General features: G+C 44.3%; 2 protein-coding genes and 1 long non-coding RNA gene across 10 annotated transcripts in view; all 3 read right to left on the bottom strand.

The window, feature by feature from the left end:
* The window catches only part of ARHGAP15 (Rho GTPase activating protein 15), a 711,254-nt gene extending 526,517 nt beyond the window's left edge, over window positions 1-184,737 (bottom strand). For all 4 annotated transcript variants that reach the window (XM_084809673.1, XM_084809680.1, XM_084809663.1 and 1 more), the window contains exons 1-6: window positions 184,491-184,737; window positions 177,206-177,385; window positions 109,322-109,396; window positions 103,740-103,798; window positions 97,687-97,774; window positions 89,058-89,147 (exon numbers count right to left, since the gene is read on the bottom strand). In XM_084809673.1, the coding sequence (XP_084665799.1) occupies window positions 89,058-89,147; window positions 97,687-97,774; window positions 103,740-103,798; window positions 109,322-109,396; window positions 177,206-177,370 (477 nt within the window). In that variant the 5' untranslated portion in view covers window positions 177,371-177,385; window positions 184,491-184,737. The remainder of the gene's footprint in view (window positions 1-89,057; window positions 89,148-97,686; window positions 97,775-103,739; window positions 103,799-109,321; window positions 109,397-177,205; window positions 177,386-184,490) is intronic.
* A 40,186-nt stretch (window positions 184,738-224,923) lies between these two features.
* KYNU (kynureninase) lies at window positions 224,924-451,683 on the bottom strand. 5 transcript variants are annotated; one of them, XM_084809614.1, is made up of 17 exons: window positions 450,471-450,603; window positions 442,645-442,783; window positions 386,496-386,586; window positions 384,633-385,152; window positions 381,890-382,081; window positions 357,642-357,762; window positions 330,433-330,515; window positions 315,314-315,375; window positions 312,830-312,901; window positions 310,573-310,647; window positions 306,766-306,912; window positions 285,911-286,009; window positions 281,219-281,292; window positions 242,217-242,269; window positions 238,023-238,108; window positions 231,521-231,751; window positions 224,924-225,564 (listed from the first exon to the last, which is right to left on the bottom strand). In XM_084809614.1, exons 5-17 carry the CDS (start codon window positions 382,056-382,058, stop codon window positions 225,439-225,441), a joined length of 1,398 nt encoding a protein of 465 aa, XP_084665740.1. In that variant the 5' UTR covers window positions 382,059-382,081; window positions 384,633-385,152; window positions 386,496-386,586; window positions 442,645-442,783; window positions 450,471-450,603; the 3' UTR covers window positions 224,924-225,438. The 5 variants fall into 5 exon arrangements, with proteins under 5 accessions (XP_084665740.1, XP_084665758.1, XP_084665768.1 ...); XM_084809632.1 differs by lacking the exons at window positions 384,633-385,152; window positions 386,496-386,586 and adding an exon at window positions 449,997-450,133; XM_084809642.1 differs by lacking the exons at window positions 384,633-385,152; window positions 386,496-386,586; window positions 450,471-450,603 and adding an exon at window positions 451,204-451,683.
* An 8,584-nt stretch (window positions 451,684-460,267) lies between these two features.
* Window positions 460,268-465,715, bottom strand: LOC146358389 (uncharacterized). The gene is made up of 3 exons (XR_014787095.1): window positions 465,637-465,715; window positions 462,987-463,130; window positions 460,268-460,587 (listed from the first exon to the last, which is right to left on the bottom strand). It is a non-coding gene; the product is annotated as an uncharacterized LOC146358389 (long non-coding RNA).
* Between the last annotated feature and the right edge of the window lie 111,001 nt (window positions 465,716-576,716).

Genomic DNA, 576,716 nt, shown 5'->3' with positions numbered 1-576,716 from the left:
TGGGGGAAGAAAACTTTCAGGAAATTGGAGGACAGATTTTGGCAGAGCCAAAATACCTGGAGCTAAACATAATACTGCCCCCCCACCCCCCACCCACACACCTGTGGTAGATGCAAACTGGGGGCCAGCCTGCCAAGCAGTTGATGCTATTTCAGCACAAAAAACCCCAAAACTCTTACCAAAAAAGAAAGAAGCTGTGCTACAAGCCCTGCCAATGGGGACCCCTACCTGGGAGAAACTGTTGAGAATTTCTCCTTCCCCTGGAGAAATTCAGTGAAATTATCTCCTGCAAATAAGGGGGAGAATTTCAAGAGGCCATCTGTGCACAGCTCTAATTATGACCCTTTAGATGGATTTTTATAATTGTTTTAGGATTCATAAACAATGGTTTCTTAATTGAGTCAACATTCCAACTCCATGCAACCATTAAAAAAAAACAACTAGGAAGATCCCCTGTCTTGCACCATAATCATTTTTTTTCCTGCTGCCAAAAAATATCTGCTAGTTCAAGATCTCCCTTATTGATTGACCAAGTAGCACACAGATATGGGCCTGGTTTGGATGATCATTCAAGGCTTCACAAACCATGTGAACTTCTCTTATTTTTCTGACATTAAGGCAATGTTTCCCAGTTTGGACATAACATAATGGGGGAATCTGGATTAATATAAACCAGGAACTTCTGTTGAAACTGAAGCATGACTGCAAGAGGTAAAAGGGAGGTGAGGGAGGAGCCCTCAGCCCTGATGTTAGTTCCCAGCTTCATAAACAATTGTTTATGAAGCCCTGAATGATTCTCCAAACTAGGCCTACATCTGTATGTTACTAGATGAATTGATAATGGAGTCTATGAACTAATTGATAGCTTACTGACAGCATAAAACATGACAATGGTGGAATACGTTGGTGCAATACAAGAATACAACAAATATTCTTTTTTTTAATAGTGGCATAGAGTTGGAAATTGCTTAAGAAACTGATCCAGCTGTCACAGTTCAAGAAAATAGACAGACAAATGACAACATTTATTTTGGAATGACAAGTAGTCCTTCATACTAATCTGTTTCTTTTATTGACTATATAGGCATTTAAAAAAATGAAATTGGGGGAAAAATCCTGCAGGGGTTGAAGCAAAGTTTTGGGATAGCAAGATTTGAGGCTATGAGGTATTTTTTCCAGATTTGATTTTTACTGGGGGAAAAAAAACCCAGAACACCTTAACATGAAGATCAAGCTTCAGCGTTTGGAGAGAGAAAAATGTTATTCACTAAAAAAAAATAACTTGAGATGGGCCTTGATTAATTTCTATGATAAGATAAAGAAAAAGAGCTCAAACACTTGCAAATATTCAGAAATAATAGCTAAAGTATGTTAGGGTTCAGTAAAAATGTTAACATTTACAAGAAGTATCTTTCTTGTGTCTTAGAAGAGATATTAATAAAAACCATATATTGTCAATACAAATTCTCAATAGGAATGCAGTTTAATACTGTACAGTTGGCATTTCTCCACATTCTGCTGGAGCAACTTCCCTGCCATCTGAGCAGGTTTTTTGCTAAATGCCACTGAAGTGGCTTCACTTCAAAACAACACTTGAGAAGGTTTTGTTTTGTTTTGGAAGGGCTTTTGCTTTTGCTTTTTTTCCTTCTTTTGTAAATGTCAATATTCTGACTCCAGCATAAGACATACTTTCTCTCTGAAAAGTTCAATATTTGGCTGTTGAACCCATAGTATGACTATTGCTTAGGCCAGGACAAACTCTTTACATAGGAGTACATGCTAGCATGTTATTTCATTTGAGGGGTACTAGAAAACAACAATCTCCCATATGCCATTCAACTTAGTACATGCTGTTTGGAAGGTAGTTTATAATTTGTGAATTAAGGACGACTTGAATCCAAAAAGGGAAGAGTAATCTTAACCATACTTTTCTATCATGTTTTAGAATATTTTATAACACAACCAAAAAAATAATTTGGGCCACAAACAATATTAATACTTCAGAAAAATCTTGATGAACATGAGGATTTTTATCTTGCTTCTTCAGGAAATGGTGTAATAATTAGGTTTTCCTACATGAAACCAGCACAGCTACCCTTTTGGAATTTGGTCGTAATTAACTTCACTTCATTTGATTTGATTTATGTCCTGGTGAAGCAAAGTATGTCACCATATAGACTGATCCAATAACAATTTATATTTCAGTGTATTTCATTTTCTTGTTTCACTTGGTCATTTCCTTAGCATGTCCTTTTAGATAGATAGATAGATAGATAGATTCTTCAGTCCATGGAAATGTCACTCACCAAATCTGCAAAATAAGAGATGACACTGTATGCTTATTTCACGCATTCAGATCATATATGAATACACTGTGCCTATGTCCAGTTCCAAAATTCATGTTTTTTAATACCGCTACATTTGATTTGACTTATGCTTAAAACATGGAGATCCTTAATTTCGTATTCTGTACCAATAGCAACATCAAGAACTAAATGTGGATGCTGGCATAATTCGCATCAAAACGATTTCGTGATACGTTTTTGCGACGTTCAATCAAAGCATCGGTAAGTTGTTATAATTGTGTAACACATGAGCACTTTTCAGATGTGAATCATACACAGAATGAAAGCACTGCAACGGCAGGCCCCACCCCCTATGTGGATTCATTAGGATGCCTGAGCAGAGCCCCTGAATGGACAGATCTATGTAGCCTAGACGATTCTATCCGCGGGATGGTTCCCTTGATTCAAACCAAGAACCAGGCTTATTATTTCCTGCCCCACCGGGGCACCTCACAGACTGAAGGAGTAATTGGCCTGATCTTTCTTGTGTTACAGAGCCACCCATATAGTGGCCAGAGAGGGCACCGTGACTCATCAGCTCAGACAGAACAAGCAACCTAAGGAATCTATCAGGGCCTGACTGACATGAAATCACTTGTTCCTCAGGCTGATCAGCTTGTTGCATCAGGTACAACACAGATTCTCTAAGCTCACCTTGCCTCGTCTGGTGTCTCTCTGTCTATGACCACTCCCCCCAACTCTGGCCCACGGTTCTCATTTGCTTGATCCAGTGCCTGACCTCCAGTAGCACATCCATAACCACATCTGCTACCTCTGACCCACCTGACCCTTACCAACCTGTGCCAGAATCAGATCCCATCCGCAGCCTGTCCTGGAACTTGGCCAAGTTCTAACAGAACTGCCTAGTTCACATTTGCTTTTTTCTAGACGACGGGGGACTCATGTACAGGAGGGGAAGGGACCACAGCTTGCATAGTGCTCATCTGGCTTGAAACTGCTTTTGCTGCTTTACAGCATTTGGTTTTACCTTTTGAAAATAACTTTCTTCTCGCTCTTACAGCTCAGCAGAAAATTCCTTAACTACCAAGAGCTAAGTGAAAATCATATTTGAGAAGTCCCAAATGAGCAAATATAAAAATCGTGTATTTGATGGTTGACCTACTTATGTGATATAATATTTCCCCCCTCATTTTAAATCAACGTATGCTGACCTCTTACAGAAGCTACAAGTAGACTGAAATGTTTGTCTAGGCCAACACCCTGGAAAGTGTGTGCATCACCTTTCACTCTAAAGTAACCATCCATCAATGTTTTACAACACTTACACAGCTGTAGCTTTTTCAGTGCTGGCGAAGTGTCGAGGCCTAACAAAATATGTCACTCACAACACTGGTGCCAAGGGAGGCTTCTTTTTTCTTATGCCCTGTAACCACGTGAGAGGGGCACTTAACAGTAAAGCTGCAGTTGTGGAAGATTAAACCGGAAGTACAAGCTGGGTTTCGAAGAGGCAGAGGAACTAGAGATCAAATCGCCAACATTCGCTGGATCATGGAGAAAGCAAGAGAATTCCAGAAAAACTTCTATTTCTGCTTCATTGACTACGCTAAAGCCTTTGATTGTGTGGATCACAACAAACTGTGGCAAATTCTTAAAGAGATGGGAGTACCAGACCACCTTACCTGTCTCCTGAGAAACCTGTACGAGGGTCAAGAAGCAACAGTAAGAACCAGACGTGGAACAACCAATTGGCTCAAAAATGGGAAAGGAGTATGACAAGGCTGCATATTGTCACCCTGCTTATTTAACTTATATGCAGAGTACATCATGAGAAACGCCAGGGTGGATGAATCACAGGTCGGAATTAAGATTGCCGGGAGAATTATCAATAACCTCAGATACGCAGATGATACCACCCTAATGGCAGAAAGCGAAGAGGATCTAAAGAGCCTCTTGTTGAGGGTGAAAGTGGAGAGTGCAAAAGCTGGTTTGAAACGCAACAGTAAAAAAACTAAAATCATGGCATCTGGCCCCATCACTTCCTGGCATATATGGAAGGGGAAGAAATGGAAGCAGTGACAGATTTTACTTTCTTGGGCTCCAAGATCACCGCAGACAGTGACTGTAGCCATGAAATGAAAAGACGCTTGCTCCTTGGGAGGAAAGCTATGGCAAACCTAGACAGCATAGTAAGAAGGAGAGACATCACCTTGCCGACAAAGGTCCGTCTAATCAAAGCTATGGTTTTCCCAGTAGTAATGTATGGCTGTGAGAGCTGGACTATAAGGAAGGCTGAGCGCTGAAGAGTTGATGCTTTCGAACTGTGGTGCTGAAGAAGACTCTTACGAGTCCCCTGGACTGCAAGGAGGTCCAATCAGTCAATCCGAAAGTAAATCAACCCTGAGTGCTCATTGGAAGGACAGATCCTGAAGCTGAAGCTCAAATATTTTGGCCACCTAATGCGAAGAGAAAACTCTCTGGAAAAGACCCTGATGCTGGGAAAGACTGAAGGCAAAAGGAGAAGGGGACGGCAGAGGATGAGATGGCTAGATAGCATCACTGATGCAATGAATATGGACTTGAGCACGCTCTGGGAGAGAGTGCAGGACAGAAAGGCCTGGCGTGCTATGGTCCATGGGGTCACAAAGAGTCAGACATGACTGAACGACTGAACAACAACAACAACTCATGCCAAAGGATCCCAAGAAAAATGGACCCCCCAACTGTTTTAAAAAAAATATGTAAGCAATGGAAAACAATGTGACATTTGCAACGGTCACCATGTGATGTAGTGGATACAGTGCTTCGACTGGAAAGACCTGGAATCTAATCCCATTCAGCTATACACCTCACCATGTGGGCTTGGATCATCAGTCACTATAATCTTAATGCCCACTGAAACCTTGCTCATTTTTTTAAAATCTTCAGATGCAATCCTATGCTTTCTAGGAGAGTGTCCTGGGGGCCATAGGATTTTCCTTTGTTCCCCTCTGAGGGTGGAGAGAGAGGTCTCCCTCAGAGAGGGTGAGAGCTAACCTTCCCAGCTTCCTACCTGTTACTGCGGAGATGGCCATAGCTAGTGATTCTCTGATACCAGAACTCCGCTGTTGGAGAGGACAAAAAGGAGGCATGTTGGGGGCATGCTGGGAGAGGCTGTGGATTTGCAGGATACAAAGCCTTCCGTTTCCCTGAGTGCCCCCCCAGTGGGGGTAGGGAAACGACACTAGCCTCGGAGCTGGCATAGTTTATTTCCTTCCCACTGAGAGCAATCAGAGGGGTTTTTTTAATGGCCGTAAAATGCCAAATAAAGAAAGGTGGGGGAAAACAAACCACTGTCCCCACCTTCCTCCATATTGCTCATGGCATAGGAAAAGACAGTTCCGTCATCTCAGTTTTTCTCTCTCCCTCCCTAATAGGATTGCTCTGTTAAATTATAGGGATTGTTTATTAAGACAGCTTCCTCCAATCTGACGCCTTCCAGTTATTTTGGACTACCATCAGCCCCAGCCAGCCCCAATGTCCCTGACCATTAGGCCAATGGTCAGGGACAATAGGAATTGTAGATGAAAACATCTGGAAGGCAGGAGATGGAGGGCATCAGTCCAGAGGGCACCAGTCTGAAATGTGTAAGATGATCAGGCCTGGAGCTTTGCAGATTTCAAAAGGAACTATCAAAAAGTTGCTCTTGGTTGACTCTAAGGATTTTAAGAGGCCAAGGGTGCAATCCTATGGATTGTGCCCCTGTTAGATGGAAGCCTCTGTAATAGGAGGTAATCTCAAAGATACACAGGAAAATGAAAGTCTTCATAGGCCAAGATCCACATCATCATCATGAATTGTGCAGAGAACACTAGAGGAAGCCATTCAAAGCAATGAAAATGTTGAAGCTATTGTCTAAGGTGCTGCTGCTAATGCACCAGCCTCAGACTCTTCAAGATAAGTATCATCATGAAGACATTAAAACAATCAAGTCATATGGAAAGAGACACAAAAAGATAGTTCCCAAGTCCTACCGTCCTGAAGGTCAAAGGACCAAAATACTTGTAAACCATCACAATCTCATTCTCTTCTACAATCAATTTTGATTGATTTGCTTTTACCAACTTCAAAGAATGTATCTTCTACCTGCAGGTAGACACATTAGTGCAACAAGGACTATAGACAAGGTTTAAATGCAAAGGAGAGATGGACGGAGGTGTTTTCAATGTACTTCTGAGGACAATCAAACATAGTATTACCTAACATACATGTTGGACTGGTGTGAATAAAACAGAACTCTGAAGGACTTATATGGGAGAAGCCCAAGTGATGACCATTCACTTTTTACCACTGTCTGAGACTCGAGTATCCAACATGGTGCCTCTGGGCACCAATGTGTAGATGGCATCCACCACACTCCCTGCCCCTCCTGATTTTTAAAAGGTTAAAAAATAAAATAATAAAACCCTGGAAGGTTTGCATGCTGCAAAGTGAAGTGTCAGCCTTCAGTGCCACCTTTATTTCCAAGAACACCTCTGAACCTCAACAGTTTGCCTTCTGTGAAATTAGCATTGGAGCAGAAAACTGTGGGTTCAAAATAATACTTTTATGGTTTGGAGCTCAGCTCCCACCTCTGCCTTGTACTCTTGGGCAAGTTACTTTTCTTTTAATGTCACCAGTTTGTCTTCTGGGAAATGGACATTTTCTGACCAGCCATGCCCAACATGACAGCTGTTTTGTGAGAGTGCCCACAACATTCTCTCAACTTTGCAGATGTGCCCACCGACCCAAAAATGTTGGGGACCCTTGAGGGACAAGTGAATCACTCAGAAGTTACTCAATGAATGCTTGCCTAGTCATGTATCCTCACACAAAGGTGTCCAGGTATCGAGATCTTCTTTAGAATCTCTGCTGTGGATCCTTCCTCTTTTGAAGTAAGGTGAGTAGTGGTGACCCATCCAGGGATCTTCTCAGTTGTGACTCTTCAGGGAGGCTTACCTGATGCAATTTTGATATCCTTTCAATGCCAGATGAAGACATCTTTATTTGCCTGGCCGCTTCGATTTATCCATTTTTATGAGTTGCCTTCTGCCATCTTTCTACTGGTCTCTTTTATCAGTATTTTGTATTCATTTGATTATTGTTTTAATTTGCTTTAGCTGCTGAAAAAGACACACGACGTGTGAAGAACAGGTTACCAATATCCCAAGTAACCTAAATAAATGAATACATTCTCATCATCAACAACTTGGAACTATGGATCAGTCACAGAGTGCAGGAAAGATTAAGTTGTACAATACAAAATGCATCTATAGGATAAGAAATTAGATTAATAAGAAACCCAAATGATTAAAGCAAGCAAGCAAGCAAGCCATGCTGCATATAAGAAAGGAACAGAGTACTCATTCACCCAAGAGTTTATAAATCAAACTGACGTGGTGGTGGAGGAAACAGTTTCATGCTCCTGATTATTATCCGATCCTGGGCACGCAAGAAAGACACATCTGTCAAGTATCTCATAAGGGTTTGGGGAGATGCAGGCCTGTTGCTCCATATGGCTAATAGCCATTGATAGCTAAAAAGAAACCAGGTTCAGAGGCAGTATGCTGTTGAATATCAGTTGCTGGAGGCCAAAGAGCAAGGAAGGGATATTACCATCATGCTCTTCTTGACAGCTTATTGTTTCTTATTCAGATGTGCCCCCCTCTGGATATTTCATGGGGGAAATAACATCTTAAGGGAAATAAATTCCTTCCTGGCCACATTTTGCCACCTCTGAAATATGAGATTGTGTGTGTGTCTGTGTGTGCTTTTTTTTAAAAAAAACAACAACAACACTCATATACTTTCAAAGTAATTAGACTTAAATATGAAAATCTCTATATTCATTTCTCTTTTTGACTAGGTATGACAGCACATATGTTATGTAAAATCTCCCACTGTTTTGAGGCTCTTGCAACACCTACACGAAGTACAACAGGGAATGATAATGATGGCATTTCAACTTCTATTGAGAATTTCTCATGTTTTTCTGGTTTGATACTAATTTTAAAGTTAAAGAAGATTTCTTTCCCTTCTTTATTTGACAAAATAGTGACATATCCATAAAAATAACAATTGTTCAAAAAATCTGTTTCATGGTTACAAAATGGAGATGACAACAAAAAAAGCCCACCCAACCCCTCACCTCCAGAAAAAAAATATTAATGAAGTTATATTTTAAGAGGAAAATACTGTAAATTGTGGTCATTTATTTTTAAACAATCCCATATGTCTCCTTTGTGGAACGTCTTCAGGAGGAAAAAAAGCTTGTATCTTCTCTGCAATCTTTCAGGGGCTAAATTAACCTCAATGTGGTACACTTGCAAATGTATCTAAAGGGGTTGGTAAAAAGTGATTGGAGGCTATGCTATCTATTGTCTTGCTTTCTGGTGTGTGTGTATGTGTGTACTTTGCTTTTGCAGAGCTTTATAAAACAGCATAAGATGAAAGTATCTGAACACTTAGGTTGTCACCTTAAAACAAACTGTCACACATTTTTCTTCACACATTTGAAACTCAAGTTATCAACCTTAACAAGTGTTGTTATCAAAAGAATTTTGGTGCCTTTGTTCTTTCCCTTTTGCAAGTAAATTACACTTTTAGGATTTATTAAGACAAGAAACAATTTTGAATAGTGGGTCAAAACTCTCTATGGAAAAATTCTCATTACTTTCTAGCCTGGAGCAGTATTTACTACTCCAACTTATCCATCTTTTTTCCTTTTTTTAATATATATCTATATTTCCAGAATCTTGTTTCTGTGCCTAATGCTACAACACTGAAGCAGTTTGTTCAAAGCAACACTCTTATTTTTGCTCTTAGCCAGTGCTATACAAACCCTGATCAATTATTGAAGTGTAAGCCCTGAAGTAACACAGCCATTACTGCAGCAGGCAGATAAAAATGGAATACTTTTAGCTACAGTATATTTACTTTTGAGTTTTAGCAAACAAACCAACAAGTTAAACTACCTTGTCTTTCACTCTGTTTGATGTACTAATATTTCCTGCATGTTCAAAAGTGTCGTCCCCCCCCACACACAAAGTTACCAAAAATATTATGGCAGCTTGTTTGTGGGTCTACCTAGTTTCAACATTTGCATGAAACAGCCTTGAGATATGGAAATGGTAGCATTAAAGTTCACGGAAATCTAATACAAAAAGCTGCTATCTGTGATGCCGTAAGAGACACTTGTTTACAAGCTCTTTGGTGTTTTACGTTTAGCAAACCACCAAGCATACATATGGTAATGACATTAGAAATGATGCTGGGATGAAGCTAAAGCAACAAACATCACTCTACTCATTACAGTTATGGGGAGGGAGGGTATCAAATTAGAGGTGTAGAAAAATTCTCATAAAATTCAGCTGCTAATCACTTGTGGACTTTTCTCCCTCTATGTAGCTCAATCTTTTACTCACAAAGGAATGCCCAAGATGTTATATTTTTTCCTTATTTAATTATACTTCGTCTATCACATGGAGATTTCCAGTTGAAGACTAAAAGTATTCATCTTTCGACTCTGCTGCCTGTGCATCTGCAGGCAAAATATGTTGTGTGTATATGTATTTTCCCCCCTCTGTCTTCAGTTTAAATGTCTGTTCTGGGTTTTAAGGACTAAGTGATAGTGAGAATGACTGGAAGTATTCCAATCTCACTGTACATACAATGTAGCAGAAAGAAACAAAAGTGATGTCTGTTGTTAACAGAACTAATAAAGTTTGACATTTGTGCTTTGTCGCTTTTGATACAAAGCGTGGGACGTTTGGACAGAAGCTATACAAATAGAACTTTAAAGCAGATCTTTGGAAAAGGTCACACATGCAGTAGATAATTGCGAAGGACCTTGAAATTAAAGGGGGCAGCATGATCATTCTATAGATGAAGCAATTAACATTGATTTCACTGGGTTTGGTTTCCAACAGGGCCAGCCTTACTACTGGATAGTGTGAGGTGCCCCACCTCAGGTGGAGGATTTGGGAGTATCATTAAAAGGCAGAAAATAGTCAATCTGCTTTTTAATTTTGTTTTTATTGTATGTCACCCAGATAGCTTTTAGCTATAGGGTGACTAATACATTTTAGAAATCAATAAATAATGTAAATAAATATGATGCTGATGATGGCGTCATGGCGCCAAGGATATCACCACATCATGTACCATTTGGAATTCTGTATTGGGCTACACTGGTTTCAAGGAAATCTGCTCAGGATCTCAGCTTATGTGTCAGTTGTTCTTAGAATGACCTTCAAATCAAGCTGGTGTAAATTACCAACTTTGCCATAGAGCTGGTCAAAAGTGGTGGAGATGCCTACCTTACTCTCTTGGGCACTATGTAGATCAGCCCAATTGTGTTGGAACTGGCTTGGACATGATTTTGATCAAGTTGTGTCAGCTGTTATTAATCAGTGATAATCACCACCATTATTTAGGAAAATAACATTCCCCCCCCCATAAATTTATTTTCTCCATGATTCCCAGAGTCATGGAGATTTTCCCCACTGCAGATTTTTGCATGGCACTGGTTCATCTGCTTCTGCAGTGAAACTCCGAGGATGGCTTCTTTCCTGTCCTTTCTGTCTTGGGGTTCTGATGGAAAGTTCAAGTAAAGATGCTACTTGAAAAAAACAGCTGTGGAAGAAGATGAGGATCACAGTGCTGGGTGAGGGGCAGATTTCACTATGCTGCTTTTCCCAGTTAAAATCCCTTCCACCAACTTGAAAATTCACTTTCCTGAAACTGATAGGTACCCATAGAATCTGTAAGTTTTGCCCTGCGGGACAAATTGGCCAGTTTTTTAAAATCAGGACAAACAGATAATTCTTCCTCCAGCACAGCCTAGTTTGGCCTTCACTGTATTGTGGGAATGAAAAATCAATGTTGACTTGACTTGGAAAAGGGACTGGAAACAAAACAAAAATCAAAATGCCATAAATCTTGATGATCGAATTAAACTTTCTAAATATTTGATAGAAGGGGGCCCCAGGAAAAAAAAAGTTTCTAAATGTTTAGTTTAAATTGGTATATCTACACTTTTGTTTAGAGTCCAGATAGTTATATATTTTTCTTTATTTTTTTGTTATTTTATATTTTTATATATCTAAAGCCAGATACGTGTGTGTGTGTGTGTGTGTACATATGTACTTCCTCTCAGACCAAGTAATTAACTTATGGAATACAATATGATGTCATGATGGCCACTAGTGTAGATAGCTTCAAACTAGAATTTGACATATTCATGCAGAATAGAGCTATTAATGGTTGTTTGCCAAGACAGCTGAATATAGCTTCCATGTACAGAGGGAGTACACATCTAAGTACCAGCTGTTGGGGACAGGCAAGAGGGGATGGCCATCATCTTCACATCCAGCTCGTGAGCTTCAGCTTCCAGAGGCATATGGCTAGCCACCATTGGAAACAAAATACTGGATTAGATAACTGTCTGATCCAGCAAGGCAGTTCTTATGTTCTTGATGTCAAATATATGCCAAGCCCAAAGATGTGTCTGATGTCGGCTCAATTCAGTGTTTTCTTAAGTTTCTAAAACTTCACTATCTTCCAATCCATATAAACTGGGCTGTTAACAGATTCAAAGAACGCCTCCGGTGTTTGGATCCGGAAACCTTTGCATTTGAACATCAGAATCATTGAAAGCAAAGTAGCCAATTTGTTGATGCTAGTGTCTGTGCTATTATTTTTAGAGCTTTCTGGCAGACAGCTCCTGCATGGTGGTTTGTATAAACCAAGGACATAACTTTGAAAAATGCTAAAAGGGGGGTGGGGGGAGAGGGAGGGGGAGGGGGAGGGAGAGAGAGAGAATAAAAGGTGATGTAAGCATTTGTGAATCTTCTGTTTACTTAAGCACTGAGTGAATTTATGAGGTGTGAAACTGTGTCCTGCAATGATTAACATTAGAATCACAATTCAAACATGAGGTCAGACTCCAGAAAAACATGTTAACCCCCCTGGATATTATAAGAAATATTCAGCTCCCCACAATCTGGCAGTTAAGAGATTCAGATTGCCTCTATTACAACAAGGCATGATACTTAAAAGTTCTTGTTTTTATTAAAAACAAACCCTATCTATGCAAACTATGCAATTATCATAAATGCTGGCAAAACAATGCAGTATATAGTACATACACTGGATTAAATGTTTTACCATCCCAATTAAACTGCAGTGGTACATGTATGGCTAAAATGATATGCCCTGGGTTTTTATAGCACTCCTCTACTCAGGCCTCCAAGTCTCTTTCACAAAACCCAATGGGCCATCACAGGCTTCCATTGAGATCCTGCACACTTAGGAACCTATAATGAGAACCTGTGTGATTTTACAAAAAAGCAAAGGTGGCCATGGTGGCCAATTCCCCCCCCCCCAATCTATTATCATAACTCATCTAGGGTCTATTGAGTTGATCTTTATTAGGTCAACTCAAAGGTCACAAAATACTGTGCAAGATTTCAAGTTCTCCAGAATTCTTCATCAGCCAAGATCATAAATAAAACCAAAGAAAAGACGTGGGGGGAGGGAAATAAAAGTGGTTGATGTTCAAGATGTGGAGTCTGCATTTGGTTACAGTCTTGAGATGGAAAGTGGGAAGAGGCTGCAGACTTTCAAATTAGGCTCTGCCAGGTACAGAGATGTTTGTAGGTTGCTGTGAAGAAGCAATGTTTTTGAGTTCACAAGAATTGCTGGGAAGAAGAAACAAAGGATTCCCCATTTTTGGAAATATAAATCCTGCTGTTGATTCAAAAACCATCTCCATCCTTAGGCAAAAACACAGGTTCCTTTGTAGATGAAAAACAGAAGCAGGAAAAAAAATAGACATTTTTTATATTAATAAAGCTGGCGATAATTCTGATGATGTACTAGGTAAAAAAAAGTAAACGGAAGCCAAATTGGGTAGCTTTACCCAGCTGATGGGGTAGTTAGAATTTCCTTTGTCCAACATGGCTGCCTAGAGAATACCAGATTTAGCCATTCAGCAGTGGGATGGGATCCTATACTGGAGGAAGAAGTTCTTATTCCACTTGAATCTGGGACTTTTATTATGTGAGGGTACATCCTGAGGGTGCATCAAAAACTTTCACAGTATTTTGTGTTGGCCTGATAAAGGTATTGCAGTGATACAGTATTGTGAAATTGTAGATTCCTATTCCCTTCCTTTGATATCTCAGGTCCCATGATGCACAAGATCCTTTGAGACATCCTGCTTACATGTGCCACAGAAGTGAAGGGGACCCTTGTGCAACTGCAGTCTTCCACAAGCACAACTAAAGTGACTCAGTTCATGTAGACCAGCTTGCAGCCAGTTTCACAGACACAGCAAAACAAAAAGGCAAATGCACAAAGGAAAGACTCAGTGCATGGTTCATCCAAAACCTTAAGATCTTAAGGCAGCAATCCTATGTGGATCGATGGTCGCCTCCAACCCCAGGGGCGACCACCTATCCAGTGCAGGGTGGCTGGGTGGGAGGAGTGGTGAGGAGCGGATCTCCTCCTCGCTCCCCCCACCCTGCTTTTGTGGCTAGACAGCCGATTTTGGCTGTCTAGCCACGGGACCTTGGAGTGTGGGAAGCAGTAGCCAGATAGTACATACGATGCGTCATACCAGCATTTCCAACCTCCCCTCCCATCCCCCAGGAACGCCCTGTTTTCACTGCTCCATGCTGCTCTTACAAGCGTGGAGAGTGGGGCTGATCCACGCTGCCTACGAGGTGGTGCAGGAGAGGATGGGGGTCGGTTCCCGGGAACCGACCTATTGTATGGCTGACCAGCCGCTGACTAGCGGCCATAGGATTGCGTCCTAAGTTCTCTCCAGTTTTTCAATAGTTGAATAACACTTATTATGTCCAAAACTGTCTATGAACAGAAGTTATATCTCTGCTAATGTATGTGGGAGTGTCAGGAGTATTTTCTACTTCTTGGGCAATATAGAATCAGGCACTGGGTTCACTGAGTGCCCTCAGTGGAAGAAAAAAAACAACACACACTACTTTTTAAAACAACAGCAGAGGAACCCATCCCTCAGGAAAGGCCACTCCAATCAGTGTTGCTCTCAGAAGTCAAGTCTGTACTCTTCCACTCCCAAAGGTACACATTTTTCAAGATGCTGAGGAATGTAAATTTTGGCTGGTTTAAGGAAGACAAACTAACTTTTGGTGTAAGGAATGAATTGTGTCTACTGCATAAGGATTTTTCTGATTTATATTGGTTCACCCTTTTATTAAAAACGTAGGAAACTCAATAATCAAAAATGAACCAGTTGCCACAAAGTATGCTATTATAAGCTTATGTTTAATATTTAGGACTTCACTTCACACAAAAGCGTGCCTCAGGCTGTCCAAATTAGCAACAAAATATCCTAAGATATGACAGTAATGATGCTTCTTGGTAAACTGAAAGGAAGGGAGTAATTAGAGGAAAGATCAATACTCTTTTCAAAGTACCAAATTTCCCCTTAGTTTGTATCTGTGCAATCCCATAGTTACATTTTGCCAGTTGACGTAAGGTGAACCCCCCTAGGAAATATCAAGGTAGCATTTTCAATTTGTCTTTGGTTAAAATCTACAGGACAGTATCCAAAGCTGGCAATCTGCCAAGTACCATTAGGTTGCGCTGGAACGACCACTAGCACAATGGGAAGCTAACTCTTCCTAAAGCAACTCTGAAAACTAACTGAAACTAGTGTTTCCAGTCAGCAGCAGAATTTCCTTCTGCAAGCTCTGTGACTTGCTGCATTCTGGAAATGTTAATTTTGGCCAGTTTCTGGTTGCTCTAGGAAGCGGTAGCTTCCCATTGCGCTAGTGGTCATTGCCGCCAGTGCAAGGGCAGCTTTAGATACTGCCTGTACTCTCAGATTTTACAGACTGTCGGAAATGGTGGTTGAATATCTGCACTGTATGAATTCTTCCTCATGATTGGTTTAAAAACTGAATAGTCCATAATTCAGGATTTCTTTTCTGTCCAAAATATCACAGGCAAGAAGAATGGACAAGACAGACACAGCACACTTTTGGTAGAGCTAGCCAACCTGGAACACAAAGTGTACCTATCTTGGTTAACTGGTTAGCTTCCAGGCACTATAATCCTAGATAGATAGACAGACAGACAGACAGACAGACATTTAAATCATCCGTACAGTGAATGTATGGGTGTCTTTTCAGATAGCACAATGAACATGCATCTGTTGGAGAATGGAGCCTGCTCCCCATGTGTATTCATTGTTTGCATGTTAAGTAATGTCTGAAATTTGCTTATGCTCCAGAAAACAGTCCTAAAAATAGAGTCAGGGCAGAACGAGTCAGGCAGGCATTTGGGGTATTTTAGAAAATGTTTTTAGTGTAGAATTTTATTGTTTTAAACTGTTTTATTGTATACTTTGTACATCACCCAGAGTGGCTAGGTGTCCAGCCAGATGGGTGATTAATAAATTTAATAAATAAATAAACGACAGTGGCTGCTTCAGGCACTGAGCTGGAGCACAGCTGATTGGTTTGCTGTGCCTTGTGTGGGCTGGGCTGAGAGATTTTATGATATTTAGTGGTATATAAATGCCACAAATAAACAAACAAACAAACAAAGCCCACGTTGTTGTTGGCCAATCAATACCTACACACCTGAGTCATGTGGATAGAGTGCTGCCCTGCTTCAGCTGCTGGCTTGCCTCCCCCACAAGTAAGGTGTGGATGGATATTCCTCTTGTTTGCTGCTCAGTGGCTGCAGTTGTGTACTTCCTCAGGCTCCATGTTTTAACAAGCAATGTGAGTGTGTTGAAAGAGAAAGGGAGTGTTTGAATTGCTGGTCAGACAGCCCTACTCATGAACTAAAGCTAGCCCACCTGTTCAGAGCATAAAAAGGACAGAGTTTATGGATTGTGACAAACCAACAAAGAACTCCCATTACAGTGTTTTGAATGAAGTGACGGTCGTATCTTATGGACACATATACCCACATGCGGTTTTGTTGAGTGCTTTTGATAAATTGGAGATGTGTAAGGAAATCATCCTTTAAAAACAGGCCAAAAGTTGAAATATGCAGCTTTCAAATTAGTTGTCTGTTCTTACAAAAAATATGGTCTGGATGAAATGGGAAATTTCCTTTCACTGAAGATACTATGTGCAAATTTCCACTCCTCTTGATTGTACCATAAATATTCTCATGATCTTATGACACATGACCTACTGTGCACACATTGAGGAATGACTAATTTTGAATATTCATTATTATTATATGTTTAAAAACATTTTAATGTCACACAGAAACAAAAGCTATTCACGGGCCAAAGCCCAGACACTTAGGTTTGCCATAGATTGATGATAGTACATCAAAATGTCAGCAAATCTGTATTTACCTAGTTGGATGAAGAAAATCTGACAAATACTATTTAAGATAAGTGGCATTTTCTCCTAATTGTTTTCAGATGGATGGATGAAAACCTAATGCCCTGTTACTTAGGTGGAGCCCTAAATGGCTTAGCAACTCATGTATATACAATGCATTGGCAGATATACTAAATGGAAAATCAAGCAACATCTCATTGATTATATATATGGTGTGTGTGTGTGTATGTGTGTGTGTGTTTATGTGTGTGTGTGTGTATATATATATATATATATATATACACACACACACACACACACACATACACACACAGAGAGACAGAGACAGAGAGAGAGAATGTGTGTGTGTGTATATACATACACACACACACACACACACACACAAAATCTTCTAGACCTCCGTTATCATAAATTCCTAACTATGTAAATCACAGTATCTTGCCATGCCAATGTAATTCCTGTCTACTGTAATTTTGGATTATTACCATTCTTTGAATGTTTCTCTGACCATGTAGAAGAGATAGTAATATACAACTAAATGGGCAGTTTAATATACATGACATTTATTTATTGACCATTCATTCAAAAAAAAATTTTTAGTCTCATAATGTTATTCACTCCAAGGAGCTCCCACTGCCATTTTATCCTCAAAGAATCCTGTGAAGTAGATTAAGCTAAGGTATATAGTGTTTGGCACAAGGTCATCCAATGATGCCATAGGTGACAGGTGATTTGAAACTGGCTCTCCTGGTTCTGCATTCTAACCACTGCACTACACTGGCTTCCTCTATGACACATTCCTCACCCAGCAAACTCTATGATGTGCAGTCTAAAAAAACAAAGGAACAAAAACAGTAAAAACCACCATCTCAGTAGTACCTAGTATAGCCCAATTTGAATGTCTGCAGCTCCCTCCCACCTTCCATCTTAAGACTGTAATGAAATGCAGGCACCATATCAGCCACCTTTTTCCTTCCTGCTCCTTTTTTTCTTTATTTACCCGAAGATTTCTGAAGAACCTGAAAGGTTACAAAGTATTTTGTATCTTTGAATTGGCCTAATAAAGCTGTTATGACAATACAGATTTTAGCATTTTTCTCATAAAATATTGCAATTCCAGAATTAAAACAACAACAACAGAAGCACATGATAACTGGTGGCGGCAAGACGGGCAATAACATATTCCTTATCTTACCAATGAGTTTTTATGTTTATGATGCCAACCCTAGACCAAAATAACAGTTCTCTTTCATATGCTGTTGCAGAGTCCCAGGCATGGGGATAAACAATGAACTTTTCACCTGCATAGGGTAGCTTTGCCACACAAGGGGCTCCACCTTTGGGGGTGGGGAGGGGTGTGTGTCCGGGATGTGATTTCCCCTTCCTCTTATGGTTCATTGCTTTTGAAAGCAGAGGCAGTGGCACAAATCACTGAGCTGCTCTTTTCTTGAATTAACCACTCTAACAACTACTAATATTGACAGGTATTTCTCTTTGGCTATCTTTTAGGGAACAGCACACTTTTTGATCTCAAAAGGCACATCTTGGACATTCTTCCTAGCTAGTAAATCTTGCTATACGACGAGAGAGTTTTATAATTTACTAGATATCAAACCACTGGCACAGATATAGTTAGCATAGCATAATTCCCAGGGACATTCTGCAGGGAAAAGATAGTTGCCAGCGGGTGGCTACTGGGAGGACTTATTTATTTATGTATTTATTAAATTGATATTCCACCTTTCAACTAAAAATGGTGCTCATGGCTCAAAACCGGCAACAGTAGCCAAAAGACAGCCCAAAGCACGCATCAGGCTTGCACATTCTCTTTTCCCTACTGTCCTTCTTTCTTCTTGCTTTTGTTGTGTGCTCTCAATTGATCTCACTTACTTGAATTCCCAATTGAGAAACTCTAGTTTGCCATGATGTCCAAATAGTGCAAACTATGGATATATAAAAAATGTTTACCTCCAGATCAGAACTGGAAGCCACAGTTTAATGCAGGAAGTTGCACCGTCTGAGGGGAGGAGAAAGTGGAAGAGTGAGAGCACAATCCTGAGGTCTAAATGTGAGGCATGGTCCGAATGTCCAGACAATGATGTCATGATGTCTGAACCAGCAATCCTCTGCCTGGCATAGAGGAAGACCAGTGTGTCCTTTCTCTGTGATTGGGATTGCATAACATGCTGAGTGTGGGTTGTTGTTGAACCGTGGGTTGTTTGTTGAACTGTGGGCAAGTGTGTTGTCTGAACCCAGGACATGTTCCACAGGGTGGCTTGTTAACCATGCAGTGTGACTTATCTTTCTCAAGCAAGCCACCTTGAGAACCCATGGTTTGTTGTTGGGTTGTTCAGGGCAGTTAACAAGCCACATTGCATGGTTAATAAGCCACCCTGTGGAAAATGTCCTAGGTTCAGCAACACACTAACTCATGGTTCAACAAACAACCCACAGTTCAAAAACAACCCACACTCAACCACTGAGTGTGGGTTAGCATGTTGTGTGAACAGCCCTTTATTTCTTTCTATTTGGTCTCTCTTATCTTAGCAAATAATTATGACATTGCTACTAACCTATGGGTTTTAGAAAGAAACTGAGAAGGGAACTAATAACAGGAGGACTGTTAGAAATAATGCTGGCAATTACTGAATTTGAATTTTGTAAGAGATAAGCATAACTGAAATCATGAAAGCTCTATCACTCTTATACATGCATACATACAAGTAATAATCTTTGTATATCTGTGTTCTTGAATCATAGAAACTTGTGATATTACTTCACAATCTCTTTCTAAGCAATGCCACTTGTAATGAAAATCCACATTATAAATGTGGGAAAGGAACCAGTGTTTTAACTAAAATGTGCTCAGTTCAGTTGTTCATTTGGTGAAATGCATAAAAACCTCCTAAGGACTGACAGTGAGGTGCCCAAACTCATTTTACTGGTAACATAAGGTAGGTTGGAGTGAAACCCAGCCATGAAACTCTAGTTCATTAATTTTCTACACCAACTGTCTCTTACTGTTTCCATCCACATAATAAGCAGGCCATTAAAAATACTTTCCTTCTCATACTGCATTGGAAGATATTTATGGATGCATAATACAATTGACAAAGATATTGCCCTGTTTCAGAAATTACGACTTAATGTACATTTCAAAGTGTACATGATTAATAGATTGCTATATGTTTCAGAGGTGATATAATTGGCAGAATGTTGTCTCCGCCAACTGATGACCAGACAGCTAGAGCAGGCCTAGCTAATAAGCAGAATCCACCATCTGGAGGCTGGAGTCATTGTCTGTAGATCCTATGATACATAGACTCAGTCTGCCCTACTGGGATTTCTAGACGGGATTCTGGACTCCCCCAGGTGTCAAGCTTATTTATCTGAGAATAAGATTTTACCATTTCATATGCTCATGAAGGAAGTTCTTCTCTAACTTAGAGAACTTTGTGGGCTTCAGTTAAATACTGATCATGTGATAGGACTAGGAGACAAAGGCACATCAAAACCTCAATTTTCCATTTCTTCCATATTCAAAATAGGAAACAGCCCTTTTGAAACAGAAACTGGCTCTATTCAGCCTCAGTTATTTATAATCACACAAATGATACAGGTTTAATTCACCAGGTATATGCAGATAAGTATTTAAGGTAAGGAAGGTTTTCTAACTTCTTTTTTTTACATATGCTGCTTCTTTGTTCACAGCACAATATTGTAGGTAAGTATGAACCCCTTCTGGACAGTGAGTAGTATATAAATCCCTTGAAGAGGTAGATTTCTTAAAAGATTTGCCAGAAAATCTACTTTTCCTCTGGAGGGGAAGTTGTGCCCTGAGGTGAGTAAAGAGAGGACAGAGGCAGCTGGCCAACTAATGTTGTTTGGGCACATTCAGCTAGCTCTTCCCTCTTAGTGGGTGCTGATACCAGAAGGGGGAAGAGGATGGGGGGGATGTAAGTCCAGCTGACACCAATCTGGCACTGGCATTTTACCCGTTTCTTCCCTTCCTCACTGTTTCCTCCTAAACTGCCTGCCTTTTCTCTTCCACACTTGTCTCCTTTGGTTTGGGTTTCCTTCCTCCTCTGCACTTCTCCAGTCTTTCTCAGCCATCTCTCTTTTTCCACTATCCTTCTTTCCTCTTTTGAAGCCCCTGTTCAATCTTCTCCTGCTCCAAAGACCACTGCCCAGATGATCACAGTCCAAGCTCCAATTTGACTGCCAGGACTCCAGAGCTCTCTGTTTGCTTCCCTGTCAGATACCAGAGCCCACCACCAGTCAGGGCTTTTCCTCAGCAACAGTGACTGACTGGACCCTTCCTGCCTCCCTCACAGGTGACAATTGCGACTTGGGTTTTTTTTCTTTCTTTCTATATGACTTGGGTTTTTTCCCCCCAAAGCAAGCAACAATAGAACTAAGGAGTTCAGAGGAAATCAACCTATAATTGCTCAAAGGCTGCAGTAAAAATAACATGCCCCAAAGGACCACATTAAGGTTTGCATCAACGCCTGCTCCTGCTCAAGTGGAAGGCACTTATATTCTTGCAAATTCTCTCACAATTTCTACTGATTCCTCCTCACATCCGACATTCCATGTTGTTCCAGAGGGTTTTCTAACCCTTACGAGAAGCTTTGGGGGATACAGGGGTACAGAGAGAAAGGAATGGGAATGAACATGTATCTGATAAGTCAGATGATTCAGGAGGCACACCTATAAACATATATAAGATACTTCTAAACAGAATCATAAATAACTGGAGTTACATGGAAGCTGCTTCCCTATGGCCACATCCAATAATCTTGATAGAGAGAAATGCCATATGGCTGCAATCCTATACCGACTTACCTAGGAGTAAGTCCAATGTAACTGAATAGGTCTTCTGAGTAAACATGCATAAGATTACACTGTGTGGCAACAAAATAATATGATTCCTTCCTATGCCAGCAGTGCCAACATGGGCAAAAACCATGGTGATTGATAAGTTGATAAGATGGGTCCTCTTCATAGACATTACCAGAGCATTATGGGATTGGGGTACATAGAAACACCTCCTACACCAGAGGTCAAAAACACAGTGCCCTCCAGACCCCTTGCAACCCCCTCCTCTTAGGGCTCCTTCACACGGAGCTTTTATCCTGCTATTGAGATTGCTCACTCACGGAAGTCTGGGTCCTTTTCATGACGTCATCAACCTCCAGGACACATCCAGAGGAATTTCCTGCTTATTTCATCTCAAAAAGACTGGGAACTAAAATTAACCATCTTTTAAACTTGGAATGTTACATGATTTAAAAAAAGCCACTAGATGGTGATGTTTCATAGAGTTCTATGGAACCTTGAAAATAAAAAGCTTCCCCTCTCAGCAATCACGGTGGTCGCTGCCTGGGAGCCCACGATAAATGCAGAAAGGCTCCAGAACGGGAGGACTGAGAGGTTTTTCTTTAGTGTGAAGGCAGCCTCAGCTGCAGTGGGGAAGGAAGAAAGGAGGAGGAGGTGGAGATGAGCATGGGGGTGGTGGGGGGAAAGGGTGGTGGTGGCAGCAAGAAAATGTTGGGCAGGAGAGGAAGAATGACGAGGAAGCAAACCAACGGTTGCCCTGGCACTGGCAGTGGGGAGGGGAAAGGAAATTTAGGACAGGGGGAGGAGAAGGAAGTGAGTGTGGTGGGGGGAAAGGTGTGTGGCAGCAGCAAGGAAATCTCAGTTGGGGGGGGTGGGGAAATCCCAGGCAAGGGATGGGGAAGATGCCCCACACACATTCCACAGCAATTTGTGATGGTGCCTGCAGACACTTTTGCAATGTGTCAAATGTGCCCGTGGGCCCAAAAAGGTTGCATCCCCCTATTCCACAGCATTCCAGGGACATATAATAGTTTGCAACTAATAGAAAATCTACTCAGATAATAACAAGAAACCAGATATTTCCCCCAGGGCTGATTTGGGTCCAGACAAGCACATAGGGGGCCACATGCCAGCAGTGGGTGAGCCCACAGCAAAGTGGCTGGGGTCACAGCTGCTGGTGCCATGAAATCCCTGACATGCCCCCATTCACTCATACACTAATAAACACATGCACACACAGGCTTCTTGAAGGGCCGGCTGAGTCCAGAGACAGCATCGCCCCCCTCTTGCCATTCCTGGTCAGATAGATTATGCCAACGACATAATAAACTGAGCAGGGAAGATGAGCACTGGGTAAAGCCCTCTCAGAGAGTGGGTTTGGGGAAGGGAGCTCCACATAGAGAATGGCCTCACACAGGCCAGACTGGGGAGCCTCATAAACCAGATTAGGCTTGTGGGCCAGAGGTTCTCCATAGTTGGCTGAAAGTTTTAATAGCATCTTTATTATGTAGTCAGCACAACACATCCTCTTTTTTATCGCCCTGGCCATGCAACAGGCTTGGTCTTGGCTTTGAGTTATTCTCCCTTGATTGGACTTCTTATTGCACAAGGTGTTTCTGCACCTTTTTCTCTGTAGTCTACTACCTTCAAGGAATGTTCTTTCTCTCCCCCCGCTCCTCGTTGTACTTTATTGTGATTTTAAAAAATCTTTCTGAAAATAAAAACATTTATTTTTCTTTTATAAAGGGACCATATTGCATCCAAGTTAATGTCCTCTAGCAGGTAAGGTTTGCTGATTGCCATTTATTATGACAATACCTGCAAACTGAACTGCTAAGAGTAGAGATGGGGGGGGGGTTTCACCACATATATATATATAGGAAGAAGCAAATTAAAAGATATGAAAACATGAAGATTGATGAGCACCATAAAATAGAATATGCAGGCACCCTGTCAAAAGAGAGTGTCTAGAATGTTGTCTAAGCATTCCCAGCATGATTGCTAGAGAATATATTATAAAGCAATACACCAAGAAGTGGAAAAATCGAACAAACAGGTTCAATTGGTTAAAGTGAAATGTTTTGCTCCAAAATGAAAATTAGCAAAGTGTATATTGCAGCAACACTTAACTGCAATAAGAAATGTCACACAGCTTGATCATTGGTGGCTGCCCCCAAGGATCTGGAACTCCTTTCCCAGAGGGGTGAGAGTGGCACCCTCCTTGATATGCTTTCGTAGGCATGTAAAAACTTTTTTGTTCCAGCAGGCCTTTGGGGAATGGGGATAACTAGTCTGGACCTGTGAAAATATGATGGATGGATACTATTTTTGTGGTGGTGGTTGTCTTTTAACATTTTGATATTTTTACAATTTTAATATTGATGATTTAATTATATTTTTAAGTTTTGTACACTTGTATTTCTATTTCTATTTATAGGTTTTAATTGTGTAAGTTTTAATGTTGTAAAGCTGCCTTGAGTCCTAGTATTGGGAAAAAGGCGGGATATAAATATAATAGATAGATAGGTAGGTAGGTAGATAGATAGGCAGGCAACCAAGGGGCAGAACCAATGGAGCATTTCTGCTCTGTTGATTCCCTTCTTCAAGCGGTAGGTCCGCCAATTCCATTGCACAAGTGGGACCCACTTAGAAAAAGGAGATTTAGCACTTCCTGGGGAAGCTCCAAAATTAGCAGATATGCTTGTTTCTGGAAGGAGGCAGGTCGGTGGAGATCCCTTATGTGAGTTCCACCAACCTACCTCCTTCCAGACATGAGTGTTTCTACTGGTTCCAGGTTGCCCCAGAAGAAGTTGCACAAGTGGTGGGGGCTGCTTGCCCAACAGAACTGGGGGATGAAGTGCTCCATTGGATTCTGCTTAAGGACATCAATACCAGAACAATTACCCTGATTGCTCATTTGAATGTGAGGAGTTCCTCCTCCTAAATACACTCGGCATAAAATTAGGCCCAGTATCCCAGGTTTCATCAGAATGTGGTAATCTTATCGACCTATCAGCTACTTCCTGATTCCCATATGAGAGGATTAACCAATTAAATATAAACATGAATCATAAGAAATTGGGAACCAAGTAATGAAGACAATGAAAGATAGTCACTCTGTGCTCATGATTTAAATTCCCTGTCATGCAAAAAATAAGAGGGTAAAGTAAGTACATTCTTTAGCTGACTAAAGTGGCAAATTCAGCACCGCAGTGGTGGGGTAGTGGGGGCCACAAAATCATCTGGGCAGCCCATGTATTGCTCACATCTGACCTAGATCCATTTCAACTGAGCTTCAGGCCTGGTTTTGGATTGGAAACTGCCTTGGTCCCCTCTGGGCATTGTATGTGGGCTGTCTTGGCTTGGAAACTGCAGTTGGTCTAGAATAGGGCTTCAGCATTATTACTGGGACTGGGCTTTTAACTATATTATACCTGTGCTTCAACAACTGCACTGGCTCTCAGTCTATTCCCAGGCCCAGTTTAAAATGCTTGTTTTAACATTTAAAGCCCTTGGCTTGGGACCAAGTTACTGGAAAGACCACTTTCTCCCATATGTACGGTACGGTACCTTAAGATAGATCTAATGCAGAGGCCCTGCTCTGAGTACCTCAAACAAATGCAGGTAACCATTAGGAAGAGCATCACAACTAATGGCACAGCTGCCCAAGAGAGGATTTCCTGGTGCTACCTTTATAGCCTTTTCACTTCAGCACCAGTTGAAGATCTTTTTATTCACTCAGGTCTTTTAACTAACTTGGGTTTTTTTTAGAGTGGGCCTCACAGTTTTAAACTCTGCATTTTAATTGTGTTTTAGTTTTACTTGTTTTACATTGCATTTTAATGTTGAAAATTTTTATGATATCCCAGAGAACAGAGATATCCTAGTATAGGGTGGCTATATAAATACAACAATAATACATACATACATATGAAAAAATAGACCATTCAGGAGGACTGCACAAATGTTCCAAATGTGTATTTAGGCCTCCATAATCAAAGTAGTACCTTAATCCTCCCCTCCCTCTAAAGCCTCCACTCCTGAATGTTTGGATACTGTTCTGGAGCAGATCTTTGTTTTGAACCAGTCACCCATTTAATTCAATCTTCTTTTAATCTCAATTTATAGATTAATATATGGTGACTGCAACTATCACACATTTAGGTTTGAAGTAGGCCAGGTGTCCTACTTTACAGGGGACGGTCCTCTATTTTGGAGAACTGGCAAAAGACAGACTTCTATTTGATGATGTCCTTTGTTTGATGGAATGTCTGGTCCAAGTCTGGTTGAAAGTCAAAGAACCATTAGATGGCAGAGCCTTGGCCAAGTCCAAGACTGGTCTAAAGTCAAAGAATCATAAGGAGGAAGAGAAGAGCCCTTGAAGTTTCCCGTAAACAGTTTTCACCTGAACAGCAGACTAAGCAGGCACACACATCACCTGGTCAGTTTTCTCAACTATGGTGCAAAGTACTCTACTTCTATTTAAATTATAGCTATTATTTCTAAATTTGTACCTATACATATCAATTTGCAGATGCAAATTGTTATGTATGTAAATTGGTGTCCTCTTTTGCCCTCTTTTTTGGTGATGCAATTCCTCCTTTTTTGGCAATGTGTAATGGCCACCCTACATGCAATAACCCCCCGATCTGAAATTTCAGTGAGAAATTTCATCAGTGGGAGAGAAACAATGACATGTCATGTGTTAAGCTTCTGGGGTTTAAATAAACCACCCTGTGACATAGTTTAAACTTACTGTTTACATATTGACTTTAATTTTTATTAAAATACATGGTAACTTCATAACTCAGATTTGCTGTGTAGACTGTGTAAATTTCTCCAAGTTCTAAAAATAGCAGTTTCCCACCCTCCATTATGGGCATTAATATTCAAGTACAATCTACGTACTTGTCTGATCCAAAAGCCCTGAGCCAACAGACCTAAGAGCTTTTTCTGTGTGTGATCATTGAACCATCCACTTGGCCACTATAAATGGGCAGATAGTCATTCTGAAATCACTAGGGACAAAATGAGTGGGTTTGCAGATAACACTAAGCTACTCTGGAGGATAAGCCAAATTACTCCAAGCATACGATCAGGCATGGCGGCTCGGCCTAGCTTGTTTTCCCCTCAGTCCTCTAGGTTGCTCCTCATGTGTCTCCTAGTGTCCTTTGCAGCACAACCCATCTCGACTCCTCGTCCCAGCTCCTTTCCCACTCCGACTGCTACCCTTTTATGGAGCAGTCACTTGGTTTGCCGCCTTTAAAAAATAAATAAATCGGTGCCTCAGAATTGAACAAATGGGGTCATAATTTTTTGGGGACCTCACAGTAACCCACGCTGATGCTAACATGCCTCACAAACCACCATGGCTTATCGTGACATGCAAACCCAGTCAATCAGTCCAAGTAGGATCCAAATTCCTATAGCAGACATATGCCCCCAATTTGTAAGTGTCAGAGCACACAAATATTTAATATGTCAGAAGTGCTATGCAACTTTAATTTAGAAAAGACAAGCCTGGATCAAGCCTTGATAGAAGCCTGGGTCATACCAGGGCTTACTTGAAATGTGAGTGTTGTTGAGAAGTGTTGGGAATTCAGTGCAAACTCAGTGATGATGCATCCAGCCCATTCTCAGAGTAACAGATGGCCGTGCCATGGTTGCGCTCTGGCACTAGATAGAGGCTGAGCTCTTCAAAGGCTTACAGAGGGCTGATATGGGAGAGTGATAATCTACTTCAGGCTGATGGTGGAGGATGGCATTTTCAATGCTTTTCCATAGGAAAAAAAAATCACTGCAAGTAAAACATCAGCACACCGGGAAGGAAGGTTCTGGCTTAACTGTCTTCACACTGTGCTGGTTTCCTAACGAGCTGGCTAGATAGACAGATATGATAATGTTCAAAAAAATTCTTCATGCAGCCTGAAGTGGTTCTATCTACTCAGGAATCTACCATTTCATTCTACTGCCTGTGTAGATCAGGGCTCATAATAACTTAAATTTACCTCTCCTATGCAGAATGGCTAACAGCTGATTTTGAACTTTCAGTCAGGTGTCCCCTTTACAATAAATGAAGTGAAATAATAATGTGTTTTCAGGAATAGATGTGTGTGTGTGTGTGGGGGGGGGGGGAGATAAGTATTTTCCAGGGAAACAGAAAGCATGGCCAATGCTCCCCCAATGATATATGATAGAATTATTTTCCTGCCAGTTTCTGTGACAGTACTTTAACACTACAATTTGCAGTTCAGCTCCCTTGAAAGTGACAGTTCACGGTGTAAGTAAGCTAAAGGTGACAAAGAAGCGTGTGTAACATGAAGGTAGCCCTTTTGTGTTGCAAGTGATCGTTCTATGGGAACTGTGCTGTTCCTTTTGTGGTCTTATTTATCCTTTTCCTATAAGCAGCACTAACTACCACACACACAAATATAAACCCATCCCACTAGAGTTACCAAAAGCAAGAGAGGTGGTTAACCCCTTGCCCCAAATTTCAAAGGGCAGCATGGCACCATTGCAGTGTTTGATCCCACAAGAAAAATATGAGCTCAGCTGGCTCATCCAAGATTTAAACTAAAAATTTCTTCATTATTTAAAGACCTTTCCAATGAATGTGGACATTCTGTTCAATAGCCCTCTAGCCAGTGTGCTTCCCGCACCATGTAAATTCTCTTCTCTTAGTTTTTAAGTAAGGTTAAGCACATTCAAGATTACATGGTGAGCTATTTTTATATAAAGTTAGTATTACCGATTTCTAGCTATGGCAATTTCACACAGAAAGCCTTTTGTTGGAAACTGAATTTCTCATGTAATAATTAGCGGTGGAATATTACCCCAAACAGGTGTCTGTAGCCTGTCAAAGTCAGAACAGGTGATTTAGAATTAGCGTATTAAAAGAACTGTGAATTAGCGAAGCAAAAACGTGTTAATTTCTTGTTCCATCTGTTAATATGAATTCACTGCCAAATATTTTACTTTGTAGAACTGTGTGCTGGGATTGGCAAGAACATACACTATATATATAAAAAAAGTTTAAAGGCCTGAATGTTTAAAAATCATGACATACGTTACTGCAAAAATAACTTCTACATTTTGAGGAGTGATTTTTTATTTTTTATTTTGTGTCTTTTGAAACTTCATAGTGTAGATCGCCATACACACACACACACACACACACACACTGTAGAGCAAAAGTCTCGTGGACCTGAAACAGCCTTTACATTTGAAATTTCAACAGTGTAAGGAAGAGCTTTCCTATTAAAAATTAAATGAAAAGCTTTGCTTCTAGATCAGAGATGCAGAATCTTAAAATGTTTGCATCATCATGTATAAGCCATGATTACAAAAATTGGGATCTACATGTTCTGAAGCCATTTACTCCTCAGTGCCAAAATGTTGGCAACAAATAACAGGATGTATACCACAATGCCCTGCTGAGCTAGATGGAGTTTGATCTGACTCAAGAATGCAGTCATTTTTAAAGTCTTCAAGTGATGCACAGACATTCTGTCCTCTATATACATTGGAATGAAATCAAGAAGAATGCCATACCAATCCTGGCAACTGCTCTTGCCAATCTAGGGAAGCTCTCCTCACCATCATTGTGAAAGTTAGATGAGAGGTGGGTGTGAATTTTGTTTCAGTTCATTTTTTAAATAAGAATTTACCAACATGTGCAAATTTCTTTGTATCTGGGACACAAAGAACTTGAGAGTTGTTTCTTTAAAACTGATTGTGGGAGAAACTAAAGCTGACAAATGTGTCCATCCAGGCCCAGGGCTTTTGAGTGATTAGCTCTTACAAGTCTGGTTTGGAACCCCTATATGTAACCATGTTAGTGCCAAATAACCTCTTTTTTCTGACAGACTCATCTTTACCAGCTACTGTATATGGTAGGCAGGCACAACATGGTACTCTCTACGCTGGGAGTAGCTGTATTTATTGACTTTGGCCAGTGCAGATGGGTGAGAAATTCATTTGAGTTCGGTTTTGATAAGAATTTAAAAAAATTAAAAATTTCTTCATATTTGGGATGGAGAGAACTTGAGATTAAAAAAAATGAGTATGGGAGAAAATGAAACTGATAGATTCATCATCTTTAGGTGAGATTACTAGAGGCAGAGATTATTTAGGGGTATAGATTTTCAAGACACAAACAACCATTTGAATACCTCACATCCAGAAGGGCCCAGTCTGAATTACATAAACATGTAAGAGAATATTATCTGAAAATCTAATTTGTCCACAGACCAATGCGAACCTATGTAAGTAAGTAGTGTGCCAGTACATCCTGTGATCTGGATGTTACAAGATGTTCCCAACCCCCCTTTATTCTACAAACAAGCATCTTTTGCTTTGCTTCCATCATCAGGTTTTTTCAGTCTTGACTGCCTATGCACATGTGATCGTCTTTCTTTATGCACCTTTTCACTGACAGGATTTTGAAAGATTATCTAACAGGAGAATACAAGACTGGTATTCCCTGAAAGTCAACTGCTATCTATATGTCAAGATTTCCTCTGAGAGAAACTGCTGGCACTCCAAACATTTAGTGTTATCTCCAAAGCAGTGCTGACTAATTTATTTTGAGTATTTATTTCATTTCTATACTGCCCCATAGCTGAAGCTCCATTATCGTAGGAGCACTAGACTGCTCAAGGTGTTCCTTCTCAGAGGCACTTTCTATAGGACAGGGGTGCACAACCCACAGCCCCCTATGCCCCCTTGCCACTACTAATGGCAGGACTGGTTTTAGAAATAGTAAAGGTAAAAAAAGGTAAAGGTGTCCCCAACCAGTCGTGTCCGACTCTAGGGTGCAGTGCTCATCCCCGTTTCTAAGCCGAAGAGCCAGCACTGTCCGAAGACGCTTCCGTGGTCATGTGGCCGGCATGACTGAACACCGAGGTGCACGGAACGCCGTTACCTTTCCCGCCGAGGCGGTACCTATTTATCTACTTGCAATTTCTTGCTTTCGAACTGCTAGGTTGGCAGAAGAAATAGAAATAGTAACCACTTATCAACTGCAGTTGCAGCGGGGCCTACTAGCATAGGGTTTTCCTTCTGGGATCTCCACCTTGCCTAGGCTCCAGTGCAAGATCAGAGCAGCCACTTGGCAATGCTGTAGCAAGCTGGAGATCTCCAAAGGGCATCACTCTTGCTGAAGAAGAGCAGGTGGATCAGGCGCATCCTAGCCTCCCTTCTTCTCAGACATCTGCTTTGGCTGCAAGTGCCTGGGAAGCCCAGTTGGCTGCATGCTTGTGAGAAAGGGACTGGTTCAGGTTGCGGGGGACTCCTCCTCCCTCTCCCTTTTTAGCCCAGATGGAAGGGGACTCTTCAGAAAGTGGCACCGGCATGGCTAAGCTGGGCACCTGGAGCAGAAGAACAAGGTCTTGGGCAGGAAATAATACATGTGTGGGTGGGATTAATCTTGCTTCCTGAACTTCTTTGGACTGCTTGTGGTAGTGGCTGTGCAATGAGCAGGGACAGATAGCTTCAGGTAATTTATCCAGACCGGACTCAGACCCAGAACCTCTTGTGAATGTCAAGGCTGATGTCTCTGGGGTGTGTGCATGCGTGTGTGGCCTCCAAGCCAGTATCACGTGCAGACCTCAGGGCTTCAAAGGCTGTGCACCCTGCTACAGATCAAAGTTGGCTTTTAGGTATTGCCAAATCATAACCTCTGTGGTGTAGATAAATAATTGCCAAAGGATTTGTCCGTAAGAACTGAGTGGAGAAAATGTATTTTGAAAGGATTTGGACTGTTAAAAATATGAATGACTACCTATTTGTGAATGTGATGCAGCCACAAAGAGGTATAGTGAATAACGCTGATAGCCGCATCTAGCAAAGAGATAGAAAAGTGAAACAATTTATAAAATGTAGGTCCATACAGTATGTTATATCTCGGAGTTAATTTACATCACCTAATCCTTCCCTTTTGTCAACTGCACCTACTTTCAAGGAAGTTCCACTTCACATTCCTTGTATATTGAAACTATCAAACCTAAAGCACCCACCATATTATAAAAGGAGTCAATTCAAACATGCAAAACAGTAGCAATATGGTACAGTCTTTCTTGAACTGTACTTCCAACTGCAGATGGGAGAAATTGTAAATTTTAATGCTCCTCCTGCGTGTGTGTTTTTAACTGCCTGCATGGTTAAGCTAGCATGTCATGCAGAAGGCTTTGCTAAAACTTTTTACCTAAGGGCCAAGTTATTGAGATGTTGGAGATCCATGATCAGATCTCCCAGTCTCTTTAAATTTCTTTAAAGGGTGGGGGAGGTGAATTGCATCAGGATTGTAGTGGTTTGGAAGGGGTGGTTCACCCTTTCCCCTGCACTGTTTCACCAAAATAAATAGCCTACTGCTTTAAACTGCTATTTGATCCATTAGAGAAAATGGATGGGTGCGTGCGCACTTTGCATGTACAGAGAGGTTTTTACATGGGTGAGCATTCAAACATGTAATTTGCCATCTGGAAGTAGTACAGCCCTGGAAGAACTCTACCAAATGTTTTTGGTGCATGTTGGAGTCTGCACTGAGTGTTTAAGTACAGCTACAGGATGCATATGCCAACCAAGCCCCAAACTATGTTGATTGATCTTAAACTGTAGTGGTGTAAGCAATATCTTAAATCACTTCAGCTGAAGTCTAATCTAATGCTTGGGAAGCAAGGTGCAGATTTCTGGTGTTGGCAGGATTTCTAGAAATATTCTATATTCTCCTGTACTACATGTTTTGGATGAGTTTGATCTCCCATCAGCAATGACAACAACAAAAAAGGCCCAGTGGATGCTGCATAAGGATATGGTTGGGTAGTTACACCATGAAGAACTTGAATAGATCTCTACTGGCCTGATGCTTAGAACCCATCAAGATGGGTTGTCATCTATTCTCATTGGCTTCCACTCCTGACGCCATGAACTCTGGAAGTGAAATGTAGAACTGGGCTTTAAGTGAGCTGAATAATACCCAGATGAGTATCATGTACTTATTAAGAATTAAAGATATCAATACTTTTCCATTTAATTATATTCAAGCTTTTCTTGCCAATGACAAATAACTGGATTTGTATTCATATTATGTGAATCCATAACCTTGGATGAATTTGAAGGTTGCCACAAATGTTGCTTTTGTTCTTAAAAACAAATTTATGTGCACCTGAAACCTGTTATCACACATTGCTAGTTTGCTAATGTATACTTGTATCTGCCCTACCTATTCACAGGCCAGAAGGTTGGTCATGTCACCTCCAACAGGACAGATGACTTTTCGGGGGAGAGGCAACACTGTATTTCATCCCCCAGCTCTCAGTTCAAAACAGGTAATGCCAACCATCTGATTAGGACTGCATGTATACATTTTGATCCAACAACAGTAACTACACAATCAACCCTAGGTTGTAGAGGTTTCAGTCAAATGGTGGAAAACACACACACACACACACCAACTCATTGGCCTCACAGTTCCCACTCCAGCAGGGGTTTCATGCAGGTCTACCCATGCTAGGGATGTTGTGGGAGTCTGAGAGGCGGGTGGAGTCCAGCAGACGTGGCCCATGCTTACAGCCTCCTGGACTTCAGTCTGGGCTACTTACCCACTCCTGTTCGGCTCCCTGGACAAACTGTCAGGTGGTCCATGGGCACCTGGTGAGCAGTGCATGGCTGCCTGATCCCTCAGCAAGCCACCATTTCATGTAAAAATGGCGGCTCATTGTTTTACATAAAAGGCCTCTTACATAGAACAACCCATCATTTTAATGCAAAATGGTGTCTTGCTGAAAGGTCAGGTGGCTGCACACTGCTTGCTGCTTGCCAGGTGCCTGTGGACCACCCAGTGGCTTGTCCAGGGAGCCAAATGGGCAGGTAAGTGGTGGCGGTCTGGCGAACAGTGCACGGGGTGGGTGCAGGGTGGTTTGTCCATCCCTAACCCATGCATACTATCCTTGTTTCATCCACTAATAGGTAATTTGTCCTTCCTAGTTTTTTTTAATATATCCCAAAAGAATATTTAAATTAATTATCCAGAATAACTAACAATTTGGGGAAATAAATGTGATTTTTCTTCCTTATTTATCATTACTAGTTTACTGATGGGGTATGCAAATTAAATCCATGCTTATTCCTAAGAACTGCTAAAGGAAAGCATGAGTTAAACTGGAGTTTCCAGAGCTTGACCTTACTATATCAACATCCTGCCTCTTTTCCCTTCACTGACGAATGACATGAATTACAACCTAAGAACTACCTATGGGGAACTTTGATTATTCTCCATATTTGAACAGAAACATAGTTAGGTTGTTGACATCTTTGGCGCACTTAAAATAAATTGCTCACATTCTTTCTCTGGGAGTGGGCCCCAATGTCTATATTTATAAAGGACAGGCTGCCAACATTTTTAACTTTCTGGTGATAAAGTTTCTTTTTTAATGCTTGATAATTCAGTGTAAATGTCAGATTAGACTTTAAAATAGAATACATCTATTTGTTCATAATATTTAAGAAATACAATGCCATTATGTTGTTATCAGTGGTAAAAAATGTCTAATCTTGATATAGCATCACCTTTAACAAATGCCTGTGGGGCAGAGGGTGGGGGTAGGAAATCTAGTGAAAGCATTTTATGTAGTTTTAAAATATACAATACATTAAAGGTTTGGTTGACTTATCTGAAAAGACATATTTTTGGCACATAAATAAAAGAGGAATGAAAAGAACTTGTCAGAAGGCAAATGAAGTATGTAAATGAAATCTAAGGTAAGGGAGAACCACTTCTTTGTATAAATAACTGTGTTAACAAATTTTTATGCATATATACAGCTACTTTGCTTTGGCAAAAACAAATTCATTGCTTCTCTCCAAAGAATGGATTAGAACAATTTATTTTATAAGATTTGGATAGACAGGATAAGAAATGGAATGGCTATCTACGGGAAATAAATATAAAAATTATTCAAGCTTCATCTACTTTATGTTCATAATGAGATCTACCTCATTCAAATTCCCTTCAATTGGAAGAGTGCTGAGGAAGCAAGAACATGATTCCATAGGAAATGATTTCTAATCTCCGTGATAACATTCCGGCATAATACAATTATTTACAATTGACTAAGAGTTAATTTCTATAGCATAACATCTTTCGTGAAGAAATGTCAGCTTTTATTGATGAAACCAAGTAGTAAACAAGGGTCTTCTTGTTGTATTGTAGTTTGTTTTTTCAAAACATGTAGTCACAAATGTGCTGCTTTTAATAGCAACCCAAACAGTACAGCAATGTAGTGAACCAAGGGGGAAGAAAAGAAAAGAAAAACTAAAGACGACAGTATTTACATAATTCTACCAGATTTTTCATATATAATGAACTATTCCTTTAAGATTCTTCAAGTACAATCCTATACAGGTCTACTTGGAAATAAGTCCCATTCAGTTCAATGGAGCTTACAGGTAAATGGGTTTAGGCTTGCACTCTTAGGGTTATAAGAGTAGCTTTAAACAATAAGTGCAAGGACCATAAAGAAAAGTACAAGGGGCTGAGAAGAAGCGCAATCCCTGTACTGAAAATGTAGGCGCCCTGGCTGTGATGGCTGCAAGTTATATTCAGCCTATGCTAACACTTTGCTTTGTCACTCAGGCTATGATGAGACAGTTGTCTGTGCTGCTGCCATCACACTATGAATTCAGACAAAGTGAACTTTTGACAGATAAAACGCATGGCAAACACATGGATCTGGTTGTTCCACCACTCTAAAAAGTACATGAATAGTCATGCGAATAGGTTCTTCATTGTTTAAGGCAAAGGACCAGAAAGAATTCTAGTTAGCTCCCTCATTAGGCCAGAATCCAAAAAAGTGTGGCATCCATTTTGTGAGCCTAAGAGAGCTCCAGATTTGTTCTTCTAAAAAAGCATTCCCGCCGCCCTCCCTATCACAGTCTCAGGACCATTTTCAAAACTGAGAGGAGTTTCAAAAACAGCTCCCAACACAGCACAAAGATCAAGTGGTCAACACACACACACACACACACACACACACACACCTACCTGCTATTTTGGGTGAACCAAAACAGCACTTTCAGTCCCCCCACCTGGGTTCTAACTAGTGTCCACAGGAAAAGTGGCAATCAGCTGGAAAGCTCTATATGATTTCAAAGGGAAATTAAAGGTACAAGGTATAATTTAAAATACAAAGGTATTTTTGAAATTAATTTTCTGTTTTTGAATCTCAGTGTGGCCAGCCATTTTAACATTATTCCCTAAAACACCGGTATACATTGAATTAAATAAAGATCAACAGTCAAGGCTTTAGCATAGATCTGAGCCTCTGCAGCTAAGGAGGAATACTATACAAGGCAGGGGGTAGTAGAGTTGTCCAATACCATCAACATATAGTTAGGGATGTTGCGGGAGTCTGAGAGAGAGGTAGAGTCCAATGGACTCCCCCTGTTCGGCCTCCCAGACCCTTCTCACTGAGCCGCCATGCACTTACTGGGCATGTTTGCTGCATGATCCGCGAGTGCCTGGCAGCCCCCCCCCCATCTTAGACAGCTGCCATTTTGCATAAAAATGGTGGCTCAGGGTTTCATGGAAATGTAATGATGCATAAATGGTGGCTGTAAAGGGGACATTTACACCTGTAATGTTGTGTAAATGGCCCCTTTACAGCCGCCATTTATTCAACATTACATTTCCAAAAACCTCTGAGCTGCTACGCAAAATGACGGCTTGCTAAGGGGACGGGCAGCTGCTGGATGCTTGCCAGGCCATCTGGTGGCACAGGCAGCGGGGGTTCATTGAGCGCCTGGTGAGGGCAGATGGAGGTGAGTCTGTCCATCCCTGCACATAGTACATCAATCGTTGGATAATGAGAATATACAAAAAAGGAACTATATAAATACAATACAGCAACTAATACAAACAGGATTCACAGAATATACATAGGATATACACTGCGATTCTTAGGTATAATTAAGAATCCCCAGCTGGGTGTCCATTTTCGGTGTTGTGCCCAACTGCCCCAGATGTGCAGCTGCTTTCCAAGGAAAAGAAATTCGTTCTAGCAAAGCAGAGAGAGAACACGATAGTGTGCCAGAAACTCAAACCGACAGAAATCTACGTTCATGATCAACGCAGCTGCATCATCCCATTCGCATGGGTAATGCTGCTGAACTCCTTTGACCAATATCCAAGTGCATGACAAAGTATGCCATTATAACCAAAACTATAGCAGTTCAGCCTTATCTTTTCACATGGGCCGGCCCAATAAGCTGAAGTGCTCAGACAATGAAAGGAAACAGGTGTCTGAATGAAATAGCATGTAGCTTCTGAAAGAGCTGTCTGGGGAGAAATTCAATCTAGGTATCTGCAATAAACTGGCTTTTCATCAAAGTGTATTTACTTGGACAAGGGATGTACTGTGTACATATCGTGAACATATATTGCATCATACATTATAGCACCAACAGGTTTTGCTTGACTACATAATCTTGGCATTTTGAGATTTCTTAAAGCTTTTTTCTTTCTTTCTTTAAAGTGACACTATGCTTAGTGCAGGGATGGGGAACCTCTCTCAGCCCAAGGGCCAAATTCTCTTTTGGAAAAGCTCTTTTGGAAAAGCTCTTTTGGAAAAAAAAAGGGGACATGTCCCAGTGGTGGGTGTGGCCAAAGGCAAAAGGGACGGGGACAAAATATGAAAAATACCAGCCTATTTTAGCTTAAGCTCTTACTGACAGTACAGCTTCATTTCAACCTTTTAGAATGCACACAAGCTGGGACACCACCAAATGATCAGTGGAGTGGTTCAGAGAAAGAGGATGAGGCCACCTCAAACACTAGAAGGCTGTACTGGCTCTCCAGAAAGGGCAGATTTGGTCCCCGGGCCTGAGGTTATGCACCCCTGGCTTAGTGTATTGACAAACACACTTCCCAAAAGACCTGTCAGTCCTTGCCGGCACTGCAGCTGGCCAGCAAAAAGCAGCAATAACTCACTGACTGATAAGCCAGGTCGTAAACCTGTCCAAGGCTAGGAAAGGAGGAGGCTAGAGCGGGGGGGGGGGAGGGGAGGTGGGCTTTACCAGTTCAACAAATCCAAGACTGCATGGCAGAGAGAAGGTTATTTTCCAGTCCAAGGTCTAAACACAGGGATTCACGATCAAGGCTGAGGTCCAGGTCCAAGGCAGGGCTGACGAGATCCAATGTGTGGAAATGATGTTGTTCTCCAGCAGCTTTGTCCCTGCCTGCTCCCTGCTTTTAGCAGCAGTGTTCTGGAGCAGCTGCCAGCAATAAGTCCTCTGGGAGCCTCTCTGTCTTAAAAGGACAGAGGCTCACCTTTGTTGCTCTTTGACAAGAAGCCGCCTTCACTCTGCTGGGGTCAGTGGAACTTTGCCCTCTGAATCCTCCGGAGAGGCTGCAGCCAGGCATGGCTCCTCCACAGGGGCTCGGGCTACTTCTGTGCTACTTCTTTCCCCTGGTTTGGAGCCTGCCACTCCCCTTTGTCCTCAGAGGCGTCCGAGGGAGGCATGAGTCGCATGACAGGGATTTTGCAGTATGTCCCCCCCCCCAACAGCCTAAAGGAAAGAGGAGCTCTTATGGGGTAACTTCCCAACTTTCAACAATCTAAAGCATTCTTAGAAGTTTAGGACTCAGCAGTATTGTAACTAGTCAAAAAAGAAAAGGCTTTTGTGAAGGCCAGCTTGCAAATTCCTTCCCTTTAATGTGGGGTTCTTGAGCAGAGGATAGTGGCAGGTAGGCCACCCTGGTGAAGAAAGGAGTTGTTGTGGAGGTGTGTACAGCTGCTGAACAGCTTCAGAGTCACTGCAGCATCCTCACCATTGCTGTAGAGCACAGTGGTTCATTGCTGTACAACACAGTGGAAAGGCAGCAACAACAATGGAGTCATTCACTTTGGGGACAGACAACCAGTGGCAGCTCCAGGTTTCTGGGTGCCCTTGGGCAAGGCACCCCCAATGGGGCCTCTCCATCAGTGAGTCCACCTTCTCACTGCCATTGGCACCAGATACCATTGCTCCTCATCCATCTGTCTCATCATTGCCACCACTTGCAGAGGGTAAGTAGGCTGTGGCATCTGCTGCTCCCACTTCTCACCACCACCATTGTCTGGGCAAGAGCAAGAGGAAGGTGAACAAGTAGGTTGCAATGGTGAAGAAGAGGAGCAGGTCCAGGGGGGTATTGTCAGTGGCTCCCGGCTGGGGTGTGGGCCTTGGCCAGTGTCCTATCAAGCCTAAGCTTGACGCCAGTCTTGCAGAGAGCCGAAGTGGAACAAGCAACAAATGTTGTAATGTATCCCCACCTTCTTTGCTGTTTAGGGCTCCAGCCAGCTTGTAAAAGTTCCCCCAACATAACTTCTCTGGGCAGCTTGCAGTAAATAAGTATAAAAACAATTTAAATCCAGATTAAGACATAAAATCAAAACCAGCATAAATATAGCATCAAAACACAAAATTCACAGCATGAGGCAGCTTCTCCATCTCTTCTCCCTGAAAACGAGACAGTTCTGCAGTCCTCTTCCCTTTCAAACACCTTGGGGTTCTCCCTACGTCCTAGCCACAGGGGTATGTCCCACCCTTCTAAGGGAGAGGTGCTTGGCTGCAGGATTCTGGCGAATCATAAGATGAAACAACGCTTTCTTGCCTACTGGCTTTTATGGCTCTACTTATGAGAGGTTCAGCCTGTCATGAAGCACTGGGGAGAGTTCATCGTTCATGAGATTGGGAGGAGGTTGTAGAATTTATTTGGTGATTTATTTATTTATAAAATGTATAAACTGCTCTTCATCCTATAGGAGACCTCAAGGCGGTGTACACAATATTTTAAAAACAAATCCAATATAAAAACCATACAATGACAAATTCAGAGGCACAAACCCTCTTCAACCAGCAAACCAACAAATCACAACACTCAATTATTTTTTTTTAAATGCTACAGTTTATAAATGTTAAAATGGAATAGGAATAGAATTTATTGATCCAGTCAATAGACCTCACAACAAAGGTGTTAGAATGCCTAGGTAAAAAGGAGCATTTTAATTTGGCACTGAAAAGAATTGTATCTCCTTTGAGAAGGCGTCCAGATTGGGGCACCACCACAGAGAAGGCCCTCTCCTTTGAGAATGAGTAATGTATTTCTCCCACTGATGGTACTTGGAGAAGAGCTTTCTCTGAATATCTTAATGCACAGGGAGGATAGTATGGGAAGTGGAGGTCCTTCAGGGATTTGAAACCATTCAGGTAACTATCCATTGAAAAGTCACTGTATAGGGATGTCAGAGAATTCTGCCAAGGATCTCGGTGAGGCTGAATGCCAGTGCATTCAGCCCCTGAAATCCATGGCGGAATGAAGCCCCCCTGCCTCACCGCCCCGCAAAATGGGCCTGGAACGGAGCACCTACCTGCTGCTGTCCGCGTTGACTTGCGAATGGTGGCCGCCATTCGCTTCTTCCATGTAACCGTGATAGGCTACGTAAATACTTACATAGCCTATCACGGCTAATGCAGGGACGCCATTTGCATCCCTGCGGAAGCCGTGATAGGCTACGTATTTATGTAGCCTATCATGGCAAAACTAAGGGAACGCAAATGGCGGTGGCTATGGTGGCTGCCATTTGCGTTCCCTTTTTTTTTGCCGTTTTAGCCTACATAAATATTTACGTAGGCTATTACGGCAAAAAAACAAACCAAAAAAGGGAACGCAAATGGCGTCCGCTGTAGCCTCTGCCATTTGCGTTTGCTGTTTTGTTTTGTTTTTTGCTGTGATAGGGTACGTAAATATTTACATATCACAGCAAAATACAAGGATGCAAATGGCGGCAGGTACGGCCGCCACCATTTGCATTCCTGCAGGCTGCCCAGCGGCTGGATGTCCGGCTGCGGGCGGCCCTGGCTGGCAGCTCTGCAGAATCTCCGCGGAGCGGAGCCGGCCAGAGAGAATTTCGGGGGGAGGGACGGAGCGCCTCTCCCCCACCGCAAATGTCACCCTTCGAAAAGGTAAGTGACTTTCGTACATCCCTATCACTGTGACTTTGCCACTTGCCTTTTAAAAAACGTATGCTTCTTCCAGTGGACTATTAACTCAAGTTTTGACCTTGGGGTGAACCTCACTCCCACATGAGGGATAGTGTGGCCTGTTGGGGAACTGAAAGTGTTAACTTCACCTCCATAATGTCATCCTCTGAAGGTGGGAAGTTCCTGTACCAGGCTCCTTTGACTGAGGTATTGTGGTGAATATATTCAGGCATTTTGAGGAGCAGCAAGCAGGTGAGCTGAACTCATGAAGGTTTTTAACTGTTGCTGCTTGATCTCAGCATTTCTGAACTTGAGCAGCTCTTCATGGGTATTTAACAGTCTTGAGTGGTTTGTCCCACAGGATTCGGCTGCCTCACATCTTCCCTACACCTTTACGGTAAAGCTTTACCAACAAAACTATGCAAGTGTACACCCTGGGGAAGGAATGAGAAGAAGGGCGGTTTGATGCCTCCACAAAGCTGGTTCTTTTCTAATACTGACTCTTCTTTTTCAAAGGCAACCAGAGCTTGAGTGAGGAAACAGACTGGCTCTGTGAGGAAGACCTACTATTTGGAGGAAGTCATCAACATGGGTCCTACCTCCTGTTATCCCAGAAGGAGTGATTTTCTTCCCATGTGTTCAGGCTATCTCCTCAGGCTTCTCCTGAGACAGAACAGGCCATACACATCCTGAAGCTCTCTCAGCACGTCTCATCGTAGTGACAACATAACAGGTGCACACACCTATACAGCAATTCCAGTTACATCAGTGGAGCTTGTTCCCAATCTTTTAAGGGAGTTTTGCAGTGAGCTGGAAAAGTTTTGGATACACAAGAGTGCTGTTTTAAAAAGCTTAAAATGAAAGTTCAGCTGTGCAAAGGAATTTCTATTAAACTAGAAATATGAATAATCACAACTTACCTAAAACAGTTGTTACTGTAGCGTTTTGAGACAAAATGAGTTATTAATCCTGGAAGCTTTCAAACTCTGCATTTTGGGGTAGCTTGTATCTCACTCCTATACTGTGTTCTTCCTCAATTAGTGGCAAAAGTCTCCCCCTCCCTTTTTTCTTTTTAAATGTCTTTTTGGACAATGCCATTTTAAACAGGGGAGGAAATATTGTTTTGTTTTTGTTTTTAATACCCAAGTGTGTAGAACGATCTAACTGAAAAACAGATTAACAGACCATAAATAGTGAAATGTGGATATGAGGTCCTTGTTCTTATATTTAAGCAAAGGTATATGCTCCACCGCACAAATCATATGTGCCTTAGAGCCTCTATACACCCCTTGTCAATTTCACACACAGTACTTGGCAGCAAGACAAACCTGACAAGTATCAGCATTATGATTGGCAGCACCATGACTGATAGTGTGAGTCAAATCCATTGGCAGCAGTACTAGGATATCCCCCTCCCAGACTGCAGAATTACTTACAATCTCTTGGGCGACCTTTTTAGATTTAAACTGTGGGGGTCATGGTAGGAAAGCAACTTTATGCTTCTAATAAGTCCCTGACTGTGTATTGCATGCAACTATATAACAGCAATTCCATCATGCAGGTACATTGGTTAAAGCTAAAAATGGTGCCCTGCAATAGACAGTGGAGAGCATGAAGTAAAGCACGTTCCATGTAACTTTGCAAAAGTAAGTAATGAAATTGTTTGAAATGGTTAAAGTCTAATTTTTCCTTCTAATTGGAACACTGAACACAAATGTGTGCTGCGTGGTAAGAGGGCCCGGATCAACACTGCTGGTGTGCCTTTTGGGCAGTGCAATGCTTCAAATGCTCTTCTGCCCTGATTGCCAATTTAAACTTCTGGTGAGCTGAAATGTGATCAGGGAGGGGAGGGGGCACATTCCAGCTCAGCATTAGTTTAAATTAGTGATCGTGCGTAGGGATGTTGCCCAAATCCATAATTGGTCTGATATTGGTTGCCGTAACTCTTTACTTTCTGAAGGAAGCAAAAACATCCTTTTTGCAATGCATGTAGATATGGCACAACTTCACTTTAATGCTTTATTTACTCCTTGCCCACACCTATCGGTTTAAAAATTTGGATCTGAACCATACAACGAACGATCATATTGGAAGAAAGAGTCATGCTGATCAGTATGGGTTACACACACACTCACACACAGGAAAGGTAACGGAACAAGTCTACTCCCACAAGCATAACTAAAACACCCCCAAACAGTGACAAGAACTGGAAGTCTGGAATGGGGGATACCAGTCCAGCAGCAGCTCATCCTTGTGCGTCCTGTTGCTTACAGGCATCCGATTCCTGTACAGTGCTGCTGCTTTGCATTCTGCAGCCACTGCCTCCACCTCCAGGGCTCCATGTTGATGCACTCTAGTAAACAAACGCTGCACGTGTGAAAACAACCAATCAGAGAAGGGGTATGTCATGTTGTGATACATGGGTTTGGAAACAAGCTATGTCATATGCACAGTACATTCCAAAGATGCACTTTGGTGATGCACATATGCAAGAACTCACGGTTCAGAGATCATCCCAGAAAACCTCCTCAGCCTGAAAGTTATGGATTATTCCTCCACCTTAAGAAAGGGAAAGATGGAATTTGTAGCTCCAGCTGATGCTTTGGCCCCACCCCCAACATACGGTGCTGGTCTGGAGAAGGAAATCTCCCCCAGACCAAATGTGGTTCCACTCCTACCCTAACATCTACATCAGCTAATATTTTGTCTCTCAACCTGAACAGGCTTATCAATACATAAATTCTCCAAGACTTCAGACCACTGCTAAGCCTTTTAAGTAGGAGAGGCAATACAATTTTATGATCTGCAAAATATGTAGAATGAATCTGATCACGAAAGAGAGCAGGAACCATCTTCATCACAGGATTTTCATCAATAATTGTGCTATAGCTAATTGGGCTTGGGGGCTACTTTGTAGTTGTCTTAACATATTGGTTAATCTGCCATTGCAGGTGCTCAAAATGCCAGGAACAACTGGACAAGGCAAAGAGAAAAGCCTTATCTTTAAATCACAGCACTTTGCGGTCTATGCACTCTCTTTCGAGCAAGGCTTTTATGCCCCCTAAACTACTGCGGTGCATGTTGCATTCTGCCAAGATTTAAAATTCATCAGACAGACAAAGTGTACATTTAATACTTACATGAGGGAATACAGAATGCCTTTCAATACATCAAACTCCTAAACCTTTTACATCTTTCATTGTTAAGCTACATGGATCTTGATTTGTACAATTTTAAAAATATTCTGAAGCCCAGCCAGTCTAACACTAAAAAGCACTGTTGCACAGTAAGAAATCACGAAATACAATTCAGCAAACCTGGCGTAGTTGGTCCCCAGGGATGTTTTTTTCCAATTCTGTTTGTCATAGTCCAGATCCATCATGTCATGCTAGCCTAACTTACTACTACCGTCTTTTTTTTTTTTTCCCCTGGCACACTCCAACTATTTTCTGTTGAACTATTGCTGTCACAAGAAAACATATAAAAATGCTCTTTTGCAAACATTCTGTTTGGTCTCCACTGAACTCTCTAGAGCCATGGATTTCTCTCGCTGTCTTTATCAGGGGTGAATGTTGACAGATCACTGAACCTTACTGTCAGCAGTGACAGGCTCAGCACTGTTCTGTGCAAGGTGGAAGGGGAGGGAGAGAGAGAGAAAAGCAAAAAGGTTTCTCTGACTTGCATCTGGAAGGTCCCTGAAACAGCAACAAAGGCGTATGTTCAAAGATTATTCGCTTAAAGGCATTCCCGATAGTTTTTTTCTATTATTATTAGTATTACTGTAGCAGCAGTTAGGTGTCTTGCTACTGGGTGAAATATGTATTCCTCTGAGAACAAAGGCAGTAGCAATCCTCTTCTGCTGAGATGGCAACTTTAATAATTCCATGTATTTATCAGAATTGTGTCAAGAGATCAGGGATTTTTGCCCTTCAGGTGAGGTTGAAGGTAGATGGAATGGATACGGTTCTGAGCATTACCACTCAGATATACATAGAAAAATGTCTCGTCATGTCTGCAGAGAGAGAAAGAAATGGAAGAGAAGCTCCCTAAGGGGCTGAAAACACAACACAGACAAATGTATCCAAGGTTTCAAAAATGAAGGTTGAAATTTTTACATGGCCCCTAACCTATGCTGCATGCATAAAGCCCTGAGACCATCTGGAAAAGTTTTAATCACCTCCAACACAAACTCTTATTTCTTAAGAAAGGGGGAAACAGAGTTTTACAACAAAGGTCCTCTTTGTGATGTTTAATTCTTACCCCACCCTTCCCCTGTAAGAACTTGATCATTAAAAAGCAAATCTATAGAGAGATGGATGGATGAAACATAGATAGATAGACAGACATGCTGCATGTATCTCTGTCAACCCTTTGTATAAAACTAGATTCACAAATAGAGTAGCTTTGAGAAGGCCCCAAACGCTGCCACTGAACCAAATTCATATAGGAGCAAAGGACTCTTGAGCACCTCTTGCTGTTAGTTATACACACATTTCATTTAAGGGAAGTTACAGTACTTTTTCCATGGCCACGGCCATTAGAACCAATTTCCTTTCCTTGTCCTAAAATGATAATGACCAATGGGAGACATATAGTAATTTCGTGCGGAGCAGATATATCTCTTCATGCACCATCAGGGAGAAATGCGGGACTTTCAGGAGGAAATATCTTCTAATTAATGATGGTATAGAGCCTTATGAAGTGTGAAAGAATGTCGGAACGAATGTGGTGAGTAAGCGTGATCCCAAAGGGAATGGCAGCCTAACTGTAGAAAGCAATAAAGATTTAGAACTAACATGCAAGGGTGACACCGTGCCAGGTAGCTTGAAGGGATTTTAACTCAAGCTTAAAACATCTGAATGCTCTGCAAACACAGAGATAAATCTGTATAGGGAGAATCCAGGCCTTCCTTTTTTCAATAGTTATGAATTGAATGCCATATAATTATCCCAGGAAATAGTTTCCTGTGTGTGTTTTCTCAGAGAAAAAATAACTCACTTTCTTTGACTCAACGCTTAAAAAGCCAAATTACATTAATACTTATCACAACATCAGTGGTAATCATTTTCTCTCCTTCTGCACACTGTTTTCCTTGCTCGATTGGGCACCAGTGCGGTGCATACCAGTTCTAGCACAGTTGTTCTTGCATTCTTAAGACTGGATTGGGAATGCCTTCTAAAGGTTCCTGTTAATTGGTTATATCTTTCCCCCCGCTTCTTTCTGAACAGTGTTATTTATGTTTTAGCCACCTATAAAGCTGAAACATTTCCCTTCTGTAGAAATAGTAATCCCCTCATTTCAAACTTGCTTCTCCAAAGATCTCCTGAGTGAAATGTTCTATGCATTTAGGGATGGGGCCATAGCTCAGTGGTAGAGAACCTGCTTTGCATGCACAAGGTCCCAGGTGTCTGATCCCTGGCATGCCCAGGTAGGGCTGGGAAAGACTCCTGCCTGAAACCCTGGAGAGCTGCTGCCAGTCAATGTTGACAATACTGGGTTAGATGGACCCATGGTCTGACTCTGTATAATGCAGCTTCCTAGGTTCCTATTCACTATGCATTTTTCCTCAGATGTTTTTAAGGAGGAGTGGCCAAGTAGTACAGAATATAAGGACTGTCATAGCATTTGATCGTTATCTGGACCAGCAGGATTACAGCTATTAAAGAATCCTAAGGTACTCATGTTTATTCTCTTTCTTTCCTGTGTGTGTGTACGTATGTGTGTGTTTTACCTCTCCACTTATTTCTAAATAATTTTACTGCTGTATTACTGTGTATTAAAAGAGAATAAAAGGACCTGCATAAACATTGATGATAGTTTGATTAACATGATAAATATTTAAATACAGCAACATTTTACATATTGAATGCTTGGACTGGAGTTGTTTTTGTTGTAAAAAGAGGCTGGGTAAAATTTAGCCCCACTGACATGAATACAAACCTTGGTAAGATCACAGTGGAGGTACAGTTTCATTTTTTTCCTCTTTACACACAGAGGATCCATGGAGTTTTATTACATACTCCTGTATAAGTCAAGAAAACGGCAGAAGCTCAACACATTTAACTAGATAGAATGGAGTATGTTTCTTGGCTAGCATAGGATTGAATGGCGGTGCTATTACCAGTCCAAATGGGGCTTCATGTATGTTTAGCTATGAGGAGGGGAAGATTTCAGCTGTCATAACTTTCCTGTCACAGTGCTGCAGATCTTTATGTGCTGCCTTGATCATTTTTGAGGTTTTAGAGTTGCTGTGAAGTGACTTTTTCCCAACTTTTGTATGACAGAGTGGCCTTGCCCCTCAAAGAAAAATGACACGTACCCATGTGAATCCTGAGGGGAGGCAAATCAGATCGTGGTGATCTCCTGGCAACTTTTATACCAAAAATGGTTGTGTGAATTGGCATTTTAAAAAAAAAACCTATTTGCTGGGGTTTTTTTTTAACAACAACAACAAAACCCTTTTGGTACTACCATCTCATCAGATAATTTCTGTACAGCTTTTCTTTTCTTTTTTTCTTTAAAAAAAATCCCAAATCTAAAATAACTTTTAAGGGTGCAATCCTATGCAGAAAAAAGTCCTGTAACTCCCAGCATTCTTTAGCCAGCTGGATGCTGGGAGTTGTAGAACTTTTGCCTGTTTAAACATGCATAGGATTGCACCTTATTGGTTCTTTTCTCTGGGGGCGGAGGTCCCTAGAGAACAAAGGGGACACGAGGGATCTGAACATTGTACTGTGGTGGGGAAACATTGCAGGAACTGAGTTATCCAAAGGTGGGTAAGGTGGAGGTGCTTTAACCGTAATGGTTTCTAACAACTGCTAATGACAGTTGTTCTGCTTTAGAATTGGGGCATATTTCCCACCAAGGCTTTGGAATAGCCAATTAGTCTACCCTCCAAGTGGCTCATCTAGGCTGGTAAAATGGTGGTCTAGAAGGCATCTGCATATATCTAGAATTTCTATGCTTTACATATTCCTATGAGCGCAACTCCTATTAATTCAATCACAGTAGAGGACACATAGGTTATGAGCTTCAATTGCATTAGATGGCATTATTTTGCACATTACCATCTGGAATCTTTCAGTTCTGGCAGTCTCCAAGTCGCTTGTTTAAACAACTCTCTGGAACAACATAGATACTTTATACAAGACAATAGGGTGATGGTCAAATAATGTGCCTAAGCCAACATGGCTGAGCTTTTCAGTAACACTGGATAATGTAGGACTAATTTCTTGGACAGATAAATTATATTCTACAGGCCTCAATATTCTGAAAATGCAACAACCCAGGAATAACAATCTGGATAGGATGGTAAGATGGTGGAAGACTATCCAGACAAAATATCTCATGTCCAAGGCTGAGCTCTAGCACAATTTGAAGCCAAATCCCAGCTGATAGGGAATCTTGAAAATAGGTTAATTTCTTTCCTCCAGAGTTTCCTACCAAAATTTGCTGTTATGTATTCTAGGGGGTACTGTGGGTTAGTTCCTACTACCAATACAACAATGTCCATTTCAAGAAGTAGCCAACATTACCATATAATAGCGAAGAACCTAATTCTTAATCTCAAGACTTGATTGTAAAGGAGCAATGTGTCCTTTCCCCACCCCAGACCCAAAACCAAAACCATGGCAACTTATACCGCTGAGATAAAAATATCTATGTTCAGAGCCACGAATTTGCTTTGCATTAGGGATTGCAAGAGATCCTTTGTGATCTGTTTCCAATGGATATGGCTAATAGTCTACCAAGTATTGACTTGCACTGTTTGAACCAATTCTGTATACATTTTTCCTAGATCCTTTTTCCCTTCATCATTTCCTCATGTCATCCTAGCATATAGAGAGAGTCAAGCATTAACAAATGGTAAGTCTGATTTCTTTAAATTGCCTTTATACTGCTAAGTTGAAAGTAGTAGTTCAGTTTGCACTGATCCATGTTGAGAATTATTAGGCTGATTAGCTTTTTCAAATGCTCCTGATGTTGATGGCATAAATGTAACCTTTGTGTATACTCTGTTTCATCAGCACACATCTTGCCTTCCTGATAAAGTTGTCAATTTTGGCCATATCCTTTTGGAAGGGTCAAAATATCATTTCCCTTTTAGTCAGCACTTTATAAGACTAATATGAGCAATTGCATTCCACTTGAACTACTATGGGAATACCCCTTCATGGATCACTGCCTTGTTGTGGCGAAGGGGCTTGTGTAACTCAGTGAAGCCATAAGCTATGCCGTGCAGGGCCACCCAAGATGGACAGGTCATGGTGGAGAGTTCCGACAAAATGTGGTCCACTGGAGAAGGAAATAGCAACCCACTCCACTATTCTTGCCAAGAAAACCCCATGGAACGTATCACAAGGCTAAAGGATATGATGCCGGAAGATGACCCCTCAGGTCGGAAGGTGTCCAATATACTTCTGGGGAAGAGCAGAGGGAATTTCCAAGTAGCGCCAGAAAGAGTGAAGTGGCTGAGCCAAGGCCGAAAGGACACTCAGCTGTGGATGTGTCTGGTGGTGAAAAGAAAGGCCGATGCTGTAAAGAACAATATTGTGTCAGGGTGGAAACTGAGCCCATAGAGCCGCAGAGCAGTTCTGATTCTGAGGAGGAACAGCTATCTGTGGGAGAGGAGCCAGCTCATCCCTCACAGGCACAACAGCTGGCAGAGATTCCTCCTGCCGGCATTCCTGAGATAGATAGTGATCCTAGCAGTGAGAGAGTGTGGGAGGGGGGCTTGCTAGATGCTCGACGCAGATGCAGGGAGCGACGAGCGATGGAGGGCGCGGAAAGGAGGCACAGCGCCCGTTTGGTGCACAAGCAACAGCCGCCTTCCATGGACCCAAGGGAAAGAGGGAGGATTTCTCCCTAGCCCATAAGTTCTGGGTCTTCAAGTGACTCTCTTTCAAACAGGGATCAAGCTGTCAAGGGGCTCCCTGGCAGCCTCTTTCAGTAGACTCCAATAGCCAACTCAATACACAGACGAAAGGATTCTTTTCAAAGCTTTAATCCTTTTACAACTTAATGACTCTTTCAGATGCTAATCACCAGCGACTAAAGCAAGGTACAGCAGAGTGGCCTAAGCTTCAAATAGGCAGTTGATCCCCGTTTGAAAGAGAGTCACTTGAAGACCCAGAACTTATGGGTAGGGATGTCAGAGAATTCCGCAACTGATCTCGGTGAGGCTGAATGCCAGTGCATTCGGCCCCCCAAAATCCATCGCAGAACGAAGCCCCCACCCCCCCATGAAAGCCACGCGGGATGAAGTCCCCGCCGCCCCCACCCCACGAAAGGCATGCGAAATGGAGCACTTACCTGCTCCCGTCCTCACTGCTTTGCGAATGGCAGCTGTCCTGCAGCCGCCATTCGCTTCCTCCTCTTCATAGCCGTGATAGGCTACGTAAATACTTATGTAGCCTATCACGGCTAACGCAGGGATGCCATTTGCATCCCTGCGGAGGCCGTGATAGGCTATGTAAGTATTTACGTAGCCTATCACGGCGGGGGGTGGGACCCAGCATACACAAATGGTAGCTACCGCCATTTGCGTATGCTGGGGCTTTTTCCCCCCTGCTGTGATAGGCTACATAAATATATACATAGCCTATCATGGCTCAATACAGGGACGCAAATGGCGGCGGCTACGACAGCCACCATTTGCATCCCTGCAGGGCTGCCCAGTGGCTGGATGTCCAGCTGCAGGTGGCCAGAGCTGGCCGGCGGCTTCGTGGTTTGGCCGCGGAGCGAAGCCGGCCGGGCAGGATTCCAGGGGGAGGGACGGAGCACCTCCCCCCCACCGCAGACGCCCCTGCGCGGAGCCAGGTAAGGGATTCGTAAATCCCTACTTATGGGCTAGGGAGAGATCCTCCCTCTTTCCCTTGGGTCCATGGGAGGCGGCCGTTGCTTGTGCGCCAAACAGGCGCTACACCTCCTTTCCGCGCCCTCCATCGCTTGTCGCTCTCTGCGTCTGCGTCGAGGATCTAGCAAGCCCCATTCCCGCACTCTCTCACTGCTAGGATCACTATCTACCTCAGGAATGCCGGCAGGAGGAATCTCTGCCAGCTGCTGTGCCTGTGAGGGATGAGCTGGCTCCTCTCCTACAGATAGCTGTTCCTCCTCAGAATCAGTACTGCTCTGGGGCTCTATGGGCTCAGTTTCCACCCTGACATATTGTTTAGGAACCTGGAATGTAAGATCAAGGTAATCTGGAGGTGGTCAAACATGAGATGGCAAGATTGAACATCGACATCTTGGGAATCAGCGAACTAAAATGGACAAGCATGGGCAAATTTAATTCAGGTGACCATTATTCTACTGTGGGCAAGAATCCCTTAGAAGAAATGGAGTAGCACTCATAGTCAACAAAAAGGTGCGAAAAGCAGTACTGGGGTACAATCTCAAAAATGATAGAATGATCTCAGTATGAATCCAAGGCAAACCATTCAACATCACAGTAATTCAAGTCTATGCCCCAACCACTGATGCCGAAGAAGCTGAGGTTGATCAGTTCTATGAAGACCTACAACACCTTCTAGAACTAACACCAAAAAAAGATGTCCTCTTCATCATAGGGGATTGGAATGCTAAAGTAGGAAGTCAAGAAATCACCGGGATAACAGGCAAGCATGGCCTTGGTGTACAAAATGAAGCAGGACAAAGGCTAATCGAGTTTTGCCAAGAGAACACGCTGATCATAGCAAACACTCTTTTCCAACAGCACAAGAGGCGACTCTACACATGGTCATCACCAGATGGTCTATATCGAAAACAGATTGATTATGTACTTTGCAGCCAAAGATGGAGAAGCTCTATACAGTCAGTCAAAACAAGACCTGGAGCTGACTGTGGCTCAGATCATGAGCTTCTTATTGCAAAATTTCAGCTTAAATTGAAGAACGTACAGAAATCCTACGTTGAATAGAGATGTACGGAAGTCACTTACCTGTTTGCGGATTATGTTGATGGTGGGGGGAGGCGCTCTGTTCCTCCCCCTCGGAATCCTCCGAGGCCGGCTGTGCTCCACGGCAGCTCCGCAGAGCAGCCGGCCAGGCCCGGCCAGACCAGAGCCGTCCGCAGCCGGATTTCCGGCCGCGGAGGGCTTTGGGTAAAACAAAAAACGAAAAAATGGCAAAAAGCCATTTGCGTTCCTTATTTTTGCCCTCTTAATCTACGTAAATATTTATGTAGACTATGATGGCGAAAATCAAGGGGAACGCAAATAGCGTAGCGGGCGCTATTTGCGTCCCTTTTTGATTCCCCATTTTAGCCTACATGAGAATAGATTTAAGGGACTAGATTTAGTAGATAGGGTCCCGGAAGAACTATGGACAGAAGTTAGCAACATTGTTCAGGAGGCAGCAACAAAAAACGTCCCAAAGAAAAAGAAAACCAAGAAGGCAAGATGGCTGTCTGCTGAGACACTGGAAGCAGCCCAAGAAAGAAGGAAAGCAAAAGGCAACAGTGATGGGGGGAGAGATGCCCAATTAAATGCAAAATTCCAGAGGTTAGCCAGAAGAGATAAGAGATAAGAATTATTTTTAAACAAGCAATGCGCGGAAGCGGAAGAAGATACTAGAATAGGAAGGATAAGAGACCTCTTCCAGAAAATTAGAAACATTGGAGGCAAATTCCAGGCAAAAATGGGTATGATCAAAAACAAAGATGGCAAGGACCTAACAGAAGCAGAAGAGATCAAGGAAAGGTGGCAAGAATATATGGAAGATCTGTATAGGAAGGATAGTAATATCGGGGATAGATTTGACGGTGTGGTCAGTGAGCTAGAGCCAGACATCCTGAAGAGTGAGGTTGAATGGGCCTTAAGAAGCATTGCTAATAACAAGGCAGCAGGAGATGACGGTATCCCAGCTGAACTGTTTAAAATCTTGCAAGACGATGCTGTCAAGGTGATGCATGCCATATGCCAGCAAATTTGGAAAACACAAGAATGGCCAACAGATTGGAAAAAATCAACTTATATCCCCATACCAAAAAAAGGGAAGCACCAAATGTTCAAACTATTAAACAGTGACACTAATTTCACATGCCAGTGGTAATGCTCAAGATCTTGCAAGGTAGACTCCAGCAATTCATGGAACGAGAATTGCCAGATGTACAAGCTGGGTTTAGAAAAGGCAGAAGAACTAGAGGCCAAATTTGGAACACTCAACAATGGCCACAAGACTGGAAAAGGTCAGTTTACATTCCAATTCCAAAGAAGGGCAATGCCAAAGAGTGTTCAAACTACCGTACAATTGCGCTCATTTCACATGCCAGCAAGGTGATGCTCAAAATCCTACAAGCTAGGCTTCAGCAGTATGTGAACCGAGAACTACCGCAAGTACAAGCGGGTTTAGAAGAGGCAGAGGAACTAGAGATCAAATCACCAACATTCGCTGCATCATGGAGAAAGCAAGAGAATTCCAGAAAAAACATCTATTTCTGCTTCATTGACTACGCTAAAGCCTTTGATTGTGTGGATCACAACAAACTCTGGCAAATTCTTAAAGAGATGAGAGTACCAGACCACCTTAACTGTCTCCTGAGAAACCTGTATGAGGGTCAAGAAGCAACAGTAAGAACCGGACATGGAACAACCGATTGGTTCAAAACTGGGAAAGGACTATGACAAGGTTGTATATTGTCGCCCTGCTTATTTAATTTATATGCAGAGTACATCATGAGAAACGCCAGGTTGGATGAATCACAGGTCGGAATTAAGATTGCTGGGAGAATTATCAACAACCTCAGATACGCAGACGATACCACCCTAATGGCAGAAAGCGAAGAGGATCTCAAGAGCCTCTTGTTGAGGGTGAAAGTGGAGAGTGCAAAAGCTGGTTTGAAACTCAACATTAAAAAAACTAAGATCATGGCATCTGGCCCCATCACTTCCTAGCATATAGAAGGGGAAGAAATGGAAGAAGTGACGGATTTTATTTTCTTGGGCTCCAAGATCACCGCAGACGGTGACTGTAGCCATGAAATGAAAAGACGCTTGCTCCTTGGGAGGAAAGCTATGGCAAACCTAGACAGCATAGTAAGAAGCAGAGACATCACCTTGGCGACAAAGGTTCGTATAACCAAAGCTATGGTTTTCCCAATAGCAATGTATGGCTGTGAAAGCTGGATTATAAGGAAGGCTGAGTGCCGAAGAATCGATGCTTTCGAACTGTGGTGCTGGAGAAGACTCTTAAAAGTCTCCTGGACTACAAGGAGGTCAAATCAGTCCATCCTAAAGGAAATCAACCCTGAGTGCTCATTGGAAGGACAGATACTGAAGCTGAAGCTCAAATATTTTGGCCATCTAATGCAAAGAGAAAACTCTCTGGAAAAGACCCTGATGCTGGGCAAGATTGAAGGCAAAAGGAGAAGGGGACGGCAGAGGATGAGATGGCTAGATAGCATCACTGATGCAATGAATATGGACTTGAGCACACTCCAGGAGAGAGCACAGGACAGGAAGGCCTGGAGTGCTATGGTCCATGGGGTCACAAAGAGTTGGACATGACTGAATGACTGAACAACAACAACACTATGGGAATATGTCCATCCCAATAGGAACAAACATCCCAAAAGTGTTTGCCGAATTAGATTAATATCAGAAGCTATATGCAATTCAGTGGCTTCAACTTGCTTTGCTGAACATTGATGAGATTATTTTTTAGACCTTTTCCCCACAAACAGCAAAAGAGTCTCTCAGCCACTTTTTAGCTGAACAATCCCATAAGTCCTCTTAGCACTAACAGATGGGAAAATATACCTTTGCTGTGGGGGATAACTGCTCTTTTGTCTCTTTCTGTCTTGGCCCAAACGCATAAAGAATCTACTAGGGATGTACGAAAGGGGCTTACCTTGTCCCGCAGCTTGCTTCGCGGTGGGGGGGAGGTGCTTCGCTTCTCCCCCCAAAGTTCAGGCGAGGGGGGGGAGGCACCCCACCTCGCCCGGCCGAAATTCAGGCCGGGGGGGGGAAGCCCTGCCTCGCCCGGCCAAAATTCAGGCCGGGGAGAAGCGCCCCGTCTCCCCGGCCGCGAAAGAAAAAGTGAAAAAAACAACAACAAACCCCATGATAGGCTACGTAATGATTAACGTAGCCTATCACGGCTAGATTTCCAAAGTCAGCCGTGATGGGCTACGTTAATCGTCACATAGCCTATCACGGGTGACTTTGGGGGGGAAAAAAAAAGCGCGTACACAAATGGCGGCGGCCCATGGGCGCCGCCATTTGTGTTCCTGATTTTGGCACGTCTAGTCTACATAAAGATTTACATAGACTATGGCGAAAATAAGGGAACGCTATTTGCGTTGCCCTTATTTTCGCGGTAGTCTACATAAATCTTTACGTAGACTAGACGTGCCAAAATAAGGAACGCAAATGGCGGCCCCCATGGGCCACCGCCATTTGCGTACGCGCTTTTTTTTCCCCCAAAGTCACCCGTGATAGGCTACGTGACGATTTACGTAGCCTATCACAGCTGACTTTGGAAATCTAGCCGTGATAGGCTACATAAATTGTCACATAGCCTATCACGGGGGTGTGTGTGTGTGTTTTACTTTTTTATTTTGTAATGGCGGCAGCGGCAGCTGGTCGGGAGACCGGCCGCCACCCCCGCCCCTGCTGAACCGCCACCGAACCGCCGCCAGGACCCGCCACCGGGAGGGACATTCGGCCACGGTAAGTCCCATCCCGGGGGGGCAGGGGGCTGGCGGAGAATTTCCCCAACACTTATGGGGGGCTGAATGCCTCGGCGCTCGGCCTCCCAAAGATTCATGGAGAAATTCTCCGCCATCCCTAGAATCTACTGACATGGACCAGTTCTCCTCCCACAATAATGGAGATATGGTCTTGAAACAGGCTAGCACTTTATAAGGTGGCATATGTGCACTAAGAAGAAAAGTTTTGCACTCATGTTACAGATCTTGCATCAGGTCCAAAAGCTAACAAAATTGCAAACAAGTTTTATGGGAGAGAAGAGGAAATACTGCTGGTATTGGGTGTTTTCTTTAAAGGGTGGGGGAGTGCTCCCATCTTGGCTTTGTATGATGAAAATACACACAGAAGCAAGCATGCGGTTTATATAGGGGTTTACTGATAGAAACCATGGCCCAACTTGTTGCAGTATGACTGCCCCTTTCATTTGGTTTGGGTCCATCCCACAAAATGATACTACATCTGGCAACCACATGGATCAAGTTGATCACATGGTAATCAAGTGAGTAGATCATGTGCTAAGTTGTGACGACAGAACCATTTCCCCATATGGGAGATGGACTTACCTTGTCATCTGTCCTCCTAAGTGGCTGCCAGATGGAGATGTTACTGCTGCAATGCAGAATCCCAACCATGCAAAAGCAGCTATCATAACACAAGAGTATGTATGAACTGGGCTTACCACACAAAGGTAGCAGACATTTTTGAGCATCTACGACTAGCAAACACAGGCTAGTAGCATTTCAAGTGCTAATGAGCAAATTCTGACAGAAAGGAGTATGGTAGAGTGCACTTTCACATCACAGCACAATCTTAAGTAGGAAAATTTGTTTGTGTTTCGTTTTGGTCTGGAAACAAATTTTGTCAGTTCCCAAAAAAGTACTGCTGGTTGCCTGCTGACAATAAGGAGGAGAAAGAAAAAAATCATAGTAATGGGTACTGACATGCTAATATTAAATCTTGTTACAGATGGGAGTAGAAGAGCATTGTGCTTCAGGATAGTGATCTTACAGTGCACATCTGGAGCAGTCTGCCTAAACCTTGATTTGCAATGGTGGTTGAGGGCATCAGATGTCATCAGTCAGACAAACACGAAGTGTTATGTGGAAGAAATCACAATGCATTCAGAGCATGACACATGATCACAAACAAGGCAATGCCTCATTTGTTGATTTGCTTTTAGTCAGTTCTTCATTATTTGAAGTGGCACCCCAAGGCATCCATTCTCCTTCGACACACTGTCCCTGGCTTAGAAAATAGTCATAATGAAGAGCCGCATAGTCTCTATATGTTTATATTTGGAACGAGGGACATCAGACACACCGCTTAACACTGACACTTCTTTTTTCAAGAACGTCTCCAAATTCAGCATTTCTATTCTGGTCAGGAGTATGGACTAGCAAAGCTGTGGGGAGTTATCAATCTTTGCATTGTGAATATTCTCAAGTTCTCACAAAGCATGTGAATCTGGTCAAGGGTTACTTTTCTACATTCAGAACACATCCCACGGGGTTTGTTTCCTGCAACGATTTCAGTATAAATTACTGTTCCGGCCCATTTTGTTCTGTACCATCTTTTATACTTTCCCTTAGCAAAAAACCTCTACAAAACAGCGCTATTTTTTACAGCACTTCTGAAAGATGCTCTAGCTTAGGGTTGGGCAAGTCTCCTAGGGAGACATTCAAGAGTTGAGGCTTAGCCTTTTATTGCATCCTTGCTGTCCAAATATTGTCCAAGGAGGGTATTGTGAAGAGAACAAGAATACTACTAAAACATTTATATACCATTGTAGAGTGTTCAGAGAACTGCACTTACATTATTTTGTTACACTCAATACGGCAAACCTGTGAGTTAGGTCAGTTATTCATCTTAGGTCTGTTATTAAGTTCTTTTTCCCACATTGCAGATGGCAGGATGTGGCTCAGTGACTTGCCTCAAGCTGCTGAATAAGGCCATGGTAGAGAATGGATTCAGATCTGCAACTTCCTGATTTTCAGGCAGCTCAGAATATTAACCACTAGGGCTACACTTTTAGCAAATCTTAGCGTCAAACTACAGGATATGTTAAATAGGTGACATACAGCTGGCCCTCTCTTGTTTTTTTTACTCACAAGGAACATGTGGAGGCCCCAATCTAGGTCAGGACCACCATGCGTGAGAAGAGGAGGTTTAAACCTTCCCCACCCAGCTGCTTGTTTTCTGGAACCACCCCCCCCCCCGACATACAGGGGCTAAAGAAAGAAAAGGTGCTCCAATGAGAGGGGGTTCAGAACAGAAGTGACCGGGCAAGGGAGGTGGTTTAAACACAGTCAAAACCAGGGAGGGGACAAGTTCTGGGGAGTGCTCTAACTCTCCCTAACTCTCAGGAGTGGTTTTTGGGAAGGTGCAGGAAGCTGTGTGGTGAAGAGAAAGAACTTCACCAGCAAGGTCACTACCAAGGACAAGTGACAAGAGGTTTTTGACCAGTTCTGGTAGGGATGCACGAAAGTCACTTACCTGGTCTCGCAGCTTGCTTCGCGGTGGGGGGGAGGCGCTTTGCTGCTCCCCCCGTGAAGTTCAGGCTGGGGGGGGAGGCTTCCCTCCTCGCCCGGCCGAAATTCAGGCCAGGGAGAAGCGCCCTGTCTCCCCGGCCGCGAACTTCAAAAGAAAAAAAAAACGCCCCTGTGATAGGCTACATAACGATTAATGTAGCCTATCACGGCTAGATTTGCAAAGTCAGCCTTGATAGGCTACGTTAATCGTCACGTAGCCTATCACAGGTGACTTTGAAAAAAAAAAAAGCGCGTACGCAAATGGCGGCCCCCATAGGGAGCCGCCATTCGCGTTCCTTATTTGGTCGCTGTAGTCTACATAAATCTTTACGTAGACTACAGTGACCAAATAAGGAACGCGAATGGCGGCTCTCTATGGGGGCCGCCATTAGCCGCACGCGCTTTTTTTTTTTTAAGTCACCCGTGATAGGCTACGTGACGATTAACATAGCCTATCAAGGCTGACTTTGCAAATCTAGCCATGATAGGCTACATTAATCATTATGTAGCCTATCACAGGGGCGTTTTTTTTTTTTTTTACTTTTCTTGTAATGGCGGCGGCGGCAGCCGGTTGAAAGACCAGCTGCCGCCCCCACCCCTGACGAAGACCTGCCGAACCGCCGCCGGGACCCGCCGCCAGGAGGGACATTCGTGAAAGGTAAGTCCCATCCCGGGGGGGGCAGGGGGGGAGAATTTCTCCCCGAACAACCTTCGGAGGACCGAATGCGTTGGCACTCGGCCCCCCGAAGTTTCGGGGAGAAATTCTCCCCCATCCCTAAGTGCTGGTAGCACCTGAAGAAGGAGTTTATCTCTCAAATGTTGGGCGGGATGGCAGAAAAATGAACAGTCACTTTTGTGATTTTGGGTCACTTTTGTTTTGGGAGCAAGGTTACTATGTGCAACAATCCTGACTCACTGTGCTTACCTGTGAATAAAAAACAAAGACCAGGTTTGCACAGTCATGGAAAGAGAAATAAGCCACGAGGGCTTATTTTCCCCGCCGTGTGTGCCGACTGTGTTCTGGTCACATGCCAGTGGGATCGGCACAATTACCCGAGGCTTGCTTATTGTGCAAATGAGGCAAAGGTGGCTTGTATATTGCCATGGTTAACAAGCCACCCAGAAACCATGGACTGTTGTGGGGTTCTGGGGTGGCTTGTTAACCATGGCAACAAGCCACCCTCACTGGGTTTGCACGACATGGCAATCCTTGCTGGCAAAGGTGATGATGCAAATCCTGCTCCCCCCCCCCTCGGCACACAACTGGCATGCACGCTGGGGGAAATAAGCAGCCATGGCTTATATGGCGCAAACAGGCTCAAGAGAAGGCCGTCTGCATATTTAATGTATTGTGTTGTTAGAGATTATAAAAGGGAAAAAATGTGCTGCTGTAGCTTGGATCAAAAGAAGTATGATCAGAACTTCAAGCATGCAATAGAGCCTTTCTGCTGCCTTGTCTTCACCACAGCTTCCTGCACCTTCCCAAAAGCCAGTCCTGAGGGTCAGGGAACTCCCCAGAACAATAGGGGATATGTGGCACAGAGAAGTGTGTTGGGGGAGGGGGGAGTCACCAGAAATGTGGGACTGCCTTGCATGAGCAAAATTGCCTTCCACTCACATAAGGGTAGGTTTGGATCCAGACCATGTGTTCAAGCCACCTAAAGCGTCATAGGTCCAAAGGAGCACCTTGATTCATGACCACAAAAAACAACAACAACAAGCAGGTAACCAGAATACAGATGTAATTTGAGTTTAATGGCAGCAGTACTAAAATGGGGGGGAGTCAAATAAAATTTCAAATTGCATAACTTCAACAGAACAACAACAATATAAATAAAATATCACCTGCTGTAAAGCTATTGTTAAATATAAACAGAATTATCTGAGATGCCCACAGTAAAGTTATTTCCACATTTTTATAGTTTCCAAAAACACGCTAATCCATGTATCCTTACAAAATATATTAAGGTATAGGCATTAAGACAATGCTTTAAAAATTCAAGAACGACAACAAAGTTGCTTCAATGTCCTGCTGCCACTGGACCCTGAAAACAAACAAATATTTTGTCTCTGCTATTTTTGAACAACTGGATCCAATGGTTCACTTGCTTCTCAACCTGCTATACAATAATCTGACATATATCTAAAGTTAATAAGCTTCAGAGGGATTCAGTGTAATGCGGCCTTTGCTTACATCAATTAAAACGCAAAGAAATACAAAGAACTTGGTAATGGCAAGTTAAGGAAGGGCCAAAGTTATTTATTTATTTATTTATTTGATTGATTGATTGATTGATTGGCTGCCCATCTGGCTGGCTACCTGGCCACTCTAGATGGCATACCATACAAATTACAACCCAAAATACAGCATAATCAACTGAACAAAACAACATTACTCTAAAAAAACCCTAACCCACTCCCAAATGCCTGCCTGAACAGCCAGGTTTTCAAAGCCCGGCGGAAGCTCATCAAAGAGGGGGCATGGGGGAGGGCACTAGGGATGGAATTCCACAGACTGGGGGCCACCACAGAAAAGGCCCTTTCCCTAATCCCTAGTCCTCACCAGCCTAGCTGTCCTGGCTGATGGGACAGACAGAAGGCCTTCCGAGGCTGATCTCGTTGAAAGGCATCCCTGGTGTTGCTGGAGGTGCTCCTTAAGATAGAGAGGGCTGGAACCGAATAGGGTTTTAAAGGTCAAAACCAACACCTTGAATTGGGCCTGGAAAACAACTGGTAACCAGTGCAACTCCTTCAGCACTGGAGTGATATGATCTCGCCAACAGTTGCCTTTAATCAGGCAGGCTGCTGCGTTCTGCAACAGCTGCAACTTCTGAACCGTCTTCAAGTTCAAGGGGTAACCCCACATACTACTACTACTACTATATTTATATCCTGCCTTTTCCCCAATACTGGGACTCAAGGCGGCTTTACAACATTAAAACTTGTACAGTTAAAACCTATAAATAGAAGTATAAATAGAAGTATACAAAAGTTAAAAATATAATTAAATCATCGATAGTATTCAAATTGTATAAAATATCAAAACGTTAAAAGACAAAAAGAAACATCGTATCCATCCGTCATATTCTCACAGGTCCAGACTAGCTGTCCCCAAAGGCCTGCCGGAAGAAAAAGGTGTTTACATGCCTGCGAAAGCCTATCAAGGAGGGTGCCACTCTCACCTCCCTGGAGCGCATTACAGTAGTCTAGGTGAGAGAAGAGCAGGGCATGAACTGCTGAGGGTGGCAGAAGGTTAGGGAGGTAGGGGCAGGAAGTTCCTTTATTATATTTCCCAGTTACGTTTGTAAAATGCAGCTGTGAGAGGCTGAGTTCAGGACTTCAGGATCAGTGGGCACATGAGTCTGCTTAACTCCTTTCCTTCCTGCCAGTTGTCTGCTTAAAATTACCCTTCTTCTCCAGCTGCTTTTTTTTCTATGGGAAAAGAGAGGTGAGAGGCCTTTTTACCCTGGCAAGTGGAAAAGGAGGCGAGAGGCCATTTTTAGCTCACCAAACAGCAGGAAGGGAAAGGGTTAAGCAGCCCCACTTGCCTGCTGGTTCTCCATCCCAATATTAGCCTCCTCCTCCTCCTCCTCTTCCTCCTCCTCTTTTAATGAAAAGCCTGGAGGAGTAATAATGGAACTGCATGGCACATATTCTTTGGCCCTAAATGTTGATCCAAACTAAGGTGCACTAAAACTAGTTCTTCTTGCCTATTTGCTTCTTTAAATGAAACATATGAATGTGTGAATTTCGAAATGTTTGAGTGTTGCCGTTGGAAGATCCTTTGTCAAAGCTACATCGAACCTGCCATCCTTCATTACCTCCATGAATAGACAGACTGACACATCGTTAAGTATTTGGATCACACTGCCCAGTTACATCATGGGATACAGGGTTGTTAGACATCCCCTTTAAGATCTTGGAGCCCTTGGGCCTATAGAGGGTGTCCTGCCCGCTTGGTCCTTTGTTCTACCCTATCCCTTCTTTTCAGAAATTTTCACCTCGTGTTTCTCTCTAGGATAATCTGGTCTCCACAGATCACTCCCTCTGGGCTACCACCTCCTCCACTCTTCCTCACTTGGTTCACCTTTGGAATATCACCTCCTGGGTTGAGGCATATAACTGTTGGGAGTGGTTAAGCATAACTTCTTGAGATGCTTTGGTCCAGAAGGCCAAGCTACGAGCAGACTGAGCCCAATCAGATGGGTCAGGAATATAATGGCCTTCCAGGGATTTCTAGTAGTTCTGGCCCTTTATGGGCAGGGCCAACAGGGCATGCTTTTGTCCTGCTGGGTAGGGCCCCTAGGACATGACGAACAAGGTGAGAGCAACTCCCACTTTCCCAGGACAATGACGGCCCTGACAGGTGCCCTTGGGGAGAGTCCTAGGTGGTGCCTCTGTACCTCCTCCAGCTAGGGATGGACAAAAGTCCCTTACCTGGTCCCGCAGCTTGCTTCGCGGTGGGGGGGAGGCACTTCGGTTCTCCCCCCAAAGTTCAGGCCGGGGGGGAGGCGCCCCACCTTGCCTGGCCGAAATTCAGGCCGGGGAGAAGCGCCCCGTCTCTCCGGCCGCGAAATAAAAAAGAAAATGTATAAACAAACAAACAACAACACGTGATAGGCTACGTAACGATTTACATAGCCTATCACGGCTAGATTTCCAAAGTCAGCCGTGATAGGCTACGTAAATCGTTACGTAGCCTATCACGGGTGACTTTGGGGCGGGGGAAGCGTTGCCCTTATTTTCACCGTAGTCTACGTAAATCTTTATGTAGACTACCCGGGCCCAAATAAGGAACGCAAATGTCGGCGCCCATGGGCGCCACCATTTGCGTACATGCTTCCCCCCCCCCCAAACCCGTGATAGGCTACATAACGATTCACGTAGCCTATCACGGCTGACTTTGGAAATCCAGCCGTGATAGGCTGCGTAAATCGTTACGTAGCCTATCACGTGTTGTTGGGTTTTTTCTACTTTATTTTGTAATGGCGGCAGCGGCAGCCGGTCGGAAGACCGGCCGCCACCCCCGCCCCCGCCGAAACACCGCCGGGACCCGCTGCCAAGAGGGACATTCAAGGGAGGTAAGTCCCATCCCGGGGGGGGGCGGGGGGGCGGAGGATTTCACCTCCAATTTCGGGAGGCCGAATGCATTGGCATTCGGCCTCCCCAAGATGCGTGGAGAAATTCTCCGCCATCCCTACCTCCAGCCGTTGCCCAAGCTGCCCAACGCCTGCTTCCCAAGGAAGTGCCAGGCTTCTCTCCCTCTGACTCTTCCTGTTCCTCTTCTCCAGCACTTGCCAACCTCCCACTATTACTCCCCCTGCTCCTACTCCTCCTGGCTGTCACAGCTGAAGCTCATCCTCCTTTTTGGCCAAGCAAGCCAGCAACTAGGTGATGACCTGTAGCAATGTCCAAGCCATGCCATGGCCACTTGCCATGGCTCTGATCACGCATCCACAGTGAGCAGAGCGGAGCCCATTGGCACCAATGGGCCACTCACAAGCTTCATATGACTGCTTTATCCATGCATATGATTATTCAGTTTATTATCCTTTAATGGTTTAGTTGCCTTTCATTACCAATATACAGTAACCATAAAGATCATTTCTTTACATTTGCAAGTTAATAGAGAAAATATCCATCATCTAAACAAAGAACTGAAATAAAATAATCCTTCAGTTAAATCCAGCCTGTCCATTCCATCAGGCTGTTGATGTTTACTGTCCTCTTGAAAAGACAGTGGAAAACAGGAAATATTACAGATGCAGTACAGCAATCCTTATATGTATGGCCTTCGTATTTTTTAAAAAACTTGATAGCAGGAATTTATTTAAACAGGAATGCTACAGTGATAAGGGAAGGTGGGCTTCCTACAGAGCAAATGTAGTTCTGAGAACCACAATAATTATTTCACCACTCTGTCACACATGCATACTGACTATGCTTCGAGAAACCAGCTGGGATAACCCAAACATTAGTAAAGCGATCAGTCTCTGATCAGTGATCACATACGTTGAAAAGTTCTCCAGAGCGTATTAGCTTCCCACTTCCCTGCATCTGGGTTGTACTAGTTTAGAACATGCCTCCCTGACATGCTAGCTTTCTATAGGTGGGGATTTTTGTTACAGTGGATGAGCATTCAGTAATGGGACCATCCCCACCACAGCTCAACACAGGTTTACCACCTCAGTGAGAAGTTAAAATAAGCCATGTCACTACATTAATATCACCATGGTTGAACCCCTTCATTTGATACTTGCATGGGAAAGACCCTCATGGGAAAGATCCTCATTCCACAGACACACACAAACCAGTCAGATGGTTGGCACATTTAAACATCCTGCTTACAGATAGGCACCTTTGACACAGCTAGAAGAACAAGTTACCCTAAATTTGCAAGCTTTGCAGATTCACAGTATAGTCAGAAAGAATGCTGGCCATGCAATCCTGTGAAATACTGCTTTGGAGAATTCTTGCCCAGACTTCTTGCCTAGACTTCTGCATTCTTGCCTAGATGTCTGAATGTCTCGGCCATTCATTGTTCTATATAGTAACATTTAAGGTTTAAATAATGTCTTCCCTTAAAATATAATATAGATTGAAAGCCCAGTTTTGTTTCTTTGGGAGTGGGGGTTATTGGGGGATATCTTGTGCTTCTCCCTGTTCCTTTCCAACTTGTTGATTCAAGCATTTTGTAGGCAATGATGCTGTATAGATGGCTATGTTTTTGGTTATATTTTGCGAGGTGCCAAGAAACCCTCATACTGGGGGTCCTCTATGGACGTATTATTTTATGATTTCATTATTTTTAAGCAGAATCAACAGAACAAAATAATGGAATTATGTATTTAGGCTGTATTGCTATTAGTGAATCTTCTGGCATGTTACCCAAGGCAGTGAATACCGTGTTTCCTGGTATTGTGAAATAATTTCTGGTATTGTGAAATTATAACTTCCTATTACCAATGTGATAGAATTAATTCAAACAACTTGATAACAAGGTTATTATTATGCTAACAATGGTTAAAAGTGGCTCAAGTGGAACTGCCTGGCACATTTGAACATTTCAGTTCAAAGGTCTATTGAACTGAAACAACAAATAGAATCAATTCCTTGAACTGTTTCTGCATTTCCAAACTTGCAATGTTACACCCTAGAATGTGACTTAATGAAATACAGATGAGGAGTGCCATGGAGCAGCCAGTCCTGCTGCAACAATGAAAATTAATGTACCACTTGCTTGGCTGAGGAAACCAACCGTTTATTGAAGACAGCTTTGCACTTTAACACTTCAGTCTTGGAGGGCCGAGATAACTTATTTAGTCACAGCTAACTAAGAAAAAGTTACAAACTGTGGGAAATGTTTAGTTTGCTGGGCAAACTGAACAACTCCTGCAGAACCCCTTGCTTGCCACACATCTGCACAGAATTTCTAAGATTTGTTTTTTGTTTTTTTAAGGTTGTACCCATTATTTTCAAGGGCAAAGCTAACAGACAACAAAGGCATCACTTCAGTTTTATTTGTTGAGACAATTTTCAGCAGGGCAAGGTCTTAAATACATTCAAAGTTAAATTAGCTATTTGTTGTGTTCATTTAAAAAAGAAATCCTCACAGGAATTTAGGAGAGAAGACAGGGATTCAGCTTAGAATGGATTGGCAGGCCACCTGCCAGCTCACCAGGATGAATGTATCCAGCCCTCTGGTGAGCAGGACACCTGGCACCACAGAGATCTCACGTTTTGAGCAGGTAAGAAACAGCAGGACTCCCTTCCAAGCAGCATAAGAGACTCGAGGACTAGATCTAAACTATTCTTTTTATCGGTATTGAAGTGCACTGGTAACTGTTGGGGCAGATTATGCATCCCATATACTGCTTTTCTAGCATTATTTTCTGCTTTTTAATTCTGTACTGTCCAAAGTACCACAACAGATGTCACTGTGTGCGCTACAGGGTATAATTGAGCAAGAGGGATATTAGCATCACCATGATGGGATCATATCGATATGACATGAGGTGTAGCTCTCTCCCTACTCTTTCTTACCTCCTCCATACCCCATGGAAATGAGATAGGACCCTGCCTCTCTCCTCTCTGTGCATGCCAGAGGACTACAGAAATGGGAGGGGATTGGTGATGAACACGATTGGTGGCTAGTAAGCAAAGCCAACATTTGTGGACCTCTGTCGATTGACTTTCTATTCAAATGCGAAGTGCTACAGAACATTGTCTGTGCCACACAGGTTGATCAGGTGATATACATAAGAAAACATTTAGAGGGCCCCAATTTGGGCCCAAACTCACTCTTAAAAAAAACACAAATCAATCAGAGAACTGCATCGCAAAAGTGTGAAAACTCAATGACAATTGCATTTTGGTTTGCATATTAGTTTAGAAAGTTTGAACGAAGATGGTTCATATTAAAGTGCAAACTAAATGCATGTGTTCCTATCCCTCTTCCCATCCCACCCACATCCCTACCTAAAGGAAAGCATGGGGTCACTGAGCAGTGGGAGGTGTTCAGGGTCCTGCTGTACTCTTGATGATGTCACTGTAGATGGTTTCTACAGTTCAGAACCGGGGTCAGGAAAAAAGAGCTGGCTCAGCTTCTCTTTTGTAATGAAGAATTAGTGCCTGAGTTTGTTTCTTTTCCTCCTTCTCCCAGTCCATTTTCCTTTTGTGTTGTATCTTTTAGATTGTAAGTCTGAGGGCAGGGGCTTTCTTATTACTGATCTTTGTGAGCTGCTCTGGGAGCCTTTTTTGTGTGAAAGGTGGTGGGGGATGCTAATGCTAATTGTAATGCTCATCATGTTACAGCCCCCTATCTATAATATGGGGATTACTGCTAAGTAAACCTAAGAAGAGTTCTAAGGCTCCAGTGAACAAACAGAAATATTGACTGGGAATACTGACTGGAAAGAAGGAAAGAAAGAAACATGGGGAAAAGAGGCTGGCTAGGAGCCAATGAAATCTCAGAGCCACCCTTGAAGGGCATTCACCTGGGAATGCACCTGGCCAAATGTTAGGAGCAGTTGTAGGTTTCTTCCATCCAGTTTAAAAACCATGATGGCAATCTTTCTACACTAATTCTGTTTCCACTTTACTGGGAACCCTGGCTTTCACAAAAACCTGGGCACTCTCATGACCCCCAAAGTCCAGCAATGTCCTGGACACAGACAGGGTGGTGCTGATGGAGGGGGCACAAGATCTGAGCACCACCACTGAACCAGAGACCCCCCAGACCTGAGACCCCTGAACCTGGACCAGAGACTGCAGCCCCCAAGTCCAGGTCCAGCAAGTGGTCAACATACTTTGTGAACAGAATGCTGGACTAGATGGACCCTTGGTACTGTATGATCCAGGATGGCACTTATGTTCTCTTCTGATGTTCTTACTTGCCTCAAAGAGCCATGTACTCCACCATCTGGTGCAAAGCAAGCCTGCCTGGCATGAATTCATGGGGAGATGATGGATGCTAGATTCCAGCCACAGCACTTCACCTTTAAGGCTCTGCACTCTCATCAAGGAGATGGAGCTTTAGAAATGTAGTCAGGATCAGAGAGCATAAGGGGGACCAGTTGAAAAGGAGCACAGCTCTTATTGGTCCTGAAAGACCGACCACTGATCTCCCTTGTTTTTCAGGCATCTGAACTTTGATAGAATCCTGCCTGCTTGTTTCCTACCTGTCCTCTACTTCTGCTCCAGATAATCTGCCAGATTTGTATTCTCCTTACTTGCCCATGATCTCTGCTTTGGCAAAATAGGACAACACTGCTTTATTTATGTAAATATGCATATTTGTAGAGTTAATCAAAAGTAGTGTTATTTCTTTTGGCACAACAGACTTCCAATAGGCACCCTGTATCTGCAGAGGTGAAGCTCTATCTACTTGACATTCTGCTTGCTGTTTTGGGTCTATCTCCTGCTTTGTAAGAGTGAACACCAAATACCCTGGAAAACAGAACAAGCTCCCTTGAAATATGTCTAATAAAGTTTCAATAAACATTTATTAGCCTGATGTCTCTGCTCTCCCACCACTCCACATATAACTCCATTAATTAAATAGTTTAGAAGCAATTAAGAGACTTATTTCAAACCTGTGTTATTGGCACCTGCTTATATATGAACTCTGAGAAAGAAAGGCATTTACTGTTATTGGTACTAATAATTGGTACTCCTTATCGCTTAATTATGCCTTAAAAACAGAGACATAGACTTTTCAAAATACTGTAAGAGTTTCTTTGGAAATAAAGTATTTAATCTTATCTTTTAATTACAAAAAAGTCTCATAGACAGACACACAAGCAGAATGAAATAACCCAGAGATTTAAAAAAAAACACAAAACTATATGTTTGCGCATGCAAAAGTAACAGAATTCGCAAAAAGGAAACCTCCACGGGCATTATTATCTTTCCATCAGGACATGTGGTTGTCAGCAAACAGCAGACCTTTTGGAAAATTGCTACTTATGTGCAAAGAAAAGGGCAAAACATAGGCTGAACAGGCAAAGGATTTTAGGAGAAAAGTACTGGAAAAAAGAACCATTTACATGGAAGATGGGAACATTAAGGAAAGAGCTGAAACCAAAAAATGTGTTTATTCCATGTGTTTCATCGTCTGAACTGTGGGGTCACTGGCAACCTTGTGGTCTCACTAATAAAACCACGGGTTTTTCCTGATGTGTATGTTACACCATCCCTCCCATCTTCCCCCCAAAATGGAGCTGCGTTGGAACAGGGCAGATGTCTGTGGCTTTGTCCCTCAGGTGATAAAGTGTAAACAAGGCCTACAGCTGCTTTCAGATGTCACATGTATTTCATGTCAAAGCACTCAAATCACCTCACCAGGAATCTCATTCTTTCTCGGTAGTCTTTTAATCTAGTGGATGTGCTATTGTAGTGCTAGGCCAAAACAGTTTCATATATAGATAGCACTTAAAATAGTATGATCAAATTCCAAGCAAACATACTGGCCATCAGTAGTTGTCACAATTTGTAAGAGCAAAAACTGTAGGTTCTGGTAAGGGGCATATGTATACTGTCAGATCTCTTCAGGTTGTTTTGGATACCCCGAACCAACAATCCCTCTCTACACAGAGTCAGTGGTAAACAATACATCTTATGGCCAATTCCTCAATTATAATTTCACATTGTTCCCATGACATTCATGGAAGGTGGTGAAAAGCCTTCTGTTACATGGTTTTCATCTTGGAAGTGGAGAATAATTCTGTCTCTCTGCTTACCTGAGATAACCCTTGGATTACCATTTACTGGGACTCTGGGAACCTCTGTGGCTGTTGTGTGGGGCAGCCACATTTCTATCTCATCCTATATTTCAGTAAGTGTCACTTGCCAAACTTTATAGCCTATTTTCCCAGCCTCACATTGACTCAGTGCTGTATTTGCTTTCCCACCCCCACCCCCTCTACCCTAAGGGCAGGACAAAAGAGAACAGAAATGCACAGGGTCAAAAGGGTATTCTTATTTGTACTCACACAAACTCAGCGCCAGTATTTTTTTTTCCTGACAGATGACTTATTTTTTCCAATCTTGGGAATACCCATCAGTTTAATTGTTTGACAAATTTTTTCTGCCTTTTCTTTCTCAGAAGGTGTAGATTTTTCATATGCCTGTAGCACGCCATTATGGAATTTCCCATGAGTGGTAGTTAATTGTAGTTTGGTTTGCTGGCCTTTTGTTTGAGAGGTTTATTTCCCCAAGAGCTGACTCAGTTGGAATGGAAAAAACACCACTGAGAACTGGCATCTTGAGTCAAAACAAAAATACATTTTTTTTTCTATATGGTACTTTGGTATGATTATAACCTTCAGGATTATTGTAAGACCACACCCTTGCTTTTAAACATTGAGAATCAAATCTTTGGGAAATCATTCACAAATCTTTTGAAATAATGTGGATACCTATCTGGGGGAAAGAAAATGGTTATCATGTTTGCCATACGTTAATCTGTTAAATGATAGATGGAGGAGAAAGAGGCTGTATATGTTTAACAGGCAGACCTGGTAGCAACTCTGTTGAAATCTAAGAGCGAGTGGGAGTGTTCAGATGATCATGGGGATAAAAGAAGCCATGGCTCCTCCCCCCCCCCGCTCCTGTGTGGGCTGCACATGTGGCTGTAATTTGCATAATTACCCGCTCTGCAGTGCGAGTTGTCTGTTGTCTGTTCAGTGTTGTCTGAACCCGGCAGCACAGCAGGCGCAGCTTCGTATTGACCCCACCCAAGGGTTGCAATTATGCAAATGATGGTCATGTGTGCAGCACATGGGGAGAGAAACCACAGTGGCTTCTTTTGCGCCATGATCATTCGAACCTGGACAATATCTCTCAGCATCCATTTGTAAAATAGGTACAAGTGACCTGCTTCACAAGTCTGTTTTATTAATAAATATAATGGGGCTGTATGCAGACTTCATCATACTTAAAGTAGACCCATTGAAATCAATGGCACTTAAGTTAGACATGACTAACATAAGTCCCGCTGATTCCAATGGGTCTACTCTAAGTATGACTAAATTGCGATCCAACACATGGTGTCATCAGCTTTTGTGGACAAGAGCCCAAAAAGTATGTCTGCCAGAAGATATTTGTTAGAATGTAAGGTATCATAAGAGTATTGTTGCTGCTACAGCAGTCCAGTACTGCCAACACTCTGGAATTTGAGAAAAGGATCATAGACTACTTTGTGCATAAACAGTGCTGGATAAATATTGGTAATAATATTCTGTAAAATGCCTTATGTTGGGATTGCCTCATTGATATGCCTTGATTGCAAGGCAGAATCTTCCTGAGAAACACTTGTCCTCCCATCGTAGGCATTGTATAATTGCCACGTAAGTGGATAAATGCCAGGAAAAAGAACCCTGAATCAAACAAGTAGCTAAAGCACAGCCAAGTGATTTTGCAAACTATATACATGGCCATCATCTGAGAGGCACAACACTGATTGGTGTAAAGTGCAGAGATTGCACCAGAGACTTCAAGGCAAACAAGTGAGGTTTCATTTCTGACTGTGCTCTAAGAGGCCTCCTCCTAACTTTCAACCTGGAGAACATCCCGGCAGGAGCATGCTCAGCATCGCTGAGTATCAACCAGAAACTATTCTGCCTTTTACCCACCAGCTGGCAACAGTCCCTATCAGGGACTGTGACTCAGTGATAGAGCATCTGCTTTGCATGTAGAAGGTCCCTGGTTCAATTCCAGGCATCTCCAGGTAGGGCTGGAAAAACATCTGTCTGAAACCCTGGAGAGCTGCTGCCAGTCAGGGTGGACAATACTGGGCTAGATGCACCCATGGTCTGATTCAGTATACCGCAGCTTCCTGTGTTCCTATTGCACCCCAAATTCTAGTTCTCTTCACTGAAGATTTCACAACCTATAGCTGAAGATCACTTCTTAAGTGCATTGATGCCACAACCATCTCGGAAAGGAGCCATTTGTAATACTGTCCTTCAGGTAGGTACACGTGCTTTGTAGCAGGCAACATCATCTGTGAAACCAAAGGTGCTTCTGAAGCACTCCTATCAGTGCAACAAACGTGTATGTCTGGTCCCTCTTGGGTTGCATACCTTCTTTGCTCCTGTTTTGTTTTTGTTTTTTTACATGTGGCACAATAGAACTTCAATGCAAAACTTACTTTGATGCAGAAGCAACAGAGCCTTGCTACCCCATCTGGAACACAGCTTTTGTATGATATACACAGAGAGGTTGGCAATGGTAAGACAGAAAACTTATGCATATGAACATATTTTCACGCAAAGCAGTTTTTAGCACTTTTACAGACAGTGCCAAAAGGGGCCAATTCTAGTTACTTGAACCAATCTAAGATACCCAAGGATAACTGTCCCTCTTGGCCCACCAACTGAAAGGATTCAGTTATTCATAAACACACACACACACACACACGTGTGAAATATAGAAAAACAAAAAGGGAAAAAAGTAGAAGATGCAATATGGTCCACCAGAAAATATCAGATTTATTTGTGAAAGTTATTCATAGCCTTTGCTACGTTAGGCACGGCAGATGTACGAGTGTTATGTTTGTTTATTTGAAATGGGAGTCCTGAGCTCAACAGGGAAGCTATTTTTGATACATAACGTGAAAAGTTAAGGGTGTTGCTTTCCTTTGTATTAAATGCTCCTGTTGGAGATGCAGCATGAACTGTCTCCATCTTTGGTGCTCCCCCCCCCGCCCCCAATTGTGCAATAAACTCAGGTTGCCCCTTAATTAACTTCAAGAACATAAAAGAATGGCAAGAAAGAATATAATCATCTAACAAATTATTCAAGCATGTGAGCAAAGTGGTCAAGATACACAGAAAGTAATTGTTTCATTTCCTGCTGGGCTTAATTGTTGCACCATCATTTCGGTGCTGAAAAATTAAAGCTCATGTTGCCACACTGACGTCAATGAATGTGCCGAAACAGTAAACATAGTTGCAGAAAGTTTATAAAGAACGAAACATGAGAAACTCAATGTTCGAGTTTTGAGAGAAAGTGCCCAGCCTAGGAATGCTCGAGGATTTTGCTTGGTACCACATTTCAAAGAAAAACATCCAGATCTGCTCCTCCTGCACTAATGGATGAATTGTAGCTATCCTTCATGTTTCACACTTTTCCAAATTGTGCTATTCAATTCTCAGCTCAAAAAATGTACTAAAATACACTCAAAAATTCATAATTTAGGATAAAATATGTTTAAAAATACATATTCTGTGAGAAAATATGTTAAAATGTATATTTAAATATGCATTTTAAAAGGCATTTTTATTCCAGATTTCATTTGGATTCTGAACTGGCTTGGATTGGAAATACTGGACCATCCATCCTTGGCCTAGGCCTCACTTACCAGTTGCTGGGGAACATGGGTAGGAGGGTGCTGTTGCACTCATGCCCTGCTTGTGGGTTCCTGGTTGACAGCTGGTTGGCCACTGTGTGAACAGATTGCTGGACTGGATCACCCCTTGGTCTGATCCAGCATGGATCTTTTTATGTTCTTATGTTCTAATAGCTCTCAGATATTGAGAGAGCAAGTGCTTCTGAAGGAGACTGAGACACTCTCTAAGCCAGGGCTAGCCAAAAAATCTGTGGCCATCCAGATGTTTTGGCTAACAACATGCATCAGCCCAAGCCAGCATAGCCAATGGTGATGGATGATGGGAGTTGTAGTTTAAAGCATCTGGAGGGCCACAAGTTACCCATCCCTGCCCTAAGCAACTGTTGCCGGCTACACATGTTGACTGATACCTCACACATGCACATACTGTCTTCTTTGTTCATTGATTGTAAGCTGCTCTGGGAGCCTTTTTTGGCTGAGCAGTGGGATAAAAATGCAATCAATCAATCAATAAATAAAAAAATAAAAATTGCAATACATTTACTGTTTATTGGACGGGAAAGTCACAGAAGAAACACCTGCAATTATGTAACAGGCAAAAACGGTAATCAGCGCATGGAGAAAGTTAAGAGCCTGCAAGAGTCACTTCAAGGAAGTCCCTGGCCAACATCCAGATGGCCATGCCATGAACCCCATGCACACTGTGGAGCTACTAAGCCCCAAAGCCACCCCCTCTCCCATGCTGCACTGCTCAACAAACTCAAAACCTGAAACAATTTTGGGGGCAGCCCATGTGAGGAGTTGCAGTCGAGGAGGGGCTACATGGGAAGGCCTACAGCACAGGCATAAGAAGTACTTGTACTCGCTTATGGGTCACTGGGTCCTGCTCATTGTTAATTCTTTGCTTTAGCAGAATTTTGTATCTTACTGCTTTTTATATAATGGGTGAGATAATGTGATTACAAGTTAAGAAAAAAAAAAACAACGAAAGATATAGTACTGATACTGCTTTTTGAAGGAAGTGGCTGGTATGGTGAAAATGAAGGCGGGGGGGAATCAATTGTCTTGAGATGTCTTCTCAGATAAGCACCACAACAGAAAATCTACTTCATGAAATTTCTGCATCCATGCTCCATTTATACACAGCATCCTCAGATCAGCAGATCTATGGCATTTCCAGAAGATTCTCTAAGAACCAACTGAGAATAAAACTTTATGGATTGATATGCATTTTTAAAATGTTAATGATTAATATATGTGAAGAGGCACATGTCAGGGTGCTAGCAGTCCTTCTACATCAATTAACAAGGCAAATTTTATCAACACTAACCGAAGCGACTGTCTCCACAGTTTGGCAAGAAGAAAATGTGAGCAAACCCAAATAATGTATAGTTCCAGAAGTGTTTATTCTCTCTAACATTTTGAGTAAACAGCGCTGGATTTGAACTGTGTACTTTAACTGCATTTCATACAAAATGTTTTCATATGTGCTGTAAAAGTGATATGCTATCTGATTGTGATAAGCCCCATTCATGCATTACTCTCATTACTTACTATGTTGAAGCAGAATGTGCTTTTAGCTCCACCCCAATATCTCACAGCTGTCCTTTGACATCTGCGGCATTGAGCATCATTGTTTTTTTTTTGGCAAAGGAGCCTCAATGCGTGAGCTCATGTAGAGGGACTCCATGTGACCAAGATACTTGACTGTGGGTGTATCTTGGTCACATGGAGCCCCTAGATTTCATTTTATTTATTATATTTCTATGACACCCCATAGCTGAAGCTTTCTGGGCAGTTCACAAAGATTAAAAACAATTAAAAATACATTACACAAAGTGCAAAACCATTTACATAAAAAGACAGAACACATACAGACAACAACACTGCTCATGCATGGAGGCTCATTTGCAAACAGCCATGCTCAGACAGACCCACAACATTGGGTATGGAGATAAAAGCACAGCTCTGCTCCTGTTCCATCACAGTAAGGCCGTACACGCAAGTAACACCGATTAGGGCTTTAGTTTCACTTTATTCTGTGCTGGTGGAGGGGAATCACGATCGTGAGCAATCTGGAAACTAAGTCCTGTGAGGAACAGTCGAAAAAGCTGGAGAAGGTTGCAGGGAGACATAATAGTGGTTCTTTGTAGCTCCAGAGGACAAGACTATAAACAATGGGTGGAAATTGCAGGAAAGAAGATTTTGGCTAAATATTAGGAGGAATGGTGAAACCTTCTCATGGTAACAGCTATTCAACAGTAGAACAGACTGTCCTGCAGTCCCATGTGCCCCCTGAAAGCTGCTCCAGAGGTTTGGGCCCCCCTGCAGAACAGTGTGAGAAGTGGTACTGGCAGCTGCAGGGGGAAGAAGCAACCAACTAATATAATTGCCTTGCCCCTTGCTCCAGCAGAGAGCCTCCACTGGCTCCAACCCAAAGGGGCTGTTCACACAACATGGTAACCCACACTCAGTGGTTGACTGTGGGTTGTTTTTGAACCGTGAGTTGTTTGTTGACCCACGGGTTAGCGTGTTGTCTGAGCCCAGGACATTTTCCTCAGGGTGGCTTGTTAACCAGCCTGAACAACCCAACAACAAACTATGGGTTCTCAAGTGGCTTGTTTGAGAAAAATAAGCCACACTGCATGATTAACAAGCCACCCTGAAGAAAATGTCCTGGGCTCAGACAACACACTAATCCATGGTTCAACAAACAAGCCACAGTTCAACAATGATTCACACATCACACTCAACCACTGAGAGTGGGTTAGCATGTTGTGCAAACCCAGTCAAAGTGTGTGTCATAGACATCACTTGTAGCTGGTACTATGTATGCTACCAATATGCATTAAACAAACAAATCAGCAAACAAACCAACAAACCAAGTAGTTTATCACAACTAGTGTCATGCAGTAGGTAAGAGTCTGCGGCTGAAGCTACGGCCCCTCCAAGAAAATATGCCCTGCCATAGGCTCCTCCACATGACTGGGAACTCAGGTAAACAAGTCAAGGGTATTTCTGTGTGTCAGAGGTGTCGAACCTCTTGTGACACTCAAGGGCTGTTTAAATGAACCTGTGAGAGGGAAGCAGGATTGTGCCTGGTACTCACACACATAGATACTAACATGCTTACTGCCCCCCCCCCATGGCCACATGTTTGGCATTAGTGGAGAAGGGTTGCTACACATTTAGGAACAGAACAGAAAGCTGCCTTATACTGAGTCACGCCTTCGGTCCATCTAGCACAGTATAGTCAACACTGACTGGCAGCAGCTCTCCAGGGTTTCAGACAGGAGTTTTCCAGCCCTACCTGGAGATCCCAGGGATCGAACCTGGGACCTTCTGCATGCAAAGCAAGCGCTCTAACACTGAGCCATGGCCCCTCCAAGAAAATATGCCCTGCCATAGGCTCCTCCACATGACTGGTAACTCAGGTAAACAAGGTTATTTCTGTATGTCAGAGGTGTCGAACCTCTTTCAGCCCAAGGGCCAAATTCAGTTTTGAAAAGGCTCCCAGGGGCTGCATTCCAGTGGTGGCCATTCCAGCAGCAAAAGTAGCAGGGTCGAAGGCAAAAGAGGCAGGGCAAAAATACCCCAATAACAGCATATTTTAGTGTAAAGAACTTGCTGCCAGGAACTATGCCTTAGGAGAGTCATTTGCACCTTTTAGAATAGAGGGAAAACTACACAAGAGTTGGGAAACTATCAAAAGACTGATGGTTGGAGGGAAGGGGTGGAGCCAGGGGAAGGGGGTGTGGATTTCTGGGGAACCCCAGAGGACCGGATTGGACCTCAGGTGAGCCGGATTTCGCCAGTGAGTCTGAGGTTCAACACCTGTGCTGAATGTCCATAGGCCTTCCTTTCCCACTGACACTGAACACTAGGGATGGCGGAAAATTCCGCCACGGACTCCAATGAGGCCGGATTCTAAGTCCAGTATGCCATTTGCATCCCTGTTTTTTTGAGGTGATAGGCTACGCAAATATTTGCATACCTATCATGTGAACAGGGACACAAATGGAGTACTGGACTCCATTTGCGGCCGTAAAGCTGGTGGATTAACCTAAATGCAGCTGTAAATGGCTGCATTTAGGCTAATCTACCAGCTTTACAGCCGCAAATGGAGCCCACTATGCCATTTGTGTCTGGAGACTCTCTTACAGCTATACGGCACGGCAATGGCTGCCGGCCATATCGACATTCGGCAGTGACGCGAAACAGTTGGCAGGCTCAGCAGGACTGACGCGGAGCAGAGTTGGCCTGGACGGATTCTGGGGGGAGGGATGGATCACCTCCCCCCACGGGCGGATTCCCCTGCAGAACAACAGGTAGGGAATCCGCTCATCCCTACTGAACACTCAGCTGCTGGGTGGGGACATAGCCATGTTTGTTAGTGCATTGAACGCATCAGGGGAAGGTCAGAAGATTGTCAGTTGTGAGCACCTTTGCCCCAAAGGTATTTTGTTGTTTTTAAAAGCAAAAGCAGCTTTGGGAGGCTAAGAGTTTAAGCAGAATGGAGATTAAAGGGCTGACTAATACTTATGCCAGTGGATATTCTTCCACTCAAAATTGCACGCGCTCACGCACATACGCATGCGCACGCTTCTCTCCCCTGCAGGGGGGAAGTCATGGGCAACTGTATCTCTTCCTCTGCAAGGGTAAAAGTATTTGATGGGTGATTCTGAGTGGAAAAACAGGCAGAGGGGAATAAGCTTAAGCTCACAGCCTCCTGAAGTTGGTTTTAAAAAAAAAAGTGGGGGGGGGGATACAACATGTCTAACTGAATGCCACATATAGTTTCAACTTGAGCTGTGAAGGAGGAAGAGCCTGGGTCAAAATCCAGCCTGTGCCATTCACTCACTTGTTGGCCTGAGCCTCAGTCCTTCTGTCTTCACTATGGATTAATTTACAGGGCTGTTGTATGAATTACTGGAATAATGTATATGAAGAGCTTTGAATGCCTAAAGTGCAATATACTGTGCCAGTGTTCCCGAATTACTTTGGCCAGTGGGGAAAGCCTATTATGTGAAGTAATCCCAAGAGCAGAGTTACAATAGTACCACTTCAATGTAAGCAGCCCCATGGATTTGTATGTTTTGCAGATTCCGTTCTTTTGCAGTAAGCTGGATCCAGCTACAACAGCGCGACTTACTTATCCTAGTGGTAGCATTATCACATCAGAAACACAGCCACTGTAGATCACAATGTAATAACCCCAGGTATGCAGAAACCTGAGGGTTTCAAATGCACACGCTTTCTAAAGCATCTGTAGGGTGTAACTTGTACAGAGCTTGTTAAAGTCACAGCATTCTTTGAATCTTGAAGCAACGTGCATTTCACAGGACTGTCTTTCCGCAGCAGGATCTTTTCCTGTGTAAAAAGACCCCACTCACAGTGAAAAATATGAATGCTTTCCATAATCTGGCAAGCGTTTCTGCACAAGCATGAGGTGCTGCCTTTCTAAAAGAGGACAGCCAACGCTCTCTTCAAGCAGCCAACACCAAAATATCTGCCTCACTTCTAAAGAGAAACAGAAAAATGGAGCAAAGTGGCTTCGCCAAGTTCCCTCCCTGCTCTCTCCCAGGAAATGTAGTGGTTGAATAGCAAAATGCCAGTACAAAACATGTAAACAAGTCAGATTTGATTATCTATGAGTGAATTCCTGTGGGATTCATTTTCTTTCTCTCTTTGATTTGCATGACTGATAAATTAAGGAATTGTGCCATGTTTTGGTATGTGAATGCACAAATATGTATATGATTCCTTTAGCTCTGTGGAACTGGCATACAGTTATGAATCAACTCTATCTCTCTAAAAAAGGCATTCCTGCCATATAGTGTTCTCAGTTGGGTTAGACAAATCAGTCATTTTCAGTTTCTCTCAGTTTCTCATTGTTTAGTTTGGTTCATCCCAATTTTGAGAATTTTTCCAGCCTTAATGTTGGTTCTTTCTGAACTGTGAGATTTTTTTTTTAAAGTCTGCATGACAATTTGCATGCACTTTTGTACACATTTTCTCCAATACATACATGCAGTTTCCTATGGGCAACATCCAATGGGATGCTTACACCCACCCCCCATTATGTTGTGGCCTGCTGACCCTCTTCTGCAAGCAGCTTCCACCACTTACAGAACAGGGATTTAGCACTTCTGGGACCAACTGGAAATGAGTGAAAACACTCATTTCTGGAATGGGGCAGGTCAGCAGAACTCGCAGAAGGGAGCTCTGTTGACCTGTCCTGATCCAGAAATGAGTGTTTCTGACCATTTCGAGGCTTCCTCTAGGAAGCATTAAATCTCCATGGTGCAAGTGGTGGGTCCCCACTTGTGCAATGGAATTGGCAGGGCCTACATTTTGTGCAACAGAATCAGCGGGGGCATAAGCACCCTGTTGCTGAGCACTGCCCTCAGCAATTTTGTCTAATGTGTACATTTTTTTTTGCAAGCAATTTTCCTAACATAATGCATTTTCAACATGCCCTTTTCTCTAATATACACATTTTTGTATGCATTTTCTGATTGAAGAACTCTATCACAAAATTTGGGCAAGTGTGAATTTCAAAGGAGAACTGAGTTTCAGTTCATATATTGGTCAAAAATGTGAACTTAGGTATGTACGTTTGTATTAAAATTCAAATGCAAACTGAAATAATTTCTCCCCCATCTCTAGCTGTCCATCACTGGTGTGACTCAGGGCCATGGCCATAGCTCCCCATGTCATATCCAACATGTTTGTACTTTCAAATTCCTCGTGCTTCTCTTTAAAATGGAATTGAGCATTCAACAGGAATGGTGACTCCATTGGATAAATTTATTTATTCTTTAAATTTCTTTTCACAGATGTGAAAAATTGAAGAATGAAAGTGAAAAATATATCTGGTGCTCTGACATTTGTATTTCCAAGTTTTGGACTTCTGAAATGTGTTCATTCTGAAGTATGTGACACCTGCTTCCCTACATAAAAGCCATCCACAAACTAGCTTGGGAGTAACTCCCACTAAAATCAGTTGAGCTGACTCATTAGAAAGAATGCTGCAGGCCCAAATCTTAGCTTTTTCTTGTTTAAAGAAAACACATATAATTGGCAACATGTGTATTAAAAAAATAAACATTAAAATTCTAAATTCATAGCCTTATTCAGGATGCACTTTCTATATGCATACTGTTGTCTATCATCCTGTACTTGTAGTTATTAGTTGGTCTGAAGAGCTCAGCACGCTGAGATCATAAGATTAGATAGCCATCTCCAAAGACTGATGCTATTGATTTCGTCATAATCATCCCTTCATTTTTTATCCAGGAATCTTAGATGTCCATACATTGTATACATATGTAGCACCTTACATTTTTGTTTTCTCTACAGCACTGCCCCCAAATGCTTATGAAGTTGTGAAACAACCAATGTCCATCATACAGTTGGGGACATGAATCTCTAGGGAATTATGAAATCTACTCTACCAGTTCACTAATACATTCAGCTGAATGTGCAGATCAGGTCCTTATGGATGTTTGGAAGGTGATTGATTAGCCATGCATCTCTGGACATCTGCCCCCTCGCCCCCGCACACATATGCCACTTGCCTGCCACTGTCTTGTCTGTTTCTACACTGGTTGCATGACCGATAAAAGCCATGAAGTCTACATGGCAGGATTCTTTGGAAATGTGAAAAAAGGTAGCTGAATTTTCTATATACCTGTTTTCTGTACTAAACTACCAAACCACTAAAATGGATAACTGCTATGAAGAGCACCCTAGAGAAAAGTTTGGGGATGCTCCAGGTCAGAGTGACAGACCAGTCGATTCAATTTCATGTAAGGTTTTAGTTATGGCCTCATTTATACTCTGCATTTCTAACCACATGCTAATCTCTTCTGGCTTTTGATGAACGTGGGTGTCCGGTTAGTTATTATCAAGATTCATTTGGGGAAAATTTGTTCCTATCCCTTAGCAGTCAAAAGCGTGCATTTGAGTGAGTATAATGGGAAGTATATTATCACATACATTTCAAAATTGTGTACATTGTAACTGATATTAGAGAAAATATGGACTCAAAGAATACTTGGCTTTGTTTCAAATATATATTTCTGTAATTTGCTAACATGTCCAGTAGGAGTCTCCACAGTCTGTTACTGACAACACAAATCAAGACAGAATGGAAGGCCGTTTCACTTAAAGCCCTGATCCAGAACTCTGTGCATTCTGTTGTAAACTCTGTGCATTCTGTAAGAGTAGATTTTCCCATTCACTCCAATGGAAGAAGCAGTCCCACGCATGCAGCCCTTTGGGCACTCAGAACTCTATTTAAAGTAAATAGAGAAGACTTTGTCGGTTAGGGAGCTTCATATGTGCACCAGAACCCCCTGTGCCTGCAAAGGATTAGGAAATAGAGTTTTATTGGTATGTTTGGAGAAGTATTGTATCCCAAGCTGTAATGTGTTCACAAATGCCAGTAAGCCATGCTTTACTAATTACATTTGAAACCACATTTGCTTTTCTTTCTTTTTTTAAGGACACTTGATTGCATTTGCCATAGCTGCAAGTTATTTTAAAACATAAAAATTACTGCATCATGTACAAAACCTCAACAATAGTAGCCCTCTCTATTAAATCAGACATTACCTCATTAAACAACCAGCTTGAAAAGGTGTTAATGTTACTAACTATTTCAAACAGGGCATGTTGGCACCTGCTTGTTCCCTTATACATTTTAAAACAGCTTCGAACTCCAGCTGCAAATGACGCATGTTTGTTGCACCTGTAAAAATGCCTTTTGATAATAAAAAAAATACCCCCAACTCATTAAAGCATCAATACAGGCTTTAATCCCTCTGGTATAACAAAGACAATAAAGCAAAGGAATGTAGAATAAAAAGCCATTTTTATAACTCCTGACTATGGGTGTTATTTTTCTAATTTACTAAATTTAACATTGCATTTATTTAATCAAATACCTTGTTTTTCTATTGGGGTGCCTTTTATAATGGGTGTGTGCATGGCTGTATATGTAGGTCTCCTGCACAACGTGTCACTCTCCTAGCTGAATGCAGCCACGTATATCAGCCTCCAGTTTCTCCTGTTTCTCCTACCTGCATATCGGCTTATGGTAGTTGTGAAGCATCTGGCAGGCTACAATCCATAGATGTTGGGCTGTTCATATTGGTAGGTTACAAGTTGTGCAAGCCTGCTCCATGTAAAATATTATTTTAACGTTACACTGAAGTATCACTAGAGAAACTCAGTCTTGGAAAATATTATATAGTTTGACATTTCAGTCTTAACCACAGCTACTTAGAAGTGAGAAGGAGAAAGAGAAGGAGAAGATGACAACCTGCCATGTATTCAGTGAAATTTTCTTCCAACATTTATTTGCTGAAGATCGCAACCTCAAAGCTGCAAATCTAACAAAATTGTCAGAGAAAAATTGGTGCTGACATGGCTACTGACCACCAGATGGCAGCAATGTGTTTTATGAATAATGCAGTAACCAAGTGCCATTCAATTCCATTACACATTAAATTTACAAATTAATAATTACTTTTTCAAACATGATGAATGTGATTATTAAAAAAAAACCCAGCAGAAGACTGAGGAAGTTGCATTCTTAAATTGACATGGCTGGGATATTTCTTTTATGCTGTTGAGGAGAATCCATTATTTCTTTTATCTTGTAACCATCCAGTTACTTGGGCCTCATTGCTCTTCAGTGTTTCTGCCCCTGACAAAATTATTATTTCATGTTTAGATTAAGCATTAAATATTGTTAGGCTTAATTTTAGCAACACAGAAATGCCCGTGGCTCCAAAGAAATATTTTCCTTTCTGATGGACAAATAACTTCTGCAGCTTTGAAAGCTGTAGTATAGCTGTCAAAAAGACAAGACAAGACAAGACAAGAGAGGCTGCAGTTCTATACACATGTACCTGGCAATAAGTCCCACTGAAATCAGTGGAACTTATATTTGAGTAAACTTGCATAGGATCACACTGTTAATGACATAATTTCTTAAATGTGAATTCTCAGACAAACACACTTACATGCAGCCAGGGACCTTGACTTTATAAAAATAGTGGGCTTGATCCAGACTTACATAGTCATTCTTGGAGTAGGCATACTGAAATCAATGAGACTTACGTTAGACTTAACACTAACTTATTAATTTCATTTGGTTTGTTCTAAGTATGACTGTCAGGATCCAACCCATTTTTTAAAAGACTAGATACAGTGGAAACATTGGTGAATGAAAGGAGGATTTTATACAGTCTAGCTCATAATATACATCGGAAATAGGGCCTTTTCGGCCATGGCACCCTCTCTATGGAATGCTCTTCCTTAAAAAGTCTCCAGGGCTAGTTCGTGGCCAGCTTTCCGGAAGCAAGCCCAAGGTTTTCTTACTTTGCCAGGCTGTGGGATGGAGGTGGGTATAGAAATAGACATGAGAATGTTGTTTTAATCCTGTTTTCAAATGGTCCAATAAGTCATTATAAAAGGAAATAACATACTAATTGGCATTCATCCCTTTATGGCATGGGGTGATGGTGGCAGGGAGGTTAGGTATCTTTTTTATCAATCTCTGTGTATGTGCTGTTAATTTTACTACCTGGGAATCACATGTAGCCGCCTTGAGTTCCACAATGGAAGAAAGGTGAGATAGAAATACTACTACTACTACTACTACTACTACTACTACTACTACTACTGGAAGATAGGGCCAATCAACGATAGGCAATTGTTTGATCACCTGAAATAGCTGCGCACCATGCAGGCAGGAGGAATGAACACTTTCTCTTCTCAGCCCAAAGCTACTGAGTTTACAGTTGAGTGGGTCGTCAGCAGATAGGCTGAAACATACCATGAATAGGAAACCTGGAGCATTCTCTCTAAAACTGACACCCAGCCAGTTCGGCAAATGTAGCAGAAATGCTTGTTTCCTAAATCTCATATTCCATTATTGTCCCTTACAATTTTTTCAGTACAAGTAATGCTAATCCTGTCACCAATATAGGGTTTAGATATTTTCAGTTTATCTTTTGCTATTTTTATGCATGCAAACAAAGGCTCTACGTGGGTCTTATTATTATTGGAGAAAGTTTTGATAATTACTGAAAAAATGTTGTTGCCACTAACCACAGACAAGCTGACATTCTGAAGAACAATGAATACTTACTCCTTGTCCTATATCTTTTATCTGTTCTCCAGCCTCTTTATCATATATTTCTCAAGATTGATTAATTGCTTCAACCATTTGTATACTTCTTATCCTACCCTAACTAAAGCTGTCAGATTATTCTGTACATGTATCACCGTGATGGACAGACAGATGGTATGAATGGTTTCATTAGTTCCCACATGTACTAACTAAGTCAGAAGCATTTAGTCCCTAATTTCCTCTTTTTCAGGTACAAAACAAATCAAAATGTGTCCTAAACAAGCCCAGAGAAATATCTGGAGAGATCTCTCACAAGGATTGTTTCTAGAAGAATGGTTACATGGGCAGATGAGGCTGAGGTAATTTCCTGCCTTGCAATCATAGAGATGTTGCACAGTTCTACAGAAAATATAAACCAGCACATGCTGATTCATTCTAGCATCCAGAGAACCTTGTACAGACAAAAAAACTTGTAGCTTACCCAAAGATTATGAAATTGGCAAGGAATTTCCCTGGTAGTGACTGGCACTGATGTAGTGATGTCTCATGCGATGGGGCTCACCCACACAATAAGATCAACGCATCCTGCCGCATAAAGTGCTGTCTTTCAGAAGCATTTTTCAGAAGTCTGTACTTGAAGTGATGCACATTTGAATAGTCTCTGGCTTTCTAATCACACAGGAAATGGGCAGCACCCATTTTATGCTCCTCACTCCAATTATTATTCATAGCTGTTGTCACTTCACCTGTTTTGGAAGGAACCCATCCTTTCTTTGAATCCTTCTGTCAGGACCCTACGAGGTCAAGCTGTCAGTGGAAGGGCCAAAGTTGAGCACGTGATTCAGGTTAGCAAGAGTCAAGGTCCAGAGCAGTGGACAAGTATTCAGAACCACAGAAGTCAGAGGAAGGCATATGTCAAGGTCAGGCAGATAGTCGAGTTCAAAAGGGAGAAGTCCAGGGGTGGAGAGGCAAGGCAAGATGCAAAAATCTGCAGAACAGCTACCTTGTCTGATGAGCTGCTCGGACAGAGGAACCAAGACAGGAGCAACAGTTATATAAAGCCAGCCAGGCCCCAATTGGCCACATGAATTATGTGGGCCAGCCAGGCTAATGAGCAGCAGCGATGAGCAACTAATGAGCAACCTTTCTCTGTGTTGTGCTGCAGAGTAGCAAAGGACATACAAATAGCTCCCTCTGCCTAAGCGCTGCCCAGTATCATCAAGAGTAAGACACTTGGGCCAAGCTGCCAGGTTCTCTGGTTTGAGTCCTGTGGCATTTTACAATCCATCTGGAAGGAGGCAGTGGACCTGTCCTTTCTCTATTCAACTGACTGACAGAAAATGGTTATAATGATGAATTTAGAAGAAGAACTTTGCTACTAAGGCTCTCGGTATCAGTTGTTTGACATCAACTGGGCCTCTGGCAGGCAGGTCACTATACAAAGGTAGAATATTCAATCACATTAAGGCCATCCATGTACCAGAAGGGAAGCTTTGATTGACTGATCAGTTTGAATATCCTCTGGGGTGTGTATGATTGCAATTTGCAACACACATGTGATTCTAAACATTTTCCCTCTCACCTCCTAGAAGCAATATTACTATCCCTCCACACTATGTGGAAGGATCTATGGAGGGTTTTTTTTTTCCTAGAGGACTTTTTCACTGTTGTACAGACAGCTTAATAAACATGACCTAAATTCCCAGCTGCAGTAGTTGAAAAATACACATGCCATACAGTTTTCAACCTCTTTCTTGAAATCAGTTATGTAACTGAAATTGCTTCCTCTGTGAATAGGGATACAGTTCTACATCTAGGCAATAGAACTGTGTTGCCATCCCTGAGAACACTTGATTGAAGAAGCATGAACTGGTCTTGTATACCTTTCAGTCTAAGAGCCCCTTCAAGTATTCCTTTTTGCCACTTGAAATCACACTAAGCAGCAGTAAATCATACATACACTTCATCCAAACATTTCAAGATGGCCAATGAACCTGGTATTCCTCTTTCATATGTGGACACATTTCCCTGACTACATTTTTTAAATACTTCTCTTGTCTTATAGCTGAAGTTCTCAGACTTTGCTCCAGTGAATTCGTTTAGATCACCCTTCCCCAGCCTGATGCCCTCCAGAGCTATTGGACTAATGGTCATGCTGGCTAGGGATGGTGGGAGTTGTAGTCCAACACTTCTGGAGGGCACCAGGTTGATGAAGGCTGTCTAGATCAAGCATCTTGGGTTCTGATATACAGTCTATTTAGAGAGCCTGTCCATACATACAATCCTGGCTCATTCTCTCTCTCTCTCTCTCTTTCTTTCTCTGTATGTCTGCAGACATACAACGCTACATGGAAAAACAGCTGGAATACTTAATGCAGTTCTGGTCACCCCATTAGAAAAATGATATTGCACCACTTGAAAAGGTGCAAAAGAGGAGAAACCAAAATGGTCAACAGAGTAGGGCACAGCACAGGAGAGGTTAAAGCATTTGGGGCCATTGCCCTAAGAAGATTAATGACAAAGGGAGCCAAGTAAGTCCACCATCACAACAGCATAGGCATGGAGTAGAGGCTAATATCTGCCCAAAGAAGCAAAGAAAATGGCCTGAACGAATTGCACCAAAGGCAATTGCACCAACACTATCAGTCAACACCATAGGTGGCAAAGTACATAACTACCATATTTATGTGAATAAGTATCGCAATATATATGTATATATTGGGTTGGACCCATGAACGGAAGGATACCTCTAAATTCAACCTTCTCCTTTGGATCCAACCCAGTGTATGTATATATATCATTTATGTAGTTTGGTCGTCAACCAAAGGGACACACACGGTAATTTCAGGGTAGGAAATGCATCATCTCCCTGCTCTATACAGTGCAAAACACAGTTGGTAATGAATGAATGATTAGTGTAGAAGCAGCTGTATTTGTAAGTAACATCCCCAGTACAGTTGGATAATCTTCATGTGAACTGATGCTAAGGTTAAACACGTTCTGCAGTTTCCTCCCCCAGTGTCTTACTGGAATGTTAAATTCAGGAGAGGCTGATTGACTTTCATGGTAGGGGAAACAAACAGCAAGAGTGAAACAGGAGAAACAGATAAGCCCTTTCTGAAAAAGTTGAAACATTGAACCTTGAGACGATTTTTAATAATCTAGTTACTAATGCTTCAGTAACCATATTAGCACTGACTACAACCATTCTGTCATGTTCCTACTTTCTTCAGCAGCTGCTCCCATCAAGATGTACCTGTCCAACATAAAACTGGAGTCAATAAAGGAGAGAGGAGAGAGAACGATAGGGCACCAGAGACATGGTTTCAGTTGCTGACTGACAACACTGCCATCCCTTAACATGGTTTTATTTAGTTATTACAACCATCTCTCTGTAAATGACACTTAGGATTATTTAAGATTATGTTGTAATCCTTTTAATCCCCAGTGCTTTAAATTTCAGGCTCAACACCAAAGAGCAAACTAGCACTTAGCGGAAATGTTTAAAGCATGTGATTTGAACATAAATCTCCTTTTATTCACCACTCTTCTGATGAAGACCTAGTGTAACATGTCAGTTTGCTGGGGAGATGAAAATGATATCTGGCTGCAAATTGCTTCATGTGCTCACAGGGTGCTGTGAAGCTGCTTCAAACAAGTTCCTGCTTTCGAGTTCCTTTGGCAACAAAAATAAGAATTCTCAAGGCAAAAGGTCACAAATACTGCAAGGTGTGGCAGTAGGACACAATGACATTGGATGCTGAAATGGCACAGAACCAAGCAATGTCGAGATCCCATAAACAGGTATAAGAGTGTACATCAATGCTCTTATCTAGTGATTCTTTTAACATATAATTACAGGTAAGATTGTCCCAGTTATGAGGGAGGTATATGTGAAAGTTCCACAATAGGGAGTGAATTTGGGGTGCAATTTAAGGGTGGCCCAATGTACTCTGGTGCCTTCCTCATATCCCAACTCAACCTTTCTCTCATATATAGTCTTCTTTAATCCTCATGAAAATCAATCATTTTTTAAAAAAATTAACGCAGTAAATGTTATGTTGCTAGCAACATATTTACGGAGCTCTGTCATTCAAAGCATAATCCTGTCATTTGATCCATTTCATCCTGTGCTCTGGCAGAGTTCAGTATCCTGGATCCTTATAAAAACCAAAACAAAACACCTCTGCCAGCAGCAGGGAGCTCTCAACTGCCATCTTTGTTTCTGACCATGTCCCAGAAATGAAGTTATTCTGGTGCAGTGTGTGTGTGTGGCGGGGGGAGGAATAGCTGCTGCCACAAAACATGGCAGCCCCCAACGATGGCTGCAACTACAAAAATCCCTCCCCCCATGTCCAAGAATTACTTAATTTCAAGGGCACTGTGGAAAACAAAAATGGTAGCTATGAGCCACCCAACTGCCATTAAGGTAAGCCCCCCAGGGCTCCAACAAATCCTACAGGGCCCCACCATCATAGGAGGGGACCCATGTCACAACACTTTGTTGGTTCAACCCACAATGCTGGAGCCAGCCCTGGTCACTGAAGCTGCAATCCTATACACACATGCATGGGTGTCGGTCCCATGGAACTCAGCAGTATTTATTTCTCAGTTGATGTATGTAGGATTGTGATGTAGCTAGGCTGCAATCCACACCACTTGGATGTCAGTACCATTGTAATAAACATGCTTAGTAACAACCTATAAGCAACTTTGTTAAATTCTTTGCATTCATTAAAATTATTTGACTTTGGTAGAAAATGCGTAGCCTTTTGAACTGGCTTTGAGAGATGCAGAGTTGTTGTTTCTTTCCCCATCCCTGTGCCTTCTTTGCTCTGGAATGAACCTGTCATTAAAGTCTTGAGAAATAAGAAAAACAAACAGGCAAATTCCACTCGGTTGGGAGTATAGCTTATGTAAGCAGAGTGTGAAAGTTCTGTTTACAGGAGTTCACTAGGTCAAGGTTCCCAGCCTTAAACCCAAAACAAATTACCTACCAACTTCTAAAAACAAATTGAATGTGGCACATTAATCAGCAAATCAACAGGTTCTCAAGGGTTTTTAGTAGATTCAATCATCAAGATACTTTGGCCCAGAAAAAAAAAAGGAAAGAGTGAATAAAATGTTATGCTTTCCAATTGCCTTAACAAACAAAGTACGAACATTGTGTTGGCAGACTTTACCGTTATTAAATAGCTACATATGGAAAGGAATCCTGCTTTGGTTAGGGGTTTTTAAAACAACAACAACAACGTGACGGCCAAAGAGTGATGGAACAATAAGAAATCATTGCCTACCTGGAAGACATTCCTTTTGCTAGACTTCTCTTTAGTCCATTCAATATGTGCTCCACACAAGTCCACCCATTCAGGTTTATACCCTGCTTTCTGTAGATAGATAAACAAACAAACAAAATAATAGTAGAATGAACTGTATGTAGCAAACTAGGATAATTTCTCAGATAATATGAGACTGAGTAGGTCAAGTTCAGCTGGGTCAGTTCAATGCCCCAAGTTCAAATTTCCATACACACAGTTATGAGCCAATTCTTAAGATAGGATCAGAAACATTTCCACAGCCTAACTGATGGACCGCTTAAAAACCTGGATGTTGATAGTTTAGAATGTAAATAATACAAGGGTTGTTCCTATACATTTGATGGTGGCTCCTAGGAACCTGAAATATTTGTTCAGCCTTTCTTTAGTCTTGGTATTATATAAAAAATATCCAATTTGAGACCATTTCCAACCTGATTTGGTTATTTGGGGTTATTTCAAAGTTTTCTATACACCAATAATACTTAAATATATGGCATTTGAAAGTAATAGACAGCACATTAGGTTCTGCCTTGAGAGAGGTGAATCATAGTTGTAAGCTGTAACCATGGAAGAAGTATTCAAAACAATTGGCTGGATATCCTGTGAAACCTGTTGTGTTTGTTTGAATGAAATGCCCATCATTAAAATGGATGAGATAACAGTGCAATCCTATACATATATACTCAAAAGTAAGCGCCTTTGAGTTCAATGGGGCTTCCTCCCAGGAAACTGGGTGCAGGATTGCAGCTTAATGATTATAAAGGGACCATTAAGTAAGGTCAGGCACAATCCCCCCTTTTGTGGGACCATTCATCCTCTCGCAAAGGGAGGGGATACCTGCAATTGGGGTGAGGTCTCTGAAGTTTTGGGTGAGGTAGGCTTACCTTTAAAGATGAGGTGACCATGGTTTTTCTTCCCTTCCCTTTCCCTTTTTTACAGCAAACAACAACAACAACAAGTCTTTGCTGCCACTTCAAGCAGCACCTAGCCTGCCCTCAGCAGCCTGGAGGTGGCCCCCTCTAATTTGGACCAGTATAAGTCATGTGAGTGATTTATTTTTGTGCGGGAAAAGATGTTGCCCCCATGGAAAGCTTGCCAAGCAACATGCAAGATCAAGCATTAGTTAAAGAAAAAATATAACTCAATCAAACTAAGGATTTATCAATAACAGTATCTAGTATCAATAGTAACTTAGTTTTGTACTGGAGTAAGGCATCGGGCCTTCATGATAATGAATGACACATTTGTGATTTTTGAAAAAGCTAAGTCAGCAAGATGAAGAGAAACTAGCCAAGGTTGCTACTTAAGGATAAATTATGAAACTTCCTAATTAGTATATAAATGAGCCAGTATGCACATTGTTTTGTTCATGTGAATAGTTGCAGGTATCACTATGTTGTAACATAATCATGTAGGGCCAATTCAAACTTGTATCTACGGATATGTTTAGGTTACGTTCTATGTTGTGCCCATGGCAAAATACTCACATGAGTCCACCAAGAGCCCAATCAAGCCCAGATCTGCTCAGTCCAAATGCCATCCCACCAATTTGGTTGTGTGAATCCAAATTCACACAGGGGAAGGGCTGTACCCCAGGGGTGAAGCACATGTTTTGCATTCAATTCATGACATCTTCAAGTAGAGCTGGGAAATCTTGGAGAGCTGCTGCCAGTGTCAACAATTCTGAGCTAGATGGACTGATGGTCTGGCTTGATATAAGGCAGCTTCAAATGGTCCTAACCCACATACCAAGGAAATCTACATTTCAAAGGGTAGATTTGAAATGCAAGGCTTAATCCACATCGTAACTGAAATTTCTATATCCTTTCCTTCTATCATTCATGTAGTCTTTCCATTTCCCCACTCCTTAATAGTTGACTTATATGCCTCCAGATGTTACAAGCTCCTTGAACCCACCAAGAAAGCCAGCACTTCCTTGCTTCTTCCTGAAACCCTCCACACAACCCTTTCATTTACCGGACCACCCAGATGGACAAACTCCGCCCCCCACCCCAGAATATCACAAACTCCATAAACAGTATCTCAAGTGTGTAAACAGTATCATGAAGGATCAGGCTGACTGGCTGGCTTATCTGCCAGTTTCAGAGGTTCTTCTGTAGTCCCTATCCATCGCTGAGAACAAGAGACACCACTGAAGCATTTTAGGATACCGCGTGTCCTTTCTCATCTTCTCAAAGTCCACAGGAATCCCTCACACTTCCTGCAGTTAAGTGAGCTAAGGCCACCACAAGAGCTCCCTCCAATACTTCATGTCCTTACTTTATGTTTTCCAGTCAGACCAGTTATGTTATATCAAAACCACTGGAAGGGGCTGTGCTTTGCAAAATGCTACAAGTGTCTGTTACAATGAAATCTTGCTCTCCGTGACTATGGACTTAGAATGCATTTTCAGTAAATTAGTTTGCAAAAGGGCTAATAACCTGAGGTAAGACACCCTCTTCTGCATATAACTCTCTGGAGGGTGAAAGATGCAGAGTGGACTATCATTTTGTGTCAAAATGGAGATTTTAAAAGACATTTTTGTTTTTAAGAAAACAAGAAAATCCTTGTTGCTTACAAATTCATATGAAAGAGAATATAGCAGCAAAGTATTTCATACCACAGTGAGGTCAATTTATGATAAAAGATGAAAGAATACACCATGGAAATGAATGTAAAATGTGCCTACGATACATATTTCAGAGGCATACAGGGTACTTTCAGAGTACAGTGCACACAATTTCATTCCATGTGTCTATGACCCGATCCTGAAAGCTGCTGTACCAGCAAACAAAGGCATAGCACTGTTGCACCCCTGGGATGTCGAATCTATGACCTTGTAATTTCACCAAGGGCAAAGCTAGGGGGTCAATGTTACTGTGGCAGCAACAGTCAGCATCACCAGATGTAGCATGGTAATGGGGTGCACAGCCTTTCCAGACCATAACTATTGGTAGAGAGAGGGCATGGCAGAGATGGGGTGGAAGAAATACAAGCCATGAGAAAATTCATTTGCATATCCTACAACCAGCCCACCCTTCCAAGCACGATCACCATCACCAAAAGAAATTTAAAAGTGACTGAGAATGGGCAGAAAAACAGAACCTCTTTCACAGGGGAAGAAAACTTCAGGGAAATTGGAGGACAGATTTTGGCAAAGCAGTAGTGTCTATTCTCATCCTTCCTTTACCGCCGTATTCAACTCCCACCTGCAGGCACAAAAATGATATGCAAAATGCTCTGCTGGGTGGAGTGAATGCACATGTATCAGACGTAGGATTTTTTTCCTCAAGGTAACAACCTAAGATGTACTTTTGAACCTTTATTATGTAAACAAAGCTTGTATATACAACACCATTAAATGTTAGATTTGGAAATAATATGAAATAAAATTGGGTTGGGTTCCTGGAATCAATTTGTAAATAAGCATATTATTATACTTGTATGTGTTGTTTTATTGTATTTAAGTTAAATATCTATTTCTTCTTTATCAATAACATAAGTATTATTGGGATGTACTTTTATTCTTCTCTCCATTTTGTTGGAATGGAACTGCATACTGAAGTATTTTTGCTTTAGAATTTGCATCTTTTAAAAAATGATCACTTTATACACAGTCCTTAATCAAGAATTAATGAATTAATATGTTTATGGTTTAAGAATATATTCATCTTTTTGGTTAATCACATCATTTTCTTGCTAAAATAAGATTTCTAGGTTATTAAATTCATACTACAATGAACGAACATTGACTTCATTACATTATTGAATTAATGGTTGAAGTCTTCCATTCTCCAAAGTAAACAATACTTGAAAGTAAAATCAGTAAACAAATAATTTTTAATGAAATCACATCTGTACATTTATTTCCTTTTATGCTATCAAAAATTATAGCAGGGTGAATGGTTTGTTGAAAACATCACATTAGCTGCATCAGAAATAAATCAGCTTGCCTCCATAGAGTTCCTTTGCTAAAGAACTTTTTTCCCCTTATTGTTAGGCTTGTAGGGAAAGAAAGTTCCATGCTATAACATTATTAGCAGGCGTACTTTGGCAGTGGGAGAATTCAGTCATTAATGACATAATATAATGGGTACAATGTTTTGCGGCAAGGGCGAAATCCTATAGCACATAATATTCAGCTCTGATGTGGCTGATTGTTTACTATTCACTGAACACTATGTATCTTTATTTCTGTTTTATTCCTTTGCAAAAATACAATGGCAAAACAGGTCCATGTGCACGCCCAAGCACTTTTGTGCATTGACCTGTATTTTCCCAATTTCCCCTTCCAATTACAGCTTCTTGTACTGCATTAGAAGGCATTCCCCAAGATACCTCAAATTCCAGGGCGAACTTGGGCCATGAGGGGCTGCTATTGAAAGATGAGGCTTCCACATACAGAAACGTCCACTTTGCCACTTTGGATCCTATCCAGCTTTTATTTATGGCTGCTATTGTGCTGACAGATATTGACTCAATGTTGGATTAACCCCTCCCAGGTAAATCTAAAAAGAAGCAACAGTTAATCCAGGTTTACCTGGAAGCAGAATGTGTGAATGTAATATGGGTGAATTTCTTCTCTGCCATTTTGAATTCAACAGCTACATCCAGAGCAATGGAGGACACAAATTGGTAGGCAAAAAATGCATCATTACATAGCCCGCACAGTTATCTCTGTGGCAGCTACATCTCTGTGCTCGGAAACAGAGCATGGAGACAGGGAAAGGGGCAATCCCAGGATCCAGGAGGAGATTGCGAAAACTGTGTTATGCAGCTTCCTGTGCACCATGCAGCCTCCCCCACTCCAAAGCTCTCCAGCTAGACAGGCAAAATTGCCTGTCTAGCCAGAAATGCAGGGTGCCTGGAGCACGGAGGTGAGGTCACCTCCATGCTCCAGTTGCCCTGCATTGGATAGTGGTCAGTCTCCAAGTTTGGAGACTGACAACTATCCCCATAGGGTTGTACCCTTAGTCAATTAGATTTGGCTATGTAATGACATCACAGAGCCAATTCAGAGAGAATGTAATGCTTCCTGGGTCAGCACTGTCTTCACTCTGAATGGGCACTCCCACTGCCTTTCACAGTGACCACTGTGAAATGACTATCAAAAGCTTTTGTGAAAATCTCCCCCCCCCCTTTCAGCTAAGGCCTTTCAAAAACAAGGTGTATTGAGTCCCTGGTGAGACACAGAACTTTTTTTAGCTGGAGATGATTCATATGTTAAATTTACAAGGCATATGATGACTCCTGAATATGATTCTTATGTGTGGACCATCAAGGAACCATGTGGGCTACAAGGGAGCATGGGAGGGGGCAGGGAGCATGGTTTCTGGGCTCTGATGTTGGAACCCTGGTTCCTACCTTGGAGCCTAGAAACCAAAAAATCCTATATCCCCCAGACACTGTCTAGAGGACATAGGATTGCTCCCTAAGTAGTGTCTTGATATCCTCATACTTCCCTATACAATCTTCCCTACGCATTGGTACTACCACTATTCCATAGAAGAAGACTACTCAGATTGGGGGTGGGGGATATCGCAAAAACAGCGCTTGATCAGTCTGCAAAAAATGTTAGGAGAACTTTGAGAAAGTTTTGCCCTTCTAACCACGCTTTTGCACCCCAGCATTCAATTCAATCCAATTTTTTGTTGCCTGTTTGAGACGGTAACCAGAGCATAGTTAAGCAACTGGAAGGTCACAAGACACAGCTTCTGCGGTCAGCTGTGGTCAACTTGATGTCCACAAGTTGTACAAGGCCTGCTATACAATCTAAAGTAGGGATGGGGAGTCATCAACCCACAGGAGTGCCCCCTATCCAGCCTGTCAGCAGGTCCTGCCCCCTCTCCCAGGCTGCCTTTCTTTAATGCTGAGAAGGGAACCCTGGTCTTACCTCTGATCACTCTGCCTCTCAGAATACAGAGAGAGGGGCAGCCTTTCCCTGCTCAGTGCTGGAGAAAGGCAGCCTTTCTCTAGTGCTGAGAAGGGAACACTGCCATTTTCTCCTTGCAGAGAGAGGCACAGAGAAATCATTGTGCACAAAGGAAGGAGTCAGATGACACAAGGGATGGGGGTTTGCGGAAAGGAGATGGGGGTTTGGGAAGGGCCCACCTCCTGAAGATATCCATCTTGGGGGGGGGGTGTCCCTGGAGACAGTTTGGACCCTTGGACTGCCACAGATACCCACTCCTGATCCTGATCTAAAGAATCCAGAACTGTTGTAATCATGAGGTAGCAATCTTGAATTCTGAGCACTGGCAAGATAGTATTTAAGAATATACTGTGAGTCTTATAAAGGAACCCAGATACATATGATACTACATCAACTGTTCACTTTAACAAAAAGTTAACTTGCCAACAGGCCAGGGCAAGCAGGTCTTTGATCTTGGTGAGCAGGAATGCTCAGGGACGGAGGCTGCACTTATGGTGGATGGATCTGCCAAGTCCATTTCCACAGACATCCTCGTTTTCCCACCTCCAAGTCCATTCCATGTCAGTTATGTGTGAATCGTGTTTGTTCTTTTTAATGGAAAAAATCATGTACATATTTTTGTGCGCATTTTTCAAATGGACACATCCCCCATTGACTAAAGTGTGCTTGTATGCATTTTAGAAATGTATGCAGTGTTTTTTATGCATTTTCCGAATTAGCGCATGTTGGATGCATTTTTTTCATTCGCGGAATGCATAACAAGCCTGGGACCGTATAGATCTCCGACTGTAAATTGCATCAATTTCAGCATTTGGTTCAGGTAGGCGTGGATCATGTAAATTCTTTAAAAAAAAACAAAACACCTCCTCAATGGAGCAAATTTCTCATCCATCCCTAGTTGCATTGCATTTGCAGCAAAATTAGGCTGCCAGAAAAACTTGGGATATATTTTTGGGAGACAGCCTGTTCTGAATGGTACTGGCAAGGGTTTCTTCCCTTTCTCCTCCCTTCCCTTTCTAGACATACGGCAGATCTGCGTAGTGGGTTGTGGGATGCATGGCCACATCACTTTCAAATTCTCTTGAGTGTTGCTCAGTCTCTTCCTCTCCCTGGCTGCTGAATTCTGCAATAGCTGCAATTCCCAAACCATCTTCAAAGGCAGCCCAATATACAGTGCACTGCAGTAATCTAACCTAGTGGTTACCAGAGCATATAGCAGTGATGGCAGGCTATACCCATCCAAACATAGGTGGCACTTGGTTGGGCTACCAGCTGAAGCTGGTAGAAGGCACTCCATGCCATTACGGATCCAGGAATACCCGCAAGCTGCACACCTACTCCTTCTGGGGAAGTGTGACCCCATCCAGAGCAGGTCACCATCCAGACAGAGGAACCACCCACGAGCAGAGCCTCCATCTTGTCTGGTCTGAGCCTCAGTTCACTAGTTCTCATCCAGTCACATCCACTGCCACACCTGGCTGAGATGAAACGAAAACAACATACCATCTTCTCACTGTAGCATATAAGAGTGAGAGATTTATTTTTCCCTTCAGCTTCCCCCCCCCCCATTAAAGGACAAGGAGCCCTATGGTTAACAATACCAATGAGACAACCTAATAACAAAAAGAAACAAAGGAAGGACTCCATATCACCTAACATATCTAAATGTATTTATTGTTTGTGACTCCTGTCATATAGTGCACCTTTTTGGTCACCCATCAGACCAATACAGTTTGGCAGGTTTGATCAAGCCTTGTGAAGCCATCACTATAGGGCTCTGTCAAACCTGTCCCTGTCCAGTCTATAGTGTCACAAATTTATGGATTTCTCTGTTTTCTAGAGTCCAGAGAAGGGGAGACTCAATCTCTGCATTAACTAGCACCGAAGGGAAACATACCATGATTATTTGTACAACACATCTGTCACATCTGTGAAAGCTACAATCGGTGGCCTCTCCTTGAGGCACTTTTTTAAAAAGTGTGGTGAATTCTGCTTTGAGGTGCATTAACTATATTAGATAGAGTCATAAGGAAATGTTAGGCAGATATAGAAGATGTCACATTTATATGAAGATAAAAATCACTTTGCTAACTTACAGTGTTTTGCTCTTTGGTAACACCCTATATTAAAGTGCCATTTATAACTACTTTATTATTATTTATGATATGCAAGCCACTTTATAGCAAGCTCAATAGCAACTTAAATTCATGTATTAAAGATGCACACACAGGGTTTAATACAATTTACATCCTATAATATCCTTTGTAACAGATTCTCATCGCATCATCTGTTAAGCATTTATTACTAATGCATTTTATAACATACTTTATAATACATTATTTGAGGAAGTAGTTGCATTTAGAGATCATTTCATAAATAAGAATAAAGCATTTATAACTGGCACCTTAATTTAAAGCGTTACCTCCACATTACTGGAGAGCCACTCACCATCCGTCTCACTTTGCAATTATTCTCAAAAAGCACCTCTTAATAAAAGATATGCGGAGTTCTATTTCCCCTCCTCTCACATCTGATTAAAAGTTTATTGAGTCATTTTCTTACATCTGCTCTCAGAAGTCTAAGGCTTAGCAGCTCTGCGATTTTTTTTGATGATGCCAAACTTTTTATTCAATAACATTTCTGAAAAGATGAGACATGAGAAAGATAACTGCTTACCAGATTGGCCACAGCTGGCTGCTTGGATTCTTTGTAAAATTCTATTTTCCGACCAGTGAGAACAAGCCAAGAAGAGGTCCAGTTTTTCCTTTGAAGAAACAGCAACATAAAAATGAATGGATCAGTTAAACAAATTGGTTGTGAAAGATAGATGCGCTTTTATAGATCAGAGTTCCAACCTATTTATGAATCGCAGCAGAAGAGGAGATACCTATTTATCAAACATTCTGGAGGCCAAAGAAGTAGGCAGGAGAGAAGCATGAAAAAAGAAGATAGGAAGGAACATATTTATGGTCTTCTTCAACCACTGTACATGGTTGATTTTCAAAATGGGACAGGGTCAGAAAAAATGCAAGTAAGAATGTTATCAACATTCAAAACAATTCAATTTAAAAAAATTAAATTTTAGCTCCATGAACTTAACCTAACGGGTTTGGTAGCCCACATGTAGTAGCCAAAGAACTGCAGATTTCTTTAGACTGTGTTTGGAGCTCTGACTATAATTATGACAACTATACTGCTCAGGATCTTCTAAAAGGACATAGTAAAATGGGTGGTAGAAATGTAGGAAAAAACAGAGGGGGGAGGTGAGTTATCAGAAGAGCTATAGAAACTAGTTATAGGACTACCTCGCACATTACTGTTTTTAAAAAAGTTATCTGATGTTTAAGTTTACACCCAAACATCTGATACGTGCATACGAAATCATGTGCATTATAGTGGTAAACTCTCAGGGAGCTCTGATTGGCAGAAGTTCCCTGTTGTGGCAACCCCTCTGCATAATGAGTGAAATGCCTCTTCATAACGAGTGAAGTAGCCCTGCATTTCACTTAAATCCTAAATCCTTTCCCAGCCCCTTAAAGTAAGGTCTAAGTCAAATATTCAGTAACTGATGTGGGCCTGTACCCTCATGCAACATGAAAGGGTATTGCTTGTTGGAAATTATTCCCAAATTAAACCTGCAGATTAAATCCACAGATTTGCCTGGGCCATGATCAAGCAAAATTGAATGCCTGGGCTTCATGTTCTGCCCAGGTGTTTTAGTTCATGGCTTGGAGGTAAATAGTAGGGTGCACCAACCACAAGATCCATTTGGAAATTGGAACCCAATTAAGCAATTCAGAAAATACTCTGACTTGACTCAGAACAATTCAAAGGCCACCCAATTCAGGGCAGGGCAGGGCCAAATCCAAAGCAAGATTCAGAAATCCAAAATGAGATTTGGACATCTGAAGCAAGATTAAAAAATCCGAAGCTCTGTGCTTGCCATTGACTATCATGGAAAAGCCACAAACAGATATGGGGTTTCTACATAAGGCATTTATCGTGCACTCATCATTCCCTACTCATGGTTGTTTATGGGTTCTTTAGATGATGTCATGACCCTCCACTTTTGCTTCTGTGTCTAAAGAGCACTTTCAGTGAGTGTTTTTAGAGCAGGGAAAATGTGGTATTTAATTGTAAAGGCAAAAGAAAACACCTTTTTTCACTTGTGTATTTACACTATTCCACTATAACACAGTGCCACCTACAGGTTCAAATCTAAACTACATACTTATAATTATAATCTATTTCAAGGATTAATAAAGTAACATAGTTTGTAACAAGTTTATTGGAAAGATTCACCACAACCCAGCACCCATTGGAATCAAGTAGTTTGAACATGCTTAAGTCTATCTTGGATTGTGGCCATTGGCTGTAGTAAAAGGATTTGAATGGAATTTACTTCTAAGTAACATGGTTACAAATGTAGCCTCTCCCATGTATCCTCCTTGTAACAAACAGAGTAATAAAGCATTTGGACTGAAGTCAGTGGAAAGGCTTATATATTTTTCTGGATCAAGGCCCATGAAGGCTTGTTGCCATTTTGTAAACAGCAGCACCTTGTTAATTGGTTTTTTTAAAATGAAAAGCAGAATAGAAATATACAGCTACAGCCAGTGAAGTTAAGACACTCTGACAGACTTGTACTACAAATCCAGTCATTTTATATCCAGTGCATAATTTAAACAGGATTAACAATACATGCAAAATATATGAAACTTATCCTATAAAAATACTTCCCAAGTAGGAAGGGTGAAGTAGAATTCAGATATTAGATGTGTTTAAGATCCAATTTATACATTCCTGCAGGGGAGTGATATCTTCTGAAAATGTGATCATCTGTGGTCCAGGTCAATAATGTATCAAAGCTCAAGCAAGGTGTGGTCACCCTTTTGAGCTTGGGTGGTATCCAATTAATACATCTCACTGATGGAACAGCTTCTGTCAGTAAAGCAAGGAGATGTTATTTCTCTCCCTCCTGCAGCCCCCGGCATGTCCACAAATGCTGCTCTGGAGCAGGTTTTGAGGGGGTGCAGAAGACTGCACGGGAAGGAGAAGAGAAAATCCTGTTCGTTTCTCTGTTGCTATCCATGCCAGCACAGCATCCGTTATCTGGCCACTGAAGCTGGAATGGGAAGTAAGGTCATGACCCCAAAGGACCTGAGCCTTTATATGTTACTAAGGCAGCATGGGCTTGGACCACGGAGCAGTGGCTTTTCGGCAGCTACCAAATGTGTACACATGATACTTCCTCCATTCATATTTCTATTTGATATGTATGAGTTTCACTGGCAAATCACAGCATGATCCCCTCTTGTTTTATGAAATGCTGACACATAAAATAACTTTCCATCAGATTTTTTTTTTTAAGCGGAGATTCATTCACTGCAGAGGGGAAAGTCTGTGGGTCACATGCAGTCCCTCTGGCCAGTTTTTACACACACACCACCTGCTGCTGCCACCAGATTTGCCACCAAACTTTGGTAATGTGGTTGTGACAGTGAGGAAAAATAGCCTCCTTCTGAAAGCCAAGTGTGGCAGCTTGCCACCAAAATTCAACTGTGTGATGGTAGCAAAAGGGGATACTTCAAAGCACTGTCACTGGCAATATCTACAGTAGTGTTAGTCTTTGGTACTGAAGTGCACTGATAACTGTTGGGGCACATTACACATTCCGTGTACTGCTTTTCTAGTGTTATTTCCCACTTTTTATTCCGCATTATCCAAAATGCTGCAACAGATGTTATTGTGAGCACTACGAGGTATAAATGCACAAGAGGGATATAGCATCTCCATGATGGGATCATATCGATATGATGCAAGGTTTAGATCTTGCCACTGTGTAGGTAAACATCAGTGGCAAATCACTGCTCTAGGCTTTTAAAAGGAGGCTATTTTTCCTTGCTGACAGCATGGTGGGGTAGAGGCAGAGGTGTGGCCCCTGGTGGGGTCCTGACCCCTCTGACCCCTGGAAGTTGCCCACCTTTGATCTAGAGCATTGGTGAGTAAGGTCCCACAAGTGCCTGGCACCTTACTCTAAGGTGAGTTGCACCAGTGGCACCACCATGATTTGTTTTGCTATATATATACTTTGGAGGGGAGGGGGTTAAGAGAGAGAGGCTAAGGAGAAAAACAGAATTACCAGATGCAAAGGGCGGCAGGGCTCTTGTATCTATAACACTTGTGTAGAAACGGGCATTTTGGCAGGCGTAGATTATCATGCAGGGATAAGAAAAGCATCAAGTGCCAGGATTGCCTCTTCTACAGGAGCTGTGTCCTCCTTTGCATATAGCAACTCTGGCAAAAATGTGGATCACATGTTGCCCCTTGGGTCTGCAAGGGTTGAATGGTGCAGGTCTAGAGCACTGTGAAAGATTCATAGAACCTTTGAAATTCTTGGAAATGGGAGAAATCAGTTCAGCAAAAGTTAGCTCTACACCTGGAGAGGTGAGCCAGCTACAGCTTTGCAAAGATCATTCAACTGTCAATAACAGCTATCTGAGAAAAAGGGGAACCCACTGAAACAGATTAAATACATTTCAAGCAATGAATTGTTTTTGGTGTTTGTTTGGTGGTGAAAAAGAGACTATGGTAACTTTTAAGAGAAGAGAAGAGAAGAGAAGAGAAGAGAAGAGAAGAGAAGAGAAGAGAAGAACAGAACAGAAATCTACATGAAAATGATGTTTAAAAAGGGGGTAAGTAAAAGTTGCAAAATCAGATTTAAAACATCTGTACACTATGCCTTTTGTGCACAGGTGAAAATGTTGGCCTACAGAGCTGCATAAAATATAACATCAAAGTTTGAGCTATTTTGTAAACTGAAAGCAATCAACTTCTATAGCTTTCTTCTTGTGCCACTGTATTTGCATTCTAGCAAATGGACACCTGATGGCAGCACACTATAAGACCAATGTGGTTTACATTGCTATATGTCCTTAAAGAAGCAGGTACTTAAAAGTTCTGAAATGGGCAATTCAAGGTTTATAAGAACAATAATGACACCTCCAATTATTCAGTGTTTAACCATATGAGAAGGAAATGCCAGTTCAGCCATTTCTTTTCAGTCATGGGCATGAACAGATAATTAGATTCCACACCTCCTAGTTTTTTGGCTTGACTGTGTGGGCGTATGAGTTTAAAACATGGCAAAAGCATACTCAAAAATAACATAAGCAGATCTCAGCACCATTTTTCAGACATATTTCACTTCTTCATCAAATAGCATGAAGTCTTGAGTGAAGATCCATGTGGGACTGAAGTGGCTAACTAGGTTCAAGTGTCTGCTCAACTGTGAAACTGTGAAAGATGTTGGGCCGGTCATTCTCTGCCTAACCTGTCTCATGGGGTTGTTGTGGGGGAAAAGGGGGAAGAGAACCACAGGCCTCCACCCTAAGCTTTCCTTGGAGAAAAATGGTGTAAATAGTGAATAAATGTCAATAAATAGATACATAAAATAATGGACTCTGGTTCCAATAAGCATTTAAGATATTAGAAAATGTTCAGAGCTTTTTCATAACTGTAAAATCCATATTATGGCTATAGTGGCTCTACCATTACCAGGACAATCCAAAGACATCCCAGACCCATGGGAGGACTCATGACTTTGGTGACTGTAACAGTTCAAATGTTCACATTTTGTGGTGGGATAGTCTTCTGACAGGACTATACTAATTCAGTTTCTCCTGCAGAGCTGGTTGTTTGAAAGTGTGTCCTGATATTTTTTTTTTAAAAAAAGTTCTCTACATCAAGACGTAATACTTTAGAGAGTTGGCTAGTTTTTCACTCTACAGGTAAAAACTGAGGCAATATGCTCCCATGACACCATATCACCTTAGACAGCGAATAGTAGAATCATCTGTAAGTGAGGAAATACAGGTATGTGAATCCAGACGCAGAATTACAGTGCTTGACTCACCTCAAAAATCTGCTAATCCAGCCCCCAAATCCCCTGATGTATTTTCCACACTCAGAAATCACTAATTACAAATGACATTTCCAGCTCCAGTTTGAAAAGCAACAATTCCCTTCCCCTCAAATTAGGATCTGGGCAGAATGATCCATGTGTTTGCCACTGCCAGTTTCAAGTCCTCTGCCTGAGGCTGAGAACAGAAGTGGCACAAGAACTACAGCTTGCTAATACAGCACCTATTATTATCAAACTTATGAAAACACATCATGAGGCATTTGTCCCAAAACATTTTCCAGCAGACTTTAAAAAACAAAACAAAATTCTTTTTGGCCTATGCTTTAAACTTATAGGTGGACTCAGGCAGGATTAAGGAAATTAAAATCCAGCAACTTCCCAGTTCAAAAAGAATTGCTAGGAACAAAAACCTTACCTGTTTCTGTAGAAAACAGAACTTTGTTCCTTATCTAGTGTTTTCTACAGAATCAGGTAAGGTTTTTGTTTCTGGTTCCAATGTATTCACTTAAAAAATAAAAATCAACTCCCTGTGAATTAAGAATTTTCTTTTGGAAGTCCTGAATTTCTTAAACTGTGTATTGTGTGCTGAATTGGGCTGAAGCTTAATCAGACAGAAATATTACACCTTTCCTAAGGTTTAAGACAGAGGAAGGACCATGGATTCTATGTACCATATGAAAACAATTGAAAAAATTACTATGATACATGGAGCTTGGTCCACAAGTCAAGATCTATGGCTACTCCATCAATAGATAATGAATGGTTCAACACTTCTTATACTAGAGGGTTTGTTATTCCCCCATACCTTAGCTTCTTGCCTCCATCTGCAATTCTAGCTTTTAGAAGACACCCTTCTTTGATTACCTGCAACAAAGAACAAGAATATGCAAAATTCTTATTTGTGCATCTTCATTTTTCAGAGCATCAAACTGCCAAATAAAGCATCCACATTATACCATTTTTTTATTTACAACATTTATATACGGCTCCACATCAAAACAGATTCTGAAGTGGTGAACAATGAAAGTCAAAAGGAATAAAACATCATTTTAAAAGTTTTTAAAACAGAATTCCAATAAAAAACTGTGGCTGTTCAATTGAGGAAGGTTTGTTGAAATACGTATCTTCAACCGGCACCAAAAACAACACAATGTTGGTGCCTGCCTTACCTTTAGAGGCAGGAAGTTCCACTGAAAGGGTGTTGCCACGCTGAAGGCAGTACTCAGGGTGGACTCCAGCTGGGTCATAGGTCCGTATGGAACCACCAGGAGCATCCCATCCGATGGCCTCAGTGACAGGGCAGGTTGATGAGGGAGAAAGCGCTCTCTCAAATATACATCCTAGACATATACTTAATATATGTCCTAGACATTCTGTGGTCGGCAGTTCCACCAGGTGTTATGAGGTATCTGACTAGTTCCAAAGACTGAAACATGAATGCCCATGAAGATCGAAATGTTGCAAGGAAAGGTATCAATGAAGGGCACTGCCAGCCAGGGCTGGTGTCAGCACCAGGCATCCGAGGGCAGCTGCAGTGATCCATGTGTCCCAGCAGGGCCCGCTAGCGCTATGGCCTGCCCTGGGGCACCAACAAGGCAGGTAGCTACAAGACACAATTCAAAATTTCCCACATTGCCAAGGGGCGATGGTATCTTAAGACGTTTTAAAGCACTGTGGGAAGGTTGAAGTAGTGGCTGCTCAGCACAGAGCAGTGGTGCAGCTGCATGGGCAAGCTGGGGGGGGGGAGTATTCTGAGGGCCTCAAGCTTGCAGTAAATAGCCACTGCAATAAATATACTAGTTTCAAAGTTTCAACTACATAAGAAGTGAGAGGACTTAAGAAATCCTCTCTTGTATCACCTGCAAGATGACTTGCAGGTGATGCAAGTTTCTGCCTGGCAAGCTGTCTGTCTAGATAATTGCCTAGCATAGATGTGAGAGTACAGGTTATATCTGCAATCCTAGATTATTATTTTTACAACCTGATACTATCTTCCCACTCACTCACTCACTTCCGAAGAAAAGCTAGGAGATTGTAGCTATTCAGCTCTCCGTTATTGTGAATTCTTAAGCTCTTGTTCCTCTGTAGCACTAATACTAAGACGAACAGGTTGAGTGATCACCCATAAACTCACATGTATGGGTTCTGCACCTGCACATAACAAAATTCTAGAGCTAGGCAATAAAAGATTTCAGAGAGCAGGCTAAAGGGGGCATGGGCACACCTTCCCGCTCAGTTCCTTGACAGACCTAGAAGCACCAGAGCAAGAGGAATTCAGTAGGGACACCTGCAGTGGTGTAGAAGACCATATGAAGAACCACAACAGCAAGCTGTGGTTGTGACCAAATAGCAGCATGATATAGTCTGAGACTGAATGGAGATCAGGGTAACTGATACCCTGTGGAATACTATGGATGAAGCAACAACCCTTATGGAGCGCATGTGGATTCCCAAAAGAATCGAAAGTCAAGTGAGCTCATAGCAAAAGTTGTTGGTAGTTGAGATCCAATGTGCAAAGAATGCTAGATCGACACTAGCAAGCCTTTCAAGGACCCTTGATGGTAGCACATGGTGATAAGGGTCCGGATGGAAACTAGCCATTTTATCAATTAAAAAGGTCCAGCTTGCCATACATCCAGCGCATGCAGCAAACAATCCAGGCTCAATTGGGATTTTGGATAGAACACTGGAAGGACAATGTCCTGGTTAAGATGGAGTGTCAAACACTACCTTTGACAGAAAAGATCAGTGCAGCTTGAGTACCGCCCTATTTCAATGCAAGATGAGATAGGGAAGATCAAAACAAAGAGCAGAAAGCTTTCCATCTCTTCAGGTGTAGTGATAGCCACCATGAAGGCCACTCTGAAGGTAAGCAGCCTGAGATCAAAAGTAGCTAATGGTTTGCAATCAAACTCCAAGAGACTCCACTGTGGTGCAGGGGCTCAGACAGAATGGTAGAGGTTCAACATCATGCACCATATCACCAATGGGTGTAACAAACTATGTATAATCATCCACAGGACAATGAAAAGCAGAAATAGCCACTGGATAAATGTATCTGGAGTGAAAACAAGAAGCATAGAATGTCAGACAGTGGGCAGGACACTGCTTCAAGCCCACTCTGTGCTGCGAGCCTAGAGAAGCAGGACCACTTGGCTCAGAAGGAAGCCCATGTTCATGGCTTGCATGGCACTTCTAGGACCTGTTCTACCTCATCAGCAGACCACAGCAGGACCAAATCAACCACATCATCTGTTTAAGATTGTAGTCATCAGGATAGACAACCTGCCCTTGATCCTGAGAGAGAAGGCTTGAAGCCTTCAGCAGATGGTATAGTCATATCAGGAGAGTGGGAGAAGAGGCATAAACCACAGCTGCCTTGACCACCATGGGGCACGCACACTCTACCTTGTGTTATCCTTGTGACTGTCCTCACTATCAGTGTGAAAACTTGTAGAGATGCTTGGCTGTAGAACCAGCGGCACTGCTTATTAGTAGAGGTGGCAAAGGCATTTATTTCTGGTGACTCCCAGAAGCGAAACAGGTGTTGGATCCCCGATCGGCCAGATTCCATTCATGGGTACAGCAACCCATCTGACTGAGCCGGTCTGCCATGTCGTCATTCTCACCCACAAAGGCAACCACTGTAGGAGCAATGCCATTGGACATGCACCAGTCCCAAAGCAACCATAAAGAAGAAACAACAGAGAATGGGAGAAGAAGAGAAAAGGAATAAAAGGTCTAGCTTTTCACTTTCCTGTGAGGGAATAACAACAGCGAAACTTCTGTCCAATGAAACTATTGTGACAGTCAAGAAGGATCTGAGTGGGAACGGGGGGCCATTCCCCCTTGAACATGAGCCTAGCAGAACCCTTATGTGGGACTGCACAGACACCACAAATGAAAAATGTCTGAGACAAGATACTGCAACTGATACCTCATTGGTTGGACTACCAGCTCATCTCAGTCCTCAAGATAAATGCAGCCACCAGCTATGTATGTTCACCAAGGCTGTAATATAACCTATCTTTTTCTGCTTCCTGGAACTGCTACAACAAGGAACTTGTCAGCAGTCTACAACACTGGGCTTATGGACTGCATTTGACTTGGTAGTTCACAAGTCATGATGAAGGATTGGCTTAGAAAATCTGGATTTTACTACACTGTTGCACAACTTCATAAAAGGCTATATGTAGCAATAAAATATGTTATTACACTTTAAAAGACACGTTTAAATTAAAACATGCAAGCAACAGTCTATAAAAAATTCATATATAATATTGTTTGTTTTTGTTAGCATGTGAGCCAAATTTTTAAATATAAACACAAAAACGTATGCAACAGTATCAGGAACATACTCTGCATTTTCACGAACAGCTGAGATTTGGGAACATGTTGGGCAACACATATGCTACATAATACGCATTCTTCATGAGCCCCTGAAAATTTTGAAGTCCTTGTAATATTGCATAGGTACTGACGCATGGGTTCACACATACTATTCAAACCTCTGGGACCATGTTTTCAGCACTGAATACTGAAGGAAAAACACGTATCACCACAAAACACCTCTTTCTCAGACTCTGATTGTTACTCCATGCACCAATTGCAAGGGATGTTTTGATTATGATCACATAACTCACTCAGCCTTCCCCCACCCCATGGCACCAAGGTTATAGCAAACATCTGGCCTTTTCCTCTTCCCATTCTGTACCTTACATATGCACACTGCTCTTGCCAGGATATGTACAAGGAAGTTATTTTCCCCTGGCTAAAATCTGAGTTGGAGGAGGCTTCTGTTTACCATCCAAGCTTCAGATTAGTTTCTCTGAAACAGATCCCATTTTTGGACATTTCCCCCCCCCTAACCTAAATAGTTTATTCCAATGGAAACAGACAACAACCAGAAATTGCAACACCGGGCTGGCAGAGATGTAACAGTGGGGAGGAATTGGACCATAGGATCATCCTCCCTTCCCCCAATCCTCCCCTTCGGACCCAGGCCATGGCACAAGACTAGGGTTCGGAGATTGGAACATTGCATCCGAACCTGGCCATAGACAGACAAGTGTGTTGCTGCATTAGTGTTCATCTGTTAAAATATTTTCATCACAGTCCTTCCAAGAGAATTCAGGTTATCCTTTCAGTCCTTCCATAGATGGATGACAGGAGGTTACTGAACATGAAAAGTCCGTACAGCACTTGCTATCTTTTCTGCCTCAATAAATATCCATCATTTGTTTGTTCTTAGTGCTGTCCTTCCTGCACCTTCCCAGCTGAGGAAAAGTTGAGGGAGAAGTAACTATGAACAAAAATGAAATAAGGCAGAAGATGCAAGGAATCTGTTTAGATTCTAAATTTTAGAAAAGGGATGAACTAGCATATTTTCATTACTTTATATTTGCTCATTAAAAAAAAAGGTAAAGGTGTCCCCAACCAGTCGTGTCCGACTCTAGGGTGTGGTGCTCATCTCCATTTCTAAGCCGAAGAGCCAGCGCTGTCCGAAGACGCTTCCGTGGTCATGTGGCCGGCATGACTGAACACCGAGGTGCATGGAATGCTGTTACCTTTCCCGCCAAAGCGGTACCCATTTATCTACTTGCAATTTCTTGCTTTCGAACTGCTAGGTTGGCAGAAGCTGGGACTGAAGACGGGAGCTCACTCCATCACGCAGCACTCGGGTCTCGAACTGCTGTCCTGCCGACCTTCCGGTCTGCAATTCAGCGTCTTAACCACTAAGCCACCACGGCCCCTATATTTGCTCATACTTCATGCCATATACATGACTCTGCAGTGCGATATCTCTCTGTGTGATTGTGTATTTTACATAATGGCAAGAAAAAATATGAAGTGGGTACGGAAAGCTATTCAGAAGTATTACTGAGACCAGTGGGGCATTGCTTTATTGAAGGACTGTAGTCTAGAATCAAGGGCTGGCAATTAGAACCATCAAATAATTATTTCTTGCAGGACTGAGGGTACCATTCTGTGCATATATGGAGCGCTGTTGTTTACAAGGGCTTGCTTGGCCCAATTCATACATTAGTGTGGTGATATGGTAGACATGATCTGTTCTCATACTTTCTGAGCGTAATATCTGTATGGAGTAGGGATGGGGGAGAAATCCTGGCTTTAATTCTCTTGACTTAATGGGTAATTGAAATTGTGTATCATCCGCTACAATGGCTTGTAGCTTTCAAAATTATTATTTTCACTGTTTAACCAACCTTCCCCCAAATCTTTAGTTCTCTCTACCTTATTAATATATTGAGGCATCTGCAGCTATAAGTACTTATCCTTCAAAAACATGCATTACATTTTGATTAATGAAATCTAAAGTAAAGAACTACATTAGTAAAACAAAAATTCTGTAATACAATTGCTTACCGTTTGCTCCAGTGGGCTAATGAATTCAGGAAGTGTTAAATTATGTTGGGAATGATTTCTTCTATGACGGGATATCTGAAAATATATCAATTTACAAGTCAGAAGCTGCTCATATCAAATCAAACAATGCTCAACAGAGAAGAATAGATGGAAAATAACTTGACAGAACATATACAGCTTGCAATGCACTAAGTACTATAAATCTGTATGCTAATAAAATAGTTACATGATCATTAATATTGAACATTTATACAGAGCTTTAGAGTGTTCAGAAGGCTTCTCATACAGTAAGCCAGACAACAATCTTGTAAGGTTGTCAGTATTGTGTAGAGAAGGGCATGCCGCTCTGGGCTCATCATAAGTAGGCTTGCCTAAGGGAGCTATTAAAAAAAAGTCGGAAAAAGCTGGGCTATTTCCAAGCTCAGTTACAAGCTCTTTGGGGTGCTGTTGCTCTCCCAATAACATAATCAAGAACATGGAAGAAGTAGAACTTCTCATTCCTAACCCTGTTACCCCTCATATCTTCCCAGTCCCCCTCCACTTTGATACCTGGCTATTGCAGTAGGTTTCTTTGTCCTCCAGATACCTGGCTGCCGTGGTAGCTGCAGATGGGGTCTTCCTTCCTTCCTTCCTTCCTTCCTTCCTTCCTTCCCTCCATCTCTTCACACACACATATAGATTACTACTAGGGTGAGACACACATGCCAGGCACCCTGGAAAACTGAGTTTTCCCAAAGGGTGCCTATGTGGGGCTCTCTGACATAGTAGGAACCCTTTCGTGCCAAGGGAGGGAGGGAGAGAAGAGAGGAAGGACTTACTTGCTTTTGTCACAACCACTGTAGCAGTTGCAGCAGCCAGGAAAGGGGAGAGGGAGTGGTAAGTGGGCAGATGAGTTTGGAGGAGAGGGGTAGGCTTGTATTACCATCCTGAGAGGTAGAACTATTGGAGATGAGCCTTATAAACTCTCAAAGTCTGTATTCCGAGCCAGAGAATTATGAAGAGTGGCAACGCAAGCACTGTTAGTGTTCTATTTCTGTAAAAAATTGTATCGGTGGGATCCCCAGATATTTTAAGTATTTTCCTGTTTTATGACCAGAAACTTTCCCCCAAGAACCTTTCACATCTCAGTCCTACTCCTCATGTTGGTAATTCAAATTGAAATTATAAACTATGTCAACATTAAGACATATAAATTCTGGGGGATGGTGGGGGCGGGGGACTGCAAAATTGCAAATCTTAAGTTGTAATTTGTTCATCCTTACTGGGGTGGGTATTCTTTTTATTGTCTTTGGGGTTCATTTCTACTATGATCCAGGATATAATGTGATGGTGTGTTTATTTATTTACAACATTTGTATACCACTCCCCATCTAAACAGATTCCGGAGTGGTGAACATAAGAGGTACAATAGTAAAAAAAAAATCTAAAACACATTCCGGAGTGGTGAACATAAGAGGTACAATAGTTTTAAAAAAAGATTAAAACACTATATTAAAAACAGAATTCCAATTAAAACTGTGGCTGCTCATTTAAGGAATGCTTCCTGGAACAGAACTGTTTTCAGGAGGCGCTGGAAACAACACAGAGTTAGTGCCTGTCTGACCTCCAAGGGCAGGGAATTCCAAAGAAAGGGGGCTGCCACGCTGATGGCTCTTCCCTTGGTGGACTCCAATAGGTCCATGTGGAACCACCAGGAGCAAGCCCTCCGATGATCTCAGTGACTGGGAAGGTTGGTAAGGGAGAAGGTGCTCTCTCAGGTATCCTGGTCCACGAGTTGTTTAGGACTTTGTACACAAGTGCTAAAACCTTAAACCTGGCCCAGTGGCGAATAGGCAGCGAGTGCAGTTCCCTCAGCAAAGGAGTTACATGCTGGAAAGGGGCAGCTCCTGACAAGAGCCGACCTGCTGCGTCCTCCACTAGCTCCACCTTCCGGAACAGCCTTAAGGTCAGCCCCACACAGACTGTATTGCAGTAATCGAGTCTTGAGGTTACTAGTGCCTGCACCATTGTGACCAAGCTATCCCTGTATAGGAGAGGCTGTAGTTGGCGAACCAGCTGAAGCCGGTAAAAGGCACTCCAAGCTACCATAGCCACTTGGGCCTCCAGTGACAGTGATGTCCCTAGGAATACCCCCACAGTACAAACCTGATCTTTCAGAGGGAGTACATCCAGAACAGGCAATGAGCCTATCTCCTGGACCCAGGAACCACTCACCCACAGGTCTTCCATCTTTTCAGGATTCAGCTTCAGTTCATTGGCCCTCATCTAACCCATCCAGTCTGGGCACTGATCCAGGACTTGCACAGCTTCTTCTAATTCAATAAGGCTTATTTTCTGCCTCCATTGCATCCTCAAGTAGCTGTCCAGCAGAGCTATTTGCGTTGCCCTTATATTCGCCGTAGTCTACGTAAATCTTTACGTAGACTACCCGGGCCCAAATAAAGAACGCAAATGACGGCGCCCATGGGCGCCGCCATTTGCGTATGCACTTTTTTTTTTCCCAAAGTCACCCGTGATAGGCTACGTAACAATTTACGTAGCCTATGATGGCTGACTTTGGAAATCTAGCCGTGATAGGCTACGTAAATCATGGGTGTGTGTGTGTGTGTGTTTTTAATTCACTTTTTTATTTTGCGGCCAGGGAGACGGGGTGCCTCCCCCCCGGCCTGAATTTCGGCCGGGCGAGGCGGGGCGCCTCCCCCCCCACTGCGAAGCAAGCTGCGGGACCAGGTAAGTGACTTTCATACATCCCTACAAAAATGAGCAGATGGTGGCATCAGACACCTCAACTGGAACTGCACCACCAACAGCATCAAGTTCACTGTGGAAACAAGCAATTTTCTCCTCAAAGTGCAATGCAAAAAGGTTACAGTCGGTCCTCGAGACAGCCAGGGCCCCACTTGCTAGGGAGGATGTTAACAGCCCCCGGACCACCCAGAACAGCTCTGCTGGACAGCTACTCGAGGACGCAATGGAGGCAGAAAATAAGCCTCCTTTGCTGCCCACACTGCCACACAATAGGCACAATTATGTGCTCTAGAGTGTGCTCAGTTGTCTTCCCTTCAAGTCTTAAACCATTTGCACTCTAGCCAACATCCAGCCTGTTTCACTGACTGTCCGCAGCTGCCCAGTATACCAGGGAGTAGACCAGGCTCCACAGAGCCGGAGAGGGCACTCAGGTGCATTCAAGTCAATGGCCTTCCACATCTCACTGTTACACAGTGAGACTAGGGCCTCGGCTGGATCACCACCACCAGGTCTCTAGCAGCGTTTTTGTCCTGACTTGGAGTAGTTGTTTTTGTGCTATCTGCCACTAATGCAATAAAGAAATCTCTCTCTCCAAATTCCATTCACATATATGGCTTTTGAAGTTAACATGGAGGCAGTCCCCCAAAACTGAAAGACATGTGACGCTTCTAAAGCACCTGTTTATTTAGTGGGTTTTGAAACAGTCCTTCTGTATGGGCCACATTTTATTTTCCACAGAAGTTATTGGTGGCAACAGTCAACCCTTAATTTAGCACTTTCCTTCTATATGCAGATGGAATAAAACATTAAAACCTGTCTTTGGCAGAAGTACACCTATCCAATTATAGATGTTAAAATGTGACTTTGAAATTATTTATTTATTTAAAATATTTCTTGGCCACCTTTCAGGACAGAAGCCCCCCTAAGACAGCTTACAACAAGTAAAAAAATGTAACAAATGTAACGAAAGACATAAGAAACTCAGGTGTTTAGCTGTTTATTTATTTATTACATGTATATTCCATCTTTCGTTCATGGTGAAACTCAAAGTAGGTTACGTAATGGGTGAGTTCCCACATGTATGTATGTATGTATGTATGTACTGTATGTATTTATTTTTATTTACAGTATTTATATACCACTCCACATCAAAAGACTTCATAGCAGTGAAGAGAAAGGATAAAAGAATAAAACACTATGTTAAAACATTACAACATTTTAAAAGAAACAAGTTCCGGTAAGACTAGGTTTAATAAACCACATCTCACTAATCCACCCTGAGAATAAGACACCATGGGTAGGTTGTTCACTCGCTAACCCAACAGACGATTGAGCGTTCTCTGGCTTTCCTTGGCTTGTTTCCTACTTCAGTCCCCCTCAGTCCCCCCGCTGGTTCCCAGCATGTATCCCAGACACCTTTGAGGCAGAACTCCTCATTTTATCAGTCCCTGTGTCAGCACACTTTCTACAACTGGTCCACCAGGGTTGCCAGTCCTGAGGGAAACTCCCCCCATCCACCTACCCCCATATCAGATCACCAAATTGAATTAATTTTCTGAGCCCTTATGAATGTGATGTTTGCATTTTTTTCCGACTTCTTTTTTCAAGGTCTTGAGCAAATGCGCAAGAGCACAAGATTGTCAAACATACAGATATCCTCTCTTGTCAATGTCCTTGTCAATTTCATCCTGCCCTTCAGTGCTTCCCTTGCTAGCAAACACCTTAAAAAAAAAAGGTCCCTTCACCCTGAATTAAGCACACCCACCCCAAAAGATCCTTCTCCTGCAGTGGTTGGTTGCTTCCAGCAATCCCCCTGCCCTTCATGCTTGTTACTTTCCTCCACTGGTCTCCATTGTTGGCTGTCAGATATCCATGTGGGATACACAGAAGTGAGGTGCACTGGTAAACATACACAAATTTCAAGGCAGAGCTGTGAGGGGGATCTGTTAACATATGCAAATTTCAGGGCAGAGCAGTAAAGCTGAGGGGAAATTACACAAATTCCATGGTAGAGCGGTGAGGCAGTTCACTACAGATACACACATTTCATGTGTACAACAGTAAAGCTGAGGGGAAAATTATACACATTTCATAGTGGTGGACTTTCCCATCTGCGCACTTGCGCAAGACCTAACATTAAAAAATATTTTTTGAAAAGGTTGTGAACAAATTCAGGACACTCTCCAGCATCCCTTCTTCTTGATTTTTAGGCGCATGGGGCAGAGAGCACTGACAAGGGATGAAGTAGCGGCACTAGCAAGATCACAAGGAGCAGCAGGGGTTTTCACTGCTCTTGCTGGGTGGCTCTTCAGCTGTTCCCGACAACCATGAACAGATTAGGGATGTTAGAGAATTCCGCCACGGATCCCAGGGAGGCCAAATTCCAGTGAATTTGGCCGCCCAGAATCCGTGGCGGAAAGGAGCAACCCGCCCCACAACCCTGTGAAAGCCCCGTGAAATGGAGCCTACCTGGCTGCGGCTCCGGCTCAGGCTTTGGCGATGGCTGCGGCGGCTGCTGCAGATGCAAATGGCGTCCTGAGTAGGGGACGCCATTTGCGTCCCTATGGTAGGCCATGATAGGCTACATAAATATTTACGTAGCCTACCACAGCTAAAGCAGGGATGCAAATGGCATCCCCTACGCCATTTGCGTTCCCGTTGTCTCCATGATAGGCTACGTAAATATTTACGTAGCCTATGATGGCTGAAGCGGGAACGCAAATGGCGTAGGGGACGCCATTTGTGTCCCCGCTTTAGCCGTGATAGGCTATGTAAATATTTACGTAGCCTATGACGGGCTACCATAGGGACGCAAATGGCGTCCCCTACTCAGGACGCCATTTGCGTCCGCAGCATCCCGGCAGCGGCTGGAGGCCCTGTTGCAGGTTGGCCCGGCTGGCAGCTCCACGGCCTGGCCGCAGAGCGGAGCCGGCCAGGCAGGATTCGGGGGGGGAGGAACAGATCACCTCCCCCACTGTCGAGGATTTCGGGGGGAGGGACGGAGCGCCTCCCCCCCACTGCGGATGTCCCTGAACGAAACCAGGTAAGTGTTTTGTACATCCTTAACCATGATGAAGTCACCCTGCCAGGTTTGGATGTCATAACAAACCACCCTGAAAACAAAAGAATCCACCAACACACCATGGGTTCTCAGGATATCTTGTTCATGAAAAATAAGCTACCTTGTGGAAACCGTGCTGGGTACCAATATCACAACAGCCCACCTGGGTGATCACCCATGGTGGGTTGTCATGTCATGCAAACCAGGTAGGGTGTTTCCCAGTCTCCTGTCTAAGAACTGACCTGCTTGGCGGGTTGGGTAATGCTACATCCTTAACATTTTACTTAGGCAACCAAAACAAATGACTATCTTTTGGTAGATTTTAATTGTGCTTTATTTTTTATAGGAGAATGTAATTTGCTATCTGAGACTGAAACATAAAGAAATTTCTTATCTTAATCCTAAACAGAAATAATCAGTAAATTCTGACTGATTTTTAACTACCCTTCCTGTCTTCTTCCCTAGTAAAGCACAGTTAACAAGAATCCATAATATATGCTGTTTATATGTAAATGTCGGACTCTACAAAATGTTCATAATTAATCCAGAGGGCCTCCCTCAAAATATACTTTAAATATTATGATCCTATATTTTACGGCACATGCTGCTTTCATGTTTATTTGTAAGCACTAACATTTTAAGCCCTGAAACCTACATCTTAGAAAGTGCTCTTCTCTCCCTGTGATAGCTAATGAGCTTAATGAATTACCCATTCTAAATTTAATACCGTTTCACAGAGAAAACAGATAAAACAGTCTGTGTGATTCAAAAGTTTTTCTGACCTATTTATGAGGAATATCACTTAACAATTTCATTAGGAATGAGTAACAGCTGGTGACATGGCTGTGTCCTAAAGTGTTTTTCTCTCTCAATATTCTGCATCTTAAGCAATCGAGCCTTCATAAGAAATATTTTCGTTAGCGGCGGTCCCTCCTTTGGGGAGAAAAAAAATGTCAGACCACATTTTCTGTATTTTGCAATCTTGTTTTCAGGAGTGTCATGCTCCTGTTTTATTAGCATGTAGGGTAAACAAGAATGATTTGCTGATGCTGTTGGGAGAACTTCTAAGATCTTAGACTTCCCGTTTAGATTTTGGATAGAACTTTAGTATTACTGCAAGGAGAAGAGTGTAAATACAAAATAAATTAGTTCCATTTATCTTTTTCTCCCCATATCTTTTAATGCTCTTACAGATCTGGCACTCATATTCATGCTACAACTTCTGTAGCTAAACGATTCAGGTCTACATCATTTATATTGTCACTTAAATATTTGCACTCTTAATTATATGTTTTACATATAGCATAGCAAAATGTTATTTTCTCAATCCAGAATTAAAGAAAATGACCTCCCATCATTCTCTGGGCTGAATAAATGACACTCTGCCAATGATTCAAAGACAACATATAGGAAGCAATAAAGCCAAAGTGAAACATGTTCTTCTGAGACAACAACACACTGAGGAATGTATTGTGTCTCCCTGATTTCAACAGGAAACTGGTAGGACTTAATGTGCTTAATTTACCTTGATCATGCCCATAGCGGGGACAGTATGCAGAGGTCTCCTAAGACAAGTTTTCCCCACATTGTCATATATGGAAAAAATACTGAGGAAGCAAACCAAAGTCAATGATATCTATATGCAAGGCATCAGAAATGAAAAGAATTAACCAGTGAGAAACATTGTTCTCTGTCTAGGGATGTACGAAAGTCACTTACCTTTTCACAGATTGTGTTCGCAGTGGGGGGGGGAGGCACTCTGTCCCTCCCCCCAGAATCCTCGATGGGGGGGAGGTGATCCGATCCTCCCCCCCGGAATCCTGCCCGGCTGGCTCCGCTCCGCAGCCGGCCAGGTCCATCCACAGCCAGAGTTCTGGCCATGGACGGGCTGCTGCAGATGCAAATGGCGGCCGCCATAGCAGCCACCATTTGCATCCAGCCAGGCAAACCGTGATAGGCTACGTAATTATTTGGCAAAAACAACAACAGCGTACGCTAGGGATGTACGAAAGTCACTTACCTTTTCGCGGATTCTGTTCGTGGTGGGGGGGAGGCTCTCCATCCCTCCCCCCAGAATCCTCGATGGGGGGGAGGCAATATGGTCCTCCCCCCCAGAATCCTCGACGGCTGGCTCTGCTCCGTGGCGGCTCCGCGGAGCAGCCGGCCAGGCCAGGGCCGTCTGCAGCCGGATTTCCGGCCGTGAACTAGCTGATGTGGAAACAAATGGCGGCCGCCGTAGCAGCTGCCATTTGCATCCAGCCAGGAAGCCATGATAGGCTACGTAAGTCTTTACGTAGCCTATCACCTCTGGTTAAAAAAACAACAAAAAACAGCGTACGCAAATGGCGGCGGCTACAGCGGCCGCCATTTGCGTTCTTATTTTTTGCCATTTTAGTCTATGCAAATATTACTATGTATTTTGCATTCCTTTTTTATTTGCCGTTTTAGCCTACGTAAATATTTACATAGGCTAAATGGCGAATAAAAAAGGAATGCAAATAGCGCCCACTATGTAAATTTTTACTACTACGTACCTTTTTTTTTCACCGTAATAGTCTACATAAATATTTACGGAGACTAAAATGGTGAAAAATAAGGAACGCAAATGGCAGCCGCCGTAGCTGCTGCCATTTGCGTACGCCGGTTTTTGTTTTACCCAGACGTGATAGGCTATGCAAGTCTTTACGTAGCCTATCACGTCTGGGTAAAAAAAAAAAAAAAAGACCAGACTGCAAATGGCGGCCGCTGCAGCCAGTCAAAAGACCAGCCACCACCGGAGCTGCCGCCTCCGGAGCCGCCGCCATCTGGAACATCCGCCCCAGGTAAGTCTCATCCCGGGGGGGATCCACGGGGGGGCGGCAGGCCGTTCTGCCACAGATTTCGGGGGGGGTGAATGCCAGTGCATTCGGCCTCACTGAAATCCGTGGTGGAATTCTCCGCCATCCCTAGCCGTAATAGCTTACATAAATATTTACGTAGGCTAGAAAGGCGGGAAAAAAAAGGAACGCAAATAGCGCCCACTACGCTATTTGCATTCCCCTTTTTTCGCTGTAATATAAATATTACGTAAATATTTACGTAGGCTAGAACAGTGAAAAATAAGGAACACAAATGGCGGCCGCCGTAGCCGCCGCCATTTGTGTACGCTGGTTTTTTGTTTTTGGGGGCGGGGGGTTAGCCGTGATAGGCTACGTATATACTTATGTAGCCTATCAAAGCTGCAAGGCCGCCAATGTCAGCTGCAGCAGGCTGGCCGCAGCTGGCCAGGAGACCAGCCTCCAGAGCTGCTGCCTCTGGAGTAGAGATGGGGGAGAATTTCTCCCTGAAACTTTGGGGGGCCGAGTGCCAACGCATTCGGTCCTCCGAAGGCTGTTCGGGGAGAAATTCTCTGCCCCCCCGCCCGCCCGCCCGCCCCCCGCCCCCCCCCGGGATGGGACTTACCTTTCACGAATGTCCCTCCCGGCGGCGGGTCCCGGTGGCGGTTCGACAGGTCTTCGTCAGGGGCGGGGGCGGCAGCTGGTCTTTCGACCGGCTGCCGCCGCCGCCATTACAAGAAAAGTAAAAACAAAAAACAAAACGCCCCTGTGATAGGCTACGTAATGATTAACGTAGCCTATCACGGCTAGATCTGCAAAGTCAGCCGTGATAGGCTACGTAAATCATCACGTAGCCTATCACGGGGGCGTGGTTTTTTTTTTTACTTTTTATTTCGCGGCCAGGCGAGGCGAGGCGCCTCCTCCCCGGCCTGAATTTCGGCCGGGTGAGGTGGGAAGCCTCCCCCACAGCCTAAATTTCTGCCGGGCGAGGTGGGAAGCCTCCAACCTGGCCTGAACTTCGGGGGGAGCAGCGAAGCGCCTCCCCCCCACCGCGAAGCAAGCTGCGAGACCAGGTAAGTGGATTTCATGCACCCCTATCACGTAGCCTATCACGGGTGACTTAAAAAAAAAAAAGCACGTACGGCTAATGGCGGCCCCCATAGGGAGCCGCCATTCGCGTTCCTTACTTGGTCCCTGTAGTCTACGTAAAGATTTACGTAGACTACGGAGAAAATAAGGACAACGCAAATAACGTTGCCCTTATTTTCGCCGTAGTCTACGTAAATCTTTACGTAGACTACAGGGACCAAATAAGGAACGCGAATGGCGGCTCCCTATGGGGGCCGCCATTTGCGTACGTGCTTTTTTTTTAAGTCACCCATGATAGGCTACGTGACGATTAACGTAGCCTAACATGGCTGACTTTGCAGATCTAGCCGTGATAGGCTACGTAAATCGTTACGTAGCCTATCACGGGGCATTTTTTTTTTTGGTTTTTTTACTTTTCTGTTGAAGTTCGCGGCCGGGGAGATGGGGCACTTCTCCCCGGCCTGAATTTCGGCCAGGGGCAAGGTGGGAAGCCTCCCCCCCGGCCTGAATTTCAGCCGTGCGAAGTGGGAAGACACCCCCCATTCACATGAACTTTGGGGGGAGAAGCGAAGCGCCTCCCCCCCACCGCGAAAAAAGCTGCGGGACAAGGTAAGTGCCTTTCGTACATCCCTATATGCAGTACATACACCCACCTGTTTTCATTGCAACCAATCCTTGTCACATGTGAAAAGTCAATTCACACCCCACTTTGCAAGAGAGAAGTAACATGTGAAAAGAGAACTTTCACAAGAAGTGGCAGAAAGCAAAGCCACAAAAACATTGCCGGTCCACTTTTCAGTGCTATAACATGCAAACAAAGTCAGTGATTCAATGTGTTCAGTTAAGTTCAGCAAGAGCAGAAAACAAGATGTTCTTTTTTCTTCGTAGCTTCTTCCCACAGCTGGAATGCTCCTTACATGGAGACTCAGTAAAGTTATGCCTTGAGCATTTTCTAGAGGCTGTAAACATTTTTTTCCCTTTAAATGGGTATTTTGATGGTCAGGAATATAAGTAGGGGATTGTTTTAATAGTGGATCATTATTTTATCAGTATTCAAAGGTTTTTAAGCCATGCTAAACTTTGGGATAATACAGGGAATAAACTAAAATGCAACAATATGGCAAAGCACTATTCTAAAAAGCATGTTTTATGCCTTCCCAGCCCCATTTTTCCCCTTAATGGATCACTGCCTTGTTGTGGCAAAGGGGCTTGCGTAACTCAGTGAAGCCATAAGCTATGCCATGCAGGGCCACCCAAGACGGACAGGTCATGGCAGAGAGTTCTGACAAAATGTGGTCCACTGGAGAAGGAAATGGCAACCCACTCCAGTATTCTTGCCAAGAAAACCCCATGGAACGTATCACAAGGCTAAAAGAGATGACGCCGGAAGATGAGCCCCTCAGGTCGGAAGGTGTCCAATATGCTACTGGGGAAGAGCAGAGGGTACTTCCAAGTAGCGCCAGAAAGAGTGAAGTGGCTGGGCCAAACCCGAAAGGACACTCAGCTGTGGATGTGTCTGGCGGTGAAAAGAAAATCCGATGCTGTAAAGAACAATATTGTTTAGGAACCTGGAATGTCAGATCAATGAATCAAGGTAAGCTGGAGGTGGTCAAACATGAGATGGCAAGATTGAACATCGACATCTTGGGAATCAGCGAACTAAAATGGACAGGCATGGGCGAATTTAATTCAGGTGACCATCATATCTACTATTGTGGGCAAGAATCCCTTAGAAGAAATGGAGTAGCACTCATAGTCAACAAAAGGGTGGGAAAAGCAGTACTGGGGTACAATCTTAAAAATGATAGAATGATCTCAGTACGAATCCAAGGCAAACCATTCAACATCACAGTAATTCAAGTCTATGCCCCAACCACTGAGGCCGAAGAAGCTGAGGTTGATCGGTTCTATGAAGACCTACAACACCTTCTAGAACTAACACCAAAAAAAGATGTCCTCTTCATCATAGGGGATTGGAATGCTAAAGTAGGAAGTCAAGAAATCACCGGGATAACAGGCAGGCATGGCCTTGGTGTACAAAATGAAGCAGGACAAAAGCTAATAGAGTTTTGCCAAGAGAACATGCTGATCATAGCAAATACTCTTTTCCAACAGCACAAGAGGCGACTCTACACATGGACGTCACCAGATGGTCAATATCGAAATCAGATTGATTATGTCCTTTGCAGCCAAAGATGGAGAAGCTCCATACAGTCAGTAAAAACAAGACCTGGAGCTGACTGTGGCTCAGATCATGAGCTGCTTCTTGCAAAATTTCGGCTTAAATTGAAGAACGTAGGGAAAACCACTAAACCTTTCAGGTATGACCTAAATCATATCCCTGATGAATATACAGTGGAGGTGAGGAATAGATGTAAGGGATTAGACCTGATAGACAGAGTGCCTGAGGAACTATGGACGGAGGTCTGTAACATTGTTCAGGAGGCAGCAACCAAATCCATCCCAAAGAAAAAGAAATGCAAGAAAGCCAAGTGGCTGTCTGACGAGGCTTTACAAGTAGCTGAAGAAAGAAGGGAAGCGAAAAGCAAGGGAGAAAGGGGAAGATATATCCAACTGAATGCAGAGTTCCAGAGAATAGCAAGGAGAGACAAGAAGGCCTTCTTAAATGAACAATGCAAAGAAATCGAGGAAAACAACAGAATGGGAAAGACTAGAGATCTCTTCAAGAAAATAGGAGATCTCAAGGGAACGTTTTGTGCAAAGACGGGCATGATCAAGGACAAAGAAGGCAGGGACCTAACTGAAGCAGATGAGATTAAGAAGAGGTGGCAAGAATACACAGAAGAACTATACAGAATTAACAGGAAAGATCTGAATGTCCCTGATAGCCATGATAGTGTGGCCACTGAACTGGAGCCGGACATCCTCGAGAGTGAAGTCAAGTGGGCCTTAGGAAGCATTAGTAACAACAAAGCTAGCGGAGATGACAGTATTCCAGCTGAGCTATTTAAAATCTTAAAAGATGATGCTGTTAAAGTGCTGCATTCAATATGCCAACAAATTTGGAACACTCAACAATGGCCGCAAGACTGGAAAAGGTCAGTTTACATTCCAATTCCAAAGAAGGGCAACACCAAAGAGTGTTCAAACTACTGCACAATTGCGCTCATTTCACATGCCAGCAAGGTGATGCAAAATCCTACAAGCTAGGCTTCAGCAGTATGTGAACCGAGAACTACCGGAAGTACAAGCGGGGTTTCGAAGAGGCAGAGGAACTAGAGATCAAATCGCCAACGTTCGCTGGATCATGGAGAAAGCAAGAGAATTCCAGAAAAACGTCTATTTCCGCTTCTTTGACTACGCTAAAGCCTTTGATTGTGTGGATCACAACAAACTCTGGCAAATTCTTAAAGTGATGGGAGTACCAGACCACCTTACCTGTCTCCTGAGAAACCTGTACGAGGGTCAAGAAGCAACAGTAAGAACCAGACATGGAACAACCGAGTGGTTCAAAATTGGGAAAGGAGTACGACAAGGCTGCATATTGTCACCCTGCTTATTTAACTTGTATGCAGAGTACATCATGATTAACGCCGGGTTGGATGAATCACAGGTCGGAATTAAGATTGCCGGGAGAATTCTCAACAACCTCCGATATGCAGACGATACCACCCTAATGGCAGAAAGCGAAGAGGATCTCAAGAGCCTCTTGTTGAGGGTGAAAGAGGAGAGTGCAAAAGCTGGTTTGAAACTCAGCATTAAAAAAACGAAGATCATGGCATCTGGCCCCATCACTTCCTGGCATATAGAAGGGGAAGAAATGGAAGCAGTGACAGATTTTACTTTCTTGGGCTCCAAGATCACCGCAGACGATGACTGTAGCCATGAAATGAAAAGATGCTTGCTCCTTGGGAGGAAAGCTATGGCCAACCTAGACAGCATAGTAAGAAGCAGAGACATCACCTTGCCAACAAAGGTTCGTATAATCAAAGCTATGGTTTTCCCAGTAGTAATGTATGGCTGTGAGAGCTGGACTATAAGGAAGGTTGAGCGCCGAAGAATTGATGCTTTCGAACTGTGGTGCTGGAGAAGACTATTACGAGTCCCCTGGACTGCAAGGAGGTCAAATCAGTCCATCCTAAAGTAAATCAACCCTGACTGCTCATTGGAAGGACAGATACTGAAGCTGAAGCTGAAGCTCAAATATTTTGGCCACCTAATGCGAAGAGAAAAATCTCTGGAAAAGACCCTGATGCTGGGAAAGACTGAAGGCAAAAGGTGAAGGGGACGACAGAGGATGAGATGGCTAGATAGCATCACCGATGCAATGAATATGAACTTGAGCACGCTCCGGGACAGAGTGCAGGACAGGAAGGCCTGGCGTTCTATGGTCCATGGGGTCACGAAGAGTCGGACACGACTGAACGACTGAACAACAACAACAGCAAGCCCCATTTTTATTAGTGACACTAAGTACTCACTCATAATTTCCTGTTTGCACACACACAAAAAAGGAGGTGGGAAGCGCTAAATTGTTTAGAATAGTAGTGTGCCGAATCCTGCCCCTATTTTTGGAAACTTTTTCTTTCCCTGCGAAAGAGGCATTGCTTTTTTCTGTCTCTTTTGCAGAGAAAGGAAGAATTTTGGAGAATTTCCTCCTTGGTGAGGGAGACAGGGTTTCCACATAGTTGTTTTTGTTTTTTTTTTAAGTGTGAGTGATTCTTGATGGGTCTTCTTTCAATTTTTTTTTTTTTTAAATTTCAAAACATCCCTGCACTTGCAGGAGCCCAAGACTCTTCTCCAGCTGGGAGTTCTTCCTGAATGCCTATTAGAGGGGGCAGGTAACATGGTCTCCTGGGAGTTCAGAAAGAACTGCCAGGCTGGAAACGAGTCCTGGGCTCCTGCAAAATGCAGTGTGTGTGTATGTGAAAAAGTAGAAAGAAGACCCCTCAAGAATTGACTACACTCCTCCCCCATCCCACCCACCCCCAAAATGCAAAAATGGAAGAATTGAAATTTTCAGCACAGCTCTAGTTTATAATATATATTTGATATTTTTAAGGTTATCTTCTACTTTCTATATCACATTAACAATAATCTGACACCGTGGAACCAAAAAGGCGTTTCTTATTACAGTTTGTTACCACACCCTCTATCACAATTTTGTGAACAGTCCTAAGGGCAGCATGGGATGTAAGTGTGGGGGAGGAATGCAAGTGACTTCCCTCAAAGGTTTGTGTGAGGATGAATAAAAACTATACTAGGGATGTCGCAAGCGCAGTTCGGGGTTCGGGAATTCATCAAGCAACCCCTGCCCGCTACCCCTGAACTGCGCCTGCCGAGACGCTGCCTTGTTCACCCCCTGTTCTTGCCCGCTTGTGCGCCAAAGTACTCATGTGGACCTGTTCGGTGAGTGCCATTTTCGCGCCTTTGCTTTCTAGGAAAAACAGGAAGTTTAAAAAATGCGCATATTCAAATATGCACAGGTTGGAGCTGGGAAAGCTAAATAAGCTCTAATATTGTGCTTATTTAGCTTTCCCAGCTCCAAACTGTGTATATTTGAATATGTGCATTTTTTTTTAACTTCCTGTATTTCCTAGAAAGCAAAGGCATGAAAATGGCGGAGCTCACCGAACAGGTTCGCAGTGAGTGCTGGGGAATTCACTGAACTCGTGGGTGGCTCGAGCACAGGTTTGTGGGGGAAGCAAGCAGGGACGCTGCTTCGGCAAGTGCATCCCTAAACTATACACATATCAGTGAAGGAAAAGTACACCATGTTCAGATCAGTCTGTCATCTGTGCTTATGTAGTAAACCCAATTTACCCCATGCATAGGTACTCTTACGTATAGATACTGATACTAGACTATAGACCACAGAGTAACAACCTAATCTGAAGACTTGCTGTTATGAGTGCTTAGGACGAGGCCTAAAAACAATTCTACCAGTGTGTCATGGCACCCAAAAAATGGCATTATGCATGCCCATGTTAACAGCAATGTTGTGCTGTTAACACTACAAGCAACAATACTGGTACAATATTTTAAGATGGAGGCATAAGGGCTACTGCAGCCTTCCCCAGCCTGACGCCCTCCCTATATGTTGGACTACAACTCCCATCATCTCCAGCAAGTATACCATGCCAGCTAGAGGTGGTGGGAGTTGTAGTCCAGCACGTATGGAGGACACTAGATTGGGGAAACTGAGTTGATGCATGCAGAAACCACATCTTGACTTGTCATTTCTCCTACTTTCTACCATACCTCCCAATAAACTCCATATTTCTAATATGCCTACTTCAAGTATTAAGAAAGACAGAGAAACCTTCAGAAGATTCCTTTTTGAGAAAGCTAGCTTATCAGCAGTTTTCTGATTTCAAGAACATTCTTCAGTCAGCAGCGATGTCACCTGAAGCATTCAAAAGTCCACTCAGTAAGTGCTTGCAAGTCTGTGGGCGAATCTGATTTTGTTAAATTCAACCTCAGCAACTTTTCCCTCTTCCCTCCCTCCCTGAAGTTAGCTAAAGGGTATCTCAATATGGCTAGAGAGCTCCTCTAGCATCCATGAAGTCAATGTCAGTTTCTGCAAAGGCAGAGCCTGTGCAAAAATATGCCTGTTGTACTGCTCTAAAGCAAAGGTTGACAATGTAACTTTACGTCGAATAGTAAAACATCAATAAGTAAAATAAAACAAATGCATGTCATTTAGGGTCGCAAAGATACAGAACACGAACGTAAGACATTTTCAAATTCCAATAATGGGCCCTACCATAGATATTGGACTTCATAATGTGCATGGTTGTGGCTCCCAGTGAGAAATTGTGATATCGCAATGGAAAGCCCTGTGTCTCTAAACTCAACAAGGAAAAGGCAGTTGCTTTACTCCTCGTTCAAACCTGTTGTTTTAGCCATGCATTGTTTAACAAAGAAGCTCTATCCTGCTCTTACTTTCTGAGTACTATATCTCATACTCCTTTCCTTTGTTAGAATCTGACAAACGTCAGATGAGAAAAAAACATATCTGTGTTACATTCTCCCTCCTTATGTCTCCTTTTAAGTACACTGCCCTCGGTACACAGTTCAGATCCCTGGAGTGTGTAAGAATAATGATAATGGCTTTCCTCGCCTCGACCCTTGGTTCAGTTATAAATCAAAATCTTATAGACCTTTTAACAGAGTAAGAGAGTCTTCCTTCATGCTCAGGCCAATGTAGGTGCTTTTTTAGTTATCAAGACAATTTATTATAATGGGAGGCCCCCAGTACATTCACAGCTTAATCTGGATAATGAGTAGTATAATGTTGGACATAAAATAGAATCAATAGATATTACACAAGAACTTCCCCTAGGGCCCTGATCCAGAGATAGTCCTATACCACAAGCATTGCATGTAACTAGTGTTTTGTGGCCCAATATACTGTATACAGACAGGTACACATCCCCAGCTGCATCTTCTGGTAATTCATACCATGGTAATTCATACCATGAATTATTGGGATGACTTAGTCCACAATGTCATATGTATCCCATCCTTGTGGATCTGCGCCCACTGCCATGTATGTTGATTGCCATAGCAAAACTCAGAAACTCCAGACAGAGTCAGCTTGCAAGCCAGCAGCCAGATATCTAAACCTGACTTTTTTTCTCCAGAATACAGTGCGATCCTTTGGATTTTTGCATGATAGAAGAGCTGATTCTGACAGAAAAGCCGATCCTGGTGTGTGTCATGTCAGAATGGCTGGATCAGGCCAATGGCCCACTATTTCAGCTGCTGTTGCAGCTGCAACCATAAGGTGGGGATATAAATTTCATTAAAATTCATTAAATTTCAAATTTTATTTCATTAAATTTGCAAGGGGCCTCCCTTCTGCTAACTGAACATCTCCAAATCTGGTTTGCTTCAACAGTGCTACAGCATTAGATGTTCCTAGAGCATTCAATAGACTCAGTATCTCTTCATCTTCTAAGACAAAGATTGGCCAACCAACAAAGAAGACGAAGAGATACTGAGCACATTGAATGCTCTAGGAACATCTAATGCCATAGCACTGTTGAAGCAAACCAGGTTTGGACCTTCTTCAGTGACTAGAAGGGAGGTCCCTTGCAAATTGTTATGAGCTTTTTAAGAGAAAAGGATACTCTAAGTTCAGTGAATAAAAACCAATACATTTTCTTTCTTTCTTTCTTTCTTTCTTTCTTTCTTTCTTTCTTCCTTCCTTCCTTCCTTCCTTCCTTCCTTTCTCTCTCTCTCTCTCTCTCTCTTTCTTTCTTTCTTTCTTTCTTTAATTTAAACCATTTGTATCCTGCCCTATATCATTAAGATCTCAGGGCAGTGTACAGATAAAATCAATTTAAACAGTATAAAACAATGAATAATTTAAACAGCTAAACATATTAAACTATTAAACCAGCTAATACCAATTTTAAAAAATTTAAAAAAATAAAACAGTTAAAACAGTGTGAAACTTTAGGGAATTCAATTAGCCCTCAAAGGCTTTGGTGAAAAACCATGATTTAACTTGGTGTTGAAACAAAACCAATGCCTGTGCCAATCAGGCCTCCAAGGGGAGGGCATTTCACAACTGGCATGCTACAGCAGAGAAGGCCCTCTCCCATGCCCCACCATAGTGTATGTCTCTCACTGGTGTGATACACAGCAGGGCCCCTCCAACTGGTATCAATCCTCGGGCAGGCAGACATAATTAATTTATGAAATTAACTCCTACAAGATGCAATGACGACCAATAGCTTAGATAGCTTCAAAAAAGATTAGACTAATTCATGGAGCATATGTCTATCAACTACTATCAGTCATGATGGTTGTACTACAGAAGCTCTCTGTTTACCAGTTCTGAATGCCACTGAATGCCTGTTCTGGGGGGCAACAGTGGGGTTGGGTTATCGCTTTCATCTCATGCTTGTGGGTCTCCTGGAGGCATCTGGTAGGCCACTTTGAGGAGCAGGATTCTGGACCAGATGGGCTTTTGGTATGATCAAGCAAGTTTTGCCATGTTCTTATTCTATTAGATTTGACCCTTAGATTTGGGATAATCAAAATGATTACAAGCTTCTCCGTTCTTATCACCTAACTAGGCATTGAATCCAATTGTGTCATTGTGTCTGCATCCATCAGCAGAAGTGGGGCGATTTCCCCTCCCGTCCATGTACTCTCAATCTGCTCTGGAGGACGGGAAATTCTCCAGAGCAGATTTTTGGATGGTGAGGAGCGCTGCAGTGGGGAAGAAAGGGTCCTGTCGCACTAACAGATTTCTGTTACTGTAATTTTGGATTCAACTCTATATTAGTTTCCATTATCAAATAAAATCAAATATGTATTATGGCCATAGACCAGCATAAACTAAAACTGAAATTTTATAACATTAACTCAGCATTTCTCCAATCAGCATTTTTCTAAAAATTGCAAAACCTCCCTGATATATTTTATTTACAGGAATAAAAATGCTCAATTAACTCATTCAAAGATTTTCTTACATCTGACAATAATTCTAATGTGATCTCTGCATAAAATGGAAAGTATAATAAGATATGTGTCAGACTCAGCCTCTCCAACCCTGCAAGGACATAAACATGCAGCAAAAGGAATATCTTGAAATCTTCCTTGTAGCCATACAGAAGTTAAAACATTGAACCTAGCTAATGTTAGAGCATGCCTATATTTAGGAAGATTTAACACTTCTAATATTTTGCCACTTTAATCTCATAATTAGGATTCATACCCACAAATAACAGGGAACAGGTTATATCTGCTAGAAATCACATATTTTGGAGGACTAAATCCCTAATTCTCTAGGACAGTAAATGCTTAGCTTCACTAGCCCATGTTATTATCAAAATCACAGGGGAGTTTCTATTATACAGCATTGTGTCTCCCTTTCTCTACATGGCATAAAGAAATGTACATGAAGTTGGTCTCCCACAAAAGCTTTTACAGGAGAGCTTTCATTCCATAGCTATGATGAATAGATTGTAATGCTACAAGCTCTCCATGCAATGTGGGCAATTCATGTGGCAAACTACTCTACATGTTACAGCCACCCATTAAGGAAATGGTACAGAAGATGCTGCAAATGGGTTCTCTGTAGCAGTCATAATGTGTAGACCAGTACTCAGGACTTTCATATTAATCATACTTGATATAGGTCCTATTATAGGACTTTATAGTGCTCATGTATTTAATCCCAACTTCATTTTGTGATCTGGACTATGAACTTTTTTATTGTCTCCAATAAAGTGCCATGCCATTTGATGCAGCCAAATACCCTATTTTTGAGCAAGGTGCTCAAGAGAGTGATGGCGATTCAACTACAGGCATTCTTGGATGAAACTGATTACCTTGACCATTCCAGTCCGGGTTTAGGTCTGATTTTACAACAGAATTGGCCTTGTTCACTCTGAGGGATGAACTACAAGAGAGAGGGAGTGTGATCCTGCTAGTTCTTCTCAATCTCTCAGTGGCTTTTGATACCATTTGACCATGGTATCCTCTTGGACCACGTCCATGAGCTTGAAGCTGGCTGCACTGTTTTATACTGATTCAGCTCTTACTTATGAGGTTGGTTCAAAAGAATAACATTGGGTGACTGTGCCTCAGCCCCCTAGCAATTGGACTGTGTATGTGCAGGGGGGGGGGGTTGCACAGGGTGCTATTTTGTCCCCAATTTTGTTTAACGTCTATATGAAGCCATTGGAAGCAGTCAGCAAGATGACTGTATTTCTATTTTAAAGAGAAATACAGCTCTATTGCTCTGTAACATCTGACATCTAACAGGTCCGTAGCTTGGGGATGCTTCCGGATCCATTATTGTCACTGGAAATCCCGGTGAATTCAGTGGCTCAGAGCTAGGGATGGCGGAGAATTTCTCCCCGAAACTTCGGGGGGCCGAGCGCCAATGTGTTCGGCCCCCTGAACAAGTTTCGGGGAGAAATTCTCCGCACCCCCCCCCGCACCCCGCACCCCCCCCGGGACGGGACTTACCTTTGCCGAATGTCCCTCCCGGCGGTGGGTCCGGCCGGCGGTTCGTCGGGTCTTCGTCAGGGGCGGGGGCAGCAGCCAATCTTTCGACCGGCTGCCGCTGCCGCCATTGCAATAAAAGAAAAAAAAACGCCCCCGTGATAGGCTACGTGACGATTAACGTAGCCTATCATGGCTAGATTTGCAAAGTCAGCCGTGATAGGCTACGTAAATCGTCACTTAGGCTATCACGGGTGACTTTAAAAAAAAAAAAAAAGCACGTATGGATAATGGCGGCCCCCATAGGGAGCTGCCATTCCCGTTCCTTATTTGGTCGCTGTAGTCTACGTAAATGTTTACATAGAATACGGCAAAAATAAGGGCCGCCATTTGCGTGCGCGCTTTTTTTTTTTAAAGTCACTCGTGATAGGCTACGTGGCGATTTACGTAGCCTATCACGGCTGACTTTGCAGATCTAGCCGTGATAGGCTACGTTAATCGTCACGTAGCCTATCACGGGGGTGTTTTTGTTTTTTTTTAACTGTTTAGTTCGCGGCTGGGCGAGGCGAGGCGCCTCCCCCCCGGCCTGAATTTCGGCCGGGCGAGGCGGGAAGCCTCCCCCCCCCAGCTTGAACTTTACGGGGGGAGCAACGAAGCGCCTCCCCCCCACCGCGGGAAATCTTCAAGGACAGGTAAGTGACTTTCGTCCACCCCTACTCAGAGCGCCATTATCAACTTCAGTTGGTAAAACAACTATGCCCATTCCTGGACAGGGATAGCCTAGCCACTGTGGTTCATGCACTGGTTACCTCACAATGAGACTACTGTAACATACTATGTGTGGGGCTGCCCTTGCACCTGATTCAGAAGCTGGAACTAGTACAGAATGCATAATCTAGGGTGCTCAGTGGGGCATCCAGTTATATACACATTTGATGTTGTTGTTCAGTCGTTAAGTTGTGTCCGACTCTTCGTGACCCCATGGACCAAAGCGTGCCAGGGATTCCTGTCCTCTGCTCTCTCCCGGAGTGTGCTCAAGTTCATATTCATTGCATCGGTGATGCTACCTAGCCATCTCATCCTCTGTTGTCCCCTTCTCCTTTGGCCTTCAATCTTGCCCAGCATCAGGGTCTTTTCCAGGGAGTTTTCTCTTTGCATTAGGTGGCCAAAATATTGAGCTTCAGCTTCAGTATCTGTCCTTCCAATGAGCATGATTTTCTTTAGGATGGACTGATTTTACCTCCTTGCAGTCCAGGGGACTCGTAAGAGTCTTCTCCAGCACCACAGTTCAAAAGCATCAATTCTTCAGCGCTCAACCTTCCTTATAGTCCAGCTCTCACAGCCATACATTACTACTGGGAAAACCATAGCTTTGATTATACGAACCTTTGTTGGCAAGGTGATGTCTCTGCTTCTTACTATGCTGTCTAGGTTGGCCATAGCTTTCCTCCCAAGGACCAAGCGTCTTTTCATTTCATGGCTACAGTCACCGTCTGCGGTGATCTTGGAGCCCAAAAAAATAAAATCTGTCACTGCTTCCATTTCTTCCCCTTCTATATGCCAGGAAGTGATGGGGCCAGATGCCATGATTTTAGTTTTTTTAATGTTGAGTTTCAAACCAGCTTTTGCACTCTCCACTTTCACCCTCAACAAGAGGCTCTCTAGATCCTCTTCGCTTTCTGCCATTAGGGTGGTACTGTCTGCGTATCTGAGGTTGTTGATAATTCTCCCGGCAATCTTAGTTCCGACCTGTGATTCATCCAACCTGGCGTTTCTCATGATGTACTCTGCATATAAATTAAATAAGCAGGGTGACAATATACAGCCTTGTCATACTCCTTTCAAAGGCTTAAGCATAGTCAATGAAGCAGAAATAGACTTTTTTTCTGGAATTCTCTTGCTTTCTCCATGATCCAGCGAATGTTGGCGATTTGATCTCTAGTTCCTCTACCTCTTCGAATCCCAGCTTGTACTTCTGGTAGTTCTCGGTTCACATGCTGCTGAAGCCTAGCTTGTAGGATTTTGAGCATCACCTTGCTGGCATGTGAAATGAGCGCAATTGTGTGGTAGTTTGAACACTCTTTGGCACTGCCCTTTGTTGGAATTGGAATGTAAACTGACCTTTTCTACTGTTGAGTGTTCCAAATTTGTTGGCATATTGAGTGCAGCACTTTAACAGCATCATCTGGCTATCAGGGACATTAAGATCTTTCCTGTATAGTTCTTCTGTGTATTCTTGCCACCTCTTCTTAATCTCATCTGCTCTGTTGGGTCCCTGCCTTCTTTGTTATTTATCATGCCCGTCTTTGCACAAAATGTTCCCTTGAGATCTCCGATTTTCTTGAAAAGATCTCTAGTCTTTCCCATTCTGTTCTTTTCCTCGATTTCTTTGCATAGTTCATTTAAGAAGGCCTTGTCTCTCCTTGCTATTCTCTGGAAATCTGTATTCAGCTGGATATATCTTTCCCTTTTCCCCTTGCTTTTCGCTTCCCTTCTTTCCTCAGCTACTTGTAAAGCCTCATCACACAGCCACTTCGCTTTCTTGCATTGCTTTTTCTTTGGGATGGATTTAATTGCTGCCTCCTGAACAATATTACGGACCTCCGTCCATAGTTCCTCAGGCACTCTGTCTATCAGGTCTAATCCCTTAAATCTATTCCTCACCTCCACTGTATATTCATAAGGGATATGGTTTAGGTCATACCTGAATGGTTTAGTGGTTTTCCCTACGTTCTTCAATTTAAGCCAAAATTTTGCAAGAAGTGGCTCATGAGCTGAGCCACAGTCAGCTCCAGGTCTTGTTTTGACTGACTGTATGGAGCTTCTCCATCTTTGGCTGCAAAGGACAAAATCAATCTGATTTCGATATTGACCATCTGGTGATGTCCATGTGTAGAGTCGCCTCTTGTGCTGTTGGAAAAGAGTGTTTGCTATGATCAGCGTGTTCTCTTGGCAAAACTCGATTAGCCTTTGTCCTGCTTCACTTTGTATACCAAGGCCATGCTTGCCTGTTATCCCAGTGATTTCTGGACTTCCTACTTTAGCATTCCAATCCCCTATGATGAAGAGGACATCTTTTTTTGGTGTTAGTTCTAGAAGGTGTTGTATGTCTTCATAAAACCGATCAACCTCAGCTTCTTTGGCCTCAGTGGTTGGGGCATAGACTTGAATTACTGTGATGTTGAATGGTTTGCCTTAGACTCGTACTGAGATCATTCTATCATTTTTGAGATTGTACCCCAGTACTGCTTTTCCCACCCTTTTGTTGACTATGAGTGCTACTCCATTTCTTCTAATGGATTCTTGCCCACAGCCACAGTAGTAGATACAATGGTCACCTGAATTAAATATGCCCATGCTTGTCCATTTTAGTTTGCTGATTCCCAAGATGTCATGTCAATGTTCAATCTTGCCTAGGGATGGCGGAGAATTCCGCCATGGATTTCAGCGAGGCCGAATATACTGGCATTCGGCCCCCTGAAATCCATGGTGGAATGGCCTACCACCCCCCCACCCCCCCCCCGCGGATCCCCCCCAGGACGAGACTTACCTGGGGCAGATGTTCTGGATGGCAGCAGCTCCAGCGGTGGCTTTGGCGGCGGCGGCTGGTCTTTCGACCGGCTGTTGCGGCCGCCATTTGCAGTCTGATGTTTGTCTTGATAGGCTACATAAGTCTTTACATAGCCTATCACGTCTGGGTAAAAAAAAACAACAGCAAAAAAAACCGGCGTACGCAAATGGCGGTGGCTACGGTGGCTGCCATTTGCGTTCCTTATTTTTTGCTGTTTTAGTCTATGTAAATATTTACGTAGACTATGATGGCAAAAAAAAGGGGGAACGCAAATAGCGTAGTGGGCGTTATTTGAGTCCCTTTTTGATTCGCCATTTCAGCCTACGTAAATACATAGGCTAAAACGGCGAATAAAAAAGAACGCAAATAGTGCCCACTACGCTATTTGTGTTCCCCTTTTATTTTGCCATAATAGTCTACGTAAATATTTACGTAGACTAAAATGGCAAAAAATAAGGAACGCAAATGGCGGCCGCCATAGCCGCCGCCATTTACGTACGCCTTTTTTTTTTACCTAGATGTGATAGGCTATGTAAAGACCTATGTAGCCTATCACAGCTTCCTGGCTGGATGCAAATGGCGGCCGCTATGGCGGCCGCCATTTGCATCTGCACCAGCCAGTCTGCGACCAGAAAACCAGTCTGCAACGCAGAAATAGCGTTGCCCTTATTTTCGCCGTAGTCTACGTAATCTTTATGTAGACTACAGCAACCAAATAAGGAACGTGAATGGCGGCTCCCTATGGGGGCCTCCATTATCCATACGCATTTTTTTTTTTTAAGTCACCCATGATAGGCTACGTGACGATTTACGTAGCCTATCACGGCTGACTTTGCAAATCTAGCCGTGATAGGCTACGTTAATCGTCGTGTAGCCTATCATGGGGGCGTTTTTTTTTCTTTCTTTTATTGGAATGGTGGCGGCGGCAGCCGGTCGAAAGACCGGCTGCTGCTCCCGCCCCGGACGAAGACCCGACGAACCGCCGGCTGGACCCGCTGCCGGGAGGGACATTCGGGAAAGGTAAGTCCCGTCCCGGGGGGGGGTGCGGGGGGGGGTGCGGAGAATTTCTTCCCGAAACTTGTTCGGGGGGCGGAACACGTTGGCGCTCGGCCCCCCGAAGTTTCGGGGAGAAATTCTCCACCATCCCTAGTGGTGAGTTTCACATACCTTAAAATTCACTTGTTTACACAAGGTTTCCTGGCTTATAAGTGATCATAAAGCTGCTCCATTAAATTGCTTTTACTTCTTTATTCATGTTTGTTGTTGTTGTAAGTTGTAATTGTTTATTGTTATATTGTATTATGTATGTATTTTAACAGTGCTTTTTAGTATTTTTGCATGTAAACCTCATAGAGATTTTATTATATTAAGTGGTGTGTAAGTATAATCAATAAATAAGTAATTTTAAATTTTATTATTAAATATGTACATAGCATTCTTGATTTGCAAAATGATTTAAAATATTTAACTCAGTCTTACAACAAACTTGAAAAAAGGTCAAAAGAATTCCCAGTTCTTAGATGGGCAATTGAAGCTAAGAAACAGTCCATGGCCACCTAGTAACATATATAGTTGAAGAGCAGACATCTCAATCCAAAGTCCCACAATGTCTTGAATCAGCCATTTAAATATTAACACAGCAAACCTGTTAAGTTTTGTGTGCACAAGTACAAGTCTGGCACACAGCATTTGCTGGATTAAGAACTCCAGGTATAAATCAGTAGGTATGCATAGTATTCACATTCTCATGCTACTAATCACATGTTAATTATAACAGTTATACCTTGCTGTTTGCATGCAACTAGAATTGGTTTGGGGCCTAAATCTTCTCTGCAAAATAATATGTTCCCCCTGCCCCCCCAGTATATAACAGTGCATTTAAAATGACACCTATAGGAAAATGAGCCACGCCTCTATCAGAAGTAAAATTCAGTTCTGCTGGAACCTTGCTGAGAAAAGTTTTTACTGTTCTGGGAGCTGAAGAGTTAAAAAGGATATTGCAAACTGCCAGCTAATATCTACTCAGAGATGCCCTTGTGTAAGTGGTATTTTTAATACTCCTTGCTCTATATTTATTCCCCTCTAGCGGATGCTTCATTAGTGCTTCTTTTTATCTTGCCTGCCTAATTCATTCTCCCAGATTTAAACAAGCCAAAAGCTCACCTTATGCTACTGCAGAAGCAATTTTTATTTTTTGAAGGTTAATCCAACTCAGCAGGATTTAGGGATGGCACTTTTCCTTGGTCGTAGGCATGTTGGCTCAGGCCAGACAGCTGTTTGGACACTCTCCATTGGGAATCTTGCCCTCAACACCCACAGTTGATGCACATACATGGTCTACTGGCTGCCTACTTCCATGCCCATCTGTTCAGATGGCATGCTGCCCACTCACAAGTTCGCTGGAACCTTGCCCTTAGTGTGTAGGTGCCAGGCAATGATGGGTTTAGATGGGTAGCCTGCAAAATATTGTAAGTGATCACTTTTTCTCCTGCAGGAAGTCCTTCCCCTACGCTAACATTGTGCGCTACATTGCAGTCAATCAAAACCTGTGCACGCTTAACATGCCAAACAAAAATTGTGATTTGTGATTTAAGGTGTTTATATTCCATCTTTTTGTTGTAAAAACCTCTAAGGCGACATACATTTTTTAAAAAACAAACATTAAATACAATACAATGATAGGACTATTGAAAGGGGAATACTTCACAAAGATGACTGCCTGAAACTAAGGCAGGGGGAGCTAAAAGGGCTAGAATGGAAATCTGACTGTAATTTAAATTATTATCATGCATGTACAGCTGCAGCCAGCCTCTATACAGCACAAAAATACTCGTAAGTCAAAGTTATGGCATCAATAAACAAAGTGATTAGTAGAAGAGGCTTATTCGCAGAGCACACATTATAAATTAAGTTCTTATCCAAGTATTGATAAGTATTGATAAATAAGAAATAACAAAATTAAGTGCCTCATTCAAGTAAATAATTAAAGATGGTTGTGATGTTTTTAATGCAGGGTGGGAACCAGGGATTTTTGTCTTTCCACTTTAAACAGAAGAAGAATTCTTGACTGTGAAGGTCATGATGGAATTCAGGCTCAGCACAGGACTTATTTCAGGAGGGGGCTCCAGAGTGGGGCATACTTTTTTTTTATTATTGCTCAGAGATCAGCTGAGATCTAAGTTTTCTGTTTTGATAGATTTCTTTTTATTATAATTTTAAGGTCTAAAGTTCCTTAAAATACTTCTGAGGACAATATAACAAATGAAAAAAATAGGCCACAAGTAAAATAACAAATACAAAAACAAAACAAAAGCCCAACCTGGGGAATAGCCATTTCTCTATTTCTTCATAAGACACAGGATAGATAAAGCAGGGGTGGGGGGAGGGAGCAGCCAATAAATTAGGAAAGCTGGAAAGCACACTAGGTAGTCATTTCAGTTCAAATGTGATGATATAGCCTAGTATCCTGATATTTCTACTGAGACATCTTGTTCAGTGACAACATCACATTTGTTTTAGTTTTGTTCTATGTCTGAAGGAGAATGTGTGGGTTCATTTTGCCTCCTCAGTGGCTGTAACTGTAATGAAAGAATGCCTCATGACTGCTTAACAGTCTAAATGGGTAAGAAACCATGATATGTTTGTACCAGTTGTTCACAGGGTATGCCCCAGGAACAGCTGGTGGAGAGCTTATCAATGGGATCTCCGCAAACCTGGGAGAGGTAATGAGCAGGGTACCATAGGGCTCAGTCCTGGGCCCAGTGATCTTCAACATTTTTATTAATGACCTGGCTGGAGGAGGAGGTGCAGAGAATGCTGATCAAATTTGCAGATGACACAAAATTGGGAGGGATAGCTAATACCTTGGAAGACAGAAACAGAATTCAAAGTGATCTTGATAGAATGGAGCACTGGGCAGAAAACAACAGAATGAAATGTAATAGGGATAAATACCAAGTTCTGAACCTAGGAAAAAGAAACCAAATGCACAGTTACAAGATGGGGGATACATGACTCAATAACACTACAAGCGAGAAGGGTCTTGGAATTGCTGTCGATCACAAGCTGGATATGAGCCAACAATGTGATATGGCTGCAACAAAGGCAAATGCTCTTTTGGGCTGCATTAACAGAAACATAGCTTCCAAATCCCGGGAAGTACTAGTTTCCCTCTACTCAGCACTGGTTAGGCCTCATCTGGAGTACTGTGTCCAGTTCTGGGTGCTGCACTTGAAGAAGGATGCAGACAAGATGGAGAGGGTTCAGAGGAGGGCAACAAAGATGATCAGGGGACTGGAAACAAAGCCCTACGAGGAGAGACTGAAAGAACTGGGCATGTTTAGCCTTGAGAAGAGAAGACTGAGGGGAGATATGATAGCGCTCTTCAAGTACTTGAAAGGTTGTCACAGACAGGAAGGCCAGCATCTCTTCTCAATCATCCCAGAATGCAGGACACGGAAGAATGGGCTCAAGTTACAGGACGCCAGATTCCGGCTGAACATCAGGAGAAACTTCCTGACTGTTAGAAACAATGGAACCAATTCCCTAGGGAGGTGGTGGGCTCTCCCACACTGGAGACATTCAAGACGAGGCTGGACAGCCATCTGTCAGGGATGCTCTGACTTGGATTCCTGCATTGAGCAGGGAGTTGGACTTGATGGCCTTGTAGGCCCCTTCAAACCCTACTATTCTATGAGTCCTCATCATATCCAGGACAACGTTCCCATTATGGCTCTCATGGCTTTGTTGAAGGGAAATGAATACCTCATTAAAGAGGTGCTTCTACAGTGTTCCCTGTGCTTTCTGGACAGATAACATGCTGGGTACATTAACCTAAAAAAAGGTTTACCTCCAGATATCACATGCTAGGATGCCAACTTTCAAAGAGAGCTGCTCCCATGTAGGCATGGGTAAGAATTTTATTCGGTTTGGTTTTTATCTCAGAACTTACCAAAATTAACTAATTTCTTCATAAATGGGACAGATTTGATTTTTTACAATCTCAGTCTGTCCCAATTAATCAGACAGATTGACATTAAAAAACAATCAAATGTGGGCAAAAACCAAAACTGTCAAATTCATCCCTCAGGCTCAGGGCTTGGAGTGCTAGTAGGGATGTATGAAAGTCCCTTACCTTTGTCGAAAGTTGATTCGCGGTGGGGGGGAGGCGCTCCGGCCCTCCCCCTGAAATCCTGGCCAGGGGGGAGGCGCCCCATCCCTCCCACCGTGAATCTTGTCCTGCCAGGGCTGCAAATGGCAGCGTCCGTAGCCGCCGCCGTTTGCGTCCCTGCAGTCAGCTGTGATAGGCTACGTAAATGTTTACGTAGCCTATCACAGCTGAGTTAAAACAAAAAACAAAAAACCGCACGTACACAAATGGCAGCGCCCATGGGGGCTGCCATTTGCATTCCTTATTTTGGCACGTGTAGTCTACGTAAACATTTACGTAGACTACGGCAAAAATAAGGGGAATGCTATTTGCATTGCCTTTATTTTCGCCATAGTCTACGTAAATGTTTACGTAGACTACACGTGCCAAAATAAGGAACGCAAATGGCGGCGCCCATGGGCACCGCCATTTGCGTATGCGCGGTTATTTTTTTTTGGTTTTTTTTTTACTCAGCCGTGATAGGCTACGTAAACATTTACGTAACCTATCACGGTATTTTTTTGAAAATCTAGCCGTGATAGGCTACGTAAATGTTTACGTAGCCTATCACGTTTTTTTTTTTTTTAAATTTGGAAATGGTGGCAGCGGCAGCTGGTCGGAAGACCGGCTGCCGCAGCCGCCGCCGCTGAACTGCCGCCGAACTGCCGCCAGAGTAGGGGTGGACGAAAGTCACTTACCTGTCCTCGAAGCTTGTTCGTGGTGGGGGGGAGGTGCTTCGCTGCTCCCCCCGCGAAGTTCAGGCCAGGGGGGAAGCTTCCCGCCTCGCCTGGCCGAAATTCAGGCCAGGGGGGAGGCTTCCCGCCTCGCCCGGCTGAAATTCAGGCCGGGGAGGAGGCGCCTCGCCTCGCCTGGCCGCGAATTCCAAAGTTTTTTTTTTAAAAAAAAAACGCCCCCGTGATAGGCTACGTGACAATTAACGTAGCCTATCATGGCTAGATCTGCAAAGTCAGCCGTGATAGGCTACGTTAATCGTCACGTAGCCTATCATGGGTGACTTAAAAAAAAAAAAAAAGCGCGTACGCTAATGGCGGCCCCCATAGGGAGCCACCATTCGCGTTCCTTATTTGGTCGCTGTAGTCTACGTAAATCTTTACGTAGACTACGGCGAAAATAAGGGCAACGCAAATAGCGCTGCCCTTATTTTCGCCGTAGTCTACGTAAAGATTTACGTAGACTACAGCGACCAAATAAGGAACGGGAATGTCGGCTCCCTATGGGGGCCGCCATTATCCGTACACGCTTTTTTTTTTAAAGTCACCCGTGATAGGCTACGTGAAGATTTACGTAGCCTATCACGGCTGACTTTGCAAATCTAGCCGTGATAGGCTACGTTAATCGTCACGTAGCCTATTACGGGGGCGTTTTGTTTTTTTTTTCTTTTATTGCAATGGCGGCGGCGGCAGCCAGTCGAAAGACCGGCTGCCGCTCCCGCCCCGCACGAAAACCCGCCGAACCGCTGGCCGGACCCGCCGCTGGGAGGGACATTCGGCAAAGGTAAGTCCCGTCCCGGGGGTGGGGGTGCGGGGGACGGGGGGATGGAGAATTTCTCCCCAAAACTTGTTCGGGGGGCCGAACACGTTGGCGCTCGGCCCCCCGAAGTTTCGGGGAGAAATTCTCCGCCATCCCTACGCCGGAGCCGCTGCCGCCAGGGACATTCGCCCAAGGTAAGTCCCATCCCGGGGGGGCGGGGGGGGCAGACCATTTCGCCACCAATTTCAGGGGGCCAAATGCGCTGGCATTCGGCCTCGCCGAGATTCGTAGTGAAATTCTCTGACATCCCTAGTGCCTAGCTCTTAACAAGCCTGGATTTGATCTCTAGGTATTCAACCATGCTTGTGGTGCTGAATTAAGTTTTCCACCTCTTTTTTTCTGACAGGCTCCTCATCTTTAATAGCTGTGTGGCAGGCAAGCACAACACGGTCCTCTCCATGCTGGGAATACCTGTACTTTTTAATTTGGCTGGTGCAGGTGGGTGAGAATTTGTTCTGGTTTGTTTTTTATAGACACTTACCAAAATTTGCAAATTTCTTTATATACAGCACATAAAGAACTTGATTTTAAAAAAATTTAATCAAGAGAAAACAAAATTAACAATCATCCATCCTTCCTGACAGCCTGCTGTTTCAAAGTAGGCAAGCTAGCTAGAACCTTCCATACCACCATCTGCTCAAGAAACAGGTTCCAGTTGGAACCCTTTCTCCTTAGCAGATCTTCAGAAATGAAATCTAGTCTAATTAGTTTCACTTTGGGGTGAGGAAGAGGGTGACACTTTTCCTAGAAATGAAATTGACCAGACTAGAAGATTGCCACTTATGAGAACCTGCTCAAGAGGAAGGCTTCCAACCTGCCATTTGAAGTGGCAGGCTAGAGTCCTAATCACTACTAGATGATTTACTCATGAGTAAGTGTCCAAGCCTGCCACTTGCAAGTTATTCCTATACTTGTATGCATGTTGACTGCACATACATAAAGGGCGGCTCAGTAGCATACTGGGGCACCTAGGAACAATTTCAAGAGCAAGCACTCAGACATACAAAGCCTTAGATTAGATTTGCAGGTGGAAAAATAATATTACAGCCCTAATGGGAAACTCACATAACCATACACGCATTTCAATAAACAGGTCATATATAATTCTGACTGTGGCATTCCTGTGTCATGAAGCAGGTATGCCATTATTATTATTAGTGCCAAGTGCACATAACAAAGAGATACACAACATTATAAGCACACTACTTACTGTGCAAATATATGACATTTATAATAGTAATTGAAATTAAATTTGGTTGTAAAACAGCATGTTAACTTCCCTTTTAAACCAGCCTTTAAGTGGTTTAGATGAGCTCTGTGGTTTGTATTTTTGTAAGTCAATACCGTCTGTTTTTTAGACTACAAGGGTACAATGTGACTGCAAGGACGCCAAAGCCTAGGGATGTACGAAAGTCACTTACCTTTTCGACGGGGTGATTCGCGGTGGGGGGGGAGGTGCTCTGCACCTCCCTCCGAAATCCTAATCCGGCCGGCTTTGCTCCACGTAGATTCCACGGAGCCGCCGGCTGGGGCCGCCCACAGCCAGACATCCAGCTGCTGGGCAGCCTGCGAGCAAAAAAACAAAACAAAACAACAGCATACGCAAATGGCAACGGCTACAGCAGCCGCCATTTGCGTTCCCTTTTTTTTACCGTTTTAGCCTACGTAAATATTTACGTAAGCTTTACGGCAGGGGGGGGAAGGAACGCAAATAATGCTCACTACGCTATTTGCGTTCCCCTTTTTTTTCCCGTAATAGTTTACGTAAATATTTATATAGGCTAAAACAGCAAAAAAAAACAACGGAATGCAAATGGCGGCTGTTGTTGCCGTCGCCATTTGTGTATGCTGTTGTTTTTTAGCTTGCCGTGATAGGCTACGTAAATACTTACATAGCCTATCACAGCCTCCGCAGGGACGCAAATGGCATCCCTGCGTTAGCCATGATAGGCTATGTAAGTATTTACGTAGCCTATAACGGCTATGATCAGGAAGCGAATGGCAGCCGCAGGCCGGCTGCCATTCGCAAGTCAGCGCAGACAGAAGCAGGTAAGTGCTCCGTTTCGTGGGTTGGGGGGGGCTTCATTCTGCCATGGATTTCGGTGGGCTGAATGCACTGGCATTCGGCCTCACCGAGATCCATGGTGGAATTCTCTGACATCCCTAGCCAAAGGCACTTGTCCTTGTCCTTTGGCCTCAGTATGTGAAATAGCATCCAGATTCCTTAAAACCATCCACCCCTATTGAGCATTATTCACTTACATATCATAATTTACATCCCATTCTCTCCTCAAACATGCAACCCAGATGAGCAACAAGATGGTTCAGCTGCCATGTCATTTCAGTTTTTACACACCTTCTCCTTTATGCATGCTCTGCATCTCAGCTGATGCCTTGTCTCCCTGCTCAACTGCCATGGACTATGAGTCCAGACGTCTGCAGCAGCCCGGCTGCAGATCGGCCTGGCCAGCAGCTCCGCAGACACACTGTGGAGTGGATCCAGCCGGGGAGGATTCTGGGGGGAGGAACGGATCGCCTCCCTCCCCCGTCAAGGATTCTGGGGGGAGGACCGGATCGCCTCCCCCCCCCACAGACCCCAGCGGAGCAAGGTAAGTGAGGTTTCGTACACCGCTAGTCCAGAACAAAGCTGAGACTTAGGGTCACCGAGAGAGAAGAAAATATTCAAATAAGCACTGCTGTGGAAACTCACTTCTGATGGATTTTGTAATGGTTCCTGAAGTTAGCAAGAAAGAATTAGAAGAGGAAGGATGAAATATATACTATTATAAACACTATAGGTGAGGTGGAATAGAGTAGAACAGAACAGCTAAAACTTTAAAAGCAGATGTAAACAATGCACCATTGAGTGCATCTTTACCTAAATAAAAAACAAAGAAAGCTGTGCTGGTCCATGAGAAAAATATCCCAAATCCATAGACGGGCAATACCTTTATTAGGACCAACCAAAATTCCACAAAAGTATGCAAGCTTTTGATAAGGTTTTGACAAAGCTTGCACACTCGTCTGGAATTTTGGTTGGCCCTAATAAAGGTATTGCTCATCTATGGATACAGGATTTTTTTTTTAACCTATTGTACATCTAAAAGATTGGGGTAGGATTTACATCAGCAAGGAGAATAAGTGTTTGTGGGGCAGAGCGATGCAATTAATTCTCATTGCTCTGTCTATTGCTTGGAGCCTTGCTGAAGCATAGGCATACACCACAAAACAGGGAAATTACATAAAGCTGCCACTGCTGCTTCTTTTGGCATTTCTACTCATCAGTGAAATCTCTTAGATTCTCATAGCCTGTGTACAAAGTACCTTTTAGTAGAATCACCACATACACCCAACATGCTCATTAATTCCAGAGTAGTTGCTATCTGTCCCTATATTGTGCCAATGATATGCTCCAGGTACCCTCAGTCAGTTCTTACCACTAGTAGGGAATTTTGACAGGTGCAGCTTTTCATATATAGGAGAGAAAAGCTGCGTTTGATTAAATTCCCTCTTCTGCATCAGTATTAAATGGTTCAGAAGCCTTGTTCTTGCCTGTTTTCATGCTAACTAGTCAATGAGCTCTAAATGCTATTTAGAAGCACCCTTGCAAGTAGCTGCAGATAAATGCTGCAGTTCTGCCTTGGCATAACAGCAGTGCAGCCAAGGGATAAAATGTAACATGTGTGGTACCCCGAGTTTCTTTGGAAAATATCATGACATCATTTAGATAGTCAGGAAGCTGTCACTTTTTGAAATCTGACCTTGGGCATAGAATCCATGTGGCTAAATTCATTTTCTGTAAATTTGAAGGCAACACCCATAGCCCTGTCTACTTTGGGGCATTTCTTAGAAGTGTTTATGAACTGAAGGAAAAAACACACTATTAAATATTGAAGTGCCCTGTTATATTATTAACATTAACCTTGCCCCTTTGCAATCCACTAACTACACTTCGGAAGATACTTCTGTTCCATTTCTGTTGTGTTGCATGGTTTACCTAACCAGTTTGAATAAATGAATATAAAACTACTGATCTTGCATCCCGAAAATGTGACCTCAGGATGTTTGTGCACGTGACACTAAAACACTTTTGAACCTGTCTTGTGCTATTTGTGAGCATGTGTGAATACTGTTAATACAGGACAGAACCATTTCAAAATCAAATGTACATTCAAGCCAATGTAGGTTTTACATTCATATTATAGACACAAAAAAGGATTGTTATTGTCTCTTGTGTAAAAATAGCCATGCAGTCTACCTTATCCATAGCTACTCAGAAACCACACCAAAAGCTATGGGGTTTACTCACACTGGGCTCCTTCGAATGGAGCTTTTATCCTGTGATTGAGATTGCTCCTTTGCAGAAGTTTGTGGGCTCATTACATGACGCTGTGACACTCCAGGGCATCTCCTGCAATAAATGCCCTTTGCTCCATTTTTAAATAGATCGCAGATAATGAGGTATCAAATTACCCCACTGTGTTCCACTTCAGTGTCCTCCGTGAAAAGACTTAGAGCGGCAAGAAGAGGAGCAAAGTCAATGAAAGATAATGGAAGACTCAGATATGGGGAGAAGGAGGGGAAGGGGAGGGGGGAAAGGAAGCATGTATAAAGGGAGCCAGTTGTGATCCTGCATTTAAAATGGAAACAGAACGCCCCTTTTTAAATGTAGGATTTTAGGCTGGTGGAAAAATGCCCACTGTACATAGCCCTGCTCTCTGAAAAGGGTGGATGATGTTTCATGACTGACACAAGGTTTCACAAATCAGCCTTGGGGGATACCTGAAAGCAGAATTCTGTGAGCAGAACTCCCCCTTCCCCTTCAGCTTCCCCATGTTATCAAGATCCCCTGACCTTCTATGTAGCAGTGGGAGGAGGGCTGGAGGACCTGCCACAGGAAGGAGGGAGTGGGGATGTCCACTTCTGCCAGCTCTGTTGCACATGTCTAAATCTGGATCCAACAATTGTGAGTACATTATGGGAACCAAGTAAAAAATAAGAGAGTTCTGGCATTCTGAAAGAAGAGTTGCTACTAAACAAATGGAAGTATTAAGTGTTCAAACTTTTCTGGTCATTTTTATTGTCTGTGAGTAAAAGTGCCTTTATATACAGACTCCCTTACCTGATTACTGTGTGTAATGTACCATGTGCTGGAATACAGAAAGATAATCTTTCATTTGTAATCATGAGTTTAAACAATGAAAAGACATCTTTCCGAACATCTTTCCTGGGAACAGTTCATACCAGATGAATGTAGCCATCAGCAGACAGCCGTGTTTTATTTGTGATGCATTCTGACTTTGTTTATTAAGTAATCATTTCTAGGTACAAGTGTCAACACAATTTGCTTTTTGAATAATGCGAAGCAGATAACCTCAATTAACAAGCAATTACAGTAATTTTCATACTAAACGGTCTCCTTAATTGTTTTCGAAACCTGAAACTAAAACTGTAATAAATAATGAATGGTGAAAATACGCTGATTTATGGGGCTACACAGTGGTGTTTCCACAGGAATGTGCTCAACCTATCAGCAAAGTAAGGCATCAGTTCCAAAAACCAGTAGGGGTTCAATATGGATTTGGCATAGTGGGATCAAAAGCTTAATCATGGACTTTCACCTTGCCTTATTCTTCATATTGACTCTTCTTCTAAAAAGCACATACTTCCTCCCTAAATTTATTTAACCTGCTAGATGTGGTGCTTCAGTAATATATTCATCTCTGTTACAGTGCAATCCTATACATGTCTACTCACGTAAAACTAGGTCTCTTTGAGTTGAATGGGACCTACTCCCAAGGAACTGTGTATAGGATTGCAATGTTAATGGCCAATAGAAAGTTGGGGTTAATTCACCTTTACGTCATTCACTGAAGACCCAGGTTAATTATTCCAAGCCTTGAGGGGATTCAAAAGTGGTATTTATGGTTGCTCAACAACCTGTGCTCCCTTCTGAGAGTAGATGTTGATAATATTGTTGCTAGGTCTCACACCAAAAGGATTCAAATCACTAGAGCTTCCTTCAGTTCAATTTATGTCATATGCATGTATGTCTTCTAAATATTTTATTGCTAACTTTTTCAAATTTATGGACATTAACATAGCATACAGGACTAGTTATAGCTCGAAGATACTGATTTTTAATGGGAATCTACCAGCATGTGCATTTATATAATTACTATATATACAGTATATAATTGCTATATCACTCCTTCTAATAGCAAATTCAGCTGTTGAGTGCCAGGACTGTAGCCAAAATGGGGTCGCTGAGAAACAAGAGGAAGTATCAGCATGCTCAGGGGAACCCAGGGGTTTGCAATAAAACAAAAAACCTTTTTTTAAGTCCTAAGGGGCAATCCCCCCCACAACCAACCAACCCCCCAGCCCTCAAAGTACTGAACATGCTCAGTAGCCATGGAAAGTAAAGTAATAGCTGGAGAAGGAAAACAGAACAGGGAGCTGGGAAAAGTAGAATGTCCTGTCTGGAGGGAATAGCTGGCCAGAACCTTGAATAGGAGCACTCCCTTTAAGACGAAGGACACACGACAACATTTTTTGCAGACCCTACTTGTAAAGTTGTCACAATTAGTTCCCAACTTTCTGTCTCTTTGCCCCACTCCCCAGCATTCTTTTGCACTCTAGCAGTGGTTAAGACGCTGAACTGCAGACTGGAAGGTCGGCAGGTCAGCAGTTCGAGACCCGAGTGCTGCGTGACGGAGTGAGCTCCCATCTTCAGTCCCAGCTCCTGCCAACCTAGCAGTTTGAAAGCAAGAAATTGCAAGTAGATAAATAGGTACCGCCTCGGCGGGAAAGGTAACAGCGTTCCGTGCACCTCGGTGTTCAGTCATGCCGGCCACACGACCACGGAAGCGTCTTCGGACAGCGCTGGCTCTTTGGCTTAGAAACGGGGATGAGCACCGCACCCTAGAGTCAGACACGACTGGCTGGGGACGCCGTCACCTTTACCTTTTATGACTATGAAAGGGGACTCTGGTCAAGACTGTGCAGATGAAAAAGCGGCCAATGCACATAGGGGCTATGTCAGGGACTCAGGTCTGAGGCAAATATATGGAAGAAGAATGTGAGTGATTGGCATGGTTGAGCAGGCATAGAGGGTTAGCCTTGTGGTTTCCCTAGGCAACAAGTTGCCCAGACTGAAAGAGTACAGGAAGCCTTGGAACTTTAAGAAGCAGTAGTATGGGACTGGCTCCCTGGAATCACCTGATTTCAAGATCCATGATGACAGTGTTGCTGTTGTCCCAGCTTAAACTGCCTGTAGTCCCTCCTTCAACCAGCAGCCATGGTGGCACAACGAGCTGGTAACCAGTGTCTGGCCTGTTACTATCAGATAAAAATCAGAAGCTATTTCTATGGTGATGGCAGTGTCAAACCTGGATCATCCTTTCCCTTCACAATCAACACCACAATAGACAAAGCTTCAGACTAATATGACTTTATTTTGCTAGAGCCTAGTCTCTCTACAAATGCAGATTCAAGGAAAACTTTCAGGCTGCCCGCAGGCTCTAAACAACTAATCAACAATCTTTAAGCAGAGGAGATGAACCAGAGGGAGAGAAAGTTGCTGGCAGTTTGGGGTATGAACCTCCCAGCCAAGCTAGCTTTGCAGTGATGCCCCTCCTTTCGGGTGGCTCCCTTCTACATTGGCTTCCAAGAGTGGCTATCTGGACGGAGCATCTGAGTCCTTCCCCTAACATTTCCCACTTTGCTTTGTGTTGTGCCCTAGTGTCTCTCACATCACACCCCTCTTCCTCCTCAGAAACTTGCATTTTCATGGTGGAGGGGGGTGGGGACTCAGTCTGGGCCATCTGTTGGTCAAAGTCTTGGGAGGACTCTCTTCCAGCATTTTGGCTCACTAGGGAGGACACCTCCTCCAGTTCTGATCTACCTGCTGCTCCAACTCTGATTCAGAATCGGAGTTGTCAGACAACTCAAGGTGCTTAGACTCATCCCTGACAGGTAACCCTGGTTTATGAATCATGTGTCTCTGAATATGTCTCAGAAAATAACTATGTGAGATTATTCCCTTATTGGAGTTCCCGAGATCTATTTCTGAGGGCTTTTCTACACCAGGCAAAAATCCCGCAACTTTACCAGAGCTTCTGTTTCTGGATTCCTCACGGGATTAGACCGGCTCCATGTGGCTTTTTCCTTTTTCTGTTTTTCTCAGCAAGGTCTATATGTTTCATTATAAAGCTACTAGATGGCAGTGTTGTATTATTTGTGATAATCCACCATGACATCAGTACATGTAGAGTTAAAGTGGTAAATTGCAGGAGGAGCAAAAATGATGGACTTTCGTCGTCACGGAAGGCAGTGTGATAAAAGTTTCAAAGAGCAGGAGTGCCCTAGAAGATGATGACATCGTGTATAGGACCCATGAACGTCCGTAAATGACCAGTCCTGAATGCATAATAAATGTTTCATGGAGAAATGGCCTGAGAATGCTTCTTGAAGACACAAACATGTTTTGAAACTTTTAGACTATGCTTTATGGTTCAAGGAAAAACTAGACTTTTGTTTGTTTATTCATTCAGTCGCTTCTGACTCTTTATGACTTCATGGACCAGCCCACGCCAGAGCTTCCTGTCAGCCGTCGCCACCCGCCAGCTCCCCCAAGGGTAATAAGCAAGTCCAAGAATTGCAAGGTCATGTAATGACTAGACCAGTACCAGCGGGGAGGGAGCTGTAATTCCATGAAGGACAGGACTGCAATTACACAGAGGGGTGCTTAGGTCTACCATCAGAGCTCGTCTACCAAGTCATCATATCTAGATCTGTTAGAAAGATGTCCAGATAGACACTAAACTTTTTTTTTTTACCCAAGGATATAAAAAGAGGTGGTTTGAACTATGATATGTGGGGACAGAATACACCACTGGCCAGAGCACGCCATCTGTGCTCTACTGCTGTCTGCCCAGGCAAACCTGACTTGTGGATCAGCCACCCAAGTTGTCAGGATTCATTCTGAGTGCAGGGAGATAGTTAGCAGCTCAGATTCAGAAGAGGAACAGCCAGAACCAGAGGATGCATTTTCCCAAGCCAGTTCAGATACGAGTAGGCGTGCTTCTCAGGTTACTAACTACCAGATGGCCAGGCCTGAAGCGCCCCCCCTTGCCCATCTCTGTGAGAAGCCAGGAGGAGGAGAAGGAGGAGGAGGAGGAGAGTAGGGGCTGTGACCTAAGAGATGCTAGACTACGGTGCAGAGCTAAGAGGGAAACATCAGGGGCAAGACTCAGACAGTCGACCCGGTTAGCGATACATGAAAGGCAACATAGGGAAGCATCACTGGAAGGGCAGGACATCCCTCCCTAAGTTAGTCTAGCCAGTAAGCCTCACTTCAAACTGGTGTTCCCATTTGAATCCCCTGGAAGCATTCCTTTGTAGCCTGAGAGTCTTCAAGGATTTGCATCTGTAATTAACCTGTTGATAATAAATTAAAGGCCTGAGACTGAAGCCTCTCTATTTGTGTGTGAGAGTGCATCAGGAAAGAGGGGGCCCAAGGGAAGTGTGACACTGGTGCTTGAACCATGACCTTCTGAAGTAAGGTGAAGTTTATTGAAAATAGTCGCAAACATGGTTGAGAATGACTGCAAGAGAAGACTATGACTGGAAAAGGAGACTTGCATTAAATGAGGTAGGAATGGTAGTCGCATAATATTAAGTAAAATATTACTATGTAATTAGGGATGGATGAATACTATTTCATGCCTGTGTCAGTTTCCAATAGGTTCATGCATAAGTCCATTCGATCCAGTTTCCACATTAATCTGAGATTCTTTTTTTAAAAAATCCACATGAAAATTCACATTTTAAATACTTTTTAAAAACATATTTTAAAATATGCATTTCAAAATGTGATTTCTCTCAATATACATTTTTAAATGCATTTGAACCAAAAACTGCATCAGACTATTTAGGAAATGCAAAAGCCTGTGGATAACGGCAAAATTCAGCAGAAACCCTGCTTCAGCAGAAACCCTGCGAGTTTTCCCAGGGAAAATGAATGGGACTTGTTAGTCATGTAGGACTTAGGTTGGATTTTATCCTGAGTTCCAGTTCCCACATTACATTAGTCCTAGAGCTGCGGATCAGGTTGTAACTTTGTACTGGAATTCAGGCAGGCTCAGTTCTTCAAGCATCCTATATGTGACTATTATCTGTAATACTGAATTAAATAAACATTGTGCTTTTTTAAAAAAATCCTAACTCATTTCTGAGTGTTTTTATTTCTCCCTCCATGGATAAAAGTGTCCAGCGCTCCAGCCGACAGATTGCAACTGATATCATTTGAAGTTGTTCTCTTTAAATTGGACTCAAGAGCCCTTTTTAACTCCAGAACTCATAAGGAGAGCCATGTTGGATCAGAAAAAGACCTATCTAGTCCAGAATTTTGTTCCCACAGTGGCCAACCACATGCCCCAAGGGAAGCCCACAAGCATGACATGAGTGCAACAGCACTCTCTTCAGGCCTTTAAAATAAACGTGTAATGAAGGCAATGGAAGCTGTGTGCAAGCCCCAACCTCATGATCTCTGCAGGACAGGAGGGAACTTCAGACCTTCCCATTCTCAGAGCAAAGGTCTGACGGGGGCTTCTCTGTGAGTTCAGCGACATGCATTTTACAATCTCCACATTATTTTGCACCCTGCATTAACATGCATGGAAGGAAAGCCCCCTCCAGACCTTACTGCACAGGTCTGAAGCTCCCTCCACGGGACTGTTGGGGCAGGGCTAAAGTGTGTGATCCTGCTCTGCCCTTCATGAGTACATTTTGAATGCATGAAGGGGGATTAGGAGTGAGAAGCAGCATCTTATTATGATCCTGGTAAAGATCTGACAAACAGATTCACCCACAGGGCTCCTACTTTGCACCCTATGGCACCTGAAAAGCTGGCTCATGTCTCAGTGATTCTCATTAAGTTCTGTGAGACAGTGATCTGCTGCAGCAACGCCGGGCAGGATTTGCAGTATTCAATCCCCAGCTTATCATCACATGAAAACCTGGGGGCTGTAGGTTATTCAAGGTTCAATAACCCTCACAAAACCCAACAGCAGACCCTGGCATAACCCACAGCCTCCAGGTTCCCACAGTGTGACAAGTCGCAGCTGGGCATTGAATATTCAACATGGACACCAGCATATACCACAGCTTAAATTTAATTTCATTTCAAATTTTAAATTTCAGTTCAAATTTTGAGTTTCACTTCATTTCATTTCAAGGAAGCCACAGTGGGCTGTTTGATTGTGTGAAGCAGCCCAATGTAAATGATCTTTAATCTAAATCCCTTAGTGCATGTCTTTCCTTTCTTCTTCCGCATACAGGTATGGTTGCCATCATTCCCATGGGGAAAGTAAGCCTCCGTGATTGGAGCCAATGTTTATTTATTTATTTATTTATTGCATTTATACCCCGCCTTTCTCCCTCTCGCAAGGAACTCAAGGTGGCTTACATTATCCTCCTCCTCACCGTTGTATCCTCACAACAACAACCCTGTGAGGTAGGTTGGGCTGAGAGTCTGTGACTGGCCCAAAGTCACCCAGTGAGCTTCCATGGCCAAGTGGGGACTAGAACCCGGATCTCCCGGCTCCCACTCCGTCACTCTCACCACTACACTACACTGGCTCTAATGTTGTAGTGGTGCAAAGTGTATCCACCATTCCTAACACTGAGTGCCCAGCCATTTACCAATATAGACACTATGGGGGAAGATACACCTGTCACCTGCAAAAAAAAAATTGCTTTATGGGGGGCAAACAAGGCATTTCTGATCTTCTTCCCACTACCTTTGAAAAGCTAGAAGCTGGAGAGAAAGGTCCAAGACCACCTAGAGAGAGAGAGAGAGAGAGAGAACACACAGCTTTTGACTTGGGAGTGGGGGAAGTATTCCTTACTTCCTTTTCAGGTATAAATGGAATAAATAGAATAATACAAGCTAATAAATCCTGTTTAAAATTGGGCTTTGATCCTCTCTGACATGTTTTATTGAAAAAAGGTCTATTAATGCTTGGCTTGCACTTCATGGCTATATGATGTTGGAATGAAGAGCTATCAAAGGTGATTATCACTCCCCTCTCCGTTTAACATTTTTTTTTACTATTAAGCTGCTCACTTTGTGGAGACAATCATTAGTGTCTTTAATGTGAAACAAAGCTCCTGGATAAGAGCTTCTGGCTGAAGATCAATAAGAAATATATCATTTCAGTTGCAACTTTAATAACTGCAACAATAGAGAGCCAAGCATTATACATTAATGCAATTTAGAATCTAGTCCAAATCTTATCAACTATTCATAGTAGTTGCTATGATAAACTTCTAATACATAAATTAGTGTTTTAAAGGTGCATCAGCTACCACAATCTCATGCAAACAATCACAGTGTCAAAACTTAGAAATTCAGGAAATTCCTGAATACTACTGTATTCCAAATGAACCTGTAGGACTGCTTCATGCGAATATACTCATCACTTCATCACTCCATCAACCAATGGCAACTTGCATGAGTGAACGGGCAATTACCAATCAAGGGTGAAGTCTAACATCATGCAAGCAGACTTCCACACACACAAAATGACTTTCCCTTTCTCTCCTACCCTAGCAGTCCTACATGATCTTCCCCCTCCCTACAAAAAACCCCCACAACCCTTCTCCAGAAGGCCGCCAAACTCTCCAGAGCAGATTTTTAGGATAGGCTGGGGCTGCAGGAGAGGAGGGAGAATCACCCCTCCCTGTTCTACTGTTGGAAGCTGCTCTGTCAGTGGAAGGGCTTAAGAGAATATAAATGCACGTTTTTGGAAAAATCTGAGCTAGGAAATTTTTCAGCCCATTCTAATACTTAGAGAAATTTTATATACAAAATTGAAAAACAAGCTGCTGTTATTTTCTTCTGAAGACCTAGCCCTGCATGACTAATGAGATGTTGTCTGCTGCTCCTAATGCCAAGAACAGGTCCAAGTAGGACCGGAAAGGATTTCTATCTGAAACTCTGGAGACCAGCTTCCAGCTGGTATTGGTATAGACAATACCAATGTCTGACTTCATGTGAGGTGGCGTTCTAGTGTGTTGTATGCAGCTGCAGCCTCCTACCTGCGGCTAGCTGGCTAATTCTCTTTGAAGGCTAGATTTATCATGGGGTCCATCCATTTCTAATAAAGTTCCCTAATTCTTGCCACACACACTACTGCCTCACACACCTGAAGCTATTTCAGTTACTACTACTGATATGAACCTTAATAAAGATGGGTTTCCAGTTCGTTCAGATGTTTGTTAAAGCAGCATTTGAACTTTATCCCATGGAACTCAGTGAAGAGGCAAAGATATCCTATATGCAATATAATATGAAATCCGAGGTGGGTATGGATTTACTATAGTACATATCACAATTACATTTATTCAGTGAAGGTAGCACAGTGCCTTCACACACAAAAAGACCCTGATCCAGGTAGGAGGAGAAGGACGAGGACGATTAACTCTGCACACAAACAGATATTGTAGGTGCAGCTTTTGAGCCCACCCACCAGTGGCTTGCTTCCCACACACCTGGCCCCACTGATGATCATTTGTGAGAGGATACAGCAGAGGAAACAGGAGGAAGCAGTCCCCTCCTTGCATCATTGGATACTGCCAATGGTCTGATTGGTAGGGATGTACGAAAGTCACTTACCTTTTACGAAATTTGATTCGCGGTGGGGGGGAGGTGCTCCGTCCCTCCCCCTGAAATTCTGGCCAGGGGGGAGGCGTTCCGTCCCTCCCCCCCGAAATTCTGGCCGGCCGGGTCTGCAAATGGCGGCGGCTGTAGCTGCCGCCGTTTACGTCCCTGCAGTCAGCCGTGATAGGCTACGTAAATGTTTACGTAGCCTATCACGGCTGAGTTTTTTTAAAAAAACTACGCTATTTGCGTTCCCCTTATTTTCACCATAGTCTACGTAAATGTTTACGTAGACTAGATGTGCCAAAATAAGGAACACAAATGGCAGTGCCCATGGGTGCCGCCATTTGCGTACGCGCGGTTTGTTGTGTTTTTTTTTACTCAGCCGTGATAGGCTACGTAAACATTTACGTAGCCTATCACGGTATTTTTTAAAAATCTAGCCGTGATAGGCTACGTAAACCTTTACGTAGCCTATCACTTTTGTTTGTTTGTTTGTTTTTAAACTTGGAAATGGTGGCGGTGGCAGCCGGTCGGAAGACCGGCCGCCACAGCCGCAGCCGCTGAACCGCCGCCGGAGCCACCACCGCCAGGGAGATTCACCCAAGGTAAGTCCCGTCCTGGGGGGGGGCAGACTGTTTCGCCACTGATTTTGGGGGGCCGAATGCGCTGGCATTCGGCCTCCCCGAGATTTGTGGCGAAATTCTCTGACATCCCTACTGATTGGGGCTATACCTAGGGATGTTGGGGAAATTCGAAATGGAGTAAAATGAGCTCAGATTTCTAAGAATCCAACCAGCAGAATCCGCTGCGGAGTGACCCCCGCTGGCTGTGCCGAGTCCACGATTTTTTTTTTTTAACTTTTCCAAAATGTACACATATTTATTCATAGGAAAATATGCAAGTTTCTGCTGAGGAAAAGTGGAATAGAATGGGGGACAATATGCTAAATGTTACATACTAAGGTAAATTATGTAAATTGACACGAAACTTCTTACATAAATATTTGCGTATTTTTCCACATGACGAAAAAAAATCTGCATCATCTGTGAACAGGCGATGGAACAAAAGGCGCCTGACAATCCACGAAACACAGATGGAGTAGATTGTACACAGTCCGTACATCCCTAGCTATACCTATAGCCGCCAGTAACCCTCTGCTGCATGCATATTCAGTTGAGCTGGGACCTAAGTCAAGTTAATAGCTACCTCCATTTTATGTAGGCACAGTGATCCATTATATTTCAATAAAAATGTTGGCTGCTTTAGGCACAAGGATCAAGCCTGCTTCATTTGATTATGCTTAGTTTGTTGCACGGACCTTCATTAAAGAGTGTATTGGCTAGCAGCAGCACTCTTAATGCCAGTTTTAATTTTGTTGTGTAAAGTAACATCGACAGGTTCTGTAGTCTATATTCTTTGGCTCCAGAGAAGAAGTACACATCTCCCTTCCTTATATCTTTATTGCCATCATTTTGTTAACAGTAGTCAAAGAAATATATAAATAATGGTTTAAAAGAATCTGTTTTCTTTACTTCTCCTGTCATGTTGTGTTGGGTCACTTTGTGCCACATGATGTGATGTAATGTAACTCAATGCGGGAAGACACATGTCCCTTCTCATTGGGAATTTAAAGAAACAGAGCTTTCTTTTCCCCTGTGGGAAACTAAGCAGGTCAGGTGCCTGCAAAACTAGCTGTGGGAAATTTGATCAAATCTTCTCAGTTTCAGTACCTACATATTTCCACTCTAATAGCATTTCGAGCATGACATGTATATGGAAGGGAGCTGATCCAATTTTAATGAAAGAACAAAACAAAACTAATGGTACAGAAAGAGCATTCTGCATTGTCACCATTCTTTTGATCTGCATTTCCTATCTCTGTTAAGCAGCGCAATTCCTGCAGGTCAGACTGATGTTTAGGTTCAGTTTGCAATATTTCTTAATAAACACTAAGGAAAAGCAATAGCAGAGTTATTTAACTCATCAATATTCCTTTCTCCAAGGACCTCAGATTTCATGGGTGTTATTGCATATTTTTGCTCCAAATAATCATGTGAAGGTAGGTTAGCCAAACACACATGGGTGGGCAAATTTGTGGGGTCCAGGGGCCACTTTCCACCCCTGGATCCCCATGCAGGTTGCATACCTACCACCACCACCAACCCACTAAAATTTGGTGGGGCGGCAGCAGCAGTAGCCAAATTTCAACAGCAAACCACAATAGAGGGTCAAATTTAGCCTGTTTTCAAGAGAAATTTGTCCCTTTTAAGCCTCTGTTATAGTTTGCTGCCAACATTCAATGGCAAACTACTGATTTTTTTTGCCAGCAGCACAGGGGCGGGAGCAGCAGCCACTGCACTAGAGGCTGGGCGGGGGGGCATGCTCTCTGCATATTGCTCACTCCTGGCCTAACAGATAATGAGTGAAGTCCAAGCCAGGTCTCTCTAGTTCAAGTCCAGCAGTTCTGCACTACTACACACCCACATTTTAGGACCATATCGATCTGGATAAAATAGTGTTTAGATAGTTCACTAAAATTATTGTTGCTATAGGGTAGTTATGGAAGTGTACAGCTTTGCCTCATGGTAAATAGTGTGAAAACTGCATGCAGGTATTGCAATTCACCTTTCTAGTGAGTGGGAACCAGTGAAAACTTGGACACCTGTCTATATCTCCTTTCACATTTGTTCTATGATTGGGTATCAGGAAGATATGCTTTCTGAGGGTATGTTTTCATTATAACATTATGAGTTCCATCTAAAGAACCTTGAGAAATTTGGAGATCTGCTGCACTAGACTAGTGCAGAGGAGAAGCCCATCACTAGTGCAACTGATTTTACAGTAAAGTTACACATCTTGAATAGTTTTTATATATTAGAAACCTGGCACCAGCACGCAACATATTAGGGCCTATCGCTGCTGCTGAGCCCAGCACCACTTTCAGCACCAAAGCCACCACCACCGATGCTCCCGCTGCTGGCTGGCCACTTGCCCACCTGTGATGATTGCAATGGTGCTCATCAGAGCCTTGAGCTGCATATACAAAAGCCCTGAGGTTTTTCAGTGGCTTAATTTTGCTGCCCCCACCCCTGACAGTTATGTGTATGTGGCCTGGAGTTCCTATCAGCACCATGCCTAGGCTGTCCCCTCCAGTCCTCAGCACAGGCCAGGCTGCCTGCCTTGAGGTGATGACTGGGGGCTGGCTGCTTGGCAGCAGCACCGATCAGAGCTCCAGGCTGCACATGTATGAACTCCCCAGCATCACCAACTTAATTATGTTGGCCCACCCCTGAAGCATGCACATCAGAAAATGGGCCAGCTGCACAAGGGAATTTGCATATGCAGCTCAAGGTTCCGATGAGCACTGCCAACACTACCACCATTATGAAATAGGCCAGGTGGAGGCCACCAAAGGCAGCCTGCCCAGGGTACCCCAAAACCTGGATTGTGGCAAGGTACTAGTGACTGACAAAGTAGACCAACCTGGGATTAGCTAGACTGAAACATTTGTTGCACTCATGGTTTCTCTCTCTCTCTCATTGCAAGAATTTAAGTTGTAATGGACCCACACGTATACATAGCGTTCAGGGTTCCATTTAGAGTTGTTTGTACAGGAACAGTCACAGCTGTGTCAGCTGTCCTTAAAATATATGGAACTTTCAAATTACAGCTGCACCCTTTGTTTCACTAGGACAATGTCTGTGATGTACATACCTCTCCTTCTTAAGAGGGGTCTCTCACTTCTATAAATTGTGCTTAAGAAGAAATTACAAGGCAGGAGTGAAAAATCAACGATTTTAAAAGAGGAAAATACACACACACACACACACACACACACACAACCAAAAAATGCACAACCCTGTTTATTTACTTGTACAGCAAGTACTGTGTTTGCTGATAACAAACAACAAACATTCATCTAAAAAATTGTTTTCCTTGAGTTTTACTGTTCAGAGATGCTGCTGTTTATCAGTTTTTAATATACTCTTTGGAAATTGATGTGTACTTTACTCAGTCTTTTAAAAGAAGCGAGAGATTCAAAGGCAGGGTAAAATACTTTCATGATTCCCCAAAGAAAACTGAGAGGGCAATTAAACAGATGGTAGCAATAAACTCACTTCCAACGCATCAGGGAATAGGGTCCCTTATTAAAAGCCTAGCACAATGAAAGCAGGAACAAATCTCTGGGGTGAAATTTTCCTCCAGCCCACACCTTTGAACCAGGTTGTACCTAAGGAACAGGATCTCTTTTAGAGAATGGCTTATGTTCCGAAAGTGGTATGAAGTAGGTCCACCTCTGAATTGCTAAGCTAAAGGACAATGCATGTAAGAGCCCCAAGGGCCCTGAGGAGCTAGAGGCACAAAGCAAGTGGGTCTAGCTCAGAATGTCCATGTTGCAGCCAAGGTCTGAAGGGTTCATGACCTGTGGAGAGGACATGGATGCCCTCATGTTAACAACAGCCTGCTTGCCAAGTCAAGGATAGGACTGTAGCCAAACATCTCACATGGGAAACACAGTTACAAAAACAAAAGAAATGGAAAAATACAAAACAAAACCCCCAGAAAGATCCTTTAAAAGTGTCAGCTTCCAAATAGGTGTCACTGTGGAGAGCAAGACTGCAGCCAAGGACCTCCATGCAATAGAGGCATCGGGTACTAATGATCCTAAGATTCCACTAAGATATAAACTAAAAAAGTTGAGAAGGAGGAAGCTAAACAAATAATTATTTCTAGTCAACAAGAAAATTGATAATGATCGCCCCAACAATTTGCATGGCGTGTCTTTTATAAAGTGGATATGGATGATGAATGAGATGTGAATTGTGAAGCCCAATTTCCACACTAAAACGCCACAAAATGATAGGATTAAAAAATTACACAATTTAGAAAATCGACAAACTACATTGTGCCTTACATATTTTTAAGTCTAGTATTTATTCTCTCTCAGCTTGGCTTTGAAAGGAAGGTAATTCAGCTACATAGTAGGCTGTGGAGCCCAGGCAGCCCGCTATCCATTGGCTTATTTTCTAAAGAATCCGATTTTGCGTATCATCATTCATTGACACAACTGCACACGGAATTCAAGATGTAGGAGGTCATTGGCAAGTTCTACTCAAATTATTCAGCAGAAAGGTTCAAATCTTACTCAGGTTTTTGATCTGTACTGTGAGTGGTTTTTACAGAAGACTTCACTGATGTGGAAACAGAGACGGCGACTGGCACGAGCAAGCACTTTTGTAGGAAAGGAACATGAATATCAGCTTTACCTGTAATCTCTAATGCTGCTCTGCCCCCTTGTGCTGCTGTAGTGAACTCGACTGAAAAGCAGCTTCACTGTCTTTGTACGGGTGTAACCCACTCCCTCACACGCGCACACATACACAAATCCACTGTCACTTCTCACTGTTCTGGCAAGTTCAAGGTCAGTGCCTAGCTATTTTCAGCTCATTTCTTCTTGATCCATTCAGAGAGATGACAAGGTAACGTGATTCGGGGTCAGCTGTATTACAGGAACCGTTATATAAAGGGAGAAAGTAGAAATCAATCCTAGCTGACAGTGTCTTCAGGATAATCAGCGCTCACTCCATGCCGCTGTCAGCTTCCCTGCATCAAACACCATGTGACTTCTGTCAGATCTTTTTAACAGAACCTTATTCTCACTTTTGGCAAAGTAAATAAATATTTCACTTGAGCTTGCATTAAATTCATTGTTAGGGAACTTTACCACCTTGGCCTCTTTCAATCAATTCCCTGTTACATTTTCTAGAAAATGTCACACACACACACACACACACACACACTTTCTCTCACTATGTAAATTATTTGCTGTGGACATTTGTTATTAAGAGATGATACTAGGAGGTAAAGAATGCCATTTGGGGGTTAAGTGCCTTCTTTTAGATTTTCCCTTTACAATCCTCTCTTTCCCACACTCCCTCTTTTCCTTCAGCTATATCTGTTTTCCAGAATGTTTGCCTAAATGATGCTCATCACTCTGCCGATTCTATTAAGGCTTTGCGGTAATGTTTTAAGACACCTTTCTCAATGTGTTTGATTATGATCCCTTTCTGTGAATCATTTCCTCCTGTAACTAGACATCTTCTTCTGTGCGGAATTATGAACATATCATTTCACAAGATGGGCTGCAGTTTAGTGGCGCTTTGGCGACAGCACATGGTATGTCAGTTTAGGGGAAAGAGCTGCTATTCCATCCCACCCACCTTGTGCTCCCATGAAACTGCCAAAGCCTGCGGTACTTCTCGGAAGAGCAATTTACCATAATATTAGTTGTCAGTAAATTCAAAGACAGAACTCCTAAAGCTATAAAATGGATTAGAAGCTATTTTTTTAAAAAAGAATTAACAAACTAGAGTAAGAGTATACTGTCAACAAACAAATGCTTCATCATAGCACTGTAATTTGGAATTTTAATTACCCCTCTGCTTCTGTAACAAAACAATGTCTGAACTGGCAGCCATTTGAATCTCTCACAGGTCATTGAGCATTCTAGTTAATTACTCTATGAATAGCCTGTTTTTCTCCCCTCTGGAAACACGTTTCTAATGGCAGTCAAGGTCTGACAAATGTGTCATCTACATAATTAGCTAGGAAGCAACACAAAACATTAAACATGCTTTGTGCCGACAACTATCAAAACATTTCATTTGTTGTCAATTATTCATTACTTTGTAGGTTCTGAAGGGGTTGTTATTATGGAAATAAGTCCAGATGCTAACAAGGTTAGAGCTTTTGATTCAAATTAGTAATCAGAGGACTAACTTTACAAAAAAAATGTATCCCCTCATATATTTGTGACAGCATTCAATCGGTGGTGAATTATAAACGAATTTCGCTAAGTTCAAGTTTAAAAATGGCAGTAGCATAGCATGCTCACTAATTTATAGGGTTGCATCTTCCTTTGAAGTACATGGATCTAAGCAGAAGAAATAAACTTTCAGAACCTTTGACAAGACTAATTTGTACTTTGTAAATAGAGTAAAAGATTTTCACAGCATGAGATATCAGAGCATTGAGGAGAGGTGAAAGCCTAGAAGTTTTCAAAACCTTTTCCCATATCTATTGGATAAAAGCTAATAATAATAATATCACATAATATTTTGTTTTAGTTTAATAAGAAACCCATGTGGCTTATTCCTTCCATCAAGGCATCTGAAGTAAATTAAATCTGGATTTAAACAATTATAATGAAAAAAATATTTGCTATAAAATGTCATTAGAGTGTTGTCCAGCAAATTAGAAAGAAAAAATTACAGGGAGGGGGAGAAATTTTACAATGCTGGACAATGTTTTACAGTGTTTCAAAACTTCTATCAAACCTGGGCAGGTATGAACTTGCCCCAACAGACAAATGCTGGAGAAGGAGAGTGAGATATATATAGCACAGGCATATTACCAGAAAGCATATAAACAAAATAGAAAATCTCAGAATTTGAGGTTTTGTTGTCAACAAAATATAACAAAATACACTAACAAAAATACTTTTAAATGTTTCTCCAAAGCTTCTTTTCTCTCGCCTGATGCTATGCCAAGTTAAGCATGCCTAAGCCTATTGAAATCAATGGGCTTAGTTATGTCTAGCTCTGCATAGGATTGGGCGGTGTATCTTAAATGTCAAGATCATCACTGCCGGAAAAATAAGAAAGGGAGAAGTGACTGGCCATAGAAACATCAATAATATTCTAAAAGAAACAGCAATGAAGTATTATACTACCCCCACCTTTATCAAACTGAACTGAATAGTAAAATTGCTGTAATTTCACACTGAGACTAGCTCTTCTCACTTAAGTCCAAAATCAGAAAATCCGACTTCTCTTCAAAGCAAGACTGTGAACTCATGCAGGCAACCTACTGCTTGGATGAGTGCTCTTACCCGTCTCTTCCTGGGCTGTTAGAACTGGGTCTACACGTGAAGCAGAGTGAAGGAGTAGCCTGCTAGAATGTACTCAACCACTTCAGACTGAAGGTCTGAATGGTTCCCCTAGAGTAATAAGTCCCTGCAAATAACAAAACAGCAGAGCTGGATGAGCAAGAACCTCTCTTCCTGATATGCTAATTTTCAGTTTGCAAGGAGGTCTTTGGTTTTGTTTTATATGGAAGGAGGAGGGGCTATTCCTAAGTGGTGTCCCTCCACTGAAGTCTGAAGGGCCACAGTCCATTCTGCCACTTCAGCATTTTATACCTCATTCTGCTGCATGTGTAGATCCAGCATCAGCAGTGTCCTGCCAAGTGATGTGGAGAATTTATACCTTGGCATTTGTGGTAAAATGGTCATCTGTATCTATCCATACATGGATGCCTTTCAGATGTTCTCCTCGCTGCAAGGGGAGCCCATAATCACCTCCCACACAGCTGAGAGAACATTTAAATTACCCCACCAGGTAGGCAAGGCCTGATTACATGAGTCTTTCCCACAGAATCAGCATTGCTTCCCCAGCCCACATGGCTGGCCCATTTAAACAGGCTCCCAGCCATTCAGGAACTGCTCAGAGATACACGGTTTTCATGCAGCTGGTAAAATATATCAAATACACCATATATCAGCTAATTATAGTTGTGATCAAGTCCTATTGAAAGCAATTGGATTTAAGTTAGTAATGGTAACTTGTTCCTTTGATTTCTGTTTTGATTCAGGCATCCCTTGCTTTCTATTGATTTCTATTTTGATTCAGGCATCCCTTGCATATTACAGCCCTGCTCTGGGATGTAGTTATGGTTCAGTTGCAACCACAAAGCCTATCTCTGGAATCAGGACTTCCTACACAGCCAGGTGTCCATATGATTGGCCTCACCCATGTAACTGTGGGCCTTTAGGATGAACACAGTGAACATAGGGGGTGTAACATGTAAAGGGCACCTTAATCAAAAACCAACTTCAGCTGTATTGGAGTTAAGAATTATTGAGCACAAGATAAATTGTCTGAAGACATCACCTTTTTACAGTCAGAAAACCTGTATATGATCATGTGTGTGAAGTACTATGTCAGTGTTTATTTTGCCATAAGCACTGAGAAACTTCCTAATACCTACATCTATAACAAAATAAAAACTTGTATTGAAAAAATGTAATATGTGAAGTTGCCCCCAAGAATTTTAGAACTACAGCTGGAACCACATCTGCAGGCTGTAATCCTCAAAACATCCTTATTGACTTCAGTGGGACTGTTCTAAAATAATCAGTTTGAAGTCTAAATGGCTCCAGGATTGGCACTTGATAAGTGAATAGCTGTAATCACACTCTGAATATTGTGCATCATTATGGTAGATTCTACCATTCTTTGCAACAGAGAGGACCTGTCATTGAACCTGAGGTACATTTTAGTTGAAGCTAGGGATGGCGGAGAATTCCGCCACGGATTTCAGTGACGCCAAATGCACTGGCATTTGGCCACCCAAAATCCATGGCAGAACGGCCTGCCACCCTCCCGCCTTCCTGCGGATTCCCCCCGGGACGAGACTTACCTGGGGCGGATGTTCTGGACAGCGGTGGCTCCAGCAGCGGCTTCGGCGGCAGCAGCGGCTGGTCTTTCGACCAGCTGCCACGGCCGCCATTTGCATTCTGGTCTTTGCCATGATAGGCTACGTAAGTCTTTACATAGCCTATCACGGGAAGCCAATCAACCCCCCCCCCAAAATGGCGTAAGCAAATGGCAGCGGCTACAGCGGCCGCCATTTGTGTTCCTTATTTTTCACCGTTTTAGTCTATGTAAATATTTACGTAGGCTATTATGGCGGAAAAAAAGGGGAATGCAAATAGTGTAGTGGGCGCTATTTGCGTTTCTCCCCCCCCCCGTATTAGCCTACGTAAATATTTACATAGGCTAAGACGGCGAAAAATAGGGAACGCAAATGGGGGCCGCCGTAGCTGCCCCCATTTGCGTATGCCGTTGTTGTTTTTTTGCCCAGCCGTGATAGGCAAAAAAAAAAGACTTACGTAGCCTATCACGGCTGCCTGGCTGGACGCAAATGGCGGCCACTACGGCGGCCACTATTTGAGTCCGCACCAGCCAGTCCGTGGCTGGAAATTCGGCGGCGGACGGGCCTGGCCGGCTGATCTGCGAGGCCACCGCAGAGCAGAGCTGGCCAGGCAGGATTCCGGGGGGCAGGACCATATCGCCCCCCCCGTCGAGGATTCCGGGGGGAGGGACGGAGCGCCCCCTCCCGCGAACAGAATCCGCAAACAGGTAAGTCACTTTCACACATCCCTAGTTGAAGCACACAAAGTAGTTTCAAAACAGCAAATGCTTAGTTTCTTTCAGGAATAGTTTGATAGTTACCTTATTCTTATTTGATGTGTAATGTTTTATACATGATGCAACACAATAGAATTAACCTAAACTCAGAAATTGCCAGTAAGTCATTACGAGTCATTAGCTCTGCAATATGATACATCATATTTATCCTGGATGCTTCCAGACAGACAGCTCCTAGTGCTACCAGTCAAAAGACATTGTGCAGCTATTCCATCTTTCTCTCCTTAACAGATTTTCTGTTTCTGTGGTAATAAAAAAAAAAACCCACTGGGAAAACACAGAAGTGTTACAAATGTAGGACAATGATATCTAGGCAGCGCATGTGAATGAGGCAGGGCTACTGTACAATAAAAGAGCAATTCTATGGCCCCTAGACACACCTGGTGGATCATAGAATGCTGCAGATTTCTGCCCCCACACCTGTAGACAGAGCTTTGAGCATGAAGGAGGAGATCCAGTCATGGATCTTCCCTCCCCCCCACTAACCAAAAGCTTCTCTTATGAGGTCCCAATTGACAAAAGGAGAAGAAGAAAAGGAGAGGGGCATGCTGGTGAGCAGAGAGGGTGGAAAGAGGTTGGACTGTGCAGTATCCTAGGGCCTCTCTAGTCTCCTCCCCACCCACCAAAAGGTAAGCCAGTTAGATGGGCTCAGACTTCCATCTAGCCGTTTTTTGTATTTTCAATGGAGAAATAAGGGGCATAAGACAGGCAGCAGAGCCTAGAATAGGTGGAGGGTTGCGCCCTAAAAGTCTGATCTGGAAGAACCCCCTATCTTTTGACTAACAAGATTAGTATCCCACATATTGTGACAGAAGGTTCTGGCCTCCTCCAAAACTCTGCTTGGGTCTTCCTTTGTCAGCTGTGCCCAGAAAAAGGGCAACTTTGGGTGTCTAATTCATATCTCAGGAGTTGAAGTATTTATTTTTGTTGCCTAAGAGTAAAAAAAAAGCATGATTAGCTCAGTTAAGGGGAATTGCAGTATTGGGTCAAGACTTCTAGATAGGAGCAGTCGTGTTTCTTTTCCATATAGTATCGACAACATTATTTATTAATTAAATGTCTCATTTCTCTACACATTGTACAAAACATTATTGACATCCATAGGGGCAATTCATACTTGTCAGTGGCCTCCACACAAATATGACTAGAGCATGCAAAAAGACAATAGTCAATTCACTACCACATGTAATGGACACCAATTTGGATGGCTATTAAGTGGGATTAGACAAATTCATGGAGCATAAGGCTATCAATAGCTACTATTCATGATGGATATAACAGAGGCAGTATGCCTCTGTATACCAGTTGCTCGAAACAGGAAGGTGCTATTGCACTCATGTCCTACTTGAAGTTTCCCAAAGGTGCATCTAGTTGACCACTGTGGGAATAGACTGCTGGACTGAATAGGCCTTTGGTCTGATCCAGTACCGCTCTTATGTTCTTAATTATACATTAGTGGTAGTAATGGTAATATTTTTAATCTTTCTCATACATGTGGGCAGAATTGGTTAAAGCATCCCATTTGTAGCTCTTACTATGGTGCTCATATACCCACTTGGTAAGTTGGTTTTCTATAACGACCTGCCAAGTGGTGAAGACAATGTTACCATTCCCCTCCTTCCCTGGAGTTTTGACCAATTGCAAATGTGTGGTAAAATTATCTTCACCTTCTGGCTGGTTTACAATGATTATATGAACAACACAGTTAGTTGTCACTAAATATGTGACATAGTATTCAGCCAGTGCTCCAATCGATCAAGACAGTTAATTGTTGAGAATAAGGACTGGCTGAGAACAGATGATTTTCAGTGCTGGCCTTAGACCTATCATAAAAACCCATCTTCTTTGAAAGTGTCAGCCAGAATTTCCCCCTTGGATACCGTCATTTTGAAACATGGCACATTACACTAAACATCACGATGGTAGTGCAATATAATTCAGTACAGTGCTTGTCATGTGCAAAATCCATGTGTCACAGGTTGAGAAAAATCAGCTTGTATACCAAGTATAAAAAGTAGACATTGGCAGGGGAGGGGATGGCAGGAACAGAAAGGGCACAATCCTATCCATGTTTAGATGGAAAAAAAAGTCCTACAACTCCCAGCATGCCCTAGCCATGGCTGGATGGCTAGGGCATGCTGGGAGTTGTAGGACTTTTTTCCATCTAAACATGGATAGGAATGTGCTCTAAAATAATTTAAGTTTTGAGGTAATCTGAAGCAGTAGGTTTGTATTAGAAAACAGAAGCTTATTGCTCAGCCTTGCTTGAGAAAATGTTTTTGCCAGTCTCTATATTTTTCTCCCAGGAAAGAACAAATTAGAAAGCAAAACAAACTGTCAAAAAAAAGAAAAGAAAAGAAAAAAGAAAGGCAGAAAGAGCCCTTTATTAAATATGTTCCTTTAAAAATATGTTCTAATGATCTTTCGAAGAAGGAAATAATCCATTTTTCAAGTTAAACTACCTGCAGCTATGGGGGGCAGGGGGGGGCAGGAATCATGAAACTGGAACATTTTTGAAAGGGCTGCAGACTCATTTAATTAACACTAAACAGATCACATATTTACACAGAAGTCAAAATATTTTGGAAGCCGATAATCCTGTAAGACTTAACGCTATAGAAAAACAAGAAATAAACGCGAAGTGTTACTGTTACACATGCCTGCCTGATCAATGGTTTTCACATATTGATCTATAAATGGAGTTGACCGTCTGTGTTGGCTGAACATTTTCCAAGCAGCCCTAGTTTTGTACAAAACCAATACGGGCAATTACCTTTCTTTCAGATGCCAACTCTTATCAATTCAATGTGATTTAATGTCATTTTAATTAAATATCAGGATCTACTTCAGGACAATTTCCACAAAGCCTCAAACTTCACTATAAGCTTGATATGAAGTTAATACACACAACAGCCTTGCCTCTGCTGACGTGGCTCAAAAAGCTCCACTCAACAGAAGGGCTGGTGATTTTAGTAATTTTATTTGTCTATTTGGCTAGTCATAACTTTTGCAAGTAGTGGGGGGGGGGTCGTATGCAAGAAACAAAGAAAAATTGCTTGCTGCTTGTGTGATAGTGTATTAGAGAAATAAATAAGACAATCAAGTATGTTTCATCTAATAGAAAAGAACTCTAATCCATTAACATTTTGGAATGACTAAACAGATTCTAATTCTTAATCTACTACACACGGATGAAAGAAGATGTTTCATGCTTTGAATTTGCATCAAGTGAGACAAAATGCACCTCTCTGAGGTTTAAGAGATGAAAATGGTGAATATGTATAGACACTGAAGGAATACATATTAACAGGAAACCCAGGAAGACCTCTTCTTAATAAAGTCAATGCCCAATCCTAAAACTGGTGCTATTCAGATGAGGTTACTAGTTACATAAGAAAAGAGCCCTGCTGAATCAGATCACGGGTCTATCTAGTCCAGCATTCTGTTCACACAGTGGTCAACCAGCTGCCTGTGGGAAGCCTACAACAAGGACACGAGTGCAATAGCATCTTCTCATGCACGTTTCCCAGAAACTGTATATAAAGGCACATAAACATAATCCATCACTGACTACGCTTAGCAGCATGGGCGTTCCCATTGTAAACCAAGCAAAGCTACAGAAAAACATAGCATCTTCATGCTCCAAGTTACTAGCTGGCAACATCGGTCCTATACAATTACAAACCTGAGATGTCACTTAGAGAACACTATATCCTTCCGTCTCCCTTGTTACATGTAATGCTGAAAGCAAGTTGACCTCCATTAGGAAAATAGCCCTAGTATGCACCTAGACATAACCCTAAATGTTAGACAATACAGTCATACAACAAATAAAAAGAAGCATTGTATTGGATCAAAACAACCTTGATAGTTCACAGTTGTATTGCAAGGTGTTATACATACATTTTACTTCTTCAACTATGTTTTATGTGTGTTTTTTGGGCTATGGTTGGCAGCAGGTTTTGAAGGGTTAGACAACTTCAGTGGGCAGTATCCAATGCTGTTCTTGTGCTAGTGGGGCCAACCACTAGCGCAACAGGAAGCTACTGGTTCTTGAAACAATCAGAAATGAGCAGAACACTTGTTTCTGGAATGGGCCAGGTCAGTGGAGCTTGCTGACCTGTCCCATTACAGAAATGAGTATTTCTGCTAATTTCTGGAGCTGCTTTAGGAAGTACTAGTTCCTGTTGCAGTAGCGGTTGGTTCTGCAGGTACAACAGAATGAGCAGAGGTGCAGCGGCAGTATTGGATACTGTCCAGTTAGTTGGCAAAGAACAACTAGTCCAGAATCAAGCTTTCCAATACAGCAGGTTCAGTGTGATATAGTAGATTGCTAAATATGAATATAATGGAAAATAGCTAGAGCTGTCACCCTGTTAAATAACTTCTGCATGATCGTATGGCTTTTATTGATTAATAGATTAATCAATTAAATATTTATATGAATAAACCAGTTGCTTTAATTAATTTAACCAATTTCTAAGTTTTCAGATGGTGCGTGTAGTTATCACAGAAGGCATCATTCATGTTAGAAGCATCATGAAGGCACCATGTTCCCTCCTGTTTTGGGTAGTAGGGCAAAATCTCTTCCAATATAACACCTGCTACCTGCGGTTCTTGTGAAGTACTTGTATTAAAAAAATAATTCACCATTTAAAACAATAAAAAAGCTTGTGCCGGTTTAATTGGGGACACTTCTGTAGTTGATCAACATATTTTAATAAATTATATAACCAATGAATTATCTGAATCTTGCAGCACTAAAATAAGCAATGACTGCACATTTCTAGCGAAAGAATGAATCAGTGAACAGAGTGCTGGATTTAGGAGTTATGGGTTTGTTGTTGATGTTGCTTTCTTCATTTTCTCATCTGTAGAGTTATACTGGTGTTGTTCTTGTTCTTGTATAAGTATGTGAAGAATTTTTATATGAAAATTAATATGAGAATGTCTCTCCTGAATTAGCAAATCTTGCGTAGGATAATTAACGATTTACAATCATGGTTATTAAGTGAAATTGGAAGCAACTGTGCAGATTTTTAGAGGCTCTCCTTTACAATGGTCATTAGGAAGTCCTGTTGAAATCAGAAAAATTTACTAGTAAATAAAATAAATCTAGGAGACAGGGACATGTATTTTACCATGAAGCTGGTTATAGCAAATCCCAACTCTCTTTGCTTTGTCCCCTGTTGTATTTTGGACTATGCACCACTCATTGATGTATGTTTTTGTATCTTGCCAGATGTGAAAAGGAACATGTGCTCTTAAAATCCCACAAATCGCAATACAATGTGCATAGTGTACAAATACAACAAATATAAATTATTTCCAAAAATATGGGACAGAGAAACATTTTTTCTAGAAAAGGTTTTCTTTACTAGGACTTTCATTAAAGATCCATTATCAATCACGCCTTTCTGCTCTGATATGTCAACACTCAAGCAATACCAAATTATATGTAAATCTTTCCAATTCAGAATCCCTCTGGTTTCTCAGGATATATTTTGAAATGTTTGGATTTTTTGCTTAAGACTTTGGCCTTTCCCGTTTGCCTTTCGCCAGCCACTTAACAGGCTTGCTCAAGCAAATATGCCAAAATACTTTTCATTCTGTCAATATCTAGTCAAAAACTCTGCATGGAAAAAACAGAGAGATGAAAATACTAGAAAGAGCGAGGAAATTACAAGCATGGCAAGCTTTCAATCTATTATATCAGAGCCAAGTTTGCATGGTGAAATGACATACCCTGCGTCTCTATAATTAGCTGCTAAGAAAACACAACTTTTTCAGCTCCCTACAAAAGAACATAAATTGCAACTGCTATGCTTATGGAAAACCCAGCAGCAAATGTATGCTTCTGAAGCAACTTTTGAGAATCCTTTTTAAAAAATCATCACTACATATTCTCCCCCACTCCTCCACCAACACAGAAAGTTATGTAACAAGGTAATACCAACAATGAGAAACTGCATGATAAAATCCTGCCCAAAAGTGAAAAATGCTAATTTTGTCTCATTTAGCAGCTGGATACAGAAATGCTCATTAGTTTTAAGAGGGTTAATCCTTTTAACTTTTGCATATTGATATGCCAATTATGCCTAATTGTACAAGAGGCATCAGTCAAGGTAATAGTGCATAAACACATGAAAGTTATTAAGTACATCCCAACATGTAATAAAGTAGGTGTTAATTGGTAGCTGAGTTCTGCAGGCTATTGAGGTGGATAATTCATTGAGAGATGGATCACTTGTAATTTCTCTACATAATTCCTTTTGCAGTCTCATGCTGTGATGTTTTCATGCTTGTCAAAAACAACTGCAGCCTAGTGCCTTTTGTTAAACACAGCCAATAAAATATGTTAGGCATCATTAAATATACTTAACTTTAAAACTTTTTCAAAGGTACAGTCCTTACTGATAATACATTATACTATTTCCAAATAAATTACTGTAAACACTATTTTAACTTCCCAACCAAAGAACATCTCAATTACGGGGTTTCTGTGTGTGTGTGTTTTTAAGAGCTGCGTGCAAATGTGACACAAGCAAGTGATAGTTTTAAATTGGAAAGTAAACAGAAGGAAATGAATGTTTCATCAGTTACAGCATTGATATCTAAGAAGGTTTTTTCCCCAGTCCCGAAATGTTACACCACCAGTTTCTCTGAACTAAACATTCACTTCAGCCAACTGAGAGAAGAATAATTAAAATCACATCTTTGCTGAGCTATGCTGATAAAACGGCTGTGGTTAATTCTCCATTTGAACATGGGGGTAAAAATAGTAGGGTGAAAAAAACTCACAACTGCAGGAAGCTTATTCCATTTACCATCTCGGTTAAAGAGCTGAATATTTCATATGGGTTCATCATATCAGCAGAATTGCCAATTAATAGTTCACATGCCTCCGAAGAGAGAAACAGAAAGTACGTGTGTTCTGGTGGGGATCCTAGTATGGGTTTTGAGCTTTGACTTGTTTGCTGTGAGCTGAAAAACAGACCTGGAACCCCAAACAAGTGACTAACATAACATTGCATAAATAATTTTGCAACATCATATGGCCTCAGCTGCAAGTCGCAGCCATTATGGAGGAAAATTAACCAAGGGAGGCTCATACCAATCAGTTTGTTTAGTAGCACAGGATGAGTAAAAGGGAAGAAAGATGACTGGTAACAGAGTTCACCTCTAAAGTATTAGTATTTAAATCTTTTCAGAAGGGATAAAAAAAAATAATCCATGGCCATTTGGCTCTCTCTGCTGTTTTAAGTATTATGGTAATTTCAGACTCCAGTTTTAAACTATTACGAATTCCCTCATGTTTTACCTACAGGGAAGAATTTTATTTTCCTTTTACCTGTCTTGGTACAATTTTAGGCGGTGTCTTTCAGAAGCAAAAGCCTATGAAACAGAGCTTGAAACAGACACTGCTTGCAATCCAGAACTTCACAGTGTACAGGCTTCTCCTTGCTTTCTAGTTCAAAAACATGCATAAGTGGATCAAACTATTTCCTGTCATAGTAGATGCCAAAACAGAAAGCCCCACTGAATGAAAGGGGACAACTGCTGGTGCACTGTGGTCTCAGTCTCATTGTTTTTGGCACTGTAATTTGAAGGAACACTTTCTTTACTCATTTCAAGGACTGCCTACACCTGTATGAACTGCCATGTCGTAAGATTGGCATTGGAGGCCCTGCACATTGGCCCACCATTAGGTTCAGTTACATCGTTAGGCACTAGAGATGGAGCCTTTTCACTTCAGTGGTGGCTCCTAATGTATGGAACTCCCATGCATTACACAGTTGGCCCCAACAGTCCTGGACTTCAAAGAGGCTTTAAAATCTCATCTTTGTCAATTGGCTTTTAATTGAGATGCTTTTATTTGGTATATTGTGGACCTTTTTAATTGCTGGAACTGAAATTACTGACTTTTAAATTATTGGCTTTTGAACTGCTTTTAGATTGCTGGGTATTGGTTGCCATATTGGTTTTGACCTGTTTTTTTAAAGGTTTATATGCTTTACTTATTTTGATGTATTTTGACCTGTTTCGCACGATCACTGCAGCTTAAACGAGCCACAGTGGCTTGTTTAAGCCGCTGTGCATGCTAGGCGCCATTTGCCTAATTACCAACGCAGGCATGGCTTGTCATGTCATCTGAACCTGGGTGGCAAGGCTTGTTTGAGGGGGAAACAACCCTCAAATGATCCATGGCATGTTATTCTGCTGTTTTAAGTTGAATCTCTTATTCAATTGTGATTTTATTGTTTCCTATTTTATCATGTAATATGTCCATAAGCTGTCTTGAGGGGACTATGGTCAGTATCTAACTGTGTCATTCCATTAGCGCAAATGTTTTTGTCCTAGTGGGAACTAGGTTCTGAATAATAATGTAAGCGGACAATCCAACGAAAGTTTTGGTTGTTCAAGCACAGTTGCAACCACTTGCACAACGGAAAGATTCAGTGGAGCTCTGCGAGTGCGATTTGAGTTTGATGAATGACACCACTGGATACCGCCCTATGTCTGGAAAGGCAACCTAAAATATTTAAAATAAATTAATAAATATGAGCCAGGAGGGAGGATAAAACACCACTGATGTGATAAGTGGCAGTGAGTGCTATAGCGGGGGGTGAGAGGAAGCTGAATTTGATACCTATAAGCTATTTCTCCTGGCCTATCCTCCAGACTCCATAATACTGGTGGCCTTACTACGTTATCCTCAAGCCTTAACCAGCTGGTAGAAAATGTCAAATTGGCTATTTGAAAGTTGATTTATCTCTGATTTGTCCATGAAGAACATGCTGACCTGACTTGTATAACTGAAACCTGGTTGAAGGGTCAGGTATAAAATTCTCCAAGATGTGTCTAGCAAGGTATCCAATGCTACACCAGGCACAGCTCAAGGACTGGGGAGAAGTAGTAGCTATGAACTATAAGGATACAATCATGTCCCTGCTCAGATATCCTGTCCAACGGCCTATCAGTTTTGAGTGTCTGTACTTGACACTGAGAACTTGAAGTAGGACTGGGATTTTGTTAATGTACCATCCATCCCGTTGAACAGTCTCTCTGTCCAAACTGACAGAGTTGGTCTTGGACAGGATGTTGAGGACTCCCAATTCTTTTGGTCTTGAGGGCCTTTAACATACATACCAAGGCTACCTTGTCTGGAGTGGCTTGTGAGTTCATGGTTGCCATGACAATAGTGGGCTTGTTTCAAATTATATCAGGCCCAACACATGTAGCAGAACATATTCTAGGTCTGTTCTTCTGTACAGGACTGGGGGATTGTTGTCTGCAGAAGAGGAGCCGATAAATACTGTTCTCATAGTTCACTTATCCTATCATGTTTGACTTTCATGCCGCTTCTAAACTCTGTGTGTGTGTGTGTGTGTGTGTGTGAGGGGGGATTTCAATGATCTGCCTCCAGAGGCTAATGGATTCTGATGGTTTCCTGATGTCTCTTTGGGAGTTTCTCACAGTTTTAGCCAGCAGATCTGCCAAGGCCCTAGTATCTACTTGGATTGAGAGGATTATTCAGGCCATCAATATGATAGCTCCTAAATGTCCTCAGCCAAATGTTCATACAGCCATATTGGTTCCTTGGTAACTTTGAGCAGCTGAGAGCAATGAAATCATCAGGTTGACACCACTAGAGTGCAGATGGCAGAAGACTCACGGTGAATATGATTGAACACAGCCTAGAAGCCATTTTAGGGCATATCTGTGGTGGTGATGGCAGCAAAGAAAACTCACTTCACCACCACCATTGTATCTGCACAATGTCAGCCAGTGGAGCTTTTTCAAGTAGTGAGAAGTAGGGATGGACAAAAGTCACTTACCTGGTCCCGCAGCTTGCTTCGCGGTGGGGGGGAGGCGCTCCGTTCCTCCCCGCTGAAATTCTGCCCGGGGGAAGGCGCCCCGTCCCTCTGGCCGAAATTCTGGCCAGGAGGGAGGCGCCCCATCCCTCCGGCTGAAATTCTGGCCAGGGGGGAGGCGCCCCGTCCCTCCGGCCGCAAATCCTCTTGGCCGTCTGGGACGCAAATGGCGGCGGCCATAGCCGCCGCCGTTTGCATCCCTGCAGTCAGCCGTGATAGGCTATGTAAATCCTTAACGTAGCCTATCACGGCTGACTTTCCAAAAAAAAAAAAAAAAAGTGCGTATGCAAATGGCGGTGCCCATGGGCACCGCCATTTGCGTTCCTTATTTGGGCACGTGTAGTCTACATAAACATTTACGTAGACTACAGCGAAAATAAGGGCAACGCAAATAGTGTTGCCCTTATTTTCGCCGTAGTCTACGTAAATGTTTACGTAGACTACACATGCCCAAATAAGGAACGCAAATGGCGGCGCCCATGGGCGCCACCATTTGCGTATGCGTTCCCCCCCCCAAAGTCAGCCGTGATAGGCTACGTAAGGATTTACATAGCCTATCACGGTGTTTTTTGAAAATCTAGCTGTGATAGGCTATGTAAATCTTTACGTAGCCTATCACGTTTGCTTGTGTGTTTTGTTTTGTTTTTACTTGGAAATGGCGGCGGTGGCAGCCTGTCGGAAGACCGGCTGCTGCCGCCACCACCACCGCTCTGCCGCCAGGAGCCGCCAGTGCCAGGGACATTCAGCAAAGGTAAGTCCCATTCCGGGGGGGGGGGGGGCGGACCGTTTCTCCACCAATTTCGGGGGGCTGAATGCATTGACATTCGGCCTCCCGGAGATTCGTGGAGAAATTCTCCAACATCCCTAGTGAGAAGACTTCTTCATGTAGGCTCAGAGGAGCGATTCCACCCATTGTCTAATCTACCATTTCTGAGCACAGTATTAGAGAACATAGTGGCTTTTCAAGTCCAGACAATCTTGGATGAAAATTATTATTTTGATCTATTCCATTCTGGCTTCTGGCCTGGTGGATGATTTAAGCCTGTGAATGGATGGGAGGACTACAACTCTGTTGGCTGGTTCTCTTGGATCTTGCAGTGGCTTTTGAAATTATCAGCCATGGTATCCTACTTGATCTTCTTGCCAGGATGGGACTGGGAGGTATTGTGTTACAGTGGGTCCAGGCCTTTCGGGGTGGGGGGTGTCCAAGCTAACTGGTGCTGGAGGACTTCTATTTCATGTCATGGCCTTTGGAATGCCTCAAGGTCTCAAAATCTACACGAAGCCACTGGAGAAGTCATCTAGAAATTTGGGTAAAGTGTCATCAGTATGTGGAATGATCACACTTAAAATATTTTATATAAGCTGCCTTTGGAGGGCTGTACCCTGAAAGGCAGCATACAAATACTGGAATGAATGCATGCATGAATGAATGAAAAAGAAGAGCTACATTGCTTTTCATAATGTTTAAGGCATTCTTGGTAAACTCCATCTTCCCTCTTTCCTTATATACACCTCCATTATTTTCATTATTTGTAAAGATTGCATTATGTTTGCCCTGAAGTAACATGGGAAGCAAGAAAATGATCATTTTTGTCTAGGTGTCTAGACACCATAACATATGTTCAACAACTTAGAGCTAATTCTCAATACAATTTTATGTGATGATTAAAGGGGATGCAGAATACTGAATTTAGATGCTTGGTGTTCAGGCCCTTTGAGTGCTTTAGCATATCTCCAAAATGGGTCTAGGCCTCTAAAACAGGGGGCTCCCAACCTTTTTGGACTTGTAGACACATTTGGGAATTCCAAGAAACTGCTGTGGGCACCACCACAAAACAGCTCTCACAGAGGATTTGGCTAGTCATATAATGGCTGCCATGGAGGCCTGGCTAGTCAAAGGACAAGTAATTCATCCAAGAAACTGAGTACAAGAAGAGAAAGGGTCTGAACTCTAAAGCCAATCCACATGTTTGACCCCACCAAAGCACAACAAAAAAACCCATTTAAGGTTGCAATCCTGTGCATGCTTACATGGAGCCCTATGGGAAATACTTCAGAGTAGGCTTGCATAGGATTGCTCTGCTCATCCTATATGCTCACGTACCCCCAGCCCCAGAAGGAAAGGAAAAGTTTTTCCCTGCCTTGAACTCAGGCTCAGCCACTCCATTCCCCTCTCTCTCTGTGTGTGTGTGTGTGTGTGTGTGTGTGTGTGAGAGAGAGAGAGAGAGAGAGAGTGAGAGTGAGAGTGAGAGTGAGAGAGAGAGAGAGAGAGAGAGGAATGAATGAGAGGGGCTAGGAAGGCAGAGAAAAAGAGCAGATGGTAGGAGGAAAAAAGGGGCAAGAGGAAGGGAAAGAATGAGGCTGGAGGCTGGGATGGTGGAGAAAGGGCAAGGTAAAGAGGTGGGGGAAGAGAAAGAGCAAAGCCAGAGGCTGTCAGGGAGGGGGGGAAATAACAAGGCAAAGGCGTACAGGGGAGAGTAAGAGTGAGGAAAGGGGTTGGAGGAGAGAAATAATGAGGCTAGAGACTGGGAAGAGAGAGAGAGAGAAAAGGAGAAAGGTCTCTGTAGGCCAGCAATTCTTTCCTTCTCTTCCTGCCCGCCAAATAGCTGATCAGGCAGGTTCAGGAACTGGAAGGAGAACCAGGCGCCCTAACATTTTTCTTTCTTATTGAAAATAAAAATATTAAGGTGGGGCAGGAAGTGGACAGCTTTGTGGGCACCACTGGAGTTCCATGTTGGTGACCCCTGCCCTAAAAGACCTAAAAAAGTGAGTTGATCAAGAAGGTATTGACTTTGACATCAACATGTAGCGGAGTTATTTATTTGATTTGTAGCCCCAACTTTCTACCAAGAAAAATGGCATTCAGGGCAGCTTACAATCATAAACTTGATTAAAACAATAATAAAACAAATGCATTAAAACACAATAGGATTTACTCCAGGTGAGTATAGGATTAATGCTTTAAGAACATAAAAGCCATGCTGAATCAGACTAAAAGCCTATCTAGCCCACCTTTTGTGAAGAATAGGCTACCTTAAATTGGAGCAGGTAATCTGATCGACTTCAGAACTTTTCTGAAAGGTTTCAGAACCTAGTATTAATAAAAAAAAAAAAATTGCAGAGAAAGAAAATCCAAATGGAACAGTACTTACAGGTTCAGTGACTTTCAGATTATCAGACAGTATCATAGATTTGCTTTGGCTGTGTCTGTCATGGGGGCTGTTGGTACTTTTGATCCTCATCTGAACAGCACCTGTGCTTTCATGGGATGGATGCAGCTTTTCAGTACTGATATCAGAAGACGCTAATTGCTGCATGATTAATATGTCAACCTGAAAAATAGAACAGTTGATATTGTTAAACTATGCATTAATTCAGGCTTTATTCCAGTTTATTCAATAAGAAGGAAATAGTGGAACTAGCTGGATATCTCCAAATATCAGGGTATCTTATTGGTAAGATCAATAATCTAAGGCACCTTATTACTCATCAGCTCATCCAAGCTGTCTTGGAAGAGTGCAGTTTACATAACAGATTATCCTTATCTCAAAAGCCATTCTTCTGTTGTTTAATCTTTCAATAACCTTTCCAGTACATCCAGCTGGCAGGCATTATAGTTTGCCTTTGGTCTTCCCATACTCACATTTGAGACAGATATCTCAAATTTGCTCACAGGCTAAAAATGAAGTGTTTGGCCTCTGATGATTGTGCCAGAAGGACCAATGGAGGAACTTATATGCAGGTCTGTATTGCTCATTCAGTTTTTTAAAATAGCCTATAAAACCTTTTGTGGACCTACTAAAATATTATGTGGACATGTAACAAATGAAATGACAGCCAGTCTAGTGTAGAGGACAGGGTGTTGGTTTTGGGGAAGGAGAGAAGGTCTCCGGTTCAGACATGGTAGTGGCATTACCATCTCATATTCACATGGGCAAGTGCAAGAAATAGCTTACACATGAAAATGTCCAAAGTTATCACATCAGAGAAAATACTAGTTTTTAAAGTCTTTGATATGATAACTTGAAGATTTTCATGTGGAGGCAATTTCAGAGAAAGATACCTCTATCTGAAAATGAGATGGTAAAGAATGTACTGTATATTTAAACTTTACTACCTCAAAAACTAATGTAAGAAGTCCCCTTCCCCTGAAGTAAAATATGAGGAATACATTTAACTCTAAGAAGCAAAGTGAACTAGATCCATAAGACATTACTGAGGCCGGTATCCACAACAAACATATTAACCATGTCCTCAGATTCTCTTCAGCACTTTCAAAATGCTAAACCTGCTTATCTAGTTTCAGACTCATAAAGCATTTTGTAGCTTCAGCTATTTCACTTATATTGTGGGAATAATATTTTTCTTACTTGGGCCTTGGGCTATTATTAAATCTGTCAGATCTCATAACTATAGGGTTGTCAGGCCCTATTTGTACTTAGGTGGGAAATCTGTACGGAAAGCCTAATTGCTGCAGGAAGTATGGACACTTTGATGCAAAGAATGCCATCTTCCGGATGAAATGCAAAGCAACATTTTCCAAATATTTGCCAGCAACTTTGTCTGCACCAGCTGTTTTTCATGTGATATGTGCACCAAAATATAACACAACTAGCTGGTGCAAGCCACACTGCATCCTGCATCCACTCCTGCTTAAGCTTTCATGTATGTGACTTGTTGCTTGGATTGGCATCTCAACAGGTACCAAACATTTGCTGTATTCACACATCACGCTAACCCATGGTAGGTGGGAAGCTATGCTGGGTAGGTGGTTATGCAAACAACTTACTGTGCTCCCATCAGACAATTAGGCAAACAAGCTACACAGAGTAGTTTAGTTCACCCCCTCTTGCCCCTCCTCCTCCTGTAGTCTTCCCACCCAGCTGGGCAGGTATCCTAGCTTCCTTTGCAATTGGAATAGAGATCGCTTGATAGGAGCACAGCAGTGGCAGCATATTTGGCTGCTGTTGCCGAGCAGCTCTGTAAGCAATCTCCGTAACCCACACTGGTGTGACAGACAACACACTATTCCACCATAAGTAAAATAACCCTTACTGCAGACTGTGGGTTCTCAGGGTGGCTTATTTGGGGGAAATAACCCACCATGGGGGTGGGATAACATCCCACAGACAACATGCTAACCCATCATGGGTTGTTCCGGAAAACAAACCACCATGTGTTAGCATCTTGTGTGAACCCAGCCATCATTTCATCTCTCATGGTAGATGAGACCATGTACCCATCATGGCTCTTCTTGCTACTGTATTACTATTCAATTTCTATAAAGAGCTATTATTTTTATTTATGTTTATTAGCACATGTCCATCATTTTGAAGGATGGAGTGAGCACTGAAACAGGCCTTCTGTGTGACAATGACTTCTGTGGAATGCAGTACATTTCTTTCCTCTACATACAAACATACATTGCACTTCTCTGCAGGACCCATGACCTTAACCATCCAGGATCAGGATTAAGATTGTGCGTCTACCACAATAGTGTCCCAAGTGCTCTATTTTCCACCATTGGAATGATGGCATTATTTTCTCACTTCTATGGGGAAAATAGAGGAGTGCAATCATAGGGCTCCACTGGAGTGAACACTAAACCTGAATCCTAGCTTGAGATGGCCCTAAACATTTTGTAGTCTGAGGGGCAGAAAATCAAAATGTTACCCCAGCTCGTGGTGCTAAAATATAACAATAAAGTAAATTGCTGATACCTGTGAACTTCAGAGAGCTTCGGCTATGGGGCAGTAGTATAGAAATAGAATGAATGAATGAAGAATGAGTGAATGAATGAATGACATTTAACCATCCCAAGATGTCCCGTCTGAAACAGGTAACTTTGCATAAAGTTGCCCCTGCCCTGACACTCGATCCAGCCACTGAGAATCAGGCTTTATCATCTCCATAGTCCAAGCCAGGTTCCATTTCTTATGAAAATATGCAGCTGACTTATACTGAGACAACCTATGCGTCCATCTAGTTCAGTACTGTCTAACTCTGACTGGCAGGAGCTTACCAGGACTGCGGCCAATGCTCTTTCCCAGCTTTTCTACTTGATATTCACTTAACTAGAGATGTTAGGGATTGAACCTGAGACCCTGTGCATGCAAAGTCTACCACTGAATGACAGGCCCTTCTATTCTAGTATAGTGGGTAGCAATGGGCAGTGCCAGGGCCAAATCTTGCTTTTCCCAGCTCTTCAAAATGGCCCTTACATAGAGCTAGTATCGGTCAAACTCGTTGACCAGTATTTTAACAGCTGCTAAAGGGACCTCTGAGATATTTCAAGCTCCTCCTTTCTTTCCCCCATTGTTTTGCTGTGCACTCAAAACATGATGGGGCAAGGGAAACACGTGTGTGTGTGTGTGTGTGTGTGTGTGAAGCCAATGTACAGTGAAACTCCCATTTTGGAAGGAGTGTGTAGGTAGAAAAAAAAAGCAAAAAGTAGCACTAAAGCATCAAATGAAGGCCTTGAACTATTTCTGGGATCTGATCCGTTTTTCAAATTGTTGAGACAGTGGTTTCTATTGTAATTCTCATGGGAAATCTACACATATTTTATACATATTGTCCTGCTATGGCTGGATCAGGTTCAGTGCTAGGGCTAAGTAAAGGGCAAGTCTGATTGCAAGTCAGCAAGCAGGCAAAGGTCAAGCATAGTTAGATCAGTGCAGCAAGAGGGCAGTTCAACCAAGAGTAAACGGGCAAGGGTCAGAGCACAGTATTACCAGTCAAGAAGGAGAGTTCCAAGAGAAGGGCCTGAGACATGGCCAAGATCAAAGCACAGGTAAGCAGTCCAATAAAAATGAAAGGAGTAGAGTAAAGCAGAGGTCTGAAGGTCAGCAGGATAGGGGACTGGTCATGAAACAAGGCCAGGGCAGCAAAGCACTGGAGCTGGTAGAAAGACACTGTTTCCAGAAGTCAGTAGGGCTAAGTTGAAAGCTTTTGCAACCTAAGCTTCCAGAGCCCCATTCAGGGCTCAGCTGCAGTTCATCACAGGCCCTCTGGCAAAAGTTCTACTCATGAGGATAGCCTTGCTCCTGAAGAGTAGCCTTTTTCAGCAAGCTGGCACTTCTTCACCTGGCCATAGTCTTACCCTGTACTGTCATGCGCCAGCATTCTCAGAGTTTGGGTGATGGCTCAGCATTTCCCTCTGACTCAGAAGCACAGCTTTCCACCTTTTGAGGGGGAAGATCTGAAGCCATCTCTCCCAAGGGCCTAGGAGCTTCTTGGTCAGCCCCAGGGTCCCCTTGTCTCGTTTTCCAGAAACATCTGGCTCAGGAGGCTTCAGATCATCCTCTGACAAAGACTCCTCCAACAGGAGGGGGTGGCATGACACATACTGGACCAGAAATCCACTTTTTATTTGGGAGAAGAGGGTATGTACAGTATGCCTCCCCTCCTCTATTCTCCCATGCTCTACACACCTGTGAAATAGTCCATCAAAGCATAGGCTCAAGCGTGTGAAAGCCCAACTTGTATTAGTTCTCCTCCACCATTTTTACAGGCTAAGGATATTGTGAATTGGGCTTCCCTCCATATGTGCATGGTGGAGGGCCTCGTAGGGATGTCAGAGAATTTCGCCACGAATCTCGGGGAGGCCGAATGCCAGCGCATTCGGCCCCCCGAAATCGGTGGTGAAACGGTCTGCCCCCCTGTGCACCCCCTGGGACGGGACTTACCTTGGGCGAATCTTCCTGGCAGCAGCGGCTCCGGCGGCGGTTCGGCGGTGGCGGCGGTGGCGGCTGGTCTTCCGACCGGCTGCCACTGCTGCCATTTCCAGTATAAAAAAAAAAAAAACGTGATAGGCTACATAAAGATTTACGTAGCCTATCACGGCTAGATTTTTTAAAAATACCATGACAGGCTACGTAAATGTTTACGTAGCCTATCATGGCTGATTTAAAAGAGAAAAAAACACACGCGCGTATGCAAATGGCGGCGCCCATGGGCGCCGCCATTTGCGTTCCTTATTTTGACATGTCTTAGTCTACGTAAACATTTACGTAGACTAAGACGGTGAAAATAAGAGGAACGCAAATAGTGTAGCATCTACGCTATTTGCGTTCCCCTTATTTTTGCCGTCTTAGTCTACGTAAATGTTTACGCAGACGAAGACGTGTCAAAATAAGGAACGCAAATGGCGGCGCCCATGGGCGTTTTTTTTTTCTTTTAAATCAGCTGTGATAGGCTATGTGAACATTTACGTAGCCTATCACGGCTGACTGCAGGGACGCAAATGGCGGCGGCTACGGCTGCCGCCATTTGCGGACCCGGCCGGCCAGGATTCGGGGGAGAGGGACGGAGTGCCTCCCCCCCCTGGCCAGGATTCGGGGGGGACGGACGGAGTGCCTCCCCCCCGACCAGAATTTCAGGGGGAGGGACGGAGCGCCTCCCCCCCACCTCAAATCAATTTCGTTAAAAGGTAAGTGACTTTCGTACATAGTACCTAGGAGAGGCACATGTCTGCTACTGGTTTACATACTTTTAAAAATGTGATCAGATGGCAGGTGACATGAAGGACCTCTGCTTGGGACCCCAGAGAGCTGCTTCTAGTATAGGCAATTCTGGGCCAGATGGACTAATTATCTGAGTTGTTCTAACTAAGGCAGCTTCCTATGTTCCTATGAGGATCATCAACCCTGGGAATGCAGACACTACTAGGCACAGATTGATCTGACTTGGGAGTAGGGATGTACGGAAGACAAGTCACTTACCATTCGCGGTGGGGGGGAGGTGCTCCGTCCCTCCCCCTGAAATTGTCCCCGGCCGGCTCCGCTCCACGGCGACTCCACGGAGCCGCTGGCTGGGGCCACCGGCAGCCAGACATCCGGCCACTGGGCAGCCTGCACAGGGATGCAAATGGCAGCCGCTGTAGCCACCGCCATTTGCGTCCCTATATTTTGCCGTGATAGGCTATGTAAATATTTACATAACCTATTACAGCAAAAGACAGGGGCGCAAATGGCGTAGTGGCCGCCATTTGCGCCCCTGTCTTTTGCCATGATAGGCTACGTAGATACTTACGTAGCCTATCACGGCCTCCGCAGGGACGCAAATGGCATCCCTGCATTAGCCGTGATAGGCTACGTAAGTATTTACGTAGCCTATCACAGCTATAATGAAGAAGAGAATGGCGGCCGCAGATGCAGACGCCATTCGCAAAGCAGCACAAACAGCAGCAGGTAGGTGCACCATTTCGCACGCCTTTCGCAGGGCAGGGGGCGGGGGGGGCTACGTTCCGCCATGGATTTCGGGGGGCCGAATGCACTGGCATTCGGCCTCACCGAGATCCATGGCGGAATTCTCTGACAGTGACATCCCTACTTGGGAAACTCATTCTGTATTTTTAAAATAAAAAAATGTAACTTTCGAAATGGTCTTTAGCTGTGCAAACACTGAAGTAAATACCCACCTAAATCTTCATTCTGTGGTGCTGATGATACCAAATTACCAAGACACTACAAAAGTGGGGGCTAAAAGTCTTTCAAGAAGATAGTTGGGGGCAGACGGGAGTGACTCTGAGGAGAAGACCGAGAGAGAGTTGCCTGACATCTGTGGATCGGGGGTGGGTAGGCAAAATGGCAGAGAGGTATCTGGAAAGGAGAACCTTCAGAGATGCAAACTTTTCGGAAAAACAACAACTTGCCATTGCTCAAGAATGTGTAACTCTGGGGTTCCAGTTAATGATGCAGAAGGCAGCAGTTTCCTCCTGTCTCTTCATGGGAAGCTTAGAGAAGAGCGGGTGCTTGCTCCCTCTGCCTCTGTTGGACACTTTTTGCATCAGCGTTTGAAGAAATCTCTTGCACTTCTACTATTGCTGATATGGCTCCACCACTGATTTTTTAGTACAAATGTGCTGCTGCAGCTAAGCACGTTTTTCATTCTTAATGATATGCCCACAGGAAACTATTTTTTACTAGCATTCCCACTGTTTATTACGAGTGTTGCTAAACTTCAGCAGTGGGGTATCCTACCAAAACTTGCTAATGTAGCGTTGTCATCATGCCATAACTTCTCTTAATTTCTGTTAATTTCTTCAGTATTTCACTGGCCTTGTACCCACCAACCCCTATTCAGAATGGTCCTCCAATAAAACCGTTTGCTGACCAGGTTTCTAGAATAACTGATATGCCAAAGCTGGCTAACATTTTATGGCAAAGAAATGCCAAGCCTCTGAAAATATAAAAATAATTCTTAACTATGCACCCAGTACAAATACTGAATACATATTAAGCCCGTATGGGGTGGTGGGGGTGGGGATGGTGGTGGATCTGAATAAGTTGTCTATGTACTGCATTTAATGTAACAATGCAATGGTATCTGTCTGTTTCTGTCTCCCCCACCCCCTCTATGATATGGTTGATTTTTTCATCTAACTTTAACAACAGGTTGCATGTAAGAGTTTAGAAGTAAATAAATTGTCCTTACCTACAGTTTGCTGCACATCATCTTTTTAGCCACTGCACCAACATCCAGTTGCAACTTTAAAAAAGAAAATGGAAAACATGAAACGGTTACATATCTGAAGGCTACAACTCTCCTATCGCCTGAAGCAACAGAAAGCAAGCAAGGAGGAAAACACAGTGAAACCACTTCCTGTTCAAGGGAGTTAAGCACCCCCACAGTAAGTCATACATGCAGTTTTAGATATAGGAATCAAATGAACACTATTACCGGCAAATGCTCTAGCATGAACAATATTTAGAGTTAAACTTACTACAGATTTTCAGAAGGCGGGCAATACTATTGAAAAGGAAATATGATGAGGAATTAGCATAGCTGAAGTTTGAACTAACCTCCTTTTCCTCTGTTTTCTTTAGAAAATAATTGTGTTGCAGAAATTTACTTGGGCATGTCACAGGCAGATACTTGGTTCTGTTGGATTTTGCCATCTAATTATTTCTTGAATTACAGCTCAAACTACTGCAAGTAGTTTATGTTTGCATACAAAATTAAGATTTTGGTTTTGCATTTCAGGCAAGCTTAATGTGCAACCGTTAATGATTCTGCTTTATCAATTTCCTGTTTGAAAATTACCTACATGAGAGATTTTGAGCTCTGGATCATTGTTCTACTAGACCAAGCCTAAAAATACTACTCTCTTTAATGATTTTCTGTAATTAGGGAACAAGCCACTACGAAGATGCAATTTCCATTAGTGTCAATGTGGCTTGTGTAGGAGAATTTTCTACTGGTTTGTACCCATAATCAGCAGTGGTTCACTGAATGGTGACCAGGTTCGCCCACTGCTGGAAGGAAGCTGACACTCTTACTTGAGGAAATTGTGAGGCACAGGCACAGGGGCTGCTACCTCAGGTTTATGCAAGCACATAGCTGTTGAATGGGTAGAAGTGCTCTGTGCAGGCCATTGTGTCACCCACGCTACACACTTCCTCCTAGTCAGAAGCTGTACAGTGCTGAGGCAGCAGGGCCTGTGCTTACGCCATCACTTTACAGTGCCACACAGCATTGGCATCAAGCTTCTTCCTCCATGCAGCAGCAATCAGCAGTGAAAGTCTGTAACCTTGCAGCAAACAGTCACATGAACAGCTGCCCATAGTCTCTTTATCATTCACCCTCTAGAAGTTAAGAATGTGAAACTTTTGGCTTATATCAGGGATAGGCAGAATTTGGCCCACCAGGTCACCCCATCCGGCCTGCCAGTCTCCCGCTGAGGCCTTTTCCCCTCCCCGCAGCTCTTCCCCCTCCAAGAGGGGAGAAGAGTGCCATTTGGAGCCACCAAGACAAGGTTCCTGAAGCACCTTGAAGTGGTGGTTCCGAAGCCTCAAAGAGGCTGCTGTTGGAAAAGGAAAGGACGGAGCTAAACTTCCTTTTCCATCACGAAAGTTGAGGGCTGAGAGAAGCTGGCTTACTGGGGTACTGTGGTGTTTGTGATAGGCCCATTCCTTCACCTTCAGCCAGGCCAGGATTTCTGAATGACCTGGATTAAGCACAGATAATCCATACCAGGATTTATACTAGACTGGCAAGGCAAAGGCCGGGCTGCCTGCAGCTGTCTGTAAGGAAGAAACACTTAAAATGAATTACTCATCTCCTAAGTTTTGTGTGGAATGACAATCTTACTTCCAAGGGTCCTAGCAGGCCCCTGGACACAACAGGAACCACCATGTCATGGCATTGGGAGAGCCCTGAGGCAGCTGTTCCCCAGGATGACTGCGCAGCCTTTGCCTTTTCACAGGATCTGTTTGACCCCCCCGCCACACTTTTGTCCAGGGCTCTGCTCAGCCCTTATCTCAGGAATCTTTGCTTCTCCAACCTTCACTCCACCAGCACTGTCCAATGTGTGTGTGTGGGGGGGGGGGGCAGGGAGAGAATGGGAGAGGGAGAGAGGGAGAGTAGGGATGCATGTTGTCCCACCCACTTTGGGCAGTGTCCTTCAATGTCCTTCATCAGTGCTTTGTTTAAATTATTTATAGTATAAATGTTGAGAAGCCCCTGGAGCTTCTCCCCACAGCACACATTTTGCTGCTTGAGGGAGAGAAGATTCCAGACTTAGCCCCACTTTCCAGTGCGTACTCAGTCATTTGCACAAGACCCATATGTTGCTCCTGCATGTGCCATTTTAACCATTAATTGCTTTTTCATTTAATTTATATTGCAACATGCTACACTTATTATTATTATTATTATTATTTACAGCATAAGAAGAGCCATGCTGCATCAGACGAAGGTCCATCTAGTCCAACATTCTGTTCACACAGTGATCAACCAGCTGTTGACGGGAGACCCACAAGCAAGACATGAGTGCAACAGCACTCTCCCACCCATGGTCCCCAGCAACTGGTGTACATAGGCCTACTGCCTCTGATATTGGAGGTAGCATATAGCCATCAGGACTAGTAGCCACTGATAGCCCCATCGTCCATGAACTTGTCCAATCCACTTTTAAAGCTATCCAAATTGGTGGCCAACTGGCCATCAGTGCATCTTGTGGTAGTGAATTCCATAGTTTAACTATACGCTGTGTGAAGAAGTACTTCCTTTTATCTGTCCTGAATCTCCCACCAGTCAGCTTCATTGTTGGGATGACCCTGGGTTCTAGTATTTTGAAAGAGGGAAAAAGGTCTCCCTATCCACAAATGTGATAATGTCTGTGAACTCAATGCATGAATACAACTAAGATAAGAACTAGAGAGTAATAATAAGCATTTGTTGTGTAAGGGGAGCCAAAGGAAGATATTAAGATATACAATCTTAAGAGATATTTTAGTGTATGTGTATTGTGCGTTAATGTTGTTGTTGTGTTTTGTTTTCTTTTTAAAAAAAAAATTAAAAAATTATTATACAGGTAGAAGGGCCTCTGAGGCTGACCTCAGGGACTGGGCAAGCTCATACAGGGAGAAGAAGTCCTTCGGGTTCTGGGATGCTAAGCCATGTACATGCACTTGGCGAAACCATTTGTAGTACTTCACCAGGCTGACTTTATATCACAGCCAGGGGCTACTGAGACAGAAGAGTCTTTGGGAGCCATTTGCTGAGATGCTTTGAACCTAAAAAAGGGACTGAAGATGCAGGGGATTAAGAAAATAAGGAGGAAGGGTTGTGAGAAGTCAAAGCCAAAAACGAAGCATAGCCCATACTCAGAAATGTTGTGGTGAAGGGCCTTATGTGGCAAGAGACAGTGTGGTGCAGTGATGAGAATGTTGGACTGGGAGTTGAGAGATCCGGGTTCAAGTCCCCACTCAGCCATGGAAGCTGACTGGGTGACTTTGGGCTAATCACAGACTCTTGGCCCAACCTACCTCAGAAGGGTGTCGTTGTGAGGATAAAATGGAGAGGAGAATAATATAAGCTGCCTTGAGTTCCTTGCAAGAGGAAAAAGGTGGGATATAAATGCAATAAATAATAAAATAAATAAATAATAAGTATCGCAAAACAGATATAAATATAGGTAACCTGATATATTTAACGTTAATTTATTAAATATTAACAGTGTTTAGGGTACAACTGTATGCATGTTTAGGCAGAAAAAAGTCCTATAACACCCAACACTGGGTGTTATAGGACTTTTTTCCGTGTAAACATGCATAGGGTTGTGCTTTTAATTTGATAAAATTTACAAATGAGGCCTTACTTAGTGATGTTCAGTTGGCCTAATGAACAACTGGGCAGAAAATTACCTGACTGGTTTTCCTTATATTGTCAGAAGTACAAGCACTAAAGACCTACTTTTATTTTAATGAAAGCTGAACATTCAGAGAGGAGCCTGGAATATCCCTGGCAGTGAGATGGAACAGGCCCACATGGTGCCTCCTGTACATACAGCCCTGATGAAGCAGTATTTAGAAAATGAGACCTATAGATCTGAGGGAGCAGTATCTAGAAAATGAAAATTAAAACATTTAGAAAATGAGGCCTGCAGCTCTGAGCGGGCATGTTTAGAAAAATGAGTGTTGGTGGAAGAACAAGAGCAGTGGAAAGACAGACAGACAAGAAAAGGCCACAAGAAGGATCCTATAAGGGACAGAGAAACTGTCAAGGAAGATACTTTAGCCAGGCCTGAAAGAGACACAAAATAACATTTTCTCCTTTTCTATAGCCCCTGCCTCTGTCTTTCTCTTCATTTTCTTCTCCGTTTCCCTCTCGAAAATCTTAGGAAGACTCTACTCTTGAGAATCAAACTACAGAAAGTGACAAATGTGCATAAATAAGAGTATGAGCTGCAGCTAATAGGAAAGAGTCATATGGCCAGAATGTGCAGAGAGGAGGAAAGCTGAAGATTGCACATTGTTTTGAAATAACTAGCCAAATATTTGAGTATAAGCCTCTAGTTTTGTTTGTAAAATTGTAACATGCCCCAAACCTTTGGAATTGAGGTCCAATTCAATAAATAACGCAATGTAATGTTCCAGTGACGCTTATGAAGAAAGTTCTGCATGTTGTCAAAATAAGGAACATTTTAATGCTCCCTTTCTAAAACGCTAATACCATGGTGAAAGGAGTATTGTGTAAACTGTCTGAAATCCTGCTTCCTCTTGTCATAGATAGTACTAAGTCAATACCACCCGTATACTATAAAAAGGTAGTTATTTTGCATATTGCTTAAACTTGAGCCTCCCTAGCTTCCTGTGTAAGAATGTCTGAAATTTCGATATGAATGTGAGAAAAAGTTTACTAGAATTGAAAGCTCTATCAATTTTAATAGTTTCCCTTCCCTCATAAGAATACATATTATTTCAAGGCTGCCGTCCTACACACAACTGGCAGTAAGCACCGTTGAACTCAATGGGGATTACTTCTGACGGAACATGTATAGATTACGCTGTAAATCAGGCGACGATCAAGGGCAGCACAATGAATCTGATGTTGAAATTACACCAATATAATGAGAGTGTCCCGCCAGAAAACAAAATCTTTGATTCTAGACTGAATAATAGGGCTGTGCAGGGACCCCCCGATCTGACTTGAAGCCACTTTGTGGCTTCAGAGGTGGGCCCCCATCCCAACTCGGCCCCGAGCCCGAAGCAGGATTCAGATGACTGAATCACACTTCAGGGGGCCCTGACACTCCCATGCAAACCCCCAGCTCTTTATCTTGCCGTTGCCTCTGCCTCCGTCGCTGCCTCCTCCGTCAGTGCCTCCGCTGATCCACTGCCTCCACCGCCTCCTCCTCCTCTGTCGCCTCCTCTGCTGCCATCATCACCACCACTAGCTCCTGAGCCCTGGACGCGCGCCAGCTCTTATTGCAGGGAGTCGCCATTTTAAAAATGGCAACTTCCTGGAGCAGGTGGCAGCGATGATGGCGAGGTGGTGGCAGCAATGGTGGCGATGGTGATGACAGTGGTGGAGGCAGCAGCGACGGAGGCAGCAGCAGAGGTGGCAGCAGTGATGGGCAGCTCTCGGGTAAGGACCTGGAGGCGCTGGTGCGGCTGGGCTGGGGGTGCTGAAGCTCCGAAGTGCACTGAGGTGCTTTGGAGAGGACCCCAAAGCTTCGCCTCAGAAGGGGCTCAAAGTGACCCTAAGCAGCACACTTTGACTCAGGCTTCAGGCCGAAGCGGTACACAGCCCTACTGAATAACTCATGAAATTCAATATAATCAATAATATGAATGAAAGCTCTTAAGGACGTGTTTTTACAATGCCAGGGTTTTTGCAAAATTAGATTGTAACAAGATTCAAAATGTCCAGAGCTAACATCATCATCATATGGCAATTTTGTAAGAGTTCTACAGATTTCATACCAGCTCATTGTAAGTGGCCTAAAGTTTACTTTAACACTGAATGAAAGAATACAACTGAATTGATGAATGAATTGAAAAGAATTAATACTATAATACCAAATTAATCAATTAATGCTTGTGTTTTGCTTGTAGCTGGGTACCACCAGGAGGCAGGCTGAAAAACAGTCTAAATGGAGTTCAGATTCCAATTTGGCTGTACAGCTTCAGACTGCAGGTGCTCACATAACTGAATGTCCCTAAAAAAAAAACATGGATAGTGAAAGTCCTTCACCCTGACATAGTTTTCTATGTGTAGAGAATTATTTTGTATTCAGTCATGTGACACACGTACACACACACACCTGTCACACACACACACAGGTTTACCATTATCAGTGAAAAGAGAACTGTGTGTATGAAATTCAGCCAGTGAGCATGGTTTTAAGCCAGGTCTCCCTCAGAACATTATCACTCAACACTGAAACTCCTATCTGTGATCAGTTATACACACATGGGTAATTGCCTGATGAATTAAAGTAGCGGGTAGGCAACGTGGTGCCTTGACTCCTTTCTTGGCACCTGGAGAGGTACCCTACCACTTCAACTTTTTATTTTATTTTATTTTTGTAATGGCAGTTGGGAGCACTTCAGAGCAAAGTGAGGGCCTCCAGCTGCTGCCATCTTCAATTCCCATTAATGACTCTGGGCTACACATGGGGCTCAGATATATCCTTTAGTACTGGAGATGGCAGGCAGCTGCAGCCTGATACTTTCCTCAGCACCATGCCCAGCCATGAGGGGAAAATATGGAAAAAGAAAAAAGGACTTCTACCATGTCTTTTGCCTGGTAAGCTGGGTGGTGGTCATGGTGGTAAAGGGGGGGGGGTTCTAGGGAGAACAGCAGGAAGTCAGAGGGGGCTTAGGGAGCCACCTGGGAACAACCTGGGCAGAGGGAGGGGGAGGGTTGTATGCTTGTATGTATGAATGGATGGGGGCTGCATGTGTGTGAGAAAGAAAGAGGAAGAGAGAAAGGGTTTAGGGGGATTTGGGAGAGTTCCTGAAAAAGCAAGTTTTTCATGTGCTTGCAGTGTATAGGAGAAGGGAAGGGTATATGTGTGTGTGGGGACATGTGGTGTGTGTATGTGAAAGAGAGGAGGGAGCATGTCTATGAGTTGTGAACTGTGTTGAGAGAGTGTTTGGATTGTGGTCCAGAGTCCAGAGTCAAAGAGAAAAAGAGATAGGCGAAAACGAGGTGGCTGGGAGAATGCAGAATGGGGGAGAGAGAATAAGAGTTCGCCTTCTGCGAAATAGGTTTCTGTCAGCACTGAAAACAATGGGTTCAGAAGGGTTATTCAGTGGGGCTCAGGACCCACATCTGCCTAGTACTTAATCTTTGGGGTAGGTACTTGTCCTTTGTGTGTGGCTGCCATTTTGTGGTGGCACTCCCTCCTCCCCCACACATGCACGCGACTGATGAAAAGTGAGTTTTGCTTGCTAAAAAGAAATGTCTCCCCCCCCAAAAAAAAAGGCTATAGAAGCATAGCTTCTATAATGAAACTTTTGATTAAAGTTCTAGTACAAAATAACATAGCATCACATCCACATTTTCTTTCTGTGCATTTATTCATTTTCTATTTTTATGGTGACACCAAGTTTCAGCACCAAATATCATATCAGAGTTTGCAGAGCACAGCTAGAGGCTTCTCAACTCCCCCACCCCACCCCCATGTAGCCCATCATAATTATTTCTGTAGAGGTGTGTTAGAGGTGGTCAAATAATGTGTGAATATCCCTCCTCACCCATCCTTAAGTAAGCCGCAAGCAACTGTGCATCCTCTCATTTAGGGGTTGCTTTCATTAAAAGACATCGTCACAGAACTGATATTTGACAAGCTGGAAGCTGTGCCTGGTGCCACTGACAACAAACCTTCACTTATAATAGCCAATGTGTATGTATAAAGCCAGCACCACAAACACATGCTGATGCATTATTTAAAGAATGCTTTTGACAGGGTTTAGGAACATGTCAACTGCAAATGCAGAGTGTCCTCGTTTGTGAGAACGTTAGACCTTTGGGTGCTAAGAGCACCATGACAGAAGTACTGTGGTGTAAAAAAGAAAAAGAAATATTAAATTCAGTTTAAACAATAAGCCTCTCTTGAAAACTATGTCAGGTTCTATACCACTGTCATCCTTCTGGAAAAAACAACAACAGGCTGATTGCTATGATATTGGTATGGAAATGGATGGAAATTGTACTTACTTTTAGAAGACTGTACTTTCTCAAAGCAGAGTCCCTGTCTAGTTTTCCCCTTTCAAGCAAAAATCTTTCTTAGGAATAATAACACAAGTATTCACAAAACACAAAGGTTCAGAATGATACGATTTCTGCTCATTTTTTTAAAGTCACAGATATTAAAAGGACATATCAAGATGTTTTCTTCCAAGAAGAGGGTGTGAATTTTTGAACACAGGGCAGTGCTCTATGACACATCTATTTAAGGCAGGGCTGCACAAGATATGACCTTCCAAGCCAAAGAAGGCCTACCTGCCATGTCTCATGATCCATCAGGTGATTGGCCGCTCCCCCATTCATTTTTTGCATTCTCATACAGATAGCAAAAATGCATGATTGAACATTAATAATCCACCATACATGGCAGGCAAGCTGTGTTCAATTTGGTGGGGATGGGGCCAGGTGTGTCACAGGTTTTATAGTAAGTCCACATTACTACTATAAGCCTGCAGTGAGTTCACATTTGCAGCAAAGCGCTGATGATAGCAACCAGTACTAGAGAATTGTATTCTTTGCATACTGGTTTTCCTAGAATATGGACAAGGAGGTGTGGCTTGGGTGTGAAGGATGCCATTTGGAAAGGAGCATAGCTCAGTGGCAGAGCAAATGCTTTGGATGTATGGAGGGAAAGGTTGAGAGGCCCTTAATAAAATCTACAAGCCCCATCTCCCTTAAATTTTAGCCAAATGATGCCCCCCCCAGAGCCTTCTAGAAACAGTAGCTAAAGGGGAAATCACAAAAGGTAAGGGGCTGGGTCCCCTCAGGCACCCCTGTAATTGTAGCGCTGGTTCAGTCCCTGGCATCAGGATCAGGTGATGTAAAAAAACCACTGCTTAAGACTCTCTGCAGCTTTCTGCAGTGTTCTAGTGAAGAAGGGGTGTGGTGGCCACATTTGTTGATGACATCAAATTATTCAGGGTGGTACAAATGACAAGGGATTGTGGAGTGCTCCAAAAGATTCTCTGCAAAGTGGGTGAAGGGGTAATAAAATGGCAAAATGCAGATCAATGTAAATAAGTGTAAAGTTATGCACATTGGGGCAAAAAATCCCAACAAAGAATCCTAACTGATGGGGTCATCATAGCTGGTGGTGACTGACTAGGAAAGAGATATTGGGGTCTTGGTGGATAGCTCAGTGAAAACATTGACCCAGTGTGCGGGTTTGCACAATCAAGCCATGGTTTTTAGGGTGGTTTGTAAACCATCCCAGCCAACCACCCTCACCAGGTTTTGATACCATGACTGTGCCCAGCCAGGCTAATTATGCTAATTAGGTGGCTTGCAACCTGCATGTGCAGGGAGGGAAAATAAGCCACCGTGGCTTATTTTTCCACCGTGATCAAGTGAACCCAGTCAATGTGAGGAAGCTGTGAAAAAGGCACAGCGCTCTGGTGGGGGCATTCAGGTGGGTGGGGAGGGGAGGAGACCAGAGAGTCCAGGATAAGATTTATCCTGAGCAACCTCCTTCCCTCCCTCTCCAAAGTGCTCTCTAGCAAAACATCAAAGATTGGACAATGGGGAAGCAAAGATGGCCTTCGCTGCTCTTCCAAAGATCACTCTGCTGCTGGGAATCTCAGAAGTCTCCAAGTTCAGGGGCTTCCGAGCAGTGACAGCACAAGCTATAGGATTGTGCCCTAAAGAGGCCTTTGCTTACTCAGCATGTCTCTACTTATGCTGTTATATATTAGGGATATGCCCCTGCCTGGCTTGTGTACCATATGGGATAAAAACAAACAAACCCTTCTTATGGTCCAGGGGTGGAAAGAGAGCAAGTCAGACCCAAAAGAAATAGTAAGAGTTTCTGTAACATTCAAGTGAGCCTTTTGTCTCTGTCTTACACATAACATCTAAATTAGTATTGATCCAACTGGTTCATTCATTCTCCCAATCTGGAGAATATTAAAACCCTGCAGAAGTTAATCAATTTACCTACAGCCCATTATATACATTAGACATAAAAGAAACAAGGCATTGACTCAAAAGATGCATTTTACCTTATTTTCCCCCTCTTTTACCAATAACTTTTGACATTCTGATCCTTTTCAAGTTTTTCAATTTGAATTTGCACTTTGATTATTTTGCCTTTTGATTTATAATAGTTTAATTTACCATAATTTGATTTGCCTTTTAGTTTGAATTTGTGAAATTTGTCTTCATTTGTGAAAATTGGTTAATGCATCTGTTTAGTGTGTCTAATTAATATAATTCATCAATGTGAAAGAGAAACTGACATAACCAAGCCTAGGAATATCAAGAAATTTAATATGAATCAAACTTGTCCCATCCACGTGTCACATATGCATGTGTTATACTGCTGTTGAATGAGGCAATTAACAAAATCTAACTTTAATTTCATTTTGTCATGTCCTAATCTTGATATGATTTGTGACATTCCAAGTTCTTCATTAAAACTAAATTCTATATAATTTCAAACAACAAAATTTAAAAAATTAACAAGTGTTAGCTAAATTCTGCACAAGTTCTTAAAATACTGCTAGGTCTACAATTATTTTTCCTCCATTTCATTTATTTAGCAGTAGCAATGTGCAAATATCAATTCTTTTTCTTAAATACAAGGTTCTGTTTGAAGATCTGGTTCTTTTACAATTGCCTGGATTCAGCAAGGCAGATCATTGCACAGTATAAGGCTCGTCACATGGATTCTTGGATCTGTACATGCCTGGATTGATCAGCTGGCTGAATGCCTGGCTATGACTGCACACATTCGGTGTCTAATATAGGACAGGCAGAGGGGAGATGTAGATGTGCATCCAGGCATGAATTCAGCCTTACAATCCTTATTGGGACTGCACTAGGTGGGTAGGATATGCTAGCCTTTCCATGTATCTTGAAATATGGATGGAAATCCACACATACCTACCTGGGAGCATTGTCTTCACTTCTCCACATACAACCAGTACTCTGTAGCAGCTCGTGCATCTATTGAACAGGGAATGAGTTCAGGGAGTGTCTCAGTGGCTTTTTGATCTCATCCAACAAATGGCACATATTCCCTTCCCTGTTGGGCTCTCTACAAAGACCATACCCAATCTTCTGCCATTTCCTATCAGACTGGTTCAGTTTGGTTTAGCGTGATGTGGACGAGCATTGGGCTTGCACATTCCTCCCTTCCCTCTCCTGCAGATGTGAGATTGGAAGTATTCACTCTTGCTTTTAGATTACCTAGAGTTCCTTGCTATGTCTGAACTTGGGGAACTCTGGGTAGTTTAAACTATAGTTAATGAACAAGCCAGGATCATAAGTCATGGTTTAATTCTGGCTTGCTTAAACAAACCATACTACAAATTAACAAGTGTTTCCCCAAGGTCTGATGTAATGGGGGAACTATTTGTATGAAGCAGCAGCAGCATGAAGAGAGGGGAACTTTGAAAAGTTAGTCTTTCCATACAACCATGTGAAATGGGGCTGAAAATTGTGCAGGTGATTCTCAGACTAGTCCAGGCCTCTGCAGATTGCAGTCCACTAGCCAAAAGTCCACTCTCCAGGAGCTTGATCGGCCTCCTGTTTTTGCTGCCTGCCTGGAAGTGCAAAATGTGGTGGGGGGTGGATACACGTTGTTAAACCTATGGGGTGAAATCCAGTGAAGTCCTTCTGCTGATGAAACTGCTTCCATCAGTGGAACTGGGGAAGAGGGAGTGGCTATACCCTCTGCAGCCCCTGTGTCCTCAAAATCTGCTCCAGAGCAGGTTATAGGGGAGTGTAGAGGGACTGCACGGGTGAGGGTAATGTATGTTACTAACTCTACCAACAGTAGTGATGTTACTAATGCTGCTAACATTTTATGTATCATAAGGTTCTACACTTATTTGTATTTTTCCCCTTCTGATTTAGAAACTGAGATACATACACTAAATGTTTCAGAAATTAATAGATATTAAATATGATTTTTAAAAATTACACACATTAAAAAAAGAAAAGGAACAAATGAAGTAAGTGATTTAGGACCACCTGATGAATGTTGATGGAAACCACTGTATGTCCCATATAAGTGATTTGTGCAAATGAGGTGGTATAGAAATATTCTTGATGATGATGATGATAATAATAACAATAGCAAGATGTAAGTTTACTAAAGGTACAATCCTATACCCACTCACCTAGGAATAGGCCCAATGAACTCAATGAGACTTACATCTGAGTAGACATGTATAGAATTACACTGTAAATAAATATAGTGGGTTTTTTAAAAAAAATAGCACACACAGATTTCACAAGGTCAGTTGGCAGCAAGTGTCCCTTCATTCATCCACGTAACAACAAAACCCTCTTAGCCGCATGAAGTCAATTGCATGCATATATATTTCTTAAACTGATAAGAAAATAAGCACCTAAAATTATGTTTCTTCAACTTTTTCCAATGTATACATTTAAAAGAAAGATACTAAAGGCAAATAGAAAATGACACCATTTCCCCTTATGGTCTTTTGAAGACTGAATGATTTTATACACATACATCCACAATTCCACACGAAACAGATTCTGGGCTAATTTTTCTTACTAGGAGCTTTAAAGTACAAAACTCATCAAACATCTTGTCCTCTGAGATGATGCGATCACAGTTCAAAGGATGAACAGCCTTGCAAAAACAATTTCTTATTTCACTCCGTGCTTGAGCTGATGAAATTAAACTAGTTTTTATCTGTTCCATAACTTTAAAAAGACAAGGAACAATCAAACCCTCAAAGCCTCTGAAAAACAGTATTTTCTATATTCAGTAGCACATACTGTATATAAAAATGTACACCAGAATGTAAACCTTTAAAAAAAATATTTTTCAAGATTTGTCTTTCTGATTCTAGGTTCTTAAGTTGAAAACAAAAGTTATTTAAGTTATTCATGTTAATGAGGGTCTTTGTAATTAATTCTGATTTAGAGATTAATGAACTTCAAACATATTTAAATTTGGTCAAGAATCTCACTGTATTCCTTTCAAGTGAACCTTGTTTCAAATACAGTTGTAGCTAGCCTTTCTCATGTATTTTCAAGACCTTGTTCATAGGATACCACACAGAAGACATTAATATGTTTATTTTTTACTTCTTAAACTTTGATATATTTCTTAGCCATCTTTCAAGTCTGTGGCCTTCCCAAGATGGCTTACAGTATAACATACAATCCAGTCTCAGTATTACAAGTTCATCAGCTTTAAACAAATTTAACCGTGTACCTGTTAAAACAAGCCAAATCCAAACCTTCAATAACGAAAGTCATACACACACACACACACACATTAAGCCAAACAAAACAAATATATCTTTCAACCTGCTTAAAAATAACAGATGGAACCAGCCATATATCTCTCGGTAGGAAATTCCATTGGGCAGGGTCCATCCCTGAGAAGGCCAGCCTGCCAACCCTACAGATCTTAATGGCAGGCCATGAGTAGGGCCTCTGATGGTGATCTTAACACACGGTAGTTGATAAGGCAGTAAGCAGTTCTACAAATAACCTGGACTCAAACCATTTAATACTCTAAAGCTCAAAACTAGAGACGTATAGATTGTGTAAAGTCTGTTCTGTCTGTATTTCATGGGTTATCAGGCGCCTTTCGTTCTGTCATCTGCTCCTCAATGGAACTGGATTTTTTTAGTTTCTGAAAGTTCACAAATGCGTATATGCAAAAATGTGCAAATTCCCCCCAAATGCACACATCTCTCCAAAATGCACATTTTCACACTTTAGCCTATGGGGAAAACGCGCATTTGGGGGCAGGGTTTTTTTTGTGTGTGTGTGTGTGTATTTTTCTGCAATGAAATTTGTACAAAATTCCCAAAGGTTAGAAAGACAGTCTGCAAGTCTGTGGAATCCACCCGACAGGGAAGAGCCAGTCCACTGCGGAATCTGTGAGTCGGATTCATGACAATCCAATCTCATTTGGTTCCATTGCTGAGTTCTCTGACATCCCTGCTCAAAAAGCAGCACTCTAAATTGGCCCCAGAAACGCACCAACTGCAACTGCAGCTGATATAGAATTGGTATAGTAAGATCCGTCTGTCTAGCCCCATCAAGAACTTGCATGGCCACATTCTGCACCAGCTGAAGTTTCTGACTCATCTTCAAAGGCAGCCCCATACAGAGTACATTACAGTAGTACAGACTGGATGTAACTAATGCATGCATAACTTGGCTAGGTCTACTATCCCTAGAGAGGGTCTCAGCTGACAGGCCCACCAAAGTTGGTAAAAGGGACTCCTGGCTGTTGCTGCCACCGGTGCTTCCACAGGCAGTGACAAGCCCAGGAGCATATCCTAGCTTTGAACTTGGTCCTTCAGGGGGAGTGCAACCCATCTAACACGACCTGAATCCTTCTACCCAGATCAGCATTTTTCCCCACCCACAGCACTTACATCTTGGATTAAACTTCAGCTTGGGCACACTCATGGATCCATTAGGATGGATCCGTCCACTCATGGATCCATTAGGATGGATCCGTCCACTCATGGATCCATTAGGATGGATCCGTCCACTCATGGATCCATTAGGATGGATCCGTCCACTCATGGATCCATTAGGATGGATCCGTCCACTCATGGATCCATTAGGATGGATCCGTCCACTCATGGATCCATTAGGATGGATCCGTCCACTCATCTATCCATTAGGGAGGGGCTGTAGCTCAGTGGCAGAGCACCTGCTTTGCATGCAGAAGGTTCCAAGTTCAATCCCTGGCATCTCCAAGTAGGGCGGGAAACGAAACGATGCTTGCCTGAAACTCTGTACTGCTGCTGCCAGTCAGTGCTGACAATACTGGGCTTGGTGGACTAATGGTCTGACTCAGTGTAAGGCAGCTTCCGATGCTCCATCCGAAAACCGCCCCCGAGCACCTATTTGGCAGTTGGTTTGCTTGCTTAAAATATTTATAAATCATTCAATGTTCTAAAATACCTAAGTGGTATACAAAGTAAATATCGGTTAAAATATATAAATTCGGTGCAATACAGTGGCTGGTAATATACATAGCTAAAATCCAGGAAGGCCCGCATGAATAAAGAAGTTGTTAATATGGGCCAGTCACAAAATATCATTGGGGCACACCTTATGTCCATGAGCAGAGAGTTCCATAAAACTGGTGTCGCTATACTAAAAATCCTGCTCTGAGTATTCACAGGGTGAACATCAGGAGCACACGGTACTACCAAAAGGGCTTACGTGGGGCTTATGACCACAGTGAGTGGGCAGGAATATTAGGGTCAAGCGGGCAGTCCTTCAAGTAATCTGGTCCCAACTTGTTTAAGGCTTTAAGCACTGCCTCCCTGGGATTAATAGGTGGAAAACAGGTAAGCTGCACATTATCCATCCAGACCACATCTTAGTGAAGTGACACTGCAGCGTAAGCCTCCAGATGACTTCCCCCAGTGGTTTCATGTAGATGTCGAACAGCATGTGAAAACTGAGCCATGATTAGTGCTCCAAAGAGTGAGCTACTCCCTTTCACCACTTATTAGTCAGGTCTGGAAATGGATAAAGTATAACAAGAGAGGGTTCCCAGTTCACCATCAATTCTCTGTGGTATCATGGACACATTATTACTTTTCATCCTCAGTTTGACAACTGTAAAATAGAAATAACAAGAGGGGCTCTGTCAAGGCCTGTGTCAAGGGCATGCATGTTTAAGCACCTGCCTGGGGCTCACACTCCTGCAAGAGCCCACTAATAAGAGCTGCCTGGAGTTGTTCTCCTCTTCACTGCTGCAACCTGTTGGTTCACCCGCCTCTCACTCTGGCCCAGACACCAGTGGTGGTGCTGAGAAGCAGGAAATACGACTGGCTGCTTGCTCACTGATATAAAGAGGATGAGGAGCAATAGTAGCTGGTGACAATGGTGATGAGAGGTAGACTCGCTGTGGAGGGGACCCATTGAGGGGCTCTTGCCCAAGGGCCAAAAATCCGGAGCCAGCACTGGCTCTGTAAGAAATTGCAGGCTACCCACGCACCCTCAGCTTCAGTAACCACAATGGTAGCATCTGTGTGTTACTACCTTCTACTGCTAGACTGAGAGAACTGTACCCGCCCTACTGCTGCAGTTGTAAGGATTAGGGATGTACGAAATTCACTTACCTGTTCGCGGATTATGTTGATGGTGGGGGGGTAGGCGTTCCATCCCTCCCCCCAGAATCCTCGACGGGGGGGGAGGCGCTCCGTTCCTCCCCCCCCGGAATCCTCCGTGGCTGGCTGTGCTCCATTGCAGCTCCGCGGAGCAGCCGGCCAGGCCCAGCCAGGCCAGAGCCGTCCGCAGCCGGATTTCCGGCCGCGGAGTGCTCTGGGTAAAACCAAAAAACCACGTACGCAAATGGCGGCGGCTATGGCCGCCGCCATTTGCGTTCCTTATTTTTGCCCTCTTAATCTACGTAAATATTTACGTAGACTATGACGGCGAAAATCAAGGGGAACGCAAATAGCATACCGGGTGCTATTTGCGTCCCTTTTTGATTCCCCATTTTAGCCTACGTAAATATTTAAATAAACATAATTTTTTTTAACCCACCCAGCCATGATATGCTACGTAAAGATTTACGTAGCCTGTCACGTCGTTTTTTTTAAACCTAGTCATGATAGGCTACGTAAATCTTTACGTAGCCTATCACGTCTTTCTTTTTCTTTTCTTTTCCTTTTTTTTACAAGAGTGGAAATGGCGGTGGCGGCAGCCGGTCGGAAGATCCGCCCCAGGTGACTCTTTTCCCGAGAGGGGATCCGCAGGGGGGGGTGGGGGGGTGGCAGGCCGTTCCGCCATGGAGTTCGGGGGGCCGAATGCACTGGCATTCGGCCTCACCGTGATCCATGGCGGAATTCTCTGCCATCCCTAGTAAGGATTAGGGATGGACGAAAGTCCCTTACCTGATCCTACAGCTTGCTTCACAGTGGGGGGGAGGCGCTCCGTTCCTCCCCCCGTTATTCTGGGGGGGGAGGCGCCCGATCCCTCTGGGCGAAATTCTGGCCAGGGGGGAGGCGCCCCGTCCCTCCAGCTGAAATTCTGGCTGGGAGGGAGGCACCCCATCCCTCCAGCCACGAACCTCGTCTCCTGCTGGGATGCAAATGGCGGCGGCCGTAGCCGCTGCCGTTTGCATCCCTGCAGTCAGCCGTGATAGGCTACGTAAATCTTTACGTAGCCTATCACTCCTGACTTTGGAGAGAGAGAAAAAAAGCGCATACGCAAATGGCGGCGCCCATGGGCGCCGCCATTTGCGTACGTGCTTCCCCCCGCCCAAAGTCAGCCGTAAGGATTTATGTAGCCTATCACGGTGTTTTTTGAAAATCTAGCCATGATAGGCTACGTAAATCTTTACGTAGCCTATCACATTTGTTGTTGTTTTTTTTTACTGGGAAATGGCGGTGGTGGCAGCCGGTCGGAAGACCAGCCGCCGCCGCCGGGAGCCGCCAGCGCCAGGGACATTCGACAAAGGTAAGTCCCACCGCGGGGGGGGGGGGGTGGCGGACCATTTCTCCACCAATTTCGGGAGATTCGAAATCTCCCGGAGATTCGTGGAGAAATTATCCGACATCCCTAGTAAGGATACCTTCAGGCTTCTGCATGCACATAGGAATACAGACATAAAGGTCACAAATAGAATCATAGAGTTGGATGAGTCCTGGGAGCCATCTAGTTAAGCCTCCCGCTCATTGCAGGGTCTTCAGTGCAAGATCCAGCTACAACATCCCTGATCTTTTGCAAACTGTAAGGAGAACAGGGTTTGTGCAGAATGTTCTTGGGGTTGCCTGCATACTTCTGAGTGCACAAATCTGAAAGGGCTTATAGCTGGCTACCTGACTTAAAGTTGGCCCATAGTTGTCACTTACAACTGACAGTGTAGATCTCCTGTTGGGAAGAATAATTTTATCTTGCCTTTTCATCACAACAGGAGATTGTCAAAAGTGATACTGCACTCTTACACACTTGTATCTCTAGGATGGAGGTCAGCGATTTCATGACTGTAAGATTTTAAAGAAACACAATAGAACTGACACCACCAATGTACTTTCATATCTGGATCAAATTTAAAATTGTGCTAGTTGGACCCTACTCAAAATACAAAGAAGCTGAAACAAAAGGACCCTTATTTTAAGTTAAGAGCACACATTACAGTCACTGTGGGGATGGGGAAGCCACCGAAGTAGTCTCTTTGTGGCAAGTAATTCTTCCCACACAATCTGCAAGAATCTACTGTTTTGATGTCCTTACATTGTGAGTTTCCATGCCTCCATCAGTGAACGTACAGCCATTGGGAGCCTGTGTTTCTTCCCAGGAAACTGACCATCATTTAGGGGAAGAGAATGACAGTATGTCCTCACCCACCGGCCACAAGCTGGAAGGACTAACCGCTCCCATCCCATTCCTTCCAGCACAAGATTAATCAGAACTGCCTTCTGTTCTTTAGGTTGCTAAAAAAAATATGTTGCTATTTTCTGACACGTTTTATGTAATTATCAGGGGATGCTCTCTCTCCCTCTCTTGACATCGAGAGCAATTGCTCTACTTTATAGCTACAGGCCATGGAGCAGTGATGGTTCAAGTATGAGACCCAGTCTACACTTGCAACAGAACTTGCAACTTGCAACCTCAGTATTCAACTCAGTGGTTGAATACTGAGGTTGACTGCACTACTTCAGACTGTGGGTCTGTTTTTCTGTATTGTATTTTTAATGCTGCTTCGTGTCAGACCATCTCTGCAAGTAGAGAATTTAGTATATTACAAAGGAAGGTTCCAGCCCAGCCTGTTCCTTGCTGTTCTAGTATTCCACTTGCAGAGGTTTTTTTTAAAACAACAACAACAACATAGGAGGTTATTCAAAATATGAATCTGCAGTCTGGTAGAGTCACAACCTCATTCTGAAGCATGTGCCAACCAGGCCTCAGATACTGCCATTCTATTGAACTCTGCACTTTATGTGTAGCATCTTGTGTCCCAGTGTGGTTTGAGCTCAAGTCTACTAAGGCACAGAGCAGCTGAGCATTGTAGAGGCAGGCAGGAGTTAAGGCCTGATTATATGCACCAGTCTTGCCCTGGGCCTTCCTGCTGCCTAGCCATGACACAAGTTCCCTCTGCCTGTGACACTATGGCCCCAATAGTGACTGTAATGTGCACCCTTACTTTAAAATTAACACAATTTTGTTTCAGTCTGGGCTAGAATCCCACTGATGTGTTAGTTCTTTAGTTACAGGGGGTTTTTAACATGGGGAGACAATGTTGGTTGACCACTCAGGACATAGACTACAACCTCTCAAACAGAACACTCATTTGTTTGGCCACTGATATAACATTTAAAACATTCATTTGAGAGGGAAAGCAGGGTCATTCCACCAGACCTGCTGAAGCCCATCCACATGAAGGCTCCTCCTCCTTCAACAGTCAGCTATTCCAGCAGGCTGAGGGAGATGTGAAAGAGGGGCCATTCCACCACTCCTGCTGAAGACCTCAGTCACGATGGCTCCTCCTCCCTCAACAGTCACCAACGGCAGCCATTCCAGCAGGCTGTAACAGCGAGATGAGAGGGGATGCAGGGCAATTCCACCAGCTCTGCTAAAAGACTTCATTTTCCCATTTTCCCTACTCATCCTTTCTTCCTTGTGTCTATCATGTCTTTTTTTAGACTGTAAGTCTGTGGGCATGGACTGTCGTGCTTAACTGATTGTTTGTAAATCACTGTGGGAGCCTTTTTGACTGAAGCGTGGGATAAAAATACTTTAAATAATAAGTAAAAGAAAAATTCTATGGTCCCCGAGCGAGTGTTCCAGGGACCATAGAATGGCTTGAAAAGCCCCTTCTGAGGTCAGAAACAGCACCCTCAGAAGGGGACGACAGAGATCCAACCCTGACCCTTTGCAGCTGCCATGGAATGAACCATGCCAGCTGTATCTCTGAGGTCAGAAAATTGACCTCAGAGAGTGGAAAAGGGGGATATTCCAGTGGGTGGGGAGGGAAGGAGACCAGAGAGGCCAGGATACAATTTATCCTGAGCCTCCCCCAATCTCCTTCCCTCCCCCTCCAAAGCACACTCGCTAGATGGGCTGCAAATCCTGTCTAGGGAAAATCTAGGAGATCGGAGGACAGTAAGGCAAAGATAACCTCCACTGCTCCTCTTTCCCTGCGGTCTTTAGCCTCGCAGGGCATAGGAATCTTGGAAGCCTCTATTTGGCAGCATCCAAGCAGTGAGGGTGCAGTCAATAGGATTGTGCCCTTAATAAATGAATGAATAAATAAATAATATATTCACTAGGAACTCCATATAATCTGCTTCATCCAAGTAGATCCCTTGATATTTGTATTGCTATTTAAACAGTTATCAGTGAAATTATACTGTCAATGGTAATACAAGAAACTGACAAGAACATGGATGGAACGATTTGCCTATGTATTTATGTGGTCTTGGCAATATGGTGGCAAAAATTACACTTCTTCTTTCCTTTTCTTTTTAAAGTGAAGGATTTGTAACACTTTTTTCCACATACATAAGTCATGAGTATCAAAATAGTGGCTATATTATGCCTATTCAGCTTCGAAGCCACTTTTCAGAAGATTTGTTGAGGTATATATGATTTTGTCATGTATCTAACTCACGCATTTTGTCTTCAATATATATGAGTAAATTCTAAGTAAAATAAAAAAGGCTTCTGTTCATTAAATGATTATATGCATATACTGTACCCTTCAATCATATTACCTTGTAAAAACGTCTGGAATGCACATTTGGAATGCATGATCCATTGCTTAGCTGTTCTTTTCTTTTCTTTTAAAAAGCTGTTTCATATTATTTGATTAATGGCTCAAAACTGCATACAAAGATAAAGGGGACTTTGAAATTCATACCTTGGAGTATTAAAATGTACTTTGGACTAGATGTAAATGTCAGGGAGAAAAAAGATCTAATGAACTCTTTATTGGCAAAATACAGCTCCCCAGCTGCATTGAATTTAAAACATTCTTCTTTTGTGTGTGTGTAGCATTTGATTTCAGTTTAGAAATAACCATTGAGAAGTTTATGTATTATATGGACCCTCATCTAGTATTTATAATGCTTTGGTTTAAGGTCTGTACAAGTCATTTTGGCAAGCTAGAAGTTGCAGAAACTAGTCATTTTGTTGACATTTAGTGGATGCTACCACAAGTGATGATGTGCAGCCACAAAAGTATTTTCCTTTCAGGAAAATTACAGCACCATAAGTTTCCATTTTCCCCTGATGTCTTCCTTGCCATAATAATGGCTTCAGGATTTAAATTCTTTGCTGTTATTGTGACTTCAAAGCTTTAAAAAACTGCAATTGAATGAAGCAGTTCATCTGTCATTATTCAAATAAGAAGCAATTATGATGAAATAAAGATAGAATTCCATGGAGAAATGCCCCAATCAATTTTCACTTATATTTAACAGGAAACATAAAATGATGCATAGAAGAGTACATTTACGGAATAAAAAAATTGGGAACATTAAAAAATAGGAATTACTGTTCTTTATCATGTTTGTGTTAGAACCATAGGAGCCTTACAAATATGTTTCACAAATATTGACAGAGGTTTAGCCTTGTAGGCAGCAATTCTCACTCTAGTTTGAAGTTTGTTTTACTCCAATGTAAAAATAATCCAAGGATTGTACCAAATAGGCAACTACTCCATAAACGTGTTACTAAGCTCACACACATCAAAATCTCAGGATCAGATTGAAATGTCCATTTGAGGACTATTTCAAACAGTACACCTGCACTGAACTCCACTCCACACATCATGCTAAATCTGTTTATGCAGATTTGTAGGGAAGTAAAAGCAGTTTTCCAAGCACCACAAGGGTTGCTGTTTGAAAGAATTTTTTTTTAAGTTAAAATTCCCACTTTGCACATCAAGTTAGTTGTGCACTAACTGGCTTGTGCCCCGAGATTTCACTATAATCATTTTGGCAGTGACACAATGAATGAGAATAACCAGCAAAAGTTAGTCATGACTGTCCCATTGCACTAATGTTATTGTGTTTTTGCCACAACTAACTTTTGCTGGATTCTGCTGTAGTTTTACATATCTTTCAGTTGTGTTTCTTCTTTCTGCTCCTTAAATGCCTTCCATCTACCTTTTGAACAGGGAAAGAATATTGCACAACTAAGTGAAATACAGTTATTTATTTTAAACACGATGTTACAATATGTTTCATGTGGACAGAGCTAAGCACTTTGACACAAGCAGGCTTATTTTTAAAATTCCAGTGATGTTAACTGACAGCTTTAGCAATTAAAGTTTAAAACATTTATTTTCTGTGCAGTAGCTCTTCCAGTTATACTCTCACTAAATAATATGTAAAATGCTGACACCTAATGTTAAGTTTGAGTATTATCCATGAGATGTATTTTTAAGAAATTTAGGAATGAAATTATTGTGCTACAGTTGCTAGAAAATACCAAGGAAGTTCCACTGGTGATGTCAAAGTACCAAGAAAAAGCATAGTAACTGGATGCTCTGTTACATCACCTTCTCGCAGCTGGATGTAGCTAAATGCTCCAGGTGAGCATGACACTTAAACAATCATGAAGTTTGTTTCAGCAGTGAGTATAGTCATAGTTCAATAGTAGGACACAATCTTTGTATTCCCAAGGGTCCAGATACAGCTTCTGGTGGCTCCAGTTAAAAAAATCCCAGGTAATAGAGCTGGGGACAGATTTTTGCCTCAAATTCTGGAGAACTACTTCCAGCCAGAACAGTCACCAGCCGGTGCATCCCCTCCCAGCCCTGTCTAAAGGAGGGAACTGTAGGGAGATTTGTCAAGGAAATCTGCTTGCACTAATAGGAGAGAATGGGTTAGGTGATATTCCCTGACCCCTAAAAATATTCCTGTTAGTTCAATGCTAAATACGTGTGTATGGAGAGCAAGGCAACAGATGCTAAGTAGGTGGGGGCAGCTTTACTGGGCTTTTTAGCATGAGAAAGTTTTTTCCTTTTAATCCACCACCCCCCCCCAAACCAGTGGGGAAAGTTATGACTAGTATAGATAAGGATTCAATCTTCTTGGGGGCACAGAGGGGCTTTGAATTCAACTGAAAGACCCTGCCCTGGAACACCCCACTTGGGTGGGTGGGTGGGCTTACACACATGGAGCTTTCTGCAAGAATGCCACCAGCCTGATAGCAGAGCTCCTCTCTGCCACATCTTAAACACCCCTGAACAGCTCTCTGAGAGAGATTGCTCTGTGTGTCAGGTTTCTGGTCTCTGCAACTAGATTATCTTCTTGTTGTCCTGCTTTTGCCTCATCCAACCCTCACCTATACAGGACTGAGGTCTGGCTCCAGTGGCGGTGGCTGGTCTCCTGGCCGGCTGCGGTAGGGCTGCCGCCGCTGCCATTGCCATCCTTGGACTGTGATAGGCTACATAATTCTTACGTAGCCTATCACGGCTAACCTCAAAAAAACAAAACAAAAAAAACAAAAACGCAGCGTACGCAAATGGCGGCTATGGCGGCCGCCACTTGCGTTCCCTATTTTTTGCTGATTTATCTTACATAAATATTTATGTAAGATAAAACAGCGAAAAAAAGGGGAACGCAAATAGCGTAGTGGATGCTATTTGCGTTCCTTTATTTTTTGCCGTTCTAGCCTACGTAAATATTTACATAAGATAAATCGGCTAAAAATACGGAATGCAAATGGCAGCCGCCATAGCTGCCATTTGTGTACGCTGCGTTTGGGTCTTGGGTTTTTTGAGTTTAGCCGTGATAGGCTACGTAAATTCTTATATAGCCTATCACGGTTGTCTGGCTGGATGCAAATGGCAGCCGCTACGGCGGCCGCCATTTGTGTCTGCACCAGGCCGGCCGCGGCTGGAAATCCGGCTGCAGACGGCCCTGGCTGGCTGCTCCGCAGCCTGGCCGCGGGGCGGAGCAGGCTGTCGAGGATTCCGGGGGGGAGGACAGGATCGCTCCCCCCCCGTCGAGGATTCGTCGGGGAGGGATGGAGCAAAGGTGAGTTTCGTACATCCCTAGCTTGTAGCCATCAGGACTAGTATCCACTGATAGCCTTCTCCTCTAAGAATTTGTCCAATGCCCTTTTAAAGCCATCAAATGTGGTGACCTAGTCCTAGTTCTACATCTTGTGGAAGTGAATTCTGTAGTTTTACTATGCACTGTGTGAAGAAGTACTTCCTTTTATCTGTCCTGAATCTCCCTTGATCATTTCGGTTGCCCTTTTCTGCCCTTTTCCCATTTTACAATACATTTATTCTAGGTGTGGTGACGAGAATTGTACACAATATTCTAAGTGTAGTCACACCATAGATTTTTATAAGGGAAATATGTTCTTGGCAATTTTATTTTCAGTTCTTTTCCTAATTATGCCTAACATGGAATTTGCCTTTTTCACAGCAGCCTTACACTGGGTTGACATTTTCATCAAGCTGTCCACCACAACCCCAAGATCTCTTTCTTGGTCAGTCACCAAGCTCAGATGCCATCAGCGTATACTTGAAGTTGGGATTTTTTTGCCCCAACATGCATCACTTTACATTTGCTTATATTGAACTGCATGTGCCATTGTGCTGCCCATCCTCCCAGTTTGGAGAGATCTGTTTGGAGCTCCTTGCAAACACTTTTTGTGTCATCACCAAACTTGGCCACTTTGCAGCTCACTCCTCATTCGAGATAATTTATGAATAAGTTGAAAAGCATTAGTCCCAATATATATCCTTGTGGGACCCCACTGTTTACATCCCTCCATTGGAAGAATTTACCATTCCTATTCTCTGCTTTCTGTTTAACCAGTTACTGATCCATAAGAGGGCCTGTCCTCTTATTCCATGACTGCTAAGTTTGCTCAGCAGTCTTTGGTGAGGGACTTTGTAAAAAGCTGTTTAAAAGTCCAAGTGAACAATGTCAACCAGATTATCCCTGTCCACATGTTTACTGACACTCTCAAAGAATTCGAAAGGATTAGTGAGACAGGACTTACCTTTGCAGAAGCCATGTTTATTCTTTTTCAGCAGGGCTTGTCCTTCTATATTTTATCTTTAATAATGCTTTCAACCAATTTACCTGGAACAGACATTAAGCTAGCCCGTGATTTCCTGGACCCCCATGGATCCCTTTTTAAAAATTAGTATTATTTTTCCTATTCTCCAGTCCTCTGGTACAGAGGGTGATCTTGGGGACTAATTGTTACATATTTTTTGTTAGACTTCCTTTTTACTAGTTCCTCATTTTGAGAGTTACGCAAGCCCCTTCATGGATCACTGCCTTGTTGTGGCGAAGGGGCTTGCGTAACTCAGTGAAGCCATCAGCTATGCCGTGCAGGGCCACCCAAGACGGACAGGTCATGACAGAGAATTCTGACAAAATGTGGTCCACTGGAGAAGGAAATGGCAACCCACTCCAGTATTCTTGCCAAGAAAACCCCATGAAACTTATCACAAGGCTAAAAGATATGACGCCGGAAGATGAGACCCTCAGGTCGGAAGGTGTCCAATATACTACTGGGGAAGAGCAGAGGGAATTTCCAAGTAGTGCCAGAAAGAGTGAAGCGGCTGGGCCAAAGCTGAAAGGACATTCAGCTGTGGATGTGTCTGGTGGTGAAAAGAAAGTCCGATGCTGTAAAGAACAATATTGTTTAGGAACCTGGAATGTCAGATCAATGAATCAAGGTAAGCTGGAGGTGGTCAAACATGAGATGGCAAGATCGAACATCGACATCTTGGGAATCAGCGAACTAAAATGGACAAGCATGGGCAAATTTAATTCAAGTGACCATGATATCTACTACTGTGGGCAAGAATCCCTTAGAAGAAATGGAGTAGCAGAACTCATAGTCAACAAAAGGGTGGGAAAAGCAGTACTGGGGTACAATCTCAAAAATGATAGAATGATCTCAGTACGAATCCAAAGCAAACCATTCAGCATCACAGTAATTCAAGTCTATGCCCCAACCACTGAGGTCGAAGAAGCTGAGGTTGATCAGTTCTATGAAGACCTACAACACCTTCTAGAACTAACACCAAAAAAAGATGTCCTCTTCATCCTAGGGGATTGGAATGCTCAAGTAGGAAGTCCAGAAATCACCGGGATAACAGGCAAGCATGGCCTTGGTGTACAAAATGAAGCAGGACAAAGGCTAATCGAGTTTTGCCAAGAGAACACGCTGATCATAGCAAACACTCTTTTCCAACAGCACAAGAGGCGACTCTACACATGGACATCACCAGATGGTCAATATCGAAATCAGATTGATTATGTCCTTTGCAGCCAAAGATGGAGAAGCTCTATATCGTCAGTAAAAACAAGACCTGGAGCTGACTGTGGCTCAGATCATGAGCTTCTTATTGCAAAATTTCAGCTGAAATTGAAGAACGTAGGGAAAACCACTAAACCATTCAGGTATGACCTAAATCATATCCCTTATGAATATACAGTGGAGGTGAGGAATAGATTTAAGGGATTAGACCTGATAGACAGAGTGCCTGAGGAACTATGGACGGAGGTCCGTAACATTGTTCAGGAGGCAGCAACTAAATCCATCCCAAAGAAAAAGAAATGCAAGAGAGCAAAGTGGCTGTCTGATGAGGCTTTACAAGTAGCTGAGGAAAGAAGGGAAGTGAAAAGCAAGGGAGAAAGGGGAAGATATACCCAACTGAATGCAGATTTCCAAAGAATAGCAAGGAGAGACAAGAAGGCCTTCTGAAATGAACAATGCAAAGAAATCGAAGAAAACAATAGTATGGGAAAGACTAGAGATCTCTTCAAGAAAATTGGAGATATCAAGGGAACTTGTGCAAAGATGGGCATGATAAAGGACAAAGAAGGCAGGGACCTAACAGAAGCAGATGAGATTAAGAAGAGATGGAAAGAACACAGAAGAACTATACAGGAGAAATCTTAATGTCCCTGATAGCCATGATAGTGCGGTCACTGAACTTGAGCCGGACATCCTAGAGAGTGAAGTCAAGTGGGCCTTAGAAGCATTGCTACCAACAAAGCTAGCGGAGATGACAGTATTCCAGCTGAGCTATTTAAGATCCTAAAAGATGATGCTGTTAAAGTGCTGCACTCAATATGCCAACAAATTTGGAGCACTCAACAAAGGCCACAAGACTGGAAAAGGTCAGTTTACATTCCAATTCCAAAGAAGGGCAATGCCAAAGAGTGTTCAGACTACCGTACAATTGCGCTCATTTCACATGCCAGCAAGGTTATGCTACATAACCTACAAGCTAGGCTTCAGCAGTATGTGAACCGAGAACTACCGGAAGTACAAGCTGGGTTTCAAAGAGGCAGAGGAACTAGAGATCAAATCGCCAACATTCGCTGGATCATGGAGAAAGCAAGAGAATTCCAGAAAAACGTCTATTTCTGCTTCATTGACTACGCTAAAATGTCTATTTCTGCTTCATTGACTATGCTAAAGCCTTTCATTGTGTGGATCACAACAAACAGTGGCAAATTCTGAAAGAGATGGGAGTACCAGACCACCTTACCTCTCTCCTGAGAAACCTGTATGAGGGTCAAGAAGCAACAGTAAGAACCGGACATGAAACAACCGATTTGGTTCAAAATTGGGACAGGAGTATGACAAGGCTGTATATTGTCGCCCTGCTTATTTAATTTATATGCAGAGTACATAATGAGAAACGCTGTGTTGGATGAATCACAGGTCGGAATTAAGATTGCCGGGAGAATTATCAACAACCTCAGATACGCAGACAATACCACCCTAATGGCAGAAAGCGAAGAGGATCCAAAGATTCTCTTGTTGAGGATGAAAGTGGAGAGTGCAAAAGCTGGTTTGAAACTCAACATTAAAAAAACTAAAATCATGGCACCTGGCCCCATCACTTCCTGGCATATAGAAGGGGAAGAAATGGAAGCAGTGACAGATTTTATTTTCTTGGGCTCCAAGATCACCGCAGACGGTGACTGTAGCCATGAAATTAAAAGACGCTTGGTCCTTGGGAGGAAAGCTATGGCAAACCTAGACAGCATAGTAAGAAGCGGAGACATCACCTTGCCAACAAAGGTTCATATAATCAAAGCTATGGTTTTCCCAGTAGCAACGTATGGCTGTGATAGCTGGACTATAAGGAAGGCTGAGTGCCGAAGAAATGGATGCTTTCGAACTGTGGTGCTGGAGAAGACTCTTACGAGTCCCCTGGACTGCAAGGAGGTCAGATCATTCCATCCTAAAGGAAATCAACCCTGACTGCTCATTGGAAGGACAGATCCTGAAGATGAAGCTGAAATATTATGGCAACCTAATGCGAAGAGAAAAGTCACTGGAAAAGACCCTGATGCTGGGCAAGATTGAAGGCAAAAGGAGAAGGGGACGGCAGAGGATGAGATGGCTAGACAGCATCACCGATGCAATGAATATGGACTTGAGCACACTCCGGGGGAGAGTGCAGGACAGGAAGTCCTGGCGTGCTATGGTCCATGGGGATACGAAGAGTCGGACACGACTGAACAACAACATTTTGAGAAGTTTCCTCTTTTGAAGTCAAATGTGATTGTGTTGGACTTCCTTGGCAATTTTCCACTTAAATATGTATGAAATCTGAAAACACTGTAATCACTGTTTTCAATTGGTTCACACTCACATCTCGTACTATGTCCTTGGTGACAACACTTAGGATTAAATCCAAGGTCACCTCCCATCTGGTTGGTTCCATGACCAACTGTTCTAGGGTATAGTCATTTAGGGCATCAAGAAATGTGACCTCTTTGTCTGACTAGAACATGTATTTATCCAGCCAATGTGGGGATAATTGAAGTCACCTTCCTCGTTTGGAGGGCTTCCTCATTTGGATTTCGTTTTCCATCTCAAGATTACCCTAAGTGTTCTGGTCTTGGGGTTGATAGCATGTTCCTAGTACTAAATTAGTTTTGGAGCCCAGTATTGTCACCCACAGGGCTTCTGTGGAGGTGTCTGCCCCTTTTAAGTTTTCTAGTCTGCTTGCTTTACATTATGCTCTCTTTGACATACAGAGCAACACGTCCTCCAGTATTCCCTATATATAAACTATAGAGTTTATATCCAGAGATACAAGTACATTCACGTAGGAACTGATTGGTTGTGCCTTCTAGTCAAGTTTATACATGATGACAAACACAGACAATGTTCCTGTATCTCCTGTAAACATTCACTAAAATGTTAATACAAAGGACTGTATGAGACCACTAAATCCCAGTCTATCAGAACTGTTCACAATCAGCTTCCATCTTTCCATTTCTTTTAGGGTAACCTTCACACTCACTCATCTTTCCATGTTCATCTCACATAGAACATGCTTTTTATAGATTATAGTTCTCTGTAGGCAGCATGCAGGGGAAACTCAGTACAAGACCAATGCAAAAAACTGTTACAATGGCAAGAAATGAATCAGGTCAGATGTACTTTGATGGAAGAAGTACAAAATCACTGCATAATGCTGGTCTCTTGTTGTTCCTTATTTTTTTCATATAGCCACTGATTTGACAAGGTGCTGTGCTGGTTTATAGTGACAGTTTAACAAGCAGCATACATTTGCCTCTGTAAGATCACCTGTGTGTGAAGCACTTCTAAGTCCATGTTTATATACTGAACCAGGAGTCAAGTTGTTTTTACTTCATGAAAGTTTTCCACAAATCACTGAGCACTTTTGAAGAATGAAAGTACCAAACGGTGACTGCCATTCTTTGAAAATTGACAAAGCAACAAAGAAATGTCAGATGTATGACATCGACATGCATGACTCCCATAACCATGGAAGCTCAACTCTATCAGGAGTCTCCTGGATCTGATGAATGTGGCATATTTTATATTTTAAAGATTTACGTAGACTACAGGGACCAAATAAGGAACGCAAATGGCGGCTCCCTATGGGGACCGCCATTTGCGTACGCGCTTTTTTTTTTTTTCCCCAAAGTCGCCCGTGATAGGCTACGTGACAATTAACGTAGCCTATCACGGCTGACTTTGCAAATCTAGCCGTGATAGGCCACGTTAATCGTTACGTAGCCTATCACGGGGATGGGTTGGTTTTTTTTAACTTTCCTTGTAATGGCGGCGGTGGCAGCCGGTGCCCCTGACGAAGACCCAACGAACCGCCGCCGGGACCCACCGCCAGGAGGGACATTCGTGAAAGGTAAGTCCCATCCTGGGGGGGTGGCGGGGGGGTGGCAGGGAATGCGTTGGCACTCAGCCCCCCAAAGTTTCGGGGAGAAATTCTCCCCCATCCCTAGATCTGGATAGACTGGAGAGCTGGGCAGAAAACAACAGAATGACATTTAATAGGGATAAATGCCAAGTTCTGCACCTAGGAAAAGAAAACAAATGCACAGTTACAAGATAGGGGATACGTGGCTCAACAACACTACAAGTGAGAAAGATCTTGGAATTGTTGTCGATCACAAGCTGAATATGAGCCAACAATGTGATGTGGCTGCAAAAAAGGCCAATGCTATTTTGGGCTGCATTAATAGAAGCATAGCTTCCAAATCCTGGGAAGTACTAGTTCCCCTCTACTCAGCACTGGTTAGGCCTCATCTGGAGTACTGTGTCCAGTTCTGGGCACCGCACTTTAAGAAGGATGCAGAGGGTTTAGAGGAGGGCAACAAAGATGATCAGGGGACTGGAAACAAAGCCCTATGAGGAGAGACTAAAAGAACTGGGCATGTTTAGCCTTGAGAAGAGAAGACTGAGGGGAGATGTGATAGCACTCTTCAAGTACTTGAAAGGTTGTCACAGAGAAGAAGGCCAGGATCTCTTCTCGATCATCCCAGAGTGCAGGACACGGAATAATGGGCTCAAGTTCCAGGAAGCCAGATTCCGGCTGAACATCAGGAAAAACTTCCTGACTGTTAGAGCAATACGACAATGGAACCAATTCCCTAGGGAGGTGGTGGGCTCTCCCATACTGGAGGCGTTCAAGACGAGGCTGGACAGCCATCTGTCAGGGATGCTCTGACTTGGATTCCTGCATTGGGCAGGGGGTTGGACTCGATGGCCTTGTAGGCCCCTTCCAACCCTACTATTCTATCATTCTACGATCTTTAAGAAGCTACTACATGCTGCAGGAATGGCAGCATATAGATTTAAAATAATATAAATTACATGGATAAAGGCTAGGGGATATTTAATGCAAACTTCCTGAAAACTCATGGAAAGTAGATTAGGTTTACTTCCTCTTCCCCCCCAGTCTAATGAAATATTACCGAAATACCAGCTCCTCCCTGTATAAATTCTACCTATCAATAATGCCTCAAAAATGGCCAGGAATGAGTTGAACAATTTAGTGCAAAGTATGTGAGAAATTATAAAGTCCTTGGGGAGCGAAATCCTATGGCCCCTAGATGGCATTTGGGGGGCCACAGGATATTTCGGATTACTGGATCCGAGCTCAGAATCAGCCATTCAACTTCAGACCCAGGAGTCCAAGCTCCCCTCCCCTTCAAAGCTGGCATGGAAAAAACCCAAGCTGGCTGCCCCACCAAGGTTGCAAAAGGTGTGTCTGTGGTTGGGGAGGGGACTGGGGAGGAATCCTCTACACTCCTCAGTCTTCCCTCCCCCTTCCCATGCCTCAGCTAGATGGGTGAACATCACCTCCCCAAATCCATCCACATAGGATTTGACCCTAAACTAGGGATGTCAGAGAATTCTGCCACGGATCTCGGGGAGGCCGAATGCCAGCGCATTCGGCCCCCGAAATCGGTGGCAGAACGGTCTGCCACCCCTGCCCCGGGACGGGACTTACCTTGGGCGGACCTTCCTGGCGGCAGCGGCTCTGGCGGCGGTTCGGTGGCTGCGGTGGCTGGTCTTCCGACCGGCTGCCGCCTCTGCCATTCCTGTTAAAAAAAAAAAAAAAAACACGTGATAGGCTACGTAAATATTTACGTAGCCTATCACGGCTAGATTTCTAAAAAAACACCTAGATTTTTAAAAAAACAGATTTTTAAAAAATCTAGCTGTGATAGGCTACGTAAATATTTACGTAGCCTATCACGTGTTTTTTTTAAATGTTTATGTAGCCTATCATGGCAGATTTAAAAGAGGGAAAAAAATGCACCTACACAAATGGCGGCGCCCATGGGCGCCGCCATTTGCATATGCGCATGTTTTTTTTCTTTTAAATCAGCCGTTATAGGCTATGTAAACATTTACGTAGCCTATCACGGCTGACTGCAGGGACACAAATGGCGGCGGCTACAGACGCCGCCATTTGTGTCCCTGCTAGCCAGCGGCCGGACGTCCGGTTGCTGGCGGGGCCGGCTGGCGGCTCCGCAGAATCCCTGCGGAGCGGAGCCAGCCGGCCAGGATTCGGGGGGGAGGGACGGAGCGCCTCCCCCCCAGCCAGAATTTCAGGGGAGGGACGGAACACCTCCCCCCCACCACAAATATCACCCTTCGAAAAGGTAAGTGATTTTCATACATCCCTACCCTAAACCAACAAAATGTTGACATGCTTGGTATGTAAGACATCATTTCTAAATTCTTAAATTCTGGTTATATGATGACTTCTGGTTGGAGATGGCATCATGCTATGCTCTTTGTTGCATCTCTCCTGAGTTTCAACTTTAAAATTACCTCTTTAAAATTACCTCTTTGATTTAAATATTTACGTAGCCTATCACAGCTAAAGCAGGGATGCAAATGGCGTCTGCTATGCTGGACACCATTTGCGACCGGAAACCGGGGCAGCAGACAGCAGTGGACAGACGGGGGCAGCTGGCAGCAGGTAGGGTCCATCCGGGGAGAATTTAATGGGGTGGCAGAGGGGAGCGGTTCTTTAGAATCCAGCCTCATTGGAGTCCGTGGCGGAATTCTCCACCATCCCTAGTTTAACGTGACTTCATGGAATAATGGATGGAGGCAAATTCCACCATGGATTTCAGTGAGGCCAAATGCACTGGCATTCGGCCCCCCAAAACCCGTGACGGAATGGCCTCCCACCCCCCACCCCCCCGTGGAATCCCCCCCGGGACGAAGCTTACCTGGGGCGGATGTTCCGGCGGCAGCTGCTCCGGCGGCAGCTCTGGCGGCTGGTCTCTCGGCCGGCTGCTGCGGATGCAAATGGTGGCCGCCATAGCATCCTGCCATTTGCGTCCAGCCAGGCTGCCATGATAGGCTATGTAAGTATTTATGTAGCCTATCACCGCAAAGAGCAGGGGCGCAAATGGCGGCCGCTACGCCATTTGCGCCACTGCTCTTTCCATGATAGGGTACATAAGTATTTACGTAGCCTGTCACGGTAAAGGCAGCCGCGCAAATGGAGTAGTGGCCGCCATTTGTGTCCTTGCTCTTTGCCGTGATAGGCTATGTAAATACTTACGTAGCCTATCACGGCAGCCTGGCCAGATGCAAATGAACTCCGCAAAGGAACTCCGGCTGCGGATGGCCCTGGCCGGCGGCTCCACAGAGCCGCCGCAGAGCAGAGCTGGCCAGCGAGGATTCCGGGGGGAGAGACGGAGCGCCCCCCCCACTGTGAATCACACCAGCGAAAAGGTGACTTTCGTACATCCCTACATGGAATGTCAAGGCGCTGCAAAATGTAAAGAAACAGAAAATAATTCTTACCAAGTTAAAAGAGCTTAATGCTGACATGGCTTTCTTACAAGAAACTCATTTGAAGGCTGCAGATCAGCAGATGTTGCACCAGGATTAGGTTGGGGAGGCCTATGTCTAGGGGTGTACGAAACCCTGCTTACCTGGCTCTGCCGGATTCCGCAGGTGGCGGGAGGTGATCCGTTCCTCCCCCTGGAATCCTGCCCGGCCGGCTCCAGTCCGTGGCCAGGCTGTGGAGCTGCCGGCCGGGCCAACCCACAGCGGGGCCTCTAGCCGCTGCCGGGCTGGTGCGGACGCAAATAACGTCCTGCGTAGGGACCTCCATTTGCGTAGGGATGTCAGAGAATTCTGTGATGGATCTCGGTGAGGCTGAATGCCAGTGCATTTGGCCCCCTGAAAACCATCACGGAATGAAGCCCCCGACCCCCCACCCCATGAAAGGCACGCGGGACGAAGTGCCCGCCGCCCCTACCCCACGAAAGGCGCGCGAAACGGAGCACTTACCTACTCCTGTCCATGCTGCTGTGTGAATGGCGGCCGTCCTGCGGCCGCCATTCGCTTCCTCCTTCAGCCGTGATAGGCTACGTAAATAGTTACGTAGCCTATCACGGTTAACGCAGGGACGCCATTTGCGTCTCTGCAGAGGCCTTGATAGGCTACGTAAATATTTACATAGCCTATCACGGCGGAGGGGGGGAACCCCAGCATACGCAAATGGCGGGAGCCGCCGCCATTTGCGTAGGCTGGGTTTTTTTTCCCCTTGCCATGATAGGCTACGTAAATATTTATTTAGCCTATCACGGCAGGGGGGGGAAAAACCCAGCATATGCAAATGGCGGTGGCTACTGCCATTTGCGTATGCTGGGGTTTCCCCCCCACACACCGTGGTAGGCTATGTAAATATTTACATAGCCTATCACGGCTCACTACAGGGATGCAAATGACGGCGGCTACGACAGCCACCATATGCGTCCCTGCAGGGCTGCCCAGCAGCCGGATGTCTCGCTGCGGGCAGCTGGAGCCGGCCGGTGGCTCTGCAGCTTGGCTTCGGAGCGGAGCCAGCCGGCCAGGATTCCAGGGGGAGGCACAGAGTGCCTCCCCCCCGACGAGGATTCTGGGGGGAGGGACGGAGTGCCTCCCCCCACCTGCGGAACCCGGCGGAACCAGGTAAGCGGGGTTTCGTACACCCCTACATTTGCATCCCTACACAAGCCCATGATAGGCTACGTATATATTTACATAGCCTATCACGGCGAAAGCAGGGACGCAAATGGAGGCTCCATTTCGCGGGTCTTCCGCGGGGAAGTGGGATGGGGGTCTCCGTTCCGCCACGGATTCCGGGGGGCCAAATTCACTGGAATTCAGCCCCCCTGGGATCCGTGGTGGAATTCTCTAACATCCCTACCTATGTCACAGACACTTCAACATCGTATAAAGGGGTTGCGATTTTAATTCATAAGCAATTTCCTATTTCAGTTCAAAAGGTGATTTTTGATATTGATGGTAGGGATGTATGAAAGTCACTTACCTGAACCTGAAAGTTGATTCGCAGTGGGGGGGAGGCGCTCCGTCCCTCCCCCTGAAATTCTGGCCAGGGGGGAGGCGCCCTGTCCCTCCCCCCGAAATTCTGGCCGGGGGGGAGGCACCCCATCCCTTCCCCCAAAATTCTGGCTGGGGGGAGGCGCCCCGTCCCTCTGGCTGCAAATTCTGTCCTGCCGGGACACAAATGGCGGCGGCTGTAGCCGCCGCCGTTTGCGTCCCTGCAGTCAGCCGTGATAGGCTATGTAAATGTTTACGTAGCCTATCACGGCTGAGTGAAAAAACAAACAAACAAACCACGTGTACGCAAATGCTGGCGCCTATGGGCGCCGCCATTTGCGTTCCTTATTTTGGCACGTGTAGTCTACGTAAACATTTACGTAGACTACGGCGAAAATAAGGGGAACGCAAATAGCATAGCATCTACACACGGTTTGTTTGTTTTTTTCCACTCAGCCGTGATAGGCTACATAAACCTTTACGTAGCCTATCACGGTGTTTTTTTTAAATCTAGCCGTGATAGGCTATGTAAATCTTTACGTAGCCTATCACTTTTTTTTTTTTTAACTTGGAAATGGTGGCAGCGGCAGCCGGTCAGAACCACCGAACCGCCGCCGGAGCCGCCGCTGCCAGGGACATTCACACAAGGTAAGTCCCGTCCCGGAGGGGGGGGCGGGGGGTCAGACCGTTTCTCCACCAATTTCAGGGGGCCAAATGCGCTGGCATTCGGCCTCCCCAAGATTCGTGGAGAAATTCTCTGACATCCCTAATTGATGGTGGTTTTTGATCTTGGTAGGAAGGTATATGGGCAAATTAATTGTTATGATCAATGTATATGAGCCAAATATTGAATCTCCGGCTATGTTTCATGGTTGTTTTGCTAAACTGGTTGATATTGCCTATGATTATTTGATTGTGGGTGGGGACTTTAACGAGGTCTTAGATCCTTTGTCAGATAGGAGTACACTTTCTCCCAAGACTCAATCTGTGGTGAGACAGATTCAGGCTTATATGATGGAATACGGTTTAACTGATGCTTGAAGAATTTTACATCCTGCTGACAGAGAGTATACTTTTATTTCACCAGTTCACCATAATTGTTTTAGATTAGACTATTTTTTATTTCTACAGCTTTAGTATGTCAAATGAAAGATTGCAAGATTGATACATTGTATCAGGAGTGCCCAAGCTGCCTCTTGCAGTCCCCTCCAATAGGACACATACGACGAGGATTCTTTCTGAGGCTTTATTCCTTTATGACTCTTTCAGATGCTAATCACCAGCGACTAAGCAAGGAACAGCACTGGGGAAAGATAGCAGAGAAGCCTATGCTCCAGGTTAGGCAGTTGGTCCCCATATGAAGGAGAATCATGGGAAGACCCTGAACTTATGGGCTAGGGGGAGATCCTCCCTCTTTCCCTTGGGTCCTCGGGACGCGACCGTTGTTTGAGCGCCAAACGAGCGCAACGCTGCCTTTCGGCGCCCTCCATCTGTCGTCGCTCCCTGCGCCTCCGCCGAGCGTCCAGCAAGCCCCCCTCCAGCGCTCTCTCACTGCCAGGGTCACTATCTATCCCAGGAATGCTGGCAGGAGGAATCTCTGCCAGCTGCTGTGCTTGTGCGAGATGAGCGAGCTCCTCACCCACAGATTGCTGTTCCTCCTCAGAATCAGAACTGCTCTGGGACTCTATGGGCTCAGTTTCCACCCTGACACATTGGTAGTGTCAGATCATGCCCCAGCATGTTTGGAACTGCAATTTTCTGATACTCCTAGGCCCCCAGTCTTTGTTAAGAACTGTTAAGAACTGTTTCAGTTCTTAATGATGAGAAGTTTAAAACCCAGATGTTAGCTGAACTACAGCATAACTTTATCAAGAGCTACAGAATACTAAGTATGAGCTGAATAACATCCTTTCACAACAGGCTGAATTTGCTCTGACTTGTCTACAACAGAAATATTGGGAAAATGGTGAACATCCTAGTAATATTCTTGCACATCATCTTAAACAGCACCAACATCAAAATGTTATTTCAGCTATTAAAGATGAGAGTGGCACAGTATATATTTCTCCTACAGACATAAACTCACAGTTTTTTAAGTTTTATTCTGATATGTATTGTACTGGTAATAAGATATCAGTACAAGATATGGATGCTTTTTCCCCCTCAGATTCAACTTCCACGTTGAGATTCTTCACAACAACAGCTCCTTTTAGCTCCTCTGCATTTAGAGGAAATTATGAATGCAATAATGAAAATGAATACTGGGGAATCACCCGGACTGGATGGATTCCCAATTGAATGGTATAAAACATTTTCTAGTTTTTTAGCCCCAAAGTTGTATCGCCTCTATAACCATATTTTTGATGAGGGCTCCCTTTCTTCATTGTTAAATAATGCTTACATTACTGTGATTTCTAAGCCAGGCAAGGACTACACCTATTATTCAAACTATTGACTTATATCATTAATTAATGTAGATATCAAAATATTATTAACAGCAATCTTGGCTGATAGATTACAATAGGTCATAGCTGTATTGGTTAGACCAGACCAGGTGGGATTTATTAAAAATAGACAGGGGGCTGATAATCTTAGGTTAGTTGTTGATTTGGTTGCTTTAAACTTTGAAAGAACTAATCGGGCAGCTATCATTTCCTTCGATGCAGAAAAGGCCTTCGACAAAATTCACTGGAAATGTATTTTTACTACATTGACTAATTTTGGTTTTCTTAAAGAATTTTTGAAATGGGTTAAAATTTTATACTCAGCTTCTAGAGCGAGTAATGACCAACGGTTTATTCTTAGCTTCTTCTTTTTTTTTTACTAGGGCGGGGCACCAGACAAGGTTGCCCACTTTGCCCATTGATACCCACTTTCCCCATTGATACCCAATTTATGTTTGAAACCCTGGAGTGTGCTATTAGACAAAATAATAGTATTCATGGATTTGTCCATTTTGGATTAGAATTTAAAATTAGTTTAAAGGCCAGTGCATTCAGCCCCCCGAAATCCATGGTGGAATGAAGCTCCCCCCCACCCCACGAAATGGGCCTGGAACGGAGCACCTACCTGCTGCCATCCACGCTGACTTGCGAATGGCATCTGCGTCTGCGGCCGCCATTCGCTTCTTCCATATAGCCGTGATAGGCTATGTAAATACTTATGAAGCCTATCACGGCTAACGCAGGGACGCCATTTGTGTCTGTACTGAAGCCGTGAGAGGCTACGTAAGTATTTGCGTAGCCTATCACGGCAAAACTAAGGGAACGCAAATGGCAGCAGCTACGGTGGCTGCCATTTGCGTTCCCTTTTTTTTTTTTGCCGTTTTAGCCTACATAAATATTTACGTAGGCTATGATGGCAAAAAAAAAAAAAAAAAAAGGAACGCAAATGGCATAGTGGCCGCAATTTGTATTCCTTTTTTGTTTTTTTTGCCGTAATAGCCTACATAAATATTTACATAGGCTAAAACAGCAAAAAAAAAAAAAAAAGGGAATGCAAATGGCGGCCGCCGGGGGCTTCCCGCCTCGCTCGGTCGAAATTCAGGCCGGGGGGGGAGGCTTCCTGCCTCGCCCGGCCGAAATTCAGGCCGGGGAGGAGTCGCCTCGCCCGGCCGCGAACTCAAAAGTAAAAAATTAACAAAAATGCCCCCGTGATAGGCTACGTGACCATTAACGTAGCCTATCATGGCTAGATCTACAAAGTCAGCTGTGATAGGCTACGTTAATCGTCACGTAGCCTATCACGGGTGACTTAAAAAAAAAAAGCGCGTACGCAAATGGCGGCCCCCATAGGGAGCTGCCATTCGCGTTCCTTATTTGGTCGCTGTAGTCTACGTAAATCTTTACGTAGACTACAGCGACCAAATAAGGAATGGGAATGGCGGCTCCCTATGGGGGCCGCCATTATCCGTACGCGCTTTTTTTTTTTTTTAAAGTCACCCGTGATAGGCTACGTGACGATTTACGTAGCCTATCACGGCTGACTTTGCAGATCTAGCCGTGATAGGCTACGTTAATCGTCACGTAGCCTATCACCGGGGCGTTTTTTTTTCTTTTATTGGAATGGCGGGGGCGGCAGCTGGTTGAAAGACCGCAGGCCGGACCCGCCGCCAGGAGGGACATTAGGCAAAGGCACCCCGTGGGGGGTGCGGGGGGGTGCAGAGAATTTCTCCCCGAAACTTGTTCGGGGGGCTGAACACGTTGGCGCTCGGCCCCCCGAAGTTTCGGGAAGAAATTCTCCGCCATCCCTACCGCAGCCGCCGCCGCCGCCGAACTGCCGCCGTAGCCGCCGCCACCAGGGAGTTTCGCCAAAGGTAAGTCTCGTCCCGGGGGGGGGGCGGGGGGGTGGCAGACCGTTTCGCCACTGATTTCAGGGGGCCAAATGCGCTGGCATTCGGCCTCCCCGAGATTCTTGGCAAAATTCTCTGACATCCCTAATCAATTTGATCTGCCAGGTTCAGCAGAATGGCAGTATTTGCAATTGAAACATTTGTTGGTATCTAGATTCGGTCCTGCTGCTTTTTACTGCCTCGGAGTCTCCTTCGCTATTGGAAATACTTATTGAAGCTGATCAGGTGTATTGACCTACGGTTCATGTTTATAAATATTTATTATCATGAATAAATATGACACAAGTGGTTTTCTGCAGGAATGGACCAGGGAATTGGAACGTCCTATTTTGCTTAATCAATGGACTGCCATTTTGGTGTCTGTATCGGAAATTTTAATGGATCTTTGGTTCCACCTTATTCAGCAAAAGCTCTTGTTTCGGGTCTACTGCTTCGGGCCACAACGTCTTTTTAGTAAAGGCTTGTCAAATTCAGCTAATTGTTGGAGGTGTAATGCAGTCAATGCTTCTTTTATTCATATGTTTTGGAAATTCCCAATGACCACTTCCTCTTGGGAGGAAGTTATTGTATGGATAAATTTTATATTGGAAAGCGCTTTAATATTTACTGATGTAAATGTTATTTTAAACTACTTACTTGCTTCTTGGAATGAAACACGTGGTCAGCGTAAATGGATTTTTTGTGCCCTTTTGGTTGCTAAAAGACTGATACTACAATATTGGAAGGATAAAAGCTCACTGCCTATAATGCAATAGACTGGAGACTTAACAACACTAGCAACATTTGAAAGAGCGGTATATAGGCGTAACTTGCAAATGGATTTATATGTGGATATTTGGTCTGCTTTTACTGAAGTTTATGTGTAACCTTCCCCCACACACACACTTTTTTTCTCCAATATTGTAATGTTAGAAGCTGAGGATTTTGAACATGTTGTATTTTTATTCTTATTTTGTTCTCTTTTTTTAGGTTTTGTTTGTTTTGTTTTGTAAAAATCCACAATAAAAGATTAATTTTAAAAAATTCTGGTTATATGATGATGAATATGAATGTGTGAATTCAAATTCAAATTCTCTGTAATATAACTGATTAAAACATAAAGAACTTACTTCTATGGGATTCTATATGGTGCTGCCTTATTCCACACAATGATATAATGCAAAGATATTTTGAGGTTTGCAGCTGTCTCTCCATTTACATTGTCATAAGAAGTAAAACAGAAATTTCTAGATAAAGAAAGTATCCAGAATGCTAAAGAATATCCCTATTAAAATACATAAAGTGCATTAATTTCTGAAGTCCAAATGAGTGGAAATACTAGTTTTAATAAAAAGTACACTGTAAATAACTACCCAAGCAAAATCAATGTTTAGGGCTAAATCAGTGGAATATATCCCAGTCTAGTAGAAACAAACAACTTTGATCAAAAGCATTGATGAAACTTAGTCCTAAATAGATTAGAAGATATAGCCGCACCGACAATAAGATCAGGAAAGTAGTGTTCTACTTTCGTTGTTTTGCAGATTTAATTGCAGATCCCAGGATTTTGATAAATCTATGCACATCATGGAATGAATTGTAGAGAGGAACAGGGGCAACACGGAGAGCATTGGGTTCCCGCATGTCACACTGCAAAACAGAAAATAAACACTCCGTAAATATAGCTTCATATTTGTTCGTCAAAGCGAAAATGCAGCACAGCTCACAAAAAAGACTGTGTTCCTGTCATAATGCTGCTCAAATGCAATCCTTCCCCCAATTTCGGATCCCTAGAAGTTGAGAGAAAACGAGGGAGAAAGAAAGCAAGGACTGCTGGTATACTTTTTTCCATGAAACATTTGCAGTGCAATCCTATGCTTGTTTATTCAGAATTAAATCTCATTGTGTTCAATGTGGGTTACTCTCAAGTAACTGAGTGTAGGGATGTTCGTCATTTGAAAATTCAGCTCTTTATGGGCTTAACAGATCCCCACTGCCCGCCTGGCTTAGCTTGCATTTGTGAGCCAAGCTGCAAGCTTTTCCCAAAATCTGGAAACTTTTTCCTTGTTTTTTTCTCTTGTAAATAGGAAGTTGCACAAATCGTGGCTGCAATTGGTATAATTTGCACAAATTATGGATGGATTTTTCACAAATTACAGCTGCTATTTTTGCAAATTAGGCAAATTTCAGTAATTTACATTTCTACTTAAAAGAAGCCCCCCCCCCCCCCGAAAATCTATGAGCTGGCCCAACCTGATGCAGATCAAGTTGAGCCAGCTTGCAGGAGAGCAAGCCGGAATCCAGGAGGCAAGCTGATGAAAGCTCTGTGAACTCGACCCCATGGACAGATTCCTATGACATCAACATCCCTGAGTGCAGGATTGAGCTCTTAATCTGACATGAAAAGGACTGGGGTGGGGGGGCTCTGATAAAGGTATGGTGGTTTCAGCAGTCATGTTTTGTTACACTCCAAACTTTAAAAATCTTAAAAAAACTTTAAAAAAACTTTAAAAATCAAACTTTAAAAATTTAAGAAAAAAAGTGAAGGAAAAGGGGTTGTTATGGAATGTTGTCTCTCACAATGAACTGTGATTCTGATATGAATGAGCATAAATTCATGCGGACATTCCAAGATGCTGGAAGTAGGGGTGGACGAAAGTCACTTACCTGTCGTCGAAGCTTGTTCGCGGTGGGGGGGAGGCGCTTTGCTGCTCCCCCCGCGAAGTTCAGGTCGGGGGGGGGAGGCTTCCCACCTCGCCCCGGCCGAAATTCAGGCCGGGGAGGAGGATTCCCGCCTCGCCCGGCCGCGAACTCCAAAGTTTTTTTTTTTTAAAAAAAACACCCCCGTGATAGGCTACGTGACGATTAACGTAGCCTATCACGGCTAGATCTGCAAAGTCAGCCGTGATAGGCTATGTTAATCATCACGTAGCCTATCACGGGTGACTTAAAAAAAAAAAAGCGCGTACGCGAATGGCGGCCCCCATAGGGAGCCACCATTCGCGTTCCTTATTTGGTCCCTGTAGTCTATGTAAAGTTTTACGTAGACTACGGCGAAAATAAGTGATAGCGTTGCCCTTATTTTCGCCGTAGTCTACGTAAATCTTTACGTAGACTACAGCGACCAAATAAGGAACGGGAATGGCGGCTCCCTATGGGGGCCGCCATTATCCGTACGCGCTTTTTTTTTAAGTCACCCGTGATAGGCTACGTGACAATTTACGTAGCCTATCACGGCTGACTTTGCAAATCTAGCCGTGATAGGCTACGTTAATCGTCACGTAGCCTATCACGGGGGCGTTTTTTTTTTCTTTTATTGGAATGGCGGTGGCGGCAGCCAGTCGAAAGACCGGCTGCCGCTCCCTCCCCACACGAACACCCGCCGAACCGCCGGCCGGACCCGCCGCCGGGAGGGACATTTGGCAAAGGTAAGTCCCATCCCGGGGGGGGTGCGGGGGACAGGGGGGTGCGGAGAATTTCTCCCCGAAACTTGTTTGGGGGGCTGAACACGTTGGCGCTCGGCCCCCCGAAGTTTCGGGGAGAAATTCTCCACCATCCCTAGTAGGGATGTCAGAGAATTTCACCACGAATCTCGAGGAGGCTGAATGCCAGAGCATTCGGCCCCCCAAAATCGGTGGCGAAATGGTCTGCCTCCCCACCCCCCCGGGACGAGACTTACCTTGGGCGAATCTTCCTTGCGGCGGCGGTTCGGCGGCGGTTCGGTGGCGGTGGCCGGTCTTCTGACCGGCTGCCACCACCGCCATTTCCAGTAAAAAAAAAAACAAACGTGATAGGCTACGTAAAGATTTACGTAGCCTATCACAGCTAGATTTCTTTAAAATACCGTGATAGGCTACGTAAATGTTTACGTAGCCTATCACGGCTGAGTAAAAAAACAACAACAAAACAACGCACGTACACAGATGGCGGCGCCCATGGGCGTCGCCATTTGCATTCCTTATTTTGGCACGTCTAGTCTACGTCAACATTTACGTAGACTACGGCGAAAATAAGGGGAACGCAAATAGCATAGGGTCTACTCTATTTACGTTCCCCTTATTTTCGCCATAGTCTACGTAAATGTTTACATAGACTAGACGTGCCAAAATAAGGAACGCAAATGGCGGTGCCCATGGGCGCTGCCATTTGCGTACGCGCGTTTTTTGTTTTTGTTTTTACTCAGCCGTGATAGGCTACGTAAACATTTACGTAGCCTATCACGGCTGACTGCAGGGACGCAAACGGCGGTGGCTACGGCCGCCACCATTTGTGGACCTGGTCGGCCAGGATTCGGGGGGGGGAGGGACGGAGCATCTCCCCCCCCGGCCCAAATTTTGGGGGGGGGAGGGACAGAGGGCCTCCCCCCGGCTAGAATTTCGGGGTGAGGGACGGAGCACCTTCCCCCCACCTCGAATCAAATTTCGTGAAAAGGTAAGTGACTTTCATACATCCCTAGTAGTGGGTGGGAAATATTCTTAACATAAGGGGGGGAAATAATAATTATTACGAGATACAGAGCAGGTGACAATAAGATATTAAATTCATTGTCACAACTGACTTCCCCTTTCTCTCCTCCCCCCAAAAGTCCCCTGCACGACTTCCAACCCTGTTCCTGAGGAACCCCAACAAACACTTCTTATTTCAAATATATTCTCCTAGGCATTAAAAACTATCACATATTGACAAACTAAAGTGTGTGATATTCAGGCTTCCCCACCACTGCTTAATGCTGCAAGAAAGAAAGAAAAGATAGAATATTCTGCCAGAGTTTAGACTCTAGCAACCAGATGCCCCCTTGGCTCCCTCACCCACAATCCCCATTTCTCCAAACATATCTTGCTTCAGAACTTCCTTCCTCCTGGTCCTACTTTCTAGTTTTGCCCTATTTATGCTGTCTTCGAGGGTTGAGCCAAAATGGCACCCCCGATTCACCTTCCTTATTTCTGCCAGGAAATGGGGTGGGGCATTTTTAGTGGCTTTTGAGGGATGGGAAAATTGATTTGGGTGGTTCAGGTGGTGGGGAGGTGATGGGGCACTTTAATTACTGTAGTGGCGGTATGGGTGCTGCTGCTTTTTTATTAAAGAAGAAATGCTGCTTGCTGCTGCAATACCAACCCTTTTACTTTTTTATAGTTGAAAAAGTCATCAGTGGTTATATCAGATAGCCACGTTTCCCTTGAAAATGACCATGGAACAATGCAAGTCACAATCACATCAATATTTTCTAGGGATGGCAGAGAATTTCTGAGAATTTCTCCACGAATCTCGGTGAGGCCGAATGCCAACGCATTCGGCCCCCCGAAATTGGCAGTGAAATTCTCTGCCCCCCACGCCCCCGGGATGGGACTTACCTCCTGCAAATGTCCCTCTCGGCGGCAGGTCCCAGCGGCGGTTCGGCGGCGGTTCGGCGGGGGCAGGGGCAGCGGCCGGTCTTCCGACCGGCCGCCGCCATTACAAAATAATTTTGCGTTGCCCTTATTTTCGCCATAGTCTACGTAAATCTTTACGTAGACTAGACATGCCAAAATAAGGAACGCAAATGGCGGTGCCCATGGGCCGCTGCCATTTGCGTACGCGCTTTTTTTTTTTCCAAAGTCACCCGTGATAGGCTACGTGACGATTAACGTAGCCTATCACGGCTGACTTTGCAAATCTAGCCATGATAGGCTACGTTAATCGTTACGTAACCTATCACAGGTTTTTTTGTTTTTTTTCAGTTTTTGTTTCGCGGCCGGGGAGACGGGGCGCATCCCCCCCCTCGCCTGAACTTCAGGGGGAGAAGCGAAACGCCTCCCCCCCACCGCGAAGCCAAGCTGCGAAAAGGTAAGTGACTTTCATACATCCCTAATATTTTCTCAGGTCCCTGCTGTTCAGCCTGCCTACTACAAGCTGTTAGAGGTGTATGAGAAATTAGTTTCAGTTAGGTTCCCCCCCAGAATTGACTCAATTTGCACGTCCCAGACCCAACTGCGTACTCTAATGGAACTTGTGGTCCAAGTCCATACCTTTCTGAGCTTGCGAGGGGATTCACAAGCCAAAAAAATTGAGGCATGAAGTTTGAAAATTGCACATGAAAGGATGGAACTTTTTTAAAAATGTGCATAAACGCGCTTTAATTATTCAGAGAAGAACATGTATATTTAAAAAATTTGCACAACTGATGTGTATATTTGGAAAAATACGCATGAAAAAATGGACACATTTTCATTTGAAAAGGACCCCTCACCCCCAAAGATTGCAATCTGATAGAGACACAAGTTGGAATTCAGAAAGCCTGAACAAGACTGAGTTTTGCTGATTTGCACATCCCTACTAGCCATCCTCTTCCTTGGCCAGCCTTCCTAGCACTCTTGTATCTCCCCCAAACCCTACTGCCATAGCACCAAACCCCTAAAAATGCTGTGTATTTGCTTCAGAGCCCTCTCTCTCTAATTAAGCCTTTCTTGCCTCAGTTTTCCGTCTCCTCTGCCTTCTACCCTCAACTCCTCTTCTGCATATCCTCTTCTGTTACTCAGTCCATTGCCTGGTCTGTATACTTCCTTGCCTCTAGGCTCCTATTTGGCTTTTTCCTTGGACTTCTCCCCAATCCATAGCCTGTCCCAGTGTTCTGACCTTCCAGTGCATGCTGTTCTGGCCCTCCAGAGCAACTCTTTTGGGGGGAGGGGCACAGGAAGCTGCAGAAGGAAGGAGAAATCAGCAAATACTGCTGTCCCCTTCATCCGGTGGGCAGAATTCTGCCCATGGGTAGTCTGGATCCAAGCCCTTGCTGATAATGTAAGAGAGGCTCAAGGGGTTGTGCAAGGCCCACTCTCTGCCTCCTTCATTGGACCTTTGTTTCCAGTGGGGGGCAGGGGAGAATTTGTTGACATCCATGAGAGAGAGAAGAAAGTCATTTAACTTTTGGGTAAGGAGTACTTAGTAACTTACTGTAACAAGGTGGTCCAAGGGCTTTTCATTTTTTCTTCATCATCATCATCATCTATATTATTATTGTCACTATTTTCCAAACAGTGTCCCTGAAATAACACTATGTGGTTATGCAACATCGTTCAAGGGACAGTCTTCCGCTCCCATTTTGAAAGCGTGCAGCAGGAGCTGCTCTTCCTGGCTGCTCAACATGGTTTTTGCCTTTAAAGAAGCTTTAAAAAACTGAAGAAAAAATGGACACAAAATCCTTGGGCCACTTCATTTTATGTAAGTGCCCTGCACACCCAGAAGCCCCCAGCCGCACAAACATCTTCAAGATAAGTGCCCCCCCCCATTATCTCTGAGACTGCTGAATATTCTGGGGATTCTCAGATCAGTCCTAGTGCTTGGTTTAAACCTTATGTTTGAACATTCTCATCAAGTTATTCCTTTTATTGGAAATTTCCCCAGCAAAAAATAAATACCCAGGTGCAAGGTAAGGTATAATCTTACCTATTTTGATTCCATGGAAACAGCGTGGCAACGCTACCATAGATGAAATTATTTATGAGGTTTGTATCAGTATTCTGATGTTTTACCTACTATTACTCTGCCCTAAACATCACAGTGCATAAGCAATTATAGAATTATTAACCCACGGAATGAAAGAAATTAGCAACATGAAGCCTTGGTTACTTACAGAGACTCCTCTTTTTTCTAATTCTTTAAACACAGATTTAATTGGAACAGAGAAAGCCATTGTGAGCTGGCATCCTCTTTCTTCAATATGAGAAGGTGTGATTATTTTTACAAAAGGCTTCTCAGGGTCATTTCGGTCTTCACTGTAGTTATGCTTTATCAGGTATTCCAAGTAACCAGTAAGAAGAATGGATTTCCTTCTCAGAAGTTTCATTGTAGTTTTACCAAAGACCTAAATTTAAAATAAAGAAAACAACTACATCATTGCCATATAACAACCAAAAATGTAGAACAATACTCTCCTTCCCACACAGACAATATTATATATTGTTATATATAATAAAGTTATTTTAACTTTCCAAAAAACAAACAAACCATTTTTTTATAATTGTGTGGCTTGTGATATCATCTTAGTTCTAAAAATGAAGTCAGGAACTTTAATAAGTTAAATAAGTCCTCCTTCTGAACACAGCATTTTCTCTAGACTTAGGACACATTCAAGCATCTATATTCAACAATTTTCCTCCCACCCTACAGTGCTGAAGTTTTACACCAAGAGCACATGTCAAAATACGTATATTGTAAGTACAAAAGGTTCACCTATTCAGACACCTTACAAAAGTTGTGGTATCTCTAAAACTGCCAGTCTTATGCACAACTGGTGAGGCATTTAGGGGATGGCAGCCCCACAAAACCCCTTTTCAGAGCCAATCATTACATCATTGGATGAAACAAACAGCATCTGTTGGGGAATAGTGTATATAATGTCCAATCTGGCTGACTTTGTTGAAGCATACCCACCCTTCTGACCCCGCCAAACGGGGGGCTTTTAACTACATCATAAGGTACATGGCTGAGATACTTGGTAGAGATCACCTTCCTGTATCTTAAATATCCAATCTGACTGCTTTATGTGAGGCCAAGGTGGGCAGTGGCTGGATATGGGACTTCCTTGGTTGTGGCATCCTGGCTCTGAAATTCTCTCCCCAGGGAGATTTGCCTGAGTCTTTGGTGCCAGGTAAAGTCCTTTTTATTTGTCTTAGCATTTTATAGGCAGTATCCAATGCTGCTCAAGTGCCAGAAGGAACCAGTACTTGTACAATTGGGACTTAGTGCTTTGGATAGGAACCATACATGAGTGGGAATGCTCATTTCCAGCAGAGCTTGAATCTGGAAACTAGCATTACCATTAGTTTCAGGGCTTCTTTCCCCCCAACTGGAATAGAACTACCACAGCAAGATAAGAGCATGGGGGCAGGGAGGGCTCTAAAAGTGATCTCTGGTATGAAAATTGGGGTTATGTTATTATTTTCATCTGAAATATTGTAGGGTATAATATCTTCGAAGTACTGCTGTTCTCCCTTTTGTGTGCTATGGTTCCAAAGAACACTGGTCTATTCCCAAGGAAGGAAGGGCTTAAGGCTGTTGCTGCTGCAAAGAGTCAATTGGCCTTATGGTCTGCCACCTCTGTTACTGGAACATGTGACCCACTTTGCTTGGATGGGGGGGACTGAGGAGAAGAATCTCACAAGGCTAATGGTACTGGGACTTGGGGATAAAAATATTGCTTGCTTCCTTGTGGAAGGTAACTAGAAGTCAGCTACTGTTGCACAAACTTCGAGAAACTGGGAGATGTTTTAGATTCCTCCCCGCTGAAGTAGCCCCTATAAAACCTGTTCACTTGAGATTTTGCAAAAGAAATATATGCAGCCAGTAAAATGTCCCCACAACAAAATTCTTTCCTTGCAAAAGGCAAATTGTCCTTGCTATGCGTTAATGCTTACGTTGTTTAGCATTTTCTTTAGAAACTGTTCCCTCTGTTTAATGCATCCCAGTGCAAGATGGCAGACAGTTTTATAAGCCAACTCTTGCCAGAGACAGATTCTATTTCACTGTACTACAGCAATTAGCACAAGGGAACCCTGACTGTGCCAAAAGAGTAATGCAGGCACAAAAAGGCAAGTCCATAGAAACTGATGAGCTCTCATTGCCTTTGACCCCCTGCAGTGGGCTAAATGGCAGATCCCCCTCCCTCTTTTGAAGAGCACCATCTGGGTCAGAGCAGAGTAGCATCTCCAAGGTCACATAACATTTACAAAAATACAAAAGATGTTTAAGGACAAACAACATTAATTGCCAAACATAAAAAAAAATGCTGTGCCCCTTTGCAGTTCCACAGTGTAGAATTTAACACCAGAGGGAAAAACCCTAAAACTACAGGGAATTCTCTGATTTATTTGTTTTAGAAAATTATTTCCTGTTTCCAGATGGTTTCAGAATGTCCCTAACCAAGACTTCTAAAGGCCATAGGAAATATGTTACAAAAATTTGAACATTGCAGGATATGAAAAATTATAAACCATATTTTTAATTCAAAGATGTATGCAGCAAATTAGCTTCTGAGAGAAATCAGCATGTAAATGCAATATGAATCAACAATATTAGATTATGCTGCCCCTAAGATTGCTAATTGTTTTCTACAAGTAATTTCAGATATCAGCAAGGTACACTGGACCTTCTGTGCACGGAAATTACATTTTATACAATCTCTGCATCAATTTCTTCCTGAGAAAATATGTTTTCCCCCACTGACCTGTGGCTTAGGAGCTCACCTATTTATTTATTCAAAATTATTTTTAGGCCACCTGTAGGAGTAAAACCTTAAATGAGAGGGAAGGACGTTCTATGAGAAGTTCCCTTTATCAAGTGAACACTGTTTCAATCAAGATACGTTATCTGCTCCAATTATTTCCCAACATTTTACTGAAATTTGGGGATTATGCTTGGGACTTGGTGTGTCATTTATTTCAAACATTCAGTGTAGGAACCCAGCAGACTCATTGGTGGCACCTATATATCACTTTTAAAGTTTCCACCCACTTTCATTCTGTTCTCCAAAGCATCGACAGATAAATTCAGAAAGGGGGTTAAAAGATCTGATTCTTTGTTATAGGTGCACTGTCAGATCTAAATGTAAACAACTATGGTCAAAGTGCCTGGCTTTTCTGTACATGGCCCAGGTCATCTGATAATCATCTAGCAGTTAAAATAGAAAGCCAGCCGTAAACACAATGGAATTAATTTGGCATTTTATGAGTGCAAGTTGTATTACTTTTTAGCCATTATAACTAAAATAAAAACTTGACCCAGGACTTGGCACCAAGTGTGGGTTTGAGTAGAGAACAGTGCAATTTATTTTATATGGCAAATAGGGATGTCAGAGAATTCTGCCACGGATCTCGGTGAGGCCGAATGCCAGTGCATTCGGCCCCCTGAAATCTGTGGCGGAATGAAGCCCCCGCCCCTCCAAACCCACGAAAGGTGCGCGAAATGGAGCACTAACCTGTTGCCATCTGCGCTGACTCGCAAATGGCGGCCGCCCTACTGCCACCATTCGCTTCTTCATCATAGCCGTGATAGGCTATGTAAGTATTTACGTAGCCTATCACGGCAAGCCAAAAAAACACAAACAAACAGCGTATGCAAATGGCGGCAGCTATGGTGGCTGCCATTCGCGTTCCCTATTTTTAGCCATTTTAGCCTACGTAAATATTTACGTAAGCTATTACGGCAAAAAAAAAAGGAACGCAAATAGCACCCACTACGCTATTTGCGTTCCCCTATTTTTAGCCGTAATAGCCTACGTAAATATTTATGTAGGCTAAAACGGCTAAAAATAGGGAATGCAAATGGCGGCTGCTGTAGCTGCTGCCATTTGCGTACGCGGGTGTTTTTTTTTTGGCTTGCCGTGATAGGCTACATAAATACTTGCGTAGCCTATCACGGCAGCTTCGCTGGACACAAATGGCGGCCGCTATGGTGGCCGCCATTTGCATCCGCAGCAGCCCGTCCGCGGCCGGAACTCTGGCTGCAGATGGCCCTGGCCAGTGGCTCCGCAGAGCCGCCGTGGAGCGGAGCCAGCCCAGGGAGGATTCCGGGGGGAGGGACGGAGCGCCTCCCCCCCACCGCGAATCCAAGCTGCGAAAAGGTAAGTGACTTTCGTACATCCCTAATGGCAAAATTTCAACATTACACGATGTTAAGTAAAAACAGTGACCTACCGCTGAAGATATGGCTGGGTAGTTCTGATCAATATTTGCAAGTCAGACGCACAAAAGTTTAAGGTGAAAATGCCCTTCCCCACTTTTGAAGGCCCATTCACAGCCTGAAAAAGTTGGGGGCTATTATGGATCTCCCCCCCCCCCGAAGGACAAGAGAAAATCTGTAAATATTCAGGGGTCACTGGGAAAAGTGGTGGCAGCAGCAGCAGCTTCCTCTTCTTGCTTTATATCAGAGATGGATAGAAAGTAGGTTTCTAGATGTCTTGGATTTCAACTCCCAGCATTATTGTCTATTGGTTATGCTGGCAGGGGCTTCTGGGAGTTGAAGTCCAAAACATATGCAGATCTATCTTCTGCCCACAGCTTTTTTAAGTCATACTTTTGCTTCCACGGCAAGCAGCTATAGCAATGCTATTGGCATTCATGTTCTCCCACAATACCTCACTTGGAACACTATGCCATGATGTAGTGTCATTAGAGGGGTAATGCTGGTGGTGGGGGGACTGATGACCCCTACCAGTGGCAGCGGAGGCAGCAAAAGTACGTTTTATAAAGCAAGTAGGTAGAGTGCTGCTGCCACCACTCTTTCTGGTAAGCCCATCATGCAAATCCCCCCTAATTTCTATATTTTCTTCCTCCTTCCTGGCCACAAGCCCACCTACCACTGTTGTCACAGAAAATGTTCCTTGCAGGACGTTCAGCTCAGCTCAGCACCAGACATGCACAACACCTGTTTGACCTTACTGCCTCCTTGATCTCTTGCAAAAAAATCCATATATGAATATACAAGTGCAACTTTTATATAAGAAGTAATATCAGGCTGGAGACAGATGTAGGGACAGGCAAATCTGTCAAGCTTGATCTGTTTCAGGATCTCATTTTTCCACAGCTAGATTTGCTCCACCTTGTTCTGCATTGGATTGCGAGGCTTTTGTGTGTGTACAGAAATGTGGACATATTTTTGTGTGCATTTTTCAAAACGTGCACATTTTATGCATGTGTGCGATTTTGCATACATGCAGCCATTGACTAAAGTGTGTGTTTGTGCATTTTTCGGAAGTATGCATTTTCTGTGTGCATTTTTTAAATGTGCACATATTTCTGAATGCGTTTTGTTTTGTTTTGCAAAATGTGTCACAAACTTAGAAAGGTACAGATTTCCAAACACACATTGTTTTCAGCTCCACGTTTGGGTCTGGAAGATGCAAATGGGGTAATCTTGCATAAAAAGCAAACCCAACAAATTTCTCATCCATCCCTCGACAGATGGAATATAAAAAGAGTTCATGGTGCTAGAATACACTTCCTTTTAAAATTAATAATAGAATCACAGAATTGGAAGTGAGCTTGGAGATCATCTAATCCAACCCCCTGCTCAATGCAGGCTCTGCAGTGCAGGATACAGATGCAGCATCCCTGACAGAAGACCATCCAGCCAATGCTTAAGTATCTCCAGCAAAGGAGAACCTACCACCTGCTGAGGCAATCTGTGACAGGGTGCCCCTGTTGCCTTCTGAATCCTCCAATAGCCAGAATCAACACTCAGACAAAAGGGCTGCTTTCCAAGGCTTTAATTCCATTCAACCTAATGAAGCATACAGATGCTAATTGCCTGAGACTCAGAGGAACTACAAAGGAACAGCCTTGGGGCCTCGGGGCGCAGCTGCTGACGTCGAGCCAATCGGCCTGAGCGCTGAAGCTGAGCTCCTGCAATCTCTCGCTTGCGCCTGCACCTCATGTCTAAAAGCTCAGGTTGTCCCTCCCTTTCCACGCCTGGTTCACTGTCGCTCCCAGGGATGTGAGCAGGGGGGGGGGGGCTTCCCCTCCAGCTGCGCCTCTTAAGTCTGAGAGAATTCCTTCCCTATGAATTGTATCTCCTCCTCAGAATCAGAGCTGCCTTGGGACTCTATGGGCTCAGATACAACCCCGACAGTCTGTTCCACTGCCAAGCAGCCTTTGCTATTAGGAAGTTTCTCCTAATGTTCTCCTAATCTGCTTCCTCTGAAGCAACCGAGAACAACTTTGCTATATCTTCTGCAAGACAGCCTTTCTGATAGTTGAAGACTGCTACCATGTCTCTAGCATACCATTACATTGCTATTCCTGCTATCTTCTCCTTCAAACAGAGTGCGCAGTGGCAATGTGTCTCAGACGGAAGCAGTGCAACCTCTTCTCCTCTCAGCTGTGGGACATTTTTTTCCCTGCTGCAGGAGGAAGATGTGGCAGCAGTAGCAACCGGGCAGGCAAGCAAGCAAAAGCAGCAAGGATGACCATCGCTGTTGTGCTAGAGAGGCAGCTGTCAATGCACTGTGAGCATCCTTGTTATAGTACATTTGTCTTCAGCCACAGTTTTACTACTGCATGGAAGACAATGTTGGTTAATAATACAGGAGTTGCTTCATTTGTTTGTACTTTATCTATCATGATATAGTAATTACTCACCTCTAAGCTAGCGTGAAGAGCACACACCAATAAAATGGAAGGATTTGATAATCGAAATCCATTGATTCCAGGACTCAGTTGCAACTCTGTAAGATGAGAAGGTTCTATTACATTCCTTATTCCTAGCTTTTGTGGGTTTGTGGAAATATTTTTCTTACCGAAATCTGTGATGATGAACAAGTAGTATCCTAGCTTTAAGAATTTTAGACCTTTGGAAGAGACTGGGTAACAGTTCAGACATAATAACCCCAGTACAATAAACCACTGTTTATCAGACCAGGAAGAAGTGCTGTGCTCCCTTCTCACAACTCCTCTTTCCTCTTCCTTTCTTTCTCACATCTTAATTCAATTCTTGCAGAATCGAATAATCCAGTTATTGGCAGTTAAACCAGGAAACTAGTTTAAACAATCCCTACCAAACAAGATATCAAGCCACAAACTTTGGGACCGTACAAACCAAATTAAAAACTACTAAAAGAGTAAAATTAAAAACATAAAAGACATACATAAAAGACAGAGGGTTTATGTGATAAGTGGGCTATCTAAGCTGAGAAAGTATAAGAACAGAAGATGTAAGGAACTCGTTGACTCTGCCTTGACTGGAATCATGTTGTTAGTCTGTGCTGTACTTACTGGAGGGAGCAATCCTATGGCTGCTAGACAGCGGCTAGACAGCCATAGGATATGTTGTTTTCCGGGAACTGACTTCATCCCACTTCCACGCTGCCTTGGAGGCAGTGCCGGACAGCCCTGGCGTCTGAGCTCGCAAGAAGAGCACGGAGTGGCTGAAAACGGGCATGGCTGGGGGCATTCTGGGCGGAACTGCCTGTACGAGACATCCTATGTGTCTTGCAGCAGCCTCCTTCCCCACTCTGTGCTCCTGCAGCTAGACAGCTGAAATCAGCTGTCTAGCCAAAAATGCAGGGCAGGAGGAGTGCAGAGAGAACGATTCCCTCTGTGCCTCTCCTGCCCTGCTTTGGATAGGAGGATAGGGATGTATGAAAGTCACCTACCTTTTCGAAGGGTGACATTCACAGTGGGTGGGAGGCGCTCCGTCCCTCCCCCCAAAATTCTCTTCGGCTGGCTCCACTGCGATTCCACAGAGCCACGGGCCGGGGCTGCCCGCAGCTGGACATCTGGCTGCTGGGCAGCCTGCAGGGACGCAAATGGCGGCAAAACAGTAAAAGAGAGGGGTGCAAGAGAGGGGCGCAAATGGCGTAGTGGCCGCCATTTGCGTCCCTGTATTTTGCCGTGATAGGCTACATAAATATTTACATAGCCTATCATGGCAAAAAAAACCCAAACAGCGAACGCAAATGGCGGCGACTACGGCGGCCACCATTTGCATTCCCTTTTTTGGGGGGCCTTGATAGGTTATGTAAATATATTTACGTAAATATTTACGTAGCCTATCACGGCAAAAGAGATGGGCAGAAATGGCAGCCACTACGCCATTTGCGCCCCTCTCTTTTGCCGTAATTGCCTACGTAAATATTTACTTAGGCTATCACGGCCCAAAAAAAAAGGGAACGCATATGGCGGCGGCCACAGCCGCCGCCATGTGCGTTCCCTTTTTTTTTTTTTTGGCGTGATAGGCTACGTAAATACTTACGTAGCCGATCACGGCAGCCTGGAAGGATGCAAATGGTGACCGCTATGATGGCTGCCATTTGCAGCCGCAGCAGCTGGCCGAGAGACCAGCTGCCGGAGCCGCTGCCACCACCGCCGGAGCCACCTCCGCCCCCCCTTCGTAAGCTTCGTCCCAAGGGGATTCTGTGGGGTTTGTGTCCCTGCAGTCAGCCATGATAGGCTACGTAAATGTTTCCGTAGCCTATCATGGCTGACTTAAAAAAAAAAAAGTGCATACGCAAATGGCGGCGGCCATGGCGTCTACGCTATTTGCGCTGTCTTATTTTCGCCTTATTTTCGCTGTCTTAGTCTACGTAAATGTTTACGTAGACTAAAACGTGCCAAAATAAGGAGTGCAAATGTCGGCGGCCATGGCCGCTGCCATTTGCGTACGCGCGTTTTGTTTTGTTTTTAAGTCAGCCATGATAGGCTACGTAAAGATTTACGTAGCCTATCATGGTGTTTTTTTAAAAAATCTAGCCATGATAGGCTATGTAAATCTTCACGTAGCCTATCACGTTTTTTTGTTTTTTGTTTTTTTAACCTGGAAATGGTGGTGGCGGCAGCTGGTCAGAAGACTGGCCGCCGCAGCTGCAGCCACCGCTGCCGAACTGCTGCTGGAGCCACTGCCTCCAGGAAGATCCGCCCAAGGTAAGTCCCATCCCGGGGGTGGCAGGGGGGTGGCGGGCCGTTCCACCACTGATTTCGGGGGGCCGAATGCGCTGGCATTTGGCCTCCCCAAGATCCATGGGTCCCTGAGTCCCTGCAGTCAGCCATGATAGGCTACATAATTGTTTACGTAGCCTATCACGGCTGATTTTTTTTAAAAAACAAAAATTCGCATATGCAAATGGCGGCGGCCATGGCCGCCGCCATTTGCTTTCTTTATTTTGGCACGTCTTAGTCTACGTAAACATTTATATAAATAGCGTCTACGCTATTTGCATTCCCCTTATTTTCGCCGTCTTAGTCTACGTAAATGTTTACGTAGATGTTTACGTAGACTAAGATGTGCCATTTGCGTACGCGCATTTTTGTTTTTTTTTAAGTCAGCCGGCATTCGGCCTCCCCGAGATCCATGGTGGAACTTTCGTACATCCCTAGTAGCTGCCGCCATTTGTGTACACGTTTTTGTTTTTTTTAACCCAGACGTGATAGGCTACGTAAGTCTTTACGTAGCCTATCATGTCTATGTAAAAAAAAACCAAAATCAAAAGACCAGACTGCAAATGGCGGCGGCGGCAGCTGGTCGGAAGACCAGTTGCCACCGCCGGAACATCTGCCCCAGGTAAGTCTCATCCCGGGGGGGATCCGCGGGGTGGGGGTTGGGTGGGCAGGCTGTTCCGCCATGGATTTCGAGGGGCTGAATGCCAGTGCATTCGGCCTCACTGAAATCTGTGGCGGAATTCTCCGCCATCCCTACCTATCACAGCTACCTATCACAGACTATTTACCCATTTGCGTCCCTGCGGAGGCTGTGATAGGCTGGCTACATAAATATTTACATAGCCTATCATGGCAAAAAAAGGGAACGCAAATGGGGGTGGCTACGGCGGCTGCCATTTGTGTTCCCTTTTTCACCGTGATAGGCTACGTAAATATTTACGTAGCCTATCACAGCTAAAAAAGGGAACACAAATGGTGGCCGCCGTAGCCACCGCCATTTGCATTCCCTTTTTTTTTGCTGTGATAGGCTACATAAATATTTACGTAGCCTATCACGGCTAAAGTGGGAACGCAAATGGCGCAGGGGATGCCATTTGCGTCCCTGCTTTAGCCGTGATAGGCTACGTAAATAGGCTGGATGCCCTGCTGAGGGTTGGCCTGGCCAGCGGCTCTGAGGCCTGGCTGCGGAGCCAAGCCAGCCGGGCAGTATTCCGGGGGGGAGGAACGGATTGCCTCCCCCCCCAATGAGGATTCCGAGGGGAGGAACGGATCGCCTCCCCCCACCTGCGGAATCCGGCAGAGCCAGGTAAGTGGAGTTTCGTACACCCCAGGCGGCCGCCTATCTCAATAGGATTATGCCCTAAGTGACTGATCTGTTCTGAATATATTTGTGTATTAGTATGTGCATGTTTTTTATCATATGGCTGTATATGATGTAATGATTTGGATAGAAGACTGGAATATCTAATGGCATGCTCCTTGACATGCTAGCTCTTGGCCTTCTCTGTTTTTCTAGCAGGAGGGGTACTGTTCTTTATTTTAAAATGTATATACCACCCCTTAAAGGGCTCTGCCCTCAGAGCAACTCACAATAGCAGGAAAACAATATAATGTATGTAACACCCCCCCCCCCCAATATTTAGTTACTTTTCAGGCTGTTACAGACTACAGCAACTCAATAAAATACTTAAAAGGACCACAATGAAGGTCCTCTAAATGGCTAGTAGGAATTTGGAGTTGATAACGTTTGGTCATTTTTTTTCTTAACGTTCTTAGGACTGTGTTGAGAGGATTGATGACCTTTTTGCAGCAACTTCCTTAGTCCTGATGCAATCACTATACCTGGAAATAAACCATAATATAAATCCTTATGTAAAATGGAGTGAGAAATATACATACTGTTTTCCATGAGGAACCTGGTTTTGAATTCATGACCCCACCATCCTATTAGCCTTTTTAAAAAAAAAGAAGGAAAAGGGTAATGGCAGGATCAGTGATACAATTAAATATTCACATTTTCTAGCAAGGTATGCATGATGAAACTGTATGAGTGGTGTCAATGATGCAGTTCTTTAAACGCAAATATCGCACACGACCAGGATCAGGCCTGGATAAGAGCTTCAGGGCCTCAGGAAGCTTGCCACAAAGATAACCATTGCCCCCATCCCCTGAATTCTGCTCAGATTAAAATCTGAGCTGGAGCAAAATTCCTGGCTTAACCCCCTCCTACCCAGCCTGCCTTAACCCTCCGAAATGGCCACTTTGGGTGGCCAGGAAAAGGTCCCACCAGGGCCTCTCCTGGCTCTGAAAAGCATTTGAAGGCTGGAATCATGGGGGCTTTAAAGCTTCCCTAATCGCCAGCTGCAACTGACAACTTTATGTGGCAAGTAGAAGCCTTTGCCTGGACCTCTCCTGGCTGTCTCAAGCTGTCAAAAGCAGCCATGGGGCATCCTGTAAGCAATGTGACTCCACAAGAAACAGGGGGATTTGAAGATGCCACACCTGTTGTTGGAAAAGCCCACCCCCTCTTGGTCCAGTGAGTTTTGTGAGAACAGCCTATTTACCCAAGCAGGAAAGGACTTTCCTGACAACATTTGATAGCCTGAGATATGTGGGAGCAATCCCTGACAGCAATGATGACACTAGGGCTGGATGTTGGGGCCAAAATAGAGGGCCCCTGAAGCCCAGGGCCACCCCCACCCCCAAATGACCATCCAGACAGTAGCAGGTGATAGGGGAAGTGGCAAACAGGCTCTGCGTTATCACTTGGACCAGGATGGGCATGAAGGGACCCACCAGGCCTGACACTGGTTGCTGCAGCATCTTGTCTTCTTATTTTTTAAAAAAGTGTTAGTTAGGGGGCAGCTGACTGTGCATGTCCCTGGTTACAGATGCTCATTCTATTATTTTTACTTTAAAAACATATTATCCTTTTCTACCAAAAAAATAAATAAAAACGAAGCTTGTTCCCAAATAAATGTGTTTAGCACCGGGTAGCAGAAGCAAACTCCATTTTATTTCTGTAATCCTGATGGTGTCATAAATTGAGTTTAAAATGCAACACTGCCAATACTCTTTCTTTTTAAAATCTGGGTTGGCAAACCATTTTTTTTCTTTGCTCTAACGTATCAGAAACATAGAAGCAGTTGTGAAGCATGGAATGGTGGAGAAAAGAGAAACGTTAGTTGTATTCTTCACAAGTGAAGTAATACATATGGCTATCTAAGCCATTGAATCCAGAGTCTAAAATGACCTAGCTGTACCACTGCCTGACTGTGACATAAGGAGACAGGTAAAATTCACTTTGGCTCAGAAATTAATAGAGCCATTTTGAAATTTGCAGGGAAATGGCTTGGCTTATTCCAAAGCCAATCCAATGAGAACCATGGATGTCTCACCCCCCTCTTTGTGGGGAAGAACAATGTAATTGGTTCAGCTCCTATAATTTCTTACATTTCTAGAGCTGCCTGGGTCTGGGTGGCAGGAAACCAAAGGAAGTGGCTGTCATGCCACTGCTGGTGGCAAATGGGAGTCATCCCATGAAGTATTTCAAAACCTAAAACTTGTGGAGAGTGGAATGTGGAGTGGAACACAGGAAGAAAAGTGAGGAATGGCAAAGGGTAAGAACATGAAGGGTAAACAAAATTTTATGGGTTGTAGCCAACCCTGACTGTCTGCCAGTGGAATGGAAAATGCTGGCAAAACCAATCTCCCCTCCCTGCTGAAGCCCCCCATGCATCCTCCAATCTGCTCCTGAGGGCGAGGTGGGGTGGGGAGCTACAGTGGGGAAGAGAAGAAAGGGGAACTCCCATCATTGGACTGGATGCAAGCGTATGTGTCCGTAACACTGAACTGTATGTGTCCGGTGCTCACCACAATATTTGTCTTCTTGTCTGACCAAAACTAAAAGGAAACTGTTCATAAGATACACATTTTTACCAATATGCTAGAAACAATCTCAAGTAACGGACTGCTCTCTTTTGCTGGCAGACTGCTTCAGTGTATAAGTCTGGTTTTCAATAGGAAGAGCTGATTATTTTTTATAATGTGCCTTTACTGTACATGGTGCTTATAGAGTTTCATAAGCAAAATAAAATAAAATAAAATAAAATAAAATAAAATGACTGGTAATTAGTAACATTTTCAAATGTCAAGATTAGTTGTATTATATATTCTGTTTAATTAATTAATTAATTACATTTCTATACTGCCCAATAACCAAAGCTCTCTGGGCCGTTTACAAAGATTAAAACATTTAAAAATAGAATATACATATTTTAAAAGCCAATTCCATAAAAAAGCACACAAACAGAACAATATACAAGAACATATATCTAAAACAACTTCAACAAGCAATCTCAAAACAGACAACTATAACCATACGCCATTCCAGGATCGATTAAACTTATCATATACTGCCAATTGCCTGGGAGAAGAGAAAGGTCTTAACCTGGTGCTGAAAAGATAACAATGTTGGCACCAGCTGGGCCTCATCAGGGAGATCATTCCATAATTTGGGGGCCAACACCGGGAATTTATCCTACACATCTCAATATATCCTTGTTTTATTGTTTTGCTCTGATCACTGTTACTGTGTACTGATAAGTAGAAAGGTCTATGGACTAAATAAACATTTTTGGTTGGTAGTGACATTTTCAAACCAATACTGAATTTAAACAAATACTGACTTACAGGGAAGGGAACTGGTGACACAGTTGATAGAAATTCGATGCTAACTCTTAAGGACAGATCATTGTAAGACAACAAACTACTGCTATGAATTTGGTTCTCCCAGTCGTTAAAAACATTTAGAGCTTTGATAGCAGCATGGTTTGGGCATCCTGCATATGTGAAATTCATTTTACTACTGTTATTTATCTTTCATATGGCACTTCTTTTTTGCAGGATGCATCACCTGTTTTTTGACTTTGTCTTAAAACTGTCCTGTCAGCTTAGCTAGGCTACCATGATTCCCTTGCGCAGATGAGGTAGTTGGTGGCTAAGCCAGCAAGAATGATCTGTGAATGAAGACAAGTTTCTGACTGTGGCTATGCCCTACTGCAAATTGGAGAGAAATCCCATGTCCAGGGTATATACGCACAACAATCATCCTGTGTGACTTATTTATAGCACAACAGGATAAGCATCAACCAGCCTGGGGAGCCATCATTTTCTGTTAGGTGGAAGGAAGGCCAAAGTAGGCATGGACTCAACTGAACTTTTAGAGCACTCTTAGGCAGGGGAAGAAAGGAACCCTGCAAGCTCAGAAATGGCGCAAACCCAGAATGGTGTGGCATCTCAAAAAGATATCACAGAGCTGGAAAAGGTTTAGAAAGGAACAATCAAAATGATTAAGGGATATAAGCACCTTCTCCACAAGGAAGGGTTAAAATGTCCCATTTAGAAAAAAGACATGAGAAAGATGGATGAAACGATGTATGGTGTGGCAAAAGTGGAGAGGGTCTTTTCTTTTCTTTTTTAAGGAATGCCTGAGTGACCCAGTTTGCCCCAAAAGCTTTTATTAGGGCTTAGTTTGAGTGCTCACATAAGGCTTGCAGAGACCCCAAAAACAATCACCTCCCCCATCTCCTACCATACCTTTTGGGTCAGGGGAAAGCAGTGGTGAACGCAATATGTGGTCTGGAGGCTCCAGAGTTTGTTTTCCCACTGGGGATAGGACTGGGACTATCTGTCCCATAATCCCTGTTGGGAAATGGACACAATTTGCATAATTTACTTGGGACCTCAGAGGAATCCATGGGATGATGTAGGTCAATTGATGATACCAGTACAACACAAGAACCGGCCATGAAGTTGTGTTGCAACAGTAGTCATCGTATTCCATCCTGAGTTAATATTTTATGTAATTCTTATTTATTTATTGAGTGATTGATTGGATTACTATAGCGTTCTATATCTGATAAGATTTCTGAGCTGTAAACTCTTGGGATTTGGCTTTTAGGTAAATGACTATTAGAATAAATTGCTCCAAATAAAGTGTTTTATTTTTTAAAACTTGGGAATATTATGGATTCTGGGGAAACAGATTCTTTACAATCCTCTCTAATCTAGAAGAGAGTATCATTAGAGAGCTGTGAAACATCACATTAGTGCTTAGTATTATTGCTGCCATTCAAATTTCTGTTGAAACCACTAACAAAATAATAGGATTTGTTATTGCATTGTCAAAATATATAAAACACAATAAAATTAATGCCCGAGAGATTTGAATCCAGATGCTTTGAATCACATACAGAACATCAGCAATTGCTTTACAATTTCAAGGTACACTATATTTTACCATAAAACACAATGTTAGTACATATTACTGTTATTACAACATCCCAATCAAGTCAAGCCTTGCATCATTTTAACAGGTTTTGTATATAAAAAATAACAACAACACTAACCAGTTATCATGCTCCACAAAATGATGCTCTAAGTTAAAAAAAAAATGCTACAGCAAGAAAACTTCTTAAATAAACCATCTCAGAATGTTGAGTGGACAGTATTAGCTTGATCATTGGACAAGTAAGACATTAATCTTGGGTGCCAACTATTAGTAGACATTGCAACTAGGTCCCAGCCTGCATGATTTTACCTGTGCTAGTACTTCTCCAGCAGAGGGAAGGAAAGACAAAAGAGAGAGACTTTTTTTGGTCTCTGTATAACCACCTCATAATCTACCACGTACTGATTAAAAGCCCTCACATGGGCTTCAGACTTCTCTCCTATATTAATCAACAAAATGACCATTAAAGGAAAAGGACATTCATCACCTGAGTCTGTGCCACAACAAAAAACACAAGGAAAGGCCAACTGAAGGAAGCATATGAAATACAAATTGGGAGGATAGGAGCCAGAAAGAAAGAGGGAGCATGCAGGTGGGAGGACAAGCCAATATGGGCAGGTCATGGAGATCTTGGGTGTTCATCAAAGCCCAAACAGAGCCAGCCTTCTACCCTAATGCGGAGTCACTCAGGCTCAGGCAACACACATTAGATGTTCAATAGCAAATTTTATATAAAAACAGTGGGAGAATTCAGTTTATTGAAACATCTGAACGCCCCCAAAGACCAGTTCTCTTGAATGCCAGAAGGCAGCAGCTACTCACAAGAGAGGTGATACTGCATGCAGATCAGTCCCAGGGGGACAAATGAGTACTGAGACTGCTCCCTACACTTCCTGCCTTCTTCCACAACAACAACAAAAATCAGGAATAAAACAGCAGATTGGTTCCACACATTTTCTCATTAAGAGGGCAACATGTAACCTCTGTGACAATATTCCAAAACTAGTCTAGACTAGAGTAGAAACATTCTTGGAAATGATGCATGCAAAAATTAGAAAACAAAATTATAAAGGGAAATGAATGCTTGAGAAGTTAGGTTTTGATGGTGACCTTCTTATCCTTCAACACCCCGCCCATTCCATCTCTACCTAAAACACAGAATGTGCTGTTTTATAATTCCTTAGATGCAACTTGGGATGTTATAGCTGCATTTAATTCTGAATTGTTCTTAGTTGTACATTTGGGTCCTACCTCCATCTTAATGGCCTACATAAATATTTATGACCTGGGAAGGGGCTGAAAAATTGGAACTCTCAAGAAGTATTGATCTTGGAAGGGGTGAGGGAAAACATAAAATTAGAGCTGATACCTTCTTGCCAAATATCAACCTGTTATTCAAAATAGCCGGCGTGTTAAGACATCACTATAACGGTTTATAAAGATGTTATAAAAATAAGAGGCAGCAAAATTGCATGGTAAGATGCTATACTAAAACTGACTGAAGAGCAAATATTCTGCATTAACTATTAAAATATACTTGGTTTCTCAACAGCAAGAAGATACTTATTACATATGGCATCTTGGCAAAAGCTTATTATTAGGGATGACTAAAGTCAGCCAGAGAAATTCTATGGTAATATCCATACAGCAGCAACTGCCAGGAGAACTACATTTCCCATGGTCCCCCAGACTTTGTTCCCTGATATGTCTTTACCCATAGCCCTATTCAGATTATTAGTACCCATGGGTACATAATACGTGAAGGGGCTAACAAAAATGCTCCCCAGACACCAACATGTGCAACGGCCACACCTCTGGCCACTGAGTCTTTGGTGCTGGTCTGAATGGGGCAATATGTACATGCACAGGGCTCCCTTTTCAGGAATGGAAACCATTATTTATTTTTATATATTACATTTATTTATTACATTTGTTACATCTTTCATCCAAAGAGCCCAAGGTGGCATACATGAGCCTCCTCTCCATTTTACCTTCACAACAACCCTGTGAGGTAGGTTATGTTGACAGTCAGTGTGACTGGCCTCATGTCACCCAGTGAGCTTTGTAGCAGAGTGGGGACAAGAATCTGGGTCTCCCCAGTCCTAGTCCAACACTCTAACCCAGGAGTCAGCAACGCAGCACCTGCAAGGACCCCTTCCTCACTCACTCCCCCTGCCCCCTTCCTGACCCCCAATCCCTTCTGCTCTTGTTTTCGCTCCTACCTCTGCATCCAGGAAGCAGGAAGTTGGAAGGGGGGGGAGCTGTGGCACATTAGCAGTGGTGGTGAGAACAGTATGAGTGAGCATGTGAGAGGAGGACATGCATGTATGTGGGAGGAGCAGAATCGGGCAGCAGGCAAAGAGCAGGCAGAAGAAGCGGATGTGTGCACTGGTGGCGGGAGAAAGGAAATCGCAGGCAAAGTTGCAGGAGGGCATGATGGGAAGAGGTGATGGGAGAAAGAAGGAGAGGTGATATTAGAGGGAAATCCCAAGCGGGGAGGAGAAAGGGGGGGCAAAACAAATCCACAGGAGTGGTCAGAATCCACGGGGGGGGGGAATCCATGGGGGAATAGAAAAAAGAAAATGCCCTGGGTAGGGTGCAGAAAGATTCCCAGAAAAAAATGACAAATACATCCCCAGTCCCTGGAAAAATGACAATGTGCCTGTGGGCCCTGCTGCCACCTCCACATGGAAGTGAAGGGGAGGTAGAGTGTGCTGGGGCCTGCCAGGGACGAATTTGGGGGACTATGAAGGGTGATAGGGATGTGTTGAGGGGAAGCCAGGAATTCTTCTTGGCCTAGAGATCGTGGGGGTTGTAAAGCTCACCTCTCCTTTGATCCAGGCTTTTGCAAGCCCCTGAAGTTCATTTCCAAGCACAAGCTCAAAGAACTGGCATCCCTAATGCTCATAGTTCTGGGCTGGATGAGTGAACTGGGGTGTGAATAAGGCACTTCCCTGCCTTGAAACCTATCCACCCCGAATACGTTTATTACCACTGCCAATTGTGAACTCAAAATTCTGTCTAAAGGTGTCCAGGTTTTAAGTGTACTTGGTGCTTTGTTTTGTTTAAAGGAGTTACCTCTATGACACAAAGCATTGCCTCCATGGCACCTTCAACCAGCTTAGGCTGGTGTGAACAGTTGCAACCCTACCTGGACACAGAAAGCCTGGCCTGAGTGTCCTGTGCCCTGGTAACCTCCAGGTTAGACTACTGTAACGTATTAAACATGGGGCTGCCTTGGAAGATGCTTCAGAAAGTGCAATCAGTGCAAAATACAGCTGTGAGGACGCTAACTGGGGCTGAGTGTTATGATCATATTTTGCCTGTGCTTCTTCAACTGCACTGGCTCCTAGTTTGTTTCTAGGCTCAATTCAAAGTTCTGGTTTTGGTCTTTACAGCCTTCATGACTTGGGACAATGATACCTGAAGGACTGCTTGCCTCCACATGTATCTGCCTGTACACTAATATATTCACAGGAGGCACATCATGTGCTCCCACCATCTGAAGTGTGAGAGGTGACTTTAGAGTGAAGGGCCTATTCAGTGGTGGCACCACAACTGGAATGCTCTCCACAGAGAGGTTCACCTGGTGCCCACCTTGATGTCATTTTGGTATCAAGCAACAACTTTCCCTGCCCCGCCCCCCGGCAGGCTTTTAAATACTTCCTAAATTTACTTTTATGCTCCTTCGTGTTTGTTTTTATTTCTGCTGACTGATTTTCTTCTGCTTGTTTATATTGTGGTGTATTACCATTTTTGTTTTGTTTTATTGTAATCTGAACTTTTTATAAGTTCTTTTTATAAGAACAAACAAAACTATGCAGTAGTAACAGTACACAGATATAGCGGGTAATAGCTGCAATATTTATACAGCTGCTTGCCTAATTTCAAGGCAGAAATGACATATAATTAGGATTTATAAAGCCTATTTCAGAGGCCTGGTTTCTACTTTCACAGCATCCTCCCATGATTTGCCAGTCAAGAGGTAGCAAGACAGAAGATTTTTAAAAAGCAAGAATCATGCCCCAAAGGATCATCCTTTGCCCCCACTGCTTTCAAGCGTGCTTACTCTAGGGATCAATCCCACCACTAAGTATTTTTATTTAGCTCAGTTTTCCCTTCACATGTGTATGATTAGAATGAAGCATTGGGCATTCACAACTTGACTTGTTTCGTTTGTAGTTGCATTAATGATGCGGTAGCGTGGGATACAATGATTGCTATGTATATGCGGTGTAGACATCAAAGGAGATCCAGTTTAAAGAACATAAGGGAACCCCCTCCCCCAAAAAAATATTCCTTTGACCCATGCTACTGAATAACAGATGAGCCTACTACTCATTTATAATTTATAACCTGGAGAATCACGGGGTTCATTTGCGTTCTAGGGAGGAAAAAAATCCCATCCACACCGAGTACGTATGATTTTTTGTTTTAACTTAAGTGAACAAAATCAGATTGTAGCTTGAGTTTTCCAATTCTAAACAAAGCCTTCTCACCAAAATCTGTCATCACAGCTTTGATGAAACAATTTGTTCATCCCTCATACACTATCAACAAGAAATGAAAGCAAAATAATAGAAGTTGGTGCTGTAGTTCATCCACCCTCCTAACCTGAACTTTTAAAACTTTCCATGCTTTCCCCACTCTTGTCTTTTTCATGTTCAACTTTGTGAAGGACACACTCTAGGGATGTACGAATGCTACTCACCTGTCCGTTCCGGGGCATCGGCGGGGGGGGGAGGTGCTGTGTCCCTCCCCCCGGAATCCTCCCCGGCTGGCTCCGCTCTGCGGCGACTCTGCGGAACTGCCGGCCAGGGCCGTCTGCAGCCGGAATTCCGGATGTGGCTGGGCTGCTGTGGCCGCAAATAGCAGCCGCTACGCTGGCCACCATTTGCGTGGCTGCCAAGCCGTGATAGGCTACGTAAGTATTTACGTAGCCCATCACGGCAAAAGGCAGCCATGCAAATGGCGGCCGCTACGCCATTTGCGTGGCTGCCTTTTTCATGAAAGGCTACGTAAATACTTGTGTAGCCTATCACGGCAAACACTGGGGCGCAAATGGCGTAGCGGCCGCCATTTGCGCCCCTGCTCTTTGACGTGATAGGCTATGTAAGTATTTACGTAGCCTATCATGGCAAAAGGAAGCCACGCAAATGGTGGTCGCTACGATGGCCGTCATTTGCAGCCGCAGCAACCCAGCAGCAGCCGGGAGACCAGCAGGAGCCGCCACTGCCGCATCCGCTGCTGGGGCCGCTGCCACCACATCCACCGCTGCATCCACCGCCAGGTAAGCTCCATCCTGGGGGATTCTGCAGGGGGGCGGGAGGCCATTCCGCCACGGATTCCGGGGAGCTGGATTCTAAGGAATCCAGCCTCACTGGAGTCCGTGGCGGAATTATCTGACATCCCTAACACACTCTACTCTTTCAGAGCATGGGTTCTGATGATGCTTTGGGATGTAGCTTGGGCTGTAGTGTTCTGCTAGGGATCAGATTGGGCCAAGTTTCTCAGGAAGCAAGGCAGAAAGACAACAGCGCTATGGAAAGCTCCAAATAGTGCTGTGGCTGGAAGACAGACAAAATGGTCTGTATGTTGCTCCAATGAAGATCAAAGCAAGACTAAGGCTTAAATAGAAAATTACCAGCTTTTAGGCTGGTTAGCTCTGTCTCTACATGGACAGAGAATATGACCCTTATACGGCCTAGTCTGTTTCAGCAACCTCAGGCTTTGACAATGTGGAAGTGGTTGTGGCGTGCTAGTGTCTCCATGACCTGAGTTGTCAGACTCTGAGGATAGTAATATATCCTGCTCTGGATGCGGATATGCAGGCTGGGGCTTCCTCTGGAAAAATGGGTTCTGGGAAGATGAAAGCCTTGTGATGTCTTTCTGTGGCCAAGACTTCTCCTATTGACTCTGGAGCCTCTTCTGAGAAGAAGGGGTTGGAATCCTCTGGGGATGATAGTTCAGGTTGCTGGTCCATGACACATACTCATAACTAAGTTATGATCACCATTTATAAAGCACTGTCAGTGCACATAACATTTCATGGAGTTACCATGTCTGCAAAGCTCATGAGCAGAGGTATTTGCAGGACAGAAATTGGCGTAGCTGGCCATGTCCCACCATCTTCCCCCACCAGCTATGTCAATGCTAGCCGCTATGTTGCAACACTGCCACACCTAAATTTTGAAATAGGGATATCTATTTGTTCTCCCTTTTTTACACACATAAAAATACAGACTTTGTCACTCTTCCCCAGTTTGAACACACATCACATGGCTATTCTAAGGATAAAATGAGATAAGATTTTTTAAGAACATATTTTAAACCTGAAAAGCCTAATAATAACAGTAACATTAAATCTAGGTACCTATCTCATTGTTATACTACTTGGCCACATGCTTAACAGGAAGATCTGTAGAGTCTGAAAGGATTTAAATTTCAGGTAATTATTAATTTCATACTGCTATAGTTCAAGTCTTTCACCCACTGTGATGTACTTTTCTTGCCCTTTTCATCTTGGTACAAATGTTGTCTAATTATCAACTGTGTTTGATTCATAGACATCATTGCTGTACATTATTAGCGGATTGCTCTCTTAGGAGAGAGCAATAGGTATCCTACAGTCCTATGAAAAGCTGTGATTTCCAAACCATGTTTGTCAAAATGACCAAGGGAATATGATTACAATAATAAAGGCAGATACCAAGACATTCTTCTGCTGCTGAACTTTTTGGCATTTTTAGTAGCTGGTGAAATAAGTCAGTTGCAGGTGAAAGGATGAGGCGGGGAGAAGAGAAGAGACACAAATGTTTGGTATCAAATTCAGGCCACATTTATTGAAAATCTGCAACGGGGAGATACCAGGACGGGCCACTAAACTATGCCAGCAACTAGCTAGACAATATAATGGCCAAAACATTCTCTGCCTGATGAGTGGCATTTATGTGATCACCACCCCCAGGACTACCTCATTTTGGGGAAGAGAGGCCTTCCCCTGTCACCCTCTCCCGGGCCGCAAAACACTGGGTGGGTAAAGTGAGTTGGGCTCACAAGTAACCCTTATCCCCCTCCCCACCACTGCAGCCACAAAAGCCAAAGCAGGAGGCCTCAGGCATCACCTGTCACCAAAACAGTGCCTCAGAATATTCACCATCCCTGTTCTCGGCAGCAATGCCTGTCCCTAGCAGTCTATCTGGAACTAAATGTGACCAAATTAACCTAACCATCAAATGCAAATCCAAATCTGCCTAATGGACACCCCCCACACTTTATAGTGTGAAGTAGGTAAAAAGACACACAGCCCCATCCGAACAGACTATGAGCCAAAAATTCCTACTTGGCCCCCAAAAGGGCAACCAGTAGAACCCACACTGCATACAGGGAGCGGGGGAGGGAGCCGTGCTTCAAAGAGGCAAGAAGGAGGGGCCCGGAGAGCTAAAACGCTTCTCAGGTCCTTCCCCCAGCTCCATACAGCGACTGCCAATGGTGACTGCCCATGTCTCTCCTTCCCCCCCACACACATACACACTCTCAACGGCCCCCCTGCAACCAGGCAAGCTGGGTGTGGGGCAGGGCATTTCTCTCTCCAGTTTTATTTTATTATTTATTTATTTAAAACATTTCTATCCCGCCCTATATCATTAAGATCTCAGGGCGGCATACAGATAAAATCAATGTAAACAGTATAAAACAATAAATAATTTAAACACCTAAAAACATATTAAACTATTAAACAAGCTAAAACCAGTTAAAATCTAGAACAATAAAACAGTTAAAACAATGTGCTAGGGAATGCATTTAGCCCTCAAAGTCTTTGGTAAAAAAAACCCACATGGTTTTACATCTACCATGTCTAATAATGGCCAACCTGCCTTTAAGCCGAGTAGCAAAAGTTAAGGTGCGGGGGACCTCTAAAAGCATTATTATGATCAAATGACTGGCATAACTATGCTGCCTTGATTGTGGCATATAAAATGTCACAATTTGGAGCAATCATTTTACCTAATGAGTAACCGAATGTCCTTGCACATTGCATCTTTTATTTGTGTCTTATGTGCAGTTAACCTGGGTTTAATTTAAGAATTGTGGTAAATGGGCCAAGATATATTCACTGTGCATGAAAAAAAAAAAAAAGTACAGGCTGTTTGGCCAACCAAGTGCAAAGTGATTTACAGCTGATAGGGGTCTGAAGACAGAGGGTGCATATGTCCTCTTTAAAGATTGATTTTTTTTCCTTGTTAGTCTTTTAGATTCAGTTCAACTGGGAATACACCAATCTCTGAACGTGTCCCTCCATATTACCGCTCCAGGTCAAAACAAAAGGAGATTGAGTTCACTTTTATAACAAGATACAAGTTTTCTGTGCTCAGAGTATGTGAAAGAGAAATGGCCATTACGCTGGGAATCCAATCAGGGTTTGTTGAATTCATACAGAACTCCTTTGGAAGCCTCAAAGGCTTTTGTGATGAGGAAAGGTAATTTCATTCACAGAGAGCAGGCAGAGAAAAAGTAAGGAAGCTGCAAAAAGAGCTGGAGTCTAAATTAAATCCTAAGAAAAAATCTTACCCAAACAACCCCTCTAAGGCTAATGAAGTTGAATTAAAACTGTTAAATCAGCTTATGATCAACTATTATTGCAGAGTGCACATATATCACTTCTATTAGCCAAATACTCCATCTATGAGTGTGTGGGTGGGGTGGGGGGATACAGCCAGAAATACTTTTGGAACAACTACCAGGAATCTCAACTCCCTGCTTTCTTCTAGAAATTAAAAATCAATCTGGGAGCCAATTTATTCATATAGATTATTAATAAAGTTCACAGTAATTATTCTAAAAGCATCAGGAAATGCTCACTTCCCAAATGCTGAAAAAAGAATAACACAGTGTAGTGCTGCCTTTAAAGAAGCCTATGACAATATGATAGAACTTTCTAGTGCTTCAAAAGTACTAAAGATGATGCAAGAAAGATATGCTCTTAAAGTCCTTCCTGAGGTGAAACTTGTTCCTTAAAAGCAGATTTGATTGATTCGTATGATGCCACTAGTAAATAATTTTGACTTTCTTTAGTTCCTTGAATGAATCTCCAGAGAGCATGTATGTAGTCAGAGTCCTAATAATGTATGCATCAGAGTGAATAATACCAAACAGCTTTATATTTCTGAATGCAGAGATCAATATATCATTTTTAGAGGGAAATTACAAAGTATGTCTTGACTGGGTTACTTTTTTACAAGTATCGTTTCAAACTGCATTTTGAGTTGAATGACTCTTGAATATATATCTCAGAAAGCAATGTAAAATGATGATGCAAGATCCTATTCAATTTAAAATATTTTCCACTGCTAACAATAATGCATAGGGAGGAAATACTTTGATATTGTTTCCACAGGGCAATAATTCAGATACTTCACAAATTCAACTTGTTTCTAATGTTATTTTAAAGACTTCCTCTCAAGAGTGGCAGTGTGGAAAGGTACTCTTAGAGATGTACGGATTTTGTTAAACTCTCTATAAATTCTTGTTATTGGTGAATAAATGTGATATACTTTATTTATTTATTTATTTATTAAATTTATTAATCGCCCATCTGACTGGTCACCCAGCCACTCTGGGCGATGTACAACCCACCATAAACAATTTAAAACAGTAAAATTTTACCATAATTTTTTTTTAAAAAAATACCCTAACCCACCCCAAATGCCTGCCTGAACAACCATGTTTTTAATGCACGACGGAAGCTCATTAAAGAGGGGGCATGACGGAGTTCCCTAGGGAGGGAGTTCCACAGAGTGGGGGCCACCACAGAGAAGGCCCTCTCCCTCGTCCCCACCAGTCTAGCTGTCCTGGCTGATGGGACCGAGAGAAGGCCATCCGAGGCTGATCTTGTTAAGCGGCCTGTCTGGTGTTGCTGGAGGCGCTCCTTAAGATAGGCTGGGCCGGAACCATATAGGGTTTTAAAGGTCAAAACCAACACCTTGAATTTGGCCCGGAAAACAACTGGTAACCAGTGCAACTCCTTCAGCACTGGAGTGATGTGATCTCGCCAGTGGCTGCCTTTAATCAGGCGAGCCGCCGCGTTCTGTACCAGCTGCAGTTTCCGAACCGTCTTCAAGGGTAACCCCACGTAGAGCACATTACAGTAGTCTAAACGAGAGGAGACCAGGGCATGTACTACCGATGGGAGCAGATGGTCGGGAAGGTAGGGGCGCAGCCGCCGTATCAGATGGAGTTGATACAGCGCTGTCCGGCTCACAGCTGACACCTGAGCCTCCATGGACAGCTGGGAGTCCAAAATGACCCCCAGGCTGCGGACCTGGTCTTTCAAGGGTAGCTGTACCCCATTCAACACCAGGTCAACATCCCCCAGCTTCCTCTTGTCTCCCACCAAAAGTACCTCGGTCTTGTCAGGGTTGAGCTTCAGCTTATTCCTCCCCATCCAGCCACTCACCGTCTCCAGACATTTGGACAGGGATTCTACGGCCAACCTTGGTGAAGATTTGAATGAGAGGTAGAGCTGAGTGTCATCCGCATATTGATGACACTGCACCCCAAACCTCCTGATGATAGCCCCCAGTGGCTTCACATAGATGTTAAATAGCATCGGGGAGAGGATGGAACCCTGTGGCACCCCACAAGTAAGTGGCCACGGGTCCGAAACCTCCTCTCCCAGTGCTACCCTCTGGTACCTGCCAGAGAGGAAGGACTGGAACCACCGCAATACAGTGTTTCCAATGCCCAACCCCTCCAGGCGGTCCAGGAGGATACCGTGGTCAACGGTATCAAAAGCCGCTGAGAGGTCGAGGAGAACAAGGAAGGAGCATTCACCCCTATCCAGAGCCCTCCTCATATCATCCACCAAGGCGACCAAGGCCGTTTCTGTCCCATGCCCAGGCCTGAAGCCTGACTGAAATGGGTCTAGATAATCAGTTTCTTCCAAGTGTGCCTTCAACTGCACCGCCACCACCCGCTCAATCACCTTGCCCAAAAATGGCAGATTTGAGACTGGGCGAAAGTTGTTCAGAACTTGAGGATCCAAGGAGGGCTTCTTTAAGAGCGGTCTTATCACTGCCTCCTTAAGGGCTGATAGCATCACTCCCTCCTCAAGGGAGGCGTTCACCACCGCCTTGATCCCCTCACCCAGTCTCTCTCTGCAGCTCATAATGAGCCAAGATGGGCAAGGATCAAGTAAGCAGGTGGTCGGCCTTACAGATGAAAGCACCTTGTCCACTTCATCAGGAGGAAGAAGCTGGAACCGATCCCACAAAACCGGTTTGCCACAGGCCGCCTCTTGCTCACTAACTGTATCCACAGTGTGCAGAGTAACACACCTAATCTGATCAATTTTATCTGCAAAGTGCCTTGCCAAAGCCTCACAGGAGGCCTTAGAATGCTCCAGTGGTTCCGGAGCCACAGGACCGACCAGGCTCCGGACCACTTGGAACAGCCTCCTGGGGCAGCACTCTGCAGACGCGATGGAGGCAGCATAATATTCCTTTTTTGCTGCCTTCACCGCCACGTGATAGGCTGAAGATATAGCTCTAGCCCGTGTCTGATCGTCTTTGGAGCGAGACTTCCGCCACCGGCGCTCTAGCCGTCTCACCTCCTGTTTCAGAGCTCGTAACCGTGGATTGAACCATGGTGCAGTCCGAGCCCTGTTCAGGGGGAGAGGGCGTTTCGGAGCCACCTGATCTAATGCCCCAGTGATTGCGGCATTCCAGCCACCCACCAGGGTCTCGACCGAGTGGCCGTTGGCATGCCCCAGAGAATCCCCAAGCGCGTTCAGGAATCCATTTGGATCCATAAGACGCCTGGGGTGGACCATTTTAATGGGTCCTCCACCCCTGCGGAGGGGTTGTGGAACCGAGAAGTCCAACATCACCAGATAGTGATCTGACCATGACAAGGGGGTGGTGGATATACCCCCGACTTCCAGATCACTCCCCACTTCTCCAGAAACAAACACAAGGTCTAGTGCATGACCGGCTACATGGGTGGGCCCAGTTAGAATATGGTGCAGCTCCCAGGAGGCCATGGTCTCCATGAAGTCCCGAGGTGCTCCTGTGAGGATGGCCTCCGAATGTACGTTGAAGTCCCCCAACAAGAAGTCCCCCAATATACAGGAATGGTACAGGGAATTGGATTGTCCCATTCTACCTAATCAGTGGATCGCCATTGTGGCGTCTATACCTGTCACATCTACGGATCTCAGGCTGCATCTTATTCAGCAAAAACTTGTTTCTTGTCTGCTGGACACTGCAATGTCTCTTAGTAAGGGATTGTCTAATTCAGCTAATTGCTGGAGGTTCAATGCAGTTAATGCTTCTTTTAAACATATGTTTTGGCAATGTCCAGTAACTGCTTCTTTTAGGAAGAGGTTACTATATGGATAAATTTTGTACTGGAACAGTCTTTAATATTCACTAATATATGTACTTTTTTTAGATTATATGCCTGCTTCACGGAAATTAATGAATGGTCTGTGTTGTAACTGGATTCTTTGCACCCCTTTGACAGCTAAAATACTGATATTACAACATTGGAAGGATAAACCCTCACCTCCTATAATGCAATGGATTGAGGACCTATCAACACTTTTAACATTTGAACAGGTGACATATATACGCCACCTTCAAATGGATACTTATTTGGATATCTGATCCACTTTTGTTGAAGCCTATTTGCTGGAAGGTTGTATTTTCATATATATGCATTTCATATGTATTCATTGCTATGGATATATACAAATCCATGTAGCCGTATTTTTTTAAAAGAAAGAAAAAAATCTGTTCCACCTATGTTTTGCTGCTTGTTAGGCATCTTTCATTGGATTGTCTGCTCATTGATGGAATTGGATTTTTTTTTACCAGAATTTCATTCTCCTTGTGCTAATTCACATTAACGTTAACGTACATTAGCCCTAATGCACACTTCTATAAATCTGCATTAGTTAATGCTAATGTGCATTAGTTCTAATGCAAATTAGCACAAATCCCCTGCCAAAGCCTGCAAGTCTGTGCAATCCATGTGACTCTGAAAAAGCTGATCCGCTTTTTTAGTGTGAGGGGAAAGGGTTGGCATTCAGTGTGCATAGCTATGAATCTGAGTACTGATGTCATGCTGAGCCATCAATTGCACACTAACAAAAGCCAAGACACCTATTTTGGTCTGGCTATTACACCAGTCACATGCTGAATATGTAGACTATATGTCCATGTCACTATATTTTGTGAAATATCCTGAAAAATAACATATTTGTGTTTTTAAAAAATATGTAATTCCTACCTACCAGTTCCAGAAGTTTTGTAGAATTTTAGGATGTCCTCATTTTGATTCTTTCTTGTTTCCTTGACACTCTCTCTGTCAAATATTCTCATATACTATGTTTTTCATGGCCTGCTCCCAAAATGGGTATGTGTAATCACCGACTTCTAATGTGCATTCAGTTTGAAGGGGACTTAAGCTGGGTAGACATAGAGAACAGAAACTGAGGGCAAGTTTGCATATTCAGTATTTAATGGGAGAGAGCCAACCCATAAGAGCTTCCTTGGCTTCTATTAGCGGGCAGTTGTCTGCAGTGTTAAAATGACCTTTCCGATGACTAACTGCATGACTAAACATGCTGTGATAAAGTTACTGAGGGGGAAAGCAGATGTAAGATTAAAAGATGGCTCAGAGAGCATTCTTCAGCCATGTTGCAAGTCCACCTTAGAAATGAACTGACAGATGATCACACCAGAAAACTGAATATTGGTTGAAAGCATCGGTGGTTGCTTTGTTATCTTTCCCCAGTCAGAGCAAGAAAGCTTTTACGGAAGTGAGGGACAAAGGGGCTGAGAGGAGAAGGGCAAAGACTGATTGGTTTCAAACAATATCTAGAAATTTGGTTAGCTGAACTAAAGGGAAGCATCTGAAGAATGGAGGAAGGGTGGAAAGATGACCTAGGTTAACTGCACAGAAACTTACATGTCTTAGGGGCAAACAACATGTTACATGCAAAAGCATGTAATGAATCCTTGATGGGAAGACAAGCATCTGAAACTTCATGGGAAAAAAAACAGCTTGCGGGATGGTGGTGGTGGGTGGATGGAAAATGCCTGGTAAAGAAAGGGTTATGAATCTCTATCACCTACCACTGCTACTTTTCATCTTAAAGCTGTCCATGAATATGTGCGTGTAATGTGTAGTTTGCCCCTCAGTCTCTTAACATTCCTTCCAAAAAATTTTTTAAAAATGCCCTTGGATATTTGCCATTTACTTGGAGAATCCAAGAACTGAATCCTTCCTGCTGGCCTATTGTGTGCCTAGATTGGCCTAATAAATCACATCTCCCAAGACAACGTCCCATTAAACCTAATTAGCCAAAGCCTTTATTCCTAAACTGCCTCTTCTCAAGGGAAGTTTTAACTTTTGGTTTCCAAATGAGCTAGAGGCACTTAAAAAGCTTTCCCCTCTTCATTTGGCAGCAAAAAATAGCTTATTTTTGAGTGCAGTCAAGGGTACTTTAAGAAGTTGGTGTAAAATTTTCATATAGTTCACGAGCATTTTAATGTTATCTTGCTACAATATATGAGAAATGGGTAGCTACACAGGAGATAAATTCATTTGTCTTTGTGCAAAACCTCAATGCAGCTGTCATCTGAACCAACAACATCTAGTTCCCAAATATTGTCCCCCCATGATGTGTTGGACTACAGTGCCCATCCTGTCCAGCCAGGGCATGCTGTTAGAATCCAGCTATCCCTTTGGCATTTCTTCATGTGACCTTAAAAAATAATTGCTGTGTGTTTACTAGTAGTATCAGCAAAGCTTTGAAAAGAAGAAGAAAAGAATTGCTGAACACCTCCTCTGTTACACTAAACTCTGCATCTCATCCTTTAGGGATGCTACATACAGAACTCCCTTCATTATACTCTTGAAACAGAGGCCAGATAGCTCATGTCTTATGTGTATAAGTAAGTGTGTGTGTGTGTGTGTGTGTATAAGACGTATCATGGATATGTTTCTGTATCACTGTAAAAGTCATCACCTCTGCTCTTCTGTCTTAAATCCTACTTCAAAGGGGGCATTTTCCTTAGCATGTTACAGTGATCCATTGTAATGGGGGGGTTCGGGGGGGAGACACATTATATGTAGTCCACCATAGAGTTACTGAAGCCTTGTGCTAAGTTGTTAATTTCATTTCAACCTCGTATGTGGGGCAGAAGCAGATCACACCTGCAGGATCCATTGGATTCAAGGCGTTTCTGGCATAGGAGCTTCTGTGCATAAAATGATTTCTGCTGCATTACATATTTGTCTGTACATGGAAACGGAGTACTGTACAGGGCTCAGGTTTGGCAAGAATGGTGGCTCTATACTTTGATCCTTTTGCTCTGTAATTGACTAATAGTTTTGTTTTTCTGTCCAAGTGTTGTATTTCTCTGTGGAAATTCGTCAGATCTATAAAGTTGTGTTGGTGAAAGTGAAAAAAAAGGGAGGGGGATTCCAGTTAAGTAACAGTTTTAAGCCTGAGAGCATGCTCATCAAATATGTGCCATTGGATCCACTGGGGAAACACTGTATACCTATAGTACGATAACTGGGGCTGTGAAAAACATTTCAAATTTCCTGGAATTTGCATTCTATTTTTAGAAATCATCCTAAATGCCTCCACTATTTATTTATTAAGAATATTTGCATACTGCTCCACAGTGAAAAGCAGATAGGATAAAAGAATAAACATGCCATGTTTAAATATTTTTTAAAAGAAACCAAGTTCTGACAAACCAAGTTTTGATAAATGTGGCTGGTCACTTAAGGAACGCCTCCCGAAATAACTGTCTTCGGGACATGGGTCTGTGTGGAACCACCAGGAACATGCCCTCTAATGACCAGGCAGGTTGGTAAGGGAGAAGGCTCTCTCTCAGCTATCCTGGTCCCAAGTTGTTTAAGTTGGGACTTTAAGTTAAGTACACTATTACTAAAACCTTAAACTTGGCCCAGGCCAGTAGCAAATAGGCAGCCAGTGCAGCTCCCTCAGCAAAAGAGTTGCATGCTGAAAAGGGGCAGCTCCCGACAACAGCTGAGCTGCTGTGTTCTGCACTAGCTCCAGCTTCTGGACCAGCCTCAAGGGCAGCCCCACATAGAATGCATTGCAATAATCCAGTTCTGAGGCTACTAATGCCTGTACCACCATGGACAAACTATCCCTGTCCAAGAGAGGTCATAGCTGGCAAACCAGCCAAAGCTGGTAAAAGGCACTCCAAGCCGCTGCAGCCACTTGGGCCTCCAGTGACAATGATGGGTTTAGGAGTACCCCCAAATTACGGACTTGATCTTTCAGAGGGACTGCAACCCCATCCAGAACAGGCAATGAGCCTATCTCCCGGACCTGGGAACTACTCACCCACAGGGCTTCTGTGTTGCCAGGATTCATTTTCAGTTTATTGGTCTTCATCCAGCCCATTACTGAGTCTACGCACTGATCCAGGACTTGCACAGCCTCTCCTGATTCAGATGTCACAGGGAGATAGAGCTGCATCAGTATACTGATGGCACTTGGCTCCAAATCCCCTAATGACCACTCCCAGTGGCTTCATACAGATATCAAACAACATTAGGGACAAGATGGTCCTGTGGAACCCATAGTTCAATTGCCAAGGGGCTGAAGAAAAAGTAACCCAATGTTACTCTCTGAAATTAGCCCCATAGGTAGGACCAAAACCACTGTAACACAGTGCCTCCAATACCTATCCCACGGAGTTGATCTAGGAAGATACCATGGTCATTTGTATCAAAAGCTAATGAGAGATCAAACAGAATTAGCTGGGTTGCATTGCCCCTCTCTTGATAGAGGTCATCCATCAGGGTGACCAAGTAGGGATGTAGGAATCCCTTACCTGGCTCTGCACCGGGGCATCCACAGTGGGGGGAGGCACTCCATCCCTCCCCTGGAATCCTCCCCAGCTGGCTCCGCTCCGTGGCAGCTCCACGGAGCCACCAGGCTGCTGCGGCCGCAAATGGCGGCTGTCGTAGCGGCCGCCATTTGCGTCCTTGCAAGCAGTTGTGATAGGCTACATAAGTATTTATGTAGCCTATCACGGCAAAGAGCAGGGGCACAATGGTGGCCGCTACGCGATTTGCGCCCCTGCTCTTTGCCTTGATAGGCTACATAAGTATTTACGTAGCCTATCATGGTAAAGGCAGCCATGCAAATGGTGGCCGCTACTCCATTTGTGTGGCTGCCTTTACCGTAATAGGCTACGTATATACTTACGTAGCCTATCACGGCAAAGAGCAGGGGCACAAATGGCGTAGCGGCCGCCATTTGCGTCCCTGCTCTTTGCCGTGATAGGCTACATAAATACTTACGTAGCCTATCACGGCTGCAAGAACGCAAATGGTGGCCACAGCAGCCTGGCTGCGGCCGGCTGGGAAACCAGCCGGAGCCCCCACCGCCTCCAGAGCCGTCGCCGCATCCGCCCAAGGTAAGTTCTGTCCTGGGGGGATTCCGCGGGGTGGTGGGGGGCAGGAGGCTATTCTGCCACAGATTCCGGGGGGCCAGATTCTAAAGAATCCGGCCTCACTGGAATCCATGGTGGAATTCCCAAGGCTGATTCAGTTCTGTAACCAGATTGAAAACCAGACTGGAATGGGTCTAGATAATCAGTATCCTTCAAGAGTTCCTGCAGTTGCTCCTCCACAACCCTCTCAACTACCATTCCTAAGAAAGGGGTATTTGCAACTGGGCAGGAGTTGTCTAATGCCATTGGGTCCAGAGTGGGCTTCTTCAGGAGTGGTCACGCTATTGCCTCCTTAAGGACAGCATGGACCACCCCTTCCCTAAAGGAAGCATTTATCACTCTCTGGACCTACTTAGTCATAGCCCATTGGCTAGCTTTTATTAGCCAGGAAGGGCAGGGATCAAGAGGGATCACTGCTGCAAGCACCTTGTCCATGTCATTAGGCTGCAGCAACTGGAACTGATATACTACAAAATCAGGCAGATGGTGGCATCAGACACCTCGGCTGGAACTGAACTAACAACAGAATCAAGTTCGCTGCAAAGACAAGTGATTTTGTTATCAAAGTGTGATGCAAAGAGGTCACAGTGGGTCCTTGGCAGGGCCAGGGGCCCATTTGCTGGGGAAGGGGTTAACAGCCCCTGGACCCTTCTATTCATAGACGTTAGCATAAAATGTTAGCATGTCCAGAGAATCTGGCATGTACTATGTTCTCCTCTTGTACGTAACACATAGTATGTGATCTAGAACAAGTGATCTAAAATCAGGTAGACCAGTACAAACTGGTTATGAAGATATTTAGGTTTTGGCAGTATCATCAGAGTCAAGAGAAGCTATTGGAGAAACAAAATCATTCTGTTTATTATATCAGAAAACATTTAATATTTTATTTATCAGATTTTTATGATTTTATCCCATGCTTCCTCATTTTATCTTCACGTCAATCCTATGATATAGGTTAGGCTGAGAGATAATGACAGGTTCAAGGTCTCTCAGTGAACTCCTTGGCTTAGTAGAAATTTGAAGCTGGGTCTCTCCCAAATTCTACACCAACACTCTAACCATTACACAATACTGTGCCTGCATAATGTAAGCCTGGAATATGCCAAGACAAGCATGACCTACATTTGTAGCAAATAAGCCTCATGAAAATGCTAAATATTATATAGTGCAAGCTACAGTACATAACCAGACTCACTTGCCTAAAGCACAATCCTGTACGTGTTTAGACAGAAAAAAACATGGCTGGCTGGGGCATACTGTGAATTGTAGGACTTTTTTTGTCTGCACATGCACTGGATTGCACCCTTAGTGTAGTTTTGCCTCTAAATCTGTTGACCCAGGAAGCAGGCGGCAGCATAATATGGGTGGAGGCAGGCAAAGGTGCAGCAGGACTCCCATGCCATAACAAGGCCCAGTGAACTAATGAAGTACAGCGACATCACAAACACCTACTGCACATGCTACTTTTGGCAATCCTTGTGCAGGTTGTCCACACGCATGCTTAAAAGACCAAAACATGCTGGTGAGCATAGTAGAGACCAGTAAAAAGTAAAACAAAAGCAGTTCAGCTGTCTGACAACAAAGAAATCATATGAAGTTATTATAAGTTCTCCCCCGCCCACCACCCCAAGAAAAGTAGAGCCTGGTGTACAAGCCGTGCCTCCCGGCTCCCCGCCACTTTGAATAGCTATTTGTTTCTATCATTAAAAACTTGAGATGCTTTTTAGACATCGCCTGCTTCTTCTACTTAGAGCATCCCACTATAATATTATAAAAACCTTCTTTTAGTTTAAAACCCTACCTGCTGATAATCCTGCTCTAAGTTAAAGACTTCATAATACATCTTTTTGTTTTAAATACTAGGCTGTGTACCATTTTGCTTGAACCCTCATCAACGTGATTTCTCCGTTGCCATCTTCAAGGTTCTGAATACAAAGGAAGGTACTCTGGATTCCTGGCATACCTAACCCAGGGAATCCTTACACAGGGTTCCAACCCCAGATATGGAAAGGGAATGATTCCTGGAATGAACCCATCAGGCAATGAAGAGATAACTTCTCAAAAAGGCCATAACGAAACCACACCTATAGAGAGGTAGACCAACTTGAAATCTTTCACTGATCATAACTCCAGGCCGCATGGACAAGGCCCATACTGTTTGAGTTCTGGCAGAGGGAAGTCCAAAAGTCTAGGGATGTACGAATCCCTTACCTGGCTCCGTGCTAGGGCATCCGTGGTGGGGGGAGGTGCGCCGTCCCTCCCCCTGGAATCCTCCCTGGCCAGCTCTGCTCTGTGGCAGCTCCGCGGAGCCGCCAGCCAGGGCCGGCCGCAGCCGGAGTTCCGGCCATGGCCGGGCTGCTGCAGCCGCAAATGGCGGCCGTCGTAGTGGCCGCCATTTGCGTCCTTGCAAGCAGCCATGATAGGCTACATAAGTATTTACGTAGCCTACCATGGAAAAGGCTGCCATGCAAATGGCAGCCACTACTCCATTTGCGAGGCTGCCTTTACCATGATAGGCTACGTAAATACTTATGTAGCCTATCACAGCAAAGAGCAGGAGCGCAAATGGCGTAGCAGCTGCCATTTGCATCCCTGCTCTTTGCCGTGATAGGCTATGTAAATACTTACGTAGCCTATCATGGCTGCAAGAATGCAAATGGTGGCTGCAGCAGCCCAGCCGCGGCCAGCCAGGAGACCAGCCGCCGCCGCCACTGAAGCAATTGCCGGAGCCACCCCAGGTAAGTTCTGTCCTGGGGGGATTCCGCAGGGTGGCTTTAGAATCCGGCCTCACTGGAATCTGTGGTGGAATTCTCTGACATCCCTACAAAAGTCATAGATAAAATCCAGCCTCCGTTAGGGATGTACGAATCCCTTACCTGGCTCCGTTCAGGGGCATCCGCGGTGGGGGGGAGGCGATCCGTCCCTCCCCCCGGAATCCTGCTCCGCCAGCTCTGCTCCGCAGCGAGTCCACAGAGCCGCCGGCCGGGCCCATCCCCAGCCAGACTGTCATCCGCTGTCGGGCTGCTGCAGCCGCAAATGGCGGCCGGCATAGCGGCCGCCATTTGCATCCCTATGTTAGGCCGTGATAGGCTACGTATATATTTACTTAGCCTATCACGGCAAAGAGCAGGGAAGCAAATGGCGGCTGCTACGCCATTTGCGTCCCTGCTCTTTCCGTGATAGACTACATAAATAAATACATAGCCCATCACAGCTAATGCAGGGATGCAAATGGCGGCCGCTACGCCATTTGCGTCCCTGCATTAGCTGTGATAGGCTACGTATATATTTATGTAGCTTATCATGAAAAGAGAAGGGATGCAAATGGCGTAGCGGCCACCATTTGCGTCCCTGCTCTTTGCCATGATAGGCTATGTAAATACTTATGTAGCCTATCACGGCTAACACAGTGAGGGAAATGGCGACTGCAGACTGGGGCTGCCATTCGCACCCGCAGAATGGCAGCAGATGGCCGACACAAGGTAGGGTCTGTCCTGGGGAGGTTTCTCGGGGTGGCGGGGGGATTGCTCCATTCCGCCATGGACTCTTGGGGGGGGGATTCTAAAGAATCCGGCCTCACTGGGGTCTGTGGTGGAATTCTCTAACATCCCTACCTGCCGTACACTGAGCTAACTACAAACACAGACACACAATCCACAACAAATGAACAAAAGTCTATGAAAAGCCTCACTTTACATGGTAAATCCTTAACAATCCAGAGTTCCAGTCCATGTGTAGAGTGCCTCCAAAAGCCCAGACGATGATAGATCCAAACAGAGAAGGCTTTGGCAATGAAGACAAGATGGTCCTAGCAAAGGCTCTTCGCCTTTGCATCAGCTTAAAAAGGAAGGCGTGACTGTAAGACACCCCCTCTGGATCCATTGACAGACAAGGGACTTTGGCCTTTCAGCAAGGCCCCTGTCTAAACAGGGCATCACTGCTCAGCCCTTCAGCAGTGATGCTTCAACCTGGGCCGACCCTTCTGCAAACCCCAGCCGACCTCTGTCAGGTGCTCACGGACAGCTTCCAGCCTTCCTGCCTGCCAAGGCCTAACCTGCAGGTGGACAGGGAGTTGGGTGATTCCCCCTGGCTCTGCTTTGAGAACACTGACAGAGAGAAGCTCACACAGATTCTGACATTCCAAAAGCAGAATAGGGCCAAGCCCTTCCAGACTACTTCTATTCAAATCTTTACTATAACCTACAAGGCCTTGACAGTTGCTTAGAAATAAAGGGGGGGGGGGAGGCTTCTGTTGTGCTGCCTGAACTGATCAGCTGTAACAGCAAACATGCCTTACCACCCACCCCTCCTTATTGGGTCAGTCTAGGAGAATATCCTGCCATGGATACCTACTATACGATTTTGTTGTTGTTGTTTATTCGGTCAGTCACTTCCGACTCTTCGTGACTTCATGGACCAGCCCATACCAGAGCTTCCTGTCGGCCGTCACCACCCCCACCTCCCCCAAGGTCAAGTCCGTCACCTCCAGAATATCATCCATCCATCTTGTCCTTGGTCAGCCCCTCTTCCTTTTGCCTTCCACTTTCCCTAGCATCAGCATCTTCTCCAGGGTATCCTGTCTTCTCATTATGTGGCCAAAGTACTTAGCTATAAGATTAAGAGGTGTATAATACTATAGCATGACCAAACATTATCCATTGCTACCTTTTAGCAGTGTTTTAGATAATTTCAAAGCATAATTTGAAATTAAGCCTATCTTAAGGAGCGCCTCCAGCAGCACCAGACAGGCCGTTTAACAAGATCAGCCTCGGATGGCCTTCTCTCTGTCCCATCAGCCAGGACAGCTAGACTGGTGGGGACGAGGGAGAGGGCCTTTTCCGTGGTGGCCCCCACTCTGTGGAACTCCCTCCCTAGGGAACTCTGCCATGCCCCCTCTTTAATGAGCTTCCGCCGTGCATTAAAAACATGGTTGTTCAGGCAGGCATTTGGGGTGGGTTAGGGTATTTTAGAAAATGTTTTTATTGTAGAATTTTATTGTTTTAAACTGTTTTATTGTATGCTGTACATCGCCCAGAGTGGCTGGGTGACCAGCCAGATGGGCGATTAATAAATATAATAATAATAATAATAATAATAATAATAATGATGATGCCCATCTTTTCTCAACATGCAAATTCAGACTTGTAAATTCCCATAGTCCTTGCATTTCAAGCCACTAGTCTGTACCCTTAAAGGCTGCTGCAGATGTCCTCATGAGATCAACTTTGTTTCACACTGGGAGTAACTCACACTTCAACACACATTTGCCACATGAGAGCCAATGTGATGTAGTGGGTAGAGTGTTGGACTGGGACTCAGAAGATCTGGGTTCTAGTCCCCACTTGGCCATGAAACTTATTGGGTATCGTTTGGATCAGTCACTGACTCTCAGCCTCACCAACTTCCCAGGGTTGCTGGAGAGGAGGACCACCATGTAAGCCACCTTGGTTTCCTTGCAAGAAGAAAAAAGGTAGGATATAAATTTAATAATAAGTAAGTGGATAGAGAAATGTTTTTTTCTTCCTCTCTTTCATTGCTAGAAATTGGGATCATCCAATGAAACTGAAGGACAGGGAATTCAGACAGACAAAAGCAAATCTTCCCAGAGCCTGTAATTATGGAATTTGTTGCCACAAGATGACAGGGTCTGCTCTATCATGAACGAAGATGATCCCTTTGTCTCATATGGAAGATTTGGCAAAGGTGACTGAGTGAGCGCACACCTACCTCCTACCGCTGCCACCCATCTTTTTTTTGCTTCCTGATCACCTTCCTCTGTCACCAACCTCTGCCCAAGAACACTGTTGCTGCCACTTTTTGCAAATCTTGCTTTTTGAGAAAGGATGCTTGCATCCTTCCTCAGAGAGCAAGTCACTGAGGCAAGTTGACCGTACTCAACTGTCAGATGCCACCACCTTGCTGCAGTGAGAAAACGGCTTTTTTTTTTAAAAAAAAAAGTTCCCACTGTGGAAGCGTGGTAGTGGTGCCTGCTCTACAGCAGAGTAAGCATCCTTCCTCAAAGCAAGACATGGTGGATGGTGCCACAGTCAGCTGTATGACCACTGCTGTTATTGCTTTGCTGCAGCAGGAATAAGCTTTTTTAAATCTCAATCTCATCAAGGTTCTCCAAATGCTGTCTGGAAGCTCCCTCCGACTCGTGTCCATATCAGATTGTGAGCTCTGTTTTCCTTTTCTGCACAAAAATTTGTGTGCTTTTTCATGCACATTTCCCCAAATGTATGCCTCAATTGTGCACATTTTTGAAATGTACACATTTTTTCTCACATTGATTAAAGCATGTTTGTGAGCATGTGTTTTTTCAAAACTACACATTTTTTATACACATTTTCTAAGTGTACACATTTTTCAAACACATTTTTTGTTCTGCAAATCATATCACAAGTTCAGAAATGTATGGACTTCAACTGCAGCTTCTGTTCAGGCCTGTATTCGGGTCTGGGAGGTGCAAACTGGGTAAATTCTAGTAAATGAACGGAATCAAATTTCTCATACATCCCTACCACAGCAAGGCAGTGGCGCTCCAACAGCTGAGTCTGATGACTTCTCAGATCACATCCCCAGTGAGAGGAACAACAGCAGTAATGGGCAGGTGAGCTGCTAGGGAACGGGGGGGGGGAAGCGGGGGAGTGCAGAAGGGAGGGAAAGCAGCAAGGGGGCAGCAGGGGATCTGCCTCAGGCAGCAAAATAAATTTCTTTGGCCAGTCCTGCAAGTCCTGTAACGGCCACCAACTTAAGACAACTTTAAAAGAGGATTAGACAAGTTCATGAAGGATGAAGCTATCAATGGCTACCAGTCATGATGGCTATATCATACTTCCAGCTATATTATGATGGCTATATCATACTTCCAGCTTCACAGGCATCATACCACATGCTGGAGAATGACAGTAGGAGAGGGATACTGTCCATATGTTGTGCTTGTGGGCTTTCCATATGCAACCACATTGATGGCTACTGTGGGAAACTATGCTGGACTAGACAGGCCTTTGATCTGATTCACCAGGATTCTTCTTCTGTTCTTAGACTTCAAATTCTTAGACTTCAATATTTTCAAGGAGGGCTTTAGTGTGAAACTGAGGACCTAGAATATATTAGCAAATTCAGTTCTATTAGATTCATACTTAATCAGGACTGATTGGAAGTATCTCTCACACTATACAATGTAATGGTCTCTCTTTCAAGTGTTAAGTTAGAATGGCAGAAGAGATAGTCCCATCACACGTGACTGGTGTTGTGAAGAAGTCACACTGTTCTTATCTATATATGTCTAGATTGTGTATAGAAATGTGACAGACCTACTGGTATCCAAGGGCATTTCATGGCCCTTTTAGTTTTGTTCCCATCTGCCCCACGAACTTTGTGTTTACCAAATGAAGATAACACGTCATACTTCTGATGAAATGGGCTCTAGTCCACAGAACACAATAAATGTGTTAGTCAGGTAACTCCTTGTTATTTTAGTATTGCAAATGCCATTTTTGAGCTTTTGCAATGGTATGTCAAAAGCAGAATGTTGAGCATCACAGTGCATGCATACAAACAACTGGCTCACCATAGACTGGATCTTCCCATCACTACTGTTCACCAAAGGCTGTCATTCAACCCACTTCCTGCAGCTTTTTGGTGGTGCTGGAATTCTGGGTTGAGATGTGAGTTTTGCTTGTGGTGTCCAAGTCAGCTTGAATCCAGATCAGAAAGTTATTCAGCTCAGCTAATAGGTTCAGAAAGTCGCTCTTCTCCCTGCCTCAGCATCAGCTCATTTCCAATTGCCATTCTTTGTTGTCTTCCATCATTCCTGCCTCTGCACATTCTATAATTCTGCTTGCTACATCTTGCAAAGCACCTGTTTCTGTCCTCCGTCAAGACAAGACTCCAGTCACTCCACCATGCCCCTTCCTATTTGTTTTCAGAACCATTTATTCTGCAAATCCTTTCCTGCATTACTATAGCAATAGCTTTACCATGCTTCCTGCTACTAGTTAATACTCCTCTGACCTTTCCTCACTATTCTTTTATCTCCTTCAGTTTCATTTCATCCAACTTACAGCACGTGACACTTGCTATGTGCTCATTTTTAGTGTCTTTTCAGAACTGGCGCTATGTGAAAGGATAAAATATCCCCTGTTCGCTTGTCTCAATCTATGCTTGATTTTATACATATCCTCTCTCTATTAATTTGCAGGATACTGAAATCATGCTCAGCAGTCTTCAGATTCCAGGCTCGGGTCTGGAGCCATATATATATGAAAATAATGATGGTGTTACATTAGCTATCATCTCCTCCTATAAAAGAGGGGCTGGTGTTACAGGCAGTTAGCATTTTAAAATGCGTGGATCAGCATCTCTAAAACTGTGATCTTTCAGATCCAATCTATACCTAGCAATGTATTTCTATTTAATCTATTTATTCTAAAACCACCTTTCAATGTGTAGTGATTCTTTAAATTTGTCAACTGAAAGTAATGCGACTACTCATCAATGTCTGACGTGAAGATGGATGCTAAGTATTCATTTAGTTCTGGCAGAGCTCCTACTTTTAATGTATTTTAAATTCTTATTGTTAGGAAAGAAAAGGAAAGTCTTTCTTATGGATCCATCCTATGAACCGCTGAATGGATATCACTTTATAGGATTGGCTTTGGTGTCTCAGCATTGATGCCACAGCTGCCACTGCTGATACCAGTGAAGGCTGGTGGCTCCTATTTCAGTGGGGCAGTGAATCTGCTCTGGGTTTCATTCTGAACCAGTCAGACCTTTAAAGGAGCTATGCAAAGTGCTGAACCCTGTCCACAAAATGGGTTCAGTGCCTTGGATAGCTCCTTTAGTGTTCTGACTGAAGCCCAGAGTGGATTCACCACCCCACTGAAATAGGAGCCACCAGCCTCCACTGGCTGATACACTGAGAGGAGTTGCTTCCTGCCTGTGATGTAACACAGTTGTGCTCCTTTGATGGGGACAGCCCCCCTGCTTCTTATGGGGATTTCAGACCAAGTGATGCAGAGGCTGGCACACATTTGTGCCAGTAGCACATTCTTCAGCATGAAATGAGCACTTAATCTCTAAAATACTTACATTATAACCTTAGCCTATATGCACATTATTGTGGCTTCTCTGACCTGATCACCTACTATATATGTCAGATATGTGGGAGTTGGTTGTCATTACTAAGGGTTGGTTCACACTCCACACGTTAAGTGCCATAGTTGCTTTCCTTCCATTCGATGATATTGGGCTTGTATACCCATCCTTGGACCTATATGTGCCAGTAGTGTACAACTAGAAAGCACGGTGTGCATTGAAGTATACACAGAAACTTGCGCATACAATGGAAACAATTTGTGTAACTATGGCAGTTCCAAAATTTATAGCCACAGTCACAAGAATGGCTGTAATTGCACTAATGGGTACTTTGTCCATGTAATCACAACTGTTCACAGGACTGAGCATATTTGCACATGAGCTCAAAAATCAGGCAGAAAAAGAAAGTAGGAATGGCATGCTTCACTCAACCAGACCTACATGAGGAAGCAAAAGCATTCTGGATGTGCTCAAGATGTTCTCTCCTTTATTAACTTTTAAGGATAGGAAAGGGTTTGAGCCTGGGGAGTTCAAACTATGAACCCCAAACTCTCAAAGAAGGAGGATCAAATTCAAGTTGAGCAAAGTCTCCTTCAAGATTTCCTCAACTCAAATTAGGACTATACCTCTGCCTCCACTGGAGATCAGTCTCTCCCTTCTTTCTACTCTGATGCCTAGTATGCTATTACATAGCAGAAGCACAAGCAGACCTGGGAACTGCCATTTTCTCAAGGGCTGATATCCACTGCCCCTGGGAAAATTAAATTTCCCAGGTACACCAGAAACTAGGGCACGGAAGAGACCTCCTGCCTCTACTACCACCACCAAAGCCAGCAGTTAGGTAAGAAAATGCGAAGCTGAGCAAGTGGGTAAGAAGCAATTTGGAAGCATTTGAGATGGGGATTGGACTGGAGAGGCTTGTAGCGGGGAGGGAGGATAAGGGATGGATGCTATCATGCTTCTGATAACAAGGTGTGATTTTGTTTTGTACTTGGACTCAGAATAAACTCAGCTATTTTTCAAATTTTGGGGACAATAGTTTGATTTCATGGTCCCAACTGCCTGAGGGAGGTTTCCCCATCACTAGTTCCAATATAGTTTGTATCACAATGTTACTGTAACCTGTTGATTATGCCAGGCTATCATGTTTCATTACATTCCTATAGAATTATTATCTGCAGTGAATATGAGAAGCTGAAGTTCCCCTTCGGCTTCTAGCATTTGCATATAGGAACTTAAGTACCATCGGCCTTGTTTTATTTTGGTTAAGACAAAATTCATCCTCATGTTATAGTTTTCCAAAGTATCTAACCCTACTGAATGTACACTTCTCTGAATCCTTGTATTCATCATTAATCTCACCTCGTTATTTCTTCCTAGCTCCTCACGTATTCAACTAGAAACATTTGCAGTTTTCTACACAACAGCTAAAACTTAGGGGGCATCTGCATAACCATTTTTATGGAAGTCAATGTACATCCAATGGATATTAAACAGTGTACCTCATGTAAAGTAGCTTTTCAGACATTCAGATGTACATGGTGAAACATTCCGTGTTAATATTATATCACCCCATATCAATATGGAGTTCTTTCTCAGATTTACTTGCCATTTCTAGGAACACTTCCCAGTCTGGGGTTTCCCCATGCCTGCCATCAATATGCTGATCTGGGAGCATGGTCTGTCCTTTGGCTCCAAGTCCTTCCTAAAGGGAACCTTGCAAAATATTTATTGCAGTGTTATTCCTGCCATTTCCCCAAGGAACTCAGACTGGCATATTTGGTTCTCCCCGCATCTACCCCCCCCCCCCATTTTACCTTCCCAACAACCTTGTCAGGTAGTTTAGGCTGAGAGAGTATAATTGGCCCAAGCTTACCCAGTGAGCTGCATGGCTGATTGGAAATTTGAACCTGAGGAGAAGGTAGCCCAAGATTCTAACTATTATATCATGCTGGCTTTCATAAAATGTATTAATAGCACCCCCTATTCGTATGTAGTTCCTATGGACTGAACAACAAAGGCAAGGGGCAAATATATGAATGACCCAGAATGCAAGGGAGCTTTCCAGCACAGTTGTTTTGTGCCTTGTGTTTTTGAAAAGATGGATTGTTAATGTGCATATCTCAACTAAAGCAACACAAATTATTTTGAAGACCACAGTTGCATGTTAATCCATATTGATAAGACATATTAAGCATTAACTGCTTTACTGGTAACAAGAGTAAGGACCCTTCAGTCACACGCCCCGTTGGTACTTTGTTTAAAGAAAGCTATTATTTGCAGCATATGTTGAAATTTAATAAATTTCAGAGAAATTACTTTCCTATAAATATCAGTAAGGTGAAGAGAATATGAAAGACGAGAAATTTTAAAAAATCTATATTAAGCAGGGGGAAAGGTTGCTATAACATTGGCCACAGGGTGAAAACAATTGATTAAATCATTTAAATGACAACCAGGAGATCAAGTGGACAGGAATTTAATTACTCCTTTAAGAGGAGGCTAAAAGGCAAAGAAATGAAATCACAGTCCCAGTTATACATTGGAATGAACCTGTCTGGCCACTGGGTGTCATCCTTGATCCAAATGACGATTAAAGACATTCCGGACACAGCATAATGTCTGCAACTTCAATAGCAGTTAAATTCTACTCTATTTGATTGTATGGCATACAGCAAATTGTTCTGCATTTAAATCAGCTATAAAATGGAATACTGTGACATAGACAAATTCGCTTTTGTCTCACTGCCTTATTGGAAGACCTGAAACATCCTGGTGACGTGGGTGGAAAACAAAAGGAAGAGAAAGACGAGGAGGATGTGATTGCTTCAGACTAAGATGCACAATCTGAGGACTGATCTTATAGTCCCAAATAAATACTAAATAGATACACAGGCTAACTTTAAAGATTTCACATTCCTGGCTATGACCAGTTTTGAACTGTATTTGGTTTTACTCTCCTAGTTTCCCTTGCCTTTGTCTTCCCCATTGTTGAGTTTTGATGGTAAGCTGCTCAGTGGCCGGAATGTATATATTATTAATGTGACTGTATACCACGTGATATATGCCGGCAGCACTATAAAACACTACTTTTTATTCTATTAGTACTACTACAAAGTGACCTCTGTCAGACTATGGGTTAAATCCCGACTTGCCTCGCTGTGAATGGAAGAGCTCTTTCTATTCATGGAGGAACCAGAATGTAGCAGAATCTACCAGGGACACTGTACAGGGGTGGGGCGGGGAAATGCCTGCCCCCATTAATTCATGGGTGAAGCCATCTTTTTCCCATACAATTATCCAGGAAGGGACAGGATGTAATGACATACAGCCCCTTTCTGGACCATTTTCACAAGCATTTACATCCTGTACAGTATGTACCATGTTTTCTAGCTTCCCTAATAAGCTTGAACTTGTACAAAAAGAAAGAAAAATAAAGGGCAGCCCTTGAACCACCTCATGGTTCATTAAACATTAAATGTTTAATTAAAAAAAAACCCTGATGTTGGTTAAACAGTGTGTATTTTAAAAGAATTTTTCTTTAAATATCCACACAGAAATGGGACAGATCAGACCGAAGAGAAAATGCATGCAAAATGATCATGAACCGGATCAAGTGTTCTGTCCATCCCTTGGAGAGGCTTCCCACTGGAAGAAGGGAGTGGGGTGGATGTTTTTGCCAATTCCCTCTTTCCCTGCAGTCACTAGTGCCACCTCCCATGCTGATCCAGAGGGTTCCAGACAACTGTGTAATACTGCTCAGATCTGAACAGACTTAAATCCAATATTGTGCATGCGGACTTCCATTCATGCAGTAGGAATTGTTCTCTTCCCCCAGGAGTCCCCCGCTCACCTCTCAAATCTGCTTCAGAGGGTTCCCCAAGCATTTGGAGCAGATTTGAGGGTGGGTGGTTGGGAGGCTGCAGGAGGGAAAGGAAAACTGTTCCGCTAGTGGTTTCTTTTCTGCTAGCAGACAGTCAAAGTTGGATACCTAAGAAAGAATGAATAGCATAGAATAACTGCTTTTTAAGGCAATAGGAAAGCTGTATCATGTAAAATATGTGTATTTAATGTGGTCTGAACTGGAAGGAGGAGTATGCAAGTCTCCAAGGCTACACAAGTAATAATGTGAGGATTTTAAAAAACAACAACAACCTCATGTGTATATTCTCATGCCAATTGTGTTTATACTTCCAAGAATTCAATAGCATGATTTGGGGGAGCATATGGAGACCTCTGCCATCTGTTGATGTTGTTTTTTACCTCAGGACCATGCTTCAGATATGACTAGATCTTGCCCTATACACTGAAGAAAAAAACCTGATCCATCCCTGGCTAATCCAGTTCCTCCGACTGGTTTCTTGGAGTATATTTTTTTAATGTACATGACTTGGAACCTACATGACTGAGACCCATCTGGGGCTATCAGCAGCAGCAGGAGACATTTCTAATAGGCAGTATCTGTTACCCTCTTTCTAAGGGAATAAGGGGTGCATGCCAAAATGGGAACACTTAATTATTGTTGCCAATCCTAAAGTGAATTCTTATCCTCCTTATGAAGTGAATTCTTATTGTCCTTATTAAATTCCTATGAAGCATAAAAAACTAATTACAGCAAATGCTCCCAAACATTCAGCTTTTTCACAATTTACATGATAGCCTTCAATATGGTTGTTCTTGGACCTTTCTGAGTGTTGCCTTCCTTCTCCAAAAGAAATCTGAAATAGTACCTTCCCAGAATATTTTAAACATATACCTTCAAATTTCACACAAAGTTACAGAACAGTAGACAGATACTGCAACCATTTTATACAGCTAATAGGATGTAATTGGCATTGCTGGTATTCTATAAGAAACACTAATCTTTGTCACCCCAGACTATTTTTATTTCTTTAAGTTGCATGATGGAAATTACAGGAAAAATACTATTTCTGAATATTTGCAGAACTATAATTGCAGTATAAAACTGTGTCTGTAATTATATAATGCAGTATATACTTCTTTGTATAGGCTCAGAGACAAAGTAAGGTAGATTCATAGAATATAATCATGCAGACCAAGGTAGATTCATGGAATATAATCATGCAGTAAGGTAGACAAGTGAATGGAAAGCAAAGAAAAGAGTGTAAAGCCGTATCAAACGTCTTGACATTTATCTCAAGCAAATCAGAATTTGTGAGAATCAGCTTCTAAATTGCTCTTAAGCCCCATAATGAGTTCTCAATTGCAATGGCCAAGATGATTCCAAGAATTAATCAGAATTATTGTGTCTAGACTGTTGTGAATAATATTATTATCTGTCTAGACAGCCAAGGCATTGTATCTAATGTAACCGTGCTTGCACCATAATATCTATTTTCTCTGAAACCTGATTTAGATTTCCTTATTATAGCTAACATCAAAATAACTACCAGCAATTTCTTAAAACACTGCCACTGGAAAGCAATATTTACTTGTGTTAAGATATTTTAAAAATATATAATTATTCCACTATGCTTAAAGTATGCTATAACTGGACTGAAAAGTGTTTTTATGCAACACATCTCTCATCAAATAGCACTTCATTTTCATAGATTGTAAAGGCTTTGATAATATATATCTTTGCCTAATGCTTCCTAGCCCTATATCTGGATACATGCCACTATTAAAGAGCTTTTAGACACAGATTTTTCTTTGATTTTGTTCACCAACCAGAGACATCTAAAGATGCTGTTTAAAAGTATAATTTAAGAAAAGCTTGTAACAGAAAGCAGATTCCCCAAAGAATGACACAGGCTGAGCCTCTGTACGTGGGATAGCCTTTCCACATCATCATCCTTTTTGTGTGTGGAAGAAATGCACATCTGTTTCTCGTTTGTTACACACAATCCACATATCTTCTTTCAAGGTTGCCCTTCTGAAAAGGGTATTGTATTTTCCTATCACTGGAGCCACAAGATTTTGCATATGGGAAAATGTTATGTTTTTCCCAGACAGAAATCATAACAGTTAAGAATGTGCTGAGCAGAACATGGTTGCATAAGTGTCATAATTACTTTTCTGTGAAGCTATTTGTGATGTGACTCAGCTCACATCCTTGTCTCCTCACCAAATTTATGGACATTTAAAAAAAAAATTCTACATGTTCACTTATTTAAAAAATCTTGTTAGTATAGCGAGTACAGAACTGGCGCCTGATCCTCTAAACTAGAGATGCCTGTCCAAATAATAATGTAGTGAGGTGCTCAAAGCAGAGTAACACAGAAGTCTGTTGTACAACATTAAGTTCCAAGAGCAAGGGATGGGCAGGTCTGTCAACCTTGGTCTCGCTAAGACTGTAGGTTTTATAAGGTCATGCTTGCTTTGTCCCATTTCTTCATGAGCTTGTGATTTTAAAAAATTCATAAGGAAATCTGTATGCATTTTTTTTTTTGGTAAACTATGCATTTTTGGATGCATGCACCCACTGACTAAAGTGGGTTCTGTGCATTTGGAAATGTACATGTTTTTCTTTGCACATTTTTTTTTTCAAATGTGTGCATGTTGTCAATTGCATTTTGTTTTGTTTTGCAGAATGCATCACAAGCTCAGAAGTATACAGATTTCCAACTGCAAATTCATTCAGTTCCACGTTTGGGTTCAGAAGGTGCGAATTGGGCAAATCCATTTTAAAAAACCTTGACGAAGCACACATCCCTACCTAGAGCCTCCATATTTTACTTGCATGTGAGTGAGATGCTATCAGCTCCATCAATGAAGGCACAATAGGCAGTATGTATGTATAAAACACATGCAAGTGTGTGAACTGCTGTATCAAAACTGTTCATAATCTTAGCACAATTTTGACACAGCAATTAAAATGCAATGCTTATTTGATCTCTTCAGGCTTTTTCTGAAAAAAGGATACACTTCACTACCTGTGAAACTATGGAGTCTTGAAATATATAGAATGGCACTGCTATAGCAATTTAACTTCCTACTAATAGCACCATGCAAAACCACAGGGATGTCTAATGCACAAATAACACTTGCTGGCTTACAGCATAATCCTATGCATGTTTACTCAGAAATACACTTCAATGTGTTCAATGGTGCTTTCTCCATAGTAAATGTGTTGACTAGGGATGGGCGGATCACTTACCCCATTCTGGGTGGGGGGGTCCGCAGGGGGGGAAGGCGATTCGTCCCTCCCCCTGGAATCTGTCCAGGTCAGCTCCACTTTGTGGTGATCCTGAGGAGCTGGCCGCTGGCTCCGCAGTGCTGGCAATACAGCTGGCCACCATTGCCGTGCCGTATTGCTGTGCTAAGTCCGGACGCAAATGGCATCCACTACGCCATTTGTGTCCCTGTTTTCACGTGACAGGCTACGCAAATTATATTTACGTAGATATCTGTGTAGCCTATTGCATGAAAACAGGGATGCAAATGACGTAGTAGACACCATTTGCATCCGGACGTATCACAGCGATACGGCACGGCAATGGCAGCTGGCCTTATTGCCAGCACTGCGGAGCCGGTGGCTGGCTCTGCAGGATTACCATGTAGAGAAGCTGGCCTGGACGGATTCTGGAGGGGCACGGAGGTGAGTGCTCCGTTCCGCCACAGACCCCAATGGAGCTGGATTCTTGGAATCCGGCCCCATTGGGGTCCATGGTGGAATTCTCTGACATCCCTAGTGTTGACACATTTATCTGAGAATAATTACTACTGAATTCATCAGGCTTACTTCTGAGTAAATGTCTACACGTTTGCGCTATTGTAGCACAATCCTATGCATGTCTATTCAGAGACTGTACTGATTTCAATGGCATTTACTACCAGGTAAGTGTGAATAGGATTGCAGTCTTAGTTTACATTTCCATGCTTTTGTAGGGTTGGGTTAATTGTTTTCATAGCAAATTTAGCCGATTAAAATCTTTGAATTGTATCTGTCAACACTCATACAAGTAGAGAGAAAATGTATTCAACAAAATTTTCAATTTTAGCATAGAACTTAGGAAAATGAGAAATATACTTACACTGGTTTCACAGTCTGGGAATGCTTCTCATGAATGTAAGCACCAGCTAGACCTCCTGCTCCTGAATTCAGGTACTATAAGATAGAAGTCTGCATTTAAGTATCTTGGTTTTATCATGCACATGGGAACAAAGTGACCTTGTTCTTGGTGCAGACTGACTTTGATTTAAGTATAACGTGAGTATGAACCACTAAGACAGACGTTCCTTAACCCAACTTCATCTCTTAAATTGCATACCTTCTTCTAATGTTGGATAAGAGCATGTCAAGTAGTTTCTTCAGTTGCTTCTCCATATTACTGGGGCCCCTTTCCCTAGAAACTTGCAGAAGGTTTAACATCTCTTGGAAGTGTTCCTTAACAACCATTTTAACTGATATTTTGTGACTGTAACACCTCTTGGAAGTGTTCTTTAACAGCCATTTTAATTGATATTTTGTACCTAGCTGTCCCCTTAATGGATCACTGCCTTGTTGTGGTGAAGGGGCTTGCGTAACTCAGTGAAGCCATAAGCTATGCTGGGAAGGGCCACCCAAGATGGACAGGTCATGGTGGAGAGTTCTGACAAAATGTGGTCCACTGGAGAAGGAAATGGCAACCCACACCAGTATTCCTGCCAAGAAAACCCCATGGAACGTATCACAAGGCTAAAAGATATGACGCCGGAAGATGAGCCCCTCAGGTCAGAAGGTGTCCAATATACTACTGGGGAAGAGCAGAGGGAATTTCCAAGTAGCGCCAGAAAGAGTGAAGCGGCTGGGCCAAAGCCGAAAGGACACTCAGCTGTGGATGTGTCTGGTGGTGAAAAAAAAGTTTGATGCTGTAAAGAACAATATTGTTTAGGAACCTGGAATGTAAGATCAGTGAATCAAGGTAACCTGGAGGTGGTCAAACATGAGATGGCAAGATTGAATATCAACATCATGGGAATCAGTGAACTAAAATGGACAAGCATGGGCGAATTTAATGCAGGTGACCATCATATCTACTACTGTGGGCAAGAATCCCTTAGAAGAAATGGAGTAGCAGCACTCATAGTCAACAAAAGGGTGGGAAAAGCAGTACTGGGGTACAATCTCAAAAACGACAGAATGATCTCAGTATGAATCCAAGGCAAACCATTCAACATCACAGTAATTCAAGTCTATGCCCCAACCACTGAGGCCAAAGAAGCTGAGGTTGATCAGTTCTATGAAGACCTACAACACCTTCTAGAACTAACACCAAAAAAAGATGTCCTTTTCATCCAGGGGATTGGAATGCTAAAGAAGTAAGTCAAGAAATAACTGGGATAACAGGCAAGCATGGCCTTGGTGTACAAAATGAAGCAGGACAAAGGCTAATAGAGTTCTGCCAAGAGAACACGCTGATCATAGCAAACACTCTTTTCCAATAGCACAAGAGGTGACTCTACACATGGACATCACCAGATGGTCATTATCGAAATCAGATTGATTATGTACTTTGCAGCCAAAGATGGAGAAGCTTTATACAGTCAGTAAAAACAAGACCTGGAGCTGACTGTGGCTCAGATCATGAGCTTCTTGTTGCAAAATTTCGACTTAAATTGAAGAATGTAGGGAAAACCACTAAACCATTCAGGTATGACCTAAATCATGTCCCTTATGAATATACAGTGGAGGTGAGGAATAGATTTAAGGGATTAGACCTGAGAGACAGAGTGCCTGAGGAACTATGGACGGAGGTCCGTAACATTGTTCAGGAGGCAGCAACTCAATCCATCCCAAAGAAAAAGAAATGCAAGAAAGCAAAGTGGCTGTCTGATGAGGCTTTACAAGTAGCTGAGGAAAGAAGGGAAGCAAAAAGCAAGGGAGAAAGGGGAAGACATATCCAACTGAATGCAGAGTTCCATAGAACAGCAAGGAAAGACAAGAAGGCCTTCTTAAATGAACAATGCAAAGAAATGGAGGAAAACAATAGAATGGGAAAGACTAGAGATCTCTTCAAGAAAATCGGAGATCTCAAGGGAACGTTTTGTGCAAAGACGGGCATGATAAAGGACAAAGAAGGCAGGGACCCAACAGAGCAGATGAGATTAAGAAGAGGTGGCAAGAATACACAGAAGAACTATACCGGAAAGATCTTAATGTCCCTGATAGCCATGATAGTGCAGTCACTCAACTTGAGCTGGACATCCTAGAGAGTGAAGTCAAGTGGGCCTTAGAAGCATTACTACCAACAAAGCTAGCAAAGATGACAGTATTCCAGCTGAGCTATTTAAAATCCTAAAAGATGATGCTGTTAAAGTGCTGCACTCAATATGCCAACAAATTTGGAACACTCAACAGTGGCCACAAGACTGGAAAAGGTCAGCTTACATTCCAATTCCAAAGAAGGGCAATGCCAAAGAGTGGTCAAACTACCACACAATTGCACTCATTTCACATGCCAGCAAGGTGATGCTCAAAATCCTACAAGCTAGGCTTCAGCAGTATGTGAACCGAGAACTACCAGAAGTACAAGCTGGGTTTCAAAGAGGCAGAGGAACTAGAGATCAAATCGCCAACATTCGCTGGATCATGGAGAAAGCAAGAGAATTCCAGAAAAAACATCTATTTCTGCTTCATTGACTATGCTAAAGCCTTTCATTGTGTGGATCACGACAAACTGTGGCAAATTCTGAAAGAGATGGGAGTACCAGACCACCTTACCTGTCTCCTGAGAACCCTGTATGAGGGTCAAGAAGCCACAGTAAGAACCGGACATGGAACAACCGAGTGGTTCAAAATTGGGAAAGGAGTACGACAGGGCTGTATATTGTCGCCCTGCTTATTTAACTTATATGCAGAATACATCATGAGAAATGCTGGGTTGGATGAATCACAGGTTGGAATTAAGATTGCCGGGAGAATTATCAACAACCTCAGATACGCAGACGATACCACCCTAATGGCAGAAAGCGAAGAGGATCTCAAGAGCCTCTTGTTGAGGGTGAAAGTGCAGAGTGCAAAAGCTGGTTTGAAACTTAACATTAAAAAAACTAAGATCATGGCATCTGGCCCCATCACTTCCTGGAATATGGAAGGGGAAGAAATGGAAGCAATGACAGATTTTATTTTCTTGGGCTCCAAGATCACTGCAGATGGTGACTGTAGACATGAAATTAAAAGACCCTTGCTCGTTGGGAGGAAAGCTATGGCAAACCTAGACAGCATAGTAAGAAGCAGAGACATCACCTAAAGGTTCGTATAATCAAAGCTATGGTTTTCCCAGTAGTAACATATGGCTGTGAGAGCTGGACTATAAGGAAGGCTGAGCGCTGAATAATTGATGCCTTCAAACTATGGTGCTGGAGAAGACTCTTACGAGTCCCCTGGACTGCAAAGAGGTCAAATCAGTCAATCCTACAGGAAATCAACCCTGACTGCTCATTGGAAGCTGAAGCTCAAATATTTTGGCCACCTAATGAGAAGAGAAAACCCTCTGGAAAAGACCCTGATGCTGGGAAAGACTGAAGGCAAAAGGAGAAGGGGACGGCAGAGGATGAGATGGCTAGATAGCATTACCGATGCAATGAATATGAACTTGGGCACACTCTGGGAGAGAGTGGAGGACAGGAGGGCCTGGTGTGCTATGGTCCATGGGGTCATGAAGAGTCGGACACAACGTAATGACTGAACAACAACAACAACCTAGCTGTATTGATATCACTCACTTAAGTTAAATAACTTTGTGTGCATTACTTCACATGCATATTTGATTTAAAATGTAACACACATAGGTTGTCCCCATCATTGGTGGCTCATAAGTAATGGAACAAATGGCTGACAAGCAGCTGCATGGCCAGGTGTGGCCTGTTTCCTGGGTACCCCATGACCAATCAAGCAGATAAAAGGCCTGGAAGTGGTTCTGAGTGTTACATTGGCATTTGGTAGCTCATGATCCAAAGCATACCACATCATCTGTCAAACATGGTGGAGGCAGTGTTACAGCATGGGCATGTATGGCTGCCAATGGACCCAGGTCACTGGTGTTTATTGATGACCTGACTGCTGAGAAAAGCAGCAGGATGAATTCTGAAGTGTATAGGGCTATACTTTCTGCTCAGATTCAGCCGAATGCTGCTAAACTGATAGGATGGTCCTTCATATTGCAGATGGATAATGACCCAAAACATACAGCAAAAGCTACCCAAGAGTTTCTCCAGGCAAAGAAGTGGGATGTTCTTCAATGGCCAAGTCAGTCACCTGATCTCAACCCAATAGAGCATGCTTTTCACTGAAGACAAGACTGAAGGCAGAAAGACCCACAAACAAGCAGCAGCTGAAGGCAGCTGCAGTAAAGGCCTGGCAGCATTTGGTCATGTCCATGGGTTCCAGACTTCAGGAAGTCATTGACTGCAAAGGATTTTCATCCAGGTATTAAAGGCGATCCTTATGTTTGAAATGATGTTGGTTTGTTCCATTACTTATGAGCCACCAACGATGGGTGTGTGTGTATGCCACTGGCTGTCCTTCCTGAATGGGTAGTGCCCCGCTTTTGTCAAACCCCTTGAATTACAGCTGAAAGTCCTGACTTCACTCCCATCTGGGTGTGTTTCCTTTCAACTTCAATGTGGTGGTGTACAGAGGCCAACTGCCAAAACAGTTATCCTTGTTCCAATACTTCTGGCCCTGACTGTATATACTGAAATTAATTGTTACAAATACTTTGGGATGCTAAACCAATTCTCACCTTATAGGAACACCAGCAAGCAAAGTCTACTCCCCACTCGTGTAAATGCAGTTCTATGTTGCCAACTGCATGAGCTAGGTCAAATCCAACAAAGCAGCCCTTATGGATAAAGAAGTGGTTACATTTGCTTTGTAAATACAGAAATCATCAGCATTTCCAGACAACTGAATACATCTACTTTTTATACAACTTTAAGGACAGAACTATACATAGTCATATATTAGCTTGACAAAAGTTTTGCATTTGTTGTTAATATGGAATCTAGACTATTCATGCCTTTAAAAATGACAATTTCCCCTGGTCAACTTCCTTGCACAAATTCCTGAGCGTAGCCCTTACATCCTAACATTGTAGAAAGTTCTGGCATGATGCTCCCTCTGACTTAGAAATAGCTGAGGTGAGGAGGTAAGTTACAAGGACCTTTCCCAATCATAACAAAAACTCACGTTTTATATTTAGTGAAATACTATGGCTAGTTGGCCCCAATCCAGTTGTAGAGGCACATAATTTGTGGGAGGGGGTTGGGGAGGGGAACACCCTTGCTGCTGAAGGATCATTTTGAAAGGAGATAGTGGCGTTGTCACTGAATGTTGCTGAACAGGAAGTTAAAGGTGAATTCTGACTCAGAAAGAATTAATTTAAGTAATTAAACTGCTAGGTTCTCAAGGTGGCTGACTGGGCTGCAGAATGCTAGAAGGGAAGTCTAGGAGGTTGCTTGTATTTTCTGTCTTTAAAAAAAAAAAAAATGATGGAAGCCAAGAAGAGCTCCTGTGTTTGAGTGGTATAGTGGGAGCATCTTTATACTCTAAGGAAATAATTCTTTAAAGCAACACACTTGAAAAAGCACAAAATGACACCAAGGAGGCAGCTATGGTAGTTACTAGAAATGATGTCACAGGCACTAATTGTTGTTCATGATCCTTGCACAACCTTGTTCCACACAGCACTATTGCAAGAGGACCACTAGCTGAAGGGGAAATTGCATTTCTCCTAGAAATGAGGTATTGCTTGAGTGCCTGGAAGTATGCCAAGCCTGCAAAACGTATGATACCACTACCACTCCACCACAAGACTCACTAAGGCAAATACAACGCACCACTTAGGTAATGTTGCCTGCCATGTGCTGCAAGCACAAATGCACCAACGTGTTTTTTCTGTCCCAGGCATGCGAACAGAAGTCAAAGATTTCTCCTCTGGTGAGCCACCATCCATTGTTCGTAGGCATACAGCAAAGTAGATTTTAAAAATGGTGCATGCCAGGAACGTGCTGTTTCCTGACAACAGGCTTGCTAGCTGTGGAAAACAAGCTGGAATCCCGGCAAGCCACAACTGCTTATCTATTGAATAATAGCATAGCCCTTTGGAAAGGTGCAAAAATGTTGCTTTTTGGCAAATTACTGTTGATTTCTGATGTCCACATGTACTAAGTTCAATTTATAAGTACAAAATATAGATAATGTTATGGGATATTTAGGGATATTCTCACATTGATTACGGGCTGGTATTTAGAAGCATTCACAAAATATATTGTCAGTTTACAGTTGTAATCCATCTATATTGTATAAAGATAGGATCCTGTATTCCAGATGGGAATCAGGCTGTTTGTAAAGTTATGCAGGTTCTGTATTTGTATTTGTGTATTTGTGTGTACTCTGATTTTGTTAGCTCTTAGGTATCTGCATTTCTAATTTATTCCAGAGGTATTTCCAATATTTCTATATTGTGGAAATAAATCCCTCACAACTCGAAGAAAGAAGAGAAGGGTCCCAAAACTTTACCATGAATTTCAGAACAGTACATCCTCCAGAGTTTTATAGGGATTTTACTTGTGAAACTGGAAGAAAATATTAGACACAAACTAAATTTTATACATAGAAATTACCACTTGATGGCAGCATTTTTAAAGTAAAGAATAATACAAAAAAAGTAGGAGTATAAAATGACAGTATTTATGAAACTGAAGAAAAATGACAGTACATTTTGTGTATGGCTTACAAATAGAAGAATATTATACATATTTTTAAAAGCCTTTTTATAAGTAAGGTGGGAGAATGAACAGTGAGGACATAAATTCCCAAATCTTTTATCTAATAATAACACAAAGGCTTTGGAACTATTGTCTTCTGTCGTTTGCTCCATCTAAATTATTAAAACAATACTTTGGTATATTAAATCTCTTCTAAACTATCTAGCTCTCAGAAAGTAATTGCATTTATAAGTGTGACATGCTAATTCTAATGAAGCCACTAATGAGGCTGTCAGCCTATAAAGTTCTCTCAAAATGAAGGGATGAACTTTCAGGCCTCATCACTTGCCAAATATAACTGGAAATGATGGGTGGAAAACTACAGATTGGGTGGGAAAAAGGTAGACAATAATCTACTGATGGATTACTGGCTGGGATTCTTGGAAAGAAGAACGCTGGACAGGGCAGATGTTGCTTTGATCTGGCAAGGTACTTCAAATGTTCCTAAGAAAGAGTGTATGCTCAGGGGGATTATTTAACAAAGGTTAATAGCTTACATTTTGCTAGATCCTGAGTATGAACTAGTGCTTTATAAATTCAAAATATGTTGGTGGAAAATTGTGAAGCTCAGATAATGACAGATACCCATGACTATAGAACAGTGTTGAATGAATACAAGGCTCTGCTAGTCATCAGTAGCTACTAGTCCTGATGGCTATATGCTAGTTCCAGTATCAGGCAATATGCCTCTGTGTACCAGTTGCAGAGGCATATAAGTGGGAAGGTGCTATTGCACTTATGTCCTACTTGTGGGTTTCCCACAGGCAACTGTTTGGCCACTGTGTGAACAGAATGCTGGATGAGATAGACCCTTGGTCTGATCCAGTATGGCTCTTATGCTCTTGTATTAAGAGCATAGAGAACACACATGATGTCACTTGCGCTTTCTCTTCCACCACTTTCTGTAACATGCAAAAGTGCCATGCATGTCTAAATGAGCCATCACAAACCATGTAACAGAGCCAGAACTTCTGTATCACCCAACATCTCTTCAAACACAATGCTTTCAATTGAGTTAATAAACCTTTTGACCTGTTTTGGAATACCGCTAAACCAGTTTAATACTACATGAAAGAACAGAAATAGGACTGGAGCAGAAGCACTGTTTCTTTCACAAACTGTTGTGGAAAGGGGACGGAATGAACTTCTTGAAAAATTGTGAATATTATAGACAAATTTGTCCATCTCTGTTTTAAACTTCCCAGGTTTATTGTGTGGAGGAAGGAAATCTGGGTAGCTTCAACTATAGTTTTTGAAACAAGCCAGGATCAAACTGTAATTTATGATCCTGCTTGTTAACAAATCATAGTTTGGCAATGTTTGAAGAACAAGTTTATTCCATATTCTTACCATAACAGTTTGTGAGAAGTTTTTTTAGTAGGCACAGATTTTTTTACACATTTTCTCCTAATATTCATGTTTTTTACAAGCAATTGTGCCTAACTAGAATCTATTTTTCCTAATACATGCAATTTTAAGCAATTTTCCTAATGTATGCATTTTTGTACACATTTTTTCATCAGAGAGCTGCACTGCAAAATCAGAGAAATTCAAATACCAAAGGATAATAGTTTCCAAACTAATACGGTTCGCGTATTAATTCGAGATGCGTAAATTAGGTCAGTTCATATTAAACTGCAAATCAAATGCATTTATCCCCCGTTCCTAGTTTAAAACAGGAAATGGATGCTTCCATTTTTCTCCTTGTTGATGCACCAGACATTCTGTTCCGCCTAGTCATCAAGTACTGGGTAATCAAGTGGTGAGAAATGAAAGTGATTGACATGTAGGCGTGATGACGAATGGACTGCGAATATTGCATTTAGGCAGCCCTTAAAATCTGCATTCAATATTCTAGGGATGTACAAAAGTCACTTACCTTTTCGAAGGGTGATATTCGTGGTGGGGGGGAGGCGCTCCGTCCCTCCCCCTGAAATTCTCTCTAGCTGGCTCCACTCTGTGGCGATTCCATGGAGCCCCCAGCCGGGGCTGCCTGCAGCCGGACATCCAGCCGTTGGGCAGTAGGGATGTCAGAGAATTCTGCCACGGATCTCGGTGAGGCCGATTTGCCAGTGCATTCGGCCCCCCGAAATCTGTGGCGGAATGGCCTTCCACCCCCCCGCCTCGCTGTGGATCCCCCCCGGGACGAGACTTATCTGGGGCAGATGTTCCAGGTGGTGGCAGCTCCGCCGGCGGCTTCAGCTACGGCAGCTGGTCTTCTGACCAGCTGCTGCCGCCGCCATTTGCAGTCTGGAGGTTGTTGTGTTTTTTTTTACAGAGACGCGATAGGCTACGTAAAGATTTACATAGCCTATCATGGCTGGGTTAAAAACAACAACAACCGCGTACGCAAATGGCGGCGGCTACGGCCGCCGCCATTTGCGTTCCTTATTTTTGGCCGTCTTAGTCTACGTAAATATTTATGTAGTCTATTACGGCGAAAATGAAGGGGAACGCAAATAGCGTAGCGGGCGCTATTTGCGTTCCCCTTTATTTTCGCCGTAATAGTCTACGTAAATATTTACGTAGACTAAGGCGGCCAAAAGTAAGGAATGCAAATGGCGGCGGCCGTAGCTGCCGCCATTTGCGTACATGGTTTTTTGTTTTTTTTACCCAGAGCCCTCCGTGGCCAGAAATCCGGCTGCGGAAGGCTCTGGCCTGGGCCTGGGACAGCCGGCCGTCGAGGATTCCGCGGGGAGGGACAGAACGCTTCCCCCCCACCATAAACATAATCTGCAGAAAGGTAAGTACATTTCGTACATCCCTACGGCCAGCCTGCACAGGGACACAAATGGCAGCTGCTGTAGCCGCCGCCATTTGCGTCCCTGTATTTTGCTGTGATAGGCTACGTAAATATTTACGTAGCCTATCACAGAAAAAAAAGAAAAAAACAGCGAACGCAAATGGCGGCGGCTACGGCGGCCGCCATTTGCGTTCCGTTTTGTTTTTTGGCCATGATAGGCTATGTAAATATTTACGTAGCCTATTACAGCAAAAGAGATGGGCACAAATGGCAGCCACTACGCCATTTGCGCCCCTCTCTTTTGCCGTAGTAGGCTACGTAAATATTTATGTAGGCTATCACAGCAACAAAAAAAAAGGGAACACAAATGGCAGCCGCCGTAGCCGCCACCATTTGTGTTACCTTTTTTTTTTGCTGTGATAGGCTACGAAAATACTTACGCAGCCTATCACGGCTTCCGCGGGGACGCAAATGGTGTCCCTGCATTAGTATTTACATAGTAAACATAAGAAACATATTATTTACGTAGCCTATTATGGCTACAATGAAGAAGCGAATGGCAGCCGCAGCCATGGCCACCATTCGCAAAGCACCACAAATGGCAGCAGGTAGGTGTTCTGTTTCACACTCCTTTCGCAGGGCGGGGGGGCTCTGTTCCGCCACGGAGTTCGGGGGGCCGAATGCACTGGCATTCGGCCTCACCGAGATCCGTGGCGGAATTCTCTGACATCCCTACAATATTCATAGCAGTGATGAAGAAGGAACTTAACTATTTTTGTTCTCACAGGTGCCCCTGTATAACGAGTAGTATAATATTTCAATTATATAATGGAAACTTTTTGCTGTGCTTACAAATAGCTCAATAATTTAGTGAGTGTCTTGTACAAATCTTCCCTTACTTTTACCTTGGATTAAGTGGAAATCTTACCTTACTTTAACTTTGGGTTAAGTGGAAGTAATTGGCATGTGTCTTGACAGCTTGTAGCAATTGGCCAAAGAGAAAAAAGCCAAAAGCTCTTGGGGAGAGACTGGTGAGAAAAAGAGTAACTTTTGAAGTTAGGATACTTTACTATGGCAGGAAAAGAAAAATGTAAAGTATTTAATATACTTCCTATTGGCTGGGATTGAAGAAGAAATCTGGATTATCTGCACAGGGTTTTCAGGAGATAGAAAAGCACCACCCTTTCTATTTTACAACTAATAAGCAAAAGTCAACTTGGAACAGAAACCCCTAAATGTTGGCTCCTTTGTTGTAGTAACAGGTAAAATGAATCTAGTAAGCTTAGCTTAGCTGGGCTCATAGAACTGTACAGGATTCATTAGTGTCCATTTGTTCTCCCCCATGCCGGCTGTTTATCCTTTACTGAGAAAGGCCTCCAAGATCAGAGAAAGAAGCAAGGGAGGAATCAGCAGGAGGGAATCATGTCAGTGTCTAAAATATGGCTCATAATAAACCAGGCCTACACAACTTGTGATCCATCAAGCAAAGCACAGCTTAGCAATGGTGATTCACCTGGGGCTTGATAGTCCTTCTGTTGCTGCTGTCCATCTTAGGGATGTCAGAGAACTCTGTCACGGATCTCAGTGAGGCTGAATGCCAGTGCATTCGGCCCCTCGAAATCTGTGGCGGAATGAAGCCCCCTGCCCCACCACCCCGTGAAAGGAGCGCGAAATGGAGCACTTACCTGGTGCCGTTCGCGCTGATTTGCATTCACTTCCCCATTTAGACTGTGATAGGCTACGTAAATACTTACATAAATAAGTATTTACATAATTCCCCATTTGCGTCCCTGCGGAGGCTGTGATAGGCTATGTAAATATTTACATAGCCTATCACTGCAAAAAAAGGGAGTGCAAATGGCAGGCACTGTAGCCGCCGCCATTTGCGTTCCTGTTTTTTTGCCTGTTCCTGTTTTTTTGCCTATCATGTCCAAAAACATGAACGCAAATGGTGGCCGCCGTAGCTGCCGCCATTTGCGTCCGCAGGCTCCACACACCTGCGAATGCATCCGGCTGGCGGCTCTGCGAAGTTGCTGCAGAGCGGAGCCGGCCGGGTTAGGATTTGGGTGGGAGGTGCGGAGCGCCTCCCCCCCCCACGAATCACCCCTGCAAAAAGGTAAGTGACTTTCGTACATCCCTAGTCCATCTACAATATAAAAACAGGAAGGTTGTGAAGTATCTAGAGGCTGGTGGGCTGTGTTCAGCCCTGCAGAAGATACATTTGTGTATGTGTAATTATATCTGAATATAAAAAACTAGGCCTACAGTGATCTTATACCATGCTTAGTTGAGATCGGAACACAATGTGCCAGAATTCTGATTTATACAATGAAGATAGAAAAATAGCTTGAGGTGATTTTTCAAGCTTAATTTAGTTCATTTAATATTTAATACTGAAGCTGTCTATGTGCAAAGCTGTTCGCTCTGACAGTAATTGCAGCATAGGAAGAGAAAAGAAAATAAGTAACTTTATTAGTAAATACTTGGCACTGGGATTCTCCAATGCCTATTAAATATCTTAGTGTAAGGGCCAGGAATACAGATGATACATGCAGTAGCCACAGGAAAAAGCCAAAGGCTTCTGTGCCCTATATCCTTTAAGAAGACTAGAGGAATACACACGTATATGTCTACACAGGTACCCCCTGTTCAGCTTTGTTCACTCCCTTTTTGTGCAATGGATGGACTGAGCAATCAGGAGTAGCTAATATAGGAAGTTATTGTGTGTGTCCCAGTTTTCATTTAAGGATATACATGTGGGGGAATGCACTTGATCAAGGCTCACTATTGCATTCATTTAATAACCTGGCTATAAGAATGTACAATCCATTCAAAATGTTTAGGCTATGTAGTTAAGGAATCTGAAAGTAATTTTGTAAGGACCAGTGTCTTAGCCATATAATTTAAAGAAAAGCATCCCCCTTTTTATTTTGGCCATCTTCGACTTATCCTAAATATTCAGATTTGTTTCTGTTCTTCCATAATTAGTTTCAGTAGTTTTTTGACACAATATGTGTTGATGACCATTAGCACAGATGGCTTTAAAAGAGGAGTCGATACATTCATGGAGTTATAATTTCTAAATGGAACCTCCATATTCATTGGCAACATGCCGCGCTGGCAATTGTTAAGAGAGCAAGTGGGTCTGCCCTGCTTGTGGGATTCCCAGAGAGAGTTGGTTGGCCACTGTGGGAAGCAAAATGCTGGACTGGATGGGCCTTTGGTCTGTTCTAGCAGGGCTGTTACATTCTTCTTTCCTCTTATTAATATACTCCTCACTGAATCTGATCCAGTATATTCTGCATCAGCCTACTTCAACCTGGGAACTTCAGGTTGTTTTAGACTTCAACTCCCATCAGCCCCAGCCAGCATAGTCAATGATCAGGAATGCCTGGTGTTGTAGTCTAAAACATCTGAAAGGCATCAGGTTGGGGAAGATTGCCTTACGTAGTGATGTACGAATGTTATGAAATCCATTCCGTTTCTTTTTCATAGCTTGTTAGGGATCTTTCGTTCTGTCATCTGCAATGATTTGAAAAACTGTATTGAATCCAGTCCGCGTTTTCCGGTTCCCTGTTTGCAAACTCCAGAGGTTTGCCTGTGTCTTTTCAACGAGGGAGGGAAATCCCATTGAAAGCAAATTGCCTCCTGATTTGGAGGTGACTGCTTGCTTTCCCACCCAAGCAGTGCCTAAAGCAACTGCTTTTAAAAAATATCTTAAAAGATGCCATGCTCTGCCAGATGAATTGCATGGCACAATCCTATGCATGTTTAAAAATAAAAAGTCGTACAGCTCCCAGCATTCCCCAGCCAACTATGCTGGCTGGGGAATACTAGGAGTTGTAGAAAACATGCATAGGGTTGTGCCCTAAATAGCCATTGAAATTCAAACTTTGAAGGCTTTCTCCTGCTCGACTGAAAAAGAAGACTCCCCCATTCACCCAGGGAGCCAAAGTGTTGGGAGGTACTGGGTAAAACAAGGATACATAAAAGAAAAAAAGGGATCCTCATACTTTCATATGATTTCTAAAGGGGAGACCCACAAAACCAGTATCCAATCACAGAGCACATCTCCCTCCATTGACTGAAGTAAAAAAAAAAATGCATCTGCCACCAGCCTACAATCCTGCATTTAAAATGGGGTTTTCTGCTTCCGTTTTAAATGCAGGATCACAACTGACTGCCTTAACACATGCTCCCTTACCAACCTCCCTTTCCTCCCCCCTTCTCCCTGTAGCTTAACTTCTGCTGTAGTGTTCTTCTCGCAGCCCCAATCCTGGGCACTTAGTTACTTGGGAGTGAACAACATGGAACTCAATGGGACTTACTTCTGAGTAGACATAAGATCACCCTGTAAGTCTGAAACCCTTGGGAAAGCCCCATTGAATTTAATAGGGTGCTCTGAAACAACAGAGGACGTTGCTTCTGAGCTTGGTGGGGTGGGGGATCAGATGTGTCTCCTTTCATTGCAGGGAGGCATTTTACCCTCTTTTCCCTCCAATGGAGAAATGCAGAGGCAGGAGTCATATGTAGTCAAAATGGCACCATGAGACCACAAGGAAGAGGTATTAGCAGGTTCAGAGGAACCCAAGGTGCGCAGAAGTTAGGGATGGCGGAGAATTTCTCCCCGAAACTTTGGGAGGCCGAGCGCCAACGTGTTCGGCCCCCCGAACAAGTTTCGGGGAGAAATCCTCCACCCCCCCCTGCCCCCCCCGGGACGGGACTTACCTTCCCTGAATGTCCCTCCCGGCGGCGGGTCCGGCTGGCGGTTCGTCCGGTGTTCGAGCAGGGCGGGAGCGGCAGCCGGTCTTTTGACCGGCTGCCGCCATTGCAATGAAAGAAAAAAAAAAAAGTCCCCTGATAGGCTACGTGACGATTCACGTAGCCTATCACGGCTAGATTTGCAAAGTCAGCCGTGATAGGCTACGTGAATCGTCACGTAGCCTATCACGGGTGACTTTAAAAAAAAAAAAAAAAGTGTGTACGGATAATGGCGGCCCCCATAGGGAGCCGCCATTCCCATTCCTTATTTGGTCACTGTAGTCTACGTAAATCTTTACGTAGACTATGGCGAAAATAAGGGCAACGCTATTTGCGTTGCCCTTATTTTCGCCGTAGTCTACGTAAACATTTACGTAGACTACAGCAACTAAATAAGGAACGCGAATGGCGGCTCCCTATGGGGGCCGCCATTCACGTACGCGCTTTTTTTTTTTTTAAAGTCACCCGTGATAGGCTACGTGACGATTCACGTAGCCTATCACGGCTGACTTTCCAGATCTAGCCATGATAGGCTACGTGAATCGTCACGTAGCCTATCAGGGGACTTTTTTTTTTTTACTTTCGTGTTCGCGGCCGGGCGAGGCGGGAAGCCTCCTCCCCGGCCTGAATTTCGGCCGGGCGAGGCGGGAAGCCTCCCCCCCGGCCTGAATTTCGGCCAGGCGAGGCGGGAAGCCTCCCCCCCCGGCCTGAACTTCGTGGGGGGAGCAGCGAAGCGCTCCCCCCCACCGCGAACAAGCTGCGAGAAAAGGTTAGTGACTTTCGTCCACCCCTAGCAGAAGTACAAAAGAACTTCAGTAAAAAAAAATAAAGTGGGAGAGGAGGGAGACAAAAACAGCCCACCCTGGACTGCGCATGCTCTGTGGCCATGGAATACTGACTGGAAGGAAAGAAATGGAAAACTCATGGGGAGGGGGAATGAAAAGAGTATCCTGGAAGAGGGCATGACTGGCTGGCTGGAACGCTGAACAGAAGCACTCCACCATGCAGCATTTTATGCAGCATTTTATTGCAGGTCCACTTGTCATTCCTATAATTTAACGATGAAGTAGGCTTTTTGTTCAGATCTAGCAATAATAGTCTCTAGAATAGCTCTGAAATATTTAAGATTCTGTTTTTTATCTCCCCCCGCCCCCAATTAAGGGGGACGCCATTTGCGCCCCTGCTTTAGCTGTGATAGGCTACATAAATATTTACGTAGCCTATCATGGGCTAGTGTACGGACACAAATGGCGTCCCCTACGCAGGACGCCATTTGCGTCCGTAGCAGCCCAGCAGTGGGTGGAGGCCCTGCTGTAGGTTGGCCCGGCCGGCAGTTCTGCAGACTGGCCGCGGAGTGGAGCTGGCCGGGCACGATTCCAGCCCAGGGGGGAAGGAATGGATCGCCTCCCCCAACTGTGGACCCCAGCGGAGCCAGGTAAGCGGGGTTTCGTACACCCCTACAGGGCAGACTGCATCGCACATGCAGCTCCGACTACTGCTCCCTGCCCCCCCCCGTATATGCTGCCTGAGGCAGCCAGCTCACTCTGCCTAATGATAGGTTGGCATCATGAAAGCTTGTAGCTGAATCCACCAGTAGTCTGAGGTTTCTGAGATCCCTAACTATCATTACCTGTATACCTACACAGGCTACAAGAGTCTTTAATTATTGCAGAACTCTCCAATGTGTATGCACGAAAGCTTTTCAATGTGCATGAAATAAATACCACAGAGCTGGAGTCAGGATTGATTCTGAGCAAAAGGAGATAGTGAGCAGTGTGGATTCAGAAGTAGGGATTGGGGAGAATTTCTCCCCGAAACTTCGGGGGGCCGAGTGCCAACGCATTCGGTCCTCTGAAGGTTTGGGGAGAAATTCTCCACCACCACCCTGCCCCCCCGCCCCCCCCGGGATGGGACTTACCTTTCACGAATGTCGCTCCCAGTGGCAGGTCCCGTCGGCGGTTTGGCAGGTCTTCGTCAGGGGCAGGGGCGGGGGCGGCAGCCGGTCTTTCGACCGGCTGCCGCCACCGCCATTACAAGAAAAGTAAAAAAAAAAACCCAACGCCCCTGTGATAGGCTACGTAACGATTAACGTAGCCTATCATGGCTAGATTTGCAAAGTCAGCCGTGATAGGCTACGTTAATCGTCACCTAGCCTATCACGGGTGACTTAAAAAAAAAAAGCGCATACGCTAATGGCGGCCCCCATAGGGAGCCGCCATTCGCGTTCCTTATTTGGTCCCTGTAGTCTACGTAAAGATTTACGTAGACTACGGCGAAAATAAGGGCAACGCTGACTTTGCAAATCTAGCCGTGATAGGCCACGTTAATCGTTATGTAGCCTATCACGGGGGTGTTTTTTTTTTCTTTTGCAGTTCGCGGCCGGGGAGACGGGGCACTTCTCCCTGGCCTGAATTTTTGCCGGGCGAGGCGGGAAGCCTCCCCCCCGGCCTGAACTTCGGGGGGAGAAGCAAAGTGCCTCCCCCCCCACCGCGAAGCAAGCTGTGAGACCAGGTAAGTGAGTTTCGTACATCCCAATTCAGAAGAGGAGCCGCCAGAACTGGGGGAGGCTTTTTCACAGGCCAGTTCAGATATAGGTAGGCGTGCTTCTCAGGCTACCAGCTCCCAGATGGCCGGGCATGAAGCTTCCTCCTTACACCCCTCTGTGAGAAGCAGAGAGCAGGAGGAGGAGGGGCTTGAGGACTGTGACCTAACAGACACGAGGCGGCGGCACAGAGCTAGGAGGGAAACGTCGGGGCAGGGATCAGATGGTCGAGCCGGTTAGCGATGCGTGACAGGCGACGCGGGGAAGCAGCATGCGAGGGGCGGGACCTCCATCCATAAGTTTAGCCTAGCTAAACAGCCGCCCTTTCAAACTGTGGGCAACTTTCAGTGATCCCGTTTGAATCCCCTGGAAGCATTCCTTTGTAGCCAGCGAGTCTTTGAGGATTTGCATCTGTAATGAACCTGTGAATAATGAATTAAAGGTGTGACACTGAAGCCTCTCCTTTTGTGTGTGTGAGAGTGCTTAAGGAAAGAGGGGCCCAAGGGAATCGTGAAAGCTAGTATATTAAAAATAAAGCTTCATAAGAGTTACTGGAATATACTCAGCTCCTAAAATAAGAAACTCCCCTTTAAATCAAACAAGAATACAAGATAAGTTGTTTTGGGGATGGATTATGAAACCTAGCCTTATGGATTAGAATCCCTGAGTGCACTTGCAATGACCTCTACAGTCTACAATCACTTCTACTTAGGGAAAGTCACTTACCTTTTCACGGATGTGATTTGCGGTGGGGGGGGGAGGCGCTCCGTCCCTCCCCCCTGAATCCTCAACAGGGGGGGCGATCCAGTCCTCCCCCCTGGAATCCTGCCTGGCCGGCTCCACTCCGCGGCGGCTCCGCGGAGCCGCCAGCCAGGGCCGTCCCTAGCCGGAGTTCCGGCCACAGACAGGCTGCTGTGGACGCAAATGGTGGCCGCTGTAGCGGCCGCCATTTGCATCCAGCCAGGTTGCCGTGATAGGCTACGTAAGTATTTATGTAGCCTATCACGGCAAGCAAAAAAAACAAAACGTACACAAATGGCAGCTATGGCTGCCGCCATTTGCGTTCCCTATTTTTCACCGTTTTATCCTACGTAAATATTTACGGAGGCTATTACGGAAAAAAAAAAGAGGAACGCAAATAGCGTAGCGGGCGCTATTTGCATTCCTCCCCCCCCCCCGCTGTTTTAGCCTACGTAAATATTTACGTAAGCTATTATGGCAGAAAAAAAAGGAACGCAATTAGTGCCCACTACACTATTTGCATTCCCCTTTTTTTCCGCTGTAATAGCTTACGTAAATATTTATGTAGGCTAAAACGGCGAAAAAAAGGGAACGCAAATGGCAGCCGCCGTAGCCGCCGCCATTTGCGTATACTGGTTTTGGGGGTTTTTTTGCTTGCCGTGATAGGCTACATAAATACTTACGTAGCCTATCACGGCAAACAGCAGATGCAAACGGCGGCCGCGGCAGCCAGTTGAAAGACCAGCCGCTGCTGCCAGAGTCGCCGGAACGTCTGCCCCAGGTAAGCTTCGTCCCGGGGGGGAATCCGCGGGGGGAGGGGGTGGGAGGCCATTCCACCACGGGTTTCGGAGGGCTGAATCCCAGTGCATTCGGCCTCACTGAAATCCGTGGCGGAATTCTCCGCCATCCCTACTTCTACTGCTGCTTCTGCCTCGGGAGACTTATCTCCCAATCTACTGACTTCCTGCTTCCTGATGTGATTGCAGTGGGAAGCAGAAGAGGCAGTGGGGCCGAGTAGGGCGGGGGTGAGTGGGGGGGAAGAGGGGGCAGAAGTAGAAGGGGCAGGAATACAAAGGGAGAGGTGGCAGGGGAAGGAAGGCTTGAGCCAGAAGAAGGGGGAAGAGGAGGAAGAAGGGGGCAAAAAAAGTGGGAATCGTGGAAGGGGGGCAAGAAAAAGTACCCGTGGCCCTGAAAAAAATGTAAGATGTGATGGGGAGGGTCAGGGCAGGCACAGGCACATGTGTCTGAGGCCTGAAAAAAATGATCACATAAATTCATGGGCCTGAAAAGGTTGCTTACCCCTGGATTAGATAGACAGAGAAATAGTTGGGCTGCATAGTTGTAAATATATTAATGCATATTGCAATTCAGTTAGCCTCCCCCAAAGTCCAAAATATCGTAATATTCAAACATCTGACTCTCCACGACAGGAAGATGTCTAAAGTGGGAATCCTGGCTACATTTATTTGCCCCATTTAGTATGTAGGACTTGCGTGCAACTAAATAAGCTTCGGACCAGGGTATAATTCCATTAGGCACTTACGGAAAACGCTGTTGAGGAGATTTCACAAAGTATAATACAATCACTTAGCTTCTTTTCATGAATACCAATAAAGAGAAGTTGCAGCAGCAGCAACCTCCAGCCTGCGGGTCCTTTTCAGTATTTCTACCATGTGCCAATGTTAAAAGTGTGATTTAGATATCAGGGCACAAATCAACTGATAAGCTCTAATAGAGACACTGTGGTCTAGACTTCTTTCCAAATGTAGTTTTCATTCCAAATATACTTTTATATATAAAGTGGTATTTCCATGTACTTTCTTCTGATGACATGAGGAGTGTTTTAAACATTAAATTATATAATGACTCATCTAGGTGAATTATCATTCTTCTTTTAAGACAGGCATTGGGGATGGTGAGTTTATTGCCCCAAATCATAAACCATTGATATAGCTTTAAACAAATTAAATAAACAGAACTAGCAACTCTCTGAATAGTGAGTGACGTATGTAGTGAGGCCATAGTACACATTAATATTTGATAACAACCTTATGAAATTGTTAATGGTTTCTAAGTGGCTTCTCAATTTTGTATTGGTAAAGAGACTCCCAACCACTATTGAACAACGATTTCGTGAAATGCTTTCAGAACCATCACCCCATTATCACTACATGAGCATGCGCGCACACACACACACATCAAAACGTTTTGTGTGTGGGTCCCTTCTTATATACCATAGAAGTGGCACAACACTTATTGAACCTGGTTCACATGACACAACAGCCCAACGTGGCTTAATTTACCCGCGGGAGCTGTTGCATCATGCCAGGTGCCCACGGGTGCCATTTTTGCATGGTGCCCACAGGCACCTGCTTACTGTGGCTTGTTGTGTCATGCAAACCCAGGTACAGGGGTTGTCTGAGGGTTAGACAACCCTCAAATAAATCTAAAACAAGCATGAGTTATTTGAGGGTTGTCTAACCCTCAGACAACCCCTGCCACTTGAGTTTGCATGACATGAAGAACAATGCAGACAACCCGACACAACACTACAGCCCCCATGGGTAAATTAAGCCACAGTGAGCTTTTGCGTTTTGCGAATCAGGTCACAGAGGGAAGTTTACAAACAATTATTGCAGATTTTTAAGATATTTTGATTTCTAACGTAAGTAGATCTATTCATTGAAAGAACCGTATTAGCAGAACATCTGTTTGATCAAAAGTGGCTCTCTCCTGCCTTCTTTCCTGCATCAGTGTTTACTGTGTATTTCATTTTTATATGCCATGAATTTACCCATGTTATTATGTTCCGTGATTCAACTCCACACCATTGGCAGGCAGATAATGATGTAGAGCAGGGGATGGACAACACACAGTATCATAACATCAGGATCCACGTAACTTTTACAGTCTGGACCTACCATTAGGTAGAATGAGGCAGCCACCTCAGGCAGCAGGTGCAGGAAGATCTGGAGCAGCAATGAGGTGTTGGAACACAGAGATGTGTGTGTGCCTCCTAAGCTAGCCTGATGTCCTAAAGCTGTCTTGTTGCCAGTATTAAAGTAAGATTCAATGGCCAGTCTGGTTCAGTTTCTACATGGAATGAGGGAATCTTGTCCACTTTGGTCAGCAAATTTCTTGGGCTAGCCCTGAACTTCTAGTAGATGTTACAGAAGAGAAAGAGGGAATTACACATGTGGCTGCCATTTTTTATTGCAGGCATACATTTACCATATTCTTTAGCTTGGCCAAAGGTAAGAGCTACGGGTTAATGTGTAGAATGCCCCTACGTATTGCAGGAAGCTGGCCATATTAGGTCTACCATGGATCTCTCAATATGAATCCCACCTGTCCGTTATGTTCAGCAGAAGAAGGCTTGCTTCCCTCCCTCCCTCCCCCACCCCCACCCCCACCTCCATTCTGACATTAAGATTGGTGTGTGAATATATATGTACATACATGACTGTCAATTCTACATGTAGTAAAAATTTGTTCCCTTGGGAGAATTTCCTGAACCATTAAAGATGGTCAGGAACTTAGAATAATGCTTGGTTATCTTATCTGAATGCCTGTTACATTGTTGTAAATTCCTACTAATCTATGTTCTATAGAATATTTAATTCTTTTAACATAATGACTGTTTTTTTGTTTAATTGGAATGGAAATATTTATGTGAAAATGGGTATCTTGCTATTGCAAACTGCCTAGATCCTTTTTGTTTAGGTGCAATCCAAATTTAATAAACATTTTTAAAAAACCAAATGCACTATTTTACAAAAATTATCAATAGTTGAAGTGCAAACTTTCTTAATAAATGGAGTGATATTTACGGGGAAGTTCACTTACTATTTAGCATTGCTATCATGTACATTGTGAATCTCTCCCTCCCTGCGCTTGCTTTTTTTTTTTAAGGCATACCTAGCTAGATAAGGCATATCCAATAAAAGATACACCTCCTAAAATTCTGTTGACCTCTTGATAAGAAAACCTAATTGACAATTGTTCTTTCTGATTCCCGAGGTTAAAAAGAATCCCTGAGATATGTCCACTGAGCCTGTCTTTTTAGTAAATTCCCCCAAGGCTGGGTCATTTTACCTCCATGAGGTAAAATGAGTTACCTCATGGAGGTGATATACTCAGTAATCTGCCTGTCTCCTGTTAAATTGCTGAGCTGAATAAGAATTGTGTCAGCACCACCAGGAAGGAGCTCACCTGCCCTCCTGACAGGAGGCAAAATACTGCAATAGTGGATGCTGCTGAGCAGAGGAAAAGGCAGCCACTGAGCCAATTGCTGATGAAACACATGCATTCTTTGTCTTATCTTGACACAAATTAAGCATCAACAGTCTTGATGGTTTTTAATGTGTTGACGTAAAAATAAATGCAATGTTCCGGTGGATCAGGCTGTGCTGAACTGGTCTTGCGATTACTTTAGTAATTGCATGGATCACCACTCACCACATCCTGTAAAATAAAGTGAATGGGAACAGGATAGCCTGGACATGTCAGTGGAGTCACAAGAAGCAGTTTAGCACAACAAAGTGCACTGAAAATGACAACCTACCATGTAAATGGAGTCTAATTTTATCTTTTTATAAGATGAAATTACAGTATAAAACTAAATTAGCATCAATCTACACTGCACAAGTGCCACAATCTTACCAGTCTAAGCACCAACACTTAAGATATGAGTGTGGGTGTTTTCCAACATCGTCCCCTCCCTGGAACCTTCATCAGGATTCCTACCACTGGGAAGAGCTAGGAGCTACAGAGTGTCCAATTACCCAGGAGATAAGACACTCCATCCCAGGGACCAACCAGGCCCTGGTTGCTAGGCAGCACAGGAGGTGGGAGGACTATTCTTCCCTATGATCACCATGCTACCTTCAAAGAGCTGTAGTTGAAACAGCCTCAGCTGCAGACCATCCAAGCCCTAGGAAGCGGACATTTTCCATCAAAGCCTTCAAAAGTCACCATTGTCTTTTAAAAGTATCTATTATCTGTTATTATGTATCAATTTTTCACTTTTTGTCAGAAGCCTGCTGTCAGGCAGAAAGGTGATATATAATACTTTTAAATAAATGAATACTACATGATCACCCTTAGCCCAAGCCATATCCCATGAAAGGCATGATGGAATGCTGGATTTGTCTGAGTTGCACTTCACAGGGTTTTTTTTTTTTTCCCAGGACAGCACAGTACAAATACCTCAGACATGTTCGATTCCCTGTTAACCTGTGAACTGAAATTGAGCATGATTTTCAAGGGCTGGTCAAGGACAATAGCTGTGCCTGTGTATACTCTGCAATAATAAAAAAAAACTAATTCTGAAGCCATAAAGCCAAACATTGTGCAAGTGGAATAAATTCTTGTTAGGAAAGTGTGCATTTATTTGTATAATTTAATTCATACCTTCTAACAAAGAACAAAGCCCCACCTCCCATTACCTCCCTTTTGCATCCAAAAGCTTCCAGGTTCAACCTATGGCATCTCCAGGTAGGTCTGGGAAAGATCCCTACCTGAAACGCTGGGCAAACACTGACTGCCAGTGTAGGCACCATAATCCTGACTCAGGATTATTTGTCTGACTCAGTCAAAGCCAGTTTCCCATGTTCTGTATTCAGTGGAGGGCTCTACTTTGCCTCATCATACACTGTCCAAATATTTTCAAGACTACTTTCACAGGCAAAGCAACTACCAAGTGTTTTGAAACAAACAAATTAAAACATCACTTGAAAGCAACTCTTATCGAAATCGGTGGGACTGACTTTGATTAAATATGCATAGGATTTGATTGTAAAAATCTCTGCTGAAATTATTTGAATACAGCGTTATAGTATACAAAATTCTTCATGTGATGTATGACTCATGCATCCGGGGGCAGTATTCAAGCAGGCCATCACGCAAGCAGGGGCCTCTGCCAATTCTGTTCTGCAAGCGGCACACACCGCTTCTGCAACAGGAATTAGCTCTTCCTCTAGCAACCAGAAATGAGCAGAAGTGCTCATTTCTGGGACAGGGCAGGTCAGCAGAGCTCACCTAAGGGAGCCCTGCCAACTTTTCCGGATCCAGAAACAAGCATTTCTGCTCATTTAAAGGCTTTCTAAAGGAAGCACTAAATCCCTGTTGTACAAGCGGTAGGTGCCGCTTGTGGAATGGAATCCATGGTGGGCCCCACTTCCGGAATGGAATCTGTGGTGGGCCCCACTTCCGGAATGGAATCCGTGGTGGGCCCCGCTTCCGGAATGGAATCTGTGGTGGGCCCCACTTCCGGAATGGAATCCATGGTGGGCCCCACTTCCGGAATGGAATCTGTGGTGGGCCCCACTTCCGGAATGGAATCCGTGGTGGGCCCCGCTTGCTGGACATATACTGCCTAGAATATATTCAGATCTTAATAGCTGGCAATATTAACTAACTGTATTACATTAACTGTATAAAACTAAGTATAGTTTGGAAAAAGGCTGGGGGGAATGCATAATTCTTGGCATCTCTTGAAAACTTATTTTTGTTGGCCCCCTTTATAGATGAAATGCTTCTCATAGGTGAGATGGCTAACTTTCAACTACAAAGCCACTCCAGAGAATTAGAGGAGTGATATTTTGCAACAACAGTATGAATTGCAAGTTGGACTATGGATCAGTTGGGTATTTCATGAATGGGTCAAGACAAACCACTACTTACGTGGCTTGGCCTGGTGTGTTCAACTTAAGAAGTGTGAATGCAGTCAATTTTGGAGATAATGTTATACAATGTTGCTGGAGTTTAAGGGAAATAATAGTCCATATAGCACTGGAGGAGCTCATGTGTGACACTCCATGACTTTTAATCTTCATTTACTACACAGACAGTGCTGAATTAAAGGATATAGGGACTATGCTGTTGCATAATGTGGAGCCCATGGTATTCTGACTTGTGTTCTGTTCCAAACACCTTCCTGTTCCAGCATTCACACAAGGTTAGATGGCAGACACTGAAGCTATATAAATCACGTATTTTATATTATATTCCTTCTGCTAGCTAGGCAAGCTCACTGCATTTTAGCTTTCCATGAATGGGAACAGTGATGCTGCTCGTTTGTCATGTGATATATGAACAGCCACTGTGATAAAAGAGCCAATCAGCAGTTGAGTAGAGAGCAGTTTCACTCTAATAGGTGTCAGTTGCAAACAATGACATAAAATCCGAAGCTTCAGTTTGGCTGGGGCCCTGCTCTATAGTACGGATAGGTGGACTTCAGGCTTGCAGGATCTACTTTGTTTTTCACTAGAACTGGGGCAAGGTCCAAAAATAGTGGCTCAGGAAGGTAGTCATAGAATTGCAGAACAAGGTGCCCCTGCTCTGAGCTCATGCTGAGCCCAGGAATTTGTTTTCAGAACTGGTGCTCTCACCCAAATCCTTTCACACACAGATCCTGTTCCCCACCCCCCAAGTTTTATGATTTCAGAAGTCTAATTTAAGAGGGAGGAAAATGGTTTTGGTTGTTGCTACTGTTAAACCATTGTGATTTAGAAACCTTTGCTGATCTACTGCAAATCACTCTGAGATCTACCCGTAGATTCCTATCTACCTTCTGCCCACCCCTGCTCTATAGTATATTTAGCATAATGGTTAATCCAGTCTGGTTCCCTGGATTAATGGCAGAAGAAGGATGTAATTCCCCCAATCCTCTGATTTAACAAACTTGCCACTTCCCTTTCTCTGCCTTTAACATTATGTCCTGAACTGACAGGTCTAAAAAGTGACATTTTAGAGTGCTTTAAAACAACATCGGTATTGTTTAATATACTGATCATAGTATGTCAAAGTTGAACCAACACAACCGTTACCTATCAGCAGTCTACCTACATTAGCAATGAGCTCCTTTTCATTTCTACGGGAACCATGGCTTGTGACATTTCTTTTCTGTTCATTTTCACAAAAGTGACAGACTGCAGTTGGGAACGTGAGGTGCTTTTGTTTTGCTTGGTTTGGGGGGGTGGGGGGGGCAGGGGGATACGATGCTTTAAAAATTGATCTAAAGAATATTGCAGCAATTATACCTTCGCTTGTCCAGCCTTTGTTATTCCCGGGATGTCAAACAGCTGTCCTGTGTAGTACTGCACACCACTGAACAGAATTGTGGCAATAGAGTCCCCTTCTTTCTCAATTACAGCAAGGATATCTTCAGTTCTCAAGGTCTCCTCCCCCTGAAATAAAGTGAAGCACATATTTTAGATCAGCCCTGGCAGTAACGAAACTGTCATTTCTTGTTTCATAATCTATTTTTTATGATGTGCCTTGCTGACTGGAATAAATGATCAAAAGCAAATCCTTAAAATGGCAGTAATCTACAAAAGTAAGTGCCCTGGAGTAAACTTTGAATGGGCAAATAATCATTAGGAACATAGCTTCAAGGTGGTAAAATCTTTTTTTTAAGGCTGTTCACTTTGCTTCCTTACATGTTTTGCTTGCCTGAACGCTTCAAATCTGCCTTAATTGGTTGGATTAAACAAAATTAAATTCCAATGCAAAGAGCATATACTGAGGTGGACAAGCCTAGGGCTGCTGTGAACCTTCCCAAGGAACTATTGCACAGCTTGTTACTAATGATGCATTAGCAATAGAAAATTCGGTTTCTCAGTCTAAAAATATGCACTTGGAGCTGAGAATGGAAATTATGGTATCAGCACATGAACAAATTATGGTCATCCATACGCCAGACATACTACCTTTCTGTCCTGCTCTTTCTTATTCATTCATTCATTCATTCATTCATTCATTCATTAACAGTGTGCCAATGACCTCTATCTAGGGATGATGTGCAGATTTTGTGCAATCCGTTCCATCTGTGTTTCAGGGATTCTCAGGCATCTTTCATTCTGTCATCTGATCACTAATGGACTTGGGTTTTTTTTTAAAAAAACAACAATTTCATTCAACTTGTGCTAACGTGCATTAATTAACGAAAATTAGTGCCAATGAAAATTAGTGCAAATCCATCCCCCGACCCCCATGAAAAAAAAAAAGATCTGCAAGTCCACAGGTCAGATTCATAGAAATCCAAACTCATTTGTATCCATTGCAGATTTCTATGACATCCCTACCTCTAGCTTAGATGGTTTTAAACATACATGGAGGATTGGTCTGTCAATCACTGACTGCTAGTCATGATGACTATATGGAATCTCCAGATTCAGAGCCAAATATGCCACTGAACACTAGCTTTGGGGGAGAGAGCAATTGCCTTTAAGCTCTGCTTGTAAGCTCACTGGAGGCCACTGTGGCTGGCTGCTGTGGGGAACAAGACATTGGACGAGATGGACCTTTGACCTGATCCAGCAGAGTTCTTCTGTGAACTTGTGTACATAGCATACATACCCTGAAAGCTTTTCTGTGTCTTGCAAAATATTTTTTGAGGACTGGTGCATTATAGCAACTAAGAGAGTGAGAATTACCCTAGGAATCCACAGTTCAAATCACAGCCTTAGTTTGAGACCACCTAGTCATTATGCCTCATTATATCCCCATCATTAATCAGCAATATGTGGATAATAATACTAATTTATCTTATAAGGATGTTGTAAGGATTTCTGAGAATTCATTTGAACCACCCTGAACATTCAAAGGGTTCTATAAAAATACCAAGTTTTTTTTAAAAAAACACACACACTATAATAATAAATCATTCTGACTACTGAGTAATTTGCAGAAAAAGTACCATTGTTAAGCCATTGGGGAAAGGAAATGCTGCAGCAGATACTTTAAGGGAGAAGTGATGTCAATCACCCTGTATCTTGTGGCTCTAAGCCATATCAAGATTTTAGTATGCAGCTCTCAGGATTAGAGAGCTTTGCCAACCCTGTTATGCACACAACAACATAAAAAATGCCATGCTGGACCAGGCTCAGCAATATTTTTATATGACATTTTGAATTTGTGACAATCCCCCCACCCAAAGACTTAAAAGCTGCCTCCCACAGCCCTCTTCATACTTCTCAGACAAACTGCATATCCCACAGAAAGCTATTAATTTTTTACTCTATTTGTATTTCAGAAACAATAGGATTCATATTATCCAAAAATGCAAAAACCCTGAAGTCATTAAATACAGAGAAATTTTAACAAGAAAAAAAAACTTTTGATGCTTTAAAGACAGTATCACCCCTCCCTCATTTCCTCTTAGCAAGGGATCATGTAAAACACACCACCACCAAGGGATCAATTAAGCAGTGAAAACTCCAAATGAAATTAGACACGACACTGCAAAGAGCTGGGTTAAGATTTGCTGATTTGAAAGTAGCTTCTATTATCGTAACGATCTTTGAACATCTATCAAGGACTTGGGAGTAGCTTCTCAATTTTATGAAAAATACTTTTTTTCAGCATCTAAAGGTCACCAGCAGTTCTACTGAAAAGTAACAAAAGTTCTTCATGTCAAAGAAGGAAAGTAATGCAATCATTTATAATGATCTAAATTGCATACTCCTCCAAACAGAAACTTAACTGTTGCTGTGGTAATAAATGAAAAAGTGTGTTCTCTTTTCTTCATAGGACCTTTTTGAGAGATAGTATCTAAATAGAGTGATGCTCATGAATATATACTCAGGGGAAGTGCAGTATAAGAAATATGGAGTGTAACGATTATCTCCTTGAGATTATTCATTTGTTTAGATGAGCGATCTGCCCTATCCTACAGAGCTCCAAAAATCCAATGTTTATAAAAATGTGTGTGTGTGTGAAATCCAACATCATGCTAGCGGACATCCACTAGCTTTCCCCCTCTCTCCTCCCCACTTCAGACCTCCACCCCACCATAAAATCTGCTCCATAGGGTTTCCCAACCATCCACAGCAGAAAAGGGAGCACTGCGGTTGCAAGGGGGAGAGCGAATCGTTTCCCTTCCAGTTCTGCTGATGGAACTGCTTTCACCGGTGGAACGACTGTGTTGGATCCAACCCACCATACATAAGTGTGCCAGCCTGTTTTAAAATACATACATAATTTTAAAAACCTGAAATGGATTTATTTATATCCCACTCTTAAGTGTGAACAACATCAGGGCAGCTAACAGAAAGAACAAAATTATATTGCACTAGACAGAAATGAATAATACTTATACTGTCAAGCAGGGGTGGGTAACTTATGGAGCTCCAGATTTCTGGCCTATAACTCCCATCAGCCAAACAAAGCCAGTATAGCCAATGATGGGGAATTGCAGGCTAAAACATCTGGAGGGCCACAAGTTGCCAACCTGTGCTATAAAATGTAACATCAAAGTATGTAAAGTATAACATCAGCATAATGACCCATGTGGAAGCTTTTTTTTAGGTCTAAAGTACATGAATGCATTCATCACACTCACGACCCACAAATTATATAGGAGACTCACAGCACAATCCTATACATGTCTACTCAGAAGTAAGTCCAACTGTCTACAGGTTTACTCCTAGGTAACTGAGTATAGGATTACAGAATACTCTCTCACTCATCTGTATCACATACACAGGACACCCTAGGCTATGTAAGGAAGGTAGGAAGTCACCAAGGGGAGCCCTGCATCACATCACACCTTCTTTTCCCTTGAACTACTTTTGTACTTCTTGTTTTGAGCAGAGCATGGAGGGTGAGAATCTACCGTAAGAATCTGCCCTGCGTGTATGGGTTCTACATAGTAAATATCCTCAAGGCAGGCAGATCTGGATGAAGAAGATTTTAACCACAATGACATATGCGTGTTTATTTTAGATTTCTTTACCACAGCCTCAAAGTTTGAGGCTGGGTTACTTATAATAAGCTGCAAAGAAAGAAACATAATTCTACAAATCTCCATTCTTGAGAAGATATAATATAAAGTACCCTTTACGAACCTTTCGTGGCTCTATCATAAGCATACTCTTCTCTATATCAAGCCCATGAAGTTGGAGCTGAGACTCGACAGCATACTATAAACAAAAGATTCTGAGTGTTTCAAGTGAGCAGGTGTAAACAACAAGATGAACATTTCTTTCACATAGTCACAATTACCAGGAGATGTGTGCTTGGAGGGGGAAGGATGTGTGAGGGGGAAAGGATCCCTTCCTGGGCAAAGTGGCTATAGAGGCCCATACCTTAATCATCTTACATATGGATTACTCTACATGGAACTGTCCTTGAAAAGTGTTTAGAAATTACAGCTGGAGCAGTCTCAGACTCTTCACTGGCATCCTATTTGTTCCCTAGCCCAGTTCAAGGCACTGATTCTTACTGATAAAACCCTAAACAGCTTGGGACCTGGGTATCTGAAAAACTGGTCCTCCTGCATGAACCTGCCAGAGCCTATGTTCACCCCATCTGAGGCCCGGTTACGTGTCAAAGCTCCTAGAGAGCTGAGGGCTCAAGACAGGGCCTCCTGTGCAGCAGCACCCTGGTTGCAAAACTACCTCCTCAGGGAGGTTAGGTTGACTCCCTTACTATTGGCCTTTAGGTGGCTGGTAAAAACTATACTGTTCTGCAGAGCTTTTAGTGATCAATGCTGCTTTCATTTTGGAAGGTTCTCTTTTTTGTTGCAATGTATGTGTTTTATCAGTTTAGTTTTTGTAATGGTGTATGATTTATTAAATTATGTTATCAAAAGCATGTATAGCTCAGGTTCATGCCCACTGGGGCCCCTCAAAGCGATGTGCAATTAAAACGGGAGCATTGTATTGTTTTTATGGCTTCAATGTAAATTACCCTGAACACTCATCGAGTGGAGGGGCAACTCAAAAACATATTCAGCAAAGAAAGAATGAAATGAGTCTGCAAAATGTTTGCAGTCCCTTCCTCCCTCTGCTTACTTGCTAAATAGGGAAAGGACCATCTCTCCATGGCGGAGCAAAAGATTCTGGGTTCAATGCCTTGTATTTCCAGTTAAAAAGATGAGGTAGCAGGTGATGAGAAAGGCCTGAGCGCCTGGAGAGGCATGAACAACCAGAGGAGATAACACTGGGTTACAGAGACAAATACTCTGAACCTAATATAAGGAGCTCCCTATGTTCCAAAGACAAAAGCTCCCACTAAGCCCAGATAGATCACTGTTTTGTTTCGGTGCTTAGAAAGGTTATCTGGGCTGGGGTGCTGAGCTAATCTTAATGTTGATGCCCAATAATGTTAATACGGCACTTTAAGCTGTATGGGAATAGAAGAGTTTCTGTTACCTTGTTTGCGCCCAGCTGGTTGACACGGAAGGTTTAGGGATTCACTCTGCAAATGTTTAGGTTCCACATCGTCATCCATAATGTTGCTTGTGATTGTGGCACTTACAATCGCATTCCACACAGCTTTCTGAAGGGCATGGCCCTCTTGATGGAAAATCACATTTCCCCAGCAACAAACAGACTTCTGTTTGAGTGCTGAGAAACTGTGATAATATTATCCAAAAAGAAGCACTTACTTGAGGAAAGATACCGGTATTTCGTGCTGTGCATGCCATGAGCAAAAACTGAAGTTTTTTGCAAAAAATCAACTGACTGGCAGTCTGGAAAGGCTCTGAATTGCACCCTATGTGAGTTGCATTTGTTTGGAGGGATTTTTATTGTGCCTCAGTGATCAAATTTCTCATCAATTTCTAAGTGTTTACTCACTTTGATAAAGTAGCAGTGAGTCACAAATCTGAAGATTAATTTGCTGAAACCCGTGCTGCATGGACTATTGTCTCATTTTATAGCACACAAATGATGTTTGAATTAGTAATCTAAAACACCATCGACAAGCATTTCCCTATCTGTCTAGGGATATAAAACTGTTAATGTTGTAAGCATTGTATTGATTTGGTTTCATAAAGTAAAACAGCAACAAGAATTAATAAAACATTTACAACCTGTTGTTGATTTAGGCCAACAGCTTGCTCAATGTCTTTAAAAGGACTAATCAATCAATGTGTCCATTCAATCTTTCTTCTGCAAGGTTTTATTTGAACAAAAAGAATAAAAGCACGATCAGTAAAATATGCCAAGCCCAGAAGTGCGTGACCAGATTTGTTTTTTTGTTTTTTTAATTTTATGTTCTTTATAGGATCAAGCTAATGAATAATCAGGTATGATTGCTGGTATGCTTTTGAAACATCTAACTTAGTACACAAATATGATGCAAATATTGATTCCTTACATGGTCAGAGGGAAAAGCTTTGGCTTCCAGAAGGATTTTATAGCGGTCTGAGGTAGGCTTAAAGAATGATAACTGTAAAAATAAAACAGTGAATTTTATAACTGACATGTAGAAGTTTCAATCTGGCTATCAATACCTCTGATAAGAAACAATGCACAATTCCACATATTGTCATATGCCAGGTAGTGTAATTAGCATCTTTCTTCACATTTTCCAGTGGTAATGGTGTCAGGAGGCCCTAGACGGCCTCTTTCAGTCTACTTCAGTAGCCAACTCCAGACACAGACAAAGGATTCTTTTTAAGGCTTTATTCCTTTTACAACTTAATAACTCTATCACCGGCGACTAAGCTATGAACAGCAGAGTAATTTATGCCCCAGGTTGGAAACAGCTGGTCCCCGTTTGAACGAGAATCACTTGCAGACCCTGAACTTATGGGCTAGGGAGAGTCCCTCCCCTTTTCCCTTGGGTCCTCTGGACGCGACCGTTGCTAGCGCACCAAACGGGAGCTACGCCTCCTTTCCGCGCCCTCCATACCTCGTCGCTCTCTGCCTCTGCGTCAAGCATCCAGCCAGTCCTCCTCCCGCGCTCTTTCACTCCCAGGACTGCTATCTATGTCTCGAATGCCGGTAGGAGGAATCTCTGCCAGCTGCAGGGCCTGGGAGGGAAGAGCACGCTCCTCTCCCACGGACGGCTGTTCCTCCTCAGAATCAGAACTGCTCTGAGGTTCTATGGGCTCAGTGTCCACCCTGACAAATGGCTTGAATGGAAAGAAGTCTTTAAGGTCCCACATGAATTCACACAGAAAAACTACATTTGCATACAGGAGATTATACTGAATGTTGGAATATATTCTTTCAGTCCAGTGTCCATTTATATTCAATAGTGTCATGGATTTTAATTCCATCCTGTATCTTATTTGTGAGATATTGCTCACATGCTTTCTTTTCGTGTTGACAGGACAGCAAGCATATTGGGTGACATAGTAATCTGTGGGTGGACATCGTAACAACCCACAGTTAACAAACCATGGGTTGTTTAGAAGATGAATGGGAGCATACACGTGTGTTGGTTCCCATGCACCCGTCCACTCAGGGATGCCACCATGGGGTTCACACTCTGGGTTGCTCATCCCCCAACAATCAGAGTTCCGGATTTGGATGTCACAGAAACAACTCAGGGATGAAGCATCCCTGGGTTGTTTATTGCCGTGTGAGCAGGTGAGTGCACAGGAACCAGCACGCATACTCGCTCATGCTTGTCTTCTAAACAATCCACCATTTGTTAACTCAGTGTGGGTTGTCAGGATCCATGAACTGGGTCACTCTTAGGTTCACAATATCATATATAAAACCTTTAAAAAGCCTTTGTAGGTAGGTCATGTAATGTTCCAGCTCAACTGATGGATGAAAATGTGTTTCTTTCTAGTAAAATTTTGGACCAGTTAACACAGGTACCAGCAAGCAGCCCTGACCAGCCAGCAGCAATTTTCCATGCTCACACAGGCACTTTATCCAGCTGCTATGATCATGGAGATTGTTGCCAGCTATATCTGCAAATGACAGATTCATAAATGTTACATTTCTCCCATTCCTGGAGACAGTCAGAGCTTCTCAGAGACAGGTTAAAATGTCATGAGTGAATTAGGTTTTTGTTTTCTACTTTACAGCTGAGAATTAATTATGTTCCTATTATCCCTGATAAAAAGTTATATGCCAATCATAGAGGTGGGTGTGCCAACAGGGGCTGGCAATGCATTTCTCCCAAAATCAGGAAATGGCTTGGCTCATTTCTGAGCCTATTCAAAGTTGGCCTGCCTTACCCCTACCTGCACCACCACCACCACCCCGCCATAAGCTCCCAACTCACTCTGCCTCACCTAGTTCCCATCCCCCAAACTCATTCTCTTTTCTCTTTAAACCCCACTAATTAGCGTAGCTGGTGACAGCACTATACTGGGGCCTTGTGCACTCCTGGCATGCTGTCAAATGGCGATCCGAATGCCACCCCTTTGGATTTTGCTGTGATTTGTGAAATATCAAAGCTCTGACTTCAGGATAATTGAATTATAAGCAGTACATTGGGAAAAAATGTTGTACACAAACAATAAGGAGATGCCTTAGGATCATCCCTTATTATGTTCTCATGTTCTCATAAATTCAGGACCACACAATAAAGAAATCCTGACACAACATACAGTTATAATGAATTGTGGAATTCATTGCTTCAAGATGTGATGATGATCAATAGCTTAGAATGCTTTAAAAAGGAATTACACAAATTCATGGAAGACAGACCTATCAGTATCAACAGCTATTAACCATGGACTCTTCATGTTTGGAGGCAGTATAGTTCTGAATATCAGGTACTGATAATACCTTTTTACCCATCTCAAGGCATCAAGCTCCATTAGAAAAAGAATTCTTTACTAGATATACCATAGTCTGATGTACCAAGGCAATTCTTATATTCTTTATGACTTACCATTAGGAGATGCAGATTAACTGTCAAGCCATTCATTAATGCTATCTCTTCTTTATGAGCCCCTGAAAAGCAACAACACAGATGTTTCCCTTTTCCTTTTGTCCTGTGCAAGGTCTGTTCCAATGATGTGCAAAACCACTTGACATTCACTTATAGTCTATGTCTCCCCAATGACTGAAAAGTAAATATACATTTGATGTGTCACCATGGACAAATTAAAAAAAAGTTTCCCTGACTGGCTCAGTACGCCATTCTAAGAGGGCAACATTTATTTTTACCAGTCTGTTGCAGCAAATAAAGCAGACAATGAAGGAGCAACATTTCTGTCTTTGACATCCACCTGCTGATCTGTTATAATCATTAACACGTTGGCCAAATTCAGTACCAGTGTACTTTTGCCATTAAATATATCTCCCATATAAAGACTTAAATTGTGTAAGGGGGCAATTGTCTCTTTTAAAGTGATAATTGTGCTGTCAAGCTAAAATACATACTTAATAAAAACAGACTTTCAAGCCTAACAATTATTCAAGCCTTCATAACAATAAACATCACACTGGTTTATAAGGTAACGAGTAAGAAGCTGGGAATACAGTTATAATATCATGTTCAGCCACGGATACTGAGCTTTGTGGTAACTAATAAAATAAACAAATGTAATGGGTATCACAGGCACAACTAATGGATTTTTCCAATACACTAGCAACGATAAGGCTCTCTCTAACTCCTATTAGTCTATGTAGATGAATCAAGTCGAAAAGGATAAGTAAGCGCACATTAAAAATAGAGGAACGTAGGCAAAGAAAAACAATCAGCCTCAGGGTTAGAGGAAAATATTCACATTAACCAGAAAAACATGCAAGCACCTTATAAAACTTCTAATTTTGGACTGAGTTGTTAAGTCGTCTCTATTGAGGTTTGCATCTGAAGACAGAAAATAGCAGGAAGCACCTGAGGGTTATTGCTAATGGTGGGATGAGAAAAAGGAAGAAGCGGATAGTTTTAAAGCAAAAAGGCAGAGACAAAAATTTAGAAGCAAATACTTCTTTCTCTCCCACAGTGTAGCAGTATGTGCAGAGGTCAACTCCGACTAATGAAGCTAAGTTAAGAGATGGGAACATCACGTTTTGCATTTATCAGGTAGATCACAAGTTGCTGTGTGGTAGCATCATCAGTCCTGGACTCCCAATCTTTGAGTAAATGTTTCTACACTCCCACTTCCAGTGGACTCCACCTGGTGAAACCTTACAATGGCTGAGGAAAGTCTCTTTTTACCTTTGTTTAAATGCTACCCTGACACTAAGGACCTCTATTCTCTAGACATAACATAAAGGAGGAAAGGTACAACTCTTTGTCTCTTATCAGCTTTTCATTTCCCACTACAATTTTCTCTCCTTTTCCCTCCCCAAAAGCTGAAGTAATCACCACGTAGCCTCCTTGGCAGCAGTACGAAAGTCACTTACCTGGTCTCGCAGCTTGCTTCGCGGTGGGGGGGAGGCGCTTCACTTCTCCCCCTGAAGTTCAGGCCGGGGGGGGGAGGCTTCCCGCCTCGCCCGGCCGAAATTCAGGCCGGGGGGGAGGCTTCCCACCTCGCCCAGCCGAAATTCAGGCTGGGGAGAAGCGCCCCGTCTCCCCGGCCGCGAACTTCAAAAGAAAAAAAAAAAAAGCCCCATGATAGGCTACGTAACGATTTACGTAGCCTATCACGGCTAGATCTGCAAAGTCAGCCGTGATAGGCTACGTTAATTGTCATCGTAGGGATGGCGGAGAATTTCTCCCCGAAACTTCGGGGGGCCGAGTGCCAACGTGTTCGGCCCCCCGAACAAGTTTCGGGGAGAAATCCTCCGCCCCCCCGCCCCCCCCCCCCGGGACGGGACTTACCTTCCCTGAATGTCCCTCCCGGCGGCGGGTCCGGCTGGCGGTTCGTCCGGTGTTCGAGCGGGGCGGGAGCGGCAGCCGGTCTTTCGATCGGCTGCCGCCCCCGCCATTGCAATGAAAGAAAAAAAAAAACACGTCCCCTGATAGGCTACGTGACGATTCACGTAGCCTATCACAGCAAGATTTGCAAAGTCAGCCGTGATAGGCTACGTGAATCGTCACGTAGCCTATCACGGGTGACTTTAAAAAAAAAAAGCGCGTATGCGAATGGCGGCCCCCATAGGGAGCCGCCATTCGCGTTCCTTATTTAGTTGCTGTAGTCTACGTCAATGTTTACATAGACTACGGCGAAAATAAGGGCAACGCTATTTGCGTTGCCCTTATTTTCGCCGTAGTCTACGTAAACATTGACGTAGACTACAGCAACTAAATAAGGAACGCGAATGGCGGCTCCCTATGGGGGCCGCCATTCGCGTACGCGCTTTTTTTTTTTTTTAAAGTCACCCGTGATAGGTTACGTGACGATTCACGTAGCCTATCACGGCTGACTTTCCAGATCTAGCCGTGATAGGCTACGTGAATCGTCACGTAGCCTATCAGGGGACGTGTTTTTTTTTTACTTTCGTGTTCGTGGCCGGGTGAGGCGGGAAGCCTCCTCCCCGGCCTGAATTTCGCGGGGGGAGCAGCGAAGCGCTCCCCCCCACCGCGAAAAAGCTGCGAGAAAAGGTAAGTGACTTTCGTTCACCCCTATTGTCATGTAGCCTATCACGGTGACTTTAAAAAAAAAAAGCGCGTACGCAAATGGCGGCCCCCATAGGGAGCCGCCATTCGCGTTCCTTATTTGGTCCCTGTAGTCTACGTAAATCTTTACGTAGACTACAAGGACCAAATAAGGAACGCGAATGGCGGCTCCCTATGGGGGCCGCCATTAGCCTACGCGCTTTTTTTTTTTTTAAGTCACCTGTGATAGGCTACGTGATGATTAACATAGCCTATCACGGCTGACTTTGCAAATCTAGCCATGATAGGCTACGTTAATCGTTACGTAGCCTATCACAGGGGCGTGTTTGTTTGCTTTTTACTTTTCTTGTAATGGCGGTGGCGGCAGCCGGTCGAAAGACCAGCTGCCGCCCCCACCCCTGACAAAGACCTGCCAAACCGCCGACGGGACCCGCCGCCGGGAGCGACATTCGTAAAAGGTAAGTCCCATCCCGGGGGGCGGGGCGGAGAATTTCTCCCCGAACCTTCGGAGGACCGAATGCGTTGGCACACGGCCCCCCAAAGTTTCAGGGAGAAATTCTCCCCCATCCCTAGCAGCAACACTTCTTATCCCTGTCTCTCTCTCTCGTCTCTGGGAGAGCCTTCAAGAGTAAACCAGTTACTTGCCATTTTGTTATATTTTCTCAATAAAACTCCTTTATGGCTGTGTCTGTTGCTCCCCAAGTACCCTACAATGGCACTCCACTATCCAGACTTTGTGCTCCAGTAAACCTACTTGTTGTTGTTGTTGTTGTTGTTGTTATTATTATTAATATTATTATTATAGTTATATCACGCCTTTTCCCCAATACTAGGACTCAAGGCAGTTTTACAACATCAGAAACTTGTACAGTTAAAACGTATAAATAGAAATATACAAAAGTTAAAAATATAATTAAATCATCAATAATATTAAAAATAGGGGTGTACGAAACCCTGCTTACCTGGCTCCGCCGGGTTCTGCAGGTGGGGGGAGGCGATCCGTTCCCCCCCCCAGAATTCTTGATGGGCGGGGGAGGCGATCCGTTCCTCCACCCCAGAATCCTGCCCGTCCGGCTTTGCTCCACGGCCAGGCCACAGAGCCACCGGCCAGGCCAACTCGCAGCAGGGCCTCCAGCCGCTGCCGGGCTGCTGCGGATGCAAATGATGTCCTGCGTAGGGGACGCCATTTGCGTCCCTATGCAAGCCTCCGTTCTGCCACGGATTCCGAGGGGGGGGGAATTCACTGGAATTTGGCCCCCCTGGGATCCGTGGCGGAATTCTCTAACATCCCTAATTAAAGCTGTATAGAATTTTAGAATTTAAATATGCCAACAACAATAGAAACAATAGTATCAATCCATCATATCTATCTGTCCCCAAAGGCCTGCCAGAACAAAAAAGTTTTTGACTACCTGCAGAAATATACCAAGGAGGATGCCACCCTTGCCTTCCTGGGAAGGGGGTTCCAGAGCCTTGGGGCAGCCACCGAGAAGGCCCTCTCCCATGTTCCTACCAGGCGAGCCTGTGATGGTGGCGGGACTGCAAGAAGCGCCTTCCCTGAAGATCTCAAGGCATGAGCAGGCTCATAGAGGAGAATACGGTCTTTCAAATAACCTGCACCTGAGCCGTATAGGGCTTTATAGGTCATGACTAGCACTTTGAATTGTGCCCGGAAACAGACTGGGAGCCAGTGAAGCTGTTTTAGCAGGGGAGTTGTATGCTCCTTGGAGCCACCTCTGGTCAGTGGTCTGGCAGCAGCTCTTTGAACCAGCTAAAGTTTCCGAACACTCTTCAGAGGCAGCCACACGTACAGCACATTACAGTAATCCAAACAGGATGTAACTAAGGCATGTGTCACTGTGGCCAAGTCAGACATCTCAAGGAATGGGCGCAGCTGGCACAGTAGCTTTAACTGTGAAAATGCACTCCTGGCCACCGCTGAAACCTGGGAATCCAAGCTCAGGGTTGAATTCAGAAGTACACCCAAGCTCTGTCTTCAGGGGGAGTGTAACCCCATCTGGCACAATCTACCTTACAATTGACCAGGAGCACCTCTGTCTTGTCTGGATTAAGCTTCAAATTGTTTGCCCTCATCCAGTCCATTACTGCCGACAGACACCAGTTTAGTACAGGAACCGCTTCCTTGGAATTAGATGGAAAGGAAAAGTAGAGTTGGGTGTCATCAGCATACTGGGGACACCAAACCCCAAAACTCCAGACAACCTCCCCCAGTGGTATCATGTATATGTTAAATAGCATGGGGGACAAAACACAACCCTGAGGAACTCCACAGGCCAATGGCCAGGGAGTCGAACAGAAGTCCCCCAGCACCATCTTCTGGGTCCGCCCCTCCAGGAAGGAATGGAGCCACTATAAAACACTGCCTCCAAGTCCCATTTCAGCGAGGCAGTCCAGAAGGATACCATGGTCAATGGTATCGAAAGCCACTGAGAGGTCCAGTAAAGAATAAAAGGAATGTGGTGGTCAGAGTCTACTACCAGGCACCCAATCAAGGAGAAGTCGAGGATGTAACTTTTGAAAAGCAAAATGCCCATGTTTCAAGGAAGCATGATGTAGTAGTAATGGGGGACTTCAATTTCCCCGATATTTGTTGATATCCCAAATCTGCTGAGGGAAGATTTCTCTACTGGCAGAGAGGAGCTCCACCAGCAAGTGGGAGAGGCATATTTACACTTATGGAAAGCTCCACAGATGTAAATCTGCCACCAGCATTTCCACCAGCAGTAGGCCCTGACAGGGGATATTCCATGGCCATATTAGTGCCAGCTTTGGATTCATTGGATCCAAAGCCCATTCTTTCTCCTGAGAAGGGTCCAGATAGGGCCCCTCAGCCATGCCAGCCTAGAACTGGCAGAGCTGAGACCCCCTCCTCCATTGTTTTCACTGTGTATGTACATAGGTAAATGTTTCAGAACAAGATTTGCTAGGCTAAAGAGCATGGCAAGATTCCCCCCCATCCTTTCTGCTTTTGCCAGTGAGAGCTGGGCTGGCTAGGCTTTGCAAGTAGGGATGTCAGAGAATTCTGCTACGGATCTTTTTGATCACGGATCACAGAGAATTCCCGAAATTCTGCAAAACATGGCCCCTCCAGGAAATTCCTGAGTTGTGTGGTGGATAACTTCCTCCTACAGAAAGTAGAGGAAGGAACTAGAGGATCTGCTATCCTTGACTTGATCCTAACCAACAGAGATGACTTAGTGGATAAAGTAGCAGTTACAGGAACTCTGGGGGAAAGCGACCATGTTATACTTGAGTTCTTGGTTCTAAAGGAAGCAAAAGCCGAGTGTAGCCAAACATGACCCTGGATTTTAAGAAAGCCGATTTTAATAAACTCAGAACAATGATAAGTAAAGTCCTATGGCAAATGACTCTAATGAGAAAAGGAGTTCAAGATGGGTGGGAGTTTAAAAAAAAAGGAAATTCTAAAGGCACAATTGCAAACAATTCCAACAAGAAAAAAAGGTAGAAGACAACAGAAGAAGCCAAAGTGGCTTCACAAAAAGCTTAGAGATAACCTGAAAACAAAAAAAAACACACATATGGGAAGTGGAAGGCAGGACAAGCAACAATGGAAGAGTACGGGCAAGTAGCACAGAATTGCAGGGATGGCATCGGGAAGGCTAAAGCTGAGAACGAGCTGAGGTTAGCAATAGGGATGTCAGAGGATTCTGCCACGGATCTTGGTGAAGCCGAATGCCAGTGCATTCGGCCCCCCGAACTCCGTGGCGGAATGGCCTGCCACCCCCCCGCCACCCCCCACGGATCCCCCCCGGGACGAGACTTACCTGGGGCAGATGTTCCGGGCGGCGGCAGCTCCAGCGGCGGCTGCTGCAGCGGCTGGTCTTCCGACCGGCTGCCACCACCGCCATTTGCAATCTTGTCTTGTTAAAAACAACAACAACAACAACAACAACAACATGATAGGCTACGTAAAGATTTACGTAGCCTATCATGGCTGAGTTTAAAAAAACAAACAAACCGCGTACGCAAATGGTGGTGGCTACGGCCGCTGCCATTTGCGTTCCTTATTTTTGGCTGCCTTAGTCTACATAAATATTTACGTAGACTATGATGGCGAAAATAAAGGGGAACACAAATAGCGTAGCGGGAGCTATTTGCGTCCCTTTTTGATTCCCCGTTTTAGCCTATGTAAATATTTACATAGGCTACAATGGTGAATCAAAAAGGGATGCAAATAGCGCCCGCTACGCTATTTGAGTTCCCCTTTATTTTTGCCGTCATAGTCTACATAAATATTTACGTAGATTAAGATGGCCAAAAATAAGGAACGCAAATGGCAGCAGCCATAGCCGCCGCCATTTGCGTACGTGGGTTTTTTTCCCCTTTCCCAGAGCCCTCCGCGGCCGGAAATCCAGCTGCGGATGGCTCTGGCCTGGGCTGGTCCTGGCCGGCTGCTCCACAGAGCTGCCGTGGAGGACAGCTGGCCGTGGAGGATTCCGGGGGGGAGGAATGGATCGCCTCCCCCCCCATCGAGGATTCCAGGGGGAGGGACGGAACGCCTCCCTCCCCCACCATCAACATAATCCGCGGAAAGGTAAGTGACTTTCGTAAATCACTAGTTAGCAAGGGAGGCTAAAAGCAACAAAAAGGCTTTCTTCAGATACATGCATAATAAAAGACAGAGGAAAGAAATGGTGGTTCAGCTATTAAATAAGGATGGCAAAATGATAACAGATGAAAAGGCAGAAGTGCTCAATTCCTACTTTGGCTCAGTCTTCTCCTGAAAGAGGGTCTATGACTGTGTTGCTGTGGGCATTGAACTCTTAGGTTAGAGGTGCCAAGATAGTGATACATCAGATTCAAAGGTTTACTTACAAGGAGTACTTTATTGGGTAACTTACAGCACCCAATAGTTGGATCAGACAGCTTCTCTGAACCCAGAGCCATCGCGTCAAATGGATTTTATACCATACATGTTAGCAATAAGACAGCATAACAGTAGCAAGTACCCCTAGCGTTCATTCCCAGCATAGACTAGAAGTGTTTCATTCTCAAGCACAACTACCTAAGATAAACAAACTCTGCTTCCCAGGCACATCTTGATAACATTTTCACTCATTAGTATGGAATGTGCTAGGCCGTACTAACGGCCCTTTGAATCATCTTCACATGCTCAGAGGCTTACTAGCAAGGGAATTGCAACAATAATGAACTTAAGCAAGCATTATGGACCTCTAGGACCCTCTAACTCTGCAACTGACTTGGCTATGCTCCTGGGGCCAATACAATGACCCCCCTGGCAAAGGTGAAGTACAGGCTGAAGGGGCAGGATTGCAGACTGAGATCGATAGGCATATGGTCAAGGAACACCTAATTACTTTGAATGAGTTCAGATCTCCAGGGCCAGATGAACTGCATCCTAGAGTAATAAAGGAAGTGGCAGAAGAACTCTCAGAACCGCTGTCTATTCTCTTTGATTAATCATGGAGGACGGTGGAAGTGCCAGATGACTGGAGGGCTAATGTTGTCCCTATCTTCAAAAAGGGTAAAAAGGAGGAACCTGGGAACTACAGACCAGTCAGTCTGACATCAATCCCTGAGAAAATTCTGGAGCAGATCATAAAGCAATCCATCTGGAAGCACCTTGAAAACAATGCAGTGATTACTTGAAGCCAACATGGATTTGTCAAGAAAAAATCTTGCCAGACAAATCTGATCTCATTTTTTGATCAGATCACCTCCCTTGTGGACTGTTGGAATGCTGTGGTTATAATATACCTTGACTTCAGCAAAGCTTTCGACAAAGTGCCCCATGATATCCTGATGAGCAAACTAGCTCAAAGTGGGCTAGATGAAACAACTCTCAGGTGGATCCACAGTCGGCTACAGAATTGGACTCAAAGAGTGCTTATCAATGGGATCTTCTCAAACTGGGGAGAGGTAACGAGCGGGGCACCGCAGGGCTCAGTCCTCCTGGGCTCAGTGCTCTTCAACATTTTTATTAATGACTTGGAGGAGGAGGTGCAGGGAATGCTGATCACATTTGCAGATGACATAAAACTGGGCAGAATAGCTGATACCTTGGAAGACAGAAACAAAATGATCTTGATAGACTGGAGCGCTGGGCAGAAAACAACAGAATGACATTTAATAGGGATAAATGCCAAGTTCTGCACCAGGGAAAAAGAAACCAAATGCACAGTTACAAGATGGGGGATACTTGGCTCAGCAATACTACAAGAGAGAAGGATCTTGGAATTGTTGTTGATCACAAGCTGAATATGAGCCAACAATGTGATGTGGCTGCAAAAAAGGCCAATGCTCTTTTGGGCTGCATTAATAAAAGCATAGCTTCCAAATCCCGGGAAGTACTAGTTCCCCTCTACTCAGCACTGGTGAGGCCTCATCTGGAGTACTGTGTCCAGTTCTGGGCACCACACTTTAAGAAGGATGCAGACAAGATGGAGAGGGTTCAGAGGAGGGCAACAAAGATGATCAGAGGACTAGAAAGAAAGTCCTATGAAGAGAGACTGAAAGAACTGTGCATGTTTAGCCTTCAGAAGAGAAGACTGAGGGGAGATAGGAGAGTGCTCTTCAAGTACTTGAAAGGTTGTCACAGAGAGGAAGGCCAGCATCTCTTCTTGATCATCCCAGAGTGCAGGACATGGAATAACAGGCTCAAGTTACAGGAAGCCAGATTCCGGCTGAACATCAGGAAAAACTTCCCGACTGTTACAGCAATATGACACTGGAACCAATTACCTCGGGAGGTAGTGGGCTCTTCCATGCTGGAGGTATTCAAGATGAGGCTGGACAGCCATCTGTCAGGGATGCTCTGACTTGGATTCCTGCATTGAGCAGGGAGATGGACTTGATGGTCTTATAGGCCCCTTCCAACCCTACTATTCTATGATTCTATGAGAACCAACAGGGAACACTCTCCCTGTCACGTTCCTCGCATAGGTCGTCCACCAAGGCAACTAAAGGTGTTTCTGTCCCATAACCGGGTCTGAAGCCAGACTGAAATGGATCTAGATAATCTGTCAGCTTTCTGGGTCAGCTCTTCTGGACAGACAGTAGACTGTTTTCCAGTACAATAGGGCCAAGGGTGCAGTGAGAAATAGTTCCCCAAGCATATTGGAGCTACATTTTCCCCAGTCTGTTCTGGAAGGGCTTATTCCCCAAACAAAGATAAATCAGCTTGCAGATGTGGGTAGAAATGCATGTCCCAAGCAAGCATGGTAACAACTGCTATCTGCCTTCTTTGCTGCCTTTTCCTATCCCATCATAGATCAAAGCTGATGACCCTTGAAATACACTACAACTCTCTGAACCTAGTGAAACATAAGACCCAAATCGTGGTCCTTTTATAACCTGACAAATCCTCTTCCAAAGTATATCGAGTACAAATATAACTACTTTTCTTTCAGTTACAGTTCAAAAGCATGGAACAAAAATAAATAGTTAATCTGAAGTTCACCTTTAGATGCATGCCAATATCCTATATTGAATATGACACCACATTTGTCATGTAAGTCTTGGTCTCTTGTAAATGATATATATATTAAAAGCTTTTCTTTATTGGATTTCGGAGCCCACAGAACAAACCTTATCTATGCCCTAGGAAAATCGTTATCCTTCATAGCCTGCACTGCATTTCGGAAATGACGCATCTGTGATCCAATTAATCTATTACAATATTCAAAGACAAGTATCCAGTAGACAAAATGAAGTTTTCTCTCTCTGTCTCATTACTCAGCACCACATATCCTGGACAGCACAAACCACCATATGTCCTTCCTGATAAATCTTCTTCGTAATGGAAAAAAGCAGGGCTTATGTTCCCACCACTATTTCCACTGTAACTGTGCAAAATACTGTGATTGTGTTATATTGTTAGTGCAACAGGAGCCAATTTTTTTTCAGAAATGTGTATGTGCAATAGAGTGAAGGGGAGAATGATAGGATGAGCTGAAAGCTCTCCTTAAAAAAAAAAAAGTTTGGTATTTCAAACAACCCCTATTAGCCAAAGTCACTGAAAATCAGTTCGGTATTCATTCTCTCCTCAGTATAGTCCTGGCTGAGCACAATTGTACGAGATGAGCAATAGAGTTAATCTTATTCCATCGGAAGGTGATACTACGAAGGCTGTAATGTATTAATAAAGTGGAGCAGAAAAAAAGAAGGATTTCTTTCCCCTGTTATGTTGCTCAATGTAGGAACTGGGGATGGTGAAATGGAGAGAGATTGGGTCTCCGGTGACCTTGACTCTGCATTTCACAATGTATTTACTATTGGAGCCTTCATTTAACAAGAAAATGTGTGCTCATTTAATAAGCACTGTGTTATACAGTCATAAACCTTTAAATGGCCAAAAAGAAAAGTCATTTCCTGCCTTTATTCTATTCCTGAATAAATCCCACAAGACAACTCTCACTTTTTGTTCTGCAGATCCAGATCCAGCAGTTCCTCCTTCTCTATAAAATGTTAAGTGTTAACAGCAATGGAACCTAAAAAAAATAGTTTATACTCTCATGTCAAACCCACCAAAAGAACAAAATGCCTCCCCCCCACCCCCGCCTCCATGTAACTATGCTACATGTTACTGGAAATAATACATTTTCATCTTAAATACTACACTGAATGGAGAATATCTTATTCATGTTTGATGTTGTATTTGTCCTCTGCATTTTCTCTTTTTACCTAAAGGCAAAAGATGGAGCCATTACCCAGGTGAGATTGTTGCCATCATGGGACCACAATTTGGAACTCTGGAAAATGTAATATGTTCCCGTAAAAAGGAGCGTGTTAACGTGCAAAATCAATAGAGAGAAACTGGCCACAATAAAATCCTAAGACCTGGAAGCTAATGCCAAGCTACATTTTGCAACTCAGTTGTACAGCCATGGGGCGGGGGGGCGTCACAATGAAATACTGCCCAAATCACAGGAAAACAGGTTTTACAATGTGAGGAACTTTATTCATCGTTTCTGTCATAGAGTGCTTACAATATGGAAACCCAGTCTAGAGAATACAAACAAGGTTCTTCATACAGATCTACAGTGCTGGGTATAGGCAGTGGATAATGGGTGGAAGGACACCACTGAGCTTACACCCTGGGTGTGGGAGAGAATGGATAAGTGCCCCAACAAATTCTAAAATCCCACTTGTATTTAACAGAGGGCACTGGAAAAAAAGCATCCAAATGCTGTAGGTACAATAGAAATAGTGACAAAAAACCTTTAAAAAACTTTTTTTTTTACTCTTCTCCTTTTGCTTCAGAAATGGTGTTACGTTTAGCTGCATATGTGGGTCCCAGATCTTAAAATAACTAGATTCTTTTTTTCTGACCAAGGGAACAAGCAAAGTGTAAGACAGATTTATTGGCTGTCTAGCATATTTTACATTAAATTTTCTCATGTTACATTCACAGCCAGTAATTGCTATGTTTTTTGCTATGCTGCTCTTTCTGCCTTCCCTTCTTTTTGGTTAGCATTGCTATTTTGTGGACCCCATTTGTGGAGAGTGGAAACAATAGCCTTTCCGAAGACTTTGCTGAAGACCAGGATGGCAATCCTGCAGCAGGAAACTGTGTGGCAAACACTGCCATAGAGACTGGGCAGTTCTGACTCTAGATAAAACATGGAGCAAGCAGTCCAAGGGGAGGCGGGAAAGCCAAATGCTTGCTACCAGCCAGGGAATTCCAGAGGGCTTTCTCCACTGTGCTTATCTTCACATATTATAGCAGCCACATAGGCAGGCGCACAAGAGAAGGATAAGCAAGGCTACACGGGCCAGAGCAAGTAATGCAATGGCTGGAGGTACTCATGGATGAAGATGAAAATCATCAGTTAGGGCAGGTGTGGAGAACCTCTTTCAGCCTGATAGCTAAATTTAGCTTTGGAGAAGTTCTCGGGGGCCACGTTCCAGTGATGGGCAGGGCCAAAGACAAGAGGGGTGGGGCCAAATACCAGCCTATTTTATGTTACACCTCTTCCTGCTAGTAACTAAACCTTAGGAGAGCCATTTCAACCTTTTAGAATGGGGAGAAACTGCATAAAAGCCAGGAAACCACCAAATGATCAGTGGCTGGGAGAAAGGGATGGGTAGGGATGGGGGAGAAATCCTCCACGGACCCCTGTGAGGCCGGATTGAAAAGAATCTGGCCTCCAGAGTCCGTGGAGGATCGGAAGACTTGCCTCCGCCTCCCGGAGGAATCCTCGGCGGCAGGATCCTCCCCGCGAGCCAGCTCCGGAGCGCCAGTGATACAGCCACCATTGCCATATCGCTGGCTGGGCTGATTGACTGCAGACGCAAATAGTGTCCAGTACGCTATTTGCGGCTGTAAAGGTCTTAGTTTAAGCTAAATGCAGCCGTAAATGGCTGCATTTAGCTTAAACTAAGACCTTTACGGCTGCAAATGGCGTAGTGGATGCCATTTGCGTCCCTGCTTTTTCACACGATAGGCAAGCCACGGGAGTGGAGCCGGCCCGGTAGGATTCCGGGGGGAGGGACGGATCGCCTCCCCCGCTGCGGAACCTTCCACCCCGGATCTGGAGGTAAGTATTTCGTACATCCATAGGTGTGGAGCCAGGGCCAAACTGGAGTGATGGATTTGGCCCCTGGACCTCAGGTTGCCAAGCCCTGCATTAAGGTGTGAGGGAAGGTGCCAGATGATCACTATAACAATGTAAAGGAAGGCAGATCTTCCCAGATAGGCAATATAATGGCTGCTCTGTGAACTATCCCTTCCTTCCCTCCTTAAACTTTTAGTGCTTTGATTGGGCTTTCCATACAAACATCTTCCAGAGCCCAGGCACCAGCAAGTGTTCGAAGGTACATCTATAAACTGGTGATGTGAGGGGTGGGTTTGTCTACAAATATTATTATATATAGGTATTTCCCGCTCTATGTGGAGGGATCTGGATGAGTGAATTTCACAGCAATTATAATATGACTGAATCTGTGAACAAATGATAGTTACACAAATATACTTCTTTCTTACCTGTGCCTACATGAATGCACAAAAATAAAAGAAGAAATGAAACAGAAAGCCAAAAAATGTTAGTTGTGAATGGTATTTCAAGAATGTATTTAGGGATGTGCATTGTTTTCCTTCTCTTTTTCAGCTATCGAATCACTGCTCTATCAGACAGCCAGAAAAAGTTACCATATTTCCTCCCTATTGTAGGTAAGCATCTTCTAACTAACACAGTACAATGAATCCATGAATTTCCATTTCACAACAGTAATGTAAGCTTAGCTGCCAACCAGGCCAACAAAGTGATCCATTCCTAATTATCCATGGTACTTCTTATATCCTAATTTGACAGAGTTGAAACAAAAAAAGCCCCATTATACACTTCTCTATTCATTCAGGTAACTCCATCTTGCAGTGTATACAAAAGTACATATATCATAGAAAAAGAATAGAACCTCTTGTTTTAGAAAATAATACATACTTCAATCTATCCATTGTTCCAGTGTTGAGCTATGTAAACAATGAAGGGAATATGAGACGTGTCTTAAATTCTGGCAGTCCTTTACCTGGCTCAGTTATGGGATCTGGATGGATAGAAATATCTGACCAAACCAAGACAAACCAAGGATGTACTGAAAAATTGCCTAACACATTTGGGACAAATTCATCATTTGCCAGAACTTGGCCTTGAAAGTTCACAGAAATTATCATATAGAATTTCATTAACTAAAAGAGAGAATCAAATACACACGTGCATGCATATAATGTAGGGTTTCTGCATAACCTTTTTTTCCACAGTAAATGTACACTTCACAGTTGTTTTCATGCTTTGCAACTAAGCATGCTTCCTTCAAGGTAGTATGTCTACTATGGAAATACTGGGTTTTCATATCACTCATAGTACAATCATGTATGACTGGGAATACACAATACTAATCCTTACCCTGGATATTGAGTGCATCCAGTTCTTTGGGGGAATATAGATGCGCAACTGTTACAATCATCTACTGATTACTGCTTGTGATGTAATTAGTAATGAGTGGCTCAACTGTTCACATCACCTGTCCTCTCCCTTCCCTGTACATTCTTTAGACAATACGACAGGTAACATCAACCCTAAATTTCAACAAATTCTGTACTATTAATTTTTGTACACATTTGGCTCTCTTGACAGCAATTAAAGACATTGTCGTGTAACAGGCAGCTACTGCAAAAGAAATTATCATTTATTCATTGTGACATGAAAAGCCATTTGTAGGAGTGACAAGTTTCCTTTGGTTTAATGCTTTAGACCAAGTACTTTATGGCAGTCCCAGAGCCCAACACTGCAATTAGTTTTGTGATATATACGTACTTGGTCATTTATTACTATCTGTCTTAAATCTTATAGTTTCAGAATTTTTAAATACAATGTTACCTCTCATACTTACTGCGAAGCAACCAGAGCAGAAAAAGTGCTAGGAACATCTTGGAAGAAAAGTTCTATGTTCTAATTATTTTTTTTTTAAGGCCTCAAATGACATTTGTCTTCTCTTACCCACAATATCAGCCATAAGCTCCACGATGCATTCATCTCCTAAAGCCCAAGGACGTTTACCATTGAAATGACCATGAACGCCTCTGAAAAAGAGAATAGATGAAAGTCCATATACGTCCCTTTGACATGGTGGTAACTACAAGAACACAGCACTCATTGTGGAACTGGTAGAGAAGATGAATGAAATTGTGTTATTGTACCAGATGCAATCACAGCAAACAAGCAATATATCTATCATTATTGAGTGTAGTTTGGATTGTATATGGACAAAACCAAGTCAATTATTATGAGCTACCTTCCTACTTTGCAAGAAGAAAAAGAAAATTGCTGCAGACAGTATTCAAGAAGCAGGTAAGAAGCAGAACTGTGATTTGGCAAACAAAAGACAAAGAATGCAGCCTGATTACTAACAGCCTGTCATCTTCACAAATATGACTATTTCTCCATTTGCCCTGATCCAGCTGGGCCAGTCAGGGTACGAATGGAAAAGAAGAGAGCCAGGGTTTTGAATTCAAACTTGTTTGGCTGTCCATGATGCCCACAGGGTGTAATAAAAGAGCTTTGTCCAAAGATCTTTGGCTATTGGGTGGTACAGAAACACCATAGATAATCATCATCATCCTTACTAATAGGGATGGGAGAGAAATCTTCCACGGACCCCAGCGAGGCCAGATTCAAAAGAATCTGCCCCCCCCCCCGGAGTCCATAGAGGATCGGAAGACTTACCTCCACCTCCAGGAGGAATCCTCGCCGGCCAGATCCTCCCCGCCGGCCGGCTCTGGAGTGCCAGCGATACGGCTGCCACTGCTGTATCGCTGGCTGGACAGATTGATTGCAGACGCAAATGGTGTCCACTACGCCATTTGCGGCCATAAAGGCCTTAGTTTAAGATAAATGCAGCTGTAAATGGCTGCATTTACCTTAAACTAAGGCCTTTATGGCTGCAAATGGCATAGTGGACGCCATTTGCATCCGTGCTTATCATTCACACAATAGGCTACGCAACTATTTGCATAGCCTATCACGCTAATGAAAAGCACGGATGCAAATGGCGTAGTGGACGCCATTTGCAGCCGCAGTACGTCACGTCCCCTTCAGCCAGCGATACGGCATGGCAGCCGTATCACTGGCGCTTCAGAGCTGGCCGGCATAGGGATGGACGAAAGTCCCTTACCTGGTCCCGCAGCTTGCTGCGCGGTGGGGGGGAGGCGCTTTGGTTCTCCCCCCAAAGTTCAGGCCAGGGGGGGAGGCACCCCGCCCCGCTGAAATTTAGGCCGGGGGGGAGGTGCCCTGCCTCGCCCAGCCAAAATTCAGGCCAGGGAGAAGCGTCCCGTCTCCCCGGGCGCAAAATAAAAAAGAAAATGTAAAAAACAACAACACACACACCCGTGATAGGCTACGTAATGATTTACGTAGCCTATCATGGCTAGATTTCCAAAGTTTTTTCACAAAAAGCGTTGCCCTTATTTTCGTCGTAGTCTACGTAAATCTTTACGTAGACTACCCAGGCCCAAGTAAGGAACGCAAATGGCGGTGCCCATGGGCGCCGCCATTTGCGTACGTGCTTTTTTTTTTTCAAAGTCACCCGTGATAGGCTACGTAACGATTTACGTAGCCTATCACGGCTGAGTTTGGAAATCTAGCCGTGATAGGCTACGTAAATCGTTACGTAGCCTATCACGTGTTGTTGTTTTTTACTTTATTTTGTAATGGTGGCGGTGGCAGCCGGTCGTAAGACCGGCCGCCGCCCCTGCCCCCGCCAAAACGCCACCGAACCGCCACCGGGACCTGCCGCCGAGAGGGACATTCGAGGGAGGTAAGTCCCATCCCGGGGGGGGCAGGGGGGGGCAGAGAATTTCACCGCCAATTTCAGGGGGCCGAATGCGTTGGCATTCGGCCTCCCCGAGATTCGTGGAGAAATTCTCTGCTATCCCTAGGCCGCCAGCTCCACAGAATCGCCGCAGAGCGGAGCCGGCCAGTGAGGATTCCGGGGGGAGGAACGGATCACCTCCCCTCCCCCAGTGGACCCCCAGCGAAAGGCAAGGTAAGCATTCCACCCATCCCTACTACTAATAGCAAGCTTGAGTGGTCAAGTGGAAACAAAGAGGAGTCTGGGTTTTAATGGGGTCCAAAAATAAGGTAGTGATTTCTTCATAGTCAAGGAATTTCCTAGATACTGTAAAATTTGTTCCAAAATTAAAATTAAAATAAATTAACAGAGCAATCCTATGATCCCTGAGATAGTGTCCCCGGGACCATAGGATATGCTAGAATCCCACTCCTGAGGCCATAGACACTCCTATGAGCTGGGGAGAGGGACTCTGGATTTCAATCCCTCCCCTGTCCCCTCTCCTGTCCCCTCCCAGCTGCCGTGACTTTGGGGGGGTGATGGGGGGGGAAGGCTATCCAGTCAACAGGGAGGAGAGAGGTAGCCTCTCCAGCACCAATCCCACCCCAGCAGTGCAAGTGTGCAACCTCTCTAGACAGGCTCAGAAGCACATCTAGAGTAAAAAACAAAAACAAGGGTGGAGTGGCAAAAATTGCCTCCATCACACCTTCTGCTCTGCCAGAGCACTCCTTCAAAGGCATAGGAGTGCACTCTAAAAAAAGCAAAACCAGGCCTCTAAGCTTCCAAGGACTGAAACACTGAAAACTAAAAACAGGAACTCCTTGGGGGAGGGAGGGAAAATGCATGTTGCTTACCTGTAACTGTAGTTCTTCGAGTAGTCATCTGTGCATTCACACATAAGGGGGCTCTGCACTGAGCCTCATTTGGGAAACTTCTAAAGCTGAGGAACATTTTGGCAAGAACCCTCTCCCACCATCCACTGCACATGTCCCAGCGGGTTCCCACCCATTCCCTCAGTTCCTTGAGATCGCCTAGTGTGGTCCTGGATCTGAGGGGAAAAAAATCATGTTGGAACTGTACCAACACCTAATTCAACAATGACAACAAAGCGGGGACGGTGGATGGATTGTGTGCATGCACAGATGACCATTTGAAGAACTACATTTACAGGTAAGCAACCCTCATTACTTTGTCATGCTCTCTGTGCATCACACAAATGGGCGATTAACAAGCTCACTTACCAGTAGTGGGTAGGTGTCTAGGGATGGCGGAGAATTCCGCCACGGATCTCAGTGAGGCCGAATGCACTAGCATTTGCCCCCCCGAAACCCATGGCAGAACGGCCTCCCACCCCCCGCCACCCTGCAGAATCCCCCCGGGACGAAGCTTACCTGGGGCGGATGCAGAGGCGCGGCAGCTCCGGTGGCGGTGGTGGAGGCTGGTCTCTCGGCCGGCTGCTGTGGTCGCAAATGGCGGCCGTCGTAGCGGCCGCCATTTGCGTCCTTCCAGGCTGCCGTGATAGGCTACATAAGTATTTACATAGCCTATCACGGCAAAGAGCAGGGACGCAAACAGCAGCCGCTACGCCGTTTGCACCCCTGCTCTTTGCTGTGATAGGCTACATAAGTATTTACGTAGCCAATCACGGTAAAGGTGGCCATGCAAATGGCATAGCGGCTGCCATTTGTGTGGCTGCCTTTACCGTGATAGGCTATGTAAATACTTGCGCAAACGGCATAGCAGCCGCCGTTTGCGTCCCTGCTCTTTGCCGTGATAGGCTACGTAAATACTTATGTAGCCTATCACGGCAGCCTGGAGGGATGCAAATGGCGGCTGGTATGACAGCCGCCATTTGCAACCGCAGCGGCCCAGCACGGCAGGAACTCCGGCTGCGGCTGGCCCTGGCCAGCGGCTTCGCAGACCTGCCGCGGAGCGGAGCCGGCCAGGGAGGATTCCGGGAGGAGGGATGGAGCGCCTCCCCCCCACTGCGGATGCTTTAGCATGGAGCCAGGTAAGTGTTTTGTACATCCCTATAGGTGTCTCACAACAAGACCTATGACAGCACAGCTCGCCCAAAAGCACCTTGACATCCAGTTTGTAATGCTTTACAAATGTCTAGGGTTTCGACCACATCACCGCTTTTACATGACTCCAATAATGGCACACATTTGCTGAAGGCTGTAGACATGGCAACCCCTCACATCGAATGTGCCGGGACGTGAGATGGCTGCTCCAAGCCTGATATGTCATAGGCTAAACCAACAGTTTGCACAATCCTTTGAGAAGAGATAGGGAAATCCTTCTTGGGACCACTGTAGCAAACAAAAAGTCATTGGGTCTTATGGAAAGATGGTGTCCTTGATTTTAGAAAAAGCCAATGCCCTCTTTACCTCCAGAGCATGCAACTTCTAGGGATGTTAGAGAATTCCGCCACTTATCCCAGGGAGGCCAAATTCCAGTGAATTCGGCCCCCCGGAATCCGTGGCAGAACGGGGCAACACGCCCCACCACCCCGTGAAAGCCCCGCGAAATGGAGCCCACCTGGCTGCGGCTCCGGTGGCTCCAGCTGCTGCTGGGCTGCGACCGCAAATGGCGGCCGCTACGCCGGCCGCCATTTGCATCCCTGGCAAGCCATGATAGGCTACGTAAGTATCTACATAGCCTATCATGGCTCAGAGCAGGGACACAAATGGCATAGCAGCTGCCTTTTGCGTCCCCGCTTTTGCCGTGATAGGCTACATAAATATTTATGTAATATTTACGTAATGCAAAAGCAGGGACACAAATGGTGGCCGCTACGCCGGCCGCCATTTGCATCTGCAGACCTGCCGTTCGGATGCACCTGGCCGGCGGCTCTGCGGAGTCGCTGCGGAGCGGAGCCGGCCAGGGTAGGATTTCGGGGGGAGGTACGGAGCGCCTCCCCCCCACTGCGAATGTCACCCTTTGAAAATATAAGTGAGTTTCATACATCGTTAACAACTTCCTTTCCAGGTCAGAAGATGGATCTGGAGAAAAAGTCAGCAGTGAGATGGATTGGTTGACATGGAAATCAGAGACCACCTTTGGTAAAAAGTCAATGTCCGGTCCCAGATCAACCTTGTCCTTATGAGAGATTGGGTAGGGATGATCAGCCCATAAGGCAGAAATCTCAGTAACATGTCGGGAGGACATGATGGCTACCAAAAAGGCCACTTTCCACGATAGCAACCAAAGATCTGTGGTGGCCAGAGTTTCAAAGGGCTTTGAAAGGAGGGCATGTAAAACAACGGAGAGGCTCCACTGAGGGACTAGAGTTCTCAATGGAGGTGCCAATTTTTTTAAACCCTGAAGGAACTGACAAGCAGTAGTGTGACTGAAAAGGGAAAAACCTTGAACTTGTCCTCTATAAAAAGAAAATGCTGCCAAATAAACCCTTATGGATGAAAGCTTCAAACCTTTCTGAAACAAGTGATGCAACCACCACAAAAGAACATCTTCAATCGATCCCTTAGGGGGATCGAAGCCATACAGACTAGCAAACTTTAAAAATGACAACCACTTAGCCACATAGAATTGATGCATAGCCAGCTTCCTAGCTGCATCCAAAACTGCCTGGACTTCCAGCAGGAGCTGAGTACTGGTACTCACTACTGAATCCTCCAGGCCATGAGTATCAGGGTGCCAAGATCTGGATGCTGGATCCTGCCTCAGTCCCGAGAGATCATATTTGAGGACTGCAGAAGGATTGCCTGTCTTTTGGACAGGCGCAGCAGGGCTGAAAACCATGGCTGCCTCACCCTCAAGGAGTGATCAAAATGTAGTCCATCCTGTTGTGTGCTAGTTTTTGGAGCACCCTCGAGAGAAGGGGAAATGGAAGGAATAGGTTGAACAGTTCCCTGTTCCACTGAAGTTAAAAAGTGTCGCTCAACGATGATTGACTGATCCCTGCTCTCATGCAGAAACTCTTGTATATTGCATTTAATGGGGTCACGAACAAGTCCATCATGGGGCCAACCCCATTTCAGGAAGTGACAATGCAGGATGGAGGTAGACATCTGCTATTTGTGGGATGATTTGTACAACCAGCTCACAGTGTCCACCTTCTTGATGTGCCATAACACCGCCGCGTTGTTGGTCAGGATTTGTACCAAGGCGAAGTTGCCACAAGGTATCTTGTTCAATCATAATAATATTTTCAATCCCAAGAACAAGGCCAGTCCTCAAAAATATAGCGCCATAATGGTAAGGAAGACCACCACACAGAGCTTCTATCCCAATCGCCATGAGGAGACTTGAACAGCTGTCTATACTGGTATTCATGATGACAGTCACTATAAGGAGGAGACCTGAACGCCTCAGAAAGAAGGAAACACTGTTTTCGGTCCTGGGGAGGGGATAGAAATCAATGCCGAGAAGCCTCATCTCTCACTTAGGGATGTCGCAGGCGCCGGACTGGGTCCGGGAATTCGGCGGGCTCCCCCTGCCCGTGACCCCCAGACTGCGCCTGCCGAGATGCTGTCCTTGCTCGCCCCCCGCTCACACCTGCTCGCACTCTCCAGGACTCACCGTGATCCCATTCGGTGAGCGCCCGCCATTTTTGCACCTTTGATTGCTACGTAAAACAGGAAGTTAAAAAAATGTGCATATTTCAATATACGCAGTTTGGAGCTGGGAAAGCTAATTAAGTGTAATGTTAGAGGGATTATACCCTGGATCGCGGTGCGCCCAGGGAACTCACGAAGCTCGTGGGTGACCCGAGCACAGGTCCGGGGGGGGCACGAGTGGGGGCGTCGCTTCAGTGAGCGCCTGGAGAAACCGAGCTAGGGTGAGTTCTTACATCCCCACTCTCATTGAAGACAACAACTGGCAATCCTCCAACGGAGAAGTTTCTCAGTCCCAAGAAACCAGCTGTGGATGAGATAACTCCAATGCCCACTACGCTATTTGTGTTCCCCATTTTTTTTCACCGTAATAGCCTACATAAATATTTACGTAGGATAAAACGGCGAAAAATAGGGAACGTAAATGGCGGCCGCTGTAGCCGCTGCCATTTGCATACGCTGTTTGTTTTTTTTTAGCTTGCTGTGATAGGCTACGTAAATACTTACGTAGCCTATCATGGCAAAGAGTAGGATGACAATGGCAGCCGTGGCAGCCTGTCGAAAAACCAGCCACCGCTGCCAGAGCTGCTGCCGCTGGAACATCCGCCCCATGTAAGCTTTGTCCCGGGGGTATTCCGCAGGGGGGCGGGGGTGGGAGGCCGTTCAGCCACGGGTTTCAGGGGGCTGAATGCCAGTGCATTCAGCCTCACTGAAATCCGTGGTGGAATTCTCCGCCATCCCTACATTTGACACATTTTTGGAATGGGGCCTTTGCAGCCATATTAAGACTGCAGCTGCGGTAGATAACAAAAAGACGAACAGATGATGGATTTTTTTAAGGTAATGACCAAAACAAGAAAAACAATGAGAAGAAGAAAAAAGAGAGAAAAAGACCTCAGCACCAGTGTAAAAACACTGACAAAAAATTTATCCACAAGCAGAGGAAGCTCCCAAAGAGGCTACCATTAGGCGGTCAAAAGAGAACTGAGGGAATGGACAGGAACCTGCTGGGACATGTGCAATGGACAGTGGGGGAAGGTTCCCGCCAAAATATTTCTCAGCTTTAGAAGTTTCCTGAACAATGCTCAGCGCGGGCGCAGAGCCCCCATATGTGGGATGCACAGAGACCAAGAAGAAAAACTGGAAGTCTGTCATACTGTGTAAGTCTAGCATTTAAGTCTATGGCTGAGCCATGAAACACTGAAGACGTCAGCTGCGTAACATGAGCAAAAAAATGGAGAGAAAAATGGAGAGAAAGAGGAAAACTGGCTTGCTTGAGACCCTAACAGCTTATCATATCCTGGAGGGGTTGGGGAGATGCACACCATAAAATTAAAAACTCTTCCCCATACTATATGCCCCCTAAATGATATGCCACCCCCACCCTGCACTACTATACAGCAATAAATTGCTCAGGCCAGAGCTAACCACCAACCTTGATTCTGAATCCTTTAGCACTATATACCACAGCATTTTAGGAGGGAGGAAAAGTACTTCCCTGGAGATCTTTGCAATATACAAGTATTCCCGCATACTTGAACCATAGGCATATTATCTAGGGATGGCGGAGAATTCCGCCACGGATTTCAGTGAGGCCAAATGCACTGGCATTCGGCCCCCCGAAACCTGTGGCGGAATGGCCTGCTACCCCCCGCCCCCCCTGTGAATCCCCCCCAGGACGAGACTTACCCAGAGCGGATGTTCCGGACGGCAGTGGCTCCAGCGGCGGCTTTGGTGGCGGCAGCTGGTCTTTCGACCAGCTGCTGCAGCCACCATTTGCAGTCTGGTCTCTTTTTTTGTCCATATGTGATAGGCTACGTAAAGACTTACATAGCCTATTACGTCTGGGTAAAACAAACAAACAAACAAACTAACAAACAAACACGGCGTATGCAAATAGCAGCGGCTACGGCGGCCGCCATTTGCGTTCCTTATTTTTCGCCGTTTTAGTCTACGTAAACATTTACGTAGACTATTACTGCAAAAAAAAAAGGGGGAATGCAAATAGCTCCCACTACGCTATTTGCGGTCCCCTTTTTTTCGCTGTTTTATCTTACGTAAATATTTACATAACATAAATCAGCAAAAACTAGGGAATGTAAATGGCGGCCGCCATAGCGGCCGCCATTTGCATACGCTGGGTGTTTTTTTTGGGGGGGGGTAGCCGTGATAGGCTATGTAAATTCTTACGTAGCCTATCACGGCTGCCTGGCTGGATGCGAATGGCAGCCGCTACAGCAGCCGCCATTTGCATCTGCAGCAGCCTGGCTGCAGCCAGCAATCCGGCTGCGGACAGCCCTGGCTGCTGCTCCATGGCCTGGCCACGGAGCGTAGCCAGCCGTCGAGGATTCCGGGGGGGAGGACCGGATCGCCTCCCCCCCATCCCCCCCACTGCGAAAGATTCAAAAATGCATGTAGGGATGGGGGAGAATTTCTCCCCAAAACTTCGGGGGGCTGAGTGCCAACGCATTCGGTCCTTCGAAGGTTCGGGGAGAAATTCTCCGCCCCCCCCGGGATGGGACGTACCTTTCACGAATGTCGCTCCCGGCAGCGGGTCCCGGCGGCGGTTCGTCAGGTCTTCATCAGGGGCGGGGGCGGCAGCCGGTCTTTCGACCGGCTGCCGCTGCCGCCATTACAAGAAAAGTAAAAAAAAAAAAAATGCCTCTGTGATAGGCTACGTAACGATTAACGTAGCCTATCACGGCTAGATCTGCAAAGTCAGCCGTGATAGGCTACGTTAATCGTCACGTAGCCTATCACGGGTGACTTCAAAAAAAAAAAAAAAAGCGCGTATGCTAATGGCGGCCCCCATAGGGAGCCGCCATTCGCATTCCTTATTTGGTCCCTGTAGTCTACGTAAAGATTTATGTAGACTACGGCGAAAATAAGGGCAACGCAAATAGCGTTGCCCTTATTTTCGCCGTAGTCTATGTAAATCTATTTAAATAGCAACGTTATTTGCGTTGCCCTTATTTTCGCCGTAGTCTACGTAAATCTTTACATAGAATACAGGGACCAAATAAGGAACGCGAATGGCGGCTCCCTATGGGGGCCGCCATTTGCGTACGCGCTTTTTTTTTTTCAAAGTCACCCGTGATAGGCTACGTGACGATTAACGTAGCCTATCACGGCTGACTTTGCAGATCTAGCCGTGATAGGCTACGTAAATCGTTACGTAGCCTATCACGGGGCTTTTTTTTTCTTTTTCTTTTGAAGTTTGTGGCCGGGGAGACGGGGCGCTTCTCCCCAGCCTGAATTTCGGCCAGGTGAGGCGGGAAGCCTCCCCCCCAGCCTGAATTTCGGCCGGGCGAGGCGGGAAGCCTCTCCCCCGGCCTGCACTTCGGGGGGAGAAGCGAAGCGCCTCCCCCCCACCGCGAAGCAAGCTGCGAGACCAGGTAAGTGACTTTCGCACATCCCTACATGAATGTTCATTATCTGATGTCTGTAAGATCAGGTTATCACCTGCATGAGAGCCAGCCATCACTGTTCAGCTATCACAGAGAGCTTTAACGTTACCACAACTCATAATGTTTTTCAACGGAGTCACTTCAACTCTTTAGCTGCAAGTGATTCAGTAGTGAGATGTTCAATAATGTACATAATGTGAAAAACAACCTTCATTTTCAGTGTTGCATAATTTCCAAGTGTTTTGAGACAGAACAATCATTCACATCTTCCATTTGCATTGCATGTGTCTTCAGACCCAGACTTGATATGTAAGGCTGCGCACATTTGTTTAGAAATGTAATTGTAAATGTAAGGTCGCCCTCAAGACATCTGGATTGCACTTGCCTGTTGCGCTAATATTTATAATCAGATATAGTAAATTGTTTTAAAAAGAAAATATATGATGCTTAACACTTTGGGGCATTAGAATATGGGAAGATTAAATTGGAACCCATTTAATGAAGACATTAAGCAGAATCCTAGGCATGTTTACTCAGAAGTAAATTCCACTGTGTTCAATGGTGTTTACTCCCAGGTAAGCGTGTTTAGGATTCCAGAACATAACTTTAAAAATGAAAATTAAAAGAGCAGCCAATAATGTAGTTTCATAAGTTATACCACTCAATCAGACAAGTGTTTTAGATAAAAATCAATGCCTGCAGAGATCTCTGAAATGTTTTGCCACCAAGATGAATCCATTTGCATGATTCATCTTGGAGACAATAGGGATGTCAGAGAATTCCGCCACCGACTCCAGTGATGCCGGATTCCTTAGAATCCGCCCCCCCGAATCCATGGTGGAATCCCGGTGGCGTTTCGGCGGCATTTCGGCAGGAGCGGCAGCTGGTCTTCCGATCAGCTGCCGCTGCCGCCATTACAAAGTAAAGTAAAAAAAAACAACACGTGATAGGCTACGTAACGATTTACGTAGCCTATCACGGCTAGATTTTCAAAGTCAGCCATGACAGGCTACGTAAATCTTTACGTAGCCTATCACGGGTGACTTTGAAAAAAAAAAAGCGCGTATGCAAAGGGCGGTGCCCATGGGCGCCGCCATTTGCGTTCCTTCTTTGGGCAGGGGTAGTCTACGTAAAGATTTACGTAGACTATGGCAAAAATAAGGGCAACGCTATTTGCGTACGCGCTTTTTTTTTTTTTCAAAGTCACCCGTGATAGGCTACGTAAAGATTTACGTAGCCTATCATGGCTGACTTTGAAAATCTAGCCATGATAGGCTACGTAAATCGTTACATAGCCTATCACGTGTTGTTGTTTTTTTTACTTTACTTTTTTTATTTCGCGGCCGGGGAGATGGGGCACTCCCCCCTGGCCTGAATTTCGGCCAGGCGGGGCACCTCCCCCCCCGCCAAGAACTTCAGGGGGAGAACTGAAGCGCCTCCCCCCCACCGCAAAGCAAGCTGCGGGACCAGGTAAGGAACTTTCGTCAATCCTTATTTTATTTCTTAAGATTTATTTTATTAACTTTTTTAAAAAACAGGGACACAAATATGCTGCAAAGTGAAGTCCTGACCTCCAGCACCATCATTATTTGGGTTGCAAGAGTGGGTTTGTGTTTTGGAGCTCAGACTAGGGATGGCGGAGAAATCCGTCACAGACTTCAATGGGGCCGGAACCCCCTGGAGTTCATGGCAGAACGGACTACTCCCCCCCGCCACCCCGTGAAATTCTCCCCGGACGAACTCTACCTACTGCCGGCCAGCCCAGGTCCGTCCGCTGCTGTCTGCTACTCCGGTCTGCGGATGCAGATAGCATCCACAGGAGGAGGATTCTGCGGACCGGATTTTTCAGAATTTGATCTCTTTTAAAATTCATGCGGAATTCTCTGACATCCCTATTATATTTGCTGTTCACCACCATGGAATCTATTCAATGAAAGGCGGTATATGTATGTTTTAAATAAGTATTAGACATTGTCTACAGAAACATGCATATTTTTCAAGACATAAAATGCTTTATAGTTAAAAACATGTAGTAAAAATATGCAATTTTAAGCAACGTTCAGGAAAGGAATTAGTTACAGTTGCTATTTATATAAGATTACAAAGTTTCACAACTAAATCAATCTGTATTTAAGAAATTTGTGCAATGCAACCCTATGCTGAGTTAAGATGTCTAAACCCATTGAAATGAAAACGTTTAGGCATCTAACTCTGCACAAGATTCAATATTCACTAGGATTATCAAAATTTAGAAGACAATTGCAGGATACTACTTTCAGAAATACACCTGGCATCTGAAATGTCAGACCACATGTGGTTGAAATGGATTAGCACAGAAGCAATTTCAAGAGAAAAACAACAACAAAACAGCTAGGCTAGTTGGAAGAACATGAAAGGCAAGAAGCTGTGAAGAAACAACACAGAACAGAAAAGATGATATCATCCTAAACAATGGGCAAGTGTTGTGATCTTAGCACAAAGAAGTGGGAGAAAACTCTGTAACAAAATGCTAAAAGGTCAGCAAACAAACTGAATGGGCCAGATATCTAGGCAACTAAGTGAGAAGGACTGGCCCATTATACTTTATCAGGAATTAGCCTCCCTCCCACCAAAACCTTCTCATGTTAAGCCACCTCTGAAACACAAACACGCGCACACACACACCCCTCAGTCAAACTCACTTAAGAGTACAGATGTCAGAGAAATCCGCTGAGGATTCAAATGAGGCCGGATTCTTTGGAATCCAGCCTCAGGAATCCACAGCGGATCGGGACCACTTACCTCCGCTCCAGGAGGACTGGAGGCACTCGACTGCTTCTTGCCAGCCAGAGCCATACGCCTTCTCCCTGTCCCTGCCGATTGCCATGTCTTTTTTTTTTTTTAACGGTGATCGGGATGATGTGCCCATAGACTTATACACAAATAGAGTCATGAATCTTGCATATAAGTCTATGCATCCATAGCAGGAGGAGAACGGCTCTGGCTGGCAGGAGGGAAGGTAAGCAGCCCCCAAGCCAATTCCCTCCCCCAGAATCTGAGCGGAGCAGAATCGCTCTGGAGGATTCTGGGGGGAGGAACGGATCGCCTCCCCCCCCCGCACGGATTCCCCACCGGAACAGATGGTGGGGAATCCGTACACCCCTACTGAAGAGATTCTAAAATCTCTCAACATGCCCCAAACTAAGAGGACATTCTAGATCTGCAGTTTATCTTAGGGTTGGCGGAGAATTTCTCCCCGAAACTTCGGAGGGCCGAGCGCCAACGTGTTCGGCCCCCCGAACAAGTTTCGGGGAGAAATCCTCCGCACCCCGCCCGCACCCCGCACCCCCCCCGGGACGGGACTTACCTTCGCCGAATGTCCCTCCCGGCGGCGGGTCCAGCCGGCGGTTTGGCGGGTGTTCGAGCGGGGCGGGAGCGGCAGCCGGTCTTTCGACCGGCTGCCACTGCCGCCATTGCAATGAAAGAAAAAAAAAAAAAACGCCCCCTGATAGGCTACGTGACGATTGACGTAGCCTATCACGGCTGACTTTGCAGATCTAGCCGTCATAGGCTACGTGAATCGTAGCCTCCCCCCCGGCCTGAATTTCGCGGGGGGACCAGCGAACTGCTCCCCCCCACCGCGAACAAGCTGCGAGAAAAGGTAAGTGACTTTCGTCCACCCCTAGTATATACCAATAATAAATATGTACTTTAAAAAAAAGAAAAAAAGAATTGTGCTCACCGCCTTGTTTGTGGGTGTTCTTTTTCAATTGAAATCCTCTGTCTCCGTTTACTTTCAGCCAAAACACTTTCTCCACCTTGGGGCTTCCCAAAACAAGGCTGCCCTAGGTGTTTAAAGCAACGCTGTTTGAAAGAAAGAAAAAACCTTTTAAAATGACCATGCCGGTCTGGAGCCCTGCACGAGTATTATTCCCCCTGCTAGGCTTTCTATGTGGAAATACAAAGCTCAGCAGAGAGGAGAACCAACTCTGTGCATGTCTACTCAGAAGTAAGTCTTACTGAGTTCAATGCAACTTACTCCTACACATGTCAGTACCCCACTTGCCCCCAGCTCAGCTTTGTATTTCCACATCCAGCTCATTAGCAAACCTCCTGTTAGTTATCTCAGAAGACCCTTGGGTGAATGGGGGTGGGGGGGTTCCAGGGAACAGCTGGATTGAGGGAGATTACTCACACACACACACACACACACACACACACACACTAGAAGAATATAGTTCTTAATATTCCCTGGTATGTTTATTCCTCATTTTGTCCATTCCCTGAGCATATGCAGAGTGTGCTTTTTATTCAAACAAAGAGAAGGTTGCTGACCTTTCCCTTCATGAAGCATTTGTACAAGTGTGACTGCTTCAGAAAGAACTTTCCATTATACTGTCTCTTTTTCTTCATGAGTTTCATATAACAGAAGTATGATGTAGTGGTTAGAGTCCAGCCCAAAGTCACCCAGGGAGATAACTAACAGGAGGTTTGCTAATGAGCTGCATGTGGAAATACAAAGCTGAGCTGGGAGCAAGTGGGGTGCTGACATGTGTAGGAGTAAGTTGCATTGAACTCAGTAAGCCTTACTTCTGAGTAGACATGAACAGAGTTGGTTCTCATCTCCATTTTAGCCTCACAACATCACCAACAAGGCTGGATGTGGAAACAGAAAGCCTAGCAGGGGGAATACCTCGTGCAGGGCTCCAGACCGGCATGGTCATTTTAAAAGGTTCTTTCTTTCTTTCTTTCTTTCTTTCTTTCTTTCTTTCTTTCTTTCTTTCTTTCTTTCTTTCAAACAGCGTTGCTTTAAGCAAAGAATGTATCGCTCAGGCACACCTACAGCAGCCTTGTTTTGGGAAGCCCTGAGGAGGAGGAAGTGTTTTGGCAGAAAGTAATTACTGCACGTCTCAGGGCAGGGGAAAAATATGTAAATATCTACGAAAAATAGCCTTTCTTACAGAAGTTATGCAGAATTATGGCTGTTGGTACGGATTTATCTTCGTAATTCTTGGAGCGGAAAAAAAAGAGGAGAATTCCGGGGGCTTGCGAACGACGGTACGGAGCACTGGCCGCAAACTGCGGAAGTCAAGCGGCACGGAAGGTACACAATTCGTACATCCCTACCACCTATCTAGTTAGGATTGCACCCTAAGTCTCCCACATCCCCAGGTGAATTACCTACTTTCCTTCCCTTTCAACATTGCTCTTACAATTTCAGCCTTCCATAAAATTCTCTTCTAATTAATAGGGATGTCAGAGAATTCCGCCACAGATCTCAGTGAGGCCAAATGCCAGTGCATTCGGCCCCCCAAAATCCGTGGTGGAACGAAGCCCCCCGCCCCACCACCCTGCAAAAGGTGCCTGAAATGGAGCACTTATTTGGTGCCGTTTGCGCTGCTTTGCGAATGGCGTCTGCGACCACCATTTGCTTCCCCATTTTTTGGTGCTTCCAAATGCGGCCGCCAAATGCTTCCCCATTTTTGCCGTGATAGGCTACGTAAATACTTACGTAGCCTATCAAGGCAAAAAAATAAGAACGCAAATGGCGGCCGCTGTAGCCGCCGCCATTTGCGTCCCTAGGCTCCGCAAGCCTGTGAATGCTCCTGGCTGGCAGCTCTGCAGAGTTGCCGCGGAACGGAGCCAGCCAGGTTAGGATTTCAGGGGGAGGTGCGGAGCGCCTCCCCCCGCACCGCAAATCACTCCCTTCGAAAAGGTAAATGACTTTCGCACATCCCTACTTGTTAAACAAAATAAGCCACTGTACAATAAATTAAAAGTAAATCAGACCTTAACTCATGTTTATAAATGAAATAAAGGATATTAATTGAAGCACACTGTAACTTTTACTGAGAACAAACGTAAATGATGATCGGAGAATGAAGCTCTCATAACTATTTCCTGTTTTGCATGTTTTTTGTTTGTTTACTTGTTTAAGACCTTTAACATGCTTTGAGAAAATGCAGAAAACTGAAGAGAAATTAGAGAAGTTTTCTCTGCATTTAATCATTTAAAACTCTAATAGAATTTGGAGTTATGAAAGAACTCCCTAACTATGGGTTATAGATAGTGGAATGAAATATGACTGAATGCTATTTTCCGTTGTCTCTGCCTCCTGTATTTTGTAATGCCCTTTCCTTTTAATTTAGCTAGTGAAAGCTGCCCTCACCCACGTGCAATTCTAATCCACAATTTCAAAACTTATTTCCAAGCTATCATGAAAAACTGATACGAACCTCAGACAGATGAATATTTTATTTTTGGAAGAACAAAATATGAACATTCAAAGCATAACACAAGAGTGGAGAGAAAGTATTAATTATCTTTGCCTATGTTATTAGTAGGTGCACCTAGTGGTTTTCATTATTTTGTGACAACCAATATAAATTCAGTGTGTATGTGTGTGTGTGTCTATATATGAATGTTTATACACATACATAGAGATATCATATCTAAGTGAAGGCATAGTCTTGGGAGTCCTTTCTTTTAATCAAATGACACTCTATAATCCTTTGCTGATGGCACAATACATCTTATTACATTTAGGCTGTAAAATGGTGGCCTTGAATCAGAGAATTTATATCTGCACACATTATGCTACTCCACTCCAAACTCGTAGGCACTGGGAGTAATAATTTCTACAAATGCTTTAGCCCTTGATGTTCTACCCATATTCAGAAAATAATGTACTACCATGTGATTGTTGGAAGGAGCCTATGTTTTTAAAGACATTAAACTAGTACATGGAAGGCAGTATTATAGTACATTATAGCATAAAGTCAAAAGTATTGTTTAGACTATATGGGTATTTTTGGTCACCAACCAAATTAATACTTTTAGAGCGTATCAGCATACCTTATATTGAGTCAGTCTGTACAAAAGATAAAGAAAGGAACCAAATAGTTATAAAGTGGGTACAATTGTGACAGTACAATATAAACATAGTGCGTTGATTATAAGATAACAATTCCTCAAAACCAACTTAAACCAAAAATTCCTCCATTGAACCTGCATTTCTTACTCATGGAGGGCAATAGGAAAAACAAAAGAACCCCAACAAATTCCATGGTCAGAAATTTTTGGAAGCGGTTTGTAAAAGGTATATTATAGGCTGCAGAACAAATTCAGCTGCCCTCGATGAGTAAGAAATGTAGGCTTAACGGAGGAATTTTGGGGTTTAAGTTGGTTTTGATGAAGTAATGGAACAGGATATAATCCGAAGATCTCGTCAACAAATAGTAACAACTGTTCCACGGACTACAATAATTGTAATCGTTGTCTTACAACAAACACACTATATTTATATCGTACTATAACTATTACAGTTATACCCACTGTATAACTATTTGGTTCCTTTCTTTATCCTTTGTACGGACTGTGTTTTGGGAACCTTCCCTTTTGCTTTATCTTATTCTGAGTCAGAACACTGGTCCATCTAATTCGGTACTGGTTCTCCAAAGTCTCAGAGTAAGGATGGACAAATCTGTCAGCTTCGCTTTTTCCCACATTTGATTTTTTTAAAATCTCAAGTTCTCTCTATCCCAAATATGAGGAAATGTGCAAAATTTGGTAAATTCTGATCAAAACCTAACCAAAACAAATTTCTCATCCACCTGCCCTGGCCATATTTAGTAGGTACACTTATTGCCAGTGCGGACAGGGCCACATTGTACCTGCCTAGCTGTTAAAGATGAGGACCTTGTCAGAAAAAAATGGTGACAACCCTAATTCAGCACCAAACACACATGATTTTGTGGTTTTAATGTTCTATATGTTTTAAATTGTTTTATTGTGTGCTGTTTGGTTTTAATTTTTTTGAACCGCCCAGAGAGCTTCGGCTATTGGGTGGTATAGAAATGAAATTAAATAAATAAATAAAAATTGTTTTATGGTGGGTTGTACATCGCCCAGAGTGGCTGGGTGACCAGTCAGATGGGCGATTAATAAATTTAATAAATAAATAAATAAATGATAGAATAACAGCAATCCAAATCCAGACTTCAGCTAAGCACTTGAAGCCCTAGTCCTGAATGGACAAACTTGTAAGTTTTGGTTCTCCCACTTTCTTTTTCTTTCTTTTTTCAAATCTGAAGGTCGTTGATGAACAAATTTGTGAATTTTGCTAGATTCTTATTAAAATTAGACTGAAACAAAATCCTCACCCATCTCTATCTCAGAGATCATTCCTAGCCATGATCCTGGACGCAGAGCATGCAGCACATATGCTCTTTAACTGATCTACCCGTCCTTCACAAATTATTACTTATCTGGCACGGTCTTTGTTTACAAGTCAGTCACCAAGACAGCATAATTCTGTAGTAGATCTGTCAGGCTGCAACTCAGAGAATTATTTGTACCTTTAATTCTCCTACTGTGATGGGATATGTTGCTGCTGCCACACTTTCTAACTGGCTTCTTGGTTGGCATTTGCGCATTCCCCTTACTGGTCATTTGTGCGGTAAGATAGAACTTCAGTTTGCTTTAGCAGGCAGATGAGGGGTCTACCAAGAAACTGGGTTGGCAGTGAGCCAGCAATGATGTTTGCAACTCCAACAAGAAAATTTAAGGCAAAAAGAATACTCTCAGTTGTGGTTACAGTTTTTGGAAGGCACTTTTCAAATGATTTATAGTCTACTAATAAACTGGCTTTCTGATGTGATCCTAGTGTTTAAAATACTTGGGGCACAATCCTCCACGAAGCGTTTGTCATTCATTTTGATGGGGCATGCACAGGAGAATGTCTTGATGGATGGCTTCTATTGACTGAAGACACCATATAAAAACAGGACTCACATTGCTCACAGTACCCTGAGCCCTTCGTCACAATGGAGTTTTTACACAAGCATAACAGCCTATCAGGTAGCCTCTCCCTACCTGTCCACTCTCTTGCTTGCTATTACTGCAATTTATTTATTTATTTATTACATTTATATCCCGTCTTTTTCCTCCCTAAGGAACCCATGGTGGTGTACATAAGCCTCCTCCTCCTCCTCTCCATTTCATCCCCACAACAACAACCCTGTGAGGTAGGTTGGGCTGAGAGTTTGTGACTGGCCCAAAGTCACCCAGTGGGCTTCCATGGCTGAGTGGGGACTAGAACCCAGATCTCCTGACTCCCAGTCCAACACTCGAACACTACACCACACTGTTCTGTGTTCCTGTTCTGGCTGAGGAAAGCTAACAAAGTGTCCTGCAGGCAGGGGCCTGTAATGGGAAAAAGCTGTGTCACTTCTACCTCAGGCAACCTGCTCTAGGGCATTTTGTTAGGCTTCTCCAGCTCAAAGAGGAGGAAAATGTGGCACAACACAAGCAGTGATAACAAGCAAGCAGCAGGAAGGGGAGAAATGACTGACAAGGTTTTCTGTCCGTTCAGTGACACAAAATGTCTACTAATACAATGGAAGAACTAATTGTGCATCCTCTATTTATATTATGTCTATCCTTCGTTAACTAAGGGCACAATCCTAACTAAACAGGCAGCTGCCTCCAACCTCGGAGATGACTGCCTATCCAAAGCAAGGCAGGAGAGGCACGGGGGGATCGTTCCATCCACACCTCTCCTGCCTTGCTATTTTTTGCTAGACAGACGTTTTTGGCTGTCTAGCAGTGGGGGGGGGGTGACCGGGAGAGGAAGCTGCCGTATGACACATTGGATGTGTCATACGTGTAGCTCCGCTCTCCCTGCCCCAGAACGCCACCCAGCCCTGCCCCTTTTCAATTGCTCTGCGCTCCTCTTCCGAGCACGGAGGACAGGACTTCTCCGTGCTGCCTCCCAGGCAACACAGACTAGGAAGGCAGTTGGTTTTCCGGGAACCAACCTTGGAGTGCAGGCTCCAAGGTCGGTTCCTGGAAATGAGCATATCCTATGGCCCTCTAGACAGTGTCTAGTGGCCATAGGATTGCTCCCTTATAGGATTAAGACCATCACCTACATTTCTTCTGTCATTTTACAAGATTCACTGATCCCCAGCAGAAAAGATCCTATAGTATCTATTTTTAAAAAAATTAAGTTCCTATGAACTACTATAGATATTTCACTGTGATTATTATTACACTGGGCGGGGAGCGGGGGTGAGACAAATCTGTGAAGGATCAATCCAAATCCAATGAAAAAATTAAGCATAAAGCAAGAACAGTAAGGGGCATAGATCACTTGAGTCACTGCAATCAAAAGTTTCAGTTACATAGACAGAAGTATTTTTCATCTGACTCATGGAATAATATTTAATCTAAGGCAAAAGTACTTCAGTTCAGCATTTTAGTACCTATCCTATTTTTAACATTTCTGTGTAGCATAAGGGAAATGGTAAGAATATAGGCTATAGTTTTTGCATGTACTAAATTCTCAAATACTGAGCATAGAACAGAATGAAAGCTCTTGAAATGGGCCTAGAATTTTTTTAAAAATGAAGTAACCTACAACACACACTTCTCAGATTAATTTTATAAACGATTCATCCAACCAAGGCCTTATTTTTTTTTCCTGATTCCCAACCTGAAAGGCATGTGGCCTATAAGACATGCTAACCATTTCACAAGAACAGATGAAGGATGGATATGGAGTAAGTAGAATATAGAAGGATAACATCATTTAACAAAGGGTTTCCACAAACTTTAGCTAAAACCCAAGTTTTTCAGGGTTGCAATATAGTACTATTTGTTTTTCAAAATTGAAAAGAAAAAACAAGAAACTAATTCAATATAACATCCATATAAACATTGTTTAGGCATAGTGTTGGTGATAAGATCAGTTTAACTAGATGGTGAGTAAAATATGAAGTTAGACCCCTTTAAATAGAATACCTCTGAATTCTGTCACAGCAGCCCCATAATTAATAAATTGAAAGAAAAAAATTAACTTTTTAAAAATTAGTGAAGCATTATTTCCAGAGGAGTAACCATATTAGTTGGTTGCAACAAAAAAACAAGAGGCACCTTAAAGACTAAAAAATGTATTCTGGCATAAGCTTTCGTGCACAGACTCCACTTCATCCAATGCATAACACGTCAACCTGAAATTGGCAAATTTATATACAGAGGTCTGGGTGGGGGTGGAAGAGGGAATTGCACAGGGAATTGAAATGCAAAAGGTACAGACAGTGATAATTGCCTTAAGAGTTACCTGTCATAGAACACTGGGTGATAACACAGATATCATTGCAATGGTGAGCCAATTAACTTACGTAGCATGGTAAAAACCTTTGTCCTTATTCAAACCACAGGCAATAGATTTAAATCTCTTGATGAACTGAACTATTATAGACACTGCATTTTTAAAGGTACTAAGATTTTGCATAACATTCATTTGCTTCTGTTGCTTACTTACATAACACCAGTCTTCTTTGCATCCATACTGCAAAATCTTAACTCACCAATTCCAGATATAAGCCGTTAAGTAGCCATGAATGGTAACTACCTTAAGTCACTACTGACTGGAATTTGATTCAGCTAGAAGCAAAAGGTTTCTGATTCCATAGCCTTCCACATCTTGTGTTTGTACTGGATTTTGTGCAGTGACTTCTCTAAATATAAACTGCTCTTCTCTGACTGTTCTATTTTGGTCTGGCCTTATTTTGACATTTACTTTTCTTTAGGTTTCCTGAAATAACAGGGTACTATCTACTGTGTGCTTCTGATATTTCCTCAATACATTTCTTTGGCCTAACTTTATATATGTTTGGCAAGTGGTTTTTTTGAAAATATTTATTTTGTCTACATGATCCAAACTAATATTGATCTACTTTTGTATGTATGTGCACATATCCATACATATTGGATATCACTATCTATTTTTTCCTCTATAGCTGTGCTCTGCCAGCAACTGAAGACATTTCTTTTTAAACTCTGAGTCAAACTCTATTCGACTCTGCTGTTAAGTAATATTATTTACTGTCACTGACTGCTAGTTTTGATTCTTTGTGTTTTTTAATTTACTGCTGCTTTTACTTGTTCTAAATGTGTAATAATGATTCGTCTTTATTCTTTTTGTATTTTGTAAGCCTCTTTGAGGAGCTGCTTTATTGGAGGGGGAAAACAGTATAAATTTCTTAAATAAAAATATTCTACTTCCAATTCCATTCTCCACGTGTAATCACTTATGTACCCAAAACAGCGGCATCCACACATAAGAGGGAGATATCAGCCAATTCAGGGGAACGCCAAAGTTTCCAGAAGTACAAAAAATCTATAGGACCCCCCCCCTCCCCCTAGGACTGAGTTTGCTGAGTAGCCACAGAACGCTGAGTGAATGTTGAGAGGAAACAAAACAGAAAACCAGGAGGGAAGGGGAGAGGAAGGAGTGGCTTGTAAAGGAGGATGGAGGAAGATACTGTGACCAACACAACACTATATACTCATGTAGTTCAACAGTGCCCCCTGTAGCATCTGGTAAGGTGGCACCTGCCGTGCCACCTGAGTAAGCAAGCATATGTTCTGGTTTTTGTCTCTGAATACACATCCAGAACTTGAGCTCTTTTGAAGGGTGTTTTGTGTAGCTGGAACTGCACAGCTCTTCTGAGATGTAAGTTTAGAGTTGTTAAGAAGGTGGATCACCTACTAAGTAATTTTCCAAAGTGGCTTTCATTTACCTCAGATTCCCATAAATATGTGACTTTACTCTCAGTCTGGGCCTTCCTAAGACCAACTAATCAGGATGCCAAAGATGCTCTCTCTCAGACCATCCTCTCTTCACTCAAGCAGGTAATATGTAACTAGCTAAGTTAGATTGTATTTACTGATTTTATTTGGAACTCTGTGACTGGGTTCAGATGACGTACTGCAGCTCATCATGGGTTATTTAACTGATGGAGTGGTGTACTACCTGTGGGTACCAAATAAAAAATATGCAACCCCCTCGTTGATTGTTGTGTCATGCGAATCCAGCAAGCATGCATTATATAAGGATTAAATAAACAGACCATGTGTTATGCGAGAGTTGTTTAACCCACGCTTGCTAGGTTCACACAGCACGACAACCCCTGAGCACGGGTTACATATTCAAAATGGCAGCCGCACGTGCCCCACATGTGCCACAGCTTCACCTCTGTTTGTATCTTCCCTTGTTCTTCCTGTTTTTCCCTTTTCCCAAATAAACACTTTTAAAAAATCTAGACATTTGGCTGTATTATTTTAAAGAGAACTTTCTCACAAAAGCCATCATCATAGGCAGGACGGCACAGCTGCAAAGCTACCCGTTTCCTTAGGCTACTCCAAAAAGTCTTGTTAAGTTCTGTGGGGGGGTGGGGTAGCTTTAGGCAAGTAAATCCAAAGCACGTTTCTTTTTTCCTAGAGCTGGGCTGAAGACAAGGTTCCATGGCAGGACAGCTTAGTCTTCCCTGCTGGTCAGACTAGGGTGTTCAGACAAAGATCAGCCTGTCATAGCAGCCTACTGGCAAACCCTTGTAAAGAATATGGACTAGAGTCCACGAAAGCTTATGCCAGAATAAATTTGTTAGCCTTTAAGGTGCCACAAGACTCTTTGTTGTTGTTTTTTGCAGCTATAGACTATCAGGGCTATCCTCTGTAGCTAAGCGCTCCACCAGTAGGGAAACTCCTCCCCCTCCCAGATCCATAACAGATACACATACATATAAAAAGGGTAGAGAGAACCATGTCTTTGCCAGATAGGTAGTTTCCTGGTTCTTGCTAAGAAGCCATTTTTAAATGTCTCCAGGAAAACTGCACATAGAAAATGATGGAGAAATCCAAGATTTTAAAGAAGCTGGAACTGGGCACCAGTTTGAACCAGGAAAATTTGTCCATCCCAGCCCCAAACCCCCAGAAAGTAGCAGCAAAGAGAAAAATTACTGCTCTTCCTAAGTTCTTATTTAGTCTGTTATATTTTTTAAAAATAACCTTCTTAATATAAATTCCAAAGCAAATGCAGTTCATGGTTTCCATACTGCAGTGGGTGGGACAGAGTGGTTTATGACAACCCTCCAGTATAGTTCACCCTCGATGTTCTCCAGATGCCTACTGCAACTTGGATGGAAGCTTAGACAGCAGCTTACAACACCCCCCCCCCCACTGTAAAGCACTGCTTTTATCCCCACATTGCAAGTTGGGCTCAAAGAGTAGCATGCAACAACCCTGCAATGTAGTTCACTGTTATTGCGCATTGGAGGGCTGTGCTGAGAGACAGCAGCTTCTAAGAAAACATGCAAAGGATTATGCTGTAGGTGTGAGGGAAGCGATTTCAACACACGTTATATACCCCCAAAACAAATGCCCTGGAACATAGTGGATTTTGTTCAAACCACTGCTACCACACTTCAGAATGTCTGTCTTCACCTAACATTCCTTCCCGAAGACAAACGTGTGGAAAAATGAACCAATGAAAAGGCAAAGTGTGGAAGGTGAAATATTACCTCTCCCGGCCTCATTTGAATGGAGAGAAGAGCTATTTAACTTTAACCTCCTGAATGAAGTCAGCCATTTCTTTGATCTAGTACGATAATCATAGAAAAATGGACAGGATTGCCATTTTTTAAATGGCTGGCAAAACTGCAGAGCTGTGCTAAATGAATAACAGAGAGACAAGTGCTAACCAAAGTTCAAATGGTCCCCTTCACTCCCTCCTGTCCTCACAGTGATCTCCAAAGCAGCCTGCCACTTTTATTAAGTCTGACTGACCTCCTTTAAAGAGAGAACAGGTAAGAGATACTTCAGATTTACAGTGCAATTCTATACATGTCTACCCAGAAGTAAGTCCCACCAAGTTCAGTAAGTGTGTTTAGGAGAGCAGCCTTAGCGCAGTTTGCATTATCAGCTTTGCCATTTGTTAAGTTGTTTATGGCCTAGAAAGTCAGCAGAGAACATGGCTTTATTCACCCTTCTTAACGGTGTCCCTCTGCCAGGTGAACATGCCATTTGCCATTAAGAGCTATGTTAAATAGCATTATTTTTGTCCCAAGCTTGATTTTGAACTGCTACTTTTTAAATAAATCATCAGGGCCGGGGGATCCACACATCCAAAATTCTTAATTTCCATCTTCTTCTTGGATTTGAAGATACTGTTATGTTAATGCTGCTCACTAGTCCATTGTTGTCTGTGTAATCAGCCTTAACTTTTACGGGACATAGCAAAAGATGAGTTTGGCAAATAGAGAAATTTTAATGATGAGCAGCAATAATACAAATTTAAAACATAAATATTCCATTGTCTTGAGCTATGCAGATGTTTCAAGGATATCAACTCTCTTTGCATTTTACAGTAAAAATGTATGACATTAGGATGAATGTGAATATACTGGAGTAAATGACCATGGTCTTACAACCATCCATGCTTGATGGGGCACGCTGGGAACTGTAGTACTCTTTTCTGTCTAAACAAAGATAGGATTGCAGTCTTAAATAATTTCAACATAGAAATGTTTGTGGGACAAGCAAATAGGGTTTAGTGGCTGACTTTGGCAGTAACAAGGGACCAGAGGAAAATTTAATGTCTTTCCAAGCACAGCAACATTGCAGGTATTAAATTTCGCAATGTCAAAATTTGAAGTTCTACAAAATTCTGAGTTTATGACAAGCTTTATGATAGATCTACTTCAAGTCTAGTTGATATTTTGAAATATGAAATTGCAAATGTCAGAATATGGAATCTTATTGCTCTGTGCCATGGCAATTGTGCCATGGGGTTCCACAGGGTTCTATTTTATCCCCCATGCTGTTTAACATCTACATGAAACCGCTGGGGGAGGTTATCCGGAGGTGTGGGCTGAGGTGCCATCAATATGCAGATGACACCCAGCTCTACCTCTCTTTCTCATCAAAACCAGGTGAGGCAGTGGCTGTTCTGAATCAGTGCCTGGGCACGATAATGGACTGGATGAGGGCCAATAAACTGAAACTCAATCCAGACAAGACGGAGGTGCTGTTATTGGGTGGTTCGTCTGCCCGGCTAGGTGATATTCAACCTGTTCTGGAGGGGGTTGCTCCTCCAGGATCAGTTTCGTAGTTTGGGGGTGCTCTTGGATCCAGAACTGTCACTTGAGGCACAGGTGAACTCAGTGGCACGGAGCACTTTTTATCAGCTTAGGCTGGTATACCAACTGCGCCCTTATCTGGACAGAGATAGCCTAGCTACAGTTATCCATGCTCTGATAACTTCTCGACTGGATTACTGCAATGCGTTATACGTGGGGCTGCCTTTGAAAACGGTCCGGAAACTTCAGCTGGTCCAAAATAGGGCAGCAAGATTGTTAACAGGGACTGGCCTGCGAGCTCATATTACGCCAGTACTTTTCCAGCTGCACTGGCTGCCAGTCCATTTCCGGGCCCGATTCAAAGTGCTGGTGTTAACATTCAAAGCCCTTAACGGCTTGGGGCCAGGTTACCTGAAGGATCACCTCCTCCCATATGTGCCTGCACGGACCTTAAGATCATCATCAGCGGCCCTTCTCCGTGAGCCCCCGCCAAAGGAAGTGAGGCGGGTGGCTACTAGGAGGAGGGCTTTTTCTGTTGTGGCACCCCGGCTCTGGAATGAGCTCCCTAGTGAGGTTCGCCTGGCACCTACATTTTATTCCTTTCGGCGCCAGGTGAAGACCTTTTTATTTTCCCAGGCATTTTAGCATTTTAGCTTTCTAAATTTTTATCTTTGTTGTTTTAAATCTGTATTTTAAACTCCTGCACTGCTGCTAGGTTTTATTGTGGTTGTATTGTTATATTGTGGTTTTAATGTTCTGTATATTTTAAATTGTTTTATTGTGTGTTTGGTTTTAATTTTTGTGAACCGCCCAGAGAGCTTCAGCTATTGGGCGGTATAGAAATAAATAAATAAATAAATTACATCATTTGCATGCATCTCCAAAGCCTGAAGCTATGAAGTGGGTGTTGTTGTTTTTTGTCTTACTGTTTCCACTCTAGAATTAGCCCAGCAAATGGATAGCTGTATACTGCTGAAAGAAGTAGTAGTTATTTATATGGATTCCTTTTTAAAGGGTTAAATTGATGGTTTAAGGAAAGTTTACTAAAGCACAAATACACAAATCAGGACAACAATCTTCAGCCAGATATAAAAATTAAACGAGGTAAATCTGAATCACACATGCAGTCTAGTACCAAGAACCACACACATGCATTCTATACAGAGTTAAGATTCGAAACAGGGCAGTTAAATAGGAATTAGATGAGATTAAGTATGATACAAATGTGATCCTCCCATTATCTGAGAAAATGGGAGCTGGGCAAATATTACTGCAGCTGTTTCTCCTTTTCCTGTGTTACATCATATCTTTTAAAGATGACCTTACTTTGCTGTGAAAGCACCACATATGCGTTTTTCTTCCCTGGGCAAAGGGTTTAAATTCTCCACTCAGGCTCATTCTCAAGAGAAAATAATTGGTTTTTGTCCTCAAATAAGCATATTTAGTAATTTATGTAATGGGGACTACTCACATTTTAGCCCACTTGTCAAGTTCTTCTTCCAAGTAAGTTTTAATTTTCTTTGGTTGAAGGCCAAGAGAGTTACCAGCAAAGTAGATGCAGTCTTCATTTTCATTCACTAACACTGGATTGGCTGAAGTAGAGAAAAATCCAAGAAAGCCATTAAAATGCTATCACTATTACCTCCCTATCAAATATTACACATAGAAAACAACAGATCCATTCACAGTTGATGAACCCAACACATAAGAACATAAGAAGAGCCATGCTGGATCAGACCAAGGGTCCATCTAGTCCAGCATTCAGCTCATACAGTGGCCAAACAGCTGGTGACCAGGAACCCACAAGCAGGGCATGAGCGCAACGGCTCCGTCCCAGCCATGTTCCCTGGATCACAGCCTCTGGTACTGGAGGTAGCACATAGCCATCAAGACTAGTAGCCACTGATAGCCTTTTCCTCCAGGAATTTGTCCACACACACACACACACACACACACACCTTTAAAGCCATCCAAATTGGTGGCCATCAGTACATCCTGTGGTAGTGAGTTCCATAGTTTAACTATGCGCTGTGGGAAGAAGTACTTCCTTTTATCTGTCCTGAATCCTGAATCTGTCCTGATCACTTTCATAGGATGACCCCAGGTCCTAGTATTTTGAGAAATGGGAGAAAAATGTCTCCACATTCTCCACACCATGCATAATTTTGTAGAGCTCTCCCCTTGCCCTCCTTTTTTCTAAGCTAAACAATCCCAGCTGTTGTAACCTTCTCTCACAGGGGAGATGCACCAGGCCCTTGATCATTTTAGTTGCCCTTTTCTGCACTTTTTCCAGCTTTACAGTATCTGTTTTAAGAGTGGTGACCAGAACTGTACACACTATTCCAAGTGTGGGTGCACTATAGATTTGTATAGGGGCAATTGGCAGTCTTATTCTCAATTCCTTTTCTAATTATGCCTAACATGGAGTTTGCCTTTTTTACAGCAGCCGCACCTTGGGTTGACATCTTCATTGAGCTTGAATGAAGCTCAATGAAGCTCCACCACAACCCCAAGATCTCTTTCATGGTTGGTTGCTGCTAGCTCAGATCCCATCAGGCTATACTTGAAGTTGGGATTTTTTGGCCCAATGTGCATCACTTTACACTTGCTTACATTGGACCGCATTTGCCATTTAAATGCCCATTCTCCCAGTTTGGAGAGATCCTTTTGGAGCTCTTCACACTCCATTTTTGTTTTGACGACCCTAAATAATCTGGTGTCATCTGGCCACTTCACTGCTCACCCCTAATTCCAGGTCATTTATGAACAGGTTGAAAAGCATTGGTCCTAATACATATTGCTGTGGAGATCTGTACATGACTACCAGAAGGTTATATTGCTGAGATAGTCCTCTGGTACTCAAATCAAGACAGTCCTTATGAGATAGATAAAAATTATTTTCAGTAATGAACAAACAGAATCACCACATAAACAATTCTATACCATCTATTAGACTTCATAACATTTACTATGGTACAAGTATGGAATATATCAGCTGTGCAAAAGTATGGTAAGAGCAAGTTACTCCCTTCCTCTCTAAAGAGGAAAGCTTAGGTCAAGAATGCATGGTGTCTAACAAAGGAGCCGCACTTGAGTTCCTTTGGGCATTGGGTTCCTTCTATTATTAATATTAATATCACAGCTAGACTTTTATTTAGCACCAGCAGTATGCTAGATGTGATACATCACAAAGATGTGACACGATCTCTACATTCTAATATAAAACTATATGTGCAGGGAATTGATGCCGTCATTCAGTAGATCCAATCCCTCAAGGCACATGATGATCTAAGTTCAGCCAGCAGCGCCCTGCTCATCTACAGTGCAAAAGAAGATGGAGGTCTATCACAGGTAATGTGTAGGAAACCATTGATAAAATGTCAGCACAAGATTCTCCCAGAACAGCACATCCTTGTTTGTTTAAAGCAGGGTGGGTGACCTCTGGTTTCCCAGGTGTTTTGGCCTACAAGTCCCATCATCCTTCACCATTGACTATTCTGGGTAGGACTGATGAGAATTGTAAGCCAAAACATCTGGATGGCCACAAGTTGCCTACCTCTGGTTTAGAGGAGTCTTATGTTTACTGTTAAAGTATCAGTGACTGTGTTAAGTATCAGCGTTAAAGCTCCCTGCAGTGTAGGAAGGAAAACATGACTACTTGGGTAGACTACCACCACCCCTTTACATCCACCACAGACTCAGCCAGGGGACCCTCAGACCTTTCAGGACACTCTAGGAGGCACAGAAATAAGGGTTCAAGCCAATACCCTATATTTCAAGCCCCTAAACTTAACATGTTACACGGTAGCAAGGAACCTCGCAGAAGGCACTGAACTTAGTACTGAGGTTTACCTGGAAGGAAGCAGAAACAGCTCTTGAGGTATATATGAAGTTTATTTAGGTAGGTGTATTGATTCTGAAGTCCTGCTTTACTTAAGTCCCAGTCTTACCAGATTCGAGGGTTGCCAAAATGAAATGATATCACAGATGCCTCAGTTGATTGATTGCACACAGGTGATAAATGCATGCAGCTCACACATCCTTTCAGATGATCGAAGCTGGCCTCCATCATGGCTGACTGTGTGCTCAGGTCCCCACAGATTTCGATACATCACCCCACAGACCAACAAATTCCTCCAAGCTGGCTTTGCATATTTTCCCCTGGAGCGAGCAATACCAAATAGATTTGCTCTTGATACCAGCTTATGATAGCGGCTTCCAGAAGGTGCTCAAAGCATCTAGGTTGGAAGTCAATCCCACCTTCTAGAAGGTGCTTAAAGCATCCAAACTGGGAGATAAGTCACCCCTTCCTAGGAGAAAGGGCCCCAACATTCCAGCATGAGAGGGTAAGTTTCTCAACCCTTTGGTGAAACAAGGCACAACACCTTTATCTCAAAGCGGTGATGTAACTAGGCAAAGGCCAGGCAGCTGCAGGATTGTTTACTTATTTATTAGATTTATAGATTTTAGCTACCCATCTGGCCAGGTACCCAGCCAATCATTGTTGACATATGGAGCAGTACTTACTTGGTACCAATTAACCTGGCTGACAAAAAGCTGCCCATTATATGAGAGGCCTACTTTGGTCAAGTAAAATCTGCCCACTATGTTAGGCTATACATGTTTCTATCACGCATTCAGCATGCTGTATAGGATGCAGCTGTGGAAGCTCACTAGACTCCTTGCCATTCTTCCAGTGTCATACCCACTATAGTAGGAGAAAGGGGAAAGAATAAAAAGGTATACAGAAATAAAAGAGAACTTGGCTTGGGAGGCTGCCAGGGGAACAAAGGGGTGGAAAATTCCCCCTGCCAGTGCTTCTCTGGATCCAAGCCAGAGTCTTTTTTATTTTTATTTTTTTGAAGGGAGCTATGAGCAGCCATGAAGTTTAATTCCAAATTTTAAACAGCATCAACAGTTTAAGAAGCAAAATATATATGTGTGTGTGGATGGATTCCTCTATAATGTACTTTAGTCCTCTAGAGATGTAATTAATAAATACCTTTTGTAGAATATTTTTAATGGATAGCACCAAAGATTAGTCCATTCCGTAAGCTGGAAGCAAATTAAAATGAAAGCATTTCTTTATAGTTTTATCATATTGTCAAGATGAAATGTGGGCAGGCAATGATCATTTGTATAGAGGAAAATATCTAATGAAAATGTTTTCCTCTTACTGAGGAAAAAAGCAAGATATAATGTCCATAAATTAGAGGTCAAGCGAGGTGATTAGCTTTTTTATCACCTTTGAGTCCATATACTGCTGCTTTCTGCCACAGTCATAAGAAATGCTGTTCCATTTATTGGCAGAGCACATTTTTGCATGTATCAGCCATTGATAGCTTGTACCAGAATGTGTACAAGTGGACAGCTTGAGCAAATGTATTAAAATTTACATAAAACACTGATTATATAAATAAGACATAATAATGAGTTTACATTTGTCTGAGGCAATTTCATTTTAGGGCTGTAGGAAAACAGATTAAATAACTGCAAAGCTCTTCAGACTAGGTTTTTGTGATATTACTTTGAACTCAACCACTAATGCATTTGCCAGAAGTAAGAGACGACTGAGATAAGTTCTTAATTAAAGCTTTAAAGGCTTTTAAAAAGCCTAAATCACAAGAGAAGTTTCAATCTAATCTATATTACTAAAGCTTTTGCTGTTTTTCATCAGCTTCCCTTCTAAAATGAGCAATAACAGAGGTGTAAATATTATTCACACTTCCAAATTGGTTCTGTTCACAGGCCTTTGTTATTCTGAAGGACAATAATGGAGTCTCATGAGATGAGAAGAAGCTAGTCTTTTATTTGGATCTCAGAACAGTAAATTTCACCAGGACTCCTTAAATTCCAGTCAAGCATTAGAAGAGGTAATGAGTTAAAAGCTAAAGGAGCAGTCTCATCTGCTGCTTCTGTCTATAGACATAAAATGCCAAGTGCTAAAGCATATAGAAACTACCTTCCCCTAAAATGCATCGTTCCTTTGTTACCCTCTAAATTGTACCACTGACAGCTTCATACTGGGGCAGAGATTTTTCTCTTCATAAAATATTACTTATTACTCTTTTCTTAACAACTTTAATATCAGATTTTACTGCTCAGCCATCATAATCTGTGTTGCTTGTCCGTTCCATTCCATTTTGAATCAACTTGCAAGTCACCACAGCCCACCAATCACAGGTCTCTCAGAAACTTGTATTAACCATCTCCTTACTTTGTAGTACCTTTCAAAGTTCATATATTGTTTGAACTTCTGTTTCCTCATACTATTGGCCCCTATGTCTTCTGAAGAAGTGACCATTTAGAGGTGGATGGGTTTTGATCATGCTAGAGAGGAAATAGGACTGAAGGGACAGGGTTATCGGGCAGTAAAATAACACCTTATGTATGTATTTGAGTGTGTGAGTGTAAGAACAAAACTGGGGAAGCTATAAAATAAGAGTAGTTAGCTATAAGTAAGATTAGATAGAGACCGGTTACCACACAAAAACACATCTAATCGATAACTGGAAGCATGTAACGTTGTACTATTACTTCCATCCTGAACCTGTGAAATTATGTTCCTTTTCATACAATTCTAATATGGCATTTGGCAAAGCAACTTATTGTTGGCTCATGTTTACACTACTCACTTCTACTTTATCTCTATTAAAAGGTTCCCTGGTGGTAGCATTAAAAAAAACACACCATTTTTAAAAAAGCCCTCTATGCAGTAATGCCCCCACCAAATAAATAAACAATTGACTGGGGTTGTTGCCTGCTTAGGGGAGTAGAAAATGGCATTACTGAAATTTGTAGAAGATATGCACCAGCTATGTATGAGGGGCTGGAGCAGAATATCCCTTACACAATTAACTTCTACACAACCTGGGAGAATCAGCAAGGTATCTCTACGGAGAAGTCTGTTTCTACATAAGAAGTTGCATGAGTGTCCAGGTGTCCGACTATATCCGTATCTATTCAAATCTATTTTGATAAATTAAGTGTCCAAGCAAGCACTAGACTTTACTGAGATTATATTTGGCTTCTGAATTTCTCGACTGGACTGGCTGAATCTCTGCCACAGGAGTGAAGAAGGAAGTAGCTTGCCGTTGCAGTAAGTCTTTTGGAAGCTTCTCCCTTGATTTACTATGTATTGCAAGCTGTCACTGAAATGCATGTTCTGAGAGTGAGGTTAAGCTATTATAAGCATCTTCCCCCTTCCCCCTGCCCCCTGCCCCCCTTGGTTAAATGGTATACCTGCTTTATGGGATGTGATCTACCTCGTTTTCAAGACAATACTACTACACAGTGTTTTGTGTGAATACATAAAGAACTTGGATTATCTGTTTTAGCTTCAGGAGTGAGACATCTAGGATCCATTTGGTATACAGATAAATGTCAAGCAAGATCACTCATGCTTGTACACACCATGCAAATTATACTCATACCTACTGTTCTTTAGACTTTTAGCTGGCATTGATGACAGCTTAAGAAAAAGAACAGTAATCATATTCTGGAAGTTTGATTGTACTTAGTATCACTTTTCTGAATGTGTTGTCCCCACTTGTCAACAACCTTTTTGAGCAGTGGCAGTCAGGACTAAGCAGAATATTCCAACAAAAATAAGTGGAGTGGTACAATTAATTCCAGAGTCTTGGAAATGGATATTCCTCTTCATAGAACCCCAAGAGGCATTTGACATATTTCACACACAGTCTCATTACTGGCTCACGTTCAGACTGGTTTATCTCTAGTTATAATTCTCATTTAGCACAGCTGGAGAAGAGATGGTAGATATAATGAGTTCCCAACCTGTTGCAAGTCAGAGTTTAACATTACAGGTCTATATGTACTTAACAAAATCTATGCCTCATAGTTTACTCTAATTGGCATCAAATGCAAAATCTGTAGACTTCACTGAAAAAGGTATTAGGTCCTACATGCACGTACAAAGGATCAGCAACCATTCCTCCAAGTTCTATAACTCTGCTTCAGAGAAACTTAATCAAGTTGGATTTTATCATTAGGTCACAAAGAAAATGGCTTAGTTTTTCAGTAAATTTGATTGTCTTTTTCACCTGAATTTTGACCAAAGATACCCCTGTGCGGGGCCTTCTTATAGTCGATCTGATTCCTGTAGTTCTAAGAGATTTTCACCCCATCTACAAAGCATATAGACGGTTACATTTACCAGTTACAGGATATGCAGTCCACTAAACCCACTGTGCTAGCTCAAAGCCGAAAGGACGGCTAGCAGCCGATGGTGCTGGTGGTGAACAACGAATCCGATGTTCTAAAGATCAACACACCATAGGAATCTGGAATGTAAGATCTATGAGCCAGGGCAAATTGGATATGGTTATTGGGGAGATGTCAAGATTAAATATAGACATTTTGGGTAACAGTGAACTGAAATGGACTGGAATGGGCCACTTCACATCAAATGACCACCAGATCTACCTCTGTGGACAAGAGGACCACAGAAGAAATGGAGTAGCCTTCATAATTAATAATAAAGTGGCTAAAGCAGTGATTGGATACAATCCAAAAAATGACAGAATGATCTCAATTCGAATTCAGGGTAAGCCATTTAACATCACAGTGATCCAAATATACGCCCCAACCACAGATGCTGAAGAAGCAGAAGTAGATCAGTTCTATGAGGATCTGCAGCACCTACTGGATAGTATGCCAAAAAATATGTTATTTTCATTACAGGAGACTGGAATGCTAAGGTGGGTAGTCAAACGACACCTAGAATTACAGGCAAGCATGGTCTGGGAGAACAAAATGAAGCAGGACATAGGCTGATAGAATTTTGCCAAGACAACTCACTGTGCATAACAAACACTCTCTTCCAACAACCTAAGAGACGACTTTATACATGGACTTCACCAGACGGTCGACACCGAAATCAGACTGACTACATCCTTTGTAGCCAAAGGTGGCGGACATCTATGCAGTAGGTAAAAACAAGACCTGGAGCTGATTGTAGTTCAGATCACGAACTTCTTATTGCACAATTTAGAATCAGACTAAAGAGAATAGGGAAGACCCACAGATCACTTAGATATGAGCTCACGAATATTCTTCATGAATATGCAGTGGAGGTGAATAGATTTAAGGGACTAGATTTAAAGGTCCTGGAACAACTATGGACAGAAGTTCACAACATTGTTCAGGAGGCGGCAACAAAAAACATCCCAAAGAAAAAGAAAACCAAGAAGGCAAGATGGCTGTCTGCTGAGACACTGGAAGCAGCCCAAGAAAGAAGGAAAGCAAAAGCAACAGTGATAGGGGGAGATATGCCCAATTAAATGCAAAATTCCAGAGGTTAGCCAGAAGAGATAAGGAATTATTTTTAAACAAGCAATGTGCGGAAGCGGAAGAAGATAATAGAACAGGAAGGACAAGAGACCTCTTCCAGAAAATTAGGAACATCGGAGGTAAATTCCAGGCAAAAATGGGTATGATCAAAAACAAAGATGGCAAGGACCTAACAGAAGCAGAGGAGATCAAGAAAAGGTGGCAAGAATATACGGAAGATCTGTATAGGAAGGATAATAATATCGGGGATAGATTTGACGGTGTGGTCAGTGAGCTAGAGCCAGACACCGTGAAGAGTGAGGTTGAATGGGCATTAAGAAGCATTGCTAATAACAAGGCAGCAGGAGATGACGGTATCCCAGCTGAACTGTTTAAAATCTTGCAAGATGATGCTGTCAAGGTGATGCATGCCATATGCCAGCAAATTTGGAAAACACAAGAATGGCCAACAGATTGGAAAACATCAACTTATATCCCCATACCAAAAAAGGGAAGCACCAAAGAATGTTCAAACTATCAAACAGTGGCACTTATTTCACATGCCAGTAAGGTAATGCTCAAGATCTTGCAAGGTAGACTCCAGCAATTCATGGAACGAGAATTGCCAGAGGTACAAGCTGGGTTTCGAAAAGGCAGAGGAACTAGAGACCAAATGGCCAATATCCGCTGGATAATGGAGAAAGCCAGGGAGTTTCAGAAAAACATCTATTTCTGTTTTATTGGCTATTCTAAAGCCTTTGACTGTGTGGATCATAACAAATGGTGGCAAGTTCTTGGTGGTATGGGGATACCAAGTCATCTTGTCTGCATCCTGAGGAATCTGTATAACGACCAAGTAGCAACGGTAAGAACAGACCACGGAACAACGGACTGGTTTAAGATTGGGAAAGGAGTACGACAGGGTTGTATACTCTCACCCTACCTATTCAACCTTTACGCAGAACACATCATGCGACATGCTGGGCTTGATGAAGCCAAGGCTGGAGTTAAAATCACTGGAAGAAACATTAACAATCTCCGGTATGCAGATGATACCACTTTGATGGCTGAAAGCGAGGAGGAGCTGAGGTACCTCATGATGAAGGTGAAAGAAGAAAGTGCAAAAGCTGGGTTGCAGTTAAACCTCAAAAAAAAAACAAGATTATGGCAACCAGCTTGATTGATAACTTGCAAATAGAGGGAGAAAACGTGGAGGCAGTGACAGACTTTGTCTTTCTAGGCACAAAGATTACTGCAGATGCTGACTGCAGCCAAGAAATCAGAAGACATTTACTTCTTGGGAGGAGAGCAATGACAAATCTAGATAAAATAGTTAAGAGCAGAGACATCACACTGACACCAAAGGTCTGCATAGTTAAAGCAATGGTATTCCCCGTAGTAACCTATGGCTGCGAGAGCTGGACCATACGGAAGGCTGAGCGAAGGAAGATAGATGCTTTTGAACTGTGGTGCTGGAGGAAAATTCTGAGAGTGCCTTGGACTGCAAGAAGATCAGACCAGTCCATACTCCAGGAAATCAAGCCAGACTGCTCACTTGAGGGAATGATATTAAATGCAAAACTGAAGTACTTTGGCCACATAATGAGAACACAGGATACCCTGGAGAAGATGCTGATGCTAGGGAAAGTGGAAGGCAAAAGGAAGAGGGGCCAACCAAGGGCAAGATGGAGGGATGATATTCTGGAGGTGACGGACTCGACCTTGGGGGAGCTGGGGGTGGCGACTGCCGACAGGAAGCTCTGGCGTGAGCTGGTCCATGAAGTCACAAAGAGTCGGAAGCAACTGACCGAATAAACAACAAACAAACCCACTGTGCAGTGTGACATGCAGTTAATTTATGGCACATGGTACCTTACTTTTCAGAGAACCTTTCCTGAACATCTTAGTTTGGTGCTAAAGCAATGAACCAGATTCAGAGATGCTCCCAAACAATCCTAGTATCATCTGCTAAGGCATCAACAAGTCATACTTTGCAGTGGCTCACTGTGAAGTTGCTTTTTTGCACATACACAAAAATTGCTTCTATTTATTTTTATTACATTTATATGCCGCCTTTTTTCCTCCTTAAAGAACCCAAGGAGGCATACATAGTCCTCCTCCTCCTCCATTTCATCCTCACAACAACAATCCTGTGAGGTGGGTTGGGCTGAGAGTCTGTGACTGGCCCAAAGTCGCCAGTGAGCTTCCATGGCTGAGTGGGGACTAGAATCCCCATTTTCCGGCTCCCAGTCCAACACTCTAGCCACTACACCACATTGGCTTCTAAAACAGAGAAAGAATATTCTAATGAAAGAATAAAAATACTGTGAAAGTAAACTTTCCTGTATAGGTTTATCAGTTATCAGTTTCTGGCTTCTTTGCATTATTGATTAAACATCATCTTGTAGACAGGAACAGCAGGCATGGACAAGTTTGAGTCATATATATTCTATGTAAGCAAACAGCATGATGCCAGCTTAGTATCCAGAATTAAATCGATTTGGACTGGGATGTACTGTGTGCTCAAACATGCTCATCTGAGACCTGTAACAGATTTTGTTTCTAGAGCAAATATAAAAACTTTTCATAGCACTGTTCATAAATTGAAGGTTTATATTCACTAGAACAAATCACTGAACATTTCATTCATTCATTCATTCATTCATTCCATTTCTATACCACCCAATAGCCAAAGCTCTCTGGGCAATTTACGATTTAGATAAGGGCGCAATCCTATGGAGATAGTTGTCAGCCTCTGAACTCGGAGGCTGATGACAATCCAATGCAAGGTGGCTGGAGCATGGAGGCAATCCTCGCCTCTGTCTCTGGCCACCCTGAATTTTTGGCTAGACAGATGATTTCGCCTGCCTAACTTGGGAGCTTTGGAGTTGGGGGGGGGGAGGTCCCACCGTGCATAGGAAGCTGCATAACACAGCTTCTGCAGTATCATCCCTCCCCACCCCCGGGACTGCCCACTTTTCCCCTTCGCTATACTCCACCATTTCCAAGCGAGCGGATGTAGCTGGCACAGAGAAAACCATGATGGCACAGACAGAACCGTGTTATCAGGGGTACATGCTATCGGGGGGGGGGAGCCCTGGTTCTGACCTTGGAGCCCAGAAACAGAAAAATCCTATATCCCCCTGACACTGTCTAGGGGACATAGGATTGCTCCCTAAAACCCTTAAATATACAAATAAAGATCCATTTGCATGCAAACATATAAACAAACATTGTTTTAAAAAATCAACAATAAGAGAAGTCCAGGACCTGTTTAAAGCAGGACCATTTCCTGCTTTAGATGGGTCAGATTTAGCACTAGGGCAAATTAAGGGGCAAATCCAATGGCAAGGCAATAAACAGGCAAATGGTCAAGCACAGAAGTATCAGTACAGTAAGAAAGTCCTTCAAGGCAGGAGAAGTCAGGAAACAATCCAAGGCACTGTATTACTAGGCAAAAGAGTGTGTTCCAAAAGAAAGATCTGAGGAACAGCCAAAGTCCAAACACAGATAAACAGTCAAACACAAACACAGTCTAAGAAGCCAAGTCAAGCAGGAGTCCATCAGCAGCATATACAGTCAGGGCCAGAAATATTGGAACAAGGATAACTGTTTTGGCAGTTGGCCTCTGTACACCACTACATTGAAGTTGAAAGAAAACACACCCAGATGGGAGCGAAGCCAGGACTTTCAGCTGTAATTCAAGGGGTTTGACAAAAGTGGGGCACTAACCATTCAGGAAGGACAGCCAGTGGTATACAGACACACCCATAGTTGGTGGCACATAAGTAATGGAACGAATGGCTGACAAGCAGCTGCATGGCCAGGTGTGGCCTGTTTCCTGGGTACCCCATGACCAATCAAGCAGATAAAAGGCCTGGAGGTGGTTTTGAGTGTTACATCTGCATTTGGTAGCTGTTCACTGGAACTCCCAACTTGAGGTCCAAAGAGATGTCCATGAGAGTGAAGGAGGCCATCATTAGGCTGAGGAAACAAAATAAACCCCTCAGAGAGATAGCAAAAACAGTGGGAGTAGCCAACACAACAGTTTGCAACATCCTGAAAAAGAAGGAATTAACTGGCAAGCTCAGCAACAGCAAAAAGCCTGGAAGACCACGGAAGACAACTAAAGTGGATGACCGGTGACCGCAGAATTCTGCTCATGGTGAAGAGGAACCCTTTCACAACAGCTAGCCAGGTCAAGAATGCTCTTGTGGAGGTAGGCATGACATCGTCAACATCGACAGTCAAGAGACGGCTTTATGAATGTAAATACAGAAGCTTCACAACAAGGCGCAAACCACTGGTAATGCTCAAGAACTGAAAGGCCAGATTAGCCTTTGCCAGCAAACACCTAAAAAAGCCTGCCTGGTTCTGGAATAAGTCTTTGGACTGATGAAACCAAGATTAACTTGTACCAGAATGATGGGAAGAGAAAAGTATGGAGAAGGAAAGGAACAGCTCATGATCCAAAGCATACCACATCATCTGTCAAACATGGTGGAGGCAGTGTGATGGCATGGGCATGTATGGCTGACAATGGAACCGGGTCATTTGTGTTTATTGATGACCTGACTGCTGATAAAAGTAGCAGGATGAATTCTGAAGTGTATAGTGCTATACTTTCTGCTCAGATTCAGCTGAATGCTGCCAAACTGATAGGATGCCACTTCATATTGCAGATGGATAATGACCCCAAACATACAGCAAAAGCTACCCAAGAGTTTCTCAAGGCAAAGGAGTGGGATGTTGTTCAATGGCCAAGTCAGTCACCTGCTCTCAACCCAATAGAGCATGCATTTCACTTACTGAAGACAAGGCTGAAGGCAGAAAGACCCACAAACAAGCAGCAGCTGACGGCAGCTGCAGTAAAGGCCTGGCAAAGCATCTCAAGGAAGGAAACTCAGCATTTGGTCATGTCCATGGGTTCCAGACTTCAGGAAGTCATTGACTGCAAAGGATTTTCATCCAGGTATTAAAGGCGATCCTTAAGTTTGAAATGATGTTGGTTTGTTCCATTACCTATGAGCCACCAATGATGGGTGTGTGTATGCCACCGGCTGTACTTCCTGAACGGTTAGTGCCCCACTTTTGTCAAACCCCTTGAATTACAGCTGAAAGTCCTGACTTCGCTCCCATATGGGTGTGTTTCCTTTCAACTTCAATGTGGTGGTGTACAGAGGCCAACTGCCAAAACAGTTATCCTTGTTCCAATATTTCTGGCCTGATTGTAGGTTCAATCACAGAGCATGATCAGGGAAACAAGGCTTCAAGGCATAAAAGCTGGTAGTAAAGAATGTTTCCAGCAGCTACCAAGCCCTAACTGAAAGCTTATATAGCCGGAGCTTCCAGAGCATCACCCAGGACTAAGCTGCAGTTCATCACAGTCTCTCTGGCAAAAGTCCTACTCATGAGGCGGACCTTGCTCACAAGGAGGGCTTTACTTTTGAGGAGCCCCCCTTTGCAATTTAGTGCTCGTTCTCATAGGAGTCCTACTGGCCTGTCTCACAACAACTCTCTCAGGGGCTAGGTGGTCACTCAGTATCTGTTTCAGAGGTGGAGTTCACCTCCTCTTGTGGGGATGGACCCACGACCATCTGCCCTGAGGGCCCAGGAATCCCTGGATCTTCTGACCTAGGCTGTTCCTCAATGTTGCCTGTCTCTGGGAACTTTAGCTCCTCCTCTGAGGAAGATTCCTCCATCAGGGGCATGACAGTACATGAGGAAACCAACTCCTATGCACTTTGCCACAAGTTTTGGAGGGCCATCTTGCCATGGGAAATTGACACAAATACATCGTTTTTCTCCATGGTAGATCCTGGAACTTGGAGTCCCAGGATCCCCCCCAGTGCAAAACAATGCTCTACTGGTGTACTGGACTGCCGGCTGCTGCAGCCTCCCTCTTCTCCTGCTACAGGCAGGATTTGTGAGCCCTGGGCTGGGGTAGGGTAAGGGGTAAGTGCTTGGAGCACATGCAAAACATGCTATGCATGTGGTTTCCTACAACTGATACAAGCCACCTTTTAATGGAATGAGATCATGGAGGAGAGTTAATTGGAAAGTTGATTTGAAAGAGTAAATAATTCCATTAGGTATTCAGCTTCCCATCTCTTATAACTAAAGCTTTCCACCTTATATAAAGCTAAAAAGTAGTGCCTTCCTTGAAATTATCACCTCTGTCTGTTTTCTCCCCTCCAACAGTGTGTTTACTACTTCCTTAATTTTGCGGTATATTCAAGTCTTATTGATTAGTTACATGGATTATACAGCTATTGCAAGATCTTCAGGGTATTCCATGATTATATATTCTGTTTCTCTTTATTAATCTGGGCTCACTTAGCTGATAAATGACTGGAAGCCTTCGCCTGGTGTTTTTTAGTGCCACCAGTAAGCTAACACAAAGCCATTAAAGACATCCAATCAATCAAACTGCCTAATTATCTCATTTCTGGTAGACCAAAAAAAATCTTACAAAAAGGATTAGTTTCTGTAAATGATAGTCCTATTTTAACCACATTATAGATATTAGGATGATGCATGCAATCTTTTAAAACGCACGCTTCAAAATAAAGGTCAGATCTTGACATCCTTAGCAGACAGTATCTTTGTATTCCTCATCACTCACCTACATAGATCTAATGCTACCGTGTGATTCAACTCTGTAGTAGGTTGGTCATTTTCTTTTTCAACAAGGTTCCAACCTCCCAAATCAAAAACAGCAGCAGCAGATGAATGATAGGAGAGAGCAGCTGTACAGGAAACCAGAGAGAAGACACTACTAGCAGGCAAAGCTGTAAAGAGCCACACAGCTGCTCACTTGCTGTAAGAATCAGTTTCAGTCAGTAAGGCAGGAAGGATTGCCACCCATGTCCCAGAGCCATCAACATAGCCCAAGTAACTAATATAGGTATGTTAGGTAAGTGGATGGGCTCATTCAGTTGTTCTATGGGCTAGTAAGTTCTGTGGAATTATTTGCAAGGCTGCTAACAAGCAGGGTGCAAGCATCATTTTGGAGGGCCCAGTACAAACTTGTACCACAGCCCTCCCCCTGCGCGTGCACCCTTCCACCATGATTCCATCCAAGACATGTAATCTCAAGAGTCGTGAAAGAAAACTTTCTATTTTAATTTTGAAATTACATTTTCTACATTTATCAAATTATACCATGGCCCACGCTGGGGCTTTCCTACGAATACCACCCCTGATTATTATCAGGATAAATGGCCACTACGCCATTTGTGCCCCTCTGTTTTGCCGTGATAGGCTATGTAAATATTTACGTAGCCTATGATGGCAGAAAAAAAGGGAATGCAAATGGCGGCCGCCGTAGCCACCGCCATTTGTGTTCCTTTAGTTTTGCCCTGATAGGCTATGTAAATACATACATAGCCTATCACGGCTTCCACAGGGATGCAAATGGTGTCCCTGCATTAGCCGTGATAGGCTACGTAAGTATTTACGTAGCCTATCATGGCTATATGGAAGAAGCAAATGGTGGCCGCAGACGCGGCCACCATTCGCAATGCAGCGCGGAAAGCAGCAGGTAGGTGCTCCGTTCCAGACCCATTTCATGGGGTGGGGGGGTGGGGGGAATTTGTTCTGTCACGAATTTCAGGGGGCTGAATGCACTGGCATTCGGCCCCCCTGAATCCATGGCGGAACGGCCTCCTGCCCACTCGCCCGCCCCATGGAACCACCCGGGACGGCACTTACCTGGGGCAGATGTGGCGGTGGCTTTGGCGGCAGGTGTGGCAGCAACGGTGCAGCAGCGGCAGCGGAAGGTGTGGGGGTGGGGGTGGCGGGGGCAGCAGGTGCGGCGGCGCAGCGGAACGTGTGGCAGTGGGGGTCGGCAGAAGGTGCAGCGGCGGCAGAAGGGGTAGCGGTGCGGGGGCAGAAGCGGGGGCGGAAGGTGCAGCAGCAGCAGGTGCAAGGGTGGCAAGGGCGGCAAGGGCGGCGGCGGCGGCGGGGGCGGCAGGTGCGGCAGGTGCGGCAGTGGGGATGGCAGGTGTGGCAGCGGCGGGTGCAGCTGAAGGTGCGGGGGCAGCAGATGCGGTGGCGGTGGGGGCGGCAGTTGCGGCGGCGGCGGCTGATCTCCTGGCTGGGTGGAGCATACGGAAATGGCGGCGGCTAGGGCGGCCGCCATTTGCCTTCACTATTTTTAGCTGTTCTAACCTACGCAAATATTTACGTAGGCTAGAACGGCGAAAAATAGGGAGCGCAAATGGCGGCCGCCATAGCCGCCGCCATTTGCGTACACTTTTTTTTTACTTTGCCATGATAGGCTACGTAAATATTTATGTAGCCTATCACAGTTAAGCACAGGGACGCAAATGGCGGCGGCTACGGCTGCCGCCATTTGCGTCCCTGCTGCCCAGTGGCCGGATGTCCGGCTGCGGGCAGAGCCAGCCAGCGGCTCCGCGGAATCCCCGCGGAGTGGAGCCGGCCGGGCAGGATTCCGGGGGAAGGGATGGAGCGCCTCACCTCCCCCGTCAAGGATTCTGGGGGTAGGGATGAAGCGCCTCCCCCCCACCGCAAAGCAGATCCGCGAAACGGTAAGTGACTTTCGTACATTCCTACATCGCTAGGCAGATCCTTAATACCAATAATACATACATTTGCTCTGCGCGTAAAAGCGTCCAGCTGGGAAATTCTGACAAAACAGTTGTTGAAAAAAACTTTTGATGCAGTTTCATTCGCTGCCACCCTATCTTTCAGCTCGTTAACCTTCACCTCCATTTTTTGCCAAGAAGTATTAATTAAATCCACAGCCCCTTCCAGGGTGGTGATGGAATTTTGAATTGTATCCATCTCTTAGCCTGTTCAGCAAATTGAGAAGACAACGTTTTTATCATAGTAAATAACTCCCATATTTTCGGTTCTCAGTGCCTTTGCCAAAGGAGGTACAGGGGGAGTAGGCGGAGACACATTTCCTTTTTTTCTCCTTGTTTCTCTTCTAACAGATCTTGCATGTCCTCAAATATCCTCAAATATTGTTAATATTTCTTAAACCATTCCTCAGATATTGTTGGTATTTCTTAATCCATAAATTACAATGGAGCACGTAGGGATATCAGAGAATTCCATGATGGATCTCGGTGAGGCCGAATGCCAGTGCATTCGGCCCCCCAAAATCCGTCGCGGAACGAAGCCCCCGCTCCCCAACCCACGAAAGGCGCACGAAGCCCCCCAACCCATGAATGGCGCACGGGACGAAGTCCCCGCTGCCCACAACCCACAAAAGGTGCACAAAATGTAGCATTTACCTGCTCCCGTCCGCACTGCTTTGCGAATGGCGGCTGTCCTGCAGCCACCATTCGCTTCCTCTACATAGCCGTGATAGGCTACGTAAATACTTACGTAGCCTATCATGGCTAACGCAGGGACGCCATTTGTGTCCCTGTGGAGGCCGTGATAGGCTATGTAAGTATTTACGTAGCCTATCACGGCAGGGGAAAAAAAACCCAGTGTACGCAAATGGCGGTAGCATACGCTGGGTTTTGCATACGCTGGGTTTTTTTCCCCCCTGCCGTGATAGGCTACGTAAATATTTTCGTAGCGTATCACAGCTAAATACAGGGACGCAAATGGCGGCGGCTACGACAGCTGCTATTTGCGTCCCTGCAGGGCTGCCCAGCGGCCGGATGTCTGGCTGCGGGCAGCCGGAGCCGGCCGGCAGCTCTGCAGCTTGGCCGCGGAGCGGAGCCAGCCAGGCAGAATTCCAGAGAGAAGGACCGGATCGCCTCCCCCCCGTCAAGGATTCTGGGGGGAGGGATGGAGCGCCTCCCTCCCAGCAGAAACGGAACGGAAGGTAAGTGTTCCGTCCATCCCTAGGAGCACGTCAGCCCTAATTTCTCCTATTTAGATAGGAATTTCAAAACAACTTTTGGCGATGATTAAGCTCTGGGAGGGTAGTCTCAGAATCCAGCCCCCCTGCTGCTTTGCCGAGAGGACTAATTTTCCAAGACTTCATCCAGATGCTGCCTTGCCTCCCCTTTTTATTCCAGGGGAGAGATGAAAAGGTTTTTCAACCTTTTAAAAAGCTGTTTGAGATAGCATCCCGCGGAGGCTCCGCGGAATGCTGCAAGGGCGACACTGACTCCGACTGAAGTAAAACGTCTCTGATTCTCAAACTGTAACTCCTGGTCTGACCACACGAGCATATTCTCCCTCTAGAAAAGGCAATGGGCCAGGAACTCACCTTACATACTATTGTTTGTTCTGCTCTAACACTGCCTCTGATTAACTCCAGCAAATTGTCTCACAAGATCTAGACAATAGGTACACAGATACAGGAAAAAATATAAATATACTAAACCATAAGTTATAATTTAGCCTAATTTTGACTTGTGGTTATGGGGCTACAGCCTGGACCAGTACCCCAACAGGTATATTGGAACCACTTATCTTACAGTTTTTCCTACCATGGAAGTAGCTGGTACAATCTCCTGTGAGTGTATGTTGCCTATTACCTTCAACGTGTGAGCAAGCATGAGCAGTTATTTGCACAGATATGGTGGATTCAGTAATGTCCTCAATGCCTCTGATGTGTGCACACACAGACACAGTCCCACGGTTCAATCACATTTTCACATTACCCCACAAAATGAATCAGGGGTGAGTCTATGCAGATGAAGAGGTGGAGCTATGAATATAAGCTCATTTCTCAATAGCTCCCATTAGGTTCTACAGGAGAAATGGCTGCAATCAAATTTCTTCCCTTCAAGACAATCTGATCATCAGTCATTGTGGTCCAGTTTAGTCCCCACCCGATTACACCTTTGCTGTCCTCATGGAAGTATATTGCTACCAATCTATCAGGGCAATGCTGAAGTGTAGGAAAAACCTGGCCTCGCTCTGCAACTGGGTAGTCCAGGCTCCACTGAAAAGGACCCCATTGAGGCACTATGTATGTGTGCATTGCATACATATACAGACTGGGTCCGCACAACACGACAACCCCTCATGGGTGACAAGCCACAGTGGGTTGTCATGTCACGTGAACACAGACTGATTCCGCAAGGTAGTTTGTGTGTGGGCAACAAGCCACGCTAACAACCCATGGCTTGTTCTAGGGGTTGTTCAACCCGCAGTGGGTTGGTGTGTCATCTGAACCAAGCACTGCCAACCCATCGTGGGTAGGTTACGGGTATTGACAAGCGGACCACTTGACAAGGGCAGGAGAAACCCCTGCCACTCTTGCTGAGCGATCTTACCCATGAGTGAGTGACAGCCCCTCCAGTGGTGCCCAAGGGGCACTTTGGAGGGGCTGACACTCACTCACTTGCCCTTTTGTTTTGCTTTTACTTTTTCGGGCCGACATTTGCACAAAATGGGGCCAAAGTTTTTAGTATTATTTTTCAGCCCTGGTAATGTACACAAATGTCCCTGTATTTTTAACAAATGTTGTTGGATTTATGAGTTGTGCAAGTCCACAACTTGTCCAAAATAGATCGGCTTGCCTTGTCTGGTACCTTGTATGTTTCAGCTGTCAAACATAAAATCTAACTGACAAGAAGGAACTGTACATAGGCTGATTTTACAGCTTTTTATAGTTGACAGGTGGGGAAAAGAAGGTCATCCCTTTAGAAGGATGATCCCCGGTGTTTTAAGTATTGCCCCAACCCTTGGGGCGCCCTAAGAAGCCTCACTTGCCTGAGTCCCCAGCATGGGTGCTTCTCACAGAGAAATACAAACCACCCCTTTTTTGGCACCCTTTCGCCTTAGCTATGGCTAGGTTTGGCAGCTGTCAAAGGAGCTGTCAAAGGTTGTTGCAGTTAATGCAAACATGAGGAAAGGGGTGGGGGCGTGTAGATCTCTATGAAAAAGACTCTTTATCATAATACTATTCAGCCTATATACAGTCCCCTCTTGTCAGTTACCTTGCATGTTTGACAGCTGAAACATACAAGGTACTGGACAAGGCAAACCTATCTGTCTTGAACAGAAGGAGTTGCATACTTGTGCAACTCTGAAAATCCAGCAACAACAACAACAAATACAGGGACATTTGAGCATATTACCGAGGCCAAAAAACCCGAAAGAACAATGTCAGCTTCAATTTGCACAAACGTAGCAAGAGAAAAAATATTTTTAAAAGCTGGGAACTGCAACCGCGGTGTGGGGGACTTGGCGGCAGACAAGATAAGCTCTGCTGCCAAGTCCCCTGGGATACCTGCCAGGGCCGGCAGGATGACCGAGGGGGAAGAAGAGGAAGTGCAACCCATGGTGAGCCTGATCATCTGTCAGGCTCACCATGGGTTGTTTGGAAGACAACCCACACTGTGTGACTTATTTCATAGGATGGGTGGTCGTGTCATGCGCACTCAGCCACAATCTCCCATGCTTTCACTCCCAACATCTAATGTAGTGATCATTGTTTTGTAATAAGTAATTATCCTCTATTTTTAAAAGGTGCTGTAGTTGTTGCTGATGAGGGCAAGGAGGAAGAGAGTGCCTCCACTTCAGACTATTGCATCCGCAATTCCTAATGCTAACCCACTTTAGTCTGTGTGTCAGACCAAAGTGGTCACTGTAACATTTATTAATGATCACAAACACAAGGATTAAAAGTGTGAGTTTCTAGCTAGGCTGATTGCTTGATTATGAAATCAAGACTGTAGAATGCTCACAAAGCAGGGATTATAAATGCATATTTGAGAGCTTTCAACAGAACTCCCTCCTCCCAAAATATCAACCTCCAATTAGGAGATCCGAGAAATGTCATGTGACATTTGTGTGTTATGTACGCTTTTACATTTGCAACAGCTATCTATTCCCAAACTAGACAGTCTGCCAAAATCATTAATAAGAATTACTTAAAAGATTTTTCAAAGCCAGAATGGAAGTAAGATCTTCCAATTACTATTTATATACCAGTTAGTGAATAATTCTGAAATATAAATGAGAAAATGTAAAGAAAGCAAGAGCAATGAATATAAATTTCTTGACCAGATTGACCCTTTGCCCTAAAAGGCATGCACCTTTAAAGGTTTTGTTACCATAAACTTCAATACTTTCAGTCATTACATTTAATGTATATTCCAGTGAAATTCTCCTTTGGAGGCGTTCTTGGAAAAGAACTTGGGGGTTTCAAAGCCAGCCTCATAGGTAGGTGAGCTTTAAACACCCCTAAATTATTTTCCTGGAGGAGAAGGCCATCAATGGCTACTAGTCCTGATGGCTATAAGTTACCTCCAGTAGCAAAGGTAGTATGTCTATGTACACCAGTTGCTGGGGAACATGGGCGGGAGGGTGCTGTTGTACTCATGTCCTGCTTGTGGGCTTCCTGCAGGCAGCTGGTTGGCCACTGTGTGAAAAGAATGCTGGAGCAGATGGACCTTTGGTCTGATCCAGCATGGCTCTTCTTATGTTCTTCTCTGCCTCAGATTAAAAACTGACATGGATAAGAACTTTTGGGTTCCTTTGTTCACACGGGCCATGAGAGAGCTCTCTCTCAGATCAGCAAAGCTTGTCAGGGATCATCCATTCCAGCTTTGCAGATGTCCTATGGGAATCTTGAAGAATGGGCTGAACTCTTGGCAATAAATCAGAGATCACCTGGCCTGGCAGAACTGTCACTTGCTGTGATCCCCAGCTGCCAAAGCACCCAGTTCACCCAACCACGGGTGGGGGAGAAGCCCATGCCCTGCTCAGAACCCACAAGTGGTGGGCACCCTGTTATACCCTTGAACGTCACCCCTGCAGTCTGAACAATCTGTCTTTATTGAATGACATTTCTCTATTACATTGAATGGGGCAGAGTTAAGAGGCGGAAACATGGTTCCTTTTTCTGATCCTTGGATTGGCTCAGAAAAATAATTTGAAATCTTCCCATTTTTTTCCTAAGAAAAAATATGGATCATTTCCAATTTAATCCTAAGCGAGCCTGCATGAGCTCACCCATTACTACTTTTTAATTCCCTGTCTAGTCTAGGCAATATGTCTCGTATAACAAGAAGGGCTATCACGTGTTTTGAGAAATCTTAGCCAATTAACTGGATGATTTTTAATCAATTACTTGGTTAATCCATTAACTCTCTCTCTCTCTCTCTCTCTCTGATATATGAATAAAATAATAGTTTTAAGTTTTAAAAAGCATTTTTTACATGATATATGCGAAAGGTTGCAGCATACACCATCTCAAAAGAGGCACTCTCACGTGTAATCTGGTACTTACTTTTATTAAAATTAAAGAGGGATGGCTCCTTCTCTCTCACATAGGTTTAGATGTGTCTTCTAATTCTAAATCATAGAATCATGGAATCATAGGTTGGAAGTAGGGGTGGACGAAAGTCACTTACCTGTCGTCGAAGGCCGTTCGCGGTGGGGGGGAGCGCTTTGCTGCTCCCTCCGTGAAGTTCAGGCCGGGGGGGGGGGAGGCTTCCCGCCTCGCCCGGCCGAAATTCAGGCCGGGGGGGAGGCTTCCCGCTTCGCCCGGCCGAAATTCAGGCCGGGGAGGAGACGCCTCGCCTCGCCCGGCCGCGAACGCGAAAGTAAAAAAAAAAAACAAACAAACTTCCCCTGATAGGCTACGTGACGATTCACATAGCCTATCACGGCTAGATCTGCAAAGTCAGCCGTGATAGGCTACGTGAATCGTCACGTAGCCTATCACGGGTGACTTTAAAAAAAAAAAAAAAAAAGCACGTACGCGAATGGCGGCCCCCATAGGGAGCCGCCATTCCCGTTCCTTATTTGGTGGCTGTAGTCTACGTAAATGTTTATGTAGACTACGGCGAAAATAAGGGCAACGCAAATAGCGTTGCCCTTATTTTCGCCGTAGTCTACGTAAACATTTACGTAGACTACAGCCACCAAATAAGGAACGGGAATGGCGGCTCCCTATGGGGGCCGCCATTCGCGTACGCGCTTTTTTTTTTTTTTAAGTCACCCGTGATAGGCTACGTGACGATTCACATAGCCTATCACGGCTGACTTTGCAGATCTAGCCATGATAGGCTACGTGAATCGTCACGTAGCCTATCAGGGGAAGTTTTTTTTTTTTTCTTTCATTACAATAGCGGCGAAAGACCGGCTGCCGCTCCCGCCTCGCTCGAAAACCTGCCGAACCGCCGGCCGGACCAGCCACCGGGAGGGACATTCGCAAAAGGTAAGTCCCGTCCCGGGGGGGGTGCGGGGTGCGGGGGGGTGCGGAGGATTTCTCCCCGAAACTTGTTCGGGGGGCCGAACACGTTGGCGCTCGGCCCCCCGAAGTTTCGGGGAGAAATTCTCCGCCATCCCTAGTTGGAAGAGGCCTACAAGACCATCGAGTCCAACCCCCTGCTCAATGCAGAAAGCCTGATTCCCAGGCAGTCTCCCATCCAAGTACTAGGGCTGACCCTGCTTAGCTTCTGAGATCAGATGAGATCAAGTGCTGATGTGCATGCCTTCCCAATTAATTAGGGATATTGTTTTAATTGATCAAATTATTTTTTTCAATTGTATAACCAATTAATCAACTTAGGCAGCAATCATATGGCCGCTAGTCAGCAGCTAGACGGCCATAGGATATGTGGGTTTTTGGAAACCGACCTTCCTCCCTCCTGTTCTGCTTCGCAGGCAGCTCAGAATGGCCCCACACACGGAAGAGGAGTGCGGAGCGGTGAAAATGGGGCATTCCAGGGCAGGGAAGGCGGAAATCCAGTACAACACATCCTATGTGTTGTCTGGCAGCCGCCTCCCCCACTCCACCTTCCTGCAGCTAGACAGCCAAAATCGGCTGTCTAGCCACAAATGCAGGGCAGGAGAAGTGCAAGTGAACAATCCCCTCCATGCTTCTCCTGCCCTGCATTGGATAGGTGGTCACCTCTGAGTTTGGAGGCAGCTGCCTATCCCCATAGGATTGCTCCCTAAATATGGCAGCCATAATATTCAGCAGAAGTATTTAGACTGCCTGTGATACTGGCACAAAAACGATAGGCACAATCCACTTGCTCATGTGCCACTCCTATTCATTCGAAATGGGGCGTATGCAGGAGACCTTCGAACAATTAAACAATTCCAACAATTTAGTTGTTGGATTCCAACAATTAAAAAAAAAATGATAGTGCAAGCAAAACTCTTCTGTATGGCCGAAGCAGTAGATTCTTTGGGCAATAAGTAACTGGAAGCAAGGCAGCTCAAATCCATTAAGAAGAAACACTCCTGCCTATAATTTTCAATCAGTCGCCATATTGTTCAAAGAGACTGAGTGACAGCATAAGCACCACATAAGTGCTGTATTGTATTCTTCCATTTTATTCAGGATGGGAATGCGAGCATAAAGCATTCAACTTGACGTACTGATTTAGCAATGCAGGAGACCTGCTGTGTTCCGAGATGTGGCTGTATGGGATCCATTTATCCTTTAAGTGGCAATGATTCCCACAGATTTATGATAAACACATACAGGAAGATGCAAAACCACCTTGATATAATTGCAATTCTTACTTGGAGGCAGATCCTTCAGTTTGGGAATATGGAAACATTCACGGAGGTGTTTTAGTTCATCTTCTTCATCTAAGTGCGAAGCAACTTTCTTATCTCCTGGACTGCATGCTAGCTGTGAGGCAATGGTTTCTATAATGGTTACTGGTGAGCCATGAGATGACAGATCCATTTTCAAGTTATTTATTTCTCAGTCTAAAAATGAAAAGGGGGGAAAAAAATCTCCATTTAGATTCTATACCATGCATATTGTCTGATGTGAAGATTATAGCTATGTCTGCTGAGTTAGACTATGAGCTTTTAAAAGTGAAATGCTTGGGAGTGTAAGAGAAAAGTGAGAAGTTCTCAATTCCTAGCATTTTTCAAGGCAGCATACTGCAGCCCTAAAGCCATTAGTTTTAAATACTATGCTTTCCATATAAAGCTATATCAGCAACTTCTGCGTTCTATCACTGCTCCAACAGCAGTAACAAATTCTATAGTGTCATTCACACTTGCAGAATCAGAAGGCTGCAGGCAGCATTGTTGTTTCTACAATCTGTGCTCCTGAAAATAGCAGGTGCATCGCCACATTTAAACTTGTGTTTTCAAGCCTGAGCAATCTTTAGAATCCTTAGCTTCTTGATTCACAAAAACTATCTAAGGGATGTGGAAGTTTACAGATTGGGAGGCATGACTGGAAATGGGCAGTCCTGGGCTTTTAACAACTGGTGTATCACCACGTTTTAACTTGTGCTTTCAAGCCTGAGCAATCTTTCGGCTCCTTTGCTTTTTGATTCACAGAAACTAAGGGCTGTGGAAGTTTTCAGATTGGGAGGCATGATTGGAAATGGGCAGTCCTGAGCTTTTAAAAACTATGCAATGGGAAGTCTCAGTTGTAGGACCCTGTGGGCAACACAGGGCTCTACAGGAGAGAACTGTTTCATCACAAACAGAGGGTATAAAACCCAAGCAATGGTTCCCCAAATTTCTTCTCAGTGACAGGAAGAATTCCTACAGAATCAGATTCAGCATTTATCATATTGTTTGCATCACTGGAAAACACACCTTGATGAATTAGCATGCTTCTTGCTTTGTGACAGGACGCTGCAGCTGAATCCAAAGTGCAAATGAGATGCCCCCTCACTGGGAGTGAAATACACAATCGCATCTTCCACATTGTTCCTATAGTACATTTTTTATTTAGTTTTTTTTTTAAGTTTTTGCATTCAAAATTTTGTTTTCCCTGACTCAGACAGAATTCTAGTTGAGCAAAGATGCGGTGAGTACAAAGCTAACTATCTAAGCATCCAGATAAGTCACTACCTTCATATTTAGCCTCTAAGGAGTGCTAAAAGGGTCAAATTTCACTTCAGAACAACCCTTTTTAGCACTACAGAGCATTTGCCACTGAATTTCGGTGGTAAACCTGGGATTTTTGCCGTTGTTTTTTTTCAGGGCAGCCTACAGAATATGGCCTGTAGAGGGATGGGGCCAGGAGGCAAATGGCTCCTGAAACTCCCAGAATTGCCCATCTCTGCACTGTAAGAACCCTGGACATCAGGTCCTCAGTGTTCTGGTAATTCCCACCAGTCCTATTGGCTTTCAGTCCTTCAATACTCTGCTGAAATCACTTTGGTTGCATGACAAACCAAAGAGCAAGGTATTAGCATGCTTTGGAAAACCCAAGGTTTGCACAAGTCCAAAAAGGGGGATGACACCAAAACAGCCCAATGAGGAATGAGTATGCAGAGTGGTCACAAAATGCTGACTGACTGCAGAGAGAGAAAAAATGGAAAGCGAGTGGCATATCCTGGAAGACAGCAAGTCTGGCTGGCTGGCTGCCTAGAAGTGTGTACAAGAGCACTCCAAACTCCAACATTGTAAGTCACACCTGTAGGATATAACTAGCCCCAGCTCTTACTTCATGGGAGTCACAAAAACCAAAATGACTGGTTATTTCCCCTCAAACTGTAATTATGTTCACACAGACACATCAGTATTGCATTTGGTACACCTGAACGGTGACTTTCATTAAATTTGGATTCTTAGTTTTATTAAATTTTGACATAAATTCAGAGTTAAATGCACAAATCTTGTAACTATGAGGGGGGAAATTGAAAATATCCAATTTAATACCAACATCATGAAATAAGATAAAATATCTAAAATGAAAATCAATCAAAAACTTGTTACAGAATGGATTTCTAGAGGCTAAACTTTGTGTAAAGAGTGAGGAAAAATATTTTACTTGTAGAGTAAAAATTAGGCTAATGTCCCAAGTCTAAAGTTAAGTGGTTTTAAGTTGTTTCATTTCAGTGGGAATATTTAAGCATACAGTTAATGTTATACCATTACATTCAACAGTAGTTTAAAATGCTTAACTTTGGCTGTTCTACACATTAGTTCTGAAAACAGTGAGACAAATTGTACTTCCCCTCCCCGGAACTAGTACTGAGCCAAACCATTTGCAAATATCACCACAGAGAAGTTTTTCCTGAACACTGATTTTTCATCTTAGTACTGTTGAAAATGAATATGACTTGTGTCCCTCTGAAACTGAGATCGTGCTGTATTCACACCATGTTTTACATGGCTCATGTAAGGAATTTGTCAACAAGGAAAGAAGAATTTGTTTTAAAAACAAAATAAATGTTTAACCCCATTTTTTCTTTAAAGTTAACTTAGTCTGGCTTCTCCTTTCAGCCCCATAGTTTCTGGCCAAATTCCTTCCTAGTTCTATCAATTAAAGACAGATTTTTCTTACCTTCAGCTGATGTTGTTTGTAAAAATAATGCTCTTTTTGCTTTTCCACCAAAGTCCAACTCATCCCACGCTTCACTTTTGCTCCCTTTATGAAATCTTCTGTTTGTTCTTTGTGTATACTGTTGGACTTCGATCTCCTTCCCCCACCCCTGCATTCCCAACTTCTCAGTCTCGTAATCTAGCTGCAGGCACTCTTCATACTTCACACACAGTACCTCAAACCTGGTACATAAACTGTATGTTTAAATAGAATTTTTATTTTCTTTCTCACAATTCTCTTTTTAGTGGTGTCCATTTAATGTTTTCATCCACTCTTTGCTCTCATTCTGCTATTTCTTCTTCCTCTGCATTTTAAATTTCATACCAGTTTTCTCTGGTCATTGCCTTCTACATCTTCACTAGAGCTTTTCTACATGAGATCCGCTGTATCTACTTTTGGTTTCATCACAGAATTGAGATCCGAGTGCTACACAAGTAGCACTTCCTTTTTTGCTTTTCTGCTATATAACCTCAAGGTGACACTGTAGTATAGGGGAATAGCACAAATACAAAAGAGGAAATCACGCTTTCTTTTGCTATTTGAAATAACACCCCATTTTCCCTGCTTTAAGAAAAACTTGCTGAAAGTGCTGGTTAGACACAGAAGGGAAACTGGAGGGTCACAATGTCAGCTAAAAAACGCATAAAGAACTGTGAGTAGAGAATGACGAGCGCATGATAGACACACAATAGACTTGCCACTAGCTTTGGCAGTCTTCATCTTTAACACACCCGATGCAGTCTAAATTAAACAAGCCAGGAAAAATCTATTATATATCATATCAGCATAAATATCTGCCACATTACATATAAATGCTACTTTAAAAACAATATGAAACTATCAAACAGCAATGCTATGGCTTTTGTATCTCCTTGGCATTGTTGACAGGGAATAGCATATATCACATTGGAGAATGAACTTGATATATTTTAAAAGATTTGTTGGATACCCCAATAAAATGTCTAGAACAAAGTCAGTAAAGAACTACAGATTCATGTAAACTATCATACAAAGATACAATAAGGTCAGGATGACATTCTGCAACAAGAGAAAAAGTCTCCCACAGCTCATTTTGTTTCTTCTATTTGCGCAAAAGCAAGTTGCATTGAGTTCAGTGGGACTTGCTCCTAAGGGTGCACAGGACTACAACCATTCTTGGTTGTAAGTTTAATTGAACTCTATGAGATTTCCTTTGAAACAGATGTATTTGTGGCATTCTTAGCTGAAATATAAAGGCCATGGCTACTGATTGCAAAATCAATCATGCAGCATACGTCTAATTGTATAATTATAAGTTATGCAATATGGTGCTTTCCTCTGGAATAACAGACTGCAGCATGCTGGAATGAGAAAAAAGCTGAGTTACTGAGAACAATTTATGAACCCTGTTTACCTTATTAAAAAAAGATACAACATCAAAAGTTCAAAATTCCGTAAACAATCCTGTCTGTTTTTTAGAAATAAAATAGAATTTTGAAAAATATCTAAATTTGACAAATTTCAAATTACCAGATTGATTTTAAATTTGAAAGTTACATTCATGGTTCACATATTGACTTCTTTACATTTTTTGTCACCATTTGTTTTTCCTTAGGTGGCAAAATACCAAAATACGATAACCTGTCAACTCTAAAATGTAATAAGAAGAGTTCAACTACCAAATACCATTAGAAGTAAACTTGAGAAATACCAAACCAAATTGTGTGTCACATTACAGTATGTCTAGTCTGGGGGAGCTGGAAGAGGGTAGGGGAGAAATCAGATTTGTCAATAATGTGGTAAATCAAAATATTTATAAATACAGCTTTGCAATTAGTTACTCACTGAGGAAAATCAACTTGTATGATCCAACTGCTCTAGCTGCCATGTTACACATGAGTAAATGTGGATGATCTTGATACTTTTTTATTCTTATCTGCAAGATTAATATATAATATTAAATCAGTTTTCTGGATAAACTTTTGACTGGAAGGGACAAGTGTTTTAATCTGACACATGCTTCTGTAGCTTTATTCATGTTGCATCTCATTTACTTATCAGAATAGCCCAACTGAAAAAATAATTCAAAAGAAAACAACAGTGTGGTGGTAGTGAACTTAGTAGTCAGCGTACATAGGTGGCAGAGAGTATAGCAAAGAGATTTGTTGTTGCATTTATAATACCAGATAGGTTGCATAGATGCAAGCTAGAAACAAAAAGGGAATAGTGACTACGGAAGGAAAAGACTCTCCAGTGGTGGTGACCTGCAGGGTCTGTAACATGTTTGTTTTCTTGCCTGAGATCAACATGGCCTAAACATGCAACAAGTGCAAGTTGATTACACTGTTGGAAGAAAAGTAAGAGGACTGGAGCGGCGAGTGTCAATCCTCAAGGGAATAAGAGAAGACGATGAGTTCTTGGACAGAACGGTGGAACTACAGCAAAGCAAAGTACAGGAGCTAGAAGTGCAACAGCAAGCTGAGGCAGAAGAGGAAAATGCTGAGGCAAGGAAAAATGAAGTAGAGGATACTTCTTGGAAAAGGGTGGCAGTCAGGAACAGAAAGAACTAGAAGCCACTCCACACCAGTGGAAGCAATGGAACTATAGAACTATTTTCAGGTATTTGAGTATGAGACTGCAGGACAGCTTGCAGAGGAAGAATTACAGGAGACCCCGCAGGAGAGCGAGCAAGAGGCTGAAGGTCAGTCAAACAGAGGCAATGAAACCGCGGCCTACAACAACAAGAAGAGAAGAGTAGTAGTTGTGGGAGACTCCTTGCTGCATAGGATTGAAACCCAGGTATGTCGTGAAGACCCGTGGACTCGCCAGGTATGCTGTCTCCCAGGAGGACAGATTAGAGTCATGACTGAAGGGTTGCCTACACTCATAAAGCCCACTGACATGTATCCCTTTCTTCTCATCCATGTGGGAACAAATGATACCACCAGGCGGAACTACGAAGAAATCACGTCAGACTTTGAAGCTTTGGGAAGGAAACCTAAAAACTTCGGGGCTAGGGATGTCGGATAATTTCTCCACGAATCTCCGGGAGGCCAAATGCCAACGCATTCGGCCCCCCAAAATTGGTGGGGAAATTCTCTGCCCCCCCCGCCCCCTCCCTGGGATGGGACTTACCTCGCGCGAATGTCCCTCCCGGCAGCGGATGGTCTTCCGACCGGGTGACGCCACCGCCATTTCCAAGTAAAGTGTAAAAAAAACAAAAAAAAAGTGATAGGCTACGTAAAGATTTATGTAGCCTATCACGGCTAGATTTTCAAAGTCAGCCATGATAGGCTACGTAAATCTTTACGTAGCTAATCACGGCTGACTTTGGAAAAAAAAAAAAAAGCGCATACGCAAATGGCGGCGCCCATGGGTGCTGCCATTTGCATTCCTTATTTGGGAACGGGTAGTCTACGTAAAGATTTACATAGACTACGGCGAAAATAAGGGCAACGCAAATAGCGTTGCAAATAGCCATTTGCATACGCGCTTTTTTTTTTTTCCCAAAGTCAGCCGTGATAGGCTATGTAAAGATTTACGTAGCCTATCACGGCTGACTTTGAAAATCAAAGTTCCATTGTCGTATTGCTCTAACAGTCAGGAAGTTTCTCCTGATGTTCAGCTGGAATCTGGCTTCCTGTAACTTGAGCCCATGATTCCGTGTCCTGCGCCCTGGGATGATCAAGAAGAGATGCTGGCCTTCCTCTCTGTGACAACTTTTCAAGTACTTGAAGAGCACTATCCTATCTCCCCTCAGTCTTCTCTTCTGAAGGCTAAACATGCACAGTTCTTTCAGTCTCTCTTCATAGGGCTTTGTTTCTAGTCCCCTGATCATCTTTGTTGCCCTCTCTCCAGTTTGTCTGAATCCTTCTTAAAGTGCGGTGCCCAGAACTGGACACAGTACTCCAGATGAGGCCTAACCAGTGCTGAGTAGAGGGGAACTAGTACTTCCTGGGATTTGGAAGCTATGCTTCTATGAATGCAGCCCAAAAGAGCATTTGCCTTTTTTGCAGCCACATCACATTGTTGGCTCATATTCAGCTTGTGATCGACAACAATACCAAGATCCTTCTCGCTTGTAGTGTTGTTGAGCCACGTATCCCCCATCTTGTAACTGTGCATTTGGATTCTTTTCCCTAGGTGCAGAACATTTATCCCTATTAAATGTCATTCTGTTGTTTTCTGCCCAGCGCTCCAGTCTATCCAGATCACTTTGAATTTTGTTTCTGTCTTCCAAAGTATTAGCTGTCCCGCCCAATTTTGTGTCATCTGCACATCTGATCAGCATTCCCTGCACCTCCTCCTCCAAGTCATGAATAAAAATATTGAAGAGCACTGGGCCCAGGACTGAGCCCTGCGGTACCCCGCTCGTTACCTCTCCCCAGTTTGAGAAGGTCCCATTGATAAGCACTCTTTGAGTCCGATTCTGTAGCCAACTGTGGATCCACCGGATCGTTGTTTCATCTAGCCCTCTCTGAGCAAGTTTGCTCATCAGGATATCATGGGGCACTTTGTCGAAAGCTTTGCTGAAATCGAGGTATATGATGTCTACAGCATTCTAGGGATGTACGAAAGTCACTTACCTGGTCCCGCAGCTTGCTTCGCGGTGGGGGAGAGGCACTTCGGTTCTCCCCCCGAAATTCAGGCCGGGGAGAAGCGCCCCGTCTCCCCAGCCGTGAAATACAAAAGTAAAGTAAAAAAAACACACACGTACACACGTGATAGGCTACGTAACAATTTACGTAAATTGTCATGTAGCCTATCACGTGTGTGGTGTTTTTTTTTTTACATTCACTTTGTAATGGCGGCGGCGGCAGCCGGTCGGAAGACCGGCCACCGCCCCCACCCCCGCCGAACCGCCGCCGGGACCCGCCGCCGAGAGGGACATTTGAGAGAGGTGAGTCCCATCCCGTGGGGGGTGGCGGGGGTGGCAGAGAATTTCACCGCCAATTTCGGGGGGCCAAATGCGTTGGCAATCGGCCTCCCCGAGATTCGTGGAGAAATTCTCCAACATCCCTACAGCATTCCCACGGTCTACAAGGGAGGTTACTTGATCAAAAAATGAGATCAGATTTGTCTGGCAGGACTTGTTTTTGACAAATCCATGTTGGCTTTGAGTAATCACGGCATTGTTTTCAAGGTGCTTCCAGATGGATTGCTTTATCATCTGCTCCAGAATTTTCCCTGGGATTGATGTCAGGCTGACTGGTCTGTAGTTCCCAGGTTCCTCCTTTTTGCCCTTTTTGAAGATAGGGACAACATTAGCCCTCCTCCAGTCATCTGGCACTTCCCCCGTCCTCCATGATTTTTCAAAGAGAATAGACAGTGGTTCTGAGAGTTCTTCTGCCAGTTCCTTTATTACTCTAGGATGCAGTTCATCTGGCCCTGGAGATCTGAATTCATTCAAAGTAATTAGGTGTTCCTTGACCATATGCCTATCGATCTCAAGCTGCAATCCTGCCCCTTCAGCCTATACTTCGCCTTTGCCAGGTCATAGACCCTCTTTTGGGAGAAGACTGAGCCAAAGTAGGAATTGAGCACCTCTGCCTTTTCTTTGTCATCTGTTATCATTTTGCCATCCTTATTTAATAGCTGAACAAACATTTCTTCTACTTCAATAGAAGTAGAAGGATGCAGACAAATGGGAAAAGTTTCAGAGGAGGGCAACAAAGATGATCAAGGGACTAGAAAAAAGCCCTATGAAGAGTAGGGGTGTACGAAACTCCACTTACTTGGCTCTGCTGTGGTCCACAGGTGTGGGGAGGCAATCCGTTCCTCCCCCTGGAATCCTGCCCAGCCGGCTCTGCTCCACGGCCAGTCTGCAGAGCTGCTGGCCAGGCCAACCCACAGTGGGGCTTCCAGCCGCTGCTGGGCTGCTGCAGACGCAAATGGCATCCTGCATAGGGGACGCCATTTGCGTTTCTACACCGGCCCGTGATAGGCTACGTATATATTTACGTAGCCTAACACGGCTAAAGAAGGGATGCAAATGGCGTCCCCTATGCCATTTGCATTCCCACTTTAGCCATGATAAGCTACGTAAATATATACGTAGCCTATCACGGGGCAGCGTAGGGACACAAATGGCAGCCGCTACCACGGCTGCCATTTGCGGCCCCAGCAGCCCGGCAGTGGCCGTCGCTGCCCCCATCACTGCCGCCGCCGCCTCTCATCTTCTGCCGGAGCCGCTGCCAGAGCCGCAGCCAGGTAGGCTCCGTTTTGCAGGGCTTTTGCAGGGTGGTGGGGTGGGTTGCTCCGTTCCGCCACGGATTCCGGGGGGCCGAATTCACTGGGATTCAGCCTCCCCGGGATCTGTGGCGGAATTCTTTAACAACCCTAATGAAGAGAGACTGAAAGAACTGGGCATGTTTAGCCTTGAGAAGACAAGACCGAGGGGAGATATGATAGCGCTCTTCAAGTAGTTGAAAGGTTGTTACAGAGAGGAAGGCCAGGATCTCTTCTTGAACATCCCACAGTGCAGGACACGGAATAATGGGCACAAGTTACAGGAAGCCAGATTCTGTCTGAACATCAGGAAAAACTTCCTGACTGTTAGAGCAGTACGAAACTGGAACGAATTACTTAGGGAGGTGGTGGGCTAACTACCACTACCTAGAGTGGTAGTAGTAGTTTCCCAATACTTTTTCCAGTATTGGGCAAAAGGCGGAATATAAATGTAGTAGTAGTAGTAGTGGTGGTGGTGGTGGTGGGCTCTCCCACACCGGAGGCATTCAAGATGAAATTGGACAGCCACGTGTCAGGGGTGCTTTGGCTTCGATTCCTGCATTAAGCGGGGAGTTGGAGTCGATGGTCTTATAGGCCCCTTCCAACCCTACTATTCTGTGTTTCTAAGCTTGCTTGAGAAAAATCTAACCCTTTTTCCCTTCTTTTATTTATACTTTATCATTGTTTTCTTTTTAATTATTATTATTAATATTATCAATAGTATGATACTAGGATTAGTTTTTGGCTGGTTGATTTTAAGTTTTATTATTATATAACAGCATAAAATTTATTAGTGATTTGTTATTATTACTTATCCTTTTTAATTTCCTTCCTTTTTATTATTATTACTATCATTATTATGAGACTTTGGTTAGTATTTTTGGCTGGTTAAATTGTTACGCTTTATTATTATATGTTCACTGAAGGGCAATATATGGTTTTTGGAAATGAATTGTAGGCCTATTCCCTTGATAGAAGACCGATATTGAAATGTAAGGTTGATTATTTATGCTGTACTGAATTGTAATATTGGAAGTGTTATAGGTATAACTTTTAAGTAGAATCATATTTGAAGTTTGTGTGTAACGGAGTTTAAATTTAATCCTTTTAAATAACTTTTTAAATATTTTTTCATTTTCTTTCTTGCTTTCTTCTTCCTTTTCCTTCTGCCTTTTTTTTTTTAACTTTTTTGTTATTGCTGTGTCCTCCTAAGAATACTGTATTGTTGGGGAACTGTAGATAATGATTAGGTTGTTGGTACTGTTTATTTCATTTATAAAGATAAAAAATAGAATAAAAAGTATTTTCCAAAAAAAGAAGAGAAAATCAAACCCTTTTTGACACTGATTAAAAAGCCATTGCTACTCCATTCAGCATTCAAACTGCCCATTAGATGGGGACAGACCCTGGCTGCATGTGTGTGTAATAAAATGTATAAGACAAATACTGCAGTGGGAGGCAACACAATAAACTACAATAAACACATCTTCTGTGATAAAATATAATCTCTGCAAACATGACCAAGATAAAAACTTCATTTCTGATATGCTTAACTTGAAAGTAAGCTGAAATCGATGGTATGTGCTTCTCAGTAAATGTGCATACTGCCAGGCTGAAAAACAGTTTGATGTGCTTCAAGTGGTATGTTTCTCATCAACTGTAAAAATGTATTTGTGCCTGCAGTGTAGAGCAGGGTGGGTTGTGAGATCAAAAACTACACTCAGCCAGAAAACGGGCTAAAAATGACCACAACTTTATTTCTGCTTACAACTTTGGTTTGGTATATGGCAAGTATCCAGATATCAGACGGCCCAATTACTGACCGATACAAGCACCCAGGCTGCATGCTGGGAAAATGTTGAGGAGTGGCAAAATCTCAGGCCCACCATGGTGCAGACTGATACCTAAGTTTTGCCAACCCCAGAACAGGACTGGGCCTTGAAGTGACACCCCAAGGCCAGTTAAGGGGATCCATGAAGAGCATGTTTATTCCTATTATCGATCTAGCTCAATCACCTATATGTGTACCATTTGAATTACAGTTACCAGCTGTGCATAAATGGTTAACTGATTAATCAGATAGATTAAATGTTATTTTAAAATCAATACTTGACTAAAAAGGTGTCCCCAGTTAATTAGGCAGCAGATTTGGAAAGTTTATATGTATTTGCTGTTGCTTTGGAGCTCAGTTGCTCACCTTTATTTTTTGCTCTTTTTTTCCCCCCGAGGGAAATAATTCATCAGTAATGGCTGAGGGTGCAATCCTATGGCCATTAGATAGCGTCTAGGCAGCCATAGGATTTTTTGGTTTCTGGGAACCGAGCTCGGAGCCAGTGCTCTGAGCTCGGGTCCCAGAAATCCAACTCCCCACCGCCTGGTAGGAGGTACAGTTTGTCCCCTGCTCCGTGCTCAGAAGAGCAGTGTGGAGCAGCAGAAAAGGGGATGTTCCTGGGGGTGAGGAGGGGACCACGGAAATGCCGTTATGACGCTTCCTATGTGCCATTCCCCCCCCGCCCAAGGCACCCCGGTTAGACAGCCGAAATCAGACATCTAGCTCCACCCACCCTGCACTGGATAGTCGGTCACTTCCGAACTCCAGCTATCCCCATAGGAGCCCTGAGTCTCATGAATCTTCAGGCTGTAAGCCATATCATTCAGGAGTACAACTGATACTTTTCTTTTTTAAAAAATATAATAAATAAAAACAATATACAACATAGCAATATATAACATAATCAATATGCACACTAAACTACTTTCAACCTATCACATCAAATCATCCAAGAAGAGGCATTCCGTCTTCCTGCAGACAGAGGAGAAAATACCTCTTCTAAGGTGATGCCTACTGTCATTTCAAACGGGGGTGGGCAGAATGTAGATGTCCAGATGTTGTGGACTTCAACTCTCAGCATTTCTCTCCCCCGCTGTTTAATAAAATATTTCAGTAAATGTTCATGTGAGTAATATTGATTCATACAAACAACAACAAGGAAACACATGGGGCAGCTTACCATTTGACAAAGACAGCACAGATCATAAATGGAATTTAATTCAGTCATTAATCTAAATCTAACTCCCAGCATTCCTGACCATTGGCCATGCTCTGGCAGGGGCTTCTGGGAGTTAAAGACCAAAACATCTGGAGAGCTACATTCTGCATACCTTTGATCTAAAAAACAAAGAAATGAAGCGTCTTACTTCACAACAATTGTTTTACTCATATGCACATTTCATATGCAATTTACACACATTTTATTGATTCATCAGTTAAATAGACTAAAACTCATAAAATCCATCAGTTAAAGATTTCTTTAGTCTAGTGACAACTCGTTACCACAGCTATGCTAAGAAACAGAACTGAAGGAGTCCATGAAGCAGCAGCCACTGCACCTCTCAAACCATTCGTCCATCTCCTCTTCCTCTTGCTCATCTTCTCCTTCACACATTGTGGCCAGCAGGACTCTAATTTTAACCCAGAGCAGCTGGAATGGTCCATCTGGAAACACTTCTTTGGTTTGTTTTATGTCCATGGAAGAGGAGAAATACAATCTTCTGGAACCAGCCCCCCATTCCTTAGCTTCGGTGAGTTCTTACGCCTCAAAAGAACTGATATGTACTACAGGATCCCACCCCATGAACAGTGCAATCCTATAATATCTACTCAGGTGTACATCACATTGAGTCCCATGGAGCTTACTCCTAAGTAAATCAATATGGGATCGCAGCCTAAAACAGATTTAATTAAACTGGGCTACTTCCTACTTGCAATGTATTTATGAACTATGAAGTAGGCTCCAAGTTTGAAAAGGCAAGATTATATGCTACTTTAATTGGCTGTGCCAATATTTAACTCAAACAATCCTCCTGAAAATAAGTTGTTTTTGTTATTATTTTACTTTTACAGTTTCACTGCAAATAGTGTTCTATAAACAAAAACAAAATAAAAACACAGGGCTTCTTCCTCAAGGAACTTACAATTCAAAGCAGGGGTGGGGAGAAGGGAGATCAGAATCTACTGGTAGATCTCTGGGTGATTGGCAGTAGATCAGCAAGGATTCTTTTTTTTTTTACTCCCAAACCCAATTGCTTTACAATAGCAGCAAAAATGCCTCCCCCCCCACATTATGATGCTGAAATGAAGAAAGCTAGGGATAGCCAAGAGTGGATTTTTGTGAGAAAGAACTGTGAGCTCAATGCAGTTCTGGTACGCAAAACAAATTTCTGCTCTCCAAATTCTTTAATACTAAGTGCATGTCTTTTGCACCTGGTTCTAGTTGCTGGATTTTGGAGTTCTAGTAAATAAATAACAAAGTAGACCCAAGGAGCTTGAAGTCTGCCTATATCATGTAGGGATGTACGAAAGTCACTTACCTTTCCGCGGATTATGTTGATGGGGTGGGGGAGGCGTTCCGTCCCTCTCCCCGGAATCCTCCACGGCTGGCTGTGCTCCGTGGCAGCTCCACGGAGCAGCTGGCCAGGCCCAGCCCAGGCCAGAGCCATCCGCAGCCGGATTTCCGGCCGCGGAGGGCTCTGGGAAAAAAAAAACCAAAAAACCGCGTACACAAATGGCGGCGGCTACGGCCGCCGCCATTTGCATTCCTTATTTTTGGCTGTCTTAATCTATGTAAATATTTACGTAGACTATGACGGCGAAAATAAAGGGGAACGCAAATAGCATAGCGGGCGCTATTTGCGTCCCTTTTTGATTCACCGTTTTAGCCTACGTAAATATTTACGTAGGCTAAAATGGCGAATCAAAAAGGGACACAAATAGCGCCCGCTACGCTATTTGCATTACGTAGACTACCTGGGCCCAAATAAGGAACGCAAATGGCGGCGCCCATGGGCGCCGCCATTTGCGTATGCATTTTTTTTTTTTCCAAAGTCACCCATGATTTATGTAGCCATAACGATTTATATAGCCCATCACGGCTGACTTTGGAAATCTAGCCGTGATAGGCTACGTAAATCGTTACGTAGCCTATCACGGGTGTTGTTGGTTTTTTTACATTTACTTGGAAATGGCAGCGGCAGCAGCCGGTCAGAAGACCAAGACTACTGTAGTAAGTAACATGTTACTAGTGAAGCTATATTGACTTTTTATTTTATTTGGAATTCTGTCTGTGTGTGTGTGTGTGTGTGTGTATGATTGTTGTCTTCCCTTGTTTTTTTCCCTTCCCTTCCCCAGAAATGAACTCATTTTTATGTTTGGACATATAGGAGGGTCTCCAGTGCTGCCACTGCACCTCTGCCGAGCAACCTTAGGACGTTTCCAGAATGGGACAGGGAACTCCCTTCTGCTTGATCCACTGAACTGTTCCATTTTGGCTCATTTGCTGTTGTTTAAGGAAGTGTTTTTTGTTCCACCAACAGTAAATCGTATGGACACATGGGCAGTATTGGATACTGCCCATAGCTGCTTTGTATGAAAGGGAATTCTCACTAAACTCTTCCCCATACAAAGGTTGTTCAGTTACAAAACTTCTATATCCAGGAATTTCATAAGTCCTGTGTTTCTAGGTTTTGAGCAAGAAAAACCAAACCTGGGCTGGGCTGAAGGGAGGGATCCTTGGCAGTAGGGCTCAGAAACTCTCTAAGGGCGCAATCCTATGCAGATCGGGAATTGTTCTCTCCGTGCTTCTCCTGTCCTGTATTTGCAGCTAGACAGCCAATTTCAGCTATCTAGCTACGGGAAGGCGGAGTGGGGGAGGAGGCTGCCGGATGACACATTGGATGTGTCGTACTGGCATTTCCTCCTTCCCCACCCTGGAACACACACACCCTGGAACACCCCATTTTAGCCGCTCTGCACTCCTCTTGTGACCGCGGAGTACAGGGTTGTTCTGTGCTGCCTCTGAGGAAGGTCGGTTCTCCAGGAGCCAACGTCGGAGCACAGGCTCTGAGGCTGGTTCCTGGAAAACCAGATATCCTATGGTCATCTAGCTGCTGACTAGCAGCCATAGGATTGCTCCCTCTGCAGCTAGTCAGACTTAGGGATGGCGGAGAATTTCTCCCCGAATCTTCGGGAGGCCGAGCGTCGAGGCATTTGGCCCCCCAAAAGTGTTGGGGAAATTCTCCGCCGGCCCACCGCCCCCCCCCCGGGATGGGACTTACCGTGGCCGAATGTCCCTCTTGGCGGTGGGTCCCGGCGGCGGTTCGGCGGTGTTTCATCATGGGCGGGGGCGGCAGCCGGTCCCCCGACTGGCTGCCGCCGCCGCCATTACAAAATAAAAAAGTAAGTAAAAAAAGAAAAGAAAAAACACCCGTGATAGGCTACGTGACGATTTACGTAGCCTATCACGGCTAGATTTCCAAAGTCAGCCGTGATAGGCTACATAAATCGTCACGTAGCCTATCACGGGTGACTTTGGAGGGGGAAAAAAAAGCGTGTACGCAAATGGCGGCGGCCCTTGGGTGCCGCCATTTGCGTTCCTTATTTTGGCACATCTAGTCTACATAAAGATTTACGTAGACTATGGTGAAAATAAGGGCAACGCAAATAGCGTTCCCTTATTTTCGCCGTAGTCTACATAAATCTTTACGTAGACTAGACGTGCCAAAATAAGGAATGCAAATGGAGGTGCCCATGGGCCGCCGCCATTTGCGTACGTGCTTTTTTTCCCCCCCAAAGTCACCCGTGATAGGCTACGTGACGATTAACGTAGCCTATCACAGCTGACTTTGGAAATCTAGCCATGATAGGCTACGTTCATCGTTACGTAGCCTATCACCGGGGGGGGGGTTGTTTGTTACTTTTTCTTTCGCGGCCGGGGAGACGGGGCGCTTCTCCCCGGCCTGAATTTCGGCCGGGCGAGGCGGGGCGCCTCCCCCCCCAGCCTGAATTTCGGCCGGGCGAGGTGGGATGCCTCCCCCCCCTCGCCTGAACTTCGGGGGGAGAAGCGAAGCGCCTCCCCCCCACCGCGAATCACCCCGGCGAAAATGTAAGTGACTTTCGTACATCCCTAGTCAGACTAGGGTGTGTCAGGAGGTTCAACCTGACTGGTGGCAGCCTATTGGAGGGGGGACCCTTTCAAGAAAAGTTATTTCCCCTCCCTGTCCGTAGCATGCCCCAACTCTAATTAGTCCAAGTAAAATATGGCTTTCTTGCTTATAACTTCCTGCTTGCCAGCTGTATGACACCAAAGACTTGTGGAGTATGGCTGCCATATTCCATTTTCTGCTGTTGGTACTTTGCTTTACATTGGCTCTTCTCTACTTGAACCCAGAGAGAGTCTCTTGGCCTGGTCTTGTCCAAGTAATTCTTACATCATTTAAACCCAACTTCAGCTTTTCGGGCTGCCTAGCTTGTTTTTTTCTCTGCCTTACAGATACCTATCCCCTTTGTTCATAATTAGGATCCTTCCTTCTAAATTTATAGAACAGCACACTTTAGTTTTTCTGAAATCGCAACTGCCTCTTTCACAACCATGCTGTGTTCTGGAATTCTCTTTCTTATGCAACATACCCTTTTCTTCCCTATTTTTATTCCATCTGAGCTTTGGGGCACACACCCCTTTTGCTACATGTGGTTGTTCTCCATCATAACACCTGGTGATAACCTCTTCTTTCTGCCTTTATGCTTCTGTACCAACTAAGGTAGTTCAGTCTCTTTTCAGTCTTTTTTTAAGCTACTGCCAAGCTACGTTCTTCTAGTACAATAAGCCAGAGTGGCAGAAATAAGTACATGTTAACATGGAACTGTATTTCTGTTAGCAGCTAAATCTCATAGGAACATAAGAAGCTGTCTTATACCAACTCTGACTATTGTCCATCTAGCCCTACATGGCTTCGGAGCTGGTTACCTGCTGGAGTGTCTTCTCCCTTATGTACCTGCCTGGATATTAAGATAAAGTGGGGATGCTCTCTTGATGGCACCTCATTAGCCTGGAGTTTGATACATGACAACCAGAGAGAGGGCATTCTCAATACAGGGACCCAAACTGTGGAACTCCCTCCTTCCTCATATATGGCAGCACCAAGGGGGTTTCTCAACGAGCAATTTATTCCAAGCTGGCTGAGTTTGGAGGTTGTTAGGGTTACAGAACGTCGTGGCCATGATCCAGCAGCCATCCTGGAGCTTATCACTGCTAAGGATGGACGAAAGTCCCTTACCTGGTCCCGCAGCTTGCTTCGCGGTGGGGGGGAGGTAGGGATGGCCGTGAATTTCTCCACGGATCTTGGGGAGGCCGAATGCCAACGCATTCGGCCTAGGGATGGACAAAAGTACCTTACCTGTTCTCGAAGCTTGCTTCGCGGTGAGGGGGAGGCACTTCGGTTCTCCCCCCGAAGTTCAGGCCAGGGGGGGAGGCGCCCCGCCTCACCCGGCCAAAATTCAGGCCGGGGGGGAGTCGCCCCATCCCTCGCTGGTGAAATTCAGGCCAGGTAGGAGTGCCCCGTCTACCCTGCCACGAAAAAAAAAGTAAAAAACACACACACACACCCGTGATAGGCTACGTAACGATTTACGTAGCCTATCACGGCTAGATTTCCAAAGTCAGCCATGATAGGCTATGTAAATCGTCATGTAGCCTATCACGGGTGACTTTGAAGAAAAAAAAAGCACGTACGCAAATGGCGGCTCCCATGGGGACCGCCATTTGCGTTCCTTATTTTGACACGTCTAGTCTACGTAAAGATTTACGTAGACTACGGCGAAAATAAGGGCAACGCAAATAGCGTTCCCTTATTTTCGCTGTAGTCTACGTAAATATTTACGTAGACTAGTCATGCCAAAATAAGGAACGCAAATGGCAGCGCCCATGAGCCACCGCCATTTGCGTACGCGCTTTTTTTTCCCCCCCAAAGTCAGCTGTGATAGGCTACGTGACGATTGACGTAGCCTATCATGGCTGATTTTGGAAATCTAGCCGTGATAGGCTACGTAAATCGTTACGTAGCCTATCATGGGTGTGTGTTGCTTTTTTTTACTTTACTTTTTTTTTTTGCAATGGCGGCAGGAGCCGCCAGTTGGGAGACCAGCCGCCGCCCCCGCCCCCGCCCCCGACGAAACACCGCCGAACCGCCGCCAGGACCCGCCGCCGAGAGCGACATTCGGCCACAGGAAGTCCCATCCCGGGGGGGGGCGGGGGGCCCAGCAGAGAATTTCCCCACCAATTTCGGGGGGCCGGATGCGTTGGCATTCAGCCTCCTGAAGATTCATGGAGAAATTCTCCGCCATCCCTAATTCGGCCCCCCGAAATTGTTGGTGAAATTCTCCGCCACCCCCCCGCCACCCCCCCCGGGTGGGACTTACCTCATGCGAATGTCCCTCTCGGCGGTGGGTCCCGGCGGCGTTTCGGTGGTGTTTTGTCGGGGGCAGGGGTGGCGGCCGGTCTTCCGACCAGCTGCCGCCGCCGCCATTACAAAATAAAGTAAAAAAAACCCAAACACCCGTGATAGGCTACGTAACGATTAACGTAGCCTATCACAGCTGACTTTGGAAATCTAGCCATGATAGGCTACGTTAATCGTTACGTAGACTATCACGGGTGGTTTTTTTTTCATTCACTTTTTATTTTGCGGCCAGGGAGATGGGACGCTTCTCCCCGGCCTGAATTTCGGCCGGGCGAGGCAGGGCGCCTCCCCCCCCGGCCTCAATTTCGGCCGGGCAGGTGGGGCGCTTCCCCCCCGGCCTGAACTTCGGGGGGAGAACCGAAGCGCCTCCCCCCCACCGCGAAGCAAGCTGCGGGACCAGGTAAGTGACTTTTGTACATCACTAGGGGGAGGCACTTCAGTTCTCCCCCCGAAGTTCTTGGCAGGGGGGAGGCGCCCCACCCCTCCCGGCCGAAATTCAGGCTGGGAGGGAGGCGCCCCATCCCTCTGCACCAAAATTCAGGCCGGGAGGGAGCGCCCCGTCTCCCCAGCCGCGAAATGAAAAAAGTAAAGTGGAAAAAAAGAAGTGATAAGCTACATAACGATTTCGGAAGACCGGCGGCCGCCGCCACCGCCACCACCAAAACGCCGCTGGGACCCGCCGTCAAGAGGGACATTCGACAGAGGTAAGTCCCATCCCGGGGGGGGGAGAATTTCCCCAACAATTTCGGGGGGCCGAATGCGTTGGCATTCGGCCTCCCGGAGATTCGTGGAGAAATTCTCCGTCATCCCTAATCACGGCAAAACGGGATTTTCTGAGACAGCGTAAAGTCCGATTCTTTTCCTCAACTTGGGTTCTCAGCAGTAGAGTTGCTGTGTGCCTCAACCCCCGCATTTACCTCGGATATTGTAGCCCTGCCAGGGGTGTTCCTTTCACCATGACCCTGGTCAAGGGGTGTTTCCTGTCTCCCACCTCTGTGTTTCCCAGCACAAACCAATTAGAGTCTACTCAGAAGTAACTCCCATTGTGCTCAGTGAGGGTTGTCCCCTGAATGCCCACATCCAAATTTACAGAGAACCCACTCAATTGAAATGGCACAGTTCAAAGCACAAATTCTCTAAAGGCTGTAAAGCACAATCTCGAGGCTTGTTGTTTGGTTTATTGCCTTAGGAAGTAACTACTTCACACCTTCGTTATAGGGATCCTGCACAGCATCAGGTTAGAAAGGGTGCTGGTTTCCCATCCCTGTGTTCCTTCCTCCCCCACCCTGGTCTTTCCCAGCACAAGCATATGTGTGTCTACTCAGAAGTAACCCCCATTGTGCTCAATGAGGCTTGTTCCTGAAATGCAGGTGCATCTGGAGCTTCAGAGGAGAGGAGAAAGGGGGGCAAGCTGAGGGGGGCGGAGCCTCTTTTATTGGTTGAGCAGTCCCTGCCAATCAGATGACATTCACTCCAACCCCCACCCAGAAGTATGTTCTGTGGAGCGATTTTTACTGGTGCACAGCACTCGCTCATGGAGCCCTGCATGGAACAAAGCACAGCAAAGCTGATTCCTTTTTTACAAAAATCCAGTATTCCTCCATTCGCTTCTCCTTCCATTGTTGTGGAAACACCCCCCAAGTCTTACAAGGTTTTGATGCCAAACCTATGAGCAAAACCTATGGGCAGAATCTGAAGACCAATGGGCAGAATCCCCTGTAGCACTTACATCCCTGCCAATTCCTTTCAGCTCTCCCAATTCCTTTCTGTAAGCTGTGGGTCCCATCAATTCCATTTTGCAAGCGAGACCCACCTGCAAGGGAGATCTAGTGTTTCCTAGGGGAAGCACTGAAGTGTTCAGAAACACTCATTTCTGGAAGGAGGCAGATCAGTGGAGCTCTCTTCTGCGAGTTCTGCCAGCCTGCCTCCTTCCAGAAATGAATGTTTCCCTTCGTTTTGGGTTGCCCCAGAAGTGCTAAATCACCTTTTCACAAGTGGTGGGGGCCACTGGTGGGGCATAAAAGAATCAGTGGGGGCATAAGCACCCCATTGGATTCTGCCCTAATTGTTTATCCAGGTATTTGATTAAATTTTCTCTTTTGTTGTATTGTGCAAACTGTTATCTGTTACTGTTCTACGTTTGAATTTGGGGCTGGGGGCTGGTCAGTGTTATAGTATTTTACTGGATTTTATTTCTTGTACCAGGCTTTGGGATTAGGTTATAATAAAAGTTCAGGAAGAAGTTTATTAGGGATGTACGAATCCCTTACCTGGCTCCGCAAAGGGGCATCCGCGGTGGGGGGGAGGCGCTCTGTCCCTCCCCCCAGAATCCTCGATGGGGGAGAGGCGCTCCGTCCCTCCCCCCGGAATCCTGCCTGGCCGGCTCCGCTCTGCAGCCAAGCCGCCGGGCACCCCTGCAAGGACGCAAATGGTGGCTGTCATAGCCGCCATTTGCGTCCCTGTATTGAGCTGTGATAGGCTACGTAAATATTTACGTAGCCTATCACGGCAGGGGAAAAACCTCAGCGTACGCAAATGGCAGTAGCCGCCACCATTTGCGTATGCTGGGGTTTTTCCCCCCCCTGCCGTGATAGGCTACGTAAGTATTTACGTAGCCTATCACGGCTATTGAGAGGAGGAAGCGAATGGCAGCCACAGGATGGCCGCCATTCGCAAAGCAGTGCGGACGGGAGCAGGTAAATGCTCAGTTTCGCGCAGCTTTCGTGGGGTGGGGGGGCGGGGGCTTCATTCTGCGACGGATTTCAGGGGATCCATTGCAGAATTCTCTGACATCCCTAAAGTTCATTAAATAAGTAGCTCAGTATTGTCTGCACTGTCTGTCAGTATCTCCCCAGGGTTTCAGAGAAGGATTCAACTAGGGATTGAACCTGTGTTGTTATTGTTCAGTCATTAAGTTGTGTCCGACTCTTCATGACCCCATGGACCCCAGGCCCTCCTGACCTCCGCTCTCTCCTGGAGTGTGCTCAAGTTCATGTTGTGCCTAATCTTCTGTAAAGAAAGCATGTCCTCTACCACTAACAGGATTGAGAATTTGCCATACTATTTCCCCACACATTGGTTGGATGCGTCTGATCTCGGAAGCTAAGCAGAGTCAGCCCTGGTTAGTACTTGGATGGGGACTGCCTGGGAATCAGGCTTCCTATGCTGAACATGGAGTTGGACTTGATGGTCTTGTAGGCCCCTTCCAATTCTATGATTCTATGACCCTACCGATGTTGTTAGTATAGATTTACTATGATTTTAGCATACCACATACAACCCCAACTAGAACTAGGGATGTACGAAAGTCACTTACCTTTTCGCAGGGGTGCTTTGCGGTGGGGGGGAGGTGCTTCCCTAGATACAAAGTGTAAAAAAAACACTTTTTTTTTTGTATCATCCCTAGATACAAAGTGTAAAAAAAACAACAACCCGTGATAGGCTATGTAACGATTAACGTAGCCTATCACAGCTAAATTTCCAAAGTCAGCCGTGATAGGCTACGTAAATCATTACATAGCCTATCACGGGTGACTTTGAAAAAAAAAAAGCGCGTACGCCGCCATTTGCGTTCCTTATTTGGTCCCGGTAGTCTACGTAAAGATTTACGTAGACTACGCCGTAGACTACGCCATAGACTACACCGTAGTCTACGTAAATCTTTACGTAGACTACTGGGACCAAATAAGGAATGGGAATGCCATTTGCATACGCGTTTTTTTTTTTTCAAAGTCACCTGTGATAGGCTACGTAACGATTTACGTAGCCTATCATGGCTGACTTTGGAAATCTAGCCATGATAGGCTACGTTAATCGTTACGTAGCCTATCACGGGGTTTTGTGTTTTTTTTACACTTTGTAATGGCAGCGGCGGCAACCGGTCGGAAGACTGGCTGCTGCCCCCGCCCCCGACGAAAGGCCGACGAACCGCCGCCGGGACCTGCCGCTGGGAGGGACATTCGCCAAAGGTAAGTCCCATCCCGGGGGGGGCGGGGGGGCGGAGAATTTCACCGCCGATTTCGGGGGGCTGAATGCGTTGGCGCTCAGCCCCCCGAAGATTCGGGGAGAAATTCTCCGCCATCCCTAACTAGAACAGAGTTAAGCTACAATCTTATACACGTTTACTGTTTAAGAAACTCAGAAGGACTTATTTCTGAGAAACTGTGCTTAAGGCCATGCTGCATATTTACAACATGGTATAAATTTGGATTTCATGAAGGCAGCAGTGGGTTTTCACAGGAAGTCACTCTCCATCTTGCTCAGCTGCTGTATGATTCAGCCTGGGACCTGCCTATGCTCCACATAGTTCTTACCACTTTTCAGCTTCCATGTCCTACTCCGCTCTAATTATGGGTATCTCATCTTTCCAGATTATCCCTGTGCTGTCCCCATTCTCTGATTTTGATACTAATGTATGTTTATCCAGTTCTTTAAACTGACTAGGTTAGAATCTATACTAGAGCCTCTTTTCATTTCTGAGGCACTACTGTGCCAGTATCCCCCCCCCACACATGCAATTTATAATGCAATCAAGTGCCACACACCAATGCATAGTGCTGTCACTGAAGGAGAGGTAGGAGGGGTTTGAAAGGTCATACGTGCTTTATCATTTCTGTTTATAGCAAGAGCATAAGTCTCAATATAGTTCTGCAGCTGCAGAAGTGGGAGATCAAATGGACTATTTCAAGTCCCTTAAAAAAAGGTGGGGTCTTGCATGTGCATCTGCAAAGCAATGCAGGTTTTAAAATAAAAAGATTGTATGGCTAGCCACAACTGCACAGATGTGTAGGTGCACACTGAAAATTAGCCTCTACCTCCCCCCTGCTGACCAACTACTCACAAAGGAGAAGATATGGAGAATAACCATGGATTTCATGTCTGCAAATCCTTTCCCCCGCACAAGAACAAAGGTAAAGATGGGGGCAAATGTTGCAAAACAGGTCATACAGGTTTGAAGCCTCGCCCACCAGCAAGAGTCATAATACTGCTAGATTGGAACACACACATCTCAGTAGTGCATGGAGACAACAATCACTGAGGAGAGGGGTAGCCATAGGGCATTTCTACTCTAACCTTTTATTGCGCACTTTGATTGGTCACTCACAGAGGTTTGTGGGTCGTTTACACGATGCCGTCAACTTCCAGGGTGTCTCCTGCACTTTCTGACCTTCCTCCCGGTTTGAAAAGGATCGGGGATAATGCAGTAATAAATGTTAATCCGCTTTAATGGCCATGAGTGATTGTGCAGTTCCACTATACCAAAGCGCCAACTAGTGTCTGTATAATGAAACATGTAGAACCTGCAGACAAAGGAAGTCCCCGAAGAAGAAGCCCATGTCCGGCCCTATAAGGATTCAATCTTAATCCAGAAGCAGACACCCTGGTAAGTTGCAGGATAAAAAGCCTGGTGTGGAGAAGCTCATACAAATAGGCTGGGGGGAAATGGAATATAGAGGGAGAAATAGCATCAGGACATGGGGTCGTGGAGTGCACTGTGTGCCGCACAAGTGAGCCAGATGTTGCAGTCCCAATAAAACCATAGTGGACATTGGGCCCAGATTCCTTTACCAGCTCATCCCCGAAGACAGTCCAACGAGGAGAAGCTACTTCTGCGTTATTATTTTATATATCCAGTTTTTAACCAACTGATGGCCATTCAGGAAGGTGGATTATAATCACATTTCACCTCCCTGTACTTTTTTTCTCTCACTGGGTAGAAGATGTGTTTTACCTAGAGCTCAGTTTTAGTTCTCCTCCCACCATGTCATTACATTCAAAATCTAGTTGCACTTGCAAGGCTCTGTGGGCCAGGATCTGGGATAGACCACTTGGGGAATGCTTTGTCCAACACTAGTGGGAAGGTGTGTGGTGGTGATATTTAGGAACTACTCTGGGCTCTTTGTGAGGAAGGGCTTCATATAAACCAAATAAATAAATAAATAAAGTGGGAAAAGCGTAGCTCATTAATGCATGTAATATACATTTCCTGAAGCAGTGTTGGGGAGATTCCTGAGAGATTCTCAGTGGTGTGGACCGACTTTCCAAGACATTTTCCAGTGCCCTGTATCTCAAATGTTTTTCCAACAGCCCAAAGTGGGTGACTTGAAATATTAGGGTCGGGGAGGGTCGGAGGGAATCAGTAACACACACTGATCTTCCTCGGGTTAGGGATGGGGGAGAATTTCTCCCCGAAACTTCGGGGGGCCGAGTGCCAATGCATTCGGTCCTCCGAAGGTTGTTCAGGGAGAAATTCTCCGCCCCCCCGCCCCCCGCCCCCTCCCCCGGGATGGGACTTACCTTTCACGAATGTCCCTCCCGGCGGTGGGTCCCGGCGGCGGTTCGGCAGGTCTTCATCAGGGGCGGGGGCGGCAGCCGGTCTTTCGTCCGGCTGCCGCCTCCGCCATTTCAAGAAAAGTAAAAACAAAACAAAATGCCCGTGTGATAGGCTACGTAACGATTAACGTAGCCTATCACGGCTAGATTTGCAAAGTCAGTCATGATAGGCTACGTTAATCGTCACGTAGCCTATCACGGGTGACTTTGAAAAAAAAAAAGCGCGTACGCAAATGGTGGCCCCCATAGGGAGCCGCAATTCGCGTTCCTTATTTGGTCCCTGTAGTCTACATAAAGATTTACGTAGACTATGGCGAAAATAAGGTCAACGCAAATAGCGTAGTCTTTACGTAGACTACAGGGACCAAATAAGGAACGCGAATGGCGGTTCCCTATGGGGGCCGCCATTTGCGTACGCACTTTTTTTCTTTTTTTCAAAGTCACCCGTGATAGGCTACGTGATGATTAACGTAGCCTATCACGGCTGACTTTGCAGATCTAGCCGTGATAGGCTATGTAAATCGTTACGTAGCCTATCACAGGGGCGTTTTGTTTTGTTTTTTTCTTTTGAAGTTCGTGGCCGGGGAGACGGGGCGCTTCTCCCTGGCCTGAATTTCAGCCGGGCGAGGCGGGAAGCCTCCCACCCCGGCCTGAACTTCGGGGGGAGCAGCGAAGTGCCTCCCCCCCACCGCGAAGCAAGCTGCGAGACCAGGTAAGTGACTTTCGTACATCCCTACTCGGGATAGTCAGCTGAAAAAGAAAAGTGAATTACAACTTTGAAAGTGCCATTTTTATTGGTATATCCATTCATTATGTTACTAAATAAGACTGCAATCCTATTACCTAAGAATAAGACCCATTGAATTCAATAGGGCTTACTTCTGAGTAAACATGCATAGGATTGCACTGTAAATGTATGACACAGCTCATTTTTAGAAACTGAAAATTTTCCATGGGAAATATAGCATTGGAAAAATTCCTGTGGAAAAATGTCCACCCCACATCACTGGTGATCATTGAAGTGCTAGAAAATATGCATGTGCTTTAGTCTGAGTCTTTATGGGGGGTGGGATGGGTCAGGAATTAAAAAACAAACACAACCAATCTAGATGAACCTCTCTTCAGCATTTGACTTAATACAGATAGCTAATAGTGTTCTGATTTGCACTATTTGTGCCCCATTTGAACTACAGTTGACTCATTTTTAAAGGGCCATTTATTAGTATTCCCTGGGGCACTTCTTGAATATTTTTAAGCCAATTACAATTGTCTCACTTGCGGAGAGAACAAACCTATCAGTTTCTGGTGAGTTGCTTCACGGAAGGTTACAGGTCTCCATAGGGACTGCCTGTGATCTTTAGAAAGTGCATTTCCCTCCAGCAAGTCATAAACACTCAGGAGAATTACTAAATGTCACTCAACCTATTACTGAACACTGTGATGTTGCACTTCTCATTTTGCTTACATTATGGTACAATCTCCTTTTAAGTATATTAAAATCTTTCTTACATGCAAAAAGTGGATTGAGTCAGCTGTGTGAAATACCATATGACTTTACCTAGCCTAGAGAAAATAACTTTTAAAATAATCTATATAAAGTGTATTATTTTTTATGCCACAGGATGGATCACGATGAAACATCAATCTTTTCAGTGCTTCAGTGGAAGCCCTTGACATGTCCTTTATCTATTGCTTTCTTAGAAGCCTGATTTTGCTGCATTATTTCATTCATATGTTCAGAGGAATCATAGCAACATAGGAAGCTGCCTTATACTGAGAGATCCTTGGTCCATCTAGCCAAGTATTGTTAACACTGACTGGCAGCGACTCTCCAGGGTTTCAGTAGGGATGGCGGAAAATTCTGCCACGGACTCCAAAGAAAGAAAAGAATTCTTCTAAAGAATCTGGGCCCCTGGAGTCCGTGGCAGAACAGAAGACTTACCTCTGCCTCCCCGCGGAATCCACTTCAGCCGGATCCTCCGGCTCCGGATTGCCAGCGATACGGCCGCCATGCCATATCGCTGGTTGAAGGGACTGACTGTGGACGCAAATGGCATCCAGGACGTCATTTGCGGCCATAAAGGCCTTAGTTTAAGGTAAATGCAGCCATTTATGGCTGCATTTACATTAAACTAAGGCACTTACAGCTGCAAATGGTGTCCTGGACGCCATTTGCGGCCTCATTCAGTAGTCCCCTTCAGCCAGCAATACGGCATGGCGGCTGTATCGCTGGCACTTCGGAGCTGGCCGGCAGCTCCGCAGAATCACTGCGAAGCAGAGCCGGCCGAAAAGGATTCCAGGGGACGAATGGATTGCCTCCCCCTGCCCCCCCCCCCCGGACTGGCAGGTAGGGGATTCGTACATCCCTAGGTTTCAGGCAGGATTCTTTCCTAGCCCTACCTGGACATACCAGCAATTGCACCTGGGACCTTCTGCATGCAAAGCATGTGTTCTAACACAGCACTATGGCCCCTGAGGTTGGTGACATCCTATACCCATGGAAAAGAGGCAGTTAATTTTGAGAGATTATCTACACATTTTTAAAAAAAAAATCATGCGGGACAGCCCTTTAAGAACTATATCACTTCAGACTGTATGTAAGGGATTGCATGCCTGTTGGTTCCCTCACATCAAAACAAACAAAGCTTCTTGTATGTAGAAAACTAGCCTATCAGGGAGAGGCCAGACCAGAAACGTCCTCAATTTGCTGATTTTTTAAGTGCGAGGGCCCTTAGAAGATACAATACCTCATATGCAATCCGAACTGGTACAGTCTCAACAGGGCTGCATCATGTACAATTATAACTGAAACGGACCTTGGAGGTCATCTAATCTAACTCCATGCTCAATGCAGGATACAACTAGGGATGGCGGAGAATTTCTCCACGAATCTCCAGGAGGCCGAATGCCAACGCATTCGGCCCCCCGAAATTGGTGGTGAAATTCTCCGCTGGCCCCCCGCCCCCCCCGGATGGGACTTACCTCGTACCCTCTCGGCGGTGGGTCCTGGCGGCGTTTCAGCGGCGTTTTGGCGGGAGCAGGGGCGGCGGCCGGTCTTCTGATCGGCTGACGCCGCCACCATTGCAAAATAAAAAAGGAAAGTAAAAAAAAAAGAAAAACATCCGTGATAGGCCACGTAATGATTTACGTAGCGTATCACGGCTAGATTTCCAAAGTCAGCTGTGATAGGCTACGTAAATCGTCACGTAGCCTATCACGGGTGACTTTGGGGAAAAAAAAGCAGCGCGTACGCAAATGGCGGCGCCCATGGGGCGCCGCCATTTGCGTTCCTTAGTTTGGCACGTCTAGTCTACGTAAAGATTTACGTAGTCTATGGCGAAAATCAGGGCAACGCAAATAGCGTTCCCTTATTTTCGCCGTAGTCTACGTAAATCTTTACGTACACTAGACGTGCCAAACTAAGGAAGGCAAATGGCGGCGCCCCATGGGCGCCGCCATTTGCGTACGCATTTTTTTTTCTTTTTTCAAAGTCACCCATGATAGGCTACGTGACGATTTTCGTAGCCTATCATGGCTGACTTTGCAAATCTAGCCGTGATAGGCTACGTAAATCGTTACGTAGCCTATCACGGGTGTGTTTGTTTGTATTTTTACTTTGCTTTTTTTTTTCGCGGCCAGGTAGACGGGGCGCTCCTCCCCAGCCTGAATTTCAGCAGCGAGGGATGGGGCGCCTCCCCCCCGGCCTGAATTTCGGTCGGGCGAGGCGGGGCGCCTCCCCCCCCTCGCTTGAACTTCGGGGGGAGAACCGAAGCGCCTCCCCCCCACCGCGAAGCAAGCTGCGGGACCAGGCAAGTCCCTTTCGTCCATCCCTAGATACAACTACAGCATCTCTAAGAGATGGCTGCCGAGCCTCTGTTTAAATACCTCCAGCAAAGGAGAGTCCACCACCTCTTGAAGCAGACAGCTCTTAGCTTCAGAAACCTATTCCTAATATTTAGCTGAATTCTCCAGTCTTGCAATTGCCACCCATCGGCCATAATCCTTTGCTCTGGAGCAACAGAGAACAAGTCTGCTCTTCCTTCTGTGTGACACCCCTTCAGGGATTTGAAGACTGCTATCATGTCTCACCTTAATCTTCTCTTCTCCAGGCTAAACATGCTCGGCTCTTTCAATCATTCCTCATAGTCCCTGGTTTCCAGTAGGGATGTACAAAAGTGACTTACCTTCCACGGATTATGTTGATGGTGGGGGGGGAGGCATTCCGTTCCTCCCCCCGGAATCCTCGAATGGCCGGCTGTGCTCCGCAACAGCTCCATGGAGCAGCCGGGCAGGCCCGGCCCGCCCAGGCCAGAGCCGTCCGCAGCCGGATTTCCAGCTGCAGAGGGCTCTGGGTAAAAAACAAAACCGTGTACGCAAATGGCGGCGGCTACGGCCGCTGCCATTTGCGTTCCTTCTTTTTGGCCGTCTTAATCTACGTAAATATTTACGTAGACTATGACGGCGAAAATCAAGGGGAATGCAAATATCGTAGCGGGCACTATTTGCATCCCTTTTTGATTCACCGTTTTAGCCTACGTAAATATTTACACAGGCTAAAACGGCGAATCAAAAGGGGATGCAAATAGCACCCGCTACGCTATTTGCGTTCCCCTTGATTTTCGCCGTCATAGTCTACGTAAATATTTACGTAGATTAAGACGGTAAAAAGAAGGAACGCAAATGGCAGCGGCCATTTGCGTACGCCGTTTGTTTGGTTTTTTTAACCCACCCAACCATGATAGGCTACGTAAAGATTTACATAGCCTATCACATCTTTTTTTTTTTTTTTTACACAAGCCTGCAAATGGCGGCGGCGGCAGCCGGTCAGAAGACCGGCCGCCACTGCCACCGAAGCCACCGCCAGAGCCACCGCCGGAGCTGCCGCCACCCGGAAGATCCACCCCAGATGAGCGTAGTGGGCGCTATTTGCGTTCCTTTTTTTTCGCCATAATAGCCTATGTAAATATTTACATAGGCTAAAACGGCTAAAAATAGGGAACACAAATGGAGGCCGCTGTAGCCGCCGCCATTTGCGTATGCTGGTTTGTTTTGTTTTTTTGGCTTGCTGTGATAGGCTACGTAGATACTTACGTAGCCTATCATGGCAGCTTCGCAGGACGCAAATGCTGCGGCCACCATTTGCATCCACAGCAGCCCGTCCGCGGCCGGAACTCCGGCTGCAGATGGCCCTGGCCGGCAGCTCCGCAGAGCCACCGTGGAGCGGAGCCAGCCCAGAGAGGATTCCGGGGGGAGGGACGGAGCGCCTCCCCCCCCACAGCGAATCCAAGCTGCGAAAAGATAAGTGACTTTCGTACACCCCTAGCAAAAACTCTCCATGGGATAGCAATCAACCATGCAGTGAGCTGCTGTACACATTACGGCAATAACACCATGTATTATCTATTGGTACTTTTGGATGCTGGTGTTTTGGGAGGTTGGGGGCTTACTATTAAAGAGTCAGCCACATACTTAAGCCTCAGGTCTTCCCACAAACTCTCACACAGTCTGCTACCATATGTGGTTTTTACTGCCCTGCTCTGCTTGCTTGCTTTCCAGCCAGCACTGTCATGCCTTCTTCCCAAGAGTGGAGACAAGAGGATGATGTCCCGTAGCATAGCACACTGTCAGTGATAATTATATACTTCATCCCAGAGAATCAGGACATGAATCCATAATAGACTTGTTAATTCTTTTTCTAATGTTGCCAGGGCTGGCTGTTGGATTAGTCACAGCCATTCTATTTATAAATTGCATGTGCTATGAAAACAAGAACATCTCCTTCTCTACTCTCTCGTTCTCTCTCAATCCTGCACGTATACCTTTATTGGCCATTGTTAGTCCATTTTGTATCATGGGTACCCATGTGTAGTTGTTTTTACATCCCCTGCGAGTCACTTGTGTGATTCAACCAGCATCTGTGCTTGCAGATTGGAGGGCTAATCATGTCACATGTGTGGGCTAATCATGTCACATATCACATCTGCGTTAAAAATCTTGGGATCATTCTTGACAGAACAAATAGCCATCTTAAACATGTCACAGGATTATGCTTTCCAGGCTGCACAAGTCTCTGTTCCTGAAATGAATGGGGTTTCTTTGACTGGCCCTTTGAAATCCTACCCATCTTCCTGCCAGAGGGCTCAATCAATATTCCTGAAGAATGGACTAATTATGTTAATCAGATCACATCATCATCTTCTTGCTTCCTCACCACCCTTCGATGTGCAAGCTAATAATTAATTGTTAACTGGAACACTTCAAACAAATTCTGGAGATAGGGCTGCCTAATTCACTTTTGTCTAGTTCTCAGTTTATTCCCAAATCCATATTAGTTCGAACATTGGTCCATCAAGCCCAGTACTGTCAACAATGAATGGCAGTGGCTCTCCAGGGTTTCAGGCAGGAGTCTTTCCAGCCCTACTGGGACATGCTGGGGATTGAACCTGGAACCTTCTATATGCAAAGCATGTGGATTACCAATAAGCCAGGTCTCCTCTGTGAATTACCATATTAGGGTAATACCTTTATTAAGCCAACTCAAAGGTCACAAAACATGTGCAAGCTTTTGAGATCTCCAGATCTCTTCATCAGGCACAGGGTTGTGTGTGGGGAGTGGTGTGTGTGTGTGGGGGGGGACAGCTGATTTGATGTTGAAGTCATGAAGCCTGCATGGTCATAAACTTAAGACAAAATATGGGAAGAAGCTGCATTCAAATTAGGCTCTTACAGGTGATGTAATAGTTTCAGGTTGTACCCAGGACTGCCAGGATAAAGAAACAAACAAGCAATGGTTGATCTCTCATTTTTGAAAATACAAAATCCAGCAGTTACTTGGAAGTGATTTATTGTCCTCAGCAGACTGTGTGTGCCTTTGCTCAGCTGGAGTGGAAGAAAGAACCTTGCTTTCTAACAAGGACTCAGTAAAATCTTTGCAACTTAAGCATTAAAGCCTGACTTAAACCATTAGATATCGAAGCTACTTCAGTACGCTAGATATTTAGAATATAAGCCTGAAGGCAATGTGTAATCTCTTTGAGACTTCTACATAGTCATGCTGGTGCTAACTAAATAAATGAACAAACAAGCATTCCATGTCTTGACTTCTCATTCTGTTTTCTTAAATAAATCATGCTTTTGTTTAATAGAGCTTTGCTTTTGTCTAGAAGTGGAAAGGTAGCTTGAAATGCTACTTAAAAACACATCTGTCTTGATTTGGTACAGTTCAGTAGTTTTGAAAGGTATCTCAAGTTAAAAAAAAAAAAGGTGTTCATAGACCTATCTCAGCCCTCCTTCTAACAGAAGCAGGGCACAAGGCCTGCTGAGATAAATGCAGTGGCTGGGTGGTGCCAGTTACCCCGCTTGACTGTCATGACTATCTGCTCTTGTTCAGTCTAACCTGACTACAAGAGCTGAGAATGTATTTACATATCAAGTTAAAAGTGGCTCTGAACTCTCAGATTGCAAAAGGCTTCACCTCCTGCCCACAAAGAAGGAAATATTTAAGAGGTATCAAGAATGGCTTTGTGGCAGGGATGAATACAAGACAGAAAGACAGGGCCACAGAAAGACAGGGCCACAGAAAGACAGGGCCACTCCTTAATAAAGACATGCTCAGTACAGCCTGTGCATGTTTACTCCAAAGTAAGTCCCACTGAATTCAATGGGACTTGCTCTGAAGTAAGTATGGACTGGATTGCAGCCTCGGTTAAGGACAAGCTGCTTGAACGTGGCTTGCTCTTCCTTGCAAAGTGGCTACCTGCCTCTTTTCTAACCTCAGTAGCCCTGTAACTTTATTTTTCCTTTATGGCATTTCTGAACATTATTACAGCTTTCCAATGTGGCATTCTGCCAGACACGGAGCAAAATGATGGATAGCTACTCATGGTGTGAGCAGTTTATTGTAGTTAAGGTCAATTCTTGAATCATCTCAGCCCATTTTTTTTCATTACGCTTGGGGGGGAAAGCCCTTTTCATATTTTCCATAGTTTGCTTAAACCTTTCAATTCATTCCCTATGGGACAGAGGGAGCTGCTGCTTAGAATTATTTAAATGTTTCAGTTAATAGCATGACATGAAAAGGCTTCTCTTAAATTCCGGTTCTTCATCAGATTATATCATGGGGAGGCAGCTAGAAGCAAAAGAAGCCTTACTAAGATCACCATAGAGATGGGGGGGGGGGAAACACCCCTTCAGGCACCATTAATATAACACACTGGCCATAGTCTCCCTCAAGACCAAGTACTTCAGAAATGTAGAGCTCACAGGATATTCTTATGTTAATCTGGTTCTTTGCAGTTACTCCTGCACCATCCCTATGTTGCAACCCAAAAAATACAGTGAACTCTCAAAATACTGTTAAACAGGGGTATGCTCTAAATAGGTCTTTGTGGTAGAGTTGCCAGATCTAAAGAACATAAGGAGAGCATTCTGTTCCCACAGTGGCCAACCAGATGCCCCAAAGGAACGCCCACATGCAGAACATGAGTGAAATAGCACCTTCCCGCTCCTGTTTCCCAGCAACTGCTCTTGAGAAGCCTACTGCCTTACCATCATGACTAGGGATGTACGAAAGTCACTTACCTTTTCAATGGGGTGATTCACGGTGGGGGGGAGGCGCTCCGCACCTCCCCCCGAAATCCTAACCCGGCTGGCTCTGCTCCGCGGATATTCCGCAGAGCCGCAGGCCAGGGCCACCCACTGCCTGACATCCGGCCGTAGGGATGTCAGAGAATTCTGCGATGGATCTCGGTAAGGCCAAATGCCAGTGCATTCGGCCCCCCAAAATCCATCGCGGAACAAAGCCCCTGCCCCCCCAACCCACGAAAGGCGCACGGGATGAATATTTACGTAAGCGATTATGGCGAAAAAAAAGGGGAATGCAAATAGCGTAGTGGGTGCCATTTGTGTTCCTTTTTTTCACTGTTTTAGCCTACGGAAATATATACGTAAGCTATTACGGCGGGGGAAAAAAAGGAACGTAAATAGCGCCAACTACGCTATTTGCGTTTCTCTTTTTTTCGCCATAATAGCTTACGTAAATATTTACGTAGGCTAAAACAGCGAAAAAAAGGGAAAGCAAATGATGGCCACCGTAGCCGCCACCATTTGTGTACACTTTTTCTTTTCTTTTTTTAGCTTGCCGCGATAGGCTATGTAAATATTTACGCAGCCTATCACGGCCTCCGCAGGGACGCAAATGGCATCCCTGCGTTAGCCGTGATAGGCTACGTAATTATTTACGTAGCCTATCACAGCTATGATGAGGAAGCGAATGGCGGCCGCAGTGTGGCCGCCATTCGCAAGTCAGCGCGGATGGCAGCAGGTAAGTGCTCCGTTTTGCACGCCTTTTGTGGGGTGGGTGGGCGGGGGCTTCGTTCTGCCACGAATTTCGGGGGGCCGAATGCACTGGCATTCGGCCTCAGCGAGATCCGTGGCGGAATTCTCTGACATCCCTAATCATGACTAATAGCCATTGAAGATGGCTCATGCAGGGCTCTACTGCACATAAGACATAAGGGGGACAATACTGATTTGATCTACGATTCTCTAAGGATGACGGAGAATTCCGCCACGGATTCCAGTGAGGCCAAATGCACTGGCATTCGGCCCCCCGAAACCCATGGCGGAATGGCCTCCCACCCCCCGCCCCCCCATGGATTCCCCCCCGGGACAAAGCTTACCTGGGGCGGATGTTCCGCCAGCGGCGGCTCCGGCAGCAGCAGCTCCGGCGGTGGCTGGTCTTTCGACCAGCTGCCGCAGCCACCATTTGCATCTGCTGTTTGCCGTGATAGGATACGTAAGTATTTACATAGCCTATCACGGCAAGCAAAAAAAAAACAAAACAGTGTACGCAAATGGCGGTGGCTATGGCGGCCGCCTTTTGCGTTCCCTTTTTTTCGCTGTTTTAGCCTAAGTAAATATTTACGCAAGCTATTATGGTGAAAAAAAGGGGAACGCAAATAGCATAGCCACCATTTGCGTACGCTGTTTGTTTTTGGTTTTTTTGCCTGCTGTGATAGGCTACGTAAATACTTACGTAGCCTATCACGGCAGCCTGGCTAGACGCAAATGGCGGCAGCTACGGCAGCTGCAATTTGCGTCTGCAGCAGCCCGTCCGCGGCCAGAACTCCAGCTGCAGACGGCCTTGGCCAGCTGCTCCGCGGAGCCGCCGCAGAGTGGAGCCGGATGGGCAGGATTCCGGAGGGGAGGACCGGATCGCCTCCCCCCCCATCAAGGATTCAGGGGGGAGGGACAGAGCACCTCCCCCCCAACCGCGAATCACATCCACGAAAAGCTAAGTAACTTTCGTACATCCCTACGATTATCTTCATGTCTGCTCTGAAGCCATCATTCCCATGTTCCAACTCGAGTAGCCATTCCGGCAAGCTGTACTGAGGAGATGAGAGGGGAAGCAGGGCCATTTCATCAGCCCTGCTTGAACGGCTCCCTCATCTAGGCCCCTCCTCCCTCAACTGTCACCACCACCAGCTTGAGAGGTATGATAAATTTGTTTCAGTTCATTTCTGATCAGGATTTACCCAGTTTGCACCTTCCAGACCAAACACAGTTTCGGACGCAATCTGCATTCAAAGTCTGTACATTTCCTAGCTTGCAATATGATTCACAGTCCGAAAAAAAAGCATTCGACAGCATGCGTACATTTGAAAACTGTGCATGAAAAAAATGTGTACTTTTGAAAAATGCACACAAATATGCCTCAATCAATGGGAACAGGATGCATACATTTCAAAGATGCGCACAACTGATGCATACATTTGGAAAGCTATGGGCAGATTTTCATGCAAAAAGAAAAAAAAACAAAGCCCGCAATCTGATGCAGACTTCAGCTGGAACAAGATGCAAGATGGAATTTGAAGAACTTTGGCAGGCTTGAGTTCTTCTGATTTGCATATCCCTACTGCCAGCTATTCCAACAGGCTGAGCTGAGAGAGATGAGAGGGAGAGAGCAGGGCCATTCCACCAGCCCTGCTAAAAAAAAGACTTCATTTTTTCCTCTTCCCTTCTCTTCCCTTTTCCCTTGTGTGCCATGTCTTTTTAGATGGTAAGCCTGCAGGCAGGGATGGTCTTGTTTTATTGGTTGCATGCAAGCCACCTCTGGAGACTTTTTGGCTGAGGAAACAGATCAAAACACTTTAAAACGAATGAATGAATGATTGTGTGGCATGTAGGTTGCCCAAGGTATTTTTCTGCCTGAAGCAGGGTCACATCCCTTTGCTAGGGCCAGTGCTTTAAAATGTTTTGCTTATTCAGATGCTAATCCCTGCCTTCCATCTATCCTCCCATCCATCCATCCATCCATCCATCCATCCACCCACAGTGGTGCCATTATTTCCCCTTAACCCATCATATGCTACTGAGCATGCCCCAAGGCAACGGAGCATGCTCAGAACAACAAAATGAAGCTTTGGGTCGAATCCAATGCTGCCCTTGCACATGTGGCCCCTCCCGCTGGCAGCTGCTATGTAGCGCTTCCAAGGGAAGCACCATAGTGAGCAGAAATGCTAGTTTCCAGAAGGGGCACGCCCTGTCCTTTCCAAAAATGAGCCATTTCGCTCATAGTGGCGATTGCCCCCAGAACTGTTACACTGTGGCCGCCAGTGGTAGGGGCTGCACAGGGGCCACTGTCACCAAGACTGGCTGCCACCGGCATGCCTGGGCCACCCACGCAAGGTAGCATTGGATTCTACCCTTTGTTTCCCTTTTTGCCCGCACTTGCTATCATACGTCATTATTCTATTCAAAAGGTAGAGAAGATAAATCAACATTCTGCAGAAGGGGATCAAATCCTGTAAATGTAGCACCCAAATAAAGGAAATCCAGAGCTGGCACAAGAAGGGCATGCTCAGTCTCTCCCTTTATAAATGCCATTACCTTGCCCATACCGCTGTCAGACAAAGTTATCTTTATCCCAAAACAGCAACAGGAGTTCTGTAATGTCATGCGTGTGATTGCACTGTTACTGAACTCAGCTAAGGAGAGGTGAGACTTTTTACCTCTGTATTTCTTGGTGGCCTTCTCGGTGGCTGCCCCAAGGTTCTGGAACTCCCTTCCCAGGGAGGCGAGAGTGGTAGGGATGTACGAAAATCACTTACCTTTGCAGAGCTTGAATTCGCGGTGAGGGGGAGGCGCTCTGTCCCTCCCCCCAGAATCATCCCTGGGCCAGCTCCGCAGAGCCACCAGCCAGGGCCATCCACAGCCGGAGTTCTGGCCATGGACGGGATGCTGCGGACGCAAATGGTGGTCACCGTAGCGGCTGCCATTTGCGTCTTGCGTAGGGATGGTGGAGAATTTCTCCCCGAAACTTCGGGGGGCCGAGCGCCAACGTGTTCGGCCCCCCAAACAAGTTTCGGGGAGAAATCCTCTGAACCCCCCTGCCCCCCGCACCCCCCCCGGGACGGGACTTACCTTCACCGAATGTCCCTCCCGGCGGCGGGTCTGGCCGGCGGTTCGGCGGGTGTTCGAGCGGGGCGGGAGCGGCAGCCGGTCTTTTGACCGGCTGCCACCACCGCCATTGCAATAAAAGAAAAAAGAAAAAAAACGCCCCCTGATAGGCTACGTGACGATTAACGTAGCCTATCACGGCTAGATTTGCAAAGTCAGCCGTGATACGCTACGTCAATCGTCACGTAGCCTATCACAGGTGACTTAAAAAAAAAAAAAAGCGCGTACGGATAATGGCGGCCCCCATAGGGAGCCGCCATTCCCGTTCCTTATTTGGTCGCTGTAAAGGGCTATTTGCGTTGCCCTTATTTTCGCCGTAGTCTACGTAAAGATTTACGTAGGAAAGCCTCCCCGCCGGCCTGAATTTCGGCCGGGGCGAGGCGGGAAGCCTCCCCCCGGCCTGAACTTCGTGGGGGGAGCACCGAAGCACCTCCCCCCCACCGCTAACATCCTTCGAGGACAGGTAAGGGACTTTAGTCCACCCCTAGTCTTGCGAAGCTGCCGTGATAGGCTACGTAAGTATTTATGTAGCCTATCACGGCAAGCAAAAAAAAACAGCATACGCAAAAGGCAGCGGCTATGGCGGTCGCCATTTGTGTTCCCTATTTTTAGCCATCTTAGCCTACGTAAATATTTACGTAGGCTATTACGGAGAAAAACAAGGGGGACGCAAATAGCGTAGTGGGAGCCATTTGCTTTCCTTCCCCCCCCCCCCGTTTTAGCCTACGTAAATAATATTTACGTAGGCTATTACGGCGAAAAAAATGGAATGCAAATAGCAAATAGAGAGTGGCAACCTCCTTGGTTTGTTTTCTTAGGCATGTAAAAACTGTGTTGTTCCGGCAGGCCTTTGGGGATAGCAAGTATGGACCTGTGAGAATAGGATGGATGGATTCTATATTCCTTGTTGTCTTTTAACGTTTTAATATTTTATACAATTTAAATATTATTGATGATTTAATTATATTTTTAATTTTTGTATACTTCTATTTATACTTCTATTTATAGGTTTTAATTGTACAAGTTTTAATGTTGTAAAGCCGCCTTGTGCCCCAGTATTGGGAAAAAAGAAGGAAATAAATAAATATAATAATAATAACAATACTATTTTGAGACTGTGCTGTAAATGAGGATATGGCTGCAGTTGGGGATGTAGAGAAGTTTCACCTATTACTTGGTTTTGAACTATGCTGTAGTATGGGAACTATCGGCCTACAACTCCAATGAGCCCTCACCATTGGCTATACTGGCTACGGCTGATAGGAGTTGTAGGCCAAAACATCTGGAGGACCACTAGCTGCGTACTCCTCCTTTAGTGGGAGGGATAGTTGCTATAGTGGAGGTTGGTACATAAATATGCTTCTCAGATCTAGCAAGACACTGACACATTAGTTTTTGGCTGATGATATTTCTACAGTTTCAAATTCCAAGCATATTTTCTATTACCAGTCTTGCTACACCAGACATTTTTACATCTACAGATGGATGTTCCAACTGCCTTGAATTTAAATGCAAGGAGTATCTTATTATGAATAGGAAGGGCTATTTTTGTTGTTGTTAGAAACTAATTCCTACTAAAGTTTTAAAAATCATTTGTAAAGACTACTGATGGAGTCGACCCATAGGATGTCATTACCTGTTTTATTCTGATTGATATGCCTATATGCAGCGATGTATGAGAATTTCATTTCAGTTCATTAAACATCAGATAACTCTGTCTGACAAATTGCCTCATTCACACCTCCAAATAGGGATGTGTGAACACATCCCAGCTTGGGTTCTTTGAGTGCCTGCTGTAGTGCCTCCCCCACTGGCACCTCCCAGATCTGCGCTCAAGCCCCCACAAGCTCAGCAAGTCACCTGCACTCACCCCAGGCCTGTCTGGTGAGCGTCTGCCATTTTGCCTCCTTTCTTTCCTTTTTTTACAGAAAAAGGGGAGTTTTAAAAATGTGCATATTTAGATATGCACAGTTTGGGGCTGGGAAAACATGCCTCTAATATTGCACATATTAAGCTTTCCTGGCCCCAAACTGCGCATATTTAAATATGCGCATTTTTAAACTTCCTTTTCCCGTTAAAAAAGGTGGCAAAATGATGGGCGTTCACCAGAGAGGTTCAGTGAATCCAGCAGGTTGCGAGCGAGTGTGAGCGAGGGCAGGAGCTGGGTGGGCAAGGTCTGCGGGTTGTGGGTGGCAGGGGAGAGACTGACGGACTCCCGGACCCAGCCATGTGTCCATGACATCCCTACCTCCAAACATGAGCACTTTTTTTTGGACAAAGCACACATGTTCCTTAGCTTGCAAACACGCTAGCAAAATGTGTGCAGTAGAAAGATGTGCACCCTAGAAATGCACAGTTTGAAAAAAATATATACATTTTCATGCTTTAGTCAACGGGGGAAAGGACACATTTGGGCGCATGCTTAAAAAAACGTTTGAACAACAAAAAAGCTTACATTTGGGACAGGGACTGAGGCAGACCAAGCTTTGAGGTGTAACCCAGGGAACCTCGACAAGCTGGCTGGAGCCTGGCTAAAACTCCCATCCCTACCCATATGTATTATATGCAGGTGTAGAACTGGTAAGGCAGGTAATGAATTCTGATAGATACAGGGAACATTGCTGCAACAGAATCGTTTAGACATGCTCAGCCTAATGAATTCTTACCAATAAAGGAAATTTGATGGCCTGGACATCAGAAAAGATTACTCTGCTGTTGAAATATGACAGGGATTAGAATAATTATTTTCATGGCCCATCTGAAAACATTACCATTTAAGAAATTTGATGGGATGAAGGAAAATGATGGTACGGGTCCTAGGGTCTATATTCAGTGACATAGGTTTTTTCACACCAGGTTTTTTATCCTGCAACTTACTGGGGCTTCTGCAGGATTACGACTGGCTCCTTACAGGGGCGGGCACATGCTTTTTTCTGGGACTTCCTTTTTCTGCAAGTTCTACATGTTTCATCATACAGCCACTAGATGGCACTGTGTTATAGCAGAGCTGCGCAATTTCACACGGCCATTAAAGCAGAATGGCAATTATTACTGCATTATCCCTGATCTTCTTAAAACTGGGATAAAGGTCAGAAAGTGCGCCTGATGCCCTGGAGGTTGTGTATAGGGATGGATGAACTCACCGCCTAGTTTCGCTGGGCACTCACCAAGCTGCCGCTGCCACTTCCTCCCCAAGACTCTGTGCTCACCTGGACCTGCTCGTCAAGCAGCCACACACCCAGCGAGCAGATCCAGCAGCCACCTGTCCTCCTGGCAAGCCTCATTTTACATAGAAGAGAGTCCTCTTCCTGAACTCTCATGCCATCCCTAGTTGCGTAAAGGACCCACAAACTTCTATGAGTGACCAATCACACATATGCAATAAAAGCCTTGTGCAGAAATGTTTGTAGTAGTTATCATAAGAATCTCAACGATACATGTCAGTCACGAGGACCTTTGTGCTTTAAATATCCACATTGGTGATGCAGGTGCCAATAACTGTAGACTGCCAAAGAGCATTACTGACTGCATCACTAGTTTGGCATGGGAATTGCTTACTGATTCCCCAAAACAATGATAATATAATATGAACACTGGGAAAACACCAGTTTTTTTATAACACTTTGGGTCTGTATCATTATTACCTGGATATAGATTTAAAACGTATATATAACAAACCATTCATTATAATCTCAGTACCCCTTCATATAAAATATACATTAAAAGTTATACAAATGTATATGAAATAAACAGAATTGTGTGCTTTTCTGGACTAATTCTAATTTGTAAGAAATCAGTGCAATCTGGCCACAGTAGGTGATTTTCAGCCATTTTTCATTTACCATTTTCAGTCAAGCAATAGTGTGAACTAAGCAATTGGGAAGCATCACTAGTGGATATATTATAACTAAAAGATTACGTGTGTACTATTACCTCAAATCAAACTCATAACTCTGAAACAATCCTGCCCTTTCTTCAAATAGAAATACAGAAGGGATATATGCACAGCAATTCCAATTACCTATCTATGTAACATGATTACATTTGCTTCTTAAAAATGGTCTTCTTATCCCAGGCTATTAAAGTTTATTCATTACCACTGAGAGAAAAATTATTCAGGTATGCAGCATGGGCTATGCATAGATTCACTGTCTGAATACATTGCTAATAGAAGAACTGTAAAATAAGCTTTGCATAAAGATTCTGGTCATTATAAATGCTTTAGGGCTACTTTAAAAGCATGGCATGAGACTATGCTTTGGGTGGCATGCAGTCTTATCAAACCATTGTTGTAACTGGTAACTGCATGAACTCGCCAGCTGAAAGGGCTTCTCCTCTGCATGAAGCTAGCTAATCAGGGCTCTCATAGGGAAGGGAACACAGTGATGTCATGGCACCACATAGCCAATCAGATTTAGCTAGTGTTTGACATTACTGAAGACAGTGGAACAGTTTCCTAAGAAGCACCATTTAATGCTACTGTGTAAGTATGATGATTTGGGATAAACAGCTGGGATGACATAATTTAAAGCAGAAATTCGACAAACTAAGTTAGGAATGGAATGCTGGATGGTTGCAGGCTGCTATTTCAATACTAAGCTCTACAGTCTTTTTTTACTGTTGGCCATTAAGAGCGAGAAATAGAAACTACATTCTTAATAGGTAAGAATTTTACTTCACCACCAAAAATATTAATAATCTCCATAAAGGCAACATAATAGGGCTGAGGATAATTTCTAGAAGGAGGACTTAAATGCCTTGACATAACTCCTTGCACTACCTATGTCTAGCAGAAATATAATAAATGCAAAATAAGTATGTACATTTAGGCTGCAATCCTGTACTCACTTGCCTTGGAGTAAGCCCCATTAAACTCAACGGGACTTTCTTCTGAGTAGGCATGTATAGGATTGCAACAATAATCAACTGTTATACTATTGACTAGGGCTGTCCATGGACCTCCAACCCAATTCGGGGGCTGATTCACCTCGGACTACTTCAGACCCAGTCCGACCCGATTTGGACCCTGGATCCGAATCAAGATTCGGAAATTCAAATTATTTGGATTTTACATTTTTCCATTGAGTTGCATTAGAAAACAGAAATGGACATAACCTTTGTAGTTTTTACGATAAATACATGGAATATGGGGATGAGAAGCCCCTATGGAGGGGCTTGAACCTGCCAAATCTCAGACAGTAGCTTTTGTGGTAGCCCCTATAGAAGGGGACTAAACCTGCCAGTTAGGACCAGTGGCTTTTGTGATAGCCATGCATAAATTTCCTTTTCTCAAAAACTAAAACAAAAGGTTAAAAAAAAAAACTGTCAAGCTACACAGGGGATTAGAGAGCCTAATCGGAAGGTGTTTAAGGAGACAATTAAGAGGTCGCTATCCCTAATCTCAGTGTAGGGTTTTTTTGGAAGTGCAAAACAACCCCTCTACCTAGTACTTTCCTTTTCTCTGTCCTCAATCTGCCACTATTCAGCTTCACTGCATGACTTGAGGCTCTTCTCATTAAGTGAAGAAAAAAGCTAAACCTCTCTTTGGCTGCAGTACATATTACCTCAGAGTAAATCACGCTGAACTCAGTGGAGCTTATTTATTGCACTGCTCCATTTTCTCTACTCCATATAATTTTATAAACCTCCCCCACCCCTTATTTGCCTTTCTTCTGAATTAAATAGCCCAAACACTGAAGCCTTTCCTTATAGAGGAGTTGTTCCATCCCACTGACCATTTTGGCAGCCCTTTTCCCCATTTGTAAAAAGGATATGAAGAAGGAAACATTTTTTAAATGCACATAGCCTAGCCTGATCATATTCTTCTTAAGGTCATTTGATGTACTCAACAAAAACAAACAACAGACGAAGTGTCTTGGAAAATCAGCAGAAGTGAATAGGTCTAACTTCTTTGTTATTTAATATAAGAACATGAACTTTGTGGACCCTTCAGAGGTAGTTAACGACCCTGCCAAGTTTCACAGGTAGGTCCAATGGCTTTTGCCACAGGTAAACGTTTCCCAGTGTTTCTTTAATTAAAAAAAATAAGGGCCATCTTACAGGGAGCTACGTTATAGCCACCAGCAGTACCAGCCAGCCACTATTCAGGTGGGCAAGTTCAAGGCTGGCACAGTTCCCCTGGCAGTGAAGGAACTGTGCAGCACAGCATGGGTGGCAGAAGCTGGTGGAGGAGGAGTGCAGCAGCAAGGAGAGCACCACGCGGGCATGGACAGGCAGGCTAGCCGAGAGGCAGAGAGAAGGAGAGACAGAGAGAGAGCCATTCAAGGCTGGCACAGTCCCCTTCTGGGCACTGCTTTGACTGGGCTCTCTGGCTGCTACTGCTGCTGCCCAACAACAGGATGGTATTTTTTTATTTGTTATAACAATATAGATGAAGAGATGAAAAATGGGAAGGGCAGGAATAGTAATTGAGAAGGGCGGGGGGGACAAAGAACAAGCAGTAAACAAAGCAAGGAAACAAACTGAAGCCTAACAAGTAGAAGAGAACAGACAGACAGACGGATATTTCAATAATCTAGAGAAGGATTCAAGGGAAAGGGAAGACTAAGAAATGCAACTGAAAAGAGCTGGGTACTGGGAAGAACAAACAAGTAAAGCTGCATCCACACAATCCAACAAATATTCCGCAATAAAGAACTCTCCTCCTACACTCCTACCAACTCTCTCTCACACTGGAAAACCAAAGTCAAATCTCCTGTTGTATATAACCCCTCCTCCACCACTGTGATTGGAGACTGTTGGGTTAAAAGTTCAGCCCTATTGGCAGCTAGAGATGTCACTTGCCAAGGCTCAGTTCCCCCCTCCCAATTCCTCCTCTACCCTACCCTTACCTTAAACAAATACAGTTTCCAGACAGGCTGTCTGGGCTTCAGAATCATCTGGATCAGTCCAAATCGATCCAAACTGATTCGGACCAATTGGGATCTGAACGGATTTGGTCAAAATCACCCCACCGGTTCGGAATTCGGATCCAGAACTGAAATGGTGCACAGCTCTACTATTGAGAATTAATGCCTTTTTCTCCCTTGCAGGTTACTGACATTCTCCAGCATAAATGTGTATTGATTAAATCACAGAGAAAGGAGGAATCGATGAAGCAGGGTGGAGGAATGAATCAGGATTCATTCTTGTACCCTGATTTAATCAATGCCAACATGCTCACACGTGAATGGACTAAATATCAGAGTGTGAAAAGGACACTTGATGTGCTCATGTGATCATACCATTGAATACATTGATATTACCTAGAAAAGGTGGGGAGGGGGAGGCACGAGTGGAAAATTGCAGCAAACATGCACCACTTCTAAAACTAATTTGATCAGTTGTCTGGGGTAAACTGGATGACAGGTGGAGTGGAACACAGGGCAGTGTAAACCCATAGAAACACTGAAATAGAATGGAATGGGGGAGCGGGGGAAATCCACTCATCCTAGTCACAAAAGCATTTACAAGCACGCACGGTGCAGTAGTTTCATGGTGCAGTAGTTTCACAAAAAGAACAGGATGGCATGTGATGCTATAGCATCTGATGGGGATGAGGAGAGACTGTTTGGAACATTGAATGCTGCTTTCAAGCTGAAGTGAGAGTAGGGATGGCGGAGAATTTCTCCCCGAAACTTCGGGGGGGCGAGCGCCAACGTGTTCGGCCCCCCGAACAAGTTTCGGGGAGAAATCCTTCACACACCCCCGCACCCCGCACCCCCCCCCCGGGACGGGACTTACCTTCACCGAATGTCCCTCCCGGTGGCTGGTCCGGCCGGCGGTTCGGCGGGTGTTCGAGCGAGGCGGGAGTGGCAGCCGGTCTTTCGACCGGCTGCCGCCGCCGCCATTGCCATGAAAGAAAAAAAAAAAAACGCCCCCTGATAGGCTATGTGACGATTAACGTAGCCTATCACGGCTAGATTTGCAAAGTCAGCCGTGATAGGCTACGTGAATCGTCACGTAGCCTATCACGGGTGACTTAAAAAAAAAAAAAAAAGAGTGTACGGATAATGGCGGCCCCCATAGGGAGCCGCCATTCCCGTTCCTTATTTGGTCGCTGTAGTCTACGTAAATCTTTACGTAGACTACGGCGACCAAATAAGGAACGGGAATGGCGGCTCCCTATGGGGGCCACCATTCGCGTACGTGCTTTTTTTTTTTTTAAAGTCACCCGTGATAGGCTACGTGACGATTCACGTAGCCTATCATGGCTGACTTTGCAGATCTAGCCGTGATAGGCTACGTGAATCGTCACGTAGCCTATCAGGGGGCGGGTTTTTTGTTTTTTTTTTACTTTCGCGTTTGCGGCCGGGTGAGGCGAGGCGCCTCCTCCCCGGCCTGAATTTCGGCCGGGCGAGGCGGGAAGCCTCCCCCCCGGCCTGAATTTCGGCTGGGAGAGGCGGGAAGCCTCCCCCCCCGGCCTGACCTTCGAAGGGGGAGCAGCGAAGCGCCTCCCCCCCACCGCGAACGGCCTTCGACGACAGGTAAGTGACTTTCGTCCACCCCTAAGTGAGAGATGCTACATTGCTATAAATTTTATGCCTTCCTCTTAAATGCCTGGAAATCTTGGGATTTTAATGGAAATGTGATACAGCTTTGAATATAGCCCCTCTGGGTGCTCACACAGCACTACACAATTCATTGCCTCCCCATGGCACACATATGGATGGGAAGATACAGGCTTAGTTTTCTTTTAAAATTTAGCTACTGTATCAGAGATCAATCTTACCTCTGACGGAGAATTAATAGGCTTATACCAACTATTTATTATTGAAGCCCATCAATATGATTTATTTATAGCACACCATGCGGCCATTAAGATATTATATTATTATGAAGACATATGCTTTTCTTATTATACTAGCAGATGCATGGTGTTTGTTGCACAAATTTCATCCTGCCTGACACAAGCAACATACATACTCTGAAGCTGAGAACTTTGATCTCTGATGCTGCTTCAGCAATTTATAAAAGTGCAGACCTGGAAGGGACTGAGGTCCAGGTACCACATGCTGTTGTCTCCCTCTCTGTGCTAGGGGTGGACGAAAGTCACTTACCTTTTCTCGCAGCTTGTTCGCGGTGGGGGGGAGCGCTTCGCTGCTCCCCCCGCGAAGTTCAGGCCGGGGGGGAGGCTTCCCGCCTCGCCCGGCCGAAATTCAGGCCGGGGAGGAGGCTTGCCGCCTCGCCCGGCCGTGAACGCGAAAGTAAAACAAAAAACAAAAAAAACGCCCCCTGATAGGCTACGTGACGATTCACGTAGCCTATCACGGCTGACTTTGCAAATCTAGCCATGATAGGCTACGTGAATCGTCACGTAGCCTATCAGGGGACTTTTTTTTTTTTTTCTTTTATTGCAATGGCTGGGGCGGCAGCCGGTCGAAAGACCGGCTGCCGCTCCCGCCCCGCTCGAACACCCGCCGAACCGCCAGCCGGACCCGCCGCCGGGAGGGACATTCAGGGAAGGTAAGTCCCGTCCCGGGGGGGGGCAGGGGGGGCGGAGGATTTCTCCCCGAAACTTGTTCGGGGGGCCGAACACGTTGGCGCTCGGCCCTCCAAAGTTTCGGGGAGAAATTCTCCACCATCCCTATGTGAATCCCTCTCAGTGTTGGCTCCCTCTACAGCATCACATGGGGGAAATCTAATGTGTGAACTAATGATGACATCTGATGAAGTAGATTCTAGTCCATGAATGCTTACGCAATTATTAATGTGTTTATCTTTAAAGTGCTACAAGACTCCTTTCCTAATTTCAGTTCTCACAGCCACTGAGATTGTGCCGTTGTGGAAATTACAGTAAAATGTATTCATGTGTATCTGAGCAACATCACATTTCGCAATGAAATCCCATCTCTGGGAACAGTTGAGAAGAATTTTGTGGAGAATTGGGGTGCTTCCAGATGAAGCTTTTATCCTGCTATCGCTCTGCCTCATTCACAGAAATTGACAGGGGGTTCAGACATTGTCATCTTTCACTCATAACCCTCCTATGTTTTCCCACAGCTTCTCACCTTTTTCTTCACCACAGAAAATCCTGTCCAGAAAAAAAATGGAATAGCTGCACAATACCTGTCAGGGTGGAAACTGAGCCGATAGAAACCCAGAGCAGTTCTGATTCTGAGGAAGATCAGCAATCCATGGGAGAGGAGCCCGCTCATCCCTCACAGGCACAGCAGCTAGCAGAGATTCCTCCTGCCACCATTCCTGAGATAGATAGTGACCCGGGCAGTGAGAGAGTGCGGGAGGGGGGCTTGCTAGACACTCGACGCAGATGCAGGGAGTGACGAGCGATGGAGGGCACGGAAAGGAGGCATAGCGCCCATTTGGCACGCAAGCAATGGCCGCCTCCCGTGGACCCAAGGGAAAGAGGGAGGATTCCTCCCTAGCCCATACGTTCAGGGTCTTCAAGTGATTCTCCTTCAAATAGGGATCAACTGCCTACTTGGAGCATAGGCTACTCTGCTGTTCATTGCTTAGTCGCTGGTGATTAGCATCTGAAAGAGTCATTAGGTTGTAAAAGGATTAAAGCCTTGAAAAGAATCCCTTCATCTGTGTCTTGAGTTGGCTATTGGAGTGTACTGAAAGGGGCCGCCAGGGCGCTCCTGACAGCACCTTCTAATGGTTAGCGCCGGGACCCCTCTGTCTGGAAGCACCCTAAAATCCTACCCAGTTTTCATGTTTGAGCCAACCCTGAAAATAACCTGTTCATAAGACAGGATCCACTACAAGCACATTCCCTAACAAAATAAACTACACTTTTCAGAGTACAGCCCACATAGCCAGCCCTAGGTCAAATGGTGCCCCATGTGAGGATCATTTTCAGAACCTCTTCTCTTTGTTCAATGCATGAATAGTTCTCTTTTTTAAAAAAGCATTTGTAGCCCATTTCATGTTTCATCCCTATCATACATATTAGATAAAACATATGCAAGCATGGGTATGATTCCAATCACTCATCTGCACACTATTTGTTGAACGGGAATTGAAGTTGCAAATTTCCCCATGAATAATGATAATAAAAAATGAATTAACACAACAGTAGGCGTGCAGGTCAGTGTTGCTAGTTTTACAAGGATGATGAACTGTTTGTACTGTTTATTTCAGCTATCAAGTGGATAGTTTAGTAGATACCCTGTGATAGGCACCTCCCAAACAAACAGTCCATCATAAACAGACAGCAGGAAGGAGCAATGTGGATGAAGATAAACCTGTATAAGGTGGGTAGAAAACATGCAGGTAACCCAAGCAAGTGTCTATCAATTACATCCAGACAACGGTCATCTCCAAGAACACTCATTTCTCCTACTCTTTGATTAAGACTCATCATCATACATTAGTTAGAATCATGGAATGGAAAGGACCAATTGACAATCCATCTCTCCTCCCCTCTACAAACTAGGTCCATCCATACACCAGATCCCTAAAGCCCCGTAAAGATCAATGCTGTGTTACAAAACAAAGAGAAAGTGAAATTCAATGTGGGCTATAAATGTGTTTCAGACTCCTAGGTGCCAGGATTAGCTTCTTCTTAGCATCTAGTATTAGAGGTGAGCACTGCACTTTAAAGAACATTTCAAGTTCCTAGATGCTGGAACCAAATTCTAGGTGTTCTAGTTACTTGATCTCTGGGATTTTACCAGCCAAGTTGCAGCGCATATAGCACTGGATATATCATAAGCAACCCAACCCATGAGTAGAGAGGAAACCTAGGGTTGTTAACTAGTTGAGTGAACATTTTTTCCTGACATCCAAATAAGGTGATCATGTTTAACATATACATGAAGCTGCTGGGAGATCTCATCTAGAGTTTTGGGGTTGGGTCTCATCACTGTGTTGATCATACCCACCTCTATCTCTCCTTTTCAAGTCCTAAACTGGTGTCTGGGTGCAGTGAGGGACTGGATGTGGGTGAACAAACTGAGGTTCAATCCAGACAAAACAGAGGTCCTGTTGGTCAGTAGACAGGCCAGCCTGGGATTGGGAGTACAACCTGTTCTGGATGGGGTAGCACTCCCTGTAAAGGATCGCGTAAACAGTTTGGAGCTGCTCTTGGATTCAGCACTGTTCCTGGATGGTCAGGTAGCACACGTGGCCAGGACTACCTCTGCCCAACTTGGGTGGGCCAGCTGTGTCTCTTCCTGGGGAAGGTGGATCTGGCAACAGTGATAGGTGCTTTCATAGAATCATAGAATAGTAGGGTTGCAAGGGGCCTATAAGACCATCAAGTCCAACCCCCTGCAGGAATCCAAGCCCTAATCATCTCATGTTTAAATTACTGTAAAGTGCTCTACGTGGAGCTGCCATTGAAGAGTGTTCAGAAATTTCAGCTAGAGCAAAACAAGGTGGACAGACTTTTGTGTGGCGTGTGTTTTATAGATCAAATAACACTGGTCTTGAAACAGCCACACGGGCTTCCAATGTGTTTACAAGCTCAATTCAAGGTGCTGGTTCTTACCTATAATGCCCTAAATGGTTTGGGGGCAGGGTATATGTAGGACTGCCTCCTCCCATATGAGCCAACCCAAAGTTTGCGCTCATCATCTGAGGCCTTATTGCATGCCCCACCTCTTAGAGAGGTGAAATTGGTGGGCACTTATAACAGGTTACTTTGTGTAGCAGCACTCCAGTTGTGGAATGCCCTACTGAGGGAGGTTACGCAAGCTTCCTCCTTAGTGTCCTTTAGATGGCTGGTGAAGATGTTATTGTTCCACCAAGCTTTTAATAGTTAATGCCACTCTCTGGTTTCATCATTAATCTCTAGTTTTAAAATATGTTTTAGGTTTTCGTATTTTTATTTATTTCAGTCTTTGTATTTTTATTATACATCACCCTGAGTACTCACTGAGTGGAGGGCCAATCAAAAAAATATTCTAAATAAATAAATAATTTTGACTGTTCCTACATCTGCATCATGCTGAAGAAGGGGGAGAGAGGCTCTGGTGCTCGAGAAAACAAAATGTATTGTGCTCTACACGTTTCAGAATATTTCCTTCTTCAGGAGCTGTTAAAAGCCATTTTGTCTCTTGTTCTGAAATACACAAATAGTCTTTCCTCTGGATGCTTGCACACGCTACTCTTGAAGCCTATTGCTCTCATATCTGCATCAACAAGTTACTAAGGAATCTATCATGTTAAAATTTACATAGTATTGAAATAGAAGACACTGGAATACTCCTGGTTTTCATAAAATCTATCATCACAATTTATAATACAATTTAAATTTAAACCCCTGCTACCCATTTCAATCTTGCTAAGGGCAAACATGCCCCAAATCCCATTATATTTTGGCCCTTATATATTTAGCTATAACAACACTTTATTGGCAACACTTTATATATTTAGCTATAACAACACTGTCTGAAATAAGACAGCAAAATATATATCTATAAGCAAGTGACTAGATGCAATTTTGTTGTATGTGACGAGAGAGAGAGAGAGAGAGAGAGATTGCATTTATCTTGAAGTCTAAAGTTAGAACACTCCCGTCAGCAAAAACATTAAAAACACTTACATTTTTTTCCCTGAAACTTTAAAACTCCTTGCAAGAAAATTACTGGAAATGGTACTTAACCTTTATATGCCATGATCTTGGAATGTCTAGGCCCACACTCTCTACAGGCAGACCAATTAAGCAGTAAATATATGAAGCTGTAATAATGCCAACAACAACTCCCAAGCATTAAACTGTATGCAAGAGAAATTTAAGAGTTAAACCTGCATCATCTTCCAGTAACATTTTAACGAAAACCAAAATTGGTCATAAATTTGGTCTCAAAATTTTTTTTTGTAAAAAAAAAATCATTAAGCATAAAAAGGTTTTAATCCCTGATTAAGGTTTGCCTTAACTCTACAATATAGAAATATATTTCTTCTAGATAGTTATATACAAGATTAATGTGATGAGTGTGCTTGTTATAAAAGATGAAATTTATTGAAGCAGTTCATTTTTTATAAATTTACTATAAAAGAACCATCACCACCCTGTAGGAACAATAGTAATATATTTAAGAGAGGGCTTGCTCTGTCCATGGCTGCAATGCTCTTGTGTAACTTCGTGATGAAGGACAGGTAAAATAAATAAAATTGTGGTCAGTGGTCAGAGATGAGAAAGAAACAAAATGTCTTCCTTGATATCCCACACCCCTGAGTGCTTATTACAGCCTTCCCCAATGTGATGCCCTTTAGAGGAGTTGGACTGTGACTCTCATCATTCTGAGCCTTGCTGGGATTAATGGGAATTGGAGTTCAGTGCCACTGGAGGGCACCAGGTTGGGGATGGCCATATAATCATATTTAATTATTATTTAATCATATAAAATGATTATAATGTTGCAATGTGGCATGCTTCTGTTCAGGATTCCCACCACTCTATTCACCCTTTCCCCCCTTGTTTCCTATTTTTTCTCCTCCAATAGTCAGTCAGTATTATTTGTCCACTGAGCAGGCTCAGTCCTCACTTCACTGTTTGGACTAGCAGTTGAATCTTACCTCAACACTAGCAATAAGCCAGCATTCTCCACCATACCTCCTGGAGACAGCAAGCTAGTTTAGGGGGCACAGGGCAGGCTGCATGGCTAAGCATGGGGGGAAATCATTTAGAGGTTCCTGGGTGAGCATCCCAGGGACCACAGGATAGATTGGATTCCCCCCTCTGTGGTTGGAGACAGGAGATCCAACCTCCTCCCCCTCACAGCCAGCACGCGCCGACTGCCTCTCTGAGGTCAGAAACTCGACTTTGAAGATGGGGAAAAGGGGGCATTCTGCTGGGTGGGGAGGGTAGGAGACCAGAGAGACCAGGATGTGATTTATCCTGAGCCTCCTCCAGCCTCCTTCCCTCCCCCTCCAAAGCACCCTCACTAGATGGGCTGAAAAGCCTATCTAGCAAAGAAGCAAAGAATGGAGGGCAGGAAGGCTAAGATCGCCTCCGCACTCCTCCCACCCTGCCAGCTTCAGCCTGACAGAGCATAGGAATCCTGGAAGCCTCTGAGTTCAGAGGCTTCCAAGCAGCGAGGGCGCAGTTGATAAGACTGTGCCCTTAGTTTGCATTTTAATGTGAACTTACCAAAGTCACACTTCCCAAATCAATATACAAACCAAAATGCAGTTAGACCTCAGTTGGAGGCTCCTGCCCTGAAAGGTCGCCAGAAATATTTTTTAAAAATAAAACATTTGCACTGTCATGCTGATGCAGTTCTCCAATCAAAAAATGTATATAAAAGTACATATATTAGGTAAAAGTGTGCATAAAAATGCACATCTTCATGAAAATAATGTACAAAAATATATTTGGGCAAAATTGCATATAAAATGTGTGTGTGTATGTACATGTATACGTATATATTAGGAAAAAGGCCATTTTGTGGAATTTTCTCCAAATATTCTCCACCATTTTTTGTAGCAGTCAACATCCCCTGCCGCAATGTCCTGGAACAATGATCAGTCTGGGATATCAAAGGATGCAAAATGGTGGACAGGATGCCAACGTAGTTGCTGGTGATGCTATCTGCAGCAGCAGAAGTAAAACAAAATGTGTGTGTTGGCCCGGGGGGGGGGGGGGATAAGCTGTGTTGTATTGTCCACTGAGCAGGCTCAGTCCTCACTTCGCTGTTTGGACTAGCAGTTGAATCTTACCTCAACACTAGCAATAAGCCAGCATTCTCCACCATACCTGGAGACAGCAAGCTAGTTTAGGGGGCACAGGGCAGGCTGCATAGCTAAGCATGGGGGAAAATCATTTAGAGAGCAATCCTGTGCTATATTCACTGTACCTAATGGTGAATCCCACCCCCGAGAAACTGGAGAAATTTGGTGAAATGGTCCCACCAATTCCTCTGCCCGCCAATAGTTGGAGAATTTTGAGACCCCATTTGCACACAGAACTACTGAACTTGTAGACAAAAGTTGGGATACAAATGTAAATCACCTTTATAACAATAACTACCTAATGATTGAAGTGTTAAGGTAATGCCCTCTTATATACATTACAGCCCTGTGCTTTCTGTTGGGCCACACATGTTGTGTCCTTTTCTCATTCGTGCAGGTTTCAGTGTTTCACTCTTAATAGCATTTGACTTATGATGGCTGCAGTACTCTCGTTATTTCTCTTGAGCTGATACCACAAGGGAAACTTTTTGGTACTATTTCCCTATTGCAAAGGAGTGGGCAAAAGAGAAAACAAAGGGAGATTAAATAAACTATGATCAATGCACAGTATGAGATTCACTCTGTTGGACATATTTCTACTTCATCCATTCAAAAGCAGTGATATTGTCCAAAATGAAAAGCTTGCAATTGTCTAGGTGCAACAAAAGAGAGTAATTTATCCCCAGTTGGATTCATTCATCACATTTGTCATCCTTTATCGTCGATATTATATACATGAACACGTTTCTCCCCGTCTTATTTACTTTTTCAGATCCCAGTCCCGACCAGACAAGATGGATGTGCTAAAATCATTTGATCCAGGCCATGTTAACTGCCTCTTGTTGAATCTTGGAAGACAGCAGAATGAAAGAACCTTGACATAACACAGATGTATTCACTGCATACTGATAAGTAAAGGAGGAAAAATAAATACATTTAGGCACACTCCACCCCCACCACAAGACATTTTGCTGCCTCAGACAAAGGATAAGATGCTTTCCCTCCCAAACACCAGCCAGATGGGCAGTTGAATTTTATATCAACATTGGTGCCAGGACAGCATCCTCCTCCTTCACCACACCTGAGGGCAAGAGGCTAGTTTAGGGGTACTGGGCAGGCTTCGTGGCACTCACAGCTATATCCAGCAACACTTCAGTGGTCCTCTGCACCCGGCCCGCCAACATCTTCTGGCAGACTCACCCTGGCTGGTAGAGATGGTCCTTGCCTCCCCTCCCCAGAATATACATAGACGCACAAGCACAGATGCAGGCAATCAGCATAGGGATCAATGGAGCCCCCTTTTGTCACGGCTGCAAGCTCACTGAAGTCCACGTGCACTTTTTCAATAGGTGAGCCATTCAGACCTTCATATGAGTATCCCACCTCCCCAGGGCCCTGTGTAGAAGTTACTCATGCTCTACATTTTCATGTTTTAAAATGTGGCTTCACCAATAAAATATTTATGAAGAAGGATTTGTGTTAGAAGGCAAATGGCTGTCCCTTTAATAACCCAGTGAACCTGGTTCCACCATTTCAGAATAACTGTCCAGTTACATCTCCAACACACAGAAGCAATGCAATTATCATCATTATCATCATGGTTCTGCTAAAAAGCCATCAAGGCAGTGTACAAACATTTAAAACAAGAAAACAAGAACAGTAAAAACAGTAAAAGCATTAGAACTACTTATTTTAAAAGGCTAAACTGAAAAGATGCACCTTCACACCTTTTTAAAGGCAGAGTGGTGACCAATCGTAGTTCTTGAAGAAGTGCATTCCATACTATGGGGCTACCATAGGAGAAAACCCATTAACTGCAGAGAGGTCGGCAGGATTGGTCTCAGAGAGGTCTCTCCTGCAGATCTCAATACCCTGGCAGGTTCAAAGCAAGACAGGTGGTCCCTTAGCTGGGTCCTAAGCCTGTTTAGGACTTGAAAGGTTAAAATCAACACCTTGAATTGCATCCAGAAAGCAACTGGCAACCAGTGTAAGTCTTTCAAGGCAGGTGCAATGTGATCCCAATACATCTCCAATACATTACTGAAATTACCTCTTGCCAGTATGAGATACCTTCCTCGGTTGTCCATCTCCCCAGGTGCTACCTACGTACATGCTGTTTACTTCAAAAACTTCCTTTGCCATTCCTGATTGGAGGATCCCTCTCCACCTGTCAATGCCCAATTCTACAGGGATAAACCGGGGCTGTTTCCTCTATGACATTTGTCAACCATGTGTATTCCACACATGATGGGGACCAACATGGCTGATGCATGTTACTTGCATGTAAGTTTTTGCATGAAAGCTTTAGAACTGCTTAGTGTGGGCTATGTAGAAACAAAGTTGGCCATTTCTTTTTTATGCTGCCTTCCTAATTGTTCCTTGCTCCTCATCCCTAACCTTAATAAATCTTATGAATTTGGAACCTCAGATTTGACTGTACAGTTTGACACTCCAAGGATTGTTTCCCTTGGCACTTTCACACAAGTCCAGAGGGAGGTAATATCATGGCCCATGAGGAAATCCATCATCTGTCCTAGGTGACAGTGTGTGTCGGGAGGAGTTAAGATCTCCCCTTTCCAGAGTAGCTGGAGACTCGGAGAAGTGTTGAAAAGGTGTGAAATACTGAGAAGTGCTAGTCTGACACTTAAAAGTGACAGGATCTCATCCCCCTCCCTCTTTTGGCAAAACTTACTTTCGCCACTTTTTCCTGCTTTTCAGTGCTTCTCCATTGACAGCTCAGCACTTTGTCCCTGGCAAGTGTGCACGGAGTAGCCTATTTGCAGTCTCACCTTATCAACTGCCATATATGTTACCTACTCCACTTCACCGCTCCCTTTTGACAGGTGAAACAGACAAAGAAATTGACAAGGCAAAACTACACATATTGGACAACCATAAGAGCACACTTGCACACTTGCAAAAGACTACCACCAACAACAATTAATTAACACAATTGCCCGATTGACACCAAAACAAAAGGTGGCAAGCCAGTGATGGTCGATCCAAAGTGCCACTTGGGCATCAGTGGAGAGGCTGTCACTGGTGGCAGCAAAGGCAAGATTGTGAACAGTGGCAGGGGTCTTTGCTGCTCTTGCCAGGCGGCTCTGTAGCTGATCCCTACAACCCATGATGAAATTGCTCTCGCGGGTTCAGATGACACAACATCATGGGTCAAACAACCCGTACAACAAACCATGATTTTCCAGGGTGACTTTTTGCTAGAAAAATAAGCCACCCTGGGGGAAGCAGTCTGGGTCTGGATGACATGACAACCCATCATGGCTCCTTACCCACAGTGAGTTGTTGTGTCTTGCAAAGCTAGTCACTGTCTGTTTGCAAAAACTAGGCGACTGCTTTAAAAGGACAGGAATGTGTCCTTTGCTAACAGGGGACAGTAAATCTTTCATCTGTCAACTAATTTGTAGCAGTAGAGGTACTTGAGCACAGCAGTAAATGTAGCAAGGACAGCCTGCCTGGAAGGATCAAAGCAGGGACTAACTGTTGAAGGCAGCATTTTTATTTTATTTACACAAAGCTAAGTGAATTGTACAACTGACCTGGAAAACCAACTACCTGAAAGGCAGCACTTCTACTAAGCCAGGATAAAATGGACGATGGTGGTGTGATGACTGAGAGGATGGGCAGAGGCTACTGCTAGCTATACCGTTTTATACCTTCCTCTGCAGTTTTGTTAAAAGAAAGATAATAATCTGCCTTTGGCAACTATTGTAATGGAAACACTGAAGGTAAGACAAGTTGAAGTTAAAGGTCCAATGGGTGTTGACAAACTCCCAAAGTCAAGAAAAAAAAAACCCTGTTGGAAGTTTGGTGCCACTCTTTCCAGTGTATTCAGCATAACCTCTGTAAGAACCAGTGCATCAACGGTTTGTATGTGCAGAAATTCTTTTGGAAATTCTGCTGAATATGCATAGGGATGGTGTAGTGGCAGCAGGCTGGGCATACGGGCATTCAATGTATACGGTTATAATGAGTACACAGACCATCTGTGAAATCGATAAATGGAAATGAGTTAACCCTGCAAGTTTTCCAGAACAGTATCCATGAAATCTGATTGGAATCTTCATTGCTGTTAAGAGAAATAACTGGAAAATGTTGCAGGTTGCAACCTCCATGTACATTTGCACATGGATACATTATGTGATCCCTTAAAAAAAAAAGTATATCCAGGAGTGCAAAGCGTCACAAATAACCCTAAAGCTGCAATCCAATGCACACTTACTTGGGAGAGGGACTTAGTCCCAAGTAAACATAAAGAAGACTAGGCTGTAAGGGGATGTTTGTTTGTGCACATTGATGTGCAAGTCGGACTGTGGTTTGTGAATACAGGCAATATGCTCTTGAAATGTTATCATTTACAAAAGCTTGAAGATTGGCTATATATCCCATTTCCCTACTAAACATGCCTAGATTAAGAAACAGATATACATGAAGAATAACATAGCTAAAAATCATATAGCTAATCAAAAGGAAACTCAATCTAGTAGCACTGTCACAGCAACATCTTGCTGCTTGAGTATACGGGAAATATGCAATGAGTTCAAGGCCCTCAGGTTAGAAATGCATGGAAACTGGAAAGAAAGTCGTGGAAGGATCACCGCTCTGTCTTTCCCAGTTGTACTAGCTGTGTGCAGGAAAGGATTTGTGTGCGAGCTGCAGTTATTGAAAACGGATTCCTGGGCTGAAAAGGTCCTCGGAGGCACCTTGTTCCTCAATTCTATGTCTATCCCCTCCCTGAGCCACTATTTTTCACCCGTTTCTGATGCAAGGCAAGCTACTGAAGAGTAAATCAATGCCATGACCAGCCAGTGTCTTTAGCAGAGTGCCTATGAAATGGTTCAGTAAAGAAAACCGGCGGCCACTGCACGGAATACAGGCGGGAGACGAAGTCCCAATGTGAGTGTTATGCACTGGCATGCGGGAGCCACAGCTGATACCATGAAAGTACATAGTTGCTGACTGGATCATCAGCCTGCTGACATCAGCACCCTGTGCGAGGAGGGTAGGTGACCAGCAGCAGGGAGAGCTCCTAGAGAAAGAAGACGCTTTGCCAGCTTTTCCTCAGCTTGAAATGTTATTCCAAAGCATGCTCAGAAACAAAATTCCCTGATGGAGAGGTGAGGGGATTAGCAGCTTCCTCTGCCTCCTAATTCAATTTTGGAGGCAAAGGAAACTGTAGCTATCATGTTTCTCAGCAGGAAATGACACTGATTTCAGGAGCATCATTTCCAGTCAAGGACTTCTCCTTGTGAAGAGGATTGAGAAAAGAACACCCATCTCTTTAAAAATAATTATAAAAATCGCCCTTGTAGAGCATCCTTCAGTCACCCAGGATAAGAATTCCCCTTGATGAGTTCTGTTTACTGGTAATAGAGAGGAATCATCTTTCCCATTCTCACCCCTTGCTTCTATCTTCCTGTCTTGGAACAGGGTTAGTGGCTAATCCACCATATGTACTATTATATGATAGCCCATTGGTAAAAGCAATGGGCTGTCACAAGCCATCCAGGATTGCCCCTTTCCCCTTGTCAAGGATAAGATGCTTTTGGGAGGGGGGGATGAGAGGACTGGTTAGGTTGCGGGGGTGTGGGACCAAATTTCATTACAAGTTGGATTTGGGATGGTCTGGGCCCAGCTCAAAATGGGGGTGAGGAGGCTTCCTCAATTGTGAGTTAGTATTGATTCACCTCACATCCATTATTATATGCCCATCTACTAAGGTCATGCAGAATGGGCATTGTCCAGAGGGTACCTTCCCCAAGATCTTCACTTTTCCGGTATCTGTGAGGTCTCCTAGTAACCATACATTATATTAAAACAATTAAATTTACTAGCAGGAAAGAACAAGGACGTTGAAGACCATTATATAGTTATATCTCTCTTTAATAAAACCTGCCAACAACCCCAAAGCAAAGAAGACCTATCTCTTCAAATACTCATCTCAAAAACAATTCAAGCAAATAAAACCTAAACAGCTGTAGTAATTGGCTAAAAAGTTCAACATTTAATGATACAAATTATTCCAGAATGATGTTTAATGAAAGCTGCAGTTTTCAGCAACTAAGAGCAAACTTTAGCAAACTGTTCTAAACCACGTCATTGACCTCCCTAGATTAATATCCTGTTAATCTATGAAAATTGGGAACAAATGCTTCAATTAAATGCAATTAACTGGCAATTAATTTAACAATAAACAGATGGCTAGAGAATCCTCCTATAATTGAATCACGGTTCATGGGGAAGACAATATGACTTATTGATACAATAAAATGAAATAAATTAGACAAAATGGGTACCAAGTTTGTATCACCGTGATCTTTTGTCTTTAAAAAACTAAAGAATTGATCCAGATAACTGAATGTTTTAAAAAATACTGGGGTCAGTTTAGGAATAAGGGGGGGGGGTGTTCTAGGGATGATTTGGAAAAGTAAATCCATTATGAAGTCCTGGCCTATTATTGACTCAAGCTTTGTGTTATAGCAAGAGGCATGTTGGTTAATTTTACGGCAATGTTAATTAATAGCATTCAACAGCCCTGATGGATCTATTACAGGGGCATGCAGTTTGTCATTGTCCCAGAAGTGTCCTGAAGGACAGCATGTCCAAATGTCAGCTGGAGGGGCATAGCTCAGTAGTAGAAGGTACGTTTTTCATGCAGAAGTTTCCAACCCCAGCATGCCCGGAACAGGCATCAAGTTATGTGGTGCAAAAGAAGCATCAAGTCAGAACAGCTAACATGGATCAGAAGAGCCAAAATAGCACAGAGTTCCAGGTAGTCGGCAGGAACACAGGAAGCTGCCCTATACCAAATCAGATCATTGGTCTATCCGGTTTAGTACTATCTCTACCAGCCTTCCCCAGTGCCCTCCAGATGTTTTGGACTACAACTCCAGCTTTCCTGACCATTGGCCTTCAAGATGGGACTTGAAGTCCAAAACACCTGGAGGGCACCAAGTTGAGGCAGGCTGGTCTACGCTGGTGGCAGCAGATCCCTAGAGTCTTTCCCAGTCCTCTGTGGAGATGCCACAGACTGACCCTGGGACCATTTGCACGTAAAAGATGTGCTCTCTCGCTGAACTACAGCTCTACCAGAGATAAGTGTGTGTGGTCAACATCAGCATCAGGCAGAGGTCAAGATCCAAGGCAGCCACCAGGAAAAGACAGCAGGAGCTCAGCAGAGTCCTTACAGAAACAAGCTGCTCAGACTGAAGAGCACACTCTGACACCAGGCATTTATCAGGCCTGGTGTCCTAGGACTGGCCCATGGAGTCAGCTGACGGGATGCTCAGGCAGGCTGGTACTGCAGCTTAGGTGGCATCCTTCACACCCAGAGTTCATCCTGCCAGATGCATAGTAGGAACAGAATGCTGGTGGCACAGGAGATAAGGCATGAGACTGTCGGGAGCCCTGGTCTGAGATACACTGAGCCCCACAGCACTTTACACAGGCTTGTGAAAATAGAGGCAGATAATCCAATATACTGCCTTGAACTTCTTGGAGGAAGTGCAGCATAAACAAATAACTTGGAGGAAGTGCAGAAGATGGCAAATAAATAATAATAAAAATAGAGAGCCAAACACAAATCAAAACTATCTTGGGGCTTTTGCAGCTGTATTTTCTGAAATATGTCATATGGTTCCAAAGTTACCAGATGAATGCAGTGCCATGAGAACTAATGGTGTGCAAGCCACATTGTATTCATCCTGTTAGCAAGAACCAAAGTTAAGCTATTCTATCACCACATAAATTGGTCATGTAAATCATCGTAGGAGTATTGCCTGTGAGTGATAATAACTATCAAGCAACTAACTGTTATCACTGTGTATTATCATTCCACCATCATTTGTCACCATCCATTATAACCTCATCCATCCATTTACTACACATACACACACTTTATTCATGTGAGAAAGTTGCCTTTTACCCATGTAAGTTCATGCCATAATAAATTTGTTCATCTCTAAGGTGCTTAAGATTCCCCCTTCCCCTTTTCGTTGCAGGTATTAACACTACTAACTATTATCAAGGTGGTGTCCTGTCTTCGGGAAGGCAGACCCCAGGAACAGCCAGGAAACCAGGAAGTCTGATCAACAGTCTGGGATGCTGGAGAGAACCAGGCTTTACAAGGCAGCAACTCTGGTACAGTGGTCCTGATCCTGGAAAACAAGGGCAGCCATCAGCTGCAGATACACACACACACAGTGAGGCAGGAGGGAATGAAGAGGGTCAGGCCCAAGATATGCAGTACCACAGACAGAACACTAGGATAGCAACCTGCTCCAACAGAGATTAAGGTCTGAGGCCTTTCCAAGCCCCAACTAGCCTTTCCCAGGCTCCCCTCTGTTGCTTGAAAAGAGGTGGCAGCCGTAGCCTATGAGACTGGAGCTGGGCATTCCAATGCCTCTCCTTGCATTTCTACCTGGTGTGTTCCTATGCTGGTGAGTGGCCCTGGGGAGCGAGAGGTGTCTGGTGTGGTGGGCTCGGTCCTTGGGGGTATCAGGGTCAGAGGAGCTGCATTTGGAGGTCCTGGTTCAAAGATCTCAGGCCTGAAGATTCCAGTTTGGCGTTCGATCTCAGGATCCAGATTCAGTGGGCTTTTTCCCCTCTCTTTATTCCAGGGGCTACAGTGCAAGCAAGGCCAGGGTCATCGTGACTATAACGGCTTGGAGCATGAGCTTTCCTAGACAACAGCCTCCTGTACTTCTTTATGCTTCTCATTAGATAGGAACTTGCCTATAGAGTCTCATGCAATAATAACAGTCTACTCTTTAAAAATTCATGGCAATGGCCACTGATAGATCCATTTAGTTTTATTAATATTCATATGTGAGACTTTAAATATCCAATATGCAGAGCTTGTGAGATGTGATTCTTGGACAAAAATGTGTGAGTGATCTGGTCTTATTCTTCAAGAGACATTGCAGAATTTATTCTAGAGACAGATATCTTATGTATGCATATTCCTTGGGCCAGGCAGATTAACTCTTATAAGGAGAAAGCAGTCCATGTTCCTTTAAGGCATGGAAGGAAAACCTGCAAGAAATCTTGATATTGAAGGATGTTCTAACTTCACTCAAAAGTTGTTTTTCACAATAGGTGGCAAAAAGGAAGCAAAGAGTGAAGAAATGGGTGAGAAAACAGGGCTATGTATGTTAATACAAAAAGAACGAAAGGAACAGAGAGAAACTGAAAATTAGCTACAGCAGAGCTGCAGCAGTAGAAAAAAAGATGGGGGAAAAGCAAAGGTTTTAGAAAAGTCAAAGATCTAATGGCACACAATAATTAAAGTAAAATTAGAGTATTTAAGTGGGATGAGAACAGGAGACCATTCATTTTGTTCACTAAACGGCAACCTTTTAAGCTAATTGGACATTTTTAGTATCATTAGTTTCCAGTAAATAGAGTCAAAAGCTTGGCATTCACTGTGAAGAAGGGAACACTCAGGATTTTTGAGAGCTCAGCAGACCTTTTCACCATCCAAAACAAAACACAGAGCTGAATGAGGGCTATCTTGCTATCAGATTTGTTTCCTTTTTCAGTCACTGCAGACCACACGTTATTGAAATGGTAAAAAGAAATCAATCATAGAATAAAAATTACAGATGCATTTAATGGGAGGGGGGAGACAGAGACGTGTGTGTGTGTGTGTGTGTGCACGCGCCTTCCATCATCCTTTTAAACTCAGGCAATAATGTTTGATCACCCTTGTCACAGTTTTAGTTGTCTTGGTTTTCATGGCTACAAACATTATTATTTGAACATTAAATTACCCTGCCCTTTGTAAAATACAACTGATGATATAAAGCCTGACTTTCCACATTGGTGAATCCTCCAAGTTGATTCCATGCTACATTAATATAGTACTGCTTGTAATTTCATCCCTCAGTACCAGCCCCATCTAATTTCATCCTTTAATTTCATTGACTATGGCCTCAAGGAGCTATAACTTTCACTCTGCTCTTCTGACTTCTGTGTGCTATTATCCTTTGGCATGGATACAGAAAGCAAGTGTGTGTGTGTGTGTGTGTGTGTGTTTAAGTAGCGGAGGGAGAAACAAAATACCAACTGTTTGCATGGGCTAGTTTGCAAACCATTATGAAATGGGCCTCTATATACAGTCTACACAAAGGGCACCATCAACAGGAAGGAGGTGGTAGTTGTCAAAAGGATCTATTTCTGCTTTCTCTGGACCTGTGGCTTAGAGAATTCCACAGTTCTTGTCAATGGTAGAGTGGTGGTTCATTGCCATCACATGGGCCACCACTAATTTTGTACATAAGCTTGTTTGTGTGTGTGTGTGTGTGTGTGTGTGTGTGTCTCATGTCATGTGGTCAGTCTGGACATGTATGCTCTTAGGCTTAGGGTGAACCCAGCTGTGTGGAAGGACCAAATCACAGTTTGCACAATGGTCATGCAATAATACCAAACATAAGAATACTAACAGATGAAAAATATCAAACAGAAAAAATTATTTCCATACAATTAGGAGAAAAATATAATCATACACACACAAAAATTTCTTCATTTGCTATACCTCAATTATTTGAGGAGAAGGAGCCTGGGAAAGAAGGACCAGCCAGCAGCTGCACCGGGTGATCCTGAGCCTGCTTCTGCCCAGCCCACAGGTACTTAAGGCGGGGCTGCCAGAGGCTGCTCGGGAGGGAGCCTGGGAAAGGAGGACCAGCCAGCAGCTGCACTGGGTGAGCCTGAGCGTGCTTCTGCCCTGCCCACAGGTACTTAAGGCGGGGCTGCCAGAGGCTGCTTGGGAGGGAGCCTGGGAAAGGAGGACCAGCCAGCAGCTGCCCTGCCCTGCCCTGCCCTGCCCTGCCCTGCCCTGCCCTGCCCTGCCCTGCCCTGCCCTGCCCTGCCCTGCCCTGCCCTGCCCTGCCCTGCCCTGCCCTGCCCTGCCCTGCCCTGCCCTGCCCTGCCCTGCCCTGCCCTGCCCTGCCCTGCCCTGCCCTGCCCTGCCCTGCCCTGCCCACAGGTACTTAAGGCGGTGGTGCCAGAGGCTGCTCGGGAGGGAGCCTGGGAAAGGAGGACCAGCCAGCAGCTGCACTGGGTGAGCCTGAGCCTGCTTCTGCCCCACCCACAGGTACTTAGGCAGGGCTGCCAGAGGCAGCACCTTGGTGTCGTGCCAAGTGCGATGCTAAGTGCGCACTTAGCGTCGCACTTGGAGTCGTGTAGGACCTGAAGACCTACCCACCTGCTTCTCCAGAGACACCAGCAGCCACAATACCAGCAGCAAATAGCAGCAACAGAGGGCAGCAGCTTTAAAGACAAGGAGAAAGGGGCAAACGTGGACTTTATCTGCTCCTTCTTAGCTGCTGTTCTCTTTTATCTCTTATCTTTTATATTCTTTTAAACTGTTGTGCTATTTATATCTTAACATTTTAATATATGCCTGGGAGGACTATTGGGCAACTCAGGGAGTCAGAGAGGTGCCACCATAGCTGTGGTCACGGGCAGGGGGAGGTATGGCGTTGGGGGATTAACAGGCCAGATGAGGAGAAGAGGGGCTAGACACCTTACAGCTGTCCCCTCTTCTGGTTCTTCCCCCAACCTGATGGTTCCTGGCAGCCTTACCAGTCTGCCCTCGGGTCTGGTGGTGCTGCTGCTGAATGCCAGGTCGGCCCAAAATAAAATCTCCCTCATCCATGACTTGAGTGTGGATGAGGGGGCTGACCTGGCATGTATTACTGAGACCTGGGTGGGGGAACTGGGAGGGGTCACTCTCTCCCAGCTGTGCCCTCCTGGGTACTCAGTGCAGCACCAACACCGACTTGAGGGTCGGGGAGGGGGGGTTGCCGTGGTCTATAGGAATTCAGTCTCCCTCTCCAGGCTTCCTGCTCATTCGAGTGCAGATCTTCAGTGTTTGTACCTTGTGTTGGGTACCCGGGACAGATTGGGGATTCTGTTGGTGTACCGCCCACCCCGCTGCCCATCAGACTCCCTGCCTGAGCTGATGGAGGTGGTCTCGGACTTGGTGTTGAGGACCCCTAGGATGATGGTCCTGGGGGATCTCAACTTCCATGCCAAGGCCGCTGTATCAGGGGCGGCTCAGGACTTCATGGCCACCATGACAACCATGGGGCTGTCCCAACATGTCATCGGCCCAACGCATACAAAAGGACACAAGATCTGGTTTTCTCGACTGGGCAGGAGGATGGTGATCTGAAAGTGGAGGAATTAACATCTGTCCCTTTGTCATGGTCAGATCACTTCCTGCTGAGGTTTAGACTCCTGGTGGCCTTTCTCCTCTGCAAGGGTGGGGGACCTATTAAAATGGTCCGCCCCCGGAGATTAATGGATTCCGATGGATTCCAGAGGGCTCTGGGGGATTTTCCTGCTGGTATGGCTGGTGCTCCTGTGGAAGCCCAGGTCGCTCTGTGGAATGCAGAGATGACTCAGGCGGTTGACACGATCGCGCCCAAGCGCCCTCTCCCTCTGAGCAGAGCCCGGCCAGCTCCTTGGTATACACCTGAGCTGAGGGCAATGAAGCAAGAGGGGAGATGGCTAGAACGCAGGTGGAGGAAAACTTGTGCTGAGTCTGACCGAACACAGGTAAGAGCCCACTATCGAGCCTACTCTGTGGTGGTGAGGGTGACAAAGAGACAGTTCTTTTCCATCAGCGTTGCATCTTCTCAGTGTTGTCCAGTGGAGCTTTTCCCAGTGGTTCGCAGCCTGTTACATTCTGGGCCAGGGAGAGAGACAGTGGAACCCTCGGTAGCATGCTGTGACGAATTTGCATGGCACTTTGAGGATAAAGTCGCTCAGATTTGTCATGAATTGGACACCACCATTAATGCAGTTCCATTGGTAGAGGCGTTCAGAGCACTGTCTGGTCCAGTTTTATTGGGTGAGTTTCAGTTACTGAGGCCTGAGGATGTGGACAAGGTGCTTGGCCAAGTCCGATAGACCACTTGTGTGCTTGACCCTTGCCCTTCATGGCTTATTAAATCAAACAAGGAGGGGTTGTCCGGCTGGATCCAGGAGGTTGTAAATTCCTCCTTGAGAGAGGGAGTGGTGCCTGCCACTTTAAAAGAGGCAGTAATTAGACCACTCCTGAAAAAGCCTAACCTGGACCCAGAGGATGTTAACAATTATAGGCCATTGGCCAGCATCACCTTCCTGGGCAAGGTGCTTGAGCGGGTGGTTGTAGGACAGCTCCCGGCACTCTTGAATGAAACGGATTATCTAGATCCATTTCAATCGGGCTTCAGACCTGGTTTTGGAACAGAAACTGCCTTGGTCACCCTGTGGGATGACCTCTGCCGGGAGAGGGACAGGGGGAGTGCGACCCTGTTGATCCTCCTGGACCTCTCAGCGGCTTTCGATACCATCGACCATGGTATCCTTCTGGATAGGTTGTCTGGGCTGGGAGTAGGAGGCACTGCACTACAGTGGTTCCGCTCCTACTTGGATGGCCGATTCCAGAAGGTGGTGCTGGGGGATTACTGCTCTGTGCCATGGCAATTGTGCCATGGGGTTCCACAGGGCTCTATTTTATCCCCCATGCTGTTTAACATCTACATGAAACCGCTGGGGGAGGTTATCCAGAGGTGTGGGCTGAGGTGCCATCAATATGCAGATGACACCCAGCTCTACCTCTCTTTCTCATCAAAACCAGGTGAGGCAGTGGCTGTTCTGAATCAGTGCCTGGGCATGGTAATGGACTGGATGAGGGCCAATAAACTGAAACTCAATCCAGACAAGACGGAGGTACTGTTAGTGGGTGGTTCGTCTGCCCGGCTAGGTGATATTCAACCTGTTCTGGAGGGGGTTGCACTCCCCCTAAAGGATCAGGTTCGTAGTTTGGGGGTGCTCTTGGATCCAGAACTGTCACTTGAGGCATAGGCGAACTCAGTGGCACGGAGCACTTTTTATCAGCTTAGGCTGGTATACCAACTACGCCCTTATCTGGACAGAGATAGCCTTGCTACAGTTATCCATGCTCTGATAACTTCTCATCTGGAGTACTGCAATGCGTTATACGTGGGGCTGCCTTTAAAAACGGTCCGGAAACTTCAGCTGGTCCAAAATAGGGCAGCAAGATTGTTAACAGGGACTGGCCTGCGAGCTCATATTACGCTAGTACTTTTCCAGCTGCACTGGCTGCCAGTCCATTTCCGGGCCCGATTCAAAGTGCTGGTGTTAACATTGAAAGCCCTTAACAGCTTGGGGCCAGGTTACCTGAAGGATCGCCTCCTCCCATATGTGCCTGCCCGGACCTTAAGATCATCATCAGCGGCCCTTCTCCGTGAGCCCCTGCCAAAGGAAGTGAGGCGGGTGGCTACTAGGAGGAGGGCTTTTTCTGCTGTGGCACCCCGGCTCTGGAATGAGCTCCCTAGTGAGGTTCGCCTGGCGCCTACATTGTATTCCTTTCGGTGCCAGGTGAAGACCTTTTTATTTTCCCAGGCATTTTAGCATTTTAGCTTTCTAAATTTTTATCTTTGCTGTTTTTAAATCTGTATTTTAAACTCCTGCACTGCTGCTAGGTTTTACTGTGGTTGTATTGTTATATTGTGGTTTTAATGTTCTGTATATTTTAAATTGTTTTATTGTGTGTTGCTTGGATTTAATTTTTGTGAACTGCCCAGAGAGCTTCGGCTATTGGGTGGTATAGAAATTAAATAAATAAATAATTTTTCCTTGGTTATAAGACATGACCTGTGGGTAAATAAACAGATTGTTCCTCTTTACTGGTATCAGACAATTGCCCATGAAAAATTGGCCTGATCAAAGACTTCTAAAATAACCTTGTAGCAGCCACTCCTTATTAAACACTGGCAGCACTTCAGTAACTTTAAGATGCGATTCTAGATGTCAGCCAGCCAGGTTGCTGGTATCACAGTTTGAGCTGCCACCTACCTAAATTCAGTTCAGTAAGTTTTAGATATAACTCAGATCTACCAGATTGTTAACACAAACAATCTGTGTACTTACAAATGGCTGCAAGAAGCAGGTATAAGCATCAAGGGCTTTGATCAGTTGTCATACTTTCCAGGTATATACAAAGCGCATTATATTCACTCAGGATCCAACTCCGTCCCTTTGCTAATCTCATGTCAGACCAATTGTCCCCACCATTATCTGTTTGTTGCTGCATGCCATGTTAGAATGTTTTAAATTAAACCCCTGAAACAGGTTATGAAAGCATGGCATCATCAGGTCATGAGTCAACACTTCAGAGAACAACTGCAGAAGTTTTTCCTTCCTCTCCCTGAAGTCATAAACACTTGAAATCTAGACTAGAGTGTGTTTACTTGTAAGATGTCTGAAATCCAACTGAACCAGTCCACCAGGCTCTATCTCAATCAGAATTACCGGAAGAACAGAAGTTTTGCAGATGTAATGCCCTATTCAACAAACCTTTGAAAAGGACTAGCAGGCAACACATGAAGTTTGGTTCACTAGAAAATGCGACACAGAGTGGTCTTTCGGATCATAGTGAACTTCTTCAGCTAGATGTTTTGCCGTGGTGTCTTCGCCCATAATGCAGTTAGTACCTAGTGCAGAAATGGCCAAGTGACGATCAGGTAGTTCTTCTCTCCACTCCTCCTGCCCCAACTATTTTATCACAGGCCTCTGTGGGCCCTAGCAAGGTTTAAGGAAGGTGTGGTTAAAATAATTTCCTGAAATTCCACTCATAATGTTTCCAGTGTGTTCGTTTCAGTAAACAAATGCTTCCACGGGGGGAGTTCTTGCCCTACCTTCCTCCCCTCCTTTGAAGTTCCCAACCCTTAGTCCTTTGCTCTGTTCTCTCTGCACATTGTCACTCATTAAATCCCATGGCCAGGCCTTCTCCCACAAAGTCAGTTTGCATAGCAGCAATCCCAGAGTTACCTTTGTTTCCAAACTGCTAACAAGGATCTTCGCTTCCACCTCTTGAGTCCCCACTGGTGCTTCACCAGACCAGCTCTAAGGCCGTGGTCTTTGGTCTCTGTATGTGTGTATCTCTCTCCATCTCCCTTCCCTCCTCCTCCCTTTCAGGAAGGCAACCATGGTCAGAGGGCACAGCAAGGGCTGTTGGGAAATGTAGTTCCAAGACTCCACAGACCCTTTACACCAGCCTTCCGCAACCTCCAGACGTTTTGAACCACAACTACCAGCATTCCTGATCATTGGCCACACTGGCTGAGGCTGATGGGAGTTGAAGTCCAAAACATCTGGAGGGAACCAGGTTGTGGGAGGCTTCTTTACAGCTGGGGTGGGCAACCTGTGGCCCTCCAGAAGTTTTGGCCTACAACTCTCACCATCACCTCTACACAGCTTAGTTGATGATGGGAGCTGTAGTCCAAAACACCTGGAGGGCACAAATAGCCCACCCCTGCAGTATCACTACTACGCCGGTGATACCTAGCTCTACTTTTACAGAACTTTCCCTTTTCATCCAATCCTCTCTTCCACCCTATGTGTTTGGGGGAGTAGATTTCACCTCTGATTTTCCATTGTCATATCTTGGCCCCTTCACTCCTTTTGGATGCCACATCTAACATTGTTCAGACCACATGATCCCATTCTTGAAATCCTTACACTGACTTCTGGTCTGCTCTCATGGCCTGCTCCTTTTCCTTACCTTCAAAGCCTTCCAGGCCTTGATGCTCCCACTTCTTTTTCCACCTGCATACTCCAATGCCTGTAACGTTTGCTCCTCCAGATTCAGAAGTCAGAATCTGCCTCCTGTTCCCATAACTGACTCAGTGCTTTCTCCTTTGCCACCTCTTAGGCCTGGAATCCTCTTCCAGAACACCTGCCTACATGTTGCAATCTTTCTCTCTGCCTTCAAACGTCTCTTCAAAGCCCATTTCTTCTGAGAAGCCTTTGGCTTAATCTCTTGACCCTCACCCCTACTAAAAATAAGCCTCAGCACATTCAGTCGAAAGCGTATTCTTCCCTTGATGCTGTTGCTCCATCTTCTTCCTCCCTTTTGTCTCCCTTGTCTTGAATTAGCCTGCAGACAGAGCCCTATTCAGATGTTCCACTTAATGTGTGTATACCAGCAGCACAAGAGCTCTGCCTCTAACACTGCACACATTGTATAGTCCCACCTCCTGGCATCTGTGCACAGATGTCAGTGGGAAGGAGGCCTCCACGTATGCAGCTGTACATGTGGAGACTGCATCTCTGCAGATGTCCGCTGCGCTCTGAGCGTGGATGCCAGGGGGCAACTATTTGGTGTAGCCTTGCTCCCAGCTGACGTGTTGGTATGCACGGTAAGTGGAATGCCCAAATAGTGTTAGAGTGGTCCCAAGAATATAAAAGCTGCTTGAACTGATCTAGTGTAATAGGGATCTAGAAGCTGCTTGACCTGATCTAGAGTACTAGTATTTGTATTTGAAAGTGAGCTTGAAAGGCAGTATTTGAAGAGATGGCTCAAACAGGTGCATCTTTTTGAGTCAGTCTTGACTGATGCACATCTGGATCAGGGTTCAAAGTGGGATTTGCTTTCTGCCTCATTCCCTGCCCTTTCTCTGCCAGCCCAGTTCTTCATCCCCTTGCAACCAGAACAACTATTTTAATTTGTGTAAAGCAGAACAACTGCCTTACATTTGAGAGCCCGAGAGGTGTGGTGGCTAGAGTGTTGGACTGGGAGTCAGAAGATCTGGGTTCTAGTTCCCACTAAGCCATGAAGCTCACGGATGACTTTGGGCCAGTCACTGACTCTCAGCCTAACCTACCTCACAGGGCTGTTGTGAGGATAAAACAGAGAGGAGGAGAATAATGTAAGACACCTTGAGTTCCTTGCAAAAGGAAAAAAGGTGGGGTATAAATGTAATAAGTAAAGGGGACAGGGAAACAACCACATCTCAGTTTGTGGAAGGGGCAGGGGGAGGGTTGTGAAAGGAAGGTTCACTACCAAAGCTCAGAAGCATGATTTTAACAGGTTCTAGAGTTAGGCTGGCAGGCAGCCCTGCTGACTCACTTCCCTGTTTAATACTGAGCCAGGCTCACTCCCACCATCAGTTGCCACCAGCACAGCCCTTTTGCAAAGATAAGGTTATTCTTTTGCTTGCAAAGGAAAGGAATCTATACCTTCTGTGTTTTGTGAGTATTTCTTGTGAATAGTGAATACTCACAAAGCCCCTCATGAGATGGGGGGTGGGGACTATTTGCAAGAAGTGCTTGAAAACCCCATAATTTTTTTGAGGTGAGGGTTCGTCTATCCATCTCGATGTACATTTATAGGTACAATTGAATTGTATAAGTCACGTTTCATGCTGAGAAGCCAATGCTGCCAATCCATTCATGTAGAACTCCCACTGCGGATAATCTGTGGGTGCTCTGTGGGAGCTGGGTTTCCTACAAGATCAAGCTCTGCTATCCTGGATTTTATCCAGTTCAAACTGAGCTATAGGTATTAGGAGTTAGAGGAGTTAGATGAATCTGACTACTTCTTGGAATGAGGAGTGAATGCAGAACATCCATTCCAATGTCACTGCAAGTTACATTTGTGGCACAAATCGTAAAAGAAGAACTCCGGCTAAGGCAAATGATTTTTCCCCAATGACGAGGGGGGGGGGGAGTCTGCAAAAGAGAGAAGAACAGGACTGCACCCCAGCAGAATACAACCACCTTCCTCAACGTGGTGTCCTCCAGATGATTTGGACTTCAACTCCCATCAGCCCCAGCCAGCATGGCCAATGGTCAGAAATGTGGGGAGCTCCAGTCCAAAACTTCTGCAGGGCACTAAGGTGGGGAAGGCTGCCATGTGACATACTGCAGAGCAGCTTTTCCTAACCTGTTGTCATACTACAACTCCCATCATCCCTGGCCATTGGCCATGCTGGCTGAGGATGGTGGACATTGTAGTCCAACAACATCTGGAGACCCCAGGTTGGGGAAGGCTGTTGTAGAGACTAGGGATGGATTTTATTGAGCCTGGTGGCACCAGGGCAAGTGAGAGGTAAGACAGCTTCCTGCTCTTCCACTTCTAACCAAGGTAGGGGTGGACGAAAGTCACTTACCTGTCGTCGAAGCTTGTTTGTGGTGGGGGGGAGGCGCTTCGCTGCTCCCCCCGCGAAGTTCAGGCCGGGGGGGGGGAGGCTTCCCGCCTCGCCCAGCCGAAATTCAGGCCGGGGAGGAGGCTTCCCGCCTCGCCCGGCCGCGAACACCAAAGTGTTTTTTTTTTAAAAAAAATGCCCCTGTGATAGGCTATGTGACGATTAACATAGCCTATCACGGCTAGATCTGCAAAGTCAGTTGTGATAGGTTACATTAATCGTCACGTAGCCTATCACGGGTGACTTTAAAAAAAAAAAAAAGCACGTATGCTAATGGCGGCCCCCATAGGGAGCCGCCATTCACGTTTCTTATTTGGTCGCTGTAGTCTACGTAAAGATTTACGTAGACTACAGCGACCAAATAAGGAACGGGAATGGCGGCTCCCTATGGGGGCTGCCATTATCCGTACGCGCTTTTTTTTTTTTTTTTTTTAAGTCACCCGTGCTAGGCTACGTGACGATTTACGTAGCCTATCATGGCTGACTTTGCAAATCTAGCCGTGATAGACTACGTTAATCGTCACATAGCCTATCAGGGGGCGTTTTTTTTTTTCTTTCATTGGAATGGCGGCGGCGGCAGCCGGTCGAAAGACCGGCTGCCGCTCCCGCCCCGCACGAACACCCGTCGAACCGCCGGCCAGACCCGCCGCCAGGAGGGACATTCGGCAAAGGTAAGTCCTGTCCCGGGGGGGCGGATAATTTCTCCCCGAAACATGTTCGGGGGGCCGAACACGTTGGCGCTCGGCCCCCCGAAGTTTCGGGGAGAAATTCTCCGCCATCCCTAAACCAAGGGCACCTGACCTGTGATGACCCTCTGTTCCCTTAGTGGAAAGTATTCATTTTCTTTCTCTGGGATCTAGGTTTATGATGAGGCTTTGGGGCAGCACAGTGTATGCTGACATGGCTTTATATGTGTCAGGGTGGAAACTGAGCCGATAGAACCCCAGAGCAGTTCTGATTCTGAGGAGGATCAGCAATCTGTGGGAGAGGAGCCAGCTCATCCCTCACAGGCACAGCAGCTGGCAGAGATTCCTCCTGCCGGCTTTCCTGAGATAGATAGTGATCCTAGCAGTGAGAAAGTGCGGGAACGGGGCTTGCTAGACGCTCGACGCAGACGCAGACGCAGGGAGCGACGAACGATGGAGGGCACGGAAAGGAGGCGTAGCACCCGTTTGGCGCTCAAGCAACGGCCGCCTCCCGTGGACCCAAGGGAAAGAGGGAGGATCTCTCCCTAGCCCATAAGTTCAGGGTCTTCAAGTGACTCTCCTTCAAACGGGGATCAACTGCCTGCTCAGAGCATAGGCCACTCTGCTGCTCCTTGCTTAGTCGCTGGTGATTAGCATCTGATAGAGTCATTAAGTTGTAAACGGATTAAAGCCTTGAAAAGAATCCTTTCGTCTGTGTCTTGAGCTGGCTATTGGAGTAGACTGAAAGAGTCCGCCAGGGCGCTCCTTACAATATGGTTCTTCACAGTGAGGTATTTTTGTCCAGTACCCTCTTACAACTGGAAAGTGGACCAGTGATATCCTCCTCCTTTCCACTTATAAAGGCCCTTTACACAAAGGAGCAATTGGTGCAGGGCTGTGCTGAAACGGCTTCCTGGACCAATTTACAGCCAAGGGGTGCCATACAAGTGTCCATCAGCAAACATGTCCCCTCTACACTGTTGCCCTTGTGCAGCAGGGTATTATTCTAATGGCACCACTGCTGGTTTCTGCACCAGCACTCCCCCCTGGGGTAGGGAGGCAACCCCACTGCTGGAGTAAGGGGACCACTTGTTCACTTTAGCCAGTGCTATGACTCATCCATCCTACAAGTTGTTCTCTCACTGCAGTTGCTTAAACTATTTGGGACTCTTGTCCTTTTAGTTTTGTTGGGGCATCACATGAATGAATAATAGTGCAAAATTTGCTATCTACGACACAAAGCTGGGCGGGGGGGGGGGGAATAACCCATCAAATTAGCAAAACACCAAAACAATAATTTGTCTGAAGAGTATGGTGCATAAAAAATCAAACAGACCACTTAACAAAACCGAAACACCGCTTAAATAACAAACAGAGCAAGCTGCTTTGCAAAAGAGCAAGAAGACTTGGCAGATATCTGGATTTTCGGTCTGTCATCTCTTCCTTTAAATCAGAGCATGCAAAGCTGTTCAGAACTGACAGGCCACACTCTGAAAGGATAGCATTTCATAATGTCTTTGTGAAAGCAAAACAGGGGCCCTTATTCATTCACCCAGCCTGCTCCTTTTAAAGTATAGTCTCTGCTACTAAATAGACATCTAGGGACATGAGATATTTAAGCTGTCGGTGATCGTTCTTGCCTAGAACTGTCTAGGTGATTGGTAGAAAGGCTTCCATTTTTCTTGAATGTACAAAGGATGAGGGGCGGTGGCGGGGGACAGGATGTGACATCTCTGTGAAGAAACTGCTACAGTCATAGAACCTGTAAATGTTCATGTCTCAGGTTGTTGCATTAGGCATAGCTCATAGATCAAAGCTTTTCAGTCAAGGGATGGAGAACAGTGCAAGAAGCACAGAAGGACTGCTACTAAGACAAAAAGAGAGGGGGGAGAATAATTGCTCAGCTCCTTCTGTGAAGGAAACCATGGATATTTTTATATTTTACGGCTTTCCCTTACCTCAAGGGCTGGCTTTGTGGTCTAGGCATCATGCCTGAAACAATTAGACTCCCTGAAACCAAAGGTTCATATCCTGACAGGGTCAACTCAGCTCTTCCTCCCTCTACATTAGCAATGATCAAACAAAGGGTCATGCAGTTTTATTGAACGTGGGAGCTTTTAGACACAGACACTGAAAACTCACAAAGCCCTGTTTAGACATTAAAGTATCTGCGGAACTTTTGATATGAGCAGTGGTTGGCTGCTAGTATTTCTGACTTTTAAAAAAACCTCTTCAGAAACATTGCATCAAGCCCTTGGGGTGTGTCTCTGTGTTTGTTTTTGGTGTCTTATAAGAAGGTGGAGTGGAACTTGTGGAACAAGTGAACCATTGACACACACAATATGCAGACTTCAGAGAAACCAGTGAAGATTAAACAGTGAGAAATAAGTAAATAATCTGATCCATCGCCATCTTGGGGGGAGGGGGCAGCAAGGTGGGGCAGATCCCGGGGCCACGAAGCTGGTAGGAGAGCCCATTTAAAAGGTCTGTAAAAACTAATCAAAACTGTCCCTCAAAGCCATCATATGGTGTTTGCTTTCCCATCTGTCCTACCTAGTATTGCGTATAGCCTTTGTAGTTGGAATGTAGACTTTCTCAGATAGAATTTGGCACATGCCTTGACTTGTTTGCATGAATCAGAATGGCAGAGGGCTCTCGGACACTAGCCTTGTCTTCTCTGCCCAGAGAAGAATAATCCCATGGGTCACTTAGGGCAGAGTAGGGGGATCTGCTGGCAGAGCCATGGGTACATCCATAGCCCTACCAGTTCACTATGTCCATAGTGACAACTGGGGACAGATTTCTCTTTATCCCACCCCCCATGCTGACAAGGGAGGGAATTACTTATGACAGCCCTGTGGATATGTCAGGGAAACAATGGGACTTTGGAAGTGACCATCCATGCCTGGCCCTGACACCCTCCTAACATGCCCCATTTTCTACTCCCTCCAGAAGCAGTACACCATCTGGGGAACAGCTGTGCTGGAACAGCTTTCCACCTGCATATTGGGGACCTCCAGCAGCATAAGTATCCTCCCAAAAGCAGGCCTTCCTCTCCAGCGCAGGAGTTGCATTTAACTCTGCTTCTTAAGATCCTGCTGCCAGTAAAGGATTCATTAAGGAACCCACTGGGGGTGTCTTGCCCCCACTCCCTGCTAATTCTGAAGCCAGATTATGATATCCAAACCTCATTCATTTCATTGATAAATTTCTGCTTTCAGACATATGGTTGGTGCAACCCTCCACTGAAGAAAAGGGGTGCTTCACCCATTCCCAACTGTACCTTGTTTGGGGAGATGGTTGTGCATGAGAGAGATAGCCAGGAAGTTTAGTTCTACAGTGTTCTTTGCTCTGCATTTCCTCCTATTTTCTAGTATTAGGATACCACATTTAACAGGAATGCTAGGATTTACCATTAATTCAGAGTTTACTAAAATGGAATAATTAACTAATATACCTCAGTATACAAAAGGTGATGTAGACTCCATCTGATTTCCCCAGACCAAAAAGGCCTTGTATCCTTGGTTGTACTAGGGTAAGACAGAGACATTTATCCTGATCATATTGTCTTGGAAGTCAGTCCTTAACTGCCAGCATATGCATTTAGGATAAAAGCAGGATTTGAAGTCAGCTACAGTCTTAGGAAACCATCACTCCTGGAACATTAAATTCTACTATATGGGAATGGACTAAAATATGTGGTAACTATTGTTGTCAAGGCACCACAAAACATGAAATGTGAATATTGTTCTGAGTTTATACGATTGCTCCCATGGCAAGGATTACTACTGGTAGCAAACATTTTGAATACGAGTATGATATGTTCATCCTTGGAACCTACTACGTGAGATTCTGAAAACCTGCCAGGGTATTTCTTTATTCTCCCGATGTTTTAGCATATATTGGTATAGGACTGTGTTGATTACAGCTATAAAATACAAATGGGCTGACAGCTCTCTCTCCAAAACCGTGTGAGGATTAAATCCATAATACCCAGCCTGATACTTCTGATAAATCTTAACTGAAAATTCCAAAACCATACTGCATACAAATTTCCTCTTGAATATAATTCTAATCATACAGGAGTGCAATAATTCCTTGTGAAAAGTCAACAGTTTCTTGGATACAGAACTCACAAGAGATGTGAACATGGCCTTGGGATGGTTGGCAAATGAACTTCCCTCTGCTATCTTCCTGTTTGTGCATTTCCCATGGGCAGCTGGTTGGCCACTGCATGAACAGAATGCTGCTGGACGAGATGGACCTTGGTCTGATCCAGCATTGCTCTTCTTATGTTCATGACAGTACTGTCTGAATGTCTTCTGTGGTGATGTGTCATTCGCATCACTTCTCTGAAGCTTAGAACTAGTTGTTTTGTAGAGGTACTTCTTGACACAATCCATCAAGAACTGCTGGGACTAGACATTGCTCTGTGCACAGCTGTCCAATCTCTGATGACCCACATAGACTACAGGCTTGAGCATCTCCCCCAACAGTAATGGGTTCCCAGCGACTGGAGTGACCCCATCCACCCAGGCTGGTCATGGGAACTCCTCAACAGGAAGAGCCAGGTTGGGCAATGACAGTCTTTCCCAGCATTGGGTGCTGGCTTGTTCCAACTCTTGACTTGTCCTCCCAGTGCTGACCTCCCTGTTCTGCTTCTTAACTTGACCGCCTAGCACTGATCCCTGGCTTGGCTCCTGCCTTCAACTTAAAGGATGCCCAGCTCTGACAATAACATCCCGGGAGGGTCCAGGAGTTCAGAATTTATTGCTTAACTGGCAAGCTAATTGGAAAGGAAAGGAATGCTAGTTGTGGCAACATTTATGTTGCAAAGGCTATATTAGATCAGGATATGGATCTTATGTGTGCCTCCCAATGATGTCAATGTAACTCATCTGCTTTTTTGTCCTTGTTCCTTTTGATTTCTTTGACCTGCTGATATGCACACCAGCAAATATGCACCAAGCCGTTCCTTCTCTTTTTCTCCCCCACCCCCTTTTTCCATATTCATGCTGCATTTTCTAGGCATCCTTTCTCCAGAAACCTCTCATTCTCACCCTTATCCATAGGCCTCCTTGCCCTACCCTTTCAGCCTGCTAAAATGATGGTGGTTGGACCCATCAACAAGTTGATGTCAAAGCAAGATTGGAGATAAATTATCTCCCTTCCCACCTCCACCCTTCAGATGATAGCAGCATGATCCATGGTGTGCATAGAAGTCACTCCACTGTTGTCTGCAGTCAACAGGTTTTCCAGGGTTTCCCAGTGCTTCAAACCCCTGCAGGATCCGCTTGACAGACACATTTTCTGTTGTTGTTGTTGTTGTTATATTCCACCTTTCCTCCAAGGAGCTCAGGAGTATGTGATTTAACCCCACAACCACCCTGTGAGGAAGCTTAAGCTGAGAAAGAATGATTGGTCCAAGGTCAGCCAGTGAGCTTCATGGCTGAGCAGGGCTGGACCTGTGGCCATGTTGGGCAGCCACTGGTCTTTGGAACCAGTGGATCCAAGGCCATCCTTACCCCACTCTGGGATGTCCCCACAATGCCCCATTTGGGCCCCTTCCATTCCTGCCAATGATAGATTATTGCCCACAGAACATTTTACGAGCTGTGTTACCCGCTGCTGGAGCTCCTCCCCTGTGGCAGAGGGCCACTTCCATACCCTCTTCTAACCCCCTCAGCCAGCCTCCAGTAGTGCTCTCTAAGATCACTTTGCTACAAACATCTTTGTAAAGATGAAGTCCAAAGTCATTTAACACCTGAAAATATGGTGTGGTGGTATAATGCTTCTTTAAAACACACACCTCCAAACGGCTCTTGCATGAACAACTAATTATGCATATTCTGATATTAACACACTTTGAAATTTGATTTCTAGGTTCACCTTCCCAAATTCTTTTTAACTATCAAACTTACCTTAGCTGCAGCAGAAATTCTTTGTACTTGATATATGTAAATGATCTCTTTGTATTTAGCATTAAACAGCGGGACCACACAAAAAGATAAAAATACTACAGTATCATTTCCCTTCTTCTTCTTAAAGTATCCCAGCGCTATTATGACACAAAGCCTGTCGAAAATCTGCACTTTTAATTGAAACATCCTGCAGAGTTCTATTCTTGTTCTCAAAGAAGAAGAAATTAGGGCACGACATTGGACATCATGCATCCTGTAGCCATGACAATGATGGAGCCAGTTGTACAGGGCCTGGTTGCTACCATTGTGAAGAGCCTCTGCATTGTTTTCTCCTTGTTTGTGTGCAAAAGCCCTTGAAAGTATAAAGAAGGCATGAGATATGATTAGCAGGTGAGTTAATAACAAAGACAGTAGCCCATGTACTGAAATGCCAGTCAAAAACCGTTTGTGCGCTGTGCTGTTTTTGGTAAACAGTGGCACCAAGGGCTAACCACAGAGCGCACTGATAAGAGGCCATGAAGTTTTGCTCTCAGAATGTTTTCAGCTTAGCTTAAAAGGCATAACAATAGCCAGTCAAGGACAGTGTGTACACATGGGGGCAAATGTAATCAAGAGATTTCACACATATTTGTGCGGCCTGAGAAACATCCTTAATGTGTAGGGACACAATCAAGGGGAAGAGCATGAAAGATGAATTATCTGGCTCCCAGCTACAGCTCGCCTGTGGATAGCAGCAGATTGACTCCACTGAGTACAAGCATCAGGAACGAGCAAGGGATTGTAAATGCCTGCTACCTAAGTGCAGGCCACAACCACAACAGAATTCCTGCTGTCCCCAGACCTTTCACAGTTCCTCCTTCCTTGATTTTAGTTGATAATTCCATCATCCTTCCAATATGATGGAATGGAACTGAAAGCAGGAAGGCTGGTGTAATGGCATTCCGATTAATGTCCTGTGTAAACCTACAGCAACCAACCAAGTTAATTACTGTCGGGAAACTGAGAATGGGTTGATATCTTTATGTGGGTTTATTAATGTGACATCTAGTTGACTGGAAGTGAGAGGGATGCAGTGGTGATCCACCACACCAAGGGAAGCTCATCACTCTCTTGCAGCAGGGCCTGGAGGGAACAGAACAGCCCTTGTCATGGTCCAAAAGCTGGGAAGGAGAAGTTTGCACTAGAAGCTCCATAGTAATCCAATAAATAAAAGGCTGGCTTTGTGAATCCAAGATCTTGCCCAACCTGGGTCCCTCCAGATGTTTTGGCCTATAAGTTCCATCATTCCTGACCATTGATCATGCTGCCTAGGGCTGGTGGAAATTGTCCGCCAAACCATCTGGAGGACCCAGGTTGGGGAAGGCTCGCCTAGGTAGGTAAACAGTTTATCATGTGGTAACATCATTCCTGGTAAGATCGTCTGTGTCTGAATGGTCTACCCTCTCTCAAAGAAAAGTCCCCTGTATGGAGAACTGGGATGGTCAACTGCTGGAGGATGTGTACCATATCCTTGACCCCATCCGTGGCATCCCCCTCGCCACAAGTCCTCAGCAGTGCCTCTGAGACCATGCCAAGCTAGTCCACTTGAGCTGGGAGGAGATAGCCCTGAGGCACAGTTGCCAGAGGAGTGGGTGGGATCCTGCAACTAACCAGCCAGGCAATGTCATTAGCCAGGCAGCCAGTGCAACTGCCGATAGGTGAGCGATGCCACCAGGTGGGAAACAGATGCTGCTGCTGCCACCGCCACCAACATTACAGTGGCTCTACCCTGAACAACATAAGTAGCCTGCTAGGAGCCGGACTTGATTCCCAGGGAGAGCGGGGGGTGGGATTAGGCCACATCAGGAGTTAGCAAAGACTGTCCAGCTTGCTCACCAGGTCTCTTTCATATTTGAGCCAGTGCCCCTCCATGGTAGTGGGAGGTGCAGGGATTCATCTCCCTCATGCCAGGCTCCCACTGCTTGCTGCTGCCTCCTGGTGCAGCTCACCTTGCACAAGAGAAGGGACCTTTTCCTCCCTCCCTTGGGGGATGCAGGCCCAGAGCAGGAGCATCCCCCATCCCCAGGAGGATGTGGGAGGCAAGCATGCTTGGCTTGCTGGATGGGGGAGGAGTCTTGGCTACATCCTCCTCACTGAAGGGACAGTATGGATGGCACCTTCTGAACCCATTAGCCATTCTGTGACCACCCCCTGGTCCAATGACTGACCTGTGGGTGGGGGGCAGGAGAAGGACAGGGCATGCTGGCCCTGATGGCCTCCTGTCTTCCTTACCCCCATAGGTCCAAGCCTGGGACAGCAGATCCTATGTGACATTCTCTCTGGACAGATGGGGATCTGCAAAGGAGGGTGCTGCATCCTCTCTGTCCTCCAGAATGCTGGGGTGGGTAGATTTCCAGCTGTGCCTGGCCATGGCTGATATGCCTGGCTATTGCCACCTTCGTGACCAGGTGGCTCCCCCTCCTTGCAGGCATTGCTTTTTCCTCTGCTGCCTCCCCATCTACTCAGTCTTCTTGTTGAACAACTGCCTGTTTCCCTAGGCTGAAGAGCTGCCTGCATAAGCCTGGCGCCCTCTTTCCTTGGCTCATGGCCAGTTGTCAAAGGGGTGGCCAAGGGTTGCCTGAGATCTGTCTCCCCCAACAGGTTTCCACTGCCTGGCTGTGTGTGGGGCCTCTTACGGCCCCAGCTCCATGTTCAACCTTTACCTGTTGCCTGACTGTTCGTCATGGAGAGTGCCAGGGCACATGAGCCTACCTAGGGAAAGTACATTGACAACCCTGCAGGAAGCAGCTGGGAGTGCACTTGTCTGTGCTGAGAGGATGGGGTGGGAATCCTTCTTCTTCTGCCCAGAATGGTGTGGTTCCTTGGTCCCAATGCTGGTATCTCTTGAAGATCATGCTGCACAGAGCAACAAGACACAGAGATGGAGAGAGAAAATGATGATGAGCAGAGGCAGGACACGGTCAGTGGAGCTGGACAGAAAGCAGATGGGAGGGCAGAGGAAAGCATGAGTTGTGCCACCTGAGTGCTCAGCTGGTATTCATGATGGGGAGATGGGTTGTAGCTTGGTGGTAGAGCAGCTGTTTTGCATGCAGAAGGTGCCCAGTTCAATTCCCAGCATCTCCAGGTAGGGCTAGGAGAGAATTCTACCTGAAACCCTGGGCAGCTGCTACCAGTCAGTGTTGACAATACTGAGCTAAATGGACCAATGGTTTGGCTCAGTATCCTATGTTTCTCCCCTGCCATTGGGAATAGAGTAGAATGGCCAAGCTAAAAACAGAACAGGAGTCCTGTCCTGCACCTTTAATAGTTCTGTAGAAGAGGAAATTTCAGCAGGTGAAGCTTGCATAACAGGGTCAATGGAGACTGCACAGACTGTGAATAATGGTCTCCCTGTGTGAGGTTTGTATACTGGTGGTGGCATGCTGTGATTGGGTATTGAGCTACATGTCCTCTCATGGGAAGTGTGGGAGGCGGGGGCACCTTTTTTGTTAATTTCCCCCCCCCCCATCTGAGTCAAAGGGAGAGAAATTACCTATACCTTGTCCAGATCTGGTGTAAAGTTGCACCAGGGCCATAAAGTAAAAGGAATATGGCATAAGTCTCCTCTGCCACATCCCACCCACGCCATGTTTCATCAGTGTATCTCTTGTTGCAGCACCACATCTGCAGTTTGGTCACATCCTAAGGCTTCTCAGCTAGGAGATCTTCAGGTTAGGATCCCAAAATCTTTGGAATTTTGCAAGGGATGGCCTAGCTGGGTCTGAGCACACTTGTGTGCTTTGTAATCGTGAAGTGTTTACTGATAGATGGTGCCAACTTTATCATGGAACCCGGCTACTTGTGAATACAGCAAACTATTTTTATACAATAAAAATATATCTTTTTGACCTCTGGACTGCTGTTTAAATGATGTTCTAAAAAATGACCCTTATGATTGTTAGGTACAAAGAATCCATCAAGCGAGTCCGTTTGTACTACTTTCAGAAAGTCACCATGAGTTCCTAACTATGGCAGAATAATTGGCATTAGCAGTATTTCTACTGAGCTGTACAGCTTGACTGAACATAAAAATTTCAAATTCAAAATGTCAACATTCCTGAAAAGTTCAGCTCCAATTTAATATAGAATTTCATTCATCCTGTAAGGGGCTGACCCATAAAGGACAGCGTTAGGTCATGCTGAAAATAATTCTCTTTGGGTAGCAATAGACAAGCCAACTGAAATGTTCAAATCTAACAGCCTGTCTGCAAATGTATGACATCTGATAGAATGGATATGGCCTGAAAACTTCACCTCTGTCCTGTGTTTTGAACTTGCTTTGAACAACGTGGCTATTCTCCAGGCCAATTCTCACTCCCCTGATACACAGCTCTGCATGTGCACCTAGGCTATACGTACATGGAGCTCCTGTGTGAGCAAGGCTTCCCCATTCACTTTAATGTGAAGGAAATAGTGATGGTGGAGAATTCTGCCATGGACTCCAAGGAGGCCAGATTCCTAGAATCTGGCCGCCCAGAGTCCATGGAGGAATGGATCACTCACCTCCACCTCCCTGCGGGATCCATCCAGGTTGGATCCCTGTCCACATCGAACCTGCGGAACCAGCTGCCAGTTCCGCAGAGCTGGAGAAAGTCAATATGGCCGACAGCCATTGCCATGCTGTATCTCTAAGTCAGTCCCCCGGACACAAATGGCATAGTGGCCACCATTTGCGTGGCTGCCTTTACCGTGATAGGCTACATAAATACTTATGTAGCCTATCACGGCAGCTTGGCAGGATGCAAATGGCGGCTGCAGCAGCCGGCCGAAAGACGAGCCACCGCTGCCGCTAGAGCTGCCATCGCCGCCGGAGCCCCAGGTAAGTTTCGTTCTGGGGGGATTCCGTGGGGTGGCAGGGGGTGGGAGGCCGTTCCACCATGGATTTCGGGGGGCCGAATGCCAATGCATTTGGCCTCACTGAAATCCGTGGCGGAATTCTCCGCCATCCCTAGTAGCATGCCATTTGTGTCCAGTATGCCATTTGTGTCCCTGTTTATGCGATAGACTACACAAATATATGTGTAGCCTACCACACCCCAAAACAGGGATGCAAATGGCATAGCGGACGCCATTTGCGGCCGCAAAGCTGGTCAGTTGGCCTAAATGCAGCTGTAAATGGCTGCATTTAGGCTAGGGATGTCAGAGAATTCCGCCACGGACTGAAATGGGATCGAATTCCCTTCAATCTGTGCCTAGAAATCCTCTGCGGAACTGCACCACGAGGTCCTGCAGAGCCAGCAGTCATGCAGCGTTTTTTTTGTCATCCGCACAGAGTCGTGAAATTTTCGTAAATAAAAACGCAAGGTAGTATATTTCGATAATAAATACATAAGTTTTTTTTTAAAAAAAGAATTGTGCTCACCGCCTTGTTTGTCGGTGTTCTTTTTCAATTGAAATCCTCCGTCTCTGTTTACTTTCAGCCAAAACATTTCCTCCTCCTCGGGTCTTCCCAAAACAAGGCTGCCCTTAGGTGTGCCTGAGCGATGCACTTTTTGCTTACAGCAATGCTGTTTGAAAGAAAGAAAAAACCTTTTAAAATGACCATGCCGGTCTGGAGCCCCGCACAAGTATTATTCCCCCTGCTAGGCTTTCTATTTCCACATCCAGCCTTGTTGGTGACATGGTGAGGCTTAGGGATGTCAGAGAATTCCGCCACGGATCTCAGTGAGGCCAAATGCCAGTGCATTCGGCCCCCCAAAATCTGTGGCAGAACGGCCTGCCCGCCCCGTCCCCCCGCGAATCCCCCCCGGGATGAGACTTACCTGGGGCAGATGTTTCAGGCGGCAGCTTCAGCGGCTGGTCTTCCGACCGGCTACCGCCGCCGCCGCCATTTGCAGTCTGGCATTTGTTTTTGGGTTTTTTTACAGAGACGTGATAGGCTACATAAAGACTATCACATCAGGTTTCTTTGTTTTTTTTTACAAGACAAGACTGCAAATGGCGGTGGCGGTGGCCGGTCAGAAGACCAGCCGCCGCCACTGCTGAAGCCACCGCCAGAGCCGCCGCTGCCTGGAAGATCCACCCCAGGTAAGTCTCCTCCCGGGGGGGATCCACAGGGGGCCGGGGGTGGCAGGCTGTTCCGCCACGGAGTTTGGGGGGCCGAATGCACTGGCATTCGGCCTCACCGAGATCCGTGGCGGAATTCTCTGCCATCCCTAGACTGCTTCAGAAAGAACTTTCCATTATACTGTCTCTCTTTCTTCATGAGTTTCATAACAGAAGTATGATATAGTGGTGAGAGTCCAGCCCAAAGTCACCCAGTGAGATAACTAACAGGAGGTTTGCTAATGAGCTGCATGTGGAAATACAAAGCTGAGCTGGGGGCAAGTGGGGTGCTGACATGTGTAGGAGTAAGTTGCATTGAACTCAGTAAGACTTCCTTCTGAGTAGACATGCACAAGAGTTGGTTCTCTTCTCCATTTTAGCCTCACAGCGTCACCAACAAGGCTGGCTGTGGAAATAGAAAGCCTAGCAGGGGGAATAATACTCATGCAGGACTTCAGACTGGCATGGTCATTTTTAAAGATTTTTTCTTTCTTTCAAACAGCGTTGCTTTAAGCAAAGAGTGCATTGCTCAGGCACACCTAGGGCAGCCTTGTTTTGGGAAGCCCCAAGGAGGAGAAAGTGTTTTGGCTGAAAGTAATTACTGCACGTCTCAGAGCGGGGGGGGGGGGGAATACGTAAATATCTACAAAAAATAGCCTTTCTTATGGAAGTTAATTAGGGATGGGCGAAAGTCCCTTACCTGTCCTCGAAGCTTGCTTAGTGGTGGGGGGGAGGCGTTTCGGTTCTCCCCCCGAGGTTCAGGCGAGGGGGTGGAGGCACCCCACCTCTCCCGGCCGAAATTCAGGCTGGGGGGGAGGCGCCCCATCCCTTGCCGGCGAAATTCAGGCAGGGTAGAAGCGCCCCGTCTACCCAGCCGCAAAAAAAAAAGTAAAACAAAAACAAAAAACCCCACACACCCGTGATAGGCTACGTAACGATTTACGTAGCCTATCACGGCTAGATTTCCAAAGTCAGCCGTGATAGGCTATGTAAATCATCACGTAGCCTATCATGGGTGACTTTGGAAAAAAAAAAGCACGTACGCAAATGGCGGCGTACCCTTAGCGTTCCCTTATTTTCGCATTTAAAAATAGCGCTCCCTTATTTTCGCCGTAGTCTACGTAAATCCTTATTTACGTGCCAAAATAAGGAATGCAAGTGGCGGCGCCCACGGGCTGCCGCCATTTGCGTACGCGCTTTTTTTTTCCCAAAGTCACCCGTGATAGGCTACGTGATGATTTACGTAGCCTATCATGGCTGACTTTGGAAATCTAGCCGTGATAGGCTACGTAAATTGTTACGTAGCCTATCACGGGTGTGTTGTTTTTTTTTACCGCACTTTTTTTTTTTTGCAATGGCGGCGGCGGCAGCCAGTAGGGATGGCGGAGAATTTCTCCCCAAAACTTCGGGGGGCCGAGCGCCAACGTGTTCGGCCCCCCGAACAAGTTTTGCGGAGAAATTCTCCGCACCCCCCCGCGCTCCGCACCTCCCCCGGGACGGGACTTACCGTTGCCGAATGTCCCTCCCGGCGGCGGGTCCGGCCGGCAGTTCGGCGGGTGTTCATCCGGGGCAGGGGCGGCAGCCGGTCTTTCGACTGGCTGCCGCCCCCGCCATTCCAATAAAATAAAAAAAAACACGCCCGCGTGATAGGCTACGTGACGGCTACGTAGCCGTGATAGGCTACGGGTGACTTAAAAAAAAAAAAAAAGCGCATACGGATAATGGCGGCCCCCATAGGGAGCCGCCATTCCCGTTCCTTATTTGGTCGCTGTAGTCTACGTAAAGATTTACGTAGACTACGGCGAAAATAAGGGCAACGCTATTTGCGTTGCCCTTATTTTCGCCGTAGTCTACGTAAATCTTTACGTAGACTACAGCGACCAAATAAGGAACGGGAATGGCGGCTCCCTATGGGGGCCGCCATTTGCGTACACGCTTTTTTTTTTTTTTAAAGTCACCCGTGATAGGCTACGTGACGATTAACGTAGCCTATCACGGCTGACTTTGCAGATCTAGCCGTGATAGGCTACGTTAATCATCACGTAGCCTATCACGGGGGCGTTTTTTTTTAAAAAATAAAACTTTGGAGTTCACGGCCGGGCGAGGCGAGGCGCCTCCTCCCCGGCCTGAATTTCAGCCGGGCGAGGCGGGAAGCCTCCCCCCCCCGGCCTGAACTTCGCGGGGGGAGCAGCGAAGCGCCTCCCCCCCACCGCGAACAAGCTTCGAGGACAGGTAAGTGACTTTCGTCCACCCCTAGCGGCCGGTCAGGAGACCAGCCACCGCCCCCACCCCCGCCGAACTGCTGCCGAACCGCCGCCAGGACCCGCCGCTGAGAGGGACATTCGGCCACGTTAAGTCCCATCCCGGGGGGGGGCGGGGGGGCGGCGGAGAATTTCCCCAACACTTTTGGGGGGCTGAATGCCTCGGTGCTCAGCCTCCCGAAGATTTGGGGAGAAATTCTCCGCCACCCCTAGAAGTTATGCAGAATTATGGCTGTCAGTATGGATTTATCTTCGTAATTCTTGGAGCGGAATAAAAAGAGGAGAATTCCGGGGGCTTGCAAATGATGGTACGGAGCACTGGCCGCAAACTTCTGAAGTCAAGTGGCACGGAAGGTACACAATTCGTACATGCCTAATTTAGGCCAAATGACCAACTTTATGGCTGCAAATGGCGTCCACTACGCCAGTTGCGTCCAGGGAAGTGACTTAGGTAGAGATACAGCACGGCAATGGCTGCCAGCTGTATCGACTTTCTCCAGCCCTGCAGAGCTGGTGGCTGGCTCCGCAGGTTCAATGCGGAGCCAGCCTGGACAGATTCCGGGGGGGAGGAACGGATTGCCTCCCCACCTCGTCGAGGATTCTGGGGGGGAGGAACAGATTGCCTCCCCCCTCCAGCGGACCCCCCACGGACGGCAGGTAAGGGGATTCGTACATCCCTAGGAGGAAAGAAATGAAGCTGTCCAATGGAGAAGCCTTTGCAGGTTAGAGGCGTTCTTTTAGGGATGGCGGAGAAATCCGCCACGGACTCCACTGAGTCCGGATTCTTTAGAATCCAACCCCCTGGAGTCTGTGGCAGAACGGACTACCCCCCCACCGCCGCCCCCGAAATCCCCCCGGGACGGTCCCTACCTGCTGCCAGCCAGTCTGTCTGGATCTGTCCACTGCCATCCATCCGCTGCCCCGGACTGCGGATGCAAATGGCATCTGGTGTAGCTGACACCATTTGTGTCCCTGCACTTTTTGGTGATAGGCTGCATAAATATTTACATAGCTTATCACTGAAAAGTGCAGGGACGCAAATGGCGTCAGCTATGCTGGATGCCATTTGCGTCCGCAGCCCTGCAGCAGACGCAAGTCCAGCTGCAGACAGGCCCAGCTGGCAGCTTTGCAGACTCGCTGCAGAATGGAGCCGGCCAGGGAGGATTCTGGGGGGAGGGACGGATCGCCTCACACCCCACGGATGCCCCCAGTGGACCAGTGAGTATGTTTCATACACCCTTACGCTCTTTAAGTGTGCTGTAAAGCTCCTGCAGCCAAAAGAAGGGATGATGAGAAATTAATTCAGTTTGCATTTTAATACATATTTACTTAATTTTGCACTTTTGAACCACTATGAGAACTGAAACTCAGTCATCCTTCAGAATTCACACTTCTCTGAATTTTGCAGTGGATTTCTCCAATCAAAAATACATACAGAAATGTGTATATTAAGGGAAATTATGTTACAAATGCATTATATTAGGAAAAATGCTTGCAAAGAATATGCATAGTAGGCAGAAATGCATACAAAAATGCATGGATTAAGAAAAATGTGCACTAAAGTGCTTATTAATTTCTGTACAATATGAACTTTTCATGCAAACTTTAAAAAACCCTCAACATTTGGGATGAACTGAATTTAAGAGTAGAGAAATTCTCAAAGACATAAACCAAATTTAAGATTGGAAAAATGAGAAACAGAGATTGGTACATTCACGCAGCTCTGCAAGGAATTACTGGATTGGAGCACATTCCAAGCACATTACTGGACTGAAGCAATTTGGTGTAGCATAGTGGCTAAGGGCGCAATCCTATGCATGTTTAGACAGCAATGAGTCCTACAACTCCCAGCATTCCCCAGCCAGCAAAGGTCATTGCTGTCTAAACATGCATAGGATTGCGCCCTAAGAGCCTGAGCTCTAAATCAGTCCCTGGTTCGAATCTCACCTCTGCCACTAATGCACTAGATGACCTTAGGCATGCCACTCTTCCCCCCCTTTCTCAGCCTCAGTTTCCCCATCTGCAATATGAAGAACAATAACACAAATTCACCTTACAGGGCTGTTGTAAGGATTGCAACTAGATAATGCATGTGAAGCAAAAATACACATGGAACACATGGAAGTGGTCTATAAATGTTAAGTATTATTAATTATTTGGTCCTCAAAGTTCCTGTGGAAGGGGAGTTTGCAGTGTTTCAACTCTAGGAATGCATTGGCCACCCAAAGTCCTATTTTTGTACCCAAATTTCAACTGGGAGAAAATTCAACACAGCACGAATGAAATGTGGTTCTCCATCTCTGAGATCTAAGAAACAGATGGATGTTGTGAACTTGATAATGGCTGTATTCATTTATAAGCAAAGATACAGTCGCTTGTATCTCTACAGGTGACATGTATTTACAGACCCTGTGGTATCCACTTCTCATGGGCTCCTACCCTAGCTAGGAATACATGCCACCTCCCAGTCTAGGTACACACAATCTGTTTTTACTTCTGAGATTCTGGAAACAAAGAAGAAGCTTGGAGTGCAAAGCGATCCATGTGACATGCAGGAGCTGCTCCTCTGCTCTTAAGTAATGGATTTATAAAGTCAGTCAATGCAATACCTTGTGTATATGGCTAGGCTTGTTGAACACTCTCCTTGCCTTCTGCACATATGCTTTAGATCAGGGTAAGCAACCTTTTCAGGCCTGTGGGCACATTTGGCAATTTGAGAAACTGTCCTGGGTGGGCATCACCACAAAATGGCTGCCACAGCAGGCATGGGTAGTCACAGCGGAGAAGCAACCTGCTCAAGAGACTGGGTGGAGGGCAGAGGTGGGGTCTGAGCCCTAACTAGAGAAGTTTAGACTCTGCTTTCTCCAGCTGGCACTCTCCATATGTGTTGGACAACAACTCCCAACGGCAGTCCACGTCTGGCAGGGCACCAGTTTGGGGAAGGTCATTTTAGAGAGAACGATGATGACTGTAGAAGAATTAGTGTCTTTTCACATTGGGTAGGAAGATGATTATGATCGGCTGAAGGAATGACAATAGCTGGATAAAATCAGTAATTGTATTATTCATTCATGCAGGATTTGTGGACTACCAAGCTAACACAACAATTATACATGTTTTAATTGTGATGGGTGGGAGGAGATAAGGTAGTGGCATGTTCCATTGATGTCACTTACATTAGCAGAACATAAATTTGACTTTGAGTCAAGCCTTACGAATGAGATAAAAAAAATTATGATAGTATCTGAAAAAACAATTGCTCCTTTTCCTTCTCTTATTCTTCTGTTATCTTTATTAAAAGGATTAAGGACAGCACTGGTTTCAAGCATGCTGAATATAAACCTCACCTTTCAAATGAAAGCTAGATAATAGTCCATGATAGACACAGATTTCACTGAATTTTAGAGAAATATTATGCCACACGGCTTGAAAACTTGGCATTATGGGCCATATAATTCTATTCTGCATGACTAAACTATAACACCTGGATTCTTATATAGCCGGCTACTTGATGGTAAACAATAGGTGAGCCTTGAATGCTCTGTCTGGCTAGTACCTAAAAGGCTGTTCTGCAAGATACCTGAGATTATTGTACCTGCAGGACAGATAATAAAAACAACATCTGTGCACTGGACCTGAGAAACTGGGTTAAGAGCTTCCAAAAACATTTCTAGTTGAGTTTTAAGATCATGGGACACTGCACGGATTCTATTTGGGGGATAGTTGTCTGTCCATTTGTGTGGGTCAATGCATTTTACATTTAATGTAGCATGCAGCTCTGTGAAGAAACTGAAATGAGGTTGTCTCCATGGATGTCTGCAGAAACTTGAGGGTGGGGGAGGTGCAGTGCACACCATTTTGTGGTTGTAACTCCCATGCATACTGCAACACACCTGTGCACTCTCCTTCTGTGTGTGCTTTGTTACTTAGCACCCCATTCCATGACATTTAGAAGCTTACACCAAGTAGTACAAGATCCTGGGAATTGAACAGCACTAATGCGGAAGAGTTTTATATTCAAGAAGCATCATGAACTCCAACAAAATTTTATTTTGAGTGACAGATTAAAAAGCAACAACACACAGCTAGAACAAAAGGGAAAAAAGCACACCTTAAATGCGCAAACACATTACAGCTGTCTTAAGAAGATCATGTTGAACATTTTATGGTATCACTGGCCTTATCATAACTTTGAAAAAACTTCACATGACTTGCCTAGAATGGTTCCCTTTATCTTGGAAACACTGGTAAACACTCCCTAGAACAGTCTTCTCCAACCTGGTGCCTTCCAGACGTTTTGGACTACAGCTCCCAGCATTCCTGACCATTGGCCATGCTGGCTGGGACTGATGGAAGATGAAGTCCAAAATGTCTGGAGGGCACCAGGTTGGGAAAAACGGCTCTAGAGAGTAACAGTAGGAGGAGAAATGGATATGCTTGATCAAGGTTTAGGGTTCTAGAGGAGGCTGGATCACTCACTTTATTTTTCGCATTTTATCAGGCAGTTTTACATCAACTAACAATACAACTTTTGCATGGCTTGACTTTTGAACTGCAACAATGTTCTTTTGGAACTGCGTATTTTTCCTGGAATTGCACATTCTGTGTATGGTTGCACATTTTTAAAAAGCCCTGATAGCATTCCAGAACAGGTCCACCGTTTCAGGTAGATCTGGTGACTGAGCACTGGCAAGGATAGGTAAACCTTGCCTCTGAGAAATTTGTATACCAGGACTATCCCTCTGATGTTTCTCAAGGGATAGACCTGGAGTGTGAACAAAGTCTTTCCATCCACAGCTGAAACCTTCCATTCTTTCCCCGACTCTTTTGCCCTTGTAATGGCCCTTGAGCCAACAAACATTACAGGGTGAAGCACATGGTTAATATTGCGCGCTCTCTCTCTCTCTTTCTGTGTGTGTGTGTGTGTGTGTGTGTGTGTCTTGCTAAGCCTGCAGTCGGTTCCTATGGTCTGCTCTGTAGGCAACACACAGTAGATTCAGTTACCTTGGCAACTGGGTTATTTATTCCTACAATACATGAGAAAACAGTAACTTCCGAGGAGCTGTTTGGCACACTGTCCCAGCTCCAAGGCTGAGACTAAGAGAGAGACAGGTCACAGGGGAGAGGCTCCACTTCGGCCTCCTGCAGGAGCTTAACAACGGCAGGTTCTCCTAAAGCTATGTACACACAAACCACCCCTTCGAGCCTTTAATAAATTGCACTGCTGTTGCAATCTATTTAAAAGCCCCATCTGTATTTCCTGTGACACAAACACATCAGGAGAGTGGACTGTACTGCAGAGTTGTTTTACACTATTCTACCCCCTGCCCCTCCAAATAGAAATAATACTGGGTTACTTTGCAGGATTGGTGTAAGCCACACTTTCTCAGCCACAGCCCAGCCTCCTGCATCGCTGGTAATTCTTTTATTTTATTTATTATTATATTTATATCCTGCCTTTTTTCCTCTTGCAAGAAACTCGAGGCAGCTTACATGGTCCTTATCTTCACACATTGTCAGGGCAGTTTTTTTATGTTTATAAGCTCAGGAAAAAAATTAACATCTGAGTTAGAAAGACCATGAATTCCTGTCTTTGCTGCTACCTTTTGTTTTTTGGTAGACACAGTTTTGCCAAACTCAGCTACACTACATTCCTGGATTTCTTGTTTTTTGTGAGTAATGTTTATACAATTGCGTTCTAACAGGGAAAAGCCCACAAAAGTTTAACACACCCAGAAGGGTTAACACACCCAGACAGTGTGTTAACCATTGCAATGACTTCATTCATTGGCAAAAGCACTGATAGGCGGGAGCAGGCTAGTTTCTCACAAAATGAATGGGCAGAATAGTGGCTGTACATTTTGTCTCATATCTCGGGTTCTACTGGGAATAGAAACTTGCACTTTTTTTTTTAATGAAAGCGTGGAATCTGAAGATTATCCATCGGGGGGGGGGGAGCAACTGCACCCACTTGCCCCTTCCTGTGGACAACTATGGTTGTCTCTGAATCATATTGTACTAGAATTTTCTGATGTGAATGTTCTGTATGTTTCAGTAGCCTGGGACTGCACTAAAACATTGTGTTAGCTGCTTTCCCCCTGTCCCTCAGGAGAGAAACACTGGTAAGATCTCTCTGAGCCCTAACACCCAAGCAGTGAGGTTGGTCTCAGAAATGGAGGTGGGCCTACTATACCCACTAACACCAGTGTACAACCACCTTGCCTATGCTATTTGTTGAAGGGCTCATTATTTGCCTTCCTCTCCAGAGCAGTATGTGCAGAGCTCTGCTAGTAACAGACTTTATAAACCCAGATTATAGTCGCCCCTTGATCACTCCTCAGTTTTAGCCAGTTTCCTGCAGGCATCTATCCTACAGCCTTTTCCTCATGGGTAGTGTTATATAAAGGTCCACCTGGGCATGGGCCCCAGAGTTTTAAGATCTGTCCCAATCGCCATCATCTGCTTTAATACAAGCCCGCTTCTTCCCTCTCAACTCAGTAGCCTTGCAGATACTAGGAGACATTAGAACGCACCCCCGTAGCAGACTAATAGGAAGTGTAGCATGAAGGCACCAGCCTTTTAAACTAGAGGGGAGACTGCCACCTTTCCTTCCACAGTCTGCTCATTATTTTCATTAACTTCAGAGTCCAAAATTGCCTAACAGCACCACAGTCACCTGGCTTTCTCTGCAGAGACCTGCCCAGACAGTTGCTCCTGGGCAATTGCTCTTCTGCCCTGGGCCTTTGTAGACAGTGAGGCTCTGACAAGGGGAAGAGCAGACACACCGTCTGCTCATATGTCAAATGGAGTGCCAGACACCTTCCTCATCTGTTACTTCCTCCAAGCTGATCCAGCTCCCTTACCTTTGGGGAAAAGAGAAGTGGGTTTGCTTGCAACAAAGGTTTGAATGAGCAGCAATGTCTGAATTGGGGCCAAGGTAAGGTATGACTGTACGGCTTGCCCTGGCTTGCTGGCTTGTGCCTGGAGCCCCTTGGCTCTGCCATCACCTTTCTGGAGTATACCTGCTTTTTGCATGATCCATGTGGCCAGGTTCTGGTGGCTGCATGGTCCTCCTTGTCATCAGGGGTTTGCACTAGGCTGGAGAAAAGTGAATATGTGTGAGAGGAGGATAGGAGCTTCTTGCTCTTTCGTGTTCAAAAGCCACAATGCCTTGTGGCACTTAAAGACTCACAAATTTACTGTGGCATGATACACTTTCATGGACTGGAGTTCACTGTACAAAAAATTATTTTGAAAGATACTGCTTTTCATGCAATTGGAGAAAAATGGCACTTGCTGAAATAAAGGTAGAGGAGCCCTGTGATCTCTGTTGCATCTGATCCCCCTGGACTAGCTGGCTTTTTGCCCACACATGCTTCCCCTCCTGCTGCCTCCCTTGAATCTTTCTGCCTGAGGCTTTTTTTCTGAAACCAAATGCCATCCTTTCCCCTGTCTATACATCCCTTTTTACAAACAGGGATTAGGAGATGTGGTCCTTAGGGGACAAGGTCCTTTAAAGACATACATACACACACACACACACACACACACACACACATTTTGGACCCTGAGGCAGCTGCCACAGACAGCTGATTTGGGAAGTCATGAAAAAGCAGCAAATTATTCATTATTTAATTTATTAATTATTAATTACTATTATTTATTAATTATTTTATTTTTGCTGCCAAGGAAGGGGAGAGGTGCTTGTAGGATTTTCTGCTTCAGGGGCCAAACAAGGTGACTGGCTTTGAGTGCTACTATGCACCTTGGAGTTAGGAGGGAAAGGTGGCATTTGCCGCTAGGGATGCTGAAGAAATTCGAGATGGATTAAAATGATCTTAGATTTCTAAGACTCTGACCTGCGGAATATGCTGTGGAGTGCCCCCCTCAGGCCCTGCAGAGTCCGTGGACTTTCAGATGATTTTTTTACTTTCCCAAAATTCATGCATATAAATCCATAGAAAAATACATACGTTTCTGCTAAGGAAATGTAGAATGGAATAGGGGACAATGCACTAAATGTTAAATACTAGGGTAAATTATGTAAATACTTACGTAAATACTTACGCATTTTTCCGCATGATCAAAAAAACAATTTGCATCCATCTGTGGGCAGACGGAGGAACAAAAGGCACCAGACAATCCACAAAACACAGACAGAATGGATTTTACACAGTCCATACATCCCTACTGCTTCCGGGAGCAAAATGTCTTGGGGCCATCCCTAGGGATGGCAGAGAATTTCTCCCCGAAACTTTGGGGGGCCGAGCGCCAACGTGTTCGGCCCCCCGAACAAGTTTCGGGGAGAAATTCTCCGCACCCCCCCACACCCCGCACCCCCTCCGGGACAGGACTTACCTTTGCCGAATGTTCCTCCCGGCGGCGGGTCCAGCCGGCGGTTCAGCGGGTGTTCGTCCGGGGCGGGAGCGGCAGCCGGTCTTTCGACCGGCTGCCGCCGCCGCCATTGCAATAAAAGAAAAAAAAATAAAAACGCCCCCGTGATAGACTACGTGACGATTAACGTAGCCTATCATGGCTAGATCTGCAAAGTCAGCCGTGATAGCCTACGTAAATCGTCACGTAGCCTATCACGGGTGACTTTAAAAAAAATAATTAAAAAAGCGCGTACGCAAATGGCGGCCCCCATAGGGAGCCGCCATTTGCGTTCCTTATTTGGTCGCTGTAGTCTACGTAAAATGGCGTTGCCCTTATTTTCGCCGTAGTCTACGTAAAGATTTACGTAGACTACAGCGACCAAATAAGGAATGCGAATGGCGGCTCCCTATGGGGGCCGCCATTTGCGTACGCGCTTGTTTAATTATTTTTTTTAAAGTCACCCGTGATAGGCTACGTGACGATTAACGTAGCCTATCACGGCTGACTTTGCAGATCTAGCTGTGATAGGCTACGTTAATCGTCACGTAGCCTATCACGGGGGCGTTTTTTTTTTTTTAAACTTTTGAGTTCGCGGCCGGGCGAGGCGAGGCGCCTCCTCCCCGGCCTGAATTTTGGCTGGGCGAGGCGGGAAGCCTCCCCCCCGGCCTGAACTTCATGGGGGGAGCAGCGAAGCGCCTCCCCCCCACCGCGAACAAGCTTCGAGGACAGGTAAGTGACTTTCGTCCACCCCTAGCCATCCCTGGACATAGCTATAGAGACCTATAGGAAACAGTACCTGAGATGGCACAGGAAATTTTGTGGGATGGGAAACAGCTGGGGGTACAGAGAGGTCTGTGGATGGGGAAACATGTTCAGGATTACATCAAATTTATGGTGTAATCCTAAACATGTCTACTCAGAAGTAAGTTGTACTGAGTTCAATGGGATTTACTATCAGGTAAATGTATGTAGGATTGGAGGCTTACTCTTTAGTAAATGTGCTCACAGCTGCAACCCACCTTGTCTGTCCTGAAGATAGTTCCACTATCTGGTCTAGAGAGAAACCCCGGGGATTGATAACTTTGGTAATTTAAGAAACAAACATTCAAAAACAAAGGAAAACATGCCAGTCCAGGAGAAATATAAACCCCAAATCCACAGTTGAGTAATACCTTAGAAACTTTAGCTGGTTCTAATGAAGGGATCCAGCTATGCATTTTGGTACTTTAAGAGTGCAATCCTATGCAGGTTTTGACCAGAAAAAGTCCTACAACTCCCAGCATTCCCCAGAGAGCCATGGCTGGCTGGGGAATGCTGGGAGTTGTAGGACTTTTGTGGTTGAAATCTGCATAGGATCACGCCCTAAGAGTTGTATGATGACGACGTTGCTAGAAACTTGATAGTGCAACATTTGGTGTAGATTTTAGGATTTCAAGAAGTTAGACCCCAAGAACTGTTAAAAAAAAGTGTTCTAGAATCCCAGAAACTACCCAAAGAAAGCATTTAAAATAAAATGAGCCACGTTTGGCAGCGGTGGTGGCTCTCTTGCCTCTTCGCTAGGGATGTACGAATCCCTTACCTTGTTCCAGGTGGGGGCGTCAGCGGTGGGGGGGGGGAGGTGATCTGTCCCTCCCCCCTAGCAAAACAACATCCTCCATTTCTGAGGTCTCCGTCCAGTCCTGTTGTGCTTGTTGGTGATGGGGGAAGAGCAACTGAGGATTTACTTAGAAGTAATTTTCACTATGTTCAATGGGGGTTACTCCCTAGTAATTATGTAAGCTTGCAGCCTAAGACCATAGGTTATTACAGTCTACAATACATTCCCACACTCTCCCTGGCCAGTGTGCCATGTTTAATTTGCAATTAATTGGTAAATGTTTTTGTGCCATACAGCTCTTTGCTGGTCCCAGGCGTTCCATCCTCCCCATCTGCGTTTGGGCCTGAAAGACCAAGGAAAAGTGGGGGTGCATGGAGGGTAGGTTTTAAGCAAGCACTATTTGGGACATTGCACAGTTCTGTTCTGAAAGCAAGCAAGAGGTTAATTAGCTTGCCTTCTATAAAATTTAAATTATAGCAGTTGGACAGTATCCGGTGATGAAATTCTGCAAACTCAAATAGTGCTAGCAGAGCTCTGCTGAATCTTTCCATTACTCTTGTGCAACCAATTGCGTACCCGGTTGCTCAACGGGTTGGACAACAGGTCAAAGCAGTTGTGTAACCCAAGCAGAACGTGCAACCTGTTGCACAAGGGGTTGCACAAGCATAATGCAAAATTGGTTACACAACCACGCTTGTGCAAATGTAACCTTAGTTGGATCCTTCCCTTGTGCATACTTCAGAACCTAGTTTTTGCTAGGGCAACATCATTTGCACTACCAGATTGATACTGCCCATTATTTCTAATTATGCACATATATTTGCATATGTAAATTAGCATATGCAAATTGGTCCAATTTTTTGTTCCATGGGCCTGAGCTCTGGATCTTTTAGGGACCTAGCACCACCCCTGCTTTCTCTGCTCCCAAGCAGTTTACCCTACCTGAGGATTTCTTGGAGTCCCATCTTTTTCACACATTATTATAACTGGTTACTCCTTCTGCCATTTGATTTAAGCCTGAGCTCTCAAAACAGGAAGTTAAATGGTCTATGTCTGGACTGTCCCATGACAGCAGGTAGAGGAAATTATGGAATGAGCTTTCCACTCAATCCTTTGGACTAAAAATAAAAATCCAATACATTTGTCAGGGAGAATGACATGGTAGAACTTTGCTCCCTGACAGTAACTGCTCTAGGTGCAGAGCTTGATTGAGCTGAGCAGTATTCAGTCATCTGAGGCTCCACCTGCAATCTGAAAGGTACAATCCAGACACAGCCTTCTGACTTTATCAGCTGTTTGTGAGGACCAAGGCTTAGGACAAAAATAAACTATTCCATTCATCTGGCAGGGTGCTGAGTATTCTCAGAGCAGGTGTTTAAACACAAGACTAACAGCCTTTGATTCAGGCTCTCCTGAAATCAGGGTCAAGGTGCTCATCCTGAGACAGGATTGAACTACAGACGTAAGGTGCAATCCACATCCCATTGAAATTAAGGACAAACCTCCTGTGGATTTTTAATGAATATAGACCTAGATGTAGTTCCTTTGGCACATGCAACATAAGGGCAAGATTGAGTCAGCAGTATTTTATTTTGTGACTGAAAATGCAGGGCTTTCAAGGTTTCCATCAGATTAAAATATATGATACTTTCAAAAGAAAAGGAAAGCTTTGTCTGTTGAGTGGGAGCTAGGGATGTACGAATCCCTTACCTTGTTCCGGTGACGGCATCCACTGGAGCGGGGGAGGCGCTCTGTCCCTCCCCCTGGAATCCTCGACGGGGGGGGAGGCGATCCGGTCCTCCCCCACAGAATCCTCAATGGCTGGCTCTGCTCCGTGGCAGCTCCGCAGAGCAGCTGGCCAGGCCAGGGCCGTCCGCAGCCGGATTTCTGGCCGCGGTGGCTGCTGGGTAAAAAAAAAAGGCGTACGCAAATGGCGGCGGCTATGGCCACTGCCATTTGCGTTCCTTATTTTTTGCCATCTTAGTCTACGTAAATATTTACGTAAACTATTATGATGAAAATAAAGGGGAATGCAAATAGCGTAGTGGGTGCTATTTGCGTCCCTTTTTGATTTGCCGTTTTAGCCTACGTAAATATTAAACGGCGTACGCTTTTTTTTTTTTTTACCGGGATGTGATAGACTACGTAAGTCTTTACGTAGCCTATCACATCTCTGTAAAAAAAACACAAAAACCCTCAAACAACCAGACTGCAAATGGCAGTGGCGGCAGCTGGTCGGAAGACCAGCCGTTGAAGCCGCCGCCTCCGAAGCCACCGCCGGAGCCGCTGCCGCCCGGAACATCCACCCCAGGTAAGTTTCATCCTGGGGGGGATCCATGGGGGGGCGGGGGGGGCAGCCCATTCCTTCACAGATTTCGGGGGGCCGAATGCACTGGCATTCGGCCTCACCGAGATCTGTGGCGGAATTCTCTGACATCCCTGTTGTTGTTGTTGTTGTTCAGTTGTTAAGTCGTGTCCGACTCTTCATGAACCCATGGACCATAGCACGCCAGGCCTTCCTGTCCTCTGCTCTCTCCCGGAGTGTGCTCAAGACTCAAGTTCATATTCATTGCATCAGTGATGCTATCTAGCCATCTCATCCTCTGCCATCCCCTTCTCCTTTTGCCTTCAATCTTTCCCAGCATCAGGGTCTTTTCTAGTGAGTTTTCTCTTCGCATTAGGTAGCCAAAATATTTGAGCTTCACCTTCAGTATCTGTCCTTCCAATGAGCAGTCAGGGTTGATTTCCTTTAGGATTGACTGATTTAACCTCCTTGCAGTCCAGGGGACTCGTAAAAGTCTTCTTCAGCACCACAGTTCGAACGCATCAATTCTTCGGCACTCAGCCTTCCTTATAGTCCAGCTCTCACAGCCATACATTACTACTGGGAAATCTGACATCCCTAGTGGCAGCTAAAAGAAGAAGCTAGAAACTCTTCCATTATCATTTACCAAAATTCCAGTTCTGTTCCATTCTCGTTTTAATCCTCATTCAATCTCCCTTTACTGTTCTCTGTCTCAGCTTTTCCATCACCCTTGGTAGAAATGCTCTCAAAGAGATGCACGAGGGCTCATTAGTCAGTAAAGCATTCTGAAGATGTATAAAGACCTAAATTATATATAAGAATTATATTTCTTATATGTATCAGTACAGCATGAAATGTTATTCAAAGCTGCCAAACTACACAGTGGGTTACATTTCATTAATCACAGTCTACAGCATAAAGAAATAATCAACTGTATTAAAAAAGTTGACTACTTTCAGTGATAGTTTTGTAAAGCCTTTATTCTTATATCCATATTTTATTAAATGCCAGAAAGCAGCAAACCTCTTCCCCCCCCCTTTTTTTTTAAGTTAAGCCCAGGCTGATTTATTGATGGCTGTGCTTAATTTTTAAAACATTTTTTCCTTGAGAAATTAGTCATTTGTCAGCAATCCTAATGTACACATAGTCTGGAGTCACAGTGTTCAGCATAAGAAGCTTAGAATTAATGTTTAATTCTGCAGTTGTTGGTGTGCGTTTTTTAACCTTAGCCACATGCTGCAGTATCTGTATAATAGTTGACTAGGCAAAGCAACCCCATCATGGATCACTGCCTTGTTGTGGCGAAGGGGCTTGCGTAACTCAGTGAAGCCATAAACTATGCTGTGCAGGGCCACCCAAGACAGACAGGTCATGGCAGAGAGTTCTGACAAAATGTGGTCCACTGGAGAAGGAAATGGCAACCCACTCCAGTATTCTTGCCAAGAAAACCCCATGGAACTTATCACAAGGCTAAAAGATATGACGCTGGAAGATGAGCCCCTCAGGTCGGAAGGTGTCCAATATACTACTGGGAAAGAGCAGAGGGAATTTCCAAGTAGTGCCAGAAAGAGTGAAGCGGCTGGGCCAAAGCCGAAAGGACACTCAGCTGTGATGTGTCTGGTGGTGAAAAGAAAGTCCGATGCCATAAAGAACAATATTGTTTAGGAACCTGGAATGTAAGATCAATGAATCAAGGTAAGCTGGAGGTGGTCAAATATGAGGTGGCAAGATTGAACATCGACATCTTGGGAATCAGCGAACTAAAATGGACAAGCATGGGCGAATTTAATTCAGGTGACCATGATATCTACTACTGTGGGCAAGAATCCCTTAGAAGAAATGGAGTAGCACTCATAGTCAACAAAAGGGTGGGAAAAGCAGTACTGGGGTACAATCTCAAAAACGACAGAATAATCTCAGTACGAATCCAAGGCAAACCATTCAACATCACAGTAATTCAAGTCTATGCCCCAACCACTGAGGCCAAAGAAGCTGAGGTTGATTGGTTCTATGAAGACCTACAACACCTTCTAGAACTAACACCAAAAAAAGATGTCCTCTTCATCATAGGGGATTGGAATGCTAAAGTAGGAAGTCAAGAAATCACCGGGATAACAGGCAAGCATGGCCTTGGTGTACAAAATGAAGCAGGACAAAGGCTAATAGAGTTTTGCTAAGAGATCACACTGATCATAGGAAACACTCTTTTCCAACAGCACAAGAGGTGACTCTACACATGGACATCACCAGATGGTAGAGATGTCAGAGAATTCCGTGACAGATCTCGGTGAGGCCGAATGCCAGTGCATTCGGTCCCCCGAAATCCATTGCGGAATGAAGCCCCCACCCCCCAAACCCATGAAAGGTGCACGGGATGAAGTCCCCACCACCCCCAACCCACAAAAGGCACACAAAACAGAGCACTTACTTGCTCCTGTCCGCGCTGCTTTGCAAATGGCAGCCATCCTGCGGCTGCCATTCACTTCCTCTTCTTCATAGCCTTGATAGGCTACGTAAATACTTAGGTAGCCTATCACGGCTAACGCAGGGACGTCATTTGCGTCCCTACAGAGGCAGTGATAGGCTATGTAAGTCATGGCAGGGGGGGAGGAAAAACCCAGCGTACGCAAATGGCGGCTGCCGCCATTTGCATACACTGGGGTTTTTCCCCCCGCCGTGATAGGTTACGTAAATATTTACATAGCCTATCACGGCTCAATACAGGGACGCAAATGGCGGCTATGACAACCACCATTTGCATCCCTGCAGGGCTGCCCAGCGGCCGGATGTCTGGCAGGATTCTGGGGGGGAGGACTGGATCTCCTCCCCCCCGTTGAGGATTCTGGGGGGAGAGACGGAGCGCCTCCCCCCCACCGTGAACACAATCTGCGAAAAGGTAAGTGACTTTCGTACATCCCTAATGTAGCCTATCACTCCCCCCCACCACGGATTGCCCGGCGTGAAGAGCCAGGTAGGTGTTTCGTACATCCCTATCAGATGGTCAATATCGAAATCAGATTGATTACGTACTTTGCAGCCAAAGATGGAGAAGCTCTATACAGTCAGTAAAAACAAGACCTGGAGCTGACTGTGGCTCAGATCATGACCTTCTTGTTGCAAAATTTTGGCTTAAATTGAAGAACGTAGGGAAAACCACTAAACCATTCAGGTATGACCTAAATCATATCCCTTATGAATATACAGTGGAGGTGAGGAATAGAATTAAGGGATTAGACCTGATAGACAGAGTGCCCGAGGAACGATGGACGGAGGTCTGTAACATTGTTCAGGAGGCAGCAACGAAATCCATCCCAAAGAAAAAGAAATGCAAGAAAGCCAAGTGGCTGTCTGATGAAGCTTTACAAGTAGCTGAGGAAAGAAGGGAAGTGAAAAGCAAGGGAGAAAGGGGAAGATATATCCAACTGAATGCAGAGTTCCAGAGAATAGCAAGGAGAGACAAGAAGGCCTTCTTAAATCAACAATGCAAAGAAATCGAGGAAAACAACAGAATGGGAAAGACTAGAGATCTCTTCAAGAAAATCGGAGATCTCAAGGGAACGTTTTGTGCAAAGACGGACATGATAAAGGACAAAGAAGGCAGGGACCTAACAGAAGCAGATGAGATTAAGCATAGGTGGAAAGAATACACAGAAGAACTATACAGGAAAGATCTTCATGTCCCTGATAGCCATGATAGTGTGGTCACTGAATTTGAGCAGGACATCCTCGAGAGTGAAGTCAAGTGGGCCTTAGGAAGCATTACTAACAACAAAGCTAGCGGAGATGACAGTATTCCAGCTGAGCTATTCAAAATCCTAAAAGATGATGCTGTTAAAGTGCTGCACTCAATATGCCAACAAATTTGGAACATGCAACAATGGCCACAAGACTGGAAAAGTTCAGTTTACATTCCAATTCCAAAGAAGGGCAATGCCAAAGAGTGTGCAAACTACCGTACAATTGCGCTCATTTCACATGCCAGCAAGGTGATGCTCAAAATCCTACAAGCTAGGCTTCAGCAGTATGTGGACCGAGAACTACCGGAAGTACAAGCTGGGTTTCGAAGAGGCAGAGGAACTAAAGATCAAATCGCCAACATTCGCTAGATCATGGAGAAAGCAAGAGAATTCCAGAAAAACATCTATTTTTGCTTCATTGACTACGCTAAAGCCTTTGATTGTGTGGATCACAACAAACTGTGGCAAATTCTGAAAGAGATGGGAGTACCAGACCACCTTACCTGTCTCCTGAGAAACCTGTACAAGAGTCAAGAAGCAACAGTAAGAACCCAACATGGAACAACTGATTGGTTCAAAATTGGGAAAGGAGTATGACAAGGCTTTATATTGTCACCCTGCTTATTTAACTTATATGCAGAGTACATCATGAGAAACGCCGGGTTGGATGAATCACAGGTCAGAATTAAGATCGCCGGGAGAATGATCAACAACCTCAGGTACGCAGACGATACCACCCTAATGGCAGAAAGCGAAGAGGATCTCAAGAGCCTCTTGTTGAGGGTGAAAGTGGAGAGTGCAAAAGCTGGTTTGAAACTCAACATTAAAAAAACTAAGATCATGACATCTGCCCCCATCACTTCCTGGCATATTGAAGGGGAAGAAGTGGAAGCAGTGACAGATTTTACTTCCTTGGGCTCCAAGATCACCGCAGACAGTGACTGTAGCCATGAAATTAAAAGACGCTTGCTCCTTGGGAGGAAAGCTATGGCAAACCTACACAGCACGGTAAGAAGCAGAGACATCATCTTGCCGACAAAGGTTCGTATAATCAAAGCTATGGTTTTCCCAGTAGCAACGTATGGCTGTGAGAGCTGGACTCTAAGGAAGGCTGAGAACTGAAGAATCGATGCTTTCGAACTGTGGTGCTGGAGAAGTCTCTTACGAGTCCCCTGGACTGCAAGGAGGTCAAATCAGTCAATCCTAAAGGAAATCAAGTTGTAAAAGTTGTAAAAGGTAGACCATCAAAGTTATCAATGCAGTCGTTCATCAAAGATCCTATGCTTTCCACTGGTGTGGGGAACACAATTTGCTAAATAGGCATGATATTTGTGTAGGTAATTGAATAGAGATGTCAGAGAATTCCGCGACGGATCTCGGTGAGGCCCAATGCCAGTGCATTCGGCCCCCCGAAATCCATTGCTGAACAGCCTGCCACCCCCCCGCCCCCCACAGATCCCCCCTGGGATGAGATTTACCTGGGGCAGATGTTCCAGATGGCGGCGGCTCTGTTAGACTAAGACGAAGTAAAGAAAGGGGAACGCAAATAGCACCCACTACACTATTTGCGTTCCCCTTTCTTTTCTTCGTCTTAGTCTACGTAAATATTGACGTAGACCAAGATGGAAAAAATAAGGAACGGAAATGGCGGCGGCTGTAGCCGCTGCCATTCACGTACACTTTTTTTTCTTTTTTTTTACCCAGAGCCCTCCACGGCCGGAAATCCGGCAGTGGACGGCCCTGGCCTGGGCCTGGCCGGCTGCTCCCTGGAGCCGCTGCGGAGCAAAGCCGGCTATCAAGGATTCCGGGGGGAGGACTGGATCGCCTCCCCCCCATCGAGGATTCCGGGGGGAGGGACGGAATGCTTCCCCCCCCATGAACAGATTCCGTGGAAAGGTAAGTCACTTTTGTACATCCCTAAAATTGAACTTATGTCCTCTGGCACATGTTGTAGACAAATGGTTGTGTGTTTTGACTTTTGACAAGAAAAAAAACAGACCAAAGGTGAGAATTCTGTACAGCAAGCAGCAAACAGCTGACAACAGAAATGTAATAGTATCAGGTAAAAGAGAAGTAAAAGGGAACAAATAAAGACAGTTAAGACAAGGCAAGACCAAATTTACTTAAGATGATGCTTGTAGATAAGGTGATAACTATAGAAAGATTTTAACACTTAGAATAAAAGTTGTTAGAAGAATAATAACCCTTAAATGAAATAACCAAGCATATTGTAACAGAAATCAGGTTCAGACTATGGGATGGAAACAGCTTTGCTCACCCTGGTTGATGACTTATGCCAGGGAATGGATGGGGGGAGTGCAGCCCTGTTGGTTCTTCTGGACCTCTGAGTGGCTTTTGATACCATCAACCATGGTATCCTTCTGTATCAGGCTTGGAAGGCACAGTTTTAAAGTGGGTTTAGGCCTTTCAGGAGAAGCACTCTCAGAAGGTGGTGCTGGGGGACTTCTGTTCCACCCCATGGCCATTAGCCTGTGGGGTGCCACAAGGCCTTATCTTGTCCCCCATGCTTTTTATCATCTACATAAAACCACTGGGGGAATTCATCAGGAGGTTTGGGCTGAAATGTCATCAGTATGCGGATGATACTCAGCTCTACCTCTCATTTCCATCTGCACATCCCAGGGAGGCTGTGGAACTCCTGAACCAGTGTCTGGAGACTGTTTTGGGATGGATGAGGGTGAGCAAGATGAAACTTAATCCAGACAAGATGGAGGTACTGTGAGTTGGGAAACCAACTAGATGGAGGTTTACAACTGGTCTTAGATGGGGTTGCACTCCCCCTGAAAGACCAAGTGCACAGACTGGGAGTCCTCCTGGACTCTGAGCTAACTGGGGAAGCCCAGGTGGCTGCAGTGCCCAGGAGTGCATTTTACCAGCTTAGGCTGGTACGCTAACTGCGGTCCTATCTGGAGAGGACAAACCTTGCCTCAGTTATCCACACACTAGTCATGTTCAGGCTGGACCACTGTAATGCGCTATATGTGGGTCTGACTTTGAAGACGGTTCAGAAACCCCAGCTCATACAGAATGCAGCTGCCCGAGTATTGGTGGGGGTGAGGCAATTTGATCACATAAAGCCTATACTGCTCCAGCTGCGCTGGTTACCGGTGTGTTTCTGAGCCCAATTCAAAGTGCTAGTTTTGACCTTTAACGCCTTAAACGGTTTGGGACCAAGTTATTTGAAGTAGGGATGTACGAAATCCCTACCTGGCTCCCTGCCAGTCAATCTGCGGGGGGGGGGAGGTGCTCTGTCCCTCCCCCCAGAATCCTCCCCAGCTGGCTCCGCTCCATGGCAGCTCCGTGGAGCTGCAGGCTGGGGCCGGCCACAGCTGGAGTTCCGGCCACTGCCGGGCTGCTGTGGCCACAAATGGCAGCTGTCATAGCGGCCGCCATTGAGTCCTTGCAGTAAGCCGTGATAGGCTATGTAACTATTACGTAGTTATATTTGTGTGGCTACATTTATGTGGCTGCCTTTTGCTGTGGTAGGCTACGTAAGTATTTATGTAGGGATGGCGGAGAATTCTGCCATGGATTTCAGTGAGGCTGAATGCACTGGCATTCGGCCCCCCGAAATCCGTGGTGAAATGGCCTGCCCCCCGCCCCCCCAAGGATTCCTGCCAGGACGAGGCTTACCTGGGCTAGATGTTCTGGATGGCAGTGGCTCCGGTGGTGGCGGCGGCAGCGGCTGTTCTTTCAACTAGCTGCTGCAGCCACCATGTCCTGGTCTTTGCCGTGATAGGCCACGTAAGTATTTATGTAGCCTATCATGGCAAGCCAAGTGAAAAAACAAACAAACAACGGCGTACGCAAATGGCGGCGGCTACGGCAGCCGCCATTTGCGTTCCCTATTTTTCGCCGTTTTAGTCTACGTAAATATTTACGTAGGCTATTACAGCAAAAAAAAAGGGAATGCAAATAGCGTAGTGGGCGCTATTTACGTTCCTTTTTTCCCCACCGTTTTAGCCTACGTAAATAGTTATGTAAGCTATTACAGTGAAAAAAAAAAAGGAACGCAAATAGCGCCCACTACGTAGCCGCCGCCATTTGCGTATGCCTTTTTTTTTTGGCCCAGCCGTGATAGGCTACGTAAATACTTACGTAGCCTATCACGGCTGCCTGGCTGGACGCAAATGGCGGCTGCTACGGTGGCCGCCATTTGTGTCCGCAGCAGCCCGTCCGCAGCCGGAACTCCGGCGGTGGATGGGCCTGGCTGGCTGTGGAGCGGAGCCGGCTGGGCAGGATTCTGGGGGGGAGGACCAGATCGCCTCCCCCCCATCGAGTATTCCGGGGGGAGGGACGGAGCACCTTTCCCCCCACCACGAACACAATCCGCGAAAAGGTAAGTGACTTACGTAGCCTATCACAGCTTACTGCAAAGACGCAAATGGCGTAGTGGCTGCCATTTGCACCCCTCCTCTTTGCCGTGATAGGCTACGTAACTATTTATGTAGCTTATCACGACTTACTGCAAGGTCACAAATGGCCGGGAGACCAGCTGGAGCCGCTGCCGCCGCATCCACAGCCACAGGATCCATCGCCAGAACAGCAGCATCTGCCGCCAGGTACGATCCGTCCTGGGGGGATTACACGGGGTGGCAAGGTGGGGGAGGCTGTTCCACCACAGATTCCGGGGTGCTGGATTCTAAAGAATCTGGCCTCACTGGAGTCCATGGCAGAATTATCTGACATCCCTAACTTGAAGGACTGCCTTCACCCATATCAGCCTGACCGCACTTCAAGATCAGAAAGAGAGGCCCTTCTCATTTGCCCGCCTGTAAGAGCAGTCAGGTGGGTGATCACACATGAGAGGGCCTTCTCTGCAGTGGGCCCACAACTTTGGAACAGGCTGCCATTGGAGTTCCTCCATGCTCCGTCATTGCAGGCTTTTAGGAAGACCTTGAAAACATATTATTTTACCTTGGCCTTCTCTTGAGATATCTGCTACTCTTGCTGCTACTGCTGTTATCATTGTTGCTGGTTTTATTGTCGGTTTTTATTGTTATTGTTATATTTTTATCACTTTTAATATTTTAACTTTTTAAATCTATTTTATTGCTGTAAGTCACCTTGGGAGGGCTTCCTCTGAAAGGAGGCAAAGAACTGTTTTAAGTGAATAAATAAGTTTTAAGTAAACAAAGAGAACGGTGTAGTGCAGTCCTCCCCAACATGGTGCTCTCCATATGTGTTGGACTAACTTTCCCAACATCCTCAGCTATAGGGATGTCAGAGAATTTCGCCACAAATCTCGGGGAGGCCGAATGCCAGCACATTCGGCCCCCCAAAATCGGTGGCGAAATGGTCTGCCCCCCCGCTCCCCCCGGGACGGGACTTACCTTGGGTGAATCTTCCTGGCGGCGGCGGCTCTGGTGGCGGTTCAGCGGCGGCTGTGGTGGCCGGTCTTCCGACCGGCTGCCGCCACTGCCATTTCCAGTAAAAAAACACACACACACACAAACGTGGTAGGCTACGTAAAGATTTATGTAGCCTATCATAGCTAGATTTTAAAAAAATACCGTGATAGGCTACGTAAATGTTTACGTAGCCTATCATGCCTGAGTAAAAAGAAACAAACACCGTGCGTACTAGTCTACGTAAACATTTACGTACACTACGGCGAAAATAAGGGGAACGCAAATAGCGTAGCGTCTACACTATTTGCGTTCCCCTTATTTTTGCCGTAGTCTACGTAAATGTTTACGTAGACTAGACGTGCCAAAATAAGGAACGCAAATGGCGGCGCCCATGGTTGCCGCCATTTGCGTACGCGCGGTTTTTTGTTTTACTCAGCTGTGATAGGCTACGTAAACATTTACGTAGCCTGTCACGGCTGACTGCAGGGATGCTAACATGCTAAATGCTAACATGCTAACAGGGATGCTAACATGCTAACAGGGATGCTAAATGGCCACCGCCATTTGCGGACCTGGCCGGCCAGGATTCAGGGGGGAGGGACGAAGCACCTCCCCCCCCGGCCAGAATTTCAAGGGGGAGGGATGGAGCGCCTCCCCCCTGGCCAGAATTTCAGGGGGAGGGACGGAGCACCTCCCCCCCACCTCAAATCACATTTCGTAAAAAGGTAAGTGACTTTTGTACATCCCTACTCAGCTAGCATGGCCAATCTGGAGGGCACCAGGTTGAAGAAGGATGAGGTAGCTTGTGTCAAGGTCTTGGAGACCTCTCTCAGTCTAATCCAGTAGCCTTTCTATGAAGAAAGAGTCCAACACACACAAACACACACCACAGATCTAGCAAAATAACTTCGGAGCTTTCTCCAGTAACACCACCAGATCTCTTTCTCACAATGAATAAAAGCAGGCATTTTTCTCCAATATATCCAGTATCCCCGCCACCACCCCTGCCACCGATTGGAGACTGCTGGGTTAAGTTCAGCCCTAATTTGGCAACTAGAGTTGCCATTTGCCAAAGCTTGCTCCTCCTCCTCCTCTCCCCTTCCCTGATCTTTCTCAAGTTGATACATTTTGGAGACAAGCTGTCTAGGTTTCAGAAGGCATCGGAATAGCTCCGAATCTCCAAGGTGGACTGCAGCACTTCATCAGTGACCCATTTCATTTTGGAGTGCTGGGCTGATTTGCTTCAGGTTGCACCAAGGCACCCCTGAAGCACCCCAATACAATTGGGATTCAGGTTCACCACCAAAGCGATGCACAGCCCTAATCCCTACCTATCACAATTCAGAGAACTAGCAGACATCTGGACCTTTGTTAAACCTTGTAGGGTTGCTGGAATGCAAGACTTTTCTCTTGGAACGCGCCCCCCCCCCACCATCCCCTTTCTTGAGTTTGGGAATATGCCTCCTCCCTCCACCTATTCATATTTGCCCAGAAATAATACTTGTCTTGTAATAAAGGGAGTCCTCGAAGTATTATTTCAGCACCTGGTGAAATCCTTCTCTCTGTGTGGTGTGTACATTGTAGGAAAGCAAAGGAAAAGAGGTTTGTTTGATTGAAGGAAACCTCTTTTCCATCCCTATTCAATGAGACACATGCGACCCAATCCTATGTAGAGTCAGCACTGATTATTATGGGCTTAGCCTTTTTCTGGAGGGAACTGCAGCCTTAGTAGCATGCTTACGTTCTATTTGGGTTAATGAAATCACAAAATTGAATCAAATGTGTTTTATTGTTTATTGAATAGGGTCTAGCTCTGTATAGTCACCAAGTTATGCCCCCTCCCATCATACCCTATAATGTCTCTTAGAAAGAGAATTTCCGTTAATTTCAACTATTCTGGATGCACAACTGTAGAAACAGAAACTCTATTTCTTTTTGTTTCAGTACCTTCTCAACAGTTTCAAAAGAAAAGAGCTGTCTGGGGGGTGGGGGCAGGGAAGAGAGCATTATCAAGCTAACAGTGCATACATTTTTATAGCATAAGTCTCTCTGAATACGTTATTGTTGAAATGTTTTTTATGCCACAGTAAACATGACGAACTCTTGCAACCTTGCTCAAACCTGCCAAGCTAAAACCAGGAGAGTAAGTACTTTTGGGGAAAAGGCACTGAACAACCTTCATGGCAGTCACAAAAAGCCCATAGCTACTAGCATAAAACACGAAATTCCAAATAAGGAGCCATTGCCCAGCATTAGACAAACATGCCTGGAGACAAGCATGATGGCAACCTTTTAACAACTGACCTCGTGGAGGCAAAACGACTGTCAGCCGGATGCAGAGTTAATGATGGCAGTGCCAGGGCAATACATTAAAAGCATAATGATTATTGCTTAAAAAAAACACCATATATTACTTCCATGCCATATGTGTACAGCACTTTGTCTTGGCAAAGAAAACGAGGGCAAGAAGGACAATTTTGAGGTAAACTCAATGGAAGTAAGCTTGGGCCCAAATTAATTTCTCTCCCTAGCTCTGGCGATTTTCTATTTAGAGTCTGCTCCGGAACATTTCAGTCTGAACAATCATTACATGGGGACACCATCTGTCATTTAAACATCACTGTTTGCTTTCTTTCCTCCCTGTTGTGATAGCGATCCCGGGGTCTTCTCTGGCTTCCACTGAGAACAGACACAGCTTCTTATGAATCAATTGGACAGTTTACTTTAGAATAAAAATGCAGCAGATACCTAGAGCCTCTAACTGCAGTGAGCCATCTTACCAGTAAGAATGACAATATGAGAAACAGATGACTCCTCCTACAAACATTAACAGTGCAATCCTATACAAGTTATCATGAATCCACCCCCCATCCACACACACTTCCTTTTTCTGGAAATATATTTGAACAAACGATATGCCCAGCCTGGCCAGGCTGCAACAGACCCCCAAATATGCATTTTAAGCAGACTCAGCCTCCTGCTAAGTAGTCACTAGAGAAGTCACAGGATGATGCATGACTGGGTCTTCCCAGGCTATTGATTGGCCAGTTTCAGTTTTCCTCTCAGGGAGCTGCCCATGTAAAGTAAATTACATCTAGAGGTGCCCATGCCTGGCTCCTGGTTTCTGCACTGCCTGGCTGGCTGGCCTAACATAATTTATGTTGGTGCTCAACTCACATTGGATACTGCCCCCATTCCCAGGCTATTGATTGGTCAGATTCAATATCCCTGTCTGGGAGCTACCCAGCCCCCCAGCCCCACACCCACAAAGGGATACCATTGGTTGTAAAAGAAACTGGCTGGCAAAGAGTGAAGACCAGACCAAGCCAGGCTTGGAGGCCTAGTGATGTCCTGCCTTGGCTGCAGTAGACTCAGTGAAGGGACTAACCACAAAGCAAGGTAATGAAACAGGCAAGAGTCAAAGCACAGGAAGGCAGGCAGATACATGGGGTCAGGCTAAGGCAGGAATGGTCAGGATAGCAGGCAGAGGTCGGAACACACTTGGGCAGTCAGATACATTACACAGTCCAGAAGCAGAGTCAAGCAGGAGTCCAAGTTCAGTAGCACACAGGTTCAGTCATAAGGCATGTTCAGGAGTAGGCATGGACAGACTCTTCCCTGTCCATGGTCGCCAGGCGCTTACCAAGCCACTGCCCATGCCCCACACAAGCCCCTGGATGGCTCAGCAAGCACCCAGTGAGTGCTACAAGGCTGCCTGTTCCCTTAGCAAGCCTCCATTCTGCATAAAAATGGCAGCTCAGGTTTCTCCATAAAAGCAATGTTGCATAAATGGGGGCCATGAAGGGGCCATTTATGCAACATTACAGGTGTAATTGGTCCATTTATGCCTCTAATGTTGCAGAAATGGCCCCTTTACAGCCACCGTTTATACAGCGTTACTTTTACGGAGAAACCTGAGCCACCATTTTTACACAAAATGGCAGCACGCCAAGGGGATGAGTGGCCGTCACAGACCACACGGGCACCCAGCAAACAGGTCTGGTAAGTCAAGTGGCAGTGGCAAGGCAAGAAGGGCCCCGGGGGCCAAGTGGAGGGGAGTCCACCAGACTGCAACCCCCTCTTGGGCTCCCATGACATCCCTAGTCAGGAAAACATGATACAAGGCAGCAGGAGCTGATAAAACTTGTTTCCAGCTAGGCAGACACTGAAGGCTTTTATGACCAGAGCTTGCTGAGCTGCACCCAGGTTCAGCTGCAGTACATTAGGGCTGTCTGGCCAGAGCCCTACTCACAAGGAGTTGCTTTTTCCTGCAGTCCTTCGCCTGGCATGGTCTGAGCCCACACCTTCAGGCACTGGTGTTCTCAGGGGGTGGGGGGTTGGGGGTGGGGGGTGGCTCAGCATTCCCCTCTGACTCAGAAGCAGAACTTTTCACCTTTTGATGAGAACACTTTGAGGGCCTTTCTTGAGGGCCCAGGACTGTCTGGATCAGCCCCAGGACCCCCTGAAGTGTTTTGTTCCCCAGGGACATTTGACTAGGGTTGCACGAAAGTCATTTACCTGGTCTCGCAGCTTGCTTGGTGGTGGTGGGGAGGCGCTTCGCTACTCCCCCCGAAGTTCAGGCCGGGGAGGGAGGCTTCCCTCCTCGCCCGGCTGAAATTCAGGCTGGGGGGGAGGCTTCCCGCCTCGCCCGGCTGAAATTCAGGCCGGGGATGAGGCGCCTCGCCTCACCCGGCCGCGAAAGAAAAAGTAAAAAAAAAACGCCCCCGTGAGAATCTTTACGTAGACTACGGCGAAAATAAGGGCAACGCAAATAGCGTTGCCCTTATTTTCGCCATAGTCTACGTAATCTTTACGTAGACTACAGCGACCAAATAAGGAACGCGAATGGCGGCTCCCTATGGGGGCCGCCATTAGCCGTACGTGCTTTTTTTTTTAAGTCACCCGTGATAGGCTACGTGACGATTTACGTAGCCTATCACGGCTGACTTTGCAAATCTAGCCGTGATAGGCTACGTTAATCGTCACGTAGCCTATCACGGGGGCGTTTTTTGTTTTTTTTTTACTTTTCTTGGAATGGCGGCGGCGGCGGCAGCCGGTCGAAAGACCGGCTGCCGCCCCCGCCCCTGACGAAGACCTGCTGAACCGCCGCCGGGACCCGCCGCCGGGAGAGACATTCGGGAAAGGTAAGTCCCATCCCGGGGGGGGGCGGGGGCGGGGGGCGGAGAATTTCTCCCCGAAACTACTTCGGGGGCCAGAATACGTTGGCACTCGGCCCCCCGAAGTTTCGGGGATAAATTCTCCCCCATCCCTACATTTGACTGAGAAGGATCCAGCTCATCTTCTGAGGAGGATTCCTCCAGAGAATGCACTGGATTCCTATGCACTGCACAGCCTGTCCCCCTCCAGCTCCAACATGCCCTGGTTAGGCAGCCAGCATCGGCTGTCTAGACACAAAAGCAGGGTGGGTGGAGCACAGAGGAGAGGATCCCCTGCATAAGATAGTCTTCGACTCTGGAAGTGGCCGACTATCCCAATAGGATTGTGCCTGTAGTGAGTTACCTTTAGGACCCTGATAAGTTCAGTTACTCGTAATATTCATTTCATTTTTAAAAAGCAATTGATTATTTCTGGATGACTTTCTGCTTGGCTCTTCAGTAAATGTACTGAACTGGACATTGTAGTTGATTTGGTTCTTTTTGCCTGGTCATAAGGTTCGCTTCACCCATGTGCTGGACTGCTCGGAAAACATGCTGACCTGGTTTAAAGGAAGCTCTGAAAAAGGGACAAGTCTTTGTCCATACAAGTCTGTCTTACCGTGTGGGCAGGATAAGGGATGTTAAAAATACACAGAAGAGGTGGCGGTGCTACCGCTGCGGAGTGTAGATGAAGGTTGTCTTTCAGCCTGTCGTACCTCACAGGGTTGGAAGTGCAGACATACCATTGTCGCACATATCAGAAGGAAGCCCCATTGAATTCAAAAGGACATACCACCAGGGAAAGGTACATAGGGTTGCAGCTTAACTCTTCACACCTCATGGTATTGCTTACATGCACTTTAGCACAATCACAATGACCTCCTAGTGTTAATACCCAAGTAAAAATATTTGCCTTGTTACAACCACTATAAATAAATTAAGTCACTGACTTTGAAGGGGAAAAGTGTTTGACTATAAAATGAAAAAAATCTAGAGCGGGGGAGGGGGCAGGAATGTGTGATCCTCCCAATGTTGTTGGATTGCAGCTTTCATCATCTCTCACCACGGGCAATGCTGGCTAGGTCTGATGGGAGTTGTAGTCTAATGTCTGGAGGGCCACGCATTCCTCACCCCTGATTTAGGGCTATTTGCAATTGAAATTCAAGAGCTAAATCAAGATGTTCACAATGTTATGTTTTGATAGTCAACAACAACCATTGAAAACTATCAGTCATCTGGAGTGGAGGAATCAGTGGGCCATCTGATTCAAAGAAAGAGACTGCAATGCCTGATGAGGATCTACTGGTTAATTTAAATAATGAGTCACACTCACCAGGTAGGCTAGGCAATCAAATCTAGGTCAGGACATTTAGCAGACTGAAAATAATGAGTCTAACAACAATGGCACTGACAAAACAATCCAGATTATAATGACAGCCCTGAATGATAGCTCTAACGTAATCAGACAGCATGCACAACTTGTAAATAGACAGAATAAAGGGAACCAAATTGCATATGGGGACCAAACATGTTCTCCAAATGCAACTATTATACAAAAAGCTATGTTTGTTTACAAGGGCAGACCTTGACTCTCAGAGATCTAACATACAATATTTACGTGGTTTCTGAGCTGTCAATGTGTAAAAAGGAATCAGGGGAAATTGACACAGAACATACTTTACATTCAAAGCAAAGAGGATGAAATTATTTTGGTTGGCTGTACAAAGTGGGAACAGAGATGATCTTGTGAAAGAAGAACTTGTCTGGAGTCCAAAAGGCAATTGCTCTAGTAATAATGACCATTCTCTTTCACATTGTTTTACATTGGGGCAAATGAGTGGCAAGCATTTTAAGAAAACAGGCAGCGTGCTATGTCAATTAACTGCTGGAAATATAAACACTTGCATTGGATTGTACAATCCAGAGTAGCTTCACATTTAAAGAAATGATGAAAAAGGAAGCGGGAGCTGACCACGTTTCACTTTTAACGTGTGAAGGGGAAACTTGCATATTTACATTGTAGGAAGAGCTATGCGATTCAAATGTGGACACAGCTTGCAGCCCCCGCCTCACCCCACCAGGGATAAACACAAGCTCCATATGTGCAGCTTCCTATTTGCACATTATCTCAGAAGTTCAAAAGTGTCACACTCACGCTCAGTGTGACATGAGTGCTAACGTAAATTACACTGTGCGAGCATGAAGGGCCTCTAGTGCAACACCAATAGCATGAGCTGGTGCAACAGGATCCCTCACAAAACCCATCACCAGGGCTCTCCCTACAATTAGGCAAAGTGGTTGCCATGAAAGGGCAGCAAATTGTGAGTTATTTAATTTATTATCATCTTTTTACTGCGAAGGGGTGGGAGAGGTAAATGTGAAATTTTCTGCCTCAGGTTCCAAAATAATTTGACCAGCCTTGGGTACTATCTGCTAAGACTTGTGGGGAGGGTGCTAACTGCTGCTCTGCCTCAGGCAGCCAAATATATTGAGCCAGTTCAGCCTGCCACACCAGCTAATGCTCTTGGTCTCTGCTAGAAGTCCTTTACACTGGTGCAACTAGGGATGGTGCGGGTGCCTGATTCCGGCCGGGATTCCGGTGGAACCACCCCTGCCTGTACCCCTGAGCCCCGCTCACCGAGCCCCTGTCCCTGCTCACCCCCTGCCTGCGCTCAGCAAACAGCCTGCACTCACCCTGGCAGCCTCATCAAGCTTCGGAATTGCCATTTTTTGAGAAATAAAACGGCGATCGCAAAAATGTGCATATATGTGTATGCGTGAAAATGCACACTTTTGCAAATGCACATATTCACATGTGCAAAATGTGCATTTTCACACATACACAAATATGCGAATTCACAACATGTGAATTTTCACATACGCGCAAATATGCACACTTTGCAATCACCATTTTATTTTCCAAAAAATGGCGACTGCAGAGCTCGATGAGACCACCGGGGTGAGTGTGGTCTGCTCTCAAGCATGGGAGGGGCTCAAGTGTGGTCCAGGGACCAGTGAGTGGGGGTAGGGGCTGGGCAGGTGCCCAGAGAACCAGGATGGGGGTGGGTTCACACATCCCTAAGGGCAACCTAATTTATGTTAGTGCTCATCCACTCACACACACACTCATTCCCTGTCACACTCTCAGTCAGTCACAGAATAGTTCAAAATTTATTCCCAGAAGGTACTACTGGTACTCTGCTGTCCAATCACAAAATGTGCGCTGAAGTGGCCACTATTCTATCAGCATATGACTCCTCTGCAAGAAAAATATTTACAATTTTCAAGCCCTGATTGGCTAAGGCACTTGCCTTCCCACCCATTTCTCTTCCACTCATGCTGATTTTCCCTGGAGTTGGGGGGGGGTGCAGGTTGTTTTTTCCATATATGGCATCCAGGTAGTTGAATGTTCCACAACACCTCCTCTGCCTGGTGCCTTGTAAGCGGACTCAGGAAGGCCCTAAGCTAAGCAGAAGTCAGGAGAACGGTGCATAGTCACAGCTCTGTCCTAATCAGTCACCAACAAAAATAAGAATTGCTAGTAAGGACTGCTCTGCCTCTGCTGGTCTTGTGCTGCCCTGGACAACACACAGACAACAACTAGCAACTGCAATGGGGTCTTACTTTGTTTGTTTTTCACGTGTCAGGAGGGGGATACAGGCAGCAGAGCTCTCTCCTACCCAATTCATGGGTCACCTCTGATATACATACCCATACAACACACACAGAGAGAACAACATCATTTGGGATTTGCTTACAGCTCACACCCCTCAGTATACCATTTCTAGGTTCAGAGGCAACATTGCTAGAGAGCAACAATAGGGGAGTGGTAAGGGCTGTAACTCCATAACAGTGGAACACATGTTTTGTATGCAAAAGATCGTGGAAATGAGGTTCTTGCTTTGTCCCAGTGGGTGAGAGAGTGTAACCAGGGGTGACCCAAGGCTATTCAAAAGTTCAATACATTTCAACAGTTTTTTTAAAAATTCCAGCACGTAAACAGTGAATGCTTTTCAACTTGTGAAAGATAAAAACATGTTACACAATAAACATCCAAGGAAATACATGTAGATCATTTATGGAAGAAAGTAAATAAAAAAGTTAGAAGTAACTGAAACATATCACGTTTGCAGAGAAAATGCAGTTGTAACCATGAACCACAAAGCACTGTGACCAGGGGTCCCTAACAGGGGTCCTGAGGGTGCAGGTATGCCTGTGAGGCCTTTCATAATGCCCTCAGGGTGTTTTATATGTATACAAGGTATGTCTGCAAACTTCCTGGTTACTCTATATTTTTAAGTCTATGGACCTGGTCGCTCTAAGTTTTTAAGTCTATGGTCCTCTGCTTGCAGTTTTTACATATCTTCTTGCTCTCTGATTGACCAGAATAATAGGTTACGTCATCCTTACTCTCATTCTGTGCCTGCTAGGAGCAGTGGGTGGCTGTGTTGGAAGGAAAAGTAAGTGTTCCCCTTGAATGCAAACCAGAAGTATGGGGATGGGGACCGAGTGGGCCGGGGTCTTTTCTATCTGAGAGGGGAGCACAGGCAATGAAAGGGCATTTCCTGCCTGCTTGCTCACCCTGCTATCTGCATTTTTTGAGGTGAGGGGGATGGTTCTCCACCATGGCTGCCTATCTTGTGTTTGCTGTGGCACTCTGGATGTTATTTGGTGCATGTGGGGAGCAAATGCAAAGTTAAGGATTTTGCTGCATGCTCGCTCACACACCTGCGCTGTTTTTGTTTATTGGGTGTGATAGATTTCTGGGGCCACTGGCTGCTCCACCCAGCCCTGCTCATTTGTTTTACGGTGTGTGGTGGCGGATGCCTTTTATGGGGGAGGGAGGAAGCCAAAGGCTTTTTCTGTTTGCTTGCCCACCTGACTCTTTTTGTTGGTGGTGGCTGCCAGGATTGGTACTTCATGCAATGGGGAAGTGGCGTGGGTGAAGCTAGGGTGTTTCTCCACTCTCTTCCCTCAATTTTGTTTCTATCCACCCCACCACCCCAGTTTTCCTGGCCTTCCTCTGCCTGTTCTTAAGTCTGTTTTCCAGTGGCTGAGAGGCATCCCTGCTTCAGCTCTGTCCTTCCACCATCACATTTTCATACACTTCTCAACAGCACATTTCTCCGAGTGTGTGCACACACACGTACTTATGCAATATGAAGTTTATTATAGCCCATGAAAGCTTATGCCAGCTAGTACTAACATGTTAGCAGTCTTGTTTATGGTCCCAAACAAGCCTCATTGTTGTTTTTAAAGTTGAGTTTCCCGGTAGGATTAAAAATGGGCACTCTCTTACTCATGATTTCTACATGCGATCTGCCCCAAGCCACCTTAAAATCACAGATCTGCAATTAGGTCATAGAATCATAGAATAGTAGGGTTGGAAGGGGCCTACAAGGCCATCGAGTCCAACCCCCTGCTCAATGCAGGAATCCAAGTCAGAGCATCCCTGACAAATGGCTGTCCAGCCTCGTCTTGAAGGCCTCCAGTGTGGGAGAGCCCACCACCTCCCCAGGTAATTGGTTCCATTGTCATATTGCTCTTACAGTCAGGAAGTTTTTCCTGATGTTCAGCCAGAATCTGGCTTCCTGTAACTTGAGCCCATTCTTCCGTGTCCTGCACTCTGGGATGATCAAGAAGAGATCCTGGCCTTCTTCTCTGTGACAACCTTTCAAGTACTTGAAGAGTGCTATCATATCTCCCCTCAGTCTTCTCTTCTCAAGGCTAAACTAATTCCCTCAGTCTTCTCTTCTCAAGGCTAAGGTCTGCAATTTCAGGTTGGTTTGAGGGAGATTCCATGAAAAAAATCATGGTGATCCATGCTTCTGGCCCTTCTATGCATGCATGCTATGGTTGTGCTGGCAAGTTTGGATTTTTGTGGCAGGAATATTTGGATGTTTGTATTTCTGTTTTATTTATTTGTTAGTAAATTATTTCATATTTGAACTGTTTTTTAGTCTTGTCGTCTTTCTGGGCTGACCCCCCCCCAATAGTGGCCATCTTGTGAGTAGCCACACCCCCTCCATGGTGGCCATTTTGTGAGTAGCCATGCCTGCATGGTGGCCATCTTGTCACTGGTGCCCATGGCACTTTGTCAAGATTCCAAATGTGCCCACAGTGTGACTGTTACATGCAAAGTTTATAGCAGGCAAAGCAAACTACAATGCAACTCTTGCTGAGGCCTACAAGAAAAACAATATTAGAAAAAACATATTAAAGCATCAAATGAAATAGTTACTGTTATAGAAATTTCAGTTGTAATATGTTTGTAATCCCATGATTTTTTAAGCTAGGCTATATCTATTCTATGTCTGTGTGAGATTGCCATGCTAAACAAAGACACAGCGCCTTATCAGAGACTCAGGAATGACAAAAATGTGTTTACATAGTACACAACTATCTCTCTGCTGCCTCTCTCTATGCATTCCTGAGTATATAAAAGGTGTTGTCTGTTTCCTGTCTCCCTTTCAGCTAGACAAAGAAAGTGGTAGAGGGCAGGCATAAGACAGCCCCCAGAGACTTGAGTATATAAGCCTCTGGATCACATTACTTGATTGTGACCTTTGTTGGAGCATTAGCCCCAAGGATTGCCTTATTCTGCAGAATAAAATCGTGTTGGACCAGATCTCTGCCTCCTCTTGTTCTTGGTAAACAAATTGGAAAGTCTACCAGGGAAAAGAACACAATTTTTGTAACAATTTCTGGTGACTTTGTCAGGACTCCCTGTGTGACCTGGGAGCTAGGCAAACGCTGGATCAACCCAAGCGGAGGGCGCCCTGGACCTTGTTTGGTTCACCGTGAGGTTTGAGGCAGCTGTTGCCTGGCAACCCAGCTAGCAAAGGACTCCTGAAGAGATGAGGCGAGTAGCGCTCTTTGGAAGACAAGATGAAACGCTGTCTGACTCTGGGGTCGTTTGGAGGCTGAGCTACGAGGTAAGTCGGATCGCACTGTCTGCGCCATCTGGGGAGTGTAAATCTCCCAGTCTTGTCCAGTTGGGCCTTGCTCAAGTAGCAGCAATTGAATAAGAAAAAAAATATATATATAAAGGGCCGACAGGATGGGATTGAAACTTTCCGTAGGAGAACATAGCTAAGACCCATTGGGATGCATGCTTAAGAATTTTAAGTTGTTTAAGTTGGATTATGGTGTCAAGATGACAAAAGACGAGCTCATAAAGTTTTGTAATGGGGAATGGGTGACATTTGGTATTGGATGGCCAACTGGGGGAAGATGGGAAAAAAATGTTGCATCTAAGGTATATAATAAAGTGATTGTTGATAACCATGGGGATCAGTTCCCTTATATTGATGCTTGGCAAATGTGGATATTGAAAAATCCTGATTGGATAAGAAAATGTAAAGGTCCATATTGTAAAGTCATGATGGTATGCTCCAAGATGAAGCCCAAAGCCCCTGTTCTCCCTGACTCAAGCCCCACGGAAGGAGCTTGGAGATTAAGAGATCCTGCCCAAGACTCCCTGGGTTTCCCCTGCCCTATTCGGCCTGTTAGGTTGGGAGGAGAGGTTGCTGGGGGGAGGGGGGAGGAGGGAGGGAAGGCCTCCCGCTCCACAGAGAACCCATCTGTTACATCCCCATGTCTTGCTCCTTCTATGTTGAAAAATCCTCCACTGTATTCAAATTTGTTGGAGGAAGCAAGAACAGCTAAAAAAGTTGTAAACGCTGAAGAAAGAGATTTGTTTGAAGTCTTAAAGACTGTGGCAAAATTAAAAAACAAACAAACAAACAAAGACAGAGCAATGTCTGGGTCTGTGTGAGCTTATCTCTGCTAGTCTACTGAGAGCAGAGCTAAGAGGGGGTTGAAAGATTTACGTAGCCTATCACGGCTGACTTTGAAAAAAAAAAGCACATACACAAATGGCGGTGCCCATGGGCGCCGCCATTTGCGTTCCTTATTTGGGCACGGGTAGCCCAAATAATAGTGTTGCCCTTATTTTCGCCATAGTCTACGTAAATCTTTACGTAGACTACCCGTGCCCAAATAAGGAACACAAATGGCGGCGCCCATGGGCGCCGCCATTTGCATACGTGCTTTTTTTTTCTTCTTCAAAGTCAGCTGTGATAGGCTACGTAAAGTTTTACGTAGCCTATTATGGCTGACTTTGAAAATCTAGCCGTGATAGACTACGTAAATTGTTACGTAGCCTATCATGTTTTTTTTTTTTTACATAACTTTTTTCTTTCGCGGCCGGAGAGGCGGGGCGCTCCCCCCCGGCCAGAATTTCAGTGGGGAGGGGTGGGGCACCTCCCCACCCACCAAGAATTTTTGGGGAGAAACGGAGCGCCTCCCCCCCCACACCGAAAACAGCTGCGGGACCAGGTAAGGGACTTTCGTCCATCCCTAGCTCCACCATGCCCTACGATGAGGAAAAAAAAATGTTTTTCAGTCATGGTGTTAGATTTCAATGGTGTGAAGCAGAAAAGGCAGGAAAAAAAAGAAGCAAATTATATAAAGTCCAGCAGGGACTGACTGAAGACCCTAGTGCATATCTTCAGAGGTTGTTTGATGCATTCTCTCAATATAGTGGTATTAACCCTGATGCTCAAGAGAATTTAAGGATGGTTAACATGATGTTTATTGCTCAAGCAGCAACAGACATTAAGAAAAAGTTGCAGAAGACTGATGGGGCAGCGGCGATGCCTCTGCCTCAGTTGATGAAGATTGCTTATAAGGTGTTTTTGAATCATGAGAAAGTAGAGAAGAAAGAAGCAGATAAGAAGGTCAGACAGAATGCAGCTTTGATTGCAATGGCAGTCACAGGACAAGTCCCTGATTGGGGAGATAAAGGTTTGAAGAAGGATTTTGGGATTTGGAGAAAGCCCCATTTGGGGAGAGATGAATGTGCTTGCTAGGGAACATTGAGGGAACATAGGGAACTAGGGAACATAGAGAGGGAACATTGGCAAAAAGACTGCCCAAAGCAAAAGGGGAAGAAGAGGGGGGCAATGGTGGCCATAGAAGGAAAAGGATCAGATTGACGGAGACCAGGGTCTGAGACCTCCACCCTGAAGAGCTGTCTGACTCTGAAGGACCCTCTGGTTACAATAAGGGTGGAGGGAAGAGAAATAATGGGACTTATTGACACAGGAGCAACTTATTCTATGCTGCCAAAAGCACCAAAGCCACAAATTAATAAAAATAGAACTGTAATAATTAAAGAGATCGAAGGCCAACCCACTAAGTTCCCTTATACCTTTCCCCTTCTCATGAAGGTGAGAAGTTGTCATTTATAGCATAAATTTGTTGTGTCTGAAAGGTGCCCAGTTGCACTTCTTGGTCGGGACTAGGGATGTCAGAGAATTTCTCCACGAATCTCCAGGCGGCCGAATGCCAACACATTTGGCCCCCTGGAATTGGTGGAGAAACGGTCCGCCCCCCCCGCCCCCGCCGGAATGGGACTTACCTTGAGCGAATGTCCCTGGTGGCGGCGGCTCCCGGCGGCAGTTCGGCGGCGGTTTGACAGCGGTTCAGCGGCAGTGGCGGCGGCGGCGGCTGGTCTTCCGACCGGCTGCTGCCACCGCCATTTCCAAGTAAAACAACAACAACAATAACAAACATGATAGGCTATGTAAAGTTTTACGTAGCCTATTACGGCTAGATTTTAAAAAAACACCGTGATAGGCTACGTAAATGTTTACATAGCCTATCACAGCTGACTTTGAGGGGGGGGGAAGTGTGTACGCAAATGGCGGCACCCATGGGCGCCGCCATTTGCATTCCTTATTTTGGCCTGGGTAGTCTACGTAAATATTTACATAGACTACGGCGAAAATAAGGTCAATGCAAATAGCGTTTCCTTATTTTCGCCGTAGTCTACATAAATCTTTACGTAGACTAGACGGGCCAAAATAAGGAATGCAAATGGCAGCACCCATGGGCCGCCGCCACTTGCGTATGTGCTATTTTTTTTCCAAAGTCACCTGTGATAGGCTATGTGACGATTAACGTAGCCTATCACGGCTGACTTTGGAAATCTAGCCATGATAGGCTACGTTAATCGTTACGTAGCCTATCACGGGGTTTTGTTTTTTTTTCACTTTTTCTTTCGCGGCCGGGGAGATGGGGTGCTTCTCCCCGGCCTGAATTTTGGCCGGGCGAGGCGGGGCACCTCCCCCTCCTCGCCTGAACTTTGGGGGGAGAAGCGAAGCGCCTCCCCCCCACCATGAATCACCCCTGCGGAAAGTAAGTGACTTTCGTACATCCCTAGCTCTATGTACATGAAAATAAAGGAGTGGCATTGGGGGTTTTAACCCAAAGGACAGGTCCTTCCTGGAGACCTGTAGGATACTACTCCAAGACTCTGGATCCAACCGCAAAGGGATGGCCTGCTTGCTTGAGGGCTGTGGCAGCAAGTGCACTTTTAGTGGAAGAAGCCCAGAAAATTGCGATGGGAGCAGATATGGAGGTGCATACTCCTCATGGCGTACCTCAGATCCTAGGAAGCAATGGAGATAAGTTTTTGAATCCATCACGCCAGTCACGCTATGAGATCTCCCTGCTTTGAAGCCCAGGCCTCACATATAGAAGAGCAATCTTTTGAATCCTGCCACCTTGCTCCCTAAGCCAGATCTAAATTGTCATGACTGTTTAGAGATTTTGAGTCATGTGACTCTGATCAGGCCTCACCTCACTGATTCCTTGTTACCAAAGCCAGACCTTGAGGTGTTTGTAGATGGCTCCAGCTGTGTGATAGTAGAAAAAAGATACACAGGATGTGCAGTAGTTACTCTCGAAAAAGCACATGGAAAGAGTGCCAATCCCGAAGAATGAAGAGGCAATGCTTTGGCAGATAAGGCTGCAAAAGAAGCCGCACAAATGGGAGGTGAGGAGGTGCATTATAAAAGAGCCCTAATCCCATATTTTAGTACAGACTTGGTTCCAATCTACTCTCTAGCTGAGAATGAGAGAGCTCTTGAACACAAGGCAAAGCAAACTGAAAATGAATGGTGGATAGTCCCAGGAGGCAAAGTGTTCATACCCAAGCCTCTTTTGAACTTTATAGTGAGAGACTTGCACCAGGCTACACATTTAAGAAAAACGGCAATAGAAGATCTACTCGTGAGACACAGTGTAGCCCCAAAATTATAAAATCCAGAAAGCAGTGGCTAATTGCCCTTTGTGCCTCAAAAACAATCCAAAGATGTTTAAGCCCCCAGCTCAAATGAAAAGTCGCCCATGGGCTTACTATCCTTTTCAGAGACTTCAAATTGACTTTTCAGACATGCCCCAGATTCATGGCTATCAGTACCTGCTAGTAATAGTAAACCAATTAACCAGATGGGTTGAGGCATACCCAACTCGCACAGACAGTAGCCAAGATCTTGTTAAAAAAAGTAGTCCCTAAGTTCCTGTTACCTGAAGAGATTAAATCCAATCAGAGGCCCCATTTTGTTGGACAAGTGACTTAAGGAGTAGCCCAAGCATTACTAATAAACTGGAAGCTACACCCTCTTGGAAACCTCAATTTTCAAGTCAAGTTGAAAGGATGAATTGCACTCAAAAGTCAATGCTTACTAAAATTTGTTCAGAGACTAAGTTAAAATGACCACAGGCCTTGCCAATTGCCTTGACTCAAATACGGTGCACCTCCAGGGGAAGTATTAAATTGACACCCTTTAAAACGTTATATGGGCGCCCACCTCAGATGTTACCTATGGCTGATAGCTTAAATATAAACTTAAAAGTAAGGGCTTTAGAGATCCAAGAATATGTTACTGCTTTGCAGTCTGTTTTGTCTTGTCTTCACAGGTTCGCAGCACCATACCAATCCTTGCCTTTAGATGCTCCAGTGCATAATTTCAGTTCTGGTGACTGGGTGCTGATCCGGTACTGGAAAGATGAACCACTTACTGAGAAATGGAAGGGTCCATTTCAGGTTCTACTCACCACTCACACGGCTGTAAAAGTCGCTGGAAGAAAGAAGTAGATTCATCACACCCGCATAAAAGCATCACCTGCACCAGAGAGGGTCACATCGGAAGCTGACCTACCTGAAGGCCACCATTCGAGTAGCAAACCACTAGAGGGATGGGGCAACTTGTAAGACAAATGAGTAAGAACTGTGATGACACTGTAATTATTGAAAAACTATTGTCAGATTCAGAACCAAACAGGGTAGGGGGTGGGCTAGTTACAGGATTGCTTACCCTGGGTTCATACCCAGGAATTATTGCACAAGAAAACAGAGAAAACATCCTAGGCCTCACTTGCCATTTAGAAAAGACCATCAATGCCACAGCCATAATGGTAAGGGCCATGCAATCTGAAATTGAAGATCTTAACCAGCTAGTAGCCCAATATCGGTTTGTTTTAAATTATCTCTTAGCATGCCAAAGTGGCTTCTGCACCCTAATAAAGCAAGGGTGTAGAGTAAAGTTCCATGATTTAAACAAAACCATAGAAGATGAAATCACCAAACTACAAGATATAATTAGGCAAAATTATTCAAGAGCAAGTGATCCTTGGTTATGGTTGACTTCCTGGCTCCCTGATTTTGCATGGTTAAAACAACTTGTAATTGGCGCAGTTCTGTTTGTTATGATACTATTGATGATGGTTTGCGCCTTTAAGTGTGTAGTCCATTGCTGGACCAAAAAGAGGTATGAGATTTGAGAAAAGCCTTTTGAGGGGGGAGTGTTATAGAAATTTCAGTTCTAATATGTCTGTTATCCCATGATTTTATAAGCTAGTCTATGTCTATTCTACGTCTGTGTGAGATTGCCATGCTAAACAAAGACACAGCGCCTTATCAGAGACTCAGGAATGCCAAAAATGTGTTTACGTAGTACACAACTATCTCTCTGCTGCCTCTCTCTACGCATGCCTGAGTATATAAAAGGTGTTGTCTGTTTCCTGTCTCCCTTTCAGCTAGACAAAGAAAGTGGTTGAGAGCAGGCGTAAGACAGCCCCCAGAGACTTGAGTATATAAGCCTCTGGATCACATTACTTGATTGTGACCTTTGTTGGAGCATTAGCCCCAAGGGTTGCCTTATTCTGCAGAATAAAATCGTGTTGGACCAGATCTCTGCCTCCTCTTGTTCTTGGTAAACAAATTGGAAAGTCTACCAGGGAAAAGAACACAATTTTTGTAACTTTACTACATACAAAATTGGAGTCAAAAGTACCAGCAGTTTGAATTGTGACTTAGCTCTTCCTAAATGCCCACCAGTTCAGACTAGTTAAATGCAATGCCTAAAGCTTCCAAATATATAGCAGGGTAGCCAAAAACTTCAGAGGAAAGGAGGGGCGGGAGAGAGAGAGAAGATGCAAAGGAAAGTCATGTCTACCAATCCCAAACAGAGGTCCTCAGATGAAGACCGGAAGAATCCAATCCCAAGGCCCAAGCTACAGGACCTAGGAAAATCTGAAACAGTTACAACTATTACAGGTCAGGTAGGCATGGAAGAAATATGTTTAAAAATAAAACTGTGAAGTCTGAATCTCACCAGTGAGAAAAATAAAACAGTGAGAAAAATGAACCAAGGTGGTCAGGAGCCAGACATAAAATCTAAGAGAGTGCCTTGGGCAGGTCAGAACAGGGAGCAGGGAAGGAGGAATGGTCAAGAACAGCCTCAAAGCAAAAGAAGAGACATGTAGTGAACAGGAAGAAAGCAACCTGAGACCTAAAAGGCCCCCTAAACAGACAAAATCTGCTAACAAAACACAAAGTTCAGCAAAAAGTAAAAATTAGGTGAGGGAAAGAGAAAAACTGAGTTCCACTACTGGGGTACAGTTGTTTTTTGATCCACTAGCAGCCCTCAGTTTTCATGCTTTATGATTGGGCTCTTTGCATTCTTTTCAGTTGCTGACTGGAAATTTGAGTTTGGATTGGTGAATGACATGTAGGGATGTACGAAAGTCACTTACCTGGTCTCGCAGCTTGCTTCGCAGTGGGGGGGAGGTGCTTCGCTTCTCCCCAGAAGTTCAGGCCGGGGGAGAGGCTTCCCTCCTCGCCCGGCCAAAATTCAGGCCGGGGGGGAGGCTTCCCGCCTCGCCCGGCCGAAATTCAGGCCGGGGAGAAGCGCCCCGTCTCCTCGGCCGCGAACTTCAAAAGAAAAAAAAAAAAGCCCTGTGATAGGCTACATAATGATTTACGTAGCCTATCATGGCTAGATCTGCAAAGTCAGCCGTGATAGGCTACGTTAATTGTCACGTAGCCTATCACAGGTGACTTCAAAAAAAAAAAAAAGCGCGTACGCAAATGGTGGCCCCCATAGGGAGCCACCATTCGCATTCCTTATTTGGTCCCTGTAGTCTACGTAAAGATTTATGTAGACTACGGCGAAAATAGGGGCAACGCTATTTGCGTTGCCCTTATTTTCACCGTAGCCTACGTAAATCTTTACGTAGACTACAGGGACAAAATAAGGAATGTTAATCGTTACGTAGCCTATCACAGGGGCATTTTTTTTTTTTACTTTTCTTGTAATGGTGGCGGCGGCAGCCGGTCGAAAGACCGGCTGCCACCCCCGCCCCTGACGAAGACCTGCTGAACCGCCACCGGGACCCGCCGCCGGGAGCGACATTCGTGAAAGGTAAGTCCCATCCCGGGGGGGGGCGGGGGGCAGAGAATTTCTCCCCGAACAACCTTCGGAGGACCGAATGCATTGGCACTCGGCCCCCCGAAGTTTCGGGGAGAAATTCTCCCCCATCCCTAAATGTTGGGGAGCAGAAACCTGCAAAATACTTTTCCATCATTTTAGGGGACTGGCATCTTCCCAAGTATTATCAGGGTACTGAGGTACACGCAAGGCCCATGAAGGTGACCCAGAGCAGTTGGACATAGAGTGTACTACACTTTGTATCTCCTTCCATACTGGTTGTCTTTTCTCTGATTTTCCACTGTGTCAGCATGTCTATTTTCTGTCTGTCTCATATACCAAAATCCAGGCTGATTATCCAAATTACTACTGGTACTCTGCTGTCCAATCACAAAATGTGCTCTGAAGTGGCCAAAATCCAAAATTTTCTCATATACCAAAATCCAGGCGGATGTCTTCCCCCAAGAAAGACAGGCTTGATTTGCAAACCAAGCCATGAGCCTGACTACATCTTGATAGTTGATTGTGAAGTTTTTGGTAGAAAAACTACCAAAGTTTTCCCCTCCATTTTATCCCATAGCTCCTACAGGCCTCTATTCTCAGCATACCTGAACCCCCCCCCCCCAAAGGGACCAGGTTCAGTTCCTCGCATCTTCAGGGAGGACTGGAAAAGATTCCTATTTGAAACCTATCTGAGCTGTTGCCAGTCAGTGTAGACAATTGGTCTTCAACTGGTGGATCAGAACCCATGGCCTGATCTAAGGTGTCATGGCCTGATCTAAAATGGGTTGCAACAACAGCACTCTCATGATAGAAATCTGTGGAGAAGAAAATGGCAAGGAAAGGCTTTAAGGTTTCATTGTGTCTGTTGCCAGTATTCGCACCTTACTGCAGAGCAAAAGTTTTACTCTACACCAGATTGGGAATAACTTCGGAGGCACTTGTAAATGAGCTCTAGAGAAGCACAGCGACTCCCTTGTCTGGCCAATGGGTTGCATTCCCTTCTGCACTTTCCTTTCAGTTTGGCCCACAGTCACGCACACTCACCCACGTCCGCGTTTGCCTCACATCTGTTTCCAAAGAACCGTCTCATTTAAAGAAAAAAAGCCAGGCTGTCAGCTGCTTTTAAAGATGTGCCTAGCTTTATCGTGCCACATTGATTTAGACCTTCTGACAACCTGGCCCAAGGTACTCCAAACTGTGCCCAAAATAGGCCAGGCACACCTGTTTGTTCCAAGCAACAAGATTACTAATTCATGTAGACAAAATGTGCAACAGCAGCAAGGTGTTATCTGTTGACTGTCATTCCACAATCCATCAACCTCAAGATGCCGCAGGCAACCAGCATTCTTCTCACTTGGTACTCGTTTGAGTTTGTTCATCTGTCTGGGCTTACATCTGTCTGGGGTTCCATCTGTTTCCATAGTTTCCATAGTTTCTTCATTAATTTATGACCAATAAATAAATAAAAGTAGCTAGTGGCAAATTAGAGTGGTCCACAATGTGAGGCGTCCCATGACTGAGGTTAGGGAATTAGGGGGCTGAAACTTAACTCTTTTGTTTGTTTTTCTTTGTCTTTGAAGGACATTGTTTGCTTGTCAGTTTTTCTGCCTCTGGATTCTAGAGCTATTCTTCCTTGCTGAATGCAGATCTTTGTCAATGGAATAGAGGAATTGTTCTACATATTAACAGTGCTTCCACCGGTTTGTCAGTGTCCTCTTTGCCCCTGCAAGAGATAGGGATGCTGGAGAAATTCGAGAGGGACTGAAATATGCTCAGATTTGTAAAATTCCGACATGCAGAATCTGCTGTGGAGCGACCCCCTCAGGCAGTGCAGAGTCCGTGGACTTCTGGATGAATTTTTTACTTTCCCCGAAATGTAGGAAAATACATAAGTTTCTGCTGAGGAAATGTTGAATGGAATGGGGGACAATACGCTAAATATTACATACTAAGGTAAATTATATAATAAATACTTACATAAATACTTATGTAATTATTTGCGTATTTTTCCGCATGATAAAAAAGATATATTCGCATCTGTCTGTGGATGGACAATGGAACAAAAGGCATCTGACAATCCATGAAACACAGACAGAGCGGATTTTACACAGTCCCCTAGGGATGTATGAATCCCACTCACCCGTCCATTCTGGGGCATCGGCGGTGGGGGGGAGGCACTCCGTTCCTCCCCCTGGAATCCTCCATGGCCAGCTCCACTCCGCAGAGAGTCCACGGAGCCGCCAGCTGGGGAGAGCTGCAGCATCCGCAAATGGCGGCCACCATGCCGGCCGCCATTTGTGTGGTTGCCAAGCTGTGATAGGCTATGGAACGGAGCTTACCTGGTGGCGGCGGTGGCTCCGGCTGGTCTCCCAGCCACTGCCAGGTTGCTGCGGCTGCAAATGGGGGCCGGCGTAGCGGCCGCCATTTGTGTGGCTTCCTTTTGCCGTGATAGGCTACATAAATACTTACGTAGCCTATCAAGGCAAAAAGCAGGGCCACAAATGGCATAGCGGCTGCCATTTGCACCCCTGCTCTTTGCTGTGATAGGCTATGTAAGAATTTATATAGCCTATCACAGCAAAAGGAAGCCACGCAAATAGCAGCCGCTACGCTGGCCCCCATTTGCGGCCGCAGCAACCCGGCAGTGGCCGGGAGACCAGCCTAAGCCACCGCTGCCTCATCCGCTGCCGCTGAAGCTGCCGGAGCCGCATCCGCCGCATCCGCCGCCAGGTAAGTTCCGTTCCAGGGGGATTCCAAGGGGTGGTGGAGGGGGGGAATCCATGGCAGAATTCTCTGACATCCCTACAGTCTGCACATCCCTAGCAAGAGAACCCCTGCAGACAAATCCTCACAAAACACTGGGAACAATCTAAGGCAGCCTTTCCCAACTGGCATCCTCCAGATGTGTTAGACTGCAACTCCCATCACTGGCCATGCTGGCTGGGAATGGTGGGAGTTGCAGTCTGACACATCTAAAGAGCACTAGGTTGGGAAAGGCTGATCTAAGGCTCGCCTTCATAGGCACAGTCAAACATGAGCAGTAGTGAGACAACACTATTGTGAATCTTCCCTGTCCCACTCCATTGGCTGCATGTAGCTGCTGCCACAGGAGTGCAGCGTTGTTAAAATAAGCAAAATGACAGTCCACTCCCTTGTTTTGAACCTTAGGTCACTGATACCAACCCTGTTTCACAAACTGATAAGTGTATTAGTGCTGTGGCTCTAATAATCCCTTGTCCCTGTCTATATGCTATAATTGTCCACAGCCAGAAGGAATTTGAGCAGAGCTTTACATGTGGAAGAGGTCCTAGGTTCCATTCCTGGCATCCTCAAGTATGACTGGGGGCCACACTCTGCTTAGATGAGCTCCTGCTACTTAGGGCTCCTTCACACAGAGCTTTTATCCTGCTATTGAGATTGCTCACTCACAGAAGTTTGTGGGTCCTTCTCGTGACGTCGTCAACCTCCAAGGCACATCCAGAGATATTTGCAGGTTATTCCACCGCAAAAAGATCCAGAGAAAATGAGGTATCAAAAAAATCTCGGATTTTTAAACTACTGAAACAGCCACTAGATGACGCTGTTTCATTGAGTTCTATGGAACCTTGAAAATTAAAAGCTTCCCCTCTCAGCAATCACGTGGTTGCCATCTGGGAGCCCGCTGTAAATGCAGAAAGGCTCCAGAACGGGAGGACTGCGGGTTTTTTCCTTTAATGTAAAGGCAGCCTCAGAGTACAAAGTGAGTACTGGGAAAAGGATACTTGGATTCCAGGCTGCTTTAGGCTTAGAATTCCACAAGTGAGAGCCACAACAAAATACGACAGTAAAAGGAGTGCTGTGGTTCAAAGTTCTAGCCAGCTATTCCTTGCAAGCAGTGCATTCCACTCTTCCCACTCCCTATTCAGCCACAGAATGTCACTGTACATTCTGTGGGTTTTGAGCTTGCTCAGTCCTCACAGTGCCATTTCTTTTTCAGTTCTTTAACCTCTTAGGTTTAATTTTTTAATTTTGGGGGCTACTTCTGCAAACCGTGCTTGAAACAAACAACTATGCTTCCCCCCAAGCATACTGAAACTTGCCGCTTCTTTTTCAGTAGCCTCGTTTTGGCTACTAACACGTCAGCATTGCCCACCTGTTCTCTGCTAGAAGGAGTGACAGACTTAGCTGTTGCACCCCAATCATTATACATTTGCCTTATAGAGTTTTACAAACACATGCTAACTCTCCATTGCTCCTTTTTCCAATTTATTTATTTATTTATATATTTCATTTCTATACCACCCAATAGCCGAAGCTCCAATGTCAGCCGGACCCAGCAAAATCTGCCCACTTGCTGAGAAAGAAGTGGCAAAGGCACAGCATGAGTAGTGGGCAGTAAGAAACAATAGTTTCCTTGTGATTGTTGTTATTTTTGTGGAAACAGCTGTGCCTGTGAATAATATTAATGATCACTTTATTATTTATTGCACAGGGAAGCTGAGCATGACAGAAGAAGAGCAGAATGCAAAATGAACCAAGTCTACCTGGGTTCCATGTCTATCTGGGTTCCAGCCAGTACCCTGCTGGTTAGACGAGTCATGGAAATCTTTATACTGTCTAATGAGATTCAAGGAGGCTTTGTGGGGTCGGGGGACAAAATGGAATGCAAACAGAGACAGAATATCACAATTCCCTTAGCCCCCACTTCACTTCAATGCCCAAACATACAAAGATGAGAGGCTTCAGTCTACAGCTTTTAATCCATTACTTCACAGGGTCATACAGATGCAAATTCTCAGAGAAACGCTCTGTCTACAAGGAAAGCCTTCAGGGGATCCAAATGGAATTTACGAGAGTTGCCCGCCATTTGAAGAGGGAGGTGGTCTCGCCAGCCTAACTTAAGGGGGAGAGGTCCATCTCTTCTCGTGAGGTCTCTAAGCACAACTTCTCATTAGGGATGTACGAAAGTCACTTACCATTTCACGGATCTTCTTTGCGGTGGGGGGTAGGTGCTCCGTCCCTCCCCCCAGAATCCTTGACGGGTGGGGAGGCGCTCCATCCCTCCCCCCGGAATCCTGCCTGGCCGGCTCCGCTCCGTGGGGATTCTGCAAAGCTGCCGGCCGGCTCCGCCGGCAGCCAGACATCCAGCCACTGGACAGCAGGGACATAAATGGTGCCGGCCGTAGCCATCACCATTTGCATCCCTGTACTTAACTGTGATAGGCTACATAAATATTTACGTAGCCTATCACAGCAAAGTAAACAAAACACGTACGCAAATGGCAGCGGCTACAGCAGACGCCATTTGCATTTGCTATTTTTCGCCGTTCTAACCTATGTAAATATTTACGTTGGTTAGAACGGCGAAAAATAGCGAATGCAAATGGCGGCCGCCATAGCCACCGCCATTTGCATACGCTGCGCCCAGCTGTGGCTGTCCAGAAGACCAGCTGCCCCCGCCGCTGCCCCCACCGCTGCCCCTGCCCCCGCTGCCACTGCTACTGCTGCCGCACCTTCCGCCGCTGCCGCACCTTCCGCCGCTGCCCCCGCTGCTGCTGCCCCTGCTGTCCCCGCTGCTGCACCTGCTGCCCCCGCCACTGCACCTTCCGCTGCGGCCGCCGTCGCCTCCGCACCTGCCACCCCCGCTGCCTCCCCTTCCACCGCCACCGCCCCTTCCACCACCGCTGGCCCTTCTGCTGCCCCCGCCCCTTCCACCGCCGCTGCCGTGCCACCACCGCTGCGCCACCACCACCGCGCCACCGCCGAAGCCACCGCTGCATCCGCCACATCCGTCCCAGGTAAGTGCTGTCCTGGGGGGTTCTGCAAGGCGGGCGGGGGAGCAGGAGGCCATTCCTCCATGGATTTTGGGGCGCCGAATGCCAGTGCATTCGGCCTCACTGGAAAATGTGGCGGAATTCTCCGCCATCCCTACTTCTCACGCAAGGCCAATTGGGTAGACTGTCTTAAGTTCCACCCCTGCCTTCTCTCTCTCTGCTCTGTGCCTGCTCCTGGCATCTATTAGGTCAACCTCCTGTTCTCTCACGGGGGGAGTGTGTGAGTGAGGAGGGACCCTCAAGTTCAGCCATCTGCATGTTTGTAACCTGAAAGGCAGGCCTACTCATATCTGGACTAGCCTGGGAAAACACCTCCCCCATGTCTGATGGTTCTTCTTCAGAACCTGAACTGCTATCCCACTCCCTGTGCTCAGAAACACTAGGGATGTACGAAACCCTGCTTACCTGGCTCCGCCGGGTTCCGCAGGGGGGGAGGCGCTCCGTCCCTCCCCCCGGAATCCTGGCTGGCCAGCTCCGCTCCGCGGGGATTCCGCGGAGCTGCCAGCTGGCTCCGCCAGCAGCCGGACATCTGGCCGCTGGCTAGCAGGGATGCAAATGGCGGCGGCCATAGCCGCTGCCGTTTGTGTCCCTGAATTCAGCCCTGATAGGCTCTGTAAAGACTTACGTAGCCTATCACATCTGGGTTAAAAAAAAATGCATACGCAAATGGCGGCGGCTAAGGCCGCCGCCATTTGCGTTCCTTATTTTTGGCCGTCTTAGTCTACATAAATATTTACGTAGACTAAGAAGAAGACAAGAAAGGGGAATGCAAATAGCGTAGCGGGCGCTATTTGCGTTCCCCTTTTTTTTCACCCTCTTATTCTACGTAAATATTTACATAGACTAAGACGGCGAAAATAAGGGGGAACGCAAATAGCGTCCGCTACGCTATTTGGTTTCCCCCTTATTTTTGCCGTCTTAGTCTATGTAAATATTTATGTAGACTAAGACGGCCAAAAATAAGGAACGCAAATGGCAGCGGCTGTAGCCGCCACCATTTGCGTATGCATTTTTTTAAAACCCAGACGTGATAGGCTACGTAAGTCTTTACGTACCCTATCACGAATGGGGGGGGGGGACAGACTGCAAATGGTGGCGGTGGTGGCAGCTGGTCGGAAGACCAGCCGCCGCTGCTGCCACAGCCGCCGCCGGAGCCACCGCCATCCAGAACATCTGCCCCAGGTAAGTCTCATCCCGGGGGGGATCCGCGGGGTGGCGGGGGGGTGGCAGGCCGTTCCGCCATGGAGTTCAGGGGGCCAAATGCACTGGCATTCGGCCTCACTGAGATCCATGGCGGAATTCTCTGACATCCCTAAGGAACACTAGGGATGTTAGAGAATTCTGCCACAGACTCCAGTGAGTCCGTGGCAGAATGGAGCAATCCCCCCCGCCACCCCATGAAATTTCCCCAGGACGGACCCTACGTTTTGTTGGCTGTCCGCTGCTCTCGTCTGCGGCCACGAATGGCTGCCCCGGTCTGCGGCCGCCATTTCCCTCCTTACTTTAGCAATGATAGGCTACGTAAGTATTTACGTAGCCTATCATGGCAAAGAGCAGGGACGCAAATGGTGGCCACTATGCTATTTGCACCCCTGAGTTAGCCGTGATAGGCTACATATATATGTACGTATCCTATCATGGCAAAAGGCGGGGATGCAAATGGCATAGCGGCCACCATTTGTGCCCCTGCTCTTTGCCGTGATAGGCTATGTAAATATATACATAGCCTATCACAGCTAATGCAGGGATGGAAATGGCGGCTGCTATGGTGGCCGCCATTTGCAGCTGCAGATTGGCAGCGGATGGAGGTCCGGCTGTGGGTGGCCCCGGCCGGCAGCTCTGCGGACTTGCTGCAGAGCGGAGCCAGCCAGGGAGGATTCCGGGGGGAGGGAGGGATCGCCTCCCCCCCACCATGAAAGCCCCGGACTGGGATGGGGTGAGTAATCTGTAGACCCCTAAGAAACACCCCTGACATAGAACATGGAAATGCACTGTAAGGCATAGCATCACTTTCCCACACAGTTATCAGCAGCAGATAGCACTAAATGTTGCATTTGTGGGTTTACCATAATTCGAATGATTGTTTAGAGAGTTCAGACTTTTTCCACAATTCAGTTCCTGCAGTTCTAGGTTTTAGGGCTTTAAAGCATTTTACTAGCTGGCCTGTTAATTGCAACACGCCTGCAGCAGTAGTGATTTTTGGCATGTTAGGTAGTTGTTACACTATATACATGATAGAAAGTGCAGTGGCAAAAGTAATTCTTTTCCTAGCCAGATCAAGCTAGAGCACTCCTTCAAGTAATAAGCACAATATTTTACTTAATCAGGTCTCCTTGGAATAAAAGATGGGGGGGAAATGTTCTTGGCGGCTGGTACAGATTACTTGTGTGTCCCATTATTCTAAAGCCCATCTGACAACCTCACAGCAAAAACTGCCTTTCAGTGAGCACTACCACTGAGTTGCTTTTAAATTTTTTACCTCAGTTCCCAGCCAGTTCTAGCTTAAACAGCACATATAATTGCCTAATAAGCAGTTCATAAGAAGAGTGTAATTTCAAAGTGAAATGTTGGATCCATCAACTTCTTTAAGTGTAATAGCAACTACAGAAGCTTTTTTATCTTCTACATTTCAAGTTGCTTGGCAGAAGTGGGGGGGGATTTACCTGGATTTTTTTTTAAAAGAATTAATTACACTTTCATACAGAACACATTTTAAGTGTACATATTTATAAAGCAATTAGGAAGCTTAACTCATAAAATGAGTTTGTTTTTGAAATGGATAAAGTCTGCAGACATACGGGGAGAAAATGTGGAGTTTCTTTCCAGTTTCTGAAAACCTGATGTCATTTTACTATATTATTAGCAAGTGCAGTGGGATTGATCATTAGATCTTTGAAAGTAGCCTCCTTAAGTTTCAACAGTCAAACCCTGGAGAATGAATTCCTGTTGAGTTTTTCCTATCCTTCTCAAAAGTAAGCTCCACTGAGATTTTATGACTGGTCTTCAGATCACTTCATACAACCAGTATACCCCTGTTTAATTGCATTCAGTAATAGGGAGGACCCCTGTTAGGTAGGGATGTATGAAAGTGACTTACCTTTCGTGGATTATGTTGCTGGTGGGGGGGAGGCGTTCTGTCCCTCCCCCCGGAATCCTGGCCGGGGGGGAGGCACTCCCTTATTCCCCCTGGAATCCTCGAACGGCCGGCTATGCTCCGCGGCAGCTCCGCGGAGCAGCCGGCTAGGCCTGGCCCAGCCAGGCCAGAGCTGTCCGCAGCCGGATTTCCGGCCGCAGAGGGCTTTGGGTAAAAAAACACAAAAAAACAAACACTGCGTATGCAAATGGCGGCGGCTACGGCTGCCGCCATTTGCATTCCTTCTTTTTGGCCGTCTTAATGTACATAAATATTTATGTAGACTATGATGGCGAAAATAAAGGGGAACGCAAATAGCGTAGCAGGCGCTATTTGTGTCCCCTTTTCATTCACCATTTTAGCCTATGTAAATATTTACATAGGCTAAAACGGTGAATCAAAAGGGGACGCAAATAGCGCCCGCTACACTATTTGCGTTCCCCTTTATTTTCGCCGTCATGGTCTATGTAAATATTTACATAGATTAAGATGGTAAAAAGAAGGAACGCAAATGGCGGCGGCCGTAGCCACCGCCATTTGCATACACTTTTTTTTTTAAACCCACCCCCAAGCATGATAGGCTACATAAAGATTTACGTAGCCTATCACGTCTTCCTCCCCCCAAGCCCGGAAATGGCGGTGGTGGCAGCCGGTCGGAAGACTGGCCGCCGCTGGAGCTGCCGCCGCCCGGATGATCCGCGCCAGGTAAGTCTCGTCCCGGGGGGGATCCATGGGGGGGCGGGGGGGCAGGCCATTCCATCACAGATTTTGGGGGGCCGAATGCAGACATTCGGCCTCACCGAGATCTGTGGCGGAATTCTCTGACATCCCTACTGTTAGACTTGCTGAGGTTGTCAGGTGCTGATTGTTTGAATCTCTGCCTTTATGTGGGGAGTGTACACAGGACCACTATAATTTGTGCTGCCACAGTGACTTGAAAAAAAGGTAATTGTGATTAGCTCCCATGAACAGCCATGTGTGTACCCCACGTGGAGGCACTTTTATAACCTTCATCCAACGCATACCCTGCATGCTCCCTGAAGTGTATCATGAAGAGAAGGCCACACAGGATACCAAACCAACAATACCAACAACTTTAATAAATAGGGCTTATCAAGAACAGGGCATGCAGCATATTGCTACAGACAACACTGAACAGGAAACTGAAAACACAGTGCCTGAGGGCTGATTCAGGCACTTCCTGACATGGCAAGCCAGGAAAGGGAATACCCCTCCACCCTAGGTCACATAATCCTGAAACTACCGGGCGTGAGCTGTAGCATGGACTGGTTAATAGTTATTGTGCATTGGAATTGATGAAGAGTCACCCAATCCCGCACTGGGCTCTGGGTCATGCTGGTCCCTGTCAGGGTCTAGGCACAAGTGTTCTTGCCTGGTTTCTGAAGTAGCCAGTGGCACATCATGTCTTACCACCTGAACATCCTTAGTACTTTCAGAGATAACTGGTGGATCTGATAATCTCCCTCTCATCTGATCCACATGTTGATGCAACACATGGCCATCTGGTGCCTGAATCCAGTAGGATAGTGGTCCTGTAGCTTGAATCATGGTGGCAGGAATCCACACAGTATTAGGGGCATTTTTTTTTGACATTCACACAGTCATCTGGAACATGAATACAAGTGGGTCTTCGGACTCCACCCGAAACTAGGGATGTATGAGAATTTAGTTTCTGCTTGCAAAGCTTGTGAACATGTCCCATTCACAATCTCAAACATGAATGCAAGCAGGTGTGCTTTTTTTTTTTTAGAAATGTTTGAAAATTCCCAAGTTTGTGATCACATTTAAAGAATGCTTTTAAAAAAGTGCACTTTGATATGCACATTTTCCCAAGAATATGCATTTTCATGCTTTAGTCAGTGGGGGAAAAGTGTGCTAGAGCTGTGTGCAAATGGCCTCTTGAAAGTCTCCACTTTACTTGTGGGCAGAGAAATTTGGGAGACAATTTCACCAAATTTCTCAAGGGGGAGGAGAAAATCTCCACAGTTTCTCCCAGGTAGGGCTTCCCATTGGCAGGGCTTGTGGTTGTGGCACATCTTCTTTCTTTTTTCCTAAGGGGTTTGGGGGTTTTCGTGCTGCAACAGCATCAACTGCGTGGCAGGCTGCCCCCCAGTTTGCATCCACCTCAATGCAGGTGGGGGCAGTGTTGTGTCCAGCTTTGGGGATGAAGCGGAGCTAGTGCTTTGCCAAAATCTGTCCTCCAATTTCCTGAAAGCTTTCTCCCCCGATGAAAGAGGCTTCCATCGTTGTGCCTCATTCAGGATGTTTTATAATTTATGTTTATGGTGTTTTTGAGCTTAACTAATCTAGGGATGTACGAATCCTTTACCTTGCTCTGCTGAGGAGCATCCGCGGTGGGGGGGAGGTGCTCCGTCCTTCCCCCTGGAATCCTGCCCGGCCAGCTTCGCTTCGCAGCCAAGCCGTGGAGCCACCGGCCAGCTCCAGTTGCCCGCAGCCGGACATCTGGCCGCTGGGCAGCCCTGCAGAGACGCAAATGGCGGCTGTTGTCCCTGTATTGAGCCATGATAGACTACGTAAATATTTACATAGCCTATCATGGCAGGGGGAAAATATTTTTTCCCCTCTGCCATGATAGGCTACGTAAATACTTACATAGCCGATTGCGGCGGGGGAAAAAAAACCCAGCATACGCAAATGGCGGTAGCTGCCGCCATTTGCATATACTGGGGTTTTCCCCCCACCCCCGCTATGATAGGCTACGTAAATACTTACATAGCCTATCAAGGCCTCCGCAGGGACGCAAATGGCATCCCTGCGTTAGCCATGATAGGTTACGTAAGTATTTACATAGCCTATCACAGCTTGAAGAGGAGGAAGCGAATGGCGGCTGCAGGATGGCTGCCATTCGCAAAGCAGCGCAGACGGGAGCAGGTAAGTGCTCCATTTCACGTGCCTTTCATGGGGTGGGGGTGGCGGGGACTTCATCCTGCGCACCTTTTGTGGGGTGGGGGGGTGGGGACTTCGTTCCACAATGGATTTCACTGAGATCTGTCGCGGAATTGTCTGACAACCCTAACCTAATCTAGGGATGTAAGAAAGGCACTTACCTGGTCCTGCAGCTTGCTTCGCGGTGGGGGGGAGGGGCTTTGGTTCTCCCCCAGAAGTTCAGGCCGGGGGGGGAGGTGCCCCGCCTCGCCCTGCCAAAATTCAGGCCTGGGAGAAGCGCCCTGTCTCCCCGGCTGCAAAATACAAAAGTGGGAAAAAAAAAAATCACACCCGTGATAGGCTACGTAATGATTTACGTAGCCTATCACGGCTAGATTTCCAGTCAGCCGTGATAGGCTACGTAAATTGTTACATAGCCTATCATGGGTGACTTTGGAAAAAAAAAAGCACATACGCAAATGGCGGCGCCCATGGTTTCTTATTTGGTCCCGGGTAGTCTACGTAAAGATTTACGTAGACTACAGCGAAAATAAGGGCAACGCAAATAGCATTGCCCTTATTTTTGCCATAGTCTACGTAAATCTTTATGTGGACAACCTGGGACTAAATAAGGAATGCAAATGGCGGCGCCCATGGGCGCCACCATTTGTGTACGAGCTTTTTTTTTTCCCCCCAAAGTCACCCGTGATAGGCTACGTAACGATTTATGTAGCCTATCACGGCTGACTTTGGAAATCTAGCCGTGATAGGCTACGTAAATCGTTATGTAGCCTATCACGTGTGTGTGTTTTTTTACTTTGTTTTGTAATGGCGGTGGCGGCAGCCGGTCGGAAGACCAGCCGCCGCCCCCGCCGAACCGCTGCCGAACCGCCGCCGGGACCCGCCGACATTCGAGGGAGCTAAGTCCCATCCCGGGGGGGGTGGGGGGCGGAGAATTTCACCGCCAATTTCAGGGGGCCGAATGCGTTTGCATTCGGCCTCCCCGAGATTCGTGGAGAAATTCTCCGCCACCCCTAACCTAATCACAGCTAGCCTCCCAGGTTGCTTGCACATCTTGAGCTGAAAAAGCCCTATGGGAGGAATTACTTCAGGGTGCCTTAAACTGGGCTTTAATTGAAGTGTGGGAAGCTGAGGAGGCTACAGGCTGCCAGAGAGATGGTTGTACAATGAAGAACAGGACAGTTGTGCTCACTCCTTGGCCACCTCCTAAGTAGGGTCAGCCCAAGAAACTCAAACCCAACCCATGAGAATTTCTCTGAAATTTCTTCACCACTGAGTTTCTTTTTGAAAGCAATTTCTCTTCTATCAAATTGAATGAGAATGGTTGAAAAAAAATGTGGGAGAAATTTTCAGCACAGCAAAAATTTGTGAAGTGTGAACGTTTGAAAAATGCACACAGAAATTTGCACATTTCCCATTTGAAATGTGCATTGTTCCCCATTCAAATGAGCTTTAAAAAGGGTAAAAAATAAATTAGGGATGGTGGAGAATTCCGCCATGGATTTCAGTGAATGCCAGTGCATTTGGCCCCCCGAAATCCATGGTGGAACAGCCTGCCCCCCGCCCCCCCACGGATTCCCTCCGAGACTAAGCTTACCTGTGGCAGATGTTCCGGATGGCGGCGGCTCCAGCGGCGGCAGCGGCTGGTCTTTCGACGAGCTGCCGCAGCCACCATTTGCATTCTGGTCTTTGCCATGATAGGCTACGTAAGTATTTACGTAGCCTATCACGACAAGCCAAGAAAAAAAAACGGCGTACGTAAATGACGGCAGCTACGGCGGCCACCAGTTGCGTTCCCTATTTTTCACCGTTTTATCCTACGTAAATATTTACATAGGCAATTATGGCAAAAAAAAAAGGGAAAAGCAAGTAGCATAGTGGGCACTATTTGCGTTCTTTTTTTTCGCCGTTTTATCCTACGTACATATTTACGTAGGCTTTTACGGTGAAAAAAAGAAACACAAATAGCGCCCCCTACGCTACTTGAGATTCCCTTTTTTTTTTTGCTGTAATTGCCCATGTAAATATTTACATAGGATAAAACGGCAAAAAAAAGGAATGCAAATAGCGCCCACTACGCTATTTGCTTTTCCCCTTTTTTTGCCGTAATTGCCTATGTAAATATTTATTTGCCGCCATTTGCGTATGCCATTTTTTGTTTGGGGCATGCCGTGATAGGCTACGTAAATATTTACATAGCCTATCACAGCAGCCTGGAAGGATGCAAATGGCAGCCTCTATGGTGGCCGCCATTTGTGTCCGCAGCAGTCCGTCCACGGCTGGAAGTCCGGCTGCGGACGGCCCTGGCCAGCTGCTTCGCGGAGCCGCTGCGGAGCAGAGCCAGCCAGGCAGGATTCTGGGGGGGAGGACCGGATCGCATCCCCCCTGTTGAGGATTCTGGTGGGAGGGATGGAGCCCCTCCCCCCCCAGCGGATGCCCCGACCGGAACCAGGTAAGGGATTCGTACATCCCTAAAATAAATAAAGCAGGAATAAGCTGATATGAGCTTTGCAGTAATTTTTGGAGAGTTTAGAAGAGCTCACAAATTGCTGGTTCTCCCATCTGTACCTGAAACACCTCCTGACCCTCTTGGTCCTCAGTAAGGCCAGTGTGCATAAGCAGAGCTGTTAGCCATGTGTTCATTTACAGTTCAGCAGGGCTGTTTCTGGTTGCAGTACATGATTTGATACGTTGTGTCAAGAGAAAACTTACATGGCGATGGTCCTGGTAACCCTCATAAATATGCTTTAATGCATTGTTCTGACCATCCACTCACCCTGGCCATTTGTTGCTGGATGACAAAGGGCTGATGTGTCAGATGTGTTGATGGCCATTATCAAGAAATGTGTAGAATTCCATAGAGGTGACTTGGGCCCTGTTATCTGAGACAATGGTTCTCTGGCAGCCTATGTATTGTGAAAGGTCTTGTAAGACCTTGGAATGTCCTTTGTTAAACACAAAGTTGAACTCAGTATGCTGTCAAATATTGATTTACCAACCTGATATATACTTGTGAGCCCAATACCCAGTGGCTCAAAGCAGTCTAGGCCAAGGGGACTAGTTTGATGGCCTTGACCAACCAACCAACAGCTGTAAGCTCCCATGGACTATTTGACAGCACACATCAATTTCACAGATACCTAATACTTATTGCACTTGATTTTCCTGATAGTTAATAATTCTGGAAGGAAAAAGGAACAATTCCTGGGCTTTCATATGGGAAGATCTGTTGGTACATTTCTGATGAGATGATAGAGAATCCTGAACTAGAATCAACTTCCATGAGGCATGGAATGCCAAAGATAGTGACTATCACTAACATTTCCTTTATGTTAGCAGAATATTGCAAGCTTGGCTAAATGTGATTCACTGTCTCCTCTGTGTTGTTATATGGGAGACATGCTTGTACAGTGCATGCGATATGGCTTCATGTCCTTGATGTTGCCTTCCTTCCACTGCACTCTTGGAGGAGGTTGATTTCACTCTGGTCTTGCATACTTGCTCGATATGCCTGATGGTATGACAATACTGGCAATGTACATCTCTTAAATGATAGATATGTCATTTATGGTATCCACCGCAGCTTTTACATTGTGCTAGGGAAGCTTGTCTGGATCTCAGAATACCTACATCACCTACAGCTAGGTGAAGACCTTTTTTATTTTCCAAGGAATTTTAGCATTCTAGTTCTAGTCCTTTAGCTCTGTTTTAAATTTGTTACTGTGTTTTAAATCTCTGCACTACTGCTAGGTTTTATTCTGCTTGTACTTTATACTGTAGTTTTAAGCCTTTTATGCTGTAGTGGTTTTAATGTTTGTGAACTACCCAGAGAGCTTTGGCTACTGGGAAGTATAGAAATGTAATACATACATACATACATACTGTGATTAGGAGACTGTTTTGCTGAACCCTATGGATATCTGAAAGTCACAGATCAGGACTATTAACCAGCCCGATTTCTGACCGAGGTGCGTTCCTTTCCAAATGCAATTTGCGGGTCCATGGTGTTGCTGCTTCAGTAGCCAGAGCTTCTTCTAGAGAATGTGACCAGTCTTTTTGCACATAAGCACAGGCCAAACCCTGTGATCATGCAGCATCTCCTCCTCGAAATTTTGAAAACTGCAACGCTGTGCCAAACATCTAAGCTTAGCATTATATAATGAAATCCTCTCTGTTGGGTCTGGTTGTTTTTAAAGCAAGAATTATGTTATGCTATTTCAGATGGTTTTCAGGAGAAACGCCATTGTAAGACAACCGAAATATTTTCATATGGTGTATTAGCAAGTTGTACTGGTGCAAAAAGGGCAGGCTAGGTCAAGAGTGTCTGCTCCACGAGCATTGAAAAACACAACACACTTCTTTGCTGGATTTGTTATACAATTTGCTGACAATTAGAACTAGTCTGGCTGCATAACTTTCCCATTAGCTGGGAAATACAGGGTTAAATACTTCAATATGCTCTTGGACAGCCGTACTCCACACTATATGCACACTGCCCTGGGTGCTTTGTAGTGACTTTCACAAGGCTTCAGGTGAAAGCTTAATCCAGGCTTCAGCAGGCTGGGTGTTCTCTCTCCCTCTCTCTAGTCCCTGAGAAAATGTTATGTATGGCTCAGAAGCATGAGGAAAGGGCCACACAGAGGATACAGAACCAACAACAACTTTAATAAATAAAACTTACTGAGAACAAGGTAGGGATGTCAGAGAATTTCGCCACGAATCTTGGGGAGGCCGAATGCCAGCACATTCGGCCCCCCAAAATCGGTGGCGGAACGGTCTGCCCCCCCGCCCCCCCGGGACGGGACTTACCTTGGGCGGATCTTCCTGGCGGCGGTGGCTGTGGCTGTGGCAGTGGTTCGGGAGTGGCGGCGGCGCCATTTCCAGTTAAAAAAAAAAAATCGTGATAGGCTACATAAAGATTTATGTAGCCTATCACAGCTAGATTTTTAAAAAACACCGTGATAGGCTATGTAAATGTTTACGTAGCCTATCACGGCTGATTTTTTTTTAAAAAAACACGTGTGTATGCAAATGGCGGCGCCCATGGGGTGCCGCCATTTGCGTTCCTTATTTTGGCACGTCTTAGTCTACGTAAACATTTACGTAGACTAAGACAGCGAAAATAAGGGGAACGCAAATAGCGTAGCCAAAATAAGGAACGCAAATGGCGGCGCCCATGGGCGCCGCCATTTGCATACACATGTTTTTTTTTCTTTTAAATCAGCCGTGATAGGCTGGCTACGTAAACATTTACGTAGCCTATCACGGCTGACTGCAGGGACACAAATGGCGGCGGCTCTGCAGAATTCCTGCAGAGCAGAGCCGGCTGGCCAGAATTTCGGGGGGAGGGACGGACCGCCTCCCCCCCCCATGAATGTCACACTTCGAAAAGGTAAGTGACTTTCGTACATCTCTAGAACAAGGTCTGCAACATACTGCTGCAGGCAACACTGAACAGAAAACTGAAAGCAAAGTGCCTGAGAGCTGACTTGGGCATTTCAGGTATGGCAAGCCAGGAGGGCCAATGCACTACACTCCCAATGACATGGGGGCCATCCATGAGCCAGCCATATGTGCTTCCACACATGGCTACTGTCCACATCTGAGCTATAATGATTAGCCTGACTTACCACACAGATCCTGCTAATCGCATGAGGTGTTTCTGCACCAGTGAGAGACACCTTTATGAATATCCACTGCTGTCATGGAAACTGTCCATCCAACTGAGGGGATCCATATGGCAAGATGAGCTAGATGTGATGGCCTGCTGTACAGAATTGCAAATACACAAGCAGCCTCCCATAGGGAAAAGGTAATATGGAGACTGAACCACTCTTGAATGCACACATTCAGCTACCAGTCATCAAGACCAGATTTATGTATGCATATTAATAACCTGATAACTGTAAAATCAACTTATGACTTGCATGGGTGGAACTGAATGGGCTATGATGACAGATATAATACCACAAATAAAAAAAAATATGTAAAAAAAAAGGTGCAGGCCTCCACGTGACGGACCAAATGATGTCAAAGAGACTAACTAGTAAATTCTAGCACTTCTGGCTGTGTAATTGCTAGCAGAACAACTTGCACAACCTACAACTAGCCTAATGAAGTCCTAATGAGTTGTGGAATGCCTTGCAGAATGTGTTGTGCAACAACTTGTGGAATGGCTGTTCAAAGTATTAATGGTTACGTTTGTAATGGGTGGCCATTGGTAGGCCTTTTTAATAGGGGCACCTCATTAGTAGAACTCCTTTTCCATATTCCATATCTGTTCACTTGGTGTCAATTCTGATGGCGGTTAGGTGCCAAATTAAAACGATCTTGTTTTCTTGGGCTTTCAATGCCTTTTAGGTTGCAATCCTATGCATGTTTAGATGGAAAAAAAAGTCCTACAACTCCCAGCACTCCCCAGCCAGCCATGCTGGGAGCTGTAGTAGGATTTTTTTTTCCTGTCTAAACATGTTAATAATGATGTTGTTGATGATGATGATGATAATAATAGGGCAGGTTAACGAGATCACAGTATGTTTCCAGCTGGGCTGGCTGCCAGTACATGTCTGGGCCTGATTTAAAGTGCTGCTATTAACATTCAAAGCCCTAAATGGCTTGGGACCAGGTTATCTGAAAGTTTGCCTCCTCCCATATGTATCTGCCCTGACCCAAAGGTCATCTTCAGGGGTCCTTCTCTGAGAGCCCCTGCCAAAGTAGGGATGTACGAATCCCTTACCTTGTTCTATTCCGGGGATCCGCAGTGGGGGGGGAGGTGATCTGTCCCTCCCCCCGGAATCCTCTCCAGCTGGTTCCGCTCTGCGGCAAGGCCGTGGAGCTGCCAGCCGGGGCTGGCTGCAGCTGGACTTCCAGCTGTGGCTGGGCTGCTGCAGCCGCAAATGGTGGCCATCGTAGCAGCCGCCATTTGCATCCTTGCATTAGGCCGTGATAGGCTACGTAAGTATTTACATAGCCTATCACGGCAAAAGGCAGGGACACAAATGGCGCCCACTATGCCATTTGCATCCCTCCCTGCCTTTTGCCATGATAGGCTACATAAATATTTAAGTAGCCTATTACAGCAAAGAGCAGGGGTGCAAATGGTGTAGCGGCCGCCATTTGCGCCCCTGCTCTTTGCCGTGATAGGCTACATAAGTATTTACGTAGCCTATCATGGCCTAACGCAGGCACGCAAATGGCGGCTGCTACGACAGCTGCCATTTGCAGCTGCAGCAGCCCGGCAGTGGCCAGAAGACGAGCCAGAGCCGCCGCATCTGCCGCCGCATCTGCCGCCAGGTAGGTCCATCCCGGGGGGGGGGATTTGGGGGGTGGTGAGGGGCAGGCCATTCCGCCATGGACTCCAGGTGTCTGGATTCCAAAGAATCCGGCCTCACTGGAGTCCATGGCAGATTTCTCCAACATCCCTATGCCAAAGGTAGTGAGGTAGGTGGCTACCAGGGAGAGAGCCTTTTCTGCTGTGCCCCCCCCCCCAGCTGTGGAATGAACTCCCTAGAGAGGGTTGCCTGGCACCTATGTTGCATTCCTTTTGGCACTAGGTGAAGACCTTTTTGCTTTCCCAGCATTTTAGCACTCTGGTCTTTTAGCTCTGGTGTTTTAAACCTGTATTTTAAATCCCTGCATTGCTGCTAGGTTTTATTCTGGTTGTACTTTTATACTGTAGTTTTAAGCTTTCATATTTTATATGTTTTATGCTGTCCTTTGTGGTTTTAATTTTTGTGAACTCTGAATATTGGGTGGTATGGAAATAAATAAATAAATAAATATTTTTACTGTATATAAATTGTTTATAAATTATGTTGTAAGCCAACTTGGGAAATTTATATTGAAAGGGAGGTCAACATATTTCAAATAAATCACTACGTAACACACACACACACCCATACACACACATATACGTGCATGAACTGGACCTGAGGATAGGGGCTATGGTGGCCTACACCAGCCCTCTGCGTATGGCTAGTGTGCCCTGAAATGATAAATACACTTGGAAGTATTGCTTGGGCTTCCCCTGGCATCTGTCTTAATGGCTTGGATCCCGTCTGACATATGCATGAATGAGCTGCCTGTTAGAACATTAAGGCCGTTTAGGCATGTAGATGTCTTCTGTCTAGCAGTAAGGGAGATGTAACAGAGTAACCAGATATAACTGTAAGTGACAGACAGTATTCCACTTGCTTTGCGTAGCATGTCTCTGTGGCTGTGTCAGCCCAAACCATGCTCTGTATTATCACAGCTATGCAAATGTATTAAGTCTGGCTATTGAAAATTATGTCTGGCTAACTGAACATTCTTTTTTCTGTTCTTCTAAGTGATTGAACACCTGCCTCTTAATCACTTATTTGATTACATTTAAATACATTATCTTATTTCCCAAACCTCAGTGTACGTGTTTATTGAAGATATTGAAGGAACAGTGAAGATAACTGAAGGAACGAAAGCTACCACTCATTGTTAGAACAAAGGCCATCTTCAGTATTTCCTATACAGTAACATACTGGAGCCAAAATGGCCTCCCGATATATATGAAAAGTCTGGATACCTGTCTTAGCCCCAGAGACAGTGGGGGCTAATGATGTGGTTCACTAGAAAAACTGCTGATGACCACAGCATGGCCATCAAGGGAGGAAGGGGATTCCCTTACCCTGACTGTGCTGGAAGGCCGCAGTGGAGGGGAAGGGGTGCTGAAGCTGGTACTATGCAAGTGCATGGATGCTGATTGAATAATTGTGGTGGTGTGACTGCAGGATGGTGAAGTCAGCAAGGATAACTATCCACTCAGGAACTGCTCATTTGCATGGTGTGGCCTCCACCTCTGCTCCCACCTTCATTGCTGCTTCCTCGTACCTCAAGGTAAGGGTGGGAACCCCCTTTACCCCTTGATCACCATGCAGCTAGGGTGGCCACTTATGAATCACCAAAACTGAGGACAAAAGGAGACAGCTATTTTGCATAAAATGTGCATATGCTAATTTATACGTAGAGATGCTAATTTAGAAAAAACTATTATAATTTAAATAGAAATACAGTGTATCCCACCATAGTGTGGAAGACTGTGACCAGGTGACCTGTTTCCCTTGCTGTCTAGGTGCTGTTGATGGGCAACTTCAAGGCCCAGCTCTTTCTTCTGATGGCTCAGTCTAACCAGGCTTAGACTGGACAGCTCTTCAAATACAGGGCACCTTGAAATAGAGGACTGTCCTCTGTAAAAGAGGACACATGGCCACCCAAGCCTGCCACCAGCAGTATCATCTAGTCAACTGCCTCTGTCACTGCCCAGAGATTAAATTTAGCTCCATTAATTATAATGTACTTCATCAATGAATCAACTAAACCTAAGCTACTAAGGGCACAATCCACCAAAGTTAAGCACCTGTAATCCTATATTCATTTAACTGGGAGTAGGCCCCACCGGGCTTACTTCTGACATATATAGGATTGTACCATAAGTACAATCTACTAGTATGCTTTTAATAAGTGTGTTAAGCAGATGCTTAGATTTCTCCAAGTGAAATAAATGCATAAATAAGTGCCCAAACCGTTAGTTGGTTAATCTCCCAGTCAGTTAAAACATGCAGCCCCAATGTTGATAAGAGGACATGGAGTGAAAGTGAAAAGCAACAGTAGGAACACATCGGCTCCTGCGCATTGATATGCCTGTATGTACCACAACTCTGTATGTCCAGATATGTCTGTATGTCCCACAACATAAGAAGCAGATAGGGAGGCGGTGTAGCAGTGGTCCATAAAGATAACATCCCCCTGATCAGATTCACTGTGAAGAAACTGACTCACATCAAGTGTGTATACCTCAGCCTCAGGACTAGGGACAGATGGGGATTCTGTTACTGTACTGGCCACCCCGCTACCTAACAGAGTTCCTAACTGAGCTCACAGAGCTGGTCTCATGGCTGGTGTTGGAGTCACCCAGGCTTTTAGTCCTGGGTGCCTTCCACATCCACCTTGGGTCTGGCTTGCCAGGTGCAGCTCAGGAGTTCATGGAGGCCATGACAACCATGGTGGTCAAGGGTCCAACACTTGAAGCTGGTCACATGCTCAATTTGATCTTTTGTTCCAATCAGGAGAGTGATTCTTGGTGGAGGTTTTATCTGTCTCCACGTTGACATGAACGGATCGCTGTCTGGTTAGGGTTGGTATCATGGCTACTACCTGCCTCTGCAGGGGTTACAGACCAATTAAGATGGTCTGCTCCTGAAGGCTGATTGATCCATTACAATTCCAATATGCCTTGGGGAGTTTCTTGGCTGGTGCTGCTGCCAACCCTGTCAAGTTCCTGGTCTCCATGTGGAATGAAGATCTGACCAGGGTTATTGGGGCACTCCTAGATGTCCTCTCCTACCCGCTTCCAAACAAGCTCCATGGTTTACAGAAGAACTGAAGGAGCTGAAGCAGCAAGGATGATGATTAGAGCACTGATGGCAGAAAACTCAACTTGAATCAGACAAGACACATCATAGGGATCATTTGAAGACCTATGGGGTGGTGATATGTGCAGTGAAGAGAGCTTTCTACTCTACACATACCGCAACTGCAAACTTGTGCCCATCTGAGCTGTTCAGGGTTGTTAGGGAGTTTATTCAGGCTCCACACACACGGAATCTGATTTTAGAGTCTTCGGTAGCTCACTGTGGTGCATTTAATGAGTTTTTTTGTGGATAAAATCCCTCAGATACAAGTTGACTTGGATGTTGTTGTGGGGACAGAAATTAACAGTGGGGTGTCCAGCAACTCTGCTTGCATGATTAAACTAGATCATTTTCAGCTTGTGACTCCTGATGATGTGGACAAGATGTTTGATTTGGTCAAAAAGACAACTTGCCCTCTTGATCCTTGCCCATCGTGGCTTGTAGTCCAGGGAGGGGAGATGGTAAGCAATTTTTGCTGAATATTATTAATGCCTCCCTAAGGGAAAGTAATTTTCCATCATGTCTGAAAGAAGCAATTATTAGACTACTTCTGAAGAAGCCTTCCGTTTACCCCCCTGGACTTCAATAATTATAGGCCACTAAGTAAATTACCATTTTTGGGCAATGTAATCGAGAAGGCAGTGTCCATTCAACTCCAAACAGTCTTGGATAAAACTGATTACCTGGACTTATTTCAAACCAGCTTCAGAGCAGGATACAGAGTAGAGACTTCCATGGTCACCTTGATGGATGATCTTTGCCTGGGAATTGATAGGGAGAGTGCATCCCTGTTGATTCTTTTGGATCTCTCAGCAGCATTCAATACCATTGACCATGGTATCCTTCTGGATCGCCTGAGAGAGTTGGGGACACTGCTCTGCAGTGGTTCACCTCCTTTCTCTCAGGACGGTTCCAGATGGTGCTGCTTGGGGATAGTTGCTCCTCGGAAAAGAAACTGTTATATGGAATCCCTCAGGGCTCCATCCTATCCCCAATGCTGTTTAATATCTACATGAAACCGCTGGGAGAGATCATCAGGAGATTTGGGGCTGGGTCTTATCACTATGCTAATGACACCCAAATCTATTTCTCCTTAACATCTTTATCCAAGGAAGGTATGACTTCTCTGAATGACTGCCTGAAGTCGGTAATGGGCCGGATGAGGTAGAACAAGCTGAAGTTGAATCCAGGCAAGACAGAGGTGCTTATCGTGAAGGGTCCTCATTCAAGTATTGAGGTATGTCAACCAGTGCTGGATGGGGTTGCACTCCCCTTGAAGGAGCAAGTTCATAGCTTGGGGGTAGGGATGGGGGAGAATTTCTCCCCGAAACTTTGGGGGGCCGAGTGCCAATGCATTCGGTCCTCCGAAGGTTGTTCAGGGAGAAATTCTCCACCCCCCCGCCCCCCCCCCCAGGATGGGTCTTACCTTTCACGAATGTTGCTCCCGGCGGCGGGTCCCTGCAGCGGTTCGGCAGATCTTCGTCAGGGGCGGGGGAGGCAGCCGGTCTTTTGACCGGCTGCCGCCGCCGCCATTACAAGAAAAGTAAAAAAAACAACAACGCCCCTGTGATAGGCTACGTAACGATTAACGTAGCCTATCATGGCTAGATCTGCAAAGTCAGCCGTGATAGGCTACGTTAATTGTCACGTAGCCTATCACGGGTGACTTTGAAAGAAAAAAAAAAGTGCGTACGCTAATGGTGGCCCCCATAGGGAGCCGCCATTCGCGTTCCTTATTTGATCTCTGTAGTCTATGTAAAGATTTACGTAGACTACGGCGAAAATAAGGGCAACGCAAATAGCGTTGCCCTTATTTTCGCCGTAGTCTACGTAAATCTTTACGTAGACTACAGGGACCAAATAAGGAATGCGAATGGCGGCTCCCTATGGGGGCCGCCATTTGCGTACGTGGTTTTTTTTTTTAAAGTCACCCGTGATAGGCTACGTGATGATTAACGTAGCCTATCACAGCTGACTTTGCAGATCTAGCCATGATAGGCTACATAAATCGTTACGTAGCCTATCACGGGGCTTTTTTTTTTTTTTACCTCAGGTAGAGGCAACAGTGAGAAATGCCTGTTATCAACTTTGGCTGATAATGCCAGCTACGCCCATTCCTGGAATATGGGGACCTGGTAACACTGGTGCACACGCTGTTAACCTCTAGGCTTGATTTCTCTAATGTGCTGTACCAGGAACTCATACAAATTGGTTACTTCATTTGTTTCATATCTAAAATCCTCTCTAATTGAGGGTTCAGATTATCCATTCCTGCTGCATATAATAATGCCTTTTGAAGCCAAAAGGAGTTTCATCTGAGTTTGAGTAAAGGCTGCAGAGTCATTTTGTTACAGTCTAGAAATGGCCCAATGTCTGATGAACTACACAAAAAATTCCTGTTTAGGAGACTTCCTGCATCTGCCAACTCATCAGGTTTACCTTAGCTGTTCGCCAGAAAAAATAATCATGCAAATGTGACTTGCTGAGCTTAGAAGAAATATCTACTGAGAGGAAATGAACCACATTTTCCTTGGTACAGATATCAAAAGTGAATAATTTGGATCAAATTTGGGAGTGGAATACAGGATGGAAAACAGCATTTATAACAGTACTAAAACAGATTTCACGCCACAAAGATTACTAGAAGATCCAGAGTTTTTATTTTATTCATTTCTTCAATTTATAACCCGCCTATATAGGAATACTCTAGGTGGCGTACAAAGTTAAAAACAATTTAACAAAAAATCCAACAATAAAAGCAACACAGCTTAAAAACAGTATGCAGGAGTCAGCAAAAAGGAACAAGAGTTCTAAACAGGGAAGGCCTGCTGGAATAATGGAGTCTTTGACTCTTTAATGCCTGCTTAAAAACCTTCGAAGAGCTCAGCAGGTGCATTTCAATTAGGGATGGCGGAGAATTTCTCCCCGAAACTTCGGGGGGCCGAGCGCCAACGTGTTCGGCCCCCCGAACAAGTTTCGGGGAGAAATCCTCCGCCCCCCCGCCCCCCCCCGGGACGGGACTTACCTTCCCTGAATGTCCCTCCCGGCGGCGGGTCCGGCTGGCGGTTCGTCCGGTGTTCGAGCGGGGCGGGAGCGGCAGCCGGTCTTTCGACCGGCTGCCGCCCCCGCCATTGCAATGAAAGAAAAAAAAAACAAACGTCCCCTGATAGGCTATGTGACGATTCACGTAGCCTATCACGGCAAGATTTGCAAAGTCAGCCGTGATAGGCTACGTGAATCGTCATGTAGGCTATCACGGGTGACTTTAAAAAAAAAAAAAAAAGTGTGTACGGATAATGGCGGCCCCCATAGGGAGCCGCCATTCCCCTTCCTTATTTGGTCGCTGTAGTCTACGTCAATGTTTACATAGACTACGGCGAAAATTAGGGCAACGCTATTTGCGTTGCCCTGATTTTCGCCGTAGTCTACGTAAACATTGACGTAGACTACAGCAACTAAATAAGGAAGGGGAATGGCGGCTCCCTATGGGGGCCGCCATTCGCGTACGCGCTTTTTTTTTTTTTTAAGTCACCCGTGATAGCCTACGTGACGATTCACGTAGCCTATGACGGCTGACTTTCCAGATCTAGCCGTGATAGGCTACGTGAATCGTCACGTAGCCTATCAGGGGACTTTTTTTTTTTTTTTTACTTTCGTGTTCGCGGCCGGGCGAGGCGGGAAGCCTCCTCCCCGGCCTGAATTTCGGCCGGGCGAGGCGGGAAGCCTCCCCCCCGGCCTGAATTTCGGCCAGGCGAGGCGGGAAGCCTCCCCCCCCCGGCCTGAACTTCGCGGGGGGAGCAGCGAAGCGCTCCCCCCCACCGCGAAAAAGCTGCGAGAAAAGGTAAGTGACTTTCGTTCACCCCTAATTTCAATGGGCAGGTAGGGATGTACAAAACACCTAGCTGGCTCCGCGCTGGGCAATCCGTGGTGGGGGGAGGCGCTCCGTCCCTCCCCCCGGAATCCTCGATGGGGGGGAGGCAATCCGGTCCTCCCCTCCAGAATCCTGCCCAGCCACCCACAGCTGGACATCTGGCCGCTGGGCAGCCCTGCAAGGACGCAAATGGCGGCTGTCGTAGCCGCCACCATTTGTGTCCCTGTATTGAGCTGTGATAGGCTACGGAAATACTTATGTAGCCTATCACGGCCTCTGCAGGGACTAGGCATGTAGGAGAATTTCTCCATGAATTTCCAGGATGCCGAATGCCAACGCATTCGGCCCCCCGAAATTGGTGGGGAAATTCTCCACCACCACCCCGCCACCACCCCAGGATGGAACTTACCTCTGTCGAATGTCCCTCTCGGCGGTGGGTCCCAGCAGCGTTGCAGCGGCATTGTGGCGGCGGCAGGGGCGGCGGCTGGTCTTCTGACTGGCTGCCGCCGCCGCCATTTCCCAGTGAAGTAAAAAAAAAAAAAAACGTGATAGGCTATGTAACGATTTACATAGCCTATCATGGCTAGATTTTCAAAGTCAGCCGTGATAGGCTATGTAAATCTTTACGTAGCCTATCACGGCTGACTTTGGGGGGGGAAAAAAGCGCGTACGCAAATGGCGGCGCCCATGGGCGTCGCCATTTGCATTCCATATTTGGGCACAGGTAGTCTACAGGTAGTCTCCAGGTAGGGCTGCGGTGGCTTAGTGGTTAAGACGCTGAACTGCAGACCGGAAGGTCGGCAGGTCAGCAGTTCGAGACCCGAGTGCTGCGTGACGGAGTGAGCTCCCGTCTTCGGTCCCAGCTCCTGCCAACCTAGCAGTTCGAAAGCAAGAAATTGCAAGTAGATAAATAGGTACTGCTTCAGCGGGAAAGGTAACAGCGTTCCGTGCACCTCGGTGTTCAGTCATGCCGGCCACATGACCACGGAAGTGTCTTCGGACAGCGCTGGCTCTTCGGCTTAGAAACGGGGATGAGCACTGCACCCTAGAGTCGGACACGACTGGTTGGGGACACCTTTACCTTTACCTTTTTAGTCTATATAAAGATTTATGTAGACTACAGTGAAAATAAGGGCAACGCAAATAGCATTGCCCTTATTTTCTCTGTAGTCTACGTAAATCTTTACGTAGACTACCCGTGCCCAAATAAGGAACGCAAATGGCGGCGCCCATGGGCGCCGCCATTTGCGTACGCACTTTTTTCCCCCAAAGTCAGCCATGATAGGCTACATAAAGATTTACGTAGCCTATCATGGCTGACTTTGAAAATCTAGCCGTGATAGGCTACGTAAATCGTTACGTAGCCTATCACTTTTTTTTTTTTTTTTTTTACAATTTACTTTTTTATTTCGCAGCCGGGGATATGGGGCACTCCCCACCGGCCAGAATTTTGGTGGGGAGGAATGGGGCACCTCCCCCCCCGGCCTGAATTTCAGCCGGGAGGGGCGGGGCGCCTCCCCCCCGCCAAGAATTTTGGGGGGAGAAATGGAGCGCCTCTCCTCCCCACCGAAAACAGCTGCGGGACTAGGTAAGGGACTTTCATCCATCCTTAGCAGGGACACAAATGGCTTACGTAGCCTATCACGGCTATGAAGAGGAGGAAACAAATGGCGGCCGCAGGACAGCCGCCATTTGCAAAGCAGCGCGGACGGGAGCAGGTAAGTGCTCCTTTACGCATGCTTTTGTGGGTTGGGGGCGGTGGGGACTTCGTCCCGTGCGCCTTTTGTGGGGGGGGCAGGGGCTTTGTTCCGTGATGGATTTCGGGGGGCCGAATGCACTGGGATTCAGCTTCACCGAGATCCGTCACGGAATTCTCTGACATCCCTACCGACAGGTTATTCCACAACTAAGAAGCGGCAAAGGATAAGGTCTTCTTGTGTGTGGCTGCCAATCTCACATTAGGCAGCTGCAGCAGAGAGCCCTGAGAGGACCTTAGGTGGAGGACTTGGACATAGGGGAGATGGTGCTCCCTAAGGTACCTTGGACCTTGACCATGTAAGGCTTTAAAGGTAAGAACCAGCACTTTATATTTTGCTTGGAAACAAATTGGCAGCCAGTGTAAAGATTTTAAACCTGGCGTAATATGGTCTCCACAGGACATCCCAGAGACCAGCCTGGCTGCCATATTTTGTACCAGTTGAAGTTTCTGAACTAAGTATCAAGGCAGACCTAAGTACAGCTAGGGATGTATGAAAGTCACTTACCTTTTCGAAGGGTGACATTCACGGTGGGGGGAGGTGCTCCGTCCCTCCCCCTGATATTCTGGCCGGCGGGGAGGCGCTCCGTCCCTCCCCCCCCCCGAATCCTGGCCGGCCATTTACATTTACATTTATGTAGCCTATCACGGTATTTTTTTAAAAAATCTAGCTGTGGTATCAACTCTAATTTAAACTGGAGAATGAGGTAGCTACAGAATGATGTCCCTGGGTCTGCTGTGGAATTATAAACAAGTTAGAGCTCTAAGCAAGAGAACCTTTGAAGAGTCATTGCACACTCTCTCATCCTTCATAAGGCCAGAGCTTATCAACCCCTTCCATGGAACAATTTCATTGCCAGGGTGGCATGGTCAGAAGACAGCTAGAAAAGTGTCTTGCACTGGGTTGGGTGTGGAACTTTGCACACCAAAGACCACTGGCTACCTCAGGCTGAATGTACGAAGCTTCCTTTGAGTCTGACCAGTCGTCCATCCCCTTCAGTACTGTCTAGATCAGGGGTAGGCAACATGGTGGCCACAGGCACCAATGTGCTTCCAGAGACCTTGGTGCCCAGTGAGGCACCCTACTCCTCCCAATTTTTATTTTAAAAATATTTTCTTACTAGCAGCTGGGATTACTTAAAAGCAAAGTGGGAACCTCTAGCTGCTGCCATCTTAATTTGTCATGAATACCTCTGGGCAGGTTACTTGACTTTTGTGACTAGCCATGCCCACCACTAGCAGACATTTTATGGCTATGCCCAGACAGTTTCTCAAATTTCACGGGCCGAAAAGGTTGTCTGTCACTGGTGTAGACTCTTGTATATGAGAGCACAGATTTTGAAGTAATGGTTCAAAGGGGATTGTTAACCCAACAAAGATCTGGAGGAGACTCAGAGCCTTATAAACTCATTGCAAGCCCCTCCTCTTTGTGACCCTCAGCTGGGTCATTGCTTTCATCTGGATCTTCTCCCTCCTCCCAAGTAGACACCTGGTGATAGAACATGCAAGCCAGTACTCCTATGACAACTCTGGGCTTCCCAGAGTCTGCTGCCTTTGCTCTTGAGGGCTGGGGGGGGGGGCAGATGAAGGAGAAGAACTGGAGAGCAAGCCAGGACTCAGGATGGGGTTGGAGGACTTATTGGGGAACCCAAATGAGGTACCCCTGAGATGGATCTCTTCAGGCTGCCTTTGGGCTACTGCCTGCAGGTTCCTCCCAGTCTTCCACTGAAGAAGGGTTCTCTTAGGAGTCCTAAGCCTCCTCCTCAGAAGAGGTTTCTCCACAGTCTGGGTTGAACAGGATCCTGCCACATCTACACTGGCAGGCAAGGTTTCAGACAGGGGTCTTTTCTACCCTATCTGGAGATGCCAGAGGTTGAAACTGAGATCTTCTGCATGCAAAGCATATGCTCTGCCACTACATTACAGACCTTCTCCTAAGGATGTGCAAACTCAACCTCGACTGGGTTCTCTAGAAGCCCACCCAGCCCCTGCCCCTGCTCGCCGGTCCCTGGACCACACTTGAGCTCCTCTCACACTTGGTAAGCAGCCTGCACTAACCCCAGTGGCCTTGTCAAGCTCCACGGTCACCATTTTTTCGAAAAATAAAATGGCCATCACAAAAATGCACATGTCTTTGTATGCGCGAAAATGAGCATTTTAAAAAAGCGCATATTCTCATGTGTGAAATGCGCATTTTTGTGAAGGTGCATATGTGTGTATGTGTGCAAAAGTTCACATTTTTGAAAAAATACGCATTTCCATGCATACGCGAATATGTGCATTTGTAAAATGTGCATTTTCACATACATGAATATGTGCATTCACAAAAATGTGTATTTTCGCATGTGCGCAAATATGCACATTTTTGTGATCGCCATTTTATTTCTCAAAAAATGGTGACCATGAAGCTCAACGAGGCCATCAGGGCGAGTGCAGGTCATTCGCCAAGCATGGGCAAGGGGAGAGCAGGGGCACGGGCTCAGTGAGCGGGGCTCGGGTGCAGGCAGGGGTGGTTCCGCCAGATTCCCGGACTGAATCAGGTGCCCACGCCATCCCTACCTTCTCCCATGTAGGATGACATAGCTAGGCTAGACCATAGCTGTATAGGATAGTCAGTGGGTGAACAGCAAGTCGGAAAGTGTCCTTTATATGCTACCACATTTTATGCTATTATTTCTCCTGTACAACTAGGGGTGTACTGTACGAACTATGTAAAATACGCTCTGTCTGTGTTTCACAGATTGTCAGGCACCTTTCATTCCATCATCAGCCCACAGGCAGATGCGAATTTTTTTTTTTTGTCACAGAAAAATATTTACGCAAATAATTATGTAGTATTTACACAAGTATTTGCATAATTTACCTCAGCACGTAACATTTACTGTATTGTCCCCCATTCCATTCAATGTTTCCTCAGCAGAAACGTACATATTTCTCTATGGATTTATTTGCGTAAATTTTGGGAAAGTAAAAAAATCATCTGAAAGTCCATGGACTCTGCACTAGGGATGGATGAAAGGGACTTAACTGGGGGAAGTGCTTCGGTTCTCCCCCCGAATTTCAGGCGAGGGGGGGAGGTGCCCCACCTCACCCAGCCGAAATTCAGGCCAGGGGGGGAGGCACCCCATCCTTCGCCGCCGAAATTCAGGCCTGGGAGGAGCGCCCCGTCTACCCGGCCGCGAAAAAAAAAGTAAAGTAAAAAACAACAACACACACCCGTGATAGGCTACGTAACGATTTACGTAGCCTATCATGGCTAGATTTCCAAAGTCAGCCATGATAGGCTATGTAAATCGTCACATAGCCTATCACGGGTGACTTTAAAAAAAAAAATGCGTACGCAAATGGCGGCCCCCATAGGGATCCGCCATTCGCGTTCCTTATTTGGTCGCTGTAGTCTACGTAAATCTTTACGTAGACTACAGCGACCAAATAAGGAACGCGAATGGCGGTTCCCTATGGGGGCCGCCATTAGCCGTATGTGCTTTTTTTTTTTTTTAAGTCACCCGTGATAGGCTACGTGACGATTTACGTAGCCTATCATGGCTGACTTTGCAAATCTAGCCGTGATAGGCTACATTAATCATCACGTAGCCTATCACAGGGGCGTTTTGTTTTTTTTTACTTTTCTTGGAATGGCGGCGGCGGCAGCCGGTCAAAAAACCGGCTGCCGCCCCTGCCCCTGTCGAAGCCCTGCCGAACCGCCGCTGTGACCCGCCACCGGGAGCGACATTTGGGAAAGGTAAGTCCCATCCTGGGGGGGTGTGGGGTGCGGGGGGTGCGGAGAATTTATCCCCGAAACTACTTCGGGGGCCGAATACGTTGGCACTCGGCCCCCCAAAGTTTCGGGGAGAAATTCTCCCCCATCCCTACCAGCATCCCTATGTACAACATATGGAATGGGCTTGCCTTGGGCCCATTAACTCGGCACACCCAGTATTTGTCCAGATATCTCACATGGAGAAATGAAAGACTTTTTGGGAAAACATATTAAAAGAATGTAGTGTACACAGGGTGTTGAATTCCACAAATGACCCTGGACACACACTATAGATAAATGACAGTTCAGCAATGCCCCAAACTAAAATATACCTTTGCTTGCAGGTAATTTCCTGCCAGGCATAGTTTGGGAATAGCAGCTAGTTTTCTTAGGGCACAATCCTATGCATGTTTAGACAGAAAAAAGTCCTGCAATGCCCAGCATTCCCCAGCCAGCGTAGCACCCTTAAGCTGTAATAAGGTGATAGTGCTACTTGGCTCTCCTGATCCCAGTTCCCCACCTGGAGACAGTGTTGACAGTGTCTATACCTTTTCAATAATCATAATAATGCCTATACTGCTTTTCAGCACCAATTCTCAAAGTAGACCCCAACAATAAACAGATAGAATAAAACCATAGGGTAGTATCCAATTGTGTCCATCCAATTCACAGAAGGCTCTTTCATCCAGCAGAGACCTCCATGAATGGAAGGGGAGGAAGAATATTTTAGTTGATTCAGATGATTGATTCCCCCTTCACTTTGCAGTCCTCTGTGCCAGCCCAGATGTGCTCTAGAAGGTTGGCCAACCTTTGGAACAGCATAGGAGGTGGCATGGGAGTCTGCAGGAGGAAGGGGAGATTTGTGAAAATCTCTTCCCTCCTCCCATTCATGGAAGCTTCTACTGGAGCATAGCGCCTTTTGTGAGTGGAGGGACACAATCAGATATAACACGTAACTTCAATTAAAAATAAATAATACATAACAGGAAACAGAATTTAGATAGACATCACATTCTGTCCCAACAGATGACAGAAATATGGCAGAAAAGGCCCATCTTTATGGTTTTATTTTAAGGATCAATAGAAGAAGTCCAGCAAATCTCTTTAGGGAAGACATTCCATAAAATAGGTGCACCCACCAAACATGCAGCTGTAGTCAACCTCATTTCTGATAGTGAAGACCATATCTCCAGATCCCCAAATACAAGCTGGGGAAATAGGGGAGACTCTCCATCTGAAAAAGGAGAATCACCATCTCAAATATACCATACTTAGGCTGTATATATACATCAAAGGTTAACAGCACAAGTTTGGGTCGGGAATTAAGGGAGGCAGTGAGCTCCTTGTATATTGATGTCATCATGGGTAGGATAGGATCCAACAGTGCCCTACCAATGGCAGGGAGCACCACCAGTTCCTGGTCCGTGGGTGGCAGTGCATGTGCAGCCCCTTCCAGCAGCGGCGGAGGTGTAGCACTTCCAGGGGCAAGTCCCCAAATAGCTGGAAATGCAAGTTTCTGGAAGGGGCAGGCTGCTCTGTCCATAAAGGTGTATTTCTGGTCATTTGGGGGCTTGCCCTTGGAAGTGCTACATTGCCATCAGCAGTGGTAGGAGCTGCATGTGCACCACCACCAGACCCGGCCGTGTGTGCACCAGGAACTGGCGGTGCTCCCTGCCAGCAGTAGGTCACCATTGGACCCTACCCATAATCTCCATGAGGACAACTCTGAATAAAAGCTTGGCTGCTGCATTCTGGACAAGTTACACTAGGTGGACTTTCTGAACAGTGTTCAAGGGAAGTCCACATAGAGTACATTACAGCAAGCAAGCAAGCATGCAAAAGGGTGAATGTTCTGAGGCACCGTGCTTCTTTCCTCATTCCTGCAGTGGCCTTTTCTCACCCGACTTCTCCACCTGCTCTCGTCAGCAGGACTTCGAGAGCTGTAGAGATGTTGGGTGAGGGAACCAGAGGAAGAACAAGCCAAGAAGTGCAGCAGCTCTGGGTCTCAAAGCAATTAAACATATAGGGGATGGCAGCATAGGTTTATCTTGGAAAATTATGAGGTGGACTGGGAGATGCATGCAAATAGTGAGCATGGCTAATTATTAATTTTCTCTGAAACAGCAATCTATGTGTGTTAGTTTTGGGATTCTAGATATCAGTGAGTCTAGATACATCCTTAAGGTATACGGATATAATTAAAAGAGTGTAACATTTATTGTTATTCAACTGGTCTTGCAGTGATTGTAATTCATAGTATTTCCTGCTTGGTTCTAGCATGAAGGTTATGATAACCTAACCCTAGAATTGACCTAGGGGGATGAATTCAGTCCTGTCTCTGCCAGGTAAACAGGCAGAGAGAGACTATCTGAACAACAGCAACAAAATAATCCTGAGTGTTTAAATTAGGTATGTCATGCATCAGGAGTATCTCTTACAGCATATTTTGCTGGTGTTTGACAGTTTCCTGTAAAATGTTAACTGTACACAAACATGTTGGCTGAATCCCTTGAAATTCAGGCTTCAGAATAATTTGGTTAGCTATAAGCCTTTGCTTGTAAGTTCATCACGCACAAGGGAGTCCTTCAAAGCATCTTACGAAGGGGCGGGGGAGTGTGTCCTTCAGATGTCTTCTGCCCTGCCTCAAGGGATCATCCTAGGCAAAAACAAAACAATGAAAGGATCTCCTCCGCCCGTTAACCTTTGAACTGAGAACAAATGTTTATTTCAAGTGTTTTCAATCTGTTTTCTAAAACCAACTATCTCTGAATATGAAATAAATCCTTACAACAAGGCACATGGAAATGCCGAAAAGAGGCCAAGGCGATAATTTATTAACTGTTAGTAAATGTCCAGAAACATGTCCTGAAACACATTCTGTTATGGTGGGTTTGCAGGTGTGTGTGTCAGACAGAGAAGAAAAAACTATGCTTAGTTAAATCATACTACATTCCACTCTCATAGGAAATTGAGGAATGTCTTAATTTGTTATCAGTTAAAACATTAATCAGTGGTTAATTGTAATTACTTAGCCCGTGGAAAATGTTTGAATGGAATTAGATTGTAACTACAAGTCAAATAAACTTTGTTTTTGCTATTGATTTAAACATTTTTAAGACAGATGTTCAATATGGTTTCCTTAGCAATTTCCCCCCTTCTAATACTTGATCAATGTGCTGAATAACAATTGAACTGAAGCTTTACACAAATTTCTGTTTCACACATAAGTTACCTTGTAATTAACAACATTCCGAATAATAGAGGACAGCACTTTTCAATATTTCTGCCCATAATTATAATCCAAGACATTTGCAAGACATGTAATCTTTTGTTGCCTGGATTATACACTTTGATATCCTATTTTATAATGAGAAGCTAAGTAAAATTCCTGTTCGTTACATTTCAATGGAGTAACACAAAGCCTGCAGTGCAGTGCCTAGTTATGCACACTTGAGACTGACTGAAAGCACCAGAACTGAAAGTATGTGCAGCTGGGTATCAGACTCGTTACATTGGGCATGTGTAACTGTGTGCAGGATTAAGCCTTAGAAGGTGCAGAGAAGAGAGTGTGAGACCTTCTGTAAGGGAAATCTATATCTAATTTAATTGATGGTGATAATAGCAGGAGTTGATAATCGGTGCTTCCAATCATCTGTAGTAGTAGAGGTGGTGGGTACCAAGACAGTTTACAATGAAGAAGCATTGATTAAATGTAAACTAGGCCCTTCAAGAATTCAGTTTTGATACTAGTTTTATTATTGTTACAGCACATTATATTCTTCAGAGTGCTTTACAATTATGATCTCATTTATTCTCACAACAACCCTGTAAGGAAGACTAAGTCGGAAGGTGGGAGGAGAAAATGAACTTGTAGATTTGGATATTAAAATAAATGGCCACCGGATTTTGTCTGGTGGCCTTGATAGCATCCAAAGGGAAACTATATGTTTTTAAAATGTGCCCAGGAACTGTGATGATCAGTTTAGTCCTGGCATAATTATACATGATGGCACATAGAAAAACAGTCTATAATGGGTCTCGTTGGAAGTGTGGAATATAGAATTCAAGGCATTCGACTGATGAATTAAATGTGCAATAACAGAATGTGCTAGAGATAATCTTGGATGGTATCAGTCCAGGCCATGGGAAGAGTAGGAACTGCATGTTCAAATGCTTCCTAAAAAAAACCAAACATATTCACATGACAAGTGAGCACATCAGAGAGAACTGTAGACTACAGTTCTTCCTGTTGCAATAGCTTTCCATGTACATAGCGTTTTTCTTTTTTATAAGGGGAACCTGCATATTTTCCCCACATGACCTTTTTGTATTATTTTAAAATTATTGTTGTATAATGAGAAGGCAAGTCAATTTCCTGTTCATTACATTTTAATGGAGTAACACAAAGCCTGCAGTGCAGTGCCTAGTTATGCACACTTGAGACTGATTGACAGCTGCAGAACTGAAAGTATGTGCAACTGGGTATAGGATTGTGCCAGTCATGCTTGTTGCATTAGGCCTGTGTCACTGTGTGCAGGATTAAGCCTTGGAAGGTGCAGAGGAGAAAGTGTGAGACCTTCAGCAAGTAAAACTATCTAATTTAATTGATGATAACAGCAGTAGTAGTAGTTGATAACAAATGCTTCCAACCTGTAATAGTAGTGGTGGTGGTACCAAGACCCATACAATCTGCATATGTTTCTGACATGACCTTTTATTATTATAGACATGAAACTCCTTACCTGTAGTCTCAAATGGTACAGTCCAGGAGAGATGATACCATCTGCTATACATGTTTGAAGAATCAGTCCTATGTTCCAAAGGATTTTCAAGCACTAAGCATAGATAACCAAGTTCAGTTTCTCTCCCATGATGTTGCTGCACTGACGTGTAGGGGGCAAAAACCAATAGGCTCAGGAAGCATCGGGTCAATGTATCCCAACAGATCTGTGTCATGTGCTGCAGCCATCAGATAAGCCACCTCTAAGGCATCCCTTGGGCTATTCACCATCTCTAGAGCAGGAACCGATGAACACATGCCATGCTCTTTCATGTAGTCCGGGGACAACATGGCAACTGGAGCAGAGCTGAAGGGGACATGGCGGCGCTGACTGCACAAATACAAACAACTCTTTGTTGTGTGTACAACAAAGCCATAACAGCTGCTACAGCCACTCCTTAGGGTTGCTCTGTGAGACTACACACTTTTCAGGCAGACAATGGAGCCTCCTCACTAGCACTGAAGCAATGGCATTTTGGAAAATATTATACCATGATCAGAATGTAATAAGCCAGTGCTTGGAATCACAATCCATAAAAGAGAAAACGAGTGGACTGCTGAAAATTCACTTTTTCAATTAGGCTTCCACTCACAGAAAGGCAAAAAGCAATCTATAATCAAAACTTTGAATGCCAGTAAAGTTAATGAAGCTGCTGTCAAGAGAGATAATACAAATGAAAAGTATGATATCAGCAAGGTATCATATTGGCTTTTTTTTTTTTTTTGCACTTGGTCATACCCATTCAATTAATCCAGGTTGGCCCTTTCCTTAAAGGACAAACCAGTACAATCATTCAATCAGCTGTGAATTCTAAACCCCCCCACAACCCTCAAACCCCCTATACACGAGACAATTCCTACACAGCAGTTTTCTAGGTAAGTACATAAGCATTTTCGATATATATTAGATGTAGCTTATTGGCACAAATGAAACGTGAGGCAATTCATCATTAACAGTGCATTATATTTTTTGTCTTCAATTCAAAGAGTTTCCTCTCTGTGCCACCATTTATTCATCACATTTAACCCACTTAAAAGGAGCAACTTCAGCAGGATGTATTATTTATTGGAGTTCTTCTGTATGCTAATGGCTGGCTGGGGCTTCCAATGGAGCAGCCCTCGAGGACAAACCAAGGAGGCAGATTCCACCATTTTTTTTAAAGATGGTGCTTAACACAGTGCCCCAGTTCTCTACTATACATTTGAAAAACAGTGATAGAAAATGTCCTTCAAAAATTCAAAAGGATAGGTATAAAACTTTCCCAAAGGGAGTCCTTTCTTTGACCTGAATTCAGGTTAGCTATAACATGCATTTTACTGCCCCCCTTCCTCCCTCGTTTAATTCACTGCAATATAATCATTATGATTGTGATTCTTGTCTTACAATATAATCCTGTGGATGTCTACTCAGAAGTAAGGCCTATTGAGTTCAATGGGACTTATTCACAGCCTGGGTAAGTGTGAATTGTAGCCTTCGTGTGACTTCACATTATAAGTAGCCTTATTTCAGGCAGGCCTTATAATAAGAATAATGAGCTCAAAAACACCTGGAAAAAAATCATTATTTTTAAATCATCCTTTACAGGACATAATGCATCTGTCAGGGCAGTGTCTCTTTCACATCCCGTCGCTACATCTCCTTGTTTAATTCAACTCTGGTATATCATTTCTGAATGCTTTGCCCATTGCACACCCTGATGATGCTTTCATAACCAGGAAATAGAAGATAAAATATGTCCACTTACCAAGGAAGAAGGGAATTACATGCATCAAAGGGTAAATACTTTCTATCTAGGACAAATGAGGTCACTTTGTTAATGTTCTCTTTTTCACTTTGGCTGTTCTTTACCCCATCATTTCCTCAGGAAAGAAAATAAGTTCAAAACTGTCTCCCCAGCATTTACTTTACTGGCTGAAAGTTACAGAAACAATTATTTCTCAGTGGCCAATGAATATAAGTTCAATAATGGTGTGTTAGGAGAAACTAGTCTGTCACCCAAAGTGAAGAGATGACCTTCTCTCTAGGTTTTTATAGCTAAAGGTGCTTGGTTAATGGCCTTTGATGGCAAGAGGCTAATCCAAGCCGTTGGAATGTGTGATACACCCAACTGCCTAGGTGGGGGGAGAAGGAAACAGTTCAGCAGTTTGAATGTGATCAGAGGATGAAAAATAAAGTACCATGTAGGAGGCAGTTCCTGACATTTCTTAGTACTAAGTCAAATGAGGAATGAGGAAAATACTTCACGGTTGCGGATCAACCCTAGAACATTTGAAGCAAGATTAGATGAAAGTGTCCCTGAGCAGCTGCAGAGTGCAATGACTTGATACAGGAAATTGTCATTAGGGAATGGATGAAAGCCTTCCAGACCAGGCAGTTCCAACATCTTTCTCCAGAACACATGGAAAGCCAATATGTGTGGAAGTAGGTCAACTTGTGTAGGCTTTCCCCTGCAGCTGTCCACAGCTGATACATGGATGTTGGAGTGGAGCCACATGAAGTTGGGGTGAGGCCAGAAGTGCAGTGCCACAGCCACTTTGAACACATGTTGCCCCCTCAGATGACTGATGCATAAAGGGGAGCGCCTCTCCCTATATATGCCTTCCCAAGGACTGAGATCTGTTGGAGGGGCTCTCCTCTGCATCCCACCAGTGTGAGACATACACTATGGTGGGACGTGGGAGAAGGCCTTCTCTGCTGTGGCACCCCAGTTGTGGAATGCCCTCCCCTTGGAGGCCCAATTGGCGCAGACGCTGGTTTTGTTTTGGCGCCAAGTAAAAACATGGCTTTTTACCAAAGCCTTTGAGGGTTAAATGCATTCCCTAAAGTAGCACACTGTTTTAACTGTTTTATTGTTTTAGATTTTAAATTGTTATTAGCTTGCTTAATGTTTTTAGCTGTTTAAATTATTTATTGTTTTATACTGTTTAAATTGATTTTATCTGAATGCTGCCCTGAGAGCTTAATGATATAGGGCGGGATACAAATGTTTTAAATACATCCATACATACATGTTTCACACATTCCAATTGTTTGGATTAGCCACCTGCTGTCAAAGACTATTAAGCAAGTGCCTGGAAACTACCATGTAAAAGGCAGCTTCTGGAACTTTCTATCAATCAGGCAAATAGGAGTGAGGAACGATATTTTAAATTCTGTCTGTGAAATGGTCCCTTATTTATCTCCACAAAAATATATATTTATACAGATTTTAAACAAAATCTAAATTATTTCACTTATTTGGTAGCATAACTGTGTTTGATGATCAAACATACCCTCATTCAAAAACTCTTTTCACTTAAATTAATCCTCCTCTCTTGCTGGGACTTGCCCACAAAAGCACTTGTGGCTTTTGTTTTCTAAGCAGAAGCTTGTCTGAACTTAGCAAGAGCATCCATGCTGTAGGGGAATGGGGGAAGGGTAGGTGGGAGTTAAATTAGGAAAGCTTGTTTGATAAGCTGACTGACAACTTAGCAAGCTGAGTGCTGAATCCCAATTGTAATTAACACATAGCAAAGTAGGCAGCATCTAAAAGCAGCTAAGTAACTTGTAGAGATGGAAAAGGATACACCTTAAAAGCACCTAATTAACCCACATATAGGGGAAACAAGAAGCTTTGAAGCATATCCCTCATAGTGTGAAAAAGTAAGCAATTAACAGCCTTTAAATGTAGTGTGTTGCCTCAGAAGTTGCTTCCATCCAAGCAGTGTGTTTGAAAAAGTGTTGAGATGTTTGTTTCACCAATACTCAGCAGAGCATTTGAAGTCCACAAAAACAAACTTTGAAAGGCCCAGAGAATTGCACAGTGGCCTTTTCTGGAGGCCCTTTGGTCTTCTTAGATTTGATTTTCAGTATTTGCTCAATACTTTCCCTGCCTTTAGTTAAACTCTAGGTACTCAAGTCTTCTGACAACCATGCTCAAAAGGAGCTGCAGCCAGTAGAACTGTCCTGAAATGAGCCAGTGTGGTGTAATGGTTAGAGTGCTGGCCTGGGACTGGGGAGACCCAAGTTCAATTCCTCACTTGGCCATGAAGCTCACCGAGTGAGCTTCATGACTTTGGACCAGACACTGACTCTCAGTGTGAGGATAAAAAAATTCACTCCTTGGAGGGAAAGGTGGGATATGAATGTAACAGACAAACAAACAAACAAATGATGGATGCTTCCAAAATAGTCCTCAGCTGTTTTTTTCCTCAAATTTTGGAGTTTTGAATTAGCTCTCCTTGTTTTGGATTGGGAAGCAACCAATATTCTCCATTGTTCCACTTTTATTCCCCCCCAAAAAAATTTTGGACAGAGCGCTGCACAAGTGTGATATACCACAGCTTTCAGTTCCTTCATGTTGTCCTTTTTATATCATTCTTAGCACTAGTAGGCACTTGTAAAAACACTGCAAAACAACAACAACACCAACCCCACACAATTTTTTTGATACAATTGTATGATCGGTTGAATCAGGATTCTTTTTGTGTAGTATTCTACTGATACAGGAGCAACCAAGGAGTAGATGTGCGTGGTGCTGTCCAAAAGCAAATTGCAGATATTTGCTGAGGGAACTGCACTGACTGCCTATTCGCTATCTGGTCAGGTTTAAGGTTTTGGTTGTTGTTGTTGTTCAGTTGTTAAGTCGTGTGCGACTCTCCATGACCCCATGGACCATAGCACGCCAGGCCTTCCTGTCCTGCGCTCTCTACCGGAGTGTGCTCAAGTTCATATTCATTGCATCGGTGATGCTATCTAGCCATCTCCTCCTCTGCTGTCCCCTTCTCCTTCTGCCTTCAATCTTTCCCAGAATCAGGGTCTTTTCCAGGGAGTTTTCTCTTCGCATTAGGTGGCTAAAATATTTGAGCTTCAGCTTCAGGATCTGTCCTTCCAATGAGCACTCAGGGTTGATTTCCTTTAGGATGGACTGATTTGACCTCCTTGCAGTCCAGGGGACTCCTAAGAGACTTCTCCAGCACCACAGTTCGAAGGCATCCATTCTTCAGCGCTCGGCCTTCCTTATAGTCCAGCTCTCACAGCCATACGTTGCTATTGGGAAAACCATAGCTTTGATTATACGAATCTTTGTCGGCAAGGTGATGTCTCTGCTTCTTACTATGCTGTCTAGGTTTGCCATAGCTTTCCTCCCAAGAAGAAAGCAACTTTTAATTTCATGGTACTAGTGTACAAAGCCCTAAACAACTTGGGACCAGAGTACCTGAGAGAGTGTCTTCTCCCTTACCAATCTGCCTGATCACTGAGGTCACCAGAGGGCATGCTCCTGGTGGTTCCACATGGATCCATGGCCTGATGGGAAGAGAAGAGCCTTCAGCATGGTGGCCCCCTTTCTTTGGAACTCCAATCCCTGGAGGTCAGGCAGGCACATTGTGTTGTTTCTGACACCACTTGAAAAGAGGTCTTTTCCAGGAAGCATCCCTGAGCTGACCAGCTACGCTTATTGGCATCATGTTTTTAAAAGAATAGTTTTAGTATGGTGTTTTAATCTTTTAATTGTTTTACCTTGTATCTTTACTGTTCTGGAATCTGCTTTAGATATGGAGCAGTATACAAATGTTGTAAATAAAAAATAAATATAAATATTTCCTGGAAGCATGAAGTAGCAGTACTCTCACCAACAGGATAGAATTAGGTGATGAGGTCAACATAGCAAGAACTTTGCTACATAGCAACAACTTGGTGGAAAGTGAACATGTAATGCTTGAGTTCTTGATTTTAAGGAAAATTAAAGCTGAGTGTGGTGAAATGTGGACCTTGGACTTCAGGAAAGCTGATTTTTAATAAACACAGAGCAATGATACATAGGATTCCATGGTAGGAAAACCTAAGTTCAAGAGGGATGGGAGTTCAGTCATCATGCCACACACAAGAGTCATCACATGAGGGAAAGGGCAGGAACATGCTCACCAGGCCTGCTGTCCACACATGGAGTGGGGAGGGTATGAAGTGGGAAGCCTACTCTAGAAGTGCAGCTTGTTCAATCACAGTTCTAAATCACATGGGGAGCCTACATGAATAGGTCAGGCTTTGAACTTCAGATTTTCCTTGCAATGTGTCGACTGTGGGTTGTGGGCATGTGAAGGTGGGAACAGAGTCAGCAAGTGGAGCCCTACTCTTTCTGTCTCACAGGTATCATTGTGTGAGGCGTTACAACTGAATAGGTCTGGAGTCATATCAGGATGGCATGTTTGCAGGGTTTTATCAGTGGCACATGCATGTTGGTAACACTGGGGTGGGGTTGGGAGAGGGAAGATACAAATGAATTGAAGGAACTGAAAGCTGAGGCAAACAGATACGCAGCTGAGGCAAACAGATATGGGCTTTGGATAGTAGGGTGAATCTCTCTCCTTTTTGATCTCCTTGCCCTCTCAGCAGCTTTTGGTACCATTGACCATGGTATCCTCCTGGACCGCCTGGAGGGGTTGGGCATGATTGGAGACATCGTATTACGATGGTTCTGGTCCTTCCTCTCCGGCAGGTACCAGAGGGTAGCACTGGGAGAGGAGGTTTTGGACCCATGGCCACGTCGCCTCATTCACCCATTGTTTTGATCCTGTTGTATATCCCTGAAGTTTAATAAGTTTAAATCAAGTTGTTGCTCTTAAAACTCCAAGAACCTGTATCGTCTTCTTTATTCTGGGGGCACAGGTGCAGTGGAATGGAGAAGCTATTTACCCCTAAGAAACCTTAGCAACTTTGGTCAGTTCTACTGGAAAGGTCAACCTATTGCTTCCCAAATTGCTATTGATATTAAGAGGAGTAAAAGGAAGTCCATAAATAATGAGAGACTGTGAATGTGATGCCGAACAACTTGGTACAAGAATGTACATATTTGCAATTAGGTCGATCTTGCAAGCCTTGCCAATCCTTCCCTATAAATAACAACATTGATCTCAGAGGAAATACCTTAGCAATTCAAAATGATGCTTTTTGTGTGTAGGAATAATTATTCCTATGAGCAAAGCCAGAACAATCAATGGCAACGTATTTAACTTGTACAATTACTTCCATAACTGCAGAGCTGTTGCACAGACACTTTGTCCTACATATAAATGAATACTCTCTCTCTCTCTCTCTCTCTCTCTCACTCACTCAAAGTCTCTCTCAGAATTTATCAGTCCTTGTAAATAAGAGAGCTCATGAATAATTATACTGCTTTTTTGTCAAGATGATAAATACTGAATTATAATTTCTTGCTTAGACCAAAATTCCTCATCATTCTTGAGGACCACAACTTGCTCACCCCTAGTTTAGACTAAGAGACTTTCGGTCACCATAAAAAAAATCAGACTTATACTGCTATGACAAAATAGAAATTGTTATGTAACATATACATATACTAGGGGGACCAATGATCTCACAAAACTACTGTCACATGAATTCAGAAAAAACAGATTAGGCATGCTATGCATATGTGTAAAACCAGCTCAGCTGGTTTGTCTAGTAGCCCTTGGTGTTATGCGTGTGTAGAGTGAACCCATGCAGGAGTGGGTGGGGTGGGGAGGGGGCTGCATTGCAATGGCATGCCTCAACTATTAGCATGCCTTAACAGTGCCTGTATTCAGATATGCTAAAAAAAACATGTCTGGGTCATAAATGGCGCCTGATCCTCCCCATGCATATAATAACTGGAAAAGGCAAATGTGTGCGAGAAAGGCAGAACTTCAGTTATCATGGCTTATTTAAAGTTGGCTTCTGAATCCTGCTTGGAAGCCATTAATCAGTTTGCATGTAACGGGGAACTATGGTTTATCTGTGACTTCCTGGCTTCTTTGCTTGTTTGTGCAAAGGAAGGAGAAAAGCAGCAGCAAAGGGTCTGTGTGCAAGTGTGTGGAGCTCGTGCATGTCCTGGTGTAGTAACTCAGGATTTGATCATCTGATCTGACCTGGGTCATCAAAGAACATCAAAGAGCAGGAACTGTTAAATAAAGGTGGTTAATTGTATGTCAGTCAGCTGATGGACATTTTAGCATGGGGCAACATAATATGAGGAAAACACAGGAGCTTGGATCCACTTTTTATTTCCTTTCATGTGAAACTTCAGGGTTGACCCAGGTGTAACATTTTTCTGCAATTAAGTTTTACAGTAATCTCATAAGGTACATTCATATGATAACTGATAATAAAAATATGTTATCCACATAGCTATAATGATAGTTTAATTATAATTATAATTATGTTGTGCTGTATAGTATTTTAAGTACTATTTTTAGCTTTCAAATTGTGACAAGATGGTTTTACTTGTATTTTATGGTTTTAATTGCTTATGAGAGCTGCCTTGGGAAGGCTTTGCCCTGAAAGGCAGCACATAAATATTGGTAATAAATAACACAGATATACATTGTAATTTTTAGTATTTCAAATCTATTCCCATTAAGTGTATAATTCATGCTCTGACAGACTTCAAAGCGTGTAATTTTCTAGATCTGGTCCCTACCATTAGGCAGAGTGGGATAGCCATCCCTGGCAGGATATTATGGGTGTTATGAAAAGGCAGAAAATTGTTAGTTATTTTGTTACTGTTGTATTTTTACTGTTAAGCATGAGGAGAGGTGCTTGTTAGATTTTCTACCTCATGTGGCAAAATAAATTACCTTGTTTTGGGAACTATGCACCATGGCTTGGGTGGGTGCCATCTGCTTCTCCACCTCAGGCAGCCAGATGTCATGGACTGCTCTCTTACGTATGGCACAAAGGGGCTGAGGCAAAATGATTTGTCCAAGGCCAACCAGACAACTATTGTTGATGGTGATTTTGAACACAAGCCACTCTGGCCAGAGTTACACACTAAAATATTCTCAACGCACAGGGTAATCATGTGTGGGCTTAGTAGATTCCACTGATGGACTCCTTCCAGTGGTTGACTTGTGGAACTCAAATGGAACTCTTAAAGGTGGCTATTTGTAAGTAAGTCAGCTGATGGACATTTTAGCATGGGGCAACATAATATGAGGAAAACACAGGAGCTTGGATCCAGACTTTGCTCTGTCCACCTGAGCATCCTCTGAGTCTAGTTCTGCTCCAGGTGCAAAAGGGGCTGAAGAGATGACTTTTGCCAGTTCCCTCTACAGCCCCTTGTGCGCTCTGAAAATCTGCTCTGGAGGACTGGGAGACCCTCCAGAGCAGACAATGTGGGACTACAAAGGAAGGGAGAACTGGGATTTTAAGAAATGATTTCAAGCATTCCGAAGTGTTAGCCTGCATCCTGTAAAATATTGGATTCCCCCCCCCTTTAAACAGCAGGCTCCTTCACAAATTGCTTTCACCCAGTACAAAAGTGGCTTGCGAAATGCTTCATGAAAGGGGGCCTAACCAACACTTTGGGTGTGCAAAACTGGTTGCACAGTTTGTTTGGATGTACTGCACTTCTCCCAAAAGAGGAATGGGAAGAATAAAGGCCATGGATAACCTGTGGCCCCATGCCAATATACATTTGGTTCAAATATGAAATTATGACCTTTTATTAACCATGTATTCTCCACCCCCTGGTCTTCATGGTTGCAGAGGTACATTTTGTATTTGGGGCAATTATTAACATGGGCTAAAATCCAAACAAATTCCAGATTTTCTACCATTCTACACAAAACCATTCTGTACAAGCCCAGGCCAGGCCCCCAGCTTATGGAGGTCTCTGTTTGTGACATCACTTGGGTTCTGGGGCAGCGAATCCTTTTGTGCCACATAGCCAGCCTGGGAGGTATGGGCTGAAAAGAGATTCATTATCAAATCTTACCGTGTTAAGGAACATTGAGTGATAACCTTGAATGTATTACAGCTTTCTTCACACGGAGCTTTTATCCTGCGATTGAGATTGCTCCTTCACAGAAGTTTGAGGGCTCCTTACATGATGCTGTGAACCTCCAAGGTGTCTCCTGCACTAAATGCCCTTTGTTCCATTTTTAAATAGATCACAGATAATGAGCTATCAAATTACCCTGTTGTGTTCTGCTTGAGTTTCCTTCTTGAAAAGAGGAAAAGCAGCAAGAGGAGGAGCAAGATCAATTGAAGATAATGGAAGACTCAGATATGGGTAGGAGGAGGGGAAAGGGGAAGAGGAAAAGGAAGTGGGTGAAAGGGAGTCATTGTGATCCTGCTTTTAAAACGGAAGCAGAAAGCCCCGTTTTAAATGCAGGATTTTAGGCTGGTGTAGAGATGCCCTACATCTCCCTATCAAGAGCTGAGATGAGTGTGGAAAAAGGTATGTGGGTCACCCCCTACTATGTGTAAGAGACTGCTATTGGGGTATGGATGAGGAAAGAACTACATCCAGCAAGATGAGTTTCATATGCAGGTTTTGTCCTGATCCAGAGATCAGTAAATGCATCAGCAGGTGTCTTGCTGACAGCTATATGAATGCATCTTGCCTCTCCCAGGTCAATAAACTATTTGCTGGGAGAAAAGGATCACTAAGAGTGCAATGGCACAGTTGACCATTCATGGAGTTGTTTTTTGTTTTTTTTTTAGAAAAGCACCATATTCACAGCAGTTGTGGACTAATACACTACAGTCTTTTTCAGATATGGTGGCATGTGGTATTTCACATTGGGGGCACATGCACAGCCAATTGGACAGGGTATACAACACAGTGAGTCATAACAACCATGCACTTTTTCATAAAAGCACACAATTTACCCCATTTGTGGATGAATACATAGTGATCATTTTCAGATATTGGGGCATATGGATGGCTTGAGTGAACATAGCAATGCAGAGCTGGAGACCACAACATCCTCCTCAAACATGCCTCCATATTTGAAAAGGATTACCATGTGTTAGTCCTCAACTAGTGTAAATTGTGTGCCTTTATGAAAAAGTGCATGATCCAATAGTTATAAAATTCACTGTATTTTATACCGTGCAGAGCCAGCTGTCGATACACATGTATGTCCAAATCTGAAAATAATTGCTATGTATAGGTCACAACTGATGGACATTTGTTGCCTTGCTGAAAGAGTGCATCATCATTATGAAAAATTGAACTATGCCTGCTCAGTACAGGTTATGCTGTGCTCAGCTGTCTGAATCAGGAGTCTGTGAAGTTGGTGTTAGCCCTAAACCCATGGCCCTAAGTAAGGTACCGAAACTCATTTCCTATCCGTCTGACGTAATTACTACAAATCACTGTATAGAATATATGACAACATTCAGATCTTTTCTTCTTCTTTTTTTGAATCCCTTAAGTACTCATATGGATTTGTGAGCTGACTAATAGAAATGGTAATATCTTATAGCATATTAGTCTTCTATTTGCTTTGAATATTCTTTGCAGAAATATCTTTTCTGCCCACATATTCATCAGTGTGCTTTAGTGAATCTTTTTACATTTTCATTATTCTTTGCTCCATTAATAAAACTATTTGCATGAAAGAAAGTACAAATTATCTTCTTACAGGTCTTTTACAAGGAACATTAATAAATATGGGCCAATTATGTGGATTATTAGTACTTTTATGGTACACCTTCTTATTTCTGTCTTGTCTGTCACATTACTGTAATAATTGCTTGATTGACAAATGTCTGAGCACTGCATACACCTAACAATTTATTATAAATTACATGGCATCATTAGTATTCATGTATGCAATATAAGGTTAGGGTTATATATCCAGACTTAGGGTGATATCCAACATTGTGTGAGCAGACTTCCACTCATATAAAAGGCCTTCCCCTCCTTTCCTCCCTACCTGCAACCTCCAGTAATCTGCTCTGGAAGGCTTTCCAACCCTCTGGAGTAGATTTTGAGGGCAGTTGCATATTTAGGGGGAATTGTCCCCTTCCTATTCCACTGACAGAATCCTTCCATCAGTGGGTGCTACCCCTCGGTCAGACTTATAGCACACTGATTGCAGTCAAGGGGACTGTGGCATTCCTGCTTTTTCCTAGTGAGAATTTGCCTTCCCTAAAGCCTTTCTCATCCCCAGCGGGAACCACCTTCTGTCACGCACACCAGATTTTGCTGCCCTTAGGACCTTTAAGGCTTAGGCCCAACATTTAATCAGTCCTATATTTGCGAGGACACACAGACCTTGCTTATAACATTGTACCATCCCCTTTGTACCTTCCCCTTACATAGCCAAGAGCAGAAGGTGTAGGATTTGGTTAAACAAACGTTATTAACTACAGCAAATAAGTTGTTGAATAATAAACAGGTAACTCTTAATGGCTTCATCAACTTATGTTTTCTCATAAACCATTCTCTAGTTCACACTCTTAAACAATCACTTCACAAATCCCCACAGATATTTCTCTCCCCCGCCACCCCCTCTCAGTTCTTAATCCTAAAATCCTGCCTCTCATAAGCCCGGGTCCCCTACTCATGAGGGTTCCCAGTTTACGCCACAGCATGGGTAGTAAGCCAGGAAGGCTCTGAAGGGGGTGTGTGTCTGAGGGTGCCTCCCACAGCCCAATCAGTGGCACTGGCTGGGCTTGCAGGGGGTGGGACTGAAGGAGTGACCTCGAGGGACGAGTTTTCCTTCCAGTCCACTCTTCGGCTACTTCAAGGGGCTGCGGCCCAGGCCTCCTCCTCACTCTGCTGCCTTGGACTTGCCCAACCCACCCTGCCCTAAATTAGGTTGCCTATTGCTGTGGACTGCTGTCAGCCACTGGTTGACAGGGCTGAAAGTGGGAAGGAATTTTACTTGGGGACCAATTGGCTTATTTCAAAGGGTTTTCACCTTCCTCGTAACAATGTAAATTGGTTTAAAGGTCCATTATTAAGCATCATTGTCACAATTTTAGTGCAGATGGCATTGGGCTGGATCCAAGTCAAGGGGAAAGGAGGTACACAACCCACTCCCCAGCAGATGGGGGGTCCCTGGGGGTGGGCCACAGGGCTCCAGCCCAGCTCATGGGCTGACATGCCAGTGGCACTCCCAGGGGAGCAGTGGGGAATGGCCCACGCCTTGGCATGTCAACCCCATGCTCTGGCCAAAACCTCCCCTTTAGGGCCACCCACCACTTGGGCTGAGAAGAGAGATATGAATTGGTCAGCAGACAGGCTGGCTGATCATAGAATCATAGAATCATAGAATCATAGAATCATAGAATAGTAGGGTTGGAAGGGGTCTACAAGGCCATCGAGTCCAACCCCCTGCTCAGTGTAGGAATCCAAGTCAGAGCATCCCTGACAGATGGCTGTCCTGCCTCGTCTTGAACGCCTCCAGTGTGGGAGAGCCCACCACCTCGCTAGGGAATTGGTTCCATTGGCATATTGCTCTAACGGTCAGGAAGTTTTTCCTGATGTTCAGCTGGAATCTGGCTTCCTGTAACTTGAGCCCATGATTCCGTGTCCTGCATTCTGGGATGATTGAGAAGAGATCCTGGCCTTCCTCTCTGTGACAACCTTTCAAGTACTTGAAGAGTGCTATCATATCTCCCCTCAGTCTTCTCTTCTCAAGGCTAAAGATGCCCAGTTCTTTCAGTCTCTCTTCATAGGGCTTTGTTTCCAGTCCCCTGATCATCTTTGTTGCCCTCCTCTGAACCCTCTCCAGTTTGTCTGCATCCTTCTTAAAGTGTGGTGCCCAGAACTGGACACAGTACTCCAGATGAGGCCTAACCAGTGCTGAGTAGAGGGGAATTAGTACTTCCTGGGATTTGGAAGCTATGCTTCTATTAATGCAGCCCAAAAGAGCATTGGCCTTTTGTGCAGCCACATCACATTGTTGGCTCATATTCAGCTTGTGATTGACAACAATTCCAAGATCCTTCTCGCTTGTAGTGTTGTTGAGCCACATATCACCTATCTTGTAACTGTGCATTTGGTTTCTTTTTCCTAGGTGCAGAACTTGGCATTTATCCCTATTAAATGTCATTCTGTTGTTTTCTGCCCAGCGCTCTAGATCCCATTGATAAGCACTCTTTGAGTCCGATTCTGTAGCCAACTGTGGATCCACCGGATCGTTGTTTCATCTAGCCCACTTTGAGCTCGTTTGCTTATCAGGATATCATGGGGCACTTTGTCAAAAGCTTTGCTGAAGTCGAGGTATATGATGTCTACAGCATTCCCACGGTCCACAATGGAGGTGACTTGATAAAAAAATGAGATCAGGTTCGTCTGGCAGGATTTGTTCTTGACAACTCCATGTTGGCTTCGAGTAATCGCTGCATTGTTTTCAAGGTGCTTCCAGATGGATTGCTTTATGATCTCCTCCAGAATTTTCTCAGGGATTGATGTCAGACTGACTGGTCTGTAGTTCCCAGGTTCCTCCTTTTCACCCTTTTTGAAGATAGGGACAACATTAGCCCTCCTCCAGTCATCTGGCACTTCCCCCGTCCTCCATGATTTCTCAAAGAGAATAGACAGTGGTTCTGAGAGTTCTTCTCATCTGCCAGTGTCAAGGGCTCCTTGGAGGCCTCTCTCAGTCTAATTCAGTAGCCAAGTCCAGACACAGACAAAGGGATTCCTTTCAAAGCTTTATTCTTCTTTTACAACTTAACAACTATACCGTTTGCAACTAGATCTGAGCAGCACAGTACCTATGCCCTACATTGGAACAGTTGGTCCCCGTTTGAAAGGGAATTACTGGCAGACCCATGAACTTAAGGACTAGGGAGAGTCCCTCCCCTTTTCCCTTGGATCCTCTGGGCGCAGTTGTTGTTTGTGCACCAACCGGGCACTATGCCTCCTTTCCGTGCCCTCCATTTGGCGCCGCTCTCTGCATCTGCGTCGCACGTCCACCAAGTCTGCTATCCGCGCTCCATTACTCCCTGGACTGCTATCTAAGCTAGGAATGTTGGTGGGAGGAATCTCCGTCAGCTGTTGGCCCTGGGAAAGAGGAGCGCGCTCCCTTCCCAGGAGCGACTGCTCTTCCTCAGAATCAGAACTACTCTGGGATTCTATGGGCTCAGTGTCCACCCTGACAGCCAGTTCCTTTATTACTCTAGGATGCAGTTCATCTGGCCCTGGAGATTTGAACTCATTCAAAGTAATTAGGTGTTGACCATATGCCTTGATCATATGCCTATCAATCTCAAGCTGCAATCCTGCCCCTTCAGCCTGTACTTCGCCTTTGCCAGGGGGATCATAGATCCTCTTTTGGGAGAAGACTGAGCCAAAGTAGGAATTGAGCACCTCTGCCTTTTCTTTCTCATCTGTATTCATTTTGCCATCCTTATTTAATAGCTGAACAACCATTTATTTCCTCTGCCTTTTACTATGCACAAAGCTGAAGAAAGCCTTTTTGTTGTTTTTAGCATCCCTCGCTAACCTCAGCTCGTTCTCAGCTTTAGCCTTCCTGACGCCATCCCTGCAATTCTGTGCTACCTGCCTGTACTCTTCCTTTGTTACTTGGCCTTCTTTCCACTTCCTATATGTGTCCTTTTTTGGCTTCTTCTGTTGTCTTCCATCTTTTCTTCTTGTTGGAATTGTTTGTAATTGTGCCTTGAGAATTTCCTTTTTTAAAAGCTCCCACCCATCTTGGACTCCTTTTCAGATGATCAGATATAGCCCCATACTGTGTCAAACTCTACACTGTAACCAATAAAGTTGTGGTCAGTTTATAACCCAATACTGTCTCTGTGTGTGGTTACTGGTAGACCTTTCCTAGGGTGGCCACTCAAGAAGCACTCAGGACACAAATCCTAACTCTTTTCTAAATCACCCCTCAGGCCTATCTCATCGCTATCTCTGACCTTATTCCACACTATCTCTATCTGACTCTCTCAACACAACACACAGTTTTTATAGCACACACACTTCACCCTGCCTTCACTGTCTCAGCCAATCATCACACACATGCAAATCCACCATTCTTCCAGTCATTCATCTCTCTCACTCTCCACAGAAATACTCACCAGAAACCACACAGATATACATAACCATAACTATAGACTTATTATATACAGATGTGTAACGTCAATGGGACCTAAGTTAGGAATGACTAACGTAAGTGGCATTAGTTTCAGTCTATTCTAAGTGTGACTAGGTCTGGATACAACTCTAACAGCACAATCCTATACTCAGACATAAGACCCATTGAGCTCAATTGAGCTTATTCCCAGTGAGTGGGTATAGCAGCCTTCCCCAACCTGGTATTCCCCAGAACTTTTGAACTTCAGCTCCCATCAGCCCCAGCCAGTATAGGCAATGGTCAGCAATGCTGGGAGTAGTAGTTCAAAACATCTGGAGGCACCAGATTGAAAGGCTTGGGTATACAATTGCAGTCTTAGTTGTTGTTGTTTTTCATCTAGCCAGATAACAGTCAATTAAATATAATTTAACATATGAAACTGATTCCTTCTAAATGGGAATAATGTTTTTAATAATGATATAATGCTTACCAGGATTTAAAGTATTTACAAATAAAACAGATTGTGAGTGTACATAGGTAGTAAATATTTGAGAGCCCCAGGTCAAATATAAAACCAAGAAAGATGCAGGAATATTGAAATATGTTCGCCACATAGGGGTAACATTTGAAGACGTGGTTTGGTGGTGCCATCATTGCCTACAAATATATATTTTGGTATGCATATTCTGATCAGACAGGTTCTGCAGGGTTGTTTAATGCACTTCAAGCTGCACTTGGGCAAACATTGTCTCCATTCAGAAGGGAAATGAAGGGCGAATCAACAGTTGTGTGTACAGCTACCCTGGATGCCAATTGGCTAGCGTCAGTGCCATCAACAAGGCTTATGGCATGCCCAAGTCACTCTTTGGACTGTGGACTGTAATACTGTATCACATTACCCACTGTCTGATTTTGTATGACCTATAGTGTAATATATACCCAGGGCTGAGAGGACAACAACTATTTTGTCCCTTTCTGTTATTTGCTGTGCCCTGTTTACCACTCATCCTAAATTCCATCTTATCTAGGACAACATCTAAAAATAATTCCTGGATTGCAACTTGTGCAGTTTGCTGCAGCTTTTCTCCGTTTCCTCCTTTCCTCCCTTCTATATTGCCAATGTGGAATTTGCATTGATAAAAAAAAACACTACCCCCCAAAGAAGAGGTATTCTCACTAGTACTATTGCATGTGTGATTGTATCAAGATTCTTTTCTGTATGGGTTTTACTGATGTGCACAGATTTGGCCCCCTTCTGGCATGAGCAAACCGAACCAAGCTTGCTGTTTAACAATGTCTTATTGATATGCAGAAGTGCACATGCAAATTGGTGAAGCACCAAAGGAAAAGAATGTTGATGCAGTTGCATGTACAATCACATCTGGACTTTGTTTTGTAGTTTTCATTTTTAAAAAATCAATGCACATGTGCTCATTGGTAAGGCGGAGAGTAAAATGATACAAAATAGACTGAAGGAAGTGAAAGCTTATTGGAAGCATTCCTGTAAGTGCCTGTAGAGAATTCAAAAATTTAATAAAACAAAGCAGGAGAATTCCTAATGCATCAATTTCTCTTTGGAAACAACAAGTCCAGGTAATCTATCTTGAACTCCAAAACCCAGGTAGAAATCCAGATGACTGGAAATTTTTGGAAACATCTCTCATGTTGTTTCCAGCTTTCCCATAAAACAGGGATTGGTTGTTGATAAAAGGAAATGGAATATAAGAGAAAGAAAGAAAAATGTTTAAAAGTCTCCCAATTTTACATAACCTGGTAGCGACAGGAATAAGACTGTAATAAATATTGACAGAGGTGCACATTATGAATAGCTTTGAAATGAGCCAGTTTCACTGCATATTCATAACCTGTAAATTCGTAATCATTCATCAACTTGCCAGAATCTTTTTCTAAAAGTGTTGTTTGTCAAAGTGCTTGAAGAAAAGAGTAATATGGTAAAACGGTTTAAACATCTCTGAAGAATTAAAATGAAGCTGAAGTTATCATTAATGTTTGTATTCATGGAAATCATTATTGTCGGAGCAATTTTTGCAATACTTTTCTTTCAGAAAAGTTGATAACACAGGCTGACACACTACAATGCATTTTTATGAGGTTTTGGACTATTCCATTTGATATCCTGAAGGGTCTATTGTTGCATGTACTGAGGAGGGATCGAGCTTAAACCTTCTGAGGTATTTGTACGTTAACAACTTTTTCTCCCTTGAGTTAATGGTATAATATGGCTTATTCACAATATATGGCTAACTCTTCTTTATGGCCATAATGATGATGTTCTGTAACTTGTGTGACAATCATGTCTCAGAACATCTGCATACAGAAAGATAGAAATCCTTCTCTGAGCAAAATAATAATACTCGGTAATTCAGCAAGGACATTGTTTTGCATAAAGATAAAAAGGAAAAGTAGCAAAAAGCAACCTTGCCTTTCATTTTTGGCTTGGAGTCTGAAGTCTTCCCAGTACCACTAAGAGTCATATGCCAAAACACGATCAATTTTGAAAACCTTATCCATGCTTGGGTTCTACTGGGGTCTGTTGAATGCATCTGAATTTGAATGATCAATGTTTACAAAACCAAAGCTATGAATCCCTTGCTAATTCCTAACCACTGGCTTAAATGCTTTAGCTAGATAGATAATATTCAATCATCAAAAAGCCTGCCGGTTTAAAAGACCAGATGATAAGGCTATGTCATGTTAGTCCAAACTCCACAAAGCCAGGAAATTGGAAGCTAAGGCTGATGCCTTTTCTGACGTGTCCCATGATCAGTCATGATGTTGTGCAATGTCACAAATTGTGCTTGCTTACTTACCCTCCATGCACCCACAGTTTTCCTGGGTCTTTCAGGCCCAAATCCAGATTGGGAGGATGGAGTGCCTGCGATCAGCAAAGATGCTCCATGTTGTCCTGGTCCTGTATTGCCTATGAAGCATCTGAGCCAAGGCACTTCTAATGGTCTCTGGTTCACATCAAAGCGTAACCTATGGAATCATTTTATGATACTAATAAGATCTGTACTGCTGAGTTACTTAATGGAGGTATTGCTCATCCTGTACATCGGGGTGGCCAACTTTGGGAGCTCTAGGGGCCAATCTCAACCTCTCGTGGGCTGCCCTGAATTTCGGTGGCAGCAGCAGCGATATGCAGTTTGCCACTGAATTTTACACACCTTGTTTGAAAGCTAAAGGTGCTCTTTCCAGGCCACTGCCATGGTCGATTGTTTCACTGCTTCTGTTGTTGCCACAGCAAATTTGGGGGTAGTAGGGGTAGAAAGTGGGGGTTGCATTTAGAGCCAGGAGGGACACATGCAGCCTACAGGCCGCGTGTTGCCAGCCCTGCCGTATATGTTGTTTGTTTGGAATTAAGTCCTCCCACAGTGTTCAATTACAGTTGCTCCAAGGTAGGATTCTAGCCTTAGAGCCCAGTCCTATGCATGTTTACTGGAAACATCTTGCACTGAGTTCAGTGGTCTTAGTCCTGACTCCTGAGGTCCTCAGTTTCTGCTATTAAAAAAAGAACTAGTGGTACAATGTGAGGCTTCAGGGCCCAGTTTAGCTCCTTACTCCCACTGTTGTCATGCTCAACAGAAACTTAATTCAGCAATTTATTTAGAATTGTAGAATTATAAGAGAAAGCATGTATATTTGCTTAATTTGCATCTTTTAAATGAATTGCAGAATTTTGCTTTCCATTCACAGAATTTGGCTTAACTTGGTGGCAGAATTTTAAATTTTCTTTCAAACATGGAGTGTACTCACACACCTGCCTATTGACAGCAGGGCAAGATACCAGCACTTTAGCTGAGGCTTAATTCTTCTTTGGTAACTTGATCTGCAGTTGCTTATTACCCTTGTATGCAATGTTATGAGTGAGTTATTAGTAGTAGTAGTATGAGGATAAACCTTGTTGATCCTACAATCACTTCATAATCATCCTATTAGGCACTTCAGTGACACACAGTAATAAGGCCAGTCTCGGTTAACACACATTGAACAAGTTAGATGAGACAAAGTAATTTATCACAATCCAAGCATTACACAGTCATATGCAAGGATAATTTTCTCTCTCAAGAGTAGTACTCAGGCTCAAATTCCTGCTCACCCATGAAGCTTACTGGCTGACTTTGAGCAAGCCTTCATCCTTCAACCTAGCCTGCCTCTCTCATAACATTGTTACTGAGAATAAAAAGAGTTGGGGGAACTACCAGATAAAGCTTTCCTTGTGCAATTGCCCTCCCTCATTAGTGGAATTTTACTGGGGGAGGGGGGAGGAGGATCTAGACCATGCCGACTTAAATTTGTAACCCTCCTATGTTTTCCCACTACTTCTTCCATCTTTTTTCTTACTAGAAATCTGTTAAAGAGAAAAAGATGAAATAGCTATACCATGCCTTTGGTCGGATTAGTAACACTAGGAGCTGTCCATCTGGAGGCACCCCTGGAATCAGCAGAAAAGTCACTTTTTGTTTTGCTTTCTGTGACTGTTTTATTTTTATTTATTTTTTGCTGGGCAACTGGTCACAGTGCCAAATGGTCACTGATGCTTCTTTCTTCAAAGTAGGATCTCATCCACACTGGAATAAGTAGAAATATAATTTGTGCTGCCATTTTCTATGTTTTGTTGGCCTACACACATCACACCGATTGTACACTTACCTGGGAGTAACCCCATTGAAGAAAATGGGACTTCCTTCCGAATAGATACACGCGCGCGCGCGCACGTGCACACACACACACACATACACACACTTGCACTGTAAAGCCTTTAGAAGAACTGTGGAGCCCTCACAGAAGTCCCAGTAGCTAAGTTACATTTTGCAGTAGGAGTGTGGAGAGTAGGAGAATCTCTGTAACATATGAACTAACTTTAACCCTTAACAAATAGCCGGCTATTTGTTAAATGAAAACCAACCAGGTGAGCACAAACCATGTGACAAATGTCACATCTAGTTTGGCTCATACACTTGACCTTTAAAACTTGGGTACAATGGCATTTATGTAATTTCAGTGGTATTGTTATTTGTGAATGGTGTATGCACATTACATGGTCGATTTTCCTGCAATGTTCACAAAAGCAAGTGTCTAAACCTTCCCCAGTTGCCACATCCATGCTTATTGCAGGAGAATCTACTATCTAAATGTGCATGCCACATAAACAACTGATTTTGCCATATTTCTTTCTCTAGCTATTTAGAGAGCAATCCTATAATCCCCTGGGTGAGCATCCCAGGGACCATAGGATGGCTTGGAAACCTCTTCCGAGGTCTGAGACAGTGCTTCAAAACGTAGTTTTTCCAATGTATGTTACTAATTAAAATTGACTGTGCCTCTGAGAGGGACGGTGCTGTTGTGTTCTGTGCCAGCTCCAGGTTTTTGGGGGCCCTTGAACAAGACACCCTCAATGGGCCCCCTCCTTCAGTGAGTCTACCTTCTCACACTGGTCTACTTTCTCACTGCTGGTAGCCATTACCAGTCGCTATTGCTCCTCACCCTCTTTTTCATCATTGCCACCACTTGCTTGTTTGACAAGCAGAAAGCCAGTGAGCAAGCAGGCAGTGGCATCTCCTGATCCTCCTCCACACTAGCCCAGTTGTCTGGGCCAGAGCAAGAGGTGGATGAACAAGCAGGTTGCAACAGTGAAGAGGAGGAGCAAGTCTAGGAGGTTCTTGTCACTGGGCCCCTCCTGGGGAGTGGGCCCAACCATGCCCTGGTTCTGTTCATGTCCTGCTGATAGGCTTATATCCTTATATTTCAGTTACTGCCAAGTTTGGATGTTTTCATCAATGGTCAATCTGGAACTGGGGAATGAGTGGGGTAGGTCACTCACTTTGCACCATGTTTTGAATGCTCTCAGCAGCAATGAGAGCTTGCAAAGTAAATGGTGAAATGGAAGGTTGCACCTTCCACTCTTCTGAACCCCCTGCATATGCTAGAGGGCATGTGGGAAGAGCTGGGTTGTATCTGACCACAAATAATGGCAGGCTACCAAGGCCAAAATTTTGTGGACAACTACAACACAGCCAAATGGCTTTTTCATCTTGTTGTGCTTGTAATATAAGGAATGTTTGCCCTTAGCTTTAAACAGGCACAACTGGTCTGTTAAATGAAACAAAGGCTGCATTTTTAATTAGCTTAATTATTTGATGCATTTCGAAATCGAAAAAGTAACAGCCTTGAAAATCTTAACGTACATTTCCAGCACTGAGTGCCATTAAGCTTTACTCGAGTGGTTTGACTGCAATAGAGAGGTCATAAAGTCAAGTCCAGCCATCCTTAATAGAATGAGAATTACCATTATTTCAAGAATAGTTTTAGGAGGTTAAGGTATGAGTCTAAGGAAGCCAAGATAAACTTGCGAGGAATATGCAGAATGGCAATTAGGTAGTGTTGGAATGAGACAGACTATCCAAATAATAAGAACCATATAATTCAAACCATGTCTGTATTTGAAAAGAAACCCATATTACATTGTAAAACACACTTGTCTTTTACTGGGACTGGAATGACACTCAGGTGACGCTGTCACAGGGAACAATGAGCTAAAGGAATAGACCATTTGAGAATCACGTTGCATCAATCACAGTCTCAAAGTAGCCTCCTTTGCTGGATGCTGGCATGGAATACCTCCTTCACACTTCTTGGAAGACTGGAGGGTGAAAACATGGAGGGTAGTTGGGGGAGTTACTGCCTCAGGAAACCCAGGCAAGAGCCCTGTGAGAGCAAAGGCTCAGAAGCTGGATTAGTAAGGCAGTTGCACCACAACCATCTATCCCTTATCAGTCCTGATAAGGTTAGCCTTGATTTGTTATCTGCAGCAAAGACAAGCCTACAAGTGGGTGCTGTTGTTTCTCTAGACTGCTTCAGACACTGTTGTTGGCATTTTATCCTCTTGAGCCTGGAGGTGAAATCACAGGCTGTGAAAGGAAACTTTACGGGGTCTCATTCCTCAAATAGACTTGGGCCATGTCCCACATTTGAAGAGTCAGAATCATCATCATGGAAAGGAGAAACATCAAGTGGTCATTGTGGGTTGGCTCTCACTGAGCTCTGGGGGTGATCGTCATCCCTGGAAGGAGCGTTGTTTTCATCCTCTGTCTGAGGAGAAGGAGGTCTGGGGGCATTGATCATCACAGTGGAATGGGGGAGACATGTGTTCAGTTCACATTTTAACAAGGACCTACCTAGTGTTGCACTTTCAATATTCCAATATGTGAACCTAAACTCAGTGATCCTTCAGTATTCACATTTCTCTGAAACTTGCAATGGAGTTCTCCAATTAAAAAAAAAAAACCACACATACAGAAATATGTAAATTTTGAAAAAGGGTAAAAATGTATATACTAGTGAAAATAAAATTTAAAACGCAGTTTATGAGGAAAATTGCTTGCAAAAATATGCATATTAGGCAAAATTGTATACAAAAATGTATATATTAGAAGTGTGAACAAATGCATAAAATTTTCATGCAAACTTTTTATTTAAATTAGTTTTGGTCAAAATTAGGGATGAAAAAAAACCTTAGGAATGGAAAAATTCTCAAAGTGTGCCGTGCCCGTGAACCAAATTTAAGATTGGAAAAATGAGAAACTAATATATTGACTGATTCACCTACCCCTAAATATGTAAAGAAACTGACCCTCATCCTATTTTCTGTATGTTAATCACAGAAGTACTAAACCAAAGATGTGAAGAAGAGGCTACAAAGTTGGATTTTTAAATGTAGCAACAACATGGAAATAATCTGCATAGAGTCTCTTCAAGTGCATGGTGAGTATCAAAATGATAGAAATCTTACGGCTGTTTCTCACTACAGCTTTACTTGGACTAACAGAATGTTGAGGGTGTTAACACTCCATAAGTTAACAAATGTAAGACAGCAGGCAGGGTGGCTCACACTTAGAGAAAGTGAAGAAATGGAGTACTGGAGGTAGCTGCATATGAAACGCAGATAGGGAACATGGCAACAGTAACATAACTTAAGCCTGAAATATAAGCAGAGAAATCTGGAAGCTGTTATGATGGCACGGAAGTAGTACAAGCATGGAACTTAATTATTATACGTACAGGAGATGCCAAAAGAGACACTGTTTTTTCTTCATTGTCTCCACTCCAGTGTAGTATTCTGTGAGTAGTCTGGGACACATAATAGAGTTCTTCACTATAAGGGAGCCCATTCATTTCAACGATGTGGTGTGGTGGACAGTAAGGCCATTTGTTAATGTGAAACATGTGGCAACTACAGCATGGGAATAGCAGGTACATTCCCATCCTTACCTTTCATGCCAGGAGGTGGCAATGGAGCTGGGGGTGTTACTGCCAGCACTGTGTAAGTACACCGTTCCTGAGGGGTCTCTGCTGTCAGCTACAGCACCCCTACCTCTACATCTTTGTACAAAAAGGTAATGGTGGGATGGAATACCTCTCCCTTCTTTATTGCAATGCCATGGTCACCAGTGGTTTCATCTAGCAAACTTCCACACCAGCCACTGCTACACATTTCCCATTCAGGTCAGTGAAGTGGACAGCTTTCACCTCTGTTGAATAGGGAAGCTCTTGTGACAGCTCTGTGTATTCACTGATACTCCATCATGTCCAAGGAACCACTGTATTGGACTTCCTATTTTATAGAATGTGTACATAATCCTCCAAGGAAGTTCTACTTTTTTTTTTTTTTTTAAGAAATCCAGCTAAAAATCTCTTTCACTTTCATTCATCCTTCTCAGATCTCTGCTTTCAAACATTCAGAGAAATGACAGGGAGCTTGGTGGTTTCAGATGTGTGCACATTGGCCTCGTTCACAAGAAGCCAAGGTTCCAGGGGAATCCTGTCTTATCATTTATGAGTGGCATGCTCATGCACACTGTCCGGTTGCTCCTGCTGCAAGCGAGAGTGGCTAACAAACCACAGACCTTCCATCCATGATTTGCTTATTGTTATGTCCAAATCAGGGTGGTTTCTCCAATAAGCCAACAACAAATTGTGTTTTATGACTCAAGCTTGTTGAAGGAGAGAGAGAAGCCAGAGTTCCTGGTTTGCACATAATGCTAGCAAACCACAGATGGAACATGGAAGGTCCATGATTTCTTGAGCTGCTCCCAGTTGCAGACTGCAGAGGAAGTGATGCATGGCTTATTGTCACACCCAAACTGGGCAGTTAAGAGTGACTGAAACGGTTTCAGAAAGGTTGCAGGAAGACCCACTGAAGAAGATCTCTGCATTTGATTTTACTTGACACAATCCTAACTTCATGTAACAGCCAAATCCTAGCATTACTCAGAAGTAAGCCCCATTGAGCTTACTTGCTCCCAGGTAAGTACAGGACTGAATTTTAGGTGGGCCTAAGTGCATGTAACTCTTGGCTTTTCTACATGAGGCTGTTAATCCACTGTGTCTACTTTTGGTTTTGTCACAGAATTGAGATCCGATCACAACACAAAGAGTGTTTCCTTTCCTGCTTTTTGCTACATAACCTCTAGGTGGCACTGTGGTATAGTGGAATAGTGCAAGTACACAAGTGGAAAAAGTATTTTCTTTTGATTTCACAAGTAATGCTACATTTTCCACGCTCTAAAAATACTTGCAGAAAGTGCTCTTTCAAAACAGAAGTGAAACTGGGCAGTCACAATGTCATCTAAAGAACCTGTAAACAACCATAGTAAGGAATAACGAGCATACAATAAATGCCTTGTGTAGAAAAGCTCTCTGTCTTGGATTGTGGTCTTTAACTAGAAAACTTACTTTAGGTTCTTAAAATGACTATCGATGTAATCCTATACATGTCTAGTCAGGAGTAAGTCCCATTGAGGTCAATGGGGCTCCCTTCCAGGTAAGTGGATATATAGGATTGCGGCCTTAGAAATCCTTAAAATGCCTACTAAGCTGTCCTATGGACAAGTTGCTGGTAACATAATATTTATTCACAGGTATTTCCAATTTGTTTGAAATCCTGGGAAAGAAAAGGTCAAGAGAGAATCATATTTAAAGCAGTATACTTCCAAATGTTATTTTCAAAATGTAATCTACTTTATTAATTCCATATGTTATTATTATTATTGAACAGTGCTGTTTTTAATTTATAAGTATTCTTCAGTATTGAAATAATGAAGCATTATATGAACTAACTTAAATAAGACTGGATCAGACGAAAGGCCTCCCTGGTCTAGAATTCTCTTCCCACAGTGGTCGACCAGATGCCTTTGGAAAGTCCACAACAGGGCCTGAGTGCAACAGCAACCTTCCACCCAGGCAACTGGTCTAAAGAAGCATGCTACCTCTGATACTGGATATAGATATAGTCACAATCACAATAACTAGCAGCGACTGATAGTCTTATCCTCCATGAATTTATCTAATTCCTTTTTAAAGCCATCCGTTGGCTTTAAAAAGCACTACATCTTGTAGCAGCAAATTCCATAGCTGAATGTAACTGTGTGAAGTGCATCTTTTTTTTATCTGTCCTCCTGAATCTCTCACCATTCAGCTTCACTGGATGACCCTAGGTTCTAGTAGTATTGCTGCTTACTTCTTCCATGCCTTGCATAATTTTATACACCTCTACCATGTTCCTCCTCGACAGTTTTTTTTCTAAGCTAAAAAGCCCTACACAGTAACCTTTCCTCACAGGGGAAAGGGGGGGGGGAACGAAAAGCTAGTAATGTACAGAGATGTCAGTGCAATAACGTTGTATAAATCCATTAGATTTTTAGATTAGCTATTTTTGCAATCTAGAAAGCTAAGTTTTCTTTTTCTTTTTTGCATTTCATCACCCTATATGTTTTTTAACATCAAAGATGTATTATCCTTGCTGCTGCTTCTCCCCCTTTTATAATATCATTGATGCATAATTTAGGGACTGATGATTTCCAAAGCATTTGTTGATGATAAGTAAAAGGCAAACTTTGTTCTATCGGCTTTTCATCTCTTTCTTCACTGCATTATCAAAACCACAATGTTAGGACATGGTTCTGGGCATAATTACTTGGGATAAGCCCAATTGAAATGCATGTGATTTACATGGGTGTAAATATAGTTATGATAATATTGTACTATTAATCCCAGGCAAAAGATATTGATCCTGATCTGCATCTGCTACAATCATTGGGAGTTTGTTTCCCAGAGATAGCCCAGGATGGGGCTAAACGAATTATAATTAGTACTCAACAATCCTATATGCATCTATATCAAATGTGATAGTTCTTTTGGCTCCAAATGTACAATGATTCTTCCTCAGATTAAAAGAACCAGAAATTGACATCATAAAGCCATGTGCACTCCTCCAGAGCCATATAAAATGAACAGAGCACCAGCAGTTAGCCAAAATGATTAGTTCCTATGTCAATTTAATCTCTACCTATTTATCTGATTTTCTATCCAGAAAAAATGGAGGGCCACCTTTCAGGCTGAAAGTGTAGATACTTTATGCTATGGTTCTAAGATTTTCACTATTTAGTAGTAGTAGTAGTAGTAGTATTTCCAAGTGTCACATGAGATGACATAGATAGGAACTCTTGTTCCCCATTTATTCTTGTGAAACTGAGGCAGGGAGAAAATGACTTGTCATTGTCAAAGATCAGCCAGTGGAACCATGGCCAGACTGGACTTCTTAGTCCATTTTCCTTAGCTCAGACTCTCAAGTTATGAGCACATAAGCACATGAACAAAGTGCACACATCCCTCCTCTACTTGTGAATATCTGGTCGATTGCGGTGAGAATAAGTTCTATGTGCATACAGATGTATTTGTGGAGAGCTCTACACACAAGGAGGTATTCCTGCCTAAACATTTGACAGAGAAAGTGGGAGACACACACAGTTTCTGAGGTGGCTGGGGCTAGTATGCATGGCCCTGAGACCCCTCTGCATGTTCACTGAATGTGTGGAAGGTTTCATGTGAACCCCCTGCAGTATTGCTTTGCTTAGATGAGGAACCAGAGGAAACTTGAGCATCAATTAGAATGATTTCAGAAAGTCCCACGCCAGCGTATAGAGGGTGGAGACATTCCCTTGTTCCTGTCAGTAGAGGGCTTCAGCAGGAACTTTCAAGTGCTTTTTGTCATGGATTGATTTTGTCTCCAGCCTTTCTATCCAGACAAAATGGAACCTTTTGATCCACGTTGCTTGTGAGGGACACACAAAATAGTGGCAGAATAGTGGCTCTCCAGAAACAGCCTAGAAAGACCCAGGGGACTAAATGTAGACTCATCTTGAAGGTGAGCATGCTAGAGGCCCCATAGTGTTGTTTGTTCCTCCAGGGATATTCTTGTCTGACATTCAGTTTGATATTCAGCATGCTGAGGTAGCAGCAGCATCACTACCCTTTCAGATGCAGAGGTAGAGGTCATGTATTTATAGCAGGGAGCAGATCCTCAGGTCCAGGGTCCAAATCTGCTCTTTCTGGAGTCCAAACTCTTCTGGGGTTCCCCAGATGGCCATGCTTCCTTTCCCACACCCCTTCCTCAACCCCCAATTGTTTGGTGGTTTCCTGGTTTTATGCAGCCCCCCCCCCCGCCCAAGGTTGAAATGCCTCTCCTAAGGAGAGTAAGAACTTTAAGGTAAAATATGCTGATGGATTTGGTATTTTAGTTCCACCTTTTTGCATTTGGCCCCACACACCACTGGAATGTGGTCTCTATGAGTTTGTCCAAAATGGAATTTAGCCCTCATGCTGAAGGAATTTCAATACATCTGATTTATAGAATGGCCCTGGAACCTGCAGAGAAGAAGCCATTGCTGGGCCTACCATGGAAATATTTCTACCTCAACACCTCTACCTCCAAAAAGGAGGCCTTTTTTTGTTTATGTTTTTACAATATTTACATACTGTCAAATAACCAAGGTTTTCTGGGTAGTTTACAAAAAAGAAAAAGGGACCATAAAGACATTTAAAAAACCAACATAAAACCTAAAATATGATTTAAAACAACAACAACAACGGCATAAAACTGGAGTAAAAAAACAACAGCAGCAAGTAGCATTTGTGAAAGTTCTAAAAAGTAATATGAGATTTTAAGAGTGAAAAGCTTGGTCAGTTAAAGGACCATAGGATAAGCATGAGCCAAGCCTGTCTCGGGAGAGCATTCTACTACCACTGAAAAGGCCCTGTCTCTATTAGCCACCTGCCTCAGGACAAGGGTCTCAAAAGAGGATGTCAAGGTTGATGGGAGGAGGTAAAGCAGAAATCTGGTTTTGAAATTGATTTAATTACTGCATCATTAAGCTATTCAAGAACATTGTTATACAATCCACATACAGTTTTACCCTACATTAGAAAAACAGAGAACACACTCAACACAGGAACAGCTCTTTAGATTCAAATTCTATTTTGATTTTAACAAAGCTTTAACATAACCTTGAATGTAGATGAATGAGATAAAATTACCCAGCATAGACAAGCTGCTTCAGTTGATGGGGTAGTGCAGTATTTTATTGGTCTCCAAAGTTCAAGTTGCAAGTAAGTTGAAATACCCATAAGAATGAGTGGGTAACCTGGTTTCTGAAAAGAAATCTCAGGTATGCTTATATTTCTTTTTTATACTAGTTAAGGAAATGGCTGTAAATCTTTAAAAAAAAACCATTCACAGTTCTGCCAGCCCTTTACACTAAAAAATTATCAGCTTCCTTCAAGGCCCTTTCCATCTATTGTGCTTTCTAGCATTTGTTCTTATAAGAATGTTCTCCTCTTTCCACATTTACTTTTGACACAGACTTGGCCATGTCTTACAATTTTGCCAACACTGATCTGCCTAGGTGACAATAAATCATCCTGGAAATACAGTTCCACAATTCACTTTTATTAGAAGAGTTTCATAGTTCAACAAAACCATAAAGTTAGAAAGGTCCGTTCGCCACTGATAATTTAAAGTTGCAATGTGCTTGGGTCTTGAAAATATTTTTAAAATCTCATCCATTCCCCCTTTTAAAGCATTTGTTCTTTATGCCTGATTAGGGTATACAACAGAGGATGACATAATTTTGGGGAAATGTGTAGATTTAATTGCCTGTGATATCCAACAAAATAGCCATAATTTAGTAGTTATCAATGAGATGAGCTGCCAATCCAAGTTCCACAGATCAATGACATTATATTTTATCCCACTTACACTCAGCTCCTAATCATATGAATTTAGAAGTAAATTCCATTGATTTAAATTAAATGTACTTTTATTCACCCATTGCTCCTGTTGAATATTGCTGAGACATAAAAGAGAATTAGAGAAATCCTTGCATATTGTTGCCATGGGATGATTGGCATTATATTATTTTAACCCTGTATGTTAAGCAGATGTTTTATATGTAGAGCTACATAGTTAGCCCAGTGATAAGTTTGCCTAATAGAGATATTTTTCAACAATTTGATATAAGACCATTAGCTGCATTTTCAGTTGCCTTAAAAAAAAACAACATATAGTCAGCATGATTGTTGACTGTTTCACTTCTGTAACATTCCCATGCACAGTTAGATTACTCTCGTCTGCCCATGATGTGCAATTCACGATGTCACACTGCCAACCCTACTTCTTTCCTGATAAACCACAGGACAGATCTATGGAAAATCAAAGACAGATCCTGTAAATACCATCAATCTGATCTCAGCCCTCGGTCAAGTTCACCTGAAACAGAAACAAGATTTGATCAATGAGTTCTACTGATTGCATTTTATGCTGCCTGGAGGTCAGTCCTACGATTTATTGAAAAATAGGTTGAGCTGGCAGCTTTTAATGATGATATGTAATGACATGGTTAT

Source organism: Heloderma suspectum, chromosome 1, assembly GCF_057233095.1.
Source record: "Heloderma suspectum isolate Gila_16-S chromosome 1, 16-S_ref, whole genome shotgun sequence".
In the NCBI taxonomy this organism is placed as follows: domain Eukaryota; kingdom Metazoa; phylum Chordata; class Lepidosauria; order Squamata; family Helodermatidae; genus Heloderma; species Heloderma suspectum.
Note: the sequence above shows the minus strand (reverse complement) of the source record. Positions and strands in the feature narration are given on the sequence as shown.

Excerpts from the sequence above, each read along its gene's own strand:
- KYNU (XM_084809642.1), bottom strand. The coding sequence starts at position 382,058 with ATGGATCTGTCATCTCATGGCTCACCAGTAACCATTATAGAAACCATT. Across the intron at positions 330,516-357,641 it reads CTTGACAAGTGGGCTAAAAT|AGGCGTTCATGGTCATTTCA; the intron begins GTGAGTAGTCCC and ends TCTCTTTTTCAG. Across the intron at positions 315,376-330,432 it reads GCTTATGGCTGATATTGTGG|GGGCTCATAAAGAAGAGATA; the intron begins GTAAGAGAAGAC and ends GTTGCTTTTCAG.